The sequence below is a fragment of the Leptinotarsa decemlineata genome, unplaced genomic scaffold (assembly GCF_025532065.1).
Source record: "Leptinotarsa decemlineata unplaced genomic scaffold, Ldec_3_MD MMD2_tig00000576_RagTag_RagTag, whole genome shotgun sequence".
Lineage (NCBI taxonomy): Eukaryota > Metazoa > Arthropoda > Insecta > Coleoptera > Chrysomelidae > Leptinotarsa > Leptinotarsa decemlineata.
The window spans coordinates 11,442,152-12,018,867 of record NW_027412551.1 but is presented as its reverse complement, the minus strand read 5'-3'; the positions used below and the strand labels follow the sequence as shown (position 1 = coordinate 12,018,867).

Here is a 576,716-nt window from a genome sequence, read left to right as displayed (position 1 = left end):
AGCTCAATCATTCAGCAATACTGAGAGCAAACAGCACTGCATGGATAACTGCTCGATTGGTATTGCTCAAAAATAACAAGGTTTGAGTTCGAAGAACACGTGGAAGGCGAACATTTATGAAAAAGCCAATGTGAAGCTCTGATTCCTTTCACAAAAATTAATTGTGTTCAAAACCTGTTATCATATTCCCGTTCTGTTTATTCTGTCGATTTTATGTTATTTATATGAATACGAAAATAACACGCCATACGTCCAAGATATGAGTTGCTCTGTTTGACCTCTTTTTCTTGCGAATGATGAATAATTTGTTTGTTTCAGCATCCAACATCTCCCGAACAACAGAAAATCAAAATATTCCTTCAAGATCTATATGTGGATTTCAGGTACTGATTGAATTGTTTTATTTCATTTATTGGTGAATTTTCCATTTGAGAGGATTTTGAGGCAGTATGGAAATGAGGAAAGTTCGAAATTTATCTACGTTAGATTTATGTTTTTCTAGGTTTTATGTTTCAAATATAAATTTCAATCAATTATGCGTTAGGTAATGAAAATTCACGTTCTGAAAAATGATCACTTGTTCAAATTGTAATTTGAAGGGTGGTGTCGACATCAACACCCTACGACAAAAAGTGTTTTGCTCCCAATTCCAACAGTTAGATAGTTTCAATATTCCAACGAAAAATTCGATTTTTCAGATTTCCAACTGACAGAAAAACTCAATAGTGAAGTATTTTGTTTGACTTTCTAAGAAAGACGAACCCGATTCTATAAGTTTTCTTGACATTTTTCAAGCCCATTGATCATTTTGAAGCATGAAGTCCTAAACTATGCAATTCATAGAATTTGCAGAGATGTCAATTCCAGATATTTTCAGTTCTCCGTGAATAATTTCACATTATGTACCTATTCTATGGCTGCTGTTTGAGACATAATCAGCTATACTAGACTTGTCTGGTTTATGACACCGAATTTGTGAAATATGTTCTTTTCTTCCCGTTATTAGAAGATCACCCAGCTTGACCAACCTACCTTTTGTCAATTCTCAGAGCTTGTTACGTGACTCCAGATAGTTGCAGTAGTTTCAAAGTTTGGGTTGGAAACATAGTTCCCAAATTATTGATGTTGTCTGTACCAATGGAGTTACATAAAAATTACAATTGAATGTTGTACATATCTCGCTGAAATAATCTAAAAACGAATCTTATATTTAGTATCGATATTGCACCCGTGCCGAAGCGGGGCGGTACGCTAGTGATAAATAAGGAACGAATTTTCATTTTTAAAACATTTGATTGGAAGGTTGGAATGAATATTTACCAATTTTGGGGTTAGACAAATCCCTTCATAAATATCAATGAAATAATATTCTAGGAAATCGATACAGCCACTGTTGGAGATGAAGTTGGCTTAGCAGAGTCTCCGTGGACAGCACTGTTACAGTACACTTTGTCTTCTGGAAAGATCAGATTTTTATGCTCTGGATCTCTGATATCACCACGTTACGTTCTGACTGCTGCTCATTGTGCCAATCCACATTCAGGAAAACTGTAAGTCTACTTTGGAAATGTTCATTAATTTAAATATTACATATAAATAAAAATCGTGATATAACTTTACCACAGATCAAGATGTGTCTGAAGTCTGTATCGAGGAAAGATATATACGTATATGTTTCGAATCATAATCTCTAATCAGTACAGGATAGATCCTTGATAGCTTGACCACAGTAAAGCTGAAACCAGTGGTGTCACTCTTGTCGAAACCTTTGATGTTTGTGTCTCACAGTTTTATTTTCATTTAGGACTACTACGCATAATTGCCCGTCACGAGTGGATTTGTCAGCGTTTGACATTCCCTACACTGCTCAACAAGTGATTAATAAATATAAACTGTTCGACAGTGAAACAAGTTTCAGGGAAAATTAAATGAGTGTTTTGTAGTGATGTAGAATATCATGAAGCGCTTCGAATTTTTTATTCAAATTGTTCTACGTTTGCAATCGATTTGAAAATAAGTTATCGAAGAGCTAAAAGAACTTGCAACTTCAAACATAGCCCAGAAGTGCATGAAATGCAATATTTTTGCATACTGTATGAATAATATGAAACGTTTAAAATATTCAACAAAATTCGAAAAGCGTGTCGGAAAATTTCAAACGATTGGAAAAATTGATTTGCTTGTCCAACCAGCCGGTCCTCTTGAGATGCAACAACATTAAAACATACATGTACGCAGGTAGTTATTCTCAACTAAATAAAAAATGAAACTTATTGCTTTTCAACAATTACTACTGCAAAAATGTTTTCTTTGAAGAGTATTGCACAAATAGTTGCCAGATCGAAAAAAATCTGCTGGTTGGTTTCAGCTAGGTTGTCCTCGTACCTTGAATCCTCTTCTCTGAGGAACATCCCAAGAAGATTTTATTGATTGAATTCAATACCGTCATGGCACTAGAAAGGGGAGTAGTTGATCAGCCAGGTATTTGTCATAACAGCCTACGTGGAGCTGGAAATGAGTGGAACATTGGTCGGCAACAACTATCTTTTCTAAACGATTACCCAAACGATATCTGAGCTAGGTGCCAGTGTATTTTCCACCATGTTTTTCAATTCTTCCCAAGTATCCGCCTCATAGAATATTGTAGTATCATCGGCGTATCCAATTAGTCTTCCTGCACAGTTCAGTTCAAACACATCCTTGACATAAAGGTTGAGAAAAACAGGTCCAAGAACAGTACCTTGAGGTACACCACATCCAATTTATTGCAGCTCACTCATTTCATCACCTATTCTTACTACCTGTTTTCTTTATTCTAAATAAGTACTCAGAATATTGAGACATTTTATTTGAATCCCTTTCTTTTCTAATATTTGTACTAATATACTGTGGTCCACAGTATGAAAGGCCTTGCTTAGGTCAATGATAAGACATAACCAAGGTTTTCCATTTCCTAGGGCTTTATGGATTTCATTTGTTAACTCCAAAAGAGCATCTTCTGTGGAAGTTCTTTCTTTGAAACCAAACTGTTTTCCAGAAATTAAATGATATTTGTTGATGAAGTTTACTAATCTCATTTTTATGTATTTTTTCAGAATTTTTGATGAATGGTTTAAAAAAAATCTGTTCAAAATCTGTTCAAAATCTGTTTTTCCGTTAACCAGCTGTCGCACCCCTACTAACGACAACCCTCAGAAGTCGAAACTTGTGCGAGCTAAGGATTAACGAGGTCTTACCTTTTAACGTGTAATTCCTAACACGGTTGATCAGATATATTTTTCTGTAATTAGTCACAGAAGTTTCGTCCCCGTTTTTACATATTGGACACACTATTTATTGGTATCTATTGGTGATAATTATATATTTCAGAGGTTCAAATATATAATTTGCAATTGACTTCAACACTTCGGCCCTTATTCCATAGGCCCATAGTAACTTGTTATTTTTGAGTTGATGGATGATTTTCAAAATTTCCTCACTGTCAGCTTCTTTCAATATAATTGAATTTGGTATTTTCATTGATTTTATTTGAAAATCAGGATTTTTTTATTATTTTTCCTGCTGAAACCTCACCCATTTCTATAAATTTGGAATTGAACTCATTGGCAATTCTGGTTCTGTTGGTATACTAATGAACAAAATTTTGATGATAAAAATATACCAAACTTTTCACTTTTCAACATATCAAAAAAATTATCTGATTGAATTTTTTGTTAATCTGACTATTGCCGGAAATGAGTGTTGACACATTTTTTATTTGGTTAATGACATCCAGAGAATGTGCTATATATCAAATAAGTACAAAACAATTGCACAAAATTATTCATTTATTTTTTCAATCAACACTGAATGAAATCATATCATTTGTATCTGCTACAAATACACCTCTTGAGTACACCTCTTGAGTACCACGAACTAAGGAATGCTGAAATCGTTATTTGCTCTCCCTTTGCAAACTTCAACTACTCTCAGTCCCCAAAATATTGTTTTCATATCTTCCAAAATAAGAATACAATGAGAAATAAATCAGAACTTGGATTATTTTTAGCGAAGTGGTTATATTAGCCACAATAAACTTTCTCTTCATCATGATTCCACAAACAAAAAGCCAAAAATGGTAAATTCCATGAAAAGTTTGAGATATGACAACGTTGTTAATTATTGAGGCAATTCACAACACACCCAAAACCCTCTATGATTCGATTATGCGCATTGTGATTCATTACCAAAATGTGTGGATAGTGACACTACTGGATCTTCAGCATTCTACTGTGGCTCGACAGCATGTATGATACCTTCATCTAGGTTAAACTAGTTACAGCTCCATCTTGTGAACAAATTCCCAAGTGGAAGATGAATCTCCCATGTACGTCGGGAGAGATTCGAAATTCCATTCAGAAATATTTATTTCCTCATTAAGATGTATCTATCCTCTTCAGATATCTTTTGACAAATCCTAATATCAATTGTTCATGCTCAGGACTGGTGTACGCTTTGGGGAATACAGTACAAAAACAGAAATTGACTGTCTAACGCCAAACAACTGCAATGAGCGTCCAGTGGATATTGAAGTTGAAGAAATTATTTTTCACGAAAACTACAGTATAACTGATAGAAATCATTATAATGACATAGCCCTCCTCCGATTGAAGAAGGATGTTCCATATTCAAGTGAGTATAAATAAGGTCTATATCAACCCATAAAAGAACGACTTTTTCACTTCGTGAAACTTTCCTTCACGGAAGGTCCGCGAAGTGTTCCCCAGGGCATCGTATTAGGACCTTGTTTTGCATCTCTATGTCTGAGTCTACGAATTACATCAAACTTTCCTTCCTCTTACTTAGGATTAGGACCAACAACAAGAGCTGGATCTTGTTAACAAATGTATGGGGGAGGCTGAGTTCAATTCAGAAACGACTTATCGACTCCTCAGGAGCAGATTATTTTATGAATCTTCCTGGTACAAAATTGTGGAGCAAGAAAAGCAACATTTGCATTAGCAGAGGAAACAGATTATCCCTGCGCAAATCAGCAGACGCTCTCACTCAAACGATAATTCGCCAAACTAGATACAATAAAACCCTATACAGCTAGCTGAATCTATTGCATCATCGGGTATAACCTACAAATGCTCCCTTGTGGGAACGTTGCTGCAATGGGAATCTTGCACCTTGAGTATTGGCCAATCTCGGTATTGACCAATTGACTAGGATCCCTTCAGTTTACTATAACCACTGCCGAAGAAGATATTTCAGAAGATGGTCCACAGGTACAACTCGAGGTACTATTTCGTTTTCGTTTAGGTAAGCTGGGAGGGATAAGAAAAAATGTCCTGGCTGTTGGGTGCAGTTATGTGCATAGAAAAAGTTCTTTTTTTTCTACTTGAACTGCCCTACGAAGAAGAAAATTGCCCCTCTTGTTGATAGATTTAATCCAAAAATAATCTGATGGGCTGATATGAGGTGAACTTCTGGGACATTCTGCGATTTCTCTATTTATTATTCACCGACCTGGAAGGATACTATGAACAAACTCCACACAATTGTTATGAGATGTGACGGTGCACTCTCTTGTTGGAACCAGATTGTACGGTCTGTAGTATTGTCTATTTTTGTATCGGGAAAACGCTGGATCGAACTATAGTATTCTCAGACATTCAAACACAAGGCACTTTTTGAATTATGATAAATCAGGATCAATAACGGGTTTTTGCTCTATACCCACGTATTGAACTTTCGTGATCATTGCGTACAGTATTCTTGTCATCAGTATTGATTTTCAACAGACGAGTATTCTGGCTAATGTTTTAGCATTTCTTTTGTTGAAGTGTTTTTTAGCTATGTCATTAACAAGATATACTTAGGTTAGGTTAGGTCTGAAGTGAGTGAGTCTATTCGACCCTCTACCGCAACCCGCAAGAGTTTACTCTGGCTCACACCTATTCACACTCGACCAAATGAACCCTTCTTTTTAACGAATCCGATTAGTTTGTATGGTGAATGATCTTTCAGGCCAGATGGTAAGAGTATCGCTCTGGCAAACTTCGAAAACCTGATGCGGTTCCCAGCGGCACAAAGTATGTACTCTGCTGTTTCATCATTGTGCAAACAGTGGCGACTCTCAGCATATGATGATTCAAATGACAGTGACCTGTAAGAAGACCCGTTGGACATCACAGTTCATCCCTACTGTAGTCCAACAACTGTTTAGTATCAAGCTTCGAAGGGTAAATGAACACCTTGGAGTGAGCCAATCCTGGAAAATTCTGCCAGAAGTCCAGGTGTTGAATGTTTGTTTGGCTAAGCCCAAAGCGATGCCAATGACAGGTTCTGGTCCGATGAAGCTGCTTGCAGCACCCTCCATTGCAAGAGAGTCAGCAGCCTCATTGTCTTCCAGACCTTCTGTTGAAAGTCTTCCTATTGAGGAGAGTTGTTTGAGGTTTGATTCTTCAAATCTCTCCGCACACAATTCAATAGCATAAATTTTCGCTTAAAATACAGTCGCATTGGTTCCTAGGCAGATAGATATCTCTGTCTTGGGTCTGTGACTGAAAATACCTGCACTAAAACCGAAACGTGTTTTTTTATACATGTATGAAACAACAACTATCTGTTCTCAATATTTCCTACTCTGGGAGGGTCCAGTCCTCTCTAGTCAGAAACAGAACTTCATAAGGCAATTCATAGTTGACAGTTATAGGCATAGATTCATAGGTCACTTCCAGAATGCTGTGAATTCCAGTGTCAACCATCACTCTGTTTCATTCTTCACTGAATTCATTTGAGCAATTGGCAATGTGCACACTTCTGTATGTAGTCCATCTAGCCCCTCTCTCCAGGAAAATGTGGAGAGGAGGTAGATCTAAAAGGATCTCTATGGCCGCTGACGGTGTGATACTGATGGCCCCACTGATGACCAGTCAAGCCTGTCTCTGTAAACCAGAGAGTTTCGCCTGGGCCGTTTTCTGTGAAGCCTTCGGCCACCAGGCAATTGCACCATAAGTGATCATTGGTCTGACAATCATCACATAAACCCAATGGATTCGTTTGGGACCTAAACCTCAAGTTCATCCACAAATACTTTAACATGTCCTTAAGGACAGTCTGGGTTCGTGTAAATTTTTCTCCAAGTGAGCGTTCCAGGTGAGTTTTTTATCAATGACAATCAATGCCAAGATATTTCACCCCCGTTCCAAATGGAATGACCTCACCATTGGAGAAAAGTGGCATTAGATCGTCCAATTTTCTCCTCCTGATGAGGGGGATCATCACAGTTTTGCTGGGGTTGACAGACATCTGCTCCCTCAGACACCAACTATGACCAACGTCCAATGTGCTTTGAAGGATATTACAAGCTACCCTTTTCGAAAGGTATACTTACGTTGGATGTTGTGAACTTTACAAGTAGTCCCAGTATCATGTAATGTGGATTTTTAACTACTTGTTGAATATTTCCATGAGATGTAGATATGTCATTGTTCTCGGTATTTTTCTTTATTCTGAGCAGAATGACAAACATGTTCACGATCTAGTTGTGTTACATTTTCCAGACTCTTTGTACTGAATTTGTCTTCTCTGTTTTTGCTAACGGTAAATATGGAGAGGATAGCTCTGAACCATTTGCACATAAATGCGATCTTCAGCGGTAGTTACGTCAATGCGTTGCGACCTGGTTGGTATATTTGTTAATGAGCTAATTAGTTATTACTGAGATTACCTATCACAGTTTTGAGCATTTGGAGTTAATCTATTCAGTGAACCACGGATATCTAGCCTAGCTAACAACAATTTTCATTGGATTTCCGGCTGTGGAAGATTTAAACAAATAGTGAAAAATATCTCCAGACAATCAATAGTAGAGTCGTGGAGCGAAAGCGAATAATATTCAACTGATATTTTATATAACATTCATTATTATCTAAACAGCTCATAGATCTGGTATTTTAGCCCATTTTGTACCAATTAGAAGTAACTGTGTAAGTATTTGTGTAATCAGCTCGATACAATAACTCCAGAAATTGAAAAATTTGAATACATCATTGAAAATGGTTTTGACGTCATTTTTGAAAAGGTTACCCTGTATATTCGATTGTCAAATAAATTCAGTTTTATTCTCAGCGAATCTATTCGTCACTTCATAGACGCTCTTCATCATTTAAAAATATGGTGAGCAATATTTACTATATCCTGATTTTTTTCAGGATTCATCAGACCTATATGTTTACCAGAATCTAATGAATCTTCAACCACTGGTGACCTTTTAACTCTGACGAAATGGGAGCGAGAAGGGGAGAAAAGTGAGGTGATTATCAAGAGAAAGGTGAAGCTGCCCGTAGTATCTACGGAACAATGTGAATCGAAATATTCGAAGATGATCACTTTTGCAGACTCACAGTTCTGCGCTGGAGGTCAACACAAAAGAGATGCTTGCCAAGGTATGTGATTTAGAGACAAGAAACTTTGTAGAATATTCAGGTAATACTTAATTGTGAAATTTCAACTATTACTATCATTATATTGGCCAAACGACGAGAACCTTTACCCAAAGAATGAAAGAACATACGATCATTTGAAGGTGATTGACAATGTTTCGTGATGAATTTCACTAGTTCGGACTTCCATTGTCTACTATATAAAATGATTTGAAATCCCTGAAACAAGTAAAAAAGAATAATTAAAAAAGAATAGTTGAAAATAACAATTACATTAAGCAACAATAAACCTGAAATGAAATGATAGTGAAATGAGGGACTGCCAATGGGATTGCCACTTTCACCAGTCATAGCCAACATATATATGGAGTGGTTTGAAACTCTGGCCATTGAAGAAGCCCACAAGAAACCTCGAGTCTGGTTGAGATATGTTGACGACACCTTCATAATATGGAACTATGGAAATACTGAACTAAACGCCTTTCTGAAACACATCAACAGCGTGAGACCTTCCATCACTTTCACAATGGAGAAGGAAATCCACAATGAATTGCCATTCTTAGACGTTTTGGTGAAGAGGACCGACACTAAGTGGGAAACATCTGTATACCGAAAACCCACTCATACGGGACAGTATCTGAACCACGAATCCAACCACCATCAATCGACAAAAAGAGGAATCATCAAGACTCTATTAGACCGTGCTTTTGGGCTCTGTAATACAAAGGAAGGTCTCGAGAAGGAACTAGACATCATCAAAAATGATATTCAGCGGAATGGATACTCCAAAGCGATGGTAGAAAATACTTTGGCTAAAAGACAGCAGGAGCCTCGCAAGGAAGAGAAGCCATCACAACCAGTGCTTGCACTTCCCTACATCAGAGGATTATCGGAGAGGATAAGAAGAATTGGTTCTAAGTACAACATTAGAACCTGTTTCAGATCCGGTAACACTATCCGTAGCAGCCTCACGAAAACCAGGCCCCCAAACGCGGACTGCGATTCCAAGAATTGCATTTACCGGATACCCTGTGAGTGCGGAAAATCCTATATTGGTGAAACTAAGAGGCCATTGAATGTTCGCATTGTCGAGCACAAGAAGCACACACAGCGAGGAGAAACCAGCAAATCAGGAATAGCAGACCATGTTTGGACTCATCAACACAACATCGAGTGGTCCCAAGCTGAGATCTTGCACAGAGTTCAGCCGCATACATGTTGCCCAACAACGTATTCAGCCAGGCCAGAGTAGATATACGAAACATATGGAAACCCATCATCAAACGAAAAATGACCAACTCCCGCCAAAACGGTCATCTCTCACGGAATCAGTGAAGCGGAAAATGGAAAGTAGAGAAAGTGAAAGTATTTCAACGACCTATAAAATAGTCATCTCTCGGAGGAATCAGTCCAGTCATCACCCGAAGACGATTGTAGATACCAACAATCGAAACGTCGTGAACTAACGTGACTTGGAATCTCTACACTTTTTATTTTTTATTATTTTCTTTTTGCATTCCTTTAATTTTTATTTATTCAATTATTATATTTTTACTTGTAGGTTATTTCACTATCATTGCATTTCAGGTTTATTGTTGCTTAATATAATTGTTATTTTCAACTATTCTTTTTTAATTATTCTTTTTTACTTGTTTCAGGGATTTCAAATCATTTTATATAGTAGACAATGGAAGTCCGAACTAGTGAAACATACGATCAGTTTCTTTGATGTGAAGACTGATTTTACATTTGTGAACAATTTTTTGGCAGAGGAGCTGAGTTCAACTACTACAATGATGTTTCATATTTGGAAGTTAAAAGTTGAAAAGTGTAAAATTCCTTTTATAATGTTCAATTTATAATTAGCTTGAACCTGAACTAGGGTCAGACTCAGTCATCGAGTAGGTAGCAGGTCATATGATCCAGACTGTTTCATTATAGTGGAACAACTTAGTACCAACACTGCTGAGGAAGCTATTGTATGATGAAACAGGTGTTGCGATTTTGTAAACTGTTCAGTGAGAATCCTGTGATGAAGTATTAGTTGAAAACATCCATTATCGGCCTATTCCATCACTCGCTTTGCAGAAGTTCAAAAAGCTCAAAATAGGTAGATAATACTGTCAAACGTGAAAAAAATATAAGTGCTCTCATTATGGCACTATGGCAGTTTATGGCAATTTTAGCTATTGTCAACCCTTTGAAAAAAACAGGGTTTTCCAATTTTCAGCCAAATTGCCTGAATCAAAGTCATTACGACAAAACTATGAAGAACAACGATACTGTGCAAAGGTATCTCGTTGATTTCTTGAGAGCAGAAATTTCATACTTTCAGCTCCAGCTTGTCTCCCGTTGCGGTGACAAAATTTTTCATCAATCAAAAGTTTCGCAGTTTCTGAATTGATCTCTTTTTCGTTCGCCTTCCAAAAAAGATTTCATTCTTTTCATCTATATACAATTTGTTGTCACTGAAAGTTTTCAAAAAATAAATTGAAAGATTACCAAAAAACAAGTTTCTCTATTTTCAAATTCCAATATCTAAAGGGAGCTGAGAAAAGATAACAAGTTGAATAAGTGAGAAACATTAGTTTTGATACGTCGGATTGTGGAAAAGAGTCCGTAATGATCTTGGTATAATATATTCCGATACAGAAACCATATTTATTACCATGAAACCAAATTGATGGTCAAATAAACTTTCAGAAAATCCTATACACTGTCAGATTCACTTCTTTTGCAAGCTCATTGAAAATATTATGTTTCAGGGCGTGAGGAATCAAACTAACAGAAAGAGAATTCAATCCCTATGATCACTTTCAAATTTCAAAGGCAAAACCCCCAGTATCATTTTTTCTATCAATGCCTTTTGAATTTTTTATCGACTTCTCTTTTGGGTATTTGTTACCTTCCGCAATCTGAAAAATATAAAAATTATAATTTTTATTGTTGTTTTCATTTCATTTTTATCGTTGTTTTAATGGATAACTTTATACAAGTGTAGAAGGGCAAACTTTTAAGTTTACCCCGATAAATTACTGCGTGAAAAACAAAGTATTTTTCACAAAGAAAAATCTTCTATTTATCAGTAACTTGTCGTATTTAACAATTTTGCCTATCAAAAAAATTATTTACAAATAATACTTATCTTTTACGTTTCGGAGGCCAAAATCTGCCTCCGTCTTCAGAAATGGATAAAAAAAATTCGAATATATTCGCAGTTATTCCTATTTTGATATCTCATTTCTTTACTTCTTCGACAGACGTCAAAGAAGATTTGAAATATGAAATTATGTCAATGTTGTTGATTGACAACTGAAACATTCGATGTAATACAAGGTACTCTCCGATATCAGTTTGTTGCCATTTCGCCACTATCCAAAGTTTTCTTCAAGATGGGTAGCCAAGTACGGTCTATTTCTAAGGAACTATTCGAGATACAATTCTCTCCAGACATGAGAATATACGCTGATTCTTTTAGCTCACGTCTCTTAGAATGAGGCTCATTGGTAATCATTCTTGTCCTATTCCATTCCACCAGATGTTCACCGTCTGATTTTAAAATGTGTTCTGATAATTTTGATCCTGTCAATTGTCTATTTTTTATATAATCTCGATGTTCATTCACACGCACTTTCAATGGTCTTGAGGTTTCACCAATGTAACTTTCACCACGAGAAGAAGGTATTTTATAAATACAATTTTTTGTTTTTTCTTCAGTGTTGTTGAATATCTTCGTAAGATGTTTTGCTCAAATTCTGATCCCATTCGTAATATTGATTCCTAAAAATCATTTATTCATCTAGTTACTTCCATGTGAGCCACAGAAATTTCATTTTTTGAAATGATACCACTAGATCAGTCAAAAACTTCCAAAAAGGAGAAGAAAATATTGGAAATGTGTAACTACTGAAAACAATGCCGAATTTTTTTTTTATTTTTTTTATATTGTTCAATTCGAAGCGAAATAAAAGAGAACAAACTTTCAGATATAAAATATGCTTTTGAATGTCATTTTCAATGAACTTATAAAACTTATTTCTAGGTGATGGTGGTGGACCTCTTCTCAAAGAAACAAGGGCGGATCACACGCAATGGTACCAGGAAGGAATAGTTTCTTTTGGTGCCAATCCATGCGGCCTAGAAGGTTATCCTAGCGTTTACACCAAGGTTGTAAATTATCTATCATGGATATACAGTAAAGTTAGAGATTGATTTTGAAAGTCTTTGAAATGTGTACAATTCTGTCAAAGAAAATATACTATTCACCTATTTCAACTGGTCTTCATTCTACAATGAAGAGCATATGTATATGTGAAGCATAATATCATAAATATCATAAAACAATAACCCTCCAACAAGTGTTTTTTTAAGAGAGTTTTTCCATTTTATTTACCAAGTTTGTTCTTTATGTGTCACAAATTTGTTTTCGTTGATACATAGATGGATAAATGAACTTCATTGTCCAATAATAGTGTGTCGTTGACAATGTTATGACAATGTTATTTAGAAAAGTTGTTCAGCATTGAAAAATACAACTAGATTTGAATTAATGACCATCTAAGTGAAGTTTTATTTTTTCACCCATTTATTTAAATGGGGACTACGAAAACTGAAAATTTGCTAAAACAATAATTAGACAGCATGACGGTTCATTTTAATAGCCTGCAATATAACAAATCACACAACTATGCTGTTAACCATGGTCAATTTTCTTGAAAAGTAAAATAATTTTCGAAGTTTTTCGTGCAATTTTTTTTATTTTTTGTTAACACCGAAAATTACTCAAGATTATGCAGTATTGTAACAAGAACTTATTATGCTATGATATCAGATAACAAAACATTAAAATAAAATAGGTATTTTGAAACAAACTCATTGATTTTCTGAAGATTATTTCGGAGAATTATTTTGGACAAGAAAGTTCCAGAAAATCAATGATTTTGTTCCGAAATACCTATTTTACCTCGACGTTGTGTTGTGTTTGATATTATTGAATACCAAGTTCTTGTTACCATAAAGTAATTTTTGGTGTTAACGAAAAATAAAAATAACTTTGCACCAAAAACTTTGAAAATTATTTTACTCTCCAAAAAAATTGACCGTAGTTAAAACCATAGTTGTGTAATTCGTAATATTACAAGCTCCCAAACTGAACTGTCGTATACAGAATATTGTCTATTTATCGTTTTAGCAAATTTTCATTTTTCGTAGTCCCCATTTTAAAAAATGGGTAAAGAAATAATACTCCGCTTAGATGGCCATGACTTTGAATCTATATGCATTTTTTAATGCTGAACAACTTTTTCAAATAACATTTACTGAGATTTTTCAAAATAAATGGTGGTGCATGTTCAGTTTTAGGGGATGCACAAACTTTTGTCAGGAATAACATTTTGTCGAAAAACCCTAAATAAGTTTCTTATATGATGAATACTTTGGGGATGACACTGTATATAAAAAATATAACTAGCTAGACCAGTAAGTGAAAAATATGTCGAACATATTTGTCAAAGAAACAAACTTTGCTTGTTCATTATAGATGCAATTGTAGTGTCAAATGAAAACATAATAATAAAAACATGATCGTTAAGCTTATCTCGACAGAACACTGATAATACTTACAATTTGTCACCATGATAGTCCTGCAATCTATAATAAGCTTTCATGAGCAGTATATTTTTGACCGACTCCCTTCTCGTCTCTATTCCATCTTCAACTACCCGTTGTAATTGGCTGAACATTTTTCCCTTCGTACATGTTTTGTTAGAGTCAATCTGGGTATTGGCAGATGAAAATTATTACTACCTCCTCTGTCTTGTGTTGTGAATTCTACGTGTGTCAGGAAAATCAGTGCTATTTCTTTTATGAATCAGAATAACAACTTCGAAAACGAGGATGCTGAATAGAGTGAAGATTGTATAGTAACGGTCCCATATTTGATCCTTGTTGTGATCCAAATGTGAATATGAGACAGATTTGAAAGTCGCTTGATCAAGATTTTGGAAAATGTGACAAGAAAAGGGTATTCAAATCAGGTAATAATATATAGTTTTTCAGTTTTGTAGTTTTTCTGTCAACAGTTTCAAAATTGATATTCATGTACGTCAAAAAGCCCTCTGAGCTGCTCATAATTTGGAGCTAAAAATCTTTTGCTTTTTTTGACCCAAATTTCGCTTCAGCTTCAATCATCCATCAACATGTACGTCTGAAGTAACTGAGAATAAGCTTCACCTGTGAAAAATAACTATAGACCAGGTGCTTTGTTATGCTACAAGAAAATCTTGTAGAAAACTACTAATCTGTACATACGTCACTCATATACGTCAATATCTTGAATAACAAACAATCAAAATGAATTCCGGGGAGACCAATAGGAAATATAAAAAATGGTATCAAGAAATACGGGAAGCTTCAGGCTATTACGCTTTATATTTTCAATGCCTTTGACTATGTGTGACATATGAATTCACTAAAGACTTCGCTCTGAACGCTGTTATTCCTCAGGAATTCAAATTTCTCCAAATCTGTTCTGCTATACATCGAAGAGCCAGTTTCGTGATTGATGATTACAGCCAATGCTTCAAAAACAATAAAAGTTTTATATCTCAATGAATATATATGAGACAATTTGGATTTGAGTGACAGTGGATTGATCCTTCAGAATCTCAGGGAACACAGCTTCTCACGATTCACTTTTTCTAGTTACTCGTGAGACTATGGAATATAAAGTACCCAAAGGATGTGAGTCTACAGAGAAGATGAGCGTCGACTCAATAATCTGAACAGTCCTTTTTGTTACATCTGATCAAGAACCAACTTCTTTTCATTTTTCCAACTATTGATCATGTCAAGAAACCTACTAGGTTAGTGGGTGTAGTACGTGTAGTAGGTTAGGTAGGTATGAACCAGTGACATACCTATACAATTTCTCACAAACTCGAAATACCACTTAGAAATAGAGAGCTGAACAGTTCTCAGAAACTGTTTGTGCTTCACAAAAATCAAACTAGACCAGATTGAAGACATCGAACGTAACAAATTAATTCAATCGTCTGCAAATTTTGAAGAGGGTTGTGGACTTGTTTCTTTTTCATACATATACTCCAACTTTGCCATCTGATTCTACAGATAACCATTTAGATCAGTAGTATCTGGCAAGCTACTGTAAGCCTCCGTTTCGGATTCAAACTCAGTCGACCTGGAATTTCACTTTTTGTTAACTCAGCACTATATAGATCAGTTCTCTTGTAAAATTAACTTTCTGGACGATTTTTCTGAAAGACTCCATTCTACATTATTGATGATTCAACGTAAATCTCCACTTTGTACCAAGCACCACTTCTATAAAGGATGTGACAAATAATCAAGACAAAAAAAAACAGTAAGAAATAGAATGAATTTATTTGAAGCTACAATACTCTCGATACAATTTTCTTCTTCTTCTTTCGATGCTTCTTCACAGCCGAACTTTTGGTCCTGAGCAAACTATTTTTCAATATCTGTTCTTTGATCCACGGGATGAAGCTGGGGATGTTGGTATAGATTCCTGGCCATCCTTCTAGACCACAACCGATTCCGTAGCTAACAATTCCAGCAGCGAACCACACGGTTCCGTTCGGGGTCATCATCAGAGGGCCTCCAGAGTCGCCAGAGCAGCTGTCTTTGCCTTCTTCAGCTCCTGCGCAGAGCTGGGTATCCGCGATTCTTATACCCCAAAGGGAGTATTTTTCCTGACAATTCTGTTTGTCGTATGGGGGAATGTCGACTTTCATTTTGGTTCTGCTCACTTGTTCTGAAATCATAATGGAATTTCATTGTTCAGGTTCAGATTCTTTAGGAAATACAAATTAATCGAATAAAATTGAAGAATTGAAGGTGTGAAAGAAGACACAACCTATAGAACAATTTGTTGCTGCATATGACTCAACTAGAATATGATATCAACTTCCAATTATCCGATACAATTAAGATATCACTATCAACAATGACTATTCCATAGCAGATTTCATCAGTGAGAGACTGATTGTCAAAAATCACTGCTCTGATCATGTCGACAAAAGTAAAGACATATATCTTCAATTTATAATAATAATAATAATGAAATGTCTTTATTCACCTGAAGTGAGAACATACAGAATATAAAAAAAATATTGAGGTGAATGGGCGGAGTGTCAGCAAAGCTGTTTTTAAACTCAACCTTCGAGAGAAAAAAGAAATTTGAAATGGATAATTGAAAATTACAATGGTACATACAAACAATTGAAAAAAAAATTATTATTCAGTCACCGAATCTTTTGTGTAAACGCATGAGCCACGGTCAGCATGAGGGAAGTGAACTAATCAAATAAATGCTCTTTGGGTCTTTTTTTAAAGTTTTTTAAAGTGTAGGATCTGAATCCCCTGGGCAGGAGATTGTAGTATTTAGCTGCGTTGTATGAGAAGCTACAAGTAAAAACAGAAGACCTGTGTTCAGGAATGACCAGCACCGACCTGTTTCTAGTGGAAAAGCTGTTAATATTGAAGAAAGAATTCAATTTTTCCATTAAATAATGTGGCATTCCGGTCTTCAAGACTTTGTGGGTGTTTATGACTAGGTGCAGTTTCCTGAGTTCCTCTAGTTGCAGCGAACCTGATTCCTTCATGACCGTTGATCTGTGGTCGTATTTTCGAATGCCAAAAGAAAAACGAAGGCAACTGTTTTGGATTCGTTGAAGACGAAGGGAATCAGATTAAATTATTACAGGGCCAAAAATGCTATCGCAATATGAAACTTTCGAAATGATAAGCACCTCACATAATTTAAGTTTGAGTTGTTTGGTGACTGGAAACAGTTGCCTTAAGATGTTGAAAGACGTTTGAATCAAATGACTAACGTGTTTTGTGAAGGGCAGTTCAGAATCGAGCCACAATTTGAATACCTCAGTTACTTTGGCAATAAAGTTCAGCAATATTTCGTATTTTCTATTCTCTTTCCCGAAACAGTGAAAAATGTATTTTGAAGGCATCATGCATATTTGAAATGACGGTAACTATAGAAAATAGTAAAAACTGAACGAAAAATCCGAAAAATCCCTGCCACTTTCATATTTTGTTATAGTGTTAACAAAAGGAAACGAAGAAATATAGCAGTGACGAAATCAAAAAACCGGCCGTCGGAGGCGGTACAAATTTACCAATATTTTTAATAGAGTCTCTGCCACTTTCATATTTCGTTATAGTGGTGACAACTGGAAATAAAAAAATATGTCAGCAGTGAAATCAAAAAACCGACCGTCGGGGGCGGTACAGATCCAGCAATATCTTTATTAGAGATTCTGCCTCCTTCATATTTTGGTATAGTGTTAATTAATGGAAATGAAGGAATAAGTCAAAGGTGAAATAAAAAAACCGACCGTCGGGGGCGGTACAGATCCAGCAAAATCTTTATTAGAGACTCTGCCACCTTCATATTTTGGTATAGTGCTAAGAAATGGAAATGAAGAAATATGTCAGATGTGAAATCAAAAAACCGGCCGTCGGGGGCGGTACAGGTCCAGCAATATTTTTATTAGAGACTCTGCCACCTTCATATTTTGGTATAGTGTTAAGAAATGGAAATGAAGAAATATGTCAGGTGTGAAATTAAAAAACCGACCGTCAGGGGTGGTACAGATCCAGCAATATTTTTATTAGAGACCCTGACGGCCGGTTTTTTGATTTCACACCTGACATATTTCTTCATTTCCATTTCTTAGCACTATACCAAAATATGAAGAAGGCACAGTCTCTAATAAAAATATTGCTGGATCTGTGCCGCCCCTGACGGCCGGTTTTTTGATTTCACACCTGACATATTTCTTCATTTCCATTTCTTAGCACTATACCAAAATATGAAGGTGGCAGAGTCTCTAATAAAAATATTGCTGGATCTGTACCGCCCCCGACGGCCGGTTTTTTTATTTCAAACCTGACATATTTCTTTATTTCCATTTCTTAACACTATACCAAAATATGAAGGTGGCAGAGTCTCTAATAAAAATATTGCTAGACCTGTACTGTCCCCGACGGCCGGTTTTTTGATTTCACATCTGACATATTTCTTCATTTCCATTTCTTAGCACTATACCAAAATATGAAAGTGGCAGAGTCTCTATTAAAAAAATTGCTGGATCTGTACCGCCCCTGACGGCCGGTTTTTTGATTTCACACCTGACATATTTCTTCATTTCCATTTCTTAACACTTTACCAAAATATGAAGGTGGCAGAATCTCTAATAAAGATTTTGCTGGATCTGTACCGCCCCCGACGGTCGGTTTTTTTATTTCACCTCTGACTTATTTCTTTATTTCCATTTCTTAACACTATACCAAAATATGAAGGAGGCAGAATCTCTAATAAAGATATTGCTGGATCTGTACCGCCCCCGACGGTCGGTTTTTTGATTTTACTGCTGACATATTTTTTTATTTCCAGTTGTCACCACTATAACGAAATATGAAAGTGGCAGAGACTCTATTAAAAATATTGGTAAATTTGTACCGCCTCCGACGGCCGGTTTTTTGATTTCGTCACTGCTATATTTCTTCGTTTCCTTTTGTTAACACTATAACAAAATATGAAGGTGGCAGGGTGTCTGATTAAAATGTTGACAGAAGTATACCGCCCCCTGCTCGGATTTTTCGTTCAGTTTTCACTATTTTCTATAGTTTCCGTCATTTCAAATATTCATGATGCCTTCAAAATACATTTTTCACTGTTTCGGGAAAGAGAATAGAAAATACGAAATATTGCTGAACTTTATTGCCAAAGTAACTGAGGTAATTTGAATTTGTTACCTTCTTTCAACTTATAATATGTCGTTGATCGATCTCCAGCCAATTTTCCAGTGCAAATCCAAATTGAATCAAAGCTCTGCCGAAAAATCCCGAAAAATCAATCTAGCATTTGGCAATTATAGTATTAATGAACGCACTCTTTAAAGTTGGTTTGTGGAATTCCATTCCGGAGATTTCAACCTCGGAGATGAGCCTAGATGTGATCGATCTACAGTAATTCGGGATGAGGATTTGATAATCCTGGTGAAAACTAACCCATCACAAACGATGCGTCGAACGAAGGAAGGACTGACCGTCAGCTCCAATAGTCAAAAAGTTTGAAAAGTGGGTGACCTATGATTTGAGTGAACGACAGAAATTATCACGTTCCAAAGACTGTGCTTGTTTGCTTTTGCGCAACCGAAACGATTCTTTTCTGGATCGGATCGTCAAGTGTGGTAGATAGTGGATCCTACACGACAACAGAAGATGTTCAGGACAGTGGTTGGGCACCGATAATCTACCCAGGCAATTCTCATAGATAAAAAGTCACCAAAAAGACCATAGTAACGTATGGTGATCAGCGGCTGGTGTGATCCACTACAACTTTCTGCAATCAGGCTGAACCATACCAACAGACTGCTATTGTGAGGAAATCGACAAAGTATACTAGAAATTGCGTCAGCAGTGACCAGTACTGGTCAACAGAAGAGGTCAGATTCTTCCCCACTATAACGCCCGACGGGTATCTGCCAGACGTATCTACAAAGTCGTAGGTCCGCATTAGAGGCAAGATGTGAGATGTTTTCCACCTGAACTTATTCTTCCACCCCGGAGTATGTATTTACGGAGTTGTTTCCGGGCTTTGTCTGCAGGTGTCACAGTGAACATACTACTAAATCAACCAAAGATAGAGCTTATGACAAGTTGAAATTCATTTTGTTCGTTTGTGATACTCATACAATTTCCTTCGTCTGAAATGAGCTGCCTGGTACTGACAAAGGGCAAGTTCCCCGAAACCGGTCTATCGGTGGTCGTCCCGACCGAATGAAATTGATTTCTGCTTTCCATATTCAGCAAATTACTTGCGACTAATCTTCCAAATGGAATACGTTGCACAGGTGCCTGTTGGTTTCGCTTCAGCTTTCTGCGCGGCATTAGCTGGGTTAGTTGTTGTTTTTCATTGGATATCTACCACACGTACCTACATAGTTGTAGGTCCACATGAGAGGTGAAGGGTGGGGTTTCTCGGTAGTTTCCTCTAACGAAGCTACTGTGTTAGCGAAACACGTCTGGAAATTGAAATGTTGAAATCAAAAGGATGACTTACCAGTTTCAGTTTTTCCCCATCCACTCAAAAAATATTTGCTTGCTACTTCATTTGGATCACTCAGAAGGCAAATGGGTTTCACATATTCTGGAAATTAAAACAGTGGGTCTGTGAAAAACGTTGAAAAATGTTCAGGTACTTTGGAACGATAGAAATCTACAACCACAACTTTTTGATTACAGGTAGATTGCAAAAAACCTTTTCCCGAAAGGAACATAAAGCTCAGTGAATTCGAAATAAAATACTGGAGTACACTTTGATTCATCCAACGATCTCAATGATATCAAATTGATATGATGATTATTGATATGATGTCTGTTCTCATTTCTTCATTCATCTCATTTTGCTTTCTCTCAAGGAATAATCAATTAATGATAATTTTTTTTTCAAAATTTCCACTTTGTAATTCTATTTGAATCAGAGAATCTTACGTTACGGAACGACGACAAAAACAAGATATTTATCGAATATGATTATGATTTTCTGTTGATATATAGGTCTCAAACTGGTTCATTAGACGATATTTTTGATTGATCAAAAAATGTAAACGTTCACGGTCGCAGATAATAATTGAGTGAAAGCTATTTTCTTGGTGTTTTCGTCTACTACGGATGACATTATCAGAGGCGATATGCCCAAGTTGGTACTCGAGTTGTTGTTTCCGTTCCAAACGCGGTAACTACGATTCTATTGTTTGACTCGGGTTTATTATAATTATCAAAAGGCGTGTCTTGGTTTCACAAAATGAGTAGGCATACTTGTAGACTGGCTGTAAGTCAAATTATCTAAAACAACAATCCGTTCAGGCCAGTCTCAAATTACCTACTCTGTAGTTTAATGGACACCTAGCAGAAATCAGCTACTCCCCTGGCTGATATCACGAAGGGCGTTGGATTATATCCGACAGGTGTTAGTGCAGGATTCTTCACTGAAGTTATTCTGCATATGCTGTTGGCGATAAAACTGCCAGAATCGATTTTAAATTATTGGAATGCACTTGCAGACCAGTTACGGGCTGTTTGGCCACTCGTTAGTGCAAAGTATTGTCTATCATCAACATGAAGTCTGATGATTTCTGATAATTGAAAATCGAATTCCTTTCAGAGTATCATTCCTCGAACTAGGCAGAAACGAACAATGAACAACATGTTTGTCATCGCCCCATCTGCCCCATGAGGTAACCAATAGCATATCCAAAATTTCACCAATTCCTCTTATAAGGAAGAAAACTTCACGAAATGAGTGGGAAAGTATGCCAACTCTATGAATCTCTGTATACTTTTGGATAGTAATTTTGAGTTTTATCGAGTATTACTGTAAGTATCTTTCAATTATATGATGTGGGTGCCTTTTTGGTGCTGCAAGCAGATTCATCAGACCAGAACATATTATTGACATCGCTTTAGGCTTTGCCAAACAAAGATTGAACACCTGGATGGCAAGAAGATTCATGGACTTCTGGCAGAATCTTCCAGGATTGGCTCACTGTAGTTTAACTACAGTAGGGATGAACTACGATGTCTAACAGGCCTTCTTACAGGTCACTGTCATTTGAGTCAGCATATGCAGAGACTCAGACTGTTGGAAGACAGTGTGTGTCGCCTCTGTTTGGAAAATGATGAAACAGCAGAGCACATACATTGTGCCTGTCCCGTTGGGGACTGAATCAGGTTTTTAGAGCTCGGCAGAGGTACTCTTACCATCTGACCTGAAAGACCACTCACTATGCAAAATAATCGGCTTCGTTAGGAAGCTGGGTTCATTTGGTCGAGTGTGAATATAGCCAAAATAAACCCTTGCGGGTTGCGGTGGAGGGTCGAATAGACCCACTCACTGGACTTGACGTACTAACCTTCTTTGTTGAGAGCGTGTTAGGCTACAGCTGATTTGTTAGTTTGTCTGACTCGACCATTACTTTTGTGTTCAGATAGACGAATACTCAAACTTCTTTTCGTGGTTCCAAGTTGACCCGTCCCGCAGCTATGAGGAACTTGGTAAACCCCGCCGATGCTAAAAGTTCTTTGAGGTTTTTAGCTGACCTTAGACTTTGTTTGATAGTTTTTGTTAGCCTGAACTTTGGTTTCACGTCGTGTTTCTCTAGGATTCTCCCAATCCGATCTGTAACATTTTCATCATAGGGTAGGGCAGCTTTTTTCTTGGCCAGCCTAGCTGGAGTTACTTTGGCGCTCACTCTCCTGGATCATATGGTCCGCTTGATTTATTTTCCGCTGTACTCATTCCCTTTGAAGGTAATTTTCAGGTGATTGAGTTCCTCAGGAAGACTCTCTGGTTCACAGATACGTCGTACTCTCTCTATCAACGTTTCAAAAACCCCTCTTTTTGGTTGTGGCTGGTGGTTTTTGTTCAGGTACCTGTCTGTTTGCGTTGGTCCTGTGGTCCAATGAACCATCTCCACGCTTGTTCACAAGAACATCCAAAAACGCTACAGTTCTTTGGGTTTCTCGTTCCATTGTGAATTGGACTTTTGTGTCGAGAGAGTTAATTTATAAACTACCGCAGTACTACCGCAGTAGTAGACAAAACATCAGGCATAAAAACATTCAGACCACCTTTAGAAAACCAGAAAATAGCTTTCACACAGTCATTGCCGGCCAATAAAATTTACATTCTTGGAGTTCTTGGATGTTGGTGACTACTGTTCTCCATGGAATTTTCTCAATTTTTTCACTCTAACTATGAAACTAGATGGCCCCCTATTCGTGGTCCCCGAATACCCTTAACCGAAAATTGAACAAACATAAAAACGAAACGTGCACAGTCAACATCCCAATCAGCTTCAATCATCAAGATTACTTTGCGAATCTCAATATTTCATTAGTCGCGAAAGGCCTTTTTTACGTGAAATACAATATATCCACCAACCTGTCATTCGAGCGCCCTTATTCAAATGAACAAGAGCTATATCGTTATAGTGAGCATTTGATTGGGGATCGTATTTGGGGTGTACGATTACTTTGGCAGCCCGGCTGATCTGAGGGGCATCCGCACAATATACTCCATTGGGGCTGCAATCTATTTTTGTATTGCTAGTGTGGTCGCCCAACACGACAGAGAACCTGGAACGGAAAATGATTAGTAGCTGTATTTTTTTATTCTGCAAGCGAGTCGATCAGGAATAATAATTATTGAAATGTAGTGTAGTAATTATAATATAACATATAATAAAGAATATATAACGAACAGAATTTTCAGCCGGAATAGACTACACATAAGTCATAACATCGTAGAAAACGTACTAACAGAGAAACAACCTTAATAAACGTATCACACACAGAAATTTCCAGAAAACTAAGAAATAAAACTGCACAGGGACGCAACAATCCACACAGAGAGAACAATGGCACACAAAAGACAGGATATCACATATACAGTGTGTCCAAGATAAGGATCCTAAGCATGGGAATCTCAGTACCTGTTGGAGATACAGCTTAGGTTAAATTAGGAAAAAGTTGTGTTCTTTAAAGCTCATTCACATGCCGTTTAGAAACTTGAAGAATTTTCATGGCCTGCTGGGATATTTAGGAAAAACGAGAATTTGACAATATCAATTTTATTTTTTTCTGACTTTATTTGAAAAGATATCAAAAAACGAATAACATTTTCTCATTGGCACTTTTAAGGAACTACACGATGGTATTTTTAGATTTTATATCCGACGTTTCGTTTTCAAGAAACCATCATCAACTTTATTTTTTTATATGACCCGAAACAAAAGTACATCCTGTATCTGATTCCATTTTTTATTACGAATTCAACGATGTATCACATGCCATTGTTTTCTTTTTAGTTTGAAGGAAAATTACATTTTTTCTATTTTAAAAAAAATCTTTAAGTAGGCGTTGCAAACAAATGCTTTGACGTAAATACCTGTCACCGAGCCTGTCAAATATTATTTAATTACACGATAAAATAGTAATTGTCGTTGTTGTTAGCGTGTTTGTCGAGTTGTTGTTTTTAGAGTTATTGTTACTGTTGTCGTTATTATTGTTTATTGTTGAATAGATAATATTGTGTTATTATCGTCGAATATGCCGGGTAAGCATTATAGCCATGAAGAAAAGTTTGACATGCTAACGTGCTACATTTTGTGCCACAAAAATACTGTAAATACAGCAGCAATGTATCTTAATACATACTCAGAAATAAAGCAGCCATGTAAGTCCATTTTCTTAGAGCTGGCTTGAAATTTAAAAGAATATGGTTCATTTAAGAAGCCTGTTTTATCTCGAAAAAAGGAATCTTCAGAAGAAGCTCAAAATAATGTTTTACAAGCAGTTGTTGAGAACCCTGAAATATCAACTAGGCAAATCGAAAATAATGTAGGAGTAGCCAAATCCACAGCTCAATTTATTTTGCATAAAAATAGATATCACCCCTATAAATTTAGGATTTGCCAAGGACCTAAACCAGGGGATTTCGAACGGCGCCGAAATTTTTGCGAATGGTATACACGCGCGTGTGAAGAAGATTATAATTTCCCTTCAAAAATAATATGGTCCGACGAAAGTATGGTCACTAATAATGGTATCTTCAACCGCCGCAATACGCATTACTGGGCTCAGCAAAATCCGCGTGTTAAGAAAATATCAAGACATCATGAACGTTTTGGGTTTAATATGTGGTGTGCAATTTTAGGAACTAAAATACTAGGTCCGTTTTTTTACTATAATTCTTTGACCGCCGAACGATACCATCATTTATTGCAAAACTATGTAGAAGACTGTTTAGATAATTTACCTCTGGCACAGGTCAATAACTGTTGGCGATTTCCTGGAAGGTGGATTGGAACCTTTAGTGGAGTGTCTTGGCCAGCGCGATCCCCTGACCTAACTCCTCTGGACTTCTTCATATGGGGTTTTGTTAAAAACCGGGTTTACCAACATTCTTTTGAAACTGAACAGCAGTTACGAGAATGTGTAACTGTCGCATTTAACAGTATTACACCAGAGATGTTACGTGATGTTTTAAGTTCTACAGTTAGAAGATAATACTTATGTTTGAAAAATAACGGAAACCTGTTTGAACACCTCCTTTGAATTGAATAAAAAATGCGTTAATTTCTTTGTTGTTTTCATTACTTTAAAAAAATCATAATTAACCTACTTGAAAATACATTTTAAAAATAGAAAAAATGCAATTTTCCCTTAAAATAAAAAGAAAACAATGGGATGTGTTACATCGTTGAATTCGTAATAAAAAATGGAATTAGATACAGGGTGTACTTTTTTTTCGGGCTATTTAAAAAAATAAAGTTGATGATGGTTTTTTGAAAACGAAACGTCGGATATGAAAACTAAAAATACCATCGTGTAGTACCTTGAAAGTGCCAATGAAAAAGTGTTATTCGTTTTTTAATATCTTTTCAAATAAAGTCAGAAAAAAATAAAATTGATATTGTCAAACTCTCGTTTTTCCCAAATATCTCAGCAGGCCATGAAAATTCTTCAAGTTCCTAAACGGCATGTAAATAAGCTTTAAAGAACACAACTTTTTCCTAATTTAACCTAAGCTGTATCTCCAACAGGTACTGAGATTCCCATGCTTAGGATCCTTATCTTGGACACACTGTATACTCAAACAACATGTAATCACCTGAATATTACTGTAGTTTTTTCCAACACCAAACGACTATTACATAAGGACACATTGTAAAAATAAATTTGAGATATAGGGCAGTATTATGAAATTTGTTTTATAGAAGTAGCTTATGATATTTAGGTATTAGATTTGCCTAACTGTTGCATAAGGACACACTGTAAAATTAATTTGGGACTAGTAGATAAGGCAATTTGTGAAACTGATTTTATATAGCTAATAATATTTCAGTTATTAGATTCAGCTGACTACTATAAAAGGACATATTGTAAAATCAATTTAAGACCAGCAGATAGGGCAAATTATGAAATTAATTTAAGACACTCAAGATGATCACTTGGTGATCGAAACAGGTGTCGAAGTGTTAAAATAACGAAGTGTTAAAAGACGCAAACATTGAATAAAAAGACAAGGAAAACTTGAAAAATACATACCTACCCCCAACCTAAAACTCTGTTCAATGAAGCACAAGTTTTTGATATTAGTCAAGTCTTTCATTATGATATTGTCATCCATTAGCATAAGAACATAAATTTCGCTATAACCGACTAACTTGTACAACACCAGCAGAAAAAAATCATCACGTTTTTCCGCAGACACAAAAATCAATTTTTCAACACTCATATACTTACCTGGCTCCAAAACTGTATAATAATATTCTTGGGAAGATTCGTACTTTCTGAATAATTAACTTGTTTTCGATTTTGTTGATAGAAAAAAATACTTAAATTTAATGTACATAATTATGTTAGGTCAGGTCCAAAGTGAGTGGGTCTATTCGACCCTCCACCGCAACCCGCAAGGGTTTATTGTGGCTCACACCTATTCACACTCGACCAAATGAATCCAGCTTCTTAACGAAGCCGATTAGTGTGTATGATGAGTTTTCTTTCAGTTCAGATGATAAGAGTACGGCTCTGCCGAACTTGGGAACCTGATTTGGTTCCCAGCGGGGCAGGCACAAAGTATGTGCTCTGCTGTTTTATTTTTTTCCAAACAGAGGCGACACACACTATCTTCCGACAGTTCGAGTCTCTGCATTTTATAATTCAAATGGAAGTGACCTTTAAGAAGGTCTGTTAGACATCATAGTTCATCTCTACTCCAGTCTATAAACTGTTTGGTATCAAGCTTCGAAGGGTGAGCCAATCCTGGAAGATTCTGCCAGAAGTCCATAAATCTTCTTGTCATCCAGCTGTTCAATCTTTGTTTGGCAAAGCCCAAAGCGATGCCAATGACAGGTTCTGGTCCGATGAAGCTGCTTGCAGCCCCCTCCTTTGCAAGGGAGTCAGCAGCCTCATTGCCTTCCAGGCCAGTATGGCCAGGAATTTGGACCAGAGACAAGCTGTTGAGTATGACTTGTGTATGAGGTTTTATTCATATCATATATTTTATTGTGTTTCAATTATTGTGCCATTTTCTTTCACTAGTACATACGTATATACTAATCTTTCCATTTATTCAAAAATTTTACTTTCACAAACATTTTATTTTACGTTGTGTAACCCAAAATTGCCACTAACGATAGTTACACCTTAAACTTTTATATATCTTTTTTACTACCAGTATAGGTTTCACTTTATATCTGAGTATTATACATATCTGTGTTTTACTAAGTTGTGTTGTTCCTGTTATGCGAAGCAACTGCTTTTGCACTGCTTTTACACTCCATTTTTATTTATTCTATTATTATTATTATATTGTGTGAAACCTTTCAAATGAATGAATGAAGTTATTATCATCATTATTATTATTATCATTGAAGAGATATGATAAATATGGAGACAGGAGCGAGTAGCAATACTACGAGAGTGGACTTTAAAGTTTCCGCAGTTGAGAGATATATCAGAGGTTACGAACATTTCTAAAGAATGTGTTTGTCACCCATCAAACAACATTTAGACATCAGGGAGCTGTCCGCGCGTTGGGTGCCGCGTTTGCTCACGTTAGACTAAAAACGTGTTCGAATGAACATTTTCATCGCTTCGTTGGCGTAACTTTCCCGCAATGAATCTGAGTTTTGTCACCGATTATCTCAAAACTAAAATACAGTCCAAACAATGGAAAGCAGGAATAGGGAATTGGCTCCAAAAAAAGGAAAAACTGTTTTTTTGGCTGAGAAAGTGATGACGACTGTTTTTTGGAACAGTCATGTATTTTAATCGATCACCTTCAAGAAGAATAAATCATTACATCACAAGCTGAAGGAACAACTTGAGAGAAAACGGCCACACCTCAATGGTTACCATTGCAAAAATCCAGATCACCCTCGTTATACCAACCATGTCACCCATAGGAAAAACACTGTAATCATTCACAATCTATGAACTTACACAAAATGAACATCCATCCATACATAGACAACATACAAAAAGGAATAATAATCAAAACCTGTAACATGGTCCGTACATTTTTAGAACTTCTAACATAGAAAACAATAATCCTTTTTTCCGCTTGGATTAACACTGTGCTTGAAGCAAATACCAGTGAGGACAACCCCTTGTGAATGATAAAAATAACACAGACATGTCCACAGACATAATGGTACTGGATGCAGCCTAAAGCGGTAAAGAATCCTAAACTCACACAGGTCCTCTGATTTTTGTGAAATTACTGTGAATGCAGTGAGCAGCCGTCAATACATATTTCGAGTGGATCAGGAATCCAGAACATCCGTAGGATTTGTATCCATACTTGTTTTTGTGCAACAGCCTAGCCATCCAAGGAAATTCTCCTAGGCTTGCCTGCGTTCCACCGAAGATACGACCTCTAATGACCATTTTCTGACGGCCGCACTCTTTAGGAAATATTTTGTCATCTTCAACTGGAACTAAATATAGTCTTGTGAGGAAATAGCTAACGTACAATATCACCAAAATATGTCATCATACATTACAATTGTAACGAAAGTGTAAGGTTGTTTCAAAAGTTTTGTCCGTAATATCTCGGTGAATACTTATTCAATTCAATCGAAACAAGCGCCATTTGAATAACTGCACTTTTTGCCAACGTAACACAAATCGAATGATTCCACTAGCAGAAAAATGTGTGCTTGGGATTCGATGAAGTCGACGAAGGCTGTTTTTGTCTGTTTTTGTCTTGGCCTGATTGTCGAAAGTTCTACCGGTGAGAAAGTTATAGAAGTGCTCGAAAAGATGGTAGTCGACTGGCAAGAGGTCTGGGGAGTATGGAGGGTAAGGCAGAACTCAGACGTCCAATTCATTTAATTTTCGGACGGTGATTTGTCAAACGTGTGGACGGGAGTTATGGTGGAGTAGGATAGGACCCCTTCTGTTGACTAGTGTTGATGAAATTTTTGGTACATTCAATCTATCTTCCTAATCTGCTGTGATAGCTTGACCCAGTACTCAAGTTCTTTTTTTTTTGGTGGGTTTTCGCCTTTGGGAAATGTCTGGGTGGCTCAACAGTGTCCAACCACTGTCCAGAACGCCTCTTGTTGTTGCAGAGAATCAACTGTTCATCACACATGATGGTCCGATCCAAAAAAGGATCATTTTTGTTGCGTAAAAGCAAAGGAGAACAGACCTCAAAACGTGTCAATTTAGGTCGATCGTTCAAATCGTGGGGTACAAACTTTTCGTGCTCTTTTACCTATCCAATACGTTTTAAACCATCAAAAATCGAATGGGAGGTGATGCCCGGATCCTCCGCCATCTCATGCACCATCTGTGATGGGTCAGTCTCCACCAAGAACCTCAAATCCTTCTACTGAATTACAGTAGGTCAACTACTTTGTGGCTCATCTTCGAGGCTAAAATCTCTGGAACGAAATTTCGCAAACCAACGTCGAACAGTGCGGCCATTAACACTATTATCGACAAATTGTTCGAGCTGTTTTGGCAGCGCTTTGGTTCAATTCGAATTCGTAGAGTAATTATATAGCAATCAGCTGAAAAGAGACAAAAATCAAATTTTGAAAAAATATGAACAGCATCAAGCTATAGAGTACAGGAGAATGAATATTTATTGAGATATTGAGTTACAAGAGCACATTACATTAAGACGAACAAAACTCCCTAAACAACTGATAATCCCTACAGCTGCCTACTAAAACGAGATATTATGTCGGATACTCTAGTTGAAAAAAATTAAGAGATATACAGGGTCTTTCACGACGAGCGTTCGTTAGAAATATATGGAGAACGATTCAAAATAAAAACTTGAAATTTTTCGGTAGTGAGTTTTACAAAATTGTCTTCTCAACTAAAACTTCCGGTCTCTTTCCGTTATACCGGAAGTTGAGATCAACTTCCTTATTTCAAATAGACCCTGTATTTTATTACATTTTTAAATTCCTCAGCACATTTTGGGCCCACTTTGTATAACAGTGCCTATACCCAAATTTGTTAGTTTTCGAATTTTTTGTGAAGAATTTGACAGTTACAGCACCACTATGAAAAAATCATAACTCATAGACAGTAACAGTTGAAAATGTGAAATTTCACAGAATCATACCTTAAGTATAAAATCATGAACAGGTTCATCGAATTTTTGAAAATAATTTACAGGGTGGTCGAAATTTCCACCTACATACCATCGAGAAAACTGATGAAACACGATTTTTTCAAATGGAAACCATACACTATTCTATTATTTTTGAGTACTACGAAAAAAAAAGATATCAAATTCATGAAGAATATCCTATAGCTAAAACACACCCCTGGCAAGATATATCCGATTTTGGGAAATATTTGAAATGTAAATTATTCGAAGCAATACCATACCAAGAAATCTTTGAAAATAAATGAAGTTACAACAATTATGTCAAAATTTGATGCGATATAATTGACGTGTATTTCGAAGTTTTCTATTTGTGTGCAAAATGTCTCGTTGGGATGAACCAAAATATTTTTTTAATTGAAAGAAATTGAGTTGAATTATAAAATTGAAGTAAAATCTAACTTTGAAACATATAAATGAAAAATAAAAATTAATAAAAATAAAAATATATATCAACAAAGATATAATTCATCTCTCAGATAGTATCTCTGTTTAAAAAAATCTGTTTAAAATCTGTTTTCCCGTTAATCAGCTGTCGCCCCAATACGAAGGACAACTCTCAGAAGTTGAGGAACTTGTGCGAGCTAAGAACTATTTCAATCTGTCCATTTTCATGTTGAGTTACTTTTTACCAACGGCAGAGTTGAATCAGTTTATTTGTTTACAAAGCTTTCTTGGTTTGGTATCGCTTCGAATAATTTACATTTCAAATATTTCCCAAAATCGGATATATCTTGCCAGGGATGTATTTCAGCTATAGGACATTCTTCATGAATTTGATTTTTTTTTCTCGTAGTACCCAAAACTAATAGAATAGTGTATGGTTTCCATTTGAAAAAATCGTGTTTCATCAGTTTTCTCGATGTTATGTAGGTGGAAATTTCGACCACCCTGTAAATTATTTTCAAAAATTCGATGGACCTGTTCATGACTTTATACTTAAGGTGTGATTCTGTGAAATTTCACATTTTCAACTGTTACTGTCTACGAGTTATAATTATATCGTCGTGGTGGTGTAACTGTAAAATTTTTCAGAAAAAAATCATTATCTTGAAAACTAACAAATTTGGGTATAGGCATTGTTATACAAAGTAGGCCTAAAATGTGCTGAGAAATTCAAAAATGTAATAAAATATAGGGTGTTCTATTTGAAATAAGGAAGTTGCCCACAACTTTCGGTATAACGGAAAGAGACCGGAAGTTGAGAATATTCTAGTTGAGAAGGCCATTTTGTATAAACTAATATCACAAAATTTCAAATTTTTATTTCAAATCGTTCTCCATATATTCCTAACGAAGGCTTGTCGTGAAAGACCCTGTATGTTTCATTAGTAAGCCAGTATCCCACTTCTGAAAACTTCAAATTTCAATCAATTAATTTGATAATATCCTAATATCATACTTCGTTGGACAAAAAAAACTAAATTTTAGTTCAGATGTTTCGTATTACTGATGAAGGATTAATGTTCAGCCCAAATTAAAACACTTGAAATTAAATAACGGAAAAAATTCTCACCGACATTTCTACGAGACGATTTGGAATTATCATATTTTCCACAGCAAACTTTAGGATTTTTCTTATCCTCATTAGCTGGACCACACATCGATTCCCTTAAAAATGCCTTCGCATCCGGATTGTTCAGTTGTTTGTAGAGTTTGGTGCACTGTTTTATGCCAACGCAATATCCAACATCATGGTTTGGTGTTTCACATTCAGTAGCCATCTCTGGAAAGAGTACATCTCGTTCAATATCGATATATTTTGAATGATGCAACTAATTTTCCTTTATTTTTAGTATTTCAATATTAAATTTCACAAAAAGGATTTGAAGCTTTATATCTTGTATTAATTATCTGCGAGCGCTTTCGACAGCTGGTCGCACTGTCATCTTCTAGGCACTCATCAAACTGAACTTGTCATCCTGTCGTCTGCCTCTTTATACGGTCCGAACATCTCAACGTGAGTTGAGACGTTCGAAGAGAGGCAGACGACAGGATGACAAGTTCATATTTACATATATATATATATATATATATATATATATATATATATATATATATATATATATATATATATATATATATATACATATATATATATATACATATATATACATATATATATATATATATATATATATATATATATATATATATATATATATATATATATATATATATATATATGCTAAACTGGTTTTCCGGGTATTTGATCCACGGATCAAATACCCGGAAAACCAGTTTAGCATATTCCTATCCGTGAAAACTTCAGATTTCATATATATATATATATATATATATATATATATATATATTTTCTCCCCATAAGGATTATTTACACAACGTTTCGGCCATCTTCGGGTGATGTCTGGTTGAAAAAACCAGAACTTTAGATTTAACATTTCAAACCTTTACGGGAAGAAGAGGTTAATCAAGAAGAAGAACTTAGGTAAAAACCAACAACGTTGGTTGGAATTTTGAGTGAATTGTTGTTGCATCAGTTCCCTCAAAATTGTCAATGTAATTCATTTTGAAAACATGTTTGTGCAGCGTACCTCAGTTTATCGCCTTATCTGAAAAACATTTTTTCAATATACGAGTACTGGAAAACAAAATATTCAAAGGAATATGGAGCAATTTATAAATATGTTGGTACCTATATCCTCAAAAAGTAACATTTGATCGAAATAATAGAAGAGCATATGAAAATTAGAACACAGCTGATTCCAAATACTACGTGAAAAGAGTGAAAATAATAACCATGATCTCGAATATAAAATTTTCTCGAGAATCATCGACCGAAAATGCAATAAAAAACTTTGAAGGACCATTTCGTCATTTCAACATACTACTTATCTACGAATAAATAATATTTGTAATAACAATATCGGGCAGAGTATTTGTAAAGACAAATGAACAAAGTTTCTGGTTTCATAATATTTGTTCTGGAAAGTACTCACTCAAAGTAAGAGATAAATTCGCTGGATACTTCGTAGTTTTTTCAGACAAGAAACTAGCCTCCGTGTTGGTGAAATCCTCCGTGATTTCAGAATCTTCCGTGATTTCATAGTCCTCAAACTTTTCCCCCAGACCTGGTGTAGTAAAATCAGAACTAGTCGGAATCTGGAAATAGTTCAGAACTATCCAAAACATACACCACTTCAGGAACCTCATACTGCAACAAATACGAATAGATTGGTTACTAAGTATTCAATGATCTTTGAACTGCGGTTTGATAACAGATACAAGTTTCTGGGAATCGAAAAAATCCAGTACTGTTGACTCGATGAACTGTATGTAATTCTTGATTTCGAGTTGACAGTTTCAGTGAGAAACGTGTTTTATGCGGTGGTCTTATCTGCTAAACATACCGCATGTCTGGGATAAAGACAGGATATTCTTTGATGTCGGAAAGTAGTCTGATGAATCACACAGATAATGATGATGATATTTTCTATACAAGTTAATTCACACTAAATAGTGTAGAAACCTATGAGAATTTGACAGAAGAAAATTGATTCACGGATATCCCATCGGAATTGAAATTCTGGACTTTACAGATCCCAAGCCACCGATCTTATTCCCGAAATTTTAATGTTAGATGGATAAATATACTTTAAAAAACTTAAAAACACGCTTTCAAAGAACGTCGAACTAAAAAGTTGAAAATAATGTTTTTTTAAATAAGCTCAAGATACGGTAAAAACGATGGGCGCTTGATATACAAAAAATATGGCATAGAGCAATCCGTTTTTTCCACAATAACACTAGTATTTTCTGTTCTTTATTGTTTTGAGCCTATTGAAAAAAAAAATCAACTTTTTAGTTCAATGTTTTTTTAAAAGTGTTTTTTAGTTTTTTAAACTATATTTATTTTTCATTTTTTAGTATCGTATGCTATAAAAGCGTGTTTTTTATTCTTGACACACTATATTTATTTAATTTAAACTTTGGGATCAATCAGCCGTATATTGTTTAGAAAAATGATCATTGATATTTTCCGATTCAGGAGAGGGAGCCAAAAGGTTACAAATAAGGTAGCAGGCGCGCGAGTTGATGAAAAAAATCTTTTTTTTTTTAATGAAGAAATATATGTAAAGTTAGTTGGAATTTCATCAAGGAGGTTACATACAGCGACATCTGCCCGCGAATAGATCAAGCAATAATGTCGATGATTCTCTCAAATACAGATCCCGATATGAAATGAAAAGGAGAGTTACAAACAAACATACATACATACAGGGGAAACTAATATAAAGCGTGTCAAAAAAAATGATTCTGGAACCACATCATTAACTCGACTGATTCGAAAACACTTTGAATGATGTAACAGCAACTGTGGAATTTGGAGTCCCACAAGGTACAGTACTGGGCCACATTTTATTAAACATATAGCTGAATCGAAAGGTCGATTATATTCCAGTTACCGTGTTACCGTGTTAGGAATCACACGTTCAAAGGTAAGACCTCGTTAGTCCTTAGCTTGCACAAGTTTCTCAACATATGAGAGTTGTCGTTCGTATGGGGGCGACAGCTGATTAGCGGAAAACAGATTTTGAACAGACAGACAGATTCCAGAGAATTTATCAACTAGCAAAAGTTGTAGATACTGAACAATTATTTTTGAACGTCTTGATAGTGAAGCAGAAAAAAGCCAGAAACAATGCAGTTCCCAGTGAATTGAAAATAATCAACTCGTTAAGCCAATTCAAGAAAAGACTGAAACATTGGATTTCAAGATCATTCACTCATCAACTGATCGATATAAAGAATAATTTCTGAAATAATACACAACAGGACCAAAAGACTGTTCTACAGAGGTCTTCGGTTTCATTGTAAACAAATAAATACAAATAAATAAATCAATCTCAAATTTCTTCATTTATATACAGTGTCACACATAAAGTCCGCATCACACAGGATTTTTTTTGTTCATCTCTTCAAGCAACTTTTGATATCTCCATTAGGTTGGGCTTTAAAAATGATTCCAAATGATATGCATATGACCGATCAAGTGACTTTTCTTCCCTGTCAAATTTGACATTTTTTCCAAAAAATGTTCAGAAAAGCAGTTATTGCTCGCAATTTCGAAAATCGGTAAAGAGAAAAAATGATTGTTTTTTAATTTTTCACCCATATACCACTTTTTAACTCTCTAGTACAAATTTAGTTTTTTTACAGTTTTTCGAAAATTTGACATTTGCCAATTTCTCAAATTTAGCCAAACCTCAACAAAGTTAGTGCATTATGCCTAACTTATCTTTCCAATGCATTTTTATTACCAATTGCAATTCTAAATACAACTTATTTCGCAAAAATTTAAAACACCAGAAAAAATTATGTCAAAAATGATGCAAAGTTGATACAGTTTTTAAAAACAGATGAATATTTCACTTTATTTCTACTTTTTGCGAAATAGCTTGATACATAAGCATGATTAAAAAACAATATCAATGGAAAGTCAATAATTCATTCTTTATTGCACTTTTCAAATAGTTCAACTTTGATTTACTAATTACGAAAAATTACAACGCAATTAAACTAAGGGAAGGAATTATACGAAAGTAATTTCACATTTACTAAATATCTTTTATGAGGTATGAATGAACAAAATTACTTCAGAAATCAATTTAGATTTTGTTGCCTAGAAAACTAATCCGCAAAAATTTCTAACAAACATCTGTTAAAATAAAGTTATAATTTGAATTAAGAACAAACACTAAATCAAATCGAAACATATGCCTAAACCATGTAAATACCAATAGAAATACAAAATAAAAAGTCACATTTCGGTGTGCCTTCCACCACGTTCAATGCAATCAATCGTCCTTTTTAAAACATCTTTAACTGCATTAATTATACTACGGGGTTTCGTGCTTACAACACATTCTCGAATAACTACCTCTTAATGGTTTATATCTCGAAAAGGTATTTGCTTATACACCTTTTGTTTTGAGTAACCTCACAAAAAGAAATCTAGTGAGGTTACATCAGGAGATCTAGGCGGCCAAAAGTGTTCCATATTGCGACTGATTACTAACCCTCTAGTATGAATCGGTGCACCATGACACTGATACCACACAACATTTCTTACTAGAAGGGGCATATTATCCAAAACTTCAGATAGTTAGGTATTCACAAAGTGTAGGTAGTCCGCAGAATTTAAATTATGTCTAAAAAAGTATGGTCCTATAATTTGATCGTTCAATATGCCACACCATACATTCGTCTTGAACGAATATTGATCTCGACATTCGATTACGATATGTGGGTTTTTTTTTGCCCATCACTTGCAGTTTTGCGAGCTCACAACGCCATTTGAAGAGAAGGTTGCTTCATCTGTCCATGAAATTTGATAAGGAAAATGATAATTTTCTTCTTATTCCCCTTGAAACCAAAAAGAAAAATACAAGCGCATATCAAAGTCCCTTCCTTTTAACGGATTGATACATTTCGGTTTATAAGGCGTAAATTTATTTTTGTGTAAAATATGTTGTACATTCTCTCGGTTAACATCTGTTCTATCTGCAATATCTTGAATACTTGTTTTTTTATGTTCTACGACATCCAAACATATTTCAAATTCCACTTCTTCAGTATGTCTAGAAGGCTGATGTGCTTTTCTAAAATTACTCTCAACCGAGCCAGTAGATTCAAACTCAGCTATTATCCTACTAACTGTTGACTGATGAATATTTCTTGCAGGATGTCTGGCATTGAAAATATCAGCTACTTATCGGTGACCGGTATTCTCGCCGCATATTAAAACGATTTCAATTTTCTCTTGAAGATTCAGCATTTTCAACAACACACTAGACAACGAATAAACTATTTTAAATCTGAAACTGATAAACACTTTTGTGAGTTATTCAACAAATGTCATATGACAATAAAATATTTTGCTCATTCAGTTCAGTTCAATTGTTCCACAGTACCCTTAGTTTAATTTCGTTGTAATTTTTCGTAATTAGTAAATCAAAGTTTAACTGTTTGAAAAGTGCAGTAAAGAATAAATTATTGACTTTTCATTGATATTGTTTTTTAATTATGCTTATTTATCAAGCTATTTCGCAAAAATTAGGAATAAAGTGAAATATTTATCTATTTTTTAAAACTGTATCAACTTTGCGTCATTTTTGGCATAATTTTTTCTGGTGTTTTAAATTTTTGCGAAATAAGTTGTATTTAGAATTGCAATTGGTAATAAAAATACGTTGGAAAGATGAGTTAGGCATAAAGACCTAACTTTGTTGAGGTTCGGCTAAATTTGAGAAATCGGCAAATGTCAAATTTTCGAAAAACTGTAAAAAAACTAAATTTGTACTAGAGAGCTAAAAATTGGTGTATGGGTGAAAAATGAAAAAACAATCATCGTTTTTCTCTACCGATTTTCGGAATTTCGAGCAATAACTGCTTTTCTGAACATTTATTGGAAAAAATGTCGAATTGGACAGGAAAGAAAAATTACTTGATCGGTCATATGCATGTCATTTGGCATAATTTTTGAAGCACAACCTAATGGAGGTATCAAAAGTTGCTTGAAGAGATGAACAAAAAGAAATCCCATTTGATGCGGACTTCATGTGTGACACTGTATATGTGTGTGTGTGTGTGTGTATGTATGTAGGTATATGTATATGGTAATTGATTTTTCGTCAACACGTATACATCTTTTTTTTTCATTGTTCCAAGACAAACATATGTTTTTGTGGATTATCACTCATATTTATTCATTTATATTTCATTTCATGATATAATACTATGTGCATCATGTACAAAAATATCATCGAAACCATTTACCTACCTGCTTAAATAATTATGTATTATATGTATTTGTTCTAGTGAATAAATATTGAAGTCTTATTATTATTATATGTATAAATGATCATGTAAAAGTTGCAACTGGGGATCAAATCCACGATTCCCTCCATTCATACAGAACCAATTTCGATGAGAGCATTTTCAACTGAATTCGCCCTTCAGGCTTTTCAATGACCAGATAAATATAAAAACTCGTATTTTCCAATTGCGTTTCAGGTGGGCAATGAAATTACGAGTTGAAACCAAACCCTTTTTTATCTAACCACTGCATCAGTTTTTAATCCGTCCGGATTCCCCAGAGAAAAATAAATAGGGTAGGATTTGTAAAAATGCAATATTTCGCCGTTATCAAGGTCATTATCAAAATTACAGAACTCGAGAGCTGGCGGCTTATTGCTGGAATTAACGGATTTTAAAAGTTTGTCGAAGGGTATAGACCATTGTATGAAATACAGGGTGGCCATGAATTAGATTGTCAATCTTCTAGAAATATTTGGAAATTGAAATATTGGTGAAATATTTGAATTGATATCGTTTCCTGTGAGATTGTTCTTTTCATTCACAAATGATCCAAAATAATTGTATTACTGATACAATCAGTAACGATAGGATTCTTCGTTGCTGTTCACGAACTTCGTTACCGGCCTGTGTACATGAAAATAAAATTGTAGTATACAAGGTCTGTTCAAAAAGAATGATGAATTTCGCGTGCTACGTACATTTGATCAGTGATATTTTCACATGCTTCATATTAGCTTCACCTGTATGTATGTATGTATGCTTGTTTGTAACTCTCCTTTTTATTTCATATGGGGATCTGTATTTGACAGAATTATCGATATTATTGCTTGATCTATTCGCGGGCAGATGCGCTGTACGTAACTTCCTTGACATTATTGCTAATAAACATTACTGCTAATACATTATTGCTAATAAACAAAAATATACGACTTTCAAAGCTAAGCAAACTAGATTCGCTGTAAATAAGTCCTTAATATTACCAATTTTTTAGAAAGCACACACACAACGTTATATATTTTTTTATGGACCAAAACTGTACAATATTTTGCCACATGACATAAAAACTATAAATTCCTCGCCAAAGTACAAAAACACTATAAAAAAATATACAGCGTGACTCACGGTCGATGGTAGGTTAGACGTTTCTGGAAAACGCAAAGCATGATTTCTCTGAAAATTTCACCTCTCACATTTCCTTACCTGTTCTATCGATCTAAAATATTTTCAGCATTGCGGCGTTGCCACTTCCATCAAAAAGTCCTAGCAATTCATTTTTTTTAATGGAAACCCCCATATATTAATACATTTTTGGAATTGCTCTGGTATTTTAATACTTTTTTTGTTGATGATGTCCTATACCTATCTCTATCTGTTTTCGAGATAAAAAATAAATTGTGCTAAATATGGTCCAATACATAGCCTTAATTGAAATTAAGTACACCAGTACTCTCAATTCATGTAAAGTTGATATTTCGATGATAGTTTGGACAAACTCGAAATATTCAAAGAAAACCAAGAAATCGACTCCATATCATACAGGGCTTGCTGAAATTACTATTATTTCCATTGTGCATAAAAGTAGTCAAAAGTTCATTTTTTCAAATGAAACCCCCTGTATATTACTCGGTAAATTGAAAGATGGTGAAAAATGCTTCAAGATGATATATCATGTCCCTATACCTAAATCGTCAAGTTTCCGCAATAAAGTAGCTTCTTCTAGAAACATTATTTTTTTTAGAATTTGGATTTAGGTAGCAGTGGAATTATCAAGCTTAAGCAAGAGTTATCGACGGTGTTTCGAATCAACCTACAAAATGAATGTAAATATCGATTATTCAAACGAAGTTCTTATGAAATTATTTATTATACACGGACAGTGTGATCAAATCATTGCCAGAACTTGTAGAAAATTCAACCAAATGTATCCTGAATTAACACCAATGAACGAGAGGAAGTTTGTAAGATTACAAAATAATATCCTTAACTATGGCTCCATGTAAAAAGCGCCTTCAACATTACCAAAACCTATTACTTCAAATGAGGACAATACTATTAACGTTTTGGCATATTTTTATGCATATCCAGGAGCTTCCATTCGCAGTGCAGAAAAAGATTTAGGTGTATCACATGCTTCAGTACAACGGATTTTGAAAAATCACGCAATAGAAGGAATACATATTTTTGGGCTGATCATAATCCTCATGTTACAAAAGAAATGAGTTTTCAAAAAAAATTTGACCTGAATGTTTTCTGTATTCTGAAGAACAATAAATTTTTTTATGAATACACACTGAATGCAGAGAGATATCTCCAAATATTGAGGACGACTGTTACCGATTTTCTTAAAAATTTGCCTTTAGAGGAATATAGAAATTCGTGGTTTCAACTGGACGGAGGCGCCAGCTCATTCCACCCAGGAAGTTTCCAGGAAACTTGACGAACTCTTCAACGATCGTTGGTTTAGGCGTTTAGGGCCGTGGGATTGGTCACCGAGATCACCCGATTTCACGCTAAAGAGTCGGCAATGCGATTACTTTTACTCTTGTCGTGCCCTTTAACCCACCTCAGGATAATGTTATTATCTACCGAGGCTTTGGCTAAATCTTGGTGACACTCTAGTACTAGCCCTGAGGTAACACGCTGTCTGTTCAATGCTAATAGTGCTTGTCTGCTATCAGTGCAGATTGTTAGGTTTTTGCCAGAAATTCCTTTGTTGGTAATTTCTTTTGTGGCGATTGAGATACCAGCCAGTTCTGTTCGGACCACGCTGGTATTTCTTCCCATTTCCCACTCAATCCTTAGGCTTAGTGACCTGGAGTACACTCCACATCCTGAGCCTTCTTTGGTTTTTGAGCCGTCTGTATAAATCCGTATTGCATTTGTAGCATCTGACTCTGTGTTCTGCTTAATTTGTATTTTGCAGGATTTATTAAACACAAACTTGGGTTCAATTGCATCTCTTGTTGCCTGCAGCAGAGGTACATTCCTGGAGTGTAGTTGCTGGGTAATTGTTGGAAAGGTTATTTTATCAAACGCTCCCTCGATATCTATGAATATACCCAGGGTGGATTCTTTGTTGTCCAATGATCTCTCGATTCTGCCAACCACATGGTGAAGGACCGAATCAGTAGACCTTTCCGGGGTATATGCATGTTGATTTGGATGAAGTGGGTTGTTAACAAGTACTTCATCTCTTATATACCACTCACATAGCCTCTCCATGGTTTTTAAGGAAAACGATGTGAGACTAATTGGTCGGAATGCTTTTGGTAGGGTGTAGTCCATCCTACCTGGTTTAGGTATAAATACTACTCTTACTTCTCTCCACTTAGAGGCTCTGAATATTCCAACCAGGTGCGACATGAAAATGTCCAGTCCCCACTGAAGTAGGACGGTCTTATACCGTCAGGTCCTGGTGACTTGAAGGGGGAAAAGTCCGATATAGCCCATCTTATTTTGTCCTCATCAATTACTACACTAGTATATTACCAGTCGTATTGTGAGGGTGTTGTTGATACATTCATCCAGTTCGTCGTTCCAGGAAAGACAGAACCTGGGAAGTGAGTTTACATAAGAATCTCAGCACTCTCCTGGAGGTTGGCGGCTTTGTCGCCATTTTCCCTCGTCAGGATACCGATGTTAACAACTATATACATGTATGAACATTTTCAATTGTTTATTTCAAACAAGCACTCTCATGTGTTGAATTTATGTATTTTGTAATACTGTTGTGCTAATGTTTATATATATTACATGTTTTTTACCATTGATGACCCTTATATCATTGTGAAGGGATCATTTTATGGAATGAAGATATTATATTGTATTGTTTTGTATTTTGAGCAGTGTTTGACCATGTTTGAATATAACCAACCGGAATTTTTGCGTCGATATGTGACAATGGATCTATCACTTCGCTTCGGAATCAAGACGATCGTCATCTGAGTGGACAGCAACTGTTGAACCTTGTCCAAAACGCCCGAAAGCGTAACTATCGGCTAGAAAGGTTATGGCCTCGGACTATCTTGAGAAGAGAAATATCATCGACAGTTAATATTATACAGCATTATTGGAGCGTTTGAAGGCTGAAATTCCGGAAAACGACCCCATTTGAGGAAAAAGAAAGTGCTCCTCTATCAAGTCAATGCACAGTGTCACAATCAAAACAGTGGCAAAGTTGCACGAAATGGACTTCTAATTGTTCTGGCATAAGCATACCATACTCGCCAGATTTGTCTTCAAGCGACTACTGGCTATTCGCAGGCAAAAAAAAATGCTCCTTGGTGATGAAATTTGCTCGAATGAAGAGTTTATTACTAACAGTGAAACCTATTTTGAGGCAAAAGTTATATCGATGCAAAAGTGCAGTTGTACAACTGAAACCCTACCTGAAACCAGATTAAATTTGGGGAATCAACGATATTAGGGAAAATTATAAAAAAGATTTGAATTGTAGGGTTAGAGTACATTCCAAAATTTCGGATAGAATATGTAAAACACTGATAGCTTCCAAATCTCTGAACGCTTAAGGGTTGGATATTTTCGAAATCGGTCTTACTTCAGCTCTCTTCCATTGGGTTGAAAACACGTTTCCTCCTATACAACAGTCTATATGTTTATGATTGTATGTGTCAAGCATTGCATTATACGTGAACAATATAATTTTAACATTTGAAGACTGAGTATGTCAGTACCAGCTGTATTTAGCAGGGGAGCCCACGATGCAAAATGGGGATTTACTCGAGCGTCATTGAGACATATTAGGTTGCAAAGCTTAGGCTAAGATGATGAAAAGAAAAAAATATACAAGATATACCTTTTCATCGGTGGGGGAAGCAGCTATAAATTTTTAAATATGTAAAAAAATACTGTTGCATGGACATACTCGAGCGCGTCATATATTGATAGCATCAATGTCCTACCTATTTTAAATAATGTTGGTATGTTAATCTGATCGTTTGCGTGATGTGGGTGGTTGTACGTAAGGGTTAAAAGTGAAAAAAAAAGTAATCGAGCGCGTCAGATTTTCTAAGGGAGTGTTAAGTGCAACAAAAAAAACTCTCATTCAATAATTTGACGATTTCGATCTGACACAAACTCGCGGCCATTATTATAATGTGCAAAAAAAAATCGCCATTTTGAAATACTCAAGCGCGTCAGATTGAGATATATATGGTTCATCTTTATGTTTTAGACGTGCTATCTCATAATCTGACGATTATCTAGAGGGATTAGCTTAATATGACAAAAACAATATTTTTTTTTATTTTTTTTCAATTCATTGAACTTAATTAATTGAGAAGCTCAGGAAATGGCATGCGAATAAATTAGTTTATGTTTTTTAAGTAGAAAATAATTTTTTTAAAATGCTGAAAAAAATTAATCTTTTATAATCAATTGATCAATTGATGCAGAAAAGAGAAATGAAACTTCCTATGTTTTTCACTACTTTTATTTGTAACTAATGTTACTGCAGTTCCGTCCTATAAGAATATTTCCAAACTTATAGATACATTGTATAAGTTTGAAAATATCCTTATAAAACGAAACTTCATTATGATTTCCTACCACGTAGTAACGGCTACATCCATCAATTATTTGATTATCTAATCATCATCTTCATCACGAATGAGTCTTTGTGATCAGCTGTGATGGCGTCATGGCAACAGAATTCAGAGTGGGGATGGAGTGAGAGAGTAATAGATAGAGAAAAAGTGAATAGAGAATAGAGGAATAGATACTCGGAGAGGGAAATATAGGTATCACACAGCTGCACGCATTGAACTTTATCGACGAATTTTTGTTATTTCGGCTCGTGGAAATCGTCAGATTATTTATTTTTCGTTATCCTTGAATTATTTCCTTAAAAATAAAAAAAAAGTTGCCACGCTCGGAAATGTCGAAATGACGTTATTTTTTTACAACTTTGCTGCCCCCTCCCTTTCTTTACGTCACTCTCTAATTGTCAGATTACTGGAATATACACTTTTTAGCAGGTAATTAACTCACCCTGCCTTAATCTGACGCGCTCGAGAATTTCTGATGACCAATTGTTTGATTTTGTGTCTCAAATGATTCATCATAGAAAAAAATACAATAGTAAGTCATATACATTTTTCGTCAAATTTAGAAATTTGGAGACATAGAAGATTCTCTGCAGCACTATATATACTGTGAATAAAAAGTTACTAATTGAACATTTGCATTGCATGCTTTGCCCAACAATTAATTTTCTTGGAGCTATATTTTCTCAGTAAGGGACTTTTGCGTTTCATTAGATTGGCCATTGCAAATTCAAATTTGAGGTGTCAACAGTTTAAAAAAACAGAAATCTTATATATTTCCGAATGAAAGGAATAAAAACATATTTTCTATTCTTTTTCCAGGGTTCCGATAATAGCAGAAGAATGAGCTCGGGACCCCTTTTGAGGGGCTACGGGCCACGTGCCTAACACAATGAGGGAGGAAGAACTAGAAGTGGCCTTGAAGGTGAGTTTTACTAGTAAGAATTCGCCAATGAACAATTAATTGAGCAAACGAATGGAAAAGATATGTTATGTTTATTGATGAACTTAAAAAACCACTTGACCGCTTTTAAAAATTCTTCCAAACAATGCGGACGTAGCCGGTTTTCAAAATTCAAAAAAGTGAAGGTCATTGGATAGTGAAATGAAATATCATACAAAATGTCACAAGACCTCCCTTTCCGTTGAGAAAAAGTTGATAACTCTCGGTGGCAAGTAATGCCACGCTACCGTGTTAGGAATCACACGTTAAAAGGTAAGAACTTGTTAATCCTTAGCTCGCACAAGTTTCGACTTCTGAGGGTTGTCGTTTGTAGGGATACGACAGCTGATTAACGGAAAAACAGATTTTGAACAGATTTTTTCAAACTACTAGCTTTTTCATCAGAAAGTACTAAAAATTATCCTTTTTTATAAAGATTTTGTCCGACTTTGATATCTTGCCCCGTTCAGAAGTTGAAAGAGTAGAGGTTATTTACGTGTGTATAAATTGTTTACTATCTCATCGTCATGATATTCAAATCATTTTGCAATAATAATTGTCACAGTCACTCCTATGAATTTAGAAGTCGCCAGGGCCGTAGCGAAAAAAAAAATCAGGTGGGGGGAAGGAATCCAAGTTTTCCCAACCCCACCAGCAAAATTTCCCAACTTTCGAAAAAATTAAAGCCGAGGGATTAGTTACTACTATAATATATTAATTTTTTTACTTAGCAATCCAAAGATTGCCTGAATGCTGATGCCCGTTAGGGTATGCACAAACAAAAATAAATTTTGGTAATTATAAAAATAATAATGGGAATTATTATACTTTGGACCCAGGTCCTTGGTCTTCCAGCATATCCACCATGTATAGGAATATTCAATACAAATGAAAGGAAACAACACTTAAATAATATTGTGCTTATTGTTTTCTACTATTATTTTTTTAATCTTCACGGCCCAAAATTTCCCAACTTTTCCAAATCGAAAAAACAGCGACAAGTTGGGAATTTTGTAAAATTGTCACTTCAAAATTTGTGGACTGTTCCCTTACTTGGGAGAAATTAAACTTTTTTGAATTTTTCAAACAACTCAGAATTTCAAAGTGTGGGATCTCCCTTTCTTTTCTCTCATTTTTAATTTTCATTAATTTTTTTACTATTATTTTTTTCTATCTTCAGTGCGTTGAATGTAATCTGTATAACATTGTCTAGATGAGGACTTACATCTAGATCTTAAATTGCTAAATGCTGCGTAGCTTTCTGGACATCTTGCGCTCTTGTAGATCTTGTAAGCTGATTTCTTCTCATAAACGTATTCCAAAAACACTTTATTGTGAGATTTTCACTAAATTGTTTTACAAAAACGCAACACGTGTTTCGCCATACAATGGCTTCATCTGGCGTGTCTTTCAACTAATTCTACACATTCAATACTAAATATATATATAGTTTATGGAGTACCTGAAATCAAAGTATCTGTAAACGAAGTACCTGAATTATAAGTAGCTAATATTTTACCTGAGTTTCTAACGAATTAAATTACCTGCACTTATGTTCCATTTTCACATTTGAAAAAATATATTCAGTAACGGAGAGTTATTGAGTTCTAATTGATCATTCAGTAAATTACCCGAATTCCTGAATCTATTGATTTCCTGTTCTTCATCTCAGGGGAGTGCCAGTATGCAAATCTCCTTTCACAGATGTCTTCAGAGGAACGATTTTTGTGTAAAAAATGGAGTCAAGTGTTCAGAAACACTTGAAATATTGACAAATATCGTTTTCAAAATAAATATGTCGTCAACTTTGATGAACTTGAAATCTGTTTTTGAGAATCTACTCCTTTACATCAAATGATCAATAAATGATCTGGTAGATTAGCCCTAAGTTAGGTGCAAAGTGAGTGGGTCTATTCGACCCTCCACCGCAACCCGCAAGGGTTTATTGTGACGCACACCTATTCACACTCGACAAAATGAACCCAGCTTCTCGACGAAGCCGATAATGTTGTATGGTGAGTGGTCTTTCAGATCAGTTGGTAGGAGCACGGCTTTGTCAAACTCTTGAAACCTGATTTGGTCCCCAGCGGGGCAGACACAAAGTATGTGCTCTGCTGTTTCATCTTTTTCCAAACAGAAGCGACACACACTGTCTTCCCACAGTCCGATTTTCTGCAATGATTGTGTGGCTCCTGATGGTGACGGCAATGATGAGAAAAGCCAGTTTTGTAAAGCCAAACCCCATAATAGCAATCGTAAACTAATTCCGCCCCTGAAGATACATTTTCCCATAACAAGCGCCCTACAACAAACACACTGATCAATACACGTTTTTCATTAATCTATCTATCTACTCCTGATGGGTAAGTCCCCTTTCGAATGACAACACTTCATCAATGAAAGAATACATTATCTGAAATATAACACAAACCTGCTGACAAAAATACTCCGTCAACCCCGTTCACCGAAATCGTTTAAGCAGGACGAAACATCGATCTGGCGCGATAAAGAACGGCACGATTTCCAGATGACATGCAAAGTATAGGGCAGAAGGACTAAGGGCGGCATATCGCGATCGCCCTATTCAGGAGATGGGCCAGTTTCGCTAAGCCAAAGCCACAATTTCGAAGGGCAGGAGTAATGACAGCCTGTGTTTCCCTCGCAATCTGCGAGGTCTGCAGCTGTCCCCGTGCCCTTCCGGTCATTGGTGGGGAAATTAGCGGAAGGACCCCCCGCTGCATACTTTGAAGCATACAAATGTTATTTTCGATGTTCGGACGATTGTGTATTTGTATTCTTTCATTAACTGATCGTCACTGAAGCTGTTCCAGGATGATTCGAGAGTTCAAAGTGATGAATAATAATAATTATATTGTAATATATGTGGAGAGTGGTCATTAGTTGATATGGCTGGCGCGTCTACCCGACTGTGTGGGAGCTTTACGGATAGAGCTCGACCAGCTCACTCTTTGGAAAAAATATAGTAGTACCATTTGACGGTGCTATACTCGAAAAAATTAATGATAACACCAACAGGCAGAGATCATATCGGAATAATAATAGGGCAACACAAAAACATGTATGATGACATGTATGACGACTCAAGAACTGACACTGACAGAGCAGGGGTCTACTCTGAATGATAACAGGACTGTTGGAAGAATTGTGAGATAACACCAACAGGTCAGGAATTGCCTCGAGATGATAACAGGGCTACTCGAAGAATTGGATGCAGGGATAGACTTTGGAACTACCAAACTCCAAACATGGATAACGACAACAATACAGTCGACAACAATACAGAGCAGAGATCGCCTCTAAATCATTACAGAACTATTCATGTTATTGCCAGAAAATACCTCCAGAGCAGAATTCAGCTCAACATGATAACAAGGCTTCTCAAAGAACTTTATGATGACACTAACAGAACAGGGATTGGCTGAGAATAATAATAGATCTCAAAGAAATGTAAGTCGACACATAGAGCAAAGGTCAGCTCAGAATAATGACCGCACTTCCCAAAGAACCATATAACGAAACCAAAAAAGAAAGAATGTTATCAGATTATCAACAGTGTTTCTCAGGAAAATATATGTCAAAACCAACAGAGCTGCAATCGGCTCTGAATAATATAGCTACACGAAGAACTGTATGACGACCCCATTAGAACATAAATGGACTTAGAATAATAATATGTCTACCCAAAGAACTGTATGATGACCCTAACAGAGCAGCGAGCAGTTTCGAATATTCGAAAGGCTACTTGGAGAACTGTATGACAACCCCAGCAGAGCAGGGAGTGGTTCAGAATAAAAACAGGCCCACTCAAAATGTGTATGATGACCCCAATAGAACATGGATGGACTCAAAAAAATAACATGGCCACTTGAAGAACTGTATGATGATACCATCAAAGCAGAGACTGGCTCAGAATATCAACAGAGCTACTTATAGAACAGTATGATGACTCCTACAGAGAAGGGATTGGCTCGGAATAAAAACAAAGCTACTCGAAAACGTGTATGATGACCTCAATAGAACATAAATGGACTCATAATGATAACAATGCTACCCAAGGAACTGTAGGACGACCCCAGAAGTGAAAAATATTGGTCATTGGAAAGTGAGAGAAAAAATATAACCTCATCAACAAACATTTCTTTTCCAAGTGTTTGAATAGAGTTGATGAATTGTTGCATGTGACACTGATAGATACTGAAGGGATAACAACAATCACGAATTTAGTTGTTTTGAGATTATATAAGTGTCGCCACAGAAATCTTCAAAAATATTTGAGGATTTCGAACATATATGCGATCTGAAAGTTGAAAAAAATGTAGAACATTCAAACAAAAACACGTTGATATTTCTTATTCGGTTCATTGAGTAAATACCATCATCAAAAGAGCGCATAAGAAATATGACAAGTTCGAGAACACATAAAAAATTCTGTTATTCACTTAAGTTATTCGAAGAACGAATCAACAGCTCAAGATCTCCCATTTCAATACAGCTGGTTGTATCGCTTTGTACCAAATATTTTTAAATTCAAAACATCTCCTAACAGCGTCAAATCTATTCACCACAACGAATTTCTGATCTCGTTTCCGAGCCCCGCAGAAATCGGAGACGCTTCTTTTGTTTGAACAGGAAAATATTTTCGAATCATTCTCGGCAAATTGCATTCATATTTAGATTCTCCAAATATATCGACGTCACGCACAAAAACACAATAAAGGCCTAATTCGGCTCCGATATTGAATATTTGGAAAATTCGATGGGAGAAACGTGCAATCTCAACGTGAACAATTTTTGATTAGCATTGGCATTGCTCTTGGTGGGGGTAGAGATGAAAATAAATAGAACAATGGAATATTTCACAAAATGTAAGTTTCACATGAAATGCGTTTCGGTTACGAAAATCGATGAGAACAATCCCAATTTATTAGTTTCCTCTCCTAGATTTTGAATGATTTCCTGTACAAGGAAAATGAATGGTTTAATAAGTAGAGCAATTTTTCCTAACCCCACGCCAAGAGACAGCACAAATTTGTTTTTGGAAAATATTGAATAGATTTGAATGGAACTCAATGATACTTGAATAAAAATCTACCACAGCACGTGCTCAACGACTCTATAACTTGGCGTGTATACAATAGATTATTTAGGCGTGTGAGTATGAACACGCCTAACTAGCTATTGCATACACGCCAAGCTATATTTTAGTAAAACACGTGTTGTGATTCTGTAAACTATTCTGTAAACTATTCAGTAAAAATTTGATACTACCTAAATAGTATGATCACGCCTAGAAAAGCTATACAATACCTTGCCGTGTTCATACATAAATTTCACTGTGAGATTTCCGCTGAAAAAATTATAAATCCGTAATAAGTGTTTTAGTATACAATTGTATAGCTTTTTCACACGCCAATCTATTGTATAGTCACCCCAGAATGGACATACGTTAGTATGAACACGTGCATGTATAGCATCTTCAGTATGAACATGCCAAGCTATTGTATACCTCCTTCAGTATGAACACGTAAAATTATAATGAGTTCTTCAAGCGTTTTTTTACCAGCTAGTTAGTATGGACAGGTCAAGCTATGCTAAAGCTTCCTCAGAATGTACACTTCGAAGAATTGTATAGTTTCTTCACAATGAACACTATAAGCCTTTTGTTTACCTCCTTTATTTTGAACGCGCAAAGTTATTGTACAAGTTTTTCAGGCGTGTAAATACCAACTACATACCAACTATTCAGTATGAGCATGTTAAGCTATTGTATATCATCTTCATTATGAACGCGCAGTTATTTCTTCAGGCGCCAAGCTAATGTATAGCCTCTCCAGAATGAACACTGCAATCTACTGTACACCTTCTGCAGTATGAACGCGTTGAGTTATTCTTGAAGTTCTTCAGGCGTGCTCATACCAACTGATCAGTATAAACACGTCAAGCTATTTTATAACTAATTAGTATGAACACGGCAAGCTATTGTGTACCTTTTCCAGTATGAACACGCCAAGTTATTGTATACCTTCTTCACCATGAACATGCCTAGTTATTGTATTAGTTATTCAGGGGTGTTCATACCATATGATAAGTAAAAGCACTCCAAGCAATTGTATACCTTCTGCAGTATTGTAACTGCAAGTTATTGTATAAGTTCTTTAGGCTTGTTGATGCCGACTAATCAGTATAAACACGGCAAGTTATTGTATACCTCCACCAGTATGAACATGTCAAGTCACTGTATAAGTTCTTTATATGCCAGCCTATTGTATACCTTTTTCAGGCTACACGTGCCAAGTTATTGTATAACTTATTCAGGCGTGTTCATACCAACTAGTTGAACAGGCTGTCGTATAGTACATTTCTGTGACAATCTCACGAAAAATGTTATTTAAACACGCCAAGCTATTGAGGCGTGTTTATACTAACTATTTACGGCAAGCTATTGTTGTGGTTTTGTAGACTATTTGGTGGAAATCTTACGATGGAGTATATACCTTTTCCTTAAAATGAAACCAAAAGTTACCTCAGATATTTTGTTATCAAGAAATATTATGAGGGTAATGAAATCTCAATAGTGAAACAAAATATATCTACTGCAGAATTGGTACTATATTTCTCACTGAAAGTTTTGTGACAGAAACTTCACATATACACAGCACCCCGTTTCCACCCATCGAAACATATAACGAGAAATTGAAAAATATAAAGTATTTTACGTTTGCCCTTTATCGAGTGGAATTGTATGAATATAAAGCAGCTTGTGACAGCAGCAGAGAATATCGTATTATGGGTGCAGGGAATCGTTTCTGCGACTGAATTATCGGTAGTTATCTCTTTCTGTTGGATATTAGATCCGCCTGTCCTGCACTTTTATCAACGCCTTTTTGTGAGAAGGCAAAAACATGCCACTTGTCGTTCAACTACAAGGTGTTCGACGAGAGGTTGCGAGGGTTTTTATTGATTTGAAATTTTTAGTCCTCAAAACTATTGAGTACTGCACCCAATTAGTTGACAGAAATGAATGGAGAATTTTGTGAACAAAAAGAAGAATTTGTGTCTTCGAACCGGGAGGGATAGAAGAGAATTTGGCAGAGCCGTACTTTCATCATCTGACCTGAAAGACCACTCACCAATCAAACTAATCGGCTTCATTAAGAAGCTGGGTATGAGCCACAATAAACCCTTGCGGGTTGCGGTCGAATAGGCCCACTCATCTTGGATCTAATCTTATTCAATACCCGAGAAAAAAAATCTAATTGATAACTATAATTTGGGACACTATCTCTTACTTCTCAAAAGATTCTCATGCAAAGCCTGGATTCCGTGTTAGGAATCACACGTTGAAAGGTAAGACCTCGTTAATCCTTAGCTCGCACAAGTTTCGACTTCTGAGGGTTGTCGTTCGTAGGGGTGCGACAGCTGGTTAACGGAAAATCATATTTTAAACATTTTTTTTTTTAAATAGCCTGTATATTGATGGATATATAAGTAAAATCAATGGCACTGACTAGACTGACTCGATTTGACTCAATTTGCAGTTGATAGAAACATTTACTTACGATAAGAAATAACTGCTGTTTCGAAAGCAATTTCCAGCTGCATAATAAATTGAAGTATCGCAAGTATAAATAATATAACACTTGTTCAAGGAGCTTAACAAATTTCTCATTTTAAATTACATCGATTTAACATTGCCCAGAGAAAAGACGGCGATTGAAAATGAAATATGACTTTTCGTATAGAATATAAAGGCAGGCCCCAATAGATATCAACTGGAAAGGGTTTGAAAATTTTTCTTGAAGCCTCTAAAGTGAACAGAATTCTTGGAGATGGACAAAACAGATTTATCTTACCGAAATTAAATAATGTTTATTTCCTTTTAATTAAAAATTATATCATTCAATTTTGACATATGACACTATAAAAATTTTGGAATTTGTGTGTTATATATACTTTACAGTATATCATAAGAGATATTTGTGAAAATTGAAAAAAAAAATTATTGCAAATCATAATATTGTTCTTCACATACAATTTATTGCTTAGAAAAAAGTAATTTCCTAAAACAGGCACCTTTCCACACTAAGACTGTTCTGAAATATTTCTCATAACTTTGCCCATTGAAATGACCAACTCAGTTTCTTTGTGAGCTATTTGAATCCTCTCAATGAAAACTTATCTGTTCCATCAACTCAAACTTAATTATTGCGATTGAAAATTAATTTTTCAATTTATAGTTTTGAAATTGAATTGTCTAAATCAGGGGTCTCCAAACTTTGAAGTCTTCGGACCATAATGATTTTTTCAGTTTGTTACAAGGGCCAATTTCTGCCCTTAACTATATTTCTAGCAAACTTACCCTTTTTTTGCATTTCAATTATTATTGTGTATTGTGACACTTAACGACATCTAGTGGCGAGTAGAGGTACTATGTAGTACCTTTTTCAGCTACCCGCTAGGTGGCATTAGGCGTAATTAAATATTTGGAATTACCGCGTTTGTTCGAGAAAATTCTGGTTCTAGCTAGTGTATTCCGATCACTTCGAGATAGCAGTAATAATTGCATATAAAAAGGCTAGCGGCGCAACTGCGAGTTAGTCTGCGTAGGAAAGGCGAAGGAAGCGAAACTGTCTATTGTGAAATAAAGTAACACCCGTCAATAAAAGTATTTTGATTTGACTTTTTATGTTTTTATGTGTGATTTGTTAGTATGGAAAAGAAGCGAAAAATCGACAGTAAATGCAGAACGTTCCAAGGAAAATGGAACTTTCAGTATTTTGTCATTGAGTCCAGTAATAAGGCGCTATGTTTAATTTGTAATGAAACCATAGCTGTTATCAAAGACTATAACATTAAACGACACTATGAATCGAAACATTTTCAAAGTTACTCCAAGTATACAGGAAGTTTGCGGGAGGAAAAATTTGAAGCTTTGAAACGCGGACTCAAATCGCAGCAATCTTTGCTCACCAAAACGAATACTGAACAAGAGTCTGCAACTCGCGCCAGCTTTCGTGTGGCTCTTGAAATCGGAAAACGTGGCAAACCTTTCACCGATGGAGAAATGATAAAAGAATGCTTGATTGCAGTAGCCGAAGAAATATTCCCTGAAAAGGAAAATTTTCTCTAGTGAATGAACTTACAAAAATCAGTTCTTTATTCAAGCAACAGTCTAGTCACAAGCATTGCGTCAATAGAAGCAATACCCCGATTGAAATGAGTAAACCTATAACATTCTTATTCTTCCACTTCTGTCATATCCTTCAAGGCTTCTCGCTTGGATTCTCCTCGTAGAACTTATTCCATTCCTCCTTGTTCTCACACGCCCACCTCCTTTTCTCCTCTCCTTCGGAATACTCTGAACACCACAAACCGGTAGTATCTGAAACTATACCGGTTACATTCCCGGAACATTTGCATATTGGCCTCTCTGGTTCGTTGCATGGTCTGGTATGCAAGAGCAGAACTCCATAACATTTCACACCCTCTGGATCTTTATGAGGCTCATACCCCTTCCAACATTTGCAGTCTGTGAGTTCGTCGGCGATTGTGATTGATACAACGGTGAGGAAGCACATGAACACTGAGTACTTCATGGTTGATCTGTAAGGAAAGTAGGAAGTTAGTCAAGTAAATTCATTTGAAGGATGTTTTCTACTGGCGAAAAGCGAAAAATACTCATTATGAATACGAATCGCTCCCAAAATGCTGCAAAGTTGCTATTGATCAGCTCAGCAGTGGTCTGGGGTTGAATTTGACAACAACGATACAACCAGTTTACAACGAGGACTTTTCCCAAACATCAAAACTTCAATACCATTGACGAAGCGTGCTTCATCAACCAAGTGGTGGTCTTCAGGGGATGAAGACGTCTACAAAACAAGCACTTCAACACAAGAACTTCAACACTCCTGTCGACGAGCATTTCACCAAATGATTCGGCGTCCTCAGGAGACGTCTTCATTTCCTGAAGGCGCCAACTTGGGTGGTGAGAAGCACTTCGAGAAAAGTATTGAACTTCTGGTGTTTAGGAAAAGTGCTCGTTTTTATTAATTTCACGCCAGAGGCTTCAGTCTTCATTTTTTCATCACCTCAATCAGTGGTTTGGATGAACATCAAATCGACTACACTAGTCAAAGATTTCAGAGCAATGACTATACATCTTTTCAAAGGAGACGAATGGTCAAACTGAAGATAATGAAACGTAAAAACGAAAAATAGGACCTTGTGAAATATCTTGCTACAAATTTGATGGAAAATGGTATGACATATACATAAAAGGAAATGGAACAGTGGAAGGTGGAGAGTAGAAACTGTGACGAAGGTGATCTGAAAGGCAATAGCATCAACTTTCTTAATCCTGCTACTACAAAAATTAAAACTACATTTTAGTTCAACATACATAGGAAAAACACTCTCACAGATTGTAGGTACAATCCCCATGGATCCTTTCAGTTCATCATGACATGAATTATCTACATTCAATTTGATGATATATACATCATTTATGATTCCGTCATAAGAGAAGGCTTTTCAAGAAGGAATGAAGGTCTAAAAGCAGATCGCATCTGAATCATGAAGAATCTGAAGAAGCTAAGAAATATGCTCATTCAATGAAAATGTTTTTCAACGCAAAATCCAACAGGGGTGAATCAGGCATATATACACTAGAATGTGGTGACTGTTCTGAAGCTTATATAGGCCATACAGGCAGAAATTCCAATATAAGGTACCGTAGACATGTGTTATCAGATAAGAAGTCAGTTATAAATTGACTACAAGAAGCAAACCAGACAAGGCAGGAAAGAAAGGGAGATGCATTCGTTGGAAGCATTGGAAATTAATCAATTGAATAAAAACACCAATTTCAAAATCCTCGAGGATCAACTAGAACTAGGTGACTCTTTCCTTTTGAGTTTGTGAATTTTGACAAATAGTTAAGGATCCTTTGGTATCTCGAGCAATCCACAAGTAGTGTTTCTGGATACACTCACGTGGGTTGGGGTAACTACCAGGCGCGTCCCCAGGTGGCGGATACGGAAACTGCCAGGGGACTGGGGACCCTGTCCGGGAAGCTGATGTGGCCTAACTCCTGGTCAGTGGCAGAAATGATGAGTATGGTGAGGGAAAATGAAACTCCCCAAAAGACTTTGCGAAACATGCCACCGTGGACCAGCCTACCCAAGTTAAGGTGTAAGGAATCGTACCGACAGCTGAATGGCCGCAGAGTGGAATGCGGTTACGAACGATTCTGTTAGGCAACCGGGCGAAACCTCATTGTAATCAGCCTACCTTTGGTAATGCGGGGCTCTGCCAGAGGGGACCAACTCTTTTCTTGCTACTCGTGGGAACACACATGAATGGAACAAACACAAAAACAGAAAAAACAAAAACAATCCCGAGGCTAGACAGAAATTCTCACCATAATCTAAGCTTGCTGGGGATGAACAGAAATAGTCACCCCAAATTACCGCTCAGAATGAGGCTGGACATAGCAGATCACCTCGTGAAGCCAAGGCGTAAGAGCATTTGCGGCGCCGAGGCCAAAAGGAGAAAGAGAGCAAAAAAGACAGGAGTAGCAGCAACTATAAGTGCACCCTCATCCTCCCCCACTCCACCTCCAACAGCAAGGGTACTTTCTGCGGCAAGCGTCAAGAGGTCCACCTTGAATAAAGGCAAGGAGCCGGCTGGCCTAGCAGTAAAGCGCCCTCGCTTGTGCACCTCCACGGAGGGAACCCCAAGAAGGTTGAAGAAGCCGCGCAACGACAGTAATGTTGCTGCACCTTCCAAAACCTTTGCGGAGGCCGCCGTGAGACACCTCAAGGTTGTCAAAGACAGTGTGTATTCGGCGAGTCTTGGCCTACACCTGTCGATATAAAGGAAATGTATCCCAGTGACCTGTCCACCTTACTGGAAATGACAAAATTTACGACGACTCAGGAGGAAACTCTTCGGAAGGATGTACAATGGGTCACATGTGACATAGGTGCTGTGGGTCTTCACAAACTCTCCCTCTTATACAGATACAGATGCAGATGTCATGAAAGTAAAATAATTATCATTTTGGCATCTCAGATAACGTATTAATGATCCAGGTAACACTTTTGTTATTTTAGCTACAGGTTTAATTAGCCTACCTAGATGACATTGACTATGTTATTGTATATTCAAGGAATACTTTATCAAACTGCGTGAGTTTACTTGAGAATTATTCGATAGTACGTGAATAATTTCTGAAATGATTCTGTTCTGGCTTGGAGCATTGCTGAGTTTCTTGTTCCCCACAAGCTATTATTTGGAGGTAATTAAAAACTGATTTCTGAAACCGTCTTGTTTTGGCCTGAAGAATTACTAAGGTTCTCATACCTGACAAGTTGTCATTGGTAGAAAGTATGTGAATGATTTCTGAAACGATCCCGTTCTGGCTTGGAGCATTGCTGAGGTTCTTGTGCCTTGGATGTTCAAAGTATGCACTGAGGTATTTGGAAAGAACTTCATCACTCATTATTATTGAGCCTACGCTAAGTATTCCTCATTTTTTCGATGAGAGTTTTGCACTAAGGTTGTCAAGATACAGAAATATACAATGTGTTTCAGAGGTGATTCAGAGATCATCAAGGTTGCTGGACGTTCAAATTGAATGTATCCATAAAACTGAATGTATCGTAGTTAGAAAGTTATCAGTACTTCAAACACAAAATTCAAAAAAACCCAACAGGTTGAGTTGAATTGCCTCATGTACAGTATGAGATGCCCCAATGAGCAATTCAGAAATATTTTATCAAACTACGAACGTGATATCAGTATCCTACTGAAGATAAAAGAATACATTGACAAATATCCTAACTGCGTGAGAAAGAAAAAATGTTTCTGTGCTACCAGATAAATGAAGTAAAAACAATGTTCACTTGAATCAATTGAAGTTTCACATCTGGTAAATTTTCGTTTTGAGGGCACCCGGCGATTTTGAAAAAATTTTTACGTGTACTTACGTATTTTGATGCGTAGATTAAGCATCCGAAAGAAAAAAGCGGCGCTCTCCCTTATTCACAAAGTTACGACCCTTCAAAGTTCTGAAAAGGGCAACTTTTCAGCCTTCTTTTTCACACAATGAGCTATTTAAAAACACAAGCATCTATTCACTAGGTTACATGTACACCTTATTCCTCCTTCTTTGACACTTTTCACTTCAATAATGAACATTTTTCTAATAAAAAACTTGATTCAAAAACGAATGCTTCTCCTGGTGAAATTCTTCTATTTTTAGGTTACTTACTAGTGACATTTCAGAAAAAAGTGGTTGGTATTTGCCGCCGCCTACTATTTCAAATTCGTAATACACCACCAAAAACCAATTTACGATCTGAAGAATGAAGGTAAAAAACATTTGAAATACTTTAGGAATATACTTTAGGAGTGCATCAGTCGCACTAACCATGCCATTAACCTTTAAAACGTAAAATACAGAGATATGTAACCAACAAGCAGCTCCGTACATTTTTTAACATTTTTATAAGAAAAATGCTCATTATTGAAGTGAAAAGTGTCAAAAAAGGAGGAATAAGGTGTAAAGGTGACCTAGTGAATGAATGCTTGTGTTTTTAAATAGTTTATTTTGTGAAAGAGAAGGCTGAAAAGTTGCCCTTTTCAGAACTTTGAAGGGCCGTAACTTTGTAAATAAAGGAGAGCGCCGCTTTTTTTTTCGCATCAAAATACGTAAGTACACGCCCTCAAAACGAAAAAACTATTCAAAAAATCCTGCTCAGAATAAATTTACGTTCCTTTCATAATTGATGCCAACATAAAAAAAATTCCTTACCTGTAATGTATTCGAGATGATGCTCACAAAACAACTGACTAGAACGGATCAAAACAAAAGCACCTGACTCAGTTCTCCTTGAATTTATATTCATTTCAAACGCTTGAATAAATACTATTGAACGAATGATGGTATTTTGCATTTGGAATATTCGTATGTTTCAGAACAGGTTTTGTGTGTTTTCCCAAAGCAAACAGAGACAGACTAGCTCAATATAAAGGTATCATGCCCAAAAATAGACGATTAAGTTGAATAACATTTCGATGAAGTGATGATATGACACAAGAAATTGGATTTTTTTCGGGAACAAAACACACGCACTACAGGAACATCCTTACGGCGCTCTGAGAGCGGTACCTGTGCAAAAGTAGTGATTCACGTTGAATTGGTGTTTTCAATTCACCAAAAATAATTATTCAGGATTAAGTAATTTTATCAGATTCATTTCATACAAGGAAGTAGAAAAAAAAATCAGTGAAACCTCGTCGAGGCAATATGGCATATATTTCCAATATGGCAGGATTGCTTCAGAACTTTGAGCTGGAGCTATGAATTCCTTTATGAGTGTAAAATGAATTGGACTTACAGTGTTGAAGTACTTCAGGAAGATGTCTAGTTCTGCATTTCCATGATTTCATATTATGAAGGTGTCGTCAACGTATCTCAACCAGACTTGGGACTTCTTATATGTCCAGAGTCTAGTTGAGATACCTTCATAAAATGGAACTATGGGAATGCAGAACTAGACACCTTCCTGAAGTACATCCACAACGTAAGTCCTTCCATCACTTTCACAATGGAGAAAGAAGTCCACAACGAATTGCTCTTGTTGAACGTATTGGTGAAGAGGACCAACACTAAATGGGAAACACTTGTATACCGAAAACCCACTCAAACGGGACAGTATCCTAACCAGAAATCCAACCACGAAACATTGTCAACCACCTTCAAACAGAAAATGAAAGGACAACATGATCCATTCTGGTAGCTATTCGTCAGATAGTAGGATTTTCTTTTTAGGTGCTAGAAAACCTTTAGAAACCATGTTGATGAATAAATATCGACTCAATAGATCATTTTTCAAGAAACTACACGAAAGATAGCAACTACTCTTCGACAGTAGTCCAATTTTCTGTCTAAAATGCTTTCCGCAAGTTCAATATCGAATCATGCGTGGAATAAACTTGAGAACTTTTCACCGTGCATAAATAAAAACAGTATGATGACTGAGTTCAGATAATGAAGATACGCTGAGAATGAATTCTAAACTTTCAGACTTAGTGGTTTCTAGGTTGATTGAAAAATTCAACTTTATTCTCTATTGGAAAGAAAGAAAAATTTTGAAAAAATTATTGACCATCTTGTTGAAGCTACATCTATCAAATTGGTTATCATTCATTCAGTTTGTGTTGCCAAATCACCATGGACGGATATATCATTCAACAACACGTGTAAATAATTGAATTGTTTTATCAAAATGGGTGTCTGGTTCGGGCTACGATTTGGGCAACTATTCACAAAGTGGTACGTTGATGAAATGCAAGATCTGCCGGGAACATCGTCACTGATATCTCGCACACTTTGATTTATTCCAATCCAAAGATAGGATACGCCTAATAATAACAATAGATTGAGCGAGTTAGCAATTGACAGCGACTGAAAGAGTTAGCAAAGTGAACTTAAGAAATATTAGCTATTCCTTCGTTTTCTTTTACGGTTTTATGGTTGTGATTCAAGGTTATTTTTTTGACTGTTTCATGCGATTGGTTTTGTTGTTCACCACGTTCATATTTTTCCACTTTATTGTTGGGAGTATGTGGTATGATAGTTATTCCTTGCAGTTGAGATCTCTTTGAAAATTTGATATTTGCTTCATTGTAACATTTTCGTATGACCAAAACATTAATATTTTTCGGCAGCCGATCAAGTTGATTCAAATCATCCATCTTCGCAAGTGAATCATATATTAATAAAACCATCTCTGAAATCGAGTTTCATAGTTGTTTCATTTTTTGTTTGGATACTTCTACGTCAAAATATCATTGAAAAGATGAAAGGGATTATTGAACAGGGAATCAACAACAATATTGAAAATTCGTTTATGTTCAGCCTGATAATGTAGGTATTTTTTATTTTTGATTCTATTCGTTATATTTCCTGTCATTTTTTGGGCGAAGTTACACGATTACACGATAACTTCTATATTATAGACCCATCAATGCTCTTAACTATAAAATCAAGTCCATTCCATAATATTAGACCATGTGAGATGAGAATTTCATTTGGAAGATTTGTGTTTTGTGTGTTGGCTATTTTGTTGTCACTAATGACAAATACAAATATTATGTTGATGATGTTGGTATTTTCTATCTTCAAATTTTATTCGGTATTTAAAAGTGGGATTCATTGTATTCATTATATCATTCTTACCATTAATGATCGTTTTCAGAGCTCACTTATTTGTACTTCGTGTATCTGTCATAGGTGTCAGCTGTCATATGTAATTGATGTTTATATTGGTCATTCCTGAGATTCATTGGGTGTTTTCACTGTTCAAACAATTTTTTCTAATATCTATCGATTGAAGTGACATCGTGAAAATTCACATAAAAACTGACACTAATGACAAATACACAAAATACACAAGTTTGAAAAAAGCATGTGCTCCAATTGAAGTCCTCATAATATATGTTCTGTGGTTGACGAGATTGCTCATATCGATCATTTTTATAGTTTCCTATTATTTTCATTTTATTTGTGTTTTTTCCTAGAATTTTCTAATATTCTCTTTGAATTCATTTTTTCTATTTTTAGGCCTTCAACTTCTCTTTTCCATAATGTTACAGATACAGCTCTAAAAATCATGAATTTTCAACAAAAACGTCTTCAGTATTCATTTTCAAATGTTAATTTTCTGAGGCCCTTTTGAAACTCACTTCAAAACCGGTCCTGTGGAAAATATTCCATGACAATCAGCGGTCAGTTTGACCCTGGCACTTCAATATATATGCACTGCCTGAGTCGTGTAAACAAAACATGTAATAAGAAACTGTTCAACACGACGTTTTAATTATAATCGTTAATAAACATCTTTCAGACGTCACATTTGAGGAAATTCCCGACTAATATCAAATTATATTCATTTCCGAAGTTTCTTGAAAGGCCACAAAGTCACTGGTTCTTTGTCTTCTAATATCGATTTGTAATGTTATTAGAATTTATGAATCACCTTGTTTAGTAGATGTAATTTAATTCTCTTTACAATGCTAATGATTCTTTGAGTAGCAAATCATTATCTATAATGACATCCATGTTTGTATAAACCAATATACAAAAATCTGTGTAATTTGATGTGCTGATTCCGAAAAAACAAACAAAAAAGTTGTATCACCAACCAATATCACACATTTCGAAATTTAAGAAAAATAAGTTAGTGGACTGTTCAAGAAATAATGTGAATGTTCTAATGTGAGCTATTGGTGAGAGGCATAAAAGTCAGAAACGCAATTGAAAAAAAATCATCAAAGAATTTGCATCAAATTTAGTGTGAAATATGGAATTGAGTGCTCAAACTCACTTGAAATGATGACAGTAGCATACGATGATTGTACTTTGTGTCAGAAAAATGTTTATTTATTTTTATTTATTGTGACAAGTCTAATGGTATATAGTTTTTAGTGAAATACAAAATGATAGGTGAGTGTCAGCTTAGTAGATGTGTGCGTGAGAAGATATTGCATATATAAAATATGTAAAGATAAAAAGGTTATATATAAATAAAATGTATAAAGATAAAAGTCAAAAAACGGTAACAATTTATCATATGGAATATCTAGTAGAAACTGCAAGAGGTTAATCTGGAAGAATATCGAAAGCTCGACGGAGAGTAAAGATAAATAATTTCAATTTATTTTTGATGAAAAACTACATACTCATCAATTAGAAATTGCGTACTCTAAGTACTCTTCTACCGAATAAGAATTGAAATTTACTAAGAATTGTTTCATCTTCCATCGACATTTCTCCATTCGCGTGGTAGCTTATTGTACAGATGCAAGTTCAGGGAATTGCATTGTGAGATTGCAAGTTTATATCTAGGAGGCCTCATATGGTCTGCTACCCAAGTCGAATAATTGTGGAAATCGTTATTTCTGTCAATTTCGAGAATACTTTGATGAATATAGATTGAAGGAAGACCTAGAATCTTGAGCTTCTTGAAAAGTTCTTGGCATGAGGCATTATACGGGGTATCAGCCATCAACGTATAGCACGTTTTTGAAGACGGAAAATTTGAAGACGGAGAAGGTGAGTTTTCCCATAGAAGAATTTAAATAATTTTCAAGACGTGTTAACAGAAGAAGCTGAGTGGATAGTTTTTTGAATAATATATCGATATGGGTTCGCCAATTCAAAGTTTGACCCATGATGATGGGTCAGACCGATCAGCTTGGAAGATTTCGACCCACATAACTTTTTGTTTGAGGAGCAGCACATTTTTTGAGATTTGCTCTTGTTGAGGTTTAGGCTGTTTGCTCTGAACCACAGTTCCTCTTCACTGTCAACGTTAGTAGATATTTCGTTCAATATAGTGTTGTTGTTCTGCTCTTAATTTGTTACTTTAATAATTCACTTGTTATTGAAATGGCATACACAAATGAGGAAATGGCTGATTTGCATTACGTTTACGGTCTGTCGCAGGGTAATGGGTTAGAAGCTTCTAGAAGATATGCTGAAATGCTCAACGGCAGCATCCTTCACTTAGAATATTTGCTCGACTTCATCAACGAATACGACAAAATGGTTCATTCGACGGAAGAACGCAGGATTGTGGTCGCCATCGAGAAGTACGAATACCAGAGTTTGAGGAAGCAGTACTTAATTTGATTGAAGAACAACCTACTACCAGTACTAGAAAGATTGCTTTCCAGCTAAATGTTGATCATATGACGGTATTTCGAATTTTAAAGGAACAACTCTTACACCCTTACCATCTGCAACGAGTACAGGCACTGTTACCGCGAGACTTTCCGAACCGTCTTGAATTTTGCAATTGGATGCTGGAAATCATTAGAAGAAATTGTGACTTTCTTAAGACGATAGAATTCTCAGACGAATGTAGTTTTTCTCGGGACAATATTATTGATTGTCATTATTACCACATATGGGCTGATGAAAACCCTCACACTTTTGTCGATCGATAGCCAAGCGGTTCGGCGTGGGTGCTTTATTCACTCACTCGAATTAACTGCTGTGTTGGTCGGTGGTTCAAGCCCTAGTCTGAACGATCGATTTTCACTTGCTATCGTCCAACCCGTGTTAGGAATAACACGTTAAAAGGTAAGACCTCATTAATCCTCAGCTCGTACAAGTTTCGACTTCCGAGGGCTGTCATTCGTAGGGGTGCGACAGCTGGTTAACAGAAAAACAGATTTTAAACAGATTTTTTTTGTCGAAACTAACCATTAAGAACAGTTTTCTCTTGACGTGTGGCTCGGAGTTACTGGATTTGAATCAATTGGGCCTCATTTTCTATCTCCACGATTAAATGGTGAGGCATATGTTCAATTTTTAAGAGAAGTGCATCCAGTACTGCTGGAGGAAGTTCCTTTGGGCGTCAGAAGGGATATTTTTTTATACATGATGGGGCTCCCGCACATTTTAGTCAAGTAGCACGTCAGAATTCAACCGAAACATATGCAAATCAGTGGATAGGTCGAAGAGGACCACAGAACTGGCCCGCTCGATCCCCGGATCTCAATCCTCTCGATTTCTCTATTTGGGGCCGTTTACAGCATCTGGTTTATCGTATTCCTGTTCGCGATGTAGAGGACTTAAGAAACCGCATCATCGATGCGTGCGGGGAAATCAGAGATACTCCAGGAATATTTGAGCGAATACGTGGCTCAACGTGCCGTCATCTAGACGCATGCGTAATGTCTGAAGGTAGACATATTGAATATTTACTATGGTTTCTACATGTTGTGTGTTTTTTTATTAATAAATTAGTTTTGTTTATTACCCTTTGATCGTTTAATGGAGGTACTTACTACAAAATAACAATAAAGGCAGTACGCATTTATGACGATGTATCTCTGTAGTAGTTCGTAAAATAATTTTTTCCTGCGAACTGGTTTATTTTGGGTAAAAAACCCAAGAGACATTTTTTGTTCAGAATGAAACAGGCTATCGGAAATAAATTTTCAAATGGTTAACAAATAAGACAAAAAGTTATATTGGAAATCAATTTTAGGGGTTGCGTTTTCAGTACTTGTGAAAAAAATTGTTTTACAAATTTTATGTACCCCCTTTAAGGGGCTGTATCTTAACGAGGGATGCTCCAATGAAGTTTCTCTATATGAAAGATCCTTTTGAAGAGACTTTTTCGATGAGGAATTACCTCCTTGAATGTTTTACACTTATTCAGTCACACCCTGTATATTGGATTCTTGGCTTTTTCCAATAAGTCGTTGATATACAATAAAAAAATAGGTTGGAGACGATATGGATTCCTGGAGAACAAGCGTTGGTGGTAAAAGTATTCGAGAAACATCCATCGACGACCACTTGCAGAAAATGTTCTTTCAGGAAGCTAAAGAACCACACACAAAAATGATCCGTCAAGCCAAGTTTGGGCAACAAACCCTCATACCACATAAGATCAAAGGCCTCAGAAATATCAACCGCAACTGAAATCGACTCTCCATGTTTTTCGATTGCGTTATTCCAAATATCATACGATATGATACGATAGAAGGTCGTCTGATAATCTCTGTTTCCGAAAGCCACATTGATGATCGCTTAAGATGTTGAAGCCTTCCAAATATTTGAAAATATGGGGATTTACGGCTTTCTCCATGATTTTTTATATCAATTATTGTTAATTATCTCGCTCAGTATGAAAAAAGTTCTTCAACATGGTATCTCATGAGTTTCCACCTCATGAATTTCAATTATTATACAAAAGTGAATTTGAGGCCAATATGACCCTCAGCAAACAATTCAAATTAACTCTCTCCCACTGAAGTTATTACGTGAATATTATTCCACTGTACAGTAGAACAGTGCTCGATTTTAAACAAAATCCATCAAACAATTCAATTTCCAAATCCATTTTGGTGATTGCCTTTTATTACATTTACGAACATGCCTGCTTCTTTTTGAAGCCGCTTCCCATTGTCAGTCTCCGTGTTTCCAATATTTCCGAGTGACCAAAAAGCAAAGCCTCTGCTAAGCCGCGGGGTCTTGACATATTGAGAATAAACTATGAGATTACCCTGGAAAGGTCTGTGAATCACAGTGCCGTGCGATCAAAGAAGAGAGTACAATTTAGAAAACACTAGAAGTGAATTTCTACGAAAGATGATTTACTATATTTATAATTTCATTTGTTAGTTCCAACAAAAGTGTATCAGATGAGGAATTTCAACCAACCCCACAAAAATCAAAACATCATCTTGATAATACAAGATTTTAACAACTCAATAAGAAATTTGAATTTGCTGAAGAGTATAGCAGAGCTTTTGGGTTCACGTTTGAAACAATGGCATCTACGTGTTGAATATATTTTCATCATTTTTCACAAAAGAAGATGGTCTGTTTTTATAATGACATGAAGGTACCGTTGAAAAAATTGGAAATTAATTTCCATCTCTTCCAATTGCTTTCTCAGTACATCTGAAAAAAAATTATGGAAGTGTTAAAAATATCAGTGAGATCTGTGAAGTAATACGTTTCTTCAAATGGCAGCTGATTGGAGATTTCAAAATGATAGGATTTTCAATGGGTTTACAGGGTGGATACACAAAATATTTCCCACATATAGTTAGTGGGCATACTTGAAGACTAGCTATAAATCAAATCATCTGAAGGGACAATTCGTTCAGGTCAGGCTCAGCTCCTTACACTATACGTCAATGGACTGGCGACTACTCCCCTGGCTAATACCACGAAGGGCATTTGATTATATCCGATAGGTGTCAGTGCCGGATTCTTCACTGAAGTTACTCCTTCATATACTGTTGGAGATACAACTGCTGCAATTGATTTTCAACTATTGGAACACACTTGCAAAACGGTTTGAGCTGTTTGGCCACTCATCAGTGCAAGGTAGTGTCCATCTTCAATATAGAGTCGATGATTTCCTATAATTGAAAATCGAATTCCATCAGAGTATCATTCCTTGGACTAGGCTGAAGCGGACAACAAACCACAGGTTTGTCATCGCCCCATCTGCCTGTGAACGAGGTAACCAACAGCATATCCGAAATTTGCCCAATTCCTCCTATAAAGCAAGAAAACTTTTCACATTTAGTCAGTGGGCATACTTGAAGACTGGCTAAAAATCAAATCATCTGAAGGAACAATTCGTTCAGGCAAGTTTCAAATCCCTACACTATAAAGGTCAATGGAGTGATTCTTTCAGAGTATCATTCCTCGAACTAGGCTGAAGCGGAGAACAAACAACAGGTTTGTCATGGCCCATCTGCCAAAATACGAAATATCTCTGTTATTTCTGTTTGTGGGACAGTAGAGTGGATTCTTAGCATTATACACGACGGTCATGGTCTATTGGAACAGAACTTTGTGTCGGAAAACAAAAAATTAAATTTGAATCGACAAAAACGACAAAAGTGCAATTTGGCTCTTATGAAACGATTTGTGAAAAAAATTGATGAAAAATCAGAAGATTTTGGATAGGTTCAAACATTTTTTTTTCAATTGTCAGGAGCGAAGGTTGAAGCTGCTGCTGATAAAAATTTCTCAACCTTGCATAATAATAGAGTTGAAAATGCGAGTTGAAATAGTTTTGAAACACTAGTGTATGAAAAATTGGTTAAGGCTTTCGCAGCCAAGATTTTCAGTGTTACGATCTTCGTTCGGGTTTGAGGCCGTCGTGATTTGGAACTGTATTCTAACTTTTCGCCAGTAAGAGTGTCTGGCTTCTTCAGAGGTCTATTGATCCTGATGGTTCACCGATGGCTAGTGATTTCTAGTTCGTGAGCTGTATTTATGTTGACACAGGTATATAGCCCGCCTTACTAGTTGGTGCGTTGTTATTGGCTGAACAGTTATCACCTGTTACATTGCGTTGCACTGCTGCCACTTTAGCATCTTTCAGCATGGGATTCCAAATCCGGTTAGGCGTTATCATCTCCTCTTATATGTTGTAGTTTTCTACATATTTATGGATTTCTATGGCTGCCCGTACAAGCCGACTGTGGTATCCATGATCGGGAGCAGGTAGTTTCATATATTCAAACTATTTGGCCTAATCTACAGTTTCTCCGATGTTCATTCAGCCTTGTGCCCATGGATCTTTTGGTGGTACCGATATAAATATCATACCAGCTTTTCTAAAGATGAAGCGCACTATCAGAACAGCTTGGGCGAATCGGATTTACTTAGAAAGTGAACCAGCCTTTTTACGAGAACGGATCTACAATATACGGAGTCAACTAGCAGAGATAGACATTGCCTTGCTAAAACTGCACCTGGAAATCAGCAACGGAATGGAACCAGAACACTGGAACAAATTGGATGGCATATCCTACTCGAACTTGAGGAGTGAACTGGACAGATTAAGAGAAAACCACAAAAAGAAGTATGACATCGTATACGATCGCTGCTAATCTTAAAGAGCTATAGGGCGAAGCACGGCCTTCGACGTGATATTTATAGGCACGCCCCGCCGACGTACTGGCCGGTACCGCCACAACAACTATATCCCTTCATTTCAAGTGTGTGATATCTTCAAAAATAATAACATGCTGTAAAGGACCATATTGATGTGTATCGAATGTATTGAAGGTACTTAATTTGATGAGGATTATTGCTGTATCGCTTAAAATCGCTTTGTGAATGAGCTATAAAAATAATGGAATAAAGAAATGAATAAAAGTGAATGATAGAACAAAGTATATATATTCATGCACGTAGAATTTCAAAAAAAGAATGAAAAATTGAGTATATAACACAAAAAATTACAAATCATGCAATGTAGCAGTACTGACACACTAAAAGTCATTGTTGATATATGATACCACGGCTTTCAGATTGAAGCTACTGCCCATAAAATTCAATTGTGATGTTAGCATAACATATGTACGTGATGCTTCGTAATAGAACTTCAGATTGAACCGACCTCCACTTCTAAGTACTGAGGAATTGTTCTTGGGTGAAAGAACCGTACTGTCAATATTATTGTTAAGTAATTCATACAGGAACTTTGTACCAAGGGTAACTCTCCTATTTTCCAAAGATGTCATATCAAATCGTGTCAACAAAATGGTATGATCGATGCCTCTCGTGGGGTATTGACCATCAACATTTAGACGTAAGTATTTTAGGAACTTCCTTTGCACGCTCTCAATTGATGTTTTTTGGTAGTCGTAAACTGGATTCCATAACACAGAGCCATACTCTAAATTAGATCTGGCAATACTTTTGAAGTTTTTGCCATTTCTGTGAATGAATCCAGGTATTCTATTTGTATCAGCAGTCATATTCCTTGTATGTGTTGAAAATGTTAATTCGCTATCATATGTTATACCAAGATTTTGTATCTTGTGTACGCGGTAAATTGTAGTATTGTTGATTGAATAATCGCACATCAAAGTTCGCTTTTTTGTTGAAAATGATATTATTTCTCATTTGATACGTTCAGTTGTAGACGATTATCGTTACACCAAAATTTGATTACATCAAATTCATATTGTACACGTTGGCAGTCAGTAATGTCGTCAATTTTAAAATACAGTAATCTAGGAATATTCAAAAAGGTTGCCAAATCATCAGTAAAAATTAAAAATAGAAGAGGTCCAAAATTAGAACCCCAGACGTAACTACGTACTCAGCCGATTTGAAAGATTCATGTTTGACGAATTGTTTTCTGGTAACTAGATATAATTGAATTAGACTAAGCAGTTGGTTAGACAGTCCCAATTTTGTCAATTTGCTGAAAGGAACATAATGGTCTATTTGATGGAAGGGCTTTTTGAAAGTCTAAATGAACAACATCGACTTATTTTTGCTTGTCCAAGTACGTACAGAGATATTGATTTAAACATGCAAGATTTGTCATACATGATATTTGTTGTACGAAACCATGCTGAGTAGGAGAAATAACTTTATGAATATGGTAGTACATAACATTTTGCACATATATCTCAAAGAGTTAAGGAAAGTTACATAAAATTGAAATTGTCCTGTAGTTTGTGATATCGCTATAGTCGTCACCTTTTTTAATATCGGACAAATTCGAGCCGTTTTCCACGGCTGAGGGAAGGCACAAGTTGTTGAAATTGAGTTGAATATGCCTATTAGAGATAAAGAGGGAACGTCGATACAGTCCTTTTTCACAAGACTAGGAAAATTGTCAACGCCTGCAATGAGTTTTTTTTTTATTTTTTTGAAGCGTTAACAATATCGATTTTAGGGAAAGCAGAGATGTTCGATGTATCAAAACAGAATCAAGATAATTTTCACGAATCATATTCTCTGATCTGAGTATACATAGCGACAGACACAGAAAATCAATTCCTGAACCCCTTCTGAAAAAAATAGTTGTGACGCCTATGTTATCGGTCACCTTTATCCGCTCAATCCAATTCGATGGCATCCCTGCAGGAGTCCTGTGACGGCTACCCTTGGCACTCCTGTTGAATACACAAAAAACCGGTGCCCTTTGAAGAATCGCGGCGTTAATGTCATAGTCACGAAAAGTCGCAAACTGTCGCTGGTATTTCTGGGACTTTATGGCTAGAGACGGTGTAAAATATCAAATAACCGAAGACAAACGGGCGAACACTGACGAAAGTTTTTTTGGTTATTTGGTTTTTACGAATTTCGTCTGGATCAGCTCATGTTCTAGACTAATTTGGTCCAACAGTATTTCATCAACTTCAATGATATTCTATGAAAAAATGTTCAATTTTGAACAAATTACAACCAATGGATCTTTTCATATGCGTCATAAGTTCTTGCATGGGTGGACGATATTTTTCATGCATTAATGAATTCTATATATTTGGATAATATTTTGCAAGAGTTGGTGAGTTGAAAACCACATAAAGTCGAAGCATATAAAAGAGCAAAAAGGCCGATGATTTCGAGGTTCTTTATTCGATCATCTCCAGATTTTCCCCGTAGTGATATTGACATTACTTTTAATTGCGAACTCTTTATTGTTTTCGGTTTTTAATGCTCCCCACACCGACATTAAGACCGAATGAAAATGAGAAGGAGCGTATACAATCCGAATTCCTGCTGCTAAAAAAGCAATTTCAATAAAAACACACTTTTGTTCTTTCTATTCGCAGTGCGCGAATTAATTTCCATGCAGAAAACGCGAGAGTGGCGACTTGTAATAAACGCTGAAAAAGATAACAAAACATTCTGCAAGTAATTAAAATATTTTCCATAAGAATTCCTGAATTTAATTAATTTCTGTGGTCGTTTTGATACAAGGAAGTTACAACAACATGAAAATTCAACTGAGAATATTTTCACAGCCCCAACACATTTATTTTTTCTTCAAAAATAGTAATAAATGTTACTACTATGTACCACATATACAGGGTGTTTTCCAACTACGGTACGAAACTCTAGAGGGAGATTCGTTAGGTCGTCAAGAAAAAACGTTCTCTAGAATATATGTCCTGAGTTGCTTCGTTTCTGAGATACAGGGCGTTGAAATTTAAAAAAACGGTATTAATAAAATATCCTTTGACAGGTTTGGTTGAAATTTGCTACAGTTATTTGAAGTTATGAGGTGCTCATCCAGCCCTAACTAGCGACGAAAAAATTTTAGTTGCCTAATTTTAAAAATGAAAAACTACAAGAAAAAGCAGTGGCGTTCTTCTGTTTCTCAATATTTTTGGTTTTGGTGCGTACTGAGACGCCACTGGAATTGATAATTTCAATCTAATTCGGGCTAAATAAGTGCCTTATGACTTCCAATAACTGTAACAAATTTCAACCAAATCGGTGTGTGGATATTCATGTTGAACAAGTTATGACAAATTAATGTACATAATTGTTCATAATTGTGTAAACTAGCATATTTTTTTCAGAAACTGACGAAGAAAGCGATAATGACGACGATGATGCCGTCGACTGGAGGAGTAGTGACGAATAAAATGAAAATATCGACGATAATGATGAAACTTATAAAAACCATTGAATATTTATTTTATATGTAATCATACCTTCGTTGTATTTCATGATATCAAAATGATATTTTCTACTTTATATAACGTGGTTATGAACGTAATTAAAACAAATCAAAATATACTTTATTGTCAGAATATTTTGCATCCCATTGACAAAGATTTGTAAGTATAGATGAACATAATTAATGGTGTATAGATATAAAAACTGATGATTTACTACAGTTTCAATGAAACAAGTACAAATACAATGGAAATAAAAATAAATAAATATGTTTTATGTTAAATATGTTTTGAAATATTGTCTAATATGATATAAATTGATTTAGAATCCCTAAGAGAATCTGTGAAAAATTAAAAATATTTGCTGAAAATTAACAACTTTATTGAACAAAAAAACTAAAATTACAATGCATAAACATACAAGCAACAACCAAAAAATCAACGAAAATGAACTATCAACACGAGCTGAAAATTAAAAAATTATTAACGAGAAATGAAAATTAAAAGATTCCTGTTGCAGTTACCACCCAGTTATCACCCGAAGACGATTGTGGATACCAACAATCGAAACGTCGTGAAGTAAATAGGCTTGAAATCTTTTGATTTTCCAATTTTCATTTCTTGTTAATATTTTTTTTTATTTTCAGCTCGTGTCGATAAATCTTTTTTTTTTATTTTTTTATGGTTGCTTGTATGTTATTGCATTGTAATTTTAGTTTTCTTGCTTTATAAAATTTTTATTTTTCAGCTAATCTTTTTAATTTTTTACAGATTCTTTCAGGGATTTCAAATCAATTCGTATCATATTAGACAATGGAATTCCGAACTAAATAAATGCACCACGAAACATTGTCAACCACTTTCAAACATGTCTTAATTATTTTTCCGTTAACCAGCTATCGCACCGCTATGAACGACAACCCTCAAAAGTCGAAACTTGTGCGAGCTAAGGACTAACGAGGTTTTACCTTTTAACGTGTGATTTCTAACACGGGTTGGACGAAAGCAATTGGACTAGAACTGTTTCTTAACAGTTTTATAGGGGTAACATAGAAGCTAAGATAAGTTAAAATTCTTGCTATTGATACCAAATCATATTATATAACGACGCCATTTTAAAATGATAGCAACTCGGAATACTGACATTAAAAGAGTTGAAAATGTGAAAATAGTGCTATTTACAGATGAAAAGTACATAGACATCATAAGATTATTTCATTCAGAATAAACTGAGTGAATTTGAAACTATAAATTTAGCATATCGATAAAGTAAATTTGTGTATAATGAATAATTCTTTTAGAAATCTATTATAGAAGAGTGGCGCGCTTAAATTTTACTAATAATAGACTATAAATTTGTCTATAAAATTTTATTCCAAGTTGAAATATCAATCTTTAAAGCACGAACAATGTCTTTACCAGTTTTATGAGTACAAAAGTGGAATTAATAAAATGGCCCCAACCTTTCTATTTGTTAGTTGTTAGTTGGTGACATATATATGACACATATTTTGTGTCCGCTACAAAATTACTTCTTGCGCCTTTAAGGAAACATTTTGAAAACTTTTGTATTTTACCGTTATAGTTTTAGGCTGCATTATATTTTATAACACTTACTTGGAATTACTAAAAAACTCTTATAAAATTGTATTTCAATTATTTTATAAGATTCTTTACGAAACTACTTTTCAAGATGATAGTTAGTAACTGTCGAAATGTTTATAAAACTGTTTTGTAGTGTTTGTGAAAGGCCTTACAAAATATCAATAAATACTATGAGGTTTTATAAAACGGTGCCAATTTCCTATTTATAGCTGTTTTATAAACACATTGGAAACATTTATGAGAGAAATACAGTTTTATAATTCGTTTCTCCGAAACGTTTTCACAACCAATATAAAATTGCTAGTTGGGTTTTTACTATAACGAAAGTATAATTATAATTTATTAAAGTTTAGAGGTACTTGTGATGTACTGTTTGGAACCTTTGGTGTAGTAATGAATATTACTGGATGTAACTGGAGATTTTTTCCACCACCAACCCGTTATTTTAACATCTCGACACGTGTTTCGCTCACCAAGTGATCATCTTCAAGAGGAAGATTGAACTAATCATACTAAAAAATGTATCCTTATTTATACCATAGATATCTTTTCCAGGAACCTGCGCTTTAAGTGTCTTCAATTAATTTCACAATATGCCCCATCTACTAGTCTTAAATTAATTTTACAATGTGTCCTCAAGTTAGGTAAATCTACTTACTGTCATAATGGTCCGTCAAAGGATGGCGATATTTCTGAAGTTTTCCCGAAGACAATATAAAAAAATTAAGCTTTATACTTTATAGGATATTAGGTACTATTTAAGACACCTTCACTACCTGTATAGTGGACATGCACATAAAATCTTTAAGCTTTCATGAAATAACGAAGGTCTGGCGGTCATGGGCTCCTGAACTAATAGTTGTAGTACGATATTGATACTTTTTCCCCACATTCATTATTGATAAAACGAATTCACTTCTCCAGTCTAAGGTATTTTTCACCAGAACATACCACACGTACCTCTTACTTCCTCCCTTCCATATTGAGAACGCACTTCAACTTGAACATAATAATCCTATGATTACCCCCGATGTTCAACCCTTCCCGTACAAGAAACCGACCTTTATTGCACGCCAAATTTTAATCTCGACTTGCTAATTTGTTCCGAATGATTGCTGGAAACCGCTAGGAGAGTAAATAAGTTTCGGTGCGATCCCATAAGATGCTGGTGTATTAATTAGTGAGAAGCTACCAGATTAATTTGGACTTTAATTTGGGGGCGTCAATCAAACCCGCTTTGGATGAGCAGATGAACCGGATGGGGTTCAGCATTGTCTCGCTGATAAAGCAATCTTTTAATAAGTTCGCGAGGAATGTCGGGAATGTGGTTCAATAGGAAGCCTCGGCGCTGAATGACACTTCTTATTTAGTTTCTCATCGATTTAAGCCCGGAAGTCGGTTTGGAATAGTCCGAATTTTTCTTGGAAGTATATTGGAAAAGAGATATAATAGCTCTGCATGTGATAATTGCTGCTTTTGAAGCATACCGTGTAACTGACACGACTTCAAACATTTCAATGTTTTGTAACATACGGTTCGTTCAAAAATGTATGAGTGATACTAAAACATAATCGTTGACTTACAATTATACACTTGGGTGCATGAAAAACGGCCACCTTGAAGTATCAACAAATTTTATTCTTGAATAATTTTTTCAATAATAGCCCGATTTTGATGATCATGTTAAGGGCACTATTAATAATGGCCGGTCGGTATTCGTAACGCCCGACTGAATCGGGCAATGTAACTAAAACAGCATGATTAATCACTTTTCCCGGCCATTATGAATAATACCCACCCTATCTTGGGCAAAGTAATAAAATAGATGAACTGTAGTGTTTTTGTTTAGTAAATGAAAAAATGTACAACATTTTCATGAATAGTTAACAAAAAATAAACTATTGAACATAGTTGAAAAATAAATAGATAAAAATGTAATAACATCAGTAGATACCTACTTTTATCTTGATAAAAATATTACTCAAAAACAATAGTTTAAAAATTAGTAAACTGAGAAAAATCAACAGGAATATCTAATAATTAAGGATTGTGCCAGAAAGTTAATAAGTTTAGAAATATTTATTCTTGCAAGATGAGCTTTTGTGACATTTGGAATTGCAAAGAATGTTTGATTTCTTGCATTTGCAACGTTTTGAATTGCAGTTACCACTACAGTTACAATGCTGGAAACTTTGTCCATCAAAATGAGACCCAATTTTATTTTTCCCTCCTATATGTGTAAATCGGGCCGCATCAGAAAATATGTTCAATCTGAATTGATGTGGGATGAATTCAGTCTCATTTATTTAAAAAAATGTAAAATTTCCGCTGAACCTTTGTCCCAATCGGCCATTTCTGAAGGCGGAGGCAGATTTTGGCCTCCAAAACATTATGAAAAATTATGTATTATTTCTTAGCAATTGTTTAAAACGATAAGTTACTGATAAATAGAACATTTTTCTCTGTGAAAAATTCCTAAAAAATATTTCTTTCTTGGACGTCACCACCCTGTGATTGAAAAGTTGAAGCCTCCAGAACATATGTCAAATGGGCCATTTTCTTTAAAAGAAATAACTTGGAGAAGACGAGCGTTTGACACATAAATCCGCTCCAAATATTCAAAGATGTTTAGAGCTTTCTCGTGAACAGTACACCAGCTTTCACAGCCATATCTGTACATCCACATACGTGGCCATAAAGGCACTCCACTCCCCAATCTATAAACGGTTTATTCGTCGACTAAAAATATTCGCCGGGCTTTTATTTTAAAACGTACGTATAATCCTGTTTTATAACTTTAATTCCGAAAGCGCTCCACTATCACGTTACGTTTTATCATCAATAAAGTTGTCGTTAGAGTTGCGAGTGGGGAGTTGGGAGTTATACTTTCGTAGGAAGAAAAACATCAAACTTCGCTTGTTTCTCTTGTGGAAGTTGCTGTAATATTATGATCGATGCGGGGAAGGTCATGGAAGTATCTGATCGAGAAAACTTCTGAAGGAAACTGTGTTCAGGAGATACTGCACACATGTGTTTTATATGAAGTTATCTGACAAAATGATACATGAGATGAACTGGTTTGTATTTTTCCATTTGTACTTTCATTCGTGTGGCTTTAGAATTTCAAGATGAGTGTTGACAAAGCTCGTCATTTGTTTCGTGAAACCCTAAAATATTACATTATTCAACGAGCAGGGAATATTGCCTTGCGAAAGTGAAGATTGTCGTTTGAGTAAAATACTATGTTTTTTCAATGAGCTATTAGGAATATCTTGAAATATGATTGATTCGTGAGAGATATCTCGTTAGAGAGTAATATCATGTCTGTGTAATCAATATTGAGTACGACAAGTTAAGCATTAACTTGTTGGGGGAGTTCTCAATTACGATATGTTCGGAAGACTGAAGGAATACTTTCCCTCACTAATATGCCGTCTCTAATAACCTGAATGGTTGAAGGGACAATAAAAAAAAAAAAATAGCTACAGGAAAATCCTTTTGGCGCTCACAAAGCGGTGCCTGTGCCAATGTACCGATTCACAATGGATTTGAATCGCTGGAGATTAAATCCATTTGGAAAAACGTTCTCAGGAAGTTTATCCACATTAACGCAGTTCTCCAGATGAAAGGGTTCTTACTCAGGTGTACTGAGTTGAATTTCAGAACGATTATCAGCCACAGTCCGTCGCGTTTTTCTGGCATGTACTGCTCTTGGTGGAATCGAATTTGTCAAGTGACTTGAACACCTCCCGTGAAAGTATCTATAGAAGAGAGACAAATCTCCAACCTTTCTTCGATGTTTCAGATTGCACGTTATGTTCGCGACTTCAATCAGGTGGATGGCTCTTTTCTGGATGGAACCCAACAATTTCAGGGTGTGTTTGGGGGCAGAGCCACATACATGAGGAATATACTCCAAAGAAGGTCTATCTGAACTTTATAAAGCATCAAAAGTTGCTGAGATGTGTACAGTTTTCTGGTTCGGAACAGTGTTCCAAGCTTTTGAGAAGCAGCATTTGCAATTCCAGCGACATGATTGTGCCAAGACATATTGCTGTCCATTTTAACCCCCAAGGAACTTATCGAAGCTTAGAGCAGAATTGTATGACAGGACATTATTGTATCCGGATCGGAGACATTTATCTTCTTGGAGAAAACCGATGCCTGGGTTTTTGTGACATTGAATTGAACCTGGTTATTTTCACCCCAATTTGAAATCACTTTCTAGATCCTCATTAAGATATGCAACCTCCTGCTATAGATCACCTAACTTACTCGAACAAGAAATTCAGTATGAAGTTGATTTCACATCTAATACTCTGATAGACATGAATAATTCATAATATCCAATGGTCTTGAAATATATCTAATTTTTTTTCGATCTTTCCCTTCAAACCGATGGAATGATGGAAAATTGAACACTACGCTACCGATAAAATGTAATAAAATGCCTGTTCCCAATGACAAAAAAATAAAAATGTCTCAGTTGATAATGCGAACAGAGTGAGATTCCATATTTCAGTGTATACGTATATATATGTTTGTGAACAAATGTGAGTGTGTTTGTATAGATAATACATTTTTTATTTGAAAATTATATTATTAAATTTCAACAGTGTGTATCTAGAATATTTATATTATATTGATAAAACCTATTTTCTTAGGATCAAGCCGTAACTATATTCATTTCAATTCTTGATATACTATATGAACCATTAACAAGTGTCAACTACAGTGGAACATCCTTGTGCTTATGTGCTACATGTATTCAATTATTATTATAACCTGTAAATTATGTCTATCTGCAAATAAACAGTATTCTATAATGAAACCGATGAAGATGAAATTAATATGTACCCGTACTAGTTTAGGTTAGGTTAGGTTAGGTTAGGTTAGGTTAGGTTAGGTTAGGTAAGGTTAGGTTAGGTTAGGACCAAAGTGGATGTGTCTATTCGACTCTCCATCGCAGGGTGAATAAACGCCTTGGAGTGAGCCAATACTGGAAGATTCTGCCAGAAGTTCATAAATCTTCTTGCCATCCAGGTGTTCAATCTTTGTTTGGCAAAGCCTAAAGCGATGCCAATGGCAGGTTCTGGTCCGATAAAGCTGTTTGCAACACCCTCCTTTGCAAGGAGAGTCGTTTTTGACAATTTGCTACCAATTTAGACGTTACTCGGTAGGAGACAAGAGCTTCCAACGCCGCTTGACTGTCCGAGAATATTTTTATCGACTTGTGTCGCATAGGTTCCTAGGCAGGTTTATATCTCTGTCCTGAGTCTGCGACTAAAAACATCTGCATCAGAACCTAAAGGTATTTTCGATTTATCTGTGAATCAACAACTATTTGCCCTTAATAGTTCCTTCTACCAAAGGATCCAGTACTTTATAAGGCTGTTCGTAGTTAACAGTTGGAGGCATAAAGTCAGAGGTCATTGCCAGAATGCTGTGGCTTCCAGTGTCAACTGTCTGTTGCACTCTGCATTGAATTGATTTGTGCAATTGGCAATGTGTACAAATTTATATGCAGTCCATCTAGCCTCTCTTCAGAAAAATGTGGAGAGGTGGTAGATCTAGAAGGATTTCCATGGCCGCTGACGGTGTAGTACTGATGGCCCCACTGATGGCCAAATAAGCCTGTCTCTGTAAGCCAGAGAGCTTCACATAGGCCGTTTTCAGTAAAGCCTTCGGCCACCAGGCAATTGCACCATGAGTGATCATTGGTCTGACAATAAACACACAAATCCAATAGTTTTATTTGGGACCTAAACCCCAAGTTCACCACAAATTCTCCGACACGTCCATTGGGACAGTCTGTCTTTGTGTGAAACTTTTTCCAAGTGAGCGTTCCAGGTGAGTTTTTTATCAAGGACAATGCCAAAATATTTCACCTGCGTTCCAAATGAAAAGACCTCACCATTGAGGAAAATGGCGTTAGATCGTCTAATTTTCTCCTCCTATTGAAGGGAATTATCACAGTTTTAATGGGGTCGACAGACATCTGCTCCCTCAGGCACCAACTGTGAACAACGTTCCAAGTGAGCGTTCCAGGTGAGTTTTTTATCAAGGACAATGCCAAGATATTTCACCTCCGTTCGAAATGAAATGACCTCACCATTGAGGAAAAATGGCGTTAGATCGTCCAATTTTCTCCTCCTGGTGAAAGGAATTATTACAGTTTTGATGGGGTCGACAGACAGACAGACAGACAGACTCCCTCAGGCAAACTGTGAACAACGTTCCAAGTGAGCGTTCCAGGTGAATTTTTCATCACGGATAATGCCAAGATATTTCACCTCCGTTCCAAATGGAATGACCTCACCATTGTGGAAAAATGGCGTTAGATCGTCCAATTTTCTCCTCCTAGTGAAGGGAATTATCACAGTTTTGATGGGATCGACAGACATCTGCTCCCTCAGGCACCAACTGTGAACAACGTTCCAAGTGAGCAGTCCAGGTGAATTTTTTATCAAGGACAATGCCAAGATATTTCACCTCCGTTCCAAATGAAATGACCCCACCATTGAGTAAAAATGACGTTAGATCGTCCAATTTTCTCCTCCTAGTGAAGGGAATTATCACAGTTTTGATGGGGTCGACAGACATCTGCTTCCTCAGGCACCAACTGTGAACAACGTTCATCATGCTTTGGAGGATATTACAAGCTACGCTTTTGTGTTACTCTCAGTTGAAATGAAACATAACTGAGAAATTTCACAAATAGATCTCCGAAACTTTAACAAAAACGAAAATGAAGAGCAGTGTGCAGCTGAATGAATTTCCAATATTGTTTGAAAAAAGTCGTTCAGTTATCTCTATATAGAACAAGACGGTAGGACAACGGAGACATATGAACGAAAAGAAACAGTCAGCCATGAAAAGGTAACAATTGAAGTTCAGACAGCTTGAAAAGCGGCGGCCTGATTGATTGAGTTGATTCAATTATTCCAGATTCCGTTCTCCCCCCTTTTCCGCCAATCAAAGCTCTAATAATAAGATCCCTCGGTGAAAGAACTTTGACCGGAGCTATCATAATTGATATCTCGACCAGCCGTGTGCAGAGGTTTCAACGGTCACCTGCTCCCCGGACTTCAGGATCAGAGGAAAAGCATCAAAGAATTCTGCGGCGTGTGGAAAGAACAGGGAAACTGCGGGGAATGACGTGACATTGGCGGAGGTTTGAAAATTCTGATGGAACGAAGTCTTCACTTCAGTTTCCTACAGTATACGCTGACAGTATACCCTGTTGGTTCAAAAAAATATGGTGGATTTTCATTCTCAAAATATATTCATTCATTCATCAATCCTAGAAGCAGTTCGAATATACAGTTTTTGGTATATTCTTAAACTCTCTCAGCAATTTGGTTTTCATCTCCTGAATCATCACAAAATGCCGTCCTTTCATGGGATTCTTCAATCTTGGGAAGGGTAAAAGTCAAAAGAGTACAGGTCTGGTGAATACGGTGGTTGGGGCATAATTTTACGGTGTTGTTTTTGGCCAAAGTATCACGAACAAGCAATGATACATTATCATGATGCAAAAACCGTAGTTATTTTTCTATATATGATGGAATTGGCTGATACTTGATGAAAATCCATAACTAACGTATTCAAAAAACACTTTATTGTGTGATTTTCAATAAATGATTTTATGAAAACGCAACACGTGTTTCGCCATACATTTGCTTCTTCAGTTACTAACTGAGTTAGTGAAGACACGCTCGAAAAAGCAATTGTATGGCGAAACACGTATTGCTTTTTTGTAAAATCGTTCAGTGAAAATCTCACAATAAAGTGTTTTTTGAATACATTAGTTATTTTTTCACAATAACGGTCGTTTCCTTCGTATTTTTTTCACAAGCGGTGCATAACGTCTAAGCATCAGAACTCCTGATAATTATAATCGAAAACAACAATGAGCAAAATGAGCAAATTGAATATTATCGCCGCTAATCGAGGAACAGGCATATATTTGTTACTTTTCTTGTTGGTGAGTTTTTTCAAACAGAAAAAATGTTTTTAGTACTTAATGTAATGTTTTTTATTGACGAACAAAAATATAAATTATTTCATAATGCAGTCAGTATTGATTTGAATGATTGAGATACAGAAAGCATAATAGCAAATTCAGACATGAACAAAGAGTGTTATATGTACATATGTATATGTATTGTATTATTGAAAGTTTTAATTATGAAGTAAATACATATTATTATCTTCTATCGGAATGGAAAAGTAGAAGGGCAAGAACTTTTTTTCCCAAATATTAGTCTCTCCTAAAAGAGACCCTTTCAATTTTAACAAGATTCCTATGGCTGGGATTCAATCAAATGAGCTAATGAATGTTATTTACGTACTGTCATCGATGACATGAGTGGATACAACCCATTCCGTGACAAAAATTCATAATTATGAACGAATTGATGGTTTTTATTTATAATGTTATTCGTATTTGCTAATGATCAGGCAAGTGTCTTACAGCGAAACCTTGGATGTCTAGCAATGAGAATAACAGTATTTCATGTGAGTGAAATTTTACTTCTTTATGAAATTATATTGTGTAGGTATCCTGTGAATGATATATGATTCGATTCCATTACGAATGTTTCGAATAATCAGCGTTCCTATGAAAGTATTCGTTCCGAAAGAATTTTTCTTTCGTATAATTCAATGTTTATATGAAAACAGCTGTTTCTAAAAGGCTTTTTCTTCCAGTTTATGTCTGGAAGTTACTTCTTTGCATGATCTACACATCTTGCTATTTAATTTTTTCTTCGAAAATTCACACATTTTCTATCAAAATGAAGAATGAAAAGGTCAAAAACTTTCATTCCCAAAAATGTTTGTGTTTGAATCAAACCATTAAAAAAAAATCAAATCAGGGATGAAAATTGTAAAAAAATCATTTCCAGCTCCAAATAAAAAGAGATGTATGGAAAATTAAAAAATTGTAATGAATTATACTGATTTGGCAATTTCAAGCAAATACATAATCAAGTGCCATATCAAAGAGACACGAGTTCTTATGCTTAGGGAAATTCATAAAACTATCATCTGCGATATTGACTATTATTAGGGTGATGCAGAAATGTGAAAAATAACGAGGAAATATTATTCATGTCAAAATTCCTTTTCCGATGTAACTTAATAATAATAATAATAATAATTGGCTTTATTCATCGAATAATTACAAATTGAACACAGTGTAACAATCGATGAAAGGCGAAGTTCAGCTTGTGCTGTTTTTCAACTTAACTTCGTGATAAGAGTTGGCAGTTACCATCTTTCTTTATCGTTCGCGCAACTCTGAGGCACAACTACGTTTGAGACAAACAGTTAAAGACTACTATCATAATTAACTTTTGTTGAAGGCTCAGGATGTGGAGTTCACTCCTGAGGATTGAGTGGGGAATGGGAAAAAATACCAACATGGTTCAAACAGAACTGGGTGGTATCTCAATCGCCACGAAAGAAATAACCAGAAAAGGGATTTCTGGCAAAAACAACAATCTGCACTGATGGTAGACAAGCGCTATTAGCGTTGAACAGACAGCGTGTTACCTCTTGGCTAGTACTAGAGTGCCACCAAGATTTAGCCAAAGGTTCGGTAGATAATAACATTATCCTGAGGTGGGTTGAGGGGCACGACAGAAGTAAAAGTGATCGCACTGCCGACTCTTTAGCCAAGGAAGCGGCTGGACCAAGAATTTTAGGGCCCCGTGACAACTACGGTCTGATGACTTCGACAATTGCGGAACTAGCCAAACGTCACACCCATGCTCGATCCCTGAAGAGATGGGAGAGAATTGATCAATGCAGTCTTGCCAAGATCACCCTGGTCCCGACTATTCAGTCAAGGAAGCGGCTGGACCAAGAATTTCAGGACCCAGTGACAACTACGGTCTGATGACTTCGACAATTGCAGAACTAGCCAAACGTCACACCCATGCTCAATCCCTGACGAGATGGGATAGAATTAAAGGATTCAGTCTTGCCAAGATCACCCTGGGTGACTCTGGAAAGCTGGCGCCAAAGAAATATTTGCCGATGACCAGGTAAAACCTACGCTAAACAGTAGGATTTCTTACTGGCCACTGTCAAAAAACGAAACACCTCCATATTATAGGGCTAGTGAACACACATCTATGCAGGATGTGTGAACAGGAAGATGAAACTGTCTTATGCGAGTGTCCGGAGTTATCATCAATGGGAGAGTGTTTGTTCGGCGAGTCTTAGCCTTCATCTCCCTCCTAGTGATATGTCCACCTTCCTGGAAAGGACAGAATGGACGATGACTTAGAAGGAAAACTCCTCAGGAGGATGTACAATGGATCACATGTGACCTAAGTACTGTCGAACTCCGCTCACCCTCCCTACTCTACAGACACAAAACTTTTGTCAATGCACGAATCATTACTAAACTCTTGTAGTTTTATCACCAGCTTTTGGACCATTATCATTACTCTTCTTGAAATCTCTCACTTTCTCACACTCAACTTGTCCAAACGAGTTCCGACTGAGATTATCTGAACTGAAAGTCCCCTTCAGTATCTGAAAATGTATTCGAAATCAGTAGGGTGTGAATTTCAATGCCCCAGTAATTCTAAGTCATTTAATATCACGTATTTTTCAATATAGAATTCCTGGTGACATTACCAGGATCAAAACGGTGTCCTGGCTTTGAGTTCGTGTGATACAATAGAGAAGGATTCGTGAGATATTTTGACATATGGAGATAAAATTCCTGTATCGACGCCAAGTTATGAGCATATTCAGAATTTCCAATAAAGTGAAATGATACTCTACTGGAAAAAATCAAAGTGTATCTTGTTATATTGGATTAAGTCAATAATATAAAGGAATTGTTGATTAATGTACATGCGAATTCTATTAGTTCGGTTGATTTACTTGGCTTGACATTTTTTAATTTTTATTCCTTTTCAATTGTTCAATTGTCAATTGTTTCTTGTATTTTATTCAATTGTGATTCCATTTCAGTTTTTTTGCTTTGAATGATCGTTATTTTCAGCTTTTCATTTCAATTTTATTGATTCTTTCAAGAATTTCAATTTTTTATATCATATCAGACAATAGAAGTCTGAAACATTGTCAATCACCTTCAAACAAATGATGTCCTTGTGTTAACGAAAATCATTACAAATGAAGTGGATGTTTCCTATCGTTTTCTTTCTTATTTATATCATTCAAATAGCATTCATTCTACAGATATTTCTGAAAGGTAATCAACTGAAAAAAAATCTACCGCTCTCTTTTCACCAACTTGAAAAAATGTTATATATTCAATTTGAAGCTTCAGTATTTTTAGATGAAATAATTTATTAGAGCTCTCCAAACAAAATTTTCATGTGCATATATGTTTGTATATTCGTAAGCTTGTTTAATGTTTGCATTTTTGAATGTTTCTATGTGTGTTGGTTCGTATTTTGCTATGTTTATGTAATTGACTGTTCGTATTGTGATATGTTTATGTGTTTCTATATCTGTATAATTGCCCACGTATTTTTCCTATGCTATTATTCCGAGTGTGACTATTCATTCTTGGCTTACATTATTTAAGTGTGACAACCGTGGTTATTGATACGAGTTGCGGTTGTAGTTTCGAAATCATAGTGAAAAAAATCGAAATTGGCGACACCCCACTGGCTTTATGGTACAAATTTGCGACAAAAACTAAAAAATTTATAAAATTGACAGGCCTCCCCACATGACCTAACTGGAAATTACGAAGAAAAAAAATGATACAGTGCGACTGAATCGCATCAAAAAAGAAATTGACTGGAACATGTGTATTCTTTCCTTTCCAGTACACGACATTTATCAACAAAACGTCAAACGTCAAAAAGTCAAATGTAGAGGTTAGTGCCAACACTTGAAGAAAGTAAATTCAAAATGAAAAATTATGGTTCGATGGCCTTGTTGCCGTTCTGAAAAAATTTGTTGTTTGTTGTTCCGTACGGAAGCACAGAAAAGCCACATATTTTTATCATTTTTGCTCCTTAGAAATTATGACGATAAAATTCGAAATTTCAACTTTTCATTTTGGAATTCCGAGAATGAAGTCGGAATTTCGAATTGAAAGCCGTGATTTCCATTTTGAAGTCGAAATTTCGAGAATCAAGTCGAAATTTCGAAATTGAAGTCAAAATTTTGAAAACAGAGTCGTGATTTTGAGTTTGGAGTCGAAATTTTAAGACTGAGGTCAAAGTTTCGAGTTTGAAGTCTTGATGTCCAGTTTGGAATAAAAATTTAAGGATTGAAGCTGAAATTTCCAGTTCAGCGCCGAAATTTCGAAAATGAAGAAAAAATTTCGAAATTAAACTCGTAATTTTGAGTCAAAACTCGAAATTTTGAGATGAAAGTTGATATTTTCAGTTTGAAGCCGAAATTTTGAAAATGAAGTCGAAATATTGAATCCAAAGTCGTAATTTTGAGTTTGAAGTCAAAATTCCCAATTAAAATGCGAAATTTTGCAATGAAGACGAAATTTCCAGATTGAAGTTGAAATTTCGAAAATAAAGACGGAATTTCGAAATTGCAGTCGTAATCTTGAGTTGAAAGTAGGAATTTCAAGATTCAAATCAACATTTCCAGGTTACAGTAAAAAGTTTGAAATTAGGGTCGAAATTCCGAATCTAAAGTTGTAATTTCAAGTTCAAGATCAAAATTTTGAGATTAAAGTTGAAATTTCCAGTTAGAAGTCAAAATTTCAAGAATGAAGACAAAATTTCGAAATTAAAGTCGTGATTTCAAGTCAAAAGTCAAAATTTTGAGATGGAAGTAGATATTTTCAGTTTGTAGTCTAAATAAAGTCGAAATTTTGAGACTTATATCGAAATTTTGAGTTTGAAGTCGTAATTTCAAGTCGAAATGTCGTATTTCAGAATTTTAGGTCAAAATCTCGAAATTAAAGTCATTATTTTGAATTCAAAGTCGAAATTTTGAGTTTAAAATCAAAATTTCAAGTTTAAAATAAAAATTTTGAAAATAAAATCAATATTTTCAGTTCAAAGTCGAAATTTCGAAAATGGAAACAAAATTTAAAAATCGGAGTCCCAATTTTGAGTTGAAAATCGAAATTTTGAGACTATGTTCCAGTTTACAGTCGAAATTTTGAAGTATAGGCCAAAATTTCAAATTTGAAGTCGAACTTTCAAGTTCGAAATGAAAATTTTTATTGAATTTCCAGTTCAAAGTCAAAATTCTAAGAATGAAGATGAAATTCTGAAATTTAAGTCGTAATTTCGAGTCAAGAGTCGAAATTTTGAGATAAAAGTCGGAATTTTCAGTTTGGAGTCGAAATTTTAAATTCAGTTCGTGATTTAGTATTTGAAGTCTAAATTTTGGGATTAAAGGTAAAATTTCGGTTTCAAAATCGTAATTTCGAGTTCAAAACTGGACTTTTGAAAATTAGGTCGAAATTTGGATTTTGAAGTCCTACTTTTGAGTAAGGGCGAAAACATCACCTTTCCTTCTGTCCATCTATGGGATCGACAAAGAACTCAATTCTTAAATACCGAAGATGAACGAGGCTTGAAATTTTGAGATTGAAACCAAAATTTCGAGTTTGAAGGTCGCACTTTTCAAGAAACAAACGATAAAAATACAATGCCCTTCATTGCCTCCATTATTTCGCAGTTACTTCTGATTTTGTTCTGTTCGTTAATATCGTGTATTTATGAAAATATGTTCAATATTTTTCAGTTCAGTTCACTTTTTCAAATCGATTCAATTATTTTAATTGACTTTTTCAGATATAACCACCCAGTTAGTTTGGTTGCCGTATTCTAGGATTTTCAGACTTCAATCAACTTCATTCAATTATTCATTCACAGAGTGTAACTCAATAAAAAATTGAAGGGTTCTCATCTTGAACTAGTTCCATGTCGCAACTCCCTAGTTTGGATCATTTCTATGATCCACGATTCAGAAGAACTCCAATTACAAATGAGATCGAATCGCAATAGGCCATGATATATGTAAATTTGTCACACCCTACAACACCTGGTCGAATTACAACGCATTCAGTATTCAAATACAATAATTGCATTGAATATTTGGTACAGTCTAGACAAAGAGCCCTGATATCGAGTTTGAAGCCATTGGGATTGTCTAAATGAAATTATGGTTCAAGTAAAGAAACTACCGGAAACTTGATTCGCAAGATTTGTTGTCGTTTAATGAACATCGCGTTTCATTTATGATTTTCATGCCTAGACTTTCATTTGTTATAGTGTGGCTTATCCATGGAAAAAAATCCCATTTTTACTGAAAGATCTTTATTTTGGAGATATCTGGGCTGGAAGATCCGCCCTCTAGAAAATTCTAGAAAAGTCAAGATCATTCGAAACTATTCGAAAGTCTTCCACAATATTCCAGGACCCTCCGGAATATTCTGGAAAGTTTAGGAATAGTTTGGAATGTTCAGGAAAAAATCCGAAAAATGTTGGATCATTTTGGAACTCTGAAGGGAATATGGTGTGGTAACTTTCTATACTACATCCACGAAGAAGGTTTCCGATACAGTGGCTGGAAATTTGAACTGCTGGGAAGTTCTAGAACAGTCCAGAACATTCGAGACTATTCGAAAAAATATCACAACATTCCAGGACACCCTGTTATATTCTAAAATGTTCGTAACAGTTGTGGAAGATTCAGGAATAGTCTAGAATTCTAGAACTTTCGAGAAAAATTCTGGAACATGTCATTCCTTTTTTTTTAATAAAGTTTAGTTAGGTAACAGGACCAATCATTTTTGGAAACAATCAATTTCTCAACAACATTTCACATTTAAATGGCTAGATGCTGATCTGAGATTTCACAAACATATAAATTCACTTTGTCGTAGCTCGTACAGTATTTTACGTCAACTCTATCAACTTAGAGATATTATGACTTCCAAATTGAAGTGGAAACTTTGCGAAACCCTCATATTGAATAGATTGGCATATTGCGATATAATCTACGAGCCTGCTTCGTTAAAAATTGATATAAATCGCTTACAAAAAATACGAAACAATTGTATTCGTCTTTCTTATGGTGTGAGAAAATTCGACCATATATCCCCCAATTTCGAGGAGTCAGGTTGGTTACCGATTGCTAAAACCTGGCAGTTTCACCGAATAAATTCCTAATTCACAAAAAGCCAGATTATATTCATGAAAGATATAAAACTTTCAAATCTCAGAATAATTCGAGGACACGAAACCGTCACACTTTTATTATTCCAAAACACTTGACAGCCTGCTTTTCTCGTAGTTTTATTTACAACTCTATCAAACAATATAACGCTCTGCCCAGTGAATTTAGATACTACTCCATACCTATATAATTTCAAGAAGAAATTGAAAACATATCTGAAGTCTTCTGGATAGATAATATATTCATTTTATGCCTTTTTCGTGTGGTTTTCCCTTCGTTTCACTTTTGTGTATGTTTTGTTATATATTTTAGTTTATTCAGGCCAAATAGATTTTCAATATTCACTTTGAAATTTAAAGCCTTATATAATACATGCTATCCCGTAGGTTAAGTTGTAAAACAGCTTTGGCTGAACTTCGCCCTCTCATTGATTTTTTTATCTACTTCTTCTTTATAAATGATGTATGTCAATGAAAAAAGCCCATTTATCATTATTATTATTATTGAATGTTCGTCATACAGAACCACTATGTCAATCCGCTCTGGTCCTGATGAAGTGCTCGTTGTCGTATTCGAAAAGGGCGACAATCAAAGCGCACCAGTTTTTTGCAGACTTTTCAACCTGTCTTACAAGTAACAGGATACTGGAAGTCAGACCATTCTGGAAATGACCTCTGACATTATGCATCCAACTGTCCACTACCAATTGCCTTATAAAGTACTGTTCCCATGTAGAGAGGACGGGATCCTCCGGGAGAAGGAATATTGAAAGCAGATAGTTGTTGGTTCATAGATGGTTCAAAAACACCTGAAGGTTCTGGTACAGGTGTTTTCAGCAGACCCAGGACAGATATATCAACCTGCCTATGAACCTATGCGATTGTATTTCAAGCGGAAATTTATGCTATTGAATTGTGTGCGGAGAGATTAGAAGAATCCAACCTCATACACAAATCAATAAAAATATTCTCTAATCAAGTGGCGTTGGAAGATCTAGGCTCCTACCAAGCGGAGTACGGCGGAGATGGATCACGCTGTAGAACCGCAAAGATAGATCACCCTGTAGCACCACCAAGATAGATCATCCTGTAGGGCACAACAAGCTGGACCAGTAATGGATCACCAAATAGGAACCCAAAAAAAAACCCTGGCCAAGGGGTTTTCAATACGTTTCTTCGTGTGCGGTGCTCTGCACGGAAGTCCTACTGGGACTTGATGAGTGACTAAGGGCCTTCTGTTTCTTATGAATCTGATTTCGGAAATCCTTCCACCTGGCACAATAAGTTCGATAACCACCACAAATCCTCAAAAGAGTTTAAGTTCCAGACTGCAAATATCCACACCAAAATGACCAATCAGTCTTCCACTATACAATCCTGACTTGTAGAAATAATCCCCGTGAATGATGGCACGAATACAACCGTATATATCCTTTATGTACATGCTTTATGTACATGCTTTTGTACAACCACAAATATAGGGTGGTAAAAAACTGCTACTTGAACAATCTCGAAACAATACAGAAATGGACACTTAAAATTATGCTACATGAAAAGGAATTCACTCAATCGGAAGACTTCACAAGGAAGTTGGTGTAGTTGATGCACGTCAACTATTTTGTTACTTATATGCTATATTTCAGATTTTCTATTCAGGCATATATTTTTTCCGCATACCAGCATCTGATGATTCGTGGTTTGTTTATTATTCATTTGTATTTGTATTTCCTGGATGAAATTTTTATAAAACTGTTTCAGTACTGTTTCAATCATTATCATTATACTTTTTTCTACGTAGTATGCTCTGGTCAGGCCCTATCCCCCGAAGCCCCGATACATTCGGGAGTGCGCGCCAGAATTATCAACCAGCGACCACTCCCCACACCATGATGTAAATCATCATCGAGTCCGAGAATCATGTGCCCTGAGCAAGCGCAGTGAGCCAAGAATGACAGCCTTCTGTACCTGTCCCGCTGAGATTTCTGCCTTAGTGCGGCAAGCTGGTATGATTTTAAGATTCAAGTGGAGCATCATTCCACCAAGGCCTTGATAGAGTCTTGATAGAGTCTGCGGAGTTCAAAGAGAAAATCTCGATATTTTATACGTTTTTCCTCCTCTTTTCGGACGATATTCGTCTCGCAAGGAACTGAAAACTCCACCACAAATATCGCCTTGCTCTGGTGGTCGAGAAGGATTACATCAGGCTACCAACAGACTACAAATGAATCATTCTTACTATTATTATTTCTATTATCATTATTATTATTATTATATGCATGTATGTGTGTATATATTGAATGTCATCTTTTTTTAGGGTTAAGTGGAAGAAAAGTTCAGTGGTTGAATTTATTCAGGAACTGAACTGAACTTCGCCCTTTATTTTCAGAACTTTTCTGTTGGTCCTCAATCATATTTTTTGAAAATAATAAAATCGATTATTATTATTATTATTTCATACAATTCAAATGAATATTAAACACGATGTTCAATTGTTTTCCTGTCAGCACAATAATAGTCAGAAAACACTAGTTTTCCAATCACATGAAACTCATTTCTTCAATAATAAAGAAGTTAGCAATAGTGCTGACGCGAGTTTGATCACACTGCTTATCCGCCTTCCTTTTACTTCTAAATTATTTCCCAACTACGCCCTTAGTGTTTTCCCACTCCGATTTTCCACTCTCAAATCAAGTAGCCATCGCTTCGAACAACCCCTTCATAATTATTTCCGAACCCCGTTTTGTAATACTTCACTCTTTTTCAAACAATAGCCGATCTACTTTTTTCCAATATGTCGCCGAGAGAAGCTCCCCTGGGGCGACAAACTTGTTTGTATTTATATAGGGGCTGAACGCGGCTCTCACTGACAACATCATTAAAAACATTATTGTCCTAACTTCGATTTCGCGGTCCGATAAATCTAAAAACGTGTGAGGTTGTGTGATTGATTTGGTCGCGAAGCCACCTGCTTTCCAAATGGGATTCTTTTCCGGAGATATTGCCCTACATATCCATTTACCCAGTGAGGGGTTGGTTACTCTTCATTCGTTTTTCTCCGCGGAGTGATTCACTTCCAATGAAACCTTGTTTATTTGAATGTATACAGGGAGTTCCTTAAACACATGCTAATATTTAAGGTGATAATTCTTAGACCCATTTTAAGAAAAAAAATTCCTATGAACGTATGTCCTAAACGCCTTAACTTTTGAGATACAGGGTGGCAAAGTTTTCAAAAATAATCAGTTTTTTAATAATAACTGAGATAATTTTGTAGACATCTTTAGCATATTTGGTACATATGTTCCATGCCTCAAGGCGCATTTTCTGATGTACACAAATTTGTATTTTTTCAAACAGTGGCATCCCTACGGGTTTCGCATTGAATATTTTTGGGGAAAAAGTACTACGCCAAAGCTTTCTTTTCAAAATAAAATCATTTTTGAAATCCTCATTTATTTTTGAGAAAATTTGATCTCCTGGTATTTCTTTGTCCGACGCATGATTTTCACTCAAAAAAATAAAAATCGACAGAAAGCAAATTAAGAAATTAGATCAATTCTAAAACGAATGAGAATCTGAAAATTGCTTCATAACGCATTACAAATTCCCTAATAATATTTGAAAACATAATCTGCAAAAAAATAAATTTTTCACAAAAACGAGTTTTATTTTATCTTGTGACAGTAAGTCTAAACGAATAGCACAAATTTGTTAATTAATAATAATACCAAAACTGATTATAAAAATTGTTGGAAGTGGCCACCTGCACTAAGTATGCATGCTTCCGCCCTTCTACGCATGGAATTACGCACCCGTTCAAATATCACCGCCGTATTTCGTATAGTTTCACATGAGGCAACTATTCGCTCTCTTAAATCTTCTAAAGTATCAACGGGAGTTTTATACACAAGGGTTTTAAGGTGACCCCATAAAAAAATCTGAACTGTTGAGATCAGGGGATCTTGCTGGCCGTTGCTGAGGTCCTCCGCAACCTATCCAACGATTAGGATAAACTGTATTTAAATGGTTTCGGACAATTACACTGAAATGAGCAGGGGCGCCATCGTGCATGTACCATATTCGATTCCTTAACGCAAGTGGCACATCTTCCAATAACCCAGGTAAGTCTTCTTCGAATAAGAACGACCATCAAGGCGTCCTGGTAGAAAAATGGGCCTATTAGATGATCACCTATAATTCCTGCCCATACATTAACCGAAAATTGGTGTTGGAAATGGGTTCCGGTTATTGCATGGAGATTTTCTTCAGCCCACACATGATTGTTATGGAAATTTTGAATGGCATTCCGAGAAAAATTTGTCCGTCTGTGAACAAAATTTGTGTCTCAAACTGCGGATTTAGTGCAATACTTTGTAGATACCACTGACTGAAGTTCACACGCTGTGGAAAATCTCTGGGGAGTAATGTCTGCACTCTTGAAATATGGTATTGGTATAACAAAAAATCAACCAAAATACGCCAAACAATTTGATGACAAATATCCAGAGTTCTAGTGATCTTCCTCGTAGTCGTCTCAGGATGTTCCTCAATTTCTTGCAGCACCGCTTCCTCAATTTCAGGAGTTCTTACTACACGAGGTTTACCTTCCGGAGTCCCTTTCTTGAAACTACCAGTTTCCCCAAGTCGACGATGAATATTTGAAAAGGTTCTGCTATCTGGTAAGGCACGATTAGGATATCTTTACTGATAAATGCGCCTGGCTTCTGTTGCATTACCATCGGCAAGGCCATGGTAATGCGCCATTTCCGCATTCGTATAATTTACCATATTTACTGATATTCAGAAAAACAGCGGACTACCAAAATAACTTCAATAACATTTCAAAATCAATCAAAAGGCGCTGTGACAATTTTAACACCAACGCCTCACTTTAAACCAACATCAATATTAGCTACTGACGTTTGTACATACAGAGAATTCGTTTTTTATTACTATGGTGGGTACGCCATGACGGTACGGGTGATGACTGGACTGTCATCACCCGAAGACGATTGTAGATACCAACAATCGAAACGTCGTGAACTAACGTGACTTGGAATCTCTACACTTTTTTATTTTTTTATTATTTTCTTTTCTCATCCCTTTCATTTTTATTTATTCAATTATTATATTTTTACTTGTAGGTTATTTCACAATCATTTCATTTCAGGTTCATTGTTGCTTAATATAATTGTTATTTTCAACTTTTCTTTTTTAATTATTCTTTTTTACTTGCTTCAGGGATTTCAAATCATTTTATGTAGTAGACAATGGAAGTCCGAACTAGTGAAATGTATTATGTCTCATCTGTCGTAGCCGTTCGCTTGTAACACAGTTGTTTGGTGTTTCATTTCGTCGTCTACCTACCTTTCTTCATAAAAGTTCTGTTCACTAGGGTGTTGATGACGGTTCGTTTCTGTTCTATATGATGAAAGAATCCATTATGTGGGTATAGATCTGTATGTGTTTTCTCCCTGTACACTTCATGGCTTAGGTAAACACGTTAAAAACCCAAACTTGACCACGTACAACAGAGCGAACTTTAAATGGCTAACTTTCCTGGAATAATACCGTATAGCTCGACCCTAAGGCAGACTGCGAGATCAAAGCATTTCTGATTCAATCAACAACTATATATTTCATATTTTTCATGACAACCGAAGACAATTTGATTGAATTTCGGGTCATATTCATTGTCTTCCTTGAAATGAATGAAGTTCACCATATTTGATTTATTTTTAGAAACTGTCCAAACTGTCTACTATGAACTTATGATATCAGCTGTCATTGGGTGTTTCTAAGAGAAATACTTTGGTTATAATAATTGATTCAGGAAAGAACAATTTTCCCAATTGAAAAATTAATTGATGAAGTTAGTAGATCTCCACCTAATGTACAGTTTCCTTCAGTCACCTGCACCCCCGTAGTTCCTCCTCGATTTTTGCTGCAAATAAATTGAAAAATAACAGTATGTTCGGTAAGTATACATAAACCGACCCATAACAACAGTGGCCTTATCTCTCCAAAGCAACTCGCCAAGCCGATTTAGCTTTAACAGCTTATACGTTCCCTTTACGACATTGTCAACTATTCGATGACGCGGCATACTTGTTTTATTTCGGTGACGAACCAGCAACGTAAAAGTGATATGTGATGTCTTAAAACGGTGGTCGTTACATACTGAGAAATTTTGATGTGCGATACAAGAAAATAAATTCGAGGATAAACTTTGGGGAGTGTAATGAAAATTTCTGCTGTCCTGGCATCTTCGACATAACGATGCTTTTTCAATTTTTGAGGATGTAACATCTCATTTTATGTTATTTGCGAGATAATCTGAACACAAAGAAAGCCCATTTACCAATTCTAAATTGTGGATCATTAAAATTATTTAAAATTTCCCGGATCTGGTATTTTTCCGAACAGTAGTACTCCAGATTAATAATTAGAATCCTGCAAAGCCCAAATGGTATATTCTGATTACTTTTATCCATCTCAGGGTTTGGTATACAAATAGTAGTCTTCTTTCGTTCAGTCATAGATTTTTGTTTCATAGTGTAGGTAGGAAGGTCTAAAGGAAGTGGCTCTATTCGACCCTCCACCGTAACCCATAAGGGTTTATTGTGGCTCACACCTATTCACACTCGACCAAATAAACCCAGCTCTTAACTAAGCCGATTAGTTTGTATGGTGAGTGATCTTTCAGGTCAGATGGTGAAAGTATGGATCTGCCGAACTCAAAGAACCTGATTGGGTCCCCAGCAGGGCAGGCACAAAGTATGCTGTCAGATCCAGCACAGTTACTTTTCATACCACTGATGTATTGTTGATCTCAATCGCTGCAAAACGCCTTCCTTCCATTGGTGGCTTCAATCTTGGAAAAAGGAAAAAGTCGCAGGGAACTGAATATGGTGAATACGGCGGTTGAGGCATGAGTACGACATTGTTTTTGGCCAAAAATGACAAGTGGGCAGGTGCATTATTATGATGCAGAAGCCATGCACTTCAAGATAATACTCTTTGTTGACTGTATGACCATATTGTAGTGCATCTTATGATTCACTATGCCACGGTAATCGAAAAAAATAGTTAGCAAAACCCTGAAATCCGATCGAATTTGGCGTGCTTTTTCGGTATTGGCTCTCCCGGGCTATTCCTTTGAGACGATTGGACTTTGGTTTCGATGTCATAAACATATAATCATTTCTGGGATGTCTGGCAGTGAGGATGACAGTGTTCCATGTAAGTGAAATTCATTTCTTACATTGATCATTTTGTGTAGGATTCCTTTGAATGATATCTGATTTGAATTCATTACGAATGTATGGAATAAAAACGGAAGGGCTACTTTTGGGCAATACCTATCTACGACAATTCACGAAAAATTATTAGATTTTTTTGCCAATAATTTCAGTACTCGCTGCACCACAAGTGACCCTATAATACAAACTATGTTTTTCAGACTTGTGAATGTCAATGACGTTAATGAAATTATTGAATCATTACCAAACAAAAAATCTACATGTTTGGATGGAATACCTGCATCAGTAGTGAAACAATGCAAAGAAATCATATCTCCAATACTCGCTCATATTATAAATTTGTCCATTATGCAAGGTAGGTTCCCTTCAAGTCTGAAAATGGCCTCTGTTATTTTATTGTACAAAATGGGTGATCCTAGTAATGTTGGAAACTACCGACCAATTGCGTTACTTAGTATTTTCTCTAAAATGATTGAAAAATGGTTGCTCGAAGAATGGAAACGTATCTGATTTCTTTCAATTTAATAACAAACAATCTACGCGGTTTTCAGAAATGGCTTCTCCACTGAATCAAGTGTGGCTGAGTACACTCAAAACATTTTTGAAAGAATGGATCATGGTGGTATCTGTATTGTTCGATTTAACAAGGGCATTTGATACAGTTGAAAGGTCTTTCGTCTCAGAAAAACTAGAAAAGTTGGGTATTCGTGGCTGTCTCAATGATTGGTTTTTCTCTTTCCTCGAAAACCGAAAGATTTTAGTGAAAAATGATGATGTTTTTTCAAATGTATTTGATATGGATCTTGGAACTCCTCAGGGCAGTGTCCTTGGTCCATGAATTTTTCACATATTTATTAACGATCTTCCTAAATATCTAACTGAAGCAAAAGTTCTCATGAATGCAGACGACACAAGCACAATAATATCAGATCACTCAAAACTCACACTTTCAGAAAAACTTACCAGAACACTAAACCAATTCAAAGATTGGTGCTATCGTAATAGATTAATGTTGGATGTTTCGAAAACGGTTTGCATTGAATACCATACAGCTCAAAAATTACCATCAGATTGCTCAATATTATTAAATAACACTTTAATAAGTACATCGAATTTTGCAAAATTTCTCGGAACCATATTCGACTGGGAGGCACAAAATAGTAGTGTCTGTAAAAAATCAATCAGTGTTTCTATCTATTGACTGTTTTGAAATCTATGCTAGATAGGAATACTTCATTGAGTGTCTATTATTTGTTTGCTTACTCTGCGATTTCCTATGGTATCCATAGTATGGGGCAAGGCCGTGATAACCAAAGGGTGTTTGTATTACAAAAAAGATTATTGCGATTAATTTTTGACCTACCTTATCAAACTTCATGTCGTGATGTTTACAAAAACCAAAAAATTCTCACTGTTACTTCTATTATATAAATTACTGAGCCATATCTACCGAAACCGAAATAAACTGCCAAAAAATTATGATATTCACAACCACAAGACAAGGCATAAAAACGAAATCGAATCACACTTTCCACAAAAATCACCTCTGATGATAGGAGCGTCTTACTTCAATGGGCTTCCTTATGATATAAAAAATAGTAACACGTACGGAATTTTCAAAAGTAGGTTAGAGAAAATTATAACGAATCATTTTTTTTACAGCTTAGGGGAATTTGATGACTTCCTTTCTAGCAGTGTTAACTGAGTTAGTTCATAGTGTTTATTGTGCTTTATGCTTTTTTATATTCATATCAAGATGTCTTGTATACTTGTTTTTATGTGTCATTGAGTAATAATAGGGTTACATCCTCAACAATGTATTATGTCCATGTATGTATGTGTATATACTCTATTTTATCAACCTAACCTGTAAACTAGTACTTCAGGAGTAACTTTTTTTTGTAGTAAGTGTGTGTTTCACACCTCACCAGACACGTCCAATCCATTGTATGATAGGAAAACGGATTTAATAAAATTTGATTTGATTTGATTCTGAAGAGAGAAAAGTATTTTCCAGATAATTCAGCGTTCACATGAAAGTATTTGATACGAAATAATTTTCCTTTTATGTAATTCAGTTTTTATATGAAAATAGCCGTTTCGAAAAGGCCATTCCTTCCAGTTCTGTCAGGTGCCCCAAGGCGTACAGGTTTTTTTTTTAAACCTTGTCATTTTTGAGCAGTACCGATTGAGCAACCATTATAATGCTGTTTGCCTTCATGTTATTGCAAAATGACAAAGTTTTCGTTGAAAAATTGATGAAATTTTTACTTTTTGTTGTATTGCTATTGAATATTTCAATGTACTAAACCATGAAATCAAATCTACTCCCCAAGTTCAGTAAACCGCTCACCACACGTTTGCCTAATTCCATTTCGTCGCCCGACCAGACATTTCCCCTGCATATTTCAGGAAGTCCCGCAACGTCAAACGTTCATATTTAATGACAGCAAACCCATCGGCAGCATAGACTGTATATGCGGCTCGCATGTCATTGCATACATGCCCCGTAGTCGGTTAATTGCGAATAGTGACAGGTCTCGCAGTTAAACTCAGAGTTAAGCAGCCTGCTGAGACCGGAACTCGTAAACTTGCACCCCGATCGTAAAACGATCTTATGAACTACCACCGGGAGGGACACCTGATGCTAAAAGGCCTTGTTGAAGACACGGTTGGTGCTGTGTTATCCGGAGGGTCGTAGAAGCTTATACGACATACAATTAGGAATGTTTTGTGGATTTCGACCAGTCAAAACATGTTTAGCAACGGAGGAAATCAAAAATACTATACTCTGCCTCAGACCGTTATGAGTGGAAATTTGTCATCTCATGACTTTTCATTTATTATGGGTCAATGGGTCAATGGATCAGCTATGAGGGTAGATTTGAATTCCCCAAAAATCATCCGAAGAAGATTTTTAACGGGAAAGCCCAATTTACAACATTTATAAGAAAAGAGCAAAATTAATATGATTGAAAAACATGTAGAGGGTTGATATAGGAATGTAGGCTTTCACGGCTGACGTTTCAACTGTACCTGCGGCTGTCATCTTCAGTAGCATGATCGAAGTAGTTATTGGCTTCAAAAACATTTGGTGTTCCTCAAGCATGAAGTAATTCTAATTTTTGATGGACATAGAAATCATAAAGGCATTGAAACTTTGGAATAAGCAAAAATACGGTATTCATGTTATTTGTCTGCCTTCACATTGCACTCATCCTATGCAACCTCTTGACATCCCATTTTTTCGGTCTATGAAGACCTACTATAATCATGAAATTGTTAAATGGCTGAAGGCATATCCTGGACGTGTTGATACGCATATCCAGATCGCCGGCATTCAACGAAGCATATGGAAAGGCAGCTAGAGTGCCAAATGTTTGTCACGGATTCAAAAGCACTGGCATCTGGCCTTTGAATCCTGATATATTTCCGGATTATATGTACGAGTACATATAATCCGGAAATTATATGCTTACCCCCTGAATAACCACCAGTATGCTTATCAAACCAGCAAATCGACAGATTCAGAATTAAACAACCTCGTTGAGAAAATCTCCAAACAACAAGGGGATTGCGGCTGCTGTATTTCTTGATATTGAAGGAGCATTTGACAATGAACTACCTAAATCTATAGGATTGTTTCTGGACCTGGATATATGCCATACTAGTGAACAGAACTGCAACTACGACTCTTCAAGGCGAGACTATCATGTTCAAGGTTACTAAGGGCTGCCCTCAAGGTGGGGTACTATCTCCCCTTCTGTGCATGGTCACTCCTGATGGATAGTCTGCTTGATGCCCTCGACAGAAGAAAAGTTGATCTGAAAGCATGTGCAGATGACCTTGTCATCCTGGCAAGGTCCACGTCAGGAAGCGCGTTGGACGTTGTTCACAGTTGGTGCCTGAGGGAGCAGATGTCTGTCAACCCCAGCAAAATTGTATTAGGTCCCTTCCCCAAGAGAAGAAAATTGGATGATCTAACGCCACTTTCCCTCAATGGTGTGGTCATTCCATTTGGAACGGAGGTGAGATCACACCAAATCTATCAATGTTGCCATCAGTACCACACCGTCATGGAGATCCTTCTAGATCTACCTCCTCTCCACATTTTTCTGGAAAGAGAGGCTAGAGGGACTGCATACAGACTTGTGCACATTGCCAATTGCACAAATCAATTCAATGCAGAGTGCAACAGACTGTTGGTTGACATTGGAAGTCACAGCATTCTGGAAATGACCTCTGACTTCATGCCTCCAACTGTCAACTACGAACTGCCTTATAAAGTACTATTCTCGAGTAGAGATTCTCCGGGAGAAGGAAATATTAAGAGCAGATAGTTGTTGGTTCACAGATGGATCAAAAACACTTTCCGGTTCTGGTGCAGGTGTTTTCAGTCGCAGACCTAGGACAGAGTTATCTACCTGCCTAGGAACTTATGCGACTATATTTCAAGCGGAAATTTACGCTATCGAATTGTGTGCGGAGAGATTGGATAATTCCAGTCTCACTCACAAGTCAATAAAAATATTCTCGGACAGTCAAGCGGCATTGGAAGCTCTTGGCTCCTACCGAGCAATGCTAAATTGGTAGCAAACTGTCAAAAACGACTCTCCTCGATAGGAAGACTTAATAGATTGTCTCTGGTCTGGATTCCTGGCCATACTGGCCTGGAAAGCAATGGAGCTGCTGACTCTCTTGCAAAAGAGGGTGCTGCAAGCGGCTTCATCTGACCAGAACCTGTCATTGGCATCGCTTCGGGCTTTGCCAAACAAACACCTGGATGGCAAGAAGATTTATGGACTTCTGGCAGAATGTTCCAGGATCGGCTCACTCCAAGGCGTTCATTCACCCTTCGTAGCTTGATTCCAAACAGTTGTTGTACTACAGTAGGAATGAACTACGATGTCTAACAGGCCTTCTTTCAGGTCACTGTCATTTGAATCATCAAATGCAGAGACTTGGACTGTCGGAAGACAGTGTGTGTCGCCTTTGTCTGGAAAATGATGGAACAGTAGAGCATATACTTTGTGCCTGCCCCGCTGAGGACCGAAGTAGGTTCCTTGAGTTCGGCAGATTCGTTGTCTTACCATCTGACCTGAAAGACACTCACCGTACAAACTAATCGGCTTCGTTAAGAAGCTGTGTTTATTTGGCCAAGTGCGAATAGGTGTGAGCCACAATAAATCTTTATGGGTTGCAGTGGAGGGTCGAATAGACCCACTCACTTTCGACCTACCTACCTACCTCTAGATACGAGTCCGCTGAAACCACAAACATGCCACTCGAAAACAACTCCAATGAACAGCCTCCTCAACCTGCAACAGTAATAAGTTTTCTCTAGTCTGAAACAACCATTATAACAAGCATTAGATTCAGTTCCTGTGACAAATACGTCTTGAGTTGCAGTGGCGCTGGCGTTGCCTCTCGTTCAGCCATGGTCCCATGACATGATTTCTGAAGGAAATATTGCAGCGGAAATAACAGCATCTACACACCTACAAGCTGAAAATTCCAGTTTCAAACAACAAGCTCCGATCTGAAAGTTGTTTTGGCTACTGCTGCTACCATTGAACTTTCATTTCCTACTGCTATTGCTGTTTCTATTGAGGTGCTTTCTCTTGTGTCAAAGAAATGTTAATTAGTGGCCAAGGGTAACGTAAGCCAAAAACTCGACAGAGCTCGTTGGTGTTGATTTGTACTCCTAATACTACATGGATCAATAAGTCCCGAGACTAACCCAGAGATGGCGCTCTTAGTAAACCAGTAACCACGTCTTTCTAGAGTACTAACCTTTGCTTGAAACGTGTCGAAATTTTAAGTCGATCGGACCAGAAACAGCTGAGTTATCGAGGTTAGAGTAAAGTCGTTTTGTAGTTTGTTTAAAAAATGGAAAAAACCGAGTTTCGTGTTCTGATAAAACATTGTTTTTTAATGGGTAAAAACACCGTGCAAGCAAAATAATGGATTGAAAAATGTTACCCGGACTCTTGTCCATCAAAAGCAACGATTTGTCGGTGGTTTGCCGAGTTTAAACGTGGTCGTACCGACACAAATGACGCAGAACGCTCGGGTAGACCTGTGGAAGCTGTTACACCGGAAAATGTGAGTGAAGTGACAAAAATTGTAATGAAAGATCGTAAAGTGAAGCTCCGTGAGATTGCTGAGATGACACAGATATCATATGGAAGTGTATTTACTATCCTTCATGAAAAATTGAGCATGAAAAAGGTTTTTTCTAAGTGGGTGCCGCGATTGCTTTCGATGGAACAAAAACAGCAACGAGTCGATGATTCAGAAAGCTGTTTATCGCTATTTACTCGCAACAAAAAAGATTTCTTGCGTCGTTAAGTGACCATGGACGAAACATGGATACATCACTACACTCCAGAGTCAAAGCGGCAGTCATCTGAGTGGCGCACAGCTGGCGAAAGCCGTCCGAAACGTCCGAAAACGCAGCAGTCAGCTGGCAAAGTGATGGCGTCAGTTTTTTGGGATGCGCATGGCGTGATTTTCATTGACTACTTCGAAAAAGGTAAATCGATCAACAGTGATTATTATATTGACTTACTGGTACGTTTGAAGGAGGAAATCGCAAAAAAACGACCGCACATGCAGAGAAAAAAAATCCTTTTTCACCAAGACAATACACCTTGCCACAGGTCGATGAAAACAATGGCAAAATTAAACGAATTGGGCTTTGATCTGCTTCCCCACCCCCCATACTCACCAGATTTAGCCCCCAGTGACTACTGGCTCTTTGCTGATCTTAAAAAAATGCTCCAGGGAAAAAGATTTGGCTCAAATGAGGAGGTCATCGCTGAAACTGAAACTTATTTTGAAGCGAAAGATACATTTTTTTATAAACATGGTATTGAAAAATTGGAAAAGCGATGGAACCATTGTATCACCCTAAAAGGAGATTATGTTGATGAATAAAAAAAAATTTGTGAAAAAAATGTTGTTTTCATTGTTAGTCTCGGGACTTATTGATCCATGTGTTATATGTTGGAAATGAAATCCAAAAATGCGCCCAAAGCTCCCCCAACGAAGAAGAAACGCAAAGCCACCAAAAAACTTGAAGTTCTCTTCTTGACGTGTCAACTGAAACTGAAGCTCTCATTTCTGACGTGTCATTTATGGTACTGATTTACCGGGCACTGTAGACTTCTCGGTCTGTTCCAATCGGCAACTCTGCTTGTGCTCGACTAGGCGTGTCAGCAAATGACACGGCAGAAATGAGAGCTTCAGTTTCAGTTGACACGTCAAAAGGAGTACTTCGACAACGTCACTGAAGGTGACTGCTGCAGTTGCAGTTGAAGCGTTTGTAACCAAAGAAGACTACGGCAAAACACGGAAACCAACCTGAACATATAGAGGGTTATCTCAGTTGTCTGAAAACAAGAATGAGCTATCTTGTGACTTTATTCAATACATCCAAGTCCTCTCCTAATCCACAAGAACCCATATACACCATTTCATCCTTGATTTAATGACTCCGTTTTATTATTGCCAAGGTGGATGCGTGCGTTACCGTCCATTTATTTTATTCCTCCTCCCGTTTTGATGAGCTGTAAAACAAATCACGACGGGCTACTGGAGCTGGGCCGCTTTATTGCGAGCCCAGAACGCCAACAAAGCTCAAGACCGTCGACTGGGACGATAACATTTTTATTGCCACCTTTTTGTGCCCGCGTGCAATTTAATCAGGATGCGAGGAGCGATGCGGTAACGGCAATATGCATTATTGATTGGCGTCTTTCATTCTTTTAGCGGTATAATCGCCTGTCTGGGATGCATCCATGAACGGGTTATCATATCCCACTTCTGCGACCACATTCTCATTATAGACAATACAGGGAAAGCGCGATGACTGTTGGTTATCCGTGTTTTGTAGAATAATATGATTTATTTTCTGAAAATTGGTTTTCGAATATGCTTCATCGAATGAAAGTAATGTAGTTTTTCCAACACTTTTGGTTATAGCAAAAGTTGGTACCAACTTATTTTATTCAAATATGACACCCTGTATATTTTCACATTTTTGAATACTTGTTGTAATTCTGATGTGAGTTCATACAATACATCCTGTACCAAAAATTTACAGTCGGTAGAGCAATGAGACTCTTAATCTCAGGGTCGTGGGTTCGAGCTCCACGTTGGGCGCTAATTATTACCTCCTCAAATGCCCTACCAGCTTTTTAACAGTGGAGACGGGAGTGGGTATAAAGAAAGAGAAAAGGAGTGAATTAATTCGCGAATCTTTCTTGTTCAAGAAAAAAAATTTTCTATCTGATCACCAGTTATGAAGAAATCGATGCCTAAAGCAAGCTTACATATAAAATAATATTGAGAGAACTTAAAAAAACAATCAAAAACAGAATAAAATTAAATATTTTCATAAGAAATTTGGAAAATAATAAATAGCGAACTAGGGAAACCAATGCATTTTGATGCTGGGGAGGGGGGCATTACTTCAAACTTGGGAATGCGCAAAATACATCTGAATTATTTGCTCAGTACTTTTCAAACACTGCTACATCAATCATAGCCACCAACTTTGGAAATAATTTAACCCTACCCTGCACCACTAGTACGAATGTCAGTATCCAACACCCCTTTGATAACAGCCCTATATTAGAATCTGAAATATATGACGCTATCAGATCAATGGACAGGCATTGATGAAACATCAATAATTACAGTTGAAGATATAATCAGTCTTTCATCAGTTCGAACTTCCTTTGTCTAAAAGTTGATGAGAAAGGTACACATGGTTTGAGTTGCAGGAGAAGTGCAGGGCGTATATCTCGACATCACCAAGTGAACGACACATTGAAACGAGCTATATTGTCAGCGGATGTTCCTGCAATTCTGGAACCCTTAGGTACCAGTCGAGATGATGGTAAACGACCAGATGGCATGTCTCTCATACCATGGAAATACGGTAAACCTGTGGTATGGGACTTTACTTGCGTTGACACGGTCGCGGCTTCCCATCTAGCCGAAAGTTCCAAGTCTGCTGGAACTGCAGCATTATCTGGCGAGAAATTGAAAAGAAAAAAATACCAAAATCTTGGAAACAACTATCTGTTTCATCCAGTAGCGGTTGAAACTTTTGGTGTTTATGGCCCGGAGTCTCTGTTATTCGTTCATGAACTCGGAAGGAGAATAGGCCAAGCAACGAAAGATCACCGTTCTACCTCTTTTTTGATAGAAAGAATTAGTATTGCTATTCAACGTGGCAATGCTGCTTCAGTACTTGGAACTATTCCTCCTTCACATAGTTTTGATGACATCGTGCATTGCCCTAATTTCAGTACGGAACTGAAACCTCTTCGAAACAAGCCGAGATATGTGGATATTTATCAGTCTCCTATCAAGGTTAGTTCACAAGTGATTGATCCACCTTCTTCTTTTTCAGTGCGGTCAGTGGACTCAGGTCATTCTTGGCCCCAAAATATGAGTTGCATTCCTCGTAGAACTGGTACCATTTCAGTGGAAGCGCTTCTTGAAGCAAGAGCCGAATCGATCCCTCTACGAAACCCTTTTTCACTTGGAAGGATCGATCGCAGCTTGAGAAATGGTTCTTATGGAGATTCTGTGAAACGTGTTCTTCCTTACGAATCAGTAGAGAGTTGTCCTGAAAATCTAGAGGAGAAACTTGGATTGGATAATTTAGAAAACACTTGCTACATGAATAGCATTTTACAAGTGTTGTTCATGACGAAGAATTTCAAGAACGAAGTTTTAATGATGAACGAGAACGGGAATGTTTCCTGCTTATTCATCAAACTCAAACAACTGTTCATGCAGCTGCAGTTTCGTAAGAAGGTATCATCTTTTCCTCCAACCGATTTCCTGGAGTCTTTGAAGTCCACTAGATACTCGTTAGGACAACAAGAGGATTGTTCCGAATTCTTGGGGTTCTTGTTGAATACTCTTCGTGAGCAAAACAATACCAAAATCAATCCCAGCCGCTCTGGACTGAATGATTCCGTACAACACATCTCGTCTTGTGTTTGTAAATCTTTTGCTGGAAAAATCCTCACTTCTTTACTTTGTGATAAATGTTCAAGAAGTACTGAAAACTCATGTGAATTTCTGGAACTTCATCTAGCTTTTCCTAATACGACTAATTACCAGTCCGTGCAAAGCTTATTGTTAAATCATCTGAAAATGGAATTTTTAACAGGTGATGATCGACTGTATTGTCAAACATGCGCCAAACTAACTGACTGTTATAAGGAAACAAGTATATCTGAGGCACCAGTCAATCTAATAATAACACTGATGATTTTCAAACAAGACTCAACCTCTAACGGAAGCAAGAAACTCTTTGGAAGGTTCGAAATAGATGAACATTTCAACCTAGCAGACCACTGTTATAATATTCATGCAGTCATTGTTCACTGTGGTTCTGGCGTTGAATTTGGTCATTATTACGCCTTGGTTAAAGAAGAAACGGACTGGTTTATGTTTGACGATAGTCGTGTTACGAAGTGTTCTGGCGATGCATTGAATTTATTGGAGCCTCTGGAGACACCCTACATTTTGTTTTATGAGAGAGAGGACATTGTTAGATCAAGATCTTCAGATGATGTGGTGCTGCAGGTTTTTCCGGGTTTTCCTGCAGCTGAAAAAGCAAATGCGCCACTGGAATCAATGAAGACGCCCCGGAGCGCCAATTAATTTTTATTGTTGTATTTATTTTATTTTTAAAATAATTAAATGGAAAATTACTTAACCAAAAATAATAATTTTATTAAAACAAAAAACTGAAATTACAAGGAAATAATACACAAGCTACAATCAGTGCTATAAGTGATCTACTTACCTATTTGATGAACCAGTCTTTCATACAAGGGTAGTCTTTCATACAAGGAATTTAAGAAGGCTTTGGTAATTCCCCTATTTAATAAAGGAATTCGTGCTATAGTCAGATCTCTCTACTATGCTCGCTCTCAAAATTGTACAAGAAAATTGTAGCCTCCAGAATAAGGGAGTATGTAGAAATCAACAACATATTATGTAACAACCAGCATGGTTTCAGGAAACGTCGTTCCATAGAAACAGCCTCTTATCACTTTCTCAGCAATATATATTCCAACTTGGATGCTGATGCTGGTAACTTTGTTATAAGTGTGTTCTTTGACTTGTCGAAGGCATTCGTTTCTGTGTCATGGAAATCTCTGTCTAATAAGTTGATTTTACTTGATCTTCAGAACAATATATTGAGATGGTTGGGCTCATATATGGAGGGGCGCTGTATGTTAATCAAATATGGAGGCACCATGTCAGAATAGCATGCTGGTAAATTGAGCGTTCCTCAGGGCTCAGTTTTAGGACCATTATTATTAATTATATTCATCAATGATTTGCCTCAATATTTAAGGGACTGCCACATAACGATGTTTGCAGATGACACCACTGTTACAGTCACTGGGCATACTATGGACGACGTGGTAACCAAAATTAGTAACAACCGCAACCGCCTACTAATGGACCATGATGGTCCATTAGTGATTGAACCCCACTAGATGTATTCCGAAAAACCTTCAATGATTCTTGGGCTAGCCAGTTCAAATAGCATCTCTCTAAGTCGAATGGTTGTGAGGAAACTGACGGCCTTTCATTGAGATTATTTAAAACCCAAGTTCTAAAATGCAGAAATAGAGAAGAGTCATTTGTTGTGAAGAAAATTACTCGAATCGGTGATCCAGCGGACTAATTCCTTCCTGAATTTAAAAAAGTTGAAGAAATCTTTTGCAATAGGTAGCTTTCACATTGAAAAGATGAAATTTTCGAAAACATCTTATCATCAAGTTTTGGCACAAATGAAATCATTTTCCGTTACTCGTCTATGCAAGAAAATTGAAATACTATAACACCCGTATAATCATGTATGGAAAAAAACAAAACACAAAAGTTATCATCAAATTCACATTGTAGGCAACTTACATCACTCAAACTAATAATAACCGTTGGCCTATGTAGTGTTAAATAAAATATATTAACAATATTACATATTTGTGTCACCAGTACATAAATAGGCAACACATATAACAATTCTTATTCAGTCGTAGTTTATCTACAGTCTTTCATGACTATTCATACAAGGTTCCATGGTGTAATGGTTAGCACTCTGGACTTTGAATCCAGCGATCCGAGTTCAAATCTCGGTGGAACCTACTTTTTTTTTTTATCCAGTCAAATGTTTTATTTGTGGATTGTAATATATTCAATATTTGCAGGCTTTTGATTGTCACATTTTTCAATTATATCTTTTGCTTTGAAATTAAAGGTTATGTTTTTGATTTGTATATGAATTAGTGAGCAAAATGTAAATTCAAAAATGTGTGACTGCAACACAAGCACTTTTCCCAATTACCAGAAATGGAATACTCTATTCGACGGGCATTTCACCAACCAAGTTGGTGTCTTCAGGAGATAATGACAGTTTTCATCACAGCTTCATAGCTCCAAGCAAGGAGGAATGACTAATTGATGTGCATTCGGCATCGACCACTATATTTACTGTCATCAACACAAAGTTGAGGCAAGTTTCGTGCGCAATGAACACAGTTTGTATTATTTTTCTGCGGTGTTATTCTGCAGATTTTGTAGACTTGCTACTACATTCCTCATTCGTACTACATTTGATTTATAGATGAAGCAACATTATATTTGTTCCTCTTTCATTATATCGTTATAGAAGACCACAGCTATGGCTCTTTTTGTAGGCCTTTAGCAGAATAACCTCGCTAGTAGCGAGATGTCGAGATGAAATCATTGAGCGTAGAACGACTCTTCGAGGAAATATCCATCAAAGCACCACTATGAAATCAGGCCCTTCCTAGCCGCCACAATCGGAATATATTGACGACAGCAGTTGGATTGAATGCCAAATAGTCGATAGCAAGCGATAAAAGGTAAAATGCCAACATTGGACCCATTTTTTGACCAAACGCTACGACGATTGACGTTTTCAGCTTAGACAGGTTGGAGCCTGACTCCCTGACCCTTTGGCTTGTGTTTGTTAGACAGACAAATAGGATATACTAACTTCGGGATGGCGACATAAAAGTCCAAGACATTAGTACCGCCATTCACGGTGTACCCCTACCTGGCAGGGGTGAGTGGATGGAAAAATTGTTCCTCCGTTAACGGAGGATACGGGGCCTCATATGATAGATTCGAAAACTCGCCAATTCCTCGACTGAATGAAATGTTCAATGAAAGGCAGTTTCAAATTTCTGCAGATAGCGTTATTCCGCACGAACCACATAACATTCACTATCATCCTCATTATCTTATTTTGCAATCTCTCCAGACGGGAGAGATTCGACGGAGCCGCTTGTCCCCAGACGCTTGAAGAGTACATGATTACTGGCCTGAACATCATGTTATAGATCGTGAGTTCATTTTGCATGCTTGATTTGAATCTTCTATTGATTACAAGGTACAGACTTTCGGTCTGTCCCTAACTCTTTGCCTTCACGCTACTGAAGTGCGGGGTCTAGGTGAGCCTACGGTCTATTAGAAGACCAAAGTACTCTACCTGCGCTTGCCAATTGACCTCCCTTCCCAAAACCCTCACTTTCATGGCCGGAGATGATGTCGTTCTTCCCATGATTATTGCCTGGGTTAACTCGAATCTTCAGATCGAGGTACCAGCGCTCGAAGTCGTCCAATGCATGTTGCATGTAGAGGATCCCGAGCTCTCGACCCATGACAAATGAGAGGAGACCAAGCGCTAATCTAGTGTGTGAGCTTATATATCAATATACACCCGTCTCAGCTCTAATGTGCAGATACACCTTAGCTAGTTGTATCAGGTAGATAATCTACAAAGCATTGCGTGCAATATCGGTAATAACAAACTACTTTATACATAGATACAAGTCATATAATATTTTGGAAGATTGGTTACCGAGAGATCATAACATGATTTTTCGCCTACTGTTGACACATAGTTTTCGTCAGAAAGTGTTTCGATTCTGTATAGATTACTCTATGGTATGATTACTTCAATCTTCTTGGTGCGTGTTTATAATAATGATAATATACTTTATTGTCATTAAGAATAAATCTTGTGGACAAAGCTTGTGAAAAATACATAAAAACGTAAGTATACAAATATAAAATGTGAATATAAAAACACCTACAAAAAAGTGAAGTTAGAACATACACTATAGTTCAATATCGAAATTTTGTCTCAACATGGTTGTGTACAGACTTGTTTAAAACTATTATCAACACTTATTCAATAAACTTATAAACATATATATATATATATATATATATATATATATATATATATATATATATATATATATATACTTATATATAATATAACATAAATAAATACACCAATTGAACCAGACAAACAAACATTTATATCCAAACAAGAATACAAACAAAAATCTTATATAGCCTGAATTCATATGCACATTTTGTCACGTAAATTTATCATTATAGAACTTTTGCAAATTATAATAGGGTCTATTAGTCTGGTTCACATGTACTCGATTTAGCTCTTTTTGGTGACATTTTTCAGCCCTGTCCAAAAATTACGAACAAGGTGTCATTCGATTCGTATTTTTGCCTAGAAAGTTTAAGGGAAGGTCCGAAAACGCGCCGATAAAAATTACAAAAGTTATAAATAATTAAGTGAAAAAAAATGGGGCTTTAGTTTTTTCTTAATATCTCGGAAAATTTTCAAAATTTTGAAAATTTCAAAAAAGATTTGAAAAGATCAATGAATTTGCGTAAAAAAAGTCCTGTTCCCCGAAACTGTATCTCGATTATTTATAATTTTACAGAGCCCTGAAAATAGAGCCAAAAGCGGGTAGTCTGGCTTTCGCGCGCCTTTCGTCACTCTGACATAAAAACATAAAAAATCATTTAATCATATTAAATCTAAATATTAAGGAATGAAAAAATTCATGTAATGTTGGGATACATCAATAAACAATAATTCGCAGTCAAAACATTTGTATCCCAATTTTAACGTTAATTATAAATTTGTTAAATAATAACTTTTTCTGAGTTGAAAGTTAATATAAAAATACCTATAATTATTAAACTAAAACCCTGGCCTTTTTTCCTTTGTTGAAGTTATCCTTAATAGGCAAAAAATAGATTACCGTTGCCAAAATAAAAAAATTGTTATTTTCTACTTTTTTATTAACAATTGAAAATTATAATTTTATAAAAAATACATAACGATTTTTTTTTATTTTTCATTGTTTCAATGTGGCCAGAAACTAATTAATAATTTTTTTTTACATCTATTGTTAATAAATTCATTATAAACAAATACATTGTTTATGAGCAATTCGAATTTTTTTTGCATTATGTTAATGGAAAAAAATCATGATTTTTAGAAGAAAAATGGTTTCTTGAAAAAATTTCTTTGTTGCTAAAAAATGCGTTTGTTAATTAACAATCGTTTTTTGCAACTAAATATTAAAATTAAGGAACCGTTTTTTTTCCAATCATAAATTCTATTGTTCTTTAAGGTTTTGAAAAAACTTTTTTCAATTCTTTTTTAAATTGTTCATTTAAAAAAGTTCGTTTTAAACAATTTTTTTTTCATTTATTTTCTTCAATACTTTGTTCTACAATAAAAGTAACTATGTGTTTTTTTTATTTATTCTATTTTTTATAAAACTTTTAATATTGTGATATTGAAAAAAAAAACATAGTTACTATCATTATAGAATGAAGTAATGAAAAAAAATTAAGAAAAAATTTGTTTATAACAAATTTTTTTTCAAATAAACAAATAAAAAAAGAATAAAAAAAATTATTTTCAAAACCTCAAAGAACAATAGAATTTATGATTTGAAGAAGAAACGGTTTCTTAATTTTAATATTTAGTTGCAAAAAACGATTGTTAATAAACAAACGCATTTTTTAGCAACAACGAAACCATTTTTTTTCTTAAAATCATGTTTTTTTTCAATTAATATAATGCAAAAAAAATTCGAATTACTTATAAACAATGTATTTGTTTATGATAAATTTATCACTTATCACTATTACTTCTCCCCTGAGCAAGAGGAACTCTCATTTCCTCTGAAGTTGCTTTCGCTTGCATGAATCTCAATACGCTGTTTACAATTTCTCCTCTTTGTCCACTGGGAAATTTGTTTACTGTTCGTAGGCATTTTCAAAGACAACAAATGACTCATAGTCATCACACAGAATGATTTCTTCACTTACTGTAGTAACACGATGTTCTCTACACGAGATTCTCGATGTTACAGAGCTCTCGCCTAACTCCGCCGTTTGATCCACTGCCCATCCAATATTCAGACGCACAGTTATATTTGCTAGATGTGCATCTCATGTCCATGGAAGATGCCGGGTGAGACTACCATTCAATAGTTCTACGGAATTTAATTTCCTGCTTCAATTTCCACACTGTATGTGTACCGCCAAATCCTACGTATGTCTAAATTTGTATTCGCTGGCGGAAAAATACCTAGTTACTCTTGATAAACAACTTCACGATCTTGCGATCTCTACTATATTTAAAATTTAGATCCCAACTTGTTTTGGATTGCGTGTAGTAAATATGTTTACCTTCCAACTCGAGTTAATAGTAATCTACTTAAGATAGGTTACGTGGTTGTGCAATACGCTCAGTAAATATTTTGGCAAATTTGAAAAAAATGGATTCAGATAGAGAATTGTGAGTTTGAGCGTGATTGAAATATAGCATGCAAATACAATGTAGGGTTGTCATAAACGATTGGCGAAACACTTCAAAAACATGACAACACTAATAACACTTTATTGATATACAGGGCTATTCAAATTCGTTTCTGTACATGGGGATCTGGTAAACAATAAGAGATAGAGTGTCGGTTAAATTGTGGCAAAGTTGCGTATTTCAGAGACCTATTCAATGATGTAAAAAAATCGAATATAGCTCTTTCGGTTCTGGAGATATACAGAAAAAACTAAAAAATCCCAAATTATTTTTTTACCTATATCTTCTTTATTCGCAGAAATATTGAAAATCTGTCAACATTTTGCTATTGGAACTTGATGTGAGCTATCAGAATATGTCTATGAATCTTTTATACAGGGTGTCATCTGACTTGGGCCACCCCATCTTTGAAATTTTAAATACGGACCTGTATTTTTTGTTGTAGTTTTTGTTTCGTCGACGTTTACTTCATACTGAGAAATTAAATTCAATTTTATATTTCGAGATGTTTCGGTAATATTTGATTATAATTGTGTGAATTATTCCCTTTCAAATTACGGTTCTGGAAATTGGTTGACTGAGTTGAATAAAAACACAATAGCAATTTTCACGTCTCACGTCTCACGTAGAGTTTTTCTAGAATTTTTTTTTTAATTTTCAGGTAGCTATTCATATTTTTTCTATTGCTCTGAGCGTTTCAATGAACGTCGAATAAGAAAACCTTTTATGATTATCTGAAACATATCTACATCAAAAATATATTAAATGTGTTTTAATAGGCAGAAAAAGAAATGATAGCAATAATAACATTCGAAACGAACACTATAATTGTAATGAAAATTGAAATGAAGTGATTTATATACACAAAAAAATTAATGGCGCAATAAATGTTCGAATTGGAGTTCATCCATTTCGAGACATTTTTGAACTCGGATTTTCATATTATTTATTGCCCTCAATACACTTATTTGCTGCATTGTTGCGAAACCATTCAAAATCCTCAGTCTCGAGTCTTCTCTGCCAGCGTATATCCTATTTTTCAATTTCATCTATAGAAAATAGTCCAAAATAGTAAGATCTGGTGATCTTGCAGGCCATCTTATTGGCCCATTATTTGTCTCGAAATGGAAGGACTCTAATTCGAACATTTATTGTGCCATTAATTTTTTTGTGTATATAATTTACATCATTTCAATTTGCATTACAATTAAAGTGTTTGTTTCGGATGTTATCATTACTATCATTTCATCTTCTACTCATCAAAACACATCTTGGCACATTTGATTCCACCAAGAGCGGTACATATCAGAAATAAGCGACGGACTGCGGCTGCTCATCGTGTTCAGGTTCAACTCAGTACACCTCAAATTTCACTGTTAAAAAACTCTTCAATTTGAAGAACTGCGTTAATGCAGCGATTCAAATCCAACGTGAATCACTACTTTCGCACAGGCACCGCTCTTAGAGCGCTTCAAGAATTTTTCTGTAGTGCTTGTGTTGTTTAAAAATCATTGAAGAAATAATGATCCAATATTTTCGAGGCGTTTGCTTTCGTATGCATTAGAAGGGATATTGATATGAACAAGTGTCAAAGTCGTCACTTTTGAATCACAAGGTGCCGATGTTTGGAAAAAAACTATTTTAAATTAAGAGTTGTTATGATTAGGCAGTTTGTAGTTCAAAAATCGAGACTTAAAGAACAAATAATAAAAAGTCGTCAGGGAACGATGACGTTCCCGCATTCATGCTCAAAAATACGCTGGACATATTAGTAAAACCTCTTGTTTTTCTTATCAATTTAGGTTTTTGTTCTGGTGTATTCCCTGAAAGATTGAAAATAGGCAAAGTCGTACCTATTCACGAAAAAAAATAATAAACAGTTGATGAATAACTACAGACCCGTAACAGTAACATCAGTTTTTTCAAAATTTTTTGAGCACTGTTTTCTAAATAGATTTTTAAGATATCTTGACAGAAATGACATTACTTCGGATACGCAGCATGGGTTTCGAAGTGGAAAATCCACTAATACCGCGATAAAATCCATATATGACAATTTAGCTGATAGCATAGATGCTGGCGAGTGCCCTGCTGGGATTTTTTGCGATCTCAGCAGGGCATTTGACTGCGTCAATCCTCAGGTACTATCAAGAAAGTTGAGCTGGGTTTTGGGGAAATTTGGAATAATTGGATCGATTCATTTATGTTTGGCAGAAGCCAATATGTAACCATCACCAATGTAATTAATGGTAAAAAAAGAATAATGAACTCTCAACGGATACCTCTATCACTCGGAGTACCACAAGGTTCAGTCTTGGGACCTGTACTATTCCGAGTATATATAGATAAAATTGACGAATCTGTTCCTGTTGTAAAGTGTGTGAACTTTGCTGATGACGTTGCCACGATTGTAACAGGCTCCGACCAAACAAGTATACAACGAAAATGCGAGCAAACAATGAGATCATTGAACTGGCGGTTTTCCAGTAATTCGCTTGTTTTCAATCCAAATAAAACAGTAATTATTCAATTTTGTAATTATCAAAAAATTCTTGACCCACTATATATTGATGTGAATAATCAGCTGCTTCCATTGTCAAAAAGTACTAAGTTTTTGGGTGTTGAAATTGACGAAAATCTTAATTTTAAAGTACATTGTGATGGCATTATACCAAAATTGCATTCTTTAGCATTCAAGCTACGAAATCTTAGCTATATTCTCAGTCTAGATCAACTAAAAATTATATACTATGCTGAAGTGGAGTCGAGATTGCGCTATGGTGTACGTTTCTGGGGTTGGTCAACCAACGCAGGTAAAGTTTTTTTGGCTCAAAAAAACATCATCAGAAGTATCACTGGTATAAGTTACATGGAGTCCTGTGAACCTTTTTTCAAGAAATTACAAATACTGACTTTACCCTGCTTGTACATAATGGAAATTTGTGTCTACGTTTTTCAAAATAAAAGTCAATTTCCTTTAATAGGCTCTACTCATACAATTAACACTAGGCCAAAAAAAATATATCAATTTCCTCTAGCTCGAGGGCGGATTGCTCTTAAAGGTCCTAATGTTGCAGGTCCTCGTTTGTTCAATATTTTACCAACTGAAATGAAAGAAAGCAAAACATTAGAGATGTTCAAAACAAAGATTGAATTTTTTTTAGTTCTGAATGCGTATTACAGTGTTGATGATTATTTAACGTAAGTGTATGTGTGGTGTGTGCATGCATTTTCGTGTGTGCTTCTAGTTTTAGTGTAGTAGTTTATAATTTTAGCTTTACTGACTATTCCTAATACAATCACTTATGAAATTGTCGAACAGGAAAATAAAGGATTTGATTTGATTTGATGTTGCAATGAACTTTTTGTTGTGAAATTTTCATAAGGAGATGAAACAAGTTTCACGACCTCACTTTGCATTATTTTGTAGTTTTTTCGTTATGCAATTCTTTGAATGAACTGTCTGGGAAAGCCAAATTTGTCCTCTGAAAATGAATTGAAAATCATTCCTGAAAATGGTGAACAAAAATAAAATATGACGCTACGCTCGCGATATCATTACTACATTTCAAAATAATGAAGTGTTTTGATGAAAGCCAATAAAAATTTTATAGCCATTTTATTAGCCTAGTTGTTATTATATTATTTTAAATGGGCCATTCATATTTCACCATACGAACTCGAGCTCAAGTGGTCTATAATTCACTACAATACAAACAAACTCTGAAGCGGTATTGAAAATTGAAAGATATTGATTGGTATTGCCCAATCACCCATTAATTTTGTTTTGGAATGTAAACATAATTTTTTTCATTTGATCACCGGGTCGTGGAATGAAGTTTTCAATCAAATATTGAACAAAAGTCAATTTCCTGCGTAGGAAATCGCTACAATCTGAAAAATGTAAGAATCACAAAGAAAACTATTGAGGTGAGAAGTTCTGTTTCAATTGATAATTACTGTCCATCGATAAAAAAAAGTTATGAGAGAACTCAAACACCTCAAATTCAGTACAATGGATATTATCTGATTTTTTATATTACCCTTACGTTATTTTTTTTGGGGATTGGTCAGACATCCATCAAAACTAAACTAAAATATACATTGAATTGCCATTGGATCATTCATTGTGATTTTATCTGAAATATTCTACTGATTCCTGGATTTTTCTATAAATTCAGAGAAATTCCTTCAATCTTCCAACAGTAAACACGTGTCATGTGGTCTTGTAAACAAGTTTTTTTGTCTGTTCAATTTGACCAATATACTTTTCATTACCAATTCAGCAACAACAAGACTGATTTGAAAAAAAAAATTGTATACGGAGAATTTCAATTTGAATAATTCAGTAACGAGAAGAATCAGAAGGATTTTATGTCTTGAAAGATATCTTTTTTCGAATTAATTTTATAATAAAATTAGTATTGTTGTACACATACTGGCTATTACCAAAACTGTAATAAGTGAAGAAGTGTGGCATTCTATCATGCTTGAAAAAAATTGAGTTCATTATGACTGATTTCATTTCGATACACCTATTGATATGACTTCCAAAATTTAGTCCTTCTACTTCTCAATAACAACTCCCAGCATATTATGAAGTTGATTTCTGATGTCTTTGATCATAATAGAGTAATCATGTAATCGGAACCTTTCAGAGAAAATATTTCTTTTGTTTCAAAACATGAAAATTTCAAAACTTTTTCTGGACTTTTTCGATAGAAATAATATGTTGATAGAGAATAGATTAGGTTAGGTTAGGTCCAAAGTAAGTGAGTCTATTCAACCCTCCACTGCAACCCGCAAGGGTTTATTGTGGTTCATACCTATTCACACTCGACCTGATGAACCCAGTTTTTTAACGAAGCCGATTAGTTTGTATGTCTTCCGACAGTCCGAGTTTCTGCATATGATGATTCAAATGAGAGTGACCTGTGAGAAAGCCTGTTAGACATCGTAGTGCATCTTTACTGTAGTCCAACAACTGTTTGGTATCAAGCTTCAAAGGGTGTATGAACGCCTTGGAGCCGATCCTGAAAGATTCTGCCAGGAGTCCATAAATCTTCTTACCATCCATGTTTTCAATCTTTGTTTGGCAAAGCCTAAAGCGATGCCAATGACAGGTTCTGGTCCGATGGAGCTGCTTGCAGCACCCTGCTTTGCAAGGGAGTCAACAGCTTCATTGCCTTTCAGGCCAGTATGGCCAGGAATCCAGACCAGAGACAATCTGTTAAGTCTTCTATTGGGCACAGTCGTTTTTGGCAATTTGCTACCAATTCAGACGTGGCTCGGTAAGAGCCAAGAACTTCCAACGCCACTTGACTGTCCGATAATATTTTTATTGACTTGTGTATGAGGTTGGATTTAGAGAATAGGACTCCATATTGAGAAGCCATATTCCGAATTTGAATGAACAGAGTACTCATACATAGAGATGAGGGCAGAAGTAATGTAAAACTTTGTTGAGAGCCAGTAAAAAGTTTTCTTGCCACACTAATTGTGATATTGAACCATTCTCACTTGAGAATGGTTTAATGATCTATTTTATTGGACCAATCTCACTTGAGAATTAACCGAAACCGGTCGTGACGAATGAAAAACTTAGTAGAAATCTTATATCCGATATAAACTTCTACAAAATAAAAAGTCATCAATCGAATAAACATTAACTCATTGCAAGTGGATGAATCACTATGATCTTTGATGGAAATAAAAAAAAAAACAAAAGATTCAAATTTGAACCTTAGGGTACTCCACTAGTAGCTATATTCATATCCGAATTGAAGACTTTATAGTGCACCACCTGCAATACCTAAGTTCATGGGTTTACGAAGGAGAAGATTATGGTTTATCTTGTCAAAAATCTTCGAAAAATATGTGGAATTGAGTCAAACCAATGACAAGCAACGTAAGTTCATCAACTGTAAACTATTTTAGGGTCCACAAAATTTTTCTTATGATATAAAGTGGATGATGATATTACTGGAAAATGTGGAGTGAATTTTACTTTTCATTCGATTCCTTGCCATATAGGCCATTTTTCAGCTGTTCTCCTTATTGCTGAAAACGATAAGACCTACAAGGTCGATTGAATTGGACAAAAGTTTTCTGATTTGGGATACTGGAATAACTTTTTGTCAGTGTTTTTTTTTTTTCGACAAAAACTATGATTGCCGAATTTTGTTTTTTGCCTTTACCAGCTCCATTTGAAATGAGTTTAAAAAAGGCAGAGGAACTTTCAATACTGTTTCATATTTGTTATAATCTGATATAAACCAGTTCGCAATGTGGCATTTTGTTTATTGGAGTTTATCATCAACTTCATTTCATAAAATAGGGATCTCCAGTTTTATTCATCGTTTTGTAGTCACAGTAATAGCAAATTCAGCTATGTATCACAACAGAGTGGTCCAACGAAAAGTATGCACCTTGCTTTCCTCCTTTTTTTGTAACTCAACGCGAAAATGCTCGGACAGGTCAATTTTGCTTTTGAGGGGGACATATTTTAGATGTATTTTTCTACCTGTGTCTTCAACCCCCTAGCGAGGGTGAGTAACAAACCTGAAATTTTAAACAGAAAGTGGGGTCGAGTGATATATCATTTGAAAGGGCACAAAATTATCTTTCCAATGATACCTAATTTGTTGTATTTCACTGAAACATGTAGGTATTATGAAGAAAAACAACTACAACCCAGTACTTTGAAATGTGTAATTGACTTTAGTAGAATCCTACTTCAGCAAGTGCTGAAAATGTGACCCATTCGCTTCCATACAATAATATAGATTTTGTTCAAATATATTCCTAACATTCTGTAGCATATCAGGTGTTATACTTCTGCACTCTGCTGTAATTCGTTGGCGAAGATCTTCTATGGACTCGAGCTGCGTAGCAAAACATTTATTTTTCAAGTGTCCCCAAAGAAAAAAGTCTAAAGGCGATAAATTAAGTGACCTGGCAGGTCATTCGATGGGGCCTCTCCTTCCAATCCACCGTCCAGGAAACCGGTCATCTAGAAACTCTCTTACCGGAGCAACATAGTGAGGAGGTGATGCATCTTGCTGGAAATGAGGCCGATCATCATTACGATTTTGGTCATTTTCAATTATTTCTGTTATGAGAGGATCAATTGTATCTTCAAGCATGTTCAGGTAGACCTCATCAGTTAAATTCCCAGGAATAAAAAGTGGCCCTACGATATGACTACCTAATATGCCACACCAGACATTGATTTTTTGAGGGTACTGGGTATGGACCTCTCGGAATAAGTGTGGGTTACTGTCATTCCAGTAACGGCAATAATGCCTATTCACAGCTCCATTAAAAAAATGTACTCTCATCGAAAAAGCACGTGTTGAATGATAGCTGCGGATCATCAATTAGTAGCTGGCTTAGTTGTTCACAAAATTGCAGCCTTCTATCAGGATCATTTTCATTGAGTTCCTGTACTAATTTAATTTTGTACGGATGAAATTTATAGGCTTCTAATATCCGTATTATGGACGAACGGGAGACACCTGAGGCTGCAGCAAGCTGACGGGTACTTTGAGTATGATCCAATTCAACATGTCCCAAAACAGTGACTTCCACTGCTTCATTCCTGATCGGTTTCCGTGGCTGGTGTTTCACATTACAGACAGATCCGGTATCGACAAAGTTTTGGACAAACTTGGCAACGTACGAATCATTCACATTTTTCCCGGGATGACTGTTATTAAAGAGGCGAGCAGTAAGTCTAGCACAACTATTATGTTGATAATGAAGTTTAAAAATTTCAACTCGTTCAGGAATGGAATGAACCATTTTTACAGTAAAGTTGAAATAATTTCAAAAGCAACCGAACTGAATCAATGAACGTTTGCCTAAATTCTTTTTGTACACTCATCTGCTGTTGTTATTTGAACCAAAAAACGCACTAGAGAAATTGAGGAATGTAGTAGTGATAGAAATGCCGTTTTTTCCGCATTTTCATCAACACCAAAAATATTGAGTAAATGTTCTTGCTTTTTTCATAGCTATTCAAGTAAATGCAACAATCTAGGTATCATTGGAAAGAGAATTTTGTGCCCTTTTAAATGATGTATCACTCGACCCCACTTTCCATTTAAAATTTTAGGGTTGTACTCACCCTCGCTAGGGGGTTGAAGGCAGAAAAATACATCTAAAATGTGCGTTAAGTTACAAAAAAAGGAAAAAGCAAGGTGCATACTTTTCGTTGGACCACTCGATATGTGTTTCCTGAGACAACATAAAGTTGAAGATGAAATGTGATCAACGAAACGTCACATTGCCAATTGGTTTATATCAGATTTGAAAAAATATGAAACAGTATTATTCCAGTCTTCCAAAATAGGAACTTTTCTTTAATTTAACCTTAAAAGTCTCAGCGTCTCCGGAATAGCAACAGGGGAATTAGCTAAAAATCGGCCTATATATAAATAATAATTAGACCAGCACTAATTGTTTTACTGAATGCACCACAGAATTAAAAAAGATCAGATGGCATATCACAACAAAGACATAAGCGTAAAATGACGATAAAATACATCAACGACGTCAGTGTAATTTATTTCTCTGTGAATAGTGAATCATAAATGGAAAATAATGTATTAATTTTGAAAAAAATTCAGAAGTATTCTTTCAAGAAACCATTGAAGATGGGAACGATCCAAACCACCCAACAATTTTCCAACATTTTTCCGAATACCTACAACTTTCCTCCAGTGTCTGATCGCGTGCCTTTTCTGTTTCAAGACGTAGACTTCGGGGATTTTAATATGAAACATTTCTAAATGAAAGGCTTGTCATAAACACCCTCAATGACCGTTATCAGCTGCTGGAGGTCTGGAAATTACGTATTCGAGAAAACGCAATCCTTTTTGTTTCGGGGGATGTAATGGAATAATTACACGTTTGAAATAGAAACTCACAATGAAGATTGAGTGAATGAAAAGTAGCGTTTTGGGAATGATAATGGTGAAGGGTGTTCTACAGGTTATTTCTGTCAAGATTCTCGAGTATAAACGAAGAGGAAAGTCAGTGTATCAATTGAACAGTATTTTGTTTGTTATTGTATATTTTGTCATGTTCACTTATCATGTATCAATCAAACTCTATTTTGTCTTGTTTTCATATACTTTTTTATGTTCATTTATTTTGCACATATATTTTGTGCATTTTTTTTCTAGTTATTTAACAATCTGGATATTGAAATGAAAATTTTTCGATGAAAAAACAGATGATGAAGTTTCTGATATGAATTCAAGTGAAAGCATAAAAATTGTGATTGTGAAATCACAAATTCGAATGAATACATTGAGATTATTAATTCGGTAAAATTACTATTCAATAATTGAATTACATGAAAAATGTACATTGAACATGAAAATCCACAATGTTGATTCACATTGAAAATCAAACAAAACTCAATTATTCTGTTCGATATCTCTCATCAATTCAATTTGTTATTTCATGATTCTATGCCATTTCAAAAGTCTTTGATATAATCATTAAATAACAAATCACAGATTACGTTAAACGAAAAAATCTTATTACGCCCGTGCAGTCTGGATTTCGCTCTCTATATAGCACTACTACGGCTTTGAGTCTCGTCACTAACGATATATTCAAATCACTTGATGAAGGAAACATCACATGTCTCTTAATGCTTGATAAGAGTAAAGGATTCGATACCTTGGATCCTTCTTTACTGTCCATAAAACTTTAGTGTTTTGGTTTCACCCATAATGCAGTGTCACTTATGAATCCTCCGAAACGATCCAATCAACTCACCTAGATGGTAACCAATCAACAATGATATAAAAAAAAGGTGTACGGCAAGGTTCAGTTCTCGGACCTCTCCTTTTTGCAATTTATATTAGTGACTTTCATGAATTTGTTATTTTTGATAAAATGCATCACTACGCCGATGATACTCAATTGTATAGCTCATTCAGCTTTAAAGATATTGCACTCGCTAATGAAAGTATCAACAGAAACCTTAAAATTTCATGTGATGTATCCTGTGCACATAATCTTACTATCAATCCAAAGAAATCCCAGGTCATGTTATTTGGTCCCAAAAGTAAAAGAAATATTCTGTGTGAGTCATTGTCGGTCCGTGTCAACAATAACATAATTCCTTTTGTGAATGAATATAAAAATCTGGGCTTGTGGTTAGATACAGACTTGAGATTCACGAAGCATGTAAGTCATTTGTGTATAACGTCATTTAATATATTAAGACAACTTTTATCAAAAAGTCTGAAGTTGAGTCTCTGTGAAACACTAATTTTTTCAAGATCAGCTTACTGCGATTGTATCTACGGACCCGCGTTACAACAATTAGATGTAATGCGACTTCAGCATATACAAAATAGTTGTGTCAGATTTTCCAACGGTATCCGAAAGTATGATCACATAAGTCCGTCCTTTCGAAATTCACTCAAATACACACATCGGAAAAGTCTAGGGATATTTTTGAAAATGACAATATTTTTTTTTAGATCGCTTTAGGGAAAAAAAAGTTGACGGGTGATTATTAAACGAATGTAACTTACAACAAAATTTATTAAATGGTCAAAAATACTGAGTGCGCATATAAGGAAAACTAAAAAAAATATGGCTCTTCTTTGGCACCCCGAAAAAAAATCATAATACAAAAAAAATTGGAAATCAGTACAAAGTATGGCCTCCACGCTGGTTTATTACGGCCCTACATCTATCGTGCATCAACAAAATGAGATTGTCAATGTCTTGTTGAGGTACATTTGCCCATTCAGCGATTAAAAACTCTCTCAATTGAAACGTTGTGTGAATGTTCCCCATATGCGGAGTAATTCTTCGTTAAAGCATGTCCCACACATGCTCGATGGGATTCAGGTCCGGTGATTGTGCTGGCCATGGCAATACATCAACTTCTTCGTTGGTGAGCCAGTCAGTCACTAGACGCGCGTCATGTGGACGAGCATTATCGTGCATTAGGTGGAAGTTTTCACCAACAGCACCAGCAAACGGACGGACGATAGGTAGAAGAATGGTGTCGAGGTACTGTCGAGCTGTGAGGGAGCGATTTGGAAAAACGATCATGATTCCGCCCCATAGCATTACTGTACCACCTCTGTATGTGTGGACTTCCTGGACGTGTCTCAAACGTTCATTATTTCCAGGTCGTCTCCACAGTCTTACTCGACGAGAATCTAGATGAAATCCAAATCTGGATTCGTCTGTAAACAAAACTGTGGCCCAATCATTTGCATCCCAGTTTTGATGTTCTTGACACCACTCTAATCTTCTACCGCGATTGCCTCTCGACAAAGGTGGACATCTAAGTGGCCTTCTGTTGTGGAGATCTGCTTCATGCAGTAGATTTCTGACAGTATCACGACCAATGGTTACCTGGTGCGTCTGCTGCAACACGTTAACAACTCAGGTGCTGAGATTGTCGGTTGTCTTCTTGCGGTTAAGACCAAAAATCGGTCTTGAACTGTAGTTGTAGCGCGTTCTCGCCCTTGATGTTGTTCGGCTGGACTGCCAGTTTCACGGAAACGCCGCCACAATCGACTGATAACACTTTGGGAGACCCCCAAACGAAGAGCTATATCATTTTGTCGCATGCCACCTTGAAGAAGCCCTACAGCTCTATTCATCTCAGCCAATGGTAAGTGATGGCGTTCCATGTTAAAGCACAATATTTCCAGTTTAATTGCTGAGCAAGAACTGCATAGAATGTACAAACTCGACAATTTCAGATTATTCATTTTAGCCGAAAACCTACAGTTTGTAAAAAACTTGATAAAAGATTAGTTACCGTTTTTGCAGGCTTTGTTCAACCCATAGAAATCTACAGGGTGGTCGAGTGTACCAATTTAATCTAAATTAAACGACCTCATGCATTTATTTTTATGATATTTAGTATGTTATAAAAATATCCCTAGACTTTTCCGATGTGTGTATTTAAGAGCAATCCATTTGCTTAGTTTCACGCATAGAATTCTTGTTTCGGGATATCCGCCTTACTTACGTGAAAGACTGGTTGCACTATCACACAGTGGCACTTCTCGTAAGAGGCATACTCTGCTCATTCCCAGGCATTCCACAGCAATGTTCATTCGAAGTTTCTCCCACAATGCGCCAAAGTTGTATAACACCATTTCTACAGACTTTAAAAAAAATTCAATGAGAAACTTTAAGAAAATGTTGAAAGACATGTTTCTTAGACGACAGTGATAGGACACAACATATGCAAAAAGATTTTGGAAATTTCTCACATATCCGAATATTATAAAAAATAATGAAAATACATACAAATCGAGGTTGGGTTAAAAAGCAGCCCTCATAGCTGAACTCCGCCTATTCATCATTTCTTTGAATTTTATTCGATTTGTACTCCTTATTGTTATGAATAAAAACATATTATTATTATTATCATTATGTTCAAATACATAACGTGATCAGAAAACTTGTATTGACAACTTATCGAAGCCACTTAAATAACAATTTGAATAAAGGTACCCGCATAGTGGCTCGATGTTACAATACAAACTATCCTTGATTGTGAAAATCTCTCTAAATTGATACTAATTCACACCTACACAATTTTCTCCAGTTGTATTGTTGCACAGTAGTTTGAAGAATCCTAAGAGAAATTAATGTTCATTTGTTGAAAAATGTAAACTCTCACGGCCGTATGAAAGCTATTTTCCTGGTTTCTTGGCCACATTCTGAAGGTATTTTGTCTGACGTTTCGTCTACTATTGCGGTATTCATTATCAAAGTCGATGTACGACCGACTCGGTAGCAGTGACCAAGTTGTTCCCATCGCAAAAACTACGATTCTTGTATTCGGCTTCGATTTTATATTATTATTGGTGGAATTACCCAACTTTGTTGGTGTACAATTCAGGACACATACCCAGATTTTAACAATGTTCATCACCTCTTCTCTTCTATTGAAATCATTCATGTGTTTTTGAATCTATTCGTCGGTTTGTACAACGTCGGTTTATATACTTCTTTTCGTGGTTCCAATTAACACGAGATGAAAATTAAAAAATCATCAACAAGAAAAAAAAATTGTTACTTGTTAGTATTCAATTGTTAGTATCCATATTCGTTTTCGAGTGATAACTTTGCTTAATATAATTGTTATTTTTCAGCTCAGCTTTTTAATTTTCTACAGATTCTTTCAGGGATCTATTGAAATGCAGATATATAATTATTTCCATTGGTGATAGGTACAGTAATGTGCCCCAGCAACGTGGCAAAAAATTTAGGAATCGAAATGGACGTGAATTTAAGGTTTACAAAACATGTCACAAAATGTGTTCAGAGAAGTTACATGAGTTTGAAAATGCTTTATCCACATCGTCATTTATTATCAATAAGTATGAAAATAAAATTAACAAAGACGCGTAGTGCGATGTTGTGTACGGTTCATGCCTGGATGAAAAAAACATTTGCAGAATTAAAAGAGTTCAAAAAGCATGTCTTAGGAATATTGTTTTAGAAAATATGACAGAATTTAATATAAACTTAAGGAAAATAAATGGTCAACTATGAAAAATAGAAGTGTTTTACACACGGCTACCCTCTTCCATAAAATATGAATTAACAAATGTCCATCATATTTGTATAACAAAATAAGATTTCTTAGCGATGTACATACTGCGATGTACCATCGAACCACTGTATATCACCGATTCTTCAATTATAACATATATAGTTTGTATAATAAAATTCCACAAAAATATAAAGTTCGTGTGAAGTTTCCTTATTTGAGTGATGTTACAAAAAATATCTCATCACTGCTCAATCAGAAAGTAATTGATTTCTGAAAAATTTTCAGGATGAACATTCAACATGTTTTCTCTCCCTCTTCCCTCTCTCCTTTTTTCCTTTTTTTTGTTTTTTCTCTAGTTTAGTTTTCTTTTCTTCAAGGCTAGAACTAAGATCAACAGCACCCTTTCGAAAAATGTTGTTTCTAGCCTCATTCGTAGTTGGAAATATGGGAAAAAGTCTCTCGTCACATCTGTCTGTCTGTTCGATTGCGATGAACACACATACTGAAGAACTGATCTTGATATGGTTTCCACCTAATGAAGAAGTGACTCGATTGAAAGGTTTATATGTATAATTCAATAATGTTTTGTGTAAATTGGTTGCTATTCATGCAAAGACAGGATCGAATTCCACTCATCGAGTTGTTGATTAATATTGATTGAGTATAATGCAATGAATTATAGAAATAGATTTATTAGAAATAGATATCCTCATATACATAAATATCATACAAATATATCAATAATTGAACAAAATAGAAAAAAAACTGAAATATATAAGACCTATATACTAGAATATAGTGTGTAAAATATGGCAGTAGTAAATGATGATGAGATTAATAGAGAGTAGAATGATGAACAACTCCATTGGAATAATAGTTTATTGGTTCTTTTCACCCTCTTCTGTCCATGTTATCATCCATAATTCACGTGCTATCGTTCTGATTGAACCTAATTTCATTTCATTTCACTATATGCCTTCAAGGTGACAGGAAATATATGAGAGAAAACAATTCTGTTTTTTCACATTCCCTATTCCCTTGGTATTCCCCAACCTTATAAATTTCATGATATAGTTCTTCTGGGAACTTTCGGATCAGATTTAAAACGACACACACTCCTTTAAAACAGGCATCACCCCCTATCCGCTGGAAAATAGACCTGGAAAGAGATGGCCTATTGCTCTGAAAACTGAAAAATTCAATGTTGAAACTACCGTATGACTCACTGAAGAAAAATCGTGGTTTGCCTTGATTTTTTACATTGTTCATTCATGAAAACGATTTTTAAAAATTTGTATTTGCCATTGTTCAAAAAGTTATTTCATACAAATGCGTTGTGATAAGGACGATTCGAAGATTCCTTCTGAAAACAAAATCTTTGATGTAAATGATGTTTGAAAAAAATCTTATTGCTTTAAGACCGATTTGTTGATTAACAATTCTTTTCTATCATTTGAATCAATAAAGAGAAACCATATTTTATTCATAATTCATCTTGTTTTTCGAAGACTAAAAATATAGTTTTCATTGAAATCATCATGTTCATCTAATGTAATTTGTGATAAACTTTTATATTTCTTCTATATATTTTTGATTCCTACACAATGTACTAGAAATGAAAATGTTTTATTTGTTGAGAGAAAAAATTATATAATATCGAATTTTAGAAAATGTTTTCTCCTTCACTTCATCATTGCCCCTTTTTTATGTTTAAACTTATTAAAAATTGAAAACTAATTGAGATACGATGAAAAAATTTGGGACTTTTTATTATTTGTCAATTAATGAACGCATTCAGCCGAAAATTCAAACTCTTTCCCAATTATTCAATAATCTGTATCTGTAGAGTAGATGATGTGTGTACGAACATAGCACTTAGGCCTCATGTGACCCATTGTACATCCTCCCGAAGCCTTTTTTTTCTAGGTCATCGTCCATCCTGTTCTTTCCAGGAAGGTGGACAGGTCACTAGGAGACATCTACTTTGTATCGGCAGGTGTAGGCCAAGACCCGTCAAACACACACTCTCTTATTAACGATAACTCCGGATACTCACATATGACATGCCCGACAGTTTCATCTTAGTAAATTTTGGTAGTACTCTAGTACAAGCCCTGAGGTAACTCGTTGTACAGATTGTTATCTATTCGCCAGAACTTCCTTTCCTGTAGCGAGTGAGATATCAGTCAGTTCTGTTTGAACCATGCTGTTATTTTTTCCTTTTCCCCACTCAATTCTTAGGCCTAGTGATTTGGAGTCAACTATCCAGAGCCTTCTTTGGTTTTTTATCCGTATTGCATTTGTAGCATCTGACTCTGTGTTCTGTTCCATTTGTATTTTGTAGGGTTTATCAAACACTACCTGTCGAAGGTAGTACCAAAGTATTTCACCTCTTCAAAGAAGTTCAGTTTGCTTTTGAAGATTTTAGTAGATCTTGAGCCCGATAAAGTTCGTTTCCTGGTGAAAAGGACCATCTCAGTCTTCTTGGGATTGATCGACAGTGAGTGTTCCTTACACCATGTTTCTATTGATTTGAGCCCATCCTGCGCTCTATCGTGTGTTCATAAACTTGCTGGTCTGCAGGATAACTATGTCATCTGCATATGCAATTGTGTAGAATCCATCATTGTTGAGGTGATTAATCAAGGTATCCAGAACTATGTTCCAAAGAAGAGATGATGAGACCCCTCCCTGTGGATATCTAGTCATGACCAGTCCTCTCACTGAGATGTCTTCTACATTGATACTTATTGCTCTACTATTGCAATAATAATAATAATGGTTTATTATTTACCATAACATAAAATATTTTTAGTAGATCACATAACGAGATGACTAAATGGATTATGCTAGGTCTTGAAACCAATTCTTTCACATGAACTACAATAAAAATAAATAAACATTCTAGCTATAGTCACACCAGGATATAAATATAAAACAAAAATAATTAAGAAATATTCTAAAAAATTTCATGTTTTATTGCTTTTCAGACAAATGTTTCCTGGCAAGTTTTTTGAAAGTGTGAATCCATAACATTTCATTTATATAATTTGTTCATAAAAAAAATCAAGTTTTTTTTCTCAATTTTTATGATTGAATATCTCATAACCAATAATAAATATGACTATATCACTCCTATGGGGAGTGTACCCCACTAGTATGGGGTGGTACCTTCAAGACATCGCTAATTAATTTGAAAGTGATTCAGAATTCATTAATAAGAATAATGATGAAAAAAGATGGGAGATATTGTACCCAGTCGTTGTATGATGAAATTGGGATATTTTATTTTATTTTCAGTTTTATTTCAATTTTATTTTATTTTATTTTCTTATCTGTTTGTCATAGACGACTATGTATTTTGTATTATTACTGAATTGAATAAATTTACTTTACTTTAACTTTACTATTACTTTTTATTTGGCGTTTATTTATGAATAACTTCAGGTAATCAATTTTACTTCAAATCTATTATCTTGTGAATTATAAATAAAAATTACCAAAAACCGAACCCCTTTTATTTTAGGTAATCGTTCATAACTTCTGCAATTTTTGCAAGCGGCACTCTTCCCAATCGTGTCACAATTCCTTCATATTTTTCGAGGGCGGAGAAAAAAATTTGACGGGAAAGGCACTTCTGAACTAGTAAAGTATTATTCCTACTTATCTATTGTTTGCAATCGATGTTTGAAGTAACATTTTATTGAACCAATGGAATTTTTTCAATCCATGAAACTATTACGCATCAAATAAATCCAGTATTCCACAGCCACCCTACGCTATACCCTCTGTGACGAATACGGAAAAACACGAACATCACTGTAAAAATTAAAAATGGCCGTGTACCTCGTCGACAAAACGAGGGGTCCGATGAAGCCCACCAATGAGAAAAAGGCTGGCCATCCACAATGGCAGAGTTGATTCATACACTTCAATCAGCGGCAAAGGGTTGCAAACCGATGAGGTCACCCTAAGGTGGGTGGGGTGGCATTAGCCACCCTCATTTTATCAAATATCATGCTTCATGGGGAGTTGTTCGCCATATATTTATAAGGGTATACGCTAGTTCAGGGCGGTTATTTTATTCAAAATGTCGAGAAAAGTACGGGAATATTGAAATATTTCTTTATTTACTTTCTTAGGTAGACGTTTCATCAATACAGATGTTCTATGAAATTATTTCTCCAAATGTTTCCCATTAACAAGAGGATCAAAGAGATGTTAAAAAAATGCTTCTTTTTGGAAACCGCCTGAGAAGTACCCACATTCATGAAATAAATGAAAAGAGGGCAAAACTATCACAACGGATGCAATTTTGGCTAATTTGGCGCAAAAATATAAAACTGTCGAATCTTGTAACTTGTGGAGACTTGAGAAGTACCATTTTGAATGTAAACATATTTACTATTGCAAAGTTTATCGCATTTTTCGAAGGAAGAATGTTGGTTCTAGAGGAAAAAATCAGAAGCCTTCAACAGCGAGCATTTATGTGGAATAAACACAGGCACCACTCCAAGATAGCCTTGAGGATTTTTCTGTAGTACTTGTGTTTTGACACATAAAACATCAGAGAAGCAAACATATCTATAAGCCGAAAGCAAACATATCTAATATATAAAAATGGATGATTGTTGGTTGGTTGGTCGGTAAGTGATAAACTTCTACATCGCTCAACCGTTCGTGATGAAATTGACATGTATAAGTGATTTTCCTTAGATAAGGTTTTCAGGCTATCAATTTTTCTGTAATCCGCCACTAGATGGCGCTGTAGAACAATTTTTTGAAAGCACTATACTATATCGCTGCGCACGCCTAAGTTCGATGATTCTGATTCTGTCAAAACATTGAAACGTCAGCGATACAGCAACATAGTACTAGTATTATATAAATACCGTTTTATTTTACTTCAACGCCCTGTATCTCAGAAATGAAACAACTCTGGACATATGTTCATAGAAACTTTTTTTCTCAAAACGAACTAACGAATCACCACCTGAAATTTCGTTCGATAGTTGATAAACACCAGGTATAAGACTGAAATCAATATTTTTCGAAAATTCAAGAGGAATGAAGTTCCTGATTATGAATAGAATACCAATGTGAGGTGCTACTTTTTTTATACCAAATAAAAAATATCTTTCGATGATGGGTGATGTTGAAAACAATTTTGAATTTATAACAAATTGTTGTTGGTCCTTTCAGTTTTCCAGTATATCAACACTATGAAGTCTCATTTCTACAAATATTTCATACAGAAAAATTGAATTTTCATCTGAAGATATTGAAGAATAGAAGTTAACAACATAATAATGAAAATCAACAAAAAATAATAATGAAAGAACTATACTCAATTTCCACAAGACCAGAACACAAATATGTTAGTATCAATTATGCTGGTAGAATCTCCGAGAATATTGAAAATTATTTCTCAAAATTCAATTTACAAACATCCTACACATCCAACGGAAATTTAGGAAACATATTATTTAATGCCAAACCTAAATTAGAGAAAAGGAAGAGATCTGGTATATATCGAATAGAATGTGGTGAATGCCCCGCCATATATATAGACCAAACTGGGAGAAATTTTGATACAAGGTACCACGAACATGTTATTTCGGATAAAAAATCATTAATGTACGAACATCTTCAAAATTCGAAATATAAAATAGAAAAAGATAATTCAAAGATCCTACACACATGCGAAAAAGGGAAAATGAATCTGTTGGAATCTATGGAAATAAACAGGTCAAAGAAAAATCCCATTTCTATTGTCCTAAACAACTTGATTTAAATAATAGTCCTCTCCTGAACTTATAATCCAGATCCCAAAACCTACATTATATTGAAAGCTTTGTTATGTTCATGGATTTTACAGGTATATGAAACGCAGGTACCGGGTATCACGTATATCAAATCATTTATGATAGAATAAGCAACATAGGTATAAATTACTCAGATTTAAATGTAATCAGTTAGTTATGAAAATGGTGTAATAGCCGAAACCGGTCAACAATAAAGAAATATAGTGGAAAATAGACAAAGTGTGTTTTTGTAGTGTATCCTCAGTGATCATGAATTTCCACAAACTAAACAAGTCGTCAATCGAAGAAGTAAACTTCAAGGACATAAAATAATTTTGTAGGTCTTTTTGTACACGAATATGTTGAAATATCATCAGGAATAGAAACATGGTGTAAGGAACACTCACTGTCGATATGGCTTATGAGCAATGTCGGAGGACACAGGGTCGCACATGGGGTCTTTCAGAGGAGCCATGAGAACAACACCAACCGCGGCAATGGAATAAATCACTGGTCTGACCCCTCTGGACCTGTACGTTAAGGAGATTGCGTAAATGGCCATGGTAGGATTGCGCACGGCTGGTGTAAACCTCGAAGTAGAAATGGGTCAATTGGGGCTTAGCCTATGGCGAGATCCGCTTACTCCGCAACCTCTGCTGCAGGCAACTAGGGATGCAATTGAACCCAGGTTTGTGTTCAATAAATCCTACAAAATACAAATGAAACAGAACACAGAGTCAGATGCTACAAATGCAATACGCATATATACAGGCGGCTCAAAAACCTAGGAAGATTCAGGATGTAGAGTGTACTCCAGATCACTAAACCTAAGGATTGAGTGAGGAATGGGAAAAATACCAGCGTGGTTCAAACAGAACTGGCTGGCATCTCAATCGCCACAAAAAGAAACAACCACGAAAGGAATTTCTGGCAAAAACATAACAATCTGCACTGATAGTAGACAAGCCCTATTAGCTTCGAATAGACAACGTTTTTACCTCAGGGTTAGTACTAGAGTGCCACCAAGATTCAGCCAAAGCCTCGGTAGATAATAAACTTATCCTGAAGTGGAAAAAAGGGCACGACAGGAGTAAAGGTAATCGCATTGCTGACACTCCAGCCAAGGAAGCAGCTGTACTGAGAATTTTAGGACCCAGTGACACCTACGGATCACCCTGGACGACCTAGCGCCGATGAAATATCTGGCGATGACCAGGAAAAATCTACGCTCAACAGTATGATTTCTGACTGACCAATGTCAACTAAGGAAACACCTCCATAATATGGGGTAAGTGGACACACCTTTATGCAGGATGTGTGAACAGATGGATGAAGCTGTCACACATGTCCTATGCGAGTATCCGGAGTTATCGTCAATGAGAGAGTATGTGTTCGGCGAGTCTTAGCCTACATCTGTCGATATAAAGGAGATGTCTCTTAGTGACCTGTCCACCAAAAGAACAGGATGGACGATGACCTAGTAGGACAACTCCTCGGGAGGATGTACAATGGGTCATATGTGGATTAAGTGCTGTGGATCTACACTGGCTAGTATAAGTATAAACTTAATCTGCTTTATCTTCAAGTACCAACAATTATCGATATAGCTGGTGCATGCAGACGGGAAGAATTAACAAAAATATCAATTGATCTAATAAATCTAAGAACTTTTGTTGAAAATGGGTAAGAAAACATGCAGTTTCACAGGCAATAGTTATACTTATGGCCATCCCATACTCCACATAACATTCGTGAATTACAAAAAAAATGTTCAATTCAGCCTATTGCTATCGACAGTTTTGAGAATTCCAGATAAAGAATCGCAGAATTTTCGAATTCACCCTATTCTAAAAATTACACAGGCCATAGCTTTTGTTAAACTTCAGCGATGTTATTTGCTTGTAATGGTGGAAACGTCTCAAATTTGCAGAGACACGGGGGTTGAAAGTCTACAAATATCGCTGAAGGATACATAAACAATTCAATTTCGAACATAATTAGAATAGTCATTACCATTCAAAAATTATCAGATGAAAACAACCCATTTAAAGTGGAAACTCTACCTTACTTCATTGAAACGTTTTTAAATATACCAAGCAGTTTAAATAAATTGAATCTCAATAACAGCATTTGCTGGAATTTTCATATAAATATCAATACAAACAAGTTCTGTTCGAATTTCAACATTAAATATAAGTAGGTAAGAATTGAAATGTCCAAATTTGTTTTCTACAAATAAATATAATAAACAGTCTTGTTACGATTGCCAGAAAAATAGTGTACGCAACCCGTATGGAAACAGAATTTTTATCTTCTCATCCAAAACTATTTTCCAGACTCTTTGAAAGTATTTACCATCACAAACTAGCGACCCTAACTGGCTTCGCTTGGATAGCAAAATATAGGTATAAACTTACTTTTATCTGTCATGATATCGCATCAATCTGTTTCAATGAAATTCACTTGGAGAAAATTATGTTCGGTTTGTTAGACCGCTTTAATTTGTTTTCTCGCGCGGTAATTTTAACTTTATAACTCCTATGATATCAATTTGAATAATATAGTGTGAATGGAAAATTTGATACACATGAAATGCTTAAGGCACGTATTTATTTGAATAAGAAAAATTGCATATCCGTCCACATAGCTTTCCAATTACTACATTATACGTGACCATTGATTTCTACATTGAAATTGGTATAGAAGGTACTGTCTTTGAAAGATCGACATATCCAATCAAGAACTTTTTTGCAGACTTATGAAAGAGGTGTGAGATAATATAAACAAAAAAAACAACAAAAAAATAGAACCAAAGTACATATTTGAGGATTCGAAGTTATTGAGTTCAGGAAGTCATCATGAGCACGATTTATGTTCATCATAATCGATAAAAGAGATATAATGCATTCCATAGTTTGTAAGATTCTGGAACGTAACCTTATAACCTTCTACTCTATCTACTTTTATGTTGAAATAGAAGCCCAGAAGCAACCCAGTAAAGTGGTTAATTATTATTATTATTATTATTATCTTTCAACTAACATTCCGGAAAAACTAGTGGTAAGATGTCGATAATTATTATATTTATATCTCCTATTCCTCACATTCATCTCTCGAATAGCGAACTGCATTCTCCGCTATGGAAAAACTCAAACACGTGGTTTTTGTAGAATGTTGATCACTACATGAATGTCATACAACTTTTTGATTAACATCCACATTAAGACCGTTCTTGATTCGGTCAGAAGATAACGTCTGTGAGCCGTACCGCTCCATGAATATTCATCAGCGCACATTTGGTAATAAATTGTTTATAATTTAATGAAGTAACTGGCAAACGGTTCAGTGTGAATTATAAATGGATGTTTTTCATCGAGAAATAACGGATGAATGGGTCGCAGAAAAGTAATTCAGTCGGTGTAATATCTTGAAAGAATTCAATTGAATTGAACAACCGAATTCATATATGTTCAAAGAAAATACGTGTGCCCAACAAATTTCCAATGGTGGTCAATAATCCACAGATATTCCTTTCATTAAATACCTTTCAAAATATATTTCTTCAATGACTTTTTACATGTAGGTAACTTCCAAATTTGTAAAGTGATTCACATTTTCAAAATTGGTACTTTACTTGGTTATTACCATCCAGCAACTGTTTCTTCAATATTCCTCATCTTAGACACCAGAGATTCGACTCAGATATATGCCTAATTTTTCTTTCATATCAGTCTCACATCAGCCTGTCCATAAAGAAGGTTTCCGTTTTCTCCTGAATAAAAATCTTCCCAATACATAATGAGACAATCCAGAACATTCAAGAGTATCCACAACTTTCCAGGACATCACGGCACATTTTGTCACGTGATAGAATGTTTGGAAACTATCCGCAATGTTCGGGAACATCGGGAAATATCTGAGGTCAATGTGGAACGATCAAAGGAGTTATATGCCCTTTATTCATTCCAGAAAGTTCCAGAAATTCCAGAAAATTCTGGAATATTCAACTTGCGAATGGTATCAAATTATTTTGTTCAAAAGAGATTCCTCTAATGGCTGACCTTTTTCTATTTTCACCCATTTGCTTTCGGACCCAATTTCAAAGTTCTTGCAGTCTATGTCACATGCAGAAGCTAGTAGGTACCGAAAAAATATGAAGATATCCTTGAATAATGATGATAATGATATTCTTTATTTAGTAGGACATAGGATTACAAAAAAATGAGAAGATCTATCAAATACGCTACAACATTTCCTATGCAAACTGAAAAGGCGGAGTCCATCTTCGGTCTTCCGCTCAACCTTTGGACAAGCAGAACAAAAGATCGCAAAATTGTGATACAGTAAAGACATGCGTGATTTAAATAACCACTTTCTAGATATTAGAGGAGTTTAGAGGAGTTCATGAATTGATAGATAGATAGATAAATTTATTCAGGTAATTACATGTTTTGATAATGATATAACATTGAATGATTAATAAACAATTTGAAGGCTGAGCTCTACTTAAGCGGAGCTTGAGTTGTAGTATTAACCTATAAACAAACGTTGATTAAATATGTTCACATACATAGGTATACACATATATACACATGCATATATACACACTTATGTACACATATACATACATAAACACATAAATATAATATGAGGTATCATTATTGCGTAATAAAGCAAACACTCATACTGACAATGTAAATACAAATAGTTGGAAGAAAGGAAAACTGGTGGAAAGAGAGAGTAATAGTCGAAGAGGAGGTGACGTTAGATTGTTCAACTAATTCAAGATATTACCTAAAATAGGATGTAGTTTACATCGATAGCCTAGAGAAAACTTCGATTAGGAATCCAGTTCATAAACAGATTTCAATGTCATAGTTTTGATTCACATGTTCTTTCAGTTTTGATTCGAATTTTTATTTATTGGAGGTTGTTCTAATGTCTGATAATCCAGTCATTCAAGCTTAAATTAGGTGAGAATCTCGGAATTCGAGATACCCAGCTGTAAGTCTGTAAATACTTGTATATTGACAGCTTAAAAGTTGTCTCAAAACCTACATATGGTAGGATGTAAGCAACTATTAAATTTCAAGGTCAAAGGTCACAAAAATCGGTTTTTTGCGCTTTTTTTGGAAATATCTCATTTCCTATGGGTTTTTTGCTATTTGTATTTATTATCAATATTGTAGAAAACAAAATTCTCTACAAATTTTGTTTGAAAAAATTTTTTATACGGTGAACCGTTTTCGAGATAGAGGGCGTAGAGCACGCGGTAACAGCATCACTTCAGGTCAACCGGTGCCTCCGGTCGAAAATGCGCCATATATAGTTGATGAACTATCGATAAATCAATGATTATAAATATTTGTCAATTTTTATTAACTATTATATTATATTTTATCATTTTCTTCATGCATTAAATCTATGTCTATTCAATAATACTGATAACCGTTTACTAAAATTAAAAAATGATTAAGAGAAAAACTTAAACCGTGTATATTATCAAGTTCAAACTTGGTTAGGACATGATTTGGAACCCCAGGTATGAGGTTGGGCAATGCGAAACGATTTTCTGGAGCCTATCATAACAATTTTACCACCTGCTCCAGAAGATTTGCTAAATACAATTTTCTCCAACTGCATAATTATGATTTATATGGGGTGTGGAGTTATTATGCATCTATATGCAGTGATAAGTGTATACTTTCCTCACATCAAATAAGTCTGATTTTTTTGTATAGTGCTACAGAGGAGTATCTTATTTTACTATTGAAAATGATTTTCAGGATAATATTTTGCATCACCCCTAGATCATGTAACAGGCTTTTGCTGACGTCACACCATATTATAATGCAATATCTCAGAACTGATTCAGTGAGTGAGATTTCTGAGTTGGTAGAATTTATAAGATAATCGGTTGTTTAATCGGTCTGATCTACATATTCGTCCCATCGTAGATGTTGGTCTACATACACACCAAGATTTTTCATGTGCATATCATTGGGGTTTGGCAGATAGGTTCATGTATAGTGGACCTTATTCTTGTAAAGTTGATCTTTATTTGTGGGAGTGAACGTTACGTATTTAGTTTCAGCGATGTTAAAGACCAGAATACTTGTGTTCAACCAAGAGAAAACAGATGTGAGTCCTCTTTCAGCTCTCTTAAAGACGTCTTCCAACGTATCACCTAGAAATGACAGAGCTGTATCGTCTGCATGAAATTTAATGCTGCTTTGGATGTTTTGAAGTTTGTAAATTTCATTAAAGTAATAAGAACAAAATTGGGCCTAGTACTGTCCCCTGGGGAACTCCCATGGTTATAGGTAGTGGACCACTATAAATATTGTTGATTTTAACACTCTGATTTCTGCCAGATAAGTAATTTTCAAAAAGTTTAAGGGTGATTCCTTTTACTCCAATGATTTCTAAACGCCTCATTAAGATATGATGATTGACAGTATCAAAGGCTTTCGCCAAATCTAAAAACACTGTTGGGCACTTTTTCCAATATTGAAATCATTCCATATACTATGAACCAATTGAAAGACAGCATTTTCTGTTAATAGAATTCAAACAAATGTTTTCGAAAGGAGGAGAGTTTCATATTCTTGAAATCATTTGGAATAGCATTGTGAGTTCTCAATATATTATCAGAAAAACATGTCTCAAAAAATGATGATTTGTGTATTAGTGGTGTTATAGTACTTTTAGATCAAATATTGAGATTGTGAAAGTCAGTGTGGAACACAATCATTTTATAAAGGTAGGAGGGAGTTTGAGTAGTAATTATTTTATGATTTAAGGTGGAGTAGTGAAGTTTCGGCGAGATTTCATATTTAGCCAGCCGGCTTCTCGTAGCTTCTGACTAATGAGTTGATGCCTACAAATACCATAGATGAAGCGGAAACAATAGCTTTGGATTCTCTGGATTTTTTGCGTAGATGTTGCCGTAAGACAATAGCTATAGACCGTATCGTAATAAGTAAAGCTAGAAAAAACTAGAGACTCGGAAAGTATTCTTTTTAAATTCAAATTCATAGTTACACAAAATCAAAAAAAATCACTTTCCATATACTTTTACGAATGCATTCCGACACATGCGCTTCGAATCGTAAGGAGTTTTCTATCCAGAGCCCAAGATTCTTCCCCACATCACAAAACTGTACAGGAATGTTATTGATAGTAACCCAAAATTTTTTTGTGAAGAAGTATGTCATTTCGCCTCCCGAACAGCATTGCCTAAGATTTTTTGGATTCAATGAGAGAGAATGATCTTTGAATATTTTGAAAATACTTCGTTAATCATCTGACAACCATTCACTATGTTTGAAGGGTGGATGGAATATATCACCTGAGTATCATCCCCAAAATGGATCCCTGTGGAACTCCACATGTCAACAAATTTGTTAGTTTATATTCTGGTATTCTCAAAAATTATTCATCATGAATTGTTACTCTAAATGTAAATGGAGAATTTTCAACTGTAAGTTCATTTGAAGTTATATCGATTCATCCAAAACCGATGATTTTTTTTATCTAATGATGAATGTTACTGTTTTGATCCAGTAAAATGGATCCACTCCATATCATTCTTCACACACACGCTTTGGAGTTTTCAGCTGCCTCTTGCTCCATTTCCCCACTCGCCTTGATTTCAACCCTTTCGCCAAATCTCTCCCCGACACAATGAAGGAAGCTTCCCGTGTTCTTTTATGCCGGCGTTTTTAATCTTTCTACTGATGAGTTTTCAGGATATTTCAATCATTTCAAAGAGAAAGTGGTTTTTGATTATGCTTCAAACTCGATATGTGTGGTTGAACTGATTACTTTTGGAATGGAAAGAGAAATGTTTAACGCCAACGGAAATGGAATATGGATGATTGCTATGAAAAGTAATAAATAGTAATAGATTCGCTTTGCGATGAGTGAAAAATTTCTATTTCTCCACTTTCTCTCAAAGAATAATCAGCAATTTGGGCCAATCATCATTTTGAACATAAAGGAAACGTAACACAAGGAACGTAAATCTGTCAAAAAATTAATGAGCATCAGAAATATTTTTTTGGAATCAATAAATTCGTATTTTCATGAATCAGAGAGGATTTTCCATCAATAAATCTATGCAGAGTTTGCGTCTACAAGCCTTATTTCCATGAAGAATTCACACAAAATATCTTCAAGATGCTATGAAGGTGGTGTCCAACGAGTAAATATTCTCCCCTATTGCTGTTGTTGCTTCATTTTTGAACACAACTGAATTCCATTACTCAACAGCAGAATTGAAATGTTAAATCCTACATGCTATCATACTTTCCGTCAAGATATATGTGGATTTCCTCTATATTCGATCCAAATTCGTTTCTACGCAATTCATATTTCTCGGGTTAAAGAGATGAAACACTGAATTTACGATTGGAAAATGACTTGCTTGGTCATTTTTTCCATCATAGCAACGAACAAATAATTCACAACCAAAATCCGTATGTTTAGTTGACTAAGGTCAGAATTCATTCTGACAGACTAAGATGATCCCTTTAGTTTCCAAACTTAAACTCACTCTATCTAGAAAACGTGACTCAGGTGCTCTGAGTCACGTTTTCTAGAATGTTGTTGAAGGAGACCTCAGCCGGTTGGACAACACTAGCTCACTCAGTTTTGCCACAACCTTGTTCGTATCGGTCTCTGTCTCTAACGCTTGTTGTATAAATCATATGCGTTTCAATTGAGCATCGTGTCAACGTGACTTCTGAAATGAACCCCGATGAATCCACAACATACTTTTATCCTCTCTTATAACAAGTATATGAGAATGAATATGTGACACCTGCACAGGTTTTGGGTAGTACAGAAGCGATACACACTGTCTTCCGAGAGTCCGAGTCTCGGCATATGATGATTCAAATGACAGTGACCTGTGAGAAGGCCTGTTAGACATCGTAGTTCATCCCTACTGTAGTCCAACAAATGTTTAGTATCAAGCTTCGAAGGGTACTATACAGGTGTTCAATGTTTGTTTGGCAAAGCCTGAAGCGATGCCGGTTTTGAGTAGAATAAGCGTTTCAAAGTAAGGCGAAAGAACTTTGAAGACATCCTTTGGAAAGCCATGTCGTGTGCGACTAAGAAGGAAATGACTAAAGGTCTGGGAGAACAAGTCGTGGATGCTCCATAAGAACAATGTTCCAACACATATGCACTGATTCTTACATAATTTTCAACAAGCTTGGGATTCCATTGTTGACATATTCGACCTGCTCGCCAGATATAGCTCCATGTGATCATTTTATGGTCCTGGAAGTGAAACCAAATTTGATGACAAATGTGACAAAGACTATCAATATTCTTTCAGGGAATGATTTGAAACTCTGTTTTGAATACTAAAAAAATTCCAACTGAAAAGTGAAAGAATATTGGAGGAAAGTATATTGGAGGGAATACTGTGAAAGTAGTGAGAAAAAAAAAAAGAGTAACATGAAAACTCTGATATTTTCGAGACAAACCTTGTATATCTTGTTCAACAATACCCAATCTCACTCGGTTCAAAAATTCTTTCAAAAACAGCTCATTATAAGAATCAAGATAGTCGCCCGAAGTCTCTTCAGGAATTCTCTCCTCGAATTTCAGGCATTATGACGGACCCCCTATTAATCAGCGCATAATGCTGAAGAACCCTCGAGAATACGAAACAATGCTCTCCAGAGATCACTTGATGAAGTTCGAAACCCCATTATCAAATTAAGAAATGACGAAGTTGACTGTAAATAGGTAACTCAATACGAGGAATTTCAATAGCAAAAATAATGATAAGAACGGAATTGTATTGAGGGAAGCTGGGAAATTTTGGTTTGTAAAGTTCCAGTGAATATTAAAGAAGTTCTGAAGTTTGATGGGTTCGACTGAAAGGGAGAAGTGAAATCTGTAGCAACTGGATAGATTTCAATTTCAATTCAAATCAAATCACTTTCAGGGTATTGTTTCAATTCCTTGTAGATTGTTTTATATAATATTATACTATTTCGAAAAAGCCACCAAAGTCTTTGGGTGCTTTATCTGGTTTAGGTACTATTTTATCAAATGAGTACTTATTCATAAAATTCTCTCGAAAATGAGAGTTACTGAAGATCATTTTGTAACTCCGAAAAGGTTAACCTTCGGAAGGTCACGCAGAAATACCTATGTTAACACATGAAAAACACATTGCTGATGATGTGCCTCAGGGATCCATTCTGTGATCTTTTCTGTATTTACTATTTGCAAATGATCTATTAGTATATCTAAATGGAAATTCTGCCACTCACTGTATATGTTACGCTGATGACACGAATATACTGGTTATTGAAGATGACCTAAACACTGTTATAAATATAGCTGAAAGCACTTTCAGTAGAGTTATCACTTGGTGTGAAAAAAACAACTTGATAATGAATAAAACAAAAACTAGTATGTTAGAATTCATCGAACTGCTCTCTACCAAAATAGTTTTGAATATCAGTGATGCGAACTGTATAACAAACTTCCCGACGATAATAAAGTTTCAGAAAATGTACTCTTGTACAAATGTTTCTCTTGTACAAATGTACAAGAGAAAAGTTAAGCAAATCTTATTGTTAAAAAACTGCTACACTTTTGAGGAGTTTCAGCCGTTACATTATTTTCATGTGAAGTGTACGGTTTATTTAATATACACCTTTTTAATTCATACACACGTAGAATTGGTAACTTTAATATAATTTATATTTATACTCTATATTATTTGTAATAATTGTTTGTGACGTGGATATCCTATACACACCCAGAGATATTTAATCATTCTAGTCATTTCATGTGTATAAACATTTTCTTACATCATTTCTCTACTTGCATTCATTGACGTTTTTCTCTTTTTCATTTGCATTATCACAATGTTGATGTGCAAACTAATTTGTGAAAATGAAGAAATTATTAATAATATTATTATCATTATTATTATTATTTTCACTACTGTTGGAAACGTGATCAATTTTGGATTTTTCCAACCCGAAAAGAACAAATTTCATCTTGATAAAACTCAATCTCTCTATAATGAAGTTCCATAATAGTAGGCATTAATATTATTACATTGAAACGAAAACATTGTTAGCTTATGATTCTATATATTCCATCATATTAAAATTCATTGAATAATACGTAGAGTGAACATAATATTTTTATGATTTATTATTATAATTTTGTTATGAAGATTGAGGTCTGTTGCAAGACTGATGACAGTTTTGGAATTTCTGTTATAAAAACTCTAAATTAGTAAAATTATATAACAAATTGTTGTTATTTTCGTTTAATACCTACCCTAGATGAATATAAAGGAGCAATAATAAACTTTCAATGGATTCAATCCATTCCTAAGAAGTCACAATGTAGTAAACGACACAATATCAGGTATCTACAAGTCCAGGAAGAAATGTTTAAAATATTTTTTTTCGTTAACCAGCTATCGTACCCCTACGACAGCCCTCAGAAGTCGAAACTTGTGCGACTAACGAGGACTAACGAGGTCTTACCTTTTAACGTGGGATTCCTAACACGAGTTGGACGATAGCAAGTGAAAATCGAGCAATCATACTGGGGCTTGAAATATCGACTCACACATCGTCCGATTGACTGAGTGAACAAAGCACCCACGTCGAACCGCCCGGCTACCGACCGACTGAGGTCAGTAGCCGGGCGATTTGTTCAAGTGGGATTTGTTCAAGGACTGAAACAAGAGAAATATCATTATAAATCACTTTGATTCAGTGCTGTGAATATGAGCAATTTGAAAATCGAAAGCAGTCAAAGCAAACGCAAACGTTTGTTTCGAGATTATTTTTCTTTTCTGTGATTCGAAGTTTATATGGAAGTAGCTGTTTCCAGGTTATTACAAAAAGTTTTCCCAATTTCGGTATAGAGCTGTGTTGCATTTTTAGGAATAACTCTCATTGTGATATTCGTGAAAGTCAATTTTTTAGTTTCATTTTGTTTTTATCCCTAAAACTTCAATCATGTCTATGAGTTATTTCTTTTTTCATCGATTCATCTGACGAATTGCTTGATTAAACTTACCCTGCTCGACCTACACAACCGATAAAGCTGATATATCGTTTTCAATAAGCATTTCCTATGCATATGAGTCGTGTATATTCCCAAATAAATATGCTGTCAAATTTTATTGTTCTTATTTTTCATCTTTATTGTTGCATCATGGCAAACATAACATTCTGCGTATCGCAAGTGATGTATGTTATGCAGAGCGTGTATTAAATTACAGGCAACATTTCCATAACAAATGTTTAGCACTATATATTTTCGTGTTTGAATTGAATTTTTATCCGTCCTTTATTCCGATGCGAATATTCGATTTGTCAGTTCTGGGGTGGTTTATGCTTCGATCAGGGATGGACTACAAGATCTATAACAAAAGAGAGAGTTTTTGCATTTCAGACTCATTATTGTAAACATTGTTGGAAGCGGGAGTCATTTTTCTTACATGTATACATGAAAACTTCGATTAAGTAGATACTATTTTTCAACAACTACTTAAGCATTGGAAGACCAACTCAGGAGCCTTTTGGAGATGCAAAAAAAAGTAAAGTACAGAATAAAAATGTTTAGAAAAAGTATAATATATTGTACTCAGTAAAGAAAAAATTAATAGAATTCAATCCAAAGTACGGAAAAAATAGTTTTTAATCTTTTTTCCTGAAGCAAGATATACTTTTGAAAAAAAAAACAGAAATTCAAAAGCAATACGAAGGTCTACAACTTTTTATATGCATGAATTTATTTCACATAAAGTGTCCTTGAGTAACACTATACGCCCACATACCCCACTGTCGTCCCCATATGAACGACAACTCTCAGAAATTGAGAAATTTGTGCTAGCTAAGGACTAACTAGGTCTTACCTTTCAACTTGTGATTCCTAACACATCTATTGAAAACACTTTCCCAACACCAGAACAAAAATTATGATCTCTTGACGCGCGTTTCGCTAACCAAATTGGTGTCCTCAGGAGTTATTGTGAGATCATTATGACACATAATGAGGGGATCATTATAAGTCATAATGATTTCCTGAGGACCAAGTTCGCGTCCTGAGAAGATCATTATGACTCATAATGAGTCATTATAAGATCAGTATGACTCATAATGAGTCATTATAAGATCAGTATGACTCATAATGAGAAGATAAGTACGAGTCACAATGATATCCTGAGGACCAAGTTAGCGTCCTGAGAAGATCATTATGACTCATAATGAGGAGATAATCATAAATCATAGGGACTTCCTGAGGATAAAGTTGACGTCCTAAGGAGATAATTATGACTCATAATTATCACTCCATGAGTGATAAGGATCTCCTGAGGACCAAGTTAGCATCCTGAGGAGATTATTATGACTCATAATCAAGAGATTTTCATGAGTCGTAATGAGTCATTATAAAATCATCATGACTCATAATGAAATCATCATGAGTTATAATGACTTCTTGGGGACCAAGTTAGCGCCGTGAGCAGATAATTATGACATATGATGAGGAGATCATTTTGAGTTTCATTGATCTCCTGAGGACCAATTTAGCGTCATAAGGAGATCATTATGACTCATTATGGGTCATTATAAGATAATTATGACTCATAATGGGGAGATAATTCACGAGTCATATTGATCTCCTGAGGACCAAGTTAGCCTCCTAAGGAGATTATTATGACGCATGATGAGATTATTTTGAGCCATAATGAGTCATTATAAGATCATTATGACTCATAATAAGGAGATCATTACGAGTCATAATGATCTCTTGACGACCAAGTTAGCATCATAAGGAGATCATTATGACTCATAATGAGGCGATCATTATGAGTCATAATGATCTCCTGAGGACGCTAATTTGGTTAGCGAAACGCGCTTCGATAGACCGTAGTTTCTGTTCTGATGTTGGTGTAGTGTTTTCAATAGACCATTTGAGTTTTTGAAGTTGCTCAAATTTCTTCGATTCAGAAAACTTTTTTGGTTCCAGATTGACAGAAATTTCAGAATATTGGTGGGAGTAATCAGAAGAGCATACAGTCAAGCTCTAATTTACTCCATCATTATCACATGGAGCAGTTATGTTTACCAGAATCAAAATGTCACTCGAAGAGAATGAATGATCCCACACATTTTGCAAAGTTCAGCTTTTTAAATTTAGTTGAGAAAGGAAGTTACAGTAACAAGCTTTCTCGAATTCCGAACAAAAAAAATAGTGGCAACTTGATTGGGTAAGACGTGAGTGGATGCAAACAAGACAGGTCACAAGACAGGTCACTGAAATTTTTTGTTTCCAATGAGTTCTAGCCTCAAACGGTCTACATATCATCCGGAAGTAAGTTTTTTGGATTTGCTCTTGAATTCTTTAATTTCAAATCAACCTACATTTCACAATATCATTAAGTAAAAGTCCAATTGGAAACCTACTGTACATACACATCGAACGCTTTTTTTGTGTTTGAGATTATAAAAATGTATACGAAAACACACTTCAAATAAATGAATGTATCATCAATAGAATTGTTTGTTATTTTTTCTCTAACACTCAACTTTCAAAGCCCTCTGCGATACCGATGAATGTTTCGAAACCAGTTTGGCAATCCTTTCATCGAAACTACTAGAGAAAGGAACACCTGGAGAACTCGCATCAATGAGAAATAGCGTTAAATTGAGCACCACCTTTTGTTGGCCGAATGCATATCTGACAAAGGGACCCTCGCGTATTCCAAAATGTCAAGGACAACCATCTTAATCTTCCGAATATAGGTCGAACACGCGAAGGTCTTGTTAGTGGGTTCATGGTACACGGTTGCCAAATGTTTATTCGTCAGCGATTAAGAAATTCATTTATCTTTTCAAATGTTCTGAATAAGCATTAACAAACATTATGAAGAATGCGATTTCTTTACAAAATTGGTGAATGATTTGTGTTTTATTCAGCTGCATAAAAAAGAAATTGACATAAATGGTGTATAGCTACTTACACTGAACCTTCCACAAATCAAAAAAATTGGATTATCAATACACTGGTCCCACCACCGATGAAATAGAAACGGAGACTCATTCTGTCTGTCTGTAATTGAGAAAATGTTTTTTGTGAATTCAGGTTTTTTTGCTGGCGATCATAATTTTTTGCCCATACAGGCTATCTCTGATACCCATAAGTTGCGAGTGAGAGTAGCCTCAGGTCTAACTTTTTCAGTGGAATCATATTAATGTTGCCATCAACTAAACCTCAAGGAGAGTTACTGTTCATGCCCTGTTCCCAAAACACCAATTCATTCGAAGGGTGGGCAAGTACTATCAACCAATGACTCCTCTCCACAACTGTCATTGAGCCCGAAAAAAGTTTAACTTGAATGAAGAATGACAACCTTCTGAAATTGTTCAGCTGAAATTTCCACCGTTTTGAGCTGGTATCCTCTTGTAATTGAAATTAATGAAAGCATCATTCAACCTAGGACTGTTATGATCAAAATAATAAATTAACCTTCTACTCCATATGCTTTTTTTCTTCTTTCGACGATATTTGCACCCGACAGAGCACCAACTTCATTGACGAATATAGCCCCATTCAATGTGGTGATATAGCACTCTTGGAGGCCATGTTTCATTGGTGGATATAGGATGACACCGCATGAGCTCAACACGCTGGACTGAAACTTTGATGTGGTCCTTCTGTTGAACGGGTTTCAACTAGATGGAAAAGTTGTGACCAGCCAGTTCAGTGTCGAAAACCTAATCAATTTCATTAGCAGCTCGGATAGCTGCCTTTAAAAGGAACGCTTTGACCTCTTCATTTCCATAGTCATCGAGCTACTGATGACGTTACAGGAACCAGCCAGAACCAATGTGTAATTAGTACACCATAAACTCAAAACAGTTCAAGACCTCCCAGTTGTCCGGTATATTGAACGATTCAGGATGCAATCCTGGGTCTTCACGTTGGTAAACTTAACTAGGTTTTCACATACACTTGACTTTTGTTTGAAGGTGATTGGCAATGTTTCATGATGAATTGCACTAGTTCGGACTTCAATTGTCTAATATGTAAAATGATTTGAAATCCCTGAAGCAACTAAAAAAAAAGAATTAAAAATGAATAGCTGGAAATAACAGTTATACTGAACAAAAAAACCTGAAATGAAATAACAGTGAAATAAAATACAAGTGAAAATAGAAGAATTGAACAAAAAATAAAAATTAAGGAATAAACATGAAAATAAAAATAAAAATTAAATGTTAAGAGATTCCAAGCTAACTTAATTCACGACGTTTCGATTGTTTGTATCTACAATCGTCTTCGGGTAATGACTGGACTGATTCCTCCTTTCACTTATCCCCGTTTTCCATTTTCGCCAAACGCCAAACGCCAAATGGTCATCTCCCACTGAACTAGTGAAGCGGAAAAAAAGGAAAGCGAGGATAAGTGAAAGTACTCGAACGACCCATAAATAGTCATCTTTCGGAGGAATCAGTCCAGTTATCACACGAAAGTGGAATTCTGTACACTTGACTCTTCTAAAAGGGTGGATTAGAATCGAAATGACGAGCAGTTATTTTGACAGCAACTTAGTTCTTAGCTTAACAAACATCGAACACCTGGATGGCAGGAAGATTTATGAACTTCTGGTAAAAACTTCCAGGATTGACTCACTCCAAGGCGTTTATTCACCCTTCGTAGCTTGATACCAAATAGTTGTTGGATTCCAGTAGAGATTAACTACGATAACTAACAGGCTATCTCGCAGGTCACTGTCATCTGAATTATCATATGCAGACACTCGGACTTTCGGAAAAGAGTCTGTTTCGCCTCTGAAATAGCAGCGCATATACTTTGTGCCTGCCCCGCTGGGGACCGAATCAGGTTTCCAGAATCTGGCCCAGCCGTACTCTTTCCGTATGACCTGAAATATCACTCACTGTACAAACTGATCAAATTCGCTAAGAAGCTGGATTCATTTGATTGATTGTGAATAGGTGTGAGTCACACTGAAACCTTACGGGTTGCGGCGGAGGATCGAATAGACCCACTTACTTTCAACCTCACCCAACCTAACCTAGTTCTTACCCAACAGTACCAATTACCGGATGTGACGGAATTTGTACTTGCGGCGAAGAAAGATTTCCATTGTCATTAGCTCTTCAGTGTAGCGTTGCTTCACCCCAAGGTGGGTACGCAACTCTCCGGCGTCTAGACGTTATAGAATACTTCAGTTTATGAGATCTCCATGAATCATCCTTTGTCCCTTCTTGGGATGGATATTTATCTATTTCAAAGTCCACACCGATAGCATGCGTATATTCTTCTACCACGTTCGAGGACTGATGTATATCATGATCTTCGCAGGTATACATGACTGATCTTATGCTTCAGGTCTCCAAGGTGCTTCATCTGTTTTCACGAGTAGAGTAGAGGATAATGGCAGTAGTGGAGTACAGAGAAGAAGGTACTGGGAAAATCACCCTGGAATGCATTCCTTCTGGAAGTAACCGGTTCTCCATTGGACTCTACCTTGACCAGATGGTATGGTGAAGGAAGTCTTCCGGGGCTGTATAAATTGTTCGAGTAATCCCACTATTTGGTTTGGTGTGTACCGCAAAGCGTTACGGTAATAGATCTGAGTCATAAAGGAGTTGAGTTCAAACTACAAAATGCGTTATAAATCTTTCGATGAGCAGGTTCACCTTGTAATCAGCCATATCTCTTACTGATCCTCTCTGCTCCCAGTAAAATACTGGGTCAACTGCGTCAACTTACAGCATGATACGCAATTCTTTGAAATAGACATATATCCGTTTTCAGGAATCAGAATGGTCCACTCCTTGATAAACCCACCAGGAATATGTTGCTTCCATCAGGCAAATAATTGAAAATTTTGATAGGATTGCAATGCCTACCTGAAATTGTCATCATTGACAGATATTCACAGGTAAAAGGAAAATAACAATCGGAAGAATTTGAAAATGTAAAAATGAGGTGGGGAACTTTATGATCATTAGACTCCAACAAATTTTCGGATGAGGACTCAAGAGGGTCTGACAACAACTGAGTAAAGAAAAGGACGAGATGTGCAGATGGATTCCATTATGGAACCCAGTGCAGACATTGTACTGAGACTGAAAATTTTCCTCACGTCTTGGGATCTTTTTCATTTAGACAACACTGTACATCACCCCATTCGTCACCTAAAAGCCACCATATAATCTAAATAATTCTGGTTTATGAACAGCTTCCAATATCAGAATTGACATTATAGCAATAGACAGAAGGAGGGATATTGCATTCATATTGGACCCAACAATGAGATTCGAAATAGGTGATTCTCAACCTACTGAAGTTGACACAGAAAAAAATATATGAAACAATTATCAAATTCAGGAATGAATATGAAATTAATGGTGAACTAATAGTTATTGGTCTTTTCAATGGTGCCAGAGAAACATTTTTCAAATTTTCTGTTGCTTTTGCCAAATAGCTCAAACTTTCTATGAAAACTGTGAAATTTATCTCCCTCGTAACTTTGATAAAAACTTCAAGAACACATATTTCTTGGAATTTTCAATTATTTCATGTCATTGTTATAATTCATGTTAATATATTTTTTATTCATTATTTTTCACTATTGTTATAGTTATTTACGAGCCCCATTTATTGTTGGAATGTTATTGCAAATTTTTAGTAAACATATATATTATTTTTTATTTTTGTTTACCTGAATATATTATTACTTTGATGCGGAATTAAAAAAAAATACTGGCAGGTAATTGCTACATCTGAATCTTGGAAAATCTGATTTTCTCGTCTTGAAATCGATGTGCACATCTCCCGGAAAATTGGGGGGATTTCTTGCCCATTTTCCGCTTTGAAAGAGTTAAAATTAATGGGATTTCCGATCGCGCGTACAATCGGAATAAGTTTTTTAATTACCGGTATTTTATGGCCCTCTACTAATCTCGCTCTTCGGTGTTAAATTATTTAAAGAGTGATCGCTTTACTTCGGTAATTTTTCATTTTCTCGGATGACCCTTAATGAAATTAAAAAATCTGTCGTCATAAGCTTTTGTTGAGTAATCTCTCCTTCATATTTAATTACTTTTTTAATCGACTTTTTTCGGGAGATTATACCTTGAGATGTTAAATTGTTTTTAATGAAATCTTAAAGTTAATTCTCATTTCGAGGACCATCAATTCCCGTTAATAGCTTGGGTTTCATTACAACTAACGCCATATAAGGCGATACCAAAAAAGGTGAACATTATAAGTGCAGCTACATTTCTTCATTGCAATTTCACTCCAAGAACACATGTTATCACAATCCGAATAAATTTTATACCTACAAGAATGAGCACTCGTCAAAAAAAAAGTTCACAAAAAGTTAATCGTCCAAAAGCATGAAGCTGTCAGGTACTGAAAAATCTCCAAAAAGTGGAAAAAGTTCTTGTAACACGAAATAAATTTAAAGCTAGCCATACACTGGCAACTTTTCAATCTTGGTGATTGAATAGTATTGACGGTTAAAATTGGCAACACTAGCTATCGAATAGTTGCTGAATATTAGCTACAAAATGAGTTCTATTAAAATACAATTCTGGTCAAGTAGAAGTTCTCAGAAAGATATTCATATCGGAGCATAAAGCAACCATACAGCTGACAGGTTCTAAAAGTATCTGGAAGCTTCACGAGATGAGTTTAAAGCTAGTCATACACGGTCAAATTTTCAATCTCAGTGATCAAATATCCCTGTCGGTATTGAAAGCACCACTACATAGTCGCTACATAAATACAACATTTGTTAACTGGAAGTTCACAAAAAAAATAATCATGTCGTATCATGAAGCTGCCATTTAGCTGTCATTTACTGAAAGTGCACCGAAAAGTGAAAGGAATTCCAGAAACACCAAATAAATTTAGCCGTACACTGGCAACTATTTAATTTGTGTGATCAAATGGCATTTTTGAATCATGAAGCTACCATTCAGCTGTCTTTCACTGAAAGAGCTCCAAAAAGTAAAATAAATCCTTGGAACACAAAATGAATTCAACTATTGAATCTCAGTGATTATCTAGCAACTGAATTTAAAAATGTACAAGCTTTTTCGGAGTACTACAAGAAAAACTTCGGAATGCTTGTGAGCAGTACCTGTGTAGAAGTGGAGATTTACTTTGGATTCAAATCGCTTAAGGTTATATTGATCTGAAAAAAATAATCTTGGAAAGTTTATTCCATGAGGACGTCGAGCCGTTGTCCAAATGAAAAAGTCTTTCATTAGTGTAGTTTTTTTTCGGCGAGTGGAAAAATCTTTGAAACACACCTGGTCGCCCTGTAACCAGGTATTTTCAGATTTTCACCGACTAAAAAACCACTCATGAGTCAAGCAGGCTACTCTGGAACCGCCCTCAGGCATTATTTCGAAATAGCAGACTGTAGTGATGGTTCAGGGCTCTTCCTTTTTCTTCAGTACTTCATTTCTATTCATCTAGTTCTTTTCTTTTCTTTGTCAGGATGATCTTGGAGAGTTTACTAACGGCTTTCCAGTTTTGTATACTTTTAAGCATCTTCCCTATTATGTTTTTCGGTGTTAATTCTCCTATCGTCATTTCTGCGTTTCGTCTCTGTTCTTCCCAACGTATGTATTCAAAGATTGTATGTTGTACCGTATCTATCATTCCGCAATACTTGCACTCTTCTGTGTCACTCACTTCAAACCTAAACAGATACGCCTGAAAACACCCGTGCCCCGTTAGTACTTGTGTGAGAAAGTAATTTACTTCGCCCCATTTTCTGTTCATCCATGGTTCTAGGTCTCTTATCAGTCTTCTTGCTCAGTTGGCCTTTCCATCGTATACCTCCCAAGATCGTTGCCATTTTTCCATAATTTGTAACCTTGCTAACCCTTTTGATACGTTGTTTTGTACCATTGTTCTCTCTTCCGCCGGCAGATTTTTTGGCGGGTTCTTGCAATCATCAGCAGAGCTTTAGTTGATGTTGTTTTATATGCACACGCTATTTTTATGGCTGCTTTCCGTTGAACATAAAGTAATATATTCCTGCATCCTTTTTTTTTCCATGACTCTTTTCCAAATCGTTGCACCATATAGCATGATCGACTGGGCGACAGGGCATAGAATTCTTCTGCTACCTTCTCGAGGACCCCCAACGTCGGGCATTATCCTGCTTATGTTGCTTATGGCTTTTTCCGCTTTTTCTGCTATTTTTCTAACATGAGCTCCCATTTTCATATTTCGATCCATGTGGATTCCCAGGTACCTATTTGATAGATTCTTGGCTACGGATGTTCGTTTCCTCCAATTCAATTGTAATACTTTTCAGTTTTCTGCCTGCTGCCAGCAGTACTACCTCTGACTTCTGAGGGGCAAGCTTGAGTTGTTTCGCTGTCATCCACTCGACTATATCCTTCACCGTTCTATTGGAAGTTCTCACCAGAATTTCTTCATTTTTCCCCACCACCACTACGGCTAGGTTATCTGTGTAGCCTATGAGGTTAATTTCCCTAGGGAACTTCAGATTTAGTACCCCATCATAATATATGTTCCACAATGTGGGACCAATTACAGAGCCTTGTGGAATACCACAGGTGATGTTCATTTTCCCCTTGTATCATCCTACTCCCTCTCTTCAAGGTAGCTGGCAATCATATAGTACAGGTATGCAGGTATCTACATCTTTTCTTTTGATTTCGTTCAAAATCCCTTCCCATGGCGCGGAGTTGAAGTCCTTTCGTTTGCTTGGTCTGCGATGTTTTGTACCTTCGCCAGTGCATCTGTTGTTGACCTAACTTTTCGGAAACCGAACTGATTTTTATTTAGATCTTCTTTATTTTCTATTTCTCTCAAAGAGTCTTGCCTTGATCAGTTGCTCGAGGAGTTTTCCCATGATGTTCAGGATACATATGAACCTGTATGATTTACTTCCACCTTTATCGATAAGAACGAGTCTGGCTATTCTTCCATCATTTTGTTAATGATAGGTTCATTATCCTCAAAAGTGTAGTGGAAGGTGTGTTAAGATAATTACGGAATGTTGGTATCTAAAAATATGCTCATGAACTTAGATATTTTCAAAACTCGACCCAATTCGTAATGAAAAACTGCTTATGAAAATTTCCGTTTACAAAATTTTTAGTGTCTAAGAAGCAAGTGAAATACGTTGCTCTATATCGTATGGCATTGACCTGAATAATAATTACTATAAAATTTTTAATTTTTTTTTCCGAGTCGGATATAATGATGATAGGATATATAATTTCTGCTTCGGTAAGTTTGTTGGGGGTTGAAATGGAAACAATCATGTAGCTGGAATTGCAAAGGCTGTTTCTCAAAAGCTCGGACAATGTTTCAAACCAAAAAACTGTACACACCTCAGTAATTTTGATGCGTTATAAAGCTCAGATCAGACCTTTTTTTGGAGATAGATAGATAGATTTATTTGACTTTTTTACAATAAGTTTACAGCATGTCATATATCAAAAATAGTCATAGAGAAACGTGGTATATATAAATCAAAAAAACAAACTTTTTGTTACATTTAGTTTTAAAAGGACCGCACAATATAGTATAACGTACACATTAAAAATATGTTGTAAAGTAACATACTTCACAAATATAAAATATATCAGTGAAGGATTATTGTTCAATATATTAGTCAATAGATTATTAACTATTTAAAAATTCATTAATACTATAAGAACAGTGATCTAAAAGTACATTTCTAATAGCCCTTTTGAATTCAGAATTTTTCAGTGATCGCATCTCTGAAGTCAACTTGTTGTAGAGTTTCAAATTCATGGAGTTAGTTTTGGATTTTGGTAAACGAATGGTTAACAGATCTAGTATCATGTGTGTGAATATCAGAGTTGTAAGAATAGTTTCTTTTATTTTCGTGCATTTCAGAGACAGTTTGGAAAATGTAAATACATGGAAGCGTCATTATTCTCAGTTTGATAAATAAGTCACGGCGGTGCTCTCTAGGACCTACTCCGGTTATCAGGCGTATAGCCTTTTTTGAGACCTGAACATTTTTGCGGCATGGCAGGAATTACCTCATAATATTGTGCCATAACTAATTCGGGAGTGGAATAAACCAAAATATGTATTTCTCAAAATTTCTGAATTGACAATACATCGTTGCCTTCTTAGAAGAAACAAGATACTTGATAGACCTTTGTTTGAAATTTCTGTATGCATGTAACAATTGAGAGACTCATCGATTGTAATACCCAGAAGTTTACAACGTGCACCTGTTGTATAGTTGTTTGTTGAAATGAATAATTTTTGAGTCTTCTGATCATTCAATTGCATGAAGTTGGCGGAAAACCAATTTTTTGCATTGTGAATGGATTCATCTGCCATTTGTAGAAGTGTAGATAGATTTGTAGAGGTGTTGATAAAAGAAGTAGCATCAGCAAAGAGGATAGCAGGAGTATTATCAGTAGTATGTAGACAGATGTCGTTTATATATATGATAAACAATAACGGTCCAAGTACCGAGCCTTGGGGAACGCCATACTTTGTGGTTTGAAGAACCGAAATATTAATACCTATTTTTACTAGCTGTTTTCTGCAACTTGAAACCTTAATAGTCTGGACCATCGAAGAGATCTTGGAGATTTGTATCTCTTCTATAGATATTTTCACCGAAAGTGTTCAAGTGACTTGGCACATTTGATTCCACCAAGAGAGGTACTATGGCTGCTAATCGTTTCGAGGTTCAACTCAGAAAACTGTTCAAGAACTCATACATTTGGAGAACTGCGTTTATGTGGATTAAACTTCCGGTGAATGTTTTTCCAAGAGGATTCAATCTTCAGCGATTCAAATCGCTACTCTTACCCATTAGCATTAAGGATTCTCCAGTACTGCTTGTGTTTTTTTCTTTAAAAAAAAACTCATCGTATATGTTCTGAAAGAGCAACTCCAATGGTAAATCATGAAAACTTTTTGATATCTCTGAGGATTCAGTGTACTTGAATTCACACTGATTATATAACAGCCAATAATACCCAACCGACTGTTATTTATCTCTACGAAACAAACAAAAGGATTTATTTAATGAACTTGTTCGTATTTATTTTGCACGGATCACTGCAAATATACACTTAATTTTTTCATTTGGCAAGCCCATTGAAATTCAGCAACCTTGAGGTTCGCCATGCTTCAGATAGTTCCACGATATTCGCTTCGACAACATACTTCCAGGTGGAAGAATAAATGAGTAGCGGCGTTGCCACACTAAATTTGTTGGTGCTTTTACATATTCTTTCACTTCTTGATACAGGTCTTACCTTCAAACGTGCGACCGAAGGTAGGGATGTGCGTTATCTGAATCTTAAATAACAGTTTTTCTCTATAAATTAATGTATGTGATCATAACCACGTCAGACATGTAATTTGGCAGAAGCACTGCACCTACAATGATGAAATTCCTGAAATATACTTCACAGGAGTGAAACAAATCATGATGTTACTTGTCACTTCAAAGGAAACAATACTATTGATTCAAAGAAATCATATATTATTATACATTACCTATGTCAACTACAAATCAGTCGCAAGAGCAATATACCTCTAAGACCTGTATAGAAATAGACAATCCCCTAAGCAATTCCTAAGGTAGTTTCAACTATTTGAACCCCGCATGATTTTCCTAACCTAAAAATATAACTAGCCCAAGGCATGAAATGAGCCTATAAGATCAGAAATTGTTAATGTCCAGTAATGACTCAATACTCATCGTTTATCCTGAGAAGAATAATGATTCGATCATTAGTAGTGTCAAATGTATTTCTCTAAAAGTTGATGGAAAATCAGTAGCAATCATCATTAGAGAACTGAAAGTTGTTCGATTGGAATGATTTAGTGGCAGTAATGAGAGACAGAACTATAATGCTTCAGAAATTGACATGGTAATGGAAAAGTTTTGACTTTGGCTACACTTGCTCTTGAAATGCCTTCTTGCGGAATCATGAACCGACCATAGGAAATTGGGATATTTTCCAAAAAGTTGCTAACGTGTATTTCCCGATCGTGGAACATAAGAGCCTGAATTCTTATTGAGATAAAACACCTCTTATGGGTCCAGGAAAAGCATTAGATTATATTGGAAACATAAATGAAAAATCCAGTTCAACTTCGACAAAATGAACAAAAACATCCATAACATTACAATTATTGTTTGTCAAACTATAGTCAATGTGAATAATCAATACCAAAGTGATTTTGTAAGAATGAAAATTGTATGTGAAATCTCCACAATTTTTATCAATAGCAAAAACGAGAAGTAATGTGAAGAATGTAAACAATCCAGATGGTTACTACTGGAGTTTAATCTCAACACCAAATCGTTACTATTTCTGTTGTCCTCTCTGTTATAAGATAAAATGTTTGCACCATATTCCGGAAAGTATTATGTTGAAGTTAGATTTGTAACAATATTATTCATCTCTAACTAGTCGAGTCCATCGACAACGAATGTTCCAAAAATATGAAGGACCTACTTTGAAAATACATGTATCATCTCACATGTTCAGAAAGTGAGCTTGTCAATTTTTCTCAACATAATCCCATAGTTGCTGAACACACTTGTTAGGAAGCTTTTTCAACTTTCGCAGCATCTTTCAAAACATTTGTAAAGTTTGGAAATAGTGAGGAGTTGAACCTGCTTATGCAACGCCTTTGCAGGCTCTTCCTAAACTCGATTTTCAAACGTTACAATTCAGCTGAATACCGTATACCCATTTTTTATCTTTTTCTTGGTGATTTAAATGACTAACTCATAGATAGAATTGCCTTTAACTTCTTCGGGAGCCAAACGAAGCATACTATCAAATATTTAAAACAATAGTTTGAATTATATACAAGAAAAATTCTTTCAGGCCAATCTCAACTTATCTACACTGAAGGTTAATGGACTGACACCTATCAGAAAACAAGCACTCCTCTGGATAATACTACAAAGGGCGTTGGATTATATCCAACAGTTATCAGTGCAAAATTCCTCACTAGAATTCCTTAAAATGGAACCCCATTTTAAGGAATTCTAGAATAACGACCAGGACAACAGGCAGAAAGATTGTTAATGTTCCAGGTTCAAGTGCAGGTACGAGTACAGGTACAAGTGGAGGTATATGTACAGGTACAAATACAGGTACGAATACACGTACAAATACAACTGAGTATCTGACAAGGCATAAATGCGCTTTACGAAGTCTAAAAGGTAGTCATCGGACAGCAAGCCATGATGGTTAAACCTCTGAAGAAGCTAGCCATTCGCGTCAGCGAAACGTCAGGAGAAATTCCAAAAATCTACAGCTTTTAAATTCGAAAAGCAATGACACTGAAAACCTCAGCCGTGAAAGTCTAAACCATTCTGTCAATCACTGATTTCTTTCATGAAATTACGACCTTACATCTCTTTTGTTGACATTTGGAATCATGTTTCTCCGTTATGATTAATAATATAATCCATTCAAGTAAATATCTCATAAAAACAGTTCAGTTTATGATATAACATGACATAAGATATCAGCTTAGACAAGATGTGCCTGCAGGAACTTGATTATATATACGTCATCCTCCATGGACCCCTCATTATTTCATATTTCTGTCATGAACCTTTATTTCCTAAGGTATCAAACTGCGTTGTTGAAAATTAGTAAAAACCATGTCTAAAGGGTTAATTTTGTTGTTTTCATAGTTTTACTTTCGGTGCATCTTCAAATATTTATTGAAAAACGCACTATCTTGTATTGAGAACACTCAGATTCCACTAAGAATTCCAAAACACACACCATAAGGATTTATTATTGTTATAAATTGCAACAGCGCACCGCTGAAAAACAACAACTGCGATAACACCATTTCACTTATTTAATTTGGCAAAAAGTATGATCTAATGCGAATCTCGACCTTGGCCTTGGCTATAATTAGAGGCAGCTGTTTACGATCAGGGTATCAGATATTTATTATCTATTCCGTTTGCAAGCAATAATTGTTGTTCTAATAGAGCCTTACAGGAATGGATTTGAAAGAAGCAGCTGTCATGTTTTTGAGCAGATGGTAAATACAGGGCGTTCCAACGAAAACTTGACCCCCCCTGTAAGTCAGAAACGGACGTGTAATAGAAAATTCCAAAAACACGTCAATTTATATTTCTAGGGGGACAAATTCTGACACGGAAATCATACCCGAAACTTCATCCCTCTGCGGTCAGCAACTACCCTCTCTATTTTTTCCAATAGCATGGGGGTCGAGTGATATATCATTTGAAACGTTTGTTTTCCTCTATCACTTCTGTAATTTTTTTCGGAATTGGTTCATTCGTTATTGAGAAATGAAATGTTTTATTCAAGAAAAAACAGAAAATTCGCTGTCGCTCATTTTATTGAGGAAATCAACAAAAGTGATATCAATGGCAACACAATCAATAGATGAAGTGGTCAAAATGACCACTTCATTTAGTTTCATACAATAATACAGTCTACTTTCGAAAGCGTTCCTTACATTATCCACCGTACATGAGTGAACAGAAGTAAATTCACTCCTGTCGGTCTCTTTGATGTTTCGGGTCGAGATTTTATTTTTTGCTGGCATGTAGCGGAGCAGGAGGGTGTTGGCTAAGAGCTGTTGTGCACCTCTGCACGAGGTTCGTTTAAAAAATATGTGATTATGGTCTGACTTCATCATTGCTACTAGGAGCTCCCAATAAACGTCTCATATGATTGTTAACTGTTTAGGAATTCATGAAAAATAAGACAAGGTGGTGAAATAAATGTATATTTTATATAGTAAGATTATACAATTTAGGTCAAAAACTTATGCTGATATATTTTAAAGGTTTTTCAGAACGATGAGTTCTGTTCTGTTCTATAATGAATTCTTACCCTTGTGGAAAGAGAAAATGAATAATCCAAAGGAAAATTATCACAGTCAGTGGCACATAAATTGTTGAAATTATTAAGAAATTCTGTCTCTAGATGAATTCTGTCTCTAGATGAATGATACATTGTAAAAATGAATCTGGAGGCATATATGAACTTCCAAACTGTTTGGCTACTGTATTATTATATGCCTTGAAATGACTATATACCTACATATGTTTCATTCAGTGTCGTACTAGCCGCCGTGGCAAAATTTGTACATACTTCTCATGAATGTATTCTTAAACATTTTCTCAAAAGATATCCACAAACATAGCCTAAGCTGTTGCCTTCTGGAGTGGCTAGAGTTCTATAATCATTTGTCTCTACTCTCGAAGGTTAATAGGGATTTTTTGGAACACTTCCACAATAATCTTAATTTTATTTATGTCAGCATCTGCAATACAAGATAGAATCTCACTAGTATCTTCTAGACAGTTAGTTCCTTCTGCCTGTGTGAAAAACTGAAGAGTGAATGTTTTTTTGAAAACTCTGGTAATTTGAATAGGAGTTGGGTTTCTGGCATTTCCACAAGTATTTCTAAGTTGACCAAAATAATTTTCCACACAGTCCAGTTTCATATTCCTCGTCAAGATGTAGGAGAAATGCCGAAATTGTTATCTGCCACTCCTCAATAAATCTCATTTGTTCAGTCGTGTTTTTTTCCTTTTTTTTGATATTACAGTTAATTTGCTGAACAATTATAAAACAAAGATAAAAATAAAAACAACAATAAAAATTAATTAGCGTTCTGGGGCAACTTCATTGATTCCAGTGGCGCATTTGTTTTTTCAGCTGCAGGAAAACCCGGAAAAACCTGCAGCACCACTTCATCTGAAGATCTTGATTTGCCAATGTCCTGTCTCTCATAGAACAAAATGTAGGGTGTCTCCAGAGGCTCCAATAGATTCAATACATCGCCAGAACACTTCATGACACGATTATTGTCAAACTCAAATTAGTCCGTTTCGTTTTTGACCAAGGCGTAATAATGACCAAATTTAACGCCAGAACCACAGTGAACAATGACTGCATGAATATTATAATAGTAGTCTGCTAGATTGAAATGTTTCGTTATATGTTCATTACTTCAATCTTACATAATGAACAATACCTTTTTTCGTCAACTAGAAATCGAAAAAAATGAATGCCGACATCACCCTGCAAATTACAGCAACCCACAGCTTGACACTTGCTCATTTTGAAACTAGACACACATTTTTCACAAATACAAAACCACTACTTATAACGACTCACTCTGTAATAATATTTTATGCCTCAATTTGGCTCCCTTGGTAAACGCCTCAGATTCAGTCGGTTGCGGTGTAGTTCGGCCTCGTATGAAATTCGAGGTGGGAAATCTTGACCCAAATATGGCGGAGAGTGAACTTACTGGTGTATACTTCTATACTGTGCATTATCGAAGATGTCCGAAGTCAGAAATCGGCATTCCCGAACAAGTCTCTGTCGCAGGTCTTCTGTTTAAAGTATTGGTGTCTCACGTTGTGGTCTGGATGACTCTTGCAGCAGCTTTACCACATTCATTATTTCGATGATAGGTTGCAAAAATTTCTATTCTATTATCGTCAGTAGAATAAACCGTGTTGAATTCGTGAAGAAGTGACAGTGGCCAACTATCTATTTTTTGTTCTTCGACAACTAGATTCAAGAAAAACTACCAGTGCAGAAAAAACTAACAGTGTTGTCCATTTCAAAACGTTTACTACTAATTAAATAAATTCTACAAATCTAGAAAACCTGCGACAGAGAATTGTTCGGAAATGCTGATTTCTGTAGACTGTATTATTGAATGGAACTAGTTGAAGGTCATTTTGAACACTTTATCCGTTGATTGTTTAAAATCTGTTTAAAATCTGTTTTTTCGTTAACCAGCTGTCGCACTCCTACGAACAACAACCCTCAGAAGTCGAAATTCGTGCGAGCTAAAGATTAACGAGGTATTACCTTTTAACGTGTGATTCCTAACACGGGTTGGACGATAGCAAGTGAAGATCGATCGTTCAGACTAGGGCTTGAACCACCGACCAACACGGCAGTCAATTCGAGTGTGTGAACAAAGCACCCACGCCGAACCGCTTGGCTACCGACCGACCGGTGTTGCCATTGATGTTACTTTTGTTGATTTCGTCACTATCTTTTTTTGGGCCATTAGTAATTCATTTATTCTTGTACAGTTGCCAAAGTTGATCAGACAATAACTGAGTAAAGATTGAATATAAACATAGTAATAGCTCTATATTTCGACAGTTTACTCAAAATTTAATCAATGCGCTTGTTCCGAAAGAGTTGAGCATTAATGTTCAAACCTAAAAATTTTACAGATGGAGTTTGTTGTATTGACGTGTCATTTATTTCGACCAGAACACTACGATCATTCTCACTAAGTGAGAGACGATTGTATTTTTTTTCTGGTCCCTTGGGAAGTGTCTGACTTGTCCAATGTCCAATTACTCCAAGTCTTTTTGAAAGACTGCAGCCTCTTGGGCTAATTGCGTTTATTTTCCCATCTTCTCGTGACACCCATTCCATCAGTTTCGTTTCCTGTACTAGTTTGTACAGGTTCCGTGTTGGATGTTCGTCATATCCATCTGGACGTAATTTTGTACGTCCCTATATTGCCTGCCTCCTGTGATTCAGTGCCTCACATTCGCATAAGATGTGTAGAGCTGTTTCTATTCCTTCGTTGCATAATCTGTAGTTGAGGTCTCCGTTGTACAGCCTCATTTTATTCAGTTGTTCTCTAAGCGGACAATGACCGGTTAGTAACCCTGTAATTATTCGGAGCCGATCCCTACTATATTGAAGTAGTTCTTCATTTCTTTTCTCGGACGGTTCCCTAATAAAGGTTTTACTGTGTTTGTTGCCAGGTACTTTTTTCTGGTTCACTGTGTGTTTCTTACTGGTCCATGTCCTAATCTGGTTTCATACCAATGATTTTGGTACCCCCAGAGCTGGTTAAGGACCTATATATGAAGTTGATGATCCGTGTCTAGCGCATTCATCAGCTTTATTATAACCTGTGATTCCTAAATGCCCTGGCATCCAGTATAAAGTTAATTTGTTCCTGTTTGCAATTTCATTCAGTTCTTCATGGCATTCCCATACCAGTTTTGATGTCATCTTCGGGTTTGTCAGAGCCCCTACTGCGCCCTTGCTGTCTGTTAAAATATTGATCCGGTCATTCCTTCGAGGTCTCAATTTGATAATTCTTGCACACTGCAAGATAACATACACTTCCGCCTGAAAGACGGATGTGTTTAGTCCCAGCGGATAACTGTAGTTAAAATTTCTATCCGCTCGGTATATTCCAGCTCCCGTTCCATATTTGGTCTTCGATCCATCTGTGTACCAGGTGTTTTTTCCAAACATGTTTTCGGAATGACTTCTGCCACTCTTCAAGTCTTATGATTCTGAGACGATTATATTAGTTTTTAAGCTGTTGAGAATAAGACCATTTTGAGAACAATATTTTTGCATATTAGAAACTGCTTGATTGGCCTGATACGACAATCCCTCACAACGACGAATCGCCGGCAAATTGCACTGTACAATTTTGACGATTACTGTTGATGAGGTCATGTACGAATAAAAGAAAGAGCATAGGTCCTAGGACACTACCCTGGGGAACACCGGTGGGAACGATACAGGTTCTAGAGTGGAAGATCCCAGCCTCCAGTTCAACCCACATATAGATAAGATCTCAACCAATCCAGAATTCCTATATAAAACAGTTTGCTCAGAAGTCGAAAGCTTGTGACAAGTCGAATATAACACGTATCGTTTCTTCACCTCCACCCAGATTAGAAATGACTTCATTGACTGAATTCATCGAATGATACTAGAAAATGTCCTTTAGACCACCTGCTTGAATAGAGATCCACATCCTTGAAGTGAGATATATCTTTTTTGCCTCTGAGAAAGACTAGATGAGCAACTCATTCAAAACCGCCTTATCCAGTTCTAGAGGATATACGAACCAATAAAGTGTATTGCATAACAATGAAAGCGGTACAAACGAGTCCATGCATCGTTCCTTTTGTATACAGAGTATTTATAACGCGGGGCACGGCCGTAAATACCGTCTAATGCTTTGCATTGTGTCCGTTTTTGTGACGAGAGGTGTTGTCCCTATCTTGTAATTATAGTGTTATCGTAGTCAGTCGTCACCCCTTGAGGAGATTTTCTTCGTCTTCTTTCGAGGATCGCGACGAGCCATTGTTGGGAAACGTTAATTATCAACTCGAGTTCATCGGGCATTGTTTGGAGAGGCTTGATTTTAATGCATTTCGAGTTTATGGGAGAAAGGGTGATGCTTTTTTGGAGCCTGAAGTTTTATAATTATCCCAGGACGATTTGTTCCTTTTCGGTGAGAGTGCCAAGGAGTTCAACTCGTTATCGAAATTTGTTTGATATTTCACTCAATCTGAAGATACATCTTTGCGAGAAATTATGTTGATGATTGCTTTCACGGGGCCATTTTTTCAATCAACAATTTCCTCTAAAAACTTTTAAGGATTCGATATTTCATATTCTTGACAGATGCTGAGTTTAAACTGAAATCATGTTCGAAATGAATATTAGAAAGAAAGGAAGGTTGCGGTAATGGCCATGATACGACTGCGCACGGCTGGTTTAACCTCGAAGTAGGATTGCGCAACCTCTGCTGCAGGCAACCAGTGATGCAACTGAACCCAGGTTTGTGTTTAATACACCCTACAAAATACAAATTAAACAGAACAGAGAGTCAGATGCTACAAATGCAATACACTAAGCCTAAGGATTAAGTGGAGAATGGGAAAAAATACCAGCGTGGTCCAAACAGAACTGGCTGAAATCTCAATCGCCACAAAAGAAATAACGAGGAAAAGAATTTCTGGCAAAAACATAACAATCTGTACTGACAGCAGACAAGCCCTATTAGCCTTGAACAGACAACGTATAACCTCAGGGCTAGTACTAGAGTGTCACCAAGACTTAGCCAAAGCCTCGGTAGATAATAACATTATCTTGAGGTTCGTTAAAAACCACGACAGTAGTAATGGTAATCGCTTTGCCGACTCTTCAGTCAAGGAAGCGGCTGGACTAAGAATTTTAGGACCCAATGGCACCTACGGTCTTATGACTCCGACGATTGCAGAGCTAGCCAAACGTTACACCCATGCTCAATCCTTGAAGAGATGGGATGGAATCGAGGGATGCCAGGATCACCTTGGGCGACCCTGGAAAGCTGGCGCCGAAGAAGGAAAAATCTACGCTTAACAGTAGGATTTCGGACTGGCCACTGTCAACTAAGGAAATCATAATATGGGGCTAGTGGACACACCTTTATGCAGGATGTGTGAACAGGAAAAAGTGGGGGTGTGTTTGGCGTGTTAGGCCTACACCTGCCGAAATAATGGAGATGTCTCCCAGTGACCTGTCAACCTCCTGGAAAAAACAAGATGGGCGATGACCTAGGAGGACAACTCCTCGGGAGTATGTAAAATGGGTCACATGTGGTCTTCCTACTCAACAGATACAGATAGAGATGAGAAAGGAAAACAGTTGTCTTCACACTTTGAGACTTGTCTAGTAGAATTATTTTTGTGGAAGTTCGTATGACAATGAAAATGGTCCAACTGATTTGGATTTGGCAGCAGGGCATTATCTTCATCACATGATTTTTATAATGATGATTTTATAATGATTTGTGACTGGTGCTATTGAAAATTCTACTGAAAATATGTGATCCTTACAAGAATGACTGCATGCATGAACGCATGCATGAACTCTCAATGCTCCTTCTACGCAGACATTTTCTGTCCTGCAAGAAATTAGTCACCATCAAATTATGTACTAATAACCTAACGGGGGCCATTCACAGTATATCAATTGAAAATCTCATTAATCAATACTGGAACCACAAAAATAATCTTCTTTGGCTGAAGCCTTCGCCGCAATATCAGAGAGGATAAATATATTGTTTCAGTTTCAGCTGGAATTTTCTATGTTGATGTTCAAACCAACGGTCATATTCCCCAACTTCTCAGTGAATTCTCACCTCAATCAAGCTCTAACAAAGTCGGTACTGGGAAAAATTGAATCTTCCAACACAATATACTGTGATGGGTCTAAAAGTGATCATGGCACTGAAAGTGCATTCTATAAACAAAACAAAAATATTATTTCCCAATTCCACCTTCCCAATAAGACTTCAATTTTCACAGCAGAGGCTTTTGCTATACTTCCAGCTCTTTGGTGGGTTAAACATAATGGCGAAGCTAGTTCAGTAATTTTATCGGATTCCAAATCTGTCTTTCTTTCCCTTACTAACCACAAAAGACATATCAGTAAAAATTCACATATTTTTGAAATTATGAAAACTTTAGAATACTTCTTCAGTAATGAAATTAACACTGTTTTCATTTGAATCAAAGATCACTCGGGTATTGCCGGAAATGAAAAATTTGATGTAGAAGCGAATGAAGACACCTCTCTAGAATTGACAACTGATATCAGTTCCCCGCAAGATATAATCTCAGACGTTAGATATGAAATACAACTGAATTGTGGGAGACTCTGGAAAAAATTCTCTTCTAAATCAAAAAAATATTGTACATCAATCCACCCCACTATCCCTAAAAGTATTCCCCACATAGACAACTTCAACTTTCCAAGAGTTCACGCTGGTGTTCCCCAGGGATCCATATTGTCTCCAACTCTCTTTTTATTGTATATCAACGACTTATTGGAAAAAAGTAACAATCCAATATATTGCTTTGCTGACGACAACATAACACTTGTCTCGTCATTCCATTTGGATTCCAGGACATCGTCTGCGGATGCACTTCTTCACCGGCAGCAGGAGAATGAATATCTTAATGAGGACCTGGAAGTAATTCCGAAATGGGGTGAAAGTAACCAGGTTCAATTCAATGCCACAAAAACCCAGGCATCGGTTTTCTCCAAGAAGATATATCTTCGAATGGGATATAATAATGTCAGGTCAGACAATTCCACTTTCTGCTTCAATAAGTTTGTTGGGAGTTAAAATGGACACCAAAATGTCTTGGCACAGTCATGTCGCTGAAATTGCAAAGGTTACTTCTCAAAACCTTGGAACACTGTTCCGAACCAGAAAACTGTACACACCTCAACAACTTTTGATTCTCTTTGAAGCTCAGATCAGACCTTTTTTGAGAATTGTTCTCATGTATAGAGCTCCGCTTCTAAGCATACCCTGAAGCTGCTGGATTCTATCCAGAAAAGAGCTATCCAATTGGAGACGAAAACATCATGTGCAACCTTGATAGTTTGAAACATCGAAGAAAATAAGCAACGGACTGTGGGTGCTCATCTTTTTGAGGTTCAACTCAGTTCACCTCGAACTTCACTGTTCAAGAAGTCTTTCACTTGGAGGACGGCGTGTATGTGGAATAAACTTCCTGAGAACGTTTTTCAAATGGATTTAATCTCCAGCGATTCAAATCCAATGTGTATCCCCATTTTCGCACAGACACCGATTTTAAAGTGCCTTAAGGATTTTCTGGAGTGCTTGTGTTTTCACCTTGAAAAAATATTATCAACTGGTGTTGGTTGCACTACTTATGACCCTCAGATGATAGTAGGTTTGCAAATGTGGAATTGGTCTTCACATTCAAGAACTCACATTCATGTTCTTTCATTCTTCTAGAAAAGCTGCTCCACGTTTGGCCAATATAAAGTTTTCGGCAAGGACTACGACTCACCTCATTGAATTTGGGTTGGCAAAAACATTTTCGGCTTTTTCTTGGGATTTCAGTTGAAATCAATTCAATTTTTGTATTTCTTGTGAAACGTGTTGTTGAAATTTTAAAGTTATTTATCTTCCGAACGACTGAACCAATCAGCAGATTCAAGGGGAATCGAAAGTATTCTTGGTGAGTTAACATTCTGCCCCCATTATCTGTAATATCTGTATATCTAATTGAAAAAAAGTGGAAATAAAGCAAGAAACCTTTTGGAGAAGAAAGAGAGATAGAATTTGTTGGTAAACAAGGAAGATGCTGGGTGTTGGGGATATTTTTTTTCAAATTCTGACGTTTTCTTGGACTTGTTTGGATACTTCTATAATTGGTTTTCGAGATGAAATGAAGGTTTGGTAGAAATTTCAGTTAGTTTTGATTGTATTTGTTTGATAGATCATAAATTATTCAGGTGTACTGAAGATTTTTTCTACATGGGTGTGAATTCTATCACAATTCATAGCGAATATTTTGAAATCGAAAGTAAATAGTTCAAACAATTGAATTGGATGTACAGCTGTATACACCTTGCTTTTCTTCTTTTTTTGTAACTAAACGCAAAAATGCTCGAACAGGTCAATTTTGCTTTTGAGGGGGACACATTTCAGATATATTTTTCTACCTGTCCCTTCAACCCCCTAGCGAGGGTAAAAAACAACCCTAAAATTTTATACGGAAAGTGGGGTCGAGTGATATATCATTTGAAAGGGCACAAAATTATCTTTCCAATGATACCTAATTTGTTGTATTTCACTCAAACATGTAGGTATTATGAAGAAAAACAACTACAACCCAGTACTTTGAAATGTGTAATTGACTTAGTAGAATCCTACTTCAGCAAGTGCAGAAAATGTGACCCATTTGCTTCCATACAATAATACAGATTTTGTTTAAATCTATTTCTAACATTCTGTAGCATATCATGTGTTATACTTCTGCACTCTGCTGTAATTTGTTGGCGAAGATCTTCTATGGACTCGGGCTGCGTAGCAAAACATTTATTTTTCAAGTGTCCCCAAAGGAAAAAGTCTAAAAGCGATAAATCAGGTGACCTGGCAGGCCATTCGATGGGGCCTCTCCTTTCAGTCCACCGACCAGGAAACCGGTTATCTAAAAACTCTCTTACCGGAGCAAAATAGTGAGAAGGTGCTCCATCTTGCTGGAAATGAAGCCGATCATTATTATAATATTGGTCATTTTCAATTATTTCTGTTATGAGAGGATCAATTGTATCTTCAAGCATGTTCAGGTAGACCTCACTAGTTGAATTTCCAGGAATAAAAAGTGGCCCTACGATATGACTACCTAATATGCCACACCAGACATTGATTTTTTGAGGGTACTGGGTATGGACCTGTCGAATAAATGTGGGTTTCTGTCATTCCAGTAACGGCAATTATGCCTATTCACAGCTCCATTCAAAAAAAGTACTCTCATCGAAAAAGCACGTGTTGAATGATAAGTGCGGACCATCAATTAGTAGCTGGCTCAGTTGTTCACAAAATTGTAGCCTTCTATCAGGATCATCTTCATTGAGTTCCTGTACTAATTTAATTTTGAACGGATGAAATTTATAATCTTTTAATATCCGTATTATGGACGAACGAGAGACACCTGAGGCTGCAGCAAGCTGACGGGTACTTTGAGTATGATCCAATTCAACATGTCCAAAAACAGCGACTTCCACTGCTTCATTTCTGATCGGTTTCCGTGGCTGGTGTTTCACATTACAGACAGATCCGGTATCGACAAACTTTTGGACTAACTTGGCAACGTACGAATCATTCACATTTTTTACCGGGATGACTGTTATTAAAGAGGCGAGCAGTAAGTCTAGCACAACTATTACGTTGATAATGAAGTTTAACAATTTCAACTCGTTCAGGAATGGAATGAACCATTTTTACAGTAAAGTTAAAATAATTTCAAAAGCAACCGAACTGAATCAACGAAGGTTTGCCTAAATTCTTTTTGTACACTTATCTGGTGTTGTTCTTTAAACCAAAAACGCACGAGAGAAATTGAGGAATGTAGTAGTGATAAAAATGCCGTTTTTTCCGCATTTTCATTAACACCAAAAATATCGAGTGAATGTTCTTGCTTTTTTCATAACTATTCAAGTAAATACAACAAATTAGGTATCATTGGAAAGATAATTTTGTGCCCTTTCAAATGATATATCACTCTACCCCACTTTCTATTAAAAATTTCAGGGTTGTTACTTACCCTCGCTAGGGGGTTGAAGGCACAGGTAGAAAAATACATCTAAAATGTGTCCCCTCCAAAAGCAAAATTGACCTGTCCGAGCATTTTTGCATTATGTTACAAAAAAAGGAGAAAAGCAAGGTGCATACTTTTCGTTGGACCACTCGATATGTATCTTCGGAATTTTCAAGACACATCTTTTGTTCTGATGTTTTAATGTTCTAATGAGTTTGACTATTGATTCAATTATTCCATTCATGCCTATAATATGAAAACCTTCATTTTTGGGTTTTGTGAAAAACGTCAATGACAGATGTTGAAAGAACGGCAATTCAACAAATTTCAAAATTTAATCCATAGTTACAGATTGATTATAAAGGACGTAAAGAGTATATATTTTTTTCAGAAAGTGCAAGTGATAAATATACAAAAATGGTTTTTTTTTCAGTATTATTTCTTGCAGGACACAACTTCATTCCTAAAAAAGCGTTGATTGTTTGGCGAATCGCCGTGTCCTTTGAAGTGAAAATAGAAACCAAGAGAAAAAAAGCCTGGTAGCAGTATCTAGCAATAAAACTTGTAATTCATCTAGGTTTTTAGTAGAAATACAATAATCAACTATGATTTTTTTATCAGAAAGTGGGTTATGCTTGATGACTGACAGTAAACAAATCTAAAGAAATGAACTTTAAACGTACAAGTCAGTCTCGGATATACCTACACAGTAGGTTGAATGGACTGATACCCATCAGAAAACAACTACTTCCCTGGCTAATACCACGAATGGCGTTGGAGTATATTCGACAGGCGTCAGTGCAGGAATCTTCACAGAAAATTTCCTGCATATGCAATTGGCAATACAACTTAAAGAGTGTGCCCATTCCAAAATTGAATTAGACTCTTCCAGTTGTATTGACAATTGCATATGCAGGAAATTTTCTGCGAAGATTCCTGCACTGACGCCTGTCGGATATACTCCAACGCCATTCGTGGTATTAGCCAGGGGAGTAGTTGTTTTCTGATAGGCGTCAGTCCATTCAACCAACTGTGTAGGTATATCCAAGACTAGTTTGAACGTTCAAAGTTCATTTCTTTAGATTTGTCAACTATTATTCCATTATAATCGATTCTCAATTCTCGGAACCATTTAATTTTCGAAACCACATGTTATATAAAAAGTTTATTATTTTTTGTTTTCTGCATCCCAAAGAAAGTAAAACTAGTCCCTGAAATTAAACGATATTTCATATTCAATGGTAATGAGGATATGGGTGTTGGATCAGCCTGTATATGGAAAATATTCATGAGAAATTTCCCGAAGAATTCGAATGAACTCATCACCGATTTTAATTCAAATGCAGTATCATATCTGAGCAAATTTAATACATTGCTCACCATAATTCATTTCTTTCAAATAAATAGCTCGGTTTTACGAAAGCGACTGTCAAAGTAACTCAAATATCTCCTCAAATAATATTTCGACGGTACTTTTCATGTTTTATTGGTCTAGTTACAATGAATCGTTTGAATTTTCTTAATAAAACTCTCTCGTTGTTCAATCGTCGTATTCATGTATGATCGCGGCTCAAATCGAACCTCGTGGGCGTCCCAAAAAGTTGATAAACCCATACATACCGTCACCGGTGCCACAACCACGAGAGCAATCCGCCGTATTCGCGCGTTCATTCAACAATCTAAAAATAGCAGCGCAATACTCACGATGGCGGGCAAATCTCTTCGCCGCACGCCATCCGCCGCTGCAAGGGCCAGCGTCCCGACGCTCGACGGTCACGGCCGGCAGAGAGTGAAACCGACGCCTGCGCCGCGGTACCAGCGAAAGTGAAAAGCGGTCCCACTCCTCCCCTCCCTTTCGCTTTCCGAGCGCGAGGCCCCTCCACACTTTCCCCGGTGCGTGAGGCGAGAGCACGCTTTAGTAGGCCTCCGTCATAGCCGCATCAAAGACGTGCAGCGAGCGAATTGAAGGTCATGGCACCGCGTCGTCACCTGGGGCAAGTCCAGGGCTTCGAAGAGGCCGGAATAACACGCTGCTGCGTTCCCTCGGGAGAATGCCTTCGCGCCCAGCAGCAGATGAACAACAACGACCACATGATCATCTCCCTGGATGACCTGCGGGACACCGTCCGCGTGACCTGCAACAACGAAATGTGCGTCTCCGGGAGGTATATGCACAGAGAGTGCTTCGAACAGTGGGAGCAGTCGGTGCTCGCCTATCTCAAGACCTGCGGAAGGGCCAGGTCGTGGTCTGAGAGGCAGAGACACCAGAACTTGTGGACGAAAAAGGGGTATGACCTCGCGTACAAAGCGTGCGGGTGCAAGTGCGGTCGTGGGCACCTCAAAAAGGACTTGGACTGGATGCCGCCGCCTCCCACCAGCAATATCTTCGGAAGGATCGAGGAAGTAGACGTCGGGAAGAAGAAGAAGAGGAGAAACAGGAACGCCAGGCCTAGTCTGGCGATTTCTACGAATCATGCTTTGGGGATGGACGTCAGAGCTCGAGCCGGGAGTCTGTCATGCTCGAGCACCGGGTCGTCAAGCCCCCCAACTTCGGGGAGCGAGCCCAGTATCTCCCCCGTGCACGCACACGCGAAAAAGAAGAGCAAGGTGGACGTGCCCGATAGAATCCGGTAAGTGGTATTGATAAACATCGAAATGTCAAAAAGAAAATCATTTTGAGCAACATGTAGGTAATATTTGAAAAATACTAGCCTTCTGTGACCACCTGTGTAATTTGCAGTTACCTCAAAGCGAAAACGTCTTGCTTGTGACAGATTTGAGAGAAGTGAATGAAATATGTCTTGTAAGACTGTCACTGTTTCGAGGACTGTAAAAATATTTTACGACAGTTATAAGTATTCAAAATTATTAGATTTCCTAGTCCTTTCCGAGGTGTAAAACAAACAAATATTTATAGATATACGTACTCAACATTCAATTGAAATATGTGGAAGTTGAATAACGAGGGAAGAAAAAAATTATCATGAAAAAATGTTTCGTTCTATTCAAAAATATTAACCAGATAATGTTTTGTATGTACAATATGTATATTTTCCTACTTGCAGTAGGAATGAAATTTCAATGTTATCCGATGTCAGAAGAATGGCAAAAAGCATATTAGTGAAATGAATTAAGACACGTTGTTGAATGGCTAATCGTTATATCATATTAGCATATTGAAATATGGGAATGAAATGTTAATTTTCACAATGATAGTATCAAAAAGGATTTCTTGAAGTTGACATCTTTCCTGGGTGGAAGAAAAGCTTGTTTGTGATTTGAATACAATATTGGGATTTTTTTATAAACCAAGAGTGTCAGGAAAGTGTCGTCCAAATTAGGAGATATGTTTGGCTACCTGTTATTCAGTGAATTTTTGTTTGATTCATGTCACGTTAATTTCATAACCATTCTCCTTAAGAGTGAACAGTTTGACCTGTAGCCAGTTAAAAATTGGGAAAAATAAAAAAGTACATATTGGTTTTCAGTTGAAGGACAAAAAGAAAAATATGTTCCTCCAAAAGTGATGCAATGAAATTTTGAAACTGATTTTTTTCTGTAGCAAATGAAAGAACATGTTGCAAATTATTTCAACGAAAATTCTTATTAGTTAAACATTGGCACTTGGAAATCTGATAAATAAAAAATCAGCTATGCGCTCTGAGGATTTCCGAATAATTTCAACACGTCTCTTGAGGAGTTTTTCAAAGTGTCGAATTTTTTTAGAAATCATTTACTCTTCTGTCAATTTTTTTCGTACTCCTCCAAAATGAATATCATATCAAGTATGAATATAATTAAAAGACAATCCCGTTTCAAATTATTTTCTCCTCCCATATTCATAGGTATTAGGCGACAACTAATCTGAGAACGGAATTCAACTCTTGTGTTCACTTTGAAAGCATGATGTCAATCATTTTGAACTATTTTTCATAGAGGAATAGAAACTCATAAAAAATTGGCTTGGAATTCGAATTAACGCATTCGATGATCAATAAAAAAAGTTTTCAAACCCTAAAAACAATTGAATCGAACTTCCTGTGGTTTCTTTTGTCTTCAATACTTCTTTAGTGCTTTTAAAACAGATCGTGATACGGAGGCTCCAGAAACTTGAGGTTTGCGTCCTTCCAAATACTCGTGAAGAATTGACTTCTCAACACCTGCTGATGTAACTTAGATATAATTCTCAATGGTCAGTTTTTATTAACATTTTCGTAGTAAAAAATGATAAGTGAGTGAGAAATCAAAGTCTCTCAAACACTGAAAAAATAATTACCATATCAATGCATTAAACAACAACCAGATTATGGAACCACCTGTCTAGAGCTGAATTTACAATTATAAGACTCAAATCACTTTCAGTTTTGAAGCGTTACTTCAATCAATATAATTTCAGATCAGTCTTCTTGTAGGGAAGACTATTTTTATTTCTTGTTTCTCCTAAAACTCTATCTCGTTGTATCCAGATACATATATTATTCAAAATTATTCCTCTAAGATTCTGCAGTTCCATTATTGTTTCCTTTAAAAAAATCTATAACCTGGGTTCTACTCAAGAGTAGAGCCCTGATGATGACAGCACGACCAGCTGGCGAAAGCGCTCGCATATAATTAAATAGGAGTTATAAAACTTCAAATCCTTTTTGTAACATATATTAGTGGAAGAAGTTTCTAATTTAAAATATTGGAAAAAATTCGAGGAAAGAGTCCGTTGACAATTGGTCTTTTTGGTGTTTCTAGGACTTACATACTCAAATATATCGTTTCTCTTCTGTTTTGCTGTCAATCATTTCTCGCACAAACAAGGAAGGACGCGATGGTCTACAGGGTGTTTTCTTCAGAGGATCGTTTCAATAAAAAAGTTCCTTCGAACGTTTGTCCGGCTAACAAACTAATTGACAACTTTCACTGATATGACAACACTATCACTGGCAGATTGTCTTCATAGCGGGTATTCGTGATATGCAAAGTGGCTTCAATTTTTTTTTCTCGAAAACAAAGCTAGATATGGAGAAAACACAAACGACTAAAAAGTTACCTTTTCAGTTGATTGATCTAGAAGAGTGAAAATCCAGAAGAAGTGAGTGGCGTACTTTTTTCTCAATATTGTTGACTGGGGAGCAAACTGGGACTGATAATTTAAATCTAGTTAGGGCTAAATAAGCGTCTCATTACTTCAAATAACTGTAGCAAATGTCAACCGAAATGGTGTAAGGATGTTTATGATATTTCATGAATACCGTTTTTTTAATTTCAACGTGAAAGGTTGATGCAGTCAAGCTGCTGGAAAATAATTCCATGGAACTCAAAAGATAAGTAGATAAGTACCATTCTGATTATTTCCATATTTATTTGAATTTTTAAGTCTCGATTGAAGACAAAATGTGAATAATCAAGAAAAGTACTTGATAAAAATAACTGCGTTCACGCAGTTATTTTTATTATATGCGAGCGCTTTCGATAGCAGGCTACGCTATCATCTTCAGGGCTCTACTCAAACTGAAAGGTTCAGTTTGAGTTTATGAGGCAATGACTGTTCAACAATACTGACCAATCTGTCCTTCTTCCTATCTGTCATATTTCTGATTGAATCACCAAGCCCCAACCCAACGCAATTGATAATAACACAGAACAAGTATTGTTGTTACCAATTCATCGCCACAAAAAGTTATCACTTCCAACCTACGACACTTCGATAATAGTTCTGTAAATAGCATTATCGTGGCTCATTATAACTGGTGGTAAATATGATAAATACGAACAAGCCTTCTTTCTATTCGATATCGAGAAAACAAAAAGTGCATTGAAGCGCCTTTGACCTAGAACTAGTGGCTATTAATTTTTTCCTTATCTCGTCGTGAATATCCGTGATTGGTGAATTAAATATTCATTACGCGGCTTGAGAACTATGTAGTCAAATTAGATTTATATCGCTTGTGATTCTGATGAGGCGATTCTAGACTACAATTAGGAGAAGTTAATTGCCAACGGTTTCCTATTAACAGGACTACTTATACAGGGTGTTTCTCAAACACATGCTAATATTCAAGGAGGTAATTCTTAGACCCATTTCAAGGAAAAAACGTCCTATGGACGTATGTCCTAAACGCCTTAACTTTTGAGATACAGGGTGGCAAAGTTTTCAAAAATAATCAGTTTTTTAATAATAACTGAGATAATTTTGTAGACATCTTTGACATATTTGGTACATATGTTTCATGCCTCAAGGCGCATTTTCTGATGTACAATTTTCTTAATTTTCTCTGCCAGTGGCGTACGTACGAGTTTTGAAATGTATATTTTTGGCGAAAAAAATACTACGCCACTGCTTTATCTTGAATTAAAAATTATTTTTAAAGTCTCCATACATTTTTGAGCACATTTGATTTGTTGGGTTTTCTTTGTCCGACGCATGGTTTTCGCTCAAAAAATTAAAAATCGCTTTACTTAAGGATAAATTCCTTAAAAATCTGATGCGGTATCGTGCATCGACTGAAAGCAAACTAAGAGATCAGATTTGTTGCAAAATAATTGAGGATCTAAAAGGTATTTGTTTGTTGTCAGATGCACTGTTCTCAATTAAAATTACGTCATAACGCAGCACCGCTTAATAATTTTTGAAAACATAAATTTAGTTATCCTGGAATAAATGACCTGTAGCAGAATTTATTTACTGCACCTCTTGGAAGTATGGAGTTTGTCGATAAGTGATTTCTTTTAAAGATTAAAAGCAGAAAAAACAGCGTACCCACAATAGCAATAAAAAACGAATTCTCTGTATGTACAAACGTCAGTAGCTAATATTGATGTTGGTTTAAAGTAAGGTGTTGGTGTTAAAAACTGTCACAGCGCGTTTTGATTGATTTTGAAGTGTTATTGAAGTTATTTTGGTAGTCCGCTGTTTTTCTGAATATCAGTAAATTTGGTAAATTATACGATTGCGGAAATTTCGCAATTGCATTACGTATATGGCCTTGCCGATGGTAATGCAACAGAAGCCAGGCGCATTTATCAGGAAAGATATCCTAATCGTGCCTTACCAGATAGCCGAACCTTTTCAAATATTCATCGTCGACTTGGGGAAACTGGTAGTTTCAAGAAAGGGACTCCGGAAGGTGGACCTCGTATAGTAAGAACTCCTGAAATTGAGGAAGCGGTGCTGCAAGAAATTGAGGAACATTCTGAGACGAGTACGAGGAAGATCGCTAGAACTCTGGATATTTGTCATCAAATTGTTTGGCGTATTTTGGTTGATTTTTTGTTATACCCATACCATATTTCAAGAGTGCAGGCATTACTCCCCAGAGATTTTCCACAGTGTGTGAACTTCAGTCAGTGGTATCTACAAAGTATTGCACTAAATCCGCAATTTGAGACACAAATTTTGTTCACAGACGAAGCAATTTTTTCTCGGAATGCCATTCAAAATTTCCATAACAATCATGTGTGGGCTGAAGAAAATCCCCATGCAATAACTGAAACCCATTTCCAACACCAATTTTCGGTTAATGTATGGGCAGGAATTATAGGTGATCATCTAATAGGCCCATTTTTCCTACCAGGACGCCTTGATGGTCGTTCTTATTTACACTTTCTCGAAGAAGACTTACATGGGTTATTGGAAGATGTGCCACTTGCGTTAAGGAATCGAATATGGTACATGCACGATATCGCCCCTGCTCATTTCAGTGTAATTGTCCGAAACCATTTAAATACAGTTTATCCTAATCGTTGGATAGGTCGCGGAGGACCTCAGCAATGGCCAGCAAGATCCCCCAATCTCAACAGTTTAGATTTTTTTTATGGGGTCACCTTAAAACTCTTGTGTGTAAAACTCCCGTTAATACTTGAGAAGATTTAAGAGAGCGGATAGTTGCCTCGTGTGAAACTATACGAAATACGCCGGGAATATTTGAACGGGTGCGTAATTCCATGCGTAGAAGGGCGGAAGCATGCATACTAAGTGCAGGTGGCCACTTCCAACAATTTTCATAATCAGTTTTGGTATTATTACTAATTAACAAATTTGTGCTATTCGTTTAGACTTACTGTCACAAAATAAAATGAAACTCGTTTTTGTGAAAAATTTATTTTTTTGCAGATTATGTTTTCAAATATTATTAGGGAATTGGTAATGCGTTATGAAGCAATTTTCAGAGTCTCATTCATTTTAGAATTGATCTAATTTCTTAATTTGCTTTCTGTCGATTTTTATTTTTTTGAGTGAAAATCATGCGTCGGACAAAGAAATACCAGGAGATCAAATTTTCTCAAAAATAAATGGGGATTTCAAAAATGATTTCATTTTGAAAAGAAAGCATTGGCGTAGTACTTTTTCCCAAAAAATATTCAATGCGAAACCCGTAGAGATGCCACTGTTTGAAAAAATACAAATTTGTGTACATCAGAAAATGCGCCTTGAGACATGGAACATATGTACCAAATATGCCAAAGATGTCTACAAAATTATCTCAGTTATTATTAAAAAACTGATTATTTTTGAAAACTTTGCCACCCTGTATCTCAAAAGTTAAGGCGTTTAGGACATACGTCCATAAGAAGTTTTTTTCTTAAAATGGGTCTAAGAATTACCTCCTTGAATATTAGCATGTGTTTAAGGAACACCCTGTATAATATCCATACATTATTGAAGTTCACATAAAAAAACGATATGAGAACTCATTTCATGAATGATCAACAGAACTTTTTGTGAGTTTTTTCAAAGGGGAATAATAAGTAGTCTACATATTTTGTTCAAATAACGATCTTTCCAAATAACTCATTCTGCCTTGTATCACACTGTAACAATCAAGCAATTTTACATTACTCTATACTCACTCGCCATTGCTTATTCGTATTTTTTGTCCAAAGTCAACACAGTAATCACGCTTGAGCCACCATAAACAAGGAGTTAATCGAAAAAAGGTAATTCTCTAAATAATATTTTTCTTTCCGTTGACGGTGGATTGCCTATAGACAATGCCGAGACGGTGGCAAATCTGTTCAACAATTTTCTCAAACAAGTGGCAAACGATGTAATAAAAACATTTCACAAAACAAAAAATATGATTTTGATACAGGTGACCGTGTTGATATTAATCTTAAAACGAATCTCTATACATTCACAAATGTCGATTTATACGAATTACTGATATCTCGTTTGAAAAATTCAAAATCTTCTGGTTTTGATTAAATGCCGGCTTTCATTGTTAAAACTGTGTTACGTCACATTATTTCTCCTGTGACATACCTGGTTAATTTATCTTTCGCTGAAGGGGACATTTCCAAGTGAGATAAAGGTGAGTAAAGTTGTTCCCATCCATAAAAAGGGAAATCGCGACATAATTGCTAACTATAGGCCAATAACTATACCAGGGGTCGGCCAGTAGTTTTAAGTGCGGGTCTGGATACTGTGGGAAAACTTCAATGAGGTCCAGAAAAAAAAAACAACTAATAACAATGAGGTGCTACCTATGTATTATGTTGGTTTCAAATCAAAGTCTAAATTATACAACACTAGACCTAATATTGATGTGAGAAACTACACCGATGGTCTTGAGCCAGTTTGGTTCTAGAGAGGAACAACTAATTCGAAGTGGGCCAATTTTATACCGGTCATCCAAATTCCAATGATGAACCACATGTGGGAACGGGACCTGGCACACATGCCTACCGGTCATCGACGCCGATCACCGGTTGACGTGTGTGCCAGGTCCCGTACCCACATGTGGTTCACTATTGGAATTTGGACGACCGGTATAAAATCGGCCGTCCAAAATCGGGGTGTGTGCATTTAGCGTAAGGAAAGCGAAAGTCAGGCGCTTTGATATGATAAGTGTATTAGATCTAAGGGGCCTAATTTGAATGGTACAAAATAGAAATCAATGAATAAATAAATATTTCACCTTTTGAACAGACAGTTGTTTTTTTTGTTGAGTATATTGAAAATGATGTTTTGTTAGGTATTCAGATGTTTTCCAACCTTCATACGGCTTCGTATTCAGGAGTTGTAAGTTGTTAACCTTTTTGCGGTCGCATAGTATAACTTAAGGATTGAGAAGGGCAAATACTCGTTTAGCTTCAAATTCAATAACTTCTGACTTTCATGACTCGGAAATTGAAATATTAACCCTGTTACTAAATTTTCATTTCTTATTCTGCCCCAATATTATTTTCATTATCCTCTTCGTCGGGATCCTGAGTATTATTTCACAACGAAACTTTGTTTTCATAGGTATCTATCAAATCTAAAGTACAAATTAATCACGCAAACAAAACCCATTCATTTGTTTATTTCAAACCTGACAACGCATAATTAAAACTAAATTCGCATATCAAAACAGCTGTGCCATGTGGGAAAAAACATCGTGTTATGTAACTGTCAGACAACCGAAAGCTAATCTGGTTATGATCAGGAATTCAAACCACTTTGTGAAAACTAATTTGAGATATATCATGAGCCATTAAGAAAATAGGTAAACAAGTCTATTTATAAATATAGAAATAAAAATACGTGCCAATGTGCACTTACATTACTGCAACTCTATAATTTCCTCTCGTACGTGTTCAGAACAATAAACATTATGGGCTAGTCAACATTTAAATCGTTGAGCAATTTATTTTTCGTCTCCGGCGAAAATAGTGTCGGAGGATGTTACGAAGTTTTAACTTTTGATAAACATTAGCGTAATGTTTTGTCCAGTACAAAATCACTTCTTGCACCTGCATTATATTTTATAACGCTTGGAATAATTGAAAAAACTTTTATAAAATTGTATTTCAATTATTTTATAAGATTCTTTACGAAACTGTTTTTCGAAAGTGTTAGAAAATTTTATAGTAACTGCCAAAATGTTTATAAAACTGTTTTGTAGTGTTTGCAAAAGGCGTTACGAAATATTATAAAAGACTATGATGTTTTATAAAACGGTGCCAATTTCCTATTTTTAGCTGTTTTATAAACACATTGAAAACATTTCTGGGAGAAATACAGTTTTATAATTTGTTTCTCCGAAACGTTTTCACAACCATTAAAAAATATGAAATTGCTAGTTGGGGTGTTTCGATCACCAATTGATCATCTTCAAGAGGAAGATCGAACTTCCTCTCGATTCCTCTTCCTCTTGAAGATGATCACTTGGTGATCGAAACACGTGTCGAGGTGTTGAAATAACGGTTTTGTGTTGTGAAAAAAATTCAGTAATATTCATTTACTCTGAGATGAGTCATCAGGAAGATTATTTCGATGTGAAATTTGACAATATCTTGTATTTTTTACATCGAACATCATCAGTTTTTAAGTTTCCAAGTTATGGAAGATCAAACAAAGTTCCGTATTGGGTAACAATGCACTCGTTTTTTTTTCAGAAAGTGTTGATGGCATATTTCTGTGACAGTCTTCACATTTCCATAATCACAAAATATTTTTTGATATTTGTTCACGAGTCTTCTTGCAATTTGGAGTTCATTATCAAGTGACTTGAAAGTAAACAACTACAGTGTCCAAGCTACTTTCGTTTTTTCTTGGCCTGGCCTTGTAGGTTTTTATGTCTGACGTTTCGTCTACCACTGCGGTAGACATCAAAAGCGATGAAGTCACGGTTGAAACGCTCGACTTGTTCTCAATGCAGAAACTACAGTGCTGTTTGTTTCCGATTTTATAATTATCATAGGTGGACCTGGCTTCATTGCCCTCAATTGGGTTAAATGACCTTGTTTGTATACAATTGAAGACAGGTAGCCAGATTTTACTAATGTTCATCGAATGAAAACCAAATTTTGTGTTATGTTTCATAAATTCATTTTAACACACTCAACATCCCTGTTACTGTGAATCAGAACGAAATATTGTTTTCAAATCATTCGTAATTTCCAGTAAGACATTCTCTAATTCGCGCACAGGCTGCATACCAGAAATCGACCGCTTACTACATCGCAATAAAACAACCCTTCCACCCTCAACTTGGGCAAGAGTGAGGGTGAAAAGACGTCTCTTTCAGGAACGTCGCATTTTTGCCGCTGTGTGCAACCCCGGGATCGATAACGACTGTTTATCACCTCGCTTGCCACCTTGACCTAGCCAAAGACCGGGTCTGTGGTAGTGAATGGAATGGGAGTGATAGTGAGAGCGAGAATATCGAGCAAACCGGTAGAGTGAAATCCTGAAAAATAGCGATAGTTTTTTTGTTGTTATGAAATGCTGGGGAAATTTTCGAAATTCAGGAAATATTGCATTAGGTTTATTAATGCTAATTACGAAAGGTTCCTGTTTCGAAAATAATTTTCACTTGGGAACAAACATTTAACGTAGTGGTGGAAAATATGCGAATCACTACGTCAAATTTCAGAATTTGACGTAGTGAGAATTCGACTTGAGAAGAATAATTCGCCGGGGAACAGTGAGTATCAGTACGTCGAATTTTAACTACGTCAAATTTTCATTACGTCAGATTTCCGCCAAGTGCAATTAATTCTAGTTTCGACAACTTTCGTATTTTGATGACTTCAGTGGAAGGGGTGGCTTTCAGCGTTGTGAGATTTCGACTTAGTAGGATTTTGACGTTGTAGAATTTCGACGTAGTGAGATTTCGAAGTGGTGAGAATTCGACGTAGTAAGATTTGGAAGTGACGGGGATTCGACGTTAGATAAATAATTCGCTTGAAAAGTGAGAGTATCACTACGTCGAATTCTCTCTACGTGGAAATCTCACTACGTAGAATTCTCATTACGCAGAGTTTCGGCCACATGAAATCTATTGAGGTTTTGACAAACTTTCTATTTTTTCGAAGTCAGTAGGAGGTATGAGCTTTCGGCGTAGTGAGAGTTCGACATAGTAGGTTGAGTCCAAAGTCTATCTGACCCTCCACTGCAACCCGCAAGGGTTGCAAGGTGGCTCACACCTATTCACACTCGACCAAATAAACCCATCTTCCCAACGAAGCCAATTAGTTTGCAGTTCAGATGGTAAGACTACGGCTCAGCCGAACTCTAAAAACCTGATTCGGTCCCCAGCGCGGCAGGCACAAATTATATGCTTTGCTGTTTCATCGTTGATGAGGTAGTCGGATAGTCAAGGTGCACGATTCCCACCTTGATACCCGCGATAATCTTCCCATATGAGGGTGTTTGCGCGTCAGCTACACCTGACGATGTCTTAGATTCAACCGTGCAGGGCATTTTTGGCCTGTGGTTTAGGTGAATCATCACTTGAGCCCAAACGTTTGCTAGCCTGCTCATGGGGCGTTTGATCCTCCACATGAGACAGATTCTGCGTACGCCGCTCGAAAATTTGGTGCAAGGCGGTTTTATAAGGTACCCCGCTCTTGAGAACACGACTCAGTCGTTTCCTGGCTACACCACCAAACCTTTTTTTTAAGGTTTAGTTATCAGATCAGGAGTTGGAGAGTTGAGAAGCTCTTGCTCCTAATCTAAATTTACAGGGAGGTCAGTTGGAGTACTAAGATCGACATTCATCTCCTCTGTAGACTTGCTCCTGATCTAAATTCACAGGGAGGTCAGTTGGAGTCGTAATCTCGACATCCATATCTTTAGACTCGCTACTGATCTAAATTGCGTAAGCTCGACATCCATCTGTAGACTCTGCGTCAGAAAGAAGTTTACTCTGTCCACAAAAGTTTCACGAATAGGTAGGGAAAAAAGGTCAATCACGGCAGAGCCCCGCATTACCGTGACAAGGCGATGCGACGAGAGGGCGCCCGGTATCTCGAAGGTTCCGTAGAGACAGCTCATAGGCTCAGTGTCACTCATCCTCACGGCGCAGATACACACACCTTAGGATCGAGCTATCGTTGGTATGCCCTTCAGTTAGGGAATAACAGAACCACAAGTGATTCTGTCCTTCCCGTATCCTAAATAAGTGTAAAACATTCATGGAGGTGATTCCTCATGGAAAAGAGGATGGGATCTTTCACATTAAGAAATTCCATTGGAGAATGTTTAATTTTTATGTCCATTCCTATTTATTTCTAGGTGATCAGAGATGCACAAAATAATTTAATATGCCACGGAAACTTTTACCATGGACAATCATATCATTACACCCTGTATAAATATGCATCAGCAGTTTGTTAACCTCAACAACACTTTTGCGACCGCAATATTAAAAACATCGGCTTTGAATAATGCCTTGTCGTCTTAACAGTTCTTCAGCGACTTCTAAAAATTAACTCGAAACATGTTTCGTCCAAATTTGGAAAGTTGCCACATGTGCAAAATCGTAGTTTTTGCTCCTTTTGGCTGAAAAGGAGGCTGAGCGTTTTTATTGTCGTCTCTGCGATATCTTGCCGAGAGTTCTCACCGCTTTATCGTCGTTTTTTCCTCCACAATATTTACATAATCGGCTTCATAAATACGCAGATAAAAACGACGAAAAGTTCACAAATATTCGAGAAATTACCCCGTTCAACTTTTCATAATTCTTTCAACTGTTTTCTTTGTGATCTTGTTTTGGTTTAAAATATACGACCGCGATAAAAATAAACTTTCGAAAAACTTTGTTGGAGTTGGGCAGTGAAATGGTTTTCATTGTCGGTGGATTTTCAAAATGATATCTGGTATTTTTTTTGATATGAGACAATATATTTCTTTTTCATTCTCTCATTGAGTCGGCTCCTGCTTGGTATGTGTTTTATTTTATTCATTTTTAGTGTCAAGGAGAAAACACAAGCACTGTTTTATTGGCTGATATTTCATTTTGAGACTTTGAAGGATCAAGTATGCACTGTTAATTTTGAGTATTATAAATCGGACAATGACTTGATCAGCAAAGGTCATGAAAAAAGTGGAAAATACCTTGGAAGGAACGTTTTAGATACAACAGAACGGCCAGTGGTGGCATTTTTGCTGGAAGGCAAAAACGATCCTTTATATGTGTCTTGGAGAAGCTATTGATCAAATTAATTAAGACACCGATAGAGAATACTGTTAAAGAGATGAACTCAAACAACACCGATAATAAGTAAACAAAGCCTCAATAAGAAGACACCCCTCCATAGGAACAAAACAGGAAAACAGTGGTTCATCCCATTTTCCCGAAGTTAACAATGGTTCTGGATAATGTGGTCAAGAGAACAGAAAAATAATGAAGGTATTTGAGAAAAAAAAACAAATAATTTGACGATAGGTAGAAATACTGATATCCAAATGACTCAAAAACTTGAAAAAAAAAAATGAGAAAAAAGAAATCACAGCGACCATGTAGTAACATTCGTTTTTATGGGAGAAGGCATCAACTGAAGAGGGTACGTCTTCTCTAGAGAGCACTAGCCTACAAAATTGCGACAAATTTCATTGCATACCTAATTCAAACGAAATAAATACTGTCTTCACTAACGAATCTGAAAATCTTTGCGATAAACATACTCCCAGCAATTTCTCATCGATTCCTAATTTAGCAAACAGTTTTCCGAGTTATCTCGTTAGTTCATTCAGTTGATGATTAACCGCATTACCTGTCTACTGACTCGAAATCAATTATCGAAATTTCTATCCCAGCTCCTGCGGTCTGCATAGAGGATATCTCCAGGGTATTAGAAATCATTTAGATTGAGCGTGGGATATATCAAGTTCTCGACAAAACCCACACGTTTTGGGATACGCTAATCGATTTTCTGAACCAGAGCCTGTCTATCGTCAACACTTTCACAAGGGGATATGTTCCAAAATATCTTTGAAGTTGTCATGGGGGTATATGATTATCATAGTTAATAATGGGACGGTAGCCGGTTGGGTTGATGTAGGTGGTTTTTTCCACTCAACCAGTCGATCACTGTGTGTACCAGTCGGTGGTTCGAACTGCAAGGCTGAACGAACTATTTCAACTACCTATCGTCCAAACCGTGCTAAGTATCACACGTTAGAAGGTAAGACCAAGCTAGTCCTTAGCTTGCAATTTTGAGATTTGTTGTTTGTAGCTGCGACAGCTGCGACAGCTGATATAAACAGATATTTTATGTTTTCTTCATATACTCATCAGAAAATATTGAAAATACAGATACTTTTCTCTGTGTAGGTATTTAGTCACTTAGAAAAGACTGGGCACACAACCAACGTGAATATATTCAACAAATATAACTTTCTAAGGATAGCAATAGCTGTAGTACAACATTTTCAAGTAATTTTTTTGGTATGGTATGATGAGGAAAGTTATTCGGATCATCTGTGAATGGAAATAGAAATCAACGTCTCACACTTCGATCATATCTCATCGAAACCCGCAGATATCAGAAAACAAACAAAGGATTCAGATCTGTCCCAGATTGTCCTACAGGAATCAAATTTTTCTACTGGAATGAAGATGAGTCAACAAACATTGCTGGAAATGAAAAGTGACCTGATAAACGAGACCAATACAAAATACTGATCACTCAATACGAGTCCTAGATTAATTCATTGAGTAGGGAGTACAAGTGAGTTGGAAAGACCAAAGTGTTTGCTAGTTATAAGATTCACTTGGAAAAAGTTTTGTGGTAAAACTTGGGGTTCAGGTCCCAAACAAATCCATTGAATTTATGTGATGTTTGTCAGACCAATGATCACCTATGGTGCAATTGCCTGGTGGCCGAAGGCTTTACAGAAAACGGCCCAAGCGAAGTTCTCTGGCTTACAGAGACAGGCTTGTCTGGCTATTAGTGGTGCCATAAGTATCACACCGTCTGCGGCCATGGAGACCCTTCTAGATCTACCTCCTCTCCAAATTCTCCTGGAGACTGTTGGTTGACACTGGAAGTCGCAGCATCATGGAAATGACCTCTGACTGCATGCCTCCAGCTGTCAACTACGAACTGCCTAATAAAGTACTATTCTCGAGTAAAGATCATCCGGGAGAAGGAAATATTAAGAGCAGATAGTTGTTGGTTCACAGATGGACCAAAAACACCTTTCGGTTCTGGTGCAGGTGTTTTCAGTCGCAAACCCAGGACAGAGATATCTACCCGCCTAGGAACTTATGCGACAACATTTCAAGCGGAAATTTACGCTATTGAATTATGTGCGGAGAGATTGGATGAATCCAACCTCATACACAAGCTCTTGGCTCCTACCGACACTGTTGAGTCTATAATTCTACAAGAGAAGAGACTTCCATCATATCAACTGCATCTCTTTTCATTTCGAAATAAAATAAGCAGTTAGAAGAATTCCTCTTGATTTGAAATAATCTACTGATTCGATAGCTGTAGAAGTTTTGAAGTGAAATCTAAAATTGAAACAGTTTTTGCCTGTTCATAACAGATTTCTCCCATCCCTCCACCTTTTTGAAACCATTTTTCGAACAGAATAATCAGGACCAGACCGTTTGACGAATATTTCATCTTTTTTCCACCAAAGATTGTTCATTCATTCCATGACCAATATACAGAAACTTTCTTGGCCTACCTTTTCATCAATAAATGCCACACAGTGCTTCGCTAAAAAGGTGAGAGAGTTTTGGGGCAGAACGAATTATTTTTTTACAATAATTTCCTCATCATCACTGAAGCCATGAAATATGTCTCACAGATACTAGCATCTACTGATTCTGTCTGAATGTATTTTTAGTGAATACTACTTGGAAAAGACCGTCAAAGTTACTGATGAAGAGGTAGCTTCTTAGATCCGTTTGATCATCATAGCTATGATAATTAATTTTTGACAACCTGACTCCACAGTAGTTTTCTAGATGACCCTTTTCATAATGTGGGCAAGAAATATAAATACTCCAGAAAACACATGAACACAAAACCACAATTTCGAAGTGAAATACTTTTACGTATTAGACTTAGAATAATGAAATCAATAAAATTATACGCACTGCTTTATTTTTCAAATCAAGCAGTATGAAACTCACGTCTTTTTGATATGGTGGCAAATTATAGATTGATTTCCTAGAATACTAGGAAAACAATCTAGCTCTAGCAAACTAACTCATCTGAAGATCACAGAAGTATGTTCTTGTTACTCTATAGTATCAATCGGTGGAAGCTTCCACTATCACATGTTTGGGTTCAAAACAACCAGCAACTATTCACTTCAGCATCAACCAGACGCAGTTTCTTCAGTCGTGATCAAGAGGAGAACTACAGAACTGCTTCAAAAAAGGAGGGTACAGCTTGAACAAAATGGGACTGTATCTCAGCCACAGACAGTTCAACAAAAAAAAAACAGAAAAGCTTGTTATATTTTATGCAAGTGTGCTTTGGATCACAAGAGATTCATGGATATCCCAAATTGTTTCCAAAAAGATAGGACGTATGTCCAACAAGAGATCTGTACAGACCAGTACAGGAAACAAGATTGTTGAAAAGGGTGGTACGAAAAAAAATGGAGGAAATCATAATGTAACCTTGAGGTTGTAGTCCTACCCGGAGCATTGAAAGAAAATTAAACGGCTCCCAGAAAGCGTAAAAAATTGGTATGATTGAAGTCAAATCGATTCAAAAAAATTCCTCTGGTTGAGTATCATCCAAACAGAGTTGGATGCTAGTATTCTCGACTGAATTATGAAAAAATTTTCAACGGTAGTGTTGAAGACTCCAAGTTGGTAGTTATAAATCCTTTGTTGGAGAAACAAGATGGAAAATTTCTACAATATTTCCCAAGACACCTATTTTCCAATACACCAGCCCTTCCCCTGAACCCTTTTCTCCGCCATTGATCCAAGGTGGTTCACAACGCTAGAAAATCAGGCGTTGTAATTGGTAATTAGTCCTCCCCGTTGGTTTCTCAGCAGCTTCATTTATTAACGAGTCGCCGTTGTTAGTGATACGTTATTGTATCGTTAGAGAAGCAACGGATTCACGAACCTAATCTGGGGATTCGGTAACCGACTTGTTAGCAAATTGCTGATAGGATTTAAAGTTCGTTGTTGAATTGTCAGAGGTCAGTGTGATAGCATTCAGGGATATCAGAAAGGATCAGTCGCATGTAAATGCGATTTCATCCCAAGGAAAAGTGCTCCTTATAAATAGTTTCTGATGTGAAAGTATCGGTGTTTAAAGCGCACACAGGGCGTTTCCTGATTAAGTCACTCTAGAGGTGTCACAAGGAAAAGTTTTATAAATAACTAAAGATATATATAAGTCGATGGTGGAAGTAGGATATATAAAAGCAAAATAGAGTGAAACAGTGGTTCAGGCAGAAAATAAGAATTTGGTAATGCTACAGATTTCCTCAGATAAAATGTAAATGAAATAGCAGATAATCATAATAATACAAAAAATACAACCGCACTGAGAAAATATCAAGTGCAGAAATGTCTCATGGAATATATCGGAATTGCCAGGAATATCAAATGATCATGATAAGATTCCTCCCTATATTTAAATTTATAGAAACTGAAGTCACAATTTTCATCTCCTGTTCAAACCACCTTTCTTGTTCTTGCAGAAAAATAATTGAACTCATGAAGATTTTCATGGATCATACCTTGTCCTTAACAATATATTCTGTTCTAGTGATTGGTCAGATCCATTCTTGAGAACAACAAACTGGTTTGAAATCTTAAAAATACTTTTCACCTCTGAGTCACCTTCTTGAAATCTTGAAGACCCTGTTGGAACACCCTGTTGGCAGATCCTATGTAATTTTTTTTCATTGACAGTATCGTAAAAATCTCGTTGCAAAAAATAATACTTTCGCTCCAGTTTCAACGACTGTAGACTTCTCAAAGTCAGGCTGAAGGCTAAAGCCTTTAGTAAAAAGTCTACCAACACGAGTAGCACTGGTGGATGGTTCAATAACTACAAAAGCCCCAGGAAATGCAAATATACTTGCTGTATGAGTCGCATCCTATGTAATATTTGATTTCCAAAAAAAAAATTATTTTCTTCGTCACAGTGTCGAAAATCAATTTTGGCGAGGACTGATCAAATTAATTGTGGAGCTTGCATCATTCAATCTTAGACGTTTTCCCTTATCTCACGAAGGAAAATTTTTTTGTTTACTGCACATACCAAAGAAAACCAAGAAAGTTTCCAGACTAATCGCTTTGGAATTTGTGATAGCGTCTATCACAGAGAAAACTCAAGCTGATGTTGGTATGGATTTCAGGAAGAAAGGCTCATGGACATATTTCTTTCATATATCACCATTTTCAGTATCATGTAATGGGGAAACACACATAGTCTTGAGTTGCTTCACTCAATATTTACGAAGCCTCCTATCTGGCATGCGATTTTACTGAATGTACCCCGATGTCATGATTTTGGTGTTGGTTTTTGTGACTTTGAATGTTTTGGCTACTGAAGACTCTCACTAAGAGAAGCCAGATATCAGTTTTATCTGTATGTGTTTGCTATGTTGAAGATAACGGGTACTCAATCGTTGGTGAAACCTCTTCTTCGTACCACCGAGCTTTCAACAATATTGATTGTCTTCATTAAGGCTACAATATAAAAAGTTTATTGTCAGATAACAAGTGGATAATATGAAATCATTGGTGAAATAGATCGAAATGATGAAACTAATCACCATTCACATCGAACTCTATATGAGAGTTATGGAATGTTAACTCGTTTTCAGAATTTGGAATTTCTTCAAAACCTATGATATTATTATAAGTATGAATGTTCAAAGCTTCAGGTTTGCTAGTTTTGCTCAGTTTCGAATGGAATTAATTTGAAAGCTATCATTTTGAAATCTTTGTTTGGTCAATTCTACCAAAACGAAATTATTGAAATTCCTTCACTCGATCAATGCCGAATTAACAAAGTAATCCAATTTTTCAAATATTTCTCCATCAAGCGACTTACGAAAGTCCTTCACAATATCAGCAATAACTCAAATTTAATTAACCTGTTTTCCAATGCTGAAATTATTTTGTAATATCGTTTTATTTATAACTACCTATCGATCATTCAGAGTGCAAGGACTCCAGCGAGTGAAAACAACACGTGTTATTGCCGGAGAGCCGCAGTATTTCATCGCCCTGTATTAGATGAATGAAAAAAACTGCATGTGCACCAGACCGTGTTAATGCAGCATTGTTCTGTTTTTACGGCCTTCCAGTGAGGATAATGTGCACTTTTGTTCCACGCATTCGTTTGTAATAATATTTTATGGGTTTTTGTGTATTTATAATCGGCCTGTTTATAATTGCATATAGAGAAATAGGAAGGGAAAATGAAATAATCACGGCGGCTGATTTATCGAGGTATTGGCCTTCATTGGACTAGGACGTGAATAGTGTTCACCAACGAAAAATCTGAGAAACGTTTTTATGTTAATGCTGAGAAGCTCTTGTTTAGATAATACAGGACTTCCAATTCCTCTTCCTCTTGAAGTTGATCCCTTGGTGATCGAAACACGTGTCGAGGTGTTGAAAATAACGATTTGGTGTTGAGAAAAAACTCTAATACTGAGCAAAAGCCTATTTCCAGAATTTCCAGAAATCATTAGGAAAACTCAAGGCTTTTGTTTTACACTACTCTAACTAGACTTCTTTGATTCTTGAGATTCGGGACTCTTGCAGTCTCCAGTAATCCTGCAGTCTCCTGCACCTCACTGCTATATTTTACAGTGCATCCAGAGCCGTCCAAGGCAATCTCATCCTTGTGTTCATTATTTTATATATTTCAATGCATTTACTTGTTTTTATGTTTTCAGTTCTTATATTCCAATGCTTGCACTCAATCGTTGGAATTTATTCTGATTGATGATTCTCAAAATTTCTAACTGAATCACCACCACGTGCTCTCTACATAGAATCGATTCAAGCTGAAAACTCAGGCAATGTTACCACCTGTTCCATCAGTCCCTTCAAACATATACACGGAGTGTATTAATTCTAAGTATGACATTACTATTAGTAGATATCCCTGTATTTACTTCAGTTTGTATACCTAACTGTAAAATGAATAAAAATAATCGAAATTAACAATATGGACTTTGTATAAGTGTAAGCATTTTGATTATGATTCATTTGTAGTACTACCGCAGCAGATTGCTCAGAAGAATCCTAGATCTGTGACAATATAAAATAGAAATTTTAAGTAATTGATATGTTGTGTTTAAAATTGTCTTAGAAAGAGTACAAAATGGAAAGCGGAAAAATGGAATGTTACAATATATGTTTTCCTTCAGTTCGATATTTGAATCATCAAACCTAGATCGTTGGTCAGATCGTTGTTATTAGTTTCGTCTTCGTTTTCATGAAGCATGATCACATTCAGTTTTTCGTACTTTCCACTAGATGGTGCTTCGAAATGTCATCGTTCTCTTGTTTAATCCATCCAACAAAATTCCCGGAACGCCACTCGAGCGATGATCGAACGTGTGTATTATTATAATTTCGCTGAGGTTACATTTGTGACTTTCTGGAAAGCCGGAGAGCTCTGAAATTTATTGTGGTATATTATCCGGGCGAGAATTTTGCTTGAATATGCATTATCCCAACTTCGTGACTCGGCTTTGTTTCGAGCTTCACTTATCACGTCTCCGGCCTCCTACGACTTTGAAGTCTCACGATTACGTTTTTCTTGCGCTCGTAAATGGTGTGTTATTTCTGGTCCACATTTATCGAAATAGCGCATACGATGCGTGATTCATGGGGATTTTTTGATGTTCACTGAAAATGCAGTTCATTCAAAATTACATTGGATTTTATTGTTTGTAGTTTGGAGTTTAATTGTTTGTAGTTTTTGGGAAAAACTACCTTGTGGATTTCTACTTCTCCTTCATCATACAGGGAAATGTGACATGTGCATTCGTTACGACCAGACGGTTGTAAATAATCTACAACTGATTGGACTTCATTTCATTTCATTCAAAAAGGAACAACAAATTTTATAAATGGGTTAATTTTAACAGAGTCCATCTGTTTTGGAAAAACGGGGAAAGAATAGGAAATTTTTAAATCTGAACACACCATTGGACCGACAAAGTTTCAGTAAATGAAAGTACGTCGAAATAATTCCTTCTCCAAATAACTTATGAGGGAACTGAGATTGCAAAAATATTATTCAACTATTCTTCATTGCTACAACCACAAACAATCACAATATTAAGTTCTACTATGTAAGAAATTAACAAAAAATAAATAATAATTGCACAAAGAAACTTTCCCTCGGTTATCTTAAAGGTGCGATTTTGTTTCAACCTTTACATAAAAGAGGACGTATGCCACTCACAAGCGACTTTGGTGAAATTGGTGACACGTGTGAATCGTTGTATTTGTGCCACGCGCCAGTATACGGGTGTCTGCAGTATGCTGTATAATGTCCTCTGTTAGTAGTCCCACTGTGATTTAAAAGTGCATATAGATTATAACAAGTAGCCACATTTTCTCCTGCAAAATTGTCCATATCCAATCCTTCTAGAGGAAATTCGATTACATCATTCAATTTGCCTCTACTTTCCGTTGGAGAGAATCTTTTCAAATGTATTACTAAAATATAGGAAATTTGTGGATTGATAGGGAATTTATGCATTTTCTCTTTTCCTTGCATTTCGAACACGTCGGTTTTTCAATTCCATCCAAAGTTTCTTCTCTTGTAAAATAATCTAAACATTGCCACAAACTCAATTGGTCGGTTCTTTGTGGTATGGAGAGAGGCAAATCCCAGAAAGGATCAAATGTTACTGAAGAGTATCCACAGTATGTGCATTTCATCGTGGATTTCAAGTGGCCAACGAAATTATCTGCAGTCTTAGAGTTATGCATCCTCAAATATGTGAGCCATGACTCTTGTGCATTTCCGCTGTCGCTCAATTTTTCACCAATCTCCGTTAAGATTGGTTTAGGTTTCTCATTAATTATATTAACCTCTTCATGTAATCCTTCTAAAAGATAACGGAGAAACTCCTGGGCGTCTTGATGGGAATTACCCAAGAATCGAGGAGCAAAACTTTGAATTTGATTTTTTAAGGAGGCTGTATTTACTACTTCATCAAATGAATCTTCTGCCCATAACTCCTTGATGACTTCTGCAAACGATTTTATTAAAGCACCCTTCATACTAGAAATACTACTATTGATATCTTTCATGAATTCATCCAAATTCATCCAAACTCAGTTACCGACGTTACTTGAAAATTTCTAATACTACACTTCAGTAGTCTGGTTTTGGTTCATCGAATTCTTTCCTTTTATTCAGACAAAAATTTGCTGAAATTCAACATTGGGAAAAAAATTAAGTTCATTAAAAGAATTCGGTGTCCTACCTTGTTCATACATTATCATTTTAATTGGTTGATAAATATATGCTTCACAAGGGTCCTGCACTTTAAATAGTCACGCTGTGAATCTGATGGATCCCAGGCTCACAGAAGACAAAACAATAAGTTTTCAAAATTCAATCGATAGAATCATCAACCCCTCTATTATTTTTTGGAATTGCGGGTCATTATCTTAAACTAAAAAGTATTTAGCAAAAATTTTCAATTTCAATTACTAACTCAGAAGCAACCTGTGTGTCTGAGTAATTTCTTAGCAAAATATGGTTTTGATGATCACCAAGTTACCTTGTACCTACCTGCTTATTCAAAGATTTAAAAAGTTTTGATCTAAAAAATTTTTCAACATTACTCTGTTGGGAGGTGAGTGCATTTCTCCAACAATATCTACACTATCAAGCAAAACATTTCGCAAAAAGTCCCAATAATCTTCACTAGTTCATTTGGAGTAGTATCATATGCGTCAAAATGATGAAGATTTTTTGTAAAACAATTCTATTAACCCCCCCTGGTCAGTGGTCATTCTTCCCTCGATCCAGTGCCGAGGAAAATGTTGACACGAAACAACAGAGGTTTGATGATTACCCCAATTTTTCGGCAAAATTGATGAAGGATATTTTCTAATATAGGGTGATCCATTTAAAAAAAATTGATGACATGCTCTGGGGATGCGAATATGTGAAAATGTGTTTCTCTGTATATTATGGTTGACGTGTTATTTATTTTTCCTGCAAATCATTATACCAAAAGTTATTTAGGGTGACTCGTTTCAAATGAAATGCACTGTATATTGCCGATGTATCAGAAAGGATAGTGTTACGAGATAAATGTCCATATTTTTGAAGAAGCAAATATATTCTCGATACCAAAAGATTCGTGGGAATTCAACAAGGATTAGGATCTACTCCCTTCAAACGAAATTGAGAAAACAGCTGAGCAAAGTTGAGAAACTGGCATTCGACTATTAGCGTATCTCCAGAAGCAACAAACATCACCATAAAACGCGAAAACGAAAACATAAGGGCCGGCAATTTTATTTATTAGTCTCTTGGAGAGCTATTACGTTTTTATACAAGGATAATAAATAGCCAGCTAGTCCTGTTTAACGCGTCCATCGTTCCTCCACACCCACCTAAAAGAACAAATTCAGTTGTAGACGAATTACTTTCGTTCTAGTCTGTCGTTAGGTTTTTTCGATTCGGGAATAAATTCGAAGGTTATCACTCGGAGATACTTCCAAGATGTTTCCCGGATAGGAAGATATTTATCCTCTGGATTCTGGGGGAACTTGGAGAGGGTGATAGATGATAATAGTTATTATACTCGGTTGATACTCAAATGGAGATGTGAAACTTGTGGTATCTGGAGAGATATTTCTTGTATTTTTCCAAGAGAAACAGAAAAAGAAAAGTTACTGCTGTTTTCTATGGAATATTTGTAAATGTAACTTCACTTTTTCACATCAACATTCAAAAACCTATTTGATTCATGAAGAAGTTTGTTTTTTACAGACCTGTTTTCTTGTTTCAAAAGTTATTTAGGGTGTTTTCAACTCATAACCAACTCGAACCATAAGCTTCAGATCATGTTTTATACTTTGTTGAAATTTGCTCATCATGGAGCATCTGATAAAGCGAAACAATATAGGGTGATCCGTTTAAAAAAAAAATATTATTGGCATGCTCTGAGGGCGCGATAGGGGGAGTAACGTCAAATGTGAATATGTCAAAATGTGTCCACCTAGCTGACGTGTTTTTTTATGTCTCCTGAAAATCATTGCTCCAAAAGTTATTCAAAGTAGCTCGTTTTGAATGCGTATAATGCATTAAAACTCAGTAGATATGGTATAACTGGAATAAGTTTTAAGTGGTTTGAGTCACACTTAGCAGATGGTCAAAACCACTTCATACTCAAATGAAGGTAAAATTACTTGTGGCGTCCCACAAGGTTCGGTACTGGGCCCACTTATATTCCTAATTTACAATAATCTATCGTCTATCAACATCCAAGGAAAACTTACTTTATTTGCTGATGATACTACAATTTAATGGGATGCTCCTAACAACCATACGTTGTATGAAGTTATTTAAAATGACATCACGAAAGTGAAAGACTGGTTTGACTCAAATCTCTTGAGCTTGAATTAATCAAAAACAGAAGTAGTGTCCTATCGTTGCCAGATTCCAGCGGTACATAATATTCAAATTGACATCGTACCAACTTCTTAATTCCTTGGCTTGTTCATTGACAATAATTTAAAATTCAACAAACATGTAGATACTTTGAAATCGAAGCTCTCTTCTGGATGTTATGCAATACCAGTTACTGCATTTGAGCTCGGGTCTGCAGAAGCTAGAATGGTTTATTATTCCTTTTTTGAATCACATCTTCGTTATGGTATTTGCTTTTGGGGCCACGCCTAGGAACTCTTGCTGTCCTCTTTGTGCCTCTAATAGAATCCTAACTGTGGTCTTTTTATTTAAATATGAGACAATATGCCTTCTATTCAAAAATAGGGTATTGTTTAACAACTTGGATGAGCCAACCAATCAAAGATTCAGCTTCAAATTACCGTTGCCTTCTTCGACCCTAGTTGAAGATTCCATTTTACAAAGGTCTCAAAATGTTCAGTCACCTTCCTCAAGCCATAGCCATAAATGACCTTAAAGCTCTTAAGAATAAGTTGAAAGACTTACTTTCTGTCAGACCTCATTATAGCTTAGCAGAATACTATGATGATAATTTTAATTGATTTGTTTCAATTTAGTTTGAATTGATTTATTTAATTTTTTTGACCATGTTCTTATATCCTGAACGTTTGTTCAGGATGTATGTTATTTATATTTCGCACAAGGCTTCGTCAATAAGAATTTATTCTTCAGACAATAAAGTATATTCGAATTTAATATTGTGGTATTCGTGAAAAAACTATTTTCGAAAGCTAATTAAACAATTACGAACAAGGAGTGAGCATTGATGGGAAATGAGCCACTTCAGAATAGTTTTCACTTCGGCAAAGTCCCATTTGCCATCTTCTGATGATGTCTGGATTTCGAGCCTAGATAGAGTCTCTGGAACTCTATGTCTCAATTTATAGATGAGGCAGATACCTTTCATATGGGTTGGTTCCACTACCAGAGATAGTCTGATTACCTGTGCTGACCTACTTACGTGCCAACTTTTGCTCTTGATGTTGTGCGGTTTGTTTGATTCTGTAGAGTGATACGATGGATCTCCATGTTGCTGATAACCTTTGCGCGTCATCCCTCTTATTGATACTACTGGGTAGTTTTTCAATTTCGATAGCCTCTCTGATTGTTCGAGAGTAAAGTATCATTGCTTGCTAATGCTTCGTGTTGCGGAATTGATGTTGTACCCTGTCACCAATACGTGTTGGAAGAGGGAATATGTGGTGACTACTAATTGATGTTCATCCTTGCATACGTTGATCTGCCTGTTGATCTGGCCGATGTAAGTAACAGTCTTGACATGGTTACACTACTTGGGACTCCAGTGGTATCCGATCCTTCGTATCAAAGAGCATGGGCCTTATTGGACGTATTGGTAGGAAGGATGCTGCTATGTTGTGTTGCCGGAGGATTCTCCAGATTTTTTCTGTGGTTCCTTTCAAAGGATCCTTTGTTTAGCTAAGTTTCATCCAGATTCTTCTATTGTCACGTCAAAATCCTTTCATTCGCCGTAAGTAATGTCTCCTCCAGCAAAAAATCCCATCATATTTGAAGGCGACTTTCTGTTTTGTCTGTTTGCTGAGATTCAATTCCCATATAGATTTCCAGAATTCGTTCCTGCCTACCAAGGAGACATGATTCGGTCTTCTTTCTAGGCTCCCATTATTTTGTCGAAGGTTGGTATTTGTTTCTTGAGATAAAATGAATATAACAGGGATTACTTTCATTTGTGAAAAACATTTTTATTGAGTAAGCGTTTTGAAATGGAGACTCCTATTTCATTTCGCTCTAGTATTGCATTGAAATATATGTTATTTGAATTTCATACCGCTCCATGATTCATCTGAAATTTTTGAAGTGTGAATTTAATTTCTCCTAATTCAAGAAAGTACTCTTGGAGAATTAATTTAATAACATAAATATTACCATTGCATCCAACTGAATCTTTTTAGGCAAGTCGATGGAACATCTTCCATTGTCGCAACTGATAATGATGAAAGTGATTCAAGTAACTCATGATCCATTCAGAAGCATCAAATGAAAACACTGAGACTTCTAATCTAATTATCACCCAACTAATTAAGAGTCTGTAACAGAGTCGAATTAAAGGATGAGGAAAGCTCAGCAAACAGTGAAAAGCCGATATGAAAATACGGAGTTGGATGTACGAGAACGGCGCTAATTGGATTCTTCGAAGGAAAAGTCTTCTGTTTGTTGTCTCGGCGGTGTTCTGTAACAATGCTTTTATCGGCTACGAGAAGGTACAATAGAAACCACAATTCGATACTGTGATTATGAGTTGCAGACTTCGTATCCGCCCTCATGAATTTTCGGAGGAATCAGTTAGGTTCTGGTTGGAAAGCAAGAGGTTAGTTCAGCTTGTGACCATTCTTTCTTCTTCTCATTTAAACTCACCTCACCATTATCCATTACCGTAACCTAAAGTATTCTTTGCATAATGATGGAGAACTAGAAAGCTCGATACGTTTTCAAAAAAAAACTGATCTCTTCTACAGAAAAGCAACGTTTCACGATTTGAATAAAACTTTTCATGGCTAGAATTGAATCGACTAACCGTGTCAATGTTTTGACGAACTGTCATCGAGATAAAAGTGCAGAATTGTTTTCTCCGATGAGGAAGGAAGAAGGAAACAAGTGTTTCCTTTTGTAGAGTGGCGAGCGGTACCTCATTACCAACCTTTCCAAACCCATCTGTTCGCACCAATTCTTTGGCACCTATCTTTCACGCCAGATATTTTTGCACCAAAATCCTTCACATTCAAATCTTCTTCCACCAGGATCTTTTCTCACCGTTCGGTTTGTATGCGGTAACATACAAGTCATAGATATAGAAAAAATACAGTAGAATGTGAGCATACTAATACAATATGAGAATATGTCCAAACATTATATGCGAGGTACAGTTCTACAGTGTTTCTGTATGCTTTGCTAGCTGCGTATGGTTTTGTGAAGGCTCTGCAATGCCCAGCAGCTGTCTGTTGGATTTCCATCCCTGTTAGAGCCTTTTGATCGTTGAGCTCATTTATATGAGTTTGTATATGGTGGACTTAGAGTACTCAAAATCAACGATGGCCTATCTATACTAACTGAATGAAAAAAATTATTTCTATGTTATTGAATATAGTTCAAATTAAAACAGGTGAATTTTCAGAGGAGAGTTTTTTTAAACAAATTTTTTGGCTTCCTGCTTCTCCATATATCATACATAGAAATTTCTTTCGTATACAGACTGAAAAAAACCCTCCCGGAACAGCTGTACGTTCACATGAACATTGAATTACACGTGAGAAAGCGTACTTTTGAACTACTATTATTTCAACTCTTACTTATACAAAAATCATTTTTTCTTATTCAGTTGATACACTAAACATTTTTTATTTGGAATGGAATCAGATAACATTAATAGGAACGCACCATATAAGAAATAGTCACGATATAGAATCACTCTTTCATGAAAAAGTAGTATACTGAATGGCGGACTTCGAAGATTCGGAATAATACACTTGTCGTACTACCTAATTAGTACCTGTTCGGATTATATTACAAGACGAAACACTTCCTTCCTTTTTTTGAAGTTATCTCCAATTTTTTATAGAGATGGAGAAGCAGAAAACCAAAAATTTTTGCTCTTTCGGGAAAAACATATTTTAACTTTCTATTTCGCCATTTCACTAAAAAATGTAGGAATCTTCCAAAGCGATCAGTTGCAAAATTTGGTTGTTTTGGTTAGATTTTTTCTTTCAGTTTGTATCTGGAAGAAGCTTCTGATGCACATCTTTGTGAAAGAGTTTTTACTGAAAATACTCACTTGAATCACCAACTAGGAAATTTCTCTGATTTTTGTATAATTATAAAGTCAAAAAATATTTTCCCAAAAAACAAGTCTCTCGTATAAGAATTCCTTCATTCAGTCTCTTCAACTGTTTTGTATTTTCTTCACTGGCATAATTCTATGTCCCTGAAAAAAACTCGTCAACTTTACAATCCAATTGAAAATCCGACATCATTGCCGAGTCTACACAAACATTGGAATGACGTAATTTATTGTTGAGTCGCATTTGGCGCCACATTCCATAAAAGGCGAGTCCTTGCAGCAAAACATTGCTCGCGATTGAAGAATTTGTTTATTTCAAGATAAAAAGTTTAATTGTGCATTCGTAGAAGTTGTTTTCGCATTTCTTGGAACTTATGTGGTTTAACTATCTGCTGACTGAGTCATGTCCATATATTTGATATTACTGATAATGAAGTTATCGAACATGTGTGTAAAAGCATCCAAAACAAACGAACAACCAATATTCGTGTTCAGCACCCCCTCAGATGGAAATACATGGTGGAAATAGTATAGGTTGTGACAAGCTGAAAATAGCTTTTCTTTCAGAATTTGCATAAATACTTCATTTAAAATGAATTTTGAGGAAAGCTATGCGTCTCCTATCTGAATAAGAAGAGCTATAACCGTCGAAATTTTTTTGTCTACCAATAGTAAACCGTAACTCCAGTGAGATTCTACCAAAGCATGATATGCTGTATAATCTCTCAGTTTCAGTACAACTCCTGTTTTCAATTATACCACCTACCGAAGTGAACATTTGAAAGTCTTAATATTTGTTTTGGACATATTGCAAGAGAGTCACACCGATTTTTTGTATATCATGTGCTTTCGTCTCATTGAGTATATCTATACCTTTAATTTGCCACAATATAGTGGCAAAAAGAGGGAATGTTTCAGATTTATTTATGGCTACCAATTCGTTAATATACAACAACAACAAAATGGGACCGAGGACCGATCCCTGTCGTACACCAGTATTTATTTTGATACTGTTTGAACATTTACTTGTTTTCACAATCACGACTGAAACCACCGTAGTGTTACCCCTTCACATTAATTGGTATTCAGCTTATTATGTGTAGATCAAAATTAAATTCAGCTTGTAGCTTCTTTTACGAAACTGCTTTTTCTTGTACATTTCTGGATTTCTAATACACAAAACAAACTCGTACCTTAAGTTAACCATCTTTCTATTTTTTCTTTTTTTGATGAAGTGTACTGCATGAGATCTCAAATTATGATTTAGTGGTTCGTACAGTTTGTTTTTTTTTGTTGTTCCTTTTCGTCATTCCAATTGGATTGTCAGTAACTTCTGCATGATTTGAAAATGTTATTCTTCTACCGAAAAAAATAAAAACTTTATACTTGCGACCTCTATTTTCAAACCAATAAAACTATCGATTTGGGTGGGTCTCAGTTAGAGAATTTCACTTGAGAAAAAAAGACGCAGTTAATCTCATAATTCATGTTTGACATGAGTGATAAAAAGGTTACATTTGTTTTTTTTTCAGAATTGCTTTTATCAACAACAAGAAATTTTTCAGTATAAAATCACTGTCAATCAGAAAGAAACATTGAATATATATGTTTATTTAGTAAATACTGTACTTTGATATTCACAATGAATTCTTGATAATTCAGTCTCAAAATTTCAATCTACAAAACAAAAAAGTTTTACAAAAAAATTACTACTTCTTAAATGCCCTTCATTGTATCATATCATTTACAAATATTATTTTCGTCCATCATATTTGAAATCCAACTCTGAAAAAAGGGTTATTTTAATTTTCCGCTTCGTTCGTCTCGAATATAAACTGGAAAGGAGATTGCTTCCTAATCCTATACAACCGTGAAAAGAAAAAGGAAAACTTTTCAGAGTTTTATATCTGAATACTAAGTTGAGAACGATACAAACTGAGTAAAGATCTGAATTTAAAGAGAGGATCCCTTTTCTTTCTTGCGCTTTGTCAATTTAGTTGTTTTGTAAAGTTTGTTTCTTGATTGATCAAATTGTGCCTGATTTGTGAAAGGAGAACTCTGGAATATCATCAAACTTTCCATTTGAAAGTATTACCATATGAAACTTCAAGTTAGAAATTGAGAAGCTAGTTGGGGTGGAGCATAAGTTTGTGACTGAACTTGAAAATTGCAACCTTTCTTCATCACTCGTGTCGCGTCGTATGTATGGCTGCTTGAATTTATTTTGTCGCGTGACAGTTTTGATTTTGAGATACCCATATGAATTGTATAGTGTATATGACAATTATAATGAGAATGAAATGCACATTATTCGTCTATAAAGTTTTCCAATAACTACATCACATGTGGTAATATTTTAAATATTGAACGAGTATATTTTTTGAAAAAAATGTTTTGTAATGAAGTCAATGAACTCGTGAAGAATGCCCCAATTTTAAACAGCTATATTTCCTTTGACATATATTATAGAGTGTTGTTAGGAATCACACGTTAAAAGGTAAGACCTCATTAGTCCTTAGCTCGCACAAGTTTCTTAACTTTTGAGAGTTGTCGTTCGTATGGGGGCGGCAGCTGATTAACGGAAAAACATATTTTTTTTTAAACAGATATTCCATCCCTGAGAGATTGACATATGCCATCACGGACATTTTTGTAAAGATGATAAAAAAAGAACAAAACAGCACATATTGTTATCTTTTTATGTGTTGTTTTGTTGGATCTCAAAAGAAATATGCAGCGTTATCAATAAAAGCTCCACCGCTTGGCAAAGATAGCATCGCTGCCTGACTTCGTATGGGTAGCATGGTCAAACCGAATCAGCAACGAACACATCTACATATTCAAACCAATTCACGCGAAACAGCGTTGAATCTTGTTTTTGAATCACTCTATACATTAGTGAAAATCATATGATAATCTCTCTGGTAGTTTTTTGCTAATAGCGTTTATACAGATGGACAGACAAACATACACATGGGAAGTAGAATTTTTAAGATTTGAAGTTTTGGTCCAAAAAACCATTTTATCGAAAGGACTCATTATTTTGAAAATTTTAAATGGGATGTACATAAATTCGAAAGAAATTTCAGCATCTGCTGATACTATCTGCCTCGAATAATTTACCGCATTGCAATGGAATTTTTTATGAAACTCCAATTTTTATTTTATTTTCACCAAATCAATTTATCAAAAATGAATGCTTATAACATACCACAAAAAATTTCTTTGGTAGTATTTCCGAAGGCGGCTTAAATAGGAAATATTACAAAGCACATGGTCTTACAATATGGTTTGATGCACTAAACCTTACACCTTCTCATCGAAATCATATTTCCAGAAACCATCAAGGAAACTCAAGGTAGTTGTTTCAACAAGTCTATAACATTCACAGCGATATTTTCTCTAATTCATTGATCATCTTTGGTACACTATTCTATTTTCATGCTCGGATTTTTGTCTTTCAATTTGGCAGCTGATTCCAAAATCATCTACCAAGTGTAAAAATGGGTTGTGTAAAAGATAATTCGAAATATCATTTCACTTCTGATCACAATGATATTGATGTACCCCAATGCTCCGTTCTGGGACTACTAATTGTTTTTCAACACAAGTGAAACTCAAGTGAATGTCTTTTCAATGCCAATATTTCGCTCATGAAATGAAATAAATCAACAAAAAAAATGTATTTTCAGCTCTAAGAATTATGATTTGTGAACACAAAACTCATCTTTTACAATCCACGACTAATTTTTTTACTTTATTTATTGAATAGGGAACTTATTTTTATCGTCATCTCATCTCAAAGAACTGATAATGAAAGTAACCCATGTAAAGGAATGTCCACCTTCAATATTCAGCCTGAATATTATAAGATCAAATAATTAAAAGATGTATGGTTTCTAAAGTGTATGGTTCCCAGGTTCCACAACGAAAATAATTCAGCTATTAAAGTATCACACAATTGACACAATTATCGTGTTTCAAAAGTAACCAATAATAATTTATTTTCAGATAACCGCTGTCAAATATTCTGGTTGGTAGCGGTAAGATTTTGGAACATACTCAAATATCAATTCATGTTGTAAATGTCGTTTTCAGATTCTTTAATGAATTGATAGTGAACCCTTTATGTACATGAAAGTAGTATCTACGATTAGAAATTTGACTGACCAAAACCTAGAGAACGTTATTGAATATCCATTGAACGTGCTTTTCATGTGCATGACCAAAGGGCCGATGAGTGGATCTTCTGTAGAGTTCCACTGGATATCTTGTTGTTTACAGGGATATAAAATCAAATATGTGTTCAGAATAGATGGTGAATACAAAACAAGTCGCAGAGCGTAGAATTATTGTTTATCAAAATTAATTCAATTACTCATTTGTTATTGTAAACTTGTTTCTGCATGTTGAAACTGTTAAAACCGCAATTGTTTTCAAGTCATGTGGTTTTATTTGCCATTCAACAAGTGGGCGTGTGTCCGCAGACTTCCCGTTTGAAAAGCAATGTTGCCATCATCTCTGATAATATTTAAACATTTTAATTTTGTTTCACAAAAAGGATTCGCTAGTAATGAAAGTACCCTCTGAGAAAACGTTCAATTGTTGTGAACGACTACGGAAAGACTACGTCTATCGGAAAATTTGTTTATAGGAATATCGTTTTCACTCAAACCCCGGTTATGCAGCAAAGACTTGAAACAGTTATCATAGTGATGAAGGGTGTTTATATACAATTGAAATATTGTTACGTTCAATAAATTAATGTGCAATATCAACAAAAGTATTCAACTATCACAAAAAATCGTAGTTGGTGAATTTGTTGATTTACTCCACAAGACAAAAAAAAAATGTGGCGTCTCGAGTCTCCTGACAGAAGTGACACATATGTACATATACTGAATCACTATCGTTATTTTAAAGCAACGTTCCACATAATGAAAGACTATTACGTGCTTGCTGGTTAGATTTTCATAATACTGTCAACAGTATATGTCTAACGCACCCTTAACACTAAGCGTCTGTCCGACGAGAGAGAAGGAGCCTATCTGCCGCTGACGTATGCGTGAGAGAAAGGGAAGCCAGATAAACTGGCGGTGTTACACGTTATGTAACGAGGAGGTTTACCTTCATATAAGAAGTTATCACTTCAAAAATGTTTTCGATAGAATGGATGACATAGATGTCAGTAGCTGAATCTAAATATCCAAAAAAGCAAAAGCAAAATTCCTGATTTCACATTCATTTTGAACTAGATTGAAATTCCAATCTCATGTCATAAAACTGGATCATTTGCCTTAATGTTCTAGCAGGCCTCCTCATAACAAACGTTTGCGTTAGATATTGTTGATTGTATGAAAATCAGATTGATGATCCGATTGAAATTTTTAACTGATGATTTCATAACTAACCTCGAAAGCTGATAAGCTGAAGAAAATTATTTCTATAAATCACTATATACAGATAACACGAACCTTTTTTTGGTACCTCAAATACCTCAAACCACTTTGAAATGAATTCATTGAAAAATAAATGAAACTATCGCAAAGCTTTACTCTTATTCTCAGAATCCTTTTGAATTACCAACATTCATCTATAAGAATTTCAACTGCATTGAAAACAACATTGTTGATACATTTTGAAAATCAGAATCAGGATATATCATCAAAACAGTATAGTATTTCAAGATAGCAATTCATGACTCTTTCCTTTATAAAATGTATCCGGGAATAAATGCTGGTGAAGTAGCCGACGAAATTTCCTGTGGCCTCACGAAGACTTTCGATTGCGTTAGTCATAAATAATTAGTCAAAAAACTTCATCGGTATGGCTACAATTGGTTTGAATCGTACCTCTCAGGCCGAAGTCCAGTAGTAAGAACAACGGAACTCTCGGAAAGTAGGGCAATTACATCTGGTGTGCCACAGGGTTCTGTTTTAGGCCCAGTCCCAAAAAAAATATATAATAACATTCAAATGTCTGCTAAATGAACTATCAATAGACAATGTTATCTTGGAAAACAAATTGAACATTTGTTGTATTTATTGATAATAGGCTCAAATTTGATGAACACGTCAGGCAACTTGAGAATAAAATTTTCTTCAGATGTTATGCAGTGAGGGTGATTTCTGATGAGTTCCTTACAGCAAAAACGGTTTACAACGCTTAATCAACATTAATCAAGAATTACATTTTGCATAATGGTTGTAAATTATTCAATCACTTACCAGTAGCACATCTGACCAACGTACAATTCAAGAAAGCAGTCAGCAATTTGCTAACTGATAATGAATCAATTTCAGAAAACCGTGTATTCCATTTTATTTTTATTTTCATTGTATTTGTACTTGCTTTATTCCTACTTTTGCAAATTACCAGTTTTTATCTATACACCATCCGTTATGTTCATTTATATCAACAAATTTTTGTCAACGGGATGCAAAATCTTCTGACAATAGAGTATATTTTGATTTGATTCGATATTTAATTTTTGGTAAATATTGCAGGTTGGAACTTTCAATGTCTATCAAGGTATCATTATTTTGAGAATCTATGGATGGCAAAAATTTCCATCATTAATTTTTTCATTATATAATCTTGTTTTAATCATCTAATTTTCTTAATTTTTATTTACTTATATTCATTTTTTTTGTTTCTTCATTTCATATTACCTTTTCAGAGTTTTCCAATTCGTTAACAAGCTTATTAGACGACGGAATACCGTAAATTCATCAGGAAACATAGTAAACCACATTAAAAAAATTGTTTATTAAAAAAAACGTAGGTTTTATTAATTTATAGAATTGAAGTGAGGCCTGGTGAGGTCTGAATGATCATAAGAAAGTTATAGTTTCTGATTTTTTTCGAATATCTCAATAGGATGAGCCTTGTTATATACTCAGACTGATTGCTTCATCTTGAATTTTTTAGAGTTATAACTTCGACTGGTTGGGGGTTTTATCAATCTTCATCCTCAATCTTCAAAATTCGTTACTCATGTGAGATGAAGATCAATGAGGTATTACCTTCCAACATGCGATTCTCAGCATTCATAATATCTACAACTGGTCTGAGTAAAATACCCCATATTATCATACGGAGTTTTCTAAAACTAAGTCTCATGTTACAATTGATGATGCAGTTAAAAACTGAATTTTATTTTGAGTTCAACTTTGTTTCTGTATATGAAATGGATAATTTTTGGTACGTGGAATTGTGGTAGGTTATTTAGCTTGAAAGTTTTTCCAGTTGAAACCAGAATAAATAATTCATGAATTTGTTGATATAACAGAACATTGAAAACTTGTTTCCTCATTTCGTAGAATAATATCAACAGAGTTATGAATGTAGTGAAGTAATATCTGCATTCATCGTATATTTTCAAATATTTTCTCTGCAAAATTTCAATTAACACCAAAATTGATAAACTATATTGCTGGCACTCTTTTAACAAACATCTTGAGTGCAATACTGACTATAATTGAAATCTGACCACTTCCATTATACGAGTACTCATGATGGTGTCTTAAATTCCACATTGAATTTTCTTCAAAGTATTTCCAAAAACCTTCAACAAATCTTGAAATAATTTTCATACACATAAATGCGCGAATAATGTGGCTCCTTAGAAAATCTACCGAAGCGTCGGTGAAGTGGATTTTATTGAAGTTTTTGTTTGTTATGCCAGCAATATCTTATCTACTGATATTATTGTCAAGCCCATGAAAATAGACAAGCAAAGAAGTATTTATAAATAATCATTCTAGTAGTATTTCACTTCAAATAAGAGTTATGGCGAACTCAGATATGTATATGTAAATACTCACAACGATTATCGGGGCAACACCCTCGCACTGCCTTGTCCTAGAAGTTGTTGAGATAGCAGATTCATTTCAGAAAACATCCACACACCCTTATGTCGAAAAACAAAATATTCAGTCCTGAGAAAATAGTGAAAAATCATAGAAATTTCTTTCAGATAGAAAGTGGAAGTGGTATTGTTGTTCAGAAGTTGTTTCGAAAAGGCTTGTATTTGGAAGTAACTTCATGACCAACACATATTTGTGAAGAGTTCTCACTGATATTGATCACTATATTACTTTCTTTGTGAGTTTTTCATATTTTTTGCATAATTCAGAAGTAGAAAACCAAAAGGTTTCTTTTCCAAACGATAATCTCTCCAAAAAATATTTTCAATAACGTTGGGTTATCATTAATCGTTTTGTAAATATTTTTGGGTGGTTTGGTGCTCGATTTGGAATTTATTGTTGATAGGATACATGAAAATAATAAAAACTATTCGTGTGAATTCAATTTATTTCGAAATAAAATTTTCCAGGAAAACAAATTCAATGTGTGGCCGACGTTGATTGCGACTCATAACATTTTCACGAATGAAAATTCTATTAAAATACTATTTCAAACACAATATCATTGGAATGAGTGAAATGTTAGGGTTTTATGTATTTTAGATGCTCGCCATGTAAACTCAATCCATCTGATGCATAATTTTTATTTCAGGTAAGTCGACCATCAACCTCCATCCAGATAAGTATCTTATTACTTCATTGCCAAGTAACAAGGAAGTAGGTATGTTACTTTTTTTGGTTTTATTGTTATCGCAGTTAATTATATTCAGAAATATGTAGGTAGGTAGGTCTGAAGTGAGTGGGCCTATTCGTCCCTCCACCGCAACCCACAAGGGTTTATTGTGGCTCACACCTATTCACACTCGGCCAAATAAACCCAGCTTCTTAACGAAGCCGATCAGTTTGTATGGTGAGTGGTCTTTCAGGTCAGATGGTGAGAGTACGGATCTGCCGAACTCAAAGAACCTGATTCGGTCCCCAGCAGGGCAGACACAAAGTATATGCTCTGCTGTCCAAGTATCTGCAAGTATCTTACAGTGACCTGTAAGAAGGCCTGTTAAACATCGTAGTTCATCCCTACTGTAGTCCAAAAACTGTTTGGAGTCAAGCTTCGAAGGGTGAATAAACGCCTCGGAGTGAGCCAATCCTGGAAGATTCTGCCAGAAGTCCATAACTCTTCTTGCCATCCAGGTGTTCAGTGTTTGTTTGGCAATGCTCAAAGCGATGCCAATGACAGGTTCTAGTCCAATGAAGCCGCTTGTGGCACTCTCCTTTGCAAGAGACTCAGCAGCTTCATTGCCTTCCAGGCCAGTATGACCAGGAATCCAGACGAGAGAGAATCTGTTAAGTCTTCCTATCGAGGAGAGTCTTTTTTGGCAGTTTGCTACCAATTTAGACGTTGCTTGGTAGAAGCCAAGAGCTTCCAACGCCGCTTGACTGTCCGAGAATAATTTCATTGACTTGTGTATGAGGTTCGATTTATCCAATCTCTCCGCACACAATTCAATAGCGTGAATTTCCGCTTGAAATGCAGTCGCATAAGTTCCTAGGCAGGTAGATAACTCTGTCCTGGGTCAGCAAATGAAAACACCTGTACCAGAATCGAAAGGTGTTTTTGATCCATCTGTGAACCAACAACTATCTGCTCTTAATATTTCCTTCTCTCGGAGGATCCAGTCCTCTCTACTCGGGAATAGTACTTTATAAGGCAATTCGTAGTTGATAGTTGGAGGTATAAAGTCACAAGTGTAGTAACAGCACATCCGGTACCATTAACTTCTTTGGATGCCTCAGTATAAAGGATTTCGTCGAATTGCTGATTATTTATCAGTTCTCTGAATCTTTGTATGAAGACTATGTTAGGCGTATCGTGCTTATTGTAGTTCCTTAGGCATGTATTCAAAAATGGCGGATTTTTGGTCCATGGCGGAGTTTTAGACAGTTTTATAAGAGTTGTAGCTTTCAGGTTGGTCTTTCTTGAAGGTGTGATTTGTTCTTGACGTTTTCATGCGACTATCTTCTCCTGAGGGGTTCTCTTATCCGATACTGAAAGCATAGGTTATTTCCATCAGTCTCAACACACCCGAATCAATGGTCCAAGATTCGTTATTCTGCCGAGTCTGTGATTGTATATCAATTGTTCAATTCTCCCTGAAAATTCAGACCTCCCTACTCAGTTTCCCCTACTAGATGAGGAATTTTCACCCACATGGGGAAAAACAGGGGTTCAAAGATGGTATTGAATTTCGTCAGGTTTGAAATTGGAATTCTTGAAGTTTCGAAGGTAGCGTCAAGTCTGGTGACCTTGGTGGCAGCATATAATACCTCTCCTCCCAATTCATTCATTCGGACAATTAGTATCCATCGAGTGCCCACAATGAGGATGTCCTCCACCTTGTTGGAAGTGCAACATATTTTTGTCTAGAGTTGAACTGCTCTGGTTCTCTAATTCTTGCTTAATAAGGGTTTGTGTTGATTACATTTGAACGTATCGAATGAGAAACGCAATATGAAATGCGGCAGACTTGAAAAACAAGAATTTTTTCTCCATCAGAGATTTGCAACATTATGTCAGTGAGGAATGAATGTTTCTGGAACCGTAAAATATAATTTGATTGTTATCGATGATCATTGATTTCTTCCGGTAGCATTTTTATAGACTTCGCAATGATGTATCACAGCAAGGAGTTTGTCATTTCCATTTCTCAGTTGGTATGTGGGGCCTTGAAGTTTTTTTTTGAAGGACAAAATACAGGCACTACAAAAAATCCTCTAGTAGCGATTCACGTTGAATTTGAATCGTTGAAGATTGAATTAATTTGTGAAACCGTTCCATGAACTGTACCTTCCGATAAAATCTTCTCAAAACTCAATTTGAATAAAGTTTGTGAAGATTAAATCGTAAGGCGTAGTTTATAGAAATATTATGGATCTTCATCAAGTAACGGCCGAAACAATCAGAAAAATGGAAAAACACTATCAAGAATTTTATCAGAAAGAGTTCTCAAACAGTTGAGTTCAAGGTGTACTGAGTTGAACTTCAAAACCATGAGCAGCCACAGTCCGTTGCGTTTTTCTGATACATACTGCTCTTTGTGGAATCAAATATGACAAGTCACTTGAACACCTGCCGTAAAAGTATCTATGAAAGAGAAAGAAATCTATAACTTTTCTTCAATATTTCAGACTATCAAGGTTGCAAAGGAATTTTGTGACTCAACCATACATGAGAACGATACTCCAAAGAATGTTTGATCTGACCTCAATGAAGCATCAAAAGTTGCTAAGGTGTGTGCAGTATTCCAAGCTTTGGAGAAGCTGCCTTTGCAATTCCAGCGACATAATTGTGCCAAGACTTATTGGTGTACATTTTAACCCCTAACAAACTTATCGAAGTAGTAAGCGGAATTGTCTGTCCTGGCGTTATTATATCCGGTTCGGGGACATTAATCTTTTTGGAGAAAACCAATGCCAGGGTTTTCGTTACATTGAATTGAACCTGATGACTTTCACCCCAATTCAAAATCCTAATAACTCTTTTCGGATCAAAAAAGAATCGCCAGAAAACAAGTAAATCTTTTACAATCACGATTGATAATGTTCCACTACAACCCACAAATGAATGCAGAAATCTTGGAGTTATAATCGACTCTAAGTTGAGTCGATTATAACATATGAACAAACAGATACAACTTGCATATTTTTGTTGAAACTTATTTATGGACACAGAACGTACTCACGAAACAGACGAAAACAATTCTCTGTGATGCACTGGTTTTATCGCGCTTCAACTACTCGGATACTTCATATGGACCATGTTTAACCAAACAGTATGCTCAGAAAATCTGAATATCAGATTTAAGGGTACTCTTACCCCACCTAGTATAAGAACTGAAATTTTCAAGCGATCTTTCAGCTATAATATATGCCAAGTAATCAACATGTTACCAAAAGAAAAAGGAAATTCAGAACTTTCTGTTTTACGGAAAAGATTCAAACTGCTTCTGTTCGAAAGCCAACTTAAAGTATGAACTGCCCAACCCCATACATTTTTCATCATTATGAGACCAGAATGAGTCTCAGTAATGGACGATTACTTTATTTTGTCTTAGCTTAGGCTTTTTGAGGTTGAGTGGAAGAACAACTCAGTAGCACTTGTACTAACTGAGTTGAACTTCGCCTTTTGTTATATCAACAACTAGCTCTGTAATTTATCTAAATATGAACAATAAATACGATTATTATTATTATTAATAAATGCTGGTACGAGTTCATTTACGCACTTTTCAAGTACGATAACGGACACTTCATCAGGGCCATACCCCTTGTTGATATAAGGCTGTTTCAAAATTCACTTGACTAGACGTTGTCTATGAGTAATTTTCTGCATTGATGAAGCTGAGTTTTCACTTACTCGTTTCTATCCTAGAAACGGTTTCAAACTTGATTTAACACCATCTTCAGCTTGTGACATACAGTCCATTGTGAGGGTTTGAATTGTCGCACTGTGTAACAATTAGAGTGTGCCTCAATACCACCCAATGCCGCCCCTGCGTTTCCGAAGCTCAACCTGCCAAACCCCAGTGTTTATAAACACGTTTAGCAAGAATTACGATCCTGGGATATATTGAGAGTTGATGCATACCCGCCATGCCGTCTGAGTCTCGTTTTGCAGCGTTCGTGCAATGAGTCTGTTACGTGGAATCGAGTTGATTAAGTCTGAATCAGTTAGGAGGCTGATGGAGAGAACAGAGAACAATATTATTGAGTTTTCAATGTCATCAGCGGAACGACGTACAAATGGAAATACAATATTTGCTTTGACGTTCGCTTGCAATCCGTTCTCAGAGAGGATAATGAAAGTAAAGCATGCAACTTTGAATGCGGTTGTGTGGGGTTGCTGATTGCAGATACTGATAGGATTCAGTTCTGGGGGGATTTCGAAGTGGCAATTGCATTATTCGTCCGATGCGAGAGCACAAAGTAGCCTGCCTGTTGTGTCTCGACTTTTAGACCAATGGAATTTGGAAAACTCTGCTGAAAAAAGTGTTTCCTTTGTCGTTCTACCTCTCAGAGTAGAAAATATCAGAATACTCACATGTACCTACTACTCTAGAGCTGTCAGTGAAGCTTTTCCTTTCAAATATCGACATATTGTTGAAGAAAACTCACTCGATTACTTTTACCATCAACATTGGTTTTTCCCAGTAAGCCATATTGCCTCCAACCCTCTTATATTATATAATTGTTTGTTATTCTTTAAAAAAAATCATTGAATCTATCATGTTAATTTTTCTACTAATTTTTTTCTCTACTCTTAGTTATTATCATAAAATGTACACTTTTTTAGAAAGTCTATAGATCTAGTACATGGCAGAACAGATAAACATATCTAGGCCAAGTTACTGGATCTGAGACTTTTGAAAAACACGATATATTACATGTAAATATATAAACTGTACTTCAATATATCAATATATCAATATCAATATCAATATCAATATCAATATCAATATCAACGACAGTAATCCAGTATATAGCATTGCTAACAACAGCACACTTGCCTCGCCATTCCATTTGGATTCTAGGACATCAGCTTCGGATGCACATCTTTAACGGCGGCAGGAGGTTGCATATCTTGGGATATAGAGGTGATCTCGGATTGGGGTGGAACTAACCAGGTTCAATTCAATGCCATAAAAACCCAGGCAATGGTTTTCTCCAAAAATTAATGTGTCCGAAGCATGTCAGGACAGACAATTCCGCTTTCTGCTTCGAAACATTTGTTGGTGGTTGAAATGAACACCTCTATGTCTGGAATTGCAAAGGCTGTTTTTCAAAAGCTTGGAACATTGTTCTGAACCAGGAAACTGTACGAACCATAGCACCTTTTGTTGCTTTATGAAGCTCAGATCATACCTTCTTTGGGGTATTGTGCACATGTATGGAGATCCGCCCCGAATCATACTCTGAAGCTGCTAGCGTAGGAATTGAAACCAATCAGTCCCAATAACAACGTTCAAAAATCCATTCGATAGGTATATCAGTAACGTTTCATTGGATAGCAAATTAATGTATCGAAACCAATACGCCTACAGAGCAGTCATATATTTTTTGGTGGTTAAAATAATCGACACTTATATGTCTGAATTGCATAGGCTGTTTTTCGAAAGCTTGGTACATTGTTCTGAACCAGAAAACTGTACGAACCATAGCAACTTTGTTGCTTCATAAAACTTAGATCAGACCTTCTTTGGGGTATTCTTCACATGTATGGAGCTCCGCCCCTAATCATACTCTGAAGCTGCCAGCGTAGGAACAACGTTCGAAAATCCACTCGATAGGCATATCAGGAACGTACCATTGGATAGCAAAACAATGTATCGAAACCTATACGCCTACACAGCAGGGATCTCAACGGAAACTGCTCTACGTCAGGTCTTTCCTCATATATTGAAGCACATTGTGTTACACAACCTCAAAATTGATTATCTAGATATCAAGATGAACAAGCTGCTCATAGGTAGACAAAAATTGGTGCACATCGTCATTGGAAGGATGATAGTGGTGGTACATTCACCAGCAACTGGCTATTCTAACTATATTGCCCCTACTATATTAGGTACATTATGCAGACAATTCAGTTATCCTATTCTATTTTCTACATGAAGGAACACATGCAGCAAACATCGAGATAACAAGATGAACCAGAACCATAATAAAATTCAGAAATAGAAAGACCAAGATAAAGATACTTGGATATTTGAAATTTCAATGGAAAGAGATACATATGTTGAAGGTAAAATATTTGAAAGTGATACTGAATCCATGGTTGACCTGGAGCCATTATCTAGAACTAATAAAAACCATGGAGGATAAAACCAGACATGATATCATGACCGTTTACAATCGAAACTCATGATAACATTTGCATTGGTCTGATTTCAGGTGGAAGTGTCAGCAATAATGCTATTTTTTTTTGTTCAATTTCCGCTAGGCTAATGATGAATCAAAAGCAAGCACCAAAACTGCAACGACGCGTGTTTCATTTACTAGGTTGATGTCTTTGGTAGATGAACTAGACCTCTCCACGCTCCATCAGGTTAGTGATCTTGATTCTTGAGAGCATCTATGATTGATGAATATTTCATTCATGAGGTGGTTCATTGAATATCATTAGTTTCGGAACGTTCTCAACACTATGCCACCCTAGTTGCTTGAAATATGATGGAAAAATAGAGAATAGAAGCCATTGTTGAACTTTCATTTCCATAAATTCAATTCATTCGGTGTCTCTTCATTCGCCTTCATTCTTTACAGTTTATAAGATGGAAATACATCTCTAAAAGTCAAAATGCCTCTTATGGAGTAATAGTAGTTTCAACTTTCGATACCGATCTCTGTTTTCATTTCCGTATTCCATATTTTTCAATCCTTACCGTTCAGTGACTAACAACTGATTTGTTTCAGATACAGAAAACTCAATTCATATATTTTGATAGTTTCAATATAGTTCGTCTTATGTTTTCATCACTGACAACCCGTATCGTATCATAAGCATAGAATAATATCTAAACGCGGATACTTGGGTAATCCTTTTTCTCTTTGTATCAACGGAAAGTGCCAACAGTAGGTATTTCTTGTAGGTTACACAAGACAGCTAATCCTGGGGTATTTTACTGGATATCTGGAATTGTGATCCTTGAGTCCACTGGGAAGAATAAACACGGCTGTTTTCACTCTGTGTCAGAATCCTTGTTCACATATACGTGACTAATTCTTGTTTGTTCTCATTAATCTGTGGAGGTGGATGAAGAAATTTTGGGAGACGATGATTGTTTGCATTCAGATTCTCTTGGTCGAGTAGTATATTGGTTATATCTATCCAGGGTGACTTTGTTATTCAGAAATAAATAAGTACTATCTTCCCGGAAGTGGAATTTTTTAATTTTCTTCGTTGAAATAATTTTGTCATCTACGGAATTTAGGATTACTTGAACCCCCGTCGGCTACAGAGGGAACCCATTGGCAGTTATTTGGCAAAGAATTTTCTTTCCAATTCTGAAATTGCTAGGAATATGCAGGGTAAGCTTGGAGTGGAAAATTTGGCTAAATATTTTGAGTGAACAGTATGGTAGTAGCAGGCTATATTTGTGGCAATTATTCATGTGAGTGGAGTTCGAAGAAGATGTCCTGCACTTATGCCCTGTTAGAAATGAAGACGAAGAGTCAAGAAACATATGCTTCATTCAGCTCAGCCAAGAGTTTTTCGTCAGAAGTACCAATAATTTGACACTTTACCAAACAACAATGAAATGAATGTATAGAGGAATGACAATGAAATAACATCCTTTCCACTTTAAATGATTTCACAACTGTCACTGCTTTTGGATGTGAAAAGTAACTTGATTGAAATGACTCATCGAATAGATATTGAATAATTGAATCTCATCTCAGTATGTCACTAATTCAGGACTGACAGAAGTTTTCTAGCCACCTATTTCAACAAAAGTATCATAGGGAGTTGACCTTCTGGTGAAGGAGAATATGAAATGCTTCAGAGGAATATTTGAGCTGTAGTCTGAATTTCTAGATGTGTTTCGCCTGAATGTCGTAAAGTTATATATATATATATATATATATATATATATATATATATATATATATATATATATATATATATATATATATATATATATATATATATATATATATATATATATATATATATATATATATATATATATATATATATATATATATATATGTACAATTCCACCATATGCAGTCAGCGGAAAAAATATCTACATCATTGGTCAAACTGGAATGAGAAATGAAAAGTCGAACCTGAATCATGTCCACTTTGATCGATAATTGGTCATCTGATAGGACTATCAGAAAAGGGGTCATCTGATGAGGGTACTACGCTATGTAGCACTATAACAGTAAATATGTTGGGCAGCTCACTTTTCCGGATTTCAGCAATGATGGAATGGACCTAAGAAATTCAAGAGGATCACTGATGAAGATTTTTGAGTGGAAAAACAATCGAATAAGGGATAATTTTCTAGATGTCTTTTGAATTCATTGAAATTTGTGATCATTCTGATTGATATGGGTTAGGTTAGGTTAGTTTCGAAGTGAGTCGATCTATTCGATCCTCCATCATAACCCGCAAGGGTTTACTGTGGCTCATACCTATTCACAATCGACCAAACGAACTCAGCTTCTTAACGAAACCGATTAGTTTGTATGGTGAGTGTTCTTTCAGGTCAGATGGCAATAGTACGGCTCTGCCGAATTGATTCCTGATTCGGTCCCCAGTGGGGCAGGCACTAAGTATGCATTCTGCTGTTTCATCATTTTTCAAACAGAGGAGTCTCTGCACATTATGATCAAATGACAGTGACCTATAAGAAGGCCTGTTAGACATCGTAGTTCATACCTACTGTAATTCAGCAATTGTTTGGTGTCAAGCTTCGAAGGGTGAGTAAACGCCATGGAGTGAGCCAATCCTGGAAGATTCTGACAGAAGTCCATAAATCTTCTTGCCATCCAGGCGTTCAATCTCTGTTTGTCAAAGCCTAAAGTGATGCCAATGACCGGTTCTGTTCCGATGAAGCTGCTTGCAGCACCGTCCCTAGAAAGGGAGTCAGCAGCCCCGTTGCTTTTCAGGCCAGAATGGCCAGGAATCTAGACCAGTGACAATCTGTTAAATTTTTCTGTCGAGGGAAGTCGTTTTTGGCAATTTGCTGCCAATTTGGACGTTGCTCGGTAGGAGCCAAGAACTTCCAAGGCCGCTTGAATGTCTGAGAATATTTTTATTGACTTATGTATGAGGTTGGATTAATCCAATCTCTCCGCATATGATTGTATAGCGTAAATTTCCGCTTGAAATATAATCGAATAGGTTCCTAGGCAGGTTGATAACTCTATCCTGCATCCGCGACTGAATACACCTGCATCAGAACTGGAAGGTATTTTTGATCCATATGTGAACCAACATCTACCTGTTCCTAATATTTCCATTCTCCCGGAGGATCCAGTCCTCCCTACTCGAGAATAGTACTTTATAAGGCAGTTCGTAGTTGACAGTTAGAGGCATTAAGTCAGAGGTCATTTCCACAATACCGTGACTTCTAGTGTTAACTAACAATCTGTTGCACTCTGCATTGAATTGATTTGTGCAATTGGCAATGTGCACAAGTCTATATGCAGTCCATCTAGCCTCTCTCTCCGAAAAAATGTGGAGAGGATGTAGATCTAGAAGGATCTTCATGGCCACTGATGGTGTGGTACTAATGGCACCACTGATGGCCAGATAAGACTGTCTCTTCAAGCTAGAGAGCTTCGCCAAGTTCTACCACAAATCTGTTGACATCTCCATAGGGAGTCTGGCTTTGTGTACAACTTTTCCCAAGTGAGCGTTCCAGGTGAGTTTCTCATCAAGGACAATGCCAAGTTGATTCACCACCGCTCCAAATGGAATGACCTCATCATTGAGGAAAAGTGGCGCTAGATCGTTACGTTTTTTCCTCCTGGTTGAGGGGATTGATATGGGGAACTCATTGTAAATAGCTAGACCCAATGCTGATAGTAAATCAGGTGAGATCTTGTATTCACGAACGTTAACAAACATTTTATTTTAATTTTCGAAAATATATATCGCCAATTGAAAAATATACATGCGAGGTAAACTTAGAATACAACATTTTTTGAAGATATCTTCACAAAAATGATTACAAGAAACTCCTGTTATTATGCGAATACTTCTCTCTTGAAGGATCAAGACATTGTAGCCAAAGTAGAGTTACCCCGCAGTCATATTTTATTTTTTTTTTTTTTTTTTTTTTTTTTCTGATTGATTCGGCCGTTACTTGATGAAGATCCATAGTAATTTCACAAACTACACTTAAACGATTTGATCTCCACTAACTTTATTGAAAATAATCATAACATGTTTCGCTAAAACATTAGCTTTTTCAAATGATTAATAATTTGAAAAAGCTAATGTTTTAGCGAAACATGTTATGATTATTTTCAATAAAGTTAGTGGAGATCAAATCGTTTAAGTGTAGTTTGTGAAAAAAGTCATATTTTATACGTCAACCTTGACTAAACTTACTGATTGATTCGGCTGTTATATGATGAAGATCAATCGTAATTTCATAAACTATACCTCACGATTACATCTCCACAAAGTTTGTGTAGTTTATGGAATTGAATAAACTTGTTAGTGATTACTTCGAGATAAAATAATGACCATTCCAAGCAGATGTTCCAGTCGGTAAAACCATATTTCCACTTTGCGGAGGTGCAGTGTACTAGAGATACCATAGCACATTATATAATTCTTTATAGACTCAAGACACTCAATAATAATACAACTTACGATTGGTGAAATGTTTCTCAAAATCGATTGACTGAATTTTCAGTTTCTCTGTTGTAAAAACAGACAAATCTTTCCTCTCCGTGATAACAGGTCTGATTCATTTGTTTTGAAAGGTTTTTCTTTTCATTTCAGGAAAGTAAAACTCATAAATACCAGACCAAAATCTGTTGATTTCTGTGATTGTTGCATGTAGGTTTTCATATCGATAAACTTCGATTACATATTTGCAATGAGAATAAAACAAGAAGTTCCATGATGAAGAAGTAGAAAACTGAAAATATTTTTTATATGTATCATCTTATCGTGCATCTGACAATGAATTAATATATTGAGGCATGGAAATTCCGTGTCTCTTGCTGAATTTGATCAAATATTGCTGATAAATCACCTGAATCACCTGAAATACAATTCGTGTTTTAATTCTTTCCTCTAACCAATACCAAATAACAAAGCGGCCAACTCCAACTTCCAATTTTGTCACCAACTTCCGGAAGCAAATAAAAAGCACGCCGCCCTTATATCACATTTCCTAGAAATCAGACACTCTATCGATTTCTGGAAATACCTCGTCAAACGGCAAACCCCCCTTTCTGTCAACGGCTAATAAAGAGAAGAACGAACAACGAACAAAATAACCTTTTTAAGTTCATTGATTGTAAAGACCGTGTTCATGTCTGAAACTTCGAGGAGTGAAAGAATGTTTCCACGCCAGAGAACTCTGACGATGATAATAGACAATCCGAGTTTTCCACTTTTTTCCCATCCAGGCTTCGTAAAAGAGCAATCGATGCGACATAACCGTTCAAATCTGGCAATACATCTCCTGTAAGGGACTTTGGAGGTTGCTGTACAATGCAGATATGCAGACTTACAAACAGGAACGAACCGAGGAAAAAGAACCGGTGGGAGGAGAGGTGTTATTTATCGTCTGAAATTTTATATTTCAATATTTGAAACATGTTTTTGACTTCATAATTCATACTTTTGCCTTTTGTCAGTACAGCACAATTGATTTTTTCGGAAGTAACATTCGATTCGGTTCGGTTAAAAGTGAGTTGGCCGGTTTGACTCTCCACCTCAACTCGCAAGGGTTTATTGTGGCTCACACCTATTTAAACTCCACTAGATAAATCCAGCTTCTCAACGAAGCCGTTCAGTTTATTTGGTGAGTGATCTTTCAGTACGGCTCTGCCAAACTCAGGAAACCCGATTCGGTCCGCAGCGGGGCAGACACAAAGTGTGTGTTTTGCTGTTTTATCATTCCAAATACTCCAAAGAATGTTTGATCTGGGCTTTATAAAGCAGCAATCTTTGTTTGGCAAAGCTTAAAGCGATGCCAGTGACAGGTCTGGTCCGATGAAGCTGCTTGCAGCACCCTCCCTTGCAAGAGAGTCAGCAGCCTCATTGCCTTCCAGGCCAGTATGGCCAGGAATCCAGACCAGAGACAATCTGTTAAGTTTTCCTATCGAGGAGAGTCTTTTTTGGCAATGTGCTACCAATTCAGACATTGCTAGGTAGGAGCCTAGATCTTCCAAAGCCACTTGACTGTCAGAGAATATTTTTATTGACTTGTGTATGAGGTTGGATTCTTCCAATCTCTCAGCATACAGTTCAATAGCGTAAATTTCCGCTTGAAACACAATCGCATAGGTTCATAGGCTAGTTGATATATCTGTTCTGAGTCTGCTGAAAATACCTGCACCAGAACCTTCAGGTGTTTTTGATCCATCTATGAACCAACAACTATCTGCTCTCAATATTCCTTCGCCCGGAGGATCCCGTCCTCTCTACATGGGAACAGTACAGGTTGAACAGGTTGAACAGGGAACAGGTTGAAAAGTCTGCAAAAACTGGTGCGATTTGATTGTCGCCCTTTTCGAATACGACAACGGGCACTTCATCAGGACCAGAGCGGATTGACATAGTGGTTCTGTATTACGAGCATTTGATAATAATAATAAATTGGCTTTTTTCATTGACATACATTGTCACAATGGGAGGGCGAAGTTCAGCCGAAGCTGTTTTACAACTTAACCTACGGGATAGCATGTATTATATAAGGCTATAAATTTCAAAGTGAATATTGAAAATCTATTTAGCTTAAATAAGGTAAAATATATAACAAAACACAAAAGTGAAACGAAGAAAAAACCACACGAAAAAAGCATAACATGAATATATTATCTATCCAGAAGACTCCAGATATGTTTTCAACTTTTTCTTGAAATTATATATGGAGTAGTGTCTAAATTCACTGTATAGAGCGTTATATTGTTTGATAGAGTTGTAAATAAAACTACGAGGAGGCTGTCGAGTGTTTTGGAATAATGAAAGTGTGACGGTTTCGTGTCCTTGAATTATTCTGAGATTTTAAAGTTTTATATTTTTCATGAATATAATTTGATTTTTTGTGAATGAGGAATTTATGTGTATTGACGAGTAAGTGGAACTGCCAGGTTTTAGCAATCGGTAACCAACCAGACTCCTCGAACTTGGGGGATACATGGTCGAATTTTCTCACATCATAAGAAAGACCAATGCCATTGTTTTTTATTTTTTGTAAGCGATCCACATCAATTCGTATCGAAGCAGGCCCGTAAATTATATCGCAATATGCTACTCTGGACAATATGAGGGTTTCGCAAAGTTTCAACTTCAAATCTGTAAGATCTCCTGCTCTTTTATTTAGGCAGAAATGTGAGAAATGTGTGGAATTGCAACAAGAATTGATGAATACTGTTGAATGTTATAACAGAAAACTTATCCGTGCAGGAATAGGCTACGTTGCCTTGATGTAAAATTTTAAATATTTGATTGAGTTGTCCCAATTATCAGAACAGAGTCTTACAAACGTTCACATAATTCTCCATCGATGAAAATTCTACCCTTACAAAATGAAAAATATTCATGAATTCCGTGTGAGAAATCACATGTTGAACGGTAAGACCTCGTTAGTCTTCATCGTAGGGGAGCGACACCTGGTTAACGGAGAAACATATTTGACAGATTCAATTGAACAAAGATGATTTCGACAAAAAAGTTGAACAATGTTTGATACTCTTGGGACGCGTCATTTGTAATCTAGCATTGTTGTACACGAAATATTTTTTTGATAAATATGCATTTCATCTGGAGGAACAAGTAATTCATCAAAATTTCATATACTGAAGTGATTTAATTACCAATATAGCATGCGAATTCACACCTACGAGAAATAGCTATATACAAAAACTCAATGTTTGGGCAGTATTTCAAAATAGCCATATCACATGACCATTCTTTTCGAAAGCAAATCTGAATGATATGTACCTCTATCTGTAGAGTAGTAAGGGTGATTGTAGGCCCACAGCACTTAGGACATATGTGACCCATTGTACATCCTCCCGAGGAGTTGTCCTCCTAGGTCATCGTTCATCCTGTTCTTTCCAGGAAGAAGGACAGGTCACTAGGAGACATCTCCTTTATATCGGCAGATGTAGGCCAAGACTCGCCGAACACACACTCTCTTTGGCAACCTTGAGATGTCTCACGTCGGCCTCCGCGAAGGTTTTGGAAGGTGCAGTGCCATTACTGTCATTGCGCGGCTTCTCCAACCTTCTTGGGGTTCCCTTCGTGGAAGTGTTCAAGTGAGGGCAGGGCGCTTTCCTCCAGGGGCAGCCGGTTTCTTGCCTTTATTCAAGGCTGAGCTCTTGGCGCCCACTGCAGGAAGTGCCCTTGCTGTTGGAGGTGGAGTGTGGGAGGGGTAGGGTGCACTCATAGTTACTGTCTCTCCTGCCTCTTTTGCTCTCTTTCTCCTTTTGGCATCGGCACCGCAATGCACTCACGCCTTGGCCTTTGTATTACATCATAAGGTGATCTACTATGTTCAGCCTCATTCCGAGCGGTAGATTGGGGCGGACATTTGTGTTCATCCCCAGCCACCGCCATATATTGAGGTGGAAACTTCTGTCTAGCCTCGGGATTGGTTTTTGTTGTGTCTGTTTTTGTTTTCGTTCCATTCATGTGTGTCCCCACGAGTAGCAGGGGAAGAGTTGGTTACCTCGGGCAGAGCCCCGCATAACCAGAGGAAAGCTAGCTGATTTCAATGAGGTTTCGCCCGGTTCCACATGGGAATCGTTTGTAACCTCATATCACCCTGCAGCTATCGAGCTGTCAGCTCAATTTCTTTGGGGAGTTTTAGTTCTACTAAAACTAGTTCCCTACTAGTTCCCTACTTATTTCTGCGACTGACCAGGAGTCCGGTGACCCCGTCCGTAAGGCCACATTAGCTTCCCGAACAGGACCCTCATCCCCTGGTCGATCCCCTCTCCGCCACCTGGGAATGCGCCCGATAGGTAACCCAACCCACGGGAAACCTGGATGATAGTGATGTTTCAAATTTTCTGACAAATCAAGTTACGTCAAGCATCAACAACACAATCCAATAAGATCCACTTGACAACAAAATGGAATTTTTCTCATCACTCAGAAACAGTGCGACACGTTCTTGATAATAACTTTTGAGGACGATAGATTGGAAGAAGAGGTCCTACAGAAAGCCCAAACAGATCTCCCTATTTGATTCCAGAGGATATATTTCTATGTGAATGATTTGAATCAAGAGCCAACTACTGAAATTGATTTGCGGAAAAAAGTTACGGCTGCTTTAGGTAGGCTATTAACACCTGATATTATTCAAAATCTGAGGGAGGAAACCAAAATACCTGGTATATCTTGTGACGCATATCTGCTTATTCCTTCATTTTGAGTAGTCTCTGTGAACATTCGTTCTGTATACAATTAAAGTAGTCTGCTTAGTTACTGAGATGCAGAGAGTTCCAGAGACCTTCTCCGAAACTTGGACTACTATTTCATCCTTTCCTCCCAATCTCGTTGAATTTTGCAAATTTGACATATGGTACCAGAGATTGACAATGGATCCGACAAACCACCAGTCACGAAATCTTCGCAGAAACCATTCAGGGTTTTATTCTTATCGTTGGAATATTTTTTATCCTCTACATGATGGCGAAGAAGTTGCCCTTACCCCGTACATCATTAAAAACCAGCGTCTAATCATATTCATTTCACGAGATTTGTATTCTTCGAATTCTTTGTTAACTCCGGATACAATGAAACCGAAACCGCCTCGTCAAAAGTTATCTTGTTAAAAAAGATGTTGAGTGATTCACGCAAGACTTAACCCTATAAAAAGACAAAATTATTTGGTTCACATAACAAAAGTCGTTTACATAATTGCTCGTTGAGTTTTCCGCGGATGATTCTACAAACTTTTTGATGAATGCCGGGTATCGAGCTTCAAAAGAAAAATGAATGCAGAGCTGAAGCTGTACAAGAAAGACAAATTTTTATATTTCTAACTGTAAGAACAATTTAATTTCAACATGCTGTATGTCCAATAAAGAACTGCAGGTAACAAACACTACGGTACAGATTATAATTTTCTGAATGTTTTGTGACAGTTGAATAAAGTGACGATTTGTAAATTCTGACTGTTGAGGTTTTTTCTCCAAAAAATAATGAAGAAGTCAAAAAACTCAATTCTCTTTCCAATGACAGCATAATTTTTAAATTTTTGGCCTCAAGATGAGTTATCTAAAGAAATGAACTTTGAACGTTCAAGCCAGTATCGAATGTACCTACACAGTCGGTTGAATGGACTGACACCTATCAGAAAACAACTACTCCCCTAGCGAATACCACGAAGGGCGTTGGATTATATCCAACAGACGTCATGCAGGAATCTTTACAGAAAATGTCCTGCATATGCAATTGGCAATACATCTGAAAGAGTCGACCTTCAATTTTGGAACGGGCACACTTGCAGACCGGTTTCGGGCTCATTAGCCACTCCTCAATGCAAGATAGTGGCCATCATCGACCTAAAGTCAATGATATTCCATAATTGAAAATCGGAATCTAAGGAAGAGGAATGAAATACTCTGAAAGAATTTCGATCCATCTCCTCTAAAGACAGCGTCAGAAATAATTTTTGAGTTCAATCTGTCCATAGAAGTCCCACGAGTAGCTAGGGAAAGAAGGTCAATCACGGCAGAGCCCCGCAGGCTTAGTGTCATTCATCCTCTCGGCACGGATACAAATACCTTGGGATTAAGCCATCGTTGGGATGCCATTCAGTTACGGAATAACCACAAGTGATTCTGTCATTCCCGTATCCAGCGGGGCTACGTGGAAGCAGGCATCCGATGGCCGGTTTGCTCAACCCCCACATCACACGCCAATGCACTCGCCAAAAACAGCATGCAGAGTGGTTCAGGCAGTGAAAGATGAACAAGAACATCCAACCCACCGTCAAGAAGAGTACTTCAACCACGCCAATGAAGATGACTGCCGCAGTTGCAGTTGAAACGTTCGGAGGTTGTTACCAAAGACCACTGTAAAACCTGGTAACCAACCAAAATATTAACTAGTGGATGATTGGGCTTTGCCGACGGAATCAATAGAAAACAGAATCAGAACATTCAGTCCTTCATTTGAGCTGGAGCTGCATTATAATAGAAATATTTTTTGAAACGGTTCTCTTTGAGTCAAAGAAAATAATTGGCGTTTTTTTATAATAATTCATCAGAACAAGATAGTGATACAAACAATGATTATAGTATATACAGATCATGACCATCTAAAATATCATAAGCACAAATGTTTTGACCAAATATATAATTGATTTAAAGCCGATGAAAATACATCAAATGGGCATGGTAACTAACTGACAATCAAGTTGAAATAAAAGCGGAAAGTTTTCAAAGTGACACCGTGTATGTTCTGCAGTTTATACTTGTGGCAACCTTTGATACTGAGGAAAGTAATGGAGTTCCAATAAACCCTTATGATCTAGGGGGATGTCTTTTTGGCACGTTTCGTACACAATTCCGTCCATATGAAAGATTACCTGGCAGGAAATTTGTGTGAAATGAAACCATAAACCTATCGAAATCTGCAATACGTGACATAATTTCATTCATTTGTTGTTTTTTGTTATTTGAAGAGTTTGATTTCGTATCGTATATGATAGGGAAAGAATTTAATTCCAAAACCAACGAACTCATGGTGAAACATCACTGTGTTGAAATGAAATCAAATTGTAATTGAGTTGATTCCTCAATTTGAACAGACTGTTCTTGCATTTTGAGTTTTCATCCTTACATATTCTGAAAGTAGCAGCACATTATTTTCTGATCTATTCGTTTTTCAGATTTCAAACCTCTTATTTACTCAAAACAACTCTTTATAAAAAGATTCTATAACTGAAATAGTTTTAATTTGTACCTTAATCATTTTTTAAATATTTCAAGTGCATGTGAATTCACATTTTCCTCGCAAATGATCGTACAATGTTCAATAATCTTGATGACTCTATGATTATTTCAGTTCAACAAATTTTAAAAAACAGACAATGAATATCATTAATATATGCAAATGTTATGGTTGTGATAAGGGTGATATAAAAAATCACAGATACATTAGTAAACTATGTATTCCTGGAAAACTGATATAAAAACATGCAACATGCATGGAGTTATTTTAGATTATACGAAAAAAATATGATGAAACGAAAACAAACGTATTTTTCTCAACTACGGAGACTCATAGACGTAATACTAGATCATGAAATGATGAATGGAATTGGATATAATGCATAGAGATTCTCATCAAAATCTGTCGACTCTTTCTGTTTGAGAATATACAGGGCTATTCAAATTTGTTTCTGTACATGAGGATCTCGTAAACGATAACATATAGTGTCGGTTGAATTATGGCAAAGTTGTGTATTTTAGAAAATTATTCAATGATGTGAAGAAATCGAATACAGCTCTTTTGGTTCTGGAGATATACAGGAAAAACCAAAAAACCCCAAATTATTCTGTTGCCTATATCTTCTTCATTCGCAGACATATTGAAAATCTGTTCACATTTTGCTATCGGCACTTGATGTGGGCTCTCAGAATATATCCATGAATCTTTTATACAGGGTGTCATCTGACTTGGGCTACCCCCATCTTTCAATTTTTAAATACGGACCTGTATTTTTTATATAGTTTTTGGATCGAAGACGTTCAATTCATACTGAGAACTGAAAAATTGGCTCATAAATTCTAATCGGACTCTGTTTCTTCAAATTATTAATCAGCATACTTTCTAAAAAATAAAACTCCCTGTAGAATGAACTCAATTAAAAATACGTAATTTCAATCACATCATGTGCCTATGTGTTTCATATTATGTTCATAGTTTTTCAATTCATTATGCGCATTTATTTTCATCAGTTTATATCTATTCATTGTATAGAATACTCTTACATACATAATTTTTAGTTTAGTTATAGTTCAGAATTTGACAATATCACGCACAAATAACATTTTTTCAAAAATGTTGCTTCTGTGATGGCTACGTTTATTTACCGAATCTCTGTTATATACATGTGATCAAAATGGTGAATGAACATTATTATTATTATCAAAATTAACTCAGAAACGGTCAAATCTTTTTGGTGAAAAATGATCATTGAAAACATGTCATGATGATTTCAGAAAATACGAGTTCTTTGCTACTCAGTTTCGAAAAAATAACTAATAATAACTCTCCATTATGCCGAATTGTGAGAACATTCAATACTGTATCTTCAAAAAAACTTTCGCATTTTCAACCGGGACTCTGCCGATTCAATTCTTCTCTTTTCCCAAGAACGACGATGATAATTTACGAAGTCTAAGAGCTTAATCTAATTGAATTAATGTTCGCTAATTAGAAAACGCGCCCAGACCGTGTGCTAGCTTTTCTCTGACACTTTCTAGTTATCTACCGTCTAGTAAATAGGTCTTAAGTTGAACATGAGATATATTTGTCTGCCGGAGAATCCGTTGAACGTATGTCTTTTCTAATACGTGATTCTCGAGTTTCGATAAATTGTGCTGACGAACGAATTCGTGCTGCTGTACATCAGGTTCCGGTATGTTTGACGTATGATAATTAGCCTTAAATTGATGCAGTCTGATGAAACATTTCTATATCATGATAAATCGCTCATTAACGTTACAGGTAGACAGCGGGGATCTGAAAAGTCTTCTTCTTCTTCTGAAAGGGACTAGATGTCAGGGTGGGATGAAGTTTCATAATGAATTATTGTTTTCAATTTCCTATTCATGAAGGATATTCCAACAGGGACTTCTGGATTTTGACAATCGATAACGGCCATCTTGTTGAAGCAACATCTGTCAAATTAGTTGTCATTCAGTCAGGACGGATATAGCATTCAACCACACGTGCAAATGATGATTTTTTTCCATTAAATGGGTATTCTCGGAAACATACCGTGCGCGTCGTTCATTTCACAGTCGTCATAATCGTCCTACCGCTCCAGTATCGCTCCAGTGCACACTTGAGCTCCGGTGGGAACCGCGCCTTAGATGTCGTTCTCACTGGACCGATACCATAGCTTATAGGATAAGCAACGGAGCAGTTGTTTCCATCAATCGTTATGAGCTCTTCATAGGAGGATGTTGTTTTTGCTTATCGGTACTTGCAAGGAAACGGGAATCTAGAAAATACTGAGTACACCCATATAATGTTCAATATTAAACTAAGTCCGGCAGTGGTTTCCCGTGAGCTCTGTCAACATGAACAGAAATTCAGAGAGTTTTATAGATCAAGCTTAAATAGTTACCATGTTTTAATGAGATTGGTGTCAAGGGGACTAGAGAAGCACGGGTTCTGCTATGTCCGGCAGCTATGTCCCCCTTACTGACGCGACATCGATAATTATACCCCCATGCCCCCTCCCGGGTTGAGTACCCTGAGTTGAAATCTTCTCCACACGGTTACTGTGTGCAGAACATCCCAACTCGTCCATCCATTCCCGCCCCTCCAGAGCGGTCCTCAACTTACTGATGGGCAAGATTGACATCTGACCTCTTTCAGTCGAAAGTCATGGACAGCAGGCCATGATGGTTAAACCTCTGAAGAAGCTAGCTACTCGCGCCAGCGAAACTTCAGGAAGAAATTCCAAAAATCCACGGCTTTCAAACTCGAAAAGCAATGACACTGGTTTACTTTCATTGTGGCTTTCCTTACTGAATGTTTGCATGGGGTCCCCAAAAACTAACCGGAGACGAGTGTCTATGTCGCGAGCAAGTGTTGTTTCCCAGTGAATCTGAAAATGAAGTGGATTTGAAATCTGGTTGAAAAATTTTATTCCTTTCGGATCCACCTGATAGCGACTCTTGGGGGTGGTCTCTGGTTCTGGTTCGTTGGCCTCCTGTGTTTGTTACTCTCTCGGAATCTGGGGTGATCGCGGTTTAGTGCATAGCGTTGGATTGTCGTGCGCTCGAATAATATTCAAAAAACACTTCATTGTGATATTTTTACTGAACAGTTTTACGAAAAGGCAACACTTGTTTCGCTATACAATGACTTCTTCAGGCGTGTCTTTATATAAATATATATAGATACGCCTGAAGAAGTAATTGTATGGAGAAACACGTATTGCGATTTTCAAAACTGTTCAGAGAAAGTTTCACGATAAAGTATTTTTTGAATGAATAATCAAATGTGACTCATATTCTGATTCTTTTTCAACAACAAAATTTTCAAAATGATAATATAGAAGCATATTCAATAGAATTGCATCGAATGATCCTAATTTCGAAAAAAAGTAACATTTTCAACAATTTGTTTGCAACAATCAATTTTTCTGAAATGAATACCAACTGCTACATAATGATAATGGGCTTGTTTTAACATTTTAGATTTGAAGTTCATTTGATAGTTATTTCAAATTGAAAAACACTTGGCAACACCGCTGTAGACACGACGGATTTTATTGGTCAACAGACACGCGGCCAATTTAAACTCTTGCTTCTCTCATCGTTCTTTTTCTGCAAATACAAAGAGATCTTGGGAGCGATTAGGCTTGACAATTATAATATACCCCTAAGTCGATCAGTCCCATTGCGTGAGATTTATCAACTTTGTCGATAAAATCATTTCGCAGAAATGGAAACAGAAAAGTTCTCTGGAATATTTGAATGTGTAGAGTCTACAGTAATTTTCCTATGGGTGTAGCGGGTGGAAATTTTTCTGAACGTATCAAAGAACATGAAACCAGCTTTTCGAGGAGAACAGTTATCAACAACAGCAATAATGTCCATGATTCTGTCAAATACATATCGCGAACTTGAGAGTTACTAACAACAGCTCAAAACAATAACGAACGAGAAATATTAGTATTATTGTGAAAAAAGCATGGGCGCTTTATGGCATATTTTTTGTATATCAAGCTCCCGTCACTTTTTTAACAATAATACTAGTATTTTCTGTTCGTTATTGTTTTAAGCTTATTTAAAAAAATATACTTTTAACTTTTTAGTTGGATGTTCTCTAAAGACGTGTTTTTTATTTTTTTAAACTATATGTATTCTTCATAATCGAAACAGAAATTGATGCATGTATCGCATGCAGAAAAACCGTGTTTCGGATTTTACTGGCCACACTGTATAGCTTGAATAGAGCTGAATGGTATACTGAAACTCATCGCAGAAAAATTTTCTTCTTTTCTGATTTTCTTGTTGATGTGATCGATCACAAAACATTCCGATTATCTCCAGCTGTTTTCTTTATAACAACGGTCTCTTTCAAGGCAACCTTATGTACGAAGAAGATACTGCATTGTGACTAATGTTTGATTATTGATTACGCCAACATATTTTGATACTGGGTAAATGTTTTCGTGATCTTGAATAATATATCTCAGCTCAATTCATTTCCAGGCATTCGTACAAACGTTGTTTGTAATAGAAATAGCGATTTGTCGACTTACGGAAAAATAATAATCACTACATAAAAATTCATGATAGAATAATGGAATAAAATCCTAAAAAAATTAGATTTTCACTAAGGTGAGAGAGAGGAAAGAAAAATGGTAGGGACAAGAGTTCTATTGGGGCTATGACTCAATTCAGATCTGCTGTAGATGATCAACAGTATTCATCAAAACCACACCTACCGTGATTTTAATATTTACAATGACAACAACGATGTCTACTCTCTCAAAGGAAAAGCGTCCGGAAAATTGATACTTCCCAAACGATTGCCGAAAAAAGGTTATTTATTGAATTGGTGGTGACTGTAAGAGAAATCTAAAGTCACTCACTGAAATCCAGATTCACTTTATCAATCCCTCCTTGTTTCAAAGAACCCCTACAGCTGAAAATTTTGAATATCCACTCGTAACCCATCACCTTTCTGTTTACCTACTATTTTTGAAACGTATTCTGATCATTTGTTCAAAGACAATGGAAGCGATACGTCCTTATAGTTCCAGCTTAATGCGATCCCAGGTGACATCCATCCTATTCTTACGCTTTTTACATTGCCCTGGAGAGTCTGGCTCTCTTTGGATACTGATAGCTTCAATGACGTCAAGCCGTAATGGAGAATCAGACAACAACTCTACTCGACGTAAATTACATCTTTATCCATACGACAATAAAAGAGGAGTATTATTGTGTATTTTACGAGGAGGAAGATAAAATTCCGGTGTGATTTGAAGTTCCGTCGTTGATTGTTTCTACACTCGATATACAGAAATATAAATAATTGTTTGACTTTGAGTTATTGGTTGATTATAAATTTCGGCTTCTCCTTCTCATTGTTCTAGGTGTTGAAATATAATCAAAAAATTCATAAATGAAAAGACTTTTGTCACTACTCGAGTGAGTATGTAGAGATTTTCTGATACATCTGCACCAACCTAATTCATTCTCTATTCTGAAGAAACTTGTGAACCTCTGATTGGTGAAAGATATTATCATTATCACATGATGAGATACTTGTACGTGGCAAGAAGTCCCTTGATTAATCTGAATTGGTCAGATATAACCAAAATATTTTCATTTGAATATATTGAAATGCATTTGGTGCTCCATAACCTCTGTATTAGTGGAGTTAACAACATGTCGGCTGAAATCAATGATTGTAATGGCGTGTTGATGAGACTTCTACCTAGCCAAGTGATAGCCAGCTATTTCTTGGTGAGTTTTCAAGAAAAAGCAATGGATACCTTTGAATTCAAACCGACCTTGTAGCTATGCTACATAGATGATACTTTCGACATCTCAAAACATGAAAGGGGCGCTCTGAACCTTATCCTAGACCACTTGAACGCTCAACACCCCAGCCTCAAGAACCAACGGATAGCATTCCTAGATGTACTCATCGAACGATCTGGTGCTAGTCCAACCCTCAAAGTGAATCGAAAGCTCATGTACACGGACAGATACCTGCACGCATTACACAGGTCTGTAAAAAAAAACTTCAAATTGTTTTGATTTCGTTAACTGATCTTTATGTAATTTTTTGCGCTGACTTCAAAAATGACATTTGTTTTTATCTATCACGTAAGCTTTGCCTACAAAGTAAGGATGAAATGAATTGTTGATTTATTTTTATTATTTTAACATGAAGTAAAAACAAAGCAAAACAATGCTACATAGCTAAACTGAGCAAAACAGTGATACACAAGTGTTTGCAAAGTGATTATGAGTCTTTGTAAAAACGTTTTCTTTCTCCGTCAAAGCTTCTTTTGGTACTTTATTGGCTGTGTTCTTGTGAATTTTCCCCTTTTAACATCCAACAGCCATCATGTTAACATTCCACCGATGTTGGTATCTGCGTTCCATTTCTTTTATGTCTTGATGGAACCGTTCTCCTAGTTCCTCACTTACAGCTCCTAGATTTTCAGGAAAGTAGTCCAAATGTGAGTGAAGGAAATAGACTTTGACACTCATGTTGCAGCCCTACATTTTGTAGTTTTGTCTCAATTCAGCAACCAAAGTTTTATAGTTTGGGTCTTTTTTGTTTCCAAGAAAGCCTGTTATAGCAAGTTTAAATGAATTCCAGACTTTTTTTCCTTTCATTTCCATTTTAGTGATGAAGCTTTCATCTCTCAAAAGTTTTCTTATGTCAGGCCCAACAAAGACTCCTTCTTTTAGTTTAGCATCGGATAGACCATGAAATTTCTCAGAAAGATACCTGAAAAAATCTCCTTCTTCATCTAATGCTTTTACAAAATCAGATATGGAGTGATGGAAGTAAAATTTTTTTTGGTCCACAACATTTTTAACTCCAGGAATAAGACCCTTTCTTATTGGCCACACCTGCTTGACATTGTGTTGTTTCCTGTCACGGATATCCCATTCACATAGGAAACATGTAAACTTAGTGTTACCACTTTGTTGACCTAGTTACAGTGAAATAACTTTCAAGTCTCCACAAATGGTCCACTTATGATCAGAGTAGCTGAGCTTATTGAGAACAAATTCAAGATTTTCGTAGCATTTTCTCAAATGGACTAAGTGTCCATTAGGCACAGAAGCATATTGGTTCCCATTGTGGAGACGTAAAGCTTTCAAATTTCATTTTGATGAATCGATGATGAGTTTCCATTTCTCTGCTTATGTAGGCTATATAATACAGAAACATCGAACGCATACCGAACCTAAAAACCCATTCAATAAGAAAATTTCAGGTGAAATTTGTGACTTATCTATCGGTGATAGAATTTTTTTACAATTTTTTCCGTAATCTGCATACAACATACAGTTAAAATCACTGGTTCAATATCCTACAATTTTTTCATCGCAGACCTGTGTTATCGAACCACCATCTAAGTGATAAAAGTGGAGTTATCTCTACTTCAACTGAACGGACTCGAAGAATATGTGAATCAGAGAATCTTGAGGAAAAATTGGAATGTCTTCAAGTGACCTTGAGATCGAAAGGATACAGTGTACCCGAGATCAACAATGTCATGAAACCCACCAAGAAATACAACAACGTCTCAGGTCGGGTGAAGACAAAAAAAAACACACAGCAGCAGGGATGTATCGCATAACGTGTACTTCTGGGTAGGTATACATCGGAATCACCAAAAGATTCATGAAAACAAGACTGAAAGAACATGGAAGAAACTGCAGACTAGTCCAAACGGACAAGTCGACAGTGAAGGAAACCACAGGATTCTGTTTGGAAACACGACACTCATGCCCCCAACCAGGGATATCATAACGGACTGGTACGGGAGGCAATAGAGATCCAAAATCCATGTACACAAATTAGCATACGAAACTACCTGAGTTAACATAAATAGGCCTTACGCAGTCGTAATATCCAGTCATCAGAGATTACTTAGTATGTAGAAATCTCTGAAGAAGCTAGCCACTGGCATCAGCGAAACGACTGTAAGAAAATTTAAAAATCAATTCTTCAAACGGGTCTTCAGTTACCAAATTGGCTACGTGTACAACGGTATTCCAAACGAAATTAAAAAAATTAATGTGATTAGTTTTAAGTACTATAAACTATAAGAATATTTTGTGAAAGCAACAAACCAAATAATACATTTCAGATCCCCAAGTTGTTAAGAGTCCCAATTATTGTTTTTTTTGTCAAATTCTGTATTATAGGCATATTCCATAATGTTAAGCTTGTGTGAGGTTAAGTGGTAGAACAAATCAGTTATATTGAATTATTAACTTGAACTTCGCCGTTGACGTCAGCCCTAGGATCATTATGGTTCCAAATATATAAAAAAATCTATATGTATCCTAGATTGACAGAATATTATTATTACATTATTATTATTACTGTTATTTGATCTTTTTTAAATAGACCACTTCATTTCCCACCTGCCAATCCCTTCAGAATCCCTCTGTTGTCCTCTTGTTTGAACTATGTGAAGGACTAGAGTGCATATTTGTAGTTTCAATCCCAACTGCTTGCTTAGAAGATTTTCCAGAATATATCCTGCTGTCAGATTATTTATTGAAATGAAAAGGTACGTATTACTACCAGACCTACAATAGATCTTCCACATACCATGTTGGTGGGTGTTTCGGATTTTCATGAAGAAAAAGAAATTTCAGAGAAATTTCTGAATTTTAAATGAGCGATTCACCAAATGTTAGGAATCACACGTTAAAAGGTAAGACCTCGTTAATCCTTAGCTCGCACAAGTTTCGACTTCTGAGGGTTGTCGTTCGTAGGGGTGCGACAGCTGATTAACGGAAAAACAGATTTTAAACAGATTTTTAAATATCCTTTTCTTCTTAGGATTGAAATTATTCCTTATGAGAACTTCCTGGTGTTTCCTTTTCAGATAAGACATATTTTCATGAATTGTGACATAATCTGCTAGTTCGATAGACTCGCAGTTTGGTCAATACATTATTTGCTTCTCGATTTAGCCAAAATCTGTTTAAAATCTGTTTTTCCGTTAACCAGCTGTCGCAACCCTACGAACGACAACCCGCAGAAGTCGAAACTTGTGCGAGCTGAAGATTAACGAGGTCTTACCTTTTAACGTGCGATTTCTATTGTATGAACTAACAGTTGTTCATCTGATAATCTCAGCTTTGAGGAGTGTTCCATATTTCAAAAATCATTCAGATATATCACTGACTACTTTTCTCAATATATTCATACACAATTATTATCAACTACAAAGTAACAATGTCGCCCTTATCGGCGAAGCCAGACAAAGGGTTCAACTGATTCGTATTTTTACGTTTTCCGCCAAGCAACTACAACTATAAATCCAGCGTGGACATATTATTTGGGAAAACAACTGTATTAGCCAGTATTTCACGGAAACGACCCAAAACAACATGAAAAATATCGAACCTTGCAAATACTCATGTAGCTCGTGTAGCGAATGTCTGTGTTATGCGTCGCCACAAAATTTACAGCGGCTACTGGAATACTGGAAGGATTTTTGATACGTGAATGATGTCTTTGTCATTTTTCATTGAAAGAATAGAGTTTTTGACAACATATTGCATGATATCAACAACTTCAGTTACAAGTGGCGAAATGACTATGATATTTAAAAAATATTCAAGCTTATACCAGGTATCAATGAATCCATTAGACGTGCCATAATTTCGGGAATAGTGGAGATATTGGAATGATAATTATCAATTTCACTAGTTCGGACTTCCATTGTCTACTATATAAAATGATTTGAAATCCCTGAAACAACTAAAAAAGAAGAATTGAAAATGAGATAGCTGAAAATAATAATTATATTAACCAAAATAAACCTGAAATGAAATAATAGTGAAATAAAATACAAGTAAAAATAGAAAAATCGAATAAATAAAAATAAAGAAATGAAAAAAGAAAGAAAATAAAAATAAAAAGTGAAGAGATTCCAAGTCACGTTAGTTCACGACGTTTCGATTGTTAGTATCTACAATCGTCTTCGGGTGATGACTGGACTGATTCCTCCGAGAGATGACTATTTATAGGTCGTTCGAGTACTTTCACTTATCCACGCTCTCCATTTTCCGCTTCACTGGTTCCGTGGGAGATGACCGTTTTGGCGGGAGTTGGCCATTTTTCGCTTGATGATGGGTTTCCATATGTTGCGTATTTCTACGCTGGCTTGGCTGAATACGTTGTTGGACAATATGTATGCAACTTCCTTGAATTTTCTCCTTTACTCCTTCCTAAAAGCCTTTACACCAACGTTCCGGTCGAAGAAGCACTCCAAATCATACAGAGAAAGCTATCTGAAGACGGGAACCTAAAAGAGAAAACGAATCTACCTATAGAAGTAATCATGGAATTACTAGGATGCTGTGTACGTAATTGTTATTTCCAACTGAAGGACGAATTCTTTACGCAAGATGAGGGACTGCCAATGGATTCGCCACTTTCACCAGTCATAGCCAACATATTTATGGAGTGGTTTGAAACTCTAGCCATTGAAGAAGCCCACAAGAAACCGCGAGTCTGGTTGAGATATGTTGACGACACCTTCATAATATGGAACCATGGGAATACTGAACTAGACGCCTTCCTGAAACACATCAACGGCGTGAAACCTTCCATCAATTTCACAATGGAGAAGGAAATCCACAACGAATTGCCATTCTTAGACGTTTTGGTGAAGAGGACCGACACTAAATGGGAAACATCCATCTGTATACTGAAAACCCACTTATACGGGACAGTATCTGAACCACGAATCCAACCACCATCAATCGACTAAAAGAGGAATCATCAAGACTCTATTAGACCGTGCTTTTGGGCTCTGTAATACGAAGGAAGGTCTCGAGAAGGAACTAGACATCATCAAAAATGGCTACTCCAATGCGATGGTAGAAAATACTTTGGCTAGAAGACAGCAGGAGCCTCACAAGGAAGAGAAGCCGTCACAACCAGTGCTTGCACTTCCCTACATCAGAGGATTATCGGAGAGGATGAGAAGAATTGGTTCCAAGTACAACATCAGAACCTGCTTCAGATCCGGTAACACTATCCGTAGCAGCCTAACGAAAACCAGGCCACCAAACGCGGACTGCGATTCTGAGAATTGCATTTACCGGATACCCTGTGAGTACGGAAAATCCTATATTGGTGAAACTAAGAGGCGCATTGCCGAGCAGAAGAAACACACACAGCGAGGGGAAACCAGCAAATCAGGAATAGCAGACCCATCAACACAACATCGAGTGGTCCCAAGCTGAGATCTTGCACAGAGAGGAACATTGGTTTAGGAGAAAATTCAAGGAAGCCGCATACATGTTGTCCAACAACGTATTCAGCCAAGCCAGCGTAGAAATACGCAACATATGGAAACCCACCATCAAGCGAAAAATGGCCAACTCCCGCCAAAACGGTCATCTCCCACGGAACCAGTGAAGCGGAAAATGGAAAGCGGGGATAAGTGAAAGTACTCGAACGACCTATAAATAGTCATCTCTCGGAGTAATCAGTCAAGTCATCACCCGAAGACGATTGTAGATACTAACAATCGAAACGTCGTGAACTAACGTAACTTGGAATCTCTTCACTTTTTACTTTTATTTTCTTTCTTTTTTCATTTCTTTATTTTTATTTATTCAATTGTTCTATTTTCATTTGTATTTTATTTCACTATTATTTCATTTCAGGTTTATTTTGGTTAATATAATTATTATTTTCAGCTATCTCATTTTTAATTATTCTTCTTTTTTAGTTGTTTCAGGGATTTCAAATCATTTTATATAGTAGACAATGGAAGTCCGAACTAGTGAAATTCATCATGAAACATTGTCAATCACCTTCAAACAAACGATAATTATCAATATCATTGAATTTTTCACTGAAAAATAAAAATTTATCGCTGTAATTTTGATAATACTTCCGATAAAAATACTGTGTACTTTCATCTTGGTCTTCAATAAATCAATGTTCACCATTTTCTTCTCAACACAGTAAATAATCTCAAAATTGCGAATAACGAAAATATCATTGCTCAAGCATAACCATATTCGACATAATAACTCGAACATTTCCATCTTGCAGTTAGATTCTATGTTTACTTTCTCATGCAACTAGGAACGTTGTTTATCAGTTGGTGCCAGCTTTTTTCTAGGCGGTAATAATTGCCATTTAACCGGCATGTTATTCAATAGTTATCTCTAAACGACAAACAACGTATATTATCATAACATTATGTGCATTGTTTCTTGACAATGAAAACGTTGATAGTTCGTTCAATAATGGAATCCTTGATCTATCTCTATGCCACGGTTTGCTGATACACACCAACCACATCACTAACCTGGCACAACAGCAATTTAGTTAAAAATAATACTTCCACATGAACGCGTAGGATTGATCAAAGTTCAAACAACTTGTAAAAACACTCGAATGATACAGTTACTCAACCAACCACAATATAATTAACTGTGGTTTTGTGAACCTGATTGTGGGACCTTTCCAAATAACGATAATGTCGTTTATTCATGATTGAAACATCCGACAATATTAGTAGAAATGGTATAAATGGATGAATAAATAACTGATGATCAAAACGTTGTTCGGAAGTTGTAAAAAAAGAATAGAAATACACAAAATATAAAAAATATAAAAAAATTCTGACGAAAGTCGAAACAATTTCCAAATTTTTCAAAAACATATAAACAGTTCACACTTTTGCCAACACTCTCAGACGTCCAATAGTCGTACACAGAGTGGTCCAACGAAAAGTATGCACCTTGCTTTTCTCCTTTTTTTGTAACTTAACGCAAAAATGCTCGGACAGGTCAATTTTGCTTTTGAGGGGGAAACATTTTGGATGTATTTTTCTACCTGTGCCTTCAACCCCCAGCGAGGGTGAGTAACAACACTAAAATTTTAAATGGAAAGTGGGGTCGTTGGAAATGGAAAGTTGTTGTATTTCACCGAAACATGTAGGTATTATGAAAAAAAAACAACTACAACCCAGTACTTTGAAATATGTAATTGACTTAGTAGAATCCTACTCCAGCAAGTGCTGAAAATGTAACCCATTTGCTTCCATACAATAATACAGATTTTGTTCAAATCTATTCCTAACATTCTGTAGCATATCAGGTGTTATACTCTGCTGTAATTCGTCGGCGAAGATCTTCTATGGACTCGGGCTGCGTAGTAAAACATTTATTTTTCAAGTGTCCCCAAAGGAAAAAGTCTAAAGGCGATAAATCAGGTGACCTGGCAGGAAATTGATGGGGCCTCTCCTTCCAATCTACCGTCTAGGAAACCGGTCATCTAAAAACTCTCTTACCAGAGCAACATAGTGAGGAGGTGCTCCATCTTGCTGGAAATGAAGCCGATCATTATTATGATTTTGGTCATTTTCAATTGTTTCTGTTATGAGAGGACCAATTGTATCTTCAAGCATGTTCAGGTAGACCTCATCAGTTAAATTCCCAGGAATAAAAAGTGGCCCTACGATATGACTACCTAATATGCCACACCAGAAATTGATTTTTTGAGGGTACTGGGTATGGGCCTCTCGGAATGAGTGTGGGGTACTGTCATCCCAGTAACGGCAATTATGCCTATTCACGGCTCCATTCAAAAAAATGTACTCTCATCAGAAAAGCACGTGTTGAATGATAGGTGCGGATCATCAATTAGTAGCTGGCTCAGTTGTTCACAAAATTGCAGCCTTCTATCAGGATTATCTTCATTGAGTTCCTGTACTAGTTTAATTTTGTACGGATGAAATTTATAGGCTTTCAATATCCGTATTATGGACGAACGGGAGACACCTGAGGCTGCAGCAAGCTGACGGGTACTTTGAGTATGATCCGATTCAACATGTCCCAAAACATCGACTTCCACTGCTTCCTTTCTGATCAGTTTCCGTGGCTGGTGTTTCACATTACAGACAGATCCGGTATCGACAAACTTTTGGACTAACTTGGCAACGTACGAATCATTCACATTTTTTCCGGGATGACTGTTTTTAAAGAGGCGAGCAGTAAGTCTAGCACAACTTTTATGTTGATAATAAAGTTTAACAATTTCAACTCGTTCAGGAATGGAATAAACCATTTTTACAGTAAAGTTGAAATGATTTCAAAAGCAACCGAACTGAATCAATGAACGTTTGCCTAAACTCTTTTTGTACACTTATCTGCTGTTGTTATTTGAACCAAAAAACGCACGAGAGAAATTAAGGAATGTAGTAGTGATAAAAATGCTGTTTTTTCGCATTTTCATTAACAACAAAAAGTGAATACAACAAATTAGGTATCATTGGAAAGAGAATTTTGTGCCCTTCCAAATGATATATCCCTCGACCCCACTTTCCATTTGAAATTTTAGGGTTGTTACTCACCCTCGCTAGGGGGTTGAAGGCACAGGTATAAAAAAACACCTAAAATGTGTCCCCCTCAAAAGCTAAATTGACCTGTTCGAGCATTTTTGCGTTAAGTTCCAAAAAAAGGAGAAAAGCAAGGTGCATACTTTTCGTCGGACCACTCGATATAATTACACATGAAAGGATATATACATGGTACAATAACTTGTAAAAACCAGTTCACATTGCGAAAAATCATTCATGATTTTATTTCGATAATGTCACTGATCAAACTTCTTGGTGTGTTTGAATGAAATTCAATACGTTTTATTTTAATAGAAAGGAGCAGTTGATGCTGGTTATTTCATACGGAAGAGAGTGTTATAGATTTGGTGCAATATAAAAATAGATCCTTGTCCAATAGATTTTGGCATGAAAGGAACAATATGAAAATTTCTTGACGGGTACTATAACAAGGAGTTGACACTTGAAGGCAGCACTTCATGCTGACTTTAGAGTTATAAAACTGCCTCAAGTCAAGAATATTGACTTCACTGAAAATATCATCAGAAGGATATCTATAGTTTTTTAATAATGTTATTGTCAAGAACCTTTTCTAAATAACTTCTAATGGTTCGGATTTTCATCGAGTAACGGCCACTTCCATCACATAATTTGAACCACATTGTCTTTTTTATGAGCTATTGTCTGGAAGAGATCAAATTCCTTATCATGCATCAATTGGCCAATTGTACGACAAGTAGATAGGTATTAGTCTAGGATCCCGCTGCAGAATCACTACGTCCATAGCGTACTCAACCAAACTGAGACTTTCACATACATTTGTGAATAAGAGAATACATTTACGACAGGGTGCCAGTCAGAATGTGGCCGCAAATATTTTTATTCAAAAAAAGCGAATGTTCTTCGAACCACACGACTGAAGTAAAACTTCTTCAGCTCCATCTATATGTATGTATGTACTTACAATGGCTTTATCGGGGAAACCAAATAAATCATAAGAAATCTGAAAACAAATTTCACAATAATTTCCCAAAAATTGAAAAAAAATGGAACTAACGGAGAATTATCTTCGAAATCGGTTTTTCATTGTCAAACAGATGTACCACAAGGATCGACTCTAGGTCCACTTTTGTTTATAATTTTCATCAATGGTTTATTGACAGTTCTGAAATATATACATTGTCTTCTTTTTGCCGATGATTTGAAACTCTTCAAATCAATCTAAACAGTCCGAGACTGCACATATCAGCAAAAGGATAATAATTACATTTCAGATTGGAGTTAGAAGAATGAATGTAAGAGTTTTATTATATTGTCGCAACTCAGTACTCGCTTTGCTCATCACGAGAGGATTTATCGCTGTTTCAACCAACCCTCTTTCATGCAAATAATGAAAGAACTCATTCAAAACTGATTGAGATATTTATTATGATGAAAATGAAAAAATGAAAAAGTTAGTTGATAAAATAGTTGAGAAAGATACAAAGAATCACCAAAAAACTTACATTATACTGCTACCCATCAGGAACGATGAAAATAAAATATGCTGCATTCTTAAAATGCTCTGGAACCGTTTTTGAAGAGTAATCAATGAATGCTGAATGAATTTCTTAATACTTTCTGTTGATCTTGACTTCCTTCAATATACTTATGATGCACTGTTTGGAACCTTTGGTGTAGTAATGAATATTACTGTAGTTTTTTCCCAAACACCAAATCGTCATTTTCAACACCTTGACACGTGTTTCGATCACCAAGTGATCATCTTCACCAAGATGGTACATTCTTACGAAACTGCAGCTGCATGAACAGGTGTTTGAGTTTGGTGAATGAGTTCATTGTTAGAAGCTCGTCATGAAAAATACTAGTAAAATAATATTCATGCAGCTAATGCTCCCTAAATGATCTAATCCAATTTCATTCGCAAGATTTTCAGGTCAACTGTCTACTAATCAATTAGAGAGAGCATGTTTCTCAAACTGCAATCGATCCTTCCAAGTGATGAAGGGTTTCGTAGGAGAAATGACCCGGCTCTTACTCCATGAAGTATTTCAGTAGCTTGATTTTTTCAAATAAAGATATTGGCGGCCACTTTTTGACTGACAACCTGTTATCAATGTATTTTCCTATTCATAAATGTATGTCAAAATTTGACTTTGATTAACTACGCTATGAACGTAGTAATTTTGCGGCGGGATCCTGTGATATATAGAGATAAATTGATATTGAATTAAGAAACACTGTGGAGACTATATAGTCAACTTCACTATCCAATGACCAATATTTCGATTTTCTTCTAATTTTTCAAAAATATTGTCTTGTTCCACATCATTCACTGAGCTATATAGTCGAAATTTCTCATCTTCCTTTCCTTTTATAAGCTTGAGGAAAAACATACCATTTTATAATAGAACGATTTTTTTCCATTTCATGCAATTTTGATGAAAATTGATCATTTTTGAAAGCTGACGACCTGTCTTTTCTTATTGCAAAAGTAATAGCTGTACTTTCGAACTGATTTAATTGATAATCTTCCGCACATCATTGCAGAGAATATTCGTTTTTATTAGGAATAATTGACTGTTAGAAAATTGTTGTTCTATTAGTTGAGAAATCCTCAACTAATGATGTTAATTATATTGCGCAGGTTTCATATTCAATTAACGATTGGAATTTGATTCCATACTCTCAAAAGTGGAAAAAGATAATGTAGTATTCATGTACGAGTACATATGATACAGGTTGTGAGAAAGAGTTGGTGAATTTGGTCGGTTTGGTCTCAAAAATTTGGTACATAATATGATAAATTGGCGTTATTAGGTATTGTATATTACCAAAGAAAATGGAATTTGTTCATACATCAGTATATACAAACACTGTTCAAAACGTTAGAAGAATTTTCATTTTTCCAGAAAGTATTTATTTAATAATGAATTTCTTTTTTATCCCTAACAAAGTAGCCTCCCTCAGAAAAAATTCATTTATGCCAGCGCTTTTTGCAATCTTCGAAGCAGTCCTGATATGCACTTTTACATATTTTTTCGATTGATAACCTATTTATTTTGTAGAAATTCATATTGAATATAATAAAGAAAATAACTTTTGTTTAATTTCTACTGAGTTTCTAAAAACACTTCATTGTGAGATTTTCACTAGACAGTTTTACAAAAACGCAACAGGTGTTTCGCCATACATTGGAAATAAATTTTAGGGAATGCGTTTTCCACCCCTTACAACCATGGGGTAAACCAAATAAATTTCTTTCTAAGTACAAAATGTCAGGTTGATTTCAATATTGTAACTTTTTCAGTGCTTGTGAAAAAACTTGTTATACAAATTTTATGTACCCCCTTCAAGGGACTGTATCTTAACAAGGGATGCTTCAATGAAATCTCTCTATATGAAAGATCCTATAATTTTTTCGATGAGAAATCACCTCCTTAAATTTTTTACACTTATTTATTTACACCCTGTATATAAATATATATATATATATATATATATATATATATATATATATATATATATATATATATATATATATATATATATATATATATATATATATATATATATATATATATATATATATTCATATATATATATATATATATATCCTCTTTATACGGTTAGATCATCTCAACCCAGGTATTTGAGGTACTTTAGGTAAATTTGCCTGTATTTGTACTGCATCAGGTACTATTCTTTGTGGTAGATCTTCTCTAGGAATGTGTATGGTTTTGTTTAATATATTGAATGTGAGGTCTTGTTGTGTTTTGATTTGTACTTGTTCCTCGATAAGTGATTCATGATCGTTAAATTCATGGATGTTCAAGTTTTCCCAAATGTCCATGTGGTTTCCCTTGTTGACTTGTTTTATGAGTTTTATGTTCTCTGGTGGTGGAAAATTATGTTTGTTTTGTATGGCGTGTGTTGCGAGGTTTGATTTATATACTATTGGATTTATGTATGCCTTTTTGTGTTCATTGTACCTTTGGATCAGTTTTTTCCTTGGTTTGGCCGATATAGAATTTGTTGCAGTCCGAGCATTGTATACTGTATATCCCGTTTTGGTCTTTGTCTTCTTCTTTTTCATAGTTGTTTATTTTTTGTGTTATCTTCGTATTTGGCTTGTATGTGATGTTGATGTTCAGTGGTTTGAAGATGTTTGTTAGTTTTTTGGTTTGGTGTCCTACGTACGTAAATGCTGTCCATCGTTGTGTTGTTTTGTCTGTTGGGGTGGCTTGATCCTTGTTCTGTATTTTTTGTTTGATTCTGTTTTCTACTGTCACAAAATAAAATAAAACTCGTTTTTGTGAAAAATTTATTTTTTGCAGATTATGTTTTCAAATATTATTAGGGAATTGGTAATGCGTTATGAAGAAATTTTAGAATTGATCTAATTTCTTAATTTGCTTTCTGTCGATTTTTATTTTTTTGAGTGAAAATCATGCGTCGGACAAAGAAATACCAGAAGATCAAATTTTCTCAAAAATAAATGAGGATTTCAAAAATGATTTTATTTTGAAAAGAAAGCATTGGCGTAGTACTTTTTCCCCAGAAATATTCAATGCGAAACCCGTAGGGATGCCACTGTTTGAAAAAATACAAATTTGTGTACATCAGAAAATGCGCCTTGAGGCATGGAACATATGTACCAAATATGCCAAAGATGTCTACAAAATTATCTCAGTTATTATTAAAAAACTGATTATTTTTGAAAACTTTGCCACCCTGTATCTCAAAAGTTAAGGCGTTTAGGACATACGTCCATAAGAAGTTTTTTTCTTAAAATGGGTCTAAGAATTACCTCCTTGAATATTAGCATGTGTTTAAGAAACACCTTGTATGTAAAAAGGACTTCCTTCACAAAAAACGCGGTCCTTCTTCCTTGAAAACGCATGTGTCATTATTTGACAGAAAGAAATATAGTAATTATACCATAATTACATAGAACTCTCAATATTCCCGGCAAAAGTCAACTTTCACAACGTTTAAGTGCATACATTTCAAACTTTTGCATGAGTTGGTGTTACTTCTCTTGCGGGACCACTTTTTTCTCATAAGGCACTGTGCCGCAGGCTGACAGACATAAACAAATACACAGTGTGAGTTTTGAACTCGTGTATAAATAGAAAATATCTCCGGCTAATTATAAAACCAAATGTTATACCAACCGCTCCGAGGAACAGACGCACAACCGAAACCTGTATTATATTTACTTTTTAAATCACGCAGAGGTCTTCGGATTCATGTTCCAGTCGTGTTTGATCGAGTATTTATAGGAGTCCAAGGCCGTAAAACCTGGAGGAAAGCCATTTCGTTTGTTTTCTGTAGTACAGCGATGTCCTTTGATCTGATTGGATCGGATAAATAATTTGGATGTTGATAAATGTATTTTCAAGACTGAGTGGAAAACAGTTTTTCCTTTGCCCTGTGGAAAACCGATATTTCCCGTTCATTCGGAATGAGATAATATTTCACTCGTATCAGTTGGAGAGAGTACCAACTAGACAAACTTATGGATGGAATAGTAATAATAATTTTATTTTGCCAATTGGAACGATATGTACGTATAGTAAGTCAATGGGATGCTGCAAGCAGCTTTATCGGGATAAAAGGCGTTTACACACCCATCGAAGCTTGATACCAATAAGTTGTTGGACTACAGTAGGGATGAACTACGATGTCTAAGATGCTTTCTTACAGCTCTTACATGTCACTGTCATCATTTGCAGAGAATCGGACTGTCGCAAGACAGTGTATGTCGCCTCTGTTTGGAAAATGATGAAACAGTAGAGCACATACTTTGTGCCTGCCCCGCTGGGGCAGATTCAAAACCGAATCAGGTTTCAAGAGTTCGGAAGAGCCGTACTCTTATCATCTGACCTGAAAGATCACTCACGATACAAACTAATCGGCTTCGTTAAGAAGCTGTGTTTATTTGGTCAAGTTTGAATACGTGTGAGCCACAATAAACCCTTGCGGGTTGCGGTGTACGGTCGAATAGCCCCACTCACTTTGGACCTAACTCAACCTAACCTAGTAAGTCAATAAAAAACAGAAAGAATACTATTAATACTAATTGGAATTATTAGGAAAAGAACCAAAGACTACTTTAAATTAATTTTGAGGTATTCCTGTCCACTACAGTAACGTTTATCAATAAGAAAATATTCAACACGGTTACAGAACACATTTTCAAGTGTCAAAGTTTTAATCGAAGTTGATTCCATTATAGAGGGGTGATTTTTGGAATTTAGCTGTCCTGTGGCAGTTATTCTCAATAAATCGTCATGACAAGTATAAACACTGTGAGAAGATCCATTTGTTATGAGAGTTGTGAGATTTTTCATAACAAAAACTACCAATTCGAAAATATAAAGTGCTGGGGCATTTTTATAAATACTGATTAACAACTTTCAAAAAAGCACATATCAAAAATAAGTCTCTGAATACATTTCTGCCCTATGAACACCCTGATGGAATTCAAACCGCATCCCCAAGACATTATATTCAAAGAAATATGCGAGAAAACCATTGCATAACAGATTCTTATCAGACTTTTCTGATCCACGCAGTTTTTCATTTGTTTTTTCGCAAAAAACGCTTTATTGAGTTTCTTGCAGACACCATAAATATGAGAGTTCCAATTCAAAAATTCATCCACAATTGTTTCAAAAATTGAACTTCATGTGACATATCTATTTCATCAATAGAAAACACTTCATCTTAAATATTACTTTTTCTGTTATAAAATTTAATTGCCACTGGTTGAGAAGTGTTCAAGACTATAACTAGAACTCATCGATAATGCTAACAATTTTGGCTACCATGTCATCCACAGCGTCATCTGCAAACATCGTTATGTGGCAGTCACTCACGTATTCAGGTGAATCATCAATGAATATAATGGACAATAATCATCCTAAAAGTGAGCCCTGAGGAACGCCCAGTTCAACGGCATACTCATCTGACAAGGAGCCTCTATCTTGGGAGACCAAGACTGATTAACTTATCAGATAGAAATTCCCATAACAAAGAGTCGAATACCGATTCGACGACCTATGATAATACCGGTTTCAAATCTGAAATCACTAACATTCATTTCGCAAAAAAAATCACACGTCAAATGAAAAATATGTACATCTCTATCATAGAAATCTTCAACAAAATCTTTCAGCAAATCAACCCTGCTCACAACGCCGATCATTTTTCCAACTGAAAATGGCCCTATGTTCATATGAAACTTTCATTTACGATTTCGCTAGTTGACTTGTCCAAACTTGCTCATTGGTATTCCGTCTGGCTTTTGTAAGCAACATATATTCACGCATGCTTATGAAAAAAATATTGAAACTACATGCTTGCAAGATTGAATTTACATGTGTAGCTACAAGATTTGTGAAGCATTTAGACAGGAAAATCAACTCAAGCAGAAATTTGCTTGGCCAATAACAGTCAAACTATGCTGAATTCATTGAGTCAAGCTTGAAATATTCTGCGTTCTAATTTTCGACTATTTTGATCGCTTATGTTCTGCATAATCGTGTGGGAATATTTTTCTATTTCGTACTCGAGTATGTGGATCTTTCTATTCAATTTCTATAAATGTTTCCACTTATTCTTCCAATAATCTGGCATCAATCAATTATGGTTGTAAACTTCCTCAAATTGAGTTGTATCTCCTGCTTTTTCACTTATAGGGTGTTTTATTGGGCGCTTATTATATTAAAATTCAAATAAAACAGAGACCCTATACATGTTTAAAATCTGTTTAAAATCTGTTTTTCCGTTAATCAGCTGCCGCCCCCATACGAACGACAACTCTCAGAAGTTGAGAAACTTGTGCGAGCTAAGGACTAACGAGGTCTTACCTTTTAACGTGTGATTCCTAACACGGTTGCAGAATCATTCCAGCTTCAACCAGATAAATTCTCTCGAGAAAAATATCCGGTCGAAGCGGGGATCGAACACACGACCTTCCGATCGTGAGTCGGACGCACTACCACCGCGGCCAATTCCACAACTACGGAACATTTTTCATTAAAAAAGCTTAATGAATATTAATATGTCGAGTATTTGAACCGAATTTCATCTTCTTGATATAAAGAAGAATCATTTTCATATATGAAGTTTCACAAACACATATTCTTCGTCGATGAAAAGTCATAGAGAAAAAATTCAATCGCATTTCAATCGAATTTTGTTTTCCATTATAAAGGAACCGAATCATGTCAGATTCTGAATCAATAAACAAGGTGGTCCTTGAATGTCTGGAATATAAGAATGAGGAAGTCGTGAACAACTCTCAAAGCAGTTTCGAAAATGAAAAACATCAACCAAGGCATTGTGCCAATTTTTGGACTCGATTTTATGATCACCAAAATAAACAGAAGGCCGATATTAACATTACGGCATTTTAAATTAGAACTAATAATAATATTCATCATCATTGTTTTCCGCATTTTATTGCTGCTGGAAAAACTAGTAGATTCAGCTGTTGATGTGTGATAAAACAGATGTTTTCCAGAAACACGCAGTATATATCATTCGTGTACTATCTTCCTGAGGAATTGAAAATACGAAGTCTAAAGCTTTTTTGATGAGTTTTCTGTAAAGTATACGGGGTGTTTACTAATATTATGTTGATAATTGAGTAGGTCATCTTTGCACCTTTCTCGAAAACATATGTGAACATATAATAATAACAATAATAATAATGTTCATTCACCAGCAATAGAAACAGTTTTCTTACATTATATGCCATTTCAGATAGAATACAAAAAAAAGGAAACAATCAATCGAATGAAATGTTCTAGTTATGGGTAATAAACATCGAGAGATTCCAATGAAACCCTAAGGTTGTGCAAAGGAATTCTTTATTTAATGTGTGTTCAGTGTAAGTATTCACAATATTTATAATATTCTGAACCTACTAAAAAGTGAATAATAATGAGAGGAGAATAGAAATTTTAGTTTATTTCTATAGTTATCAAAGTAGGGAAATTTGTACTTCTCTATTTGTTATCAATTATATTCAATATGATTTCATGATCTATATGATGTTTTAATGAATCCAAATTTTGTTCTAAAGGAAGCTTGAACTGTGGGGAAAACTTTTTTTAATAACTCTGGTTTGAGCGTAGATTTTTTTCAAGCATAGTACGCATCTTCTATTGTTAAAAAGCATAATTTATTCAGTCTTGCCAGTGACATCTGTGTAGAATTAGCGCTAAATCATTCGAATGGAAATAGTAATTGGTAATCATTCTTGAATTTTTTTTCTATATTTGTACAGATGAGATGAAAATAAGAACGTGAATATATGATGCACTGTTTGGAACCTTTGGTGTAGTAATGAATATTGCTTCCTCTTGAAGATGATCACTTGGTGACAGAAACACGTGTCGAGGTGTTAAAGTAACGGTTTGGTGATGGGAAAAACTCCAGTAATATTCAAGAATGTGAATTATCGAAAACACAAGCTGTTCCTATTATGCAATATTCTCTGAACTATAGTAAGCACACAATGGTTCTGCAGGTCACGTGCTCTCATAAGAGCACGTGGCCTATACGTGACGCAGCAACCTTGAGCGAAAGGTACAGTCGATGTAGGCTCTCCTTCGCACCTTAAGCTACGTATATTGCTGTTCACCCGCTCATATGGAATTTTCTTGATCGTCAAAAATTAGAAAATTTCATCAAATTGATCTGGCTCTTCGAAATTATTTTCTCACAGAATCAATATTACTTTTTTTTAAGGACAAACACAAACACTACAGGAAAATCCTTAAAGCGCTCCCAGTGCGGTGCTTGTGCGAATAGCTGGGAATTAAATTCATTTGGAAAAACGTTCTCAGGAAGTTTATTCCATATAAAGGCAGTTCTCTAAATGAAAGAGTCCTTGAACAGTGAAGTTCGAGGTGTACTTAGTTGAAACTCAAAACAATGAGCAGACACAGTCCGTCGCGTATTTCTGATATGTACCGCTCTTGGTGGAATCAAATGTGCCAAGTCACTTCAACACTTTCCGTGAAAGTATCTATAGAAGAGAGACAAATCTCCAACCTTTCAGGCTATCAAGGTTGCACGTGATGTTCGCGTCTCCAATCAGGCGGATGGCTCTTTTATACATTACAATTTTACAAAACGTTTAGCAAAGTGTGAAATACAAAATATCAATAAATTCTTATGTCTAGTGAGTATACTACTGAAAGATGAAACAATTCTTGTACTTACAAGAAAAAAGATGTATCAAATCTGGTACTTTTTTTGTACCTTGGGAGCTGTCTGACTTGTTCATTTAGTCCAAGTCTCCAGGAAACACTGCAGCCTCTTGAGCTTATTGCGTTTATTCTCCCATCTTCTCATGACACCCATTCCATCAGTCTAGTTCCCTGTACTAGTATGTACAGGTTCCGTATTGGATGTTCGTCATATTCTTCTGGGCATAATTTTGTACGTCCATATAATGCCTGCCTCCTGTGATTCAGTGCCTCAAATTCGCAAAAGATGTGTAGAGCTGTTTCTATCCCTTCGTTGCATAATCTGCAGCTGAGGTCTCCGTTGTACTGCCCCATTTTATTCAGGTGTCCTCTAAGCGGACAATGACTGGTTAGTAACCCTATAATTATTCTGAGCCGATCCCTACTATATTGAAGTAGTTCTTCAGTTCTTTTCTCGGACGGTTCTCTAATGAAGGTTCTACTGTGTTTATTGCCAGGTACTTTTGTCCAGTACTCTGTGTGCTTCTTATTGGTCCATGTCCTAATATGGTTTCGTACCAATGATTTTGGTACCCTCAGAGCTGGTTCAGGACCTATATATGAAGTTGGTATTCCGCGTCTAGCGCATTCATCAGCTTTATCATTACCTGCGATTCCTGAATTCCCTGGCACCCAGTACAAAGTTAATTTGTTCCTGTTCACAAGTTCATTCAGTTCTTCATGGCATTCCCAGACCAGTATTGATGTCACTTTCGGGTTTGTCAGAGCCCCTAGTGCGCTCTTGCTGTCTGTAAAAATATTGATCCGCTCATTTCTTTGAGGTCTCAATTCAATAAGCCTGCACTCCTCCACTTGTTCTGTTCGGTCCGATATTTTGTAGTTCGGTGAGTTAGTTTCCTAGTCTGAATTGGCCTATCCTGGCCTCCCCATTATCACAAAGTGTAAAGGAGGTAGATTCAGGAGTGTCTCCAATACAGCTGTTGGAGTAGTTCTCATTGCTCCCGTCATTCCCAAACATGCAAGTCTTTGCACCTTGCCTAGTTTGTTGATGGCGGTCACCTGCTTCGGCCACCAGACCAGAGATGCGTATGTTATAATGGGTTCAACCACCATCGTGCATAGCCAATGTACCATGTCTCGTTTTATCCCCCATGTTTTTCCATAGGTGCGTCTGGCGAGCATCAGTGCTACCTCCGCTTTCCTCTTTATCCTGTCCAAGTGTTGGTTCCAGATCAGTTTGGAATCTAGGATTACTCCCAGATATTTAACCTCCCCCAACACTTGTATTTCTTCACCTCGAAGTTTTAGAGGTCCGAGACCCTCCATTATAGTCCTCTTGGTGAATGCTACTATGGTCAAAATCTGGTACTTACAAAGAAAATGAGGTAAAGAAAGGCTTCGAAAACGCTATAGCCTTTTCAATTGTTTTCTAAAGACCTGAAGTGATACATTAAACAGATCTAAGTTATTATGATATTGATTTTCCAACTTCAAATTACAAGGCATCGGATTGTTCAAAGCATAATTGGTATGGAAAAAATTGATATAAAAAATGTCAGGGTTTCTTGTATCTTTTAATTTATTATGAAGTAATTATTCGAATTAGTTATGGGCAGTTTATCTCAGTATTCAATAAATTGAAGAGGAAACTGAAGTTCATAAAAATTCTTCTATCTTCCAATGATTGTATATTTAACTTGGTTGAGAGTTGACTGTACTAATATTCATTTCGTTGAATACCAAAGTGAAAAGCACATTTATTTAAGAATTTCTTCTGAACTTTCTCAATCAAATCGGTATTTACATTATAGTATGGGTCCCATATAACCGAACAATATTCAAGAACGGATTTTACGAAAGCACAATATAAAATCATTTTGGTTTCAATTGAAAAATCAGTATAAATTCAGCTTCAGGGCGGCGCTCCATACATGAGAACAATACTCCAAAGAAGGTCTAATCGGAGCTTCATAAAGCATCAAAAATTGCTGTAGTGTGTACAGTTTCCTGGTTTGGAACAGTGCTCCAAGCTTTTAAGAAGCAGCTTCTGTAGTTCCAGCGTCATGATTGTGAAAGGAAATATTGGTGTCCATTTCAACCCCCAACAAACTTATCAAAGCAGAAAGCGGACCTGACATTATTATATCCGGTTCGGAGACATTCATCTTCTTAGAAACAACGATGTCTGGGTTTTTGTGGCATTGAATTGAACCTGGGTACTCTCACCCCAGTTTTCATTGAGATAGGCAACCTCTTTCTGCCGGTGAAGATGTACCTCCGTAGCCGATGTCCTGGTATTCAAATAGAGTGACGAGACGAGTGTGTTCTCGTCAGATATATATTGGTTTTCTTCAATAAGTTTCCAATACTCTCCCAAAACTAATGAAAAATCATATTTCATTAGTCTTGGTAACATTAAAACCCGACTAATCGGTGTAGGTTTTTATTCCTCAACTCCTTAAATATTCAACTTGACGATTGCCTCAGAAACAGTTTCCTAATTGAAAAATTCTCCTTGAAAATTCAAGGGTTGACAGGGAGTCGCTATCCTTCAGCCAGACCTCGACTATCTCATTTAGGGGTGATTGAAGGACCCAAAATTTTCTCCATCTCTCACACTATAGGTTGAATTCAGCTTCTACATTAACCAGTTGTTGTCTCCCTGCATACGACAATCCTCAGAAGTCTTCAGGGATCACAAGAGACCTCTCAAACGAAGAAAATTCCAAGTTCCTAACGACTCACCCGGACTAGAGTTCATTTCACAGTCAATTGGTAAAACTCGACCAATATGTGTGTAACCAAGTCTGGAGGAGCGAATTCCATTCAGTCAGCTGAACAGTGCACCGTTTGAAATAATTCATTATCAAACTGACATCCAACTTGGCTGTTAGTCGGCTGTAACTGGTTGGGCTAGGTGCGGTGCAAACCAATACTATCACATATTAATAGAGACAAAGTACGTTGCACCGCCAACTGTCTATTAGGAAATTTCTTCGTGAGTTGATTTCATTCGCTGGCTCGAAGACTTCTATACAGGGTGTTACTGAAATGAACCGTAAAAATTTCGATATTCTAAAGATAAATATTCGGATTGTTGTGGCTGGAAGTTTTCACAAATATTTTCCTTCTTTTCTAAAAATATTCAGTATATCGTATTATCAACTGTCTCATTTCTGTGTCATGCTAGCTGTATTTTCTGAATCCATAATTCAGTATCCGGATGCTAAAACTATTTTCACGTCATTCAGTATCATCTTCAATAATAATAATAATAACGTTTATTGTGCAAAAACAAGTTTTATGCACAAAGGGAAGAGGGTTAGCCAGAGGCTATCTTCCACCCGTCCCATAATTAATAAAAAAAAATGAGCATACAGTAAGACTATAAGTAACAGTTACAATAGACACAAAAATAATATAAAAAAAAACTATTATGGAGATAATATAAAAGATTACAATCATTTTTAAACATCTAAGAAATGAATTTTCAAAGTTTTTTTGAATTGATATATAGACAAATGAATATACGGTAATAAGTTATTTAGATACTTCGTTCCAAAGTAAGAAAAACATCCCTCAAATTTGGTGGTAACATGATATGGAATGGTAAATGTATCTTTTCTTAAATTGATTGAATGATTATCAGATTGCTTACTAATTAATCTGAACAAGTAATTAGGAGTCTTGCTTTCCAATAGTTTATATAAGAATACAGATATGAGATAACGAATTCTAAACTCTAAAATGTGCAGTATCAGTTAGTGAGCCCTGAGAGTAGGGGGATGACTAATTTTTTAAATTTTGTTTCCTACCAAAAATATTGGTAACTTCACAGCTAGTTTAGGGCCCACATTCTAAGTAATTGATGATACTGTACAGCATACTCATCAGTTTTTCCATTGTCTTTGATTCCTGATCTATACTGGTTGGTCAATTTCTTCACTACTTTACGGTTACGGTAAACTCAGATTTATCTAGATCAATGGTCGCCAACCTCTTCAATGTGTTGAGCTACTTTGTTAATTTTGGAATAAACAGCGAGCTACCCACACTGAAGCCACGTAACGCAACGTAAATGAAATAATCCACAGTTGATTTATCATTATATGTATTTATTTTACTATTTAACTGGTAATACATAATACATAGATACTGATAATAAACTAATAACAAAATAACTAATATTACTAGTACGTACTTGTTCATAGCTACATTCCTACTTATCCAACGAAGGTGTTTGAAAAATAAACACAAACTTTTATCCAGCCACAACGGCATGTCACGTATGATTTAAAAATAGTTAATAATAACAACAAAAAAGGTACGCACTATCATGAACATAAACATCGAAAAATAAAAAAGCACGTTCAACGAGAAGGCTGACACTCAGACTTATCAATAATTTTTTTAATGTTTGCAGTATAATTTGATGCAGCCATTCGAATACAATTATCCAAATGTTCATCTGTAAGTCGATTGCGATATTTGTTCTTAATAAACTTCATATTGGAAAAAGAAGATTCACACAAATAGCTTGAACTGAATAATGCTTTCACTTTCAAGGCAACACGGCATAGAACTGAATATTTGTCTTTACTTACAATAGGCCAGATATATTCAGTACTTGAGACTAACGATTTTAAGGCTGAATGATTTTGAAACTCGATGCCTTCCATTTCTGTTGCAGCGATGTCTTCGCCAAAGTTCTGCATAACACAAGTTGCAAACTGTTGGATATCAATTTACATAAAGGGTGAAACAACAAACTGCGCTACTGAAGCCATTTCATTGGAATCCTTGAAACGATTTTTGAAGTTATTCTTCAGGGTAGAAATTACTTCTACATGATATTTGTTGTCAAAGGGTTCTAATGGATTTTGAGATATTTTTTCTGAAAGAATAGGAAAATGCTTGGTATCGCTGTTAATTAGGTTTTGTCCCCAAAACTCCAGCTTTTTGATAAATGCTTTTATATTAGAAATCATTTCCGCTAGTTCTTTGTCTCTCCCCTGAAACTGCAAATCAAGTTCGTTTAATTTCTCTGTAATGTCCACGAGAAAACCAAAATCTCTAAGCTAGATTGAATTTTCTAGTTCCGGAGTCAGTTCATCGCGTTGTTTGAAAAATTGAACTATGCCAGATAGGACATCATTGAAACGTTTCAGCACCCGTTCTCTACTTAACCATCGGAGTGAAGGAGTAGGTCCCCGTATTGACAGTCAACTTCATCGGCCAAGGTTCTGAATGATCTTCTTTGTAACGCTTGAGCTCTAATCTTGTTCACAATTTTTACCACCAGTTTCATAACGTTGTTTAGTTTCAGGAAATTTCCACATAATGCTTGCTGATGGATAATGCAGTGGTAACAGAGAAATTGCGGAAAAGTTTCATCTTTACGACATAACGCCACCAGACCCTTATCACAAACCACCATATCTGGAGCGCCATTGGTTGTCATGCCTAACATTTTCGATATTGAAATTTTCTCGGAAAAAATAATATTTTTTAAATGAGAAAACAACTCATGTCCAGTAGTGTGTCCTTTCAGTGGAATGAACTTCGAAAGATCTTCTTTAATCGTAAAATCACTAAAAACCATCCTGACGAACACGGCCATCTGGGCAGTGTCAACGACATCTGTTGATTCATCCAGTTGAAGTGAAAAATAAACACAGTTATCTAAGTCAGTTATTAACTGTGAAAAAATATCATTGCTCATTACTTCTACACGTCTCATCACTGTATTAGCAGAAAGTTGCATAGATTTTATAGCTGAAACTATCTCGTCTTCATTTCTAAAGTTGGCAAATAACGAATCAGCAGCTTCTAAAAACGCCTGTTTTATCATTTCCCCGTCTTCATAGGGTTTCTTTTTTTGTGCAATTATCTGGGACACACTGTACGATGCTTCAGTTGCAGGCTTATTTTTGTCGACTGTTCTTAAAAATATTGATTGTTGTCCAATTAACTGCTTTTTTAACTGTTTCAGTTTCTCCTTTCTGGCGGCAGAATGTAGTGGAAATGATTTTTCAAAATTAGAATGTACAGTTTTATGATGTCTCTCAATATTTCCTTTTTTAGCAACGGAGGTATTACATAACAAACACACATTTTCATCTTTAACTTCTGTAAAAAAGTATTGTTCTTCCCATTCCGAATGAAAGTGGTATGTCTTTACTTTCTTACAACTGCTTGCCATAATATTATTTTTGTTGTTCTCTACTAACCCAACCGCTGGACGTTGGTTACGCGTTCAGTTTTAAACTAAGTGCAATGTCGCCGCGCCGTGCGTATTTATCCCGTTCAAAGCAATCCAGATCGTTCTCGAACACTAACGCGCTGGTCCGGCTGGTCGGTTCTAGCCGATTCTAGCTTGATGGCGTCAGCGGCAGATCGCTCACCGCAACGTTGCCGCTGTTTATGTTCAATATTATGACAATTAGATTTTTTTGTGGAATTTTCGGAAGCTTCTCTGATTTTTGCAGTTTGTATTTTTTAAATTAAAATCGTTGTGAGAGCTACCAGAATTGCCTCGCGATCGACAGGTTGGCGACCACTGATCTAGATCATTCTTTTGGGTACATCAACGCCCATCAACGCCAAGTCCAACATGACAGTATGTAACGTAACGCTAATTTATTCAACTGTAGATGTCTTCAAATATTGTGTAATTTTTCTTCTCATTCAACAGGAAGGTATCATAATTTTCCTTGATATTCATTAGACATTTCAAGATTTCACAAGTTGTTTCTTCAAAATGTCCAAGGCAATACACTGTAGCAGTTGCACATACTATATCTATACATTTTCCGATATTCCAGAGTCGAAAGTATCGCGATCTAACGAAGTCTTACCTATTTACGTGCGATTATTAGCACTGGCGAGTCGGTACGCACAGAAATAATAATTCATCACCCACATCCTTGTCAATACAATACATATTCCATGAAATGGAATTATAAATACATTTTCGCGGAATATTCTTTATGTAATTTATATAATGATCCATTTTATGAGGTACTATCCAAAGTGAACTTAGAGGTATGTGGGAAAGGGTATTCAAGACACTCCTGAAATAAGAGAAAATTGAAGGCTCACATACCAATTCCATGTTTCACCAACATCTCCTTTGAAAAGATGATTAAACTTGGGTGTTATTTCCAATTTCTCGAGTTTTTCCAATCAGTAACAGAGCAAAAAACACATTCGCCGATTCGTGAAAATTCATAAACATTTCAGTTGACTGGTGAATTTTTAATTATCTTCGAACATGAAAGAATTCCAGCTCCCGTTTTTTCTCTCGAAAGGTTCAACTTTCCAGACGCTCCATTAATTAAAAAAGTAAATCACTACATTTTGAAACAAGTAACTCGACTGGTAATTAGAGAACTAACAAAATATTGATGCGAGAAATACTTTCGATGAGCAAAAAATATCTCCAGTATTTTCTTCCGGGAAAAACTTCGAGTTTACTTCAGACACTAGGTTGGTGAATGATGAAAATATCATATTGTTTCGAGTATGTTACTTGATGAGGAAAGACATTTGCGAAATCTGGAATTCATATGTCAATTCTGGTAATTTACTATACCTATGGCTCTTCTAGTAATATAAAATTTGTCAACAATAGATTAGAAAGAGGACAAATTAATTTGCAGGTAGTGGTTCCACTAGTTAATTACCGAAAAATCAATTAGGATAATCATCATTTAACAAACAAAGTCCACATCGGACCATGCAATGAAACGAAAACAAAGGAATAAAAAATTCGCAAACGTTGATGGTGCTACAAAAGATGTGATTCGGCGGACAATTTATGGTGTATACCAAAAAAATGAAGTACCAACCTTGAAAATGATTTGGTATAAATTACTCGACTATCCCGATTACAATTACAAATCTTTAGAAATTCTACGAGGTGTCTTATTGTCTTGTGGTTTCAAATATAAAAAATTGAACAATGGTCATAATGGAATCGAGGCGAATGAAGAGCTACCGAGAATTCAGCAGACATATAATCTACCTCGACGAAACTTGGTTTAACACCCATGATGTTGTCATATATGGCTGGGTAGACGAAACCAAGTATTGTGCTTTGAACACACCTTCTTCAAGGGGAAAACGTGTTATAATTTTGCATGCCGGGAATGAAAGTGGTTTCGTACCTTACGCTTTGCTTCTGTCGGCCAAATATATAGAAGATTCGTCTGCTGATTACCACGAAGATATGCCGGCGGCTTTATTCGAAACCTGGTTCAGTGAGCAGCTTCTCCCAAATATTCCTCCAAACTCGGTTATTGTTATGTATAACGCTTCGTTTCATTCTCGGTTTTTGACTAAAATATCAAACAATAACACAAAAAAGCAGTTATTGTTAATTTCATGCGAAATCATGATATGGAAATACCTGAAAAGATTCCAACGAAAAAGGTATAACTGGCGACCATAAAACAATGTAATTTTAAAAAAGAGTATATTATTGATTCGATTTGTGAAACACGTGGTCATATTCTCTTACGTTTGCCTCCATACTATTGTGTGTTTAATCCAATTGAAATGGTTTGAGCCACAATGAAAGAAAGCTTGCGGAAATGTAATCAGTCATCGACTTTGAATGCTGTGGTGCTTGACAATATAAGGCGAGTGGTGAATGGAGTAGGTAATAGTGATGTGTGGAAGAACTGTATGGCCCACGTTATAAAAGAAGAGAACAAATATCATGCGCAAAATTCCACCTCATGCGAATATAGCGAAGAAGAATTTTGTTGGCCTCTATTATTTTGTAAATATATGTTTGACGAGAATTCGGTGTGATTCTTAGTTTTTTCATTGTATTTTAGAATTTCTGACTCGGAAATCAACTACCTCAAATTTCGAAGTTTTTCATAATAACCCATGGTGGAAAAATTCAGTGGAGATAACTTTTTCATGGAGTGATCAATTGTTATGATTGTAAGAATAAGTAACTGAAAAACTACCACTGAAAAATAATATGCCGACGCCTATGTCGAGGCGGGAATTTCTTCTCTGTGCTGTTCCAATTGGTATTGGAAATATTATACCTACACATAACATAACAAAACAAATCTTTTGATATAATGTGGGTTTTGGTAACTGGAATATAGGTTCAGGAGAGGACTATTGTTTAGATCAAGTTGTTCATTGAGGATAATAGAATTATGATTTTTCTTTGGCCTGTTTATCTCCATAGATTCTAACAGATTCATCATTTTCCCTTTTTCGCATGTGTGAAGAATCTTTAAATCACCTTCATCTATTTTATGTTTCCAATTTTGAAGATGTTCGTACAATAATGATTTTTTTATCCGAAATGACATGTTCATGGTACCTTGTATTAAAATTTCAACCAGTTTGACCTGTATATATGGACATTCACCACATTCTAGTCGATATACACCAGATCTCTTTCTTTTGTCTAATTTAGGTTTGGCATTAAGTGGAAGTGAATTTCAAATGAGATTCATTCATTGATCAAACAAATTGTGAAGCTGAAGAAATGTGTTGGTGGAGTTAGTTGAAACTTAGTGATTATCAAAATTGTTGTTATGTCAGTGGGGATAACAGTGTTCCATGTAAGTGATATTTCAACTCTTTCATCTACAATATCGTGTAACAATCCCGTTAATGATATCTGATTCAATTTTTCAACGAATGTTTGGAATACAAACTGACCAAAGTGTTTTTGTATAATTCAGTTCCGAGAGGACTTCTTTCAGTTTGTGTTTGGAAGTTGCTTTATTGCATGATCTACACATCTCTCTATAGAGTTACTTTCCTGAAATTGATTGCTATGAAATAGTATTTCACGTTATAATTCTTGAAGGTGACCCATGAATATATTTTACTAATTTTTTTCCAGAAAATCAACCCATCATTCACTCATCGGTAGCCGGTAAATCAAACATTACGATATCTTCTAGCAATCTTTTTCCACCAACTTTAGTGAATGAAAAATATGGAATACACTCCTAATTATTTACCATTCTTCAAGTATTTTGCTCATACATGATACTTCAATGCTATGCCTTGTCGAATCATTTTTGTGTACGGCTCTACAGCTTCCTAAAAAACGTTCCCTGCAAATGGCCGTCGATGGATATCTCTCGAATACTTTTATCATCAACGCTATGTTCACCAGGAACTCATATTATTGCCTCCAATCCAATATATTGCAATATATGGCAGAAAAGAGCCATCCGCCTGACTGACAACTCGAACATAACTTGCAATTTTGATAGTCCGGAACATCGAAAAAAGGTTGGAGATTTGTTTCTCTTCTATAGATACTTCCACTACTCAAGAATTCTTTCATTAGAAGAACTGCTTGTATGCGGAATAAACTTCCTGAGCACGTTTTCCCAAATTAATTCAATCTCCAGCGATCCAAATCCAACGTGAAACGCTACTTTCGCACAGGCACCGCTCTCAGAGGATTTTCCTGTAGTGCTTGTGTTCTGTCCTTGAAAAGAAATCATCAGATCTTTCAACTCCTAAAATATATGTTTTCGCCTACTTTAGTGAATGAAAAATATCAGAACTTTATAGAATAGACATTCATTTATAATTTTTCATGTATTCGAATTTGTAAAATCATTTCAAACTGCCAAATGAAATTTGTATTGAATGTTTTCATGAAATATTATAAAGACAGAATGAAATAAGAAGTACGACACATGTCCGTTAGGTATTGTCACAGTACTTGTTTGTATCCCATTCTGGTTGGAGGTTCTTTCATCAAAACTTTCAACTACACTCGCCTGGCGGACCGTTGCGATGGGATGGGATTCCTTCAATCAACGCACAATCATTTTGGCTCGACAACAGTAATTTCGACCTTTCGATTGTCCGGTTGCAAACATGTTTTGCTGCGATTTATTAATAATACACCTATCAAGCAATTTGCATTCGTTGAATACCTACAATTGACCGACCAATTACAAATCGCATAGATGGTAAAACTGTAATTATCTCTTCTGGGCACATATTTGACTTATGTACGTGCTTCAGATCGTTACTTACATTAATGAATTCGAACACTTCTTTAGCAATTATTTTTATATACACCTGACATGACAGGTTATGTTCAGAGTATTTCGAATTGGACCACTCAAATATGATTGCTCAATCATTTGTTTTTATGGTTCAAAAGTTAATTTTCTGAAGACAGATTCAGTTTGGCTCAATTTGTGTTGACTCGTACCGTTCCCAATTCTTCTATAAAAAACACACTCCAATTAGTCGGTGATTTGTATTTTGCCTAAAACAAATAGAAGGGCCTACATACCACAGCGCAAAATCAATATACAGGATATATCATGCAATGAAAATTACTTATATCAGAAATCAAACTGTGTACTGTAACTAAGTGTTACTTGCTTATACAACTTGTTGAACCACTTTACTTTTGTTTATATGTATTATAAATAATTGAAACAAAGTTTATAGAACCAACAACCATAGAAGGCTATAGTTCAATGTACCTTCTTGGATGATTCTGTAAACAGATGTGGAAATGAGACATTGGGTCATAGAGTGTATAGGAAATCAACACATACAGACACGTGCCTGAATGAAAACCCGAACCATCAACCACAACAACGTGAAATCAAAACTTTGGTTGAGGAAGCACGACCCGAGATTCTTCCTGAGGAACTGAGTCATCTCAAAAATGCCTTCAGATGAAATATGTAGAGCGAAGTAGAATTTGAGCGAGCCATAAGACCCAGGAGAGAAAACACCAAAGTGAGTAGGCTATATTGAAAATATTACAGACCGGTTTGGGAGAATTTTAGAGGAACACGACATGAAACCAATTTTAGGCCTACGAAGACTATCAGAGAAATTTCATCTAAGAACCCCAGATAGCCCTGAGCAACACCCCTAGCAGCTGTGGATCGGTACCTCTATTGGAACCACAAACGCGCTCACAAAGAAGGAACTCACATTATCCCATTCGAAGATACACAAATACTATTCAACACAAAATTTTTATCCAAGAATATAGAGTGGAGCAATAGAAACTAAAAAAAAGGGATAATTTCAATAGAAAGGTAGAGGCAATGAACATTACTGAAATCTGGCTACCTGTCCTTAATCGTACTCAATCAAGATCATTTAATCCATTCTAGAGAAACAAACCCACGTTTACCTATTATGATATAAGATTGGAGCCTTATTCCAGCATTGTTATTTCTGCGTTATATCTGAACAAGAGGAACTACAACTTAAGCCCTTCGACTGTTACCTCATCGCCTGTGATTATGTCTACCGCAGTAGTAGACAAAACCTCTGGCATAAAAACCTGTACACCATGACCAAAAAACACGAAAAGTAGCTTTGGTTGATTATTGTCCAGGAAAATTCTCTCGAATGGGATTCAATAAGCTTTCTTCGGGAAAACCTATATTACGCAAACCAGTAAAAATCACTGTCATGTCCTTTCACGAATCTACTGATTCGAAAACTTAGTATTCTATTAATATTTTTTCAATGGTGTAATCCAATAATTAGTAGAGATGATGTGTATCTCTGCACATTAGCTCCACTCCAATACATTAGATTTTGCATGAACCCTTACTTGTAAAAAAAATGTTCTCGTTGGATACCCCAAAACTAATCAATCGCTCAAAATAATTGAAAATTTCAACTGTGGTGCTTCAAAAAAGTGTATAAAATTATGACAGGTGACGAATCATGGATATATGCCTATGATCCGGAAACAAATCAGCAATCGACCGTGTGGGTATTCCAAGACGAGCTGAATCCAACAATAGTTGTTCGTGGAAGAAGAACAGCAAATCAAATGGTCGCCTGTTTCTTAGGCCAAATAGGTCATGTGGTCACTGTTTCGCTTGAGCAACGTATAACGGCCAAGTTTGAGTGGTACACGACCATTTGTTTGCCGGAAGTTTTTGAAGAAATTCGTAAAATTAACCACCGAGGGCGAATTATTCTCCATCATGACAATGCGAGCTCTCACATATCTCGTCAGACAGGTGAATTTTTGAGCTGTCAAAACATTGAATTGATGATTCATCCTCCGTACAGTTCTGATTTGGAACCTGATGAATTCTTCCTGTTGCCGGATATCAAAACTAAACTGCATGGTCAACGATTTACGAGCGCTGAAAAACCAGTTGAATCGTTCAAAAACCATGTTTTGGAGGTGCCTCAAGAAGAATGGAAAAATGGTTTTGACAAATAATTTGAACAGATGCAAAAATGTATTGATCATCATTGCAAATAGTTCGAAAAACAATAAATCCATTTTCATTAAAAAATGTTTACTTTATTTGCCATTTCCAAAATAAAAATAGTACCCCGTACCGAGGGAGTAACCAGTCTTATATGCTATGTTAATATTTTGTTCATTTAGTAATCTTTTTGTTCTAGCTGATGCTTTTCCAGTAGGTATATGTGACGGGTCAGTCCATTTATGATTTCAAGAGAAATATCTGAAGTGAAGTTCTTTAACCCTATTACTTTTTTAAATAATCCTGAAAATGTTAAAATAAAATGTCGGACTGATAATATATTCATTACTTCAACTCAAATTGAAATATATTCTAGATGAAAACACAAAAAAGTGGTAAAAAATAATAATATTTTTCAACATTGAGTACACGATGTGGATCTGTGTTTCGCACATATAGGACGTTGCCACTGGTCACAATAGGAAATAGGAGGTGGTCATTCTCATTTTTTCCGATGGACAAAGGCTGCATATGGTTCGGGGTGCTTTATGAGGTATAATTTCACTCGATGAAGCCTTAGGATTCAAAATATCACTCAGAGATTTTGGAGTGAGCGAGATAAATTTTCGTAATTTGTTCGGTGCTTCAACCATGGTCTCGTGAGTTGCATGCTAAGATTATACAGAAATTTTTGTCTTGAAATGGATGTCAGTTTTTCAAACTGTATACTTGGTACTGAGTAGTGGAGTATTTTTCAACTGTACAGAACATTTGAATACTTCCACTCGGTACTCCGCTACCGCAATATTTCACAATAATACCTCTGAATCCATCATTTGAATCCTCCCAGATTCTTTCACGCAACTTTTTCTTTCACGAATCAGCATCTCAACAAGCAATTTCGTATTTTATAATAGTTGCGGAAACGTTTTGGAGAAACAAATTATAAAACCACATTTCTCCCAGAAATGTTTTCAATATGTTCATAAAACTGCTATAATTAGAAAATCGGCACCGTTTTATAAAACATTATAGTTATTATCAATATTTTGTAAGGCCTTTTACAAACACTACAAAACAGTTTTATAAACATTTTGGCAGTTACTATAAAATTTGTCTGACACTCTTAAAAAGTAGTTTTGTAAAGACTTCCCTTACTGTACTTTTGCAACATATTTAGGCGATACCTATAAAATAATCAGAAGACAGTTTTATTAGAGTTTTTTAGTAGTTCCAAATAGGCGTTATAAAATATGATGGAGCCGAAAACGATAACAATAAAATAAAAAGTGTTAAAAATGCTTTCTTGAAGACGCAAGGAAATTTTGTATTGGACACTAGGAAAATATGATTGATATGTAACTGAAAACTAAGAAATATAAAGGTTGAAGCCATTTTGAAATTCCACTTTTGCACTCATGAAACTGTCAAAAAAATATCAATCTTCGAAACACAAACATTGTTTGTGTTTCGAAAATTGATATTTTTACTGCAAATGAAATTTTATTGACAAATATATAGCCTATCATCAGGAAAATTTAAGCGCGCCACTCATTTATAAATGTTTTTGGTGAAATTATTAATTATACAAAAATTCACTCTGTCGTGGTATCAATCTTCTAGTCACAAACTTAACTCACTTCATTTAAATAATATAATGTTATAATATTTATGTATATTTCAGCTGTAAATATCACTATATGTGCGGTATTTCATATTTTCATTTCATCTAATTTCAGTATCCCGGATCGCTATCATTTGAAATGGCGTCGTTCTATAAAATGAATTGGTATCAGTAGCAAGCATTTCAACGTATTTTAGCTACTATGTTACCCCTATAAAACTGTTAAGAAACACTTAGTTCTGGGAGTGATGGTATTGCGGCAGAGTCGGACTACTTTTAAATCTGTAGGTTTCTACAAAAGTGCTTGTATGAATGAAGGATTTCTCACATATAGTATGGATAAATGTCATCTGTCGGGATGTTTTGGCTAAAAAGTTTCTTTCATCGATTATAAAGTCTAAGCGATGGGTTTTTACCATTATAATAACCTTTTCCTGTTTTTCGCAAAAAAAATTGAAACACTAGGTTAGGTGGGATAGTTTAAAGTCTTTTTTTAGTGTTTCCAATATACAGGGCGACTCAAAGCTTCCAGAATTTTTTTTATGGAACACCAAGTCATTTCTTCGTCTATTTGAAGCACCTCGAACTGAATCTAAAACTATTATATACCCCCCAATAAATGTTCAAAATGGCCGCTATTGAGTTATTATTTATTTTGTTGCTGAAGAACTAATTTCCACCACGATATCGATGGTGTCCCACTAAAATAACTAAACAATAATATTCTCACTAAACATAACTAAAATTTTGAAGAATTTTTCAAAGATTTGATTATTAATCGATGTCAGCTGGTTGTTCTTAAATGCTGCATTTTATTCTTGGTGGCAGCAAATATATATTAGCAGAAGTAATTTGATTTTATAACAGTCATATCAGTGTTTCTGAATTGTAGTTTATATACCATACTATAAAATAGTTGAGAAATTATCATTGAAGTGACAATATGGTAATGAAAATAAAATAGTATCTGAAAGCATTCCAATAAACTAATTTCATTGAAGCTACAGGAAACTTAAAATATATATAATATATATAAACTGTACATAATATATATAAAATTTATATAATATATATATAAAATAAGCTTGAAATAGTTTTATAACTATCATAACAATCTCGCAGAAAAGTGTTATAAAACTGCTACATAACAATTTACTTTCATAGGTATATAAGTTTCATAAGGTAGTTGCAAAAACGTGTCTGTGATAATTTCCTGACTATTTCATAATGGTTTTTCAATTTTATTTTATAAACGTTTCTATGACAAATTTATAAAACACTTTCATTGCCTACAACTGTATTGTGTTCACCGATCATCTAATATAATCAATTAGCATTTTGGAAGTAATTATAAAATACTAATAAAATTAAACTGTTGCAACAGCATGGAATTATAAAACAACTTTGCTGGTTGGGATGTAGGTATGAATTTTAACATACTTCTTTCCTTTCTCGTAAAAATATCACAAATTGCGCGTCATAGAAAATCAACAACTCAGTCTTCGCGAGTGTTGAATAACTGCTCTCGTAACGTTCTCCGCTAGTCCATTGTTTTCCATCCGGCAAAGAATTGTAAACATTGTGTCTGCATTCGAATGTGAATAAACAAGGCACTTAACACTGACCTATTAATTTAAATTTAGCAGTAAAATAATTCAATTATCGAATAACTGCAGTGGATGCTGTCATTCTGGCCTTGGATGAAATCATGATGTTGACGAATTGCTCCACTGTACAATACATTATGAAAATCAACGATAAAACCCTAAGGATTATAATGGTATATCACTTAATAATACGGATGGAAGTTAAACTCTAAAATTTTTTTAGTTCAGATCCCGTCTTTTGTAGCGAAAAATAGGTACTTCCCTGTTCCCTTTTCCGCGAAAAACAGTGACATGCAAAGTGATTATCGCGTTGAACTAACCCAAACAACCTAAAAAAATCGGTAAATTACTTCTACGAAGTATTTATTTTCGTCACCATGCAGGACATGTTCAGGGTATTCCATTCTTCGCTGGGAAAAATATCATTCGAATTTATCACCACAATTAGTTTCATCTTCGCGAACGAAATGACCACGCAAAATGAGGTTCTATATTCATCTCCAAATACGAATCTATAAACGCAGTAACTAACCTAACTTAACCATCAACCTAACCTAATAATATTAACCTAACCTGATACAACTTTAGGAATTACATTACATTACATTACAGGTTTTTATAGAAGGGACAAGGACTTTTAAGAAAGTTCCCAAATCGAGAAATGTTTCATTGATTTTTATTACTCATAGAACTTTTCTGAATTTTGCTCAAATAATTAAATAATATAAATAAAGTGTTATTATTCTCAATTCTGAGAATATGTATTAAATGGAGTAGCAGAAAGCCAAAAACCTTTTTTTCCAAAAAATTGGAAAATGAAAAGTTGACCGAAATCAACCAGTAAATTATCGTGATGAAATAATTGGATATGGAATTGGAAAATAATGGATATGGGTGACATGAGAAAAAAGTTGAACGCTCACGACGTTAGATATTCAGATTTGGGAAAGTTTTTGGCTTTCTACAAAGAAAGGAAGGAAGCAATCAACTGAAAAAAAAGTAAGTCTATTTACAAAAATGTATAGATCTTCCTTACAGAATTAACTCTTTCAAATTAAAATTCAAATTATTTAATAATTTTTCATTTCAGCAACTGTCACCATATTACCACTGACATTAAAGTATTCTCCGTATAATTATAATAATGATGTTAGTTAAACAAAGAGAGAAGTTCAATTAGTGGCGTGTATAATAGGAAAAAAAGGACAAATAATCACTCAGAAAAAGGACAGATGGTTGGGAAACATCTGGATCATTAGCCTTCGTCAGTGCAGTATTTGCAAGTACATACAACACTTGATTGCCAAAATAAATCCTAATTCAGATCATTTCACGATAACCATTTCTGCTCATATTCCGAAACACACTGTATATCAACACCGTTGATGATCGTGCTTTCGATGGCTCATCGGAATTTCAGGTAAGCAATTTCCTGCGGTCTATTCAGGAATCACTCACTCTGTAAATTTCCTTTTTGCCACGAATGCCAAGTTTTTTCGTAGAAATTACCGACTAGGTAGTCAGATTTCAAGGCCATCAAGTTTTGATGCTCCACTGTCTTCTATTCTGGTATCAAAACAGTGTGAAGGTCAGAAGAACCAGCTTTGGCGAAAGGTTTTTTGTTTTTGTTCGAAAGAGACCGGATTCCATTGTTATATAACAATAGAACAAGAGTTGTGTTTTGTTGACCAATGGGAATTAAGAGTTCACGTTCATTTTTTGTACTCTGCCGAAATCCTTCGAAGTCAATTTGGACTGGAATTTTGTAAGGATTTTATACATTTGAAGATATGAAATTACGTGAACAAAAGTAATTTACTAACATGATCAAGTTGGTTTTTAAAAAAAGAATTTTTACTTCGTATTCAAAATACACTATTCGAAGTGAGATTACCACTTGAAATCTCATATTAAAGTGTGCCTTTTTTGATACGTTATGATAAAATTTTCATAAGTATCGGTCAGGAATTTCACTAACAACAATGAGAGAATTCGTATTGACCAATCTCTGCACTATACAATTCTGCTAAGATATTTTGACCTCGTTTGGAAAAATCGACTAGTTGAAATTATTGAGAGAAATAAAATTATAATGACAAACAATTTGACTTCATTAACAACAGTAGCACAAAATCAGTAGTTAAGGATTTGTTTAAGAAACAACAGGGGCCTTGTGAAACTATGACAACATAGATTTCTTCAAAGAAACAACAGAGCAGAGGCCTTGGAGAACTGTGACAAATGTTCAGCAGTCTTTTGGACTTTATGGGTATGAAATTTGTAGATCCGCCTTTGATGTTCTGAAACACTGAAATAGTTTATGAAAAACAGGCCCGTATACTCTTTATGATTCATATACTGCTGACATTAATGATTTTGAAGGTCATCTCATATCATATCCTGATGATTTAGCACTAGGCAGACACAAAAATGGAAAAATGTTAACAGAGATACAGAAGAAGGCGAGACAGATTACGAAGAAGGGTTTTATTATGAAAATTATTCTAAATTCGATCGCTCCTCTTCAATATGATCCCCTCCCCTCGTCACACACCGTTCCATACGTTTTTTCCATTGATGAAAGCCTCTATCGACTCAAATCGGGTCTCTTTCAAAGCAGATTTCATCTTCGGAAACAAAAAAAGTCGCATGGTGCCAAATCTGGCGAATACGATGCATGTTCGAGCACTGCAGTGCATTTATTGGCCAAATTCCGCTTCACAGATATCGCGTTATGTGCAGGTGCGTTTTCCTGGTTCAAAAATTGTTCTTCCACAACTAGGGTCGTTTCTTACGAGCTGGTTCTGGCAGTGTTACCAAAACTGACAAATAGTATGTCTGGTTGACAGTCTGACCCTCTGGAACCCATTCAATCATTACGATACCTTTGATGTCTAAAGAAACGATCAATCTTGCTTCGAATTTCGATTTGGACTTCCTTGCTTTTTTGAATCTAGGCGATTCGGGCGTCTTCCAATGCATCGGTTGCCGCTTTGTTTCAACATCATGTTGGAAAATCCACGTTTCGTCGCAAATAACACTGTTTTTCATCAGTCCGGGATCTTCTAACCTTTCAAGAAAATCTGAGCAGATCTGTTGACTCAAGAACTTTTGGTCTGGCACCAATTTTGGACAGACTTTTGTCATGTGTGATTCCTCGTGTCGAATTTTTCTAACCGTTTCTTTATCGGCGTTTACAGTCTCGTCAATCATCCGATGCTCATTCGACGATCTGCACGCACAATTTGGGTTATTTTAGTCACTGTTTCCAGAGTTGAAATAGTGACATGGCGACACCACATGCCTTTCGCAACAATTTATAGCACTGTCAGAGTTTTCTTCAATTCAACGAGAAATTTGAGATTGATACGTTGCTCCTGTTTTCAGTTACACAGCATCACCATGCACGTTCGTTTCAAACCTGCTACGGCACAATTACTATAGGTTTGTTCTGGATCTACGAAATCAGATCCTAGGACGTCAGGATCATGCGCAGTTGATATAGAACGTTCTGGTTTATTGAGAATAAGTTCAGATTGATGAATCCTCTGTTCAGGTTTCAACTGCGAAATCATCCTAAACTGTCTTGAACCGTCCCGCATCTTGCTTGTTCTCGAAGCTGAACTGTTGGGAACTGTTCCCGTTGCTAGGATGTTTTTTTATTTATTTGATTTCAACAATTGATGATTTTGAGTATTTTCTTGTCTACACCTCTTCATATATACACTAGGTGGCACAGTGGTCTCCTAAAAATGCGTTCTGTTTCAACCAAGTGTCTGAGACTATTTCGGACTGTTTGAGATTTTTTGCTTGTGCGCATCATGTCTTGCGCAGTTTCTAAATAGAGCCTGATGTTATAACTAGAACAAACCTTATAATAGTGACGATTGGTACGTGTTGTTGGACGGTTGTTTTTATACAGTATCGCGGTAGAAATAGAACACAAAACAAGCCATTCTGCTATTTTTGTGATCATGACAATGTCACTACCGTGATCGAAAAATGTCACTTGAATTGCAAATGGCCGTTCAATGTCAATTGGAGAAAAATAATTCTTATCAACGATTTCATAAGGCACCGCTTAACTTGCTCATTTCTTCATCAACGTTTTTTTAAGTAACGCCTTATCGGTTGATCAGCGAAAATTCTAGACTTTTCTAAAAAGACGGAAACTTTCAACTACTCACATCGATATACTGCGCAGTTAAATTGAACAATATTTCATAACTAAAATTTGTGTTTCATGATAAATTTCAGCGTAACAGATAAATTTTCCATAAACAGGAAACTATTATCAGGCACTGTGGCTATTTTTAGTATTAAAACAGGGTTCAGCTGCTTATACATGACCATTCATTTTCCTAGGAGAACCTCGATGAACTAAACAACGTGTAGCGATAACAAAAAAAACTGACGACTTTGCTTTTTTCAAGGTTATGTTTGTTTATATCTCACGAGTAAATATTTACCGGAGCGAGGAAGTAAACCAATTACAATAAAAAGCAAATAAACGGAGTCCGTGCAGGAATTGAAAGCAGCAGAGCAAGGAGATAGTATATCTTCGGGTGATATTCATGCAAATTCTGTTGTTGCAGTTTTCCAAGGAAGCGAGTACGTTCCAAAGGAGGAAAGTTGCCTATACATTTTGAGAAATATGATCTGCATCGCGATATTTTTTTGATGATTGAAAAATTTGGACAAGCGTCAATCACGAGGAGGGACAGTATTACATGATTTTGAAGAATGCCCCATGCTTCAATCCAGAAAAAACTAGTTCAATTCGTTTTCATTCTTGACAAAAAACTCGTTCATGAATAAAAATTCGCTGGTCTTTCATGTTACTTTTTCCTAGAAGTTTTAAAGAGAATCCATGTTCTATATATCTTCAGGAAGTTCACTACACATTTTGACACCGGCATATGTTATTGAGTCTTTAATTAGTGTGGATTTAGGGATGATTGATGATAAATTCATTGCCTTCCGCGCAGAGCGATTGTATTTTCTTATAAAGATTTATTCTTGTAAATGAGACATGTAGCTTGTAGACACGTAGGTCTCTTGTAACATTTTTTCAAAGCAAATTCACATCTTCAGATTGCCATAGAATGGTAGTGTCGTCGGCAAATAAAGTGAAGGAACCTGATATATCTAAGAGGAAAATATCAATTATATACAGAAGAAATTGATATGGACCCAAAACTGATCCTTGAAGTACACCCCAAGTAACTCTTAGTGATCCAGATTTATGGTCAGTTTCAACCAGTTGTGGTTTCGTCCTGCCAAAAATGATTTCATCCACTTCAGGGACATGTCTCTCACACAACTAATTCTCTTGCACACATCTTGAGGACAATAAAGCCTATCTCACAGAAAAATCAGTTGCTTTTACTTTTCCATAGCTCAGAAGATTCTTGTCTCAGATACGGTATACGTCTTTGGGGTTGGTGTTTACGAATGTTTTCATAGCTCAGATGAGGTTGATTCCAATAATCGCAGAAATAAAAAAGAGTAACTCGTGCAGAAGCACATTCACGGAACTAGGTTTAAAACATCTATTTGAATTATGTTTTTCCGTTAATCAGCTGTCGCCCCCATAAAAACGACAACTCTCAGAAGTTGAGAAACTTGTGAGAGCTAAGGACTAACGAGGTCCTACCTTCAACTGTGTGATTCCTAACACGGGTGTTTCGAATCTTTTAGAAATGTATTCACATACATGTGACAACGAAAATGGACAACAAAACAAGTGAAAGATAGTCACTTCAGACACATGAGACAAACAAAAATATCATGTAGCATTTTGGTCAGATTCCTAATGCATATCACAAGTACATACATGAGGTGAATTGTGCTTTCACATTTTTGTAGCCGGAAGATATATGGACCAACATTATTTCAGTCATAACTCACTTAGTTTTTAGGCATAGGACTTCTTCGTAGAAAATGGATATATTTTCAAAAATTAGTTGTTTTTTGGTTATTTTACATTGAAACATTCAATTTTGGTTTTGACGAATGAGAACCAACCTTCAACAAGCTACTTTATTCGTAATTAGTCTACAAATACCATTACCCAATGTTTTCATTTAGTTATAAGCTATATTCCACTAATAATATTTTTTTTTTATTTTTTCCCGAAGAACAGTCGGAAAACTTAGGTTTATTTGATGAAAATTAAAAAATTTACTATTCAACTCGCGAATAGTATACTAACTTTATTCAGCTTCAGAAAAAATACTTTGGAATCGTACGATGTGAAGAAAACGGAATTAAATTAAGCTAAATTAAAGGTAAATTTCTCCTGATACATTCTAAATGTATTCATATACAATACGATACAATGTATACATCTTTATACGATAATAATCTTGCTTCTTCCAAAGTGGGGTAGAATTCACCAGGGCGTATGTCGTCTGTTTTGTGCTTTTTCTACGGCACTTGAATAAGTATTCAACTTCTGTAATAACATTATTAAATGCATATAACAACAGTGGTAGAGAATAAAAAATGAAAACGTTAACAAAAAATACAAAGAATAATATAAATTTAGAAAATAGAAATTATAATAAAAAAACCGCTAATCATAATGATGATCTTGCAAGTGCAAGATGCAAGATTTTGAAGTGAGTCTTCAAATATTTTGTTTTTTTTTTTAATATTATGAATGTCATCGTTTTTTTTTGTATGTGTTACTTGAGGGTCGGTTTCAATTTACGTAATTTTTTCATTTTTTTCGGGTGTGTTGGAAGAATGTTGTATAATTTGGGTCCGAAATAAATAAGTCAGAGAGTATTTACTTTCAGAAAAAGTTGGTTAGAATTAGTCAGTTCATTTGCATTCACCCCAAGTAATGCACGCTAAAACTTCAAATTAGGGGGTAAGAAGAAGAAAAATCCAAAGTTTGGTGCAATTTCGTGCCTTTTTTACGAAATTATACGGTTTCGTAGTAATTGTAACTCCAATGACTGGACTGTATCTCCAAATACATATATGATCGAAATATAACAGAACGTGAACAAACTCTGTTCCTTTCGAATGAAGTTTTTTAAATTGTATCGCATCCTCTCCCTGTACATAGGCACACTCCATTCGATGGGTGCATGTAAATTCGAGAAAATCGATGACAAAAGGGCATACGAGAGAGAAGGCAGCCAACCCTACGCAATGCAGTCGCTGTTAAACCGGGACCGGACCGAATATGTAGGCACAGCCAAACCCTTGATGGCCCTTCCAAGGTCAATAAAGGGCATTATAAATTCAATAACACCGACGCCGTTAGTACAAAATTGATGTGACTACTGTCTGATGCCAGGCCGATCAAAGTATCGATTTCGTGGATAGCAATTTTACAGTTCTCGGTGCATTGACGTAGTTATTTAGCGAACGTCATAAGACCTTGAATTTGATAAATTTTGAGTTATTATCTCGTTTGTATCAACTTTTTGTCATTGTGTTCATGGATATTTAAGTTGGACCAAACTAACACGTACAGTACTCTCAGGTCACGTTCACGCTCAACAATAGAGTTTGTGACATAAATACAGTAGACACTTCAATCGATAGGTACATATTAGGTTTCCACTAATTTTCAATCATTCTAAAGTTACTGAAGAAAATAAGAGTAGATCTGGCAACACTGAACACGGCGCTCCTCTCATCCGATTTCTTTCACATCCATAGTGGATTGATTGGCGGAGTCAAATCAAGCAAATCAACAATTATGAACATTTCAATTAAGTTTTTAGAGTGTTTCCATAGTTATTCTGCGATTCCCTATAATCTTCAAGCAGATATCACCAACTTGTAAACCTAAATCACAAAATTACCCAGAAGTGTTCAGAAGATTTTAATGAATTCAAATTTTGAATGTTTATGATAACCTGACAGAACCAAATGTGTATATTTTATCGAGAAAAAAATTATCTACTGTTGACTCCTGAGTTAGTTTCATTACAAACAACGAATTCAAATCTTGCGCACTTGTCCGGCCCAGATTTCTGCCATAATGCGGTAACTCAGTATGATCTTGAGGTTACAGAATAGAAAGTGCTCCTTTCCACCACAGACTACTATTAACAGAAAACAGGGTGGTTTGATTATAGTCTGATGATTTTCAGTAATATTGATATTAACTATTTGATAACTGAAAATGTTATTTCTGACAATAGATTTCGTAGGAAGGATTATAATATTCATAATATCATATTGATTATCCATCTCCTCTTTCACATTTGAAAATTGTGGCAGTCGGCTAACCTAAAAGTTTCTCCTGAATTATTAATAATTTTAAGCATTTGGAGTCAGTTCATGAACACCATATGAAAATTTACAAAGTTAACAGTGAATGTGATACATTTTCATTCGAATTTTGTCTCAATATACTTCCCAGAACACGTACGTTGTGTTGTCCGTCTTTCTTGGATTGAAAATATCTCTGAGTGCAGCTCTGGATATAAAAAATATATTCAATATTAGCTCCTATCCTTCTTGTGAAACAATAAACCTTCACATAATTTCTTGCAGTGAAATTGCATATTGCCGAGGATAACTCTTTAACATTGAAGGAGAATGCAATCCCCAAATGGCTATTAAAAGGCTTTCGGTGTTGTGTGGTCCCATAGAGCTCCGCTGAAACCAGCTGAGAACTGGTGGTATTTGAAAATAACTTGGACACTTAAGATAGTTTGCAGAACGAATCCAGGAGCGTACTTGTTTTGTTCTTGACCGATTCCGATCTTTACCTTGTTGAAGAGAAGTAATTTTTTGTTCACAAACAATGTCGTGAAACTACAACAAGAATTATATATTCAACACCAATAAACACTACAACAAACATTCTCTTCTTGTATCTTGAAATTATGAACAGCTAGGTATAATAATATCAAAATTTGTTTTGTAAATGCTCATCTACACTGTGAAAACATCTAGATTTTTTTCAAGGAAGAAACACAAGTACTACAGGAAAATCCTTACGGCGCTCTCAGAGCGGTGCCTGTGCGAAAGTAGTGATTCACATTGGTTTTGAATTGCTAGAGATCAAATCAATTTGGAAAAACGTTCACAGGAAGTTTATTCCACTCAAACGCAGTTCTTCAGATGGAAGAGTTCTTGAACATTGAAGTTTGAGGTGTACCGAGTTGAACCTCAAAACGAAGAGCAGCCAGTGTCCGTCGCGTATTTCTAATATATACCGCTTTTGGTAGTATCAAATGTGCCAAGTCACTTAAACACTTTCCGTGGAAGTGTCTATAGAAGAGAGACAAATCTCCAACCTTTCTTCGATGTTCCATGCATAAGAACAATACTCCAAAGAAGGTCTGATCTGAGCTCTATAAAGCATCAAAAGTTGCTGAGGTTGGGGCAATTTACTGGTTCGGAACAGTGTTCCATGCTTTTGAGAAGTACCCTTTGCAATTCCAGCGACATGATTGTGCCAAGACATATTTAGTGTCCATTTTAACCTCCAACAAACTTATCGAAGCAGAAAGCGGAATTGTCTGACCTGGCATTATTATTTCCGGTTTTTGATATCACTTTTGTGTGGAGTGATTCTGTCTTTGAGGATTCTACACGTCTGTCCTATGTAGATTTGGGCAGTGATCAAATACTGGAAAATTTGCAATGATTCGCGTATTTTGTAATCGAAAAATATTTATCGCAGAAATGGCTTTACTTTCCCCATGAAATAATGCCATAGAAAATTCTACTATGAATCCGTTACAGATCCGTTTCATTTGTCTCAGAAGAAATATATGGGACGATATATTTTTACATAGATTCTCGTTATGACTGAACCAATTAAACTAGTCGTCTAGTTGGATTCCCAGAAGATTCACAGAACTTCCAGTTCGTATATTATCATGACTGCAGACGATTATGGGTTGAGTTGTTATTCTATTCAGTTTACACTTATTGTTATTGTACCGTATGATACCTAGTCTCTATGTGATAACGTGACTGACTCCAACGCTCTCCTGCTTCTGGATGAACGAGAAATATCTGCAACAATTGATCTTTGTGAGGGATCTTGTGTCGTGGTATTAGCTAGAGAAATAGTTATTTTTTGGCAGAACTTTGTGACACGATTCAGTGTAAGACGGTTTAGAGGAGTAACTATTCCGAATGTTCATTCTACATATTGATTATCTTAGTAGTAGGGGAGCCCACGATGCAAAATGGGGATTTACTCGAGCGTCAGAGACATATTAGGTTGCAAAGCTTAGATGATAAAAAGAAAATGATGTTACAAAAATAATATATGCTTTCTCATCGGTGGGGGAGGCGGCTATAGATTTTCAAATATGTAAAAAATACTGTTGCATGGACATACTCGAGCGCATCAGATATTGATATCATCAATGTCCTACGTATTTTTAATAATGTTCGTATGACGTTTAATAATGTTTAATAGTGTTGTAATCATTTGCATAATGCGGGTGGTTGTACGTAAGGGTTGAAAGTGAAAAGAAAAAAAATTCAATCTGCGCGTCAGATTTTCTAAGAGGGTGTTATGTGCAACAAAAAAAACTCTCATTCAATAATCTGACGATTTCTATCTGACGCAAACTCGCGGCCATCATTATAATGAAAAAAAAATCGCCATTTTGAAATACTCAAGTGCGTCAGATAAAGATATATATATGGTTCATCTTTATGTTCCATACGTGCTGTCTCATAATCTGATAATTATCTAGAGTGATTCGTTTAATCTGACAATTTATTTTTATTATTGAACTTAAATGATTGAAAAGCTCAGGAAATAGCATGCAAATAAATAGGGGTATGTTTTTTAAGTAGAATACTTGTATTTATACAACAATAAAAATTAATGAAAGGAAATAATTTTAAAAAAATCTCAAAAAAAATTAATTTTTTATAATCAGTTGAATAATTGATCGTCATCTTCATCACGAGCGAGTCTCTGTGATCAGCTGTGATGGCTTTATGGCAACATAATTCAGAACGGGGGAAGGAGATAGAGAAAAAGTGATAGAGGAATAGAAACTCGAAGAGGGGAAATATAGGTATCACACAGCTGCACGCATTAAACTTTGTCGACGAATTTTTGTTATTTCTGCTTGCGGAAATCGTCAGATTATTTATTTTTCGTTATCCTTGAACTATTTCCTTCAAAAAAAATCAGCTACGCTCGAAAATATCGAAATTACGTTATTTTTTTAAAACGTTGCTGCCCTTCCCTTTCTTTACGTCACTTTCAAATTGTCAGATTACTGGAATATACACTTTTTAGCATGTAATTAACTCACCCTACCTTGATCTGATGCGCTCGAGAATTTCTGATGATAATTTTTTTTTACTAATCTGATCCTTTATCCTCCACGGGCGGCCTTATATATGGGGTTCATATTTGGTGAAGGTACTTAACTGGGTACAAGATATCCCCCTGTATATTAATCTGCCGCGCTTTAGTAAATCTCGAAATCCCAATTGTGCTCCCCTATTATACAGTATGTATTACCTTAACTCACTGAATTGATTTGTATTTTCGTTTATTTTTGTTTGAACCGTCTATCTTTGTTGATATGATGAAAGTTCGTTTTCCAGATTCTCGTACAGTATTTATGTTGACATCAATGAATTCATTGGACGTATCAAATGGATTTTCAACAATTTAGTTTTCGATATCAATACAGCGTTTCAAATGAGTCCACAAACCAATTTCCTTTCATTGAAACCCGTCAATTTCAAGATTACGCAGACATTCTATTCATGGTAAAGCTACGAAAATCCCGATCACGAAATCATATTTCGATATTAGATATACATGCAATTTCGTATTTCAATTGCAGCAACATAAATATGAACTTTGACGGTGTTGAATGGAAATTCAATCGCGGAATTTCCCGTCCTCAGAAAATGCCGTCGCGTCATTCCAGACAGGGGAATATAGTCTGTCGTTCCTGAAACTGAAGGACCCTCTATCTCCTCCTCGACGGCAAAGTTGTCCTGATCCTGATGTCGGAAAATTCTTCCTGTCGATGTGTCAACCAGTGCTACGTTTCATTCTGTTTGAATACAACTTAACCTCGTGTTTCGTCTGTGCGAATTCACTGCATTACCGATACTCTATGAAATGAAAAATGAAAAGTATTTCCATTTCATTTCCATTTTTCTCGATATATGTATGGCCTGTTCATCTAGAGAGCTGTCACTGTTTGGGAATGATTGATATCCACTATGTAATTCTTGTGGTTTGTGATTTGATTTTGCTTGTGCTCGTGATTTTTTCTTTTCGAAAATTCAGGAAAGGATTCTGAAATGAGATGGAAATCATCGAAAGTTCAGTAAAGCATATGGTGAGTGTTATTTTGTCAACTAATGTTTTGGGTAGCGGAAGTTAGTTTCACTGAGATTTCTCAAAAACCAAGTCACCTGTATTGACACTGAAGAGGACGTAATACACCAAAACTAATACAATGGCTTCTTCGGACGTGAACATAACTGTGAATTTTCTGATTCAGTTGAACTCCATCAGAAACTTTACAGTTTTGTTACGATTTCCAATTCAGACCTTAGATTCAGGGTTCTACAAAACTCCAAATCCAAAGTTGACGAACGACAAAATTTGAAGTTTAGGTCTACAATCAGTTCACAAAAAAATAACATACAGGGTATGGTACCCCATACCATACGGTCTCTGTAAAGCAAACCATCAATTTTCTCAGGAATTCCTTCATTTCATTATATGTATCTCAATTAAGGCTTCAAAAGGAAAATATTTTGAAGTATCTTGGGTGAATCCAAAAAGTGTGACATTATTGTTTTTTTTTATGAAAATGTTAAGTAGAATTGTAAACTATATTGTATAAAAATCTTTCGAATTCTGACCAAGCATATGTGTTGAGCTATTGATTCCGATGAAACCCGTTTCTCAATATTATACTGAATTGAATTCTTCTTGGAAAGTAGGTTTTTCGTGTTGATAATCATACTATTTTGAAAACCTTCAGACATATCAGATATATATTTGAAAACAATTATAAACATTGCAACAAACAAATTTCCGAGACAACACCAACACGAAACTACATTTGTTTAAAGATGATTGAGAACGTTTCATGATGAATTTCCTCTGTTCGAACTTCCATTGTCTGATATTATATAAAATGATTTGAAATCCCTGAAAGAACTAAAAAAAAGAATTAAAAATAGAAGAAGAAGAATGAAAATGAATAGCTGAAAAAAAAAACAATAATTTTGAGCAAAAAACCAGGAATGAAATGATAGCGAAATAAAATACAATTTCATTTTATTTTTTGTTCAATTTGTTCCATTTTTCCTAGTATTTTATTCCACTATTATTTCATTTCAGGTTTTTTGCTTGATATATTTTTTTTTTCAGTTATTCATTTTCATTCATCTTCTTTCATTTCTGATTCTTCTTTTTTAGTACTATCAAGGATCTCAAATCATTTTATATAATGTCAGACGATGGAAGTCCGAACTAATGGAATTCAAAAAACTACATGGAACAAACGAGTTTTTATTTTTTGAATATGTATCTACTATGTCTAATGGTTTGTAAAATAGTACTTTTCGAGCCCTGAAGAAGAATTTAATCAAATTCGAAACGATGTCACTGCAGTAACTAACGTTAGTGCAGTTTCATCCTATACGGACATTTTCAAACTTATACAGTAAACTAACAATGATTCATTACATTCGCCATTATATACCACCTCACTAGGTACTAATAGAAATAGAGGTACTTGACTTGATTGAGTACCTGAATTTACACAATGCAGATGTGCCAATTTAAAAACCGGAGAGTGAATTAAATCGATTTGATCATTTAACAGGTTGCACCCGCAATGTTTATTCCTATGAATTTCCAAGGTTGCCGATGCAACCTGTTAACTGATCAAATCGATTTAATTTACTCTCCGGTTTTTAAATTGGCTCATCCGCATTGTGAACTGTAAATTCAGGTGCTCAGTCAAGTCAAGTACCTCTATTTCTATTAGTACCTACAGGGGTGGTATACAGGGGTGCATTTTAGAAAAAAACGCTGAAACACGTCAGTTGATTTCACGTTGCACGTATTTTTTGGCAATAAAATGAAATATTTTTTTCCAACACCTTAGCTGCTACGGTCCCCAACTTTTTTTTTCAAATACAAACCTATGTGGCGTATGGGTTGATTGAAAAAGCTCGTAAAAAATGGAATCTGACCATACCCTTCATTTTTTTTATTCAGGCGGTTACCACGAAATGAGAAAAAACTTTTTTGAAACCAAAAAAGTCAGAAATACCTACTTAGTGCTATCTACGGGTGAATTAACGTTGCAAAAAACAAATAAGTGGTGATGATGTACATTGCTCAACAATTGCTAAGGATCACCAGTACCTACTTTCTAAAAGTTTACAAATTTTAAGAACAGACCAACCGGGCCAGGCACCACAACAAATTTTATTGATTTATGTGTAAAACTGGTAAAGTAATGTAGCATCAACATTCTGTGGATTTTATTTTTTCACCAAAAACTCACACATAAAATTAGTTCCATTTGAAGCAATTGTTGACCAGTGTACCTCAAAAAGAGAAAAAGGTTGTTGTTGTCTTGACTCAGTTTTGCAATTGTGGCATTTCTGGGTGAAATTGAAATTGTATGTATGTTGAGTTTATCAATTGGGTACCTTCGAAATGTTCTTTTTTGATTTGCTAAACAAAAATGGTATTGTCAGAGAGGCAGCGTAGCGAAATCTTGATATTGTTGGGTTGTGAGGATAGAATGCAGAGTCAAAGTGAGGTGTGTACTTTATTTAATGCAAAATATCCGAAAAATCACATTTCCCAGGCTACTAGTGAGTAAGATCTTACACAAATTTGGTATTAATGTCAGAGAATATCTCGATGACATATTTGCAGGACGCTGAAATATACGCAGGACGACATGGTAAAATTGAATGGCCTCCAAGATCCCCAGACTTAACGCTATTAGATAATTTTTATTGGGGATATGTAAAAGACAAGGTTTATCAAAACAGGCCGGCTAATATTGAAGATCTAAAAAGCAGAATTAGAGTGGAATCACATAACATACTGGCTGAGGCCATTCGGAATTCCGTAGATGGGTTTTACCATCGCCTAGGAGCCTGCCAAGTAGAGGGTGGAGGCCAATTTCAGCATCTGTTACGTTAATTCACCCGTAGACAGCACTAAGTTAGGTATTTGTAACTTTTCAAAAGGGTTTTTTCTCATTTCGTTGTAACCACAAAAAAAAGGGTATGATGGTCAGAATCCACTTTAAACAAGCTTTTCAATGAGCCCATACACGACATAGGTTTGCATTTGAAAAAAAAAGTTGAGGAGGGTTGCAGCTAAGGGGTTGAAAAAAAAATGTCACTTCATTGCCAAAAAATGCGTACAACGTAAAATCAAAGGAAGTGTTTCAGCGTTTTTTTTCTTAAAATACTGGTTGAAAAGATATTAATTTTATTCAGGACTTTTATGCACCCCTGTATAATGGCGAATGTAATGAATCATTGTTAGTTTATTGTATAAGTTTGAAAATGTCCGTATAGGTCGAAACTGCAGTAACGTTAGTTAGAAATAAAAGTGTTTAAAAAACATAGAAATTTTAATTTCCCTTTTCATTATAATTTCCTACCACGTAGTAACGGCTACATCCATTAATCTATTGAAAGAAAACAATTGTTTTTTTTTAAGAAAAAGTCGATCCTGTTACCCAACCAACCTTTTTTCAGAAAAATTATTGTATCACTAAACTAGTTAACTGATTATACAAAATGTTCAAAAATTATTGTCACTTTTTTATAATTTCGGACAGAGATAACTTTGTTATTTTAAAAAGATCACGCAGATATATGTTCTGCTTTAGCCATACCTCCAACTGATAAATTCAACAAATGTGTATAATATCCATACATTTCACTTCACATGAAATGATGAAGAACTGTTCTGTTGACTTTGGAACTGACCGGATTATTAATTCCATCAGCCGTGCTCGGCATTCCAAAGATTTCAGTTATCTAATGAAATATTTTCATTTGCAGAATTGCTGGAGGTGCAAACGGAATTTTCACCCGCAGACTGGACTTCAGCTCATTCAACGCTCTGCCCAGGAATAAACTGAATTCCTATCAAATAAAGGTGAGTCTATGGAGCTTTCAGTATCAGACATTTCCATGAAGTTGTATAATTGAAATATATATACTTTGAAATTATTGCATGGTGAACGAGTCGTAGTGCAACCATTTCTTAATTGAGTATATTGAGAATTTAAGATCTATATTTTGAAATTTCTCTTGAAAACAAAGGGAGTCTCTCATCAAGATTCTTGAATGCAAATCTGTATGTAGCTTATTTTGAAGGTTTCGAAAAAATAAACATTTTTGTACCAACTATGTACTGTATGATCAACCGTTTCCAGATAAAAATGATTCCAAATAATCCAAAAACAAATAATCAATTTTTTTGTCGCGTTGTTAAAATTTTATAATCACATGAAATTATGTTATTACTCCGATTTCAGTTTTTAGTACCGCTGATTCAGACTTTTGTTGACACTGACTTCGAGAAGGCATCAATGAATTTTGTGATTTTATTCCTTCCGATACTGTTTGCTGAATGGAGGAAAAGTTGAAATGGATTTGTTTCATATATAAGCCAAGCAAAACTATCATGAGGCCTATACATTGTTCCAAGTTGTTTTTTCTAGTTAGGTTAGGCTAGGTTAGGTCCAAAGTGAGTGTGTCTATTCGACCATCCACCGCAACCCGCAAGGGTTTATTTTGGCTCACACCTGTTCACACTCGATCAAATGAACCCAGCTTCCTAACGAAGCCGATTAGTTTGTTTGGTGAGTGGCGTTTCAGGTCAGAAAGTGAGAGTACGGTTCTGCCCAACTCTAAAAACCTGATTTGGTCCCCAGCGGGGCAGGCACAAAGTATATGCTCTGCTGTAGTCGGATAGTGCAAGATTCCAATCTTGATAGTGGAGAACAAACTTCTCTCATGAGAGTTTCGGGCTACACCTGACAATGCCTTAGATTCGACCATGGTTTCGCCTCTGGTTTTGGTGAATTATCACTTGATTGGAAACGTTTGCTAACCTGTTCATGAGGGGATTCGTTTCTCCACCTGAGATACATTCTGCGTACGTCGCTCAAGAATTTGCTGCAAGGCGATTCCATAAGGTACCCCGCTCTTGAGGAGACGACTTAGTCGTTTTCTGGCTGCACCACCAAACCTTCTTTCAGGTTCAGTTATTGAATCAGGAGTTGGTGAGTTGAGAAGCTCTCGCTCCTGATCTAAATTTACAGGAAGGTCAGTTGGAGTTGTAAGCCTGACATCCATCTCCTCTGTAGACTCAGGGTCAAAAAGAATTTTTAGGTTTACTCTGTTCATGAAAGTCCCACGGGTAGCTAGGAGAAGAAAGTCAATCACGGCAGAGCCCCGCATTGCCGTGATAAGGCGATGCTACGATGAGAGGGCACCCGGTATCTCGAAGGTTCCGTAGAGACAGCTGATAGGCTCAGTGTCATCCATCCTTTCGCCACGAATATACACATCTTAGAATTAGGCCATCGGCCATCACCACAAGTGATTCTGTCATTCCCGTATTCAGCGAGGCTACCTAAAAGCAGGCATTCGATGGCTGGTTTGTTCAACCCCCACATCCCAAGCCAACGCACTTGCCAAAAACAGCATGCACAGTGGCAGTGAAAGATGAACAAACACAGCCAACTTGCCACGCGGAAAGTGTGCATATATTTATTACAACTCTCAGAATAAAAAACGCCCACGATTTGATTACTCATCGTTAAAACCAGGCAATTTTGAAACAGTAGGTATAGACTTTATCTCTTTGAAATTCGTCTTGTACAAAAATGAGATGAAGATGCTCCAGTTTTGTGGAACCATCGAATATTCGATTGCCACGTAACCCAACTACTTTTACCCCATATGTTATACCAATGAAGTATATAAAATTATTTTGTTGATAGACATAGAGACTGTGAATACTGTAGATACTGAGGTGGTCACAATTCTCGATAGATTTAAGAAGCTCACACACAAATCCTGAGAAATTCAAGGCATGGATTAGAACTATGGGCCTTTTTACGACGGAAACCTCATTGGATATTCATACATTCAACTTTCAGAAGGAGCTACCACACTTGAAAGTGTAGCTGCCATTGAAAATGATGCTTTTAACAACGATCAACTTTTTCAGCAGAAATGGGCAACTTCATTCTTCTATGTTCTTCTGAGATAATACCTAGATGAGAAATTTCGTGGTCGTTGAATTGGGCGTAGAGGGAATATTGAATAGTCACCACGGTCCCCCGACCTCGCTTTCTTTGTTTTTTAATTTTGTTGTTATGAGAAGAAGCGACCATTTCAACAAACCAGCAAACTTGTGAGAACTACGACAACGAATCACAGATGTGTGCGGTATTATAACATAAAAAATTCTAACAATCGTAAGATCGGAAATTTTCATAGACTACATCATTGTCAAGAGCTTGCTGGTAGTCATTATGGAAATCTTATGAAATGAAATATAACTGGCATTTATTATTGATCCTCTCCATTGATCGGAATAGAGTGGCCATAAAGACCTCTAGTTTGTACAGAAATATTTCTTTCATCAAGGACTTTGAAATGAGCTACATCTCGATATGAGATTCCTTTTGAGTTTTTGGGCTATATCCCCTTGGTGTCATTACTGCAAAGTAGAATTAGTTGTGACTGGCTGAAGAAATAGATTTGTTTGTGAATATCTAATTGCTATCTCCACTAACTTCGGAGATATCAGCTCGTATTGGGACTATTCAGACCCACAATATATGTTCCACAATATTCACAAAAACAACACTGGTAACCACGAACATCAAAGTTATATTTCCCAAACTGAGGGCAACAACCTCCATAATACAAATATTGATGTATTCTTCGAAATACACATATACAGGATATGTATATTCATTTCAGAAAAGCATTTTTGAAAAACAGTATTTCGTTACAAAACAGCGTTTGGCCCAAATTCGAAATCAAATCATCTATTCGTGATTCTATTTTATACAAACCTCATTTTTATTCAAAAGTGCACATATTTATTTGGCTGCGGTTCAAAGCAAAAATTTCGTCAAAGATAAACAACCTGCCCGTTTGTCATCCAGAATAGAACGAAATTTATTAACTCACCTAACAGAATTCGTCCGAGAGGAATAAATTTTGAAATTGCAAATACAGCCAGGATTGAGGACAACAACTGTCATGAAGCAGCGTGCATCATAAATTTCCAGTGTATTTCGTCAGGAGAATTAGTGGGATTGCAGGGCGATTTTTTCTCGTAGTGAAAATATTTTTTTGAAAGATTTCTGTTAGATAGATTGCTCTGGTGAATGTCATGTTGATCAGGATATTAACAAATTCTTACCCACTTGAAGAGTCCCTCTTCCTTTCAAATCGTTTAAGCGTCGATATTAGACTATATTATTTTGCAGTTTACAGGCTCGAGAAGGTTTCTGATTCAGCTAGATCAGTTAGACTTTTGTTTCAGCGCTTATTCAAAATTTTATTCTGATTCACTGAAATTGGACAAAAAAATCCAATAATTTTTTCAGTTTGATGACTGCGACGTCTTCATCCAACAATATTTGTTAGAATTGCGTGAAAACATGTAGTTGTTAATTTTTCATGTTATATCATGGATGAAGGATTTCTTATAAGTTTCATCAAACAACTTTTTCTATGTTGTTGAAATTGCAATGAAAGTTGTTGACTGGTTAGGTTAGGTTAGGTTATATGTAGATCTGATTCTAATGGGAAAACTGTTGTATAATTGTTACAGTCGTCATACATTCATGATAAATGAATCATTTTGAATAGTTTTTCATACATTATTCACGTTGAATAACATGATTATATTGTTTCGTTGATAGTCGCAGTTATAGTAAATCTCTTCGAACCGGATATAATAATGTTAAGAGAACTTTCTTTCAATTTGTGTCTGAAAGTTACTTCTTTGCATGATCAACACATCCATGTATAGAGTTACTTATTTTCAAATGGATTACTTCCTTCCTTTCTTTGGAAGATTCCCTCATCCCTTTTTTTGTATCAAGATGGAGTAGTAGAAAGCCAAAAACTTTCTTTCCCAAAAATCCAAAAATGAATCACTCCAAAAAATATAACCCCTTCAATTCAAATAAGTTTCCTCTTGGCTGGGATTGAATCAAATAGGTGAATGAATGTAATTACCATGTCATCGATGACATAAGCAGATCCAGCTTATTCCGTGACATTAAAAATCGTAATGCATGAATGAAGTGTGTGTATTTTCTATGTTATCCAATTTGGTACTGAAGAACCTTAAGGCAAGTGTCTTGAGGCGAAACATCGATGTATACCAGTGAGGATGACAGTGTTTCATCTAAGTGCAATTTGTTACCATTCATTCAAAGTAGAACTCATGTGAATGATATATATCTGATTTTTATTCCACAACGAATGTTTGAAATACAAACTGAGTAGAGAAAAGTATCTTCTGTATAATTCAGTGTTCATATAGAAGTATTTGTTTCGAAAGAATTTTTTCTTTCGTGTAATTCAATTTTTATATGAAAGTAGCTGTTTCAGGAGGACTTTCTTTCAGTTTGTGTCTGAAAGTTACTTCTTTGCATGATCTACAGATCCATGTTTAGAGTTACTTATTTTCAAATTGATTACTTCCTTTCTTTCTTTGGAAGATTCCCTCATCCCTTTCTTTTGTATCAAAATGGAGTAATAGAAAGCCAAAAACTTTCTTTCCCAAAAATTAATCACTCCTAAAAATATAACCCCTTCCATTCAAATGTTAGACAATTCCGCTTTCTGCTTCGATAAATCTTTTCGGAGTTAAAATGGACACCAATATGTCTTGGCACAATCATGTTGCTGGAATTGCAAAGGCTGCTTCTCAGAAGCTTCGAATACTGTTCCGAACCAGAGAACTGTACACACCTCAGCAAATTTTTATGATTTATGAAGCTCAGATCAGACCTTCTTTGGATAATTGTTCTAATGTATGGAGCTCTGTCCCCAAACATACCGTGAAGTTGCTGGATTCCATCCAGAAAAGAGCCATTCGCCTGATCGGAGGCGGAGACATAGTAGATGAACAAGACGAATACGAGCCCACTTCAAGGTTGCGCGTCGCTGGCAAGTGTATCAGAAAAAGACTTTAGTGAGTGGAATAGAGAAACGTATGACGTTATCGATGTAGACAAGGATGCGATGCGAACAAAATGCCCTTTTCAACTTTCAAATGATGCATGTGAAATATCACAGGGATTGAAGCTCCTACGTTGGGATTCAGAAAGGGTAGTTAAGCGGTACACTGAGACTATTAGAAATAACTCACAAATCTTAGCAACCGTACAATGGAACTGGAAAAACTTACTTGAAAATCCGTCTAAGTGAAAGTGGAAACCTCTGGAAAGATCTCTCTGATCACGATCTGCGTGATAAAATAACAAAAAAACAAATTTCCAAACATCTCAGTATATCCAATGTAATAAATGACTCCTTCCGTGATGTAACAGGTGCTATTGAATTGCAAGTAACGCAGTTGGTTCAGATGGTGTCTGTATTGGGGTTGTCTCACAACCTTTCATATATGGATCATATTTTGAACCCAGTGTATTTCCATTCATGTAGAAACGTTCCGAATGTTTCATTGGCGAAAGTTATTGCAATGTTATGAGCATTTTCAGATTCAGTACCTTGGAGCAAATAATATACTACCTTTATCTCAATCTGAATTCAGATCCAGATGCAGGTGAACAACGTCGCTGTTGAAAATAGTCAACGATATATACAGAACTATCAACCATATCGAACTAGCTATCCCAGTCCTTATTGATTACTCTAAGGAGTTTGCTATTTGTTGCTAATAACCCGATTGAATTACTTTGGATTCTCCTACGATTCTACGAAACTTCCCCAATCTCATTCATCAAGTAAAATTCAACGGGTCGTACTGAACAATGAATTTTCAGATTCTCACGGAATATCTGCTGGAGCACCTCAGGGATCAATTGCTGAACCTCTTCCATCTGACATTCACACATTTCAATTTTCTGCCTGATACTGGACTTCATCCACAGCTACGCTGATGATACCCATATCTACAAATAATTTCCAGAGACGTTATGACAGTTTCGTGTTAACAGATAATCAAGATTTCAGCTTCCTCCTCAGAAACCCAAAGAGATATGTCTCACTGTCAATATTTCGAAAACTGTTGTGATGCTTTTCAATCGAGCAGCTATGAGAAAAAAATGTGAAAATAATCTGATCATCCAGCTCTATGGATACAATATTTCCCTATCAGAACGTACGTCAATTTTCAAAATGTTTTTTACTGTCAGCTTTCTCATCAGATGTGGTACTCTAACCTCAAATCTCTTTACTCGAACAGACCAATTCTAAATCAACAGTCTGAAGAAATGATATGTGATGCATCTGTCCACTCCACTTCAGCATGTCTTTATAATGAGATAAAATTTATAATCGATCTTCATAATTTGAGCTATATATTTAAACAACAACCTTCCACAGTAGTTTACGAAATATCGCTTCAACGTGTTTTTTTATTACATCACCAGGCTCAACAATGTACTGCTCCACCAAATGAAATTACTTTCATCTCCTTCATTCAGAAAGAAACTGAAAGCTGACTCAATGAAAAAGAAGTTGCCTGAATAACTTTTGTCAGCTCACCATTTCTGTTTCCAATTCCAAAAACTGCATTATTCAGCCTTCTTCTATTATTTTTGTATGGTTTCATTTCGATATATGATGGGGTGACTTTAGTTATGGCTAGATATGATTTAGAATTTTGCCATTTTTTAGGTTGTTTTTTGTACACATTTTTTTGTATCAGTCTTGGAAATAAAAACAGTTATTTTCTGGGTTTTTTGGCCGTGGTCTGCAGGGTTTTATACCTGATGTTTCGTCTACGACTGCGGTAGACATTATGAAAAGTTATGTGGTAACGGTCGCAGTGCCCGAGTTCCTCAATCTTGAGTCCGACTCTGGACTGATTGGACTATTCTCTTGCATACATACCGCGGAATAAGCACACCTCGTTTGAAAAAGCCGTTCCGAGTCCAAGCTAGGTCACGGCCAAACGAAATGGATGCTTTTTGCAGTGCAAGCTGCAAGTTAAACTGCCGCCGAAAGAATAAAGAGTTTTACTGCTCGGTCGGATGGTAAGTCACGAATTTGATCGTTGTTTTTGATTGGCAAAAACCGTGCCCAAATCGGGAAGCGTACCGGGAGCGGTAAAGTACTCATTTTTGGGTTTATCGCTAATTAGACGTGACTTTTAGTGTTTTGCTTTTTTGAGGAACTTTACGAGTGTTGGGAGTTTTAATAGATGTGGCTTTTGGGGAAATTATAAAAGGTGCGTCGCTAATAAGTCAAGTCTGATTCGTCTGGACTATGCTCATAATTTTCATCATTTCATTTATTTCATTAATAATATTTTCCTAATCATTCATTTCAACACTGGGAAAAAACGAAACATGTCGAAAATTAGTGAACGAGTGAAAAACCTACTGAAAGAAACGTTATGGACAATACCAACACTTAAAAGAGATTCTAAAAGCTCATCGAGAAAAAAGTTAATAAACATACCAGTTTTTTAGTAGATATGAAATAAAAATTTTCATATCTGCATTCATGATGGACGATGACCTAGAAGGACAACTCCTCGGGAGGATGTTCAATGGGTCACATGGGGCCTAAGTGCTGTGGCTTTACACTCATCTACCTTATCCTCACCTAACCTACAGATATAGACAAAGAACTGCCCATAAATTCCAACGAAAAATCGAATGAAAAAATATGAAATTGATAAAGACACTGCTCACAAAATTACCACCATGGTGAAGATGGTAGATTCTGTAGTGACAGTTATCACTTTTGTTGTTATCACTTAGAAATTTCAGAACAAATGCCTAACACTGTTTTTGAAAAGACTCGAATTTCGTTTGACAAGTCCTCTCATATCAAGAAACTAGCCACTAGAAAACTTAGTAACTTTACAATTTTCAGCATCCCATGGACGACAAAATTGGTATTATATTGGCAGAATTACTTTATCCATAATATCTCAAAACAAGTCCTGAACAATAACGAATTTGAACCTTTACATTCCCCTACAATTATCTATAAAGTAACCCTTGAGAATCGTGATGCTGGAGCAAGAAATGAATTGGTAAAATTTGAATGTACTCGAATTAGTTTCCTCGGATAGTTGTTAATTTCTAAGTAGTTGTCGCCAAGTCAAGTGGTTCGTTTGTACAGGGTTCGTGACATTTAAATGTGTTTTGCCTCGTGATTGTGACTAATGATGGTTTTAATGTCTGATTGCTCCATTGTTTTTGTCGAGCACACTCCGTCTGGGTTATTCATTATTATTTTTTCAGAGGCAGCTCGCAATTGTGCTAAATTGAAGATGCAATGCTTTGCGTTTTATGCAATTACTGCAAGGGAACCTTGAAAATCCACGGGCTGTGTTATGAAGTGCCACAGTAGGAAAGGCATATGCAAATCTCGGTCAGGGAATGTCACGTTTTGATATTTCACAATCAAAATTCAAATAAAATTTTAATCACCATCAGTTTATTGAATGCTTCAATACAAACAACATAAAGTATTTTCTCATTGGCCAGAATTTACCATAAAATTTTGAAGATGATATTTTTGTATGTATTGAAAGTTTAATGATGATAAAGTTTATTTCATTCATAATATACAATCTCAAGTAACCATTACTAATACATTACTGAGAAAAAAAATGAACAAGGCACCACGGAAGAAATTTCAAAAGAGTTTCTTGTGTGTGGTATTGAAAATGGAACTGAATATATCAAATTAGTTCAATTCATTTTCGGTGATGTCAATATAGAAGAAAGTATCATATTGAATCAACTCGTGGAAAGACAGCTGAGTAGCGAAAAGAAAAAAATAGACAAACAACGTTGTGCTGCCCATTATGAAAATAATTGTCAAGTTAACAGACAAGTGTAGTGTTACAATTTTACTAATTTATAGTTACAGCAGTTTTCATTCTGTTTTTTGAATTTATTTTCATTTCTTATGCTTTCTATCCTATCTGGTACCGAATCCCAAATTTTTGGGCCCATATAGCTACAATGCCAATGATTTGAAACGTGATAGAAATCCACGTAATTTTCTGGTTGAATGTGACATATGTAGATCCCATTTCATATGTCGATCTAGAATTACTCCCAAGTATTTGATTGTAGTCGCCTCCAGCTTCCTCATTTATTTTTAAGGGACCCATGTTTACAAGATTATTAGTGTAGGAAGTGAATGACAAGTATTTGGTTTTGTCTCCATTCATTGTTCATTTGTTATGTTCAAACCACCTGACGATTGTGTTGAAATCAACTTCGGCTTTTATTTTGAGTTGTTCTCACGTGTTTGACTTATACAGCAGCAAAACTCAAAATTCCACCTGCTAATTCTGGTGTTAACAACTTAATGATGTATATGGTGAATAAAACAGGGCCCAGGACTGTTCCTTGCGAAACACCATACATAACTTTCGCTTGATTACTCAGTATACCATCGATATTTACCACTTGTTTTCTATCTGTTGTGTTTAAAATCTTTTTTTCCGTTAATCAGCTGTCGCCCCCATACGAACAACAACTCTCAGAAGTTGAGAAAATTATGCGAGCTAAGGCTAAAGAGGTCTTACCTTTTAACGTGTGATTCCTAACAGAGAGATAGACACGATCCCAGGAGATCTTACATTCTGCCGCGCATGCCAATATTCTCCAGTTTTTCTAGTAGCCTTTTGTGACAGACGGTGACAGAAGTTTTAAAAAATTACCCAAAAGTTAATGAATTTGTATCTAACCCATTAGTACTTTGTGGAATGGAAATAAATGAGATTACTATGAATGGAATAAAAGTATCTAGTTGTATCTAGTTTTTCACATTATGACACCTGAAAAAGTGACTCGTATAATATTTTGATTGAAAAAAAAATAACACAAAGTTGTGGTTGAAGCTCTCAACCTTGTCTTATTTTATTTTATTTTATAAATAGGAAACAAAATGTTTAAGCAAACAGTATGAAATCGGACCTCAAAAAATGGAGCAGGGTGTTTCCTAGGGCTCCGTTTCAGGTCCATTGTGGTTGTTGATAAATATCAATACTCTATGCAGTTCCATGAAAACAGTAAAATGTACCTTGTTAGCGGACGATATAGCTTTACTAAGTTCTGATGAAGATGTTATCAGCTTACAACTAATGAGGGAAGAAAGCAAAATGACATATTCCAGGTTTGCCGCTAGTTAACTATGAAAACAGAACTGTGAATTGTGCCTTCTGGTCTCAACATTCATCGAAATGAATGTATGAAGTATGGAGGATTCATTTTTGATGATAGATTGACCTGGTGCAATCAAAGTTGGGTATTTTGTTCATTTTGAGAGAAATAGACAATATGGTCAGGTGGATTACCTCACTCACTTATTTTCATACGATGTTCCAATATAGGGTCATCCAGGGTCATTCAGGTGTTTTTATATCATAAAATTAGGCCATAGAAATAACACTCGGAGCATATTACAGAGAAGCATTATCACCCTTTTTCATTTTTTTTTCAGTAGACAGTTCAACAATTTCATTTCGTTACCCTGGAAAGGATTTTTGTTCATTGTATGTAAGTTGTCACGACTGAGTTCAATATATTATTTTCTCTGTTTCCGGGTTCAATAACGGTGTTCTGCAGGTTTCTGGCCTGAAGTTTCGTCTTCAAACTTGAACGAAAGAAAAAGTGGTTCTAATTCCAAACTTTTGACCTTTCACAGTGTGAAGCAGTATGTGTGTTCTCTCATTCGTCTTGAACAGGATCATGATTTGGTGTTATATGTTGTTTGCCACTGTAGTCGAATGTTATGTACCCTCGATATTTCATCCATTCATTTTATAATCGAGTTTCATCTCGAATTCAGTAACTGATGGATGAATTCCTTTGTTTTTACCAAAAACAAATTTTCCACGCAAAAAACATTTTCTATTCTTGTAGGCTAGTAGATGTGCTATGAGAGAGCTGGAACCGAAAGGCCGTTGTCCCATATGAACCTCCATAGGAAATAAGCAGATCCAACACGTCATTTTTTCCACTGGATTTCCCAAAGAGTCACTGAATTTGATTAAACACTCACTAACGTTGCCCAAAAGTCACTTGATATGCCTGAAAAGTTACTAAATTTGTCCAAATGGTCACTAGACCGTGAGTGAAAACCATATATATCTTATCGATTTGGAAGGCTATGCAATGCAATTCTCATGAAAGAAGGCTATTTTCTGGATTTTCTGGACGTGGTTTGCATGTTTTTATGCTTAACGTTTCGTCTACTGCTGTGGTAGACATTCTCAAAGGCGATGTGGTAATGGTTGCAACACCCGAGCTAGTGCTCTGGTTCTTGTTCCTACATTAACTAGTTAATTAGTTAACTAGATATTTATCTACAGACCACGGTCAAAAAAACCGGTAAGTACCCTTCATTAAGTTATCTTCGGCTGTGAACATTCTTCGAACTTCTCATGATTTTGTCAATAGACTTTCCAAAAATATTTATTCATAAATGCGAAAGTCACTCATATAACACATTTATCTCTGTTTCTTCATACTGGTAAGTCGTAGGAAGCCTAAATTTGGTACATAGGTGCTTTTAGGTTCCAGGTGTATATTAAGAAAGGATTTACGAATATTCCAACTGGGGCGCCCCCGTGGGGTTGAAAGGGAACCGTTTACATATGGTAACTATATTTTTATCACTGTTTCTCCATACCGCTATATTTTTAGAGGCTGACATTTCGTATGTAGGTTCGTTTTATGTTGTAGATGTGCAATGAGAAATGATTTTGAACCATTCCAAGTTAGGCGCCCCATCTGAGGGGAATCTGGTGACAAAAATGGCAAGTTATGGAGATTTACGTGGAAAAACGGACATTTCAGTCCTAGCTCTCTCATAGCATATCTACTTAGTTTTCAAGATCCTGTGGAATTTTAGAAAATATAAATAATTATTATCATTATTTGATTTCTAATTGAAGTTGATCGATATCATTACATCAGTTTCAACGCTGATCGAGTTTTAGTTCAACATGTCGATAGAGTGGAATACTAAAAAGGTGCAGATTAGCAATATTCCAGTGTGCTAATCGAATAACTGACAAAAAAACCATCATTGAATGTAGTCACGCACAACAACTGTCTTGATCGAGAGCAGTTTGTTACGAGGGTCACGAGATTAAAAAGAAAATGACGCCGTTAATTTTTCACTCAATACGTTATTTGTTACTACATTATGAGCATCCTGTACACTTGCTTGTATTGAACCTTAATCACATGTTTTGATTGAGGCAGTCATGGGACATAACACCCATTTCAGATTGAATTTATGATGTTGAATAATAAAGTTTTTCATTACATATTGTTTGATCGAAGTAAACAACTCCAAGTGCAATAAAAATATTAATTGGGAGGATTTTATTTTTAGACGTATTTTCGAAAACAAAATAATAAATATTATGAGAATCATTCTAGTAAATGGATTATTGGATATACCGATTGTTTATATCTGGTTTAAATTTAGAATCTGTTTAAAATCAGTTTGTAATGATTCGAATACAAAACGATATTGGGAAAGGATATGTTTGCAAGTTGATTTATATTGACGTTAGACGTCAATGTTATTTATAACTTCATCATCCCTTAACTTTCGAATGGTCAACTTTTTTAATCCATTTCAGTATTTTCCTACATTTTAATTATATATTTCTCTCAGTTTGTGCCTGAAAGAAATTTCAATGCATAAACTAAATATATTCGTTGAAAGGTACTTTGAAATCAATTGCTTCTCATTTCACGAAACAATGCTATATAAAAATATAATAATAATAGTAATAGTATAAGTCTTTATTTCCCATAGCTAATACATGTACATCAAATTCTATTCAAGATCAGGTTGTCTGTGTATCGGCTGTATCTCTGTTTTTTTCTTAGGAGAGAATAATAGGGTAAAATAATAAAGAAAAAAGAGTAAAATATAGGCCCTTACGTATATCTATCTATATCTACTTACATCTTCCTACAAACACATATACAATCTTTCGAGGACGGCGTTGATCAATTTAATTTATATTTGTATTTGATTGTTTGTCAAAGAGATGAGTTTTAATTTTTTTTGAGAGCTGGTTCGCACAAAATCTTGGAGAATTGATTTATAAATACCTCCGACACGACAAGAAAAAAATTTTTCATATGTGGTTGTTCTATGAACTTGAGGTGTTATAGTTCTTTTGACACGAATATTCATCTTATGGATATTCTTCCTGGAATAAATGTTTTTTCGAAAGGTGAGGTGGGGTTTTTGGGCTGATGATGTTATGAAACAGACAAAAGAAATGCAATAATCTCCTTCTTGCCATATTTTGTCATTTGTGTCCATTCAGTTTGTGAGCTATATTTGGTCACCTCATCCCAAATATGAGTCGCAAATACGAATTTGCACTTCTTATATACGACGGATATCTTCGGCATCTAAAGATAGACCAAGTACCGAGTTACAATAATTGAACCGAGTTAGCACCAATGAATCGCAGAACATATGACGTACATGGGATTTGAATCTGAGTTCATCATCCATAATTCGTCTGTCTGCAAGAATAGTGACATGAGTTTTCTTTTGGAATATATTTGGAATATTCGTTGAATAAACACTTTTTTTTTAAATATCAGACTTGTGACGTTTTTATTGTCCTAGTTTTTATAAATTTATTAATTTTGTCTCAATCAATGAACTCATGACGGGTATAATAAATGAACAAAATGAAAAAATATATACAGTTAGTATATATGAAGTCGCCCCGGAGCGCCAATTAATTTTTATTGTTGTTTTTATTTTATTCTCCACAATATTGATAATAAATACAATTCACAGTTAGTACTATCAAAGTGGAAGATTATCAAAAAAAATCTAATTTGTATTTTACATTATTTTTATATTTATTTATATAATGAAAAAAAAATTATTAAAAAACAAACAAAGCTTAAGCGAATTGAAAAAATGGTGATGATGCTGAGAAATCACTTTGAAATTGAGTAAGGACAGGCAATCATTTTTCGTTCTCTCATTGATTTGCTATTTCAATTTGTTTTCTTGTATGCCTTCTCAAGTTTTGTATTCTTTAAAGGTCCAGTTTTATTTCGCGTGAGTAAAACTTTGTTGAAGCCCTCTCCTTTGTAAGAATACTTAAATTTGAAAGTAAATGGAGTTTGCTTTTCATATTTTATGATTTTAATATTATTATTTGCGTCCTTCGCAAAAGTGCCAAAATAGTTGCTTAAGTTCATCAAGTCATAATAATTTTCATGAAATAATTCAGATTATTCATCTTTTATGATGATCGTGTTTTCTTCAACGGGTATTTCATTGATCTTCTTCTGCAACAGTTTGCGAATTGGTGTGTCATTTATTCTTTATGTGTTATGTTTAAAAAACAGTTTGCAAACTTTCATTTTGTTATTTCTGTTATAAAAGGGAGATGAATGGTTACATTAACGTGGTTTATCTGGATTTCTGCAATGACTTTAAATTAGAGTAATGAAATAGAACGAGAAATCCCTAAAATACTGGTAAAATAAGCCCGTGGTTATGGTTACAACTCAAAAAAGAGCGGAAAACCAAATGAAATACATCCACATCAAGCAAGAATGAAATCATGATCCTACTCATTCAAAAGGAAAGAATTTTTGTGGTGTAAGAATACTGAGCTAGAAATACAACCGAAAGCGGAAAACAAAATATTCTCTAACGCGCAAGAACAGTTACAACTGAAAATATTTCAACAATGTGAAATTAAATAAATCATGAATACTGTCATAACTTGAAATATGACCAAATTGTGAACGCTGAAATTAAAAAAAAAACCTTTCATGATTCTAAAATATGGTCATAACTTGAAATGTGACTATTTTTATTTTCAAAGATGATAATGAATTGAGATTCACTCACCCTAAACAACAATACTAGTGCAATTGAAGATGTGACAGTTGAGCTTAACAGAAAGTGTCAACTTTATGGCATAACTACACATGTGCCAGTGTTCCCCCACTTTTAGATACGCATATTACTTTCTCTAGCGATTAATATATGATTATGACACTTTTCTTGCTCAAAATATACTAGATTTCATTTACGTTGGCGTATAAATAAAAAAAACTGAAAATTTCGACTTGTCACCATAATTGTCGATACGCGAAATTATCCCAAATTGCGGGAGCATTTTACCTGTGACATTTCTTGATTGTCGACGCATAATTTCACGTTTCCTTTTTTTCTTTTCTGTGGTATTCACTACCAAAAACTAATACCACTGTTTTATCTGCTTTTACCCTCAAACAGTGATTTCTAGATCTAGTAATATGTGTTCCATCATATCCACTTCTCTTTCATTCTCTCGATGGTATAATCCATTTATTGTTAATTTGTGTCTGTGTGTCTATATATGTGAGGAAGATATATTTGTATTGGTCTGACTCCTCTGAACCTGTACGTTAAGGAGGTTGCGTTAATGGCCATGTTACGATTGCGCACGGCTGGTGTAAACCTCGAAGTAGGAATGGCTCAATTGAGGCTGGGCCTATAGCGGGAAGCGCTAACTGCGCAACTCCTGCTGCAGGCGACAAGAATGCAAGTGAATCCAGGTTTGTGTTAAATACAAATAAAACAGAACACAAAGTCAGATGCTACAAATGCAATACGCATATATACAGACGGCTTAAAAAGCAAAGAAGGCTCAGGATGTGGACTGTACTCCAGATCACTAAGCCTAAGGATCAAGTGGGGAATGGGAAAAATACCAGCGTGGTCCAAACAGAACTGACTGGTATCTCAATCGCCATAAAAGATATAACCAGGATAGCAGATAAGCCCTATTAGCTTTGAACAGACAAAGTGTTACCTCACGGCTAGTACTAGAGTGCCACCAAGATTTAACCAAAGACTCGGCAGATAACAACATTATCCTGAGGTGGGTTAGAGGGTACGACAGGAGTAAAGGTAATCGCATTGCCGACTCTTTAGCCAAAAAAGCGACTGGACTAAGAATGTTAGGACCCAGTGGCACCTACGGTCTGATGACTTAGACAATTGCGAAACTAGCCAAACGGCACACCAATGCTCAAGAGATGGGATGAAATCATAGAATGCAATCTTGCCAGGATCACCCTGGGCGACCATGGGAAGCTGGCGCTGAAGAAATATCTGGCGATGACCAGGAAAAATCTACGCTTAACAGTAGGATTTCTGACTGGCCACTGTCAACTAAGAAAACACCTCCACAGTATGGGGCTAGTGGACACATCTCTATGCAGGATGTGTGAATGGGAAGATGAAACTGTCAAGTGTTGTGGGCCTACACTCACCCTTCCTAGTCTACAGATAAAGATGTATTCCATCACGTCAGGTACTCATGACGCATGCGTGATGATTTATTGAATCCCATAAAGTAAACCTTACGATTTGATCTTCACAAACCTCACTATCAAAATTATATCAGATATATCAAGACATATTTCGCTATCACATTAGCTTTTTCAGAGTGAATGACATACTGAAAATTTATTCAATTGGAAACTATCAAAATGGACAAAAACGCTGAATATTCATGATCTTGTTGCTCCGAACGCGTACAAAACAAAAACGCCATTTCGTTCTTTTGTATGTTCCCTCGTATCTCTGCTAGTTGAAATTAATATTCTAGTCCGGTTAGAAGATTCGATCGGCGATCCAGTTGCGGTAGCTAGCGATAACTGTTTTCGTGTCGATGTTCGGTGAGGTCGTAACTTGTCCAGTCTCGTTATGTCTATTTTCACTTCTTATAAGGCCAGACCGGCCGATCCCCGTCTTCTGTCTCTCCGAAGAAATTACAGCTGCCAGGAGATCTTACCGTTAAACGGCCCTTCCTTCTAATGTTTTTATCCGTTTTTTGCTTTCTTTCTGCTAATACCATAAGTAGTTTCAGCTAAGTGGAGGTCTTTCGAGATCTTTGGTGGACAAGACGTTTTACTCTGGTTTGCGGATGAGACTACTGTTTTGAACCACAATGAAAATATTAAAATCGCCATTTCTGTTTCAATAATCAACTTTTTTCAAAATGACTCTTGAACACATCGATTTTACTTACGCCAGACGTCAGAGATTAAAATGCCTAAATGAGGCATTTTGAATTATTAATGCATACTCTGTTTTGCCCTAATTGATTATGTTGTTTCAGAAGTTTCATATGTTTTCATGAGTCTTCTTTAAACTATATCATCTCAGTAAATACTCATTCAATTCAATGAGCGCCATTTGAATCAGTGCATTTTGCCAACGTAACACAAGTCGATGAATTCCGTCAGCAACAAAATTGAGTGCTCGAGATTCGATGAAGTCGGTGAAGGCCGTTTTTGGTAAAAATATACTTTCTGTGAAGTTTTCTTTTCTAGAAAAAAATACGTCTAGGACGCTGCGATAATAAAAAAATATTTGCTCTATCCCCATGATCGAATGTGAGTCAATGCCTTCTCGAAATATTGTTCAAGCCATCTCCAAAATAGTCTTTCTGGCAGAATCTTCCCTCTCTTCATGTTTGGAGGTTACTCAAGGCTATTTCATAATATTTCCTCCAGTTCATTTTTCAATTTTGCTTGAGTCTACTTTTCAAATATCGTTCGGTTTGACCTATGTACACCATATCACAAGTATAAATATTGATGTTTGGTTTCGGTATTACAAACCGCAATTTCAAAATTTTCTTTTAGAATGCACTTTTTTGTTGACTTTTCGTGAAAAAATCCAAATTCATTGGCATTACTCGCCAAAACGATTGGATAAGTACAATCAGAGAATGGCATGACACAGAAGTTTCCTGACAACATACTTGGAAGTGAATGTTTATAATTTAATATATACTGTAGCCCCGAGGAATGCAATAATCAATAGCCAAAACTTTGGCAAATAAAATTGAGTAATGTTTTATCTCCAACATCCTATGGACATATCGAAGAATTTGTGGTAAAACTTGGGGTTTAGAGACCAAATAAATCCATTGAATTTATGTGATGATTGTCAGACCAATGATCAATTATGGTGCAATTGACTGGTGCCCAAAGGCTTTACAGAAAACGGTCCAAGCGAAGCTCTCTGGCCATCAGTGGTGCCATCAGTACTACACCGTCAGCTGCCATGGAGATCCTTCTAGATCTACCTTTTCTCCACATTTTTCTGGAGAGAGAGGCTAGACTTGTGCACATTATAGAGTACTGTTCCCGAGTACAGAGGACTGGATCCTTCGGGAGAAAAGCAGGTAGTTGTTGATTCACAGATGGATCAAACACCTTCCGTTTCTGGTGCAGGTGTTTTCAGTCGCAGACCCAGGACAGATATATTAACCTGCCTAAGAACCTATGCGACTGTATTTCAAGCAGAAATTAACGCTGTTAAGTTGTTTGGGAGATATTGGAAAGAATCCAACCTCAAGCACAAGTCAATAAAAATATTCTCAGACAGTCTACCGGCGTTGGAAGCTCTTGGCTCCTACCAAGCAACGTCTAAATAGGTATCAAATTGCCAAAAACTACTCTCCTCAATAGAAATACTTAACAGATTGTCTCTGGTCCGGATTCCTGGCCATACTCGCCTGGAAGGCAGTGAGGCTACTGACTCCCTTGGAGAGGAGGGTGCTGCAAGCAGCTTCATCGGACCAGAACCTGTCATTGGCATCGCTATAGACTTTGCGAAACAAAAATTGGATACCTGGATGGCAAAAAGATTTATGGACTTCTGGGCAGAATCTTCCTGGATTGGCTCACTCCAAGGCGTTTATTTACCCTTCGAAGCTTGATACCAAACAGTTGTTGTGTGAATAGGTGTGAGCCACAATAAACCCTCGCAGGTTGCGGTGGAGGGTCGAATAGACCCACTCACTTTGGACCCAACCTAACCTATCTCCAACATCTCGTGAAATTGAAAATCCAAACACATGTGGTCCTGAAAATCTTTTTGTGACAATTGGCATTTTCAGATTTTTTTAATTCCAGTGAGGCAGAAAATTGATGTAATAATTACCTTCTGATCCAGCTGTATGCACTGAAATCAGAATCACCAATACGGTGTTAAAAATTTCTATAGTAGTTTTACAAAAAAAGCGTTGAAAGTTTCAACACTTAAGATTTTCCCAATAATAAAATAGCGTTTCGGTAATTTACAACACGATTAATTACAATTCCGTTTAGAAAAATTCAAGAACATATTTGAATGTTCAATTAACTCCTACTGGACTTTTGTATTTTAATATTACAATACAAACTTTTTTTTCAGTAAAGAAAATTTGCAGGTACATGATTTTCAATTTCACTGTGAATTCACTACCCAAATCAATTCAACTTTGTTACAGAAAATTACCCAAATCTTATTGCATATTGTATTGGCAACACATTGATTTTTAATTCCACTGATCATTTCTTTTGTAATACATTTGTGATTCTACAATTTATTCAACAGAGTAAGTTTCACCGAGCCACTTATGACTTTCAGTGATATCAATGCTTCCCTTATGTTCTAGTAAATTAAATTTTTTGAATTCAAAGTTACACAATCCTCCCTGTATATCAAAATTGAAAATAACCAGCTCTCTTTCCTGTATTCACCCTTGGATGAATCCTGCTCTCGGGGATTACAGTTGCCAAGGACCTACCCCATCCCCGGATTTGTTGCGCGTGGGACTCCCTCTGCGGATTGTGCGTGTTGCGCGGAATCGCATCCCCCAACAAATATTGTACACTCGGTTGACGTAATTTGTAATCTCCGACCGTTGGGGTGAACACCTCTCTAGCTGGCGAGTGTACTAGTCCAGATAAAAATATTCATTAAAAGTCGTTGTATAGTGGCAGGATGGATTAGGGTATGTTTGAAATGAGTATAATGATAGATACTATTCATTTCAGAATCCAATGTACGAATATATACGAAATTATGGTGTATTCCCTCAAGCAGCGAAATAATGAATCGTTTTCAAGTGGCTTTTCCAAAGGCTTACATGAGTCGGTTAAGAAGTGTATTATTCATTTTGAAAATGTATTGTTTTTGTACGATTTGAAATACCAAACCTCAAAATACGTTTTTACAATTATTGTATGTATGCGGTGAGAAACAAAAATATGGGATACCTACTTGCATCAATGAATAATAGATTTTTCAAATTTGAAAGTCAGAATATTGTCTACTTTTAATTTCGATTGAAATATTCAATACTTCCTATGAAAATCACATTTCAATGTATCACATACCTTGCACAGCATCTCATTCTGAACCATCTGTGAAAAAAAAATATAACCATGACAAAAATTTCATCATAGTTACAATTAATTATATCCTGAGGGCTCGCGACTATGAAAAAATATATTTTCATTTATGTACTAGCTCCCTAAAGTCACTAATACAATCGAATTCAATTGAATTGAATTGAATTGAATTGAAGATTTTTATTTGTTACGACCAGTTTCGATTCATTTAACCATTATCAAGTGAACTGATGAAGATTGATGACGCAGCAAACAGTTTACTAACGCAGATTGACGCAGTTTGCTGACGCAGCGAACATTTTACTAACGCAGATTGACGCAGTTTGCTGACGCAGCAAACAGTTTACTGACGTAGTTTGCTGACGCAGTAGAAAAAAATCTGTCTGTCTGTTTACAATCTGTTTTTCCGTTAATCAGCTGCCGCCCCCATACGAACGACAATTCTCAGAAGTTGAGAAACTTGTGCGAGCTAAGGACTGACGAGGTCTTACCTTTTAACGTGTGATTCCTCTTTCGGATCAGATATGTGTGGCTGCTATTATTAATAGGTGTTTATATATTATTTGGAAACTATTTTCGAATAGAGCTCGGCAGAGCCGAGAAAGTGGTCTGGTGGTTCGTCTGAAAATGACGGTGACCACTCTAGTGGAATACCGTATTCATTATGGTTTTATTTGCGCACAGTTTAGCATTTTCAGTTATTCCAAGTCGAGTTTATCACTATATTACCTCAATTTTTCCACAGTGCGTATGTGATGCTTTGTGCTTGGATATTATCATTCAGGGAACTTGTGGGACATTAGTTGAATTCTTAGAGAAATTTGGCATATGGTTTTGAGGATATACAGTGTCATCCCCAAAGTATGCACCATATGGGAAACTTACTTATTAAGAAATTTTCGACGGAAAGTTATTCTTGATAATAGTTTGTGCATCCCCTAAAACTAAACATACACCAACAAAATAGAGTACAACCCACGTTATATACGAGGAGCCTTCAAATATTTGATTTTGTGATAGAAGTATAAAGTACTCATATTTTGAAAAATCTCGTGAAATGTTTTCAGAAAAGTTGTGCAGCATTGAAAAATACATCTAGATTTGAAGTTATGGCCATATAAATGAAGTTTATTTTTTTCACCATTTTTTTTAAATAAGGACTACGAAAAAAATTTTTGCTTAAACGATAAATAGAGAGCATCCTGTATACCACGGTACATTTCAAAAGCCTGATATATTACAAATTACACAACTATGGTGTTGATCACGGTCAATTGTTTTGAAAAGTAAATTAATTTTCAAAGTTTTTGATGCAAAGTTATTTTGATTTTTTGTTAACACTGAATTACTCAAAATCATACAGTATTGTAACAAGAACAATGATATCGAATCACAAAATATCGAAATAAAATAGGCATTTCGAAACGAACTCAATGATTTTCTGGATATTCACTATTTTATGAAGAGAAAGTCTCCAGGAAATCATTGATTTTGTTCAGAAATGCCTATTTCATTTTGATGTTTTGTGATTTGATATTATTGAATATTGAGTTTTTGTTACAATACTGTATGATTTTGAGAAATTTTCGGTGATAACAAAAAATAAAAATAACTTCGCACCAAAAACTTTGAAAATTAATTTACTTTTCAAAAAAATTGACCGTAGTTAACAAGACAGTTGTGTAATTTGTGATATTACAAACTTCAAAATGGACCGTCGTATACAGGATGCTGTATATTTATCGTTTTAGCAAAAATGTGTTTTTCGTAGCCCCCATTTAAAAAAAATGGGTAAAAAAATAAAACTTCACTTAGATGGTCATGACTTCAAATCTAGATGATTTTTTCAATAATAAACAACTTTTCTGAATAACTTTTCCCAAGATTTTTCCAAATAACAGTACTTTACTCCTGTCACAAAATCAAATATTTGAAGGCTCCTCGTATACTACGTGTGTTTAACTGGATTTTTTTGGTGGATGTTTAGTTTTGGGAGATGCACAAACTTCTATCCGAACTAAATTTTTGTCTAAAAACCCTTAATAAATAAGTTTCCCATACGATGCATACTTTGGGGATGACACTACATAGTTTTTTAAAAATTTTTCGTCAAAAGCTGGCTAGTGAACCAATCAACTACTTCAAATCAGTCTCCGCAAGTTGCTTCAAGTTATTACAGATTTCAACTGGATAGCGTTGTGGAATGTCATCGGTAAAGCTGATGATATCATATCAGTCTTTGAGGTTGGGATTGGGCCCATATATATTTCTTGAGAAACCCTTTCCTGAACTTCATCCTATAGATCACCCAACTATTATGGTGAATTGAGTATTGTCATGGTCACTAAGTTATCCATTCATTTGATAGTCTCCTGTATCCAAAAGTTTTCATCCTCGATTAGCTCGAGCATAATAGTGATTCTCCCCATAATATCGAATTGACACAAAGGTCTAATTCAGTGGAAAGCGAACTAACAAAATTTTTTTTTCTACTACTTGGTAGCATTCTGACTTGACTATAAATACGCCACTTTTATTTCTCCAGAGAAAACTGCAGCATCATAGGGTTATCCTAACAATCTTGGACCACCTCGTAGAGTTCAGTTGAGTTGTGTATGAATTGTTCATCTCCTGTGATACAGTGCTTCTCTGTGGCACAACCTTAATTTGTTCAGGTATCGATTCAATAAGCATTGTCCGCTTCCTGAAAAAACGTTCCTGCAAGTGGCCGTTGATGAATATCTCTCGAATACTTTCATCATCAACGCTGGTGTTCTCCAGGGAACTCTATTGTCTCCAACCCTCTTTTTATTGTATATCAACGACTCATTGGATGAAACAAGAATCCAACATATTGCTTTGCTGACGATGGCACACGTCATTCCATTTGGATTCTAGGACATCGGCGGCGGATGCACATCTTCACCGGCAGCAGGAGGTTGCATATATCAATGAGGATCTAGAAGTAAATTCGAATTAGGGTGAAAATAACCAGGTTCAATAAATGTCACGTCGGAAATTCCACTTTCTGCTTCGATGAGTTTGTTGGAGATTAAAATAGACACCAATATGTCTTGGCACAATCATGTCACTAGAATTGCAAAAGCCGCTTCTCAAAAGCTTGGAACACTGTTCCGAACCAGAAAATTGTACACACTTCAGCAACTTTTGATGCCTCATAAAGCTCAGATCAGACCTTCTTTCGAGTATCGTTCTCATGTATGGAGCTCCGCATCTAAGCGTACCCTGAAGCTGCCAGCCAGAAAAGAACCACCAACCTGATTAGAGACGCAAACATCTCTTGCAAGCTTGATAGTCTGGAACATCGAAGAAATGTTGGAGGTTTGTCTTCTTTCATATATATTTTCACGTAAAGTGTTCAAAAGACCTGGCACATTTGATTCCAGCAAGAGCAACAGACTGTGGCTGCTCATCGTTTTGAGCTTCAACTCAGTACAGCTCGAAATTCACTCTTCAAGAATTCTTTCGTCAGGAGAACTGCGTTTATGTGGAATGAACTTCCTGAGAACGTTTTGATCTCCAGCGATCCAATGTTAACCTTTACTTTCGCACTGACACCACTCCCAGAGCGCCTGAAAGATTTTTCTGTGGTGCTTGTGTTTTGTTCTTGAAAAAAAAGGGGTCCTGCTTTTCTTAAGCAGCTCTTCGGTTTTCTTCTCGGACGGTTTCTTTATAATGTTTTTTTCGTTATATGTTTTCGCGAATATTTTCCCAGTATTCTTCATGTTTTTTGTAGACCCTCTTCACAATCTGGTTTGGTATCAACGATTCTGGTACTTCAGAGCTGGTACACTCATTAGTTTTCTCATTGGTTGCGATACATGAGTGTCTTGCTACCAGTTTCCGCAGATCTTTACGACAATCCCAAACCAGTTTTGATGCCACTTTTGGGTTCTTCAGTGCTTCAAGTGTAGCCTGACTGTTTGTGAAAATATTGCTCAGCTCATTCTGTTGAGGCCTCAGAATTATGTTTCTTGCGCATTGCAAGATCGTTTACTAGCCTGGAAGGATGATGTGTATTTATGGGTTGTTTTTTTCGTTGAGTAATACAGAAGTTGGCCTGATAAAGAAAATCTGCAAAATCAAACTAGAGAATCTTACTGAACTTCCTTGAGCTATCTATATTACAGCATTTCTGCATCGCTGCGATTGTTTGACTTTTGAGGACGACAATTTTGATGATATATTCTGATAGTATCAGGTTCGTTGTATATAAAAACGTACGAAGTCATTGAAATTAAGAAACTGATGTTAGGTTCTCGACGGTGACGACTAGCAGGTTCATCCTTATAGAGCTCATTCACAAAATTGTTTTATTATTTTTTTCAATATCGAAAATACATTGTGGAAAACCCTGTATAGGTTGCAATGAAGTAAATCTAATGAAACAACTCGTAGCCAATTTCTTCTGCAGCGACTCTGGACTGGAAAGATATAAAGTTTCAACGTGCAGAGAATATCCTCCAGAATCGACACATAGTCGAGGAACACGTCCAAATTAGACCACATCTTGAAAGTACCGGAACAATCTCGAATAATCTCTTTCATTACTAGACGGATTGTGGTTGAACTCTATTGCCATTTCCATTTCGAGAATGGGGACGATTTGAGGAAATGGATTCATCTCCATAATTGTATGTTTGAAAGAGCTGATCATTACTTCGATAGCTCAAACGATACTAGATCATTGGTTGAAAGACAAGTAGATAATGGAACAGATGAAATTATAGAAGATATTATGAATTATGACATAGGAATGAATGGAACTGAAAGCATTATATGGTAATTTTGTAAAAATGTCCAATCACGAATTTGAGAACCTGGTAAATGTACTGAGACCGAACAGAATACATGTTACAGATATGTAATATCTCGATAGTTGCTTGCCATCGACCGTCTCTACATAGCAAACTCTGTTTACAGAAAAACAGACAAAACACCGAAACATTTTGATCTTTTCCTGACGACGGGACATTTCATGATTGATAAACACAGTTGCTTGCGAAACGAAGTCTTCAAAATGTTTCTCATATTTTTATTTATGTATTACTTCTCTTAAGTCACTAATACAATCTACTAATTGTAGTAATTGAATATAGGATTTGAAAAATAACTTCTGTCTAATATCTACTAAGATTTTTATTTGTTACGACCGGTTTCGATTCATTTTACTCTTCTCAAGTGAAGTGATACAGTTCGCTGACGCAGCAAATGTTAACTAACGCAGATTGACGCCGTTTGTTGACGCAGCAAACAGTTTACTGGCACAGTTTGATGCAATTTGCTGATGTAGTATGAATTGATCTTTTTCTGTCGACGGGACATTTCATGATTGATAAACACAGTCGCTCGCGACACGAAGTCTTCAAAATGTTTCTCATATTTTTATTTATGTATTACCTCTCTTCTGTCACTAATACAATCTACTTATTGTGATATTTGAATATAGGATTTAAAAAATAACTTCTGTCTAATTTCTACTAAGATTTTTATTTGTTACGACCGGTTTCGATTCATTTTACCATTCTCAAGTGAAGTGATACAGTTTGCTGATGCAGCAATCTATTTACTAACGCAGTTTGACGCAGTTTGCTGACACAGCAAAAGGTAACTAACGCAGATTGACGCCGTTTGTTGACGCAGCAAACAGTTTACTGTCACAGTTTGACGCAATTTACTGATGTAGTATAACTTCATCTTTTCCTGTCGACGGGACATTTCATGATTGATAAACACAGTCACACAGTCACTCGCGACACGAAGTCTTCAAAATGTTTCACATTTTGACAACTCAAGTTTTTCTTTTGTCGAAATCGAGACGGTTGCTGTTTTGTTGTGATTTCATCCGTTTGGAGAAAATCCCTCTTGATATCAACAACATTTTGGAAACGAGTCAAAGTGTTTTCCTTGATAACAATGGAAAGCAGAATGATTTCAGTACCCTTGAGGTGATCAAGTTGAAAAATGGTAATAACAAAGATTGTTTTAAAATGCAAAACGCATTCATATGTTAATGATCTTCATGTTCCATTAACTTGACAGCAGCATAATAACTGCAAACAAAATTAATTGATTATCATTATTTACGGCTTCATTTATGTGCAAATCCAGTCAATGCTTGATAATTAGGTGTTTTTATGTTTTTGCGTTTCAGTTTTGACTCGTACTTCTGTTGAATGTGAATAAAAATGTTCGATCAATGAAGAAAAATGGCGTATATTCTCTCAGTAGTAATTCGAACTATATTTTTGTAGTAATTAATGAAGCAAGGTTGCGAATCAATAATTTCGAATCACTCAAACAACCATTTCTGTATAGAGAGTAATAGGAAGAATTTTTATTTTTGTGGAAAAATATTTATTCATTCATTAGTTTAGATTTTGTCTCCTTCAAAAAAGTCCCGAAGCAGTTCTGATACGCACTTTTTGGTATCTCCTTAAGCTCCTGAATCGTCACAAAACACCATCTTTCCATGTATCTCATCTATCTTGGAAACAAAAAACGTTGCAGGGGGGCAAATCTGGTGAATATGGTGGCTGATGCATGATTATGGAGATGTTTTTCGTTAAAATTCCGTGATGCATTGTCGTGATACAAAAGCCGTGGATTATTTCTTCGTATTGCTTGAAGGTATGCGCAAGGGGCGCATACTATAATTAAAGATCGGTTGAGTGTAACCACAAAAAATATTTGAACAAATTTTATGAGTTGAACTTGTGGATGGAAATATTCAATGTCTGGTGTCTATGAACTCCAGCTAACTATTGAACTCCAACTTCACGAATCTCATAAATTGCTTTGCGCCTTATTTTTTCCTTCAGGTAAGTCCATTTAACTTTGTCCCCTCTCTGTCTCATACGTTCCTGGGAAAGTTGTTCAGATCCAAATCAACTTTTCTTGTAGATTTGTTTCTGTATGCGGAATATATTGACAAGCCAGATGTATTGGATATATAGGAAATGGAAATGGGACCTTTGAAATCAAACACAGGTGTGTAGGGGAAAACTTTGTTCTTGAAGTTGTCTTGTGTGTACAGAAAATTGAATAAGGAGTTTGGTTGGAGAATAATAACGTCGTGAGAATGTGCAGATTGAGTTTCCACGTGTTGATTTTGGGAAAGTTTCCTGCGGATATGAATATGTACCCGTCTGAGGCTCTTGAAGAATCATCATAGAGACTTATATTACATAAATGCAGTAATTATGATTCAGTTGATTTCCTTCTACAGTGTTCAAACATTGAAGACAGGAATTATAGCTTGATTTGATGAAAAAACAATTTATTATGCAATAAAAATTGAAGGCAGCACTCTTGATATCCGTTTCCAGTTTAGGATGTTTAATAAAAGAATACATACTCGTCCATCATTTCTTCAATACATGGAAACTCCAGTATCTTAATCGTACTTTCTAACGATACAATTTCGTCAATTGTGTCATTATTCACACAAAAGTTCTTGTCTTATTTTTATTAGCCAATTTTGAAATTATCTAACAATGGGAAACTTGATCTGAAAATTTTGAAAAATGTGTTTGTTTTCCAAAAGATTTTTAAAAAAAATTCATCACCTACAACAATCTTGTAGTGAGAATGTCCAAGGTGAAAATAACTTTTATTTCTGACATAGTAGATTCTATGTTGCTTTGAATCGAATATACCTAATCGAAAAATAATTTTCTTTATAGATTTTTCAACTAGATTTCAGGAAGAAATTTCAGTTATTTTGAAAGAGACTATTTTGTCGTTAAATTAAAAAAAAAAACTGTATCTCCTGCATTACTGAAACTCAATATATATATAGTTGAATTACTACCTAAAAAAACATCATGATACGTTACAGTATTTGCAAAAATTGAAGTGATTTTTGTATCTCCATAACCTCCCGAGAAAATTTAGTCTTTCATTTCCTTTTCGCTTGACAGACGGTTTCCACATATGAAATAATTCATTTTTCTGTATGTTTGGTTAGGTTAGGTCCAAAGTGAGTGGCTCTATTCGACCCTGCACCGAAACCCGCAAGGATTTTTTGTGGCTCACACCTATTCACACTCGATCAAATAAACCCAGCTTCTTAACGAAGCCGATTAGATTGTATGGTGAGTAGTATTTCAGGTCAGATGGTGAGAATACGGCTCTGGCGAACTCTAAGAACCTGAATTTGTCCCCAGCGGGGCAGGCACAAAGCATGTGCTCTGCTGTTTTCAAACAGAGGCGACACCCACTATTTTCCCGTCATTCCGCATATGATGACTCAAATAACAGTGACCTATAAGAAGGTCTGTTTGACATCGTAGGTCATCCCTGCTGTAATCCACCAGCTATTCGAAGAGTGAATAAACGCCTTGAAGTGAGCCAATTCTGGAAGATTCTGCCAGAAACCCATAAATTTTCTTGCCATCCAGCTTGCCATAATCTTTAGGCAAATCACAAAGCGATGCCTGTATGTTACAAACATCTGCAACCTATTATCTAAGAAGTGGTGGATATAATTGTTAGTTCCAAAGATGATGAACGAATCCCTATTCAAAAAAAATTGAAGATAATTTATTATACTAAGCTCAAAAATATAAAATTTCATGAAAGGGGCTTGTGAAGCATTCTTAGCTTGCACCACTCGTCATGTTTATATACAAAGTGATCTTTTCGATCATTTACCTACTGCCACAGAAACTGAAGAAGATCTGCTAGATATGGCACCAGTTTTGAAAGTAAATTTCAGACTGGGATGTCAAGGATTGGTGGTTGAATTACCTAAGGCAACTAGAAATGTTTATGTTGATGGGCATTCACCAAAGCCACACTAAGCATTGTTCATGATCTGATAATGAGTAGTATATTATTCGAATCCGTTTATCTGACTGCGATTTTCATGCAAATATGAATAAATGTCATCTGGTTCGTTTAATGAGCTCTAAGACAAGGTGGAGAATAGTATTCAGAATAGCTCCACATCGTAATCTGCCATGATGAGTAGTATGAAGCGTCAACTTAAGAGGAGAGGCAAAGCTGTTCACTCCACTTGTGGAAGCCCCTACTCATCTTTTTTCATTTTGAGGAGGGGACGTGGCTCCCCGGCTCGGGGTGCAGGGTGAAAGCTGTCGTTTCCTGAAACTAGCGGATCCCGCTCTTCGTCTAAAAGCTCCATTGGACTCGTATTTTGGCGCTGAGAGCCTTTCTTTCTCTTTTGAGAGCGAGAGATATGAAGTTTCCCATGTGAAAGAGGCGTAACGTCAGCTAATATAGACAGCCTTTAGCAATTTCTGGGTTATACCGGATCCTTTGTAGCTGCAGGTCGGTCTATAATGGAACTACGGAAAGATGTGTAGATACCCGTCTTTCTGAATATCCAGAGAAATTGTCGACTCGAACAAACCGACAATTCAGCTATAGCGAAGAATGCTCTCAACAAAGAAGGCACTCACATAATCTCATTCAAAGATATAGTGTTACCTGATAACACGAAAAATATTACTATCCAAGAGTAAAGAGGTAATAAGGATTGAAAACCACAGGGTCATATACCAGCATCGCACCAGCGTTCGAAACAACCGGAACAAAAATTCGAGCACCAACTATGGCACTTGGAACATTACCACATTGCCTTTGATGATGTATATCGCGGTAGTAGACAAAACGTCAGGAATAAAAACCTGCAGACCACAGCCAGAAAATAGAGTTCCCACACTACCATATTATTTACTACTACGGTAACGATCCTGTCTGATTATCGATGAAACTTTACTATAGGTTAGGTTAAGTCCAAAGTGAGTGAGTCTATTGGACCCTCCACCGCAACCTGCAAGGGTTTATAACCCAGGGTTTATAAACCCAGCTTCTTAACGAAGCCGATTAGTTTGTATGGTGAGTGGTCTTTCAGGTCAGATGGTAAGAGTACGGCTCTGCCAAACTCTAAAGACCTGATTCGGTCCCCAAAGGGGCAGGCACAAAGTATATGTTGTGTTAATGAAGTAGTCGAATAGTAAAGTTGCAAGATTCCCACCTCGATACCCACGACAACCTTTCCATATGAGTTGTTTTTGCACGTCAGCTACACCTGACGATGCCTTAGATTCAACCGTGCAGGGCTTTTTCGCCTCTGGTTTTGGTGAATCACCACTTGAGCGCGAAAGTTTGCTAACCTACTCATGGGGGGTTTGCTCCCCCACCTGAGACAGATTCTGCGTTCGCCGCACAAGAATTTGGTGCAAGGCGGTTCTATAAGGTACCCCGCGCTTTAGGAGACAACTCAGTCGTTTCCTGGCTGCACCATCAAACCTTTTTTTAAGGTTCAGTTGTTGGATCAGGAGTTGGGGAGTTGAGAAGCTCTTGTTCCTGAAGTAAATTCACAGGGAGGTCCGTTGGAGTCGTAAACTCGACACCCATCTCCTTTGTAGACTCGATTTTGAATTGATTTTACAGGAAGGTCGGTTGGAGTCGTAAACTCAACATCCACCTAAGTTTACTCTGTCCATAAAAGTCCCACGTGTAGCTGGGAGAAGAAGGTAAATCACGGCAGAGCCCCGTATTAGCGTGACAAGGCGATGCTACGACGAGAGGGCGTATCTCGAAGGTTTCGTAGAGACAGCTGATAGGCTCAGTGTCATTCATCCTTTTGGCACGGATTAGCACACCTTAGGATTAAATCATCGTTGGGATGTCATTCAGTTGGAGAATGATTGAATCACAAGTGATTCTGTCATTCCCGTATCCAGCCTGGCTACGTGGAAACAAGCATTTCGATGGAAGGTCTGCTCAACCCCCACATCCCGAAAACATCATGCACAGTGGTTCAAGCAGTGAAAGATGAACAACGGCAGCCAACCCGCCAAAACTCTACACCGTGTCTGTAACTACTACGATTATTATGAGTTTCCAAGTATATTTTTAATCACCACGTGAATTTTTCGCACATAAAATTCATGAAAACACGTCCGACAAAATCAAAATCCCCTATTCCTACCATCGAATGCTAAAAATAGCGAAAGCCTAGCGCAATCCTTCCTGAAATAGAATCGATTTCTCTCCCGACCTAGCCCTACAAATCCCTTGATGTGGGGGCGGCGAAAAAATAAACTGTCACCATAAAGATTTTATTTATAAACGCAACATGCCGGTTCGCGTTCTCGTGGGTGCTATTTATTTTATCAGAATTGGTCTGTAAATAGCAGGAACGACGAAAGTTTTTTCCCGTTTTCGCAGAGAGGACTGTTACGATATGTTTTGGGAATTATGAGGCGATATTTCAAACAAAAGATAGTTACATCGCGTTTGTGGAAACGGTGCCTGATTTGATTGTATGATAGTTTTTGCATTTACAGCTAGAATGATGAAGATATATTTTGTGACTTGAATATTTTTTTCAATCAGAGTTTTCCATTGAAATGATGAAGTGGTTTCAGAAAAAATAAGTGATTGGATTAGTTTGGGTTGTTGATGACAGTGCGCATTCCTTCCCAAGTGCCTGATATTTCTCCATACGTTTTCCTTCTGAAAATTTCTATGTATCTAATCACTTTTTTTTGAGAACAACTTTGCGAGAGTATCAAAATAGATATCACAAGGCATTTAAACTTCTGACAAATGATTCCCAAACAAAATATTTCCTATGAAACAAAAAAAATCTCGTTGGGAAAGTGAGAAGCGTTCACGTGAATGATATTTTAACCGAATGTTTTTTCTGATAGTATCAATTGAAATGAAATGAATATATTGGTGAGTCTTTATTCTGAACAAGCAAATACTGTATAATAGAATGAGGATTGAACTCTTGGTATCCAAAATAACATTGGAAGGTCAAAAAGATTGCTTGATGAGCAAAGGCTCAGGTGCTTGGAAATTATGATCATTCCATTCAATGACTATAATGAATTCGACATGAATGAAGAAATTAAGAGAGTGAAATTATTCTGGAGTAGCTACAATAATGTCCACGGTAAGTGGCCTAATTGTGAATGAGCACTTCATAGAGTTGAAATGAGTATATGAGAAGAGAAGAAAATAATACTTTTTGGAGAAGGAAGGTTTTGGCTTTCTGACTCTGCATCCTAATACAAAAAATATTGAGAATCTCTCAAAAAAAGATGTAGGCAGTCAACGATATACATATTGTTCGAATTGAATTCATTCATAACACTGAAATATTGAATAGTGAATGACTCACGAAGGAGTCGATATGAAAAACAGTCTGTCTCAAATACCCCGAACTGAAAACAAATTTTGTGACAATCAATAAACTCTCAAAAGTGAATTAATGGACGATGAGACAGAGACCATTTCTATTTCCAGACTGTCTGAAACGCTTAAGTGCATGTCCTCTTTAATAATCGAGACGACCGATTTGAAACCATATAAAAATTAAACTTTTCAGAACGAAACCGCGGATTTAATTTGCAAGATATCTGCAATCCCATTTAGCTTTCAGAGTTAACCACGCTTTGCAAATTGAAATAAATCGACCGGATAACTCAATACTTTTTGGACGGACTGAAAAAGTTTCGCTTCGAATTGAGACAAGAATGAAAAGATTTTGGTGAATAGTGGTTAAAGAAATTTTGAAATTTAGTATTTCGAAATGTCTCCAAGACTTTGAGGATTCTGCATTCAGAAATGGGTTACAAAAATCAAGTTTGCTTTCATTCAACAAATAAGTGAGTAAAAACACTCCTGCAGAAGCTATTATTGTACGGCGAAACACACGTGCTTTCGTAAAAGTGCTTAGTCAAAATCTCACAATGAAGTGTTTTTTTGCAAAAATAGAGTTCACCAATCATCTAGAAATGAATTGTTTGATCCGAATCATTTATTTTTGTACGAACTGTTCTACCAGGGAGGACTCAGAAGTACCCTACTGGACCTAGAGATGGCGGTAAAAAATATCACTGTATTGGAAAGTACACAAGTTATAAAGCATATAATAATAATAATAATAATATTTATTTGTAGTTCCTTATTACATATAAATACAATAATTACTCAATCAATGAAAATAATAAAGAATAAAACTACAAATGAGGCTACAAACAACATGCACCGGAAGGGTACTGTTGATCTTAGTTCTAGCCTTGAAGAAAAGAAAACTGAAGTAGAGGAAAAACAAAGAAAGAAGATGAGATGAATAAAAAAAGGAAGGAGAGAGAGGGAAGAGGGAGAGAAAACATGTTGAATGCTACTATTGAAAATTTTTCAGAAGTATAAAATCTATGAAATCAATGACTTTCTGATTGAGCATCGATGAGATATTTTTTGTAACAGCACTTAAATGAAGAAACTAAACTAACATTATATTTTTGTGGAATATTATTATACAAACTATATATATTATAACTGAAGGAATTCGTCTATTCCCCACAGTTAACCAATTGGTTTCCTTAAGTTTATATGAAATTCTGTTATATTTTCTAATACCATATATATACCTGAGACATGATTTTTGAACTCTTTTAATTCTAAAAATGTCTTTTTTATTCAGGCATGAACCATTTACATCACAATATGGAAAATGACAATGACAAGCGCATTTGTTAATTTTATTTTCAAACTTATTGATAAAAAATTACGATGAAGATAAAGCATTTTCAGACTCTGTAACTTCTTTGAACACATTTACTGACATGTTTTGTAAACCCTGAATTCACGTCCATTTCGATACCCAAATTTTTTGCCACGTTCGTGGGGCATTTTACTGTATCACCAATAACAATATTGATATATCTTTCCACCAAACTACGTGCCGAAAACAAGCAGATTTGATTTGTTTGAATTGTTTTTGAGGTTATGAGCTTCAGATGCTAGAATAAGACGAGCTAGATCTTCATTCAATTTTCGATTAGCAGTAGCAACGTCATTACGATGCCTTGAAACAGAAACTAGATCACAGGAAGTGTATACGCAAAATAATAAGGGTCCAAGTATAGATCCCTGAAGCACTCAAAATTTAATAAATTCCCTGCTTGAGTTTTCCTTTCAAGTTTCTACAAACTGTGAACGATCTTTAAAATAGCTTTCAATTAAATTTATAGCAGCAAAAATTGTTTCAAGTTCAAGTTGTTTCAAGTTTGGCAGCCATCAATAGCGAACGTTTGCGGTGAATTTGTGGAAATGGAGAAAATTGGTCTTTGAGGTTGTGGTACAAAACTTTTATTTGAAAGGCCTCAGCCCAACCAATATAAAAGCTGAACTGGATTCTACACTGGGTGAGTCTGCTTCTACTTTTACAACAGTAAAATATTGGGTAACAGAGTTTGAACAATGACATATGAGTTCTCAAGACGAGCATCGCAGTGGTCGATCAAGTGAGGTAGCAATTCCGAAAACGGTGGAGAAATTCCACAAAGTGGTACTGAATGATCGTCGACTGACAGTGCGAGATCCAGCTAACTTGAAAGGCATTTCAAAAAGTGCGTTACATCATATATTCTCTGAAAATTTGAACTTGATGAAGCTGTGTACAAAATGGGTACCGCGTTTGCTCACACTCGATCAAAAACAGTGTCGTGAAGATGTTTCAAGTGAGTGTTTAGCGAAGTTTCACAGCAGCAAAGCATAATTCATGCGTCGTTTCATAATCATGGATGAAGCATGGATACATCACTTTATTCCCGAGACAAAAGGACATTCAAAACCATAGACTCAAAAGGAAGAACCGTAGGTTATGGCAAAAACGGCGGCATTTGGTTAAAAAACAGCATTGTTTCATCAAGAGAAGGCACCAGCTCACTAATCCATTATCGCAATGACCAAAATTCAAGAATTGAGGTTTGAATTGCTACCTCATGCACCTTTTTTGCCAGATTTAACACCCTCGGATAATTTTCTGTTCCTAACCTTAAAAAATTGCTCAGTGGTCAACAATTTTCCAACGATGAAGTAGTGATGTCGGCAGTTAATGGCGATTTTGAGGAGCAAGGCAGTTGTTATAATAATAATAATAATAAATGAATTTATCGACATCAGAAATAATATAATATGGAGAAAAACAAAATACAAATTGGTCAAAAGGATACAAGATTGAACAGAGTTCATTTTTCCTCTTGCACCTCACAAAAAAAAAGATGAAAAAGATGAAAAACAAAAACTAAAACTGTAATTGTGATAGCGGGTACAACATTAATTCGAATAAAGAGGGAGATGAGGCGGATATCGATACAAACATAAGATTACTACAAATATTTTAGCTATGGCCTTCAAGAGCCAATGTATCGTAGAATATATTCGGGTATTATTGTTTTTTTAGAAGGTGTCGGTATCGAACTCATTGAACGCCGCGCCGTTGAGAAAAGTGTATAAAGCTGCAAGGAAGGTATGTTGAAAAAAGAATACAGTGCTTTCCAAAATGTTTGTGTTTTCTTTGTTGGACCGGGTATTTCTGGGATCACCCTCGTAGTTATGCGTTTCTCTTCAAAATTCTTTCTGAAATCAACAAATGAAGGAAATGTAGTTGTTAATTTGCATCACTGTTTTTGGAAAAAAAAATCGATTGCCTGAAGTTTGTTTCAGTATTTTTTTATAATATCGCTTGGTGCTAGAAAAACTTATTGACCGACACTGTCTTTTTAAATCCCTGAATATTGGCAAATCTCAGTTGAGAATTGACTGCGGCGTCAGCATCGTTTTGTCTTTTTTAGAATAAACGAATTCTAAAACAAATGACTGTGAAATGGCGATGGCTTGTGGTTTGGAAGGGTTGAATCTGACATTGCACTTTCGGATAGAAATCAAGCCCTGGCGGTGACGTATTTTAATTATTATTGATTCGATGCTGGATTGTTTGATTCCGATTGAATTCGCTTGATTCCCGGATAGTTGTTTTTCTGGATGACATTTGGTCATACGAGGTGGAGTTTTCGGGATATGATTCGAGATTTTATTGATTGAATAGATATTTTTTGATTTGAATTGAAAGGGCTATATTTTCAAGAAATAGTCCATAGCTCAATGTCATATCCACATATATATTTGTTCGTCAGAAAACTAGAAATATTGGAGGTCAATGGAAATGAGACTTTTCGAGTGGAGCAGGCCACCCATCTTCAGTAATAGCAGAAACAGTTACCAAGAATAATGAATATAATGAATACAATCACTTAGTGATTGTAATGAAGAAATACCTACATAGTACTTAATTTACATACTTTCTATAATGTAAGTACTATTTTTCAAGCCATTGCGGTATTTTTCCCATCTAGAAGTAGCGTAGAATAAAAACACGAAATTGTTTTTGATCCATTGTTATGAAAATAACAAAAGTAGTGACATTTTCAGCATAATAACTCACAAACTTTTGAGTGGAATATCATGAAATTATAACAGCTTCGTTCTGAAGGTTAGTACTAGCTGAAAAAGTGGGGAATTCAATAAAACTACCGCCATCTACATTTTAGGTCCGATATTTCTCAGCCCATGTAGTACATGAAGATTTCAAATCCAGGTTGTATATATCACTACCCTGAATCGTTCGTGAAGTATCTAAAGTTCCAAACAGGGTGAGTCAGACATTCAGGTTGCATAAATATTTCAACAACGATAATTATAACAATCTGAACGTCTGTTAGAGCCACCATTAGCCGTTCTTTCATCTCTTCATCATCAACCGATTCCGGTCATTTAGCTGAACAATGTTCCTCTCTGTTCGAGTCTGCATAATTAAAATGACTCCGCAGCAATAACGGATTCTTTTTGATTCTGAAACAATTACTTATTAATAATTCTTTTGAGCATTGTGTTCCGTATGAAATGGAAGTTAATTCGGGGTTGTTCAGATTCAACAATGGATTTATCGTAATGGCTTCAGTTTTTAGGCAGGCTTATTTGGTCCTTTCGTGAATTAATTAGCGAGTTTCTAGGGAATGGAGATGGAAATCAAAGTTAAAAATCAGTCGTGATTGCAGCATCGAAAATGATTACAGGAACGAGGTGGGTTGAGAATGGTGAAAATGACAGTTCACAATGTATGTTTCATCAGAAGATACATCGATATACAGTGTGGTCTACTCTGTGAGTGAAAATCAAAAAATTATTTTTTATGAACCAGAAAATTATGATAGTCGTAAACTGGATTCCAAAACGCAGAACCATACTCTAACTTAGATCTGGCATATGCAAAGTATAGCAATTTTAAGGGGGCAATACTTTTGAAGTTTTTGCCATTTCTGTAAATGAATCCAAGCATCCTATTTGCATCAGCAGACATATACCTTATATGTGTTGTAAATGTTAATTTACTGTCGTACGTTATACCACGATCTTTTGTCTCATGTACGATTTTTTGTTGTGAATGATATTATTTTACAATTGGATACGTTCAATTGTAGACGATTATATTACACCAAAGTATGATTAGATCTAATTCATGTTGTACACGTTAGCAGTCAGTAATGTCGTCGATATTATAATATAATCTCAGGTCGTCTGCAAATAGTAGGCTAGGAATATTCGAAGAGGTTGCCAAGTCATTAATAAAAATTGAAAATGAAAGAGGTCCAACTTCAGAACCCTGTGGTACCCTAGATGTAAATGGCGTAGTGGGTCTATTTGAAAGATTCATATTCGACGAATTGTTTTCTGTTAACTAGATATGATTAGAGTAAGCAGTTGGTTAGAGAGTCCCAATTTTGTCAATTTGCTGAGAAGAACATAATGGTCTAAAGAAATACAACGAACAGAAATTACAATAATAAAACAGACGAACATTTATTTCAATTTCAGTAAAACCTACCTCAGTTCGTTTTTGAATTCAGGTGACTTTGAGTTTACCACTTGCTTGGACAATCGATTGAAGAGATTAATTCAGAGAGAAATATTTCTCTGAAATTGCCAGTCAATGTCAACGTTTTCATAAGAGGTCCCCCGATTTGATGAAATATTCGTGATCAGAAGCCTGTGTTATATGAGAACTTTCGTTTTTATGAATATAGACAAGCGTTTGGAATATAAATAGTGCTGGAAGAGGCATTGAGTATACCCAATATCAGAAAAAGTGTATGACAATGGTCTGCAAATTGCGTCTTCGCCATAATTCTGACAGCTTTTCTCCCAAACGTCTCACGGAGAACGAGCCATAACATGTCTTGATAATGCCATCTGAGATGATGCCGAAACGTCAACCTTCGAAAAATACACACGGGGTCTCTAAGTCAAAAATCAAAATGAAAACTCTGCTTTACTTTGTCAAGTTTTCGCTTCAAATTGGAAGCTTTTTCAGGGGCTATAATGTATTAATTATGAACAACAAAATTATACTTACAATATAAATGTGTATGAAACAATGAACTGAACATAAAAATTGGTTGAAAGAAGTGAAACGTGTGTAGGAATTTTTTTGTTTGACCTTCACAAAAATGTCATTTTTCAATGAAGCATGATCAGGTTCCGAATGCAAAATTTGAATGAAAATAAATTGTGAAGAATGAAAAGCCAAAAACTTTCTTTCCCGAAAAATAAAACTTTCAATGTTTTTTTTTATTTCTCATTTTTCATCATGATCTCCTACCACTTAGCTACACCCATCAATTTACTGAAAAAAAAATTTGTTTATTTGGGGAGAAGGCAGCAAAAATGTTCAGCGCCTGGATCTGAATTTCAGTTAGTTCTTCACAAAATTATCTAAGTTGAACTATTCAATATTGAAATTGCTCAATTGAGAGAAGCTTAGGTTATCACCTATTTTTTTTCTGAATTAATGTGATAATGTAGAGAAAGGTTATCTAATAATACAATCTTTTATTGATTATTTTGTGTATGTCCATATATTATAACTATCAAAAGCCAATTGTTACTTTTGTGGGATCATGCATGCTTACTGTTAACAGAATATATCTATCGTATACTAAAAATTGAGTCATGCGGAAATTGGAGAGAGAAGTATCTATCCGACGAGAGGGGAGAAGCCTGCCTTCCGATGACGTGTAACGTGTAACGTAATGGAGCGTTTCACCCCCCCCCCCTTAAGAAGTTATCACTTCTAAAAATGCAATAGATAATATTAAATATAGAAGTGAATTAGATTGATAGTGAAAATTGATATGGGGGAAATTTGTTAAATTGATGAATGATGGATTTCCTACGTGGTAGAAAATCATAATGAAGAAAAGAGAAATGAAACTTTCTATGTTTTTTACCACTTTTGTTTGTTACTAACATTACTGCAGTTTCGTCCTATATGGACATTCTCAAACTTATACAATATAAGTTTGAAAATGTCCGTAACTGCAGTAACGTTAGTCACAAAAAAAGTGGTAAACAACATAGAAAGTTTCATAACGAAATTTGTACCAGCCGTTGTAGTCACATAAATAGAACAATTCATTTAATTCCGTTATGAATGATTGGTGGCAAAAATTTCAGATTGAAATCCATAAGGTGAAACTTCTAGTTCCTTTGAAGAAGTAAGACCAATTTGATTCAATTCAGGCTCATTATTGATAATACTGAAAAAAATTTATCGTACGAAATGGATTTTTTTCGAAATGAAACTGATTTTGTTCACAATTGCTGTGGGAAGAATATATACAAAAAATTGAAAATATACAAATAATTTCACAACACCCCACTCTGATAATGTTTTTTGAAAATTATAGAGGAAGCAAGAATTTTATCGATATGCATATTTACTTCTCAATCTTACAATATCATATTCTGAAAGGAAAGGCATAAACAAACTGAACGTTAGCACATAGTATGTACATTTGCGATTGTTTTCCAAGTTGAGCTGGTAAACATTGCCTAAAAATACATCTCGAACTATTAGATCACGACAAGGTTACGCCGTATTACTCAGCATGCAGTCACTTGAAAATACACATTTCCTCCTATTTGTTTCATATCAGAACCACGACTGAGGAAAGCAACATAACTTTTGCTCCAAGTATTCATCGATGACTATGTTTACGAACTTGTTGTTTTCATCTGATGATTTTTATATGTAGGTATTTTGGAATCTGGTAATTCTCAAACAACATATCTTGCTTGTCGTCTACACGCATAGGCTAACCCAATAATTGTTGTTACCTGAAAATGAAGCAAATTAGGTTGATACTTTCATATCCTGAAATGTGTTTCATAATTGCTCTCCTAATGGCTTTGTTGATCTGCTCATTGTTGAAAACTTCTGATTTCTTTAATTTATAACCAACATTATTATACAGAAATGTTATTTCTCAGGATACTCCACAAGGTAGAGGATTTCACAGTTTAAGATAAGCCAAAATTACATTATTTCTGACAACTTTGCATTCCTCCATTTCCATCTATTCTGAAAACAAATCATAGAAGTTTTCAACTGGCAATTTCAGGCAATAATTGTTCTGGGGCAACAGCTTTTACATTGGAAATTTTCTTATGTATATTTTGAAACTCACTATCGCTGCTGCTAAAAAGTATTTTTGTATATTTCACCTCACAAATAATAGTTTTTTCTTTGTTGCAGGTGAGTCACACAATTTAGTGAAAAAACAGTTTTCAAAGAGCGCTGTTTGAAAGTCTTGAGTTGATGGGCAAGTATTCACATGTACATGGGGTATAACAAACACTTTTGCCAAAAAAGGTAAGATTTGATGGAAAAACAGTTTTTTGAATAATCTACACTATATTGAATCTCATTGTTTGTATGGAAACACAAATTCTTCATTATTCTGTAGTATTCAATCACTGTACATAGTGAAAGTGTGTTACACAAAAATATAAGTACATATGAAATATATAGAACTTTATTCAGTATATAAATAATAAATCTGTTTAATCTGTTTAAAATCTGTTTTTCCGTTAACCAGCTGTCGCACCCCTACGAACGACAACCCTCAGAAGTCGAAACTTGTGCGAGCTAAGGATTAACGAGGTCTTACCTTTTAACGTGTGATTCCTAACACGGAAATTAATAATGGAATTACAATTAACAAAGTAGTAATCAACAAATAACGAGAGTATTATGAGAGAATATATGTATAAATAATATCAGATAAAATTAGACTAGGATCTATGTAAAACATCAAAAAGATAATGGGGTTATGAAATGATATAAAGATTTAATAAAAGTTTAGAGTTATAAGTTATGACTCAATTGCAAGTTGAATTGGAGTATTGTGAGTTGAGAATACCTGCTAGTATGTATGTATAAATATTATTTTTTAAAAATAGACTAGTATCCGAGGTTACACATTGAAATGGTATAAGTTTATGAAAAGGGATGAAACAAAAATATTATGAAAAATATCAATGTACATAATATGAGGTAATAAGCTTGAGGTCAGTTCAGAAGATGCTTGAACTTCTTGACTTATTAACAGCCTATGCGATATTTCACGCCGAATATGTTCGAACACAGTAACGTCTATATCGCTACAAATTTTGATTATTCTCTGCCGTATATTCAATAATGAACCAGGTTCAGTTTTGTACACCTTCTACTCCGGATAGCCCCATAAAAAAGTCCAAAGGTGTCAAATCTGGCGAGCGGTCTGGCCATTCTGTAGGTTCTCGACGGCCAATCCAACGACCGGTAAAAGTAGTATCCAAAATGTTTTTTTACTTGTCTGGAGTAATGTGGTAGTACTCCAACTTGTTGGAATAAAATATCCATATCAAATTCATTAGGAATTCGACGATTTCAGTGATGAGAGGGTCAACAGTAGTTTCCAGAATATTCAAATACAGATCCTCTGTTAAATTCTCATCAATAAATAGAGGTCCTACAACATGGTTTTCCAATATTCCTTCCCAAACGTTGATTTTTTCTGGATATTGGGTATGTATTTCAGGAAAACGTGAGTGTTGGTGTCACTCCAATAACGGCACTTTTGTCTGTGAACATTGTCGTTTGAAAAAATGTACATTCATCACTAAAACAAATATTGAGGAGATAGATAGGATGACTTGCAATTGTTTCCTTCATGATTTCGCAGAATTCTGTTCTTCGATCAGGGTCATCTTCAGTTAATTGGTGTACCATTTCAAATTTGTATGGATGGTACCTATTTTTCTTCATAAGTCTCCACACAGTAGAAGGAGACACCTCACAAACATTCGCGACTGAATATGTAGACTGTTCAGGATTTTCTATCATCTCACCAATTATTTGTACTTGCTGTTCTTCCGGAATGGACGGATGATCTTTGGACTTTTTGTTATGTACTCTATCGCTAGTTGTGAATTTGGATACAAGTTTCCTCAAATATTTTCTACAGATAGGACGATTCGGAAAACGTTTATTGAATTTCCTTTCGGTCTCGTGAAAGTTACGCGTCGCACCGTAAATAAAAATCGCTTCAAGTTCTCTTTCAATGGACGAGAATTGAACATTTCAGAGATTGTTTACGTGGTACCTATGAGTACCTTTCTACTAGTGAAACCGAAAGCTAAATGAGAATATTCTAACAGAACAATCATATTCATTGTCGTACTGAAATTTTTTGTCGTTTTATAAACAAAGAATAACTTAACAAACCTTATCGGGTTGTTGGAATTGCCATATGGCAGATAAAAAGGAATATTTATAGAAATATCGATATTCATGTGTTTGTCTTCAGGAAATTATTAAATCTTTTCAGGAAATTATCAAATATTACGCCATTTTGTAGCAGGTGAAGATATTGACTTCATATTCTAGGGTTGTGAAATATTCATCAGGAACTTCAAAATGATCACAAGACCCCCCTTTTCATTCATTTTTTTCCAGATGACGCCCTCGAAATTTCACTTCAAAATAAAGTATTCATGAATTAATTTCATTATCCTTAATTTGAATTTTTTGAGTCAACCCGTTTAAAAAATAAAAGGGGGGGGGCAATGAAAGAAATGCGCTGTATATGGAATAAAGCGAATAAAATATACATACTAGCTAACAAACAAATATAGATATAATTGAATGAATTTGACTAGGTATAGTAAGATATTGATGTGAAAAAATTGTGCGTCTATGTTATTTACCTACATCCTGATATTTCTATAAAATCGGTTATTTTTCTATCGCTTTCCATAATATATTTTTTCAGTTCTCTTTTGAATTCAAATTTGTTTTTTTTTCTACGTTGCGCATGTGGATACGATTTGTTTTTCTCCACTCGAATCATGAGTCGTCTCGATAAAATATTTCGTTTTCTGTTTGGGAAAAACTAATATGTTTGCATCGAACATAATTTTTTCTACTCACGACACTCTACTTTTCTCTTCGGTTCTCCACGATTAGTATTCTATACCAAAACTGCTTTCCATCAATGAATCCAGAAATCCAGAAGAGAAATATGTTTTTCCCGGAATTATACTATACGAGCAAATATCCTAGAAATAAATTGTTTCGAGATGAATTGATTGAGTTGTAGCTTCGCAAAGCGATTTCCCGTGGAAATTGAAAAGTGTTTATAATTTGACCCAATTTGATTCCGACCTTTATATCTGGTCTCTTCTTCCAATCACGACGCATATTGCTGATAAATAACATTGCCCTGAGAGATAATTTATACCTCAATTTCATTTTGGAGGTTCTAGACCCTATCTCTTATTACTTTCGATCAGTGTCACCCCTTTCACTTTTGGAGTTACGAAGGGGAGTTGGAAACTTCACTGGATACAGAATCCGATTCTCTTGAAGAAATACAGAAGAAATACACTGTTTTCATCAATATATCCTCAAATTTTGCTTTCAAACAGGGTTTCGAAAAATGTATTATTGCTTGGGAGGGCTTCCGCCCTCCCAATTCATATTATTCATACATATATGAGACTTTTATGGGAAACAAGTGCTTTGCACTTATCCTAAAGTTGCTTTATTCATTCACTCTATGTTGTTACTTGTATCTGCATTTGTATTTATCATTTCTGATTGAAGTTATTTTATCATTATTACTATATTATTATCAGTAAGCGTGCCACGCCATCTAACAGTTATTAGTGGATCACATAAACTTTCACATTTAGTCAATGGGCATACCTGTCGGATATAATCCAACGCCCTTCGTGGTATTAGCCAGGGGAGTAGTTGTTTTCTGATAGGTGTCAGTCCATTAACCTAATGTGTAGGAAGTTGAGACTGGTCTGAACGAATTGTTCTTATATAATTTCAAAGACATAAAGACATCAGACATAATTTTTTTTCGAAAAATAGTTTTACCACAATATCGATGCATTTAGCTGAGAATATTTCAGGAGATAATCTTCATGAATACCACTTGACCTAAATATCGTCTCAGATGAATGTCCCTTTTGCCAAACTAAAACTTTCTCATTTTTGTACAATACCAATCCAGATACAAGAAACAGACAAAACCCCTTGTCCTGCGGACTTGTGCTTTGACCATGGTATTTGCTCTCATAAAATTGCTAAATAACGAAGTTTTCTTAAAAAATGGAAAATGATCTGTAGGGTTTCTCCTACAACTATTTACAGACATCGGAAAAGTCTGGGGATATTTTAAAAAATGGCAATAATTTTTTTTAGATCGCCTTAGGGAAAAAAAGTTGACAGGTGATTATTAAACGAATGTTTATTAAATTTATTAAATGGTCAAAAATACTGAGTGCGCATATAAGCAAAACTAAAAAAAAATATGGCTCTTTTTTGGCACCCCAAAAAAAATCATAATACAAAAAAAATTGGAATCAGTACAAAGTATGGCCTCCACGCTGGTTTATTACGGCCCCACATCTATCGTCCATCGACAAAATGAGATTGTCAATGTCTTGTTGAGGTACATTTGCCCATTCAGCGATTAAAAGCTCTCTCAATTGAAACGTTGTGTGAATGTTTCCCATATGCGGAGTAATTCTTCGTTGAAGCATGTCCCACACATCCCATACATCAACTCCTTCGTTGGTGAGCCAGTCAGTCACTAGACGCGCGACATGTGGACGAGCATTATCGTGCATTAGGTGGAAGTTTTCACCAACAGCACCAGCAAACGGACGGACGATAGGTAGAAGAATGGTGTCGAGGTACTGTCGAGCTGTAAGGGAGGGGATTTGGAAAAACGAGATCGGTTCTGCCGCCGATCATGATTCCGCCCCATAGCATTACTGTACCACCTCTGTATGTGTGGACTTCCTGGACGTGTCTCAAACGTTCACTATTTCCAGATCGTCTCCACAGTCTTACTCGACGAGAATCTGAATGAAATCCAAATCTGGATTCGTCTGTAAACAAAACTGTGGCCCAATCATTTGCATCCCAGTTTTGATGTTCTTGACACCACTCTAATCTTCTAACGCGATTGCCCCTCGACAAAGGTGGACAAAGGTGGCCTTCTTTTGTGGAGATCTGCTTCATGCAGTCGATTTCTGACAGTATCACGACCAATGGTTACCTGGTGCGTCTGCTGCAACACGTTAACCATCTCAAGTGCTGTGATTGTAGGTTGTCTTTTTGCGGTTAAGACCAAAAATCGGTCTTGAACTGCGGTTGTAGCGCGTCCTCGTCCTCGATGTTGTTCGGCTGGACTGCCAGTTTCACGGAAACGCCGTCACAATCGACTGATAACACTTTGGGAGACCCCCAAACGAAGAGCTACATCATTTTGTCGCATGCCACCTTGAAGAAGCCCCACAGCTCTATTCATCTCAGCCAATGGTGAGTGATGGCGTTCCATGTTAAAGCACAATATTTCAGTTTAATTGCTGAGCAAGAACTGCATAGAATGTACAAACTCGACACTTTCAGATTATTCATTTCAGCCGAAAACCTACAGTTTGTAAAAAACTTGATATAAGATTAGTTACCGTTTTTGCAGGCTTTGTTCAACCCATAGAAATCTACAGGGTGGTCGAGTGTACCAATTTAATCGAAATTAAACGACCTCATGCATTTATTTTTATGATATTCAGTATGTTATAAAAACATCCCTAAACTTTTCCGATGTGTGTAGTTTAGAAACATTACATTTCATTATTTTTGTATCACAAATTCTTGTTAGGAAATTAACTTTTCATAACTCTGTTATCGACCTGTCGTACAAAATATCCATCAGCTTGTGTTTTTCATGTTAATTCTTTACTGAAAAACATATGGATACGACAGGCGCCACTAGGGATGTTAAGATTATTATGTATGTAGTCAAGGGCCCAAGTGGTTGATCCTTTGTGAATATATTCAAGACCTAGACAATTATTGCCGGTGGTGATTTCCCAATCACCAATGCATTCGTTCAATTCTGAGATTTCAGCCGTGAACTAATCCTAATTCTCATTACCCCCGCCACGATGCTACACTGTTATTTTTCTGTTTCTCGTTTTGTTGGTGTTATTAATAAATTTTATTATTTTTAAACGCTGTGTCCGTCTGATTAATAATCCACCTATCACCAGTCCCGACAGATCGATGAAATTTTGAGGTGTTATAGTAATAATTCCAAAAATATAATGATAATATTCCGCCTAGCTGTATTCATCCACTCAACACCAAATATGTCATGCAATTTTTTGCATCCTCGACTTTCCTGACATTGAATTGTGTAGGTAGAAAAAAGAACAACATTATGAAATCCGACACATGCACACCCACTTGTATTTCGCTCTTGAACATTTCTGTTTTGTCACGTCTGTGAATGTGATACCTTGGGAAACCTTGTTTTCGATTCATAAATTCATTCACCAATCCGGGTCGAACGGTAATTTATTCAAAATGAGACGTGGTGTGTTATAAACGCTAGTTATTTCATGAATTCGAGAGGAGTTCGTTGAAATTTGTGAGTTTCATTTTGAATGAAAGGGTTTTCAATGTTGATTGCAGGAATGTGGGCGATGGGAATATGAATTTTCTGATGAAAATTGATTGCCTGGATTTTGGATTTTTATCATTTGATTAGGTTAGGTTAGGTAAGGTCAAAAGTAAGTGTGGCTATTAAACCCTCCAATGTTGCAGTGCCAATGTAGCGCCCATAAGAAAAAATAAAAATAAGAAAAAGTGGCAATGTTGAAATGCAATTTATTTTCGAATCCTTAAAAAAATGCCAGAAAAAAACATTTTCCGAAATTCTTGTTTTTTCCAGATATCTCCGTATATATCCGGATTTCTCAACGACACATTGCTAGTCAGGTAAATGCGCAACTTTGCCCCAATTCAACCATCTTCGCATCCCTTATATTTTCCTAGATCCCTATGTTGAGGATCGAATATGAAACACCCTGTATTTGCATAGAGATAATAATGAAATTATTTGATTTTTTCGATTCTATGGAGAATTCCCACATTTTTTTTATGAAGATGGAGAGGTAGAAAGCGAAAACCTTTTTTTCTCAGTCATTCATCTAACTAGGTGATTAACCAGTGATTAACAGATTTATGAATCTAGAAGTTTCCTAGAAATACTATTGTATTATAATCGTTTTTTTTTTTCAAAATCTACCAACAGCATCAGAATCAGTCATTTATATATGAATAAGTCACTATCTTAGGAATCACACGTTGAATGGTAAGACCTCGTTAGTCCTTAGCTCGCACAAGTTTCCACTTTTGAGAGTTGTTGTTCGAAGAGGGGCGTTAGCTGGTTAACGGAAAAACAGATTTCAACAGACTTTTTTCAACAGACAGAATACAGTTGGAACGGCAGTACTGCAGAATACATAGATTGTGAAGAAAAATTTTAGTGTACTTACATATTTTGATGCGTAGATAACCGATCTGAAAAAAAAAACGGCGCTCTTAACGGAAAAACAGATTCCAACAGACTTTTTTCAACAGACAGAATATAGTTGGTACAGTAGTACTGTAGAATACATAGATTTTGAAAAAATATTTGAGTGTACTTACATATTTTGATGCGTAGGTTACCGATTTGAAAGAAAACATCGGCGCTCTTAACGTAAAAACAGATTTCAACAGACTTTTTTCAACAGACAGAATATAGTTGGTACAGTAGTACTGTAGAATACATAGATTTTGAAAAAATTTTTTAGTGTACTTACATATTTTGATGCGTAGATTACCGATCTGAAAGAAAACATCGGTGCTCTTAACGGAAAAACAGATTTCAACAGACTTTTTTCAACAGACAGAATATAGTTGGTACAGTAGTACTGTAGAATACATAGATTTTGTAAAAATTTTTGAGTGTACTTACGTATTTTGATGCGTAGATTACCGATCTGAAAGAAAAAATTGGCGCTCTTCCTTATTTACAAAGTTACGACTTTCCAAAGTTCAGAAAAGAGCAGTTTCTTTTTCACAAGATGAACTATTTAAAAACGCAAGAATTTTTTCAACAGGTTGCCTTTACACCTTATTCCTCCCCAATTTACACTTTTCAATTCAACAATCAACATTTTTATTATAAAAGACTAAATTTAAAACGAGTGCTCTTTCTGGTGACATTCTTCTATTTCTAGGTTATTTGCTAGTGACATTTCAGAAAAAAGCGGTTGGTATTTGCCGCCGCCTACTATTTCAAATTCGTAATACACTACCAAAAACCAATTTACGATCTAAAGAATGCAGGCAAAAACATTTGAATTACTTCAGAAATATTGACAGCATCAGTCGTACCAACTATCCCATTAACCTTAAAAACGTAAAATACAGGGATATATGCTGTGGAATTGGCCGCGGTGGTAGTGCGCCCTACTCACGATCGGAAGACCGTGGGTTCGATTCCTGCCTCGACCAGATATTTTTCTCGAGAGAATTTAGCAGCTCCGTATATTTTTATTGGAAATATATTGATTGTTGAAGTGAAGGTGACCTAGTGAACGAATGCGACTGTTTTTAAATAGTTTATCTTGTGAAAAAAAGACTGAAAACTTGCCCTTTTCTGAACTTTGAAGGGCCGTAACTTTCTAAATAAGGGAGAGTGCCGCTTTTTTTCTTTCGGATTCAAAATACGTATGTAGACTCAAACATTTTTTCAAAATCGCCGGGTGCCCCCAAAACGAATATTTACCAAATTAATTGTTTAAGTAACACCTCATTCTGCGAGTTCCACTAATTAATTTACAAAACTAGAATACGTGATTCGCTCGCTATACAATAGCTCTCATTCTGACTAAATTCTATTTAATCTGTACTTTATGTTACATTCTTTCATGATATTATATACTATTAACCCAAGTCGTAGTTCAAATTCAGTCTGCAAATATATTTCGAGTAATTCAAAATGTTTGTTATGGCATCAACTCAAACGGCCTCTTGAAAGCCCAACATCACATAAAAACACCCAACTCATTACCACATTGTAAAATACGAATGCCCACTCGAAACACTCAGCGAGAAAAGGTTAAGCTCATGTCAGAACAGTAGTTTGTTTATAATTTCATTATCAAGTGCGCGTTAATCATGCCCAGCCAGTACAACGGCTTCATTATGGATTGAACTCCGTAAATAAAAATGTTCAGAATAGACCGGAAGCTAGGGCTCGTATGGAGTGCTAAATGGATTCAGGCAAAGTGCCAGAGTGTACTTTCAGGCGATAAAGAAAAGTAAACGTTCGAATATTCACTACGAGGGTGAAATCAACACATAGTGACAAAGTTGGTGGCTCCTTGAGAAATACACTTTTGAAAAGTCCGTGCTTTCAAGATAAAATTAGACGATGTCGTACGTATTAAAACACTGAAAAAAAATATATCAAAGTATCTCACACTCATTGATAGGACTTCGTAGATAACTTTTATGCATGATCTATATTTCTTTCGGCCATTTTTGAAGAAGTACGGCCCGATGATGTCACCGACCCATAATCCACACCAAACAGTGACTTTTTTGGGATGCATCGGTAGCTCTTGCAATGCTTGTGGCTGGTCTTCACTCCATAAAAATGTGGATCTTCCTCCAACTTTGCCAGCGCCCATTCACCAAATGTTAGGCATTGTGGAAGGTCGTGTGGCTTCAATTATTGCACCAGCTGTATCTTATAAGCGTTTACACCCAAATCGTTCCGCAAAATTTTCCACGTAGTGGAGTAACAGAGGCCCAATTACTGCGAACGGCGACGAATCGACATTTCACGGTCATCACGAACACTGGCGGATACAGCCGCAATATTTTTTTCGGTTCTCACTCTACGTATGCGTGTTGGTGGTTTGATGTCCAATAATGTAAACTGGGTTCAAAATTTAGTCACAAGCTTTCGAATAGCTCCTTCGGTAGGCCGACAAAACTGCCCATAAATTGGAAGAAGTGCACGATGCACTTTCTTCATCGAGCATGAATTTTGATTATGAAATTCAATAATTTGCGAACGTTGTTCATTCGTAACTCGATTCATTGTTAAATTATAACCCAAACTGAACAAGTTCATAAACCGCTCACTTTGTTCAGGCCTCAAATTATTGGACTGAGTGTTAGAACATTTGGAGCGAACTCACATGCTTTCTATTGGGGATAATTTGTAATTGAAGTAACGACCTGACCATGTGAACAAAACACTAGTATCATGTTCAACACCCAGCAATCTAAAGCCCATTGAAACCTATTTTCATATTGCCAAGGATCAGATTGAAATTGAAACAAATTGGTGATAGAGTTATAATTTTCTGCTACCTTTCATGTAGGTACTCACTCTTTCTCAATTAAAAATTCAGGAGTGTTACATTAGTAACTCTTTGAATTTCTATGGATCTATCTCCTCCTGTAAACATGCTTCGATTGGCTAGTCAAATTGGTGGATCAACATCATTGGACGGGACTTTATTTTGAAAGAATTTTTGTCAATCCATGAAAATTCATCTACCTAATATTCATGTAGGTACTTGTAATGCACTGTTTGGAACCTTAATATTTCTGTATAATTTCTCCCTGTGGTTCTGGTATATTGACAGATACGGTTATAAATACATTGTACTGTACTGTAATTATAATTTATTAGTTGAATGATAATATTCATGTTATATCCATGTAGTTAGGCTAATCACCATGTTTGGATAAATTAATGAATAAATGAATAAGTAAATGTAATATGACAACTTGAATCAAAATTGTTGTAGAATTCTAAACGAGTAGCTCGATTAATTCTGTTTTTCTTCTTTTAGTTTGTGAAATACTGTTCTGATGACTGTTATTTCAATAAATTTCGTGTTGTTCTGAAAAAATCGTTGCTATTTTCTGGAATCAGTTTCATGCCATTGTCTCCATCATCCCGACGTGACCGTGGAGAAAAACACCACGTCTGGGAACCCAGAATGCCGAAAACAATAATGAAATGAGCAAAAAACGGTGAAACGACCTCCACCCCTACGCTCCCTGGATGCGACACTGATGATTTAGTAAGTGCTCCGTGAACGACGAAAAATAGAACCGAAACTTCGTCTGTTCCAAGCTTCGTGACAAATTAATATCCAGCCAACGGTCAAGGATGAGAATAGCAATGGAAATGCCAAGTGGATTCGCGGATTTATATTTTTCGCTAAGGGATGATTTTCGTGCTGAAAAAAGTGATGTCTTTCCCCAGGTTTTCTATAATAATCTTGAAAAACAACGAGACTGCAGTTGAGTCTGTAACAATATCTAGCATTTAGAACCGGAAAACAATATTGGCTCTGCCAGAATTGGGAAAATTGAAACTTATCTTAATGGTTCAATGATCCACACTTGAATGTAATGAATCAGAACAATGTGGAATACGTTGAAATATTCTGTGACATTGTGGGTCACTCCCTACTTCTTTGGTTGAGAATACTCATTGATAGGGGCATATAAAGCAAGACCCGTCGTCGTATCATAATTCGAAGATTATCCTTTCATTGTGACAACAAAGAAATCGTTTATCGACTCCCTTAGCAAAGCTAGTAGCTCATAATGACGATCTTGATGAAAATTCTCTAAATAGAAGTATATTAACAACTGTCAATATGAATCCTGAAAAATGAAAGTATTTTTCTATGGTAGACCACCTCGAACTGATACAGTCAATTACTATTCTAATTCTATTAAAGACAACATTAGCAGTTTTCTGCATTTTTCTCAAACAACTGAGAATCAGGTTTCCACAATAATTTATGATATAAAATCTAAGTCTTTCGGGACTGACAATATAAATATTAACATGATTCTGCTGTGTTGTCCATATATACTTATATACATCATACAAATATATACATATATTCGAAGTATAAGCGTGCTGCCAACCCTATTGAAAGTATTAGAAAAAATTCTTGAACCGCAAATGAGAACACACATCGAAGATAATAATATACTTCCCTTATATCAGAGTGGATTCAGGTCTGACTACAGTTGTTCATCAGCACTGTGTGCAATTGCTGATGAGATATTGAGGTCAATTGATAATAATGACATGTGTGCTCTAGTTCTACTTGATTACTCCATGGCATTTGATACCTTAAGACATGATATTCTTTTATCTATCTTACATTTCATTAGATTCACAGAAACTGCTTGTTCAATTATTGGGTCTTATCTATCTGGTAGGCTCAACAGGTGAAATTAGATGATCATATTTCGGATTCTGCGGACATATGTCAGGCCGTTCCACAGGGAAGTATTTTGGGACCATTTTTATAGACCATTCACACTAGCAACTTCTCTCCACACCTGACAAACTGTAAATACTATTTTTATGCAGATGACACACAGCTATATCTTTCTTTCAAATTGCATGTCATTGAAACTTATTCATAGTCAAAGACACTTTCTGAACTACAAATTGAAATTAATTTTGAACATCAAAACGCGTACTTTTGAAAGATAAATACATATATATCATCGCGAACGTTTCTCTAGACCTATGAAAAGGACAACATTTCGTGGCAGGAAATTTCTACCTCTGAAAAATTCTAGAACAGAGTAGAACTTTTGAAAATTTTCTATACTAGAGCATATCACTGAATTTCAGAACATGCTGGAGTATTCTAGAATATTGTAAACTATACAGGAATAATCTGTAACTTTCGAGATCATAGGTAGCGCCAGCTCCCCGACTTCTTGAAGGACGAAGTATCATATATTTACCAATTCGCACAAAATATCAATAAATCATGCTCATAAACTTTTTTTTTTGAGTTTATCTCGTTTATACAGACAGACAGACATTCACCAGGCAGGGAATTCAGACTACAATATGTAGAAGATTTATAATGACTTATTTGTTTTTGTCAATCTATAGGACCACTTTTTTGCCACCGTTCTGATTGAAACAAATCAATTCCTATTCTGCTTCTCTTCGGATTTCATTCAGCAATTCCATTTCTATTCATACATGGATTCTCCGTCTAGTAGAGACGGTACCTGGCTAATAATCAAGTAATTCGCAAGTTACGAGGCTTAATCTAAACTGCGGAACTTTTTCACTGTGTAAAGTTTACGTGCAGTAGAGATTTGCAGATAAGAACCTTGGGATTATCTGTCGAGAATTTAAGATACAATTAAAGTTAATCTAGCAGCCTGAAATGCGGTTACATCGTTTTTTCGTCGCATTCAAGGATTTCCTATTCTAATTCCGGTGATTTAGTGTCGACCAGCTTTAGCTGTTTATTCTTTTCGGAAAGTTTACGAACTCTTTTTGAGTATTTCGAGAAAAACTGAATGCTTTCTGTGAAGAGTTCATTTCGTCTGATTGAATGAAAATGATACAAGAAAGTTGTTGAAATTTTGGAAAGTTGTAAATAACTAAAGTATATAATATTTTTTTGCAACCGACTTTCTTATTCTTAGAAAAAATTAAAAATATTCTCACGTTACAATACTTTTCTGAAATAGTTTTTCGACTGAATTCAGCAGTGGATGTAGTGGTTATTGTTTCTATATCATCAGAAATAGTTTCGAGAAATATTTTCTCAGTGTGTTATGAATTTGAATTGAATGTTTTCGAACATTGTTTCTCTCATTCAAAAAACACTTTATTGTGAGATTTTCACTGAGCAGTTCTACGAAAACCCAACACGTATATTGTCATTCAATGGTTTCTTCAGGCTGTTTTCCAATGGAAACGTAGACAGCGACTTCAACAAAATTCAGAAGGATTCTAAAAGTCAAGTTAGTTCAATATTTCTTTCTCAATAACCATTTAATGAACAGACATTTGAATGGAGGAGTTTTTGAGATATACTGGGGATATAATTAAATAAAAAAAACGTTATGTGGATTTATAAATTTATCTTGCAAAGTCATTTGTAGAATCATTTCCACAGACATTGTATGTCAAGTCAGCTACTGGTTCTTTCTGATTCTATTTTATCAATCTTATATTTTCTAGAAATAATGTAGAATCATTCAGTTCCACCTCCGTCATCAATTTATTGATATATAATTTCATTGCTTCAAGGAAAAAGAAAGTTCTTGCAAAAGATTGGATAATTTTTTGTTTCATAATAATAAGTCGTATTCACTGAAATCCACTAGAGCTGAGAACTTTCTACGATAAAGAATAACTTGAGCAAATCGAACAGAAAACTTGGTAACCAAATCACTAGCTGAATGTTGAACGAAAAAAAATGGCAAGAATTAGCAAGAATTCACTCAATTTTACCAACTCCTAATGAAATTCATTATTTCAGTGAATTATTTTTCTCAACTCATAAGTTGAAATGGTCAATATAGTCTCAGGAATTTCAATTGATCCCAAATTTAAACTTGAAAAACACCTACATACCAGAGGTAATAAAAAAGATCACCGTGAATATCAATCTCTATTATTATACTTCAATTTCGGGGTGTGAAATGAAAAAAGTGGCATAGATCGATTGAAAATACGGCAAAATGGATAATTTGTTGCTTTGTTATAGCAAGATCTTCCATGATTTGAAGAGCGTTTGCAACGCTGGTGTGGTTTTATTGTTCCAGTTATTCTCAAACAACAAAAATGTTGCACCTTGTATACTCAATTATTAGTGATCGCTTGGTTCAGTCCTGTCCTGAAAACCAAAGAAGGATATCAATAATTAAACTTTTGAGTAAAGTTAATATTTCGTGTTTGATTTCAGCAACCTTTTTATGATGTAAAAGCGTCTAGCCATCTTCAAAGCTACTTTCGCTTTTTTTTGGGTCTAGGATATTAAACTTCCCCTAACTTATGTACATTTTCACTTCAAAGTTCTAGAGGTTTCAATATCTATGGAGATTCTACTATGGTCGATTTGGTTAATCTTGTATGTAGCCATTCTTTCTTGCTTTATCGGGATATTATACTGCTGAGTTTGTCGCTATTCCTCTACAAAATTTTGTTATATTCGATAGATATATATTGGTATACGTTCACTAATTTTATCGAACATCCAGTAACTTAGGTCAATTACAGTCAAGAAAACAAAGTAGATGGTTTCTATAATAATAGGAAACCCCATCAAGATAGTTTATCTCCACCTGTATCACTCATTTCTTCCTAAAATAGTTTATATACCAATTTGTGTCCAAGTCCATCTGCAGCATATCTGCCACTTGAATTTCTAATAAATCAATACCATTTCTGCATGTTTCACTAACCCAGTTTTACAGTTTCAATCAAACTCTGACCACCACCATAGCTCATAATTATATCTTAATTGATCCAATTTTGTCAATGAGAGTGTTAATGTTCTAAACTAGGTAATCACCCAAACTTCACTATCTAGATAAAAAGAAAATAACTACGTCAATTTGTTTTTGAGAATAACACAATGAAAATATTCAATTAAAAAATCTCTCCGGGAGATTAGAACATATTTCTTTTATTCTAATTGAAGCAATTCCAAATTGAGTGGAGGATTATTTATATAATCACAAATTTCGTATTTTCATCAGGTTTGTGTTCAATATAGACATACAGAATTTCAAGGTGTATTCATGAAAATCCCCGTGAATCTCTACGAATTATTAATAACGATTCGTCTCCCTGCTGAGTGCAGTATAATAAAGTTTTCTCCGGAGTAAATTTTGTAGCAACAGAACTAATTTAATTACTTCCAGCTACAAAGAAAACATTTTATAACAACTCGAAAGTTTTGAGTAGCAGTAACTACCACTTGATCTTGCTCCTATCTGAATATGTTCATAAACTCGGGACTATTATTGTTGTACCTTATATAACTATTTAAGTTGTTCAACAACGTTTCCTGATTACGAATAACAGAACGGGGAAGTCTGACATGACAGCCAGACAGCCAGTTTAGTTTGTTAGCAGTATTGTCTGGTTTCTGATGTTTCGCCGGTGGTTTGTGAATGAGTTGGTGAATAGTTAGTGTGTTGAACATATTAAAATTTCACAGTAATGAAGATGAATATTGCTAGAGTTTTCTCCCAACACTAAACCGATATTTTAACACATCGACACGTGTTTCGATCAAAAAGTGATCATCTTCAGAAAGAGATATCTATACCATAGATACCTCTTCTACGTACCTGCGTCTCATCTTTAATTTATTTCAGGATATTGCCTTATCTATCAGTCTTAATGATAATAATAATAATAATAAAGCATTTATTGCCCAACAGTAACAACCATTTACAGAGCAATTTAAGATGACAATATATATCAAGTATACTCCTAGCACTAATACATAGAGATCTCAGCGTTATCATACGATATACGCTCTAGACTTATTTTTTAATTCGATTAAAGAACAGGAAAAAATATCACAATATTTACAAATTTTGTTATAGTTCGTGCACATTACATAGAATGGTGCCTCAAGCATACAATTTCTACAATTTCACGTATATAATTTCAAATCATCGGCGAACATAAGCCTCTTGCATTCGAAAGATGTACACAGTTCATTTATGTACAGCAAGAACAACAGTGAGCCTAAATTAGATCCCTGTGGGGCACTGCTGGTTGCCTTCGAAAAATCGGTATACACCATATCCACCTGACCCCTTTTATCTAGTGTCAGTCTCAAATTGATTTTACAATGTGTCCTTATGTAATAGTCAGGTAAATTTAATAATTAAAATGTTATTTTAACAAGCTGTATAGTATACTATTAGGTCCACCAGCGTTATTCATAATATTATTATGTTTACTCATTTCTACACTCTCATAGGCATCTAGATGCCTGTTGTTGAATACTTGTCTTACTAATCTTAATGAACTGAAGTCTATGGAATGGTTTTCTTGCAAAATATGATGGACGACTGCTGGTTTTTCTGGTCTTCCATATTTTAGGTGTGCCAAGTGTTCCTTATATCTCATTTTGATAGATCTTTTTGTCTGTCCGTAATATTTTGCATCGCAATCCTTACATTTGATTTCGTAAATTGCAGACTTTTCTCGACGTTGTCTTTTGGATTTCCTAAAGAGCTCTGTAGTGTATGACTTGTTTTAAAATCCACCTTCATACCCAGTTTTTCGAAAAGCTTTCCAAAGTTCTTCGTGTATTGGTGGTATGGAACTGAGATATACAGGGCTATTCAAATTCGTTTCTTCGTTTCTGTACATGGGGATCTCGTGAACAATAAGAGATAGAGTGTCGGTTAATTTGTGACAAATTTGTGTATTCTAAAGTCCTATTCAATGATGTGTAAAAATCAAATATAGCTCTTATGGTTATGGAGATATACAGGAAAAATAAAAAAATCCCAAATTATTTTTTTACCTGTAACTTCTTTATTCGCAGACATATTCAAAATCTGTCCACATTTTGCTATTGGAACTTGATGTGAGCTTTCAGAATATGTCTATAAATTTTTTATACAGGGTGTCATCTGACTTGGGTCACTCCCATTTTTGAATTTTCAAATACGGACCTGTATATTTTTGTTGTAGTTGGGCCAATAAGATGGCCTGCAAGATCACCAGATCTTGATATTTTCGATTATTTTCTACGGGGGACATTGAAAAATACGATTTACGCTTGCACAGAAATATAAAATATGGAAGACTTGAGGATTTTGAATGCTTTTGCAATAATGCAGCAAAGAAGTGTACCTATTAAGGACAATGAATAATATGAAAAAACGTGTTCAAAAATGTATCGAAATGGAAGGAATCCAATTCGAACATTTATTGCGCCATTAATTTTTTGTGTGTATTTCAATTACTTCATTTCAATTTTCATCACAATTATAGTGTTCGTTTCGGATGTTATTATTACCATCATTTTATTTTCTACTAATCAAAACACATATCATATATTTTTGTTGTTTCAGATAATCATAAAAGGTTTTCTTATTGGAAGTTCATTGTAGAAAACGTTCAGTCCAATGGAAATATGAAAAAATATGAATAGGTAGGTACCTCAAAATGAGAAAAAAAAAACTCTCGAAAAACTCTACGGTAGATAGTGAAACGTGAACGTCGCTATTGTGTTATTGTTCAACTCACTAAACCAATTTCCAGGGCCGTAATTCAATTTCTCAGTATGAAGTGAATATCGACGATCCAAAAACAAAAACTACAGGCCCGTATTTATAAAATCGAAAATGAGGGTGTCCCAAATCAGATGACACCCTGTATAAAAGATTCATGAACATACTTGATAGACCACATCAAGTGCCAATAGCAAAATGTGGATTGATAATTTGGGATTTTTTGGTTTTTCCTGCATATCTCCAGAACCGAAAGAGCTTTATTCGATTTTTTTACATCATTGAAGAGGTCTCTTAAATACGCAACTTTGCCACACCGACATTCTATCTCTTATCGTTAACGAGATCTCCAAGTACAGAAATGAATTTGAATAGCCCTGTATATTCATCCTGGATTTCGTCGTTTTTAAAAGTCGAGTTTTCGTTCATTCGTAACCTAAACTTTTTCTTCCTAACTATATCTGTTTAAAAATCTGTTTTCCCGACAACCAGCTGTCGCACCCCTACGAAAAACAGCCCTCAGAAGTTGAAACTTGTGTAATATGAGGATTAACGAGGTCTTACCTTTCAACGTGTGATTCCATATTATATCATCTACAATACTCTTCGAAACACCGTTACTGGCTGCTATTTCCTGTATTGTACATTTTTCTTTTGTGAACCTTTCATGTGTGAGAGAAAAAGTCAAAAGACGATGCACTAGAAAATTTAGCCCAGCACGTTTGTGTTGTCCATTGTGAAATCAATTTAAGACACTCAAGACACAAGTACTTAGAAGAGGTATCAATGGTATAAATGGGGATAACAGTATATACCTCAGTATATTTAGTATAATCTTCCTCTTGAAGATGATCACTTGGTGATCGAAACACGTGTCGAAGTGTTAAAATAATGGTTTGGTGTTGGTAAAAAACTCCAGTAATATTCATTACTACACCAAAGGTTCCAAACAGTGTATCACAAGTGATAAAAATGTTTTCTTTTTGTTTAAATGGGCCACAAGGTATGGAAAAGTGACAAGAGATATTGCCAAAAATTTACTAGCACACAGGGTAGGAAGGATTTGAATTCTCATAATTTTAGGATTAGGAGAGCTTGCAGCTGTCCCCTTTTTAGGGCTGTACGGACCATTGTATCATTTCATTAAAGTGACGAACAAACTGCAGGCCCTCAAGCCGTGGAATTTCCAACCAAAGTTCCAGACTATAAAAAACAAAGTCAATTCTTAATAATTTCTAGCGACGCAACAAAATAATTGTAATTCCTCATCCGTGTTACTGTAGCAATTGCACCCCGTGAATCATCGCTTTTTGTATTCCGCAGAGGCAGAGGGTGACGCATAACCAGACCAGATATTGATTTTGCGGGACTCCCCCAACTGCGTTTCCCTTGAAGCCTTAACCATCGACACAATACTCTACATTGACACTCGAAAGGCCATACCCGTTGCACAATCCGCCATGGGGTGCGGAACAAATGGAAAGTATGGATCTGTTTCCAGGGAACGGGCGGTTGATCACCAGCGGTTTATTGAGATTTTTGGTGTACGGGGTGGTTATGAAAAGGAAAGTTTACAGGGTTGATAGTAGGGTTTTATGCTTCGACTTTGAATTATAGTATTCTAGGATCGTGAAAAAACAGAAGTGCAGAAGAGCCTCACATTTTCATTTCCTTTGCACTCACAATACCAAATTAACTTTTTAAATTTAGAGTTTGACGCCGACATTTGGGGATCAAAGTGAAAGTTTCAGTTTGAAATGGAAGGTTGAAGAAATTGAGTGTACAACAGAACCTCCTCGTGATGATGAAGTAGGGTAAAGATATATCTCAGGCTTTCGAACGTCTTTGGAGTATTGTTCTCATATATGGAGCTCTGCCCCCAAACATACACTGAAATTGCTGGCTTTCATCCAGAAAAGAGCCATCCACCTGATTGGAGACGCGAGCATTACGTGTAAGTTTGATAACCTGGAACATCGAAGAAAGGTTGGAGATTTGTCTCCCTTCTATAGATACTTTCACGGGAGGTGTTCAAGTGACTTGGCAAATTTGATTTCGCTGAGAGCGGCACATATCAGAAATACGCAACGGACTGTGGCTGCTCATCGATTTGAGGTTCAACTCAGTATACCTAGAACTGGAGAACTGCATTTATGTGAATAAACTACCTGAGTACGTTTTTCCAAATGAATTCAATCTCCTGCGATTCAAATCCCATGTGAATAGCTACTTTCACACAGGCACTGCTCTGAGATCGTCTCAAGGATTTTCAATAATAGTAATAATAATAATAATCGACTTTATTCAGTATTCAATATTACATTATAGGCGAAGTTTGGCTATTAGCTACTCTTACACTCAACCTAATATGCATTATAAGAAAAAAAATAAAAATAACTGGACCAAATAAAAATAGATTGTGTTATGAAACAAATTGTTAGGAGTATACAACAAGATAATAGTTCAATGTATACATTTGATTGTTCTGATCACATATTGAATTTTGCTTTTAGTTTCTTTTTGAATGTGGATTTCGAGAATTGCATGAGATCGTTAGGTCCAATGATTTTATTGGACCCCACGGGATATATTCCGATTTATCTTTTCAAAGCTCTGGTCTATCAGATATATTCCTCACAGTTGTAGGGGGCTGTGGAGAAACAATCTTTAGAGTTGTAGGGGGCTGTAGAGAATCAATCATTCCTCAGAGCCGTAGGGGACTGTGTGGTATGGTCAAGTTGATAGAAACTCAAGTTTCTAAATGTACAGAACCTTAGTAATCGTATTATGAAATAATACAGCAAGGAAGGAAAATTATTTTCTGAACATGGCAGACGAATGACGAGGGATGTGTAAGTTTTCGTTAGTTTGAAGGTTGAAAGGATGGAGCTCTAACCTCTTTGTCAATTAATTCATATAAACATTGAATTATACGAAAGGAAAAATTTTTTCGAAACAAATCAAATAGGTGAATGAATGTCATTACGATGTCATCGATGACATAAACAGATCAAGCTTATTCCGTGACATTAAAAAATCGTAATTCATGAATGAAGTGTGTGTATTTTCTATAATGTTATCCAATTTGGTACTGAAGAGCCTTAGGGCAAGTTTCTTGAGGCGAAACATCGGTGTATACCAGTGAGGACGGCAGTGTTCTATGTAAGTGCAATTTGTTACCATTCATTTAAAGTAGAACTCATGTGAATGATATCTGATTTTTATTCCACAACAAATGTTTGAAATACAAACTGAGTAGAGAAAAGTATCTTCTGTATAATTCAGTGTTCATATAGAAGTATTTGTTTCAAAAGAATTTTTTCTTTCGTATAATTCAATGTTTATATGAAAGTAGCTGTTTCAGGAGGACTTTCTTTCAGTTTGTGTCTGAAAGTTACTTCTTTGCATGATCTACACATCCATGTATAGAGTTACTTCCTTCCTTTCTTTCGAAGACTTCCTCATCCTTCTTTTTTTTGTATCAAGATAGAGTAGTAGGAAGCCAAAAACTTTCTTTCCCAAAAACTGAAAAATGTTTTGATATCAGCTGAACATCCATAGCATTTGAGCTTGGAAAGAAGGAGTTTGTGGCTAATGGTATCAAACGCCTTAGAAAATCTAATAATACTAGAGCGGTGAGTTTATTGGCCACAATACTATCACTAACACTGACTAGAGCAGTAATAGTACTAAACCCCTTTCGAAACCCTGCCTGGTAGTCTGGAAGAATTTTTTCGGATATAATAAAGGCTGTTAGTTGAGTGTGAAATAGCTCTTTCAAGAATTTTAGAAACGGCGGATAAGATACTTATTGGGCGTAAATATGAGAGAGTAAGTGGATTTTTCAATTTAGGTAGCGGTTTCACAATGGCTTCTTTCCATACTAGCCATTACTTCTGTAATGTCCTTAAAAAAACATTCTGACGCTAGTTTATTTGTTTCTACCAAAAATTGGCCGATTCTATCACATAGTTTCAACCCTCTCACACCTCGAAAAATTGTCCATGTTCCTGACACTTCCACCGCAGAATTCCGCTTGCCCTCGAGAGCATTCAAATGGAGCAGTCAGTCTGGTCTGAGGACTCGCCATTAGCATATCAGACATATAAATTAATTAGGAACAATAAGAGCGTAACAAATTATCCGCAAACAACACAATACGTGGTCCGCACCTATGTCAAGGGATGGGTGTGCTCTTAAATCATAAGCACGACACTCGAGACAGACATTTGAAACGCAGTTATTGTACATGCACGGTGGATTCGACGGATATGTTTGCGTGGGAGTCTGGCTCTCGAATGATATCGGAAACGAATATACAGTGTGGCCAAGATTGGTTGAGATTTTATCTGGATTGCAGAACGCAAACTGTGAGGGTTAAACTGGAGGCTGGGACCTTCCGCTCTAGAACCTGTGTCGTTTCCAAGGGTGTTCCCCAGGGTAGCGTCCTAGTACCTATTGTCTTTTTTTTTATTCGTACATGGCCTCAACAACAGTAATCGTCAACATTGGACAGTGCAATTTGCCGACGATTTTTCGTTCACTCTGAAGTCCTCGGATTATGAGGGACTGTCGTGTCAGGACAATCAAGCAATTGCTGATATGCAAAAATATTGTTCTCAAAATGGTTTTATTCTAACATATCAAAAACTGATACAATCTTCACTCAGTTATTGTCTGATCAGCTTTGGTAACTGTACAAGAATTAATGAACTACTGATAGCTAAAAAGAAGATAGTGGGAACAATGTGTTTCAAAAAATAAAATGACTCATGTAAGGAGCTGTTTACCGATTTGAATATTCTTGCCATTATTTCACTTTATATAATTCAACTGAGTTGTTTATGTCAAAACTCATTGACAAATTTGAATTAAGAGATAATCTTGGGCTCGCTACAGGATATACGTTAAGATCTAACTATAATTTTGTTGTTCCCTACCATAAATTGACGAAAGCAGCAAACAGCCTTCTAATTATGCCCATCAACTCTTTCATATTTTCAGTTATATTTTCAATTTTATATTATTACATCTAAACTTCCATATTGAATAGTATTAGTGATGAAATTTTTTCATACTTCTGTTAGATATTTTCATATCTTTTATGTGTGTATATATTTATGAATATTTGTATTGTGAATGTCTATGTCTTAGTTCAATTGACTTCTTCCATGCTGTAGACTCTCTGGAAATAAACTGATCTGATTTGAAGATTAGTAGATCCATCATGAGGATCCATAAAAAATTGGGGGATGACTGAGTTACAGAAAAGTTGCGGCAGTTGAAGGTTATTTCAATAGTTTTGTACATTTCAACGTCATGTATTTTCGTAGCTCCGTAGCAAAATGAAAATTTATATTTATATTTGAGGAATAGTTCAAGCTCAAAGTGGAAGTAATTATTCAGAATCAAAACAATGTTGTCAACCATCTCCTCTGTAGACTCCCTCCTGAACTAAATTTTCAGGGAGATCAGTTGTATTCGTAACCTCGACATCCAGCTCCTCTGTAGACTCGCTCCTGATGTGAATTTACAGGTAGGTCAGTTAGAATCATAAGCTCGACATCCATCTTCTCTATAGACTCAGCTTCAGAAAGAATTTTTAAGTTTACTCTGTCCATAAAAGTCCCACGAGTAGCTAGGGAAAAAAGGTCAATCACGGCAGAGCCCCGCATTACCGTGACAAGGCGATGCTACGGCGCCCGGTATCTCGAAGGTTCCGTAGAGACAGCTGATAGGCTCAGTGTCATTCATCCTCTCGGTACGGATACATACACCTCAGGATTGAACCATCGTTGGGATGCCATTCAGTTAGGGAATAACAGAACCAAAAGTCATTCTGTTATATCCGTTTCCAGCGGGGCTACGTGGAAGTAGGAATCCTATGGCCGGTTTGCTCAACCCCCACATCCCAAGCCAATGCACTAGCCAAAAACAGTATGCACAGTGGTTCAGGCAGTAAAAGTAGTACTTACATTATAAGAATTCTTATAAATTCACTCAGGTTGAACCAATTGAATAATAACGCAGTCATACGAGCTGATTGACCACAAAAAGCTTCTTCTTGTTGCATCTTTATTCGTAATTTTTCACTATCATTATTATTATTGTTGACATGGAGCGAATGAAGTATGCTTATTCATCTAAACCATATCAATAGAGACCTACCTACGATCTCATGCTACGTTCAAGAAACGTGAATCGCTTTTTTGTTTGCCAATTACTTATTTCGCCGTGTGTGCCATCTTCGACTGTTTGGTAACTCATTTTTAACGTTTTGTTGTACAATCCTGTGAAGCTGAGAAAAGAACACTCCAAGAAAGGGCCTTTTCAGAAGCAGGGATTTGTGCGAGGAATTCGGTGAGTTCGCTTCATGTCACAATTCTTACAGTCCACTCTTGTTTTCATTTTTATTATTTTTCGAGTATTCGAAGACGCGACAATTCATAATTTGTAAAAATTCTTCAGGTGTGAATCGACCCGTCATACAATTCATACTGTTTGATAAAATGACGTAGACCTTTCATGAAGGATCATAAAATCGATTGAAATTTCACAAATTTCCATGTTATTGATTATAAATACCCTACCAATAAGCTAAATACATAACCATAAGCTAAATAAAAAAACCTTTCGTGTTAAATCACTACGTATGACCTCGTCATTCAATTGGTTCAGTCTGAGTTAATTTAATATTTTTTATAATGTAAGTACCACTTTGTCAAAATCACTAAGTGTATCTCATAACTTTTTTCTTTGTAGCTGTTTCTTGTTTTACTGAAGAAGGCTGGTCCACTCCACTCGAAACATGCCTAATTGCCTTTAATTTATGACTTACAAATATATAAGCATAAATTTCCTGGAGACGACTTTATTTTGATTCTGATTCTTCTAAATGAAAATTCATTCTAGTTTGTCGTGATACCGATCGATTGAGAATTTTGTACTCTGATATATTGATTCCGTTACTCTGTTAAAATTTCAATGTTTTGCCTCTTCTCAGCTTATTACTTCATGTAGTTGATGAGCAATTCAAATATAGTTCTTCAGATAGTGGTTTCATGAAATCGCTGTGAGTCGAGTTTATCTTTTTTTCTTTTCTAGTTGAATGACTTTGTCAAATATATATCTCGGCGTGGTGTGTTTTGTCAAGTCTCCAAATTTCATAACGGTAATTCCCATTTCACATTTCCTTTTACCTTGAAACACTTCACAGAAAATTATCACTCCTAGTTGGCAGACATCCAGGATATACGAATTCGTTGAGTATACTCCGCCTGATGCATTCACCCCATTCGGTGCCAATAAAAAACAAAACTGACTCCCTCGCCGCTCCCTAGACAGCTCATATTGTCTTTGGCGGAACGAAAAAGCGCGGCAGGATATTAAATAAAAAGCGCGAATATTATTAAATAAAAGCGCATCATTTCTCGGGTGGAATGAGCCAATAAGAGCGCGGAGATCGTAATAATAACGACACAGGTTGCGGTAATACCCAGTCTTCCTCCTCTCATTAACTGTCATTGCGCTGGGCTGGAAGACATGAAAATGTCTTGAGATTGGCGAACGTCAGGACGAATTCAGAGAGTTCATTTTCCCAACGTATGTGTACGAATTTGTTGAAGATATTGGACACGCAGACGGGAGAGTTAGGTTAGGTCCAAAGTGAGTGGGTCTATTTGACCCTCCGCCGCAACCCGCAAATAAACCCAGCTTCTTAACGAATCCGATTAGTTGATATGGTGAGTGGTCTTTCAGCAGAGCACAAAGTATGTGCTCTGCTGTTTCATCATTTTCCAAGCAGAGATGACACACACTGTTTTCCAACAGTCCGAGTTTCTACATATAATGATTCAAATGACAGTGACCTGTGAGAAGGCCTGTTAGACATCGTAGTTCATCCCTACTGTAGTCCTATAACTGTTTGGTATCAAGCTTCGGAGGGTGAATAAACGCCTTGGAGTGAACCAGGCGGCTCAGGCGGCCAGGCGGCTGGAATATTCTGCCAGAAGTCCATAAATCTTCTTGCCATCCAGGTGTTCAATCTTTGTTGGCAAATCTTTTTAGGCAAAGCCTAAAGCGATGCCAATAACAGGTTCTGGTCCGACGAAGCTGCTTACAGCATCGACCTTTGCAAGGGAATCAGCAGCCTCATCATCTTCCAGGCCAGTATGGCCAGGAATCCAGATCATAGACGATGTGATAAGTCTTTCTATCGAGGAGAGTCGTTTTCGGCGATTTGCTACCAATTAAGACGTTGCTCAGTAGGAGCCAAGAGCTTCCAATGCCGCTTGACTGCCCGAGAATATTTGTATTAACTTGTGTATGAGGTTAGATTCTTTCAATCTCTCCGCACAAAATTCAATTGCGTAAATTTCCGCTTGAAATACAGTCGCATAGGTTTCTAGGCAGGTTGATATCTCTGTCCTGGGTCTGCGACTGAAAACACCTGCACCAGAACCTGAAGGTGTTTTTGATCCATCTGTGAACCAACAACTATCTGCTCTTAATATTTCCTTATCTTGGAGGATCCAGCCAGTACGTAGTTGACAGTTGGAGGCATAAAGTCAGAGGTCTTTTCAAGAATAATGTGACTTCCAGTGTCAACCAACACTCTGTTGCACTCTGCACTGAATTGATTTGTGCAATTGGCACAAATCAATGGATACTCTGAGGAACAATTCTGGGATCGAATTGTTCCTTCTTAAACGAATCTGTCAAGAAGACACTATAAAATTGATTTTTTAATGAATATAAGGATTGTTTGGGAAAGAAAGTTTTTGGCTTTTTACTACTCCATCTTGATACAAAAAACAAGGATGAGGGAATCTGCTTATGTCATCGATGACATCGTAATGTCATTCAAGATCAAGCTTATTCTGTGACATTGAAAATCGTAATTCATGAATGAACTGTGTGTATTTTCTATAATGTTATCCAATTTGGTACTGAAGAGCCTTGTGGCAAGTGTCTTAAGGCGAAATATCGGTGTATACCAGTGAGGGTGACAGTGTTCCATGTAAGTGCAATGTATTACCATTCATTTAAAGTAGAACTCATGTGAATGATATCTGACTTTTATTCCACAACGAATGTTTGAAATACAAACTGAGTAGAGAAAAGTATCTTCTGTATAATTCAGTGTTCATATAGAAGTATTTGTTTCGAAAAATTTTTTTCTTTCGTGTAATTCAATGTTTATATGAAAGTAGCTGTTTCAGGAGGACTTTTTTTCCGTTTTTGTCTGAAAGTTACTTCTTTGCATGATCTACACATCCATGTATAGAGTTACTTATTTTAAAATTGATTACTTCCTTCCTTTCCTTGGAAGATTCCCTCATCCTTGTTTTTTGTATCAAGATGGAGTAGTGGAAAGCCAAAAACTTTCTTGTGTATTATATGCAATATTTCCATATTGTGATGATCATGTGATGATGTGTGATGAGCAAAATCCATTTCTGACTATTGCTCTGTTGAATTTTTTCATAAATGAACAAAATTTCCCGAAACACTTTCGTGGTGAATTCTAGGAATCGTTGAAAATATATCCTCCGAATGGAACAACACCAGAAGCAGCCTGTTTAAGTGCTTCCTGAAAATGGAACTTCATTCAGTTTGTTCAACTGATCTGTCCTGAATTTTTTACATATATAATCGAATTAATCCTAATCACACAACATGAACTCAATCCAATTTATCATGATAAGACCGCCTTGTCCTCATCGTAACACTCCTAATAGGCATTGTACACCGTCCCACGTTGACTTCTTATTGGAAAACGTTATTAACCATTGTAGTTTATGATTTTAACGTAGGCGGACATTAGAATATTTCCTTCGAAGTCGTTGTAAAGCTATCAGCAATTCTGAGCGATTGATTCAACTGCACAGCAATAAAATAAGTGTTTAGTCTGATCCAGTTACCATAAATGGAAACATAACCTACTCGAGTTCATATTTGAAACGCAAAGCCGTTCGTGAAAGTTTTCCTGAGGGGATATTGACAATATCAATTATCAGTTGTAAGTTTTTTAGTCCAAACATTGACCTCAAATATTGTAACTCATTAATTGTATGATTTTCACTATACACATGTGACATGTGTTTTGCTTTACAATAGCTATTGTATAGCGAAACACGTGTCGCGGTTTTTGTAAAACCCCTTTTCTAGCGATTATCATAAAATAAACTGTATTAATTAGTTTTAATATGGATTTTCATCAAGTATCGGCCAGTTCTCATGACTGCAGTCATCACCCGAAGATGATTGTGGATACTAGCAATCGAAACATCGTAAAGAAACTTGGTTGGGTTTTCATTTTTTTTCCGAGGTTTAACTGATTTTCCATCGTTTCTCATTTCTTTTTTACTCATTTTCATTTTTTCATCTTGACTATTTTATTCGTTTCATCGTCTATCCATTTTACCTTCAATTGCCTAACATAATTGACACTGTAGGTATTTATTCTGATTTAATTTTTTTTATGGATTTCAAATCATATCAGAATCATATAAGACAATGAAATTCCACACTACTGAAATTACCTTTGTACTATAGATATCTACTGGAAATGTATGTCACCCATACCATAGTATAAAAATAAATATTTATACTGTTATCCTCGTATCATTACTTTTAGCTTTCGAAATAAAATCAAATTTCAGATATGTCAGTATGTTTGACACCAACATCAATGTCAAATATTCAACCAGTCTTTTACACTGATTTATAATTAATGTGACTTTCTTGAAATTTCACTATAGATTGAATCATGATTTCGCTGTTTTGACATTTTTTCCAGCACCCAGTCTCAATAACAAGAAAGTTTGACAATTTGGGTAATTTTGCAGCAAATTATAATAATAACATTAGGTATATTGTATATTCACACTAGGAACAAACTAATGTTTCCGTAATATTCAATTTATTTTATAGCCATTCATTTGTGGTTCTATTGACAATCAAATCGAATTGATATAATTCCACAATGCATATCTGTGTATTGATTTGTGTTTGAACATAACGACAAGTATTATTCTGAACTCATCGAAGATTTTTTTTAATCACGATGAGTTTTTGTCATATCACCAATTCATTATAATTTGTAGGTCTTCCATACTTTGATCTGTAATTAGGTCCAACTCAGTACAAAGTGAATAACTATAAATTCTTCACAGCTTCACATTTCTTCTGACTCAACCTGAGTTCAACAAACTTTTGTAGAAAAAGGGCCACATCACTGTGTCATGTGGCACACACCTGACCCATGCACAACTATTTGGTCCTAAATGATACCCAAAGTTTTTCATGCCATTATTGTGAACATTCCAATGTGACTAAACTCATTATTATTATTATATTATCTGGATATCGATCATGGGTAATGTATTGATCTGAGGGATACTCATTCTGTTATGAACAAAAGAACACAACTTTTATCATGTATGGAATACGTCGACACTGAATGTTTGCTGAACATTTCAAAAATAGAATTCATTTCCATTACAGTTTGAAAGCGGATTCATGTAACACTTGTTTTGCTATTATTGAAATATTTTGTTATTCAAATCAGAGTATATTTATAGCAGTGCATGCATTCGTATTGAATAATTTCCAATTGAAATAGTAGTACCAAACATCTAGTTAGCGCCATAGAATTGAATAATATGAAATGCAAATCACTGCATTTGATCGTACACATCAACTCGATGGCAGTAGAATTCAAGAAAGATAATTACTATGGCATCACAATTCACCCAGAGACGTTTTGGAATGTTGCCGAATACTTTCGAATCGTCTTAAATATTCTGTACTGTTGCAGAACTTTCTAGGGAAAAAGAAGTTCCAGCTCATAAATCTTCAAAAGTACGTCTTTCTGATACACACGGAAACCTTTTTCACGTATGAGGAATCAATAGTTATAACAACATATAAGTTAGGTTAAGTCTACAGTGAGGGGGGTCTATTCGACCCTCCACCGCAACCCGCAAGGGTTTATTGTGGCTCATACCTATTCACACTCGACCAAATGAACCCAGCTTCTTAACGAAGCTGACTAGTTTGTAAGGTTAGTGATCTTTCAGGTCAGATGGTGAGAGTATGGCTCTGACAAACTTTTAAGACCTGATTCGGTCTCCAGCGGGGCAGGCACGAAGTATATGCCCTGCTCTTTCATCATTTCCCAAGCAGAGACGACAGACACTGTCTTCCGACAGAAGGAGTCTCTGCATATGATGATTCAAATGACAGTGACCTGAAAGAAGACCTGATAGATATCGTAGTTCATCCCTACTGTAGTCCAACAACTGTTTGGTATCAAGCTTCGAAGGATGAATTAACACCTTGGAGTGAGCCAATCCTGGAAGATTCCGCCAGAAGTCCATGAATCTTCTTGCCGTCCAGGTGTTTGTTTGATTGAACCTAAAGCAAGGCCAATGCGAGGTTCTGGTCCGATGGAGCTGCTTGTGGCACTCTTTTTTGCAAGGGAGTCAGCAGCTTCATTGTCTTCCAGGCCAGTATGACCAGGAATCTAGACCAGAGACAATGTGTTAAGTCTTGCTATCGGAGAGAGTCGTTCTTGGCAATTTGCTACCAATTTAGACGTTGCTCGGTAGGAACCAAGAGCTTCCAATGTCGCTTGACTGTCCGAGAATATTTCAATTGACTTGGATTCTTCTAATCTCTCCGCACATACTTCAATAGCGTAAATTTCTGCTTGAAATACAGTCGCGTAGGTTCCTAGGTAGGTTGACATTTTCAAGAATACTTCCCAGAATCTTCCTTCAAGTGAATATAATAGTAATCTACAGTTTCTAACGAAAATTACTACATTCGTATGGGTAGCGCTGTAACATAATTTCGAGGACTTCCATGAATGCAGATATGAAAAATTTCATTTCATATCTACGAACAACATATAACTTCCTAGGTCATTTCACGATAATCTCAGATGTTCCTGGATTCTTCTAAATATTTCAGACTATTTCTGAACATTCCACCCCATTCCAGAATGATCTGGATTGTCGTGGAATTCTTTCGAATACTCCCTAATGTTCTGGATTTTTCTAGAACAGTCTCGGTGGCTGAATTTTTGTACCGTGTATCTTCTGAATCACTTCTTCAGGCAAAAACGAGAAAATCTGATCTTACCATACAACAGAAGGGAAACGTAGGATTCTGCTACCCATCCGAAACCTGGCTGGGTCGCTAGTTGAATATGATTTCCAAATATAAGTCGAGTGGACTGGATCAAACTATTGGTTAAGTGAAGAACAATTTAGCACTTTGGAGATAATTACTGCAGTGGAATCCACCAGTTCCCTCATTGACCAGACCGAGGCAGAAGAGTTCAGATGGAAAATTAGAGAACAGTTGGATCGAGAACCAGTTCCAACATCTAACATCAGCAAGGAAGAACGTAGAGCTCTGAACGGCCTACGTAGAGACAACACCATTAAGATCCTACCTGCAGATAAAGGAAACGCTACTGTGGTAATGGATACCGTTCTCTACGAACAGAAGATCGAAGAGGTTCTGCAGAAGGGACGATACACAAAGATCGTACGGGACCCAACTGCATCAATCGAAAGGAAGTTGTACCAGATTTTGAAAAAACACCAAGTCTATTTTTCGGACAAGGAAAGATCATGCCTAACACCGCACCACAGTAAGCCCCCTCACTTGTATGGTCTACCCAAAATCCACAAGAAGGACGTTCCGCTTAGACCGATCATCAGCTCCAGAGATTCGGCTACTCAAAACTTGTCTAGATTTTTACTTCCCTTAATACAACCATTACAAGGGAAAACATCGTCTTTTGTGAAGAATTCAAGACATTTTGTCGAACTACTAGGGTCAATAGAAGTCACACAGGAAGATCAACTAATTAGTTTCGACGTGGAAAGCCTTTACACCAACGTTCCGGTCGAAGAAGCACTCCAAATCATACAGAGAAAGCTATCCGAAGACGGGAACCTGAAAGAGAGAACGAATCTACCTATAGAAGTAATTATGGAATTACTAGGATGCTGTGTACGAAACTGTTATTTCCAACTGAAGGACGAATTCTTTACACAAGATGAGGGACTGCCAATGGGATCGCCACTTTCACCAGTCATAGCCAACATATATATGGAGTGGTTTGAAACTCTGGCCATTGAAGAAGCCCACAAGAAACCTCGAGTCTGGTTGAGATATGTTGACGACACCTTCATAATATGGAACCATGGGAATACTGAACTAGACGCCTTTCTGAAACACATCAACAGCGTGAGACCTTCCATCACTTTCACAATGGAGAAGGAAATCAACAATGAATTGCCATTCTTAGACGTTTTGGTGAAGAGGACCGACACTAAGTGGGAAACATCTGTATACCGAAAACCCACTCATACGGGACAGTATCTGAACCACGAATCCAACCACCATCAATCGACAAAAAGAGGAATCATCAAGACTCTATTAGACCGTGCTTTTGGGCTTTGTAATACAAAGGAAGGTCTCGAGAAGAAACTAGACATCATCAAAAGTGATCTTCAGCGGAATGGATACTCCAAAGCGATGGTAGAAAAGACTTTGGCCAAAAGACAGCAGGAGCCTCGCAAGGAAGAGAAGCCGTCACAACCAGTGCTTTCACTTCCCTACATCAGAGGATTATCGGAGAGGATAAGAAGAATTGGTTCCAAGTACAACATTAGAACCTGTTTTAGATCCGGTAACACTATCCGTAGCAGCCTCACGAAAACCAGGCCCCCAAACGCGGACTGCGATTCCAAGAATTGCATTTACCGGATACCCTGTGAGTGCGGAAAATCCTATATTGGTGAAACTAAGAGGCCATTGAATATTCGCATTGCCGAGCACAAGAAGCACACACAGCGAGGAGAAACCAGCAAATCAGGAATAGCAGACCATGTTTGGACCCATCAACACAACATCGAGTGGTCCCAAGCTGAGATCTTGCACAGAGAGGAACATTGGTTCAGGAGAAAATTTAAGGAAGCCGCATACATGTTGTCCAACAACGTATTCAGCCAGGCCAGCGTAGATATACGAAACATATGGAAACCCATCATCAAACGAGAAATGACCAACTCCCGCCAAATCGGTCATCTCTCACGGAATCAGTGAAGCGGAAAATGGAAAGTAGAGAAAGTGAAAGTATTTCAACGACCTATAAAATAGTCATCTCTCGGAGGAATCAGTCCAGTCATCACCCGAAGACGATTGTAGATACCAACAATCGAAACGTCGTGAACTAACGTGACTTGGAATCTCTACACTTTTTATTTTTATTATTTTCTTTTCTTTTTGCATTCCTTCAATTTTTATTTATTCAATTATTATATTTTTACTTGTAGGTTATTTTACTATCATTTCATTTCAGGTTTATTGTTGCTCAATATAATTGTTATTTTTTCAACTATTCTTTTTTTTTAATTATTCTTTTTTACTTGTTTCAGGGATTTCAAATCATTTTATATAATAGACAATGGAAGTCCGAACTAGTGAAATTCATCACGAAACATTGTCAATCACCTTCAAACAAACGAACAATTTAGCAGTTATTTGCATAGCTGCGAAAATTGAACTTCGCCTTTTACTATAACTTTATATATGTAGTTAGAACTTAATATTGTTATTTTTTTGTGTAGTTGTAGTAATAAAGACTATTATTATTATTATTATTATTATATGGCAATTTCGAAAAATTTGTTAAAAAATGGCAAGTTAGCAAACCTCGTAGCCCTTGTTCCACACAATTTGTTGTTTTCAGAAAGTGAGACACATGAATGCTGCAATTTCTTGCTGGTATTATGGATGTGTTGAGGAATTATGTATGAATATGTCAATTTCTTTAAAAGAAAAAACACAAGCTCTACAGGAAAATCCTCAAGACGCTCTAAGAGCGGTGCCTGTGCGAAAGGAGTGATTCACATTGGATTTGAATCGATGGAGATTAAATCCATTTGGAAAAACGTTCTCAGGAAGTTCATTCCACATAAACGCAGTTCTCCAAATGAAAAATTTTTTGAACAGTGAAGTTAGAGGTGTACTGAGTTGAAACTCAATTTGATATTCCGTAAAAGTATCTATAGAAAAAAGACAAATCTCCAACCTTCCTTCAAAGTTCCAGACTATCAATGTTGCAAGTGAGGTTCACGAATGGCTCTTTCCTGGATGGAATCCAACAGCTTCAGGGTATGCTTAGGGGCAGAGCTCCATGCATGAGAACAATAATTCAAAAAAGGTCTGATCCGAGCTTTATAAAGCATCAAAAGTTGCTGAGGTGTGTACAGTTTTCTGGTTCGGAACAGTGTTCCAAGCTTTTGAGAAGCAGCCTTTGCAATTCCAGCGACATGATTGTGCCAAGACATATTGATGACCATTTTAAACCCCCAGCAAACTTATCGAAGCAGAAAACAGAATTGTTTGATCTGATCCGGTTCGGAGACATTTATCTTTTTGCAGAAAACCGTTGCCTGGGTTTTTGTGGCATTGAATTGAATCTGTTTACTTCCACCCCATTCCGAAATCACTTCTAGATCCTCATCAAGATGTGCAACCTCCTGCTCCCGGTGAAGATGTGTATCTGGCGCAGATGTCCTGGAATCCAAATGGAATGACGCAACAAGTGTGCTGTCGTCAGCAAAACAATATATTGCTTTGCTGTGGAGTGGTACGCAAATTGGTCAGCTAGTAAATTTGCTTGATTGTTGCAATTGAACCATCCGCTTGTGTTAGTGATGGACTTGTGGATTTCGTAAAGTTTTGATTAACAGCTTTAGCTATCGACCAGAAAGATCTATACCCAATGGGATTGGCAAGCATTATTTTAGTTATAGGCAAATCCAAAATATTAGTTTGCTCAACGTCATCTCAATGTGTATTCGTAGAGGTTTGTAGAAATCCATCAACTTGTTCAACTGCTTGTTTTCACCTGTAAAATGACATATCTCATTCAACTAAAGTAAATTTCATGTGTGGGAAATCTGAATCGAAGGAATTGAATACGACAAGTTGGTTGTGAATAGAAGGTTTTTTTTAGGAAAAATACTTTTTTGAACTCAGTAACTTACTAGCAGTAACTCATCGGGGTAACTCTATTATAATTTCAGTTTTTTTTTTTCAGTTTGTGGATGGTAGAAATACACAAAAGAGCCGAGAGAAAAAAGTATCATCTTCATATCTGAACTAGTTTGAGGATGTATCTATCTTATATTGAAAATATCATAGCTTTGACCAATATAATCCATAAAATACCTCGTATTTATTTTGATACCAATCCACTAAGTGTACCCGAAGCATATTCAATATTCTTGGAATCTTCAGGAATCTTGCATGACTGCATTTCTCAGTCGTCGTATCAAACTTGAAAACCTTTCTGATTGATCCTCACATTATTATTATTGCAGCTGAATAAATACAAGCATTTCGAATTCCTCGGCCGCAGTAAAATATGTATATTCGACCGAAGTTAATGTTGCTGTTATAGCTGACAAACTTTTCATAAATGTTTATCACAAACAGCTGAGCGTTGTTCGATTTTTATGTTTATTTCATCTATGTTTACCCATATTTCTGTCTGTCGATGTACAACTCACCAGAAGTAGTTATTTTAGACGTTTCCATTGTTTGTTTGTAGTAGGTTTTTATATTTGTTGACACGATAGATGTGATAATGTCAATAATCGGTATGGAGCAGATTTTTTGGGCGATGAATAATGTTTTGGTTATATGAATATATGGTTCCTCACTGACAACGATGATTTCGAAAAAGGTTACTACACAGATATATTTTTTCAGTCAGTACATAATTAAAATGAAATACAACACACATAATCAAATGGTTTTATGATCAGATCATGAAATGTGCCCGCTTCACAATAAACTCTTGTTCCTAAAGTTTCAATATCCGTTTTGATCTCAGGGAACCAGAATGCCATAAGAGCAAATTTCTCTTCCATTATTTTATGAGATATATTTGGGTTCTCACTTTATTCAAAAGACAAATTTGATGAAACGTCACAGAATAAAAACTGTATCGTGAAAAGTCATTTCATAGCATCCACCAGTGAAAATGGGACCTACGTTTTCAAAGTTTCAAGTTTTGAACTCAGGGGTTCATCATGGCTTGCCAGGATGGTGTCTTCAACACCTTAGTCTACCGCAGTCGCGTGATGGGTATAGAGGTCCTTACACAAGGTGCAGGGCCTGCCGCGAGGCGCCCAAGACCCTAAAGCACTTGCTATCAGCATGTCCAGCATATGCGGTCTCGGCCTATATCCATCGACATAACGCGGCCCTAAGAGTGCTATATTACCATCTACGGCACTCTTACGGTAATGACGAGACACCGGTGTTGTCCTACGCTCCGGGGGATATTGAATCCGTTGTGGAGAACTAGAAGTGCCGAATTCATTGGAACGATTCGTTCCCCACCCTCAAGCTCATACAAGCTAATAAGCCTGATGTAGTCCTTCTCGACCACCAGAGCAAAACGATATTTGTCGTGGAGTTTTCAGCTCCTGGCGGGACGAATATCGTCAGAAAAGAGGAGGAGAAACGGATAAAATATCGAAATTTTCTCTTCGAACTCAGACGCAGACTTTATCCACATCACTCTGTCAAGATGGTTGTTCTGATTATTTATTGGAGTCCTTGGTGGAATGATGTCCTCTCTACTCTCGAATCTTAAAATCATACCGGCTTGCCGCACTAAGGCAGAAGTCTTAGCCGCACAGATGCAGAAGGCTGTCATTCTCAAACTCAAAATTTTATTTCAATAGCGATATTTATTACGACTCACGTCAATTTTCCAGATTTTGGAAGGTTATTTACCTGGAAAACAATAAGGAACTCTTTTCTTGGTTCATATTCTGGTGTCTGGTAGATTAGGTATTCGAAATAACTATTTTTCTTTCTCCTAAAAGATAGTCTTTTCCAAAAACTTTGAGGTGTCGATATTCCATTGAAAAATAATTTGAAGACATGAACTTCAAATTTTCGAGCCCGTCTCGGATATACCTACACAGTAGGTTGAATGGACTGACGCCTATCAGAAAACAACTACTCAACTGGCTAATACCACGAACGGCGTTGGATTATATCCGACAGGCGTCAGTGCAGGAAAATTCACAGAAAATGTCTTGCATATGAAATTGGCAATACAACTGAAAAAGTCGACCTTTAATTTTGAAACGGGCACACGTTCAGGCCGGTTTCGGGCTCCTTAGTCACTCGTCAGTGCAAGATAGTGACCATCATCGACCTGAAGTCAATGATATTTCATAATTGAAAATCGAAATTCTTTCAGAGTATTTCATTCCTCGTCTTAAGTTGGACCGATCATCAAAAATGTCACTCCATCTAGTGTATATTCGGGCTTGAAAATTTTTTTGGATTTGTTTACTACCTGTCTTCAAGCAGAGCCCACTGACTAATGAGAAAGAAAAATAATTTGAACTAGATTGGAGTAACTATTTTTTCAAACCCAAAGACTACTATGTATTCTAACAATCGAAACGTCATGAAGTAACTTGGTTTGAAATCATTTTTAATTTTTCATTTCATTTTGAAATTCTTGCTCACTTCCATTTCCATAAGTTTCATTTCCTTTGTACCCTATAGTCATTTTCATTTTGTATCTTGACTAGTCTATCCGTTTTACTGTATATTTTTTCAGGTTTTATTCCTTAATATAATTGATATTTCAGCTGTTCATTCTAATATTTTTTCAAAAGTAGCATAAGTCCCACGTATCATGCCTATGGGCATGTCTATATAGTAACTCACTACATAAACAATACCTCATTTATTGTGGCTAACATTTCGAAATAATGTGCCCTACAGCCAGAATATTTCTGCATAGTACCTGTTCTGTTCATTTCAGGGCAACTGTAACATCACAGAAACGTATTTACATAAAATATCGTCTCTGATGGCTGCTCTTCTCAAAAGCGCTTGAAGCGATATTATAGAGTACACGAATATAAGTATAAATACTGAAATTACACGTTTCTTTGAATGATGTATACGTTCACTGAGTTATTTGAACTGCTGAGGCAGACGTTCTCGAATTTATACAGATTATTTGAAGTGAAACACTTTTGAAGGAAAAAAAACTATGTGGTATAGGAACATTTTCCCCGCAGGAAAATAACGATTTTCCGGGTATTTCAGTGAATACATCAACTACTGAGGAATTGAAAATATTCAATTAATCCTGGCGGGAAATACATCTATTTTTCCATTTCTTTTTGAGCCAAGAACGAATACCTTGTATTCGTGAAATGTATTGCCGAAAACTCCAAACCAAATGAGTCATGACAACTATGAAACTCGAGAAGAGGCAGTACTTACCATTCACAAAGATTTCAATTCAAAAAGTACTCTTTAAGGAGTTACCTGCACATCGTCTTGATTTCAAACAGGTTGGAGCCTGGCTCCCTTACCCTTTGGTCCAGAAGGACAAATGGATCATAACTGATGGTGAATGTTGATGATATGACGACATGAATGTCCTCAGACATCAGTGCCGCCCTTCACGGTGTACCCCTTCCTGGCTGGGGTGGGTTGGATGAAAAATTTGTTCATTTTTTTAACGGAGGACATAGGGGCCTCATTCGACAGAGTGTCGGGGCCTTCCATATCGGGAGGGGTCGTCTACAGTATAATCCATAGCTTCCCTGACTAATAGGTTCTCATGAGTTTCTGCACAATCAAAAACTCTCTGATTTCTCGACTGAATGGACTGCCGAATGGAAGGTAGCTGCAAATCTATGCGGATGGCTTCATTCCGCACGAACCAAGAAACATTCACAATCATCCTCATCGACTTATTTTGCAATTCCTTCAGAATGAAGATATTATATTTCGCCGCTTGTCCCCAGATGCCTGAAGCATACATGATGACAGGCTTTAACAACGTATTATAGATCGTAATCTTGTTCTTTAGACTCATTTTAGATTTTCTGTTGATCAGAGGGTACAGACGTGCTATCCGACCCTCGATCATTGATTTAACGCACATGATGTGCAGGTTCCAAGTGAGCCTACGGTCTATTAGAAGGCCGAGGTACTTTACCCGCGCTTGCCAGTCAATCTCCCTTCCAGAGATTCTCACTCTTCTGGCCGGAGAAGATAGCAATCTTTCCATGGTTATCGCCTGAGTCTTCTCCGGGTTCACTCGGATCTTCCAAATCGAGGTACCAGCGCTCGCGGTCGTCCAATGCACGTTGCTTGTAGACGACGCCGCGCTCACTACCTATGGAAGACGAGAGGAGAGCCGTGTCATCGGCTTACAGAGATATCTTCACACGCTCAGGCCTTGGAAGGTCACTGGTGTAAAGAGAATACAGCGTCGGAAAGAGCACAGCCCCCTACTCTAACCTGAAAAGTTCTGTTTTTCAGGAAAGACTCATTCCACCGGATCAGGCCCCGAGACAGGTCGAACGCGTTCAGTTTGTGCAGAAGGCCTTCGTACCAAACGCGGTCGAAAGCCTTCGAGATATTTAATAACACAATATACATTGTTGTTTAGCTCTTGGATGGTGTTTTCGACCAGCCTTAAAGCCTGTAACTCAGTGGAGTGTTCTCTCCTGAAGCCGAATTATTCATCAGGCAGAACATTTCGGTCCTCAACTTCTTCGTTGAGCCTTTGGAAAACAACTCTTTCAGACAGCTTAGCCGCCGACGAGAGCAGACTGATCGGCCGATAGTTCTGTGGGAACAGCGGGTTCTGACCCTGTTTTGGGATCATGACGACAATCGCATGCTTCTACCTTCTGGGGAAGTGTCTGAGGGCCAACGAACTGTAAATTATATGTAAAAGGCATTCGATGCAGTTTTTTAAGGAGTTAATTTCGATGTAGGCCAGGGCTCAATCTTTGTCCAAATTTTGTTCATGATTCACCTTGTTTGTGCATCACCTTTGATGATTAAAGTTCCTCTCTATTGCTCAAGATATTAGCTTTATTTCACTTTCATCTGAAATGGAATTGAAATTTGTAATGAGTTGAAATTAAACAAAGGTAAGCTCAAATATTCAATTTTTTTCACTGAAAGTATGTTGGTTAACTAACCTAAGCTAATCAAAGACAATTCTTGGAAGTGTACAAAATCTAAGATACACCTAACAATGACCTCCCTGTAAATTTAGATCAGGAGCGAGAACTTCTCAACTCTCCAACTCCTGATACAATAACTGAACCTAAGAAAAATGGTTCAGTGGTGCAACCAGGAAACGAGAGACTCGCCTCCTCAAGAGCGGGGTACCTTATGAAACCGCCTTGCACCAAATTCTTGAGCGATGTACGCAGAAACTGTCTCAGGTGGAGGACCAAACCCCCCATGAGCAGGTTAGCAAACGGTTGCGCTCAAGTGATGATTCATCAAAACCAGAGGCGAAAAAGCCCTGCAAGGTTGAATCTAAGGCATCGTCAGGTGTAGCTGACGTGCAAAAACCCTCATATGGGAAGGTGTCGCTGGCATCAAGGTGGAAATCTTGCACCTTGACTAACCGACTACCTCATTAACGATGGAACAGCAGAGCATATACTTTGTGCCTGCCCCGCTGGGGACCGAATCAGATTCTTAGAGTTTGGCAGAGCCGTACTCTAAGCTTCTGACCTGAAAGACCACTCACCATACAAACAAATCGGCTTTGTTAAGAAGCTGGGTTTATTTGGTCGAGTGTGAATAGGTGTGAGCCACAATAAAGCCTTGCGGGTTGCGGTGGGTCTATGCAACCCTCCACCGCAACGATGGAGGGTTGAATAGACCCACTCACTTTGGACACAACCCAAGCTAACGCCTAACAAAAATTCAATTCCAGATGAAATATAAATTCAGAGCAAAAACTTTCTGTTATTCAAATTAATTGAAAACCAATATAGTAGAAGATGTAATGATTTCGTTGCATGAAGTTTTGCCTAAAACGTTGAAAAAAGCTAGTTATTGAAAAAGGAAAACAAATATGTGACAGTTTTCTGTTGAGTTAGTAGCTGAAACGACACATAAATCATACCTTTTAACCAATCACAGTTGATCAGAATCATAATTCACTACCTTCAGGTCAAAAGCAAGCGAACAAATTCATAACTGTGCAGTTGTATTTGCATTGTTTTTCTCCGCAAAGTGAACCTTGAGAATTTCAGTCCGGTCAAATTAGACTAAAAAATAAGAGTGAAGGTACATAAATATACAACAAGCTGCAAATGCGTGTAATTGTTCAAAACATAGTTAAAAATAAGATTTTGAAATTCCGAATGATTGCGATGCCTGGAAAAAATTTATTCGAGGTCAATGGTCAAAAATCTCGAAAAAAATTGGTTTTTCGCAATTTTCAGGAACGGTAAGTTTTATCATAGAAAAACTTCAGATAAAAATTGTAGATCATAAAATTCCCTACAAAAGATGTATCAATACTTTTCAATCTCAGAGCCACCGTTTCTGAGATACAACGAGTCAAAAAGTTGTAAAAGTTGTAAAAGTGTAACCTTGAGCCAACATCTGTCTCCCTGTTCAATTGTGTGCGTGGCTAGGGTCGTATACCTGCTTCGTGTCAGAAAGTCAAACCGAAATATATTCGTCAAAAAGTTCATCTACTTTTGCAAAGAGTCAAAATCATGTACTATTTTTACACGCAATAACTGGCTGTGATACGACGTCTGCATTTTACAGGAGGAGTAAAGCAGCAGTCTTTAAAATGTTTGAAAAACAAGATTCAGTTCAATGTGCTGAAGTTTTCAAAAAAAGTAATTCGACTCAACAAGAAATTATCACCAACGGGATTCAGTTTCTTTTTTCTATGTACAAAGCTCCGGAAAAAACACCTGCTTAGATAAGTATCAATATGCATGTTTCGTAAAAAACACTAAAAATAAGAAACAGTTGCAATTAGCTTGTCTTCTTTCAACCTCAGTTGCTGCTCATTAACATCTTTTCCGGGTATATTACCAAGTTCAAGTGTGGCTTGGTTATCAGCTAGACCCCAAAGACTGGGGTTGAAAGTTGGTCGACAATGCATTAGAACCTATTCAGACTTTACTCCCACCTGCGCCGGAAAAACTGCTGAGCAGAATTTTTTGCAACTGTAAAAAGGCATGCAGCGCTAAATGTGGTTGTGAAAAAGTTGGACTGTTGTGTTATCTGGCATGTACACATTGTCAAGGTCAGTCATGTTCTAATGCTGAATCACCAATAGTGGAGAATTCACTTGATACCAACGAGGAAACATGCGATACATCACTCTTAACGCAGTTTACTCACACCCAGGATGAACATCAAGAAGAAGAAGAAGATCAAGAAGAAGAAGAAAGGCAAGAAGAAGTATTTGAAGGTTATGACTGAGATGAATGAATTTTTACATTTTTTTAATTTCAATCGTTTTTATAATTTCCAACCCTTCCTAATATATTTTATTATGCAAGTTTTCAATTTGACAGAATCACAACAGACATGTGGAATAGGCCTACTGAAAAAACCACGTTGAAAAAACGCGCTAAGTACACCTACCTCATAGGTGGCGTTTAAACGTGTGCATATAATGACGATTACAACTTTTACAACTATTTGACTCGTCGTATCTCAGAAACGGTGGCTCTAAGAAAAAAAAGTATCAGTATAGTATAGTATAGAATTTTATGATCTACAATTTTTATATGGGGTTATTTTATGATAAAACTCACCGTTTTCCTGAAAAGCGCGAAAAACCAATTTTTTTCGAGATTTTTGACCTTTGACTTCGAATAAATTTTTTTCCAGGCATCGCAATAATTCGGAATTTCAAAATCTTATTTTTAACTATGTTCTGAACAATTACACGCGTTAGCAGCTTGTTGTAAATTTATGTACTTTCCAATGTCTAGATTGACCGGATTAATTTATCGATGCTATGTCTTCTCGAATCATTTTTGTGTATAGTTCTCCAGCTTCCTGAAAGTTGCTTATCGTCTAGAGATTCAACTCAGTACACCTCAAACTTCACTGTTGAAGAACTCTTTTATTCGGAGAACTGCATTTTTGTGGAATGAACTTCCCGAAAAGGTTTTTCCAAATGAATATGATCGCACAGGCACTTCTTTCCTGTAGTGCTTGTCTTTCATCGTTAAAAAAAAGTGTCTTTTCCATAAAATGAAATTTTTGTTTTTATTACTTCTCTTGTATACCATATCGCCAGATGTACTGTAAATATTCCATCACTAACACTAAAAGACGCTAACAAAGAATAAATAGTGCTACTTTATTTCCTATGAAATTGGACAGTTTCTCTCATGCAACTTCCAACAAAACAAACTCCTCCAGAACAGACATTGATTGCAAGCTACCAGTCAGTTCGTTATCTTTCAAATTTGCGTCTGCAGCGTATTTGTGGGCGCAATCACTCTGTAATCTGGCGAAACTATAGAAGGTTATGAAACTCCCGCATGAATTTTGATACGTCGGTTGACTCAACAGCGATGCACTTCAAAACTTTGGTAATATTGATACAACGGTCGGCAGTTTCGAAAGCCCGAATAACCGAACACTGAAAGTTGACGCAGGTGTATGCACTTGGCTTTAAGTTTTCAAGTGCTTATTATTCACATTGCAAATACGCTTGAATGTACGGGATATGGTTTATGAAGTAATGCAAACAAATGGGTTAGGTATATGGTGGCTTTGAAGGTGGAAGTAACTCTCGAAGCATTTGCAGGTTAACAATTTACACGATGATTGATTAAACTATATGTAGAGGGTGAGCCAGTCCGAAAGCTGGATTTTTGTTGGCAACATCCATTCGTTAAGACTAAAACAGGCCGTGAGAAAAGGTATGTTCACTGTGATTTTTGTTGAATTCCAAAATGCAGGTATACTTAGTCTATCCAATCCCAATTGGAACGGCAGAGTCGCCCAGATAGTTAGTAAAAGTGCTATCAAATGCAGTTGAGGAATAAAGGCTCGGCTAGCTGGACTGGCTGAATACACATTTTTTGTCCGTTTCACAATATTTCTTTATCAGTGCCGTGTGTTCGTGGGGTTAGATGAGGTAGTGAGTGGTTTTGCAAACCGATTTTTGAAAACTTTTTCTAGAGATCAATTACCCTAACACCAAACTGATGTTTTTGCACTCGACGCGCGTTTCGCTAACAAGGTTAGCATCTTTAGAAGAAGCAAATTGATACTGAATCTTAAGACAAGGATTAGCTGTTCATATAGCTAAAGTTTTTTGGTGAGATGTGGACTTTGTTTGTTAAATGATGATTATCCTGAATGATTTTTCGGTAATTAACTAGTGGAACCACAACCTGCAAATTAATTTGTCCGCTTTTTAATCTACTGCTGACAAATCGGACCAAAAACTTCAAGTATATAAACAGTTAACCCTTGTCTTTGGATTCAGGATTAATTTATCTCTTGAAAAAGTTTTCATCTTTCACACCAGGGTTTCCAATTTCATCGTTTAAACCGATTTTTGTGTAAATCTTACTGTTTTTGGGTACTTTCATGGTCATATTCTCTTACGTTGTAAGAGTATTTTAGAGTTTTCGACTCGGAAGTCAACTACCTTAAATTTCGAAGTTTTTCATAATCACCCATGGTGGAAAAATTCAGTTGAGATAACTTTTTCATGGGGTGATAAATTGCTATGATTGTAAGAATGAGTAACTGAAAAACTACCACTGAAAAATAATATGCCTACGCCTATGTCGAGGCGGGAATTCCTTCTCTGTGCTGTTCCAATTGGTATTGGAAATACTATATCTACTTCTATCATTATATCCAAGTTATTGAAACAGCCCCTGTAAGCCCCTGAAAAGTCCAGTAGGGTTTTACTGTGACTGTATGTTGAAAAACGTTGTTTTTTAGGGAGCAACTCCAAATATACCATTATAGGTTATGTCCCAGGTCATCTCCTGGCGATCTAACTTGTTTTTTAATAAGTGTGTCGAATGTCAGTATTTTAGTTTCGATGTGGGAGAAGTGTATCCGATAGATAGCATTCCTTTGTAATTTTATAGGTGAAATCATTTTATTTTTGAATAGCCTCGATGTTTTTGTAACTGCTCCGGGTCGATGATGGAGGTGTTCAAAATGGAGCCATCCATGACCGCTTGTGAAGAATAGTCTCTGAGAAACCTGAAAGATAATGAAAAAGAACGATTGGATATACCATAACTTTGATGTTATCGATTACACTGTTGCACAAATTGTTGACATATAAAAAAAAGTTGGTCTTCACTTTCCAAAACCATACTAATAGTTTTTTGAGATGTTGAAGCGTTTCAAATGTCTTAGAATATATGGATTTACGTATTTCTCCAGAATATTTGATATCAATGATACTGGTCTATTGTTGTTTTTTTATACAGCTTACAAAACAATGATACAAAATTCGTTCCTTTTTTACCACCAATCGTAGCCACCAGTAATATCTAGTACTGAGGCAAAATAAAATAAATGACAACTAAATATCAATTAGGAATTATTCCAGAGAATTAATTTTCAAGTTTCTCCAGGAAGTTCAGGAAAATATTAAAATTTCTATTTGAACTTTTTCTTCACGTTCTCTCGAGATTCTACAATTAAGAGTTTCTACATTTTTCATCGCAATAACTTGATAGTTTCGGATATTGATAGTTTCATTCCTATGAAAAGTCAAATTTCATTACTTCAATAAAAAACACTCGCCCATCAGTGATGAAAATGTACTGTTGTTTCAGTTTTAACTTACCTTCAGATATAGTCATGTCATTCACAATAGGTCAATCCACTGAAGTATGCTATTTTCATTCGTAAACATTTCTTGTCAAGGGTTTCTATAGTATTGCTGATAAGCTCGTATAATGTAACATCAAAAACAGGTATAAAATTCCTTAGTCGTAATTTTGAAAACTCTTCACCTGCATTGATATCTACATCAATATTTATTATTTGTTTATTGTGGTCATATCAGCAGCTGCTGAAATACGGAATGAGGACACTTTATTAGTTATCCAGACAGCTGATGTTTCAAATATGACCACATACATACACTTCATGCACCTGCTCATTACAGTTTTGCTAAGGGCATTCAAATGGTAACCACGAATACTGTTTTCAATGAACCTTTTTCCTGAAGTACGAAAAATCACTCACTAGCAGCGCTAGTAGTTCGGTAGGGACAAACACTGCCTAATCCTCATATAAACATATGGTGAAGTACAATTGAAGAAGAATGTTTTTAAAGGCAAAAATAAAATTTGCAACTGTAAAGGATAACAATGTTGTAACATTAAAACTTTGGTCTGCATGCCGTAATTTAAAAGTAACTGAAAAAAAAAGTGAATTAATAGACAGGTTACTATACAGACTTTAGTAGAAGAGTAGCGGTAAATTCAAACTGTAATAAAAGAAATTTAAAATAATTATGAATTTCAGATTTATTTCCGAGTCAAATATGAATGAAATATTGATGGCAATGAAATAAATTCAATTGAATGTAATAAATGAATATAATTTAATAAACGATTGAGGTTATATCTTATTCTAATCAATGGTAATTAACTATAAAAATTTACAATTCATTTCATGTTTAGAGCATACATATGGATATTTATTAATTTTTTGCACTGTTAAATCCACTTTCCTCAAAGCTTATATCAATTTCGTACATCTAACCTCACTAATATGAAGTTTTATGAATGGTATAACAAACACGTTTTCTTCCGTTTTCTTCCGGATATCTATTATCCGACGTACAATTCGTAAAACAGCAATGCTTTGTTGGCATTATACTAGCACAAAATAATTTTTGATATCAGATTTATATTTTTAAATAATAAATTGATATTACTTACGTAAATAACACTGTTTCGCATGTGAATAGTTTATGTTTGTCCTTACTACTAGTGCTGCCTCTCGTGACATGTTCGCTGTACTATTCTCAGGAAAAAGGCTCATTGAAAAATTAATATTTTAACACTTCAAACATTCAATAACTTCTACATTATCTCATCAAAGTCCACTTCTATTATCTGTATATCATATGAAAGAGGGTAATATTTTATCCAGAACAACGCGGGAACCCCCTAGTTTGATTTGGAAAACCAAACATTATGAAATAATATGGAATATCGTGAAGAAACAGATGATTCGGATCATATGAGTCACTGGAGAAATCATCGTGTTTATAAAAACCTATTCATTAATGAAAACACCAGAAACTCAATGGATTCCTGACGTCATTTCTTTAGATATTCCGAAAATTGACGTCTCACACTGTGAACAATCAATCACAGTTGATATTATGTTCAGTCCGTGCCAATAGTCATACGTTGAAAGATAAGACCTCGTTAATCCTTAGCTCGAACAAGTTTCTAGTCCAAGGAGCAGTAGTTGATTGATGGAAAACAATTTCGATACTTGTTTGAAGGTGATTGACAATGTTTCGTGATGAATTTCACTAGTTCGGACTTCCATTGTCTACTATATAAAATGATTTGAAATCCCTGAAACAAGTAAAAAAGAATAATTAAAAAAGAATAGTTGAAAATAACAATTATATTAAGCAACAATAAACCTGAAATGAAATGATAGTGAAATAACCTACAAGTAAAAATATAATAATTGAATAAATAAATATTAAAGGAATGAAAAAAGAAAATAATAAAAAAATAAAAAAGTGTAGAGATTCCAAGTCACGTTAGTTCACGACGTTTCGATTGTTGGTATCTACAATCGTCTTCGGGTGATGACCCGTATTGTTGCTTAATATAATTGTTATTTTCAACTATTTTTTTTAATTATTCTTTTTTACTTGTTTCAGGGATTTCAAATCATTTTATATAGTAGACAATGGAAGTCCGAACTAGTGAAATTTCGATACTTGCCACATCATATTATCTATGGAAACAATTTCTTCAATTGAAAGTTTTTAATGACACAATAATATTGAGGAGGCTCAGACATTCGTACAAACTATCTTCTTCAATTTCTATGAAATGGCTATTTCACGTGAAAGGATTATTCTTTGTCTATATTTCTTCTGTGAGGCTTTTGTTCATCTGCCCAATTTTCTTCAATTGAAAATTATGTATACATTTCATGAATCAACAATAATAATGATATCCACGGATCGATTCCATTCACATTTATGCAAGTTTTTTACAAAATAAATTCAATAATGTGCAAAGTGTGCTTTGAACAACAATCATTATTATTAAATAAAACTCAACATATTTGAATAAACAATAAAATCAATATACTATTCACACAAAAATTCATAATATAAATAATGTGAGATGTTTTTCTTGTTGCAGGTTAGTACTTGTTTGAAGATTCTTTGAGGAGAAGAAAAGTTCCTTTGTGTTTGTAAGTATTTTTTCACTTTCTCACCTTCATTCAAATTCAATTTGATACCAGAAACATAAAATCAATTGTTTTTTTTTTAATTTTTCGCAAAATTGAACACATTTCATTTCCCCGTTTCTCTCCAAAACTGTGGAAAATATTCAAAGAAAACGAGAAAGCAATCAACTTCAAAATCTTCACAAAGATATATGTATAGAACATCCACATATGTTTCTATCAGATACAAACTATGAGCATAAGCCAATCCGAAACAACTCATCAGCATCTTATTGGATAACTTGAAAGACGAAATATTAATTTCTCGTATTAAATTGCGACTTTCTGTCACCGCAAGAGATAATTCCACTTCAACCATGATAACAGTTCAAAGAAGCATTAACACGGTTAGTTAAATTAATCTTAGTCATAGGGATTGAAAAGGGAATATTTTTCAAAAGAATTTAGCTTTTGGGTAAATTTTTTTTCAGGTTTCTACTTTTCGATCTGTTCCCAAAAACTATACTCCCTGAAATTATTTTCCGTTCCTTTATGTTTTCTAATAACACTAGCCAACTAATAAGAAAAAAAAAATGCGACTAATATTTTAATGGCTATACATGAGAGTTTGAAGCATCACGTAAAGATTTGGAGTTATAGTTGTTTTTATATTATACAAAAATTTTCACATATTGTAGAAAAATATAAGATCAAAACAAGAAAAAAAAGAATGTAATTTGAGGATAACAGACTTCGTTTACAATACACATGAAAAAACACCGAAATGAAGTCTTTTGTGCATAACTTTTTGCAAATGTTGACCTTCGTTTTCCCTCAAAGGAACCAACAATAATTCTTCATCAATGCTGCATCCCATCTGCCTTGGTCTTTGCACCATTGTCGGTATGTCTTGGTGGAACCTTTTCCCTTGTTCGTCACTGACAGCACCCCAATTTTCTGGGAAAAAATTCAAATGGGAGTGCAAGAAATAGATTTTCTGAGATTTGCGACATCACATACTGCAGCAGTTTTCAAGTAGTTCTTCTACAAGTGTTTCATAATTTTCTACTTTCTTGTTCCCTAAAAATTCCGAAACAATTCTTTGGGAAGAACTCCAGTCAGCTAATTCAACATTACTTGATTTTTTATCCAACTGTTGATCTATCAGTAGTTTTCTAATTTGTGGCCCAACAAATATACCTTTCTTGAGCTTTGCATCAGTTAATTCAGGAAAAACGTGTTTGATATATTTGAACGCATCACCTTCTATGTCTAATGCTTCTACAAAATTTTTCATTAACCCCAGTTGAATGTAACGGAGGTAACAAAACATTTTTGGTATCATTTTGGTATGTTAGCTTGACCTGAAATATATTTATATCTGGGAGGCCATTCTTTTATTTGATAGTTGCTCTATGATGCCTTACTGTTCCAAAGGCAAATAGAACAGCGAAACTTCGTAAATCAGCTATGAATATCTAGTAATAGTCCTATGACTCTAAGGTCAACACATATTTTCCACTTATATGTATTATAACTTATTGCATTTAGAATAAGTGACACACTCTCGTATGTTTCTTTCATGGCAACTGCATGTGCAAGATGAATAGGGGATCTTTTGTTACCATTATGGAGCAGAACGGCCTTCAAACTTGTTTTAGACGAATCTATAAATTAACGCCATTCGTCCGGGTTATGAGCAAATCACAATTTTTCCATCACACCATTTGGATTAACACAAAAACAAATTTTATCTTGCATAGTAAAAAACGAGGATAGCTCATGGTTACGGTTCCTAAATATTGTAACAGCATTCTCTTTGGACAAGTAGAGGAAAAGGGGAAAAGCAAATTTGGTATCCCGTGTTCCTATCATTTTCGCCTTTAGGGACCAAATATTAACAAAGAACTGCCTTTAGCATTGCGATCGTGAATTTGCTGTAAACTAGTGTAATTTTTTCAGTTATTTTCAACTAGACGAATTTGAAAAAAACAATCATGAGCTATCTTTATTGCAAACATTCATTCGAAAATAACAAATAATAGCTCAAATAAAATTTCCAGGACTTTCCCTCAACAAATACCGAATGTTATTACTAAAATCGTTGTTTGTAAACTTTCTTCACAATCAGTAATTTTTTTTTCAAATGGGACAATTAAACGTGACTAACGTTCTCACGTAATCATTATTACTACTATTACGTAGCGTAGGCTGTTCATTTGTTTACACCTAGAATAGATTAGTTTATCGATTGGGTTTCTAAAATTACTATGCGAATATTATTGAGAAATCTCGCCAGGTCGTTGACTCCCCGAACGAGGTTATGTTTACAAACCAATTCGTTAAACCAGTGACTGCACACACATGATTATGACAACGGTACAGGACGGTACCAGATTTTTTGAGACAGTCTGTTGAATTAAGAAAGCTGTCGAATTGTGTTGTGAAACTCTGTGATCCAAACAAAAACTGTGCTCAAACAAAATATCGAATAATTAAGAATGGAGAATCATATTTTAGGGGGTGGTCCAAAATATATCAAATAAATTATCAGGAGAGAAATGAGCACTCAAGTCAAGACTAAAGTTGATAGCTTTCATTTCACGAAAAACAAAACATATTCGTTCTATCTAATACCAACTTGGAGGTTCAAAACTATCGAATTTGTATATAAACTGTCTGCTCCAAGAAGAAGGTGAATTTTCATTCTTCTCAAAAATATTTTTTCACCCTCAGATATGATACACTTGTGTCAGCGTTTTATTTTTTCAATTTTTGAAGCAATTCAGGCATGCAGTTTTTTGAAATGTCTTTAAGGTCTCTCGGTTTTTATCTCTTCAATCGTTGCGAAACACCATCCTTCCATGGGCCTCTTCAATCTTGAGATCAGAAAATAGTCGCTAAAGGCAAATCTGGTAAATACGGTGGCTGAGGCATGATTGAGGTGTTGTTTTTGGCTGAAAAATTACAAGCCATGACGAGTGAGCAGGTGCATTAATGCAGGTGCAAAAGGCTTGAACTGTTTTTCCACAATACCTGACGTTTTCTTTGTATTATTTTCTAATAGTTATTCGACGATTTTCGATAACAATTTTCTTCACGTTCTCAACATTTTTATCGTATATGCTGGGGCATCTAGGGCAAGTGTCGTCATTCACACCTTTTCGACCTCTTGTGAAAAACTTGTAAACATTTTTCAGGGCCAGGGTACGATCACCATATGCCACTGTCAACATTTCAAGTGTTTTCGAGCACTTTATTTTATTTTTCACACAAAATTTGATGCAAATTATTTGATCAATTTTTTTCGATAACAGAAAATCGCCTAACACACAAAACACATTTAACTTTTATGCTCCTGACGTTCATGACGAGTCCACGTATACAATGGTTGATAGAACAAAATTCGAATTTACATTTCAATACAAAACTTTCATGATTCATCATAATTATAAACGAAACATCGATAAAATACATTTTTTCATTGAAGTCATTCCAGTTTTCAGTCGTGTCCCTGAGAGTTTATGATATGTTCAGCACCATTCACTAAGTGACTCATCAAAAATTGAACGAAGGGTCATCTAATATATTGTTTTTTGAGAAATGAAGGTTTTGCGTTTCTCTTTCGAAAAATTATAACTGTGCACTTCATATTAAGTTCTACAAAATCATGCTTCATCTATCAGGTCTAACTATCAAAAAAACAATGCATTACTTATGAAGGATTATGCCATTTTCCATGATATCAATAGGCTGCTCATTTCTTATTAAGATTTTTGGTTCCCAACAGTATGTTACGCTTCATTTCACAGAGATCCCTTGTAACTGCTATAAGGTCATAGTTGTCTGGATAGAAACTTCAAAACTTGAGGAGGGAACATAAATATTTCCAAAATATTTCCTCATCTTTTTGACGATACCCCGAAATAAAAGTTCTATGTTAAGATTTTCTAATGGAATCCATAGGAGAATATAACAGGCTTATCAGCTGGTTTTTATTTTTCACAATATCAATATTTTCGGAAACTCGAGAAACCACCGCTCTCTCATTAATGCTATAGGAGTTTCGAATATGGTAGTATGACAATGTCGTGACCGCGATATCCTTCTTTACCCACTGGTGATGAGGAGGGCAGCGATTCACTTTTCTACTCAGAATATGAATGCCATATATTCACATTGTAATAATGTACTCACGAAATTCATGACAGATTTTCATTCACTATTAATATTATTGTCCATTCATGAAGATTCTCGGCAATCACGATGAATAGGACCTAACTACAGCTCTGTAAAAGTATATAGGAGCGAAATTTGTCATGTGTCACCCGCGATATAAATAATTTTGTAACACTAAAACATTTCCCATTTCCGTCTCTTCTGAATTTGCATAATTGTATCACCAATTTCATCTCCGTTAGTTTCCTTTACAAGCATCAGTGTTCCAGTCGACAAAATGAATAACTGTTGGCTATATAAGAATCATCAGTGTTACATGAATTTCATCATCATATCATTGTTTTAATTTTTCATCTAGATTGCTGTTAGATGCTCAACTAACGGTTTAGTTATACAACTGCACAAATAATCTGAAACTGACTGAAGCAAACATCAGAATTTTGTTATACTTAGTAGAAATCAGACGGAAGTTATTGTCTTTATCCGTTTATCTTATATTCAATATGAATTTTCACAGAATAAATAGGTCATCAATTGAACAAGTCGAATATTTTCATATTTGCATATTTCTATTTACTAGTTTTAGAATTCTTACCGGATAGACACCCCCCTAAAATTTGAAGTTGTAAATTGATTTTAATAATTTTTTTTTAAATGTCAAGTACTAAAAGGTCTACCTTGGGACAGAATTTGAAATGTTTATTGAAGTTTCAGGACATACTACGATATTTTTTCTTGGTCGTAAATCGGGATTTCTTTTTAGCGATTTTTTTATTGAAAAAATCACTACGCCACTGGATTCAGAGTGCCTCTAAACAGGTGTGACCAGAATTTCATGAAAAAATATTCATTATTAACAAAGTTATGACAACTCAAAAATTCGAAAACTCACACAGCTAACAGTCACAATATATCATTTTTTTATGATTTCAACAATAAAGTGCCGCCAGATGAAAAAAAAAACAAATAGCGTAAATATTTTTAATGAAAATAAGGGAATTACATTCACACAATTCAACTAACAATGAAGCAAAAAATTTTAATAAACGTAACTAATAAATAATTATTGGAATGTTTCGATTCAGTGCAACAATTAATTCAAACTCATATTCTAGTAGCCTCTACTAATCCACCACGTATTTCGATACATGTGTCGTAGCGCTTACGAATGTTTCTGATTACGTTCCTTAGTTCTTGAGGGCTAATATCTGCACATACCTGTCGAATTCTTGCACAAAGTTCATTTCTATCTCTTGAGCGGTTTTTGTAAACCTTTTGTGTGAGAAGTCCCCAGAGAAAAAAGTCCAAAACTGTGAGGTCTGGAGATCTGGGTGGCCACTCTATAAACGGATTACCACGGCCTATCCATCGGTTTGGAAAATGTTCGTTAAACCATTGCCTCACAGCTCTGGCATAATGAGCTGAACACCCATCTAACTCGACAATTAAATTTGATCGTTCATTGACTGGCAGCTCGTGAATAGCATCCCAAAAAGAACCAATAATTCGTTCGTTCAATATCCCACACCAGACGTTGATTTTTTGGGAATACTGGCTTTAACAGTTTATTACCCAGTTAGGATTATCCGCTACCCAATAGCGACAATTCTGTGATGACACTACTCCATTTATAGTGAAAGTGGCTTCGTCGGTATATAAAATATTTTTTAGGAAATTCCTGTTGTTTAAATATTCCCCTTGGGCCCATAAACAATATTCCAGGCGTCTTGCTTCGTCGCCTTCTGGCATTCCTTATACTGGCATTAGGATTATTTTCGAAATAAACTAATATGATTTGATCATTCCTGTCATTCCTGTTTCGTCTTTGTACAGGATTACTTTTTAACATCAGTTTTGATACTGCACCAGTTTCATTGAATATTTTATTTATTTTATTTACCGTACCGCAGCTAATACGAGGACGATCTTAAGTCAATATTATAAGAGCGGAAACCTTTTGTTAGTATTTTATTATTTTTTTCTGTGTTTCATTTCTCTCAAATCTCATAGCCTTCTTCTGTAGTCGCAGTCGATTACGAGTTACTTCTAGCTTCAAAAGGTAATTTAACAATATGTTATTAGTTTTCAGTCATTCTGTCATCACTTTTGTTGTAGATAGTTCAACGGAATGTTTTTTGGCAAGTTTTATAAATGAAATAATGATAATAAAGAAGAATCACAGCATCCTCAATCATAACCGATTAACTCGTGAAGTTCTTTCTTATCCTATTAGATACCAGGACCAAAAATGAATATTGGATCCAAACCTGAGTCTTGTAGTCCTCCGTTGAATACTATTTCTCTTGATGGATATAAGTTTGTTTGCACAATATCATGTCTACTTCTGAGATGATTCGAAGTATTCATGTATTATTTAACGAATTATCTTCTGAAAAAACATGAAATTCTTTGAATTATCGTGTGGCCACCATGTATGTAACAGCTGAACAATAAATCATATTGTGTTTTTACATGGACTTCCAATTTCCCAACGACGAATAACAGTAAATTTGGCAGCGGCATAATATATGAGTTGATGAGGAAAGGTGTTTAGACCGTTTGTAGCTATATCAGCGGTCAGTGACTGCTTATTTCAAAAAGGTCAGTTGGGCAATTCAAACTTTGTATGGGTGTGTCTCGAGGAATACTTGTTTATTTTCATCATTAGGTAATGAAAGTGTGGAAACGATAATATATGAACTATAAGGTTTCAAACCTCCTATAAATAAGTACCTATAGAGATGGAGAATTTAATAATTTCGACCATATACACGGTAAACCATGATTAGGAATAAATTCCAATGAAATTATGTAAATGATTGTAGAGATTCATTTGAATATTTTTGACTCATGATGGAGGAAGTGAAAACAAAAAAATAGTTTTGGAATAGTTCAATTTTAGATTACAATTCTGGATATGGAACTTTTCGATTATACCTATTATAGAATTTTTTCGACGCATATAGGTACAGAAATTCTTCATAGTTGCTAGGAAACGACGATTTTTCCGAGTTGGTTGTACAGTTCCATGCAGCAAAACAAAACATGCAAAAACTGATTCAATAGTAACTGATTCAGCTGTAGTGAAAGTAATCTAGTAACTATTATTCGAAGGATTGGTAACCCGGAATTTGCCAGAGGTATGGACTTGATGGGACTTGGAGGCAGTAGTTACAATGATTATAAGAAAGTAGCGTTCTTCGGAAGATTACCCTTTACTATGCGTAAAACAAACGTCTGTTTGCCATTTCGAAAACGATGGATAGCATCATAATACCAACAGCATCATGATACGTTTCTTTTAAAGTGATATCTTTGAATTCTCAACGTTAAATGAACAAAATTCATAAACTGAATCATATTTACATTTCAGAAAAAACACATGAAATATTTGAAGTTCCAAATACGACTAATACGTCATATAAACGTCAAAAAATCATCCGAAAAAAAACCACTTCAACTTGAATTCGCGTCTTTTCTAGTTAGTCTAATCAACAAGTTCAAAAACATGAAAAATAGAGATAAAGGTCCTAAAAATATGAGCGATAGCTCATTCGATTCGGAATCACCTCTAGAAAAATGTTTTTGAAAGATTTTGGTGCAGGTAAAAAATTGCAATTGTTATTAACAAAATACGGAAAAAAATTATATTCAGTTTTTCGTTAATAACTCAAAAAATAATAATATTTGGGCAACTTTGAAAAAAACTCGTTGAAGAGGAGGAAATTTCCGATAAAAAAGTCCTGACTTTCGACTATCTGCATTATTTATAATTTTAATTTAACGTTGACAATAGGGTTCCGCGCGGCTGTTACGGCATGCTGCCGCTAAAGGAAGTTTATCAAAAGAAATAATTTTTGTATAACATAAAATGTCATTTTGAAAATAAAAAAAAAATCTAGTACCTATCTTCTTAACACTTGAATGAATCGAGTCCCGTAGAAAAAACAGTTTTATCACCATTTTTCAAAAAGTTATTCAATTGTTAACTAACAAGTTTTTTCTCAAAATCTCCGTTAACGTAAATAATGGGATACAAGGTATAAATAATTGGCTCATAAATTTCAAACTTCGTGGAGACCTTTTGATATATACTTTTTACGATTCTGCTATAAAAGTTCATAAAAATTTATCAATTTGTTGATTATGATTTTTCATAACTATTGCAAAATGAAATATCTAAAAATTGTTGATATTTTTTTTTATTGTTATTCAGCTATGTCTGTTTTCACATTGAACAATGGCAGTTATTAACATAGGATATGAATTTTTTACGTAATTTGTTCATTAAATTGTTTTAAACAAATAGAGAAATTAAATATTTCTGAAAATTTTTTTTGCGTTGTCTAGAGATAATTATGATTACAAAAAAATGTTTCTTCTAATTTCAATTTTTAATTGTTTAAAATCGATTTTTTTATAATTCGATTGTTTAAATAATTAGTTGAGAAATAATTTTGCTTTTAAAAATCATAATTCACACTTTTGAATAGTTTGAAAAAAACATTTTTATTTATTATTTCATTGTTTCTTAGTTTAACAATTTGTTATAAACAAATATTGACTAACGTTATATTTTTTTTCTGAAGCAGAAAAAAATCATAAATATATGAAAAAGTGACTGAAAAAAAGTATTATAATGAATGAAAAACAAAATACCATTTTTTTTGCTTATTTTGTTAATAACAACTGCAATTTTTTACCTGCACCAAAATCCATTTTTCTAGAGGTGATTCCGAATCGAATGAGCAATCGCTCATATTTTTAGGATCTTTATGTCTATTTTTCATGTTTTTGAACTTGTATATTAGACTAAGTACTAGGATGCCCACGCTAAATGACCTAGACCACAGACGTTCATAACTGAGAAAGGCAAAAAATTTTTGTAATACAGAAAGATCAGATAAGATTGATGAATAGAATATATGATATCATTTGGGTATTATTGATAATTAATTTTATTTAGATTTTTCAAATGTGCGTTCAATTTTTTTTTAACATACAAATACTCTATTTATAACATCCCAAAACAGACATGTATAAGCTGTTTCATGAGGGATCAGAATAAATGTTTTATTTGCATTTGTGGATCGACGTTCACGAAATGGATTTGAAGTAATGTCATTTTATATCACTGACAAACTTAATCTTTTTGCTTATTTTATGACCTGAACAGACTTCTTATTTTCATCATCTTATATATTAATTATTTCGAGAGATTTGCAAGTATGAAAAAAATGTATGTGTAACAAACCACAACAAAAGTCCTTCAGATGGCGATCATAAATATATAATTCAAAAACGTTTCTTGAAGTATCATCTTTGCATTATTGTAAATAGTCAAAATAACATTAGTCTGTACTAGTATTAAGTTATACTCCTATCATCAGATATCTGTTTATATTTTGTTTGTGATGGAACAGAAATGAACATTCTTACCATAATGTTTTTGATTCAACAATAAAAAAATATTTCCTCGATTGAAAAAATGTTCATTTCCATCAGCTTACAAAAAATGAGATCATATATGGTATATTCATGATGTTCACTATTCAAAAACATATTTCAGTCATATAAAGAACGTATATAATATGTCCCACAACAAACGTCTTCAAAATGACGTTAATATTCACATCCAAAAATCATTTATCTGCATACTTCTTGAAAAGCTATTATATGACCTATATTTTGCAAAGATATTTTTCAAAGGTGAGCCTCTGTAAAAAAATAATCATAGAAATGAGGTCGTGAAAAAGCCCATATTTCCGAACAAGATATATCCAACCCGTATAACGTCTGAAAAGTAATCGAACATTAATTGTTTCGTGAGATCACTTAACTGATTTTAATAAAATGTTCACGCTGGCTCGTTGTCCCGCAGAAAACCTTGCCATCGTCTGCTACACAGACTGAATAAAAATTCAGCGATGTCTCGATTACGGTGTTGGATACTTCTACAATCTTATTTCATTTCCAAGTAGAAACTCTTGTTCCGAGAAGGACAAACTTGTATCGCTGCCTTCTTGTATGTGCTAGTTTGTCCTAGTTTTTATCAGACGATACTGATGATTTCGGTGATGCAGAAAGAAAAATTTTCGTAGAGTCGATACATTTTTGAAACATGAGAAATCTGTGTTCGTGAAAGAACTCAGATTTTGGAATGAAGGTCGGAAAAAACGAGGAAAAATGTTGTAATCGCCTTTGCTACTACACCATTCTTGGTGACTTACTGCCACTGAAGCTTCAACAGCTTCAGATCATCTTCTTTCTTCTAGTATTCTCCCAACTCCATTGTCTATGGATTTTGGCCTTCTGAATTTGATCCTACAGATGCAGTTCGATTGCCGAATCGATCACAATATTCCTCGTGCTGTTCGTCTGTCATCATCCTTTCTCCCAGGTGTTAGCAACTGATATTTTCATTTGGTCGTTGGAAATTATTGCCTTTTCTTTTATTTTGGTGGTGTTTCCTTCCGTATGTTGACAAATTTTCACTTAAGATTATGTTTCCACCGATTTCAGTCGATCTGGAAGAATGAGGTTCGTTCTCTTCATTTTATTGTTGTATTTCTTCTGCGATTGAGGTGACGTATGCTCCATCTGATAAGATCAACGGGATCATCTAAAATTTCATTTTTTTAGAACATACTGTAAAATCTTTTTTGGAACTTAGAGATAGGCTGGACTGATTAGTTGTTCTATATCTACCCCAATACTCTTGCAGGTCTCGTACTGCTGTTGATTCTGGTATACTTGCTTCAAATATAACTTCCGTTTCCCATATGTATTACTGTCATAAGCCTTTGATATTCATATGGTGTACATTCATCTCTTTTACCTATTGAACCAAAATATTTATCTCCGTGGGTGAAACCTAGTTCATCCTTAAAAATATTCTCACCCATTCATAATTTCTTGAAACTAAAACACGCTTTGCAAATCTCTTAAAGAAGACATGCACTTTGGCAACATTGTACGCCCGATTCATATGTATGACCGTGTTGTTCAGAGTACTGTAAAAATGCAATTCATTCATGTCACTTCCTAAACCGGTTCGAAGCAGTCAGTTCATCGAGTGGTACCTTAGTACGAATGAACAAGAATTCCGATAAACAAATTTTTTTCGTCCTGCAGTGCAGAGGCAGAACTCGTTTCATTAGATAACACCAACACTCGAATGAACATTTACTGCAAATGTAGGCTCTTGTGTCTACCAGACGCTTCACAAAACTAGCTTATTGTTCTGGTAATTCAGGACTCATTCATGAAAACTATAGCGAATCATTTAACGTCTTGCTATATAATGAAAGATGTATCAGAGAAGCTTACGTTTGAACAAAAATGAATGTCAACTTTGTTTTTGAGACGGATACTTGGTCAATTCTTGATCGATGATTTTACTGAGCTAATCGATATCGAGTAAGGAATGCTTGTGATATTCACACAGATCAACTAACAACTACTAAATCCCCTTTCACCTGAGTAGGAAGGATATCAAATACTTAGTGACCACGAAAAACGCATTTTATTGAAAACAGTCAAGAAACCTAGACAATTTTTGCTATTCTAGTCATCTTCTTGGTTTTTTATTTTGATTATTTACATCAGATATTGATGATGTCAAGTCCTTGTATCGAGTCTGTTTGATATCTAAGACTCAAATACACCAGCACAGCACAGCTCTAAGTTTTCAACTGCAATTCATAATCCTTGGTCTTAAAATTGCTCTACAAGCTTTCAAATTCGGTTTTGATTTTATACGTTGTTGGCACACGAAAATTCCAGTTGTTCTTAAGTAAAAGTGAGTTAATGGATACTTTCTACTTTAGAAACTGGAGCGAGATATCATTTCCTAATCACCTTGTGCATAGCCTACCATGTTTCTAACGTAATATATGGAAAGGCAAACCTTCGTTGATCCCAAATTATTTGGATATACCTTGGTTATCCACGAAATACAGATGCTCTATAGAAAAATGTTCAGCACTTTCTCCTGGACGAATATCGGTAGCTCGATTCTCAAAAATGGAATGAAATATACGTATTGACTCAGTTGTTAGGTACACATTCCTCAAAACAATTGAAGCTCTTCACTAATTGAACCAAGCATTTTCTCTCATACCAAACCGCATTCTGCTCTCATCATTTGCTTCTGAAATACAAATGAAAACCGTTTGACTCAAACGACGGTAATCTAACGAACAGTTGAACATCTAACACATTTTTCACCTTTCCAATAAGTCGTTCAAAGTATTTACAAAAAACAGCCTTGACAGTGAAGGTTTTGGTCACCTACATAGAAACTTAAAAATGTGAGGGGCCCATTATCAGGACCGCATTTCATCAAAACCTTCAAGAAAGCCTATGAGATCGATACGGATATTTATTTGAACTGGATGGGTTTCAAAATTGATGAATCTTTTGATATAGAGCTGCCAGAAGAGCGAATCATCTTCATCTACAAAACTGAACATCTACAACTAAAGATCAGAAAGGAATATTTCTGACAGGAAACAACTAGATCCTGTAAGATATTCGTCAAGGAACCTCTTGTTTCAATGAGTTATCGGAAACAAATACCAGGGTTTTTTAAAACGTATTGATGAAGAACTGAAGAAAATGAGAAATACAGATAGACAAAAGTGGTGCACCACTCATTTTCAAGAGAACGTATTTGTTCACAAATTCATTTCTCACGTTGTGGACTGTTTTTTGGTTATTATGTCCTGAGCACCTCTTACTCTACTCATAAACTCTGGAATCGACCGAGGTTGGAGTGTACTTCAGATTTCTCGAACCTCCACAAAAAAAATCAGAGAGTGACATATCAGGTGATCTAGCGGGCCATTCTAAGGGACCACGTTTGCCTATCTAACTGTTTGGATAACTATCATCTTGCAAATTATGAACTAGGATGTCAAAATGAGGAGCGACTTCATCTTGGGTTTGTCAGTCATGAAAACCTATAGATTGGTAGTCGCAGTCCTTTGAGTCCTCACTAGATCATTTCATGTGATGATTCCCGATATTTTTGAAGGATATGTATACGATATACAACCACAGTTCATTTCATATTTCATAGATACAAAAATGAGTTACGGCAACGAAATTACTTCAGAAAATTTTCATAATGTGAGAAATAGAAAATAGTCTTCAATATTATCAAAAAATGAATGACAAACCATCTGAAAATTGATTGGAATGAGATGCAGTGACTTTTGAGTACATTTTTTGTAGAAATCCTGATATTTACCGTTTGTTTGCATATTCTTAAAACGAATATGAAACTGACAATCTTTCAGGAGCAATTACTTCGATTATTAAAATGAAATAGTGTTGTACCTACAGTGCATTCTGATACCAATCAGAAGGTTTTTCTATTTGAAAAAATAAGTTGGTAGCTTTCCCTTGCAAACAATATCATGAGTTCAAAGGGTGTAAAATAGATATGTCCGCACTCTGTATAGATCCTGGAGCAGCCTTGTGGCTTCACTATTCGAGACTAAATCAGGAAATGAGTCAGTTTGAAATATCTATACTGGAAATATCCTCCTTGGAATATACATGGAAAACTTCCTTTCAAAAAACTGACTGAAAGACCAAAGTAGTGATTTAAATAACTACAAGGCTTACTCGCTTGGTTAGACATCACAAGAGCCATGACAACAACACCAACCGCGGCAATGGAATTAATTACAGGTCCTCTGGACCTGTACGTTAAGGAGGTTGCGTTAATGACCATGGTACGATCGCGCACGGCTGGTGTAAACCTCGAAGTAGGAATGGGTCAATTGAAACCCTATGAAATACAAATAAAACAGAACAGAGTCAGATGCTACAAATGCAATACTCATATATACAGACGGCTCAAAAGCCAAAAAAGGCTCAGGATGTGGAGTGTACTCCAGATCACTAAGCCTAGGGATTAAGTCGGGAATGAGAAGAAATACCAGCGTGATCCAAACAGAACTGGCTGGTATCTCAATCGCCACAAAAAAAATAACCAGGAAAGGAGTTTCTATCAAAAAACATAACAACAAGGAAGAGGCTGGACTAAGAATTTTAGAAGACACTGGCACCTACGGCCTCATGACTGCAATAACAATTGCAAAACTAGCCATATGGGATGGAATCAAAGGATGCAATCTTGCCAGGATAACCTTGGGCGACCTTGGGAAGCTGGCGCCGAAGAAATATCCGGCGATGACCGGGAAAAATCAACGCCTAACAGTAGGATTTCTGACTGGCCACTGTCAACTAAGGAAACACTTACATAATATGGGGCTAGTGGACATACCTCTATGCAGGATGTGTGAACAGAACAATAAGAGAGTATGTGTTCGGCGAGTCTTGGCCCACACCTGCCGATATAAAGGAGATGTCTCCCAGTGAGCTGTCCACCTTCCTGGAAAGGACATAACAGGACGGACGATGACCTAGGAGGACAACTCTTCGAGAGGATGTACAATGGTTCACGGAAAACTCATCTACATACAATACAACAAAGGGACAGAGAAACATCGTATCCAGAGAAAGAGATTTATATTTTTGGAATAAGTGTCATTAAACACCATAGAAAACGTGAGGCGCTCATGACACGCAGTGTTTTAGTAAAAGAAGGCCGATAATTCTCTTTCACATCGACTATGTTATGAAAAATATATCTTTCCTACCTGCTTCCAAAGTCTCAATGAAATATCTCCAACATGAAACCGAATACTGTTCGTACTTTCTAATTCCTCTGATTCCGGAATGCACTTCTATAAGCAACACTCATACCATTAAACATTTATAAGCTGAAAAATGATATTCAAATCTCCAGACCTCGGTGACTTCATTACCCTTCATAAACGTTATCTTAATCTTTCCAATTTGTACTCTCAGTATATGTACCAATATAGCAGTGCTCCAAGCTTATGATATTCCGGAAAAGTAATACTTTCTCTACGATGTCGGCATTCGTGGAATGCATATGAATATCATTATGGTGGACCGAGGAAATTGGTCTATAAACTGAAATGGGATTGGACAATAAAACATGTAATGACTTTTTAACGGTGTTTGGCTTGTTCAATATAGTATGAATGAATTTGAAGTTGTTGATGAAATTGGGTGTTAACAGTGAGTAGGTATATGCTTGGTTTTTGTCATAGGTTAATCTTCCTCTTGAAGATGATCACTTGGTGATCGAAACAAGTGTCGAGGTGTTGAAATAACGATTTGGTGTTGGAATAAAACTCCAGTAATATTTTGTCATAGAGTTAAACTGAATTATGAATTCACACGTCTAGTTTACAGCTAGTACTTTGAATAGTTAAAACAATACTTGATAATAGTTATATTAACGCTAAACTGGATACAGTCCATCCAGTCAAAAGGACCTTAATATACCCTGAGGGTTAAGGGAGAAGACAACTTCTTGAGCAACCCAGTTGATTTCGACCAGAATCGGACCACTTTTTTAATAAAAACACCCCCTGTACTCCCCAAAGGTGTTACCTATTAAATTTAGGCCCTTTGGCACTTCTTCTTCAACCCATTCTAGTCAAAACCAACAGGGTGTCTCAAAAAGTTACGTCATTCAATTGTCTTCTCTCAACCCTCAAGGTATGTTGAGGTCTTTTTGACATTTTTCTTCGTCGAAGACGTCGACGACAACACCTTTCTGATCATTGACGGTATCCTCTACAATAACTTCCATTGTTCTCAGGGGTACATTCAAGCCTTTTTGAAAACTCTTCACGTACCTGAACCGATGAACTTCAGAGAACTGGATGGACTGTATCCAGTTTGGATATTGAACCATAAAAAACAATTCACTCTGAAGCATTCTTTAGAAGTTTCCAGACAGTAACTTATTGTTTTTATTGGCTTATAGAAATGGAAATAAAAATTCCATCCACGTGATTAATCAGAAAATGTAGAGAGCTGTATATGAGTACATAGTTTTTTATCATTTCGATTAAGTAGCGAAAAAGCTCGAATACTACGGCATATGTTGTTTTCTCAAGAGATGATCTGGGAATCATCTTTCTACCAGAGAAATGTGTGAAAATTTCCTCCAAAGAATTCATATCTTCGTCAATGACATCTTGAATCATTCACTTTGAAGTGCATGTCCTCTATCTGGGTATTGAGAAATCATAAATGAAGATTATAAACTCATGGATATTCGTGAGACTTGGCTGAATGGTAGAATAGGTAATGAAAATATCGCATTCAAGGATACTAAATTATCCTGGAAGAGCCTGAAAGTAGGTCGTGAGTCTCTGTTCCAACTTCATATCGACATAGCAATGCTCAGTAATTCCTACTTCAAACAACTTTGCCAAAAAAATGTGTATTGAATCGAAAGTTGGTCGGAACAACTTTGCCGTTGTTATCGTATATATTTCGTTTAGCTCGGATAAATACTTTTCTGTCAAACGATATAAAGACTATGTCTCCTCATATCTTCAAAAAAAATTGAAACGTTATTTATCAGAAAAGGGTTTTTACACAGTAGATGAATTTACACTGGAAGTAAGCAATGAGCGATCGTATTTCTTTTGAAAACTTTATTTCAAAATGTCCTTGTTACCTCTCCTTGTTTATTGTTTCTAAGCAAGCTGGTGATTCATATTTTTCCAATTTTTTCTATTTATATTTAAATAATGTATTTGTACCACATCTTATTTAGACTTATATATATATATATATATATATATATATATATATATATATATATATATATATATATATATATATATATATATATATAAATATGTTATTGATATTATTACATAGGATTTTATATGATGCCTGGACAACATTATTTTTATTAACAAATTTCAGTTATATTGATGTATTAGGTACATAAGTTTTCGGTATATTAATACATATGGAGATCATAATATGGAATACTAGATAAATGAAACCCCACACGTAATCTATGATTTTGGTGGGTAACTTGTTAACTCTACACCAACATTGTATATAACTTTGGTGTGAATAAACGTTATTATTATTATTATTATTATTATATATGAAGCTCCGCCCTCAATCATACCCTGAAGCTCCCGGATTCCATTCAGAAAAAAGCCATTCTCCTGATTGGAGATACAATTAATATCACCTTGGTAGTCTGGAACATAGAAGAAAGGTTGGAGATTTGTCTCTCTTTCATAGATACTACTACGGGAAGTGTTCAAGTGACTTGACACATTTGATTCCACCAAGAGCGGTTCCAATTCAACGTGAATCACTACTTTCGCACAGGCACCGCTCTTAGAGCGACTGAAGGACTTTCCTGTAGTACTTGTAGTTTGTCCTTCGAAACAATAATGAATATCTAGTTCAGAGTAAAAACGATATAAAAAGAAAATGAGAAAAGGAATGATAAATGGAATAATTGTTTTGATAATAGGGCCCTGAGACCAGCAGTCCGGCATTTGCCTTTATCTTTATCTTATTCAACACATACGCTCCTGCATCTCAGGTGGATACCACATTCAAACCTTCCATTGTCCTTAATTTTCAACCCGCTAGTATTTTCGAAACACCACAACTATCATCCAGAGCAAATTTGATTCATTCTCCAGTGTACTCTCTCGTCTTGCCTCCAGGGACTTATACCTTCCGCAGGTGTCTACCAATAAATAAGCCAAATGGCGACTATCAAAGACCACAACTGTACGTAATAACAGTGAAGTAGAGTGCGCTCCCTAATGAGAACCGGAGAAAACTTGGAGAGAGAGATATCATCGCTGTTTATTGGTGCTCTTGGCTGTTTGGATAGCAAGAACATTAGCTAATCATGCTGGCTGCCATATCACTAACAATAAGTGTTTGTTTCGGGTTTCCAACGGCTAAAGGATGTTCTGTAGTGAACATAGTAAACTTGGAAATTTTGTTACGGGATGGAAGATGTGAAGCGAATCCACAAGAAGGAAAAACTGAAACAATTTTGGAGAAATTGATTCGAAACGTGAAATTCAGTAACATATCGAACTAAAATGAAAACAAAGAGTATTTCAAAATCGAAATTCATTATTTCACTGATAAGTTGACAACAACCTATTGGTAGAGTCAAATTTTGAAAAATTAATGTTCAACCAGATAACAAATAGGACAATAACAATATGAAAAATAAAAAAAAAATGTTGAATGGTGTCATTGAAGAAAAAGATATAATGATGAAAGAGTTCTTAAATAGTGAAGTTCGAGGTGTACTGAGTTGAACCTCAAAACGATGAGCAGCCACAGTTTGTCGCGTATTTCTGATATGTATCGCTCTTGGTAGAATCAAATGTGCCAAATCACTAGAAATATCTATAGAAAATATCTATAGAAGATCTGATGAGGTGTGTACTTACTGTTTCCTGGTTCGGAACAGTATCCCAAGCTTTTGAGAAGCAGCCTTTGCAATTCCAGCCATATGATTGTGTCAAGACATATTGGTGTCAATTTCAGTTGTCATAAAATATGTAATCCGCCATTTTGTAGCTGCAGCCATTTCGGATTCACAATGATACAGAATACATTTGTCATCAAAATTCAATGTCTGGACCAAATATCAGATCAATCTGTCATCAGGAAAGGGATCAAACCTCAATTAGTGAATTTGACCCAAACAAACAAACCGTTCAATAACATATATTTTGAAAGGAATTTGTTTTTGGAGAAGAAAAGTTTTGGCTTTCTCATCTTCAAACAAAAATGTGGAAAACTTTCTAATGAAGGAAGAAAGTAATCAATTCCAAAACTGTGGATATGAAAAAAATGTGGATTAGTATTAATTTGCTACCAGTTTGTAGATTATTTCTGAAGAATTCCTCTAGCCAATGGAAAAATCTATTGAATAGTGATTTTTAGGTATATTTTTTAAAGTACTGATATTGTATAATTTCAATGAAGTGGGAATATGATTTAAAAATGTCAATATTTATATTAAGAGGTCTTCTGTGTGGACTTTAGAACTTTTAATTGGATACATATCTATATATTGTGGACTTTGTTAGACATTTCTCCTTCATAATTTTGCCAAACAACACAAGTGCTTATAGAAATTTGTATTCAGGTTCGATTACCTATTTTTTCAGGATGAAAAATGTTTCGTTGTAAATATGTCAGGAAATAGCTATATCGAATCATGCTAAGCAGTTTCTATTTCATGATTTTTCGCAAGTGAATATTTTTATTTTTTATTCAATAAACCTATGCTCTCAGACGGTTTTTGGCAAATAACTCAGAAAGTCATCATTTCATCAGCATAACAATAAGTTATTCTGGGAAAAACTCGAAGAAGCTTCTTTAAAGTGTGTACAAAACATTAATTTTTTATAAGAGTAGTCAACTGAGTAAAGAAATGGGAAAATCATCACCTAATTACCAGCTCAATCAAAAATAATCATTACCACTTCTCAATTCACTTCATTCATGTACTTGTTTTATGCTGTGGAAGTTTGAAATACTTGGTTTTGAAAAAAAAATTGAGTTTAAAGTGAATAGAGCATTTTTAATTTTCAAAATGTTGCTTTTTCTTCGAAATAACTCGAAAACTATAATTGATTCACAAAATATATCTGTGTATTTATCTATAGTGCAACTAATAGTTCTTCAATTATTTTGACTGAAAGGTATATTTGGCAGAATTGAAAAAATGCATTCAAGACCATTTTTTTCCAAATGTATCATTTGAAATCAGAACATAAGTATATGAATAGAGTGCACTGTAATCTATTGATGGTTATTTTCGATTGGTTTGGACTGATTTTCCCTTTTTTTGTCGCCAAAAAAAATAGGGATCAAAATTATCTTATCACTTGGTTCTGATCGAATTTTGATGCTAGTCACTGTTGTGACAAACAAAAATGAAGAAATATTTTTAAGCAGTTCACATAACGTTCCATGAGTTTTCTTCGAAAATATCATGTTTTCTTGTTACTTAAAATTGACACTTTCAATTCTGGCATTTAGCGAATAATAACCAACCTTCAACTAGCCATGACAGACACTAGGTTATGTTAGGTTAGGTCTTGAGTGAGTGTGTCTATTCGACCCTCCACCGCAACCCGCAAGGGTTTATTGTGACTCACACCTATTCACAGTCGGCCAAATAAACCCAGCTTCTTAACGAAGTCGATCAGTTTGTATGGTGAGTGGTCTCTCAGGTCAGATGGTAAAAATACGACTCTGCAGAACTCTAAAAACCTGATTCGGCCCCCAGCGGGGCAGGCACATAGTAGATGCTCTGCAGTTTCATCATTTTCCAGACAGAGGCAACACACACTGTCTTCCGACAGTCCAAGTCTCTGCATATGATGATTCAAATGACAGTGACCTGTGAAAAGGCCTGTTAGACATCCTAGTTCATCCCTACTGTAGTTCAACAACTATTTGGTATCAAGCTTCGAAGGGTGAATAAACGCTTTGGGGTGAGCCAATCCTGGAAGATTCTGCCAAAAGTCCATGAATCTTTTTGTCATCCAGGTGTTCAAAGTTTGTTTGGCAAAGCCTAAAGCGATGCCAATGACAGGTTCTGGTACGATGAAGCTGCTTGCAGCACCCTCCTTTGCAAAGGAGTCAGCAGCTTCATTGCCTTCCAGGCCTATATGGTCAGGAATCCAGACCAGAGACACTCTGTCAAGTCTTTCTATCGTGGAGGGTCGTTTTTGGAAATTTGCTACCAATTTAGACGTTGCTACAAGGCATAAAGTCAGAGGTCATTTCCAGAATGCTGTGACTTCCAATGTCAACCAACAGTCTGTTGCCCTCTGCATTGAACTGATTTGTGCAATTGGCAATGTGCACAAGTCTGTATGCAGTTCATCTAGCCTCTCTCTCCAGAAAGATGTGGAGAGGAGGTAGATCTAGAAGGATCTCCATGACCGCTGACGGTGTTGTACTGATGGCACCACTGGTGGCCAGAAAAACCTCTCTCTGTTAGCCAGAGAGCTTCGCTTGGACCGCTTACAGACACTATAAACCCTTCATACTCTTGTTCCACTGTGAACGATTTGATATTTACCATTCGAGTTATTCGCAGAAAACCGCCTGAAAACATGGGTTTTGTTATTTGCTAAACTGACACTTCCACTGCGAATAAGTCCAAAACTATTGATTATCAGAAAAAAATATTATTGAACAAACTTTGCTTGTAAGTGGTGGAAAGTCATCCTCGTTTCGGTCAGGCTTGGAGTCCAGCTCCCCTACTCTTTTGGCTGATTATTGGTCGCGAAAGACCAATGGGTACAAACTTGTAAGTGGTAAATCCATCCATTCATGAACTTATTTTCAATGAAATATCTTTCATCCTCTAGGAGAAGGGGTGGCATTCACTTCCAGGGTAAAAATAACCCCCGCTTCAGTATCTACTTTGAAGTAGAGAGTAAGTAGAACCTCAATCCAGAAATTCAGATTTTTGTGCGAATCGGTGCTGTTTGGCAGAATCATACAATGTCGTCGTATTATACTTTCAATGATTGGACTAAATGTTAGTCTTTGTTCGTTACTCAACTCACCAAATGAAATTATATTTTCAGAATCATCACGCCAGGTTAAGTACTGAAAGTCATATAATTGAATGAGTTGTTTCTTCGACTGGTTTGACTTTCGTAATTTTCTTCTAAAGTGTACAATTTCAGCCACTAGGATCAGTCTTGACTTGTTAGACTCAACAGCTAGGAATTCAAAGGAAAAAATTCAAACTGAGAGGGAGGCCCTTCGTTTTTGTATTTGAAATGGTAAAGTTCATCACCAGAGAAATTTAGATTTTTCTATTGTTTTTCCGCAGTCTTATCGGTGCGATGTCGAGTATATCTACCATTCGTGGTTGTTCTGTTAGTAACTACTTACTTTTCGTACGAGGAAACACACTTTATATTCTGAGTCATTTTCCATGTCGTTTTGAGGATATAAAGATTTTTACCCTTGCACATTTATATTCTTCAATGATCAGTCAATAATTTCATTCCGTTTTTCAATTTGCTCATTGATCCACTCACAAATCTACCGAAAAGAATCTAACGGTCAATGGCATCACCTGCTGAAACGCCAGACTTTCCTTAAATAAATTAACGACTCAATTCGATCCAAACTGTATAACCTCACAGTCAGTGAGACGTTCTTTATTCTAATCCGTTTTCTACCTAATTTTTTTTCGTTTCCTTTAATGTGTTCAGTTGTACTTCGTCAGCTCGTAATAGAGTCTCGTCGATTTAAATCCGGAATTATGCGAATAAATGCTCCGGATTTGATTCTTCATTCCGGTAAGGAGTTCGAGAATCTGCATAAGCGGGAATTTGTCTTGGAATTACTCAAGAGATTAAAGAGGAGATTGATACTCTCAAATTGCGTAGATAATGATTGAGAGAATTACTTTATAGATGTTATAAGATGGTTAACAATGTTTCATGTTAAATATCATTATTTCGGACTTCCATTGCCTGATATTGTATAAAATGATTTGAAATCTTTGAAAAAATTAATAAAAAAGGAGAATTAAAAACAAATAGCTGAAAATAACAGTTATGTCAAGCAAAAAAAAACCCGAAATGAAATAATAGTGAAATAGAATACAATTAAAAATAGAACAATTGAACAAAAAATTAAGTAATATAAAGTTACGAGATTCCAAGCTAAGTTACTTCACGAAGTTTCAAGCGTTAGTATCTACAATCGTCTTCGGGTGATAATTTGACTAATTCCTCCGAGAGATGACTATTTATTGGTCATTCGAGTACTTTCACTTATCTCCGTTTCACCGGTTTAGTGGTAGATGACCGTTTGGCGGGAATTGGCCATTTTTCGCTTGATTATGGGTTTCCATGTGTTGCGTATCTCTACGCTGGCTTGGCATAACACATTGTTGGACAACATGTATGCGACTTCTTTGAATTTCCTCATGAACCAATGTTTACTCCTGTGTATGATCTCAGCTTGGGACCACTCGATGTTATGTTGATGGGTCCAAACACGCTCTATTATTTCTGATTTTCTGATTTCCCCTCGCTGTGTGTGTTTCTTGTACTTGGCAATACCAAGCCGCACTCACAGGGTATCCGGTAAATGCAATTTTTGGAATCGGAGTCCGCGTTTGGTGGCCTGGTTTTCGTGAGGCTTCTACGGATAGTGTTACCGGATCTGAAGTAGCTCCTGATGTTGTACTTGGATTCAATTCTTTTTATACTTTCCTATAATCCTATGATGTAGGGAAGTCCAAGCACTGCTTGTGACGGCTTCTATCCTGTGCAAGGCTCCTGCTGTCTTTTAGCCAAAGTCTGTTCCATCATTGCTTTGGAGTAGCCATTCCGTTGAAGATCATTTTTGATGATGTCTAGTTCTTTCTCGAGACCTTTCTTGTTATTACAGAGCCAGAAAGCATGGTATAATAGAGTCTTGATAATTCCTCTTCCAGTCGATTGATGGTGGTTGGATTCGTGGTTCAGATACTGTCCCGTGTGAGTAAGTTTTCGGTATACAAACAATATCGGTATACAATATCAGACAATGGAAGTCCGAACTAATGAAATACTCCATAGAAGTTTGTGAAATGCACAAATTCATCTATCTTATGATCTCTGAAAACAAATTCACTTCCTTACACATTATACCGTAGACAAAATAGGCTTCACCATAAGATTTTTATTCCACAAAATTGTTTATTTTTTCGAGAAGCAAACTAATGACCTGGGTGGTTTCCAAATGACAATTTTCGAAAAAACATTTTTTTTCTCAGTAACACATAAAATGGGAGAATCATAATCAGGTCAGTACTCATCCCCAACCTTCCATTAACTTCACACTACACCTTACGATTTGATCTCTACAAACTTCATTTAAGAATAATGTCACATGTTTTGCTAAAGCAGTAGCTTTTTCGTAGTGAAAACGAACTTTTCATAATCTTTGAGTACTTCCTTTCTTAGACTTAGTTTAAGAGGGTTTAAGATCGATTGAAGAAATGAATAAAGATAAAGGGAAAAGTTAATACATTCTCAAAAACCAATCACTCATCAAACATCATTTTGTGTGATATATAAAAGCCATCATAATAGTTTCTTTCTGCTGTTAATTTTTTTCAATACAATAACACAGAACGGTTTTTTTCTTCAAAGTACATCTTAAACCACTTCTTCAATTCCTGGTGGTCTTACAGAACGTTGTACTGTCTCTTAAGGAAATTGTCTGGTTTCACAGTCCTTGGCAGATGTTAGAGAATATTCGAGAATCCAAAATATTTCTTTGCGAAAAACCCTCTCAAAAAAAAAACTTTCGCTACCATCAACAAGCCCACACATGTAATGTGCATTTGGAAAGTCAGAAGAATGAAGAGGTTTGAAATATAAACAACTCAATTGAAATTTATTAACGCTTTCAATGATAAAATATCAACCAACTGTCCAAACAGTGCAGAATATAAAAATAGATTCGTTTCACATTCCATGAAGTCGATTTAATACCAACGCACAAACTGAAAATCAAACAGAGTTGGTAATACCATACACTGACAGTTCTACTCACCAAATTTGTAGAAAAATAACTCTGAGCTGTCAGACAATATCTGATTCTCTATTTCCTGGTGAAAAATGAGAACATTCAACTAATAATAGGGGAGCCAAAGCGGGGATTTCGGGATTTACTGAAGCGCGGCAGATTAATACACAGGGAGATACCTTGTACCCGGTTAAGTACCTCCACCAAATATGAGCCCCATATATAAGGCCGCCCGTGAAGGATAAGGGATCAGATTAGTAAAAAAAAATTGATCATCAGAAATTCTCGAGCGCGTCAGATTAAGGTAGAGTGAGTTAATTACATGCTGAAAAGTGTATATTCTAGTAATCTGACTATTTGGGAGTGACGTAAAGAAAGGGGAGGGCAGCAAAGTTGTAAAAAAACATCTCGACATTCTCGAGCGTAGCTAATTTTTTTAATTTTGATGAAAAAAATTCAAGGATATCGAAAAATATATAATCTGGCGATTTCCGCAAGCCGAAATAGCAAAAATCTGTCAAGAAAGTTTAATGCGTGTCGCCTATATTTTCCTCTCCGCGTTTTTATTGCTTTTTTTTCAAATATCTGTCAATTTAATATTTGACATATATACAGAACTTTAAAAAATTAACTAGATAATACATAACATTAAAATGAACAGTTCAAAAATAATTTTAGAAAACGCTCAAAGGTGCGAACTCGTTTCCTCCTTTTCATAAACGAGGATGTATGCATCTCTACTCACAAGCGATTTTGGTGAAATTGGTAACACTTGTGAATCATTGTATTCGTGCCACGTGCCATTATAAGGATGTCTGCTGAATGCTGTATAATGTCCGCTGTAGTTAGACCCACTGTGATTCGAAAGTGCATATAGATTATATCGACAAGGAGTCACATTATCTGCTGATTCGTCGTCAGATTATGAAACAGCACGTCTAAAACATAAAGATGAACCATTGTATCTAAATCTGACGCGCTTGAGTATTTCAAAATGAAGATTTTTTTGCACATTATAATAATGGCCGCGAGTTTGCGGCAGATCGAAATCGTCAGATTATTGAATGAGAGATTTTTTTTGGTGCACTCAACACCTCTTTAGAAAATCTGATGCGGTCGATTAAATTTTTTTTTCATTTTTAACTCTTACGTACAACCACCCACATCATGCAAACCATCAGATTAACATACCAACATTATTAAAAATACGTAGGACATTGATGGTATACATATCTGACGCGCTCGAGTATGTCCATGCAACAGTTTTTTTTTTACATATTTAATAATCTATAGCAGCTTTCCCCACCGATGAAAAGGTTTTGCAACCTAATAGATCTCTATGACGCTCGAGTAAATCCCCATTTTGCATCGTGGGCTCCCCTGCTATAAGACGTTGAAGTCTGAGAAGTATGATTGAGTTGGAAAAATATATAGACAAAAGAATGACATTTCAGGTGAGTTACTATAGTAATGCAAAATACGGATTTCAGCTATCAAACACTCATTCATGCAAAAACTGGAATGGTCTTTCGAAATTTTCATGAATCCTCTCAATCGAGTTGATTTCTGGTAGCATAAAAATTCATTTTCTCCATTAGAATTCCAAATCCTTTGGATTTATGTGATGATTGTCACACCAATGATCACTTATGGTGCAATTCCCTGGTGGCCGAAGGCTTTACAGAAAACGGCCCAGACAAAGCTCTCTGGCTTACAGAGACAGGCTTGTCTCACCGTCAGTGTTGCCGTCAGTACCACACCGTCAGCGGCCATAGAGATCCTTCCAGATCTACCTCCTCTTCACATTTTTCTGGAGAGAGAGGCTAGATGGATGGTACATAGACTTGTGCACATTACCAATTACACAAATCAATTTAATGCACAGAGCAACAGACTGCTGGTTGACACTGGAGGTCACAGCATTCTGAAAATGACCTCAGACTTGTATAAACTCTTCTCAAGTGAACAGTAACCTGTTCGCAGAACAGTAAACATAGCAACCAAAAATCAAAGCTCAAGAAATCAGGAGATAGCAGTATTGGAATTTCTCTCTCTTGTGTCGCAAGTCACCACAGAAAAGATATTCTTTCGGAACTTCAGAGCCGTTAGAACAGTTTTCTCCTGAAAATAGCTACAAAAAATAATCTGGAACATCGGTATGTAGAAAAGCACTTTCTATCTTGTGACTTCATGAAAATACAATAGTTTCGAAACTTTTCATTCCCATAATTAGATACCTCAAGATCATTAGGCCCCGATTTTCATCAGAGCCTCTACCCTACCAGAGTTTCAACTCACATGATACGTAACTCTTTCAACTTTTATCAGGCTAGTGAATCCAAGGGAAGTCCTAATACTCTTGAGGCCATTTCTATTCACTTCCATTCCGCACAAAGCGGAGAGAAATATATAAACGTTGCCATGATCTCTTTGCATCTGAACGCAAGATTGAGCGAAACATTTTAGCCTTCACAATTCGAAGTACACGCACTCAACCTGCAGAGATTGGATCCGAATTTATTTATCTTCGTTTTTGCCTCAAACGTGTCTGCTATTTCTGAGAGAGTTTAGATAAGTTGTGTACATCATGTATTCAGTCCTGTTTGTGTTTCAACTTTGACTTTATCTGAAGGTAATATCTCGTTTTTCGTACAAACGATTGAAGTATCTATTCAAATCGATTCAAAATCTGTTTTTCCGTTAATCCCCCATACCAACGACAACTCTCAGAAGTTGAGAAACTTGTGCGAGCTAAGGACTAACGAGGTCTTACCTTTCCAACGTGTGATTCCTAACACGGTACACAATCGATCAAATACGAATGCCAACATGATATTTTTCTATTTTTTATTAGAAAATAGTGTCATTATGATCACATTTCTCCGCATTTATTGGGACCACGTTGATCAATTTTGAATTTTGTAGCACTATGTGATATTTAGTTAAATCCGTCTCTGCAAGGCATTCAACCGCATTGATCACGGTTTTCCAAACTGAAAAAATATGGTATTAGGGGTACGAAGATAAATTAGTTACTGAGAACATAGAAATCAGATGAAGAAAAATGATGTTGATCTTGTTATACCACCGAGTTCAATTTTGGGACCCGCATTATCTCACTCTATACATGAATACATTGAACAATCTGTCAGATCCCACATTTTTCCTATTTTATGCAGGTGATATGTTCAAACATGATGAAAACGAACCTCAGATTGTGTTGGAACCTCTGAACTAAAATTGATCTTTGGATAACACTTTTGTCGCTCCAGAACAAACTACTTCTATCTGAACACTGAATTATATTTCAGTGATGATTTTATTGCATTTTCTTGTTAATACTTCGGGGCAATCAATGAAATTTTGACAATTTCAAGTACATGAACTTTCCTTGGATACTTTTGAAAATCGGAGAAGATTGTTCTTCATGGATGTAGAAAAGCAAAATGTTGATAACAAATTGGAGAATGATTTGATTATACGCAATTAGCGATGGAAAAACAACAAAAATTTAGCAAATGTATACTCTACATTCTGCAACTTCTCTTGAAAAAAAATTTTCCCAATACCCGTGAGGGATCCATAATTTCATTAGTTTTTTTTTTCAAGTCATTATTTCTTTTTGAAATCCATTTCTCCTACCAATGGGCTCACCCCTTAGTCCCCTTTTAGCAGAGATATTTATGAACAGCTTGGAGATCACTATAATGAATTAAGTCCTGGGTAAAAAACATATTAATTTTTGGTACATACAGTGTGACCCATTTTCAATGGAAACACCACCTTAAAATTTGAAGTTGTGAATCGATTTCAATAATTTTTTTTTAAATGTCAAGTACTGAAAGGTCTACCTTGGAACAAAATTTGAAATGTTTATTGAAGTTTCAGGGCATACTACGATTCTTATTAGCAATTTTTTTATTGAAAAAATCACTACGCCACTGGATTCATAGTGCCACCTGTCAATTTATGACATTCATGAATAATCTCAATAGCAATATTCAGTTCACACTCGAAACAGAGATAGAGAAACAGATACATTTCTTAGACCTGACCATTACACACAATCAGAATAAATTTAAATTCAATTCAATTTAGTGTTGCACAGAGCATTCTCAATGCCTTTCTCTGCCAACAATATAGGTAGGAAAATTGATATAATTACACAAAAAGGTCATAATAATGGTTTCAACGCAGATACAATCCATAAGTTAGTCAGATACGAAAATTTTGCACTATGCAAGGAAAGGTTGCAAACTGAATTATTTGGAATCCTTGGAAATTAACAAGCATAAACATTGCGGGTGCAACCTGTTAAATGATCAAATCGATTTAGGTTACTCACCGGTTTTCAAATTAGCATATCCACATTGTCAGTCGTAAAAAAAAATTCAGGTACTCAATCAAGTCCCTTTATTATTACCTACAGTGGTGTTATATAAGGGCTAATGTAATCAATCATTGTTAGTTTAATGTATGAGTTTGAAAATGTCCTTATAGGACGAAACTGTAGTAACGTTAGTTACATATAAAAGTGGTAAAAAACATAGAAAGTTTCCATTCTCTTTTCTTCACTTCTTCATTTTCTCATCCCAGCAGAACTGAGAAAGGAATAGAAAAACAAAAATGAAAAATGTCTAAAGAAAACTAGTCACAAATTTTCGATCATCATACATTGTCAACTGGAATGAAAAAAGAGTCGGTATCAGTTTAGTTTCATCTAGTTCAAATCTTAATTTCAATTCCATTTTTTCTGATAGTGTTTTTTGAAAATTACTTTTTTGTTTTTATCTCTGAATGTTCATTTGATTTCACAATTTGTTTTTTGGCTCGATGTATTCCAATTCATTCATTTAGTAACAAGAAACTTTTGCAGAGTTATTATGAACGACTCAATTCAGAAATGTCACGCATAGCCATTTAATCAAAGAGATTTCGTTTTTCGTGAGTAACTGGCAATACAGAGCGTTTTCTAATCCTTCGGCTATCAAAACTTCCCTATTTAACAACCCAGGCAAGTCATTAAACTTGAAAATGTCTCCATAAAGCGTCCCACCAGAAGCATAAATTCAAAAGCCCGGGCTCCTTCTAAGAGGTCATCTCATTAGCTACACTAAATATCACATAAAAATGTTCCATCACGTCTTGCCTGTCTGAGTCAGCTGTTTGTATGTAAATGAATACAATTTCGCCTTTTTCGGTTCTAATTACCCCTTTCAAATAACCCAGTGGCGGGAGTCAAAACTATTCAGTTGTTGGCGTATGAAACAACCCGAATGCAACTCAATCAGTTTTTTGTTCAATTAGCTTTTGTATTCAAACACAAGATGGTTGGGAGGAGCTACTATTGCTGTTTCTTTGGCACCATATCAGAGATTGATGTTCTCAACCAGTTTTATTTTCTCATTGAAATTATCTTGAAGTTTTCATTCATTACTTCACAATAATTTCTTGTAAAGTCTAATAATATTCGTACACAAATAGGTATAAAATGGAAGATCGATCCTCTCCAATCGTTGTGAAACATTGTTATAATCTTTCTAGAAAGTAAATGAAAGAGCTATCAGTAGGTACGTATAAAAATAATCTGACCACAACGGTTCTACTTTTGGGAGGTATCGGTGATGAAATGAGTTATTTTTCACCTTCTGATAGTTTTCGAAACTGCATATCATAGATTACTTATCGATAACGCCAAAAAATTGAGCAGTACGATACATAATCAAACTTAGAAATAGTTGAACTAAGTAACAACAGATAAATCAAGTATTCAATCCTTTATTTCCCTCAATTCCATGGACTTGCTTCTATAAATAACTTTTATGTTCAGAAGCTCTTTCATAACATAAAATATATCTTTTATGAGATGGGATAAAATTTCATTTTCATATAGTTCAATAAGCCCCTATAACTTGTTGTATTTGGACCAACAATACCTGTTTCGACACGATCAGTGGACGAATATTCATCACAGGAAAGACCACAAGCAATTCTAATAAACCAATTCCTATTTGTGAAGTTATGGAAGTGGGTTCAATATTTATATTTATATGACGCAAAATTTGAAATTCATAAAAAGCCTTTCTTGCAGAAATTTCAGGAAATATGAAGTCATGTTTCAATGCGTGGAGACCACCTAATTGAGCAAATATCAAGGTTCAGTAAATTTTGTGGTACTTCACAAACAATAACTGGTAATGAAGAACCAGCAAAATGAGAGGTAGATTACAATTGTCAGAAAATGACGCGTGACACATGAGGGGTGACAAATGACAGATAACAGGTGTTTTGACTTGACCTCAATATCTTCTCAAAAGAATAGGATGACAAATGAAAAGAAGAGACAAGTCAAAGGTGGCCGCGATATCTATGATGCTGAAAGACAATATAGAGATGGGTTTTTTTCCTGTGAAAATTTGTCTTTATGAAAATGACTTCATTTTATTCAGAACGAGATGCATACTTCAAGAACCACAACCATTGAAAATCTACAAGTGAAGCATAACATTCTGAAAGGAATATCAAGCAGATTCAAAATGGAATTTGAATTAGGAAAGGAAACTGGAGTTATTGGGTTAAAAACATGATAATCAGCTGTCAAACTGACAGCAGATGGTGGAAATGACTTATAACAGCAAAAATTGTTCTGAATATAATTTTCTTGATCTTATCTTTGGGAAGACGTTAATATTTTTGTTCAAAATTTGGAAAAATGTATGTCCCAAACGAGTAATGAACCATTTCGTTCAAAACATAGGTTTTTTATGTTGGTTACTCTGCATATCTGTAATTCTATTGCTATTTTTCACTCTTATCTGCTGTTCGATAGCTACTATATCCATTCAATAAGAATTTCGTGTAAAGCACATGCATTTTTTCTGGCTTGGTTACTCTGAATTTGTCATTAGTTAAGTCTATACCGTCAATTTTTGAGTTTTATATGTCGTTTTCATATGTTTTTTTTCATTTTTCTCGACATTCAGTTGAAGTAATAAACAAGACAACTGACATATAACAATACGTGTGTTCGATGTAAAATACTCATCTTTTATGCTGCTTTATGGGTCAGGTCTTCTAAATCCACGTCTCTGCCCGTCAAAATCCTACCTCCGCCAATCTGAATGTCACCTTATTAACTGGGGGTTAAGTGCGCCCCAAAATGTCTCACAAAAGCAGAGGCGACAGACAAAATTCGCACTTTCCATTCTGTTAATTGCTAGATAGCATGTCGCCAAGTGCTGCTTTGAAAGGGAAAATCCTACATAAGTTCGCTGATAATTTTTAGCGATACTTCACCCTGATAGCTGCTTTATGTAAATACTTTTTGCCCGGCAAGGAAACAGCTTTGCGTGTTCAGAACTTTGATGTAATTGTCGAGTTTTGAGACAAGAGAATGGCTCAGTTGGTTTTTCAGAAGTTCTCGATATTCTCCCCAGCTGAAGAGTAAATTACTCATTTGGCCAATGACTAGATAACAATTAAACGACAATATAATGGGGTAATTTTCTCAATAAAAAGTAAAAAAACTTCAAATTATGAAGACTTGGTTGGTGAAACACGCGAGAATAGTATTTATGTTCTCATGACAGGGAAAAATGATTGTTCTGGAAGAAATTTTCCCATAGAAAAAATCGCAAACATTCAAAATCATCATCACAATCGTAGGAATCAAGAACCAAAAAACAAAATCTCATTTTGATAACTGTTTTTTGAACGAAATATCACTTGATTTGAACACTTTTGATAACCCTGTATGAAAAACTGAGATCACGACAAAAATGATGAACATGTCTCCAACACAAAGTGAAAAAAACTCGAAATATATGATCATCAATTTCAGGAAAATTCACATTGATGAAATTACAAAATTTTCATAATTCACTGATAGTATTTCAGAGAATCTGGATTGCAATGAAAAATTATTAAATTCAAATTTGAAATGTAGAAATTGAGAATTTGATAGTGACAAACTGATGAAATTTCTCAATAATAAAACGTTCAGGAAATTTAATAACCTCTTAACCAAGGATTCATAACAATTCAGCATCCTAAGCATTTTTACAACAGAATATTTTTTTCATAAATAGATTTATTTTCATTCCAGACTTATTGAAAGGTATCAGTTACGTCAAGCCATAGGACTAATAAATAATCGATGTTGAACACAATCTTAAATAATTTTTTATTTTGTGTTGCTATCAAAGCGTGTTTTTACAGTTTTTCAAACTATTATTATTATTTTTTAAATTATTTTAATCACTTTTTAGTTTGGCTTGCTATTTCAAGCCCATTTGTTTTAATATAAAATATATACGCATGCGCAGACAGTGTGGTTGTCCCACTTGCTCTCACACATAGACTGTGTGAGGAAATTATTCAATCCTGGCGATCCGGATCAGGAATATGACGTGAACTCATATGAAATTATTATATTGTCACCGATTTCTGATAAGTGTACAGAGTTTAAAATACATCTGCCCATTTCAAATTAGTCAAAATCGAGTCCAAAGGAGTCGGTTACAAACGAGCATAAAAGTTAAGCTAATGAAAAAGTGTTGAAAAAAGAACAGTGAAACATAATATGTCAGAATTGTAAATACTGAACTCGAAAGGAATTTTGTGGATTTCCAAAAGTTTAATTATATTTGTAGTTTCACTTTTTTCCAGAGAAATAGTAGCAGGTTTCACTTCACAAAATTTCATCGATCATATCGCTACTATGTATAATGCTGATAGTGTATGCAAATAAAAAAATATCTCAAATGATATCGTTTTATGAAAAGATAGTTATAAAAAAACAGAAAATTTCTCCCAGAAGGGTTCATTATACATTATACACATACAATCCAGTGACGGCCGAAGTACACGGAAATACAGAACTATTCAGTTAAATTTGATTATTATTAGAATTTATCAGATTATAATACATGACGTAGTGTAAAATTATTTACGTATATAAATCATTTATATATGCAAAACTTTACATTATATATCAGGATTCCTAAAATAAAGTATACTACTACTACTTTATTGATTTTCAGTGAATTTACACATCATGTGTTCTGTCACTCTGTATTACGAATGCAAACCTAGATCTGTCGACAACTTTCTTGTGTTTTTTGTATACCTCTTCATCCAAGAGCTAGTAAGAAACCTGAGAATCAATAATGACAAAATGTCACACAAAACTGAACACTGCTCTCAATTAATCTTCTTCCAATATCAACAGAGGAAATATGTGAAATTTTCCAATTCACCAATTGCACTTTAACACTTCTTCTTCAATTCTGAACAGGACTAGAACATCTCGTCTGTTTAGAAAAGTATTGTGCCTTTGGAAGATGAGATAAGTTAGGGTTGGTTGACATTTTGCTTTAACAGCCTTGTTAAAGTCTGTATATAGGGTGATCAAGCTCAAGTGAGCACATTTGCTGAGTTTCACGTTGTTGGAGATACAAGTTCGGTTGAACCAGAAGACTAGTACTTGTGCTAAGTGTTCCTTTTATCTCATTTCGAAACATCTTTTAGTCTGTCCACAATATTTTGCATCGCATTCCATACTTTTTATTTTGTGATTTCCAGACTTTTCCGAATTCTCAACTTTGCCCGTTGGATTTCCTGAAAGGTTCTGTAGTGTATGGCTTGTTTTAAATTCCACCTTTATACCTAGTTTTTTAAAAAATTTCACATTTGTGCTGCCCACAGTGATATGAACTGTCAAGAATATACCTGTAAGTTCTTGTTGCTTTCCTAAATACATCGTATTCGTTTTTTCAACAGAAAAACAATTAAATATCGCGTTTTGAAAAAATGTGTTTTTCAAATGAAACACTTTGTTCATTTGTAAGTTAGTCGTCTATTTCCAACACTATTCTGAATTCAAAAGGATATTATGAAGTTTATCTTGAAACCAATAATAATGGTGTTATGAGCCTTTTCCACTTTTCATCAAATTAGCCTTGAAATTTGAAGTGAAAGAGATGAAACAGTTCTCTGATTCAATCAAACTTGTATCTTCAATTATGATAAAGTTAGCAATAGTTGTCGGTTTGACTTTGATTATACTGCATAAATCAATTCTTTATTCATTGAGATTTTTGACTCTAGAGGAACGATGAGTAACTTTTATCGTATCAATCCTATCTCGAATTTTAATCCATATGTCACAGCAGCACGATAAAGTCCAGTCCGTAATCTGCTTATAACGGAGACATCCACTTTTACGACTTCATGCTAATCAGTGACTCGTTATGACAAAGTCACGATCATACCAAATGTTTGTCAAGCCAGGAGCTGAACGGATGACGAACGAAAAGTTTCAAGTAATATCAGAAGCATGCCCTTGCTATATCTAAACATCGTCCCCATAGCCTTGTTACATAACGACCAACGGAACGAACTCGTAAAACATGATCCTGCTATTACTTTGAATAGCTGTAGTTATAGTTTGGATAATGATGGCTCTTCTACGCACTATATAAATTTGATTTTGTTTTCTTTTTGAAATAAATCATGGAGTGAAAACTCAGTAGGTTTCAATAATTACGATATTTGTTATGGAAGTGTTTTGGTGTTCCAGAAATTTATAAAAAATATCAAAATTATTTTCGTTCCACCTCCAGAACAAGTAGCTTGTGCTACTCTCAGGGGAGTAGTTGGTTTGGAAGTAAATGCTATCACAGTTGAATGAGGAATCTACTTTTCATTTATGGAAAAACCTTCAATTATTTTAATATGTGATAGAAGTTACCAATACTTACGTTCGAAAGTGGTTGAAATTGTATCCGAAGACGAGGACCTGGAACCTAGAAGATAGGATGAACTTACCTATAGAAGTAATTATGGAATTACTAGAAATGGCTATTTTCAACAAAAGGACGAATTCTTAGGCAAGATGAGGGACTGCCAATGGGATCGCCACTTTTAACAGTTATAGCCAACAATTTATGTAGTAGTTTGGAACTCTGGCCATTGAAGAAACCCACATTGACGACACCTTCATAGTATGGAACCATGGGATTACAGAATTAAACACCCTTTTGATGCACATCAACAGCGTGAGACCTTCCATCACCTACACAATGAAGAAAGAAGTCCACAACGAATTGCCATTCTTAGACGTATCGGTTTAGAGGACCGACACTATGAAGGAAACATTAAGGAAAATTCACACACATGTTACATTTAGAGGATGTAGTGGGAAGACATGAACTTTTTGCAAGGATATGGTATCTATCGAGAAATCAATCATCGCAATATGTGAAGAGATTATGAGTTCTCTGTTCATGATAATAATTACAGTTTCTTCTAATATAGACTTTATAGTCGATAAGCTTTTCACTACAACAGTAGTTTTCTCAGTTGGACTGGTTGGGAATGCAGTCTGTATTATGAAAATTTGTAATTATTATCATGAATGGTGATTTTTACTAACTGGGTCGGAGTCTGAAAATTATGAGTTTTCATAGCAATAGATTCAGCGAAACCTCAACCAACATGACGTTATTTTAAGCTTGGAATACTGTTCCAAAACAACTGTACACACCTCAGCAAATTTCAATACTTTATAAAGCTCAGATCAGACCTTCTTTGGAGTATTGTTCTCATATATGGAGCTCTGAAGCATATCCTGAAGCTGCTGGATTCCATCCAGAAAAGAGTCATCCGCCTTATTGAAGACACGAACATCACCTGCAACCATTAAAGAAAGGTTGGGGATTTGTATCTCTTCTGTAGATAATTCCACTGGAAGAGTTCAAATCTTGGCATATTTGTTTCCACCAAGAGCGGTACAAAATAGAAATACGCGTCGGACTGTGGCTGCTCATCGTTTTGAGGTTCAACTCAGTACTCCTTGAGCTGTTTGAAAACTCTTTCATTTGAAGAACTGTGTTTTTCCAAATGGATTTCACCTCCAGTGATTCAAATGCCATGTTTAAATCTGTTTAAAATCTGTTTTTCCGTTAATCAGCTGTCGCCCCCATACGAACGACAACTCTCAGAAGTTGAGAAACTTGTGCGAGCTAACGACTAACGAGGTCTCACCTTTTAACGTGTGATTCCTAACATGGTTGCAGAATCATCCCAGCTTCAACCAGATGAATTCTTTCGAGAAAAATATCTGGTCGAGGAAGGAATCGAACCCACGGTCTTCCGATCGTGAGTCGGGCGCACTACCACCGCGGCCAATTCCACAACATGTGAATAGCTACTTTCGCACAGGCACAGTGCTCTGAGGATTTTCCTGCAGTGCTTGTGTTTTGTTATTGAAAACAAATACCTGTTTCGAATTTCCAATTCTAACTTCACCTCTCTTCATACATGGAAAAACTAATCTGGATTAACGAAAAATCTGCTCATGTATAATTGAAAACTGTGAATTCACGATAAAAAGTTACTGCATAGCGCGACAATCCGAAGAGGCTTATTAGTCAGTAACTTGAAATGTTATAGATTTTGTCTATGAAACATATTGAGTGATGGCAGCTGTCATGGAAAGATTCAGATTTCCAATCGAGACGTTTTTTCCATTTGGGCCTTCAGGAGATTTCTTCTTCAAAATATCTCAGTGTGGAATCAAATTTCGGTGCCCTGTTGTTAGAAGTAATAATAATAATAATAATTTTCTATTATTTACTTGTTAAAAAGTACATTGTTATACGTACAGTGACAAGGAAAACGTTTGAGGGTAGGACACGTTACAGAGTATAATGTTTGTAGTAATCAATAATCTAAAAATATGATACATATAGGTATATACATATGATTATTTGTTTGGCTTAGGTTATGTAAAAAAAAATAACTATAAATAAATGAAAGTCAATTTTATCACATAGTTGTGATATTTTGTCATTAAAATATAAAAAAAACAGTTTAAAATTCGTCAAGTGTATAGCAATTTTTTTCAAAAAGTGCCTTTTTCAGTCTTGATTTGAAAATATTAAGATTTGGTGATATTTTAATTGATTCTTCTAATTTATTAAACATTTTTGGTCCAAGATAAAGAAAACTTTTCTGATAAAGAGTTGTTCTATGAATATTGAGCATCAGTTTGCCTCTAGAACGAGTTGGATAATTATGTTACTGGAAAGGTGTATTATGCTTGTTTCTATAAACGTATATACACAATTCATAAATATAGAGACCAGCAACAGTTAGTATCTTGAAATTTTTAAAAGCATTTCTACATGATTCTCTCCAACCAATACCGGCAATGATTCTTACTGCATATTTTTGCAAAATAAATATTCTTTCAGCAGCAGATCCGGTACCCCAATTCAAAATTCCATATCTCAAGTGGCAGTTTATGGTCGCATAGTATAAGCTCAGTAAAATCTCTTTACTACAAAAATTAGCCATGAATCTCAGAGCATAGCAGTTTTTTCTCAATTTAATACAGAGGGTCTCAATATGAGGAGTCCATGTGAGTTTGTAGTCCAAGGTGACGCCTAACATTTTTGTAGAAGTACAAGATTCAATTGGCAGATCCCCATTTTCATGGATAACAAAATTTTCGGGCCACTTACTAATTGTGAACTTCATCATCACAGTTTTAGATGTATTGAGTGTTAAGTAATTTTTTTCTGTCCATATGTTTACTTGTTTATGTACATCCTGGGTTCTTTACTGTAGGGTCGTTACATCAATTTCCTTCACTATGAAATTTGTGTCATCTGCATACGCTACTGTGTGAATAGTTGACAATCCTTGAAAATATTTCATCAGGTCATTTGCATATATCAAAAATAGTATAGGTCCAAGGATTGATCCCTGTGGGACACCCTGCCTAATGGTTGCCAACTGAGAGTGTTTCCAACACTGACACGTTGCCCTCTATTTTCCAGGTAGGATTTCATTAAATCTAGGGCAACTCCTCTTACACCATATCTTTCCAATTTCCCTAATAGCAGGTCATGATTAACGCAATCGAAAGCTCTGGAGAAGTCTATGAACAATCCGCAAATATGGAATTTACCATCAAGTGCATTAAACACATGCTCATTGAACTCATAAAGTGCTGTTTCTGTACTTTTGTTCTTTGTGAAACCGTGTTGGTTTTCTGAAAAAAGGTTATTTGTTGTGAAGAAAGACATTAATTGATTTTTTAAATTTAGTGGAATAACTGCCCTCGAATTTTTCATTGAGCTAGAGGGAGTTTTGAAAAGTTTTGGTAACCAGGTTGTTGAATTTCTGATAGACCTTATATTCAAGGTAGTCCAGGATTAGAGACCTGCTTATGTCTTTTCTTCAGAGTATTTGAGTATTCTGAGTCTTATTAAGTCTTCTGAAATCATCTCAGATCATGGGTTTCTTGACAAAGTTTCATAATCTGTCATGGTAATTTGACTTGTCCAACATTACAACATCATTGTCATTGTTGTTCTCGAAGTAAATATAGTCAAGGTAATCTATGGATGACAAAAACTTAGTGGGAGTCGCACTTTTAGAAGAATGTCGCAGTTCTGGAATTTAAAAGCAAGTGTTTCTGCTGTATTGAGGAAAGTTGACATGTACTCAACTGAAGATGAGTGTAGGATGCAAAACTAAGATTCCAATGATGACAAATTCAATAAAGTACAATTAACCGCAATATTCGCAACAACTGAAATGATAATTGTAAGTACAAAATAAAAATCGCAAACATTTCTCCCACGTGTCAATATGGCTAACATTTCTATCATATTCTATAATAACTGTCTCTATACATTTCATATCCGTCCCCCAACAACTATTTTAATGAACTGGACGATCAATTATTTCTTCGAAGTTGAAAGCTGAATGTTCCAGTACCGTAACAAACTGAGATAAAACTGTCGTGAGGTCAACGATTCTCAAGTGTGCAATCGTTCTGATATGTTTACATTGGCATTCAACTAGTGATGGATAGCTGCGCTCATAAAGTGTACGTTTTTTTGATCACATTTTCGTCCACACATCTCTATTCCTAACGGAATTTCTCAGTCGTTCCCGAGATATAGAACTCAGATCTATCTTAAATAACAACTGTATGTTAGTCCTCATTGAAGTAAATTGAATATTTCATTCTTGATTTATGAGTATAAATATTTTTTAATTTCACCTATCTTGAATGAAGTGCAATTACATAATTCTATACTGATCAAAAAAAGGGAACTGCCTCCAGCATTGAGGTTCTTTTCCATCTGCTTCAAAAGTTTCTTCACTTTTCGTGCTAGGAATCTGTTCAATTGATTCACAAGAGTTTTTGAAAAAAGAAACAGAGTATTTGAGGTTGAGTGGCGGGGGATCACTGTCTCTCTCTTATGGGTGTTTGACAGTCCCCCGGTGCAGACCACACGACACTCACCCAGTAAAGTTATCGGTCCACCACCCAATCCCGCACCTGCGGGTAACAGGCGTTGGCCGGTTTCAAGCTAGATGTGTGGGAGAGGTGTCTCGCAAGAGCCCTCGGCGGTTACTCATCCAATGCTGGAAAGGTAACTTTCCTAACATGAGTGCCCCTCGGGGTAACGTAAGGGTATGCGGTGCAGACCACACGGCGTACACCCAAAAGTTGTTGATGAACCGCCCTATCCCGCACCTACACGGGTAATGGGCGCGACATCTTCGACATATGATGTGTGGTAGAGGATGCTCGTGAGAGTCCTCGACGGTTACTCATCAAACGTTGGAAAGGGACTTTTCCTAACATGAGTTCTAGGGGGGAGGTGAGTGCCCGCTCGCGGCTGGAGGCTAGTGAGCCTCATCTCCAACTGGCGTTGGCCTCTTAGGGGCAGCGGCTCCGCTAGCGGGTAAAGGGATACAGGGTTGCGGTAATCCATTCATGGGTGCATTGCAGCCCCATTCTGAGGCACTGGACGGCTTATGCTGTTCCGTGATCCTCGCCTGCTTCTGTACGGATCCGAGCGTTCGAGGTGTCGGGACTCGCGGTCCTTCCGGGCTCTAGTATCCAAGTCTAGTCTTGGAGGGCACCAAGGCAGACGCTTGAGGTGTCGGACCCCGGTTGGACGGAGCTACTAGTATCCGAGCTTAGGACCCCGACCGGCCACTTCCGGGACCATATTCCCAATTGATTTGGCATGGTTGGCGGGGGCAGGTGTGCGACGCGAGCACTCTCTGGCGAAAGAAGAGCTTAGTTAACTTGTACGAACGTTCGGTCGAACGCTGCCGATGGTCCTGTCTCTTGGTCAGCCACACTAAGTAGATGTAAGGAAGCAATTCCGGGTTCGGTGAGCGGGAGGAGGCCCTGCGAAATCCTGTTGGTGTGGGGTGAGGGGCGGTACCCGCAAGGATTTCCCGAAAGTCCACCCCTCCACACCCGATCGCATCCAACGCCAGGGTGCGTCTGGGGGGCCTAACCGGCCCCCCGGTGTGGTCGTAACTATGACTCTCTTAATGGTGATTTCAGACTACTTGTAGACTACTTAGGTGCACTTTTTTCTCTCTCTCCTTGAGATCGTACATTTTTTTATGAGATTTTTTGTTATCCTATGTTCTTTCCTATAATCTCAGCTTTGAAACTCCTTATTTCACATGATATTAGTTTCAGACGAGTTCTTCTATTCTCGACTTGCCTATTTCTTTTTGCTGGGTGTTTTCCTTGGGCTTGTTGATCCGGAACTTCCTTGGCCTCCTGACTTTCATAGATGCAGGACTCATCTGATCTTCTTGGTATTTGCTGTAAGCAACTATTGGGACCAGTTTCATGGATTTTTCCTTAGACTGATTGAGATTGTGTTTCTGGATAACTTATTTTGCTCTTTGACAATTTTCTGCTGTTAAAAGGAGATAGCACTCCGGGAGTTTCTCTTCATGTTGGGCTGACTGATGCCTGTTTCTATCAGCTTGTTCCAAAATATTGAAGATGCATCTTACTGGGACTCAGTTCTTTGCCGAAACTTCATTTGGTGTTGCGAGCTTTCTCTAGACACGAATTTTCCATTTGTTTTTGATTTCTAATAATTTCGCACACTATCGATGTATTACGAAAAATGTTTATTTCCGTACCATCATGGTCTTAGACTGTAAACGACTCCTTGATATGTCTCAACTAGACTAGGAATTTCATAAAGGCTTTTTTGTCCATCTCTGACTGATGGTGTTGGCAGTATCTTTGGCAACCAGCTAAAAATAGCTGTTTTCGACAAATCATTTTAGTGAGAAATAATACATAGCTCTCTCTAGTTTTTTTTGAGGACAGAACACAAGAACTACAAAAAAATCCTCAAGGTGCTCTCAGAGCGGTGCCTGTGCGAAGGTATTGATTCACATTGGATTTGAATCGCTGGAGATCTAGTTCATCTGAAATAACTCTTGGTACACTGAATTTCTACAACGTAATTAGTGACTTCATCTCATTGAAAGAGTTCGATTTTCAGAAAGCAACCCCACTTTATATTTTCAATTTTTCACGAAGGAGATTTTGTTTTTAGCAATCATAAAGAGTATACAATGACTTAGAAATGGAGCTCTTTACTTTGAAGAAGAAAATTCAACAGAAAATCAAATTAGTCTGATGACTGCATCGGCAAGGGATATATATGCGAAAAAACATTTTGAATAAAAACTCAAAACTTTCAATAAAATCTGGCAATGTTTCCTCAATTGTCCAGCAGTAAAAGTGACCACATATCGATTTTGAAGTAGTACTCCCCATCAATACAAACTGGTACGTCACTTACGAAAAAACTCAACTACAACCTGATATTAGAGGTTAGATATGTTCTGCATAGAGGAGAAAACCAATCTATAGATAAGTTTTCAATTCTAAAGAGAGTTTACTCTATGAGAAAACTTGCCCGAACATCTGTTCGTGGTTCCTCGTGGTAATAGCCAGGAAAGAAGTTGTTATTTGGCAGAAAATTCCGTAGGGAGAAGTGTTGAATGTTGAGTTTTCATTTGAAATATCTGTCATCTGGAAATATGTGTAGTAGATAGTTTTTTTCATTAATGTGTTGTATATTTCCATTGAACCGGTATCATGGTTCGTAACCCTTTTTTCTCAATTTTGAAATCGAATTTCCCTGTGATCGAACTTAAAAAAAATTGTGATGGTACTATTGAATCGTTGGGGATTAACTCAGATGGTACGATCTATCAACAATGTTACACTTCATATATTCAAAAATATAATCTAACAAGCCAACAGTTTGAATCATAAGGTAGGTAGGTATGTAGGTCTGAAGTGAGTGGGTCTATTCGACCCTCCACCGCAACCCATTAGGGTTTATTGTGGCTCACACCTATTCACATTCGACCGAATAAACCCAGCTTCTTAACGAAGCCGATTAGTTTGTATGGTAAGTGGTCTTTCAGGTCAGATGGTGAGAGTACGGATCTGCCGAACTCAAAGAACCTGATTCGGTCCCCAGCGGGGCAGGCACGAAGTATATGCTCTGCTGTCCAAGTCTCTGCATGTGATGATTCAAATGACAGTGACCTGTGAGAAGGCCTGTTAGACATCATAGTTCATCCTTACTGTAGTCCAACAACTGTTTGGAATCAAGCTTCGAAGGGTGAATAAACGCCTTGGAGTGAGCCAATCCTGGAAGATTCTGCCAGAAGTCCATAACTCTTCTTGCCATCCAGGTGTTAAGTGTTTGTTTGGCAAAGCCCAAAGCGATGCCAATTACAGTTTCTGGTCCAATGAAGCCGCTTGCAGCACCCTCCTTTGCAAGAGAGTCAGCAGCTTAATTGCCTTCCAGGCTAATATGGCCAGGAATCCAGACCAGAGACAATCTGTTTAGTCTTCCTATCGAGGAGAGTCTTTTTTGGCAGTTTGCTACCAATTTAGACGTTGCTCGATGGGAGCCAAGAGCTTCCAATGCCGCTTGACTGTCCGATATTTTTATTGACTTGTGATTGAGGTTGGATTTATCCAATCTCTCCGCACAAAATTCAATAGCGTTAATTTCCGCTTGAAATACAGTCGCATAAGTTCCTAGGCAGGTAGATAACTCTGTCCTGTGTCTGCGACTGCAAACACCTGCACCAGAAACGGAAAGTGTTTTTGATCCATCTGTGAACCAACAACTATCTGCTCTTGATATTTCCTTCTCCCGCAGGATCCAGTCCTCTCTATTTGGGAATAGTACTTTATAAGGCAGTTCTCATAAGCATTTCCAGAATGCTGTGACTTCCAATGTCTACCAACAGTCTTTTGCACTCTGCATTGAATTGATTTGTGCAATTGGCAATGTGCACAAGTCTGTATGCAGTCCATCTAGCCCCTCTTTCCAGAAAAATGTGGAGAAGTGGTAGTTCTAGAAGGATCTCCATGGCCGCTGACGGTGTGGTACTGATGGAACCACTGATAGCCAGACAAGCCTGACTCTGTAAGCCAGAGAGCTTCGCTTGGGCCGTTTTCTGTAAAGCCTTTGGCCACCAAGCAATTACACCATACGTGATCATTTGTCTAACAATCATCACATAAATCCAATGGATTTGTTTGGGACCTGAACCCCAAGTTTTACCACTAATCCTTCGACATGTCCATAGAGGCAGTCTGGCTTTGTGTAAAACTTTTTCCAAGTGAGCGTTCCAGGTGAGTCTTTCATCAAAGACAACGCCAAGATATTTCACCTCCGTTCCAAATGGAATGGCCACACCATTGAGGGAAAGTGGCGTTAGATCGTCCAATTTCCTTCTCTTGATGAAGGGGATCAACACAGTTTTGTTTTGCTGGGGTTGACAGACATCTGCTCCCTCAGGCACCAACTGTGAACAACGTCCAATGCGCTTTGGAAGATATTACAAGCTACTCTACCCGACGTGGACCTTGCCAGGATGACAAGGTCATCTGCATGAGCTTGCAGATCAACTTTTCTTCTGTCGAGGGCATCAAGCAGACTATCCACCAGGAGCAACTACAGAAAAGGAGATAGTACCCCACCTTGAGGGCAAACCCTGGTGACACTGAACCTGATAGCCTCGCCTTGAAGAGTCGTAGTTGCAGTTCTGTTTACTAGAATGGCATAGATCCAGCCAGTTATGGTCGATTCTATACCCTTTCTAGCCAGAGACAATCCTATAGATTTGGGTAGTGCATTGTCAAATGCTCCTTCAATATCAAGAAATACAGCAACCGCAATCTCCTTGTTGTCAGGGGATTGGGAGATTTTCTCTACGAGGTTGTTTAATGCTGAATCTGTCGATTTGCTGGTTTGATAGGCATTCTGGTGGTTATTCAGTGGGGATGCATATAATGCTACCCTCCTGATATGTCCGTCCAGTATCCTCTCAAGTCCTTTTAGCAGGAAGGATGTAAGGCTGATTGGTCGTACCAATATGGGGTGTGGGTCTCTCCGGCCCACTTCAGGTATACATACCACCCTTGCTGCCAACCAACTGGGTGGTATTTAGTTCCACGCCAGACTAGCTCTATACAATTTGGTGAGAATAGGTGAAATTATTTCCAGTCCGTTTTGAAGAAGAGTCTGGAAATATACCATCTTCTCCCGGAGATTTGAAGGAATCATAAGGTACACTCGCCGAAAGTACATTTTCAGGTGTGATGGATCTGTTCTCTTTAGGAGGTGGTAGCCGATTGCCCACACTCTTGTTTCCGATTTTTCCAATAGCATTATTGCATTATCGCTAATTGCCGAATGTCATAACTATATTTAGGTGAATTAACTTTTATTGGATCGATAATTACAGTGCGGTGCACCGAAGCTATAAATTTGGAAAATAAAATATTTTCAGAAATTAGTATTTTCGACAATTTCGCTTTTGACAATAGGATATCATCGATCATGATTTTGATTGATAGTCATATCTCGTACTTCCTTAAAAGGTTCTGCCTGGGTATCAGATGATACGTGTCTCGTATCAGATTCATTTCTTATATAGTTAAAATAATGATATTCGCCATGTTCGAGGAATGTTGCTGATCGTGTTAATCATCCCACGGTAATTTAGTAAGTATTAATTATTTTCCAGGTACAGATACTTGCAGTAATACCATGTGACATATACAGCGGTTATCTTTCTGCGGTACATGATGATTTATAGGAGTAGTCACTGGAAATGAAGTTGGACTATAAATTGACTGGTTGATTTATTTTTCGTGGAATGTCGAACGTCTGATAAAACCGCGAATATACAGCTAGGCATCATCAGGATTTCAACAGAAAAAACACTCGGAAAAACAAAAAAATATCGTAACATAAGTTGCTTTTGTTGCCAGAATAATATTCGTTGAAACAGACAATTATAAATGACTGTGTAAAAGCTAATTTGCGGGTTTTTTATCCCTGGCCTACAGGTTTTTATCCATAAAAAACCTGCAGAGCGGCTGTGAAAGTTTACATTCTTCAATAAAGATTATAAATGGTATTGGCATTTTGTACAGTTTTTCTCAGAAGGATATTGATTCAGTGAATTATGGGAGAAACGTGATTTATAATCATCTATATTATTCATTGAGAAATTTCGGTTCCGTTGATTTCTATTATACACTGTTTGACTTGGAAATTGAACATAATTGTAAACATTTTCACACCTCATGATGCTTATTGGAACTGTATCTGTAGAGTAGGAAGGGTAAGTGTAGACCTACAGCACTTAGGCCACATGTAACCCATTGTATATCCTCCCGAGGAGTTGTCCTCCAAGGTCATCGTCCATCCTGTCCTTTGCAGGAATGTGGACAGGTCACTAGAAGATATCTCCTTTATATTGGCAGGTGTAGGCCAATACTTGCCGAACACACACAACCTTGAGGTGTCTCACGGTGGCCTCTGCGAAAGTTTTGGAAGGTGCAGCGACATTACTGTTGTTGGGCGGCCTCTTCAACCTTCGTGGGGTTCCCTCCGTGGAGGTGCACAAGTGAGGGAACTTTCCTGCTGAGGCAGCCGCTTCATTGCCTTTATTCAAGGCAGAGCTCTTGGCGCTCGCCGCATGAAGTGCCTTGCTGTTGGAGGTGAAGTGAGAGAGGAGGATGTTGCACTTATAGTTGCTGTCATTCCTATCTCCTCCGCTCTCTTTTTCCTTTTGGCCTTGGCGCCGCAAATGCGCTTATGCCTTGGCTTTCATAATACATAACGAGGTGATCTAACATTTCTGTCCATCTCCAGCCACTGACTTAGATTGAGGTGAACTCTTCGGCCTCGAGATTCAGTTTTGTTTTTGTTTCATTCATGTGTGTTTTCACGAGTAGCCAGGGAAGAGTTGGTCACCTCTGGCAGAGCTCCGCATTACCAGAGGTAGGCTACGCCCATTCAGCTGTCGGCATGATTCCTTACACCTCATCTTGGTTAGGCTGGTCCACGGTGGCAAGTTTTGCGAAGGCTTTTGGGGAGTTTCAGTTCCCCTCATCCTACTTATTTCTGCCACTGACCAGGAGTCCGGCGACCCCGTCCGTGAGGCCACATTGGCTTCCCGGACAGGACCTCCAGTCCCCTGGTCGTTCCCCTATCCGCCATTTGGAGACGAGCCCGATAGGTAGCCCAACCCAGGGGATGCTCATTGGATACAACAAGAATCAAAATGGGATTGTTATAACAGAGACATTTTCATTTTTCCATATTCAAATATATTAATCTAAATTTTTAGCTTCAAAACCTCAATGGGAAATGTTTCTCAATTTGGGTTATTACACAACCTAATGCAAGTTTGAACAAAATAAAGTTGAGTTTGATTCATGAGTTTTCAAAATTTTCTTCGAAAAGTACTTATTCAAATTGATATTTCAAATGTTGGGTTTTAATTTTCAAAGGGATTTAATTCTAATTAACATATTGGCAACAGCGCCTATATCAAGTTGAAATAATTTATACGTACCTAGATATTCTACTTTAAAAAAAGAAAATTATTTTTATAAATCAACAATTGAGGCAAAATATATAATATATTTCAATACCACCTCCACAAGCCATATAAACAACAGTTTTTTTGTTATTTATTTATATAGAGAAAGATAGGTTAGGTGTACAAAATGTCATATGTCACAGAATGTCTCGGAACTCGGAACATAAGTAAACAGAACAGCATGCCTCTGAAATATGTCATCTTCGTTTGTCTCATACAGGTAACAGATTCATTGTCCTTTATTAGCTATAACCAATGTTCCCAAATGGTGAAATAGAAACGAATCCCTTCAGATGTTGAATGCATTATTTCATTCCTCTTCTTCATGTATTTAAATAATTTTTCAAAGAAACAGGTTGAAATGCGTTGTTTTAGAGCTCTTTAATGAAAACTACTTGATTTTCATCAGGAGTAACATTCCCCATTGGAACTTCTGAAAACATATTTTGGGAACTGTTTCATCATATTCCGGACATTCCTTCATTCAGCATAGAATTATCTTTCAAATGTCTAATATCCCTCCACGATCCTAAAGTTATTCAACAGAACAATTACATCTCGCCGGCAAAAAACTGTCTCGCTCGTTTATTAAATCCAAATTTCAAAATCCCAGCAGCTCCTTTTTTTCCTATGAAAACGAAGCAAAACCACGTAAATGGGGAAAATGTCTTGCAACGGCAGATGTCTCTGCTGTGGATGTTGTAGCGGTTCTAATGGAGATATTAAACTCCTAATTACGATTTAATCGTGGCGGGTTATTATCCACGGCGCAATGGATGAAGTCTCCCAGGAAAATGATGAAAAATTAATTCACATAGAGAGGTATACAATTGTGGGTTTCAAGCTGAAAATTATTCTCTAATGTGAAAATTTTCATCAGAACAGTTCCGATGGAATATCTTTCGTTTCATTATGTTGCCGTTAATGAACAATATTGACGAATAAAAACTGAATTGCTTTGGTTGTCTCAGATTCAATGAAGTTGAATATTGAAAATCAATCAGAAATTCCAATACAATTCAAAGTTTTCATTCCCAAGAAACTACCAAGTTTATATGTCTGATTAGCTCTGACTTTCATTTTCTGATTTTATGTCTAAAATGATTTGAAATTCCTAAGAGAACCAATACAAATGAGAAATTATAGACAATAGCTGAAAATAGCTAAAAAATCAATAAAAATAATAACAGTGAAATAAAATAGAAGGGAAAAATTGGACAATTAAACAAAAAAATAAAAATATGAGAGATTCCAAGCCAAGTTACCTCACGACGTTTCGATTGTAAGTATACATAATCGTCTTCAGGTGATGACTAGACTAATTCTTCCGAGACATGACTATTTATGGGTCATTAGACATTGTTGAACAACATGTATGCGGTTTCTTTGAATTTCCTCTTAAACCAATGTTTCTCTCTGTGTATGATCTCAGCTTGGGGTCCAAATATGCTCTGATATTCCTGATTTGCTGGTTTTCCCTCGCTGTGTGTGTTACTTGTGCTCGCCAATGCGAACTTTCAATGGCCACTTAGTTTCACCGATATAGGAGTTTCCGAACTCAGTGGGTATCCGGTAAATGCATTTCTTGGAATCGCATTTCGCGTTTGATGGTCTGGTGAGGCTGCTACGGATAGTGTTTCCGGATCTAAAGCAGGTTCTGATGTTGTACTCAGAATAAATTCTTCTTATCTTTTCCGATAATCCTCTGATGTAGGAAAGTGAAAGCACTGGTTGTGTTGTCAATCACCTCCAAACAAATACCGAGTTCATGATATAAATACATGAATGAAGGAAACTATAATCTAATATGGAAAGAAAATGAAATGGAAAACATAACCGTGAATGTAGTACAAATTCCTTTGTTACGTGTGTACAAATACCTAAGAATAAACAGGAAAGAATTAAAAAAGCGAAATGAAAATTCGCTGATTCAGTATGAGTTTGATTTTGAACGAGCTTTTTTGGATTTCAGATACAATAAAACTCGTGTGGAGCATTTGAATATGAGAATGAAAGCTACGATTACCTTCCATCCACGATAAGAGAATTATTAATGACTAAATCTGGGATTGATTTGAAAAAAATGTTTGCTCTACAATGTTGTCTATAAGTTACCCGATGAAATATTTGCCATCATATATTTCCCGAATAACTGGTTAATGTGTTATTTTTGTTGCAGGTATGGGTCCAAACAAGAATCATGAAAATGTTTTCAGTACGGTAAGTCAGCTGTCTGTTTTGTCACATAAAATGTGGCGATCTGTAGACCATATTGATATATAGATACATAGAATCTTTGACTACGTTATGATGAAAACATTTGTAGCAAGTCACAATACATAAAAATTTACAGCGAGATGGTACACAGTGTTCATAATCATAAGAAAAAATATATAAATAGGGTTGCTGATAACACAAGCATAATAAAACTATTATGAAATTGGTGCGTATGAAAATGAATGCTGAATAATCGAATAGTTTTTTTGTAATTATCAGAGATAATATTTGTCTTAATTTGACTCGCATTTTCATACATCAATTAAATTCTCAACTTTATAATTCATTTGTTTCCAACTGAAACGAACGCCAAAAAACACTAGATATAAGACTTTCCATTTGAAAAAGCTCATATAACTCGAAATAAAAACGGCGTGATTCAGTTGTTATTAACATTTGCGTAAAGGTATAAAATACTGGAAGTTCAACAGTTTGATAGAATTTATCTGCAAACATATCAAAGAAGTTAACAATGATCTTTACTAATTGAAACAGGTTATGAAGATGGTTTTAGTATAAATTGGCGGAGGCGCCAGGAACTTTTCATTTTCTTTGACGCTACAAAAATGTCATTTAATCTGAATTCATAAAACGGCTTTCCGAACTTGATGAACGTTTTTTTATTCTATACGCGGATGAAATGTGTAATAACAATGGAAATTATTGAGAATGAGCAATCGAAAAGGTAGAGCAAGGCAAAACCATTAGGAAATCTAGGAAGAGGATGAATAAAAATTTAATAGAACTGGCCGATGCTTAATGAAAATCAATAATGTGAAATCATACAATAAACTGTATTACAGTTTCAATAAATGAAAAAAATCATTATCAATCATTAACCAAATAAGGAAATATATGTTTTTATTCAAATTGATAACAGGCAGATTATATTTTAGATAATAAAGGGCAACCTGAAATTTCGTCTCAAATAATTACTGCGTTACATACTCTCCAAATTTATATGATAGAAGCGGCCGATACTTGATGAAAATCCATAACTAACGTATTCCAAAAACACTTTATTGTGAGATTTTCACTAAATTGTTTTACAAAAACGCAACACGTGTTTCGCCATACAATGGCTTCATCTGGCGTGTCTTTCAACTAATTCTACACATTCAATACTAAATATATATAGTTTATGGAGTACCTGAAATCAAAGTACCTGTAAACGAAGTACCTGAATTTTAAGTAGCTGATATTTTACCTGAGTTTCTAACGAATTAAATTACCTGCACTTATGATCCATTTTCACATTTGAAAAAATATATTCAGTAACGGAGAGTTATTGAGTTCTAATTGATCATTCAGTAAATTACCCGAATTCCTGAATCTATTGATTTCTAAACATTCTAGATGATTAAGTTTCAAACTCTTCTCTTCTAAATGTAACACCTCGTACTCATGATTGAACTCGTGTCCTTCTGCTAAAAGATGGTTTGCAAATGTGGAATTGGTCTTTCTATTTACAAAACTACTCCTATGTTCTTTAATTCGTTGGAAAAATGTTCTTCCTGTTTGCCCAATATACAGTTTTGGACAGGAGCCACAAGTCAGCTTATATACTCCTGATCTATCCGACACCAAAGTTTTGTCCTTATTGTTTTTAATAAATTTACTTAGGTTATTATTCGTTCTATAAGCTACGTTTACGCCTTCTTTCTTCAAAAAACGGGCAATATTCCTGTTTGATTCCCCCACATATGTCAATGTCTTATAACTCACGTTATCGCATCTTGAATATGGGTAGACCAGATCCATGGCTTGCTTTTGTCGTTTTTTGGAAAGAATGGAGCTTACAATATCTACCTTATAACCGGTATTAATCGCGATTTGTTTGATCAAATTCAGCTCTTTCTGGAAATCCCTATCAGACAGTGGAATATTTAATAATCTGTGAATCATACTATTGAATGCATCAACTTTATGCTGGTACGGGTGTGTGGAGGAATTATGTATGATAATGTCCGTGTACGATGGTTTGTGGAAAATTGCAAACTCATGTTTATTGTTATTTTTCGTAATGGTTAAGTCCAGGTAATTTATTGAATTATTTACCTCCCTCTCAGTGGTGAATTTTATTGACGGGTGGATGGAATTGGCATATTCAATGAACTTGCCTAATTGCCTATCTGTACCAGTAAAACATACTAAGATATCATCTACGTATCTGTACCAGTACAAAAAATTGTTGGCTAACTGATTATTATGGATTTCATACTCTATGTTATCCATGAAAATTTCCGCCAGTAAGGGACTCAAAGGATTCCCCATTATTAGTCCTTCATTGCATGAAAATAATTCTCCGTCAAACTGGAAATAATTTTGAGACACACAAATGGTGAGTAAATCAACAATCTCCTGTTTTATCAGTGGATTCACATGGTTTTTGTCTAAGAGACACTCCACTAGTCCAATTGTTTCAGTTGGCGGGATACTGGGAAATAAATTTTGGACATCGAACGATATTAATTTTGAGTTATCTGGGAGGATTACGTCTTTAATATTTTCCACTAATTGATAAGAATTATTTATACTAAATTTAGGCTTGAAATTGGTATAGGTTTGAATCAATTCAATCAGGATTTCTGAAATTTTAACAGTAGGTGCCGTTACGAACGATACCACAGGTCTAATCGGGAAATTGGTTTTATGTAATTTAATAAGACAATACAGTTTTGGTTGTTGTGGATTCATGATCAATGCTCTACATTTATCCTTTCCATTCATAACCAATTCTATTGTTTTGAGAGTTTCCTTAACCTTCCTTTCCTTTCCTTAATGATCCGACAACTATGTACCAGAAAAAGGTTAAGGAAACTCTCAAAACAATAGAATTGGTTATGAATGGAAAGGATAAATGTAGAGCATTGATCATGAATCCACAACCACCAAAACTGTATTCTCTTATTAAATTACATAAAACCAATTTCCCGATTAGACCTGTGGTATCGTTCGTAACGGCACCTACTGTTAAAATCTCAGAAATCCTGATTGAATTGATTCAAACCTATACCAATTTCAAGCCTAAATTTAGTATAAATAATTCTTATCAATTAGTGGAAAATATTAAAGACGTAATCCTCCCAGATAACTCAAAATTAATATCGTTCGATGTCCAAAATTTATTTCCCAGTATCCCGCCAACTGAAACAATTGGACTAGTGGAGTGTCTCTTAGACAAAAACCATGTGAATCCACTGATAAAACAGGAGATTGTTGATTTACTCACCATTTGTGTGTCTCAAAATTATTTCAGTTTGACGGAGAATTCTTTTCATGCAATGAAGGACTAATAATGGGGAATCCTTTGAGTCCCTTACTGGCGGAAATTTTCATGGATAACATAGAGTATGAAATCCATAATAATCAGTTAGCCAACAATTTTTTGTACTGGTACAGATACGTAGATGATATCTCAGTATGTTTTACTGGTACAGATAGGCAATTAGGCAAGTTCATTGAATATGCCAATTCCATCCACCCGTCAATAAAATTCACCACTGAGAGGGAGGTAAATAATTCAATAAATTACCTGGACTTAACCATTACGAAAAATAACAATAAACATGAGTTTGCAATTTTCCACAAACCATCGTACACGGACATTATCATACATAATTCCTCCACACACCCGTACCAGCATAAAGTTGCTGCATTCAATAGTATGATTCACAGATTATTGAATATTCCACTGTCTGATAGGGATTTCCAGAAAGAGCTGAATTTGATCAAACAAATCGCGATTAATAACGGTTATAAGGTAGATATTGTAAGCTCCATTCTTTCCAAAAAACGACAAAAGCAAGCCATGGATCTGGTCTACCCATATTCAAGATGCGATAACGTGAGTTATAAGACATTGACATATGTGGGGGAATCAACAGGAATATTGCCCGATTTTTGAAGAAAGAAGGCGTAAACGTAGCTTATAGAACGAATAATAACCTAAGTAAATTTATTAAAAACAATAAGGACAAAACTTTGGTGTCGGATAGATCAGGAGTATATAAGCTGACTTGTGGCTCCTGTCCAAAACTGTATATTGGGCAAACAGGAAGAACATTTTTCCAACGAATTAAAGAACATAGGAGTAGTTTTGTAAATAGAAAGACCAATTCCACATTTGCAAACCATCTTTTAGCAGAAGGACACGAGTTCAATCATGAGTACGAGGTGTTACATTTAGAAGAGAAGAGTTTGAAACTTGATCATCTAGAATGATTAGAAATCAATAGATTCAGGAATTCGGGTAATTTACTGAATGATCAATTAGAACTCAATAACTCTCCGTTACTGAATATATTTTTTCAAATGTGAAAATGGATCATAAGTGCAGGTAATTTAATTCGTTAGAAACTCAGGTAAAATATCAGCTACTTAAAATTCAGGTACTTCGTTTACAGGTACTTTGATTTCAGGTACTCCATAAACTATATATATTTAGTATTGAATGTGTAGAATTAGTTGAAAGACACGCCAGATGAAGCCATTGTATGGCGAAACACGTGTTGCGTTTTTGTAAAACAATTTAGTGAAAATCTCACAATAAAGTGTTTTTGGAATACGTTACTCTCCAAATTTTCATACACATGCCTATAAATAAAATAAACGATTGCAAAAGCCATTTTATATACTTAGCTACCCTAAAATGGAAGACGTTATGGAAAACATTTTTTTTCGATTCTTTGAACCTGAAAAGTTTTCAGTTGATGATGCTTCGATTCAAAATACGTATAGTTATAGCAAAAAAGCATTTTCGCTTCCATTTCTTCATCTCCATACAAAAAATGGTAGAGAAGTTTCATAGAAAGTACGAAAGCAATTAGGATCGAAACACGAAAATAAACTCCCAACAAAGATGTCTAGTAGTTCACGATTAAAAGTTATTTTCAGATACAAATTAGAAAAAACTCTCTCGTAACAACCACTTCCACAGCATTCCTTCCATGAGAGTATGGAATTATGCAAAGGACACGTTCTCATTTAGGACATGTAGAAATAGAAAGCTAATTCCTTCCTTTACCAATACCATGGTTTTTTGATCCACTTTATCTTTATTTTTGGAGTTGTCAGTATTTTCAAGCGAAGCAGCAGAGGATATGGCGATCTATTATACGATACTACATAAACTCCCAATGAGAATAAAAAGAGATTAGAAAGTTTTATAACTTGTCACCTTCATTCCTCTAGCAAATTCTGCGTTGTGATACATTTCCATTGCAAACTCTCTATGATCTTCATCGTTAGCAGACATTTCATCTGCGTACTCGATAAGCCACAAACCATATTGCGAAACAACAAAACAGCTCCGTCTGCATCCAACCGCAATGCATCCCAGAGATACGCCAATCATTGCGATTCCTCGAAACAGAAACTGCGGACCGTGTATCTCCATGAATAAGCGCATCCGATGAGCGGGCAATTCATGCTCGATATACCCGCCTATCTGGGCCTACAAATTTCGCCGTATCATGCATAAACAACGAGTTTTTTCCGAACACGATGTAAGTATTTAAAGCAAAACAATGGATGGCGAGATAAGAAAGGAGTTGCGCTGAATTTTGCGGTACGTGGCGCCTCAGGAACGCTGTGCCCACCAGACCGAACGCAGATAGCGAAACTTCGGGCGATATTTCCTCGGAAATAACGGCGAACGAGATGAATTTGTGCTGGAAAAGACGAAATGTGTTATTTTTCTGTCCATTTGCGTCGCTTCAGCGAAATTCGCATAATCAAAATCCCTCCGGAGGATTAGTGTATATGAGGGTAGGTTAGGTTTGAAATGAGTGGATCTATTCGCCCCTCCCGTGAAGGTTGATTGTAGCTCAGACCGTTTCAAATTCACTGAAATTGGTGCAGCTTCTTATCGAAGGTCATTAGTTCAGGAGAGATAATGTGAATACCCCCTTTGTTGAGAACATGTTCCATTACAGCTGATTTGCGGGTTTTTCCGAGTCGGCAATTCCTCTTGTTGACAGAGAGACGAGTACCTACACTCCTTCCAGTAGTTCCAGTGTAGATCGACCCGCAGCTATAAGGAATCCGGTATACCCTGGGTGTTGCTCGAAGTTCTCTGGGGTCTTCAGCTGCCCTTAGACTTTGTCTGATAGTTTTTGTTGTCCTGAATATCGGTTCCACCTCGTGTTCCTCTAAGATCCTCCTAATCCGGTCTGTAACATATTCAACATAGGAAATGAAAGCTTTTCCCTTGACCATCCTAGCTGGGGTGACTTCTGCGTCCTTTCTCCTAGATCGTATGGCCTGCTCGAATTCTCCTCCGCTGAACTCATTCCCTTTAAAGACATCTTGAAGGTAATTGAGTTTCTCAAAAAGACTCTCAGATTCACAGATTCACAGAACGTCGTGTTCTCTCAACCAACGTTTTTATTACCCCTTTTTTTGTTGTGGCTGGTGATAGAGTCTTTGTATTGGTGTATGTATTGGTGTCCTATACACTCTGTGGCCCAATGTATCATCTTCCCGTCTGTTCACAAGAACATCCAAGAAGGCTAGAGTTCTTTGGATTTTGTCATTCCATTGGTAATTGGATTTTTGGGAGGAGATAGTATAAATGTTAAAAAAAATTGTTCGGTGTCTCTTCACGATTCCATACCACGACCCCTTGCTCTGAAATCCATTGTTCGAAATGTTTCATGAAGAAGTTTGCAACTGCCGGACTTGTGCTGTGGGCATGAAAATGGCGACGGCAGAACGGTGGCGATATATATGTGGCAGCCAACTGGTTTAAATATCTGTTCAATCAAATAGCTGAACAACCATTCAATCACACGGCTAGCTTATCAATTGAATATTTGAGGCGCTCAAAACGTAGGCTGAAAAGTTGCCCTTTTCTGAAGTTTGAAGGGCTGTAATTTTATAAATGAGGAGAGCGCGGCTTTTTTCTTTCGGATTCGTAATTATTGAGTTTCTAATTAGTATTAAGAAGAAACTTTTGGTCACCTCTTAAACTTAATCCAAGAATAATCTCCCAAGAAATTACATAAAGTTTTTATATTCTTTCAAACTACATACTAAACTAATGATCACGCCAGTTAATTTGCTTTTCAACCAGTTGGCTAAGCGTCATCTAGCTGTAGTGTTGAAGGATGAATGGCGTTGTTCAGTCAAATAGCTAGCTGTTTGATTGAACGGCTATTTTAACCAGTTGGCTGCGACATATACACCATCGACAGTACAGGTGACGGCACATGAAACGAGCGGTACCGTTTCGTGCCCAAGCAAGATACTTCTCCTCATCGCTCTGCTCCGCACCGGCCCGTAGTCGCCATCGCTCGGCCGTCGCGGTTTTCGTGCCCACAGCCTTGATGGACTGTTCATTGCAGAACCATCCATTTGTTACAATGAATATTACTGGAGTCGAGATGGTAAAAATAATGATTTGTTGTTGGGAAAAAACTCCAGTAATATTCATTACTACACCAAAGGTTCCAAACAGTGCATCACAAATCCATTTGTTGGTGAAAAAAACGGGAGAATAGCTTGCTCATAGTTATTTCCGGTTGTGAAAGAATACACTCTTACCTGAGCCGTTTCACGAAAGGACTGGCATGAATTATTTGTTCTGCTTTTTAATCATCTTCATATGATTAATCACTAGGCCTGTAGGTAGGCCTGTTAGAATAACGTACATTATTCCCGCTGTAAGCCGACAATTGTTCGATGACACACTTCAAAAAAGATATAATTGCTTCGGAAGTGTCCAAGATTCTGCAGTCCAGGTGTTTAGTTTTTGCTTCACAAACCAAGTCAGTGTGGTTAGAATTCCAGGTCAGATTTTTTTTTCATTTATCCTAATGAAGGTGGGGTTGATTTACGCAGATTCTCCCCCTTGGGGAATATGGACGAAACGGTATCCGCGTTATATACCTCGAACAGTAAAACTTACCCGAATATTATAAAATGAATATCTACTGCAAATGATGTGATAATGATTAAATCCACTAATAGAGTCAAATAACCTGGTACACAAGAATATATCGACTGCCGTCTGAAATGGAGGGTACATATTTTTCTCTTGTTGAATAAGTTTGGGTTTCTGAGAAATTCATGCGATATCAAACATTTTCGAATAGTATATCATTATTGAGTCAAAAACCACCTCAATTATGATATTAATGTTTGAAGTTCTGCAAAAAAAATCATATCAAACTACTTGGATATGATTCAAACAATAATCATAAAACTATAATATAGTAGCATATACCTATGGTACTATATTATTATTTTCAACATTGTGGGACAAATTTGTAATTATATAAGTACACAACATATTTTAGGCCCTGAAATTCATGCATTGATTTCAATTTCCTTAAGAGAAATAAAACTCCTTTGACAACATCTTCTTTGAAAATTCATCGGTATTTTGAAATCAAAACCTATCAATACTGAATTCTGATAAATGTATACATATAATTATACGTTAATACAACTATATTAGATTTCAAAAACTGGCAAACAAAGTGAGATGTCCAATATTTTACGTATATGTGTATGATTGTGTATATGATCAATGCTGAAGATGGAACTCTTTAGTCAGTGAGCTATGCTTGAAGACTGGCAGTAAACAAATCTGGTTGGTTAGTACCTCGTCCACTAGATGGAGTGACATTTTGTTGTTTCGCTCCAACTTAGGGAAAGAAATGAAATACTATGATAGAATTCCGATTTTCAATTATGGAATATCATTGACTTTAGGTCGATGATGGCCACTATTTTGCACTGATGAGTGGCTAATGAGCCCGTAACCGATCTGCTAGTGTGCCCATTCCAAAATTGAAGGTCGACTCTTTCAGTTGTATTGCCAAATACATATGCAAGAAATTTTCTGTGAAGATTCCTGCACTGACGCCTGTCGGATATAATCCAACACCCTTCGTGGTATCAGCCAGGGGAGTAGTTGTTTTATGATAGGCGTTAGTCCATTCAACCTACTGTGTAGGTATATTCGAGGGTGGCTTGAATGTTTAGAGTTCATTTCTTTAGATTTCTAAAGATGGAATGTATCGGTATTATGGATGGAGCTTTGAAATGGTTTGCAAAATATCTATATAATAGAGAACAAAAATTGTTCCTGAATAACATACAATCCATAGAAATGAAAAATGGATTTGGGTGCCACAAGTTAGTATTCTCGGCCCTTTACTTTTCCTGATTTATGAAGATGATATAGAAGGAGAAGCTGGAATATATGAAATACACTTATTTGCAGATAACATCCTAATCTATTTTCCATCCAAAAACCATGGAATTTTTATGAAAACGAGAAACTCTACAATAAATTGTATTCATAAATGTTGTTGCAGTAATTCATTTGGAATGAATGGAAATAAAATAAAATGTGTGCTGAATCCAAAAGAAATCCAGACTAAAACACTACCAAGCCAGAAGATGGAAATCAAATTATACGGGAACTCAATCTAACAAGTAGAAAAAATCAAATATTTGGGTATCATAGTTGACTGTGGACTAACATTTAAATAACATGCAAACTATATATTGAAAACTATTTCTTTTAGTAAACTTTTTATACAGATGTTCAAGATATCTAAATTCATGGACAGAAACGGTGACATACAACAGTATTACACTTCCTCATTTCAACTATTGCGAAACCAAATCAACGCGTTCCAAAAACTACAAAACATATTAATGCGTATTATTTTGTTAAGTAGCAGACGCACTCTCCTGAAAAATATGTTGAACAGTCCAAGATGGTTAGCAATTAGAAATTATTTGTTATACCAGACACTAATTTTCATTTTCAAAATCAAAACAGAATGGGCACCTGAATACTTAAATGATAAAATGAGTTACAATTTTGGACTGCACCAATACCGAACCAGATCAAAAGACATTTATTTTATTTTTTAGGTATTCGCAAGATTTTTCAATATTTATGGGGTGAATCAGTAGTTAACAATTGTATTTCAAAACCCTAAAATTTTGATATAAATCAAATAACCCCCGCCCCATGAACGATGATTTTACCTTTTATGGGTTTAAAATATTCATTCACAAAAATGGTGGATTGAAAATTATTGAAATTTGATGTCAATGAATATTATCATTATTATTTTTATAATTCATAATATTGTGAAGAAGTGCAACGTTTTGGGTCAAAAGTAGATTCTATATTGGAAATCAACCTGCGTTCCTGCGTTTAGCTTTTTCCAACAATGTAATTAATATTTTTCGCCGTATGTGGTCCTGAAATTTCATTTTTGTTCCTACTCAGTTTGAAAATTCACCTGAGAGAATTATCTTCTCGTCACCAGACTCAATCCATCTTCAACTTTGAATGATTTTTCATCCACCTAGACCTACAAGACAATCGTATTATTCTCGAAAGTTCTCTAACTCTCGATGTATCAATCAGGTCCCTAATTAGTTTGGAAGTTTCGCACCCGCCAGGGAGTTGATAGGGCCGATGTTCACTCGTTATTTGCAACATATTCGGTGATTCACTACTCGATGGTGGGTAGTTTCCAATTATCGGACGCAGTTAGCGAAGCCTTCTCGGATTATAATGAACTTGTAATAGGTCTTGGGTGGTAATTTCAATAGATCATTCTATTAGTCGAATGATGATAAATGATAAATGTTCCACTGGTTGCATTACCCCGGAATTAGGATGGAATAACAACTATTTTTTGTATATTTTTTGATACAACTTCAAATGACTGCAAGACTGATCCTCATAGCATATCTATTTTTCTATATGTATATACTGATATCTATAGTAATATAAATATGCAAGTTTGTGGGGATGGATAAATGTATGTATGTTTATGCCTCTTTCTCGCCTGAACAACTGAACGGATACGAATGAAACTTTACATAAATACGGCTCACATATCAGAATAACATATATAATGATAAGTATCAAGTGAGTCGAAAAAATTGTTGCTTCCTGTCTATACCGTTGGAGTATTCAATATAGATCAACTTTGTCTTTTATCCCAAGTAATTTGGACGAATCGTTCAAAAGTTATCACGATAAGATTAACTTGACCCAATGCAGTGAGCCATTACGAGTCGCGTCTACTGTGAGACGATGGGGAACGATGCACGAGGGTAGAGGGGTGGTCTAAGAATAAAAGCGCCAATGAAGAGAATGCGACCCGAACGCAGACAGACGCGTGAGGTCAGACATAGTTGACGGTTGTGTTTGTTTTGCGAATTTAAAGAAAAAAATATATAAATTATTGGCTGTTGTCTGCGGCTTGGTCGGCGTTGAATTGAATAGTCACAATATTTTTTTTATTAACTGAAAACTTCAGGTTTCCAACTTCAGAACTGACGAAATTCAATACAATCTTTGAATCCATATTGGTCCACTTGGGGGTGGAAATTCGTGATTCCCTTTCCTGATGCTTATTTACAGTATACAAAGAACCTACCTGCATATTTCAAGATTGTAGGTTCAGTAGCTTCGACTGTACGTTAATATAAGAGTGTCACTCAAACAATAGGTACCCACTTATATACTAGCTGTTTCCCGCTGTTTTACCCGCGTTACCGTGGGAACCTACCCTATGTATTATTCCAGGTCATCTATCTATAAACCAACTCAAATTTGAATCCGTTGAGCTGTTTACGCTTGAAGAAGTAGAAAACGTAAACACATAAATTACCTTCATCCATTCTCACAAAGCAGGATTAGTAGGGTTACCAATGTATTTAATTCTGATCAATTCAGTTTTTTTTGCTGATACTAATCAATGTTGTATAGCTGGGGCAGACCTCATTGAAGTACGATTCCAGAGCTACACAGTTACTGTAACGTAACATGTTCTACGTTACGTTACGGGTGATTTGTTTTAAATGGATACCTGCCTTTAGGCGTATAATATATGGCTCTGAACGATGGTACATTCCATCGATTTTTGTTTCGTTTTGAACAATGGCGATAACTGTTGTATTGAAGGTTTATTTCTTGGTATACACATCGAATAATATACTCTTCATGATATTTCTTGTGAATAAAACATCATCAAAATTGAATCGATATCAATACCTGAACTTTTTTGTAATATTATTCACTTATTCACTTAGTATTACTGTATATAATTGTAATCGATATATGAAATTCAGAGGAGTATTTCATTTGGATATTCTGCATGATTTTCAATATCTTTCTAGGGTTATCTTTCAATATTTCACAATATAACTATTAGGTATTATGACATCCTGTAGTCAATATTTTATATCAACGATATACGCATATGATCCCTACTCCTTTCTTATTCTAAATAGAGTTCCATTGGGGGATTCATGAGTATTTTATAGTATTGTATTCGTCTGCTTTTGGAAATATAGCAATTACCTAAATGCCATTTTATTATTGAAACCTTAGACATTACCAAGTGGGATTCATGAGTTGTTGTACATACCGTATGTCTGCTTTTGGAAATATAGCAATAACCTAAATGGCATTTTATTGTTAAAACCTTAGACATTACAGGTATATTCAAGATTTGATTTTTTTTGCTATCCAGTTGAGATCTATAATAATTCCACATCATATATTTTCATGAATTCCAGAACGATGAACAACACCCGAATGAAATATTCACAGATTGCGTGTCAGCAATCGTTGGCATCTGATGGAAACTATAAAAAACATGCAGTTTATTCTGTTTTCAATTTTCATTCGCCGTCTGGCGTAGAGAAGCAATTTGTCTGATAATGTTGAATTTATAAAAAATAGACGAATCCAAATGATTCATTTAATGTCTGTCAACTATTCCTTGTGCTACTATTGAATTAATAATGTTCCATTCCGATAATTTGATTAGAAGAATGGATATCTGCTGATTTCCAACGTTTGACATTCAAAAAATAATGGCGAACGCCAAAGAGAGCAGTCTTCGCAGCGAATATATTATTGATACGTTTTTTATGAAAGACAGAATATTTTTCCAATGAAACTGATTGTACATTTATCAAAATGGAGCTCGAAACCTCATCTAACTCAAACTCAACACGATCCAACTTAGCTGACTCTGCACTTTTTTCCGAAGAATGAAAATCAATCATGAAAATTGAATATATCTTCTCCATATCGCCTTGGAAATATGTTTCTTTCCTTTTCATCCAATTACCTATTTCCTTTCAAGAAGATTTTCAAGTGTTTTTGATTTGATTTTCAATTTAACAGCTTCAGCTTATACTTTTATATTTCGGGATTAGAGAACAAAAACAAATATTAATCAACAAAAATCACTTCATTGTTTTTCAAAATATTCCCCATGAAGATCTATACACTCTTGCATGCGTTTGAACCAATTGTCGAAGGACTTTTGCCACCCTGATTGAGGTATTTCCAAAACATGCATTCTGCATGCAGCAACCGCTTCTTCAGGTGTCGAAAAATGTTGACCTCTCAGTTTGTTTTTACGTGCGGGAATGAAAAGAAGTCATTCGGTGCCATGTCAGGACTATACGGCCAATGACTCATCATGCGGTGCTCAGAAATGCAGTTGTTTGAGCCGATGTGTGAGAGCACGCATTAGGTTCGTTCCAACCAGCGTCAGAAACCGTTTCTGACAGTCAGGATTCTGCGCAGTAATGTGATTGCGTTCCAACGTGAGTTTCCAACCATTAGTAAACTATCAGTTTTCTGTTCCATCCAAGATTCAAACCTGTTCGAAATCTATCAGAATGGTTTGAGGATTATCTTCTAACCATCAATCTGACGCATGCGTATCCCGTATTACTGTTTCTGTTTTATGTTCATGCAACTTACAAACAACATAACCTGCAAAAATAAAATAAATTATGTATTTGCTGGCGAAGGAAAAATTGGGAATTCTTTAGGTGAATCTATAATATGAACATCTTTAATTACACAAATTAATTATTTCGGTGACCCCCCAGTTCCATGTTGATAAGTAAATAGAATAGAGATATAAAATACTGCAACCTTCTTTTACTCTCCAGAAATACACTTGATTAGATTTATTTTTAAAGAATTGAGGAGTGACATTCGTTATGGAATGTTTGAAATACAAACTGAGTAGAGAAAAGTATCTTCTGTATAATTCAGTGTTCATATAGAAGTATTTGTTTCGAAACATTTTTTTTTCTTTCGTGTAATTCAATGTTTATATGAAAGTAGCTGTTTCAGGAGGACATTCTTTCAGTTTGTGTCTGAAAGTTACTTCTTTGCATGATCTACACATCCATGTATAGAGTTACTTATTTTCAAATTGATTACTTCCTTCCTTTCTTTGGAAGATTCCCTCATCCCCTTTTTTTGTATTAAGATGGAGTAGTAGAAAGCCAAAAACTTTCTTTCCCAAATTATTTTTAAAGGTCATGTTGAAATTTCATGCCAAACTTCAGTTGAACTATCAGCTGTTCCAATCAGAAATTTCAAATTAATCAGAAACCAATATTTACCAGACATGCGCGTGGACAACGATTTACAAACAGTTAGAAATCTGTTTGTGACTCAAGGTTGGAACGAACCTATTGTCGTGGTGAAGAGTTATCTGTCTTCGGCGGTTGGTTTACCTAATTTCTTGGAGACAACTGGCAAACAAATGGTTGTGTACCACTCAGAATTGACTGTTCTGCGTTGTACTGCGTGGTACTGTTGCGACATGTCCAATTTTTCAGAAAAAACAGGCGATCAATTGCTTGGAAGTGCTTCGTGCGCGAACAACTTTTGTTGGATTTGGCTCATCTTGAAACACCCATATAGTCGACTGCTATCACGATGTCATAGACGTGTTTCGAAGCACCGCGATCGTATTTTTTGAGCATTTTCTTCGACCAATCAACACGAGCCTTTTTTTGAGCGATTTACAAATTGTGTGGGATCCAACGCGAATAAATTTTTTTGACAGTCAAATGTTTATGCAATATTAAATGTATGCTGGTCCCACTTATGCCTAAGGTCCTTGATGGAGCTTCATTGCCAAAAATTGAATTGAGTTCATCCATGCACTGTTGCTGAGTTAATCCACGTCGAGTTGTAAAAAATAATCGCACGAAATTGGTCACGATTTGATTCCATTTTTGGGCCAAAATTAGTCTATTAAGTTACTGTAAACAACACAAATAGCGCGCGTATGTCAAAACGTTCTGAATACGTATAAGCTAAAAATGTCCAACTTTACGGTAGTGCTGTCAGTTGCCAGATTGCAACACTAGGGTTGCCAAATCCCGAAACATAAAAGGCAACCATGCTACTTTAATACTGTTATATCTCTCTTCCTTTTGGTATTTAGACCTCCTTTATTTATGGACAAGCACATCCTCTTGTGTCAATGGGACTGATATCTGTTAAACTAGTACCTGCCTTCATGTTTTACCAGTTTTTTGGTTATGTTTTCGGTCAGATTATAAATGAAGTCGGAAATAGAAAATGACTTCCGTACCTTATGGAAAATGAAATTTAGTGAAACATCTTTCATATCAAGAAATTATTTGGATATTTCTTTGTGAAAAAATGATAGAACTGACCCATTCTTGATAAAAATCCATTACAAAGTATCCAAAAAAACACACTTCAATGTGAGATTTCCGCTTGTTTTGCTTTACGATAGCATCTTTAGCGTCACAATACTACTTGTACAAAATCTGTGTAGTGCTTTTATGGTTATTCGAATCATGAGGAATATTACTACTTGTAATAAAGGGGATCAATTGGAATATATTTGATCATTGAGAAATAATCGCGAATTTTTAAATCAATTGATTTATCAACATTCCAAAAGTTTGAGTTTTGAACCTTTTCTGATCATCGAAGCAAAAGTCGCTGTTTTCACAGTTTCATTTTTGTATTGATTGATTTCCTTCTTTTTTGAATAATGTTCAATTTGCTATCTTTGATGTTCTCAGAATATCGTAAAATATCTTGTTTTGAATGGAATTATATCAAGATTCGAAAAATACTTTTATATTTCATCATGAAAGAACAAGAAAAAAATTATCACCATGAATAATAAAACAAAGTCGAAGGGGTTATATTTTTAGGAGTGATAAATTTTTTGGGAAAGAAAGTTTTTGGCTTTCTACTACTCCATCTGATACAAAAAAAGGGATGAGAGAATCTTCCCAAGAAAGGAAGGAAGTAATCAATTTGAAACTCTATACAAGAAGTTTGACAAACTTCTTGTATACACATGAATGTGTAGATCATGCAAAGAAGTTTGTCAAACTTCTTGTATAGAGTTTCAAATTGATTACTTCCTTCCTTTCTTGGGAAGATTCTCTCATCCCTTTTTTGTATCAGATGGAGTAGTAGAAAGCCAGAAACTTTCTTTCCCAAAAAACAAAGTCATTAAATCCTGTTTGTCTGTCTATCTGTATAACTGCGGTAAACGCAAAAAGTACCTTACCGATTTTCATACAGTTTTCACCAATGAACACAGTGATTCAACAGGAAGATTTTTTCCATTTTGTGTGAATCAATTGAAATATGCCGATGAATATGAATACTTTCCTTGTGAAGTACTCCATTGATAAAAACCCGCCTGAAGAAGCCATTGTATGGCGAAACACGCGTTTTTGTGAAATTGTTCAGTGAATATCTCACAATTTAGTGTTTTTTGGATATGTTTCTCCTGTTTTCCACTGCAACCATTTCAAACTTTTATTCATTTTCAAACATTAAATTCTAATGGGGGTGATTTACGACTCTTGCTTGTGTGAAAAACATGTACAACTTTCAACTTATCTAGGAAAACTATCAATTACGATACTCAATTAGGAAAGAAGTAAACATATTTACAACTGAATTCCAAATATAAAAATTCACATTATCATAATTTGCAGTCAAGGTGAAAAAACTTCATTGGTTTGTTTTCGTTTTCCTTAAACGAATTTTATGATTCATGATAACATTTCATAAATAATAACAATGCATTCTGACACTATTGACTACAATTGTTTTCACTGAAATATATAAAGGTGAATTCACCTTTGATATTATTATTTTTTCAATGACTAATGAAAAAAGCCGTAAATTATATAACCGTTTCCTGTTAGGTGAATAAGTAAAATGAGCCTCATTTCACACTTTTGGATGCATTCAAGTTGACCAGTTCCTCAACTCACTACGAGGCAAAACATTGACTAGCAAATCTATTACTTCAGTTATGTTTGAATTATTTTCATTCACAATTGTGCCTTGTGAATCCACCCTCTTCAAAATGAGCCATTGAACCTAATCATTGAACTGATTTTTTTCTTTAAATAGATAGTTTCCAACGAAAAACAGAAATAAAAACATTTACTTCAGTGAAAACCAGAAGTTTTTAGTATGATGGAAAAATCTATAGCTGAAAACTCAAATAGCTTTATATTACGCCAACTCCTGAGTTACTTCTTATAATAGTTGTAAAAGCGCTAGAATTATTAGAGGCAGTAGTACCTGGGTGAATTTTCATCAATGCTGAACTCTTCTTTCAACCACCCGATACTCAAACTATTCAAAATTGAGTGAATTACCAAAATTAAGAAATGTGGATCACTTCTTTTTATGAAGTGTAATTATTCGGAATATCCTTCACTGATGAATTTCATTTAAAAATATTTTTGTTATGTGTTATAGAAAAAGTATAGTATTCTACTTAGGAAAAATATCCCCGACTTGCTCGAATGGTTAACAATACCTCAGTTCAGCGTCGACTAATAAATAATAACCAAATTTTCCACTCGTTCAATAAAATATAATATTCATATTGTCTCTATCATTTTGATTATCGTGCTTCGAAAAACCAATTGGTCTATAATTTTTCCATTAAATGTAAATCTTTTTTTTTTAATTGAAACCGTTGAAAGAGAAAAGAAATTGTTTTTGAAATGAATAAATGAAGTGTATCAATTTGGTGATACAGAATGTTATATTCCTTGTAAAGTGTATTAGTCCAATCAACAAGTTCAAAAACATGAAAACTAGAGATAAAAGTCCTAAAAATATGGTCGATATTTCATTCGATTCGAATTCACTTCTAGAAAAATGTTTTTGAAGCATTTTGGTGCAGGTAGAAAATTGCAACTGTTATTAACAAAATAAGATAAAAAAAATGGTATTTAGTTTTTCGTTAATAACTCAACAAATATTGATATACAAGCCATTTTGAGAAAAGCTCGTTGAAGAGGAGGAAATTTCCGATAAAAAAGTCCAACTCCCAAAGCTCTATCTCAATTATTTATAATTTCAATTTGACGTTGAAAATAGGGTTCCGCTCGGCTGTTACGGCATGCGCGCGCTGCCGCTAAAGAGAGTTTATCAAAAGAAATAATTTTTTTATAACATAAAATGTCATTTCAAAAATTTAAAAAAACTCTAGTATCTTCTCAATACTTGAATGAATCGAGTCCGGTAGAAAAAAAAGTTTTGTCACCATTTTTCAAAAAGTAATTCAATTGTTAGCTAACAAAATTTTTCCCAATCTCCGTTGGCATAAATAATGGGATAAAAGGCATAAATAATTGGCCTATAAATTCAAAACTTCGTGGAGCCCTTTTGATGTATATACTCCATACGATCCTGCGATGAAAGTTCATTAAAGTTCATTAATTTGTTAATTATGATTTTTTATAACTAGGTATTGCAAAATTAAATATCTAAAAATTGTTGATGAAAATTTGTTTTCAATTGACATTCAGCTTTGTTCGTTTCCACAATAAACAATGGCAGTTATTAACATAGGATATGAATTTTTTATGTAGTTTGTTTATTGAATTGTTTTGAACAAATAGAGAAATTCAATATTTTTGGAAAAATTTTTTTGTGATATTTTGTTTTCTACAGACAATTATGATTTAAATAAAAATCCCTAATTTTAATTTGTTATTGTTTGAAATCGATTTTTTCATATTTCCATTGTTTAAATTATTAGTTAAAAAATCATTTTGCTTTTGAAAATCCTAATTTACACTTTTAAATAGTTTGGCAAAAAAAAAGTTTTAATTATTATTTAATTGTTTATTAGTTTATTAATTTGTTATAAACAAATGTTGACCAACGTTATATTTTTTCCTGAAGCAGAAAAAAATTATAAAAACAACTATATATGAAAAAGTGCCTCACATTTTTTTTTATTATAATACTTTCCAATATAATACGATTCGCTCATATTTTTGAGACCTTTATCTCTATTTTTCATGGTTTTGAACTTGTTGATCAGACTATATTGATAATTATCAACGGAAAAAAATATTAGGCTTTCCTGTATATGGCTTCGATTGATATTCATATATTTTTACTATTCCCTCAAAAATTTTTCTGTTTTCATTCAACGTCTTCAGGAACAACATTTCCAAAATCAGTCTTGGTTTTCTTGTTTTTTGTTTCTGTCTCCTGTATACAAATTTGAATATATTTTCCATCACTTATTCGTGGTCTGAGAAAACTCAAATACTTTGCTCCATAATAAAAGAAAAACAACCTCGGTACGTAAGAATAAGTCACAGAGGAGATGAATCGTCTGTAATTTTGTATATGTTGCTAATGAAAACACAATTCTAATAAAATCGGTGATGTGATTACGGTTCAGTCAGACAGAAAATGTTTGGCAAATTCATATTCACGATGAAACATTTTGGGAAAATATATATGTTTCAATGAGAATATATTAATTTGGATGAAAATTAAAACATACTCCTTTTGCCAATCAACCTGTTGTACAGGTCACCAAGCCAATAAAGTTCAGGAAAGAAACATATGAGTATTAAATCGTGAATACGTCTTTTCAAGACAAAACACAAGCACTACACGAAAACCCGTAAGGCGCTCTAAGTGCGGTGTCTGTACGAAAGTAGCGATTCACTTCGAAGTAAAATCGCTGGAGATTATATCCATTTGGGAAAACGTTCTCAAGGAGTTTATTCCACATCAACGCAGTTCTCCAGATGATAAACTAGAGAACTGACGATAAACTGGCACACATTTCTTGAAAACATTTGCTATATTTCCAAATGTGACACATTCAATGCTATATTGATCATATTGAAGTATTTTGCTTAGATTCTCATTTCAATTTTCGTGGAAAATTTCAGTTGTTTTTTCTTAAACGCATATGCGCTGATCAAAATTATTAGAGCAGGGGAAACACTACTCATATTTATATTATTGAGCTGTAGAAAGTTGCACTCCCATTTTTTGTATCATCTCGATTTTCTCATGAAGATTCAATCGCACAAGATTCCACGAAAAAGTAAAGATTTTTGGAAAAAAGTTGAAGATTTGAGGGATGAAGATCTGAGGAAATAGTATATCCATGAAAAAATATAGATGAAACGAAAAATAAGGTTCATATTCTCTGGGGTTTCATTCACTTCCTGCAAGAGACCTAAAAATCATGAAAATGTGTTTTCTTCGCCAGAAAAGGGTAATATCACAAGATCTGAAAATTGTATCAATAAATTTCCATTTTTCGACGGAAAATTCGTTATTTGACAAAACCATGGAACAAACAACACCAATGTATTGGTGAATTCAATTTGGTTAACATATTTATTTGAATTGTTTCAGAAATCAAATCTATGAATTTTGTAGGAGTATTCATGTAAAGTTTCAATATTTAGTCACAATCATATTTTTTCAACATTTGATTTCATTGGTTCAATAATGAGGATAATGACAGTGAATGAACTCGTGAGAATAATAAACAACAAGAATACACCTAGATATTGATTTCATAGTTTTGGTGGTCTAGCCTTCCATTTTCAATTCTTCAATCGATTCGAAGAAAATGATCTTCAAAAACATTGATATTCTATATTTCTATCCCAGTTTTTCTTATCCTTGCGGCTGAACAAATGAGTATTGTAATTACTTGCTTTCAAACCGTCTATTTCGTTTTATATCGATTCGCTACCCTACGCAATAACCGATATTTGTCTGGATGGGGAACAATGAAATGTCCGGTGTTGGTTTGAAATACATCCGAAAAATTCCAGGAATAGGAATCGATAAAACGCGAATTCTTTTGTTGAGTCAATGAATTCGAATTTCTCCCAACATAATAGACTAGACTTGAATATTTTTCGTTATGAATCATTAAGATTTGACATTTGAACGTTGGTGATACAACTCTAGTTTTTTATTGACCTCTCACAATCTGTAAACAGATTAAAATTATAATGGAAAACTTCATTTGGTTGCAGAAAAGCGAACCTCTAGGCTGAATGTTATAAATTCCTTCAAAGTGGGTAGCCAAGTGCGATCCATTTCTAATATAAGCAGCTATATCAAATTTAGTGTTTTCCGAATATAAGAATGTACGCTGCTGGTTCGAATTTAATCCTCCCAGTTTCTGGTTCGTTGTGAATTATTCTCTTCTTTTTTCGTTTCTCTCGATGTTTCGATGTTCACCGTCTGTATTTTTGTATGTTCTGACAATTTTGATCTTGTTAATTGTTCTTTTTTGATATAATCTTGATGTTCATCCTCTTCGATTCTCAATGGTCTTAAAGTTTGACCAACACAACTTTTATAATCGAAAGTAGGTGATAATGAACACAGAGACTGAGTGCATTACAAATAGACAATCAACAGAAACAAAATTCTCGGAAAACGCTCAGAAATCTGAGAGATGATGACAACAAGAATGATAGGCAAAGAACCATAACATTAGAGGCTCACTATTTTTCTGTAGTACGAGATCAACTCAATATTTTTGCCAGTATGAGAGACACCCAGAATCGTTAAAGTCAGGCTACTTCTGAACGGTTTGTGAGGAATGTTAAATTTTTTTTCTGCATCATTTTTAAATAATGTCATGGTAATTCAGTGATGAAAATAATAGTAACTCTTCCGTAAACTGAACATTGATGTGTAGCTACATGAATTGAACATTCTCCAAGGCTTCAGCGATGACTATGAGTTTATTTGCTATGAAATGTTATCTGTATAGTACTATAAAATTATCGATGAACTTGACATCTCAGAATTTTTGCCATAAAAATGTTTTTACCGGATCTTTTTCCACACAGCGTCTTCAGAGTTTGAAACTACGAGACTATAAAAATAGTGAAGCAATATCTAGGAATAAATCTATTCACCATCGTGTGGGGAGAAATATCAATCACTCTTTGTTAACGGGTTAGAAAAACACGACCATATTCGAAGGTTCTTCAAAACACATGAAATATCTGAAGATGCCAATCAGGCGTGAGAGCAAAACTTCGAGGTTATAATAAACAGTCGGCTAACAATCGCATAAAAAAACTTCCTCAATTGTTAACAGGCAAGCTGACCAGGTATTGTTGTTTTCAATAATTCGTCATTTTCATTACCCTATATTTGTCCTCAATTGTGAATATTTCAAGTGTTCTGATAGTTCTTTACCATCAATGAGGAACAGTTTTTTTATTTTATTAATTGACATTCCAGTCAATTAACATCAGGGCCGATATTGTATATCGTTTGCAACTGTTTTTCTAAACAGAAATATGTGAAATTCATAAATAATTACCTCAATTTATTAATGCCTCTGAGAAATGGGTTCATGGAAAAATATTACTTCGTGACCTGCAGGTGAATGAAATAACTACAATAAACGCCTACTAGTTGAAGCCAACCCTGTTGTATTACTTTTATCCATTATTTTTCATTACTTCTTGAATTCTCGAGTGCCTAACTTCCTTTCGGGAATAAAAGTTTCTTGTTTTCAGTGTTCTCTTCTTATTTTTATGTCGTTCATATATTTCGACTCATGGAAGGTTTTTGTGTATCTCGAATAATTCAAAGAGTTTCAGAAGTACGAAATGAGAAATGACAGTTGATTTTTCGTGGTGCTTTTTGCAACGAGTCAGGTTATTGTCATACGATGGAATTAACTTAGTGGATTATGGAAAGTTGTTGTGAACATATAGTCGAACAGAAATATAACTGGCTTTGAACTGAAAACATTATTTATGAGGTTAAAGATTTGTAGAGAGACTAGATGAAAATTGGCTAAAATAGAACTTTTTCGAGAAAGGAAAAAACCGAAATGAAGATAGAATGGAAGAGAAAGATGATTGTAGAAAGTAGAAAAGCACCGAAAAAAACATTATTTCTCACTCTCATTATTCCTTTTCTTCTTCACACTTTTATTGTTATTTTTTTCTCTACTTTCAATACTGCCGTGTTCACTCATTCTATGACCTATGCCCAAAGCGTGTTGAGCAACACTAGTTTTTTGAGTCTCCGTGTTCTTTAATACAAATATCACTAGCAGGTGCTAGGTTTAGTCTGACCGATATACATTTTGTAAAGCTTCCACAGCTTATTTCATACATCCCCTATTTTGCATTTTCTACCACCTCATCTTCAAGGTTATCTGACATCAGTTTCCAGAACTACATTTCTGTTTAGCTCTCTAAAAATTCAATTTAGTCCTTTGGTGTATCTTGGTTCATATGCAAAAAACTCATAAAATGAAATTCCCGCCAATTTGTAAAGAAGACATCATTGACGTGGGACCGAAAGTGAAAGTTTATCCTCATCTTCGAGGCTAAAATATCCGGAACGAAATCTCGCAAAGCAACGTCAAACAGAGTATTCATTAACACTTTAATAATTGCCAAATGCCTGGTTTGTGTTTTCGGTCTGTTTCGGCAGCGCTTTGGTTCAATTTGAATTCGTTGAAAAAAATTGGCTAAAATTCGCTTGGAGACATCATACAGTACTAGGATGAAATTTTGAAAAAAATTAACATCGTCAATGTATAGACTACAAAATTCTCAATCGATCAGTATAAGGTAGATGCGCCTAAAAAGGTAGTAGATGCGCGTAAAAAGGTTCCAAATAAGGTTCCCTTTTTCAAACTTCACGCATTCAATATTCAAACCAGAACAAATATCGCAAGACCCTTCTCCAGTAACCAATCACAGAAGTGCACCGACGCTCCTTGCGTTTGTGCCGGCCATTTTGTCAGTGGCTTGTAACCCCCCAAATTTTGAAAAGGCAAATTTAATAATTCAAAATTTGGGATGCCAACACCTTTTGCTGATAGGCTGCTCAGTTTGATACGGGAGGGTGTGAGTAAGTTCAACACAGGTCGGATTAATAGCTATAACAGATTAGTTTACTATTAATCAAATAAACCATGAGTTTACTTGACTAATTCTAATATTTGGGCGCCAGGTTGCAAAAGGCAAAACCAAAGAGAAAGATATGACTTGTACCTAGCTTGGATTGAAAGGCAAAATAAATATAAAAAAATTAACAACTTTATTTCCTTTTTTACAAAATGGCTCCAAGCCGGAAATATATATATATATAAAGATGGTAATATAATATTAGAAATATAAAATAATAAAAAAATTCAGAATATTTACAGTGTCGATGGTTGTCTGATTCAGTTTCACTGGTTGGAATACCTGGGGTGGCTGAGGAGTCTTGAAGAGGGCTGCAGAGACTTGTAACCACCTGCTCTGGCTGGAGATGGATTTAGAGCTCACGTTGGAGTGCCTCTTCGATTAAGTTAGTTAGTAGGAACCTCCTGCCTGTATCAGTCCTTCACCCAGTATACAGTTTCTCGATATCATGCGAAACAATGAAATGAATCAGATACAATTCTACTATGATGGGACACACAGATATCCTCAGAATTTTACTACTATATTCTGAATTAAAAAGATTAATTCCAATGGAATTCAGTTATATCAAAGGGTAATGTATCTTAAACTAAAAAAAAGAAAGGAAATAATAGTTTGGCAATCATTAACTATTTTCATACTATACTGAAAATCATCAAACAAATTGACAACTGATCCAAGGAAATATTAAAGATAAGGTACTAAGCTATTGCCAGGGAAATAACAAACAAAGTGCATATATACAGAAGGGAGGATATCTGGTTGACCTTATAGAATAAAGTTAATTCAGATAAAATGAACTGCTTAAGTATCCTTGATAAGATAAATCGGAAGATAAAGATAGAATGGTATCAGTCAACTACTACAGAACAAATCAGGCCAGAAAACAAATTCTCTCAAGTTTGCATTTATTTCTCAAAGAGAAATTAATTGGACCAAAAGTAGGTCATATAGAAAATAAATGCTTACCTGAGGAATTGTCCTGGAAAGGTACTGCCTGAATGTCACCAAGCAATCAACTTCAACTCTCCTGTCCACTTCCAAAAGTCCTAGTAATAATGATAACGTCACTGCAGCAACAGGTAGCTCGAGAATAACATGCCAAGTATTCAGTATCTGAAATTTTATAAAGCGTAGATACTGATTTCCTTAAGCAATTCAACGATGAAAGAGGTGTGCAAAGCAGATACTTCACTAACTGTATTTTTTTAATAAATTTTTAGAGCAATTCAATTTTTTAAAAAAAATATCACCAAGGTAATCTTATGTTCTCTAGAAGAAACTCTGTGATCTCACTGTATTTAGAGGATGACTTGAGAAGATTAAAATAAAAAGAAATGAATCCTCTAACCTAAAAAAAATACCACGATGCAGAATTTCTTCTTAAAACAATTCTAGCCAAAAATATATGGAGGAATAGATAATTTAGTGAATTAGCAATCCTTGCAAGACTCTAAATTTCATCGATGACTGGATAAAAGCCAGTATAAGGTAAATTTAAAAAATAACCTTCAATCACATGCAGTGTAATTATCACTAATTACAGAATTGAACTGATTTCTATGACTGAATGGAAAATCCAGGAAAGGCAAAAGATATACTTAAACAGATCTCCACAAATTTACTATGAATAAAGAGAATTTCAAACAAAAGGTCAGCACGTACCAGATATCAACCGTTCTCATCAAACGCTGGGAAGGAAGAGATCTTTCTATCGTTTCCGTCGAAAACGAATGCCCTTGGTCTTTGCGTTTTTTGTTTTCGCAGATCCAGCCGGCAGTGACTATTATACCGTTTACGGAGAATAATATGATTGAAATTGTGGTGATTAAATTATTGATATTATAGGTAACATTAAGAATATATGAATGTAACGAAATATTCGTTACACACCACCTCTCCCCGGTAAAAAAAAACGAAAACCAATGATGTTTGAGTTTTTTTTTTATATAGATATGAAAAAATCAAAGATACAGTACCAAACGATAAAAATTTGATCTAAAGATAAAACAGTCAACAACAATAGTTAAACTGGTGCTAGGGAGTCGTCGCTGGAACTCTCCGCCGAAAGCAAAGACAAGGAAGGAAGTTCATCCCTGAACCAGGATCAGGTAATCTTTTCGCTGCTGGATGGTAATGCTGCGCCGCAGATACACCCGATACTACTCGTCTCCTAATTCAAAAATGGACAACCCTACCCATCAGTACATTAGGACTAGAGACAACCTACAAGAAAACCCTTGTGGAAACAAAAAAATGAAATTATTTCAATTATTAAAGGAAATAGCCAATTGTCCACTTCAATTGGGGTGATATATAGCTCCACCAAACTTAAAATGGCTAAGCCATAAGTTCCCGACAAATTCGGAGATATTCCTATGTGTGGCACTGCAACCAAATCCCCAGACACGACGAATCCATGGAGCTCAGGATCACCCAGTAGTATTGCCCGACCGCCCTTTGGCGAGCTTCACACGTTGACCAGCCTAGACCTCCACGTTAGCCTGACAATACCCCCCAAAGTTCACCCTTCCATGGACCCTACCTGACAATATTGGAGAAACCTCCGCCGATACATAAGATATGTCAGGTTGCCGTTCTGTGCCATGTTTGCACCCAACACACTCAGGCTCCTACAAACAAAAAGGGAAAGGCATTAAAATGCATAATCCAAACCGCCTAAGTTTGGTATCTTAGCAGAAACCTCCATCCACTAATCACACATTGCAACAGCAAAATCTACAGACATAAGAAAGTAAAAACTTGTCAAAAGCCATCAATACTTCCTAGAAATACGATCCAGGAAATCATAGTAAGGAAATTTCAATAAAGAAATACCTTAAGGAAAGATAATATCAATGAAACTATATTTCAGTGACACAGCAATCTCAATGTAAATCATTGAAAAAGAGCAAGGTAATAATGTGAATTGTAACTCAAATTTTTGAAAGATTTGTTGATTTATTTCCAAAATATTAATCTAGAAAAAATCACAAAAGTGATAGGTAATCTATCTCTCAAATTTGTTGAATAAGTTATTCTTCTGGAAACTCTAATTTTCCATATGGAATTACCAAATGATAAATACTTCCAAAAACAAATATAACTCATTAACAATCAACAATCAGTTACATTCAACATCGACTTTTCCCTCAGGGAACCGACAAAGAGATAAGATAAGGTATAAGATAATCTAAGATAATGTAACGTTAGATAATTAGGTAAAGAGACCAAATTATAGACAAAGAACATAAAAGAGAAGATAATCAGGATATAACGAAAATACCAATGACAACACCAGTATACATTCAGGATAAATGCATTAGTACTACTACATCACCGTGAAAATGCCACTTGAGCACAAAGATATAGAATTTCCATTCTAAGGAAAAAGTGAGGTAGCTACTTCATGACCTACATTACCCAAAATTGTTTCAAGTAATTATCAATGGCAAATAAAGCATGTAAAAGATATCAAATGCTAAAAGTGGCCAGTCATAGGACTTGTACCTAACATCTGGTAATGCCATGGTGGAGAAATTCTAATGCCCCCGTCCACAGAGCAAAAGCGGAAGGTTATAAAATGCTAAAAGTGGCCAGTCATAGGACTTGTACCTAACATCTGGTAATGCCATGGTGGAGAAATTCTAATGCCCCCGTCCACAGAGCAAAAGCTACATAGGAAAAAAAATCCAAGGAAAGATAAATAGATAAGATAAGTAAAGATAAAGATAATTAGTGATCTAAATCATCAGAATCAGCACTGAAGTACTCCTCTTCAGTCAAGTTTGAATCATTGTCTACAAAGGAAGATTTCAGATCCTTAACATGCCAACGTCCGAGGTCTTTACCATCCATGTCTTTTAGTTCATATACCAAATTAGATATAACCTTAGAAACAATACAAGGTATAAATTTAGGAGCCAGTTTAGCAGAATAATTATTACCCGCTGCAGACAGAGTTACATTTCGCTTCCAAAGTCTGTCACCAACATGAAATGTGAGTTCCCGCTTTCTCAAGTTATACTGACGAGCATTCCTAAGATAGGCTTGATGTAATTTCCTGCGAACATCAATAAATAATTTAGGTAACTCTTGAATATCATCAATTCGTTGAGACTTATCAGAGACTGTAGGGATGTTAGTTTCATTTTCTGAGATTTTGCCATAAAAATCTCCAGTAACAGGAATGTTCCTTGCAAAATTTAAGAAAGCAGGAGAATACTCAGTCACATCGTGTTTTGCTAATCTAATAGCTTGGGCAACTTTATAGATAGAAGAATCCCACGTTTTATGATTCTCATGAATATAACAGCGAATTGAGGTAACTATAACTTTGTTAGCTCTTTCAGCAAAATTAGCTTGTGGATGATATTTAGCATTATACCAAATTTTCTGAACTCTATAGTCTTCCATTAGTTTCTTAAATTCCTTACTAATGAATTGACTTCCATTGTCCACGACAAAAATTTGAGGTACTCCATAAATTAAGAAAACATTGTTCTCTATGAACTTGATAATACCTTTTGAGGTTGCTTTAGACATAGGATGAACTAAGACATATTTGGTAAACCAATCGACAACAACTAACACATACTGATTACCACTTTTGGACCTAGGATAAGGACCTAACAAATCTGCAGAAATACATTGAAAGGGAAAATTAACATTTTTGTAAGATCCCATATGACCTGCTTTAGGTAAATTAGAACTCTTACAAGCAGCACAAACCGGACATTTCCTAACATATTTATATACATCTTTTCTTACTTGAGGCCAATAATACAGTTCTAGAATACGAGAAAGGGTTTTAGATATTCCTAAATGAGCGGCAGTTTCTTTATCATGGTAGAATTGCAGTATTTCCTGTCGATTGGCAGTAGGTACCACAATTTTCCAGTCGGTAAGATTACTAACTATATTGTGATAAGAAAAGATATGTTTATAGATAACACCATTTTCGACACGGAAAGAAGGATAGTCTTCTGGTTTGGTCTTGATCTTTTCTATCAAAGACGTATACCAGGCATCAGGCTGAAAAGTAGAAATATCGATAACAGAAACCTCAGCAATGGAACGAGATAAAGCATCAGCAACTACATTCAAGGAACCTTTTCGATGTTTAATAGTAAAATCAAACTGTGAAAGTTTCACTGCCCATCTAGTCAAACGTCCAGAAGGGTTAGATAAATTATAAAGATAAATAAGGGAAGCATGATCAGTCTCAATAGTGAACTTGGTGCCTTCGATATAGCTACGAAATTTTTCTATACCAAAAATGATAGCTAACAGCTCCTTTTCAGTAACTGTATATTTTCGCTGACATGCAGTGAGAGTCTTACTGGCGTAAGCTACGGGATGTTCAATACCGTCACATTCTTGATACAAAATACTTCCTACACCTGTATCAGAAGCGTCACACTGAATCACAAATGGTTTTGTGAAGTCAGGGCTAGCAAGTACTGGAGCAGACGTTAGGCGAGACTTAATCTCCGTAAAAGCAGCCTCTGCCTCAGGAGTCCAAGTTATTTGTTGGCCTTTTTTACGACCATGAAGAAGATCTGATATAGGAGAGCATATTGACGAAAAATCTTTAATAAAGCGACGATACCAACTAACAAGACCGATCAAACGTTTGATTTCCGTGGTGTTTTTCGGGGTTGGGTAATTAACAATCGCTGAAACTTTCTCAGGGTCTGTTCTCAAACCTTGTTGATCCACAACAAAACCCAAATAAACAAGAGAAGGCCGACAGAACTCACACTTATCTAGATTAATGGTAAGATTGGCATTTTTGAGTCTTAGAAATACTTCCTTCAAAATTTTAATATGAAGATCAAAAGTAGGGGTGGCCACAATGATGTCATCGAGATAAACGAAACAAAATGGAGCCAAAGAAGGTCCAATAACGATATCCATCAATCGTGCCATTAGTTTCGGACTATTTCTCAGACCGAAAGGAGAAACTGTAAATTCAAAAAGACCTTTACCATATACTGCAAAAGCTGTTTTCTGTCTAGAAGATTCGTCTAAGGGAATTTGGAAAAAAGCTTTGGTCAAATCAATTGAGGAAAGATATCTAGCATCTCGTAATTTATTAAGAATACTATCAATAAGAGGCATAGGATAATTATCATTGACCGTAACTTCATTCAATTTCCTACCATCAAAACACACACGAAAATCTCCTGAACGTTTAGGAACCAACCATAATGGACTACACCAGGGAGATTGAGAAGGTTGAATAACCTTAAGCTTAAGCATCTCCTCAATTTCCTTGTTCAAGTGTTCCTGCATTGTAGGAGATAAAGGATACTGACGTTGAACAATTGGTTTAGAATCACCAGTATCTATATGGTGAGTCAACAGATGAGTGCGACCAAGTCTATCTTTGGGAGCTATGGTTTTAAAACATTCAATTACTTCCTGAAGTTCGGTTTTTTGGGAATTAGATAGTTCAGAGAATGGTTGGATAGTATTCACTGTACAGATAGAGGATTGGACCGAATAAGATAAGCTTCTGAAGTTAGCGTTGATACAAAAAAGCTCAAAAAAATCCATTCCTAAGATAAGAGTGTGAGTTACTGAAGGAATAATAAGAATTTTCAATTCTTTTGAAACACCATTGAGAGAAATAGGAACTAAAATATATCCAAGAAAATCTTGAGGCTTACCATCAGCCGTGGTAACATGAACGATAGATTCATACCGAATAGAGAGATTGAATTTCTGCAAGAGATGAAAACCTGTAGAACCTATGATAGAAGATGTACTACCAGTATCAGCAAGAGCAAGAATTTTCTGACCAAAAATTTCAACATTAAGGTAAGGACGATTGTCATTGGGTTTCTTCACAAATATAGGATTAATATTTACAGGAGATAAGAAATTTTTCACAAATGATAACCAATTTTGCCATTCCAATAAAGACGTTTTTAATGACCCTGTTTGCTTTGCTTTTTGTTCGACTTTTTGGATTGGGAGTTGACTGACTTGGTTTCTGGACTTTTGGTTTGACTGGTAACGACGTCCAGGTTTTCGCCACCTACTTTCCCATTTTTTGAACGGCAGTTAAGACACCTACTTTTAATAGTATTTTTTAAACCACAACCATAACAAAACATGGTTCTGGGTTTGCGACACTGGTTATAGGTATGATCAGCCAAATCACAATTCCAACATCGATAGTTCACCAAGGTAGAGATATTACTAGAAGAAAGATTTTCACGAAACGATTTATGAGAAGTTGAAGGAAAGGAAGCACTTGCTCCACTGTAGGGACTACTCAAATCAGGCTCTAGTAACCCAGAACTGCGACTGGGTGGTGCTTTATAACGATCAGCCCACAAACAAGATTCTTCTAATTTTTTACATAAATCAGAAAGTTCAGCAACACTTTTGGGATCTTGTAAAGCTAAGTGAGAGATAAAAAATGGTAATAAATTCCTACGAATTTTTTTTACACGGGTTTCCTCATCAGGTTTGGTAGTCAACCTGTTGAAGAGACCTTCCATGGAGGAAATATATAAGGATACTCTTTCGTTAGCACCTTGGGTCCTAGAATTTATTTCTCTTTCTAGATCTTCTTCATAAAAGTAAGGTAGAAAATCTTTTTTTAATTCTTGTACAAGATCATCCCAATTATTGAAATTACTTTTCTTGTTCACAAACCATGTCCAGGCAGAACCTTTGAAAAGATCACAGGCAGACTGGAAAAGTTCTTGCTTCGAAACTCCTCGAGCTTCACGTAACAATTCAACTTTTTCAAGAAAGGAATTAACTGATTCTTTCTGATTTGATCCAGTAAAAAATAGATTCCATTTATATGGAGATACTGATTTATGAGAAAATGTATGTACACAAGAAGGTGTTTGAGAAAAACTACCTAGTTGAGTGGGGGTAGAGGTACTGGGAGATACTTTCAAATCAAAATCAGCTTCTAATTCCAATATTAGAAACTGTATCACTTTTCTAGCAGCTTCCTCTGCTTCATCGGCAGCTTTGAACAAGTGAAAACGATTTGACAAATGAGCCAATCGACTAGAAATTCTTTTGAAAGTAGGATCTTCCTTTGATCCACTAAATGAAGAGATAATGGTTTTCAAGTCATCAATGGTTTCTCTCATTTGAGTTACCTCAATATCATTCGAAGTAGGAGCTACAAAACCACTCTGAAAACTTCGATTAGCATTTTCTTGACTTAACAATCCTCTCAAAATTTTCCGTTTCGAGTCTACATTACCAGTTGGTTCGATACCTCGAATGCGAAGCTCATAAGACAATTCATTAATCTTCAAGTGATTCGGATCCATATTGAATGTAAGATACAAGATAAAGTCACTAAGATGGTACTCGGAATACTTCAAAATCAACTTTCAGTTCAATAAAGGTATATGCAATAAGATATGATATATATGATATAAGCAATGCAAGAAAATAACAAAATATCAAAGATGGATACGAAAGATATAGATATATATTATATCATCAGATATGTCAATGTTGTTCAAATAGATAAAAATTTATTGAGTCTTCCACCAAGCTAGTATAGGTAAGGAAAAGTGAATAGTCAAGTTTTCCGGAGCCCCACGTTACGTGCGCCAAAATGTGTAACCCCCCAAATTTTGAAAAGGCAAATTTAATAATTCAAAATTTGGGATGCCAACACCTTTTGCTGATAGGCTGCTCAGTTTGATACGGGAGGGTGTGAGTAAGTTCAACACAGGTCGGATTAATAGCTATAACAGATTAGTTTACTATTAATCAAATAAACCATGAGTTTACTTGACTAATTCTAATATTTGGGCGCCAGGTTGCAAAAGGCAAAACCAAAGAGAAAGATATGACTTGTACCTAGCTTGGATTGAAAGGCAAAATAAATATAAAAAAATTAACAACTTTATTTCCTTTTTTACAAAATGGCTCCAAGCCGGAAATATATATATATATATAAAGATGGTAATATAATATTAGAAATATAAAATAATAAAAAAATTCAGAATATTTACAGTGTCGATGGTTGTCTGATTCAGTTTCACTGGTTGGAATACCTGGGGTGGCTGAGGAGTCTTGAAGAGGGCTGCAGAGACTTGTAACCACCTGCTCTGGCTGGAGATGGATTTAGAGCTCACGTTGGAGTGCCTCTTCGATTAAGTTAGTTAGTAGGAACCTCCTGCCTGTATCAGTCCTTCACCCAGTATACAGTTTCTCGATATCATGCGAAACAATGAAATGAATCAGATACAATTCTACTATGATGGGACACACAGATATCCTCAGAATTTTACTACTATATTCTGAATTAAAAAGATTAATTCCAATGGAATTCAGTTATATCAAAGGGTAATGTATCTTAAACTAAAAAAAAGAAAGGAAATAATAGTTTGGCAATCATTAACTATTTTCATACTATACTGAAAATCATCAAACAAATTGACAACTGATCCAAGGAAATATTAAAGATAAGGTACTAAGCTATTGCCAGGGAAATAACAAACAAAGTGCATATATACAGAAGGGAGGATATCTGGTTGACCTTATAGAATAAAGTTAATTCAGATAAAATGAACTGCTTAAGTATCCTTGATAAGATAAATCGGAAGATAAAGATAGAATGGTATCAGTCAACTACTACAGAACAAATCAGGCCAGAAAACAAATTCTCTCAAGTTTGCATTTATTTCTCAAAGAGAAATTAATTGGACCAAAAGTAGGTCATATAGAAAATAAATGCTTACCTGAGGAATTGTCCTGGAAAGGTACTGCCTGAATGTCACCAAGCAATCAACTTCAACTCTCCTGTCCACTTCCAAAAGTCCTAGTAATAATGATAACGTCACTGCAGCAACAGGTAGCTCGAGAATAACATGCCAAGTATTCAGTATCTGAAATTTTATAAAGCGTAGATACTGATTTCCTTAAGCAATTCAACGATGAAAGAGGTGTGCAAAGCAGATACTTCACTAACTGTATTTTTTTAATAAATTTTTAGAGCAATTCAATTTTTTAAAAAAAATATCACCAAGGTAATCTTATGTTCTCTAGAAGAAACTCTGTGATCTCACTGTATTTAGAGGATGACTTGAGAAGATTAAAATAAAAAGAAATGAATCCTCTAACCTAAAAAAAATACCACGATGCAGAATTTCTTCTTAAAACAATTCTAGCCAAAAATATATGGAGGAATAGATAATTTAGTGAATTAGCAATCCTTGCAAGACTCTAAATTTCATCGATGACTGGATAAAAGCCAGTATAAGGTAAATTTAAAAAATAACCTTCAATCACATGCAGTGTAATTATCACTAATTACAGAATTGAACTGATTTCTATGACTGAATGGAAAATCCAGGAAAGGCAAAAGATATACTTAAACAGATCTCCACAAATTTACTATGAATAAAGAGAATTTCAAACAAAAGGTCAGCACGTACCAGATATCAACCGTTCTCATCAAACGCTGGGAAGGAAGAGATCTTTCTATCGTTTCCGTCGAAAACGAATGCCCTTGGTCTTTGCGTTTTTTGTTTTCGCAGATCCAGCCGGCAGTGACTATTATACCGTTTACGGAGAATAATATGATTGAAATTGTGGTGATTAAATTATTGATATTATAGGTAACATTAAGAATATATGAATGTAACGAAATATTCGTTACAGGCTCTGTACTGTCTGGCCCTTCTTGTTGGAAGATTGTTCGCGTTCAGCCTATTCCCAAAAAAGGCAGTGGCTTTGCTATCAGTGATATCAAAAATCATGGAGAAAGTCGTAAACCACTATATCCTCAAATATTTGGAAGGCTTCAACATCTTGACCGATCATCAATATAGCTTTCGGAAACAAAGGTCAACAGACGACCTCCTATCGTATGTCACTCATATTTGAGATAACGCAATCGAGGAACATGCAGAATCAAGAGCTGTTGCGCTTGATATTTCTGAGGCCTTTGACCGTGTGTGTCATGAGGGTTTGCTGGCCAAACTTCGATGCTGTGGCTTGCCGGATTATTTCTGTGTGTGGCTCTCCAGCTTCCTGAAAGAACGTTTCCTGCAAATGGCCGTCGATGGATATCTCTCGGATATTTTCACCGTCAACGCTGGTGTTCCCCAGGGATCCATATTTTCTTCAACCCTCTTTTTATTGTATACCAACGACTTATTGGAAAAAACTAAGAATCCAATATATTGCTTTGCTGACAAGAGCACCCTTGTCTCGTCATGCTTTTGGATTCCAGAACATCAGCTACGGAGGCACATCTTCACCGGCAGCAGGAGGTTGCATATCTCAATGAGGATCTAGAAGTGATTTTAAATTGGGATGAAAGTAACCAGGTTCAATGGGGAATATTCCTCATGACGAAAATCAAGTAGTTTTCATGAAAGAGCTCTAAAACAACACATTTTAAACTTATCATTTCAACCTTTTTCTTTAAAAAATTATTCAAATACATAAAAAAGAGAAATGAAATAATGCATTCATCATTTGAAGGGATTCGTTTTTATTTCACCATTTGGCAACCTCGGTTATAGTTAATGAAGGACAATGAATCTGTTACCTGTATGAGACAAACAAAGATGACATATTTCAGAGGCGTGCTGTTCTGTTTACTTATGTTTCGAGTTCCGAGACATTCTGTGATATATGACATTTTGTGCACCTAACCTATCTTCCTCTAGATAATAATAATAATAATAATAATTGATTTTATTGATAGGAACAAAATACAAAAAATAAAATATATATTTAAACTAAAATATAACCTCCTATCAAATGGCAGGATTCAATTTCTGACCATGCTACGGAGAAATCGCAACATGAGCACACCTTGCTCTTCCATCCAATATAAATAAATAACAAAACAACTGTTGTTTATATAGCTTGTGGAGGTGGTATTGAAATGTAATTTATGTTTTGCCTTAATTGTTGATTTATAAAGATACCTTTTCTTTTTTGAAGTAGAATATCTAGGTACGCCTAAATTATTTCAACTCGATATAGGCGCTGTTGCCAATATGTGAATTAGAAACAAATTCCTTTGAAAATTGAAACCCAATATTTGAAACATCAATTTGAATACTTTTTGAAGTGAATTTGAAAAACTCATGAATTAAACTCAACTTTATTTTGTTCAAACTTGAATTTGATCTAATAACCCAAATTGGGAAACATTCTCCATTCAATGCCACAAAAACCCAGGCATCGGTTTTCTCCGAAAAAAAGAATGCTTTCGAACCGGATATAATAATGTCAGGTCGGACTATTCCGCTTTCTGCTTCGATAAGTTTGTTGGGAGTTGAAATTTATAGAAAACTATACACACCTCAGCAACTTTTGATGCTTTATGAAGCTCTGACCAGACCTTCTTAAAGTTGCTGGATTCCATCCGCCTGATTGGAGACGCGAACATAATGTGCAACTTTGAAAAACTAGAACATCGAAGAAAGTTTGGAGATTTGTCTCTCTTCTATTGATACTTTCACGAGAGGTGTTCAAGTGACTTGTCACATTTGATTCCACCATCAACGGTACATATCAGAAATAAGCGATGGACTGTGGCTGCTCAGCGTTTTGAGGTTCAACTCAGTACACCTCGAAGTTTACTGTTAAAGAACTCTTTCATCTAGAGAACTGCGTTTATGTGGATTGAACTTCCTGAAAACGTTCTTCCAAATGGATCTAATCTTTAGTGATTCAAATCCAAGGTGAATCGCTACTTTCGCACAGGTACCGCTCTGAGGGCGCCTTGAGGATTTTTCTGAAGTGATTGTGTTTTGTCTTTGAAATATCCAAAAAAAACTGTACTGTTCCTCAGGATCGGTCCACGTGACTCAATTTATAAAATATTATGAATAAATTTTGCGTGATCCCAGCAATAAAATCGGTCGTTATGTAATAATTCTGCAATATTAATGTGGATTGACTGGGTAATTTACCAAAGTTATTGTTTTTTTTTATGTCGATTTTGTATAGTTTTCTCAGGACTATCTGAGTACCTAAAAAGGTCCAAGATGTTTTCTTTAAATAATAGCCGAACCGTGTGAATAAAGAAATGAAATACCCAATAAGGTCCAAAGATTATGACTAAATATCTGAAAAAATGACTGATTAGTAACATTTTGTTATTTTTTTCACAAGAGTTAATAAAAATGAGAATAAAACTACAACTTGTTTCGTTTATAACTGAAAAATAAATGATTTATAACTTGTTTACATTTCTTTAAAGGGCCACGATAGTAATTTATATGAATTTCTTTTTCATAATTCGAAAGCCACGCAATAAATTTTAGTTAAAAGCCATTACTTTCTAAAATGTGATTTATTTAGTAGGTATACAATACCTGAAATTATGCAGTTCAATTATGGACCTTATTAAGAGCGCTAGTGCCCATAGGACCATAGACAAGCTTTTTGAAAACTTTTTTTGCAAGTAACTGGCCATCGATATGTGGCTTTCATACCATATTTTCTTCTTAAGTAGAAAAAGTTCATTGGATCAGGATGTCTTACGAATTGACACACTTCTCAATATTGAAATATTAGGATTTCCAAAAACCCGGCCCTCATTAGATGCAACTAGTTGTTGCCCGCGGCTTCGCCCGTGTGGAATTTGGTAGTTGTAGTAGTAATTAGTACTATGTTGCTGTATCGCTGCTGTTCCAATGTTTCGACAGGCGTGCGCAGCGTAATAGAACAGTTACAGAAAAATTGATAGCCTGAAAATCTTCTCTATGAAAAATTACTTATACATGTCAAGTTTCATCACAATCGGTTGAGCGATGTAGAAGTTCTTCACTTACCAACCAACCAACAAACCTCTATTTTTATATATTAACTAGATTACCTCATACCACGACACAGTAAAATAAATATTCACTGAGATGTGTAGCTACAAAACTCATGACATTCAAATATACAAATTTTTAAAGCAACTTGATAGACTTGAATATTTTCTTCACATTCCTTTCGAAAATTCAAAGTTTGAAGAAATCAGCAATGTTGTTCAAAAGCATTTTCAATCTCCCCCCCTGGAACACAATGCAATTATCTTCTCGTATTTTCAAATTTCATAACAATTTCCGACTTGATCTAGTCAGACCATTGTCTCAATTTCAGACAAAGCCTTATCACGAATTGTTTCTCACTAGACAAGAGATAATATCCGATTTTCTCTTCAAATACCGTCTCATTTACTAATATAAATGCTTCGCATAATGTCGAAAAACAAGTTGCCATCGAAAACAAAAAGGAAACTCAATTCTCCGCCGTCAAAATGTTTAATTAGGAAGTTTTGATTAGAGAATTGAATATCACGGGATTCCAACGGTGGTATTTTGCGTGTATATACCTGCGAGACTATAGAGCGCATAGGATTCATAATAGCAATTATGAGTATCGAGATCGGTCTGTATTGTTTTAACTCGACGATGATGTTGAAGGGAAAAAACGACGATGGCATTGAACTTCATTGTTTGAGTGAACGTTTAGACGTAGTTTTTTTCTTGTCACGAATTATTAATATGAGCTGCAGTCCTGGTGGTTCTGGTTACCTTCCAGTGGAAGAGATTCACGAAGCAAGAGCCGAATCGGTCCCTCTACTAAACCCTTCATCATTCGGATGGATCGATCGCAGCTTGAGAAACGATTCCGATCCAGATTCTGTGACACATGTTCTTCCTTACGAATCAGTAGACAGTTGTCCTGAAAATCTAGAGAAAAAATTAGAGAAACTAATGAGAAACTCTTTCATATATAAACTGTTAAATAATTCTTTCGAAGCAACTACTTTTTCATGAACATTGAATTACACGAAAGGAAATATACCTCTCGAAACATATACAAGAATTGTGAATCTGATATGGGCCTTCTTTCACTTACGATTAATTTTTTCAAAATGATTCGAAGTCAATGAATTCAATTTACTGAAAATAGATTGAAATTATTTCAAATGAATTGAAATCGCAAACTTGTCCTCTGGAAGAAGAGAATGCATAGAATGTTATATCAAAATTATTCAATACACCAATTCAGAACAAGTACTTTTCTCAAACTCCATCTCTTGAAGACGCCAACTTGATTGGTGAAACTCGCGTCGAAAAGAGTGATGCAGTTCTGGTGTTTGTGAAGAGTGCTTGTTTTGGATTCATTCTACGCCTGAAGTTCCACTACTACCTTCAATCCATCACATCATTCATCTCAAACCCTCGACTGAGCCCTTTTCTGATGAATTATATTACACAAAGAATTCGATTCGTTGCAGCTTTCAACATTTTGAATGTTTTCGCTGAACGGAAAACGAACCATCAACTAAAGCGGAGTGAGGAAAGCAACAAGCCATTCGAACTTTTTGTGGGGCTACGAAGTAACAAGATACAAGCGAAAATATATCTGTTTTGACGTAACGTGAGAGTTCTTTCCAATTCACGCCGCTCCGTTGGGGTAAACAGACCTCACCGAACAATATAAAGCCGGCTTCCATAAGCCAGTTTCGCCGGATATTTCTCCTAGGTGAGATGTCTGCTCTGTACCTTCACTCGAGGATCAACTCTGACATCCCGAATCCACATCTGGCAACATAAAATTAAAAAATACATGGAATTGGAGGTATCAAGTTCTCTCTCTCTTGTTTGATGGAGTCTGAACTCTGAAGCTTCTCAAGAAATGTTATTTTATGTTTCTCTACAATGGCCATTCATTCCCATCTTCAATGCTACTGAATCTATCCTTTGTATGCCAAAGACATTCGATTTGGAACGTTTTCATAGAAAATAATCTAGGAGCAATAAATCAGGCTCTCGTGATGGATCATCTTCTATCGCGCCATCTATTGAGAATCCTTCCATCACTACCATTTAAAGAACACCGAACTAAAACCGCCAAGAATCTGAAAACCAGGAACAATATAATCCAGAAGCTATGTTGTATCACTTGGAGAACGTCTGCTTCTACACTGCGCTGCTCCGCTCTGGGACTTGTCGACAGCTGAATACTGTACCCCAGTCTAGCTCAGCAGTCCACACGCAAAGAAGGTGGACGTCCAACTGAATAATACCATGAGGATGATCGCTGGTGTCCCAGTACTAAGCCATATCCAAACCCCAAAGGTGCGACGGATGAACGCCCTTACACGAGAGTACAAAAAGATCATGAAAAATAGAAATCTGGCAACACATCAAGACATTGAGGACGATAATAACAATCGTTTCGACTTCAGAAATCCACCGACTGAAACGGCAAGTGCAGCAATGCAAGAGGAGTTCAAGCTGACCAATGCAGTACGATGCAGATGTATGGAATGAATTCGATAGGAGTTTTTTTGATGAAATCCAAAAACACGTCAACTTCAATTTTCGACTGCCTATCTCAAGATATACATATGAAAGACGTTTCGTCACCGGTGTTGCCAGGACAACGCAATCAAATTTTTTTTCAATGTGAACTGGGGTCATGTGGCATCTCATTCAAAAGGTCTACCAATCATCTATTCAACAGTATAATTATTCCAACGGTGTCAACTCTGGACACCTTGGTGGCCATTCGATCAGTCGTTTCCTTTCTATCCACCTACCTCGAAAAACAGTATTCAGATAGTTCGTTCGTATTTCGACGGCGTAGTGTGGGGGCGCCCCATTCTGCTGGACCTACCGATCATTCCTATTTGGAATTAGCTGATTCGCTTGTCCCATCAGTGTAGATACCCAGCACCAGTTTGGCTTTCCTCAAAAAGATATGGTTGTTTAAAATGCTGGTCCAAACATTCACTTTTTGTGGATATTGAGTGATATGCTCCTCAATCCAATATGGATTTTTTCTTGTCCAGTATCGATACGTCTGACGTCTATCAAAATCATTCTAACAGTTCTTGGACCAGATGAACTTTATACGGTTGCCACTTTTCTATTTTAAACACTATAACAACAGTCGATTAGTGTAAATTATTTCCAGTGCGACTTGCCTCGAGCTGGTTTGAGGGTTTTCTTGGAACGCAAGTACCACGTCAAGTTTCTGGGCTTCTGCTTTTTTCCACTCTCAGAGAGATCTTCAACATGGCCCATTTTTTGAAACCTTCTCTAAATTTTACTAATTGTTGATTGAGAAACGGGTTCTCGATTGGGGTATTTAGTATTGAGCCAATCATAATAGAAATCATATGTTTATCATGTTGCTAAACTGTGGCAACTGAAGTCTATCTACTGTAAATGAACTTTACACTGATTCTCGAAATATCCCATGTTGACTTTCCGATATTAACTTTATTACATGCCCATGAAACATGAATATAAATAACCAATTACAGTCTATTATCGCCGCTGCAATATATACCTGGAACTACAAATTAATTTCCATTAATTTTATAATTTGCCTTCTTGCGGTCTAATGGATTCTAAACGGGACGTTGACAATCTAGTTAGGACGCTAAAAGGACTGAAACGTTTCTCCGTTGTAAATTCAGGTACCGTATGTTATAGTGTTGAACGTTAATTGATTCTGGTCGACAAAGCTTTGTAGAAGGTAGAACGGTTGATTTCGATAAACAAAAGCTGAATTCCTCCATCAATTCAACAAAAACTTTGTTGTTCCCTTTGTTGTTGATGGAGCATGTGTCTGAAAGTTGAGCTACGTTTTGGTTTTTGAAAATGTTCATAATATAAACAAAAAATGTAGTGACGAACATGTAAACTCACAAAAATTACAAGCAGAGAAGAAGTGGAAATTTGGAACAGTATATAAAGAAAATAGAGAACTGAAAGCTTTAGAAAAATTGAAAAACACAAATACAAAATCACTCCTTGAGAAACAGAACGCAATATGAAACACATACGATTCCAAAAGACTGGAAAGTAGCACTGACAATACGAATTCATACAAGAAATTGAGAAGTCAGTAGATATCAAAAACTAGTACTAATAAGTGGAGCATTAGAAATGAAAGATCCCAAATCATATCAGTTTGTGTCACATGTGTCACAGCTATTTTACAGGTTTGTTGGCCATGGTCTGCAGGTTTGACATTATCGAATTAATTTGCGTTCTGGTAACAAGCAGACCTAATCAAGTCAGGCAGAATTTTCAACGTTTTGTTTTCTAGAGAATGACAGAACTTCAAAATGTTGACAGGCATACGGTTCCCAAGCCAAATTTATTATATAAGTCATGGCAATCGTTCAAACCATTTGAACATCTATAGATGTTTAGGTCGTCAGCAAAAAGAAGATTGCATTTCAGCAAAAGAGATAATACATTATTAAAAATTATAAATTATAGTGTGCCCAAGTTAGACCTTCGGGTTACCTCTGGAACTGCTTGAAATTCGACGACCTATAACCACATAATGCGACGTATAGATCTCGTACAATGTAATTAGATGACATTTTCATTACAAGAAATTCAGATTGTCCTATATCACCAAACTTTGCCAACAATTTGTGATGATCAATCTTCTGATTTTTATACCTCTCACCAACAAATTGAACATTCTGAACAGCTCAAACTATGAACATATGTTCAAAACAGTGTATCACCAGGGAAAAATCGTAAATCGAATATACATGGTATGCAGAATTTGAACATTCAATATATTTTTTGAACTATGTCCACTTGACCTTGTGAGTCTAGTACTTCTGAAATAAATTATGTAATACATTCTGAGGGCGTATCTTCCTGTCACTGAAAGTAATCAAAGATATTTTCTGTGTATCAAAAAATTGTTCACAATGATATTCAAAAAGAAAGGATGGTAAATATAACGCATCTCAAAGACCACTGTATGACCACTTGGACTACATATTGGAAATCACGTTCTGACATTTGGTCAGGTAGAGATCAAGAAATCCAAGAAAACAGACTGGTAATTTTCAACGAATTCGTAATTGACAACACGGTAGGATGAAATAACAATTGAGGCAATTAGTCTATTTCTGATTCATTTCAACGGCGTAGTTTCCTGACTCGGGACACGTACGCTGAGCTTGTTTACAAACAACTTTAGTATAGAGAGGAAGAAAAACATTATTTCAAAACGCGTTATCTTGGAGGACGCCAATATACCTAATTCATAGAAAAATGTGATTGAGTGTTAACACGAAATGATTCACAGATTTTGTTTCACTATGATATGAAATCGAGTGGAACTGATATCAGTGAATTATTTTTTGTTTTTCATGTAGTTGAAAAATATCAGTGGTGAATCACCATACTGAGATGATACAAGTTATGACTACCTTAGCATCCAGACATGACTACATGTTTCCAAAAACCTTTTTCCAGAATACCAAAAGTTATTATTTGACAGTTTTATACTATATCTCCATTTTCTTCTCTAACCGTCTATCTACTTTAATTCGAACAAATCCAGTTATTCCAACTTTTTGCCATTACAATATTAAACGTGTTAAACATGTGTGACTTCAGTTTTTTTTAATCAACAAATAATTTCGTTCGTGACAAACACGCTTTGTCCCGTCATCCTGTCTAAGAATGATTTGCTATCTGTTTTTGGTAGATATTTTCCAAAATTAATTCAGCTGCTCTTCCAAAAGTATTCGGTAGAATCAAAGCTTAGTAGCTCAACACTAAAGTTGAATTGGAAATTACGTTGAAATTAGTGAGAAAAACTTGATAAGTGAAGAGAGAACTGCTGTCATTTTTAATGATTAAAAACTCAAAACATAATTACATGATTAGTATACACATATATACACGTAAACTCAACATGCATATACATACATGTATGTATAGAACCTCATGGACATACAAGATGTAAAAAATAACTCCTGGTTGTACATAAAAATCACAAATCTCAATAAAAATTCATTTTCGAGTTATTTGAGGTTATACTTTTCATCGTAACAGCTCCTTCCATATATTTCCTGAATGTAATCGTTTATATTTGTCATTGCAAATTAACGTTTTCATAAATTGAAGAATCTGTCAACGAAGTTGAGTTTGCAAATGCACTCTTAGGTAGATTCAAATTGATGGATGTAGCCGTTACTACGTGGTAGGAAATCATTATGAAGAATAGAGAATGGGGAATGTTCCTCCTGACGAAAATCAAGTAGTTTTCATAAAAGAGCTCTAAAACAACGCATTTTAAACTTATCATTTCAACCTTTTTCTTTAAAAAAATCATTTAAATACTTGATAAAGAGGAATAAAATAATGCATTCGACATTTAAAGGGATTCGTTTCTATTTCACCATTTGGAACATCGGTTATAACTAATAAAGGACAATGAATCTGTTACCTGTATGAGACAAAAAAAGATGACATATTTCAGAAGCGTCCTGTTCTGTTCACTTATGTTCCGAGTTCCGAGACCTTCTGTGACATATGACATTTTGTGCACTTAACCTATCTTCCTCTATATAAATAAATAACAAAAAAAACTGTTGTTTATGTGGCTTGTGGAGATGGTATTGAACTATAATTTATATTTTGCCTTAATTGTTGATTTATAAAGACAATTTTCCTTCTTTGAAGTAGACTATCTAGGTACGTAAATATTATTTCAACTTGATATAGGCACTGTTGCCAATATGTGAACAAATCCCTTTAAAAATTGAAACCCAACATCTGAAACATCAATTTGAATACTTCTCGGAATGAATTTGAAAAACTCATGAATTAAACTCAACTTTATTTCGTTCAAACTTGCATTTGCTGTGATAACCCAAATTAAGGAACATTCCCCGTTGAAACTTCCTCAGTTCAATGTATAATTGTAATGTCAATGCATCAATGAGTTTGAAAATGTCCTTATTGGACTGCAGTAACGTGAGTTACAAATAAAAGTGGTGAAAAATATAAAAAGTTTAAATTTTTTTTCATTTGATAGATTTGTTACCCATGTTTCTTCCTCTAGTTGTTAGTTACGGTTGTGAATTCAGCATATTTTGATCAATGGAAAACCTCTTTCAGATAGAAAATTATATGAGTAGGATGGATAAAACTCTCTATTGAACTGAATCAGTCATCTGCTCCTTATGACAAATATGTCATAGAAGAATTGGAGCCGAAAATGTTCTTTTGCGACCATGACTCCCTTGAAAAAATCTGAAAATTATATTTATAAAGTTAATATAAGTACCAACTAATTAATCTGTATTATATCCTCAGATGGATATTTAGTATTATTTACTCAATAAGTAATATTTTCATCACTCCAGGAATATGGGTACCTACTGATTGACTTAAACCCTTATATTAACGTACAGCCGAAGCTACTGAACCTAGAATCATGAAATATGCAGGTAGGTTCTTTGTATAGCGTAAGTAAGCATCAAGAAAGGAAATCTGGAATTTTCACTACCAGGGAGAAAAAATAGGGGTTTGAAGATTGTATTGAATTTCGTCAGTTTTGAAGTTGAAAACCTGAAGTTTCCGATTGATAACAAATATTGTGACTGTTTGTTTAAAATGATCTGTCACAAAACCTAATGTAACAAACCAAATTCTACGTGGACAAATCCACGGGCAACAACTAGTCATATATAACTGAATAACTGAAGTTACTTCACAGAAATGAGCTAATTTCTTGGCTAGTCTTGCCAAAATGAATCGTATCTTTCTGCTGTAACAGAAACAGCTATTCATTCAAATCTATAGGCTTACTCATTCATGTTTTCTGACACATTAAGCCTTTATCTGGCTGCGATAAATAACTGTTTTCCCATAAAATGGCGGGAAGTGTAAGAAAAGCCATAAACATCATCAAGTTTATTAGTTGTGAAAGAATTATAAGACGACAGTCACGTTTAATTTCTTTTGTTTGTGTGAAATATGTTTAGCATTCGTGCCTTTCCACTGTTTCCATGTTTTTTCGTGATTAATTCGTAGATTTAAGGTTGACACATTACTAATAGTCAGCCAAGGGGAAGATTTCCTCTATTCCGGTCAACACACAAAAGAAATTGTTTGGAAAAATAAAGGAATAGGGATGCAGTGACACCTAATTCATATTTCCATCCGATAATTTTTTTCAATTTCGTACTGAAACAACAGATCTATTGAAAATTTTGACACTATTACTCCTCCATATTGTCATTATGGTGTGTCTGAGTCATTGACAAAAATCGTGTCTTTGGCTTTGCATTTCAACTGACTCCAAAACGAATCATACGTACCCATCTTTGTACTGATATATGTTTCCTTAATCACTCTTTATGAATGTATTGATGGAGAAGTGAGAAACCAAAGAATTCCTTTTAAAATTCATCAATGGATGCTGATGAGGAAATGGAGACTAATGTTTCTGATCGCAAATTCTGTCAATCTAGCAATTCAAAGATCTCTTTGTAAATGGAACTATAGATATAAACTTTTTGGTATATAACATTGTATATGGTTTCGTACAATCGTTTCGATCCAGTTATGAATATTTGGTGTACCCAATAAAGAAAATAATCGCAATGTTCATATTCAACAGCAGCTGCTTTTGATTGCATTTTTCTGGTTTGTATTTCAAGCAAACTTTCGTATATAATCTACATATCTTTAAGAAAAAATGTCATTCGTTTATTGATGTATAGGTGAAAATCCTAAGAGAATATTTTCATCTGGAAAAAATTGGAGTTGTTCGCATGGAAATCAGGCAATGGCATTACAGTATTAGTGGGTGAAACACAATGAAATAAATGTTCACGTCACATAACAGAGCAATTAGTAAAACAGCCCACGAGAATCAATTTAAGCTTCTGCTTTTGAATTGTACATCATCCAACGACTGCAGGAAAAATAATTCACTCAATAACTACATTTTACGTGGGTTCCATGCTCATTTACTAGTATAACCTACTAAAATGCATCCAATTTTGTGATGGGCTATTATTTTCCAACTTTCATTATTTTCTTAAAAATAAGACCCGTTCAGAGACGTATTTCACTATGTAAGGGTGATATTATAATAATAGTGATGAATCCAAAACAAACCCTTTAAAAAAACTAGCACCAGAACTTCAGTTTTTCTTGACGCGTTTCACCAAGTTGCCTCAAAGTAGACTACTTCATCTGAAGTAGTCGCCAACTTGATTAGTGAAACGCGTGTCGAGAAAAGTTGTAGTTCTGGTGTTTGATAACGGTTGTAGTTATGAATAGTAATCATCATCAAAAATGATCTTCATCGGAATGGCTGCTCCAAAGCCATGGTGGAACAGTCATAGCCAGTGCTTGCACTTCCCTTTATCAGAGGATTATCGGAAAGGATAAGAAGAATTGGAACCAAGTACAACATCAGAACCTGCTTCAGATCCGTAGCAGCCTCATGAAAACCAGGCCAGCAAACGCGGACTGCGATTCCAAGAATTGCCATTACTGGATACCCCGTGAGTGCGTTGTTGTCCAACAATATATTCAGTCAAGCTAGCGTAGGGATACGCAACATATGGAAACCCGAAATCAAGCGAAAAATGGCCAACTCCCGCTAAACAGTCATCTCCCACTAAACCGGTGAAGTGGAAAAAGGAAAGCGGAGATAAGTGAAAGTAGGAATCTCTTAACTTTTTATTTCTATTTTTTGTTCAATTGTTCAATTTTTACTTGTATTTTATTTCACTATCATTCCATTTCAGGTTTATTTTGTTCAATATAATTGTTTTTTTCAGGTATTCATTTTTAATTCTTCCCTTTTTATTAGTTCCTTCAGGGATTTCAAATCATTTTATATACTATCAGACAATGGAAGTCCGAACTAATGAAATTCATCATGAAACATTGTCAATCACCTTCAAACAAATGTTCAAGGTTTTTCTTCCTCTCCACCTACTCCGTTATTTCTTTCCAATCTAGGAATATTCCAGATCCCTATCATTCGCACAATCTTCCCGAGGGATACATTGCAGCAGACATCATACATGCATTAAAAACCGTTACTCTCAGTGAAACAATTCACTGTCATTAATTGTACAAAAGAGCTACAGCTATTGTATTCCTGTAGAAGATAGCGTCTTCGACTAGACATTTCAATATGCAAACGACGTAATGAGTTTATTAATGAATAACATCCTACGATTAGACTGGATGATTGGCAGGATAATCAGTGGCATTAATGACAGCCCAACGTGTTCATCATCCACCGTGTCGGGTAGGGTTTCGTTCTTCGCAGGAGTGGATTCAGCCCATATGTTCATCGATGACATGTTCTGAAAAGTTTTTTGATATTCCGCTCTTCATCTATAATGATGATTATACAGGTTTTACAATAAATTCCTATTTGAGACGCGTTTCACTATACGATATCTAATAATACTGATAATAATAATAACCGTCTTTATTGTTTCCTAGCTGAAGATACATACAAATATTTAATTAAATCGCAGAGCTAGTTGCTGACAAAACCTGTCATTTCAACTATAAAACAACTACTTCACCGGCTAATACCACGCTGAATATTGAATTATGTCTGACATACATTCAAGCAAGATACCTCATAGAGGATAGTCTTGCAGATGCTTCTCGTTCATCCAGCAGCAGAACTACGTTAAAATCTATCGAGTACCGACCAGTTTCTAGATACTACCTCCCATCAGAACGAGGAAGATTAGATCCAAACAGCAGTGTGCCAGGAATTCAACTGACCTCAGAGAGATGTTTGGAGATCTCATTTGGAAATATTTCCGAGGTCCGGCTATTGAAAAACGAGACTGCGCGCCTGGAGGGTGCCCTAGAAGGTTTGGAAAAAACACGAGTAATGCGTTGGGTACCTGGAAATTTTCTCTTTTCACGTACCAAAACACGTTTCCGTCGCTATTATAGTACTTATACAGCAGCTTGAAAGAAACGTGTTTTTTTCTCGTGCCGAAAACCATGAGTGACGAAAAACAGGAGCAACGTATTGATCTCAAATTTCCCATTAAATTGAAAAAAAATCCGACTGAGTGCTATAAATTGTCGCAAGAAGCCTATGGGGACAATTATCTATCTCGTGCGCGTGTGTTTAGGTTGTGTTAGCCCTTCAGTGAGGGCCTGCACTAAGGCGTTCTAACCTATAAAAGAACAAACAAGAAGATAAAACTTCCAGTTTGAGTGGAGCCATGAAATATATACATATATACACATACTTGTAGTGAGTTTACTTTGAACTCAATAAGGAATGTTCCTCCTGACGGAAATCAAGTAGTTTTCATAAAAGAGCTCTAAAACTACTCATTTCAAACTTATCATTTCAACCTTTTTTTTTTAATTATTCAAATACTTAAAAAAGAGGAATAAAATAATGCATTCAACATTTGAAGGGATTCGTTTCTATTTCACCATTTGGCAACATCGGTTGTAGCTAATAAAGGACAATGAATCTGTTGCCTGTATGAGACAAACAAAGATGACATATTTCAGAAGCGTCCTGTTCTGTTTACTTATGTTCCGAGTTCCGAGACATTCTGTGATATATGACATTTTGTGCACCTAACCTATCTTCCTCTATATAAATAAATAACAAAACAACTGTTGTTAATGTGGTTGTGGAGGTGGTATTGAACTATAATTTATATTTTTCCTCAATTGTTGATTTATAAACATAAGTTTCCTTTATTAAAGTAGAATATCTAGGTACGTATGAATTATTTCTAGGCGTTGTTGCCAATAAGTGAATTAGAAACGAATCCCTCTAAAAATTAAAACAAAACCCATTATTTGAATCATCAATTTGAATACTTTTCGAAGTGAATTTGAAAACCTCATGTATTAAACTCAACTTTATTTTGTTATAACTTGCATTTGCTGTAATAACCCAAATTGAGGAACCTTCCCCATTGTATGAAGATGGAGAAGTAGAAAGCTGAGAATTTTCATCTGCCAAATTTAAGCATTCAATATTGATGAGAAAAATTGGATAGCGAGAAACAGGAGGCAAGATCTCAATCCATACTATTTCACGACTTTTCAATAATACCCCCCTCTGCCCAATCCTTTTTCGTGCAGATTTTCCCTCATCGCGATATTTCCGAGCTTGTCTACGTCACATACATGTCTCCCCTCTTCGAGGGTCGTAATTAAATTGAAACCAACATTTTTGAAATGACAAATTGAAGCTGCCCATCACACTTGGGCGAGCGCATATCAAATATTACGGAGTCGTTTTTCACGTATTCTTTTTTGTCGCACTGGTCTGTTAATAACTCGGCAGAGGTAGTGTGATTTTCTAGAGTTAATTAGATTTTTTCTGGTGATTTGTTTGGCTGCTCTCGAGCCAACGGGTCCTGTGTCAACGAACAATTTGTTGGGGAAATCAGACATGATTCGTAGATTTCCATTTTAGAACGTTCGGTTTGGCTTTAGAAATTCAAAGCTATTATTTTTTTCATGAACATACGTAGCCAAAACAACACCGTAATCATGCCTCTGTTAACATATTCATCATATTTTTCCTCCTGCGACTTTTTCCAAGATTGAAGAGACCAATGGGAGGACGTCGTTTTGCGACGATTAAGAAGATGAAACAGAATCGATGGGAGAGCTTTTTCGAAAGGGACAAAATGAAAATTGATGAATCAATGAAAGTTTTTTGGGAAAAACGAAAAATTACCTTATATTTTGAATAGATAGCATACTTGATAGGAGAGGGAGCAAAAAATTACAATGAAAAATTGTATTTGCTCAAATACATGAAATGTACCAAAAATCAATATTCTAAAAAATATTATGAAAAATCATATATTTCTGTAAATAAAGATGTAATATATTCGGCAAACATTACTTGCTGCAGTATACATTTACAGATTTTTCACTGAGCAGTTCACAATCTCGTGTTAATCCATTACTATCAAGTCCCCAGGAATCGTCAGCGAATTGTCGTTTTTATGAGGCAGCCTATTTCGCAGTGCATTAAAAGATTTAGGTGTATCACATGCTTCAGTACAACGAATTTTGAAAAATCACGGAATGCATCCGTATAAATTTATCAAAGTTCAAGCTCTAAAAGTAGAAGACTTCAAACGTAGAATGCATTTTTGTGAATCCCTTTTGATTCATACACAGGAAGATCAGGAATGTTTGTCAAAAATAATTTGGAGCGACGAATCAAAATTTACGAGAGATGGTATTTTCAATAGAAGGAATAAACATTTTTGGACTGATCATAATCCTCATGTTACAAAAGAAATGGGTTTTCAAAAAAAATTTGACCAGAATGTTTTCTGTATTCTGAAGAACAATAAAATTAGCTTTTTTATTCATGAAGACACACTGAATGCAGAGAGATATCTCCAAATATTAAGGACGACTGTAACCGATTTTCTTGAAAATTTGCCTTTAGAGGAATATAGGAATTCCTGGTTTCAACTGGACGGAGCACCAGCTCATTCCACCCAGGAAGTTTCCAGGAAACTTGACGAACTCTTCGGCGATCGTTGGTTTAGGCGTTTATGGCCGTAGGATTGGCCACCGAGATCACCCGATCTCACGCCACTCGACTTTTTTTATAGGGTGTTTTAAAAGAAAGGGCATACAGTACTTCAGTGCCTACCAAAGAAGAATTGCGACGGCGAATAGTGCAGAGTATTGAAGATCTGGATCCCCAGGAAACTGAAAAAGCAACCACAAGTCGCGTACAAAAAAACATTTTAAAGTGTTTAGAATGTAATGGACAACATTTTCAGCATTTATTGTGAAAATGTGATATTTTGACGTTTGTTTGAAGGTGATTGACAATGTTTCGTGATGAATTTCACTAGTTCGGACTTCCATTGTCTACTATATAAAATGATTTGAAATCCCTGAAACAAGTAAAAAAGAATAATTAAAAAGGAATAGTTGAAAATAACAATTATATTAGGCAACAATAAACCTGAAATGAAATGATAGTGAAATAACCTACAAGTAAAAAATATAATGATTGAATTAATAAAAATCAAAGGAAAAAAATAATAAAAAAATAAAAAAGTGTAGAGATTCCAAGTCACGTTAGTTCACGACGTTTCGATTGTTTGTACCTACAATCGTCTTCGGGTGATGACTGGACTGATTCCTCCGAGAGATGACTATTTTATAGGCCGTTGAAATACTTTCACTTTCTCTACTTTCCATTTTCCGCTTCACTGATTCCGTGAGAGATGACCGTTTTGGCGGGAGTTGGTCATTTTTCGATCTATCGAAAAATGATCTTCAGCGGAATGGATACTCCAAAGCGATGGTAGAAAAGACTTTGGCTAAAAGACAACAGGAGCCTCGCAAGGAAGAGAAGCCGTCACAACCAGTGCTTGCACTTCCCTACATCAGAGGATTATCGGAGAGGATAAGAAGAATTGGTTCCAAGTACAACATTAGATCCGGTAACACTATCCGTAGCAGCCTCACGAAAACCAGGCCCCCAAACGCAGACTGCGATTCCAAGAATTGCATTTACCGGATACCCTGTGAGTGCGGAAAATCCTATATTGGTGAAACTAAGAGGCCATTGAATGTTCGCATTGCCGAACACAAGAAGCACACACAGCGAGGAGAAACCAGCAAATCAGGAATAGCAGACCATGTTTGGACCCATCAACACAACATCGAGTGGTCCCAAGCTGAGATCTTGCACAGAGAGGAACATTGGTTCAGGAGAAAATTTAAGGAAGCCGCATACATGTTGTCCAACAACGTATTCAGCCAGGCCAGCGTAGATATACGAAACATATGGAAACCCATCATCAAACGAAAAATGACCAACTCCCGCCAAAACGGTCATCTCTCACGGAATCAGTGAAGCGGAAAATGGAAAGTAGAGAAAGTGAAAGTATTTCAACGGCCTATAAAATAGTCATCTCTCGGAGGAATCAGTCCAGTCATCACCCGAAGACGATTGTAGATACCAACAATCGAAACGTCGTGAACTAACGTGACTTGGAATCTCTACACTTTTTTATTTTTTTTTATTATTTTTTTCCTTTGATTTTTATTAATTCAATCATTATATTTTTTAATTGTAGGTTATTTCACTATCATTTCATTTCAGGTTTATTGTTGCTTAATATAATTGTTATTTTCAACTATTCCTTTTTAATTATTCTTTTTTACTTGTTTCAGGGATTTCAAATCATTTTATATAGTAGACAATGGAAGTCCGAACTAGTGAAATTGTGATATTTTGTTTACAATTTTGTTATTTTGAATCATCCTATTCTGTTATTGTCTATACTTTCACATGTTTTAGCCCACAAAATCTTACTTTTCACCTAGAAATGACTGATTTTTGGTACAGTTGTTCCCTGGAAACTTCGAGCCATAGTTAAGGAAATTATTTTGTAACTTTACAAACTTCCTCTCGTTCATTGGTGTTAATTCAGGATACCTTTGGTTGAATTTATTACACGTTCTGACAATGATTTGATCACTTTGTTCATGTGTATAATAAATAATTTCATAAGAACTTCGTTTGAATAATCGATATTTGCATTTATTTTGGAATATGATTCGAAACACCGTCGATAACTCTTTGTAAGTTACTTATAAAAGTAACCGAACTGCTATAAGCTTGATAATTCCACTGCTACCAAATCCAAATTCTAAAAAAATATAATGTTTCTAGAAGAAGCGACTTTATTGAGAAAACTTGAGGATTTAGGTATAGGGACATGATATATTTTCTTGAAGCATTTTTCACCATCTTTCATTTTACCGAGTGATGTACAGGGGGTTTCATTTAAAAAAATTTACTTTTGACTACTTTTATGCACAATGGAAATAATAGTAATTTCAGCACGCCCTGTATGACATGGACTCGATTTCTTGATGTTATTTGGATATTTCGAGTTTGTCCAAACTATCATCTAAAATATCAACTTTTCATGAATTGAGAGTACTGATGTACTTAATTTCAATTAAGGCTATGTTTTGGACCATATTTAGCACAATTTATTTTTTATCTCGAAAACAGATAGAGATAGATATAGGACATTATTGACAAAAAAAGTATCAAAATACCAGAGCGATTCCAAAAATGTATTAATTTCGGGGTGTTCCATTTATAAAAATGAAGTTGCTAGGACTTTTTGATGGAAGTGGCAACGCCGCAATGCTGAAAATATTTTAGATCGATAGAACAGGTAAGATTATTTTCTCCCATCTAGTTTTTTCACCATGCATACATAATTGAATTGATGCATAATATTTGCAGAAACAAGGTAACAGATGAATAGACTGAACATTTATTTTTCAGTGACTGAAATTTTCATGGCTGGGAATTTGGTGGATATCTATTCTCTAGAATTATTGTGGGGGAGCAAAATTTTGTATTTTTTGCATAAGTTAATTGAATCATTTTTCGAAGATACTAGAAAAAGTGAAATAAAAGTGACTGGACACGAAACTTTCCGAAGTCTACTGAGATAATGAAAGATTTCCTTGTGAGAGAACTTTTATATCAATTTGTTTTTTGCTGATAAAATAGCAACGTTAGAAAGATGATGTTTCATTTCTAAGTGATGAAAAGCAGACAATGAACAAATATTTGAAGACGGTAATACAAATATGGCTATGTTGAGTTCTTGAAAAAGACATTTCATGGATGCAAAAAAGACCGTCGTCTGAATCAAGACAAGTATCACAAAATATAAGAAATTCGTATAACTTGAATTATTTGATAAATTTCTTACCATCATTATCATATCGCTTGATTACCTTTGAGCTAATGAATTTATGTATGTCTTTTTATTGTGTATTTCTACCGATATATTCAAAACATCAAAAAGGAAATGTTTTATTTCCATAGCATTCTACTAACAGAAATTTATTGAACATTCAAAGATGAAAGGTGTGAGTTGTTCAAAATAGTGTTGATCGAGCTCATATTGAATATATCATTTCAAGAATGCAAAAAGACCGATTATTCGCTTCCTTACGGCGTATATCATGTATTCAGTAGCATCATATGAAATACATTAATTTTGGGATATTATATTTAAGTTATTTTTAGGCTTCGAGTATTCGGTAGCACATTTTGATTAATTTTTCAGATAATATTCATGCATTGCAAGGTTTCTGTATAATATAAATTAAGTGACGTAACTGAATGACATGTAACAATTATTCCTATGCATATTTTTCATGATGTTGAAATGATGTCGTTCAGAATACTCAAAATTTTCATCACATTTTGTACGTACTCATTGGAACGTAAATATGAATGAGGTGTATTAATGATAATACAACGCTGGAAAATGGGACTCACCTATCGTCCCAAAATGTATTTTGGAACCGTCATTCTGATGTTGTCAATCATTTTCAACACGTTTTATATCTAGGAATAAAATATTTATCAGGTGTTCTTTCAAACATATCACGTTGTGAAGTGTTTTGAATGAAAAAAGTGATTCCTACGTGATTCAATGTCCACATATTCGGTGGTAGTTGTTTCAGCTGGACTTTTCTTTCTAGTCGATTCATACATATTTGTGAAGAATTTTCAGTTATATTATTCAATTCGTTTTCCTTCCTGTGAAAGATTTTTTTCGTGTATCTTGCACAAAAATGACAAAATTTCTACACCATAATTCAGTTTCTTCTTTCCGAGTCATCGAGCTAATGCGCTTGATTTTTGAAAGCTTTTTTCATACCGCTCCGGTCAGAGTTCTCTCGGATCACTACCATTCACATAAAATTCTCTAATAAGAATTGACAAATCATAAACGTCTGGAAGAAAAAAGCCTCTCCGGCTATTGTCGGTCTGTCTTCCCTTCAGTGGTTTCCTGATGAGAAACACTTTTCCCTTCTTTTCCGCTTGTCTCTGTTTTATACGACGAGCCGGCGATTGTTTTCCCCGTTCGATGGAAGTGCTCGCTGTCAACTAAACTTTGCTTTTAATGTTATCTAACGTCTTCTTCCTTGATCTGTGTCACATTTCCAGCTGCCCGATATAGGGGACTTTGGTTGTAAAATGTTAGGTGGCTATGAATGCCAAAATGCGCTGAAAAGAGTGATATTTGATTTATTAGACATAAAAACAGACATACTCTATTTGAATACGTTCATGTAATTCACATTTGTAGTCATATTACAAAAATTGTATTTGAAAATAAATTGCATTCATATTTTCAGAAAAAAAAATCATGGAGTCAGTCAGAAACACTGAATATACAATATGAACAATCAAACTCAACAAAACATTAATAACTTAAATACGATCAAAGATATTGTAAAAACTAAATCTCTGAACATTCCCATGCGAATAGGGGGTGTCTAAATATTCTTCAATAGTGTATTAGAAACTTGAGCTGATGAGGAACTGTTTCACCTTTTGATTGAAACAATTGAGGGACACAGATTAAACTTCCCTAGGCAAGTGATTATAAAGAATTATATTGGGAGAGTTATTCATAGCTTTATACAATCTATATCTTATAAGTCTAATTTGATCTGCATATCGAGTGTGGTAGTCATGAAAGTTTGAATTAAGTTAGTAATTATGTTTATTTTTATGTATTTCTGGAATAGTAGCCTACAGTGGTCTCTGTAACTTGCAAACGCAATGGTTCGAACCGCCTTTTTTGGAGTTTGAAGACTTTTATTGAATTGGTGGAACTGCCCCATATGCTATAGGGGAGTAAAAGAGTGCGTAATAGGTATCCAACGAAAAACATCTTCACTCACCACTTTCCTCAGTTGTCTTATAATGAAGATCACACTATACAAATAAGTTATTCATGAGTTAGTTTACGAATGTTGATAAAACTGTTCTGATCCGTTTCCATAACAGACATAAATATTATACACCAATCAGTTTCAAGATTAATGAGAGGGGAGATTCTGTAACGACAGGCACCGAAAGTACCAAATTTCTGAGACTTCATATCGACCAATGTATAGGCTGGCATAATCATTGTGAATTTTTCATGAAGAAGATGAATTCGATAACATTTCAGCTCAGAAATTCAAAACAAGTGTTAAATATTAGTCAGTTGCTGACGCTGTATTATGCTCAAGTTGAGTCCAGACTCAGATATGGCCTGTTTCTGGGGATTATCGTCACGTTGGAATGAGGTATTCCTAGTGCAAAAAAGAATACTGAGAACCATAACAGGATTGTCAACTAGGGATTCCTGCAAAAATGTGTTCGTTAATTTTAATATTCTAACATTGCCTTGTTTGTTTATATTTGAACTGTGTTTACATGTTTTTAAAAATGACAATGAAATCTTTCTGCTGAACAGATGTATCCGCAATGTGAATACTCGTTTGTACCATATGCCAGAACAAAGCTGGCTTATAACTCACCAAATCTGATGGCTCCCCAAATATTCAACCATTTGCCAATGAATATAAGGGAAAGCAGGTCTCAAGCCGAATTCAAATATCGCTTGAAATATTTTTTATGTTCTCATAATTTTTATACTATTGAAGAGTACATGTCCCATTAGTTTGTAAGTAGTACCGAAGATTTTATCACTGACGGCTCCTACACAATGTATATTTGTCAACAAGAAAAAAAAACAATTTGCAGGAAATTGATTCAGTATGTTTTGACAAATTTAGGGTATCATCGAGGGTAACACCCAGAAGTTTGGCATATTCTCCCATGTAGTTATTTGTTGAGAAGTTCAGACGATTTATTTCAGCCTCATTCAGCTTCCAGTGATTAGCAGAGAACCAAAAACCAGTTTTCCGCTCTCCTCTCGCGATGGAAACATTCGGGCATACCACATGCATGGTTGCATGTGGTAAAAAAAATCATTGACATACACAATAAACAAAAGTGGACCCAGAACGGAGCCCTGAGGAACACCGTGAGTTATAGGCTCTAAGTTAGAAATGCTTTCATTTGAACTAACACATTGCTTTCTGTTTCGTAGATATGATTGAAGAAGTTTCAAAGGTACCCCTCTGATACCATAGAGCTGAAGCTTTTCGATCAGCAGTTCATGTTTGACACAGTCGAAGGCCTTACTTAGATCGCACAGGCTTATGCATGTCCGGCGACCGCTTTTAAGGCCCTGCACTGTGTCCTCCACCGCTCTGGAGACAGCCTGTATGCTTTATCGATTCTTTCGAAATCAATTAATCAATTTCTATTTGGTTTTCTCCAAAGTAGTTTCCTTCAGATATAACACACTTGTGTCAGCGTTTTTCCAATCCTTGAAGCGGTTCTGGTGATTCTGTACTCTTTGGTATGTCCTTGGGCTTTCTCAGCGATTCTCTAATAGTCTCAAAACTCATTTCATTCATGGGCCTCTTCAATCTTGAAAATCTCTGAAAGAAGTCGCAGGGGGCCAAATCTGGTCGATACGGTGGCTGGTGCAAGATTACGGTGTTGTTTTGACCAGGAAATTACGAACAAGCAATGAAGAGTGAGCGGATCCATTATCGTGATGCATAAGCCATGAATTGTGTTTTCCACAATACCGGACGTTTTCTTCTTATTGCTCCTCGCAAACGGCGTATAACTTCAAGATAATACTCCTAACTGGCTGAAGGACCATTTGGCAAAAACTTCTGATGCACTGAGCCACGGTAATCAGAGGAAACAGTGAACAAAATCTTGATATTTGACCGAACTTGGCCTCCTTTCTTTTAGTCTTGGCTCTCCTGGGCTCTTCTATTGGGACGACTGCCTTCTGGGGCGATATACTGAATATAGCGGTCATACATCCTTATACTACGATTTTTTTGTATCCTCAAAATATATCTCAGTTTCGAGGATTGCTTCTTCATCGTAACTAATTTTTTTCCAGCGAGCTTTCTCTTGAGGTATAAGAATGGAAAAAAGTCGCTGGAGGTCAGGTCTGGGAAATACGGTGAATGCGAAAGCAATTCGAACACCAATTCATGCAATTTCATCGTTATTTTCAATCATCAGAACAGTTTGGTCTTTCTCTTGAAGATGATCACTTGGTGATCGAAACACGTGTCGAGGTGTTGAAATAATGGTTTGGTGTTGGGAAAAACTCCAGTAGTACTCAAGTGTGAATCATAACAGTGACTTTCACATACATTGTTATCAATATTATGTTGAAACATGCTGAAAATAGTGTACACAGCTCGTACATTTTCATCACAATTATAATTATCATTTTTGAGTGAGAGCTGATCGAAACTTCAAACTGAAATGTAATTGCCTTCAAAAACAAAAAATCTTTTTGAAAAACAGGTACCATGATGTTCGATTTACCGGACGCAGAACAGAACAGAACAGAATGAAATGAAAATATTTCTGTCATCAGTCAGACATGCTTTCTTCGTATCACCAAATTAACTCTATCAAATATCAAACAACTTTTTGAAAAAACTAATGTGAACGAAAAGTTTTATATCTGCAAATGACATGTCGGTTGGGTGATTTCTCTGCGTGGAAATTTTAACGGATGAGGAGTTTCTGTAAAGCGTCCGCTACTGCGAGAAAAGTTTGTTAATAGGGAAGCTTCAAAGGATGAGTTTGCCTTTCTACATTCATTTTGGATATAAACACGATAAACAGGCATAGATTTTGTACGACTGAAAATAATTGAAGGAAAACATTAACAAAAAACAGATAAAATTATGAAAAATTCCAGTTACATCCATAGTGGGCCGACGACTAGTTAACAAATGAACAGATTTTGAACAGATTTTTGAAATACAAACTTCAGTGAGGAGTCATAATGAAATCAACTCCATTCGAATCTATTATTCGCATATTTGAATATCAGATGGTGAAATAACAGGGGAAGGAAGAAAGGAATGAAAATATTACAAATATTCACAAAAAAGTGTGTTTTTTTCAAACATGAATCGCAAAAAAATATCTACCAAAAACATTACCTAACTTATTCAAAAATAACTTCAATTTGGTCAATGCATTTCAATGTTTTTCATTGGAAAATAGTGATTGCCTATATATTTTTTCATGAAGGAAACTTTCTGCAAGATATGTTCATTTGAATATATATACAGGGCTATACAAACTTGATGCATGGGGAACATTATAAACGGTGATTACGCCCGACCTCCATATGCCATGACAGTTTCAAACCGTTCACACTGAAAATACACTTGATTCTGATAAATTTTGAAATCGTAAAAGTCAAAAAGTTTTTAAAGTGTTCATGCAAAATGATACACATATTTTCATCAACTGAAAATAATACAATGATACAACGGCAATACTAATAACATGGCTGGTTTTTTTCCAAGAATTCCGGCAATTTTTCCAATTATACGAGGTGAAGTCGAAAATTTCTCTGGAATTCATAATGTTTCACAGAAACTGGTCGTAGAAATACAAATATTTACATATATTCCTATTTTCCAATATAATTACAAGTGAATAATTCAGTAATTTTCTGAATTCTGTTTCTATAGTGTAAAGTTTTCCTGATCATCAATGTAATTGTTCTGTGAATTTACACATTTCTTCACAGTCTAAAGCAAGCCAGACCAAACCCTGTTGACTATTCGTCGAGTACCGCCTCTGATAAAAGTCGAGAGTGTTTTTTAATATATCTTTCAATTAATCTTTCGTCCCGATGCCGATGGTAGGAGACGTGCTTCTTTTCTCGACGGCAGAATTTCCGATTGTAAGTATTTCTATATCCGGAATCCAATCCTCGTCTTATTACTCCGGCTTGGATAACACTCAATATTTCCAGGAGGGCGAAATATACTCGACATCGCAGGAAAATTATTATGAAATGGATTTTCTTCTTTTTTCGCTAAGTCTGTTTCGCTTCTCATTCTTTTATTTCCGCTGGATAAGGAACGTTCATGTGAGATTCCTATATTGATTCATCATTATTGGATTAAGGAATTTGACATACGATTTCTCCACTGGAGTATAGACTGAAAGAACTAGCTGATAATAATAACTAAGTTAGTTAGCTTCATCAAGATGCTATTTACGGCTATGTTGATGTTTCATGAAATACACATAACGATTTCATATTCACAAACTCAATTTACAAAAATTACCTACTCAGTTACATATTCAATCATAACCCAACTAGCAATTTCGTATTTTATAATAGTTGCGGAAACGTTTCGGAGAAACAAATTATAAAACTACATTTCTCTCAGAAATGTTTTCAATGTGTTTATAAAACTGCTATAAATAGGAAATTGGCACCGTTTTATAAAACATTATAGTCATTATCAATATTATGTAAAGCCTTCTACAAACACTACAAAACAGTTTCATAAACATTTTGGCAGTTACTAAAAAATTTGTCTAACACTCTTAAAAACTAGTTCACTGCACTTTAGCAACATATTTAAGCAATACCTATAAAATAATCAGGAGACAGTTTTATTAGAGTTTTTTAGTAGTGCCAAGTAGGCATTATAAAATATAATACAGCCGAAAACGATAACAATAAAATACAAAAATTGTTAAAAATGTTTTTTTGAAAACACAAGTAATTTTGTATTGGACACTAGGAAAATATAATTGACAGGTATGTCACCAACTGAAAACTAAGAAATAGAAAGGTTGAAGCCATTTTAAAATTTCACTTTTGCACTCATAAAACTGTTAAAGACATTGTTTCTGTTTCGAAGATTGATATTTTACTGCAAATGAAATTTTATTGACAAATATATAGCCTATTATTAGCAAAATTTAAGCGCGCCACACATTTATAAATTACAATCACCTATTGACAAAAATCGATCAGGAGGTATCTCACTTCAGATTCAGAAAAATTCTGAAAACATACTTACTGGATGATTCGTATTATACAATGGACAAGTTCTTATCTTCGTAGTGAACTCTCTTTGCTCCTTTTAGCATTTTAAAGTATGTATGTATGTATTATTTGCTTAACCTATGTTCAAATTTGTTTTGATTTGTTTTATTCCTTTTAGGTCTTTGAAACCAATGAAGATTATTATTATCATTATTATTTCAACCACGCCACTGAAGATGACCGCCGCAGTTGCAGTTGAAACGTTTGGGATTGTAACCAAAGAAGAACTTGGCAAAAATCGGAGGAAACCGACCAAAACAAAACTGTTTTCATATGCACCTAGACAAATCAATAAATTACAAGATGAGGGTCATCAAATTAGTTTCTAGTATTTTTCCATTTTCCTTGTTGTCATTTATTACCTGACTGATACTAAAATTCACCTGTTTCCTACCTGTAATTACGTAATATCGCGAAAAGTGAGCTGTTCGTCATGGGACCTTTATCAACGTTCATAGATCTTATTTCACATGTTTTGAGTTTTAAAAAATGTTTAGTATTTCCCACCCTTCAGATCAATAATCCTCAATTTTTCAGAAAGATGAAGTCTCAAAGTTCATGGTTCTTCCATTTGAACCAAATTCGTTCATGAAATTACGACTTTGTGTGGCTCTCCTCGCTTCTTTCATGGGTCGGGCGTTGGCGGTCATCTACATGCAACGCGCATTGGATGACCTCGAACGCTGGTACCTTGACTGGAAGATTCGAGTGAATCCAGAAAAAACTCAGGCGATAGACTTGGGGAGACGTAAAGTTTCTCCAGACACAAGGGTCACGATTTCAGACAGGGAGATCGAATGGCAAACGCGAGTTAAGTACCTCTAGGTCTTTGGGTAGACCGCCGACTCTCCTGGGCAAATCACATTGATTATATTAAGAGCAAAGTGCAGATGAGGATAGCTAAACTCTATCCTCTGGTCGATAGAAATTCAAAACTCAATCTTACAAATAAGATTTTACTATACAACACAATGTTCAAGCCTGTCATCATGTATGCTTCAGGTGCTTGGGGACAAACCACCCCGTCAAACCTCTCCATTTTGGAAAGGTTGCAAAACAAACTTCTCAGGATGCTGGCGAATGCTCCATGGTTCGTGCGGAATGAAGCCATCCGCAGAGATTTGAAACTGTTAACTATACGGCAGTCCATTCAGTCGAGGAATCAGAGAGTTTTCGAGTCAGCGGAAACTCATGATAACCCATTAGTTACGGGAGCTGTAGATTACACTATAGACGACCCCACTCGATTCAGAAGAGGCCCCGTTGCTCGGTTGAATGAAGGCCCACGACGTCTGTTAAAATGAACAGTTTGTTCTTCAAATACCCCAGTCAGGAAGGGGTACACAAGGCCAGAGCGGCATAGAGGTGATTGAACCTTTATGTCGCCACCAAAACACCTTACGTTATGAACCATTCGTCCTCCTGACGAATCTCAGTTGAAAGGGTAAGGAAAAAAAATTCAAACCTGATGAAAATGAAGATGACTATGTACGACTTTGTGTCACATTTAATCTACTCATGTCATCAATGACAGTACGTGATGACATTCATCGTTCATTTGATTAAATCCCAGCCACAGTTTTTTTTGTGAGAGGTTAAATCGGGAAAGAAGGGTTCTGGTTTTATACTACTCCATCTTTATACAAAAATGTAGGAATCTTGCAAAGAAAGAAAGAAAGCTGACTTAATAAATGTACTTCATTTTCAAACTGTCTGAGTCGACAACATTCATTTTCAAACATTTCAATGCGATATATCAGAAAAATACTCTCAGGGTTATTTCACGAAGTTATTGCATTTGATATCTTATATTATTTGTTTCGAGCAAAACAGCTTATTGGGGTTTTAACTTTCCCATTTCTAGAGTCAAGAATTCCAGACAGGGCTCTATTTCATTACATCAGCGAAGGTAAGAGTATTTATTTGTTTTTTTGTCGCTGAGCAGACTCCAATGATTGTCTGTTATTAATACTGTCTTGTCCCAATATTGATATTCGAAATACTGTCTGTTCAACATCTAGCATCGTTTTTGTATAGCGTTAGATTTCGATACAGATAGCAATAGTTTTCTTCGGATGCGTTTGGGAAACGAACTGAAATCCAAACAATACTGTCAATAAACTTTCTAATGAAAATGAGTGATAATGAATGACCGAGTTAGGGTTTTTGCTTCATTGATAGGTGATATGAGGTGATGAATAAAAAATAATCTGCTAATATTGGTGTCTTTTTGGATCGGCAAATACCTTGACGTTACTCAAAGCAAGCAAAAAAACCTTAGAAAGTTGAAGTTCCTACCTTCTGAAATGCTCATTTCAAGCAAAATCAAGAACAACATTTCATAATACAAACCTATATTTGAATTGTTCCTGTTTGGTACAATATTGCGGACCTGATACGAAATTTATGAGTCGCTTCAAAAAGAGTTTAAAAAAAAATAGAATGTTCAATGAATATCTATATTGTGCTTCCAATAACTTAACCAGGACCGCAAACAGAAAAACATCTCTAGGTCGGTAGTCGAGCGATTTGACGAAGGTGCTTTGTTCACTCTCCCAATCGACCGATGTATGAGTCGGTGATTCAAGCCGCAGGCTGAACGATTGACTTTCACTTGCTGTCGTCCAACCCGTGTTAGGAATCACACGTTGAAAGGTGAGACCTCGTTAGTCCTTAGCTCGCACAAGTTTCGACTTCTGAGGGTTGATGTTCGTAGGGGTGCGACAGCTGGTTAACGGAAAAACATGTATTAAACATATATATTTCTGAGTTGTTTTTATATTCCATAAATATTTCTCAACCGTCTCTTAGACGGTTCTTCCAGATATAGAAAAGAAAGTATTTTTAAAAGACATGAATTGTGTTTGAAAATCAATTTTCTATAACATATATTTCAAATGTACCAGAGAATTTTTTTTTCACATATTAGAGCAGTTTGAAATGTAGGTGATAAAATTTTCGGAACAATATTTTTGCAAAATATTCTGCTGTGTAAATATTTATATCAATGTTCTTCCAGTTCTTTGAAGTATTGACGTCTTATATTTGATAACGTTTAACGAAATTGTTATTTATGATGCACTGTTTGGAACCTTTGGTGTAGTAATGAATATTACTGGAGTTTTTTCCCAACACCAAATCGTTATTTTCAACACCTCGACACGTGTTTCGATCACCAAGTGATCATCTTCAAAGAGGAAGATTGAAACTAGAACTACTTATGCTATATAGGTAACCCATACAGGTGTACCAACCATACAGGTATGCCAACCTAAATTAATTTCACAATTTCGCCTCATCTATTATTTTACAACATATGTTTATATAAAACAATTTTCAGCTATATAAAAATCAATTTCACAATATTGCCTATCCAAATTTATTTTTGCAATGTGTCCTCATGTAGTAATCAGTAAACCCAACAACATTATTTTATTTTATTTTAACAAGCTATATAGTATGCTCTTTGGTATAGGTCCGTCATTGTTATTCATAATATTATTGTGTTTACTTATTTCTACACTCTCATAGGCATCTAGTTGCCTGTTGTTGTTAACTTGTGTAACTGTAACTTAATGAACTGAAGTCTATGGAATGCTGATTCTTCAGGTCTTCCATATTTTAAGTTTGCTATGTGTTCCTTATATCTTACTTTAATATTCAGCATGAAATTGTTATTGTCTACGTTCGGTAAAATATTTTTTTTTTGGTAAACCAACTCACATAGCTTAGAATTTTGTTTAGTCAATATATCGTGGTCCAAAGTATCGAACGCCTTCTTGAAATTAGGTCAAACAGGTGTTTTTTCATTCTCTAATGATGTGAAAATATCGCAGTTGATCTGATCTGGTTGGTAGCAATATTTCATTTGATAAGAGATCAGTGTTCCTATTATTTCAGAAATAGTTGAAAGTACTGAGGTGAATTTAAATTTTTCTCAAAAACTTTTCATATACTTTTCATATAGTATCACATTCCCTTCAGAGTATTTCCCCTTTGATATAATAAATAAAAGAAAATAAAATACTTAGGAATAATTCTGGACACCAATTTGAAATGGGACCTCTATATTAAATATACCGTCAATAAATTGTGGACTATTTTATTCAAATTTAGGAAACAAGTACTCCTACTTCTAAAATATCTCGCTTGTGGAAAGTCATCGTGTTTCAAAATTATTTCTTAAAATGACCTATTTAGCTAAAAATGAATTTGTTCCATACTTTACGGACACAGTGTATACCTCTAAAATGATTTCTGTCTCCCACAAAAATTGAACTATATCTTGAGTACCTACACAAAGCGAGCTATTATCGCTGATGTGACAAATTTCTTTAATTTTCGACGTCTCCAGAGTCGTTGGAATGAATTCAGACGCCTTTCGAGCAGTCCAAATTTATATAACAGATTTGGACGTATTCCAAAATGCACGCCTTGTATTTAACAGTATAATTGCAGGCGCTTCAAAGACCTTGGCGTGAACGGAATAACGATTATGAGTCGTCTTTTAATCAGACATTGTTTCTTCGAAAATGTCCACTTTCAGGCGGGGTCTATTCCATACTACTTAATGCAGATATAGGTAAATGTTATGATTTTGTGAGATAATTTCAAAAGAAGATATTCTCTCTTGATTCACGCGATTGGATCATTTCGTTGAATCATATAATGTATACCTTATTCACATTATGAGAATTAAGTAAAGGCAATGACACCTCCCCTTTTAAAGATGCCATATGAGGTTCAAATAGAAAGTACGGTACAAAAATATTATAGACCCAGCTTCGAAATCGACCACCAAGTGGAATTGGTTCTTTCTCTGCAGACTTTACTGTAGTAAACAAGTTAAAACCAGAGTCCAAAATGGTTTATTTAAGACTCACTAAAGTGGTTTCACTTCTGTTGTTGTTGCTAACAACCCTACTGCAGCCATTTATAGGAAATACAGAGTCATTTGATAGGGACTCGAAAATATGAGGGATATAATATACTGGTGAGCTTTTACTGAATCATCAACACGATGGTTCCGATCAAAGACACGATACGGCTAATTAGTGAAGTATTTCTAACAGATGTAACCGCCCTCTTTGTTCATTGTTCATCATCAACTCATTTCCAGTGGGATGGTGTTTTTACGAACAAACTGATGGTACCGCAATGATCAGTCCATTATGTCCGACAGTGGCAACCTTTTCCATGGAAAATTTCGAACAACGGAGCTTAAAGCAAGCGGCCGTGAAACCACATTGTCGGCTGCGTCATCTTTATGACACTTTTGGGGTATGACAAGATGGTGAGGAGTCACTGAACAATTTTCTATTACATCTGAACTCTTTCGACCCAAAAATTCAATTCACAATGGAACGTGAAACCCAAAAGACTCCAGTCTTCTTGGATGTTGTTGTGAATACACGTGAAGATGGTACATTGAGCCACAGGGTGTACAGGAAACCAACACCTGAACAAGAACTCCAACCACCAGCCACAACAGAAGAGAGGGTTAATTGAAACTTTTTTTGAGAGAGCACGACGTATCTGTGAATCTGAGTTCCTTCTTAAGGAACTCAGTTACCTAAAAAATGCCTTCAGAGGAACTGGTTTCAGCAAAGGAGAATTCGAGCTGGCCATAAGACTCAGGAGAGAGAACGCTAAGGTAACCCCAGCTAGGCTGGTGAAGAGAAAAGCTTTTCTTTCTTATGTTGAAAATGTTGCAGACCGAATTGGGAGAATCTTACAGACACACGACGTGAAACCAAAATTAAGGTCAACAAAAACGGAAAAACAAATTTTAAACAGATTTTGAATGGATGTCTAAAGTCTGCTAAGGACCCCAGAGTACCCCTAGCAACACCCGGGGTGAACGGATTTCTTTTAGCTGCGGATAGGTCTACATTGGAACCACGAAAATAGGTGGAGCTGTCCGCCTCTCTGGACACGAGAGAAATTGTCGACATGGACAAACCGACAAATCAATTGTAGCGGAACATGCTCCCAACAAAGTAGGCCCTCATATAATCTCATTTGAGGATACAGTAACATTCGATAAAACTTATTATCCGAAAGGTGATATTTCAATAGAAAAGAAGAGGATATGAACATCAATAAAGTCTGGCTACCTGTTCTTAGAAGTACACAACTAAGGTCAGTCAAGCGAAACCAAGCCACGCCTACTAAAATAATATGAAACCAGAGACAAATACCAGCAACGTAGTTGATGTGTTAAGAACAACTGGAGCACCAACTTGAACACTGCGACCGTTACTACATCGCTTTTGATAGTATCTACCGCAGTAGTAGACGAAATGTCAGGCATAAAAACCTCCAGACCACTGCCAAAAAACCCGCAAAATGAATTTCACACAATGTTTTCAGCTCATTTCTGACAGGACCTCATGCTATCAACTGTTGCCTCAGTCGGGCTCTTCAATTCGAAATGAGTTCAATATCTGTTACCCGCAAATACTTTTGACTTTTGGAGGTGAAGTGGTAGAACAAACATATACACCCCAGGTTGAAACTTCATTATCAAGTTGTATCAACTCATTCAATACATGCCTTCACTTTTTTGGGAAAGGAAGTTTTTGGCTTTCTACTACTCCATCTTGATACAAAAAAATGAGGGAATCTTCCAAAGAAAGGAAGGAAGTAATCAATTTGAAAATAAGTAACTCTATACATGGATCATGCAAAGGAGTAACTTTCAGACAGAAACTGAAAGAAAGTCCTCCTGAAACAGCTACTTTCATATAAACACTGAATTACACGAAAGAAAAAATTATTTCGAAACAAATACTTCTATATGAACACTGAATTATACAGGAGATACTTTTCTCTACTCAGTTTGTATTTCAAATATTCTTTGTGGAATAAAAATCAGATATCATTCACATGAGTTCTACTTTAAATGAATGGTAACGAATTGCACTCACATGGAACACTGTCATCCTCACTGGTATACATCGATGTTTCGCCTTAAGGCACTTGCCCTAAGGCTCTTTAGTACCAAATTGGATAACATTATAGAAAGTTACTTCTTTGCATGATCTACACATTCATGTATAGAGTTACTTATTTTCAAATTGATTACTTCCTTCCTTTCTTTGGAAGATTTCCTCATCCTTTTTTTGTATCAAGATGGATTAGTAGAAAGCCAAAAACTTTGTTTCCCTAAAAGTAATCACTCCTAAAAATATAACCCCTTCAATTCAAATAAGATTCCTCTTGGCTGGGATTAAATCAAATAGGTGAATGAATGTCATTACGATGTCATCGATGACATAAGGAGATCAAGCTTACTCCGTGACATGAAAAATTGTAATTCATGAATAAATTGTGTGTATTTTCATCTCCAAAAGTTGAAACACGTTGCTTAACTGCATTACTGTGATATCGAAAATATGTAATATTCCCAAATATCCTAAAATTTAAATGAAACTTGAATTTGAAAATATTTACCAAGCAAATAAACAAATATTTGTCTATTGAAAATGAGTCTAGTCTTATTTGAAACATCCATATATTCACAGTCTATATCAGCTATATCAGACCTTAACAGTCGCTGACGCTGACGCACAAGACGCTGATTTTGGTTCAGCTTTCGCTATGAAAATTTTGAATTTTCAAAATACTAGCAACAAAATGTCGTTCTTTGGAAATGAATAATAGTGATCAGTATTTTTTTGCGCTATCAAAATGTCTGGCGCCAATCATCCATAAATACCATATTGCCATCTTGAGTCAACCTAAGCGAAGTGAAAATTCAGTTTTTGACATACAATTGATTTTGAGTCGCGCAGTAATCGATAGAGATCATTGTAGCAATGTTTCGGATATTCTTTTTTTGCCGCACTAAAAGCCATACATCATATTCGCAGGAAAAACAACTTGGTTCATGTGCGAGTAGAAAGTAAATTAGTAAGTAGTAAGTAGATCGAAAAGAATGCCCAAACCCTTAACTATTTCTGCCTCTCTTACATTTTGTAGTTGAACCCCATACATTTTAAGCTACACTGATTTCTAGAATACAACTCAATGATTTCATTAATGTTACACTGCAAATCTAAACATACTGAGACACTTTAAATTATCTTCTAGATTTCAAGATCATTAGCATTGAGAAACTTTGATTAGGCGAGTTCATCAATGAACAATGAGAATAAGAGTGGTTGGAAGTTGGAACCTTTGGGTACCTCTGAAATGTATATATATCGACTTGAACAAAAACCCTCAATGTTGGCGTACTGGTTACTATCAAATAAATATGGCTGGCAAAGTTGTGTTAAGCTAGAAAAAATACCGGAGCCATTGAGTTTCAGAACATGTACCTGCAGATCTGAAGCTATTTGTTTGTCAAGCGTCTATCATATCCTCTGATGTTAGTTGTCGAATTAAATAACATTAGTTGTTACTAACGGAAAATTTCTACATTTACACAAAATAAGAAACAATAAAGTCATATAGACTCTGATTTTATCTAGAATTTTATTGAAGAATAATCTCCCCACAAAGTTCCTTTTGTTATCCCAACGAAATTAATTTGGAGCTTCCAGGAGAGCAAAAACTTTTCGAAGCAAAACTCTGAATTACTTGAATAATCCCCGACCCTCCAAATTCGTTTTTGTCAAATCCTGCAGAGGAAAGAGTACCGTGAAATTTTATCCAGAACAAATCGCCTACAAAATAAAATACACAAATAATTTTCCATGCCAAGAGGCAGAGGAAAGAAGCAGGAATGCCGGGCTAGAAAGATCCGATTTCGACTTAATTTGGAGAGGTGGTGACTTGTGAACGAGTGGATTACGAAAAGCGGCTTAAGTCCTAATCTGGCGATGTCATATGACACAAGGCCAGGACCGGATTCGTTAGAATTCGGTCTTGGCCTTGTGCCATATAATTACTTTGCGAAATGTGTGTTTCTAGTGCTAACATAAAATTTATTTCCAAACGATAGTTTAAAAGTGGAAACTACATCTTTGTTCTCTGAATATGGGATGAAATCGGCCTATACTTGATGAAATTGCATAACATATTCAAGAAATACTTAATTGTGAGATTTTAATTGCACAGTTTTGAGAAAATAAAACACGTGTTTCGTTATGCGATAGTTTTTTCCGGCATGTCTATACATCAGTATAGATGAACGCGTCCATAATCAACTATCCTTCGTTGGGGGTTGAAGCACGATAACCAGAATTGCTTTTCTTTCTCCTCGAATCAAAAATAATTTTTTTATTTCCATTTTATCTTCTTGAAGATGAATTCCAAATCAATCCTAACCTTTCAAAGTCAAACTTCTATTCATTCAAATATGTCTCATGAATCGCTGAGGTGCGATTTTTCCTCCCATATGCCATATTGTTTTCTCAATAGTAGATGGAAAGACAAAAAAATGAGTGGTAGCATGTCGATGACTATTGAAAAACAACAGAGTTGTGAATTTTCGGAAATTGGACTTTTTTGAACTTTTATTGAACTTTTTTTGAACATCTGCAATATTAGTGACTGATATTTGGCACATACATTTCTCTTCCACTTACTATCATAGAGAAAATCGTGGTTTTGCGTCAACGAATTGAGAAGAAAAATTTCGAGGAAAATATTCATATTAGGTAAAAGTATTTTGTTTTCAGTGACTATTTACATATGAGTTACATATAACAAATCACATATTAATAATACTTTAATTGAAGAAAATTTCACAGTCGTTCAATATCAATTTCTTCCTCAATTCGCTGATGCATAACTTGGTTTTTTTTTACAATAATATTTAGTAAAATAAGCCTCCATGCCAAATTTCAGCCCCAAATATGGCAACTTTTTCAGGATTTTTTGAAATTTCAAAAATAGATGAATCTCATCTACTGTTGGTGGAGAAAAGCAATTGAAAAAACATTTTTGCAGAGAAATTTAAAAAAATGTAAGTTTGTCCTTGAAATCGAAGGCCAAGGGAAAGAATTCACGAGTCTTTCATAGTTTGTTTGTGTAAAAATTTTTTCTCTATTTTTTACAATTTATTAAATATTTTTCAAATAGTGACACATGTTTGTTTTTGTTTTTTTGGGTAGTATTTAAAAAAAATATATCGTGAAAACTAATTTGTTTAAAACAAATTGTTTATTGAATAAATAATCAAAATATATGTCAAAAACAATTTTCGTTTCAGAATATCAAAGAGAAATTGAAATATTCATATTTAGTAGCAAAAAAATTGTTGATCAAAAAATGCGTTTTTGAGCAATAATTTTTTTTTTTATTATAAACGATTTTATTTTTAAGTATCATAATATGCATCACTGATAAAAATCCCTCCAAAAAATTTCAAATATCTTATAAGCAATACATTTGTTTATAACAATTTTTTTAAACAAATTTGAATATTGGGAAAAATTTTTTTTCATTGCTTCAATTGAAGTTTTCACTTTTTAATGTCTTTGATCATTAATAATAAAGTGTAAAATCAAAATTTTTCAATTTTACAAACAGGAATCTTTTTTGAAGGCTTTCAAGAGAAGCTTCAAGAAGTGGAAAAAATTTGAGGTTTTCACTTTAAAAATCATCAACTTTTTTATGTAAATTTAGAACTTGTTACAATTAGTTAATTAACTAGTTGAAATAATTTTTATTGTTCAATTCGCCTCTGAATTAAAATTATAAATATTAGTGAAAGAGTTCCGGGGGTGGTCAGACTTTTTTTTGGAAATTTCCTTGTCTTTAAGGACCTTTTTTCAAATTTTGAATATCTTCAATAATTTTCAAGATATTTGCAAAAAATAAAACCCTCTTTTTTTTACTAAATTGTTTATAACTTTTGCAATGTTTCCGAGTTCCCTTGAACATTTTCAAAAAGTTGCTAAAGGTCATTCCGAATCGAATAAGCTCTGAAACATAATTTTTGGTGCCCTTGGACAGAAATCACAAAAAAGGATCTTGTGACCCAGACCGAGATCAACATCTTTTTTGGATCAAGAGATATTCTTTTCTGATTTTATTTTTTAATGTTATATCCTTTCTATTTGATGTCTCGATTGTTAGTATCCTAAATAGTCTTGGAGCAATAATTACATCATGTATTGAGCATAAACATTCTGTATTCATGTAGTTACTTAGATAGCAAGAGATGAATAAATGATAATATATTTATATTTTATCGAATCCTTTTCGATAGAAGCTACTCTTCATTAAGATAAAAAAGGAGCAGAACGGCATAATGCCGTGGCTTGATTCATCACTGGATTACCAGTCAGTCAGAATTTGATTAGAAGCAAGGCCTGAAATCACGCCGATGCCTCTTCCTTGCTAACGCCATTGTCGAAGGATTATGTAGAAAACCCTTAATTAATCTGGAGTAGTAGTACGTTTCTTCTAATTCCCCCGAATGATACTGAAACGCAGTTGGGTTCCCTGTTATTTAAAATGGGAAATTCGAGATCGAGAACAGGAGTGGAATCAGAATAATTTGTATGTGTTAGCATCTAGAAAAAAAAATTCAATAAAATGAAAGAAATATGTAACGAACAAAATTTAATGCTCGATTTGGACAAATCCAAATATTTAACTTTAGAAATGAAAATAATGAAATTCTCTCTTATAACCTAACACTTCAAGCAAGAGATCGTGAGTTGGTTATAAATATTCATTTATGTTTTTCTCGGCATATAAGTCAGCTCATAAAAAGATTTTTTTAATCCCTCTGAATCATCTATAGAAATCAGCATGTTCTGAATATTATAATAACTTATTTTTATTTCATACATTGCGCCTGTTTTAGTTGAATACTTCAAGAATCATATACCTACAGAATGTGCAAAACAATTGTAAACTGATTCAATTACTCACAAATTCAAAAAATACAACTGGCTGAACATGGAAATTAGAAGGCAGCTCCGTTAGTATTCATAACTCTCAACTCCCACCTTTGTTACAAAAGTTCACTCCACTTTCTGAAAATATCAAAAATAGATCTGCCCTGACCATGCCTCAACACAAAATTGCGATTTTTTATCTTCAACTACAACCATTTTCCTGTTGAATTTGAGTCTTACCTTTTAACGTGTGATTCCTAACATAAATTCAGACATAGGTGCATGGAATGATTTATAAAAAATAACATATATAATAAGACTGATTGATACAGTATACAGTTTACGAAAACCGCGGTTTTTGTAAAACCCTTTATAGTGAAAATCATAAAATAAAATGTATAAATCAGTTTCAATATAGATTTTTATCAAGTATCGGCAAGTTCTATTCAATTATATATAATAAGAAAACAAAAATTTACATACTTCTCTATATTTTGAAGTTTTGTTTCTTATATATTTCATATGGTTTTTTTAATCTAAATTAATGGAAGTATATACATATTATTACTTTTATTTCCTGAAACTTGAAAAGAATAAATAAAATAGCCAGCAGCATCAATAAATATATAAGAGTAAGTGAAGAAGATGATGTAAATGAAAAATCTAAATGTCACTCAATATTATCTGTTTAAAATCCGTTTTTACGTTAATCAGCTGTCGCCCCCATACGAACGACAACTCTCAGAAGTTGAGAAACTTGTGCGAGCTAAGGACTAACAAAGTCTTACCTTTTAACGTGTGATTCCTAACACGGTTCAATTAATGTTCAATTAATTCAAATTTCATCTTGATTTCAACCAATATACCATGAGCGGAAATGTTGATAACTGGAATTAACATTAAATATTAGTGTCCGACCGAAAGTTCGGTTTCGGTCGAGTTTCGGCAAAAAAACGGGTTTCGGTTTAGTTTCGGTTTCGGCGCCAAACCTGCTGAAACTACGACCGAAACCGTAACTGCATTCGAGAGTTCTCGCGCTGTGATCGGTCATGTTCGGCGCGTTGAATTTCATACAATCGACGAAGACATTTTTCCGCTTCCACGTGCCTAATCATGATATTAGGTATCAACTCAAATAAGTAATTTTATGTTTAATATTTTTGAAAATCCATCAATAATATTCAAAAGAAGAATCTACACCTACTCAAATGAACACCTCACCTATTTTTAAGGTGCAATTAATATTTTTTCTTGAATAAGGGTTTTTTATGTTGATTATCAATAAGTAAAAATGTCGAAAAGTGCATAACGTTGTGATTTAAAGATAAAAAAATAAAAGACTGACTGATTATAATAACGTTTTCTTTATTTTTCCCTCAAAACATAATCCTTGTAAGGAAGTTTTGGTTTCGGCCGAAACTGACACCGTTGCCGAAATTCGTTTTCAGTTTCGGTTTTGGTCGCAAAAACCAGTTTCGGTCGGACACTATTAAATATCGAAATTATTGGTTTTTACTTCAATATTATTCCGATAGAGCAGCATTAATTACATGATATCTGCTGGACAAAATCCATTTTTTATTTTAGTTCACTTGAAAAATCTGTCATTCATTTATTTCACTATCAAACAATAATAATAACAATTCAATATTTGAACTTTTTGATATACATAATAGTACCAATAATACAATCCAACATATACTTCACTGGATATTTTAAGACCATAGTGAGAAAATAGGATATCAGACGAAATAATTCATGGTGTCTTTCAACAGGGATGAATGGTAAATAAGTGTGAATCCTCTGGTTCAGTAAAAGATCGACCAACACTCGTACGTCGGCGAAACACAAGATCTGCCGAAAACATCGCCGCTGTCTGTGAAAGTGTGCAGGAGAATACGAGACGAGAATGCGTTCCTCACGAGAACTCGAACTTGAATATTGTTTATCAAATTTTGTAGAAAATGTATTTTTATTCATGCGAAAAGAAAATTAATGGACAGGAAATTATTTTTTAGTCCATTTGTGGCACATGTGGCACTTCCCAAAGGAGCTTGCTTATCCCAATCTTCGAAAACGAATCCGTCTACGATAACGACTCATTGACAGTATCAAGAAACCAACAGAATACTTACGATGGAGCATAACAATGTGAAAACAGGGCCTTGGGACATTAAAACTTGGAATCGGTCTGGCACGTTTCATGGGAATCTTTGGAAGCGGAAAGTTTCATTCCGTCGCATTTCCTCGCCTTTTACACAATTAATTTCGAACGTATCTTTTATTTTAGACCATAAACGGAACACCTATAAAACGGTTTCATTGGCGAGTGTTGCCAGCAAATGCTGGAAGAGCACTTTCAGGTGTGAGAGAAATAAGGACTTCATATAGTGTCTGCACTATAAGGAAACTAGACTTAGACTGTCGTAAAGTTCAAATTTCTAGAATTGCTCCATATTTTATGACCTGTGGAAAATTGAGTTGAGGAAACTCTTCGAAAGAAGTGGGAATCATGGATAGGGAGAAGCTACACCCATTGCTATGTACAGTAACGGAAGTACAACTTGGCAAATCTAGGTGTGCGTTTGAGATGAGCGAACGATAAAGTTCACCGTTCACCATTAAGTACAATCGGAAAAAGAATTTTACCTCAAATGAAATTGGCAAGTGTTAATAACTACACATACGCCAGTAGCGTTAGGTGAGGTGAGGGCCAAAGCGAGTGGGTATATTCGACCATCCGTCGCAACCCGCAAGGGTTTTTATTGTGGCTCACACATATTCACACTCCTAACCTAACCTAACTTGACCTGACCTAACCCCGCCTAACCTAACCTAACCTAACCTGACCAAACTGAATTTGACCTGACCTAACCTAACCAGGCTTGAGCTATACTCCCCCCTCTTCGCCACGAGTGATCCATCCGGTACCGTCCATTCGGACATTCGTCAGATGGATCTGGCATCTCTATATCGCCTGCCTCTCCATCTTACTCTTGCTACTGTTGTCGCTCGCGCTCTTCTCGCTCTTTTATGGTCATTACGGTATTGGCATATTTCCGAAACTCTCTCCAATTATTATTTTTTGTTACCACAAAGTTCCCAGTAACAAGTGGCTCTCCGATGCCAGCCTGAAGGGTCTGCCTCTCTGCTGTCTATCTCGGGCACAGAAACAGCGTATGTTCAGCATCGTCTCCTTCATTTCGACAGTAGGCGCACTCTTCGCCAGGATTCGATGCGTGTAGCTGTCGAAGGAGCCATGGCCTATCAAGAGCTGCGTTGCGAAATAATTTGTTCTCCTGTCTTTGAGGACCATCCAGTTTTTCACCGATGGTACAAGTTTCTTTGTCCACTGGGCCTTTTCCTGGTTGTTATCCCACCTCTCCTGCCATTTGTCCATAGTTATTTCCCTAGCCTTTCTCCTTCGTGCCGCCAACGCCTCGTCTCCACTCCTCTCGTGGGTGTATTTCCTTTCCGCAGCAAGAGGGTCTATAGGGATCATGCCTGCTACGACCTGTGCCGCTTCTGCAGACACTGTTCTGTACGCAGATATGATCCGTACTAGGCTCTTTCTTTGGGTCTTAATCAGAATTTGCCTGTACTTCTCCATCCTCATGGCTGGGTATCAAATCGGAGCTCCATACAGTAGGATGGACTGTACCACTCCTCCTAGGATCGCCCTCTTGCTGCTATCAGGTCCCCTAATGTTAGGCATCAGTCTTGCTAGGCATGCCGCTCTAGCTTCAGCTTTTTTGGCCGCTGCTATTACGTGAGGTCCATAGAGTCTGCCACTGTCGATAATTATCCCCGCCTCTCTCTTACCTAACCTAACATAACCTAACTTGACCTAACCTAACCTGATCTAAACTGACCTGACCTGATTTAACCTGACCTAACCTAACTTGACCTATCTAACCGGACCTAAATTGACCTAATATGACCTGACCTAATCTACGTTGGATGGTGTGTGTGTTCTATAGATATGTAATTGTCATTGGCAACACTAATTATAGTAGACCTTCAGATTATAGAGTTTCAGAGTTGAGATCGATCAGCTGGGTAACCAAAATCATGTCTTTTTTCGACAGTGACACTCTCTGAAGTTTTTTCATCGTATAATTCAGCATACTCGTGTTCAACATCAGCAGATGTGAAAAGCTGAGGTTTTTGATCAACAATATTTCTTAACATCTCTCTTGCAAAAAACATGTCTACGAATAAAATGAATTTGTAATGAAATAAATATATTCTTAATGAAAAAAAAAAAACATTGTTTACTACGATTGTGAAGTAAGCGTACATCTAAGAATATTTTGGATTCATTTATAAAATAAGTTGTAAAATTACACTAGTCGTTTTCAAGATTTCTGGATGTAATAATTTTTTCTTCAATTTTTCATGTGATAATTTACATATTAAATTTTTTTTATTTGTTTGAAATCTACTGATTTCTGTATCATTGTTTTATTTATCAAGTTAGTATATGTTCTTGATTGGCAAGAAAATCATGTATGAATATCATTTGAATATGAACTAAAATGAATTTCATTTACCTATTTTGCATAATTATATTTACCTGTGAAACAATAGCTCCCACCAGAATTTCTCTTCCTGAATCAAATAATGTGATTTTCCTTGTCGCCATCATTAAGACCCAAATGTCATATTCCAAAAATAATTTCATATTCACATTCAAATAAACGCAGTTTCTTAACGAAGCAGATTAGTTTTCATGGTGAGTGGTCTTTCAGGTCATATGGTAAGAGTACGGCTCTACCGAACTCTAAAAACCTGATTCGGTCTCCAGCGGGGCAGGGTCAAAGTATATGCTCTGCTGTTTCATCGTTAATAACGTAGTCGGATAGTCAAGGTGCAAGATTCCTACCTGATAACCGCGATAACCTTTCCATATGAGGGTTTTTGCATGTTAGCTACACCTGACGATGCCTTAGATTCAACCGTGCAGGGCTTATTCGCCTCTGGTTTTAGTAAATTATCATTTGAGCGCGAACGTTTGCTAACCTGTTCATCCATCTCCTGTAGGCTCGCTCCTGATCTAAATTTCCAGGTAGGTCAGTTGGAGTCGTGAGCTCGACATCCATCTCCTCTGTAGACTTAGCGTCAGAAAGAATTTTTAATTTTACTCTGTCCATAAAAGTCCTACGAGTAGCTATGAAAAGAAGGTCAATCGCGGCAGAGCCCCGCATTACCGTGACAAGGCGATGCTACGACGAGAGGGCGCCCTGTATCTCGAAGGTTCCTACCTACCTACCTACCTACCAAGGTATTCTCGGGTTCCGTAGAGACAACTGATGGGTTCAGTGTCATTCATCCTCACGGCATGGATACACAAACTTTAGGATTAGGCCATCGTTAGGATGCCATTCAGTTAGGGAATAACAGAACCTCAAGTGATTCTGTTATTTCCGTATCCAGCGGGGCTACGTGGAAGCAGGCATCCGATGGCCAGTATGCTCAACACTCACATCCTAAGCCAATGCACTCGCCGAAAACAGCATACACAGTGGTTCAGGCAGTGAAAGACAGCCAACCCGCCAGTAGGAATAGAAACCCCAATTATCCTTTTTGTGCAGGTGGAAAAAAATAGAAAGATAATAGATACGTACATCCTTGGAAGCTGAAATTTGGTATATGAGTGTTTCGTAAGAATTAGATGTGCAATTTGAAAGGATTTTCAAATATTCCAACTGTGAGGGTTAAAGGGGCGCATATACATATGAAAATTACCTTTTCATCATTGTTTTCTCATACCGGTATATTTTCGAAGGAAGAAATTTTGTATGAAGGTTTCTTTTATCTTTCAGGTATGCACCTGATTTTTTTCAACAGACCCAGTAAATTAAACCACCTGTTCTACGGATTCGTTTTCGTCATACTGGTTGCTCTCATGGTATTGCCAAATAATACAATTTTCATAAAAAATTGTCGTTTATAGATGAAATTTTGAAGTCTCAGGGTATAACTTTCGACAAATTATAACCCTTTGTATGAAAATTATTAATTTATTCATGTTTATTTGAGACATCTCATGAAAGTGCTAAGGCTGCATATTCTTTGTTGTACTGCACAGGAAACATTTTTTCTGGTTTATGGAAATGGAAATATATAAATAGTATTGACAATTCGATTGAAAATATGTTAGTTTAGTGGTTTTGTCAACTGGAATTAAAGAATTCCATTTTCAATGTAAAGTTCGACTTTGTGAAACACATGGTACACATTTTCTCATTTTATTTTCTCAATGAGAGCTTCATTTTTTGTCATTACTCGAAAGTAGTGTTTAAAGTTAACAAAGAACTGGGAAACAAATGTTTAACAATCCTCTGTTTGTTGTGCTACTAAAGTTTTTTCCCTGTCTAATGGCCTTGTGGATCCGACTCTCTCGTTGAACCTTCGAGAAGGTTCATCGTGCGTACACAAACATTTGTACGCAACTAAATGAAAGCTTATGTAAACAAAATCCATAACCTTACCTACCAAAGTAAACAGTCATATTCATTATCACGTCTGAATGTACTCGTTCTGAATAAACAATTTTAATTCGATGCATTTTTATTGCTCGGAGGCATATAACTTGCGACAGGAAGATTGGTGTTTTCTCTTTGTATTTGCAATTATAGTCGTGGGCGCCCCCATAAACACAAACTGATGAGAACAAATCACCATACACGACAACTACTGTGTCTCAACGCGTGTTTCGATAGCCAAATTATCATCATCAGGAGATGACTAACACGATGGTCTTCAAAAGCGTTTTCAGTATACATTTTTGTGTTACTTCGTTATTCTATTCAATTTTCAGTTGTTACGTCAATAACTACTTGTTATATCTGATATTTCCGAGATTGCTAAGTGTAATTATTATTAAAGTGTTGCAGTAATAATTGAGAAACCTGAAACAACCTTTTAGGGAAGTCTGTATTACCTGCTTCATCCTTGGGGATTTCTGTTCAAGAAGTTATCACGCCATTGGAGCTATTCATTTTGTTTTATTTATTAATGTAGTATGTGTGATTGATCTTCAAGAATCAAACCACAAGATAAATGAAGATAACCTCAAAATCCTACATATATGTAGTGAAGGGAGAACAATGAATCTGTTGGAGGCAATGGAAATCAACAAATCAATTAAAAACCAGAAACATATACCTCTAAACGAGCAACTTGATTTATGTAGGTCTCCTCTCTTGAATTTATGAGTTTAACGACCCCTAGAATTTTCAGGTTGGTATTTTAAGTTGGCATGCTGTCTCTCAAATACCTGGTCTTGCAGCATACCTGAAAATTCTATAAAATCGATGTTCCAAATTCAGATTTCAGTTTTATACTTGATAATGGGATCAAACCCGAAACCGGTCGTAAAATAAAATTTTCCAGTGGTATTTAGACAAAAGTGTTTTTATTCATTTCATTTTAGTATCAATATAGTTCTGTTGAATGACAAAAATCTCTATGACTTTTTTGACAAAGCAATTTCCTGAGTAACTTCGACACTATTTTCTATTATAAATCTGTACAAAACTTCACTAACGTTGATGCTGTTCAAAAGCGGAAATTTTTATACTATACTTACATTCTACAATGATTGTTGATCTCTATTAAAACCTACCTATATATTCGCTCCTGTATTTCATTCTGTTCTGGTAAACAGGAATAAATTCAGGAAAATGGAGTTATTGAACGCTCAACACCCTAGCATAAAATGGAGATTGAGCAGGACCAACGGATAGCTTTCCTAGATGTACTAGTAGAAGGATGTGGTACAAGACTAACCCACAAAGTGTATCGAAAACCAACACAAAAGGATAGATACTTGCACGCACTATCGAACCACCATCCTAGCCAAAAGAGAGGAGTCGTCTCCACTCTAACGAAACGGGCTCGGAGAATATGTGAACCAGAACATCTGGAGAGGGAACTGAAATACCTTGAAGTGACCTTGAGATCAAATGAATACAGTGCCTCCCAGATCAGGAAAGCCATGAAACCGAAGAGCACCACGGTTCAAAAAGCGAAAAAGGATCAGATGTTTGCACGCGCATATCTACCGTTTATCCCTACGGTCACGGACAGAATTGGAAAACTTTTGGATAAACACGACATCGAAACAGTCTTCAAACCCACGAGGAAGATACAACAAAGCCTCAGGTCGGCTAAAGACAAAAGAGACCCACTATCAGCAGTAGGAGTCTATCGTATGCCGTGCTTATTGTGGGAAGGTATATATCGGAACCACCAAACGATCCATGAAAACAAAATTGAAAGAGCATAAAAGGATCTGCAGACTAGGCCAAGTGGACAAGTCAGCTGTGGCAGAACACGCACTTGATGAAGGAGACCACATAATTTTGTTTGAAAGCACAGAATTAATTGCCACCAACCAGGGATATTTATAGCCGACTGGTACGGGAAGCAATAGAGATCCACAAACACATGGAGAATTTCAACAGAAAAGAAGGAGCATTGAACCTCAATCGAATATGGAACCCCATTTTGGTGAACTCGAGAATAACGAACAGAATGACAACAGGCAGCAAGATTGTGAATGTTCCAGGTTCAAGTACAGGTGCAAGTACAGGCACAAGTACAGGTACAAGTACAGTTACAAATATAGGTACCAATACAACTGATTACCTGACAAAGCATAAATACGCTTTGCGAAGCCTAAAAGGTAGTCATCGGACATCAAGCCATGAGGGTTAAACCTCTGAAGAAGCTAGCCACTCGCGCCAGCAAAACGTCAGGAAGAAATTCCAAAAATCTACCGCTTTCAAACTCGAAAAACAGTGACACTGATATGTTTTAGCTCACATAAACTTATCGAAAAGTTATGAAACAGTATTGAACTATGAATTCAAAAGTTAATTCACGTTTTCATCAAGAAATATTGCTTATTTGAGGGAAAACTTTTTGGACACTTGACGTTTCGTAGTCTAATTCAAACTATTTCTGCAATACAGTCATTTTTTGTTTCTTTTCGTTTCTCTTCAATACATAAGGTATGAAATTTCAAAAAATTAACAAAATCAACGAGAACTGAGGAAGAAAAAAGTGTTACTGTATCGAACGGTGACGTTCTTGTTGAAACGGAACTATTTGTGAAGTTTTTGAAAATTCAACTTGTGTAATAAAAAAACTGAAAAACTGAAGAGCCGCATATTTTTCCATGCGAGGTATATAATGAGACTAAGAAACTCAGGTACGACTGACAGAAGAAAATATTCCGATGATAGTTTATGCAAGTATTTACAAAAATCTACGAGTTTTCCAAAAAATGTTAACAGAAAACCATTGAATTTCAATAATATCCGAATTCAGCCACACGCTCTGTACAAATTGCACATATTCTCACGAATTACACGCATGCGGAATAAAAAGTGTACACCACGAATGAAACATATTTTGCCCACATGTAGTGTCGGTCTCTATAAAAACAACATTCATTGAATTTTGTTATTTTTTAATCTCATGCGATGTCATTGACTTCGTGATATTCCAAGATATAATAGGCATATTGTTTAAGATGGATGTTATTGTAGCTTTTGTGAAAGATTAATGCATTGTCGAGCAAATCACTCAAATTGACTGAAGTATATTGTTCAATCTACGTTAGTAGCCATTTAATGTGACTGTAATGGGAATTTAATTGTTTCTTCATTAGGAGAAAATGATCAAACTTTCATAGCTCACTTCAAAATATTCATTTGAAAATGAATGGAATGATCATTGTGAAATAATAATAATAATAATAATAATAATAATAATAAATATGCTTTATTGTCATAAGGGCAACTTGTTGACAAAGCTTGAGCAATAGGACAATTCATATAACTTAATAATAAAAGTAAAATCGCAAGTCATAGTAAATAATAAAGAAATTTCGTTTAACTAGTAAAATACGAACATAAGCTCAAGCAATGAGGACAATTCAATATAACTAATCAATATAAATAAGAATCAAGTTAAAAAGATATTAAAAAAAAATTAGCGAATAAACTTAAAAGTTCAGACGAAAATTTATAATATAACTTTTCGTCTAAAATCCACACATGATACATGGTCATACCATAACATATACAATAAACATGCTAAAAGGTGTCTACAAAGTACTCTTGTAGACTGTAATAGGGCTTATCTACTAAAAATTTCTTTACAGCCTTTCTAAAACGCTTGCCTGTAAAATAAGAGGACCTTACATCGACTGGCAGATGATTGTAAATTTTAGCACCATTGTGAAATATTGAATCCTTGACTGAGTTAGAGGTGGGAATTGGGAGCCTGAGGCTAAATTCCGTATTTCGAATTGAATAGGGTAAGATCGCTACATTATATCTTGATTTGTGTTTATTCACCAAGCATACTGTCTCCAAGATGAGAAGTGCAATACCATATCGTACAGATCGTACAGATGAAACTTTTCCGCAATTTCTCTGTTACCACTGCATTATCCATCAGCAAGCATTATGTGGAAATTTCCTGAAACTAAATAACGTTATGAAACTGGTGGTAAAAATTGTGAACAAGATTATAGCTCAAGCGTTACAAATAAGATTATTCAGAACCTTGGCCGATGAAGTTGACTGTCAATACGGGGACCTACTCCTTCACTCTGAAGTCCGATGGTTAAGTAGAGGACGGGTGCTGAAACGTTTTAATGATGTCCTATCTGGCATAGTTCAATTTTTCAAACAACGCGATGAACCGACTCCGGATCTAGAAAATTCAATCGGGCTTAGAGATTTTGGTTTTCTCGTGGACATTACAGAGAAATTAAACCAACTTAATTTGCAGCTTCAGGGGAGAGACAAAGAACTAGCGAAAATGATTTCTGATATAAAAGCATTTATCAAAAAGCTAGAGTTTTGGAAACAAAACCTAATTAACGGCGATGCCAAGCATTTTCCTATTCTTTCAGAAAAAATATCTCAAAATCCATTAGAACCCTATGACAACAAATATCATGTGGAAATAATTTCTACCCTGAAGAATAACTTCAAAAATCGTTTCGAGGATTTCAATGAAATGGCTTTAGTAGCGCAGTTTGTTGTTTTACCCTTTATGGAAATTGATATTCAACAGCTTGTAACTTGTGTTATGCAGAACTTTGGCGAAGACATCGTTGCAACAGAAATGGAAGTCATTGAGTTTAAAAATGATTTAGCCTTAAAATCGTTAGTCTCAAGTAGTGAATGTATCTGGCCTATTGTAAGTAACGACAAATATTCAGTTCTATGCCGTGTTGCCTTGAAAGTGAAAGCATTATTCAGTTCAACCTATTTGTGTGAATCTTCTTTTTCCAATATGAAGTTTATTGAGAACAAATATCGCAATCGACTTACAGATAAACATTTGGATAATTGTATTCGATTGGCTTCATCAAATTATATAGCTGAGTGTCAGCCTTCTCATTGAACGTGATTTTTTATTTTTCAATGTTTATGTTCATGATAGTGCGTTACTTTTTTGTTGTTATTAATAACTATTTTTAAATCATACGTGACATGCCGTTGTGGCTATATAAAAGTTTGTGTTTATTTTTGAAACACCTTCGTTTGATAGGTAGGAATGTAGCTATATGAACAAGTACGTACTAGTAATATTAGTTATTTTGTTATTAGTTCATTATTAGTACCTATGTATTATGTATTACTAGTTAAATTATAAAATAAATACATATAATGATAAATTAACTGTGGATTATATCATTTACGTTGCGTTACGTGGCTTCCGTGTGGGTAGCTCGCTGTTAATTCCAAAATTAACAAAGGGTTGGCGACCACTGGTTTATAGAATATACAATGTATACATAGATATATCAGATATATACAAGAAGATATCAGATTAACAGATTCAGATTATTTTTCAGACGTGTTCTCAAAATATTCATCAGATACATTCAGTTGTTGAATTTTCCTCCAACAACCAACACTTTCCAAATCATTATGAAGTCACCACATCAAAATCCAGCCAAACATCCATTCATTACATTTTTGAGCGAACTTTTTGCTGGAAATGTGTATAAATTTTCAAGCTACATCACTTGGCGAATTTATGAACGTCTGTCAACCAGTAAATTTCGACAGGGCTGGTGTAAAAAGACTGCCTAGACGGGAAAATTTCCATTATTTATAACCGAGATTCACCATGCATGTTATATCAAGATGAGGCAAGGCAAGGATCAAGACCGTTGTTGCGAGGATTCGTTATCAACAATGGATGTATGTGTTGGTTGTATTGAACTAAAATCGAAAACGTATTCGAATTGATGATCAAACTTGAGTATTTAAATCAATATAAACTTCTCAAAACAATTGAAGAAATACTCCTGTATGAGCTTGTAATTTTTTCAACAGTTATATTATTTTGAAAGGCAAAACAAATATCTAATCCATGCTGAATTATTGAATAATACTTTGTTGTGTATTGGGTATACGTGAGAAAAGTGAAGAACTAACAAAGTCAAAATGAAAACCTTTCAAGTAATGAAATCAAAAGTGAAGAAAAAGTTTTTTTTGTGTTACATTTGATGGCTCAGTATCTTGTATTTCTTCTTCGGACATAAATCACACTCAGATTCTCCGGGGCATTGTTTTTATGAGCTTCCTAAGGTTTTCTTGAGGCAAACGCTCCACTCTTCTCGAAGGGCGATTTCCAGCTCTCCCAAAGTGGTGGGTTGGTTTTGACAGCTGTGGCTGCTTCTTTCCAGTTGATCCCAAATATGTTTGATGGGATTCAGGTCCGGGATGCAAGCGGGCCACCCCAAAGTAATGATATTTTGGTCTTGTAGGTACTGACGCATGATCTCTGCACCGTGGGGACGGGCTCATCGTACATAAAAACTAAATTGTACCCACTTGGTCCTACTCTGTGACGTATCTCGACATCCCATACTTCATTAACGTAACTTCAGGCGGTCAGTATTCGTCGCGGATGACTATAAGGTTCTGTACGATCGTTGAATGTTATTCCAGCTCACACCATCATTGATTCATTTTCAAATTGGACCCTTGAAGATGAGCATCAGTTATTTTATTCCTTCCTTCCTTTGGTCATTCTCCAAATTTTCTGTTGGAGATGTGAGAAACCAAAGAGCTTTTTTACAAAAAATCAATATCTCCTAATAATATTCCCTCTTCGATCGAAATGGAAAACAAGCAGATTACTTCATCTTTGGCACACCTTTGAGAATATATTTGAATTCTGAATTCAATGAAACTAGGCTACTAACTTTCACATTTGATTAAATACACGTAATTTCATATGAAAGAAAAATGACTATTTGAATACTCGGAAAATATTTAAAAACATGAATGAATATCCTCAAAACTCAGCCAAAATGAAGTGTTGGATAGATCAAGATTATATTACTTGACTTGTAGTTCTTGTCCAAAACTTCATATTGGACAGACAAGGAGAAACGTTTTCCGAAGGATAAAAGAACATAGTTGAAGGCGAAGACCAATTCCACATTTGCAAATTTTTTTTTTGACAGAGAAGGATGAGTTCGATTAACATATAACATTTGGAATAGGGAGGTTTGGATTTCTGAAAAATGACTGAACGTTCAAATAAAATTGAAGTATTTCCATTTATTTAACCTGTTCTTCAATATATAAATTGCTAATCAGTCTATCACATGCTCAATTAATGAGCCAATGAAAAGTGTTTACCTCAAATGAAATAAATTTATTAGACATTATGGAGGTGGAAGGTCAAATGATTCAAATTGTTATATTTCATGAACCACAGGGTATGTAGGTTTTGGTCGGTATGAACACGCTTAGCGAAGCTATTATATAGATAAACACGTGTTGGGATTTTGTAAACTGTTCAGTAAAAATCTCAAAATTGAGTGTAACTTGAGTACACTTCATTTTGAGAGCAAAATGTAACTTGACTATACCATATACTTACTTTCGCAATCTAGCACTATGTGAATTTTATGGTTACTGGTAACCTACTATGATATATGAGTTACTAGCTACGATTGTATAAGTTATTAGCGAACCGCGCCGGCATCGCACGGGTTCAATGCTGATACTAAACATACCTACATATAAAACCTTGTGATCGCTGCTAATTATTAGGTGCTATAGGGCAAAACACGACCTTTGTCGCGCAATTTATAGGCACGCGCGGTCGTCGTCCCCTCCTACCGATACCGCCGCAACCGCTATGCCTCTGCATTTCAAACCTGCAATATGTTCGAAAATATTCATTCATATTACATACTGTGAAGGGTCATAACCTATATTGAATGTACAATGAATTTTAGGTACTCAATTGAATAGGGATTGATTATGTATTGCTTAAAATCACTACGTTGAAAAGTAAAGGGGAGAAAATGGTTATTGTGGGTTTACCCTGAGAGATAGACATATATTATCACGGAATTCGTGTTGATAATATTACTAATTTGAAAATCATCAGACATTATTTTAAAAACCACAAAACGACATAAAAAACGAATTCGATTGTTTCATGTCGTTTTTTGTTAGTGTTGTCTCGGAAATGTGGTTGTTGCAATGTTCTTTATTTTTTTCAAATATTTATCTAATATGTCTCATGGTTTTTAAATTAGTAATATTATCAACACAAAAAAACTACTTTTCGAGCCCTGAAAAAGAATTTAATTGAATTCGAAATTTTGACAAAAAAATAATTGTTTGATAAAAAATTGATTCTGTTACTCAATCAACCGTTTTTCAACAAAATATGACCAGTTTTGCTCAAATAGTTATACATCATTTTCATAAAACATACAATACGATTTTTAAATTACTCAAATATATATGAATGAATGAATGTCCTCATGAATAACATGAATGACTAATATGATAATAAATTTCCCCTATCTAGTTTATTTTTATCGTAATTACTAGTGATTGCACACTTTCTGTCTCATTTTAGCACTTTTATGGGAATTTCATTGTTATCGTCAACCTACCATAACTCACATTTTATAGTTAGTGAATCAGAAATAGTAATTATAGTTTTTTACGAGATAACAGTATCATGTTGTTCAAATATAAATAATATTAGATATGTCACATTTTTCGTAAACAAAGCAATATACGATAGCTGAGTTTAAACATAGCCGTAGTTTTCGTTCCTCTCTGCGAAACGGATATAACAATGTCAGGTCAGACAATTCTGCTTCGATTGGTTCGTTGGGGGTTAAAATGGACACAAATATATCCTGGCACAATCATGCCGCTGGAATTGCAAAGGCTGCTTCTCAAAAGCTTGGAACTTTGTTCCGAACCAGAAAACTATACACTTCTCAGCAACTTTTGATGCTTTATATAGCTCAGATCAGAACGTCTTTGGAGTATTGTACGCATATATGGAGCTCTGCCCCCAAACATACACTGAAATCGCTGGCTTTCATAACCTGGAACATCGAAGAGAGGTTGGAGATTTGTCTCTCTTCTATACCTAGATACTTCCACTGGAGGAGTCCAAGAGCGGTACATATCAGAAATACGCGACGGACTGTGGCTGCCCATCATTTTGAGGTTCAGCTCAGTACACCTCGAACTTCACTGTCCAATCACTACTTTCACACAGGCACAGCTCTTAGGGCGGCTTAAAGGTTCTCCTGTAGTGCTTTGTCTATAAAAAACTGCATTACAAGGTTATCGTAAAATCGCTTTCGTAATTAGTGTCTGCTTTATGTAAATATGAATAGCAATCATTGAATGAAAATGGCATTTTTTTCACAACTGACACTGATTTAGATCCTGGTTCAATAAAAATGTAAGAGCCGGTGAAATGTCCAATTAACCACTGAGTAGATTTTTTTAATGAATGCCAGATTGCGAAATGATTGTAACGTGTTCGATTAACACAATCGCCATGGAATTCAGGCCTTATCTGTGAAATTTGCATTCTGACTTGTTCAACATTTCCATTACATTCATGTATTTTCGAGAATAACAAATCGAACAACTTTTTTTCGTCATATAATTATAAGATTGCATGTTCCCATTCCAGTATGGAAACAAAGCCAAAGCTCACCCAAGAATAAAGTAGTAATTCAATCATATTGTCGTTATATAAAAATTCAGATGTGTCAAGATATTTGTAGATGTGAATAAAAACTAGGTTTAGGTAGATATACTTGAACATTCAGTCTGAGCTCGTAGTGAAAACTCATTAATCGGAGTTTGTAAACTTTCACTTGCAAGTACTTACTAGAAAATTATGATTTGAACTTAATGAAGTGTGATCCAAATCAACATTTGATGCAAATGGAAAACACAGTTTTTAGTATCTTCATTGCTATTTCTTTATTGAATTATATAGTGAATAAGATAGAGTTAGTAATGAAATAACACATCGGGCAAATGGCCTCCACAATTTTCCTGGAATATACGCACTCACTTGTTGAAATTATTCATGAACGTTTTGCATAAATGTTCTTGGATTTCATTGATGCAGCTTTGTATTCTCTTCTTCAATCCAGTGGTAGAAGTAACGTTGTTGAGGAATACCTTTGACTTCAAGTAACCCCAAGAAAAGAAATCTAAAGTTGTTGATTCATGCGATCTAGTGGCGAAATCTGATCATCCCATGGGGAAAGTACACGACCTGGAATTTCTACTACTATCTCACTGTTTTTATAACCTACTGTGTCCAATTCAATGCAGAGTGCAACAGAGTGTTGGTTAACACTGGAAGTCACAGCATTCTGGAAATGACCTCTGACCTTATTAAGTATTGTTCCCGAATAGAGGGGACTGAATCCTGATGGAAATAATAAGAGAACATGGTTGTTGGTTCACAGATGTATGAAAAACACCTTCCGTTTCTGGTGCAAGTGTTTTTAGTCGCAGACCCAGGACAGGGATATCTACCTGCCTAGAAACCTATACGACTGTATCTCAAGCGGAAATTTACGCTATTAAATTGTGTGCACAGAGATTGGAAGAATCCAACCTCATACACAAGTCAATAAAGAGTTTCTTTGTTTTCTAGGAGGTTGCGAAGTTGGAGTTTTGAAAGAAAACTCGACTTGGTAAATAAAATATTATATTGAGTAATAAAAAATTAAAAACTGAGGAACAACAAAACAACAGAAAAATGTAACAATTAGAATCGGTGGATGATGAACAGAACGAAGGAGAAAAACTAAATTTCTAGTATGCAAGACACTAAACAATTAAAAAAAAAACTAAACCGTGTACTGAAGGTACTACTAGTTTTTAAGTCCTAACGTCAACATCTATTTTTGCGTGCCCTCGCCGACTATGCTATCGTATACGGAGAGTGATTGTAATACTCAGCTCGACCAGCCTATGATATTTTGATACTGGCTTGAAACTTTAAAAGAATCAAAACACACGAAAAACATTTGCGCCACTCTGTATACTACTTTTTGGCTAACTCCTTTCCAAAATTCATACGAATGTTATTCAGACAAGTACATAAAATCTCACCAACGACTATTTTCCAAATTTTTCCTCGGCTAATCCAAAGGTTTCGATCTCGAGTGGACGTAGTAATTCGTTATTCAATGTCGTAGAAAAATCTCACTTCACGGAGAGAATTCACTCGCTTTACTGGCCACGGTAGACAAAATTATTATTCCGAAATTTCACTATAAATCCGCCAGATATACGCTCATACGCTCAGATTAACACTTCTTCATTTCCCTAATAAACCCCTATAAATAGCGCTATTTCTCAAATCTTTAAAACATTACTTATTATCGCTCAAATAAGACGCTCGACCGCGCGTTTTTTCTGCTCTATCCCCTCGCTCCCCTACGCTTAAAGACCTCCGTCCACGACTTTTCTTTTTCCGCTGCCTCTCTCGCCGGCCACTTTTTCAAGATACGTTTCCCTGTTCCAAAATCTTCGTCACCTCCCTCGACCAATTCCGGGAGGCTCTCTTTCTCTCGGGGTCAACTTCAATTAGTCGAGATCATGATTAATTAACCCATAACCCCGCCTTTTTTAATGGACGCTAAGCTCGGTTTCAAGTCTCAGAATTCCGACTTCCCACGAAATTGTTCACTCAGCAAAACTTCTAAAGCCTTTTGTTTAGATTAATGTCGCCACTCTACAAGTCTTTATGACCTAGGCTGTTTATCTTATCCAAGATTTCCGTCCAGCGGTCCCGTATTTGAAATAATAATAATATATGACCCACAAGTATTCTTACATAACCATCTTCTCCTTCTCGCTAGTTAGCCGATAAATTTCAAACTGTTATTTCCTTCATGACTGAAATCTTTTTTTTTTTGTTTTTTTTTTTCTTAAAGCGATAATTTTTTTTCGAACATCGCCGGTGAAATTTGTGGATTTCATGCAAATGATTCTATGTTTTAAAATACTGACATTGCTAGGTATTACAACTGGCCTGGAAGGCAATGAAGCTGCTGACTCCCTTGCAAAGGAGGGTGCTGCAAGCAGCTTCATCGGACCAGAACCTGTCATTGGCATCGCTTTGGGCTTTGCCAAACAAACATTGAACACCTGGATTACAAGAAGATGGACTTCTCGCAGAATTTTCCAGGATTGGCTCACTCCAAGGCTTTTATTCACCCTTCGAACCTTGATACCAAACAGTTACAGGACTACAGTTGGACTACAGTAGGGATGAACTACGATGTCAGACAGGCCTTCTTACAGGTCACTGTCATTTGAATCATCATATGCAGAGACTCGGACTGCCGAAAGAGAGTGTGTGTCGCCTCTGTTTGGAAAACTCACCATACAAAATAATCGGCTTCGTTGAGAAGCTTGGTTTATTTGATCGAGTGTAAATAGTTGTGAGCCACAATAAACTCTTGCGGGTTGCGACCTGGAAATTTGTCGTGCGGTATTTGAATCGTTTCGTGAGCTGTATGACAGCTGGCACCACACTGAAACCACATCTTTAATATCATCTAGTTTAGGCACAAAGAACTGTGCTACCATGACGCCTCCAATGATACTTCCAGTCCAAAATCCAAACCAAATAATAACATATGAATGAATTTTTTTTAACAATCGCATATGGGTTCTCCAAACCCGAAATGCAACAATTCGATCGAGTCATAAAGTCACTCGATTGAAAATAAGCTCCATCGCTTGGGGTAGTTTTGCTGAAAATATTGCTGTGTATGTTCATTAGGCTTCAATTGTTGTTTTGACTGAATTTTGTAAGCATGGAAACCCAGATCTTCTGCTGTAGATCTTCAAACTGTAGAGAGCTATTTGAAATTAGCAATTCTTGTCCACGACGTCTGAAATCTGTTTGAAATCTGTTTTTCCGTTAATCATTGATATTCCAGGATAATCAGTCACATTCACTGCTTCGATATTGACACTCGAACGGTTTGTTTTTGGACAACCAGTGTGTTTAGTGTATCCAACTGGTCCAGTCTCCTGGAATTCTTGAGTTAATCTCTTCACAGTCAATAATCCTAACATATTTTGTATGATATCATTGAATTGCAGACGCCAAACTTTTTTTTGATATTGTTTTGAGATAATAGTCAAAATAGGCACACCCTGTTCCATCGTATAACGCTTCATTTTTATCAACTCTACACTGTTAGTTGCCAAATGGTTTTTATAGGGATGCCAGCCCGTTACTGCACAAATGGCGGGTAATTCAAATCTGTCAATTCTGAGACACCCTTCTTAGGGTGTCTCATGAAAAAATCTGGCAAAAACTATATTTTTGCTGAAGGAGTAAAAACACAAACAGGGTTGCTTGTTAAAAACTCGATATGGGGGTTTTGGGTGATGATACGTTTACTCGTATATAGAAAAATTATTGAACACATCAATTATAGATTGGAAGGTGACATTTTGTATTCCTATCTGCAGCACCGTCACTTCAACCCTTAAGCAGAGTGGAGAACCACCCCGAAGAGGTGAATAGGGTATGTATTCAAAAATATCCCAAGTTGCCTTAGGAAGTGGAGGAGAGATTTAATGGTTCCAAAATTCCAAGTGTAGTATCATATGTTTGAGTGACTCTAATTTTCGTGATATTTTGTGACTTCTACGCAATGAATTATTATTATTATTGCATCCAGTATCGTTTACAAATGACGACACTTCACAGTTGTGAAATGAACGGTCTTTGGGTCCAAAAACAGTGTCTTCTGAGTAAACGTACCGGACCAGAAACTGAATTATCTGACCTAATGTTCAAATATTGCCAACTAGTAGTGAAACCCTCTTGTATGTGAATACCGTACAAGAGCCAGTCAAACAGTAACAAAAAACAGGAGAAGTATCAATCAGGCATTACATAACATAAACTTTTATGAAGATTTCTTGTTAAGTAAACGATTTCCATTTGCCGTTAGAGATATCTGGAGATAGGAAAAAGTCGTCGTTGGATATTCGGTCGTTAATCTTGTCGCGGAAGTCGCACATTCACACAAATCACATTCATTCTGACATACACGCACAAACTTGGTATGATTTTTCTGTGGAATGTCAGTCCACGATTGATAGAAGTAAGAAATTGAAGGAGTGAGCTAGCGAGCTCTCTTTTCAGGTCTTAGTCACAAATATGAACTGGAGTACCAGAAATGAAGAAGTAAATGACTAGGTCACTTTTTTGATGCATCTATAGACAATTTATATTTCATAAAAAAATTATGTTTGAAAATGTTCATTAAGAAACCCGTTGAGTTGAGGAAGAAAAAATTACCATCATATCTAGATTGGCCGAACCTTCATATAGTTTTTCAATATCAATATTATCTTTTTCGACTGAAAAATATCTGTCTTCAAGTTTTCATAAATATCAGTTGTGGCCTCTGTAGAAATACAAGCGCTTCAACTGTTAGACCCCAATTGTGTCATAAATTACATTCGCACTTCAGAAACTGATGCATTAACAAATATTGAGCTAAATAACAGTGTTATGTTCCAGAAGTTCAAATTTTGACTCTGGAAAATAATATGAGCGAAATTCTTTCTGAAGGAGTCACTCCCAATTTGAATTTTTCGAAACTATGTGTGAGTATACCATTTAGATTGAAGTGTTTTGGAATGAGATTCAGCCTAACACTGCTGATGGAACCCAAAGCGAGTCGAAACAGCGCTGTCTTGTGTTGGATCACGTTTTGTGTTGTGTTTTACTTTTGACTCTAGTTTCAACATCAGGGTAATTGTAATAAAGCTGTCTTTGGTCGGTCAAATGATGGAGAGACACATCTTTATCTACTATTAAGTAGAGGAATTATGAACAGAATATCAATTAGTTGATATGAATGAATCGAGGGAGACACACAAAATCATTCTCAATGAAGACATTGCAATGGAGATGTCCATTCCACTATTCAAAAGGTAATGTAATGATAAACTAATTGGTTTCGTACTTTTTTTGACATTTGAATACATCAAGCATAACATCAGATATCTAAACTATATGGTTAACGGGTGGTTCTACGGGAGGTTAGGATATTCCCTCTACGCATTAGACCAAGATCGTACTCAGATTGGCTTAGATTGTTACTATTGAAGACGGTTGGCAAAATCACCTATATTTCTCAATAGATTGAAACATTTCTTATGTGTGTTTGAAACAATGACAAATGCTTCAACTGAAAATAATAATTATATTCATCATGAAGAGTTATACAGCACATTCAAAACTTTCATCTCGATTCAAAAATACATCAAAGTCAGTTCCATGATTCAATATCCATTATGTTTTCTTCGTTTTTATACATTTTTTCTAATATCCTCAAGATTAAAAGTAGAAAATGTTATCAAATAATATGTTATCAGTCATGTATGTATTAGAGTAGTCCTGAAGAAAGCAATAAACGTTGCCAAAAGCTCGACATCTTCCAAATAGTTCAACTGAATAGTCTCCTGTTATTTACTATGTCAAGAAATGAGAAATATAGAACAGTTGCTAATCTTCTATCTGAAGAATTGAGTAGAGTTGATTCGTAGCTGAAATATGAAGTGGAAATTACAGTGTCGCAATCACAGAATGGCAGTTTTTTCTTCAAATTCTTACTTCTTTTGAAATGTTGATCTTAGAGTCGTTCTTTTTAGCATGGTGTGGTTCAAATTGTAGTACATACTAAATAAGGAAAGTGAAATCTCTGTAGCTTATTTCAGACGAATAAATGGAATATTTTATCACATATCAAATCCTCTCTGTATCTTTGGAAAATATTGATGAATACCTATGTAGAACAAATCAGATTTTATTAGTGTCAACATTTTCACTTTGCTACGCGTGATTTGGAAAATGAAACCAATTTATCCTTTTCACTCGTTGATTCTGATATTACCGTTGACATTATACATGCACATGTTAATAATGAATTTACACTTGATTACAATTTCTCAGTACAGCGCGTTCTTATCAATAATAAAATCAGAGCCGAACTGCCACACGGTGATCAACATATTATTCTATATTTGCACGTCACATTCATCTCAAATCTCGATGCAGAAATATCAAAACCTCAAAAAGGTCGATGAAAATATCTAAAATGCAGATCTATCTATACAAATGAAACTAACCTAACTTTTTCCGCTGTAATTCAGCTGGACATTTTTTTGAATAACGATGTAGATAGAAGATATGAAGAAATCACTGGTAACCGAAATAACTCACCATCTATAATTTTTTGTAGTAAGAGGAACTGGAAAAGAAATATATAGATAATTTATCTTTGAATGTAGATGGAAAAGGTTAGGTTAGGTAAAGTCAAAAATGAGTTGGTCTGTTTGAGTCTCCACGCAACCCGCAGAGGTTTATTGTGGCTTCTTAACAGGGCCGGTTAGTTTATAAAGTGAGTGATCTTTCAGGTCAGATGGTGTGAGTGCGGCTCTGCCAAACTCTTGAAACCTGATTCAAGCGGGGCAGGCACAAAGGATGTGCTCTGCTGTTTCATCATTTACCAAACACAGGCAACACTCACTGTCTTTCGACGGTCCGAGTCTCCGTATATGATGATTCAGACGACAGTGACCTATGAGAAGGTCTGTTAGATATCGTTGTTCATCTCTACTGTAGTCCAACAACTTTTGGTTTCCAAGCTCCGAAGGGTTAATGAACGCCTTGGGGTGAGCCAACTCTGGAAGAATTTCCAGAAACCGATGAATCTTCTTGTCATCCAGGTGTTCAATGTTTGTTTGGCAAAGCCTAATGCCATGCCAATGTTAGGTTCTGGTCCAATGGAGCTGCTTGCAGCACCCTCAATTGCAAGAAAGTCAGCATCCAAATTACCTTCCACGTATGTAAATGGAATACTCTTGGCTGGCGATAGATTCCATCCACCATATTGATTCTCTCATTTCCAGAACTTCTGGTTTACTATTCACCTTTACAGAACTCATCTAATTGTGCATTTGAATGGTAGAACTTAAAGCAGTAATGAGAGGAACTGGAAAAGGGCCATACAGATGATATATATTAATGAATGGGAATGGAGAATTTTAAGCTGGATATAGATTGCACTATCCAGGGCGATACTATTTTATCCAGAGCTCAAGGCTTACTAAAGGGTATATTCACCTTTACAGAACTCATCTAGTTGAACATTTGAATAAGAGAATTTGGAACAGTAATAAGAGGAACTGGAAAAAGACCCTATAGATAAATAACCTATTAATGGATGTGAATGAAATACTTGTGGCTAGAGATAAATTGCATTATCCTTGTCGATACTTATTATTTGTGGAGCTCAAGACGCACTGAAGGATATATTAACTCTTATAGACCTTTCTTAATGGAACATTTGAAGGCTCAATACTTTGTTAAACTCATATTATTGGTTTTCAACTGATCTGTAATAAAATCTAAGGATATCACTCTCATTTGGAGTATCCTCGACAACTTGTCTATATTTCACAATATTATTGAAAAAAAAATATAGTTTAAAAAAACAAACAAAACAAAAAATTCTCCCGAAACAAATACTTCTATATGAACACTGAATTATACAGAAGATACTTTTCTTTATTCAGTTTGTATTCCAAACATTTGTTGTGGAATAAGAATCAGATATCATTCACATGAGTTCTACTTTGAATGAATGGTAATAAATTGCACTCACATGGAACACTGTCACCCTCACTGGTATACACCGATGTTTCGCCTTAAGACACTTGCCCTAAGGCTCTTCAGTACCAAATTGGATAACATTATAGAAAATGCACACACTTCATTCATGAATTACGATTTTTTAATGTCACGGTATAAGCTTGATCTGCTTATGTCATCGATGACATCGTAATGACATTCATTCACCTATTTGATTCAATCCCAGCCAAGAGGAATCTTATTTGAATTGAAGGGGTTATATATTTTTTTTCTTTCGTGTAATTCAATATTTATATGAAAGTAGCTGTTTCAGGAGGACTTTCTTTCAGTTTGTGTCTGAAAGTTACTTCTTTGCATGATCTACACATCCATGTATAGAGTTACTTATTCTCAAATTGATTACTTCCTTCCTTTCTTTGGAAGATTATCTCATCCCTTTTTTTGTATCAGATGGAGTAGTAGAAAGCCGAAAACTTTCTTTTCCAGAAATGTTATAAGCTTATTTAAAAAAAAATATTTTCAACTTTTCAGTTCGATGTTCTTTAAAAGCGTTTTTTTATAGTTTTTTTCAACTATATTCATTTTTAACTTTTTAGTTCGATGTTCTTCAAAAATGTGTTTTGTAGTTTTTTTAAACTATATTTATTTTTTACTTTTTAGTTTCATATGCTATAAAAGCGTGTTTTTCAATTTTTTTATACTATATTTATGGAATATTGAAGAAACTGAATTTTTTACGTGAACATTTCACGATGAAGTTTTCATTGTTGAAATCCATATTCTGGTTTGCTTCCAAATAATCGAATTAGATTTTGAAATGTATCTTTCTTTTCGTTCAAAACTTTTTTTTGTACTAAATCACTAGTAATTGAACATATTCAAATATCCAAATATTTCATCTGTAGTACAATATTTCCCTAACACTTATAATTCTTAAAATCCATTTTTTATTTTGATTTTCTTTTGAACAACCTATCAAGGAGGTTACGAACAGTGCTATCTGCCCGGGAATAGATCAAGCAATAATGTCGATACTTACGTACAGCGCCATCTACCCGCGAATAGATCAAGCAATAATGTTGATAGTTTCGTACAGCGCCATCTGCCCGCGAATAGATCAAGCAATAATGTCGATGATTGCGAGAGGTACAAATAAACAAACATTCATACAGGTGAAGCTGATATGAAGCGTGTAAAACAAGATATAGATATAGTTGCTGATTGTTCGACAAACTTCATCTCATGTAATGGCCACATTTCTTACTCGTTGAATAATATTAGATACTATTGTTGAATGATAGAATATCGTAAGCTGAGTTCTGAACAGAAAAAGATAGAAACCATTCATTATGACAATTTTTTGGCATTATCACTATCGAAACTATGTCCGGAAAGCACAACTAACCACAGAAAGATAAAAACTGAAAAACAAAGTGAACGGTTGATGAACTCACAACATACGTGTAATTTTAACTGAATCACTTTATTTAATTGGCAACTGTGGTTTCCGGATTGGAAATGCTTTTCCTGTGCTCTACTGTTTTACATATATGCGACTGTCTGCAAAACATGCTTTTGATTTCGATGCAATTAGGAGAAAGTTTATATACATGCAGGAATATTTGTTCCTTTTGCGGTAGACAAAGCTTTCACACTCAACTATCAGTGATAAACGTAAAATTTCACTCACGAAGTGAATGGGGTATGAATGCATGTCTTTCTGTCAACAATACAGAAGTTTTTGAACGACAATATAGTTGAAAAGTTGAATAAAAAAAGAATACTTTGAAGATTTGATAGTTCCAGAATGTAAACTGGAATATTGTATGTCTAAATTTCCTGTCAAATATGAATGATAAATTTTGGATCTTCACAGAGTCCCATTCTGCTAAAATAGAAACGTTTTTCAAAATTAATCTATGGCGAGAAGCGCTTACTGCGCAACCTCTACTGGAGACCACCAGGAATGCAATTGAACCCAAGTTTGTGTTCAATAAACCCTACAAAATACAAATAAAATAGAACACAGAGTCAAATGTTACAAATGCAATATGCATACTCATATACAGACGGCACAAAAACTAAAGAAAGGTCAGAATGTGGAGTGTACTCCAGATCAGTTAGCCTGAAGATCAATTGGGGAATGAGAAAAAATATCAGCGTGGTTCAAATAGAACTGACTGGTTTCTCAATCGCCACAAAAGAAATAAACAGGTAAGGAATTTCTAGCAAGAACGTAACAATCTGCACTGATAGCAGACAAGCCCTATTAGCCTTGCACAGACGTGGTACTTCAGGGCTAGTACTAGAGTGCCACCAAGAATAAGCCAAAGCCTTGGTAGATTGGTAGATAATAACATCATCCTGAGATGGATTGAAGGACACGACAGGAGTAAAGATAATCGCATTTCCGACTCTTCAGGCAAGGAAGTGGCTGGACTAAGAATTTTAGGACCCAGTGGCACCTTAGGCCTGATGACTTCGACAATTACGGAACCAGCCAAACGTCACACCCATGCTCAATCCCTCAGGAGATGGGATGAAATCAAGGATAGTATCTCATCAGGAATAAACTTGGCGACCCTGAAGAGCTGAAGGAAAAGTCTATGCTTAACAGTAGGAATTCTGACTGGCCACTGTCAACTAAGGAAACACCTCCACAATATGGGTCCTGCATAGAGGTGTGTCTACTAGACACACCTCTATGCAGGATGTGTTAACAGGAAGATGAAACTGTCAAGCATGTCCTATGTGAATGTCCGGAGTTATCGCCAATGAGAGAGTATGTATTCAGCGAGTCTTGGCTTACGTCTGCCGATATAAAGGAGATGTCTACCTTCCTGGAAAAGACAGGATGGACGATAACCTAGGAGAACAACTCCTCGGGAGGATGTACAATGGGTCACTTGTGGCCTAAGTGCTGTGAGCCTACAGTCACCCTCCCTACTCTATAGATACAGAGACAGAAACTAAATTTAATATGAAGGATAAATTACGAAACTTGCTTTGAATTTAGGGATTCATCAAATTCAATATGGGGATTTATCGGATTTATCGGTAACGTTCATTATAGATTTTCACTTTTTCGCTTCGGGATGAAAAAATATGAATCATCAACGTTTAACAGAAGAACAAATTTTGACTGATTTTTTCATTCTTCCTTTCAGTGACATTTCAGGAATTACCTTTCCTTCCTCAAATATTAAAAAGAAACCTGAAGACATTTTAGGATATGAAATGGAGAACAGGTTCGAAATGAAAGGGATATATTTTCAAGAGAGATAACTTTTGATAAAGTAAGGTTTTTGTCAGTGTCCTTTTTCATCTTCATACAAAAATTGTGGCAAATTTCCGAACGAAGAAAACAATCAAATGAACTATTCATAAAAGTCACCTCCAGACACAAACTAAAAAAAAATCATCCCTAAAACAACTACTTTCACTTGAACATTGAACTGCACTGGAGAAAAAGTACTTTCGAGCCAACTACGATATGAACATTGAATCATAAGAAATCACTGTTTCCTTTCAATTTGTACTCCGGATATTCGTGATGGAATTGAATCAGATATCTTCATAGAGACGCTTTACAATATCAAAGGCAAAGCTCATTAGCCCTGATCTGAATGATATTACAAGAGGAACCACTCAGTTCATTCCTTGCGTCACAGTTGAGTTAAATCTATCAATATCACGATGACAAGATTTTGGAAAAGAAAAGTTTCAGAAAAATAAATTGAATGGGAAAACATCATGTGGATATTGAAGTTATAGTTTCGTAGTAGGTTTCATTCGATTAACTCAATGTTCCTGTGGAAGTAGTTGTTTCGGAAAAACTTTTTTTCAGTTTTTATCTGGAAGTAATTTCTATACATGATGTACAATTTTTTTTGTGAGGAAGTTGTTCTCAACCCAGTTATTATATTTATTTCATCTGCTGTTTTCCTCATTTTTTGTGGATTTAGAAATATGAAGCCTATATTCTTCTATTTCATTTTGAAATCCTGCGTCTTACATTATGACTATTTTTTTTTATATTCCCAAATATGCAAAAATCAACTGCAGCTTACTATATTCCTTAGTGAATACATAAGCTGCCTCAAATTAGTAAACATCATTAGAAACTTCGAAATATTCGGGTCGTCTGTATGATGCTGAAACAGTTTTTTTTCTGTATATGTCTGAAATTCATTTTGAGGATGATGGACTTTGCTCACTTTCCGGTGATGATATCATGAAAATAAAATAATCAACAGAAATAATAATTCATCTGATACATCTAGATAAAAATTGGGAAACATTGATTTCAAAGTATCATTTTACATTCTTCAAATGTTGTTCTTCGATATTGATTGTTTACAATGACAGTTTCGATTCTGTTATAAAACTGTTTTGGGTATCAATTCAGAGGTGGACTAAACCATGATGAGAGATTCCATAAGTTACCTGAGAGTCGGTAATTAATTTGAAAATCTCAACCGTATTTTTTTAGGTTGAATCACCGTTTACAGCTACCCCGTATTTCAGGTACATTCCAAGTATTTTTCAAACTGGAAGCAGTTGTCGATTATTTGTCAAACATAAAAGAAGAAGAAACAAGTATCCTAAAATCCTTCTTTAATTTAATATCCAATATAACAATACAAACTTGAACTGTCTCATGATGGATGATTTCACGATACAACCTCATTAATCACGCCGACCGCAGAACGATATCACCCACTATGATATAGAAAGACGTCAGAAGGCATTCGTCGCCGTAAATCTGGATCGATATCAATTAAGAAAGCAACTCTGTAGGTACCTAATAAAATAAATGGTATCTTCTGAGATTTATGATGAGCTCAGAATACGTAGTGTTTGTTGGAGCATTTTGGCTGAACACGATTCGTTGGGAAGCAGATAAGTTCAATTTTCCCGAATAATGAAGAAATACGTCAGCGAGACAAAAATATTGAATTGTGTTATTTTCCAAGAAAATTAATTCAAGTTCATAATCAGTTTTGAATGATTAGTAACTATTTCACATTCATTTGCATTTGTCATATCTATTCCACGACATGGTCATATTTCCTTACCTCTATGGTAAGACAGAAGAGAATCGAGAGTGCAGGAAGCTAGAAATAACTCATGAAGCGACCAGTATTTGCAAAATACTGTTCACCTGGAGACGATGGTGCAATTCATCTACTCTTTCAGTATAATGTGCTACTTAGAAACTCAAATTTTCACAGTTTCTTTTTTGGAAAGTGATAAGACTGTCATGTCAAGTATGTGACAAAACTCCTTCTTCTGTAAGACAGGTCAAAGATCCTAAAAGACGATAATACAAGTTCATTCACCTATTTTTCAAAGTTCAATGCCAAATATGTCGCAGGTTCAGCCCAATTTCTCTTAATAGTTATGAATTACTTCAACTGAAAAATCTCTTCCACACTCCGCGTCTGTAACATTCTTTCCCAAAGTACAGATGTTTGAGAACATCTTTCAATGTATCAAAGCTATGTTTTGGGTTTGCTAGCCATGGCACGCATCGGGAATAATGAATATTCGTCTGAGACAGCGATAGACATCATCGAACGCGATGAGGTCAAGCACGGAATGTTTTGATTGACCTCAAATTAGATACCACAGAATCGGTTTGGGTCTTAGAATAAATTCTATTGTTGGTGGACGTTTGGATGACCCGCTAAGAAACCATTTGAGTGCCGGTGACTAGATTTTTCTGATGTTATTCACCATTCCTTTCGGTTGAAACTATTTTTGTGCTTCTGACTGTCCATCGCCTGCTTATATAGTCTTGGACATCTTGGACTCGAGTCTCTTCATTCGCAATTGCTTGGGTACCTTGTGCAGGTTTCCTCACTACTGGTTAGATTAGATTAGGTTCAAAGTGAGTGGGTCTATTCGACCCTTCACCGCAACCCATAAGGGTTTATTTTAGCCCACCCCTATTCACAATCGACCAAATAAACCCAGCTTCTCAACAAAGCCGATTAGTTTGTATGGTAAGTGCTCTTTCAGGTCAAATGGTAAGAGTACGGCTCTGCCGAACTCTAAAAACCTGATTCGGTCCCCAGTGGGGCACACATTATATGCTCTGCTGTTTCATCGTTAATGGGGTAGTCGGATAGTCAAGGGCAAGATTCCCACCTTGATACTCGCGACAACCTTCCCATATGAGGGTTTTTGTACGTCAGCTACACCTGCCGCTGCCTTAGATTCAACCGTGTAGGGCTTTTTCGCCTCTGATTTTGGTGAATCATCACTTAAGCGCAAATGTTTGCTAACCTGCTCATAGGAGGTTTGTTCCTCCACCTGAGACAGATTTTGCGTACGCTTCTCAAGAATTTGTTGCAAGGTGGTTTCATAAGGTACTCCGCTCTTGAGGAGGCGACTCAGTCGTTTCCTGACTGCACCACCAAAACTTTTTTTAGGTTCAGTTATTGGATCAGGAGTTGGAGAGTTGAGAAGCTCTCGCTTCTAATCTAAATTTACAGGGAGGTCAGTTGGAGTCGGTTTTCTGACATCCATCTCCTCTGTAGACTAGCTCCTTATATAAATTTACAGAGAGGTCAGTTGGAGTCGTATTCGTTACTACTAATAATTTTTTTTTATTCAGCCGAATACTAACACTTCCACTCTTCCTGGTTCAAGCGTAGAATGGCAAATCCTTGATTTTGCCAAAGACCCCCTTAGGTCTTCAGCTGACCTGGGACTCTATCTGTTGCTGCTGACTTCCACAAGGAGGATATGCCACCAAGACCTATTGTTAACGCGAAAGGCTTTCCTACTTATAAGTTTTCAATAAACTTGAAGGACCAGACTGCAGCTACTCACCGTGAACAGAGTCATTCATCAAAATCTCAGGTCATTTCATCAAAAAGACGGAAGATATGAGGTTGGGCCTAGTATTTCTGACAACCTCAACCACCCTGATCGCTCATTGCTTATTATGGACTTGTTTTCCATGGAGAGGTGTTCTCTATGAACAAACACGGATGGCACCACAATGGACAACACATCAAGTCTTACAATGGCAAACTTTTCCATAGAATAGTTTGAACAATGTGCCTCAGAAACAGACGTGAAACAATCCAAATGATTTGTCACGACCAAATGGGTGTAGCGAAGCTGTTTAGGTACTGGCTATCTATCGTCGATAACTGAGTCCTGTTGGTTTTATCAATTGAATCTAGGTTTGGTGCCTTGGTTTTGTGTCTCTGTATCTGTATCATGTTGTACTTGGACCCAATTGTTTTTAGCCCCCCTGAAGTGACGAAGAGAAAGTTATGTTTGTGATGGCTTCAATTTCTTGAGGAACTCTTTGTTCTGTTCGAAGTCTATACTATCAGCTGTTTTGCCTTTTTGAGTAACTATCATGTTAAAAAATATTCACTTTTGTTGTTGAGTTCCTTGTGTAGACTTCTTTTCGTGTTACACAGAGTGAATGTTCATGATCAATTAGGTTTTCAGATTCCTGATTCAATAGATTGTTGGTTATTGAACTCAAAATGTAGATACTGTCCCTTGTGAATTTTTCATTCATGATTGGACGCTGTCTATATAAAAATTAGTTGGAATACAAACCCTGTTATGGAAAACTGAATAATTTGCAGAAGGTTTTTGTCAATTTGAGGAAATGCAGTCAGGTTTTGTTGTCTCATTGTCATAGAGATCAAGGAAAGAATTATCTTTCTCTTCATTCTGATCTGGTCAGATTTCAGTTTATTACCTGTATTCACCGCTCCGTATATGTCTCAGATTTCCAGATAGAGAAATTCTGCAGATAAATATAAAAAGCTTATTACTTCTAGACATCAGACAATGTGGATTATACATTTTTGTTTCAACAAATCATGTTTCAACTCCATCATATTTGTTTTCCTCACATATATTTAAAATCATTAATTAATTAAAAACATTTATTGAGGATATTGAAGCTCTGAAACTCCTACTACCAATCTAATCTTCGACATTGTGATTTTCAAACAATGAATATCAAAATTTCTATCCGATCTGAATGCTTGCAATCGCATTCGAAATCTGATATCCTTTTATCAGAAATGGAAAAAGGAACAACCTTGGCTTTTTTGACATTGCCAGACTACGATTCACATAAATCAAGTAAGCTCGTACGTGATATCATTAATAAAACGTTCGGAAGAACGACATCGTTCGGAATCGATTATTTTATGATTGTAAAACGCCACGCAGTCATAACTTCATATATTATGCATATAGTGTCTGGTCGATGCCAAATCCAGGATTATGTTTGATGTAAAAAGAAAACGTGAATACGGACGAGTCGAAAGGGCAATTGTGCTAGTCTTCTGGCTTGTTAATAGAATTTCAGCACAGAAGAATGAATATTAAAGAGAGCTCTGAATGGATATACTCTGAATGAGAAAATTAAATTTCCACAATTTGTGATTCAATTTGGTTGAAAGATTTTCATTTTGTTGGAGGGAATATGAAAACATACCCTTGTGGGATTCAACTAAAAGAATCTACACCAAATCAACAGTCTAGGTAATAATGGGATTGCTTTGATCTATTGCAAAAAATACTGGTCAAACAGGTGTCCTTTTCATTGTCTAATGATGGAACTATAGAATCAGGTATTTTCAGCAGTGCTGTTGTACCTGTGATGCACTGTTTGGAACCTTTGGTGAAGTGATGAATATTACTGAAGTTTTTTCCCAACACCAATCTTTTTTTTGTAGGAGAGTCGTTTTTGGAGCTGAGAGCTCCCAACGCCTCTTGACTGTCCGAGAATATTTTCATTGACTTGTGTATGAAGTTGGATTCTTCCAATCTCTTCGCTGATTAACGGAAAAACAGATTTTAAAACAGATTTCAATACAATTGCTTAAGTTTCTAGGCAGGTTGATATCTCTGTCTTGGGTCTGCGAATGAAAACACCTGCATCAGAACAGGAAGGTGTTTTTGAACCATCTGTGAATCAACAACTATCTGCTCTTAATATTTGCTTCTCCTGGAGCGGTTTTTTATAAGGCAGTTCGTAGTTGACAGTTGAAGGCATAAAGTCAGAGGTCATTTCCAGAATGCTGTGACTTAAGAGTGTCAACCAACAGCCTGTTGCATTCTGCTACATTAACTACGCCACGATAATCGGAAGAAACAGTGAGCAAAACCTTGACATTTGATCGAATTTGGCGTGTTCTTTCGGTCTTCGCTCTTCTGAGCTCTTCCATTGGGACGATTGGGACTGAATCGCCGTTGTCGTCATTCAACAATTCCTGAACGATGTTCATGTAGCACTCATCATTTCTCAGATTTCAATTTCAATCTTTCAGATTTTTTTTTCACTCTGAAATTTTGTCAATTTGAATCTGTCAGATACAAATGTTCCTTCATGAAATTGAACATTATCTTTAACAAGTCGGCAAGAATTTATAAAACGAGTGCATTTTTGTTATATTCACCAAAATAACAACAAACAGGATGATTTATAATTTTCAATTCAAACACTTCTTTTGAGGAAGTAGTTGAAGGAACTGAGAAATTTTCCATTTGTAGTGTGGAAGTAATTCAAAACAGGCCCTGATGAGAAACTTTGAGGTCCCCTGAATTGTTTTCACCTCTAGATTCATCATACTATCATACATATTCATGTACATATTCATATAGATTTCTATTCCAATAGTATTTTGAATTATTGCCCAAGATGAATGCTGAAAGTGAGTTATTGGTTGTCTCTTCTCATTTGGAAATATGACAAGCCGTGAATGGAGTCAGAGTGATGTATTTGTTATTCTAGCAACCCATGTTTTGAATGCAGTATGAAGAAAATGAAGAAAAACTACCACGAGACTTTCATAATCTAGATTGATGTTCATGCATACACTACATATACATCCATCTTTCATAAGTCGAGGCAAATGATGAGACTCCGCGTTCTAGACTTTATAGGATTTCACTGTGGTGGAACGTGTTACATTGGTTAAAGTAGTGAAATAACGTTATATTCCAATGAAAAATCTCAATACACATTAATCAATATCATTACTGAGCTTGAGCACTTTTCTGATATTGAAATCATTTCGAGATCAAAATCATGTTGATTTCGAGTGATATCTGATAGCTTTTACAAATCAATAGTGTGAAATCCGAACTGTCAATTCAAAAGTTCATGGTTGTTATAGCATTTTTTTTCTCTGCTTTTCACACACCAAATTCTGTTTTTCTAACATTTCCTCTTCTTATACATCATCTCATGTTTCAATATTATCAGGTTAATATCTTCTTTCATATATTTATAGTTTTCAAAACTGGAATCTGGTACCTAGTACCTAAAAAAAATAGATGACAACACGGGAAAATTTTAAAAAATATTTCCATTTTACGTACCCTTAAGAACTTTATGTACTAAATTCAACTTCGAACAATTGATTCCTATAAATAAACTTTGGTTTGATGCTAAGGGGAGGGGGTTGAAAAAAAATTGGGAAGTATTGGATGACTAATTTACGATACGTCACAAAAAATGTATTTCTGTGTGTATCACAAGTATATTGAAATTTTTGTGCCTATCCTCTCAACAAGTTTCTATCAATAGTTGTGAGTTTCTGGAATAGTGCATTTTTTTTAAATTTTGCTTCACTTTGCTTGTCTGTGAAAATAAAATGGATCGACAACTTTGGAATTCAGACTCATTATCAGCTGACAAAAAACGTGATTCTAATCTAATATTTTTCGATAATAAACGTGAGTCCTGAAAACAATATATTACCAGTCAAGAGCTTGACACTTCAGAGGTGATTTTGAGAATTATTTTATTTCAAAAAATATCTGTAGCGATCTTTGTGAAACATTGAAAATTTCTTGTCATCTAGAATTTCAATCACCTGTATTTTCTAGCACATTATTCTTTTTCTTTCTCACATCCTTGTCCATTTTTCCTGTCAAGGTTACGCCACTGTTCACCACATCTTCGATTTGTTTGTGGCGTAAAATAATGGACAAAAGGAAACGGTTCATTATTCACGAAGCAGCAAATAAGACGATTACGGTCTTTCGGGTCTAATTTTTTAAACGAAAGCGCGTCAACGACCCGTTGCTTTTTTGTTTTCCCGACGTTTGTCTACCGATTTCCAGGGAAGATTATGCATCGCGATGGCGTTGGAATGGATTCGTGTTTGTTTTACGGATCTCGTAATTGTGTTCGTGATTAAACAGCGGTATTGTGTTTTTTCTGTTCGTTTTTTTTCACGTGCTCCATCATCAGGTGTCTCTTTTTGTTATATCTGTTGGGTGGTTTCGGGCATGTCTCTTTCTGTTTTCGTGGGACTGAAATATTGTCGTCTAACTCATTATTTTTTACTCATTATTCAACTTATAATAATTTATATTCCCATTTAAATAGTTACCTTCGGTTCATATTCTGGCAACTGAGAAATTTGATGGAAAGTTTTAATTGTTGGGAGAATGAATTGAAGCATCCCAGATAAGAACTAAAAAGCCTAGAAAGTATTTTTTTCGAAGAGATTCGTTCTTGGAAAAAATATACACATATATAGGGTACAAATGATATTGAAATAGTCAAACACGTGTTAGGAATCACACGTTGAAAAGTAAGACCTCGTTTATCCTTAGCTCGCACAAGTTTCGACTTCTGAGGATTGTCGTTCATAGGGGTGCGACAGCTGGTTAACGGAAAAAACAGAAAAACAGAAACAGAACAGAAACATATAAAATTGATTGAAGATATCATACAGTAAAATAATATCAAAAAAGTTTCAAATGTTCAAATGCAGTACACCATACTTTGTTTAATTAAAGATACATTTGATAAAATAAATTAGAGAAAGCTGTCTTTATAGAACACTTGTAAACTGTAATAAGTTTTTTTACTGATTTTCGAAATACACAGTTTTAGTCTAAAATTTTAATACGGTCAGGTAAATGATCAAATATCTAGTCTTTGACTAGAGTAGAGGCTGGTATGGGTAATCTTAGGCCGTTAGATAGATAGATAAGGGCAAATTAATTGAAGTAACCACTAAATATCAATTTATGATTGTTAATTAAAGATACTGTTTCTAAAATGAAGATTATGAAAACTGTCAAGATTTTTTGTAATTCAAATAGGGGTTTGCAGGAGTTTCAACTTTTGGCATTGCACATGAATCTCATAGCCCTTTTTTGAATAATGAACACCGTCTGCATTTGAGTTTTGCAACATACTCGCTAGAAGAGAATTCCATACCTTGAATGCGACTCAACAAGTGGGAAATGAATCGATTTAGCGGCAGGAAAATCAAGATACCTATAAGTTATTCTCATTGCAAAACACCCTGAAGCTAGCTTTTTATTGGGGGTTACAATGTGATCGGCGAATTCGAGTTTATTGTTAATTATTACCACCAAAAATTCAGTACTAGGTTTGTTTTCAATTATCCTGTCTGCGTCCTGTGTTGGTGAAGGAATGCTGTCAATAAAGCAGCCGAATGATATTGAATTTGTTTTGGAAACATTGAAAGACAGCAGATTAAAGTCGCACCACTATTTTATTTTTTTTATAACTGCAACAATCTAGTGGAGATTACATGAAGTTTTATCACGCCATAATGATAATATTGTGGTGTCATCGGCGAATAGGTTAAATTTTCCTTCTATATGGATAGATGCTAAATCGTTTATGTATATCAAGAAAAGTATCAGTCCCAGTATTGAACCTTGTGGTACGCCTTCTTTTATTTCGCTTTCTGATGAGGAGGATGAGGTTTTCACAATCTAACTTCTTCCGCTGAGATAATTTTTGGAACATTTATGAGTAATTCAACGGATGCCATAGTGATATAGTTTTTTAGCAGTATTCCATGATCTACACAGTCAAAGGCTTTGGCAAAGTCACAGAACACTGCTACTGATGACTCTTTTTCATTAATGTTTCCATAAACGACATATAACAAAAAAAAATTGCATCAAGGGTGTTCTTTTTTGATTGAAAGCCGAACTGATGCTTATGCTTATGCTTATGACACTATTATCATTATCAAGTTACAAAAAAATTCTGATTTGAGAACCCTGTTGGATACTGACCCATCATAAACGATGCATGGGATAGTGGAAGAAGTGAGAGTTAAGTCTCATGCGGTTTTTGATGGTTTGAAACATCTTGGAACGGTCAAAAAGCTCTAAAAGTGGGTACCCCATGATAGGTAGATAGAATGAACATTTGTGACAAGTCATAAACAGTTGGTACAAATCAGTGTTCAAATAGAGTGAAAAATATAAAGCAGCATTATATTCAAATTTGAAAATGATTTACAAGATAGATGAAAAATAAAGAAGAGAATTATTGAAAAAATTCTTGAATATATGTAGAAAAATAAGCCTATTTATAGTCTGAATATGTACTTTGCATGAAATCAAGTACAGAATAAAGACAATTTCGTATAAGGTCCTCTTTTTAATATTCCTTTTGAACAAATTGAAATTCAATTGAGTCACATCATATGAAAGTTTGTTGAATAATTTAACATCCAAAGAATTTCATAATGACATTTCAAATCTAAATCTTGGCTGTCTGAGTTGTACCGCATTTCTAGTTTCATAATTATGATTATCTCAGTGATTAGTAAAGTAGTTTATATGTATTTCAAACAGTGATTGCAAAATTACCATACAGGGCAAAGACATTATTTCCAATTTTCTGGTTAACAGTGCGCGTCGAATTTAGCTCCAGCTATAATTCTGATGGATTTTTCCTGCATGTGAAAAGCTTTGATCGCGTAAGTAGATCTTTCCCAAAGGAGTGTCCCTAATGAAATGTAGCAGTGAAAGAGGGAATGATACGAAGTGAGAAGTGTTTTATGATTCAATGTTTTTTTCAACCGGCGAATTAGAAACAACTGCATTGAGAGTTTTTTTAAAGAGATGATCAATATGTGACTCCCATCGAAGGTAATCATCAATAATTTTACTTGATAATTTGACTTGAGCTTCGGATGTTACCCTGGTATTAGAAGATATCGTTATTTCCTGAGATTTTTTCCTGTTAATTTTGAGTTTATTGGATGTGAATCAGTATTCTGCTTTGTCTTCAGTTTCATTGGCATTTACAAGTGAATTTGAGATATCAGAACTTGATTGTAACAGTTTGGTGACAAGTTTGGTAACAAGAAGATTACTGGACTGAATGAAAAGTGATGAAATATATTATTTATGAAGATTGCAGAAAGGGTGTGTATGAATAAAACGAAAAGGGACGATTTGAGCAATCGACAGAAATTGTCACGTTTCACGATTCGTTCTTTTTTGCTTTTGCGCAACCAAAACGATCCTTTTTTGAATCGGATCATTTGATGAAAAGTGACTACTCTTCGTCAACAGAAGACGTTCAGGACAGTGGTTGGACACCGATGAGCCACCTAGGCATTTCCCAAGGCAAATACCCACCATAAAAGGCTATAGTTACTGTATGGTGTCAGCAATTAGGAGGCCAATGTTCTAGCCCGTGAAAGGGCATCCAAGGCTATGATCGGCCCAGAATCCTTCCGCGGGGTAGCGGAAGCATGTATGAATTCATGGATACAAGCCGAATCGATAGATTGGTGGAATACGCTCCCAGAAATGAGGCTGGTGAAAGAGTTCATAGAGAAACCATCGCCCTGATTCACGGAAGACCTGCTAAACCACAACAGTAAGGTTTTAAGGGTAGTGGTGAGTCTACTAACCGGGCATAGCCGACCCAGGATATGAGCAACATGGGTCTGATAGGAGAAACTCAATGCAGGTTCTGTCAAAAAGAGGAAAACCGCTCTGCTTGTGTTCTATGAATGCGAAGCGATAGCAAGGGTGAGACACGCAAAATGCGGGGTAGGGCAACCAGAGGTTCCCAACTATATGAAGGGATCAGTGTCAAGGCTATGAAGTCTCATCAAAGAGAGGAAGCTAGACAATGAGTGCCAACAATCAAGGAGCATCACAATAGATCTCAACAGGTCGCAGTGAATCAGGCCATGGGCTAGCTCTCAGACAATATAATTTGATCTAATCCAGTTGTGATTAGTTGTGTAAATATAAAAGTAAATATAAACATGTGAAAAAATACATACAGTTAATCTAAAATAATCTAAATTTCATTGAATAAGCCAGTATCAGTTAGGTAATCTATGAGCTGGGAGGTATTGCAACCTTCCTTAAGAGGTTCGGCAAGAGTTGAAAGAAATCCATGTAGTTTTCGATGTCACTTGTAAGCTTCGCACTCGATTAAAATATGTTTCACTATATTTCGCAGGTAGGTTCTTGGGTTTCATCGATCAGGTGGGAGTGTGTGATGCGGGAGTGTCCAAGACGTAGTCTAGTGATTATGGTTTGTTGTTTTCTTTTCAGGGAATATATTTTTTGAGGGAGTACGGTCTTTTTCGCTTCGGCCAATTTCGATTTGAAGAGGTTCCATTCAGCTTGCCATGCATTGATAATCATCTCTTTGAATATTTGTTTGAGGTCAGATTTGGCAGTTCTGGTTATTGTGTGGAGTTCGTCAATATCCGTTGCATCTCTAGCTTATCGATCGGCTATTTCGTTTCCCTCAATACCCATGTGTGATGGTACCCATACGAAGTGAGTCGTTTTATTCTGTTGTTGAAGATGATGGAGCTCTTTTTTAATAAGGATAAGGATCGGATGTGAGGGATAGATTTGAGATATTGCGGTCATTGGGCTAAGATAATCTGTAATGATAACTGTTTTTCGATTGTTGAGGGACCTTGTATATTCTAATGCTTTGAGTATGGCAATTAGTTCTCCCGAGAAAATTGAGGAGGCCTTAGAGAGCTTGTGGCATGAGGTTCGATAACTTTCTCACCGGTAGAACCTCGACTATTAGGACCAGGCAAAAACGGTCTTCATCGACTTTATCGAATCTCGAGCATACACTTCATATGTTCACGGAATTAAGTAATTATAAAAGAGCGAAAATTGTCAAAAACATCTACATTAACATGACTCCATTTACTGACTCCATATCGAATATTACTTTCCAAAATTATTGGAACGGAACGACAGAGTAATCAAAATGAAAATCATCCTCAAAGACATTATTCTCTCGAGGAGTCGGACGTAAGAACACTTGAATCTGTGATCAAATAACTTCTTGGAATGTCTGAAGAGGCGCTTCAAAAGATTAAAAAAGCTCAAGCTTGTTGACAACTTTAAATCAATATCGCAAAAAAGTACATTAGCTAATGGACAAAAACTTCTAAGAGATGTGAATAAGTTGGAGACACTTCGGTTTGTTCTCGTGAGAAATTATTATAATACCCTCTGTTGTTAACGAAAATAAACTTTTGAAAGATACACTTCTCGTTGAATTGAAAGGTTGAGGTGGAATAGCAAATAATCCCTCGGGAGATTGTACTGGCATTTATGATTCCTAGAAAGATAAAACAGTCAGTCTAATCAAAAATTGAGGTTCACAGTATCATGAACTGAAAGCGAATTTATTTTGATGATATTATCATCAGCATTTTTTTTAATATACAGATTAATAAAGGTTTCACTCAATTGTTTTTAAGGAGGCTTTCTCGGAGTCTGTATGGATGTTTTAATGGAAAAATATAAATGAGAGGACATCAATGAATTGCCAGTAAGTAAACAAATGTTGATGGGGCGACCTATCTTGAATATTCTATAAAAGAAGCACTTTTCATCATACCAAATTTATTATTCAATGAAAATATTTTGGCACATTGCGCGAAATTTCAAACTGATTTTATATTTATTCATTCACACTTGGATATTTTGGAAATTTGAAAAAAGATTTGAAAAGATCAATGAATTTTCGTAAAAAAAGTACCGATTCCCGAAACTGTATCTCGATTATTTATAATTTTTACAGAGCCCTGAAAATAGAGCCAAAAGCGGGTAGTCTGGCTTCCGCGCGCCTTTTGTCACTCTGACATAAAAACAAAAAAAATTATTTAAACATATTAAATGTAAATATTAAGGAATGAAAAAATTCATGTAATGTTGGGATACATCAATAAACAATAATCCGCAGTCAAAAATTTTTTATCCCAATTTTAACGTTGATTATAAATTTGTTAATCAATAACTTTTTCTGAATTGAAAGTTAATATAAAAATCCCTATAATTTCCAAAGTAAAACCCTGGCATTTTTTTTCTTTGGTGAAGTTATCCTTGACAGGCAAAAAAAATAGATTACCGTTGCCAAAATAAAAAAAATTGTTATTTTCTATTTTTTATTAACAATTGAAGATTATAATTTTATAAAAAATACATCAATTTTTTTTTTTATTGTTTCAATGTCTCATGGCTAAAAACTAATTAATATTTTTGTTATTCTTTACAGCTATTGTTAATAAATTTATTATAAACAAATACATTGTTTTTGAGCAATTCGAGAATTTTTTTTTCATTATGTTAATTGAAAAAAATCATGATTTTTAGAAAAAAAATGGTTTCTTAAAAAAAATTCTTTGTTGCTAAAAAATGCGTTTGTTAAGTACCAATCGTTTTTTGCAACTAAGTATTAAAAAAAAAATATTCTTTTTTTAATTGTTTATTTAAAAAATATTGTTATAAACATTTTTTTTTATTTTTTTTTTTTCAATACTTTGTTCTATAATAAGAGTAACTGTGTTTTTTTTAATTAACTTCTTTGTATATGCTCATTTATATGATTTCACTTCATCTAATTTGAACTCTTTCACGTTTTCACAGCCCAATACTTAAAAATCGACGACACTACTTCTCCTACAGCCCGATTTCCATCATCATTATCATTATACTTTCCATAACATTAAAATGTCCATACATACCTTAAACACTAGGCCACCGAAATAGAGTGTCACAGCGATGAATACTTTCTTCTCAGTATGACATAGGTGTTTCTCAAGGATCAATTTTGGGGCCAACCTTTTCTGTTCAATACATAAATGATTTGCCATCTGTTTTGCAAAAGTCACTCACTTATTTGTATGGTGACAAACTATAAATTCCTATCTTGAAAGCTTGCAAATTTGGTTTAGTGAAAATTCATCATTTTTTAATGCCTCCAAAACGAAAGCAGTAGCTTTTCATGCTGCCCAGAACATCAGCATGATAGACATTAATATTGGAATATCCGGTTTTGAGCTAGAAAGAGTTGACAACAAAAAATTTTTAGGACTTTTTCTAGACAGCAATCCCCATTTTCGTCAGCACTGCGATGATCTCATTAAAATACTCAATAAGTAGTGTCATCTGAAAAGAATTCTAGACAACTCTGGTCTACTTTTGTATTACCAGGGGCAGATACAATCAAGAATGAACTATGAGATTATTGTTTGGGGAAACCATTGCAAACGGATCACGAACATCATTGTGATGTTATTATTTAAAAATTTAAAATTTTGCCTCTACCAGGTCTCTACATTCTGAAAGTTCTGTTCTACATCCAGAACAGTAAAGAAGTTTTCAAACAAAACCAATCTTTTCATGAATATAATACCTGCATGAGAAATAATTGCACATACACAAAACTCGTTTTACGTCAAAATTGTAGCCAAAGAACAAGTATTCGACCTACATTAGTAAAAAATGTTTTGTATTATTTTTCAACAATGCAGCTTTGTTCACTCACTTGATTGTTTCAATACCTCCTATTATTTTTTAATGTGTCTGTTTTATACTTTTATTTTATACTGACTTATCCAATTGATTTTTGACGCTCCTTTTAATGGATTGATAGAAAAAAATCGATAAAGTTGACAGCGATGAAACTGACATCTAGTTGTGACTATTCTTGATATTCTCAAACTCAATAGCAACAAATGCTGTTTGTTCACAAGATATGGCTGAATAACAGAGTTTTCGTTGGAAAATTAAAATTTATTGATGAAATTTAGAGGTATCACTACAGATAATTAAATCACAAAAAATAATGAAGACGCATTTGTTTCTAAAAGTTATCCCTCTCCGTAAATTTGTAAAAATCTTTGTTTCTTCTTATGCATCCATTGGAATACTAAAAACTTTCTTTAATCAAGTCAGGGCTATACGAGAATATTTCTAGACAGTGCGAATTTGTTCTGTATTCAATATTTTATAAGTTGCTTCATCTAATGAAACTCTCTAGCGTCTGCGAAGACGAAAGTACTTTTTCCAGACAGACCAAAAAAGCATATGAAGCATCTTTAATAAATACCTCTTATAAGCTTATTACGAGTCCTTAAACGATCGTTATACGATGACAGAAAGTCTCCTTTAGAATATCATAAATCTCGGAGATATTACAACCTTGCGACTCGGGCCGTGATTAAAAAGATACGTATCAAGGATTCTAACAATTTCAAGATGAGAGGATTCTCAGGACAGTGCCGTTACTAGAATTTATACGCAAGAGAAAATATTTCATAGACAGGAACAGTTTGTGAAGTAGTAAATATAAATGTTTGTTTGAAGGTGATTGACAATGTTTCATAATGAATTTCATTAGTTCGGAATTCCATTGTCTAATATTATATGAAATGACCTGATATTTCTAACAGAACCAATACAAATCAAAAATTAAAAACAGCATGTTTGGACCCATCAACATAATATCGAATGGTCCCAAGCTGAGAACACTAGTTAAGGAGGAAATTCAAAGAAGCCACATACATGTTGTCCAACATTGTGTTCAGCCAAGATAGCGTAAAAATTCGCAACATATGGAAACCCATAATCAAGCGAAAAATGGCCAACTCCCGCCAAATGGTCATTTGTTTATTTGTTCTATTTTTCACTTTTATTTTATTTCACTCTAATATCATTTCAGAGTTTTTTCTGCTTGATATAATTGTTATTTTCAGCTTTTTTTTATTTTTAATTTGAATTGGTTTTTTTAGTGATTTCAAATCATTTTATATAATTTTGAATAATGGAAGTCCGAACTAATGAAAATGTAAATATGCCTATAGGAATATCAATTGTATTTCTGCTACAAAGTATGACACGAACAATATTACAAAAAAAGGTAGGTATACAGGGAAAATACCCAAACATTTCGTCCTACAAACTTGATACATAATTAAGCGTAAACATGGAACATGAAGTCTGGGAAAAAAGGTTTCTGCTTTCTGCTTCTCCATCGTCATATAAAAAATATGGAGAGGTTTCGAAGGAATAAATGAAGCAATTGAATTACATTTTTCATAAAGCTAAGTAGAACATGCATTCATCCAGAATTATGTACAGCTCTCGGTGAAATCAAATGTGTCCAGTCACTTGAACAACTCCGGTGAAAGTATCTATAGAAGAGAGAAAAATCTCCAACCTTTCTTCGATGTTGCAGACTATCAAGGTTGCACGTAATGTTGTCATTGAAAATTCAATACTCATTCGTTTTTCATCCCACTGATTTTTGTCACAAAACTTAGCACAGTCAGTGTCAAGTTTTAAAAAAAAATCAAATCCTTTCACGGGTCCTAGAAAGTCTAGAACTTGTGAAGGAAGCTGTGGAAATTATGATGAAAATATATTGGTTGAAAAAGCTATTAAATTTCATTTGAAAAAACGTACTTGACACTAGACTGTTGAGTGCTTTCGGAAATCTTTGAATAGTAAAATGAGGATGGTTACTATATATACAGGGTGTAACTGAATGAATTTAAAACATTCAAGGAGGTGATTTCTTATCGAAAAAAAGATAGGATCTTTCATATAAATAAACTCCATTGTAGCCGCCCCTTGTTAAGATACAGCCCCTTAAAGGGGGTACATAAAATTTGTATAACTATTTTTTTCACAAGCACTGAAAAAGTTACAATATTAAAATTAACCCTACGTTTTGTACTACCAAAAAGATACTCAGCCAGTAATTTATTTGGTTTACCTCATGGTTGTGAGGGATGGAAAACGCAACCCCTAAAATTTATTTCCAATGTAACTTTTTGTCTAATCATTTATTTACCATTTAAAATTTTATTTCCGGTAGCCAGTTTCATTATAAACAAAAAATGTCCAGTGGGTTTTTTGCCCAAAATGAACCAGTTCGCAGCAAAAAATTATTTTACGAACAACTACAGAGATACATCGTCATAAATGCGAAAATACGAAACTAATCTACCTAGTAGGTCGCTATTAAGGATAGTGGCAATTAAATTGGTATGACGCTACCAGTTTATGAATTTTCGAAATTGAATGAATATTAATTGTGTGTTATTGTTCTGTTCTTACTCAGTTACTTAAATAAATCCCTTGTTATTAAAATGGCATACACAAATGAGGAAATGGCTGATATGCATTACGTTTACGGTCTGTCGCAGGGGAATGGGTTGGAAGCTTCTAGAAGATATGCTGAAATTCATCCTCAACGGCAGCATCCTTCACATAGAATATTTGCTCGACTTCATCAACGATAACGAGAATATGGTTCATTCGACAAATAAACGCATGATTGTGGTCGCCATCGAGAAGTACGAACACCACAGCTTGAGGAAGCAGTACTTAATTTGATTGAAGAACAACCTACTACCAGTACTAGAACGATTTCTTTCCAGCTAAATGTTGATCATATGACGGTATTTCGAATTTTAAAGGAACAACTCTTATACCCTTACCATCTGCAACGAGTACAGGCACTGTTACCGCGAGACTTTCCGAACCGTCTTGAATTTTGCAATTGGATGCTGGGAATGATTAGAAGAAATTGTGACTTTCTGAAGACGATTGAATTCACAGACGAATGTAGTTTTTCTCGGGACAAGATTAATAATTTTCATAATTACCACATATGGGCTGATGAAAACCCTTACTCTTTTGACGAAATTAATCATCAAGAACAGTTTTCTCTCTCATTGTCTACCTCCTCGATTGAATGGTGAGGCATACGTTTAATTTTTAAGAGAAGTGCATCCAGTACTGCTGGAGGAAGTTCCTTTGGGCATCAGAAGGGATATGTTTTTTATACATGATGGTGCTCCCGCCCATTTTAGTCAAGTAGCATGTCAGCATTCAACTGAAACATATGCGAATCAGTGGATAGGTCGAGGAGGACCACAGAACTGGCCCGCTCGATCCCTGGATCTCCATCCTCTCGATTTCTATATTTGGGACCATTTACAGCATTTGGTTTATCGTACTCCTGCTCGCGATGTAGGGTAATCAGATAGACTCCAGAAATATTTGAGCGAATACGTGGCTCAATGCGCCGACGTCTAGACGCATGCGTAATGTCTGAAGGTAGACATATTGAACATTTACTATGATTTCTACATGTTGTATGTTTTGTTATTATCAAATTAGTTTTGTTTATCACCCTTTAATCGTTTGATGCAGGTACTAACTACAAAATAACAATAAATCCAGTTCGCATTTATGATGATGTATCTCTGTAGTTGTTCGTAAAATAATTTTTTGCGGCGAACTGGTTTATTTTGGGCAAAAAACCCAAGAGATATTTTTTGTTTAGAATGAAACAAGCTATCGGAAATAAATTTTTAAATGGTAAACAAATAATAAGACAAAAAGTTACATTGGAAATAAATTTTAGGGGTTGCGTTTTCCATCCCTTACAACCATGAGGTAAACACAATAAATTACTGGCTAGGTGTCTTTTTGGTAGTACAAAACGTAAGGTCAATTTTAATATTGTAACTTTTTCAGTGCTTGTGAAAAAAATTGTCATACACATTTTATATACCCCCTTTAAGGGGCTGTATCTTAACAAGGGGCGGCTACAATGAAGTTTATTTATATGAAAGATCCTATCTTTTTTTCGATGAGGAATCACCTCCTTAAATGTTTTACACTTATTCAGTCACACCCTGTATTTTGAAGACTGATGTGAGAAAAGTAATTTTGTTGAATTTGTGTCACTGTGAAAATTACTGTTTTTCCTTACTGATATTATCTCTTTCATTCACACTAGCAAAATACAGTAAATCCATCGGTCATTGCCCTTCAAAGGGTATAACTTCACACACCCTTATTGAGAATCAGTGTCTACAATGAAAGATTTCTAATATATAAATCATGTCCCTTCGAACAGACCCAGCTTAAAGATCCCATCAATTCTGAGATTGAAATAAAAATGTCCGTTCGCCCTTGTCCACCCTGTTTGCCCTCGACAATCTAACGCCATGATACATCGGTCGACAGGTCCTATGGAGATTTCTTTATATCCAACTATTTATCCTTTTGTGTGGTAAAAGGGACTATCCAACACGGTGGAAAATTCTATTCATATTTGCACTCGAAAGAAAATCTCTTTGGAGATTTGCGATTGAATATATTTTGAGTTATTCTGTGTTTGATGAGATGTGTCACCTGTGAGGATGGTACTGAATAGATGAAAAATATCGTTCTAATGAAAAACAAGATCAGAAACCTCCAAAATGTTATTTAGGAAAATTAACCAAAATTTGGAATGGTGCAAAGAAATTGAAAGAAAGTTGATCATAACAAAATGAGAATGGTTATGAACTCTATTAGCTTTATGCCTTGTCAATTTGTAAGGATGTCCGATCAATAATCCACTACGTTTGTTTAAAAGTGATTGACAATGTTTCATGATGAATTTCACTAGTTCGGACTTCCATTGTATAATATATAAAATGATGTGAAATCCCTGAAACAACTAAAAAAGAAGCATTGAAAATGAATAGCTGAAAATTAATAGCTGAACGAACGTGACTTGGAATCTCTCCACTTTTTTGTTTCAGGGATTTCAAATCATTTTATATAGTAGACAATGGAAGTCCGAACTAGTGAAATTCATCATGAAACATTGTCAATCACCTTCAAACCAACAATTTGTTATTAAAATTCGTTAAACTAAATCGAAGAGAATTTTCTCTATCCAGTTGACGTTGACTTCTCTCTCACAAACGATATTTATCAGCCTCCGAAGATCTAAGTAGATCCATACCCATAAAAATTGACAGAGCCATCTCATGAACTCGAGAGTTCACTTCAATATTTCCCGACATTACCGACAACGACAACATCGAATGACGTCATTTCCCCGATGTTCCGCAGATAAACGTTTAGCAACTCTTCTCGAATCGCTGTAAAACACATCAATACCAGCGAAAGGACGTTTAAAATGACAACTCTGATCATTTTCCGATTGGAGACTCTGAAGGATAATATCCGGCGAACATTTAATAAGGTGGCTGGGACCGGACGTAATAACCCTCCGAGAGTAAACAACCGACTCCTGGGGCGGATGGATGTTACCCTTCTGGTTGTATTGTACCGGATTTTATCAGAACTAACACGGTAGCGAGCAAGGAGGTTCGACAAGTTTGCACAGGATCGGTCCTGTAATGAATACCTAAGAAAACGATAGCTTATACAAACACAATATTGTAGGTGGAAGTTATTGAGGTTAGGAAGCTCATTGGAACAATTGTCTAGTTTCATGGAAGAGCCGTTCTGCTTGAATACGTTATCTATTTGGGTTCTTCAAAGACTCCTTTAATTTGTACTGACTCATTCAATTATTTTTTCTATATTGATGTGAAAACCTGTCACATCGTCCCACTTCAACCTTTATGACTGTTTTCCTCAGTCGTTTTTTCATCTGATTATTTTCGCTGAGGAACGCTCTCTAATCAGTTTCTAATCCATCAACGTTACTGGATCTTTGTTAACTCATTGATAATGTACTCTACCATTTTCTGTAGAAATAGTCCTGATTTTTCTGTCAGATTTACTCTTAACTTCAGATTTGAAATCCTGGAACTTCGTTGATACCTCTGAGAACTGAGAACAAAAAACAATATACATTGTTTACTATATGAAATGATTTGAAATCCCTGAAACAACTAAAAAAGAGGAATTAAAAATGAATAGCTGAACATGACAATTATATTAGGCAAAATAAACCTGAAATGAGATAATAGTGAAATAAAATACAAGTGAAAATAGAACAATTGAATAAATAAAAATGAAGAAATGAAAAAAAAAGAAAATGAAAATAAAAAGTGGAGAGATTCCAAGTCACGTAAGTTCACGACGTTTCGATTGTTAGTATCTACAATCGTCTTCGGGTGATGACTGGACTGATTCCTCCGAGAGATGGCTATTTATCGGTCGTTCGAGTACTTTCACTCATCCCCGCTTTCCATTTTCCGCTTCACTGGTTCCGTGGGAGATGACCGTTTTGGCGGAAGTTTGCCATTTTTCGTTTGATGATGGGTTTCCATATGTTGCGTATTTCTACACTGGCTTGGCTGAATACGTTGTTGGACAACATATATGCAGCTTCCTTGAATTTTCTCCTAAACCAATGTTCCTCTCTGTGCAAGATCTCAGCTTGGGACCACTCGATGATGTGTTGATGGGTCCAAACATGGTCTACTATTCCCGATTTGCTGGTTTCCCCTCGCTGTGTGTGTTTCTTGTGCTTGGCAATGCGAACATTCAATGGCCTCTTAGTTTCACCAATATAGGATTTTCCGTATCCGGTAAATGCAATTCTTGGAATCGCAGTCCGCGTTTGGTGGTCTGGTTTTCGTGAGGCTGCTACGGATAGTGTTATCGGATCTAAAGCAGGTTCTGATGTTGTACTTGGAACCAATTCTTCTCATCCTCTTCGATAATCGTCTGATATAAGGAAGTGCAAGCACTGGTTGTGACGGCATCTCTTCCTTGCGAGATGCCGATGATTCCTCATTTAGTCGATTGATGGTGGTTGGATTTGTGGTTCAGATACTGTCCCGTATGAGTGGGTTTCCGGTATACAGATGTTTCCCACTTAGTGTCAGTCCTCTTCACCAAAACGTCTAAGAATGGCAATTCGTTGTGGATTTCCTTCTCCATTGTGAAAGTGATGGAAGGTCTCACGCTGTTGCTGTGTTTCAGGAAGGCGTCTAGTTCAGAATTCCCATGGTTCCATATTATGAAGGTGTGTTCAACATATCTTAACCAGACTCGAGGTTTCTTGTGGGCTTCTTTAGTGGCAAGTGTTTCAAACCACTCTATATATATGTCGACTATGACTGGTGAAAGTGGCGATCCCATTGGCAGTACCTCATCTTGTGTAAAGAATTCGTCCTTCAGTTGGAAATAACAGTTTCGTACACAGCATCCTAGTAATTCCATAATTACTTCTAAAGGTAGATTCGTTCTCTCTTTCAGGTTCCCGTCTTCGGATATACAGAAGACGAGGATAGCTTTCTCAACACAACATCGAGTGGTCCCAAGCTGAGATCTTGCACAGAGAGGAACATTGGTTTAGGAGAAAATTCAAGGAAGCCGCTTATATGTTGTCCAACAACGTATTCAGCCAAGCCAGCGTAGAAATACGCAACATATGGAAACCGATCATCAAGCGAAAAATGGCCAACTCCCACCAAAACGGTCATCTCCCACGAAACCAGTGAAGCGGAAAATGGAAAGCGGGGATGAGTGAAACGACCTATAAATAGTCATCTCTCGGAGGAATCAGTCCAGTCATCACCCGAAGACGATTGTAGATACTAAAAATCGAAACGTCGTGAACTTACGTGACTTGGAATCTCTCCACTTTTTATTTTTATTTTCTTTTTTCATTTCTTTATTTTCATTCATTCAATTGTTCTATTTTTACTTGTATTTTATTTCACTTTAATCTCATTTCAGGTTTATTTTGCTTATTATAATTGTCATTCATTTTCAATTCTTCTTTTTCAGTTGTTTCAGGGATTTCAAATCATTTTATATAGTAGACGATGGTCCGAACTAGTGAAATTCTTCATGAAACATTGTCAATCACCTTCAAAAAAACAATATACCTTTGGTCTTCTCTAGAAGTCTTCATTTATAATGAACCACCAAATGATTTGTTTCAAATGTATCCGCAAGCATCCAAACATGTGGTCATTCCCCTTCACCAATTTTCCTTCGCATGGTTTCTGTTCCGAGACGAAGAATCATATAGAAAACGCACCGTGTCACAAGTCAATCAAAACAATGGCAGAACTACATGAATTGAAATTTGAATTGCTCCCACTTCCACCGTATTCGCCAGATTTGGCTCCCAGCGACTATTGGCTATTCGGAAACCATAGAAAATGCTTACCGGTAAAAAATTTCGCTCACATGAGAAGGTTATTACTAAATTTGAGGCCTATTTTGAGGCAAAAAAGTAAATTGTTTTACAAAAGTTGTATTGAAATGAGAGTGGCTCTGGAATGATTGTACGGCTCTTGAGTTTACGTTGATGAATAACGCCAATTGAAACAAAATAAAAACGCGTTTTCATTCTCAAGCCCGGGACTCTTTAGCCCATGTTTATCAACACTTCTTCATAAATTGACCAATCATGTTGCCACGTTACCATTTTTCTGGAACGTTCTCACTAACAGATGTTTGTTTTTGTTTCAGACCGAAGATGAAGGCAACCACGGAAACGACGATACCCGTTGCTTCATTCTCTCCACTCTCGCCTCCCAAGGCCGTTCAAAAGTCCAGTGTGTCCTATGCGAGGACCAATTGCTAGTGTTCGACAGATACCCCTTAGTTGATGGAACATTTTTCCTTAGCCCAAGACAGCACGCCAAAACTTGTATAGAGGTAAGTCACTAACGGATGGTGTAAAAGAAGAATACACTGTGTCCAAGATAAGAATGAACAGCATGGGGATATCGTAAACGTGATATGATATGGGGTCGTTTGAATTAGAAAAAAGCAGCGCATTTATGTGCCTAATAATATAGCATTCAGAAAGTTTCAATATTTCGAGTTGTTTCGGTGATATCCGAGAAAAACCGAAATTTGAGAATTTCGTTTTTATTTTCTCCCAGCTTCATTTCTGAAGGACATGTAAAACAAATAGCACTTTGTCATGGGCACTTTTCAAGGACTACACGATGATGTAAGCGGAATTTTTCTGCGTCGTTTCGTCTTTTAGAAAACATCATCAAATACGACTCCATTTTTCATTGTGAATATAGCAACATACACACAACATGATTTCATGACCATTTCTCGCCTGAAATGAAAGTGATTACTTAACTTGTTTTCCTTCAATTTCAGATAGTTAGTCCGCGCTGGAAAAAATGTCATATTTCGATACATTAAGTGAATTGATTGATAATAAATAATCAACTCACCACTTGCCGGAATTTTTGCGTTGTTGAATACAAAGATGAGTCGCAATACCAAAAGTTTAGTTTATAAAATGTAATGGTAATGTAATAAGAAGTAACTAATATGTATTATAGGAAATACACAGAAACTTATGAGAAGTGTTCAAATAATATGCCGTTATTTTCTAAGCACAAGTAGGCTCGTCCCACAGACGAATTTATAACTTGAGTTGACATATTCGGAACAATATTGTTAAAGGATACAGTAACCAATCCCAGCAAATCTCCTTCAATTTGAAAACTATGAGAGTAAATTTGATTCTTGATATATCCCCCAACAAAAAATCTAGTGGGGTTAGGTCAGGGGACCTTGCAGGCCAGGATGTATCACTGTGAGTACCAATTCACTGTCTTGGGAAGCGACGGTTCAAATGATCACAAACATTTCTAGCGTTATGTGCTGGAGCACTATCTTGTTGGAACCAGCAGCTGTGAGTAACCGCTAAAGGCGAATTATCTAGAGCGTCTTCCAAATCATTCACTAACAAATTTATGTACACCTCTTTTGTTGAATTGTTTTGGTAGATAAAAGGCCCAATTACATTTGTACCGAGAATCCCAATCCACATGTTAAAATCGAATCGATGTTGATGTCTGGATACTTTGTGTACACCCGGATTTTCTTGTGACCAATAATGAACATTCCGCCCATTAAAAATGTCATTGTTGGTGATCTTAGTTTCATCAGACCAAATTATTTTGAAAGGGAAATTTCCATCGTCTTGGCATTTTCTAGTATACCATTCACAAAAGTGTTCGCCTGACATATCGTCACCTGGTCTGAGTCCATGAGAAATCCTAAATTTATATGGATAATATTTATTTTTTCTTAAAATGAAGTGAGCGATGGATTTAGCTACTCCGGTATTATGCTCAATGGTGCAAATGAATATCTCAGTATATTCAACAACGACATGTAACACATCACGTTGACTTTCGTCATCAGATTGCTTTTGTCGGGAAACCACAGGATTTCAAAATGATCCGTATACTTTTAAATTGAGAAACGTCTAAATATCGATTCACCAGGTTGTCGCCTCTCTGGATACTTAACGTTCAGCATCAACATAATTTCTTTGGCACAAAATGTAACATGACATATCAAATTTTTCAGTATTTGAGAAGCTCTCGTTTTCCATTTCCAACAAATATCAGGTAGCTAACGAGTTGTAAAAGTAGGAACGGTAAATGTCATAAATTCTACCAAATAACAGTACCAAATAACATATTATGACCACAGTGCGTACTATATAAAATTGAAGAAAAGAAGGTCGAGTAATCACTTTTTATTTTGCGCAAGAAATGGTTATGGAATCATATTGTGTGATACATTGCTGTATTCACAATGGAAAATGGAGTCGTATACAGGATATACCTTAGTTTCGACCCATATAAAAATACAAAGTTGATGATGTTTTCTGAAAGGCAGAACGTCATAGAAAAATTCTGTTAACGTTATCGTGTAGTTCTTAAAAAGTGGCTGTGGCAAAGTGCTATTCGTTTTACATTTTCTACAGAAATAAAGCTAGGAGAAAATAAAAACGAAATTTCCAAATTTCAGTTTTTCTCGGATATCTCCGATAATACTCGGAATATTGAAACTTTCTAAATGACATATCATTAGGTACATAAATGCACAACTTTTCTTCCATTCAAGCGACCCCGTAGCATTTACCGTTTCCGATATTCCATGCTGTTCAGTATTATCTTGAACACAGTGTATATAGGTTAGGTTAGATCCAAAACAAGCACTGTTTCCAAACAGATAAAGTAGCCATCTTAGTTTGTGATACGCGCGGCGAGAAGACAGTTCTTGTGTTTGGTAATAGTGCTTCTTTCGGATTCATAGAGGTTTCAGTTCTACCTTTCATCAAAGTGAGGTTAGGTTAGGTTAGATTAGGTTAGGTTAGGTCCTATTCTACAGGATATTCTGAATTTTCAGGTCAAAGTCGAAGGACGTACCCAGTTTCTCACAGTCGTCTGTATGAGTTGTTTGGAGGGTGTTAGTGGTCGGGCCATCATGTGCAGATTTTGCAATCAGAAGTGGGATGGATCATCCCTTGTACTTGGTACAATGTACTCTTATGACATATTCGCAGCGATGCCTTGCTGTACCGAGAGAATCAAGGTGAGTGTTCTTTCTATCAATATGTCTAAATCCGAATCGTCATAATTTTTTGAGCAGTCTCGATCAAATTCGAAAGTCTACCTAATGCTGCAACTTCAGTTCATAAATTCATAATAGCGATCCATTCTTGCAGATGATTAAAAGTTCATCAAAGTTCATTTGAGAGTTCTCATCAGGTTGAATTCATAGGCATTTACAAAAAAAACTGTCACACTTTTTTCAGTTATTTTCCTTTTCTCTCTGAAATAATTTGTGTCATTTATTTAATACACTTTCAAGTTTCTGTCAACACCTGAGAATTCAAACTGAAATCATTTCATGTAATTTTGTATCTAAATCAAAAGCACTACTGAGTCTTCCTCTGCATTATCAGGGCAAATTATTATTTTTCTCATTCAACATAATATTTCTTCAAAAAACTGCTGGAATTTCCAAAACAAGCACAAAGTTTTCAAATGTTCCACATTATTTGTATGAAAGCATTCAACAGATCAAGAAAAAGTCCAGAAAGTTTCAACATGAGTTGAGTTAGGAAGTCCACATGCCAAAAGAAAATGTTCTAGATGAATCAACTCTCCCTTTCTGTCATCACTTGAAGATGACAGAAATAAATAAGAAATTGAACGAAAGAATTCCTTGTCACTTCAGCAGAGAACAGAGAATTTATTTTTTTCTATTGAAAAATAATGGTACCACAACTACGGTCTGAATATAAATGACTGGATGGACCAACCTTGCCGCAAGAGAATAGACACTATGATAGTGTTGTTGTTGCAAAGCTACCTGATTCTCAAAAAACTGTCTAGAACACTTGTGAGAATGAATATAACCACAGAACACCTGAATTCAACAGTCAAAAGAATCAATGCAGAGATTTGGAGCTGATATAATTCACAAGATAAAATTCCATCGAAATTGAGTTATTTTGTGCCCATAGGGTCAAGTACATCGGCTACTTAGGCTGATTCCAACATGATGGTAACCTCTTCTGAAAGTATGTGATATCATTATGAACGAGGGAACAGGGAACCCTTTGTGATATGGGTCAGGGCAAATTTGACCTATCGACGTAACAAAAAACATGCTATTTCCAATGGAAAATGCTTGGATAAATACAGTTCAATTGGTAGGACCAAATTCTGCTACGAAGAGGAAGATAAGTCATCTTCAACCAGGAATCTGAGAAACTCAAATTATGGCTTCCAATTTGAGCTTTACAGGGTGCCTAGAAAGAAAAGAAACTTCAAGGCACTGAAGTTCAAACTCAGTGCAAAAATGAAAGAGTATACCTATGAAAGGCAAGATATGTTGATCTGCATCTCTGAGAGGAAAGAAACGTCCAGTTTGTTTCTTGCCTCCAATAGTGAAAAGACTAGTTACACCATAGAAATATCGAAAGAAAATCAGTAGGGCCCCTAACACAATGGAATTTCTTGTGTATTTGCGAAAATCTGTTGTATTCATTGGGACAAAGATTTTCCAATCGATACCGAGCCAAAAAAAGCAATAAGTCAGTGATAAAAACTGGAACATTGATTTCAGGTTATTGTTTTGTCAGAAGGCAAATTATGCAAACATGTATGTCCACCTCGTCGCATTTTTGGTGATATTCGAATATGAAAATTAGCTTTCAGATTCTCAATGATCTAGTTCAGTTCAATTCCATCATATTTTCAATAATAAAATAAGCAAGATGATATTGTCTGTAAATTAAATCAAAAATATATTTCGTTCTAAAACTAGCCTTACATTCAATATGTCATCGGTAAAGTAATATCAGGGAATGGTACAGTATAATTGTGAATAACTTCTTCATTGCAGTGCAATTCCTGCTACAAGCCCGTCTTACATCCAGCTCAACGACTGAACTTCTTCAGCGACTACAGCCACATGGTCCCCTGCCCACACTGCCGGACTTTAGACACGCACTTCGTCAAACCTTTGGGCTTCTGCTACACACGCAATGTTTTACGGCAACTGCAGATGTGGCCATAGCACTCAGCCCCCCGGGTAGTCGCAAAAGCTCCCCCCACGCCACCTACTCCGCCCGATCCGAATCCCATGGACCTGGATCTGGGCTTGCTGTGGCGCGAACTGGCGGGCTTGCGTCTTGACGAGTTTTGCCGACTACAGCTCACCAGAGCTCGGTAGACCTTTCTTAGTTTTCTTTGTTATGTTGTTGCATTTTTATATCGCATTTATTTTTGGGGCGCACCCTCAGAAATGTGCACTATATAAAAACCGTTATGTTATTAGTTTATTGTATATGTTTGTTAGTGTTTAGTGAATTTTTATTCGGAACTTGAGTGTTTTATATGGAAAAGGATTGACAGTTGTGATTGTATCGTTATGTTTTAAGTTTAACTCGAATTTTTATGCAGACGTAGATCACGTCGGTTGTGGGCCGACGATAAATTCTTTAATTGTAGACCAATGCCCCCTTTTGGAACTATAGAAGAAATATTGTTTCACGTTTCGAAATATGTTCCACTTCAAATCGCTCCATTGTTCTTGACATATTTTCTATTCTCTTGCAACAAAATTTGGTTATGTAAGCGAAGTGAAACGGTCATCTGTTTATTGGAAATGAACGAAGTATTCATAAGTTACAAGAAATATGAACAGATGTTTCCACAATTGATTTCAATACATTCATTTACAAAAGTTTTCTTCATATAACTGATCAAAGTTGAATTGAATGATCATTGCATTTGTATAATTCACTCTCATAATCTACATACATGTGGATATATTGTATCTTATCTACCCCCACTCACAATGTTTTTTGAAGGCTGTAATGATATTTCTTTCATAATCCTTAAGGATGTGACTGAAAAACCAGATTATATGTTTCATTAGTGAATTGTGAAAAAATTCTGGATTTCTCTCTAACTTCTTTTGAATCAATTTCAGAAAATCTTTGGATTGAAACAGTTTGACATTTTCAATCATTGGATGGACTTTGAGAATTATGTAACTCAGGCATTGAGCGGTATCGACATTTGTAAAAGCTGAAGTTTAACAACAAGATCGTTCTTCTGAACGTGCAAATCCTGGTATCCAAAATGTCTTATTACTTTCAGCTCAAATGTTTGCTTTCATATTCTAGAGTTGTATCGAATCCAATATGAATTGGAAGTCATATTTTTGCTTAACGAAGTCTTATTAGAACCATCACAGAGAAAGCAGAAAGTTCTGCATCATGATTAGTAATTGAAGGAAATACAAACTTAAAATTCAACATCAATTAATATCAGTCCTCTCTGTATTATACCTGTTATTTTCATTTACTTAGAAGAGAATATATGAGAAAATAGTTTGGAGTTGAAGATTGACAGCTTGCAATAAAAATGTATATTCTGACGTATGCATTTTGGGGTATTTGTGAAATATGGAAAAAAAATGTGACACAAATCTCACCAGAAATCTTTTGCAGCCACAAACTATCGAGGCTCCATTTTCCAAGGAATAAAATTTGAAATTCGGTGTATGGTGTATTATCGTTTTTTTTTAATTGACACAGTGTTGCCAGTTATTATATTTTGCACCATAGCACAAACTCCATACAAATAAACCACTTTCAATATGAAAACTTTGGGACTGATAATGCGGGAAATTAAATTTTCTTCATATGCAATATGCCGTCATATTTATAAAATAGATCATCAAAAAATTGTCCCTACATTCCCATTGAAACCATTGAAATATCGAAATATATCAAATTTGATGTCTTTATATGAAATTTGACAATACCAACTGGTATATTTGGTATTGTATACAACTAAAGTATTTTAATGCGATGCAAGGTCTGTTCATCTTCAGGTCAGAATTTTACATCATTTCAATTTTTATTTGGAAAAGCAAGTGGACAGGTAGCTTCATAATGATTGAAAGTTTTTTTTGACAATCGAAAGAAAAAGTCATGTAAATAGCCTATTTTGTTGCAAACGGATGAAATAATCTATTTAATAGCTAGGAGACAATTTCTAAAAGAATATGCCAAAATTTCAAGTACAATGTCAATTCTTCAGAACAGAGATTTCAAGTGAAACAATATTTATTCCAACAGTTCCCCACTTTTGTCATTTTTAGGTAGATTTTTGAAGTTGCAAGTGCACATGCGTTGTTTTTTTACGGATCATACTTAATAATCGTAAGTGAACAGTATAGTAATAACATAAATTGCTGTGTCCCAATAATTAGTGATAGGTATGAGAGGCGTCCGACATGACGCGCCAGTGTGAGAGGGTGTGAGAGAGTTTCCTGTTAATCGTTATCCACGTCGAGATGGGTTCGAGGAAAAGGTTGGCGTGACGTAATTTCAGATCAGCCATGTTGTTACTTGGAGATAACACGACTTGAAAAAAATCTGGAGATTCTCTGAAAAATTCAAATTTGGCAACATTGCATTGTTTTATCACATTTTTTCAGTCGACTGCGGTATTTAATTGACATCACAATAAATGATAAGATGAATAACACATGCGTTATCAATCCGAAATATGTCTACAGAATGAGGAGAAAAACGACTTGACTATTCAATTGTTCCAGCTCTCGTTTATGAAATTTACTGAAAAGTTACCCCATGTCACTATTTTGGGTCAGTTCCATAAAATTTGTGAATACATTATATTCAATATAGTCCATATTCGAACTGAGATACAAGATAATTTCAATATTATAGTTTGAAGCACATTGGAAGAGTCGCTACTAATCTCATGGAAATACTCTCAGTTCTTTAGATGTTGTTTCATTTTGTCTTGAACTCTCGTGACATTAATTTTTGTATTCAATTCGATAAATATTGATACACTCAATTCTCATTATAATACATCACGAGCCATTTTCAATTCTATTACATCATTCCGGAATCTTCTTCTTATTTTTTACAATGACATCTGACAGAGTATCGCTGGACAATGTAATCAACATAACTCTATTCCCAATAACTCCTTCCTATGAAATTATTCCTTCAGTATAAGGTATGAATATTTCACAAGTTCAGTCTAGTGGGTGATCCAACATGTCAACCACTTCTAGTTAATGTCAGGGCGAAAACTAATTTATCATCACTCGATAAATCACTATCCAAATTTTCAAAAGTACTGTCTTCATCACTTTGTTCTTTTTTAACATCTCCTGAATCTATATACTTCTTGTGAATATTTATTTTTATATTCAATTCAATGGATAATGATACACTTGATTCGAATTATAATACATTGTGAGACATTTTCCATCCATTACATAACCCTGAAATTTTTTTTTCATTTTCGAAATGACATCTGACAAAAAAATGCTGGGCAGCTTCCTCTGATTGCCAAAATAGTTATTTTGTCTCCGTTCTTCAGTCATAGAAGAAGAGGATGCTATTTGAGAATGTGTTATATCGCGGCAGGTATTGATGACGTAAATGGGAAAGTGAACATTACAATATGCACAATGAGCATCATCACAAGAAGGGTTTTTCAAGCATATATAATAGCTCCATTTGAGATCTATTTTACGTCACGCAGCCTCACGGTTCAGGGACGGTCGGTCTCCCTGCAAAAGAATAGCACCCTGCCACATCATCCTATGCACCCATAGCCTCTCAAGAAACGGACGTACAAAATACCACTCAGCCGATCAGTTTTACGCAAATACCTCAAAAAAAATTCAAAATAGAGTAATCTAAAGTTACAAGATACAACGGGAATTTGATAACATTGATGAACTGGTGAAAGGAGATTTTCAACTGACAACTATAGTATTATGTGCAAGCTTGGGCAAATATGTTCCTGCCAGTACTATTGAATGAATTTCATCAAAAAAAGACAATTTCGTTGATGAAATCACTATTTTCTGCTCATCAGTTTATGTTACTCTAACCAAAGATCAACATTTATTTGGACCTATTCAATTTCGATAGATTTCTTAACTATATATTAATAAATTCAATGAGAATTCCATAAAATTCTTCCTCTGTATCAATTATTCACGAAATATTCACCAAAAAAAACCACAATTCCAAAAATTTGTTCATTTTATCATTTTCTCCGAACTATTCTCCATCTTATTTACGTTCGACATCAAAATTTCAGTGGAGTATCATAGTATTTTAATTCACTCGTGGGATCCACCCTAATTCTACTCGGCTATAATTTCACACTTCGCTGTTGTGCTGCCCAACTTTTACTTACTTATTGTATATTTTCCTTTCGTTCTAATGATATGAGATCTCAAATTTTTTTTAGCACAGAATAGTATCCTCAATAATTTTGTATGGAGAGAAATAGTGATGAATGAGACATCATTAAATTATGAAACCATCCCAAATGATTCACAATGAAATAGTGGATGGAAAATAACATGAAGTATGTTCATAGTATCTTTCAAAATGTTTTTCATTTTCCTGAATAACTTTAGGATGGTTTTCCTGATTCTTATTTTCAATTCCCCTTGATGTCTCTTCTGCATCATATATTGTTACAAGTCTACTAATTCTTCGTTAAAGGTTTCAATTCTACGTTTTTGTATAACCCATTCAAAACTAGATGAAATGAATTCAATAGTATCCTGGTTTTGTCATGTTCGAATGAGAAATATACAGATTTTCCAGTCATCAACACAAAAATGATAGATTTTGATGAAAGTATCCATAAGTTCGTCTCTCTTATCTCATTCATGTGTTTCAAATCGTGTACTCATTCGGTTCTATCTCAAGAAAGTTAATAAAAATAAATAAAAAACACTTAAATTTCAGACACTTTCTGTTCTAACAAATTCAACAAAATTTTTCAGTTTCAAGGAAGTTTTTGTTCTATTTTTTCTTTCGAATATTGTAATATCACTTTCATTCCTTTTGCATCTGCTGATTTCAAAACGTTCTTGTATAACAGCTCTACTTTCATGAATAGACCGGAGAGTACATGAACCTTTTATGAATATAAATGTTGTTTTAAATCTATGGATGTGTGGCGGATCTAGGAAATTGCTTCAAGTACAAACGATTCGTTACTTTTGCAAATTTTATATAATGAAATATTACATATAATCAATTGTTGAGGGTAAAGTAATTCCTAACTGCGTTTCATTTTCTTTAGCCAAAGCATTGAATTTCTTTAATATTTTTGAAGAGAAAAACTGATGTTATGCACGTCAATGACCGACTCGATATGCTGCGCGTGTGAAAGAGCTTCAGTACCACTAGTACTATGTAGCGTTTTCCCTTATTGTAGCCCCCTAGAAGTAGAAGCTAGAGTGCGAGATGGTTTTTCCACTTGGCATTTTCCAGACTGGGACTGAGTCCAGAAATAAATTAACATGCATTTTGACCTCAGTGACATCAACATACTCGTATCTGGAACAGTTATGCATCTTCAGGAAAGTGACCAAGAAATATGTAAGGTATTCCATTCCTGCATGCTACCCAACCCGCTTTGCTCTGATATTCGCTTTGAAAATGAAGTGACAACAAATTGCTTCATCATTATTGAGGCCTACGTAACGGTCTAATGGAGACGAGAACAAATCCTTCGATGTTGTTTTTAAAACTAAATGTACATAAATTCAACTACAGTCGTCACAGGTCAATATACGTTTCGATTTCTGTAAATGAGAAACAAAAAATACTTCTAGAACGGTGGATCAACAATAGTATAGTAGAAGTGAATCGTTTATGTTTTTATTCAGTAGCAATTTCAGTATACAGATTGTCTCCCAACATGGGGATGAGAATGATTTTTTATTTATACAATATACTTTTTATATTCAAGAACTGATTTTGAATACTTTCAAGCAAAAACGTTAACCCCACTGTAACTCAGAAACGAACGACTGATCAAAAATTCCAAAAGTAAATGTTTGTTTCGAAGATCTTGAGGGTAGCAGCTATCGTTTATATTTCCACTACTATGGTAGAGACTTTTTGGGTTTCTACTACATCTATGAGTCGGTATAAGAACATAAGCTTCAGCATCCTGAGTCACGATTGAATAGAACAAAATTCTTGCTAGTAGGCCGAAGTCGAATGAAACAAACGTTTCGTTTGTTACTGCGGCAGACATCACCAGTAGTAGTACGTTCAGTGCAAGGACGAAAGTTATATTTCGAAGTCTTAGTTACGAACGATTGGTTAACTACGTGTCCATTCGTAATTATACCGTAAACGCTCATACAGATGATGATGTTAGTCGCAGTAGCGGACGAAACGTTTGGTACTTTAGGATCCATTCGAACACGGTCTACCAGCCCGAATTCCGTTCTTTTGAAGAATTTGATGTTGAATATTATTACAACATGTGACTTCGTTTCACTTGTCGAGAAAAATCTTGAAGAAACAACTTTGTCAACTTTTTGAACCTTTCCTTTCTATGAAGTTTCCAAACCCCTGTTAAAACTTTCAACATTCGTTCCTGAGTAACAGTGGATGGTCACCTTTTCCTTGGAACCCCATCTATGAATTCAAACCTTCTCCATTGATTCATTTTTCAAAAACATTTTTGAGCCACTTCCAAAGCATCGAAAAGCCACCCACAATTCAGAAGTTTGTTTTCCATTTCGACAAATCCAACCTTTGACGATTGTACCATTTCGAATTCGATAAAAAAATGTAATTCAAGAATCCATTCGGTTTTGTATTGATGATAATATATATATCGGAATAAACATAAGAATAGTGCATAGTCATTTTTTACAAATTTAAATTTTAAACTGCGAATACCTAGGTGTAATCATAATGAAAGAGGCGCATGGGCACCGAAGGCTGGTGCGAGGACCAATCGGTGGCTGCCAGAGCTCGACTCATTTGTCCGCGATCTCTGCAGAAGGGATAGAATGGTTAAACTATTTAGGCGGTCCTGCGTCCTCTACTGTTTGCACGACTTGAATGTCGGAGATCCACACCAGCGCCGCCACTGATTTTGGGTGAAAAAAGTCCCGAATGTTCCGCCAATCACCTCCAGACAACGAACCTATCGGCAGTGTGATTGGTCAGATATTCTCATCTCATGTCAGAGAGAGGGGGTGATCCATAGTGCCACTACTTTATTTCTGATGTATTTGCAGATCGTTATCAGTGAATAATTCACCTCTACTGAAAGTTGAGAGTATCACGTTCTGCACACAGGTAATTACATCAGTAATTCCAAATAATGACTTGTTCCGGTGTTCACAATAGGAAAATTCATATTTAGGAAGACAGTTCATTGGAAAGCCTACAAAATAATCAAGAATATTCAGCAATCAATAATAATAAATATTCAGAATATATGGAAACTGCTCAGGGTACCAAAATGAAAAACTATTTTTCTACAAACAACAGTATCACCAGTTTGTCGAATTGAAACAAGTTGTTGTGGTGAATCACAACACTGGCAATGGTGAAAAGAAATTTCTAATGGCCTAGAATGGAGTAAAGTGGTAAAGCACCGAACATGATAGAATATTATTGAAATAACTAATGAAAATTTTTGTTACGTATTCCTCATACGCAAATTCTGTGGACGTTGATCACAAAAGAGTGGAAGACAAAGGAAGAATCCAGGTCGGCAGTCAATGATGAAACTTAGTTTTGTGTTTCAACTACCAACATTTTTATTAATATTACCCAACATATTACTGAGTTTAAAAAATGTACCATCTCGTGGTTTGGTCCAAATTCAGTACTTAATATTGCAGTGAACTGCGTCCAGATCTGAATATGCATAGTTTTCCATGTCTCCCACAGAAATAACTGATCAGCAGTGAACTGGCGTGATGGCAGATATTTTTCCTGCAAGAATTTCTATAGTTGAAGGTATGAACATGGCTATACTAGTCAATGCCGCTGACACAAAAAGCACACGGATCACAACTACAAAATCATCCTTTCTCCCCCGATAGACTACATTTGATCCATCATGGCTCTTTGTTGTTGATATCGACATCAAGTTCGTGCAAATTAACTTTGATAAGGCTGTCGATGCACAATATTACTCGAGGCGCAATCAGGGTAAGGGTCGTACCATAGAGCACCACTAAATGTAATTTAGAGTAGCTTGGCTGCAAGTAGATAATTATATATGTAATGTGTGTGTTATGCTTTTGTCGCTAGTTGTTTTAGTAACACGACCACCAACCATGAGAACTAAATTTCATTGGTCAGCCAGAGACTAATTCCAACTTGTTGACTGTTGGCATTGAGAGGTTCCCCTACAGTGAATATTTCAGCATTGGTTCCATCTCATCTTCTCTGTATCAGCAAAACCCATTATGGCAGATAGTCATATTGTGATAAAATATTATCTTCCACGACTGTTGTCAACAAAAGGTTCCTTAACAGCGCAGGATACTGCATTAGTTTCATCTCTTGTTTTCTGTAGGAATAAACGGAACTCACTATGGAAGGCTTTCGTAGATACAAACTCTCAGAAATTTTAAAAATAAATTCTCGCTGAGATCAAAACATTCATCATAGAGAAACAAAGAGAGAAGATTCGTTGATACCTGAACTCGAACATCTCCGCTATAAATATGAGTTCATGATGATGAAAATTTCATTTTTTCTATAGCACATGTTAGTAAGTTCTCATCAACTCAAAAGAGTAGACTGAGTATGACAATCACAAAGATTAAGTACTTCAACTTTTTTATTTTTTATTGAACCGCAACTGATACAGTGGAACAAACATTCTCTAAATTTTAATGTAAACACCATATCACATTTTTCAGACGATTAATTCCACCAAAGCTCTGTTGCACACTTCAAATGAGCAAACTCAATTATGGGCATTAAACTTCATGATTCTCGCAATAATTCAGCACTTTGTCAGTCTCAGGACATTTGCAATCTTCACAATCTTTGAATATAGTATTGATCTTCACTGGTTTGTCTGTGGGCTCGACGCAACGTACACCTTGGTCATTTCCAAAACACTCACCTCAGAGTCTTGGTAATGTATAGATATTTTCCTATCTTTTTTGGTTTTTGTACTAAAACTATTCCTAAATTCCTATTATCGACTTCTGCCACACCAATTTGTAGAGCTCATCTACTCGGCATGCTCCGTATAGATCCTAAACCTGAAATCTGCCACAACCTGGAACCTTCCAACACCAGCCAGAATTTGATATTATAGACTCAAATTTCCTGATAAGCTGTAATTATGAAAATCACTCCATTGAGCAATTTCTCCTCATCTGCAGCTTCTTTGAAACATCTATTCACTTTTTGGTGCTCATTAACTTTTTTGGTTCGTAGCAGTTGGTTATTTATTCAGCAACTCAATGACTTTGAAATAACACAATTATCAATTATTATTATATACGACTTCAACATCGAAAAGTATGGCCATAGTGATGATGGTGATTTTTTTGCTTTTCTGTAATATATGCCAAAAGCACTTTACAACTGACCCCATCGGTTTTCTTCACATTTCTCCATTGTTCAAGCCACCTTCTTCTCTAACCTGAAAGGCAAATCATTTTCTTGCTTCACGTCTCTATTGTCCGACGTTGAAATGAAAGAAAGAATGAAAGAAAGAAAAGAATGAACAAATCCCATAGCAATCCCCTAGCGATTCATAGTAAGCCATATTACTGAAAAGATTTAGAGTTGACAAATTGCTCATTGATCAATTTCTTTAAGAAACATGTGCTATAGAAAAATATAGATTACTTTACTCCACGATAATATACTTTATTGTCTCATACAATGAATAATCAAATGATCAACTACTATATTTTTCATCCCATAAATGGCCATGCTCCATTATTAACAGGTTCATTCCTTGAAGAGAGTTTAGCCCAGGAATACATCCGTGGTATAAGCTAATGTAACCTATGGATGATCGCAACACTGCTGTCTGGTCTGGTTGATCATTCCTATGAAAACAATGGTGCACATTGGGCTCACCCAAAATTTCTGTGAAAGGAGTATTTCCATCAGCTGTTTCGATACATCATTTAGTAAAGGGAAAGTCACCTCACTGAGCTATAAATACAGAGGAAGATACTTTCAAGCTAGAATTTTTCACTGAGGGGTATCTGTTGATCAATCTTCGGGTGAAATTCTCCCATTTCAAAGTCTTTGGTCGACCAGAACACGTGATCAAAATCTAGTTTTAAAATTGGCATACTGAGAGGAAAAAATTTGATGAATTTTGTGATATATATTTTTATACCTACTATATTAGCTTTAGATACGGGGACCGCCGAATTTTCTTGCATATTGTTTCTGATTGGCTCAAAGTTACTGAGGAGGCGGTCTTCTCTCAAGTGTGATCACAACAATATATTGTTAGGGGTATGATTGGTGATACATTTTTTATAAAAAACGGCGTCAAAAACTCAACAAAAAAATTGGATTTTTATACGAAAATTATGTATAACGATTTGGATATATTAGTTAGGGTAGTAGGAATAGGATCGTCAGTGGACGATTTTTTATAGTCCTTGCTCGTGGTTTGGTGGTTTCTCTTGCTTTCGCATGTAAATTGATGGAGGAACTCTGAAAAAGCGGACTCTTTGGGAAGGACCATTTTTCTGAGTACCTGCAATCATGTCTCCTATCCAAGTACAAATTTTCCTAATATTAACACATACAGAGTGGATCACTGATTCCGAGAGTGGGTTTCAAGTAAGTACATAGCAAGCACGTGATGGATTCGAAGTAATCCATCATTTTCTGTATGACTATTTCTGAAATGTGCACGATGGTCATTTGTGATCTTTCTCCATCTCTTACCCACTCTACCATTCAGTAGGCACACCCTGTACACTTATTATTAATTAATAAAATAACCATGTTTTCGGTGTCGTAGTCGTGTGAGGTGCCGCAGTTTTGGCGGCCATTGTAGATTTCAGCCGCTGAAATGCTCCCTTGCTGTGTTTCAATTAAACCTTATTATCATTATTATTGGAAAGTTGAGAAATGAGAAGGTAGTTTATGTATGTTTATAGCGTACTGTAGTAGCACGGGGGGAAGTTCGGGGAGCAGAGGGCCAAGCCTGCGCTCTGCATTGCCGCCTCTTCCATACTCTTAGACTAGGGGTGGTATTACTTTAGCAGAGCGGGGTGCAAGTCAACTGTTATATCGATATGCCTCAGGGCACTGAGAGTGAACTCTTACAGAACCCGTTGGAGATGCTAGATGACTGAAATGCCGTCTATCGTTGGTCACAGAAACAGTTCCATTAGGAGAATTAATCGCATAACACTGACTGAATGTGTGAACAGCTATTGATGGTATACAAGTTTTGAATTTGCTGTTAACACTTTCACAATTTGAATTCATAAACATTATGTACTCTTTGTTACCAGATTATAGAATAAAAAATTGATATAATACACTGCTTGCAAAAAAATATAACTGTCAATTATAAAACAATAACAATAAAAATTAATGGGCGCTTCGGGGCGACTTCATTGATTCTAGTGGAGCATTTGCTTTTTCAGCAGCAGGAAAACCTGGAAAACCTGCAGCACAACATCATCTGAAGATCTTGATCTACCAGTGTCCTCTCTCTCATAAAACAAAATGTAGGGTGTCTCCAGAGGCTCCAATAAATTCAAAACATCACCAGAACACTTTGTGACATGACTATCGTTAAACTCAAACCACTCCGTTTCATTTTTGCCAAGGCGTAATAATGACCAAATTCAACGCCAGAACCACAGTGAACAATAACTGAATGAATATTATAATAGTGGTCTGCTAGATTGAAGTGTTCATCCATTTGGAACCTATTTCAAACCTCCGTCAGAGGTTGAGTCTTGTTTGAAGATCATCAGTGTTATAATTAGATTGACTGGTGCCGCAGATATACTTATTTCCTTATAACAGTCAGTTAGTTTGGCGCATGTTTGGCAATACAGTCGATCATCAAAAATTCCATTTTTAGATGATTTAACAATAAGTTTCGCACGGACTGGTTATTAGTCATATTAGGAAACGCTAGATGAAGTTTCAGAAATTCACATACGTTTCTGCTATCTCTTGAACATTAACTGAAAAATAAAAAAGTGAGGATTTTTTCAGCAAAAGATTTACAAACACAAGACGATATAGACTGTATGGAATTATTCAATCCAAACCGGTCAGGGGTATTGATTCTGCTATTGTTTTGCCCACGAAGAGTATTCAACAAGAACCCCAAGAATTCAGAACAATCCTCTTGTTGTCCTAACGAGTATCTAGTGCACTTCAAAGACTCCAGGAAATCGGTTGGAAGAAAAGATGATACATTCTTACGAAATTGCAGCTGCATGAACAGGTGTTTGAATTTGGTGAATAAGTAGGAAACATTCTCGCTCTCGTTCATCATTAAAACCTCGTTCTTGAAATGTTTCGTCATGAACAGTACTTGTAAAATGATATTCATGTATTCATGTAGCGAGTGTTTCCTAAATTATCTGATCTAATTCATTTCTAGAGACAGTTCACTGAATACCTCCACTGAATTCAGGACAAAAAATTAACTCTTTCTTACATATCGTAACTAATCTGGTGCTCAGCAATAAGGTCTAGCTTTCTGCCTTTTTCAATCACGTAGTAACTGTTTCTTGATAATTTCAGCCTTTGCCATCTAAACCATCAGGTTCTCAGTTATCTTTATCTTCACGTGAAGCTTTCAATATCATAACCATCATGTAACTTTATTCGGTGTCTCCTGAGGCAGTAGTCTGAGTTCTGATTCACTACACTGACTTAAAATTCCAATATACATTTCTGACTGTGGTTTACTTCAATATGTCTTTTCAATTCTGATACGAGAAGGTTTCTAACATTATCTTTCTCTGAAGATGACCTAACCTAACCTCACCTAACCTAACATAACTTCACTGCAGTTCTGTCTGAGTATGAACTATAATCAAAGTGATTCTCAGACTTCACACCCTTTCCTTTTGGTTTTGTTATGAACATCACCTCACAATATTTGAGGTAGATCTCTGAATGATTATTATTTCAATTTCAATGTGGCATTTTATGAAACTGTCTAACATATGAGATTCCAGTCCGACCGTTGTAACACATTCTCGAATAACAATACTTCCTGTGACAATTTTGTGACTTTACACCCTTTCTTCCAAATATTGGTATGGGCCTCTTTTGTGAAATAGTAATGAATCATGATACTAACAACTGGGTAATGCTTCTACCGTATACTACATCAATTAACGATTTCAGTATATTTCTTTTCCGTTCCAGATTCTACAGTCAAAACAAAAAATGAAATGATGACTATCGGCGCAATTCTTGTAGAAATTTATGAAACACGGCGCTCATTTATAGTTGCTATAGTTGCGCAGATTTTCTATTTTAGTTCTTTCCATCCGATTTTGATATGAAACTCTGATTGAATATATTTTGCCTTCCTCTTTGGGTGTTGATTTCACTATCTTACGATTTTAATATAGTCTCTGACTGCAGAATTTTAAGGGAAGAACACAATGTAGATATTTCTGTCTCCAACTCTTAAAATATCTTCATCATTATGTATTACCTCGATTTGTCTATTCGATTGTGATTACTCTGACGAATGATACTGTTCAATAAGTTTCAATAATCATCTCTGACTTGAGAGTTGGTTCTTTCGATTTTTATATGAGAATCTTACAAAATGATCCTGGACTGTTATTCTGCTTGGTGTTTCTGGAGCCAAATTTTCAGTTTGACAGCTACCAACTTCAAAATTGTTACAGTTGATATAGGTTCGAACCTTGGTTTCCTAGACCCAATTTTGAGACCAGATGCAAAAAAGTCGATTCTTAATTCAAGGGTAAGATCTTTCTATTTCAACCCCAACTGCCATAACGTCTTCTCCACCCCTTCCCCAGGTGACCATCACCATCAAAATTGAAATACTGATAGAGTTGGGTGTGGCAAGTCATTAAAGAAGAAATTTTTCACATATAGTCAGTGGGCATACTTCTGAAGAATAACTTCTGTGAAGAATCCTGCATTGACACCTGTCGGATATAATCCAACGCCCTTCGTGGTATTAGCCAGGGAAGTAGTTGTTTTCTGGGAGGCGTCACTCCATTAACCTACTGTGTAGGGAGTTGAGACTGGCCTGAACGAATTGTTCTTAGATAATTTGAAGAAGAAATTTTAAAAGAATTCATCCATTCCATTGTACACTAGATAGATTTGAATTCTTCGGCAGTTGACGTTATAATTGAAGGGTTCTATGTAAAAAGTCCCTAAGTGACTTTTTCGTGTTTTGAGATACTGAAGATTCAAAGTTTTAATTTTTACTGGAAATAAAGTGGTTATAGTTTTAAAAGATTTAACTTTTATCAGAGATCAAACGTGTATTCAGGTATTATATGGCACATTTGAGACCCAATGTAACATACAGTTCTTTTGTAAAAAATAATACAAATTTTCACTTAGGGACTTCTTTAAAAAAAAGACTTTTTGTCAAAAGACTGTAATATATAACCCAAATCAATATTTTTATTATACAAAGAAAAGCAAACTACTAACACATAAAATAAGGAACCAAAAAAAAAACGTAAAAAAACATTCTACTCATAATCTTCAGCGTCTGATTCATTTTCTTCCATGATTTTCTTTTTTTTGGGAAGCTTCCTCTAACACCTTAAACACCTTACGAAATTCTCGATTTTCTTCCTTTCCTTTATACTGAACAAGGAATTTAATATTGGCTAGTTTTTCAGATTCATGCTTTATGAAATGATTATAGGCATTAATTGGAATTGAGTTAACAAAAAATATTTGACATCCTAGTTTGTAAAGAAAAAAAGAATTTGAATACTCCCCTGTCATAGTTACTCTAAGTTTATCATTTGTAGAGAACATTTCAGATCGACATTTTGAAATTCCTGAAATTGATTAGTTTTATTTCAGTTGCATAAAACTATTTATAGTCTCGCACCCTCAACGTTGGGAATTAACCGGAAATATCAGCGTTTTTGGTCGATAAGCTATGTTCCAAAAACACTAATAAAAAAAGGATCTTTATGACGCGCGTTTTGGATAAGCTTTATATCATACTTAGGATTATTTACCTTTTCAGTCTTAAGTCTTTTTTCTTCTATCAAAGCAAAGCATCTATCTATTGGCATCATTGAATGCCCTGCAATAGGATAATATATCACGATCTTTTAAAAGAGCCTAGATGCACAAAGAGAATCCCAATATACGTAAACAAAATTTGTTTTTATTCTGCGAAAAACAGTTGTTGCAAAAAATTGACAATATAACTTTTTCATCGGTTTTGTATTTCTTCAGATAGAAATCTAAAGCTGTAATATCTACTAAAGTCACTCATTTTCGCAAAAAACAAGGCTACTATATAAAAACAACAACACAATGAAAATAACAAAACACGCACTTTTCTGTATCTGATATCACTTCGGTTCTTTTTTAAAGTTAGGTACTTTTTTAACACTTAGGTTCTTCTTGCATGAAACCTATCGTCACTTTATGAAATGCGACTTGAGAAATGAGGCACTTCGGAACATTTTAGGCGAAAACTAGATAGAGTAATTAAAAGTACATTCAATTTATATCTTGATGGCGCAGCTAGTTTAAACTCGCAAAAATGTCACTTAAGGACTTTTTGCATAGAGCTCTTCAATTGAAAAATGTCCCCCTTGAATTGAAAATCTATCTGTATTTGCATTTTTCTTCGCAACAAATGTACTTTGAAAATATTTGATCTGTTTTGTTATGCTCCCAACGGTTATTTTGCGAAAAAATGATGAGTATACAGTAATTCTTCAGATGAAGATTCTTACCTTTATCTATTGTGTGGTTCTGACATCAATTTATAGACTTGATGATACTGATCAAGAGCTTCAACTGAACGATGTCGATTTTTTCACCATTATAATTTTTTGTGAGCTTTTTTAATTTCACACGATGAACAAATAAATCCTTCAGAAACAATATCCAGTATTTTTAGATTATATCTTCAAAGGGTTCTGTACAGTTCAAGGTTACAAATCAAATGGTGATTACTGAATGAGTACAAAATGCTGCTCCCCCATCCCAAACCGGTTTATTATTATCATTATAATTATTATTGATGAATCAGAGTTTAACATTGAGCAATACCATCAGAGAGGTTTATGTGTTTTGGTTGATTCTTTCTTCGATTTTTAAAATGCTCAACAATGACTTGTACGACTCTTAGATAATAAGGTAGATACATTATAGACCTCAAATGGCGTTGAATTGGATCGTATATAATTGTCCAAACAAAAGAAATGATAGATACAATTTCCAAATAGAATGGAAAAAATACGTGAATATGTTCATCACCTCATGAGGTTGAATATTCAGGTAAACTTGTTAGGCATCATCTGATTCGTCGCCAAAAAATTCCCCAGAAAAATTTATCAGGTCAACAACTCTTACTAGATGATGATGAGAAATATAAACTCATAAAGCTGCAACTCCCGAATATTTTGGAATTATGTACTCAAGTCGTTGTTGAATGATAATATTAGTTGTGAATGGAGTTATGTTGCAGAAACTCTGCAGCAATATGTGCCATAAGACAGATCAATACCAAATAAAGTTCTGCTGCACAACTTCATTCAGTGGGTGTCATAAAATTTATCCAATAAAACGAGTGAAGTGTTTTACTACTAGAGTACCTACGATGAAGCTGGAAAAGATTTGTTATATTGCCAGGCAACTTCAGTATACAGGGTGGGTTCAAAATGTTGGCGAATTTTTATCAGAAGATAAATCGAAGGAGAACATGTATGATTTTGAGCTCTCTGAACTCATAGAAATGAAAAGATAAAAACTTACATATATCCTCCTCGTTATTGGGTTCGCTGGAAAACATACACTTCTCTCTTGAGACATAAAATTCCCAACAATTTGGAACCTTCCATTTCCTTTGTAAATTATCTATTTGTAACATTAGTCTACGTCTAGTTGGTTTGCTCCATTCACCCTACTGGGCCCTTTCAAAAGTTTAGCGTGTATAAAATGTTGTTCAATATAATTTTTCAAGTATTGAAAACGAAAATTGTTTTTATTTTTAAGAAGTTGAAATTATTATGCTTCGTCGGGCGAATGGACCAAGACAGCTTGTATTGAGTATGTGGAGATGTTTTTATATGCGTGAGAAATTTGATATCATAATATATGACTTGAAATGATCGAGCTTTCGACGGCTTTTTATATATGTAATACAATGGGGTTACACATTTTTAAGATGTATTGAATATAACCATTGTCTAAGCAAGTTGTTTTATTTCACATTTCACGATATCCAAATTCCAGTACTACGAGGTGTGTTCAAAATGTAATGTGAATATTCAAATTTCGCGGGCTGCATACATTCGACTAGCGATTTTTTAATTTTCGATGTCACTTCATTCGTCTCAAACAAATGTTCATTTTCTGCTATCAAAAAATATTACCAAAGATTTTGCAGCAAATTTTGTGTGAAAATGGAATGAGGTGCTCAAAAACATTCGAAATATTGACAGTGGCATACAGTGATTATACTCTGAGTCAAAAAAAAAATTCATAAGTGATACAATCTTAATACAGCAGGTCAACACTCGATCAACAACCGATGAAAATGTTGGGGAAGTGAAAAAAAACTATTACGCGGAAAAATCGAATCACTATTAGAGAAGTTGCTAAAGATGTTGCTGTAGCAGTATGTTTAGATCCGAAACCTGCGTTTGAAACTGTTGATCCTGAAATATAACATGAAAAATTAACGAAAGTACTTGATTGGATTAGTGATCACCTTACAGGAGGGAAGCAGTTAACCATAATTAATGAGTTTGTTACAACAGCAATAAGCGTAGACCATAAGGTCCTGTAAGGAAGTATTCTAGGGCCATTGCCATTTTTGATCTACATCAATGATACCAGCAAATGTAATAAATGTGATTATGAACATAATTTTGCTGATAATGCACTAGTATCGGTTAGTGATAAAGATATAGATAAAGCTGTTCAGAAAATGATTGAAGCAATAAATAATATTGCTATGCATTTGCAAACTAATAAATTAAAGCTGAATGTCAATAAAACAAAGGCTATGATACTCACTACACCTTTTAAGTACAGAGAATTGGGTTTAAATCAAATTGAATTAAAAATAGAAAATGGCAAAATTGAGCTTAATACTGAAACCAAATATCTAGGATTCATGTTGGTCAAGCATTCATCAATGCATAATCATTTTGATTATATATAAAAAAATATTTGAAAAAATCATAAGAGTGTCCCAACACTCAACTATGCAATCTCGAATGATGGTATTTAAGACCATTATACAACCACATTTCGAATATTGTCCCACTCCTCTATACAAAACTGATTCAAATAAAATGAGAAACTACAGAAGCTGCAAAATCGCGCAATGAGGACTATTTTGAGATATGATAGGAGTACCCCTATAAATAATTACTCTAGAATAACTTAGGAAGTAGGCATACATATTTAACGATGATATATATTTAGAAAATGTTGCATAACCTTTTATCTTCATATTTTGACAGATTTATGATCTTTATGAGCAAATCCATCAGTATAACACTAGAATAATAAATAATTTGTTCGTAAATAATCAAACAAAAACGTTCAACACTGAAACATTGATTTTCAAAAATGGATTTAGTATAACCGTCTATCTTTGTCAGCAGGGTCTGTCAGACAATGTCAGAATGAATGAGTAACTTACAGGAGAAACTTTTCTGCATGAGCAAGCGGAAAGATAATGCATCAGGGAATGATTCAGGACTGAGAGCTTGTCAGGATGAGAGAAAAAGAGTTACTAAGGAATTCCACGACCTCCAAAGCCAACAGAATTCGAACCTCTTCCTGTGGCAGGTCAAGTTTTTCAAAATAGACCGCGACAGCGACTTTGGCAAAGACGTGAAACACCTCGGCGTGTACCACGTCCTCCTCATATTGAGTTTCCCCGAAAACTTTCCCTTCTCCCCGCCCTTGAAGGTCATCCAATCCCCTACGATATAGAAGAGTTTCATCAAGGATTGTGGAATCATTCGTTCGGAAATTACATTTGATTTCAATGAATTACTAATAGATAATACATCGTATTGTTACATTTTGGATAAATGGTGAATATTCAGTATTCAATTTGTCCATATTATTTGTTCATTATAATTATTTCTGTTTAAAGAATCTGTTTAAAATCTGTTTTTCCGTTAATCAGCTGTCGCCCCCATACGAACGACAACTCTCAGAAGTTGAGAAACTTGTGCGAGCTAAGGACTAACGAGGTCTTACCTTTCAGCGTGTGATTCCTAATTGGAATTTTTTGAATTCACACATATTCATCGTCCGTTTCAGTTCATTTCTCAGGTTATTAAATTCCATAGAGACCTGGTTGAAAAAACTCCTCTCAAAAAATTTTGTATGTTGATTAAACTTTTCGAATCCCAACAATTTTTATATGATATCTGGTGAATGAAATTTCCATCAAATTCAAACCCCGTTTACAAAATGATTCAAAACTCTCCCATATGTTCAATATTATTCCAATATTCAATAAATAACTATTACTAGCATAAAAGAGATGTATAATCAGTTTCAAATTGTCAGTGAAGGACAATTCATCAACTTTTGCAGTAAGATGATAGCTGATGCTATGATTCAATATACGTGTTATGGAAACTTCCTAATAAGATATTGCAAAATGAGTTGAAATGCAAAATGGATTGATCCAGCCTTAACATGTTGTTCGATACATTACAACGGAGTCCTATCCAACTCTGTGCGAATCCAAGGTAGATGGAGTTGAGAAGGAATTAGTCGAAACGTCAATTGTTTCTTCAGCAGTCTGGAAAGCGTTGAAATATGAGGAAGTGAAAGATTTGTCCGCGGTTAGCAGTTAAACTAGTGATGAGCCCAACCGGTCACTCTCAGCCGAACATTGGGCAGCGGCAACCTAGCAAAAGCCCCCAGTCTTCTAGGCTTGGTTTTGAAGATTATCCTATTGGATTCATTAGGTATTTCCGAAAACCCCATAAGATAGGTAGAATATCCCTGGCAGGAACTTGAATTTCAATGTCTCAGAAAACCCTCTGCTTTCCAGAGGGGTATGAGCACAAATTAGGTATCCCAGCACAAAGAATGAATACGATAATACTACTACTTCAATGAAGGTCTACTGAAGATATAGTAATGATGAGAGAAAAAGTGACGCCACACTCCAGAATAAAAAACTGGTTGATTTACATTCCATAAAATGAACTGTATCAAAGTTTTTCATAGATGAAGAAAACTGGATAAATACTCATCACAGTTTATCATTTATTGAACTACACGATAATAACCAGTCAATCTCGTTCAGCTCGTGGATTGTTCCTCCTCCTGTATAACCAAAATGGATGAAATTTCCTTCTCTACCCTTCATTAAAAAAGTTATATGAGCTCAAGCGAAAATTCAGTCTCAAATTTTTGTCCAATCCATAGAATGCCTGCACATCCATAACAATAACATAGAAGAAGAGTAGGAAAAGTGAAACTGATATAAGCATAGTTTTATCCATGCACGTGCGCATTGCAATCATCTTACCTAGTTTGTTTCTTTCATCATCATAATGATACAATAATAATAATAGTAGAAATGTATGAAATACACCCAAGAAGTAATTGACAAAAACGTCATAATTAATATAATAAAGAATTTCCAAGTTACAAATATAACAGAACTAAAATATATAAGTATATAGAAGTATAAAAAAGCAGCCTTGTGAATAAATAGAAGTATGACACAAATTCCTTGATACTGTAAGTCATCAAGGTGGTTGAAAAGTTTGCATCACAAATAGAAGCGGGCTCAGGAAGATTTCTGGATCTATATTCATATATACAGAATTCATATAGATGCACGGCTATAACACTCAAAATCTTTGGTCGCTTGAAGGTTTCTCTGCATGACTGCCTCCAGTTCAGTCCTGCCACAATTCTCACAGTAAATTTTTGCAAAGCGAAAACGCATGACCAAGAGGTACCTGTACCCCAGTCAAGAATACCATATCGCAGATGGTGTTGATGTTCGCATAATAAATGATTAATAAGATGTTTCCGTAACGATAATTTGATAGAAAATTTAACGCGCCACACATGTTTCTTAACCTTCCAGTAGTCGTGCTGAATATTAGAACACTAGTGGTCGCTGCGGACTGCCGGTCCGCATTAACAAAATACCCACATTTTGTCATAATTAGTAACATATAATGTACATTAAGGGTAATAAAACAACTAATAAATAGAAATTAGTGTATTACGTTGTTTTATAGGCAAAAAAACTTAAACAAATAAATCAAAATAATTACGTGTGAAAAAAACTAACTAAATATATATCCGGTGTACACATCAATTTCAAAATTCTTATTCCCAATGCGCCGTTTCAAAACATTCTGGGCAAATTATGAGAGCGTGCTCTAAACATACATAGGTGTAACATTTTTTACAAAAATAACGAGTGGGACGATTTTTTTTTCGATCGCACATAGCACATCGATCTCTTTGATTTGCTGGAGGTTCCGGAGGCTGCTCAACAGGTTCTATCCCTAGAATCTCCCTAATTCTGAATTTTATTGACTTTGGTGTATTTGATAAAGTGGAGCGAATCCTTATCTGCTCGCTTAGAAGTTCAAACGCTAGTTTACGTAGAAAATCTCTTAGCAAAAGATTTGCATCTATATCATTTGCCTTGAAAATTACCAATGAATTTATTCCCGCAACGTTTAACATGGAATGAAAAATTACCATTGGCCACCTCCGAGTTCCACGTGCGCAATTATATGCAGCACAGAGCTTATCAACCGTATCTACTCCACCCTTAGTTTGATTATAATTCACTATTATGTCCGGTTTATCTGTTTCACTATCAATAATGTGGTTACGGTGCAAACTTGACATCAGCAAAACATTTTTGCCCTTCTTTGGAATATACGATAATAACGTACAATTTTCATGAAACGCAAACATAGAAGACTTTTCAGGACGATTTATTGATCGTGAAAATTCGATAGGAATTTCTCTTTTATTTTTTCTCACCGTTCCTAAAAGAGTTAAGTTGAAATTCTTTCTTAGATTTTCTATTAGTTTGAAACTAGTGAACCAGTTATCAGTAGTCACGTTTCTTCCAGTTCCTCTAATAGGTTCACACATCCTTTCCACAACAGCTTTGGAAAGTTATTTACTTCCCATATACCTGGCGGTTGTTTGCCAACATATACTTCCATCTTACAGGTATAAAATATTTTTGGATCACAAAGAGCATAAATTTTAATTCCATATTTATTAGGTTTATTGGGTATGTATTGACGGAAAATACATCTACCTCTAAATGCTTCTAGCTTCTCATCAATGGTAACATATTGGAAAGGAGTAAATGCACTTCCACAATTTTGTACAAACATGTCAAACATAACTCGAATTGGTGCCAATCTGTCTACAGCCCTTCTAGCTTCGCGGGTTTCAAGATCGTCAAATCGCAAATGTTGTAGAAGAAATCGAAATCTTTGTAGAGACATAGTAAGCCTAAAAATCTCCACACCAGTGCCATCAAGTCGCCATAAATCCTCAGCATTAAAGCGGCTGCTTTTAAATACTCCAGCCATATATAAAAGCCTGATTAACGCTTTAATTTCGATGACATTGGTTGTTTTGGCATCACGTTCACGCGAATATCGGTCTTGAGAGGCCTGAATGTGTTTATTTGTATTTTCCACAATAATTTGTAGCATATTGGCAGGAAAAAAACACTGCCATATTGCCAAAGGAGTTTTTAGCGATTTAGCAATGCCTTTTGGGCCAGGTAAGTGAGAAACTAAATTTTCCGAGCGGGTTCTTACATTTTTTGGGGAACAGTGTTTTATCCATTTGGTAATTTGGTCCTTACCGAGGAAAAATGGGCCAACATGTTCTGGCAAAATATTTTCATCGTCGTCCGAAATGTCCTGCTCACTATCTGTTTCATGCACTTGTAATTCTACAGCATCTTCTTCCCCATCTTAGCATTGGTCAAAAGGTGGTTCCTGTTCATCAGATGACTCCAAACATTCTTGCATTAAACGGTTTAAACGCTCTTGCTCTTTTTCATACGACCCTATTCTATGAATAAATATATAATACAGATAAACCTAAAAATACCGAAACTAACGTACCTTTAGTATATAAGCTCTAATAATTTTAAGTACGTAACTAATCGATGCGAACTGTCAGTCCGCGATCCAAAATTTTCAGAAAAAACGACAACCTGTCCACTCAACTACTCAACCATAAACTCGCCAGAAGGTACCGAGAAGCGCGATGCCTATTAAGAGGGGATAATCAAAATTATCGTCGAATAAAAGTAGGTGCGGACTAGGAGTCCGCGCGCGACTACTGAAAGGTTAATTATTTACAAAGCATGTCAACTTGTGGTTTCCAACACAGGGTACAGTAAAATGTTAGTCCAAGCAACTCAATCGTTTCACTAGCATATACTTTCATGTCATTGCCCTTAAAAATTTTAAACTCCTCTAAAGTAAATTTCACCAAAAAGGTTGCAAATACATTTACCGTCAGAAGACGGTAACATCCATTACTATATTATATAACATTTCTGATGTTATCCCAAGTTCGGTAGTGCCTTCAACCGTTATGAGTAGGTTTGAATCGTCACCATGTGATATTACTAGGACCAAGTCAAAAGTGATTGAGCTCATTCAACCCTCTACCGCAACCCGCTAGGGTTCATTGTGGCTCACACCTGTTCACACTCGACCAAATAAACGCAGCTTGTGAACGAAGCCAATTAGTATGGTGAGTATTCTTTCAGGTCACATGGTAGGAGTATGGCTCTGCCAATCTCTGAAAACCTGATTCGGTCCCCAGTGGGGCAGGCCCAAAGTATGTGGTTTACTGTTTCATCATATCTGCTGTTAGACATCGTAGTTCATCTCTACTGTAGTCTAACAACTGTTTGGTATCAAGCTTCAAAGGGTGAATAAACGCCTTGAAGTGTGCCAATCCTGGAAGATTCTGCCAGAATTCCATAAATCAGCTTGGCATCCAGGTGTTTGTTTGGCGAAGCCTAAATCGATGCCAATGACAGATTCTGGTTCGATGAAGCTGCTTGCAGCACCCTCCTTTGCAAGGGAGTTAGCAGCCTCTATGCCTTCCAGGCTCATAAGGCCAGGAATCCATACCAGAGACTGTTACGTCTTTCAATCGAAGAGAGTCGTTTTTGGCAATTTGCTACTAATTCAGACGTTGCTTGGTAAGAGCTAAGAGCTTCCAAGGCCGCTTGACTGTCCAAGGATATTTTTATTGACTTATGTACTCAATTCGATATCGTAAATTTTCGCTTGAAATATAGCCGCATAGGTTCCTAGGGAGCGACTGGAAACACCTGCACCAGAACCTGAAGGTGTTTTCAATCCATCTGTGAACCAACAACTATCTGCTT

The 576,716-nt window shown here is 35.7% G+C and overlaps 3 protein-coding genes, 1 long non-coding RNA gene and 1 other non-coding gene across 5 annotated transcripts in view; 3 read left to right on the top strand and 2 right to left on the bottom strand.

The window, feature by feature from the left end:
• LOC111510010 (phenoloxidase-activating factor 3) overlaps positions 1-12,707 on the top strand; it is a 16,244-nt gene extending 3,537 nt beyond the window's left edge. The window contains exons 2-6 of the mRNA XM_023165867.2: positions 319-383; positions 1,375-1,550; positions 4,481-4,671; positions 8,202-8,435; positions 12,475-12,707. Coding sequence (XP_023021635.2) covers positions 319-383; positions 1,375-1,550; positions 4,481-4,671; positions 8,202-8,435; positions 12,475-12,644 — 836 coding nt within the window. The 3' untranslated portion in view covers positions 12,645-12,707. The remainder of the gene's footprint in view (positions 1-318; positions 384-1,374; positions 1,551-4,480; positions 4,672-8,201; positions 8,436-12,474) is intronic.
• A 3,107-nt stretch (positions 12,708-15,814) lies between these two features.
• On the bottom strand, positions 15,815-33,995 carry LOC111510009 (phenoloxidase-activating factor 1). Its single transcript, XM_023165866.2, has 6 exons — positions 33,654-33,995; positions 32,210-32,419; positions 28,759-29,002; positions 23,440-23,633; positions 20,557-20,643; positions 15,815-16,224 (listed from the first exon to the last, which is right to left on the bottom strand). The coding sequence occupies exons 1-6, from the start codon at positions 33,865-33,867 to the stop codon at positions 15,842-15,844; spliced, it is 1,332 nt and encodes a 443-aa protein (XP_023021634.2). The 5' UTR covers positions 33,868-33,995; the 3' UTR covers positions 15,815-15,841.
• A 20,202-nt stretch (positions 33,996-54,197) lies between these two features.
• LOC111510011 (uncharacterized) lies at positions 54,198-59,066 on the bottom strand. The gene is made up of 2 exons (XR_002722713.2): positions 58,883-59,066; positions 54,198-54,666 (listed from the first exon to the last, which is right to left on the bottom strand). It is a non-coding gene; the product is annotated as an uncharacterized lncRNA (long non-coding RNA).
• Positions 59,067-108,192: 49,126 nt separating this feature from the next.
• TRNAQ-UUG (transfer RNA glutamine (anticodon UUG)) lies at positions 108,193-108,264 on the top strand. The gene has a single exon. It is a non-coding gene; the product is annotated as a tRNA-Gln (tRNA).
• Positions 108,265-172,021: 63,757 nt separating this feature from the next.
• On the top strand, positions 172,022-569,506 carry heca (hdc homolog, cell cycle regulator). Its single transcript, XM_074174443.1, has 5 exons — positions 172,022-172,775; positions 283,972-284,068; positions 547,426-547,614; positions 550,132-550,317; positions 552,139-569,506. Exons 1-5 carry the CDS (start codon positions 172,117-172,119, stop codon positions 552,310-552,312), a joined length of 1,305 nt encoding a protein of 434 aa, XP_074030544.1. The 5' UTR covers positions 172,022-172,116; the 3' UTR covers positions 552,313-569,506.
• Positions 569,507-576,716: the final 7,210 nt, after the last annotated feature.

What these genes read in the sequence shown, in the direction of transcription:
- LOC111510009 (XM_023165866.2), bottom strand. Translation starts at nt 33,867, where the DNA reads ATGAGGTTCCTGAAGTGGTGTATGTTTTGGATAGTTCTGAACTATTTC. An exon ending in ATCGTCTCGTAGAAATGTCG is followed by an intron (nt 29,003 to 32,209) that starts GTGAGAATTTTT and finishes GACTATATTTAG; the next exon opens with TTCCAGTTGAAGATGACAAA. An exon ending in TAAGGGCGCTCGAATGACAG is followed by an intron (nt 20,644 to 23,439) that starts GTTGGTGGATAT and finishes TTTAATTTCCAG; the next exon opens with AATATGTGAAACCCATTTGC.
- heca (XM_074174443.1), top strand. Translation starts at nt 172,117, where the DNA reads ATGGCACCGCGTCGTCACCTGGGGCAAGTCCAGGGCTTCGAAGAGGCC. An exon ending in GACGTGCCCGATAGAATCCG is followed by an intron (nt 172,776 to 283,971) that starts GTAAGTGGTATT and finishes TTTCATTTGCAG; the next exon opens with AATTGCTGGAGGTGCAAACG. An exon ending in GCTGTACCGAGAGAATCAAG is followed by an intron (nt 550,318 to 552,138) that starts GTGAGTGTTCTT and finishes TCTTCATTGCAG; the next exon opens with TGCAATTCCTGCTACAAGCC.